Genomic DNA, 489,021 nt, shown 5'->3' with positions numbered 1-489,021 from the left:
CAAAGAGCGAGTATTTTTGTAAAAAGAAGTCTTCGCTGAATCTTGTACTAGGATAATTTTTTAAATATCCCAGTGTCGTTTCGAGAAAACCGAATCGTCTTATTCGTTTTAGTAACAAATTCGCCATTTTTTGTCCAGCGAGACAGATTGATTTTTAACGGGTTTCCTTTATGAACACTGACCACTGAGTGAGCAAAAAATACTTGTACAGGCTTCTATGAATTAATTTGCATTACGACATTATGCGTAAAAAGATCATTCCCTCCGTGGAACGGAATAAAGTAGCAAATATGTCGCTTGATATTACTGGTATGACAGAAAATAGTATATTTGCACGAGTGATTAACGAAACATCATTAAGATCGCAATAACTTAATTTTAGAATTGATTTCGTGGCTATAGCGCGAGAGTTTATTCTGCCGGTAAATCCACTAAGTGTCCAACGATTTGACTGTGGTTGTACACGTGGATTTGAACTAAGAATTCAACGTAGATATTTAACCCTTTCTCTGGTAAGGTCGCGCGTTGTCCCAGTTAGGTTGTTACCGTTGTATTTTAGGCGGACGAATGTGCGAAACGGTATGGAAGGATTATGGCGTGGATCGACCGACTTAATTGAGATCGAGGTAAACTGGTTGAATCAGGAAAAGGGATTGGTTATGAGGAGGGTTATTTGCGGAATTGTTACTGGATCGTTATTTTTGGAGAAGTTGGTAATCGAGGTTTCTTCCTAAATCGAGGAAGCAGAAATATCTTAGTCCGGATTCTTTTACAAAATATTCTCAAAAGTAAATATCGAAATTAGATTAAATATACAATTTCGAATAAGATTTTTATATCTAGCTGGTTCGATTTCAGAAGATGAAACGATCAAATAACGCAACGAACTGGTCTAGCAAATATAACGCAGTTGTATTCAATTCGAGGAGTATCGTTTACTACTCTGTTGTATAATAATGCTCAAATCACTTCGTGTAGGTTTATTTTAAGCTCGAAGTGATATCTGCGATAAAATTATCGTCGAACGTTGAATTAATTCGAGTTTAAATTTTCCATGTAGCAAAAAGCGCATATTAATCGATTAATTTGTTCTTTTTTCTTACAACTAAAAAGTCACGAAACGCGAATATTTGTGCTAATAAGAAAAGAAGAAGTTCTGAAAAATAACAACGCAAATTCGATCACGATAGAAATCTCGATGAAGTTTTTCCAAGAACAAGAAGTTAACGAAAGAATTTTCTAAATAAACCAGTCTATTCTATCAAACTCTACTAAATAAAAATTCCAGCTGTGACAATAACGAATAAAATAAACTACTATCAAATTCCAATAAAAATTCTGCGTCGAAACTATATAAAAAGTACGCTTTATATTTTTAACCTGTACTAATTACAAAAATACATACATCTTTATAAATAAACAATATAAAAAGATCTGATTTCATTCTGCACCGTCTTAAACGATCTCTCACAGCCACGTGAACCGATTGCAACGAATGTAACACTTTTTTCCCAAGCATTGTATTACATAAGAGAAATGTATTATGGCGCGCTCGCGTGGTCAGTCGTCCGCGACCGGAGCGCGATCATTTTCAAGTTTCAATTAACTCCACTGTGCAAATCGATTACTGGATGCGGATACTGGGTTCGGAAAGTCGAACACGTCGAACAATTTCGCGACAGAACGGCGAACGCGATAGAGGAGCTCCGTTACTGTTTTATCGGGTCTGTTGCACTCCGGAGGCGTTCAACCCGGCAGCTCGTTGCACGCACGCGAATCACCGTGTCCTGCCGTTTATAAATAAAACGGAACCATCGTTCTTAAGCTGCCTAGCAAGCCAGAAAAATCCGGCGAAGCAAATTGGCCGACCGATGTCACGGTTCTTCGCCTTTCGCGGATCCCAGTTTTCATCTGGGATCGCCAGATTATTGGAAAACAGAGGAACGTTATGGGGATTAAGCCATAACACGGGATGATATGGGACAAAGTTATAAGATGCTTTATATACGAGTATTTGAATATTTCGTATATTTTAAAGAGAAAATGTGTACTTCGTATAGGTAATTATAGGTACCACGTTACGTGTGTAGGTACTTTGACTCTGATCTTCAAACCCAAATTCCCTAGATGGATTTATCGTGATTTTTCACAATTACGGACCAACGAAAATTTAGACGTATCTATTGTAGTACAGATTGTTCCAAGATCCGTAGTAAAAGACGACTAAAAATTTGTTAATAAAAACTTTGTCAAGAAGCTAATAATACGATCGATAGCGGCCGAGAAAAGGCACATACACAACGGTAGTACGGCAAGATTTTCATTTCCCTAGAAACCTGTGCTCGCTGTACGCTAAAAACCTGGCTGGTCTCGCACCGGTGCTCTCGTTCGACCACCAAAGGCTCTCGAACGTGCGTCGATTACGCACTTTCCCAACTTTCTTCGAACGACATGAACAGCGCAGCTGCGAATCCGAACTGGTCAACGAGCAAAAGAAACACAAGGAGCCTCGTGGATCGTTCTTTTCTTCTCTAACCGACGCATTCCGATATACTCGCTACGAATTATTCGAACAGCGACTCTAAACGATTTCCTGGCTATTCACGACCTAGGATTACGTATATTCAAGGAGAATTCATCGTAGCGATTCATGAACGGAACCTTGATTGTCGGCTAGAACGTTCAGTCGAATGTTCATCGCGTCATCTCGCGGTAGATTTAAATAAAAACCCGTGACTCATGTGTTCTGCCATTCTTCGAGACTCGGGCGTCATCTCGAAGACATCCGGCACCAAGAGGACGAGGAGATAGGCAGTTCGTCGAAATTATCGAAATACAGAGTGTCGCGGTATAATCGGCGATGAAGTGATACTACGCGAAAGAGATTAATCGCGTTAGTTTATCTATTTTGACGGAAAAATATTTTCTATTTACTCGTGGTCTTTTTTATCCTTTTTTCCTCGAGCTTAAATTAGTTGGATCAAAGCCAGTAGTTTTGACCGAAGAATATTTTCTATTTACTATTTACTCGCTTTCTTAGTTCTTTTTCGTCCAAAGTTTAGATCGGTTTCAGTCGCTTCGACGAAAGATCGTTTCCTGTTCTTTTGTTTTCTTTTATTATTTGAAAGTTTGTGAGATTTTTGATGAAAAAATATTTTTTATGTTTCTTTACATTTTCCTTATCGCGTTTTAACGTGGTACGATAAAAGAGATAAAAATGATATGGTAGAAAAATTGTTCGATGTATTTTATTTACTTTTCCATTTATTCCGATGATTTGCTTGTTTTCGTTTGAATTCATCCTCTATTTATTCCAGCACATTTTTATTCCGACTTGTTATTTACATTTTCCAATCGTTTTTTTACAAGATTATCCTAGTAAGTAGTTGATTGTCTAATCGCGTTGCCTTCTTCTCTTCTTTACGCTACGTTTTCCATTGATTCATTGACTTTCTCCAATTGTATTTTCAATAGCCATAGAAGACGTGGAAAGTGGAATTTGCGTATCCTGTATAGAAGCAGCTTTGAAAAGCGAAAGAAAAAATGCAAATTTCACATTAGAAAAATGAAACTGAAACGCTAAAGATCGTATCGACCAGGTACATATAAAAAATAACAAATTTCCCTGTCACACTGTTCGAGATTCTATTTATGACAACGTGAAATAGGCATTCAACGCGATTAGAATGCTCGATAGCCGACAGAATAGAATTTTTCAAAGTAAAAACTGCCCGAGAAATTGCAGCTGCAGAATGCTTATGGTAATTGGAAAAAGCTGTTTACCTTCTCGGCGATTTCTGTCCAGACGAATCTCGTTACACTTTCTAAATCATCGAGCCTTGTTTCGCCACGAGACACGAAGCAATTCCAATGAATTACGAATTTCGACAGACATTATCCAATAATTCGCTTCTTCGAAAGCGTTACTCACGGTTTATCCTTCTCAATCGATTTCGTGTGAATAAACGTCGCTAATTCGATTTGTCATCCACAGAGTGGAAAGTCGGTAGAAAATAGATTTACCTTCGACATCGCTGCATTACGATGTACCAAAATGCTCAAATATCTTCGTTTAAATAAATGGCAAATATAATGCCAGACTCGAGAAGGTCACGCGATTTGAGCCAATTATGTTACGAATCATCTTTGGCGAAATTTCCTTTTTGTTTCCATTTCTTCAGAAAGTTACGATCTACTCGTTCATCGAAATTAACACGCTTCTTAATTCCGTTTCTGCTATGATTTTCATAAGTAGCAGTTGACGTGAAATATATCTGGCGCTGAATTTTTGTTATGAAATTCTTAAAACGGTTTTAAATAGATAAAACGAAATAATTAAAATCAACGGATAATAATTCAGAGATTGAAAATATCCCACGTTTTATTTATACACGAATTTTGGCATCGTTCTATTCGCTATAGCACAAACGGTAGAAAATTATAGAAAATAAAATCGATATTTTCTACGTCTAATGTACCTGAAGGCTGTGCACTTATAAAATTTCAATTTCGACGTACGTCACAGTTTTGAAGAAATATATCGAGTCCGTCTCTAATCGTCTGGAGTGCAGAAAAACGTCATAATAGTTCGTTTCTTTCGTCGGTGTCCGACAACGATCGAAGACTAGCCTTTTTAGCCTCGATGGTCGATCAAAAGACGACTGCGTGGTAAGATCACTTAACGCGCCTTCAGACGAGGAAAAAGTTTTTACGCCTGCTTGACGAACATCGGCTGTCTCGTCTATTCGCAGCGCAAGCTTTTCTTCTTGGTAATTGTCTTTCATTACGAAGCATTAATAATTCATCGCCGCGCCTGGCGATATATGTATGTATTAGGCGCGGCCAGAAGTCTTAACTAGTCGCAATCAGTAATTTTTCGGGACATTGACCTGTCCAAGGAGCTTCTTCGATCGTTATACGCGGCTAAATCAAACTCTGGTTAATGCTCCGCTTTCATAGGATCTTGAAATCGGTCCTCCACTTTGCTCTCGTGTCAGTACACGAAAAAGATTTCAAATATTTTTAAAAACGTGTTCGAACGAAATTGAAACGAGAAATTACATTTATGCGATAATGACTCGGTCACATTTTCTTCGAACTAATATCATATAACTCATAAAAGTATAGAACCTAGGTGAAAGTTAAGAAACAAGAATTCGATAGTGTAAATCGATAGAAAAAAATTACATATAAAATTGCCAATAGATATTCCCAGTAAAGCCGTCAGTGAAACGAATATTACAATCGTAATTTATTCGCTGATTTAATATTTTAGAACTTCCTAGGGCATTTCGCTTAATAAATCAGGAGGAATATAAATCCGACGAAACGAGAGCCAAATTTCCAGTTCGCGATGAAATTCGTTCATCGAACGACCAGCGAAGTATCACGATTTTCCTTTTCATAGAATGCCGATTATGTTTAGACTCGTTTTCAAATTAGCATTTAAATAGCCTGCTTTAAAATTCCGATTTCTTTTTACGACAAATCATCTTTCGAGGAGATTGTTCGTATTAATCATTGGCGTAGCGATGTCGAGAGACCGATACGTCCTTGAGATTACGTTGGGAATATCGTGGCTTACGAAAGCTCGCGATACAGACGATATTAAAGTTTCTGTTTAAATATCGCGAGTAAGTAGCTCGCAGAAAACACCGTTTTGCGGAAATGCCACGACGGCCCTCGTGGCCACGATGACGTCTGTTTGGTCCACTTCCTCCGTGTTGCTGAGTCGCGATCGAGATGATCTTGAGACGAGATTCCATTTACCGATTTGTCCGGGTTCACCACCGTTATTAAATTCCTTAGACTCGCTTCTGACTTTTCGGAATGACCGCGTGCCATCTGGAAGCAACGAAATCGCCTTGAAATTGCCTTTTGATGGGGCTTCTTTAAATTTAAATAGAAAGAGGATCGTCGAGTCACTGGCATGTAAATGCGTGACTAGGCTGGGTGTAAGTGAAAATTAATCGTCCGCATAATTAAATATTGCTCATGGAGGGAAATATTATACGCGGAAACGTTTAATATATAATAGAAATAGCAACTTGCAAGTATCGAAAGTAGAAATTTAAGATGAAAAGTATTAAGGACAGGAATACGAAGTAAGGAACATTGAAAGTAAAAATAAGCGATAGGAAATAGAATAAGAAATATCAAAGATAAAAATAAAAGATAACATAAGAAATTTCTATATATAAATACGTATGTATTTGTAATCTTTTCTTCAAACGTTTTATTAATTCCGCGTAAGATTTTCTTGCATCCCTCCCCCATTAATTTTTCTTCTACGATATAAGTTTCGCCAAAGTGTAATTATCAATGAACTCGAGCGAATCAATGAGCCCATTGTGGATCTCGTCGGAATTTCTCCTAATGACCAGGAATTAGCACCTTTTCCATCTGTTCGGTACAGCAAAAATGGTTAATCGATCAAAATTAGAGAGATCGTACCCAAAAAGAAACCATCTAGAGCATAATCATCGGCGATCTCGTACAGCAAACGATCTGGAGCAGCGGAGAACGTTAGCTGAAAGAATTCCGCCGATGAGCCTTCTTCTAATCTCCGGAGAACGCGACTCTTTCTACGCATAATAATCGTGAATCTACCTAACTCTGGAAAATTATAGTAAAAACGAGAGTAGACATTAGCGAATTCATGGTATAGATTAACGAGCGCAGAAGAAATTGATCACCAAATGCATTCCTTTAATAAATTCTCTCTCGATTGACTCATATTAGTAGAATCTGCGCGATCGTTTATCAGAATTTATCAGAGTCTGAGAGATTTTTATAAAGAAAATTACTTATGTAGGTAAATGTTTAATTTATCAAGCTGCTAATAATTATCCGTCCTTAATAAATTGTTCCGTGAACGCTAGAAAATGCATCTTCCGTATATGTGTTAATTGCAACTTTGCCTGGTTATCCAGCTAACTACAAGTCCAAGATATCATTATAATTAGATTATGGGTGTTTATGCAAATGCAGACTCTTACGACCAACGTAATTAGAGAATGGTACTCGGGATAGAGATTTGTTTCGTCTCTTATAAATATTGTGACGAGTCATTTACTTTGAATATTTTAAATACTTTCACATGCATTCTATACGTAATATGTATACTTTTTATATATTTAAACTTTCCATAGATACACGAAGATTCGCGGTCTAATTACAAAAATGTATGTACGCTTAAAATTAAAAAAAGAAACTGAAAAGCGTTGATTATTAAAGTTACTCTATCTCCTGGCTTCTACTTTTTTATTTAAGGATCCCCTACCGGAGTTTCTAAAATTCTCCGCTATATGGATATTGCGATAATGAAATGAAAATTCGTACTACTTTTGGATATCTGTTTTTCGTGATTATAGAAGTTGGAGGGAGTACCTAATTAACAAATAAAATACGAACAACGTAGCCTCTAATTCCCCCAATAACCAAATAGAGCAATTTCGACTCTATCAGCGAACTAATTCCGCAAGAGTTTAACGTCTTAAACGTCTCTCAACGCCATCAAACTCGCTCAAACCAGATCAAACAGAGATTAAAAAATATCTCGCTGACTAATTTCCATGGTTTCACTGAAATAGAGGAAGTCTTGATTTCTGTTATAGTTCGGCATTCCATGGTGGAACGAGGCGCACATGCGCCAGCATGTACGAGAGAATAAAGAGGTCGTCGTAAATGCCCTGACGTTAATTTGCCAGGAGTTTTGTAGGACACGGAGCGAAGGCGAGACGAGGGAAGAGACAGCTGTTGAAGCCTTGCTCTCTCATACGAGTTCGTGGCATGCGATCAGCCAACGCGCGTTACACTGCGACGCGTATACGTGCAATACACCTGTACACGCCAGCCGGACAACGCGTTTCGAACGGTTTCTCGCACCGGGTCGACGTCCTGCCAAAACTGCCTAATCGTGTCGCTTGACCATAAGGTGACGTGTCGCCACGAATTCGTGAGTGACTCTATCGAGAAAACAGGATAGCATTGTGCTTCGGGCTGTCCGGGTTTTTCGGAGGTTTCATAGATCATCGAGGAATTAGATTGGATTAAGTTGAATTTGAGTAAAATTTTTGGGCGGATGAAGCATTTGAGTTGGTAAAAGGGATAAACGGGTACGTTTGAGAATGTTAGAATAGAAGGAGCTCGTTCTTTTCTTCGATCGAAATTCTGTTAGAAAAATGGGATTGAGTCGAGCTAAGTCGAGTGTGAGTAGAATTTTTGGGAGGCTGAGAATTTTGTCTGGTGGAAGGATGGTTGTGATGGGTTTGAGAACGATCGAAGGAGAAGCAATTCTTCGTTTCGATCGAAATTTTGTTAGGAAATTAGAATTCTATTAGTATCGCATTGGATGGACTTTTTGCTTTCTTGCAATTTCTATTAATCGCTTACACGGCACTAAGACCAGACTTACCAGACGAAGAAAACTAACGATAAACGAATCACATATCCGCCACGCAGGAACGAAGGAAGCATACGGAATGACGTCAGCCTGTTGACCGCTTTCAAAAGACGCGGATAATCGTTGTAATTTGAAAGCTAACTCGCGTAGACTAGCTTGGAATGCGCGGTTTTTACTTTTCGCGAAAAGTGTGCCTTCGATCGGTTACGAATCGATTGCAATTGGAACGAAATGGTGGTAACCTTATGGCGGAAGGGAAATTCCGATTTAGGCGTGCAGCGTGAGTCGACGTGCGTACATAATGAGGTTTCAGCTTTTAATAACAGCGCATGGTAAGCGGTCATGCATTGCGTGTAAAGTTATCGGATTTCTAAGATTTGCTTTGTGCAAACGACTAGACGATTATCATATTTTCTCCTAATTCGACTGGAGAGCCGCCTTTGTTGTTTCTAATAGGACTGAAGTCTTCTTTACACGCTGACCTTGTTTTTTTAACGTCGTTTCTATACGAAGAAGTATTATATGCATAGATAACGTTTCAAGGATGAATTTATAAATTTAGAAGGGTAATCGTTTAATAAAATGTACTTTGCTGCGATTCTTGGATTTACAACACCAACGTAATATGTGTGGAATATTTTTTTCATTATCGGTCTAATGAAACGTGCAGGTAATTTTTTGTGTTGGAATATCTTTCGAGGAACGAAGCTAGTCTTTAATTTTTTAAAAGCCACAATGGTATTTCTAACGCGTGAAATTTTCCTCGATATGCGCTATTACAGACTATAGTGTATGATTATATTCGTTTAAACCGTTGTACTATGACAACAACTATGACTATTACTTTCCCAATACCCGTTAGATTCGTTACTGTTTTATACATATATCATCATAGTTGTATGATTTGCCTGCCTTATTAACGGGAGAATTCATTTATCAAAGTTCAAGAAACTTTCGCGATAAAACCTACACAGTCACATAATTAATTAAGATATAATTATGTAGACTTCGTTAACAAATCGTTCCGTGATCATTGAAAAATGTAATTTCTGCGAGTACTAATTGCACCTTCGCTTGCTTATCCACCTAAATCTAAGAGATCATTATAACAGTATAGCAGACAAAAGCCGTTCAAGCTAAAAGTTCATAAAACTATCAATTATCAAAGTTGCTTTATCAAAGTTCCTTCGAATCGTAAAACCTACGTGCAACGAACGTATCGCTTAATTGCTATAATTATTAAGAAGAAAACATCAATTATAATTTTATCGACAGATAAACCACGTAACAGTTCTTTAAAATCCGCCAAGCATCGTCAAACTCAACAAAATCTACAAACTGGTACTAACGTGTTATGTTAATAGCTTCTAGATTTCTTTGTAACATTCGTAACGTTAATATGATAATAACCATCCATTTATTTCATTCGCATAAAAAAATCTAATTACTTAGTGCTACTGATATTCGTACGCAATGCCAAACCAATACAAAAATTTAATTTCATTCGATTGAAATCCGAACTAGAGGAGAACCCATGTTGCTGTTACAGAACACTACGAAGAAGAAGAATTCAAAAGTATCTAGGTTATGTATTTATATGCATACGAAAGTGAAGAATTCCAGGTTCGATCGTGTGGTCGCGTCGGTTCGCGATCATTTGTATTACGGTATAAGATCGAAGGCGCGCGTGCGCACCGATAGTAGGTGACAATGACGATACCAAAAAGGTAGAGCATAAGTATGCAGAAGAGAGACAAACAGGGCCGATGGAGGCCGTATTCCGAGCGGCAGGAAGCTGCCAAGTGTAACGGTATCGGTGCCTGACTGCTCGCAGCCGAGCATCGCTGCCTTCACGCGTCTTCAACGATTTCACGTGCTCGATGAATATAGGTAAGCCAGCTTTTCACGTGGATGGCATTTTTCATCAATCGCAGACACCGTTTTCCATCGCCTCGTCGTTGCAAGATTATCCATCCTGACGATCATGTGCACGTATCAAATCGAAATAAATAAATATATATTTGAAATTTGACCGCAGAAATTATTTATACGCGTTATTTTCTAGCGAGGCAACTTTTTATAAGGTTTTTATTAATAATTTATACGAAATTTAATTAATACGTTTCATTAATACGAAAATACAAGTGCTTTTTGCAATCATTGTATATCATCGGCTAAAATCCAGAACGATTTTCCCAATTTTATCTACCTTCGTTCACGGAAGCTTCCGTATATCGCGTAAGAAGTTTTATGCAAAATATCTTTACGAACAGAATCGAAGAATATCAAGCAGAGATTTATTTCACGCGCTAAATGTTGCAACTACTTTGGATATTTTGACACTTATGACACTCTGTACACTTATGACACAGAGGAATTATTTCGCCATATCCACAGTATCTACGCTTCATTCTTATTGCTGTTTTCATAAGAATCCTTGAAGATTGCAAAAACCATCGTCATGTTTCTCAGTTTCCCATTATAAAAGTAACAGTAGAGGAATAAAGAGGCAAAGAAATTACTTTGCCATTACATACGTCTCAACTTAGGAATCGATCTCTGTAAATTGCAAAAGTCATCGGTGCGTTCTTCAGTTTTCCATTACAACGAAAGACACGCAAGTTTAATCGTGGATTCCAAGTGAAAGCAGGTACCTGTTGATAAAAAATGCGCGTGTAGGGTACGATTAATCATCCGTGGATGTTGTTGCATCTTGTAACGCTGATCACCTTCGCCGAATGCAAACATACCGAATTATACGAACGTCTTTATTCGAGGAAGCCTGCTCGAAGCATAATTTATAGCTTGTAGGTGTCTTTGAACAAATTTATGGAAATTTGTAAATTATTTGCGATCCTTTAACGAGGTAGAATCGACATTCTGTTTTATTCGATTCTCAATTCTTCTCAGCTTTAGTATATACCGTGATAAAGCCAATAAAGTTAGCTTCTCTGTATTATTTCTAAAATAAAAGTAACAATGTAGTCGAAATGAATAATCCATCGTTTTGAATTGTTATTTTTTATCTTTAAAGCTCAAGCCAATTTCTTACGAAAAACGAACCTAAATATCAGAAAATTTATAAAGTCTAAATTAATCTATTCACAATTATGCGATTAAGCATCACTTGCAAAGCAAATCACTTGCGTGACCTAAATTCATCTCAAGTCTAATTTATGTCTTCTAGAATCTTCTTAACTTCTACTCCATCTTTGATTCGTAAAGATCACAGACTGGAAGATCGCTTTTCCAATCTTCGTAAACGAGCAACAGTCCAGCAACTAACGTCCGAGTTAAATTATTCGAAAAGGAAACTTTCCTTCGGCCAGGCTCGTTGCTCAACAGCTTCCTTGCCTCGCTAATTCCTTGCAAGCGGTTTTTGCGACGAACACACGCGATTTCATTTTCTACGAGGATCCAGTGGTTCGTGCGAACGAGGGTTATTAAAATGCAACAATTTCCTCGTTCCCTGGTACAATTAACCGTATTCCGCGTATCAACTTGCGCCACTGGTATTACTATAATTTCTCTGGGATCCTTCGAAACTGCTCATCCTTCGTAGCTAGAATTTTTTTGCTAATTTTTTCATACGGCTATGCCATTTCCACCTCTTCGATACGTGTTTTACGAGTAAGTACATTAATCGTAGACAATTCCAGCGTTAGGAAAGAAATAGACAGAGGATGAAGAATAAGCAACGACTGTCGCGGCGATAAAACCAGACACGTTTCGATCGATCATCGATTATTTATCTTCGAGTTAATAGACTCCCTTAGAAACTCTTGGAAAAAAAGACATTGGAACGCGTTCCTGTTGCATCGTGGCTATCCAACGTTCTTTCTGTCAGATCTCGAAGCGAAGAGACGCGCGCCGGTTAAACACGGTTGCAGAAGGAAACGAAGCACCTTAGGCGGTGAAGCGAGCAGAGTCAACGGTACTTCTTGGAACTAAATTACACGTACTCATAGTACGCGCCGCGTTGATTACATAATCGGTATGAACGCCATCGGAAGAAAAGCTAAGCGGTGATCGTCGTTCCCTGACCACAAATATGGCTGACTCACAGTACGAACAATCGACGATCTACTTACTATTAATCGGCCAACAAAATCGTTCTGGCGACTGCATCAGAAAATCTTTTAATTTTTACTCGTTCGATATTCGTTGGTACACTGCGAATATTTATGCCTTTACGAACATTTTAAAGACACAGCAATGCAAAGAGATACATATGACACGTAAAGGTACAAAAAGTATTAAAAATATCGTATTTGTTATAATATTTAGCGAGTGGACGAGTTTGATGTTAAACGTAACCCACATTGGCTCGAGGAAATATGAAAAATTAATTTCCTCGTAAATAGAAAATAGCGGTGTTTCTAATAATATCTCGTACTTTATTATTGCGCCAGAATACTAATATAAGTCAACGTAAATCATCGATCATTTACGATCATAGACAAACATCAGGAGCACTTCGTAGCGGATTCAGAAACACGACCATAGACTTGGTATAGTTCGACCATTTTTCGTCTAGTTCTTCTCCTTTTTATTCTTCGTTCTCCTTTCGTTCGCGCTTCTATTTTCCCCCCTTCTTTTTACCTTTCTTGCGCGCAATCGACGCTCAGGAAGCATGTAATGCAATTCCGAGATCACTGTACTCTCTGTTATTCCTCGAGCTGCAAGCTCGAACGATGGCTGAAACGCATCGGTTGAAACGTACATACCTACGATTTTAAACGATGTCGAGGCGAACAGCTTCCTTTTAATATATTTCTACGTTTGTTTTCAAGCATGCGATGCCTGATGTTCATACGGGTATATGAGATACACGGTTAGGCGCGTGTACACGGATGGAGGGTGGTTTTTAAGCATCCAGCCGATTATTGTGGTTTTCTTCTACTTCCTTGTTCTCGTTGTTCCAGTTCCTTGTACTTTAAGACGTCTTTTCTCAGATCATTTTTCTGACCTTTTATACTCTTAATTTCTACTTTTCTCTCGCACTAGTATCTTCCAGTTTTCTCATCGTTGATATCATTTTTATTTATTTGACTATCGTTACGAGTTGCTATTATTTCTTAAACGTTGTAGTTCTCTTTCCAATTCGTGCAACTATGTTTAAAATCTACGGATACAATGAATCGAGTTTCAAGCTTTAATATACCGTCGTTCGATTTTTCAACAAAAAGTAAAAAGTCACTACTCGTAGATTCTATCAAAAGACGACAGGTATCGCTTTTAACCGTTACTTTCTTATTACTTCATACATCTTACTGACATCCGTATACCGTTGTTGTAAATCGACTAAAGCGTATTTGATACTCGTAACGTGATTCACGCGACACTTACATGTGGTAGTGCAATATGTGTATGTAATTATAGCAATATTCTAGGTCAATAACGTTGTGTATATATAGTTACAATTATATTTATCTACATCATCAAAGACAGTTAATCGTTACCCTCTTTATGTGCTCTGACTTCTTCACCTTTTACGTACATGGGTCAGTAGTTGTAAAAGAGTTAAACAACTATGGTTACGGTGTCATACTGACGATGTAACGTCAGATCGCGGCAATCACGGTATGGATCACGTTCCTGACAACCGTACGAATTAGTCAGCCGTAGAATGTGAATGGACAAGCGTTTTCCGTCGTCGAAGGCACTTCGCCAGGGCGCAGTCGTTTGCCTTCAACGGCTGCGACCCCATTTGTGGCATTCCATACTCCCCTTCGCACGTCCCATCCCCTCTTCGCTATAGCCAACCTTATTCAATACTTTTGTCTTCACGCAGCGCTGCCTTCTTTCTTTTTTTTAATTCTGCCTTTCTTCTTTCATCTCGACGGAAGACGCTTGCGTAATTGCGACTAGACTTCGAATTCTCTACGATCGTTGGATGAGCATCGCTGGATCATGGGACACATAGGATGCTGGTAAGAATATTTTTACGATAGAAAATTGGTTGGTGAATTTTCATAGTCAAAGAGATACGCTGTAGTAAAAAATTTTTATTTTAAAGTCGAACGATAAAAGATCGTGTGTTATTCATATTGAACGTTACTATAAATTGGACGATTGATGACTTAAAATCCAACAAATTAACATAAACTCAGAAACAGTGAAATCAAATCTAACAAATCTATCACAAACAGTGAAATCTTCAAGTATTATCCACGAATAAATTTTTTAATTCTCACAAATAAATGATACAGAGTTCTATCTTATCTACGCTATCCATTATTCAACGTCTTCGCTTTTATACACTTTAGTGCTCTAATTATAACGTAATATTTAAAAGACTCGTTTACATTTACTTTTATTTAAAATAGCAAAATTTTATAACATTATCTTTTCATTTCTATTTCACAATAAATACAATGACACTCTTAAATAAATTACGAAATAAATACGAAGTGTTACAACATTACCTAAATTATTTTGATATGTGAAAATAACGTTTGATTTATAAAAAGAATCAGGTAGTATGTTAAAGTTTGGCAAACTTTAGGAACAGGTGACAAACGTACGGTAACAGGTTTCATTGGATTTTTCCAAAGTTATCAGTGGCTTATCGTTCCTTAAAAACATCCACGACATCTCGTTCATCTTCACTGCGTAAAACTCGTCTCTTTTGGGAACCATAATCTCGTCTGTGAGCACGGTATCGTTGTTGACGATTCCTGAAGAATATCCCATGAATTTGCACAAACTTGTCAAGTCTTCTTCGTCCATGGTAGGACTTGTGAAACATTCCGTGTACCACACGCCGTAACTTCGGCGAATCACTTCTCCAGAGCTATCGTTAAAATTGAAAATTGAAAATTTACTATAAGTGTAGGATTTAATGTCGGATCCTTCATTTATGAAATAATCGTATAATTCGTAAATTGAATGCGAAGACGAATTGAATATACGAGAATTAAAGAGAAAGATATTTTTGAAGGAAAAATCAATCAGATTTAAAAATACATCTGTGAAATGGGTGAATTTTTAAAGACCAGACAATTAAAGATATTAAATAAGAATTGTAGATACCTGTCGTTTGAATATAGCTTCAACATTCTACACGTTGCTTCGTCTTCGCCATTAGGACAATCTTTCACCCCATCGCAAATAAAATCTTGTGCTATGCAGGTGTCGTTTCCGCTTGTTCTATCGACAGAGAAAACCATGATCAACTCTCTATAATTGCGTTTATTTGTAAGAAAAACAAATCGTAATATATCGACTACAGTGTTTATTGTAATCTCGCAACCGAGATTCAGGAAATCTAATAGCTTTCACGTGTGTTTCTTGATTATATTGTAGGGCTACGCTTATAAAATATGAACAATGATACCGACGTTATTATTACACTTTTGCTCCGTTAGTTGTCGCTTAATAATTAAAATTTTATAAAAATGTCGAGTTGCAAAGAAATTCTTACGTTTCGCATTTGAAGCTGAAATCTTTGCAAGAACACATTTCCGGTGATTCGTCAGTTTTATCCAGACAGTGTCGTACGCCGTCACACAATCGCTCTGGCCATGTTAATTTCAAATATTCTGCGCAGGTACATATCGTAGGTTCGTCGGATCCATCGTAGCAATCGATATTTCCATCGCAAAACGTACTTTTGTCGACGCATTTGCCATTTCTACAGCGAAGCTGTGTCTTCATGCAGTCTTAACATTTAAAATATATACGTCTTTTAATCATTCTTTATGTAATACGAAGAAATTATTGTTTCATACATTTTTTTTTGTTAATATTTGAATTTCAGTTCGATATTTTTCCTAGTTTTTGAAATCCAAGTGAAATTTCTAGTATAACAAATTTATTTGCGAGTCTTAATGCAAATTTAAAAGCAAACATATAGATTTAATAAATATAAATAAATCCAAGTATCGAACAATCGATGTATATAATAGTCTAATTATTGTACATTTAAGAGACTCAAAAATTTAAAATTCCTAGAAATATAAATTTAGATAAATACATATTCGAATTATCGTAGCACTTACTGCAGCTGTCCACGCTATTTTCACAATTTTCTTGAAATTCTTTGCAATATCTCGTGTCCTCGTCTTCTTCGCCGCGACAATCCGGAATACCATCACAAACCCGGTTTTGCGGAATACACTGTCCAATGTTGCATCGAAAACCCGTACAAATTGGTTCCATCGACTGTCTTGGATTATCTAATTAAATTTACATATAACTTAATATATTTAATATAAAATTTAGTACGATACAATGTAATTTTAATACGAATTTAGTATGGATAATTTGTATAATTTTACAGATTTATAGAGTAGAATTTTAGGTTGGTAGTGTTAATAGTATTAGAGTAGAATATACATTTACCGATTACTTCCATCAGATAGGGATTTACGTGTTCGATACTCGTCATATTTTCCGCATTTTTGAAATTACAAATTCCTCTGTTATCTTGGAAAACGGAGGCAGGATACCATCCTTTTCTGCCGCGACAGAATATTATGCCACTCCACCTCGATGTCTCGCTTTCCTGAAAAACGACGAATGATACTTATACAATCGTTTTTAATACTAATAAGAAATTATAAAATCAAGACGGATTTATTTAAAAAAATCGTTCATATTTTTTTGTTAGTGAATAAATTAATAAAATTTTTTAATAAAATAGGACTTACCGAACATTCGGAATTCGAAATATTCACGAAACATCGTTGACAACTCGAGCAATTCTCAAAAATAATTTTCAAGAAAATAGACTTTATCTCGTAGGCTTCGTTCGTTCCTACAGCCACGCAAGTGTCCGTCGCTCCTGGTAGATAAATCCTGTAGATATTCGATAAATGTTTATAAACGATTCGACAAATTTTGGCAAATTTAATTCGTTGTATTTACGTTTTGTTGACGAACAATGGTTGCACGTGTCGACTGAAGTGGGCTGGATTTTTCAAGTGCAATAAAGTCGACACCGAGTTATTCACATAATGCACCTCATCGATGGTCGATACCTGTTGATGAGGACCGTTTATCTGACGGAATAATCGACCATAACCGAGTACGGCTGTTACATAATTTATATTCAACCTGGAAATAATTTGCAAATGTCGTTTGTTAAAAACCAGTAAGTTAATGTTACGGTCACAAATTTAAAGCAATATCAAATAAATAAAGCATATTTTTTAATATCTCGGAGACAAACATTTTCACATCTGTCAAAAACCCTTGAAAAGACAAATTTCTGTGATTCTATATTATGGTTCAAACGTGAAAACTCAATGACTCGATTCAACCAGATAGATCCCACGTAAAGTACTTTCAGACTTCGAATTTTTCGAACTTTCCAAACCTTTCGTCGCGTGGCAAAGAGTTTATCGCTTTAACGAGCAAAATTTTGCGATGGAATTATGCAAACTTTACATGAAATTTCTTGATGCAAAAAGGACTAGACAATGAAATGTTTTTCAGCGAATACTGATCGATTCAAATCCATAAAATTCACAATTGTACGAAATTCACGTAAAATTTCTTAAAACCTTCGATTCTTCGAACCAAATAGGATTCGCTCGAAATTCTTTGAAATTTCAAATTTCTTGAGTTTTTAAACATTTGAATAGTCGAAGGAGCTTCGATTACCTGACGTTCTCGAGACATTTCGCGGCGGACAGTAACCAGTTCGAGTCCAAGAGCAGCGCCATGCAACGGTAGCGTCCGTCGACAAAGATGGCAACCAACCAGGGCCACAGGTAGTCGCGGTTTCCGGTTCTATCGTCGATCGCCAAGTGAGCGTACATACTGCCGCTTGGTATCGCTGCACAGTGAATGTAAAGTCCCAAACATGTTTCGTCCTCTTCGTTCAGAGAGGCCGCTGATGAGTTCTCTTGGTACGTAGAGTCCCCTTTGTGCCAGTCTATGCTTTCCAGTTCCGAATTTTTTACGACGATGGACTTCGACGACCGAACGTTTCTTTCAACGAAAAATAAATAACTAAATAAGTCTCGGAATCTTTACTCCTATTTCTTCTTCCTCTTTCTTCGTATCGGAGGAATTTTCATTGTTGAAGAAATATTATTGGTTGTATTATGGAATATTAAGCATCGAACTTTAGCTGTGCCTTTAAGGATGTCGAATCAGAGAACAGCGCAAGCGATGGAATTTGAAGTTGTATATTTGAAACCTTATGGCAACCGTTTGATTCATAGGAATCTTCGGGACCGTTTAGACGACCAATATTATTGTCGATATTACTGCCGATATCAAGGGTTCTCGACATTGTATTGGCGATATATATATTGTCAGTATATTGGTGAAGATCCTGGATATTGACAGTAATATTGACAATAGTACCGACGATAATATTGATTATCTAAACGCTCCTTTGCACGCTATTCTGGCACTACGTTACGCAGGTACCGTGTACAGTTTCCGAGGATAACCGAAAAATCAAATTCAAGCGTGGAATATAAAATGATTAAAAATTCATAGAGCTGAAAATATACTTACGCAAGACCAAAGTATTCGCACATATTTTGTCCAATGATCAAGGCAGTAGATTGGTTTTTGTGCATTCTGGGACGATGACAAGACGGTTGCCATTTTCCCTCGATGTATCTAGTCAGAATTCCTTGTACGTTTAAAAATGGTCTTCTATCACCATCGAGATATACACGCTGACCATCGGTCAACGTGACTGTAAGAAAAAAGATAAATAAAACTTTAAACCGTAGTGATACATCTTTGTATAAAAATATATAAAACGGTATATACGTATAAAATGTATATCGAATAAATATGTACGAAACGGTTCAAGATATCTCTTCTTTTAAAAGAGTTTTATCTTAAAAACTTGGTAAATTAAAAATGACTCACAGCAGTCGAGCTCATCCTCCTTAAAGATGCAATCGAAGTTTCCATCGCACCTTTTCGCCATCGAAACGCAGGTTTTACTCGTCTTGCACAAAAATTCATTCTCAGCACAAATTTCTATAAAATAAATAAAGCATTAGTTATACTTAATTGTACAATTATTCTATACTGTATAATTCTTTTCTATTTAACGGTATAATTAAAAAGGTATAATAATTAGTTGAATAATTAGTTACCGCAGTCCTGTTCGTCCGTTAAATCATCACAATCTACGTAACCGTCGCATATAGCACTTGGTTTTAGATTCTGCAAAAAGTTCTTACAAGTGCAATTCATTTCGTCGCTATTGTCTTCACAATCCACCACTCTGTCACATCTTTTCGCAATTGGGATACTTTGAAGCAATCTGTGAATTTTACAAATACGATAATATGTCGGAATTGCTGAAATAAATATATTTGTCGACCAACGTGTTTCGTGTTGAATATTTTAATTAAAACAAAAGTACCTTGTACAAGTGAATATCGTAGGAAAAGTGTTTTCCATCAATGGCGAAACAGTTTCTGTGTAAATAATAATAGAAGTTGTCGAAGTCGAGTTATCGTCATCCTCAGATTCCGAGTCATCATTTTCCTGCTGCGTAAACACAGATTCCTCAGTCGCATCGTCGATTGTACCGTAAGATATTGTGGACTCTAAAAATAATTTACATACGAACGTTGTTAGAGCTAAAAGTTTGTTATTACAATTTTAATAGAAGTAGAAAAGCGTTATTAAAATTAATCCTTGAATATAATCCTGATTTATTAGAGCTACAATTACTACAACAAATTGTGGAAAACCCACCAGTGGTGACAATTTCGCTAGACATCATAGAATTATCCGTACTTGGCGTTGATGGTATAGGCTCGAAATCGTAAGTGGCGTTCTCCATCCGTTTGTAAAGAGGAGAATGGCTACAATCGACTTCGTCTTCGCCGTTCAAACAATCGACTATTCGATTGCAACGCGCCTCGATTGGTAAACATTTGCCTAGGCCTCCCTCGCAACTGAATCCTGGACATTTTTCCAAAGGAGTGCGCCTTAGAAAAGGCACACCTCGACCATCTAAATATTAAGCATACATATAGCAGCACACCATAATGTAACATTTCTTAATTTTCTATTTGTTCTACTTGTACTACTTGGTTTTATTCGTTCTTTTCTACTCGTTTTGCGTGAATTCGAACAAGAAAATAAAAATGCCAGAGATATGACTCACTGGAAATTTCTTGAATCCAACTTAAGAAATAGCTGACTCTCGCATAGGTTCCCGGTTCATCCGGTTGAGCGCAGCCTTGTCCGTGACTAACTACGCCTGCCACGTACCACTGCGATGTCGAGTACGGATTTCTACGAACGAATGACACGAATTAACCAAATTATAGACTAAACTCTGAATTACACTAGCTAGACTCTCGAATAATAATTTCCTGACGTTATATGGTCGAATACTTCAACGATGGAGCGCAGCAGTCGACACCGTGAATTCCAAAACAATTTTAGGAACCTTTTTACGAGAAAAATGGTAATTTAACAACGCTAGAAATGTATACATAGCTAAGGTGTATGCATAAGCAATCCACAGAGGAAGAATCAGTAGGACGAATAAATAAAAGAAAGATTGTATTTTTGGAAACATTGATCGATGGACCTGGAATTCACGGTCTCGATTATCACGCCAATTAAAAGCTACATTATCTTTAGAGAACGCCAATTATCGATTTATGTGAAATAATCATTTTGTTCGTCGTTGGTCTCTTAATATCTTGGTTATCCTTGCCAATAGAAAAAAATGATTTTTTCCATTAGTTGGATAATCATATACCTGCATAATAAAGGACCACCACTGTCTCCTTGACAAGCATCACGACCTCCGTGAGGATATCCAGCACAAATGGAGGCGTCGTTCCGATCTTCTTCGTACTTACAATCTGCTAATATCGGAACTTCTACTTCCCTCAGATGATCGGCTGAAAAATCCAAGAATTATATCAACTTAATTAGATTTGTCTTATTACCAAACCAAATTTATTAAAATTGGTATAGTCGCTAAATCAAATTTATCACATTTTTTTTTTAAAAAGCTTGTCATTAACTTTGGTACAGCTTATCATTGAACCAAGTTCGTTAAATTTAGTATAGTTTATTCGTCAGTGAATCGTACACGTTTGTGCAATTTAAAGGAAATTTATGAAATTTAGACCGAAAGGAAATGTCTTACGATTTAATCCATATTCTGTAGTAGTACCCCAACCAATCGCTATACAAGTCGTATTAGGTTCTGGTTTGTTTCTCCACATGGGTCCTAGGAGATTCGGGCCAGGAAGACAAACCGGTCGCACCCATCGATTGAAACGCAGAGGATCGTCCAACATAATCATACCAATGTCGTTCTGCAGATGTCTAGCGTTATATTGCGAATACATCACCGTGTACCGTGCTTTTCTGGATTGTGACATCGGCGAGAAAGAATTTTGACGAAGTATTCCCGCCTGGACCTCGAAATATCGGCCTACATAGCTGTTTACAAATTTAATAGTCACATCGTGAATGAATAACTTTTTCAACGTTTTTCGAAATATTTATATCGTTTGATCGTACGCCGCATCAATTTTTGGAATGATTCACAAATGGAAGGTACCAAATTTACGAATGAAATGATACATCGATATGACAAACGACGCTGCTAGAGAATGCAATACGTTTTGATATAATTTAATCTTAAGTAGGCGAAAATAAAAACAAATTCATCGAGAAAGTCAAATATCGTGAGAAAAAGCTATTTCTCGCAGACATATTCCAGATGACTATGAATTTATTCTTATAAAATGACATGTTTCCGCATCTCTACATTAAAATATATAGAAACAATATGCAGATACATGTACACAAATTACGATTGCTACTTGAATTATGTGAATTTATTATTATATGCTACGCCATACTTTTAATTATTTTGTTCGTCTACTATCAATGATGATCGTCCAAAAATTTTCAAGCATTCGTGGAAAATCTATTTTTAAACCGTATAAATGTCTGTACCCTTCGAGACAGTGAGCAGCTGTAAGCACCCAAAGTTCGTTCAGAATGGTACCGCCACAATAGAAAACGCCATCCTTGTAAATGGCCACCAGAAACGGCCAGGCTTTCGGGTGACTCGCACGACCACCTACGACGCGCAATTGCGAACCAACTATATCGTCCTGCTTCTTGTCCATCTTCTTGCTTTTATTATCTCCTGGATCTATATTGTCATCGTCCGATGGTAACACGATTTTCTTATTTTCATTATGTCTTAAATCCTTGTATTCGATATAAGCATCATCGTCAGGTGGAAATATAATTGCATCGTACATCTGTAAAGGAGCTCGGTCCTCTTTTTCCAGTATGTGCGGTCGTAGAAAATCCTCGTGAGAAAACACGGTAGTTCCGCACGAGAATCGTGGACAACGTACGAAAATCGCAGTGTTCATGCACGAGGGAATTAATTTCGTTTGGTTGTTTACTCGTGTTAGATAGGGGCCCTGGTACGCGTTACCTGGCACGGAATGTACTTTTATTTCGGGAGCTTTGCTGTAATAAAATTTGAAAAAAGAGTCAAGATTATTAGTAACGCAATATGTCTTAAGACGAGTAACCATCTACCCAGTAAAAATATCGTTTGAAAATTAAAACGAATCGCAGTTAAGCTCAGATTCCTTCAGCAATGAATAGCTCAAATGGCTGGTGTTCGTACTAATTAAAACGTCCAGATAAATGGAATTCTACTCCACTCCAGAGCCCTACGAGTTCCAGAGTTCCAGAGTTCTACGAAGTTCTGACGTTCTAAAGTTTTACAGTTCTACGATCAGATTTCTGGAGTTTTGGAATTTCAAAGTTTTAAACTTCTCCAAGCTGGGTTTCTAGTTTTACAGCTCTAGAATATTTACTTTTAGATCTTTAGAGTTCTAAAGTTTCTGAATCGTTTAGTTTTGGATTTCTAAAGTTCTAGAGATCCGAAGGCCCAGAGTTTTCGAGTTTCACAGTTCTAGAGTACTGTGGTTCTAGAATTTTACTGTTTCAAAATGTTAGACCTCTAGAATATTATAAATCCAGAATCTCCAAATTTTCGAGTTCTTAAGTTTTATCCTACTTGATTTGCAAGCCAATTTCAGAGATGCAGGCATCCTTGGCCCATCCGTCGATCGGTGGGCACACGGGGTACCATTGGCCCTTGTAGTTCTTGTGGAGATATCCTTCGGTGTAGCCGATCGTGAATAACTAAAGAATATGCGTGTATGTTTAACAACGTATTATGAAGCGTACCTAGTGTATGTACGAACAAAACACGATATCTAATGCATAAGATAACGCGTGATTGATAATGTTTGTGAATGATAGGGGATATTGCGTTCGTGATTTACATTTTTTCCTTCGATGTACGAGGGAGTGAGAATATTGCAGTCCACTTCGTCTTTCCCGTTAGCACATTGCTGTCTTCCGTCGCATCGTTGGAAAAGCGGTACACAAGTATCGGTAGTATATGGTCTTTGCCAATCGTTGCAGCTAAATGAAGTTTTTGGACAACCTGAAAAGCGTAACATGTACATGTGCTTGAGATAGCAGAACATAAGAATTTTACGTTACGAGTTAATAAAACAGGATCTTCCTTCCACGGATAAAATAGTTCCAATCGGAAAATAAAATCGTAGTAGCTGGTGCCATCTCGTGCAAAATATTCACGTTCCTATCGAGACTAAGATGTAAACTGATTTTATGTGAAATTTCAATATCTCGCGTTTGATATTTACATATTGACACCTCTCGTCAGTGCTTATATCGATCACGCGCTATAAGAGATATTTTATATTTTATATCGAATAATTGAGAAGAACTTAGATGTATATGTTACTCCATCGATGAAACAGAGTTCTGCTGTACACGCATAAGAGGTATAGCATATCGAAATTAGCGTCGAATTAATATGAGGATTTTCAAATTGTGGAATGGTGAGAAAATGATAAATAGTCTTGAAATTCTGGAACCCTAAGATTCTAGAGCACCGAAATAGAAGTAGAACTAGAGTAATAAAATTCCAGAGCACCAGAGCATCAGAGCACTCGAGTTTCGGGAGTTTTAAAGTTAAAACTCTGAATTTTAGAGCTCTCAAATTCTAAAGATCCGCATTCTTAAGTTCTAAAGTTTCAAATAAAAAATCTAGAGTACTAGATTCTTGACCTTCAAAGTTCCAAAATTCTAAAGTACCTAAGTTCTACGGTTCTAGACAGCGAAAAGTTTTCAGTTTTATGCTTACAGAGTTTCCAGAATCTCAGAATTTTCAGGCTGGCAAATTTTCAACTTTTCGTATTAAAAATTTATTCTCACCGAAACATCCCAACTCGTCTTCCCCGTGCGGACAATCGAAATACCCATCGCAAAGTCGCTCGAGCGATATTCGATCTCTGCAAGAACACATCCTCTCGTCGCTAGCATCGTAACAATCCACCACACTGTCGCACCACTGCACTCTCAATATACATCGCCTGCCATCACTGCATCGAATCGTATTGAGAGGACACTCGTCGGGATAACCTACCACATAAAATATCGAAAACAATAGTCAAACAAGAAATCATTAAAGCCACGCGGTAGAACTCTATTTATTGGAAATTCGTTATTTACCGCCTTCATTTATCAATTGTATCATATTCAAGAATTGTATTTATCGTATTTAACCTTATTTGTCCATCGTTCCATCTTTCCAATCCATCTCATAGCAAACGCATAACCCTTTCATTCTCAAATTACTCGAATTGAACTCTGGTTCTAACAAATAGAGTTCTGCTACATCTTCGAAACACGCACTTACTATGTAGAAATTCCTCATCGTCCCTCTTCTCGTTAGCAAAAGCGTCCTCCGCCTCTTCCTTGTCATACGCGACGGAAGATCTCTGATACTCGGAGACTCCGGGAATAGCCGGAAACTGGAACGTTGGTGCAGGAATATACGTGCAATAATAAGGTGTTTTGCTATTAGAATTGGCGGGGGCGCTTTGATGTCCAGGGATAGGTGGAAAATGCAGAACCGCAGGGCCCGATGGACCGACTCTTTGGCCGCTGAATGACTCAAAATTACTAGGGCCAGATTGCAATGGTGATATTTGTGCAGAAGTTTGCACTTGCACGTAACCTTGCGTTTGATCGAGATTCTGGAAACCTTGTCGTTCGGGTTGCATCGAATACGCGTACGAAACTCCTGGAGAGGATGCTGGATACATGGTTTGACCTGGACCCGATTGTTTCGTTGGATTATTATTCGCGCTTGGACTGTAGAAACAGACTCGATGAGGCACCCAGGAGATCGTTGGTGTCAGTACTAGCTGTTGACTCGATTTTATCGTTTCTGCCGTGGGAATCATTCCCGAAGGTATTTCTTTGGTTCCTTTGGTGACGATTCTTCCATACTTATCGCGGAAGATCGGTTTGCTGGAATTTTTGGCTGCTGAAATTGAAAACTTTCATCAGACACTTCTAATTCGAAGATTCTTACGTTATCGTTAGGTTTTCTAATAAATTCGTTCGTCGTTAGCGTTATATTTTCAAGAATATCGTTTCGTTATTTGTATCATCTGTCGTGAATAAACATACGATAAATAAATCGTATTATCGTATCGAAATAATAAACTTGAAAGCCTGAAAATAATAAACTTCTATCGAACGAGTATTTGGATCGGTAAAAGAAATAGAAAGAAAAGAGATAAAGCTATTCATACGCATCAATTTGGTACAACCAAATTTGACGGGACATTTTCGTCATTCGAACATAGAATGAAGCGATAAATTATACATTTACCGTTTTCACCTTCCCTTTCCGCTACCTTCTGTTCGTGACCTTGGTTCGGAGGATGCACCGAAGGATGCAGCGGGCTGATCGTAATTTTCGTCACGTCGCCATCGTCTAGTTTGGGTGTCACGTCCGTGGTCCGCTTAGTATCATCGTTTCCGATCATTTGATCCTTGATTCTGACCGTTGTTTCTTCCGCCTTCGATGTAGTCGACATATTGATCGTTGCATTAATCGTATCCACTTCCGTGAACGCGTTCGTCGCTTTATATTCCATCGTTCTAGTCGTGGACGAGTTAATGTTAAAATTACCATTTACTAAGAAATATCAGCGAAATTATCAACATTTGAAAAGAAATATTTTTACGAATATATGGAAAGATAAATTTATTCGTTTATTATGGAAATAGAGATTTATTCGTTTATAGAAACTTTAATTAATACGTAAAATATTCAAGGTACAACTCTCTGTATAACATACAATAGGTAAAACAATTTTCAACCTAAATTTCATCTGCTTAAGCGTAAAATTCGTAAAAATATTTGCATCGATATTCGTAAAAACATGAATTTGCATAAATATCCGCAGTCCAGTAACTACACGGTCGAACGATACTCACATTCTTTCAGTCGTTTCCAATTCTTTCGTCGTTCGATTCGAATCCCCTTTCCCATTACCTCCGAAACTATCCTTAAAACTTGCCGTAGTCGATTTCCGTACGTTCCCTTCGACCTCGGTCGTTTTCAATGTATCCGCATCCACGAAATCGGTATTCAAATTCTGCCTGCTGTCGTCGTATTTCTCGTCGTTTAACAAATTAGTTACGATATCAACGTTGTTCTTAATCTGATTATGATCAGAGTATTTTTGCATCGTTCCTGCGTTACTTATACGAGTATTCGGATCAGAATCTTCGATAAACGTAGTCGCGTCGTTCTTGCACTGCAGACACTCGACCAGCTCGACGAATTTCGATTTGATAGGATTCGTCTCCGTAGAAAAGTTCTTGAAGAATGCCTGCAAATGTGGCACGCTGCTGTTCACGATGCTCACGATGCTCCACATCGAATCGATCACTTCCTTGCAGTGTTCCATGTTCTGTTTACAGGCACTCGCATCGGGATCTTCGCGTTTCCGACGAGATTCACGCATCGGTGCTATCGAGTGCAACTGATTTTGTGGATCGAACCGATCCTCGTACAAGTATCGATACAGACTTTTTAGAGCTGGATTCGTCGTTTCCTGTTGTGCAGGGTAGTCGTTTCTTATGAGATCTACTTGTTCGTTAGTTTTTTGTATTTTGTGCGCTGTGTAGATGTAGCCTGTTGCGAATTAAAATATCGTCGTATTTATTTATTTATCGTAGATATAATACAGAAAATTTGTTTCTTCGAATTTTATAATTGGCTTGTAATTGACAATTTCGATTTTTCACTGGTCCTGCATCGAATTTTGATTTAAGCGAATACTTTTTTAGGTTCTCGAATGGTAGAATATTAGAAAGCTAACCAGAATGAAAGTGCGAACGCGCGAAGTTATTACCGACGCAAGGATTTCTCTTTCGCAAAATCGATATTCACGTTTCTAAATATGAAACCTCATAATACGTTCGATTGCTATAAGTTATCGATAACCCAGGATTTTCTTCTGAAAAATCGATACTGACGTTTCTCAACAGTTTATTATTCGAGAATGATTTTTAATATCGTTAATCAGACAGATGGGAACGATTTCGAGAGTTTTAATCAAGTCAAACAAACACTTTGACTTTTTGAAAAGTCACAGCATCGCGAAGCTATTCGTAATAAAAATGCATAGTGCTCTCGACTAGTAGTTCATTGTAAATGACGAATCGTGCGCTTCGTAACAAATTAATAACGCGATAAATGATTCAATCTGATATCGAAGTTTTTCTTTAAATCGCATTCCTTACTCCATACTCTTACACGAACCAGATCGTTAAAAAGAATTCCTAAAAACGTGTAGTAAGTCTATAAACTATCAACGAAAAATTTATTATGTTCTGATATTAGTTAGTTCTGATATTAAAAGCGTCCCCAATTCCTGTTACGTAGAATTCCAGCCGTGAATGAATAGAACAAAGATTTACACACCTGAAACAACAGCCAAATATATCAGGAATCCAGCAAAAGACAGGATCGATACGAGGATTAGACTTTGCACCAGATACACTAGTCTATGTCGTCTCATAAATTTCAAATGCGTATATTTGCTCGAGCTTCCACTATGTTCCGTCGCACTTGCTGAAATTGAAACGTAACATACGTGATGTAGCGATGTGACGATCGAGATCTATATCGGATAAGCGTCTCATATACGCGTGTGTATGTATCGGATTGAAAATAAATAGACAAACAAGACAGTTGGAAAATATCAAGGTATCAGCGTACCGCTTTTTGAAGTTGTTAAGTTAATGCAACACTGGTTGTTCGTTATTGGTACATTTTCCAGCTTCGTAAGAGAGATCTTGTACTCTGTATTCATGGCGAAGAGACTCGTACAAACCTAAGTGAGAAGAGAGCAAAAGGTCACGTCGAAGAATTTCCTATGCAACTATGTTATATAATTTTGGTAATTTTCTTATTTACAAATCGGCGATTCCGTACCAGGTTTATTAAATAGTAGCTTTTTAGTAGGAAAGTAGCTTTAAAATGTTAATATCGTAAGATATATAGTTGATTTAATACCTCGTCGATCTAGATCTAACAATTGGAAATATTCAATTAAAAATATTTCAACATTTTTCATTATTCGGAGCAATTATTTATTGTAGAGTGCGTATTACGTTTATCCATAGCGATATCTTCGATGCGAATGATTATCGCGTTAAAAAAAAAAGATACAAATTCTTTCATAAAATTATAGAAACGTTTTATACCGACAGAATCGTATCTCTCGATGATATTTCATAATTCAACGTTCGCGTTACGAAGTACTACCGATCTTTTCCATCGATCTGAAATATCGAGTATCAAGTTTCCATCGCGAAACGCTCGATGTTTTGCATCGTTCGCGATTCCGGTTTCCGGTACGGTGGTTTTTTGAAAGTATACGAAATAGACGATACTCACATTCGCAAGGTCTTAGAGCGGTTCTCTTCGCCGTTTCTATTCGACGGGTCGCCGTAGGTATTCTTGTTGAAACAACCTCGAAAACTTTTCCGGAAAACTTGCTTCTTGTCAATGATCCGTGCACTCGATGCAACCGACGCACGTGAAATAACACGATGCTCGATCCGACGAACCAACGATGGTTTGAATCGAACGTGTCAGCAATACGGCTTGGCTAAAAATCGGACTAACGAGATTTCATCATCGTGATAAAGTGAATGACCCTTTAAGTGGGAGTATAAGCATCGAACGCTAAATTAACAATACGATCGTTTTGCGTTCGAATCGATCTTTTACGTTTATCCCCTTCTATTCTCTTTTCGACGATGGGATCGATGGACGGATAGAAAAACGAACGGATGCGTTGGTGAACGAATGAAAGAATAGACGCAAAAAATTGTAAATTGTAATTGAACGGAATATCGTAATTTACAATCAGATACAAATTGTTCCGACGCAATGCCCTGTATCGATAAAGTTACGCAAATCGGTGGCGTTGTTTGGTTAGTGGTATGAGAAAGGATAAACACGAATTGGGGGTGAATTTTTTGGTAGACGAAAAAGTAAATGGATGTATGAGTTGATACGAAAATCAATGGATTTATGTGTAAACAGGGAAAGAAGGGATGTACGAATAAATGAACGAAGAAAGAGAATTTAGTATAGATACTACCGTTTTGTTCCTTGTTTATTGTGAAATCTCTAGTTTCACAAATTGAAATAAATGCTTATTAAATGATAATCCTACTTCTGTTCATTATTTTCGCCCTGTCTCGAGCGTAATAAGATCCCAGCTGTCATCAATTTCCATTAATTACCGTGTATAGGTAGGCCGCTGGAATGCACGAGACTTGCAATTTTACGACGGAGAATGTTTCAAATTGTCGTTTGTTATGTCTATATATGATTGTTGCGCGGAAATAGATTTTTCAAACTACTATTAATATTCCACGAATTTTACGAACGAACAAACGCACCAAACGTTCTCACGAGAAATTGTTAACGTATTCGAATGTTTATGATATTTCTATCCTTTCTCGTGTTACAGGTTTTGCAAGATGAAATATCTTTTTGGTAGATCGTTCTCAGACCCAAGTCTTTAATAAGGTAACTTCTTATGGAAACTAAACAAACGCATGGATCGGTGTAGAAAAATTTACCTTGGGCATCTTTCTTCTCGAAATATAACTCTCATTTAGAGATTTATTTCACTCTTTAAATATTACAACTAGGAGGTTATTTCGGGAATTTTATATCTTCAATAATTCAGTCAGTCTAGCCATTTTTTAACTTGTTTCAAACTTTGTTAATACAATTACAAAAGTGTTAATGAAATTTCACAATGTTTCGCATAACGCGCATAATTTACTCATATAGGAGCCTTGTGTGTATGTACAGAGTAAATGTGCGAACGGTTTTATACATTTAGCGTATCCCTCTTTATCGTAATACAGTTCAATACTTCCCATCATGGAAAGTGCCACAAACATCGTCAAGCTGATTCCATTTGGCTAAATCAAAATCATCCAAATTTCATTCGAACAAATCTCCTCCAGCGTCGATTTATCCGCGCTACCAGCGACTCTATCAATGCCAACAATTCCAAGGTTACCAGCGAATAACTCGCATAGTAGCTGGAGCCAGTCCGATTACGTTGGAATTATTTCAGCCAATGTAATACGAATCATTGCGCAACACGCGATGCTATTCCGTTACTTTCTCCAAGCCAGCACTCAACTAGCTGTACTGTCGATCGATGAAAGTAACAGTCTGTCCTAACACACCAACTATACACGTTTCAATCACTCGTCGAAATCAGTAAAACAAAAGTAGTATACTAAAAAGCAGTGAAAAGTTATGAGAAATTTCTTACGTTTCGTGCTTATGATAGATTCGAGATAAAATGGCGTACGGTAATCGAGTTGTTCAGATGTAATCGTGTTATGTTAATGACAGGTGACCTAGAAACTGGACAATTTCAAGGTTATCGAACTAATAACGCGTTTCTTCGAAATTGCCTGAGAATTTTTGTCAAATGACTCGAAATGAATATCGTTGAAAAAATCAAAATTTTTTGTCGGAGTGAAAGACAGAATGACACGACGATAATACGAATTCTGAGAACTGACATCGTTGAGAGATGATAAAAATTTGTACCGATCGGTGAAGGAAGTGACCGAGTTATGAGAACCGGTCTTTTTAATCCAAACTCGAGAGGATGAAGGAAAATAATTGAATCGTATATGCTTCTGTAGCGAAAGTGCTGATGATCTCGGTAAGCTTCCAATATGTATATTTAAAAATGTTTTAGAACTTTTAGTTAGAGAAGATGGAAGAAAGCATACGAATTTTCGGTGTTTTAATAATTTTTTTCAGGGAACTATCAATCCAAGCTTCCAAGAGTTCTGAAACTCTAAATTTATAAGTTTTGCTTTACTGCTGAAACTAGTTTTCTCGGTCGATCCTTTTTCGATCGAAGAATGCAAAAGCAAATAATCGATTCTTAGACTGTAGTAGAAGTGTTAGTGACCTCGGTAAACTTCCTGTTTGGGAACTGTTTAGAATTCTTAAGTAGCGTTTTACTATCGGGCTTGGTAATCTACGGTCGATCTTGCTGATTTAAAATCAGCAGAAGACAGAAAATCAGTAAATTTTGGTTGTTTTTGTAACAAAAATGCTAGCGATCCCGATTAACTTCCACTCTACGAAGATTAACAAAATTTTTAAACAGACTTCTATTATTGGATTTGATTACTTTTACTCGATCTCTTCGACTCAAACGTAGGAAACACGACAGAAGAAGATGAAAGACACGAATAATTTCTGAATACTTTCGTGACAGAATTGCCTTGACAGATATTTCTCTATGGATGCTGATTATTTTCAATAGATCTTTCTTCGAGCGTCAGAAAGACGAAGAAACTGATTCGATCTAATTGTTAGAACCTCGTATTCGTTTGAAAATAATCTTGGAATAATAAAACTATATTTTACGATCTTACTTCAAGAACTTCAAGTTTTTATCACGTTCCTTTAGAAAAATTAAACGTTGAATAGTCGCGTAGGGTCCATAGTGCGGTTTATCCTCTTCGAGCTAGCAAAGTATACGCAAGAATAAAAATGATAGTTAAACAAGGTAGCACATAGCGATATATCGAAGTCAAGGAGAACCAGAAACAGCTGAGCAGGTCATTTTAGATTTTGATTCACCTCGTTTCGTCGGTTGAACGACGTTCTACTGACTTTTGACATTAAAACTTCGCATAATTTCTTCATCGTTCTATTAAAAACAAAGTACTAGGAATTTTTGGCGCAAACGAAAATGAACAATTGTTACAAAACCTTTCGTTTCCAACTGTTCGATTCTTGACATGTTAATCTCAAACACCGCGCTTCGAGATCGTATTAAAGAATGATGAATGTATTAGAAAATAACGTTAAAAAGAGACGTAGGTATTACGAACAGAAAGAAACAAATCCTTCGTCTTACTGCCACCTTCGGTGTAATCTCCATAAATCTCTCTTTTTCCGACGACACGTGTTAAAACACGATTGTCAGTATTTTTTATATCAAAGCTTTTCTCGATCTTTTCTCTTTTCTGGAAGTTTCTTATTTTTTTAAAAGTTGCGCGCATCCGGTCATTCGTTTTTCCTCATTATTCATAAATATAAACGAAGCAATTACAGTAGGATTCCATTTATTCGAACTTGTAGGGGGCAAACAATCTATGCAACTGCAATTCGTATAACAGCAGCTTACCAATATTTCATTGGGATAAACGAACTTGCGTAAAATCAAGTTGCATCGAAATCAGCGAAAGACGCCGGTTACCCAATCTTTCATCTCGCACAATTTGGCACATCTCAATTCGCTCTTAGCTTGCTTTCACGCTTCATCAAATCCATCCAACGGCCCAACATTTCCATCAGCCTCTCTAACACGTTTCTATATACCTCCACCTAAAACCATACCCACCCCTGCGTCGCACGACGTCTCCCCTCGAAAGCTCAAGACACGGTCGCATAGCCAAGCAGCCTCGAAACGACCCTCGAAACCCCTGGAAACGTTCGCCACGCGCTTTTACGCCGGCCAGATAAGCAGAACACTGTAAAACGAGTGCATGAATTCCCCAACACGGTCGAAATACACGAAAGAAAGAAAGAAACGGAGCGCGAAACGCCGTGCCGGCCGTGACGACAGGAGCGAGACGGTGAGCCATGAGAATAGCCGTGGAGGATCGTTTCCGTTTCCCCTCCTCGAACAACGTCGACCACGCTGCCTCTCAGAGTATATTTCAGAGAGAGCGTTTAAGAGTGTTCGCGCCAATTGTTCGCGGCGAGACTGGCCGTGCAGACCAGCTGTTATAGCCGCGTCTCCGCTCTGTCTCTGCTGATCCATCGATCACCTACGCATCGATCCCTCGTTCGATCAACGTGGTCATGAGCTGGAGCGTTTGAGCGCGTGAGTAATACCTTTGTGTAGCTGCTAGTTTAGTTCTCTTTGTTTAGTGGATTGCGACGGTGAGTACCGATCGAAGTTGGTTCGTTTCTCGAGCGAGTGGTATACGTACGAAGCTACGAAATCAGTATTGCACGATTTTGGATAATGGAGTTTTTGAGATGTGCATCGCGAATAATGCATTTCGCTCGATCGGTTCCAGTGCAGGTGTACTTGGATGGTTTGTTGTTTATGACGGTGACAGGAATCGTAAAGTATTACACACAAAGTTACGTAATGAGTATTATATGTATGGATGACACATTTTTTGTGGCGACGATCGTGATTGGATAGTGGCTTTTTCGTAGGGTACATCGTGGATTCGGTGCAGATGCACTCCGATGGTTTATCATTTATAAGAGTGGGAAAAGTTTGAAAGCGTCTATTATCTCTGCACGCTTTTCTTTGTCACGCGTATTGCGATGAATGGATATCGTTAGAATTTGGTGTCTATCATGGAGCGAGTAGATGCTGTCTTTGTGCAACAATTTTCTTCGCTATATGGATCGTCGCGGATAAATAGCGTCTGCGTTTGGTTTACTTTTGGTAAAAGCGAATTAAGTTACTATCTCGCTGAAATACCCCATTTCTCTAAGAAAAAAAGGATGTAATTACATATGTTCGATATAGTACGTATCTATATATAGTATACTATGAATTCATAAATCTATTTATAACTCATCGGTAAAATCTGCCAGTGTACCAGCATATTACAAGCTAGAAATTATAATACCAAATGGAACGAATAATACGTGTATTTACCTCTAAAGTCGAATGAATTAACAACAGTACTATTATCTTGTTTTTCTCAATTCGTAAGTATTTTTTTAATCTCGACCGTAGTTAATAAATTATGCTCACCGGTAACAATGTTTTCATTATGCAATCGACCTGGCGAATACGAATATCTTTATTTCCAAGTACATTGTTGTATTAAGAAATATCTTTGTTGTCCTTTACCAAACGTATTGCATGAATGTAATGCATGCAATAGATCGTAGTTTGTCAAACAGGCAGCATTGCATCTGCACTCTCGTTTTTATTTACAATTCTTCGAACAGCACGTGACACGAATACTCGCTCATTTCGCTGTCTTCTTTCAATATTTTTCTACTCCGTAACTGCCTCTAATTTTCTTGTTATTCTTTTAGAAAATATATTCTTCGAGTACGTACGTAGTTCCACGAGTCTCTTTTGTTGCATATTAATATATCAAATATTTACTAAATCTCTCTCTTCTCGGTTTTATATTTAAGAAATAAAACTTCGACGCTAGAATACTCTAGACTAAAACTAAGACAGAAATATTTTTAGTTTCGAACTTTCTATACCCGGTAATCAGATTCAAACGATCCATATTTCGGCAAAAATGTTTTACTCTCGTATTTTAAATTCAGTCCGTGAGACACATGATACGTCTCGACAAGAGACCGCGTTGTATTTATTTGTAATCAAATAATTTCTATAATAACGGTAGAATTTTGTTAACGCGTGTGTCGTTTTGTCGACAAAAGAAATCGAGCAAACACGAAAGACAAACTATTAATCTTCCACTCATCGATTAATCCGACATTCTCAACTCCTTATCGGTGAAATCGCGACAAACGTTTCGATTAGAATAGAACATAGATTAAATCTGTACGATTACTTTCTCTCGTTATCGATTGGTAATCAGCATCGGATAAATAAGTTCTTTTCTAATCTTTTCTTATTACGCTATTGTTCTCTGATTTTAGCGCGACCGTTGTCAACAAACGAAGAAAATACGTCGTACGTACGTATGTATGGTGCAAAAGTCTTAAGCCACTTACGATGGTGATTAATCATAAAATATTAATTATTTCGCCATCAATCGATATTTCTAACGCATTTCGCTAAACATACGCCTTATCCATGTAATCGTTCGATCACCGATTATACAAAATTCTTGTATTTAGACCTAAAAACACTTTTGAAGAACTGCCACGACTGAAAAAATAATTAACATCGAACAAAAGCAAAACATTAAACATTCCTAAGAAATAACAATACGTTTCATGTAAGGTTTAGCATCTTTAAAAACATAACATTTCCGGCTGGTAAGTGAAGCAAACTTCTGCACATATTTAGAAATTATCGGAGAGTGTTTCGTTAACATTCGAGTAGCCCGGAATTTGCACAATCTCGTAACATTGCGATAAGGTGACCAGAAACATATCGTATGCTTCTCGATTTTACGCAAAGTGTATACATTTACTCGTTTTACACAATCCATGCGTCAGACGTTTGAAACGATCATTCAGTGTTATCGCTTTTACAACGATAACGCTGTCGAGTATTACGCACGAATAACGACGTCGCTAATCGGTTCTGTCAACTATCGAGAGACTGGAATTGATTTTAATGGATCGACGCAGGTCGATAAACGGTCGATGACTAAAACACAGACGCGGACTTTGCTTCTGAACAAAAATAACTTTTGTCCGTCGCCACTGATAATTAGAAATTGAGGATTGGCAAGGAGATTTCTTATCGAAAATTCGAGTATGTAGGATGAATCTTGAAACTGGGACACAAACGAAGAGCGCGTGGTTACTCAAAATCTCGTCCGAATATGATCGAACTTTCTCCAACGTTTAACCGAATGTATAATAACAAATTGAATTCCAATTGAATTATGTATGGAGTGACAACTAAATTTGCGATCTTTCCAATCTGTCCGTATATTTTGAATCAAAAGAGATCCCAGACAATGTATAATTTGCTGTCAGACTTGTAACAACAATTGTAATTTTCCAAGAAATGTCCACGTCGCCGAACGATCATGTGTTTACAACGTTTACATCGCATCGACTCGACGAGCATTCTTCGTTCTGGAACAGGTAGCCAACAGCAGAATAGAGAATCGAGAGTAGACATAATACCTGGTTCGAAAGGTCGATCGTCGGAAAAGTGAAAGCGAACGTTCGCCATGCAATCGGTGAATATCGTCGAAATTCTGCAGCATCCACCTACCAGCGTTGTGTTCGATCTCCTCTCAGTGTTCATTCACGCGTCACGAGAAAAAGAACGAATTTCTTGGTGGGAATCCACCAACTGACAAGTATAATCGAACCGATTTCGATGGAAGTCAGATAAGAAGCTTCCGTTCTGGTTAGTCGATCATCAGAGAAATTGGGGTAAATGAGGAAAGTTTGATCGTTCTGTGCTACGATTCGTGCGATGTTAGTAGAAATTGTTACACGGTTTTCACTTTTTCCAGATTCAATTTTAAGTTTCTTCGTGGAATGTTTTTCGAAGTTTCCGATACTTTTAGGTTATTGATATTTATGGAAAGCGACGAATACTTTCGAATATCGTTCTGAGAATTTTTCGAGTCAAATTCGGTTTCGAAACCGTAATAACTTTAAACGTTTCGATAAAATCTCTTCCGAGCTTTAAGTGTTTTTCGTTCGTCGATCGTTATCATCGGAAAGTGGTGGACATTAAATATCGATTCTGAGTGTTTACTATGAAGAAATTGTACATCGTTGGTGATACTTTTGTAGATTACGTGAAACTATGCGTTATATTTAACCAAAGAAGAAAGAATAGCGACGATTGCGTTGCCAAGGTATGCGAATTTCGACATAGAATTTCGATTTGACATCGTATGTCGAAAATGCAACGAACGTTCGCTAATTGGGAAATTGAACAAAAGAATGGATTATAAAAATTATAGAACGGCTGATGTAGATAAAAAGTGCATTAAAACGGTAATAATTTACAATTTCGTTACAGTTTAGAGTAGAGAAAAGTTTCATTCATTTCAAGATTGTTCGCAAGATGTACTCTCACTTGTATACTAATTATGAAACCAATTAGAAGCCTTGCGTCCTCATTCATGGAATAATACCATCGTTTAAATTCGTTTTCGAGCAACAATTCGTCATCACGATGTTATTAACATTAACTCTTTAAATTTATAGAAAGTCTCGCGAGACTCTGTACGTTTTCGTTATTGTTTATTTTCCAGTAACCATCATCGAGGTGAGAAACCATAAAACCTTTGAGAAATTCTTGAAATCCATCGGTCTTCGATCATAAATATTCGAAATTCTCAAAATATGTTCAAAAGTCGTTGCTTTTCTAGGCTGAACCTTAACAATCTAAAAATACTAAAAATTCACTTTTTATCGCACTATTATATCGACCGTCGATCAATGGAAGAAAAATAATAAAATGTTTAAAAATCGACTCAGAGTTTACCAAGCATCGATAATCTAAAACTATTAAAACTTTGCGAAAAGATCATCTACTCTTTACCATATTTTCGCAGTCACTATCAACAAACCAAAGGACCGCAGAGTTTCAAGAAATATCCAAAATTCATTTTTTTCTCGTATAAACGCATCTAGTTTTTTGCACAGACAACGTAAATTAAAATATACAAGGTGTTTCATTTTTATTCCATTAAACGGTGTCAGCGTATTCTATGATCGAAAATGAGAAAAAAATGCTTTATTAACATTGGATCGTGAATTCCTTATTACAAATTAACCTATTTACAAGAACGTGCATTGTACAACAATCTTAATAATCGTGACCGACAATCTTAATAATTCGTTACAGCTTCATAATGCTATCTACGTTCGTGTAACATTTTTTCCTCGTTTCCGATCGTAACATACGCTGACACCGTTCGAAGGGATAAAAATGAGACAACCTGTACATCTTTAAAATCGTCGAAAACGCAGTCCGAAGAAGTGATCCGTAATTTTTCCACGAACACAGAGCCGCACGAAGTAGCGCAGTGGGTCATTCACGTGCTGAACGGAGGTAAATCACCTCGCAGTCTCCTCACGATCGATCATCTCGACTAAGCGAGATTCGAATGGATTGTCTCGCGACAACGAAACGTTAGATGCACGCGGAGAAAGGCCTTAATGGCCAGATAGTTGCTTCATACGTATCGTATAGGATATAAAGCGTACAGTGCAGCGGTTCGAGTCTAATTAATTTGTTTTTGATGAGTCGTCGCGGCCGGGGTATGCGGCCTGAAAAGCCGACGAATTAAGTCGAAACGAAAGGATGAATCATAGAACGTAGGAAGCGAACGAGGTTTCTGGATAATCGTGCTTGTCTCCGATTAGCCTTAATCGCGTGACTGATAATAGGACTCGCGTCGAAAATTCCCACTGGCAAGTGTGCACTATCTGTTATCCGCTATGTTATCGTTTCGCTCTTTCCCCTCGTAGACGCTCGATGCAAGCACGGACGCGATCAGTTGCATGGAAAATTATTCCCGAGGTGCTACGGATCTTCGTTATCTTCTTTGTTCATTTCGCGGTCGAGTGTGTTTCTCTTCGATAGCAGAAGGAGGAAAATCGAATGGCCGATACTTTGCAGATATTTTTGTGAGTCTTCTGCAGTCAGCGAAAGAGTTGATTTTAAGAAGATTGTTTTCAGCAGAGAACTGTTTTGTTTTGGATGAATTTGCTTTGGGATCTTGCATGGAGAGTGTTGTGTATTTATCTATTGCGCGTTTCGATTTATTTTTATTATCTTCTTACGTTCGCTCGTGCAGACTATTTTCTGTTTGTTGAAAATGTAGATGATTCTTTTTGTTACTAGAGTAAATATTATGCAAGATTTAAGAATAGAATCTTACAAGTGTCTTTAATGTTAGTTAGGTCGGAGCGATTACCTTTTTTATTATTTGCTTAACTTATTTCTTATCGCTAAAGCATAGATGGTCTCTTTTTATCATATTCTTATTATTTTTTCATTATTTCGTCTACAAGAGTTACTACTTTTCGTTATTTCTTTAGATTTCTCTTATCTCTTTATCGTCAATTATAATCGATCAAGTTATTATCGACCTTTATCGTTGTTAGGAGTATACGTGATATTTCTTCGTTATTAGAGACAGAATATACGGATACAACTATATTGTTGTTAGGCAATGGATACAAGTAATACTCGTTCTCTGAAAGATTTTAATACAACTCCGGTTCTTTTTGCAAAAATTAAATTTCAAATCTGGAAAACGAGGAAAATTCGTCTCTATCAGCTAGGCCCTTCTTCATCTCTAACCATAAATAATTTTAAACATTTTCATCCTATCGACTTGCAGAACTTGGCTTGATCAAAGAATGATATTAAAGGAAGATAAAAGTCATTAAATCGTTATAATAAATTATAGAATTATCATTTTTCTTACAACAGTTATTTAAAGAAAAAAAAAGTCAAGCAACAGCAATATGAGTGAAACACGGGAAACAGTGTTATCGAACCGTGTTAAGTATATACAATAGAACTACTGTTTTATGAACACTTTAAATACTAACATTCTATCTTTCAAACTCTCGTTTCTCCATTATGTGCTCCTAATGAACCGGGTCACGAATAAAGTATCCATATATCAACTAATAGAACTTCCCTGCCATCCTTGTCATCCGGCATAAAAACTTTGTAGCGATTTCTATTGAATCTACTTCCACGATAAAAGTTATAAAAGTCTTCTAACATAAAATCTGTTTACTGGGGAAGAATAGTGAAGATTTTCCTCGTTGAATAGTAGGATTTTTGGATGTGCTTTTCAACAGCAATTTAAGATTATGTATAATACAATAGAATTCTTATTACGGTATTTGTCAAACTTTTTGTGGAATGATATCTATTTAAAGGTTTAAGAACAATGAATTTTATTTGTCACCGCCATTCCACAAATCTTATTATTCTAGAGCGAAAATTGTATTATTCTATTTTTAAAAGACTCTTGTGTATTAATATTTAACAGTTTGTCGCTGTCATATTTTAAATCTTCGAAAAGCTTTTATTATTTTATCCGAAGAACCTTCTGTATTAATATTTAAAAGTAATAAATTTATATCGTTATTTTTATTCTTCGAATCCTCGAAAAGAATCAAATATAGAAAAATAATCAAACAGACAACTTGTCTATATAATTAGAGGTATGAATATTTCCTGTGAGATCGAAATAATTAGAACGGTTATAGACATCGCAGAAATTATAATTTGTAACGCTTTTACTATCAGAAAGATAAAATCACTGCATCATATTCCATTAAGATTGGACCGCGTCCAAAGATCGAGCGTTTTCTGTCATCTGGAATTACTCATAAGCTTCCACCTACTAAAATAGAAAAATCAGCTCACCATATTATGCTGAAACGTCGGAAGAACATATTTCTGCGATCTTGAAACTGAAATTCGCTGAAACAACGACAAAGTTCTCTATAATTTTGAAACTAATTAATATACTGCGAATGTTTATTCATTTATGGGAAATTTCAGATAAAAGTAAATTTAAAGGCAAAGTGCACAGAATGCGTATAATGCTATAAAACGTACAAAACATTCAAACTATTAAGTTATATTCAATGAGTGAAATAAATCTCCTATAGGTTTCATTTCCATAGCTATTTTCATAAAAATACGAATTTGCACAAATATCCGCTGTTTATCGATTACGATTGATTATAACATTTCTGTTCATCGAAATGGTTAACGTGACTCGACGTATCACGCAAAAAGTATCAAAGAAGAAACAAAGAATTTGCCAAAAAATGTTTTTACACGAATCTTTGTATTAATTCTACCGATCGAAATTCTGCCAAAGAAGTTGATCAATTTTACCATAGAAAATTATTAATAATGGAAGCATCGACAATAGAAGATTATCAATTTGATGAGCGGAAATTGTCGAGTGATTCGTAATATGTATATTTTGATAAGAGCGTTATGTCGACTGCCTCGCGTGGTAACGATTATCAAGACAAAGGATCGTTCGTGTATTATATAATATGTAATTTCATGGAAGCGTCCTTTGTTCGCTATGTCCTTTTGTCTCTACGAGTCGTAATTTTTCCACTATTTTGTTGTGTAATAATGTTTTATTTTGTATTTCATATGTAATTTTACGTGACATAAAATAATCAGATCACAAGGAGCGTGATTGAAAAATATTGCTACAAAAATATCATATTATATTCATAATATACATTATGTTATATTTATCTATTAAAATCAATTTATAGGTCAAAAGAGATTATTCAATTTTCATATTCATTATTTATTCTCATTATTATCGAAGAGATTATTGAAATTTTAATTAAATTTGCGTCAGCAAAGCGTCCGTACGCTTTGCAATCAATACATCCATTGTCCAAGATATTACTAATTTTAAATACCGTAAATTAAAAATGTTGTTGCGATAGAACTTCAAATTTATGTACAATTTTATCTTCTACCTTATATTAACGAGTACACGTGTTTAAAAAACCATTGATAAAACATCTATCAATATAGTATTTTATAAGAAGATGCGTTTCTCGTCTGTTAATATTTTGTTATATTTCAGTTTTATCCATTCACGTGTTCTATTTTAAAATAATTGCACTTGAACTCTTATCTGAAGTTATAAGATAAATGTTTCGGACTGCAAGCAAGAGGATATCTCTGACGCTTGAAAAATGAAGACTCTGGAGGGATTAGTGTGACTAAATGGTAGCGATGACTGTGTGTGTAAATGTGTTTAAGAGGGTGTCTTTCCAAGGGCGATGAACAAGAAGAGGGTGAAACCAAATGGTTTCGTATTTAAAGAGTATGCATTTAAAGAAACTGCGTTATTCGTTTGCTAAACCGCAGTATATTTGAAACACGTATAAACTACTTTATTTTATTATATTAAAATTTATCACATTAAATTTATTACATCGAATCTTTTAATGGTTAGAAACGAATTAATTTGCCTTTCGTTAAACGATTAATATGGGAGAATTTTCTTTAAATATTAGTTTAATCACTTTCATCCGACGATTTAATCTGACGAAACCTTGTCTTCACATATACATGAGTTTTGTCAAAATTTCGTGGAAACGTGACAGGTTTACCATTCGGTATTTCAACTTTCACGATCCTCTTCCTCTCGGAGAAGAACCTAGGCGTGGTTCTTGAGACAGCTAATAGGCATTCTTGCTTCGGCACATTCCGGGTAGTCATGATACCTGTCGAAAGTCCTCTTATAAGCTTCAACTTCTTCTGTAGAAATGGAAACCTTTCAAAGCAGCAAGAAATTTCTTCCAACGAAGGGAGTTCCTTGGGACGTATAAATATTCCATCTCACTCCTTAAAATTTAAACGAGTAAAGAAATGTCCTTAATGTTATCAAAGTGATAGTATATGTGTTATAAAAATTGTTTTTAGTATTTTTTACATTATTTCTTAACATTTTTATAGTACTATTTCTTCTTATAAGTTTATATATATGTCGGAGATGAAAGGACGTCGGGGCCTTTTTTTTGGAACGTTTGGGAAGGTCCCCAATACTTTAGTCCAGACCTTTTATTATAGCTATAATTAAATAATAAAACTGAGAAATAGTTGTTTACGATCTAATCCGAGTATGGGTGCCCGAAATTTATGATAGTGGACTTGGGCTCGAAGTGACATAACGGGTCGCTGAACGTAGATACGGTCGCGGGAGGGACGTGTACCTAACAAAAGTATGGAGAAATTAAATAGCTCTCCTTAAAAATTAAGATTGACCCGAGGGGTACAGAGAGGTACGGAGAGGAATATATAAGGGCGATTCCACTTGGATTGAGATTTAGTCAGATTAGTTCTACTTGTACCGTGGACAAGTACGTCGAGACACCCCGAATCGTGGATCGGTAAGTTGAGTTCGACTTAGACTGTGGCAGAAATCGCGTTCGTCATCCCGTTGACCATGGATTCGTTATCGAACCTAAATTCATTGTCATCGACATCGCGATTATCTAATCGCCGCTATTACTCGTTAAACTCTGTAATAATTAAATTTGTGTCAGTAAAGTATCATCTATAATACCTAACAACTATGGCCAATTCACGCGAAGATTCATTATACGCCCCTAATCCCAATGGTAACCCGACATATAATTTTTATTTTACGCACTCTATGTACCATTAAAATATAACTGCACGTAATAACATACGTGAATTTTTTCGCACGAGTTTTATTCGCGTAAAATGTTTTCTTACGAATTCGCGCGTAAAAAACAATTAGGCAATCGAATAATAACGTACACGTAGAAATATCTAAAAAATCTTGTTTATGCATCTTGCGCATCTTGTTACAACGATCGACGTTCACGAGTTAATGTTATTTCAACATCCCAGTTTGCGTACGCGATACAAACAAATCATCCGTTTAAATCGAAGTTCACCTACTTTCCTTCGCGCATTTTCTTTCAAATCATTGGTATCGTTACTCAGATACGACGATCTCTAATGTACGATAATATTCTATGTTGAAACAAGATGCGTTTAACGAGTTTAGTACGACTTGGAAGCGAGGAAATGGAAAAAAATTCTGTTTTGGTGGTATGCTCGCTTATCGGTGAATAGACGATAATATTAAGTCAAGTTGAAACAGCGATTGAAAACATTGGTTTGTTTGATTTCAGCGCTATCAGACTGGCGGCAGAGAAAAACTGAATGGAGGCACCGGCAGTTGGACGCTTTAGAATCCTTGCGTTGTTGACGATATGGCTGGTCCAGCTTGCGGTGCCCGGCGCCATCGCGTCTTACAGCATCGGGGTGGGCAGAGCAGATGCTACAGGACCCGCCGCTGAAATTGTTTTTGTAAGTATCGTACGAAAGTATCATGTTCGAACAAGTATTTACCGTAGAAATTATAATATGTTGAAATTACAAGATACTCGTTACTAGACAGCAAATTTATATTTTTGTGCGCATCATTAAAGAAATAGAACCTAAATACGCATCCTGTTTATCCCCCAACTATTATGTATATTTCGTATATGCTTGCGCGTTATACGCATCCAATTCAATCATATAGAACGAAAAATAATTCTCATTCGACGGATATCGATGCGTTGGAACGAATTATGCAACGGAGTTGAGCAATAAACAACCGACAGAAGCAACGCTGAGTCGTGTTCCTTGTATTCGTACAGTAGTTCACGGGAATTGTTTGTTTTCTAGATGGGCTACGCGAAGATCGATCAAAAAGGATCAGGAATCCATCTTCGAACATTCTCCCGCGCATTCATCATCGACGATGGCGAGGAGAGGTTCGTCTTCGTCAGCGTGGATAGCGCCATGATAGGAAACGGCGTTCGTCAAACGGTAATCCCACTTGCATCCTTTCAGCTTCGTTCTTTGATACAAATAGAGAAATAAATAGAAATTTTCTGTCATTTTTCGAACACAAAGTTCACAGATCAAATCTATCATTTTATTTAATTCATTATATTTATTCGCATCTTTCATCTTTTTTATCGATGATAATTAAAAACGTTGAGATAGATAAGCAGTATGAAAATATTTTCCATCGAGATATTGTTCGATAGTAATTAGAAATAAATTCGATTTAAGATCGATAACAATTAAAAAATGATTTCTAAGAAGATATTAACGAACGTTTGTTTAAATCGAAATTATTTATTAGAAAGAGTTACAATATTCTCGGAATCGTTCTTCGTATGTTTATCTTATTATATTATTTCTCTTTGTTTTTCATTTTCGTGTAACATGCATTTGTGTTTGTATATGCAAGATATCCTAGTAATCGTAGCATAATTAACAAGGGGAGATTCTACGTGAAAAAATACGTGAGAAACGTAGAATAAAATTTCTTTATGCGACGCTTCGTTTTCAATTCATTTCAAAGTGTTCTACTCGGAAATAGAGTTTCAATAATTTTTACTTATTGGATTTATACAAGTTGTAAAAGTTTGTGTTCTTGATAAAATATGTTGGTTGTTACAGGTGTTGCAGAATCTTGAAAAGGAGTTTGGCAGCCTGTACACAGAGAAAAATGTGATGATCAGTGCAACTCACTCGCACTCCACACCCGGTGGATTCATGTTGCACATGTTGTTCGATATTACGACATTCGGTTTCGTTCAAGAGACCTTCGATGCTATGGTCAAGGGAATCACGAAGGTAATTTCTTCGGATTAAAAAACACGATTAAATCTTTATCATCATCGTGTAACGTTGATAAATTTTATATATTATAGAAACACGTCAATTTTTCATTTTCCTTATACTTAACTATGAACCTTCAAATGATCAAATTCAATTTACAATCTTGAGGAATGAAATGAGAAAATTAAAAAACTAATGTTATAATACGTATTATAATAGATTTGTATTTCTTATATTAAGAAATGCTTTATCATATGATCATCTAATCGATAAATATCGTGTAAATCTTACAGAGTATTCAACGTGCTCACTATGCCATAGTTCCAGGCAGAATATTCATCACCCATGGAGAAGTTCATGGTGTGAACATTAATAGAAGCCCATCCGCTTATCTAAACAATCCAAAAGCAGAGAGAGACAAGTAAATGTCCATATTTTAACGATTAAATCATTTTTTTCTTTTTCCATGCTTTTCTTTGATTTCATTAACAATTAAATTCATTTTGTAATGTAATAGATACAAGCACGATGTGGATAAGATTATGACACAAATACAATTTGTCGGAGCTAACAACAAGCGATTGGGTGTAATTAATTGGTTCGCGATCCATCCAACTAGTATGAATAATACTAATCATCTATTGTCCAGTGATAATGTTGGCTATGCCTCGATTCTTTTCGAGAAAATTATGAATAACGATTCGTTGCCTGGCAAGGTAAGGATTTTAAGTATTAAAGTTAATTATTAATTTAGAAATAATTTGATGCCATATTAATTCGGTATGGAATATTATTAAGCTACTTAAGAAAATTAAGAATTCATTCGTCTATTGCTTAGCTAGTTTTTAGATAAATTTCTAAGGATACTACGAGGCATATTTAGCAATGATTTCTCAGTTAGTTTAATTTCTCAGATGTATAAGAAGATATTAGTAAAGTGATTATTATCAACTTTTTCTCAATCCCAGTTGCATTTGGTATTTTTTAATCGATAGATCCATACTCGATAATCTTGTTTCAAGAGTTACAAATAATATATTTTCTCAATTTCTACCCTCTCATATTTTCGTAATAAATTGTGTTAGAAAGCAACAACATTCGTCATTGTCAAATGACAACGTCATTTTTATTCAATTAAATTATGAGACAAAGAAAGATATGGTTTATACCTTAAAGCCCACAAGAAACCATAATCTCGGGGGTTATAAAGGGATTATCCTCATTATACATTGCGTTATATTCGTTGTGTATATGTACATATACACGTTGCATAATTCTATTAATTATTCAATTTATATCTACAACATTTTAATAATTTAGGGTTTATTTAAAATGTATTTGAAGTTGACGATAAATATATTTTAAATAAATATTACGGATATATCTTGCTAAAAATTTCCTAATATTATATATCGAACCCGTAGAATGTCGATCTATAATATTTGCTGAATAGAGAGAAAGAAAAAGAGAATATGCAACGACAGAACAAGAAATACATACAAATATGATGAATTCAGAGAACTTATAAATTCAGAGCACAGTTATATTGTAAATAAGCATAATCACCCATAGCGAATTTCACAGGTTATCCGTATGAAAGATACGCGGTTTATCTTGGAATATTGGATTCTCGGATGTTCGTATGGTTTCCATACTATAAGCCATAAGAAAATTCTGTTACAAAATTTCACAAAATTCGTAAAATACGGTTTTTAAATTTATTAATATCTATTAAATTTACAATTACAATTGAAAAATACGACGAGTCTGTGTTTTTTGAATCGCTGATTTTTATGTTGATTGGTGGTTGCAAAGAACTATTTCAGCATAGCATATAGGTAGTTGAACTAAGAGCCTGTTATAAATTTAAATTTATGAAACTTTGTAAAAATGATAAGGATACGACTCATTTTATACCAATTAATACTTTTGAAATATCCAAAAGAATGACAAAATACACATTCAATTCCAAATAATTTTCAATAAGATTTATAAAATAGAATTTTAGGTAAAAGTTTCATATAAAAGACATAAAAATGTGATTTATATTTTTCTATTGGGATCTTCAATTATACTTGCGAATAATATTTCAAAATTTCTATTAATTGCAGCTCATACAGTCAATTACTGTTTGTAATCAGCCGCGATCAGAATACAAAATTGTATCAATCTCTAAAATTATTCTGTCCAAATTGACAATTTCCATTTTCTCTTTCTTTTTCTTTACGATTTCATGAGTCCAAGTAAATTGTGTTAATACGAAACAAGAATACAATTGTGAATTTTGCGAGGAGTTGTAACACAAATTCCTTGAAATCAGGGCCAATTCGTAGCAGCCTTCGCCTCCAGCAATCTTGGCGATGTTTCACCGAACACACGTGGCCCGAAATGTGAATTTTCTGGCGATAACTGTTCCGAGCAATACACTTGCCCCAGAAAAAAGGAGATGTGTTTTGCTTCTGGCCCAGGAAAGGACATGTTCGAGAGCACCAGTATCATTGCCAACAAGATCTTCAAAGAATCATGGGTAAGTCGTTCTTATTATACGCTTTCCTTATTTTATATAGGTGTAATTCTTTTTATTTGGTGGCATTTCACCTTCCAGTATTAAAAATACTACTACGAAGTTCTGGGAATTTTCCTGATTTGAACTGTAAGCCCTTTTAATGTTAGGAATTTTATTATTTGAAAAAGAAATTTAGATAGAAATTTATTGTAGAAATATCGTTATAATATTCTGAATACGAACTTATCTACGTCGTTACATGTATGTCGGTATATTTATTAAAAATTAATTATACAAATATCGAAGCATTACTAAATATCTATACAGTACATTTGATGTAAAATTAAACATCACTGAAAACACGAAATAATTCGAAATCTATCTTTGCCACGTGGTTATCATTCTACCACATACTGACAGTCTAATCGTTTCGAAATTACAAACTGAGTCTATAATGAAAAATTATGGTTCAAAGGCTGAATATTTGTTAGATATTCAGATTGCTAATATACTTGATCGTTAACCGTACGTATTCGAGAACCATAAGCGTATCGTTAAAAAGTAAATACAATGGTACAAAATACGTGGACCTTTCACAAGTACAAGAGTTCTTAAATAAATTTCGCGCCACTTTTAACTCTCGCTGTAACATAAACGTAAGTAATATAAAACGATCCTATGGAGGTGCAAAATAAATGACCAACGATAATAGAAAGAATGAGCGCAATGAGCATCGAGATTACTAATTACACCGTCGGTACGCTTCCAATTTTGTACACTTCCGTTTGAGAAAATTCGCAATTAGAATACTCGGCTGTTCGTTGATGAATAATAAAATCAACAGCGTAAAAGAACACGTAAATATCCGAACATAGATACGTATGTAGGAATATAATCTACAGGGGCATATACATATGCAGTAGAAGAGATCATGGGCATAGAAACGCAAGATAACTATCGAATAAACGAAGAAAATGGTGCTGCACTCGGGAGAGCGCTTAATGCGGAATATCGCGAGAACGAGATTAATTAAAGATGAAATAAAGTGTCGGTGTAATAAAACACCTCTGACGTTGATTGTTTAGATGATGTCTGAACTGCTTTTCCTCGATTACGTTTATGCCCATTCTTTCTCTTCTTCTTTTTTTTTTACTTTGGTTAGTCAGAGGATATTAATTTCAAGGAAGCCTTTCTTGAGCGACGAAGAGGAAAGATGTTCTTTGTCGAACAAATTCGCAGTGATTAAATCATTATTCTGTAAATAACATTCGCTGTGATTCGTATCTTCTGCTTTCTTCTTGATATTGGAACTAGCAATCTGTAATGTATATCTATGTATATATATGTATATCTCGTGCATAAGTTAACTTAAATAATAATAATTTAAATTATATGACAGAAGTAAGATAAGTACATTGCCGTCTATAAATACAAGGGTACCTACTGGTTATATTTATTCGGAAATTGTTCTAGGAAATTTTCCAGATTTTTTGCTCAGATAGCAAAGTGACAGATACAATTCTTCCTTTTGCACACCATTGAAGAAGTCAAATCTGCACTTTTTCACAAAAAAATACGCAGCCAATAAATAAAACCATTTGCAGCATAGACGAAATGATTGGAAAACAGCAAATTTACAGGAAATAAATGAAAATATTTTCGTCAATTGAAAATTTCGCCAATTAAATTTCCAATCACCTGGTTATTTATTTAATAATGCAACATAATATTTATTACGAAATATTCATAAATTTCTTCCCGGTTCTCTGCTCTTTCTTCTGAAATAAAATTATAAAAAGTTCCTCGCCTATTAAAATTCTACATTTCTCCTGGTACCTTGGATCAAACGTTTCTGATTTCTAAGAACAACTAAAGAAAGTATAACAAAGTACGATAATTCATTTTTTAGAGCGTTCAGCCAAATGATTATCAACATGGTCACTGCTCGATTCCTTTTCTCGCGTTCCTGGTGTCTGTTATCCAATCACGAAGAATTTATTTTTCATCGAATTTCTTGGCAAAATCATCGGATAAAACAGAATGGAAAGTTGTTTCGCTACTGTTCAAGTACACGAGCAAATCGTTCTTCGCCCCGAGGCACTTTCTACCGATTAACGAACAGTAAACACTCGTTTACATATCCTCCCGATAATTCGGAGGGTCGTCAGCTGGAAACTCGTTTCTTCGAATGGAAATTTCTCCTGGGAACATGTTTTTGTTATGAGCATTTCTTCTCTTTTTTTAAGTTTCGCGAGGAAGATCAAATTCCTTCGGAGACACTCATATACCTTGGACGATGAATAATTTACCATTTCTTGGCCCGTCTTTTTGGCACGCTTTCCATCTTCAAGCACCTCTGGCGATTAAAATATAATTACACCGCGGATATTTATTCATTTATGAGAAACCTGTTTTCAGCATTTCTGCGCCATTAAATTTCCCATAAATACGTATCTGAATATTTCATGTTTATGTACGTTATGTTTGTACTGCGATATTTTTGTACACATTCAAAATTTAGAATTAGTCGAAAAAGTCAACGTTCGAAAATGTGAATGACTCGAATCGGTTAACCCCTTGGTTCATAAGAAATTTTTTTCAAGGTCTGAATTTGAAACAAATTCAAAGGAAATCTTCTCGGGGCATAATAAAAAACTTTTGGGTGAAAAATGGCAGAAATTATAGAGAATGATGAATTATCGACAATAACACAGCATTGATTAATTATTAATTTATTTTCGTATTATAATATACGTATTTATTCAACACACTCGGTGTTGAAAAATACTGTTCCACCTTTGGAATTACACGTCTCTTCTTTTTCATAAAAAATGTCTTTATTTCAAACAATAATATTTATCTCGATACACTTCGCCGCCTTTTCTCTATTTCTTCGATCGCTGGATCGAAATGCACGGAAAAGAACGACGCAACATGTGCATCGGTAGCAATGGAAATGTCAGAAATCTGCATATTATCTATACTATAGATCCTATAGGATGCTGAAGTAGTCCTTGTTTTTTAATATTTCAACCATAGTTTATCACAAATTCGACTCGATACCATAAAACGAGGAGTTAATCGTCGACACGTCTCACTTAAATAAATTCTTTCTAACCCTGTTCCTGCTTTTTTTTTGTTTCTTCCTCTATCACTCGAATATATTCGTACGATTAATAATGATGCTTTTCGTATTCCTCGTAACTATTGTAGTACGCCGGCGAAACGTATTTTGCTACGGGAATTGGTTTAGGGTGAATCGCTGGTCCGACTTTCTTAACCACTGCGTTGAAGCCATTATGGTCGTCGGCAGTGTATTCGACGATTCTGACGCTACCGTCAGGCTCGTTGACGCTATAAGATCCGTGAACCACGTCACCATCACGAACTTCGTGCTGAGTCTTCACATCCCCTGTGTGAGGATCGTGAACGCCATAGTTGAAAGTGTATTTTGGATGAGCCTATAATAGAAAAGAAGGAATTTCTATTTATATTTTGTTAATAAATAATTTATTCATAAGGAAGAGTTTCTGTCTATAATTTGCCAATGAATTTCTATTTTTATTTCTATTTGTATTTGTATATCTATTTCTATTTCTATTTATAAGTTGTTGATGATTTTCCGCTTAATTTAGTCAAGTTTTCTATTTATAAATTGCTGCCGTACAGTGGTACCGATACCAAGCCCAGATAAAATAAATCCTTCGAGATTGTGCCAATAAATCTCTATTTATAATTTGTTGATAAATGTCTATTTATAATTTCTTGGTAAATTTCTATTTATCATTCTACTATTTATAAATTTCTGTCGCACAGCGATATTAAATAGCGAATCCAGTAACACGAGTCAAGAAAGATTTCGACCAAATTTCGAGCAAATTATATTTTTCTACCATCAACAAAATTTCTTTCTGAACAAAGTAAGGAGAGGTCGTATTTGAGATGCGTAATTTCTCCTTTTAATTTTACGTCAAACATCTTCTTGAAACATTAGGAATTCTTTTTGTTTTCTAAAACGAGACCGATATTGAAATATAAAGACGAAATTACGTAATTTCAACATCTAAATTTCTCCAAAGTAGCTGCCGTGTATTTTGAATGGAACGAAATTTCATAAGCGATTTTCCACGCGACGGACGTTCAAACGATCTCTAACGAGCGATCGTTACGAGAAAGCGTCGCGGAAACGTTCGCGACAATGAGATACGTCGCGGAAGAAGTTCTTATGCCAAGCACTGCTTTTCACAGGCTGGAATTTCAATTAACATAGAGGCGAGGCAAACGTCACGCCTCGTGCTCTGAACTATTTGCGATACGATACGCGATTTCAAATACAGATCGCCGATAATTAGTATCTTATCTGGTGATCGACGATCGCTAATGGCGTAATTTACTACAACTTGTTTTCTGCATCGCTTGTAATCTCATCTTAATCGCAAGCGAATGATACGAAAGATATTAAGTTAAAATATTGGTTTGCCTGGAAAGTTCCTTCCGAGTTTTAAGGAATTTGGTCAACGCGAAAAATCATGTTGGAAAGTTTTTCGCCGAAAAAGCCTGAGAGATTCTGGAAGGTTGGAATATTCAAATTGCGTGAAGGATGGACAATCAAAATGTAAATCGAAACGAACGACAAATCTTCGTTTGTTCTTCTCTTGATTTTCTCTTCTCCTGGTTTGATTTTCTCTTCTTTTTTTCAAAAGTGGTTTTGTAGATGATTTTTTGTTTTGTTTTAACAACAAAATTTTCTACTTTTTAGAGGATATTGTAATTTTTATTCTGTAAAAAATGATTTTCCTTCTTTTAAGAATAAATCTTTTTGTCGCCGTAGGCAAATGGAAATTTTTGTTCCGACAGAGATTAAAGATTTTATCCGTAAAAATTTCGTTCCACGGTGATAATTATAGAAGTGAAATAGCAAGTATCTCGAGTTTTACAAAGATTGTACGTAATTTTTCAAGTGATCGAATTGTTATCGGATAAGGAACGATGGAATATTTATTTTTAAGTAATTAAGATAAACTTAATGAAAAATAGATACAACTGCTTACGTAGTAATCGTGTTCGTGATCAGCATGATGATCGTATCCGTGAGATCCATGATCGAGGGTCGCTGCAACTTGAACAGGTGAGGCGGAAACCGCGTGAACCGGAACCGCTACCGTTGGTAGAACCGCGTGTCCTTCGTATTGAACAGCAGATCCTGAGTATCCTTCGAGACCCTCGTAATCCGCGTATGAGATTCCATGACCGCCGTCGTAACCGCTTAAAACCACTGCGTGGCTAACTGCAATCGTTGCGCATAAAAGGCATAGAATCTGAAACTAAAATTTACATTTTCTTCTTAATTAACAATACGACTGTGCTGATTAAATTCTAGTCAAAATTTTACAGAATTTTTCACACCACAGGAAGAGCTACCATAAATTCGTCGAACAATTTTACAACTTTTTTAAAGCTTATTTTAGATTAAAATGTATAACGAAGCTTTTCTTTCTCTAGAATTATTAAAAATCGAGGAAGGACATTTTTTTGCGCGTCATTATAAATTTTCCATTTCCTAAAACATTAGATTCAGGAAGTGATAACCACCGTATAATTCAGGTTAGCCAATTTTCACGTCCTTCTCTACTATCTTGCGCGGCATAAAGAACAATGTACAATTACTATCATCGTTTCTATAGAGAAGCTAACAGAAAGTAAAAAGCCAACCCATTCGTTTCCAACGCATTTGCATATGAATCTTCGCGTGCGACCTTATTTTTTGAATTCAGAAAGCTTTCAATAAACGTAAGAAGCTGACTGGAGGATAGATCGTAATTCCTGCGGGATTATCGAAAGAATTCTCGAGCGTAAGCAGAAAATCTTTCCTTATACACGATTCCTTGCTGTGGGAGAAGTCGACAACCCATCAAATTAGATTTTTCGATCGGAAGCTCGATTTCCAAGGCACGAGCTATTACAAAAATTTTTCCACGAGCACGCAGTATATCAGAAGCTCGTAAAACAAACGAGATTATGGCGGACATTTCATCGAGCTAATATAGACGATGTGAACGCAATTTTAACGATAACGTAGCAGTATTATGGGAGTGCTGATCTATCTATATCGTTGTAGTTTGCTCGAAAAATTTCGAAGAGAAATTCGCGAATACCGTATGACGCTAACGCAGAATCACGAGTTCGTGACCTTTCGTATCAAAATCTGGTTCAATGATTCAAGTGATAGTAAAAAGAAAATAACTCGGATATCAGCGAAAAAATTCTTGATGAACTACGGAATACTTACAAGATATCGGTACATCTTTTTGTCGATTTTTCGTTGTAAAAATTTTAGAAGAAACGATGATTATTAAATTTACACGGAAATGAATTCTCGTTAAATTTGTAGAAACTTATTGTAACTAATAATAAATTAAGTAGAAGAGCGCAGCGCTAAATATATACAAAGCATGCTACTTTGCTGCATAACTAACCAAAAGTCAAGCTATGTAACTTAAAATTTACTTCAAATTAAAAAACTAGTACGTTATGTAAAACTCCAAGTCCCGATAGAAACTTAAATTCAACGTAGACTGATCAAAAATGAATTTCTGTAGTGTCTTCCAATGCTACATAACAATATGCTACATAGTATCGTCTAAATAATTATAGAATTTATAGATAATATAAAACAAGATAATTTTACTAACGCTATATATAAACAATTATTTTAAATCAATGATAAAACACGACCTAAAACTTTGTATCTGAAGATGGCTACGGTTCAAAATTAATAAATTAAAGTCAGCCCCTAACTTAGGACATCTTTGCCGTTGCCAAAAGTATATATTGACATTTGTCCCAAATAAAAGACGATCCAAACTCGATCGAAAGCAAAGCAGAGCTGATTCACAAATCACACGATCAACGAGATCAAAGATATATTTAGCAATTCGATCTTCCTCGCCATAAACACCAGTTTCCGTTTATAACTCGTCGATCGTTTCGGTTTACCTCGACTATTGGCTAAACGATACTCTCGTTAAAACTCCCTAGTCGTTAAACGTTTTTCGGCGGCAACAAGATCAACGCGAGGGGAACTTGGAAAGTCATCGTATGGCTCGAGAAAGTTTCTCGAGTTTCGTCTTTCGTGTCGCTTCACGAGCTCTTCCCTTCCCGAGAAAAGTGTCCTTTTTCACTTTCTCGCGTCGACCTTGCTCCGTAAACTAATACGAATCCACAAAAGTAGCTACACCGCTTCCGTATTTCGCCTGCGGATCATAGACCACAAAACGTTATACAGAAACATATCGACGACCCGACAAAAAAAAGGATCAAGCTCTTGGTACCGCGGTGAATAGATCTCTCTCGAGGTCATCGTCTTTTCAATACGCGATCAAAGAATCGTATTTTTTATAGAAATATATAAATGGAATTCCAATATCGAATAATTGTAAATTTTTAGTTGTTTTTGTTTTTACTGAAATGTACTTAGAACATTCTGTATTCTATATTTTCTGGTACGAGGAAATGTATTTTTTCAATCTACGGTATAGAAAAGTATATGTATAGCTTTTTTTTAAAAAAAGAAGAGCTTCTCGTTAGATCGTTTACCGACAGTTTAATTAAGTTTTAAACACTTCTTTACTACATAGAAACTTTCCAAAAATGCCATCGAACAACTTCCATCAATGAAACACTCGTTTTCACAGAAACCTCCGTTTAAACATAAAGGAACCTTCCAAAACCACCACAAATAGAGCTGTCACCGGACAAAATATCACCTGCAATGTACAGCACCTATTAATAACACCTGTAACTTACTCGAAAAGCAAGTTATATATCCCACGGCTTACCCTTCTATCTTCGAATTTCTCTCAGACGTAGAATACACATAAACATCTCTCAACTGGTCGAGGAGAACATCTTTTCCTGGCTGACCATTTGCCAACTATTATTTACCTATCCATCCAACCAATGTGCAGAGCAATAAACTGCCAGCTATAAATATTAGGACACCTACTCGTTACATTTATCGCAAAACTCTAACTGATTTTACTTTAATTTTAATATTAAATTACTTAACATTAATATACAATTAATTGTCATTAATACTATTTTACATTGCAAGGCACGTCGTATGATACGATTCAAGTAACAGATAACAGCGGTGGAAAGTATTCAATTTGAGTCAACGCATTATGAGCGGCGTATATTATCGAGAGGGTGCAGAAGCACATAGTACGAAACACGAAAATCAAAGCAGTAGGCATAAACGAATCTTTGTAAAACACCTCAAACTAACCTACCACCGATACGAAATAGCACCTATACTATACGATAACTATGTAATAACATCTTTAACCAGTCATACATCTCTCACCTTACACCTTTCCATCTTCAAACTTCTCTCGGAAGAAAAATGCACACAACCGTCCCTTCGCTGTTCGAACCAAACATCATTTCCTGACCCCTTGACAATATACAGATACTTCAACTATTCTAACTATCGATGGTACGTAGAACTACGAAACACGAGAATTAAAGTAGCGGATATAAACGAATCTTCGAAAGATACCGCAAACTAATCTACCACGTTAAAGTACCATCTGTACCAAACGATATCAACTTCCTTCGAAAACTTCCTTCCAATATGTCCCTTTCCTTACTATTTCATCTTGAAACTTCTTTCAAAGGAAGAATACACACAAGCATCCCTTAATTAATCGAACCAAACGCGTTAGCTCCTGTCTGAACCGATATACAGCGTACATTCCAATTATTCATAGGGTGAAGAGGTCGTAAGAAACACGAGAATTAAAGCAGAATCAACGAAAGAGGCTACATAGATGTCCGAAAGAAAAACTTGCACGGTGTCACGCGCGCACACGGTCCCGGCAGTTTCCGGTTTCCGGTTTCCGGTTCTCCCGTCGTACCTTCGGCATTGTTGTCGATGCTGCGTGTCTCGTGTGTTGCCGGTGTATGCGAAAACAGCGCGATACTCACTGATAGCCGTTATTCCGAAACGATGCCCTTATATCTATCTCCCACCCGCGCCGCGTCTTTCGTTCCGGGCAAAAGCCCTCGTCCTCCTACTGCGTTACCCGTGTGCCACGACACTCCCACCTCAACCAAACGATCCTCTCCATGTTTTTCCTTGGAGGAGAAGAGAGGGTGGCGAGGCGATGCGTCCACGTGCCGGCGAAAGGATGCCTCGGTCTCTTGCGGACACTTCCGGTCGGCCGCGAGGACTCGCGGCTCGAGTCGCGGTTGTCGATGCATCGAGAGATTCGATTTCGTGACGCGCGATTGCGATTGTGGTTTCGAATGATTTTGAATTCGCATTTGCTTTATTTCGTAGGGATGTTGACATCTCCGCGTATTTTCTCCCATGCCCTGATGGACAGATCTTTTTAATTTAGTTACAGTATTTTATAGTGGAAAATGTAGCGAGAGGTTATTGAGTTATGGAGTCGTCGAATTCGACGTGGATTCTTTAGTTTGCGTTAAACTTGACTTTCTTAATTATCGTGTTTGTTTGTATAGGATAGGATTTTGTAAGGATTTTGAATTTGGATAGCTTATTTCTCAGGAAAGCTAACTCTTTCGAGTATTTTACGCAGGAAAATCATACGATATGGATTTTTTGCTTTCGGTTAGGTTCGCCTTATTGAATTACTCGTATTTTATACGAACAATAAGTTGTAACGTGATTTGATCTGGAAACCTTCGAGCTTTTTGCAAGAGCCACAAATTGTGACTGGACTTCGTTAAATTACCTCAAATTTAAGATAAATTTTAACTACTTTACGAAGCATCGACAAACGCGATATTTTTCCTCCAAATTATATTTCGCTCGATGTCTGCATCTTCTACACAGGTCATGGATTGCAAAGTGATTTATTTTTGTCTTAGATTTATCGACATTTGGTTCTTTACACGCGATTTACACTAGCTTTTTAATAGCCGATTGGACAATCGGACAATCAATTACACAATATTATCTTTGTTATCCAACGAAAGAACGGACAAAAGCTTGTATATCAACTCAGTTACGGATATTCCGACACAATTCCCAAGTAGGAATTAAACTTTCATCTATTACAGATGCATTTTCATTGCTACAACTTTCGTAATCTATTCCCCTTGAAAACTACGAGACAAAGTTTCAGACGCTTCTGCAACGCGATTCTACACATTCGCGTTCCACGCGTAAATCCGGTAAGAAGAGAAGAAATTAATTTAGCAAGAAAAGCAGCTCGTTGAGAAGGAATAGGCGTGGTCCCTGCGAATGTTACGTTAGGGAATGTCGTAATATATTAGCCGAGTCGAAACAAAGCTCGCTCGTGTGCCCACAGGCACGAATAATGGAGCACAGAGCGGCCAAGTTGCGCCGAAGTCGCGATGCAATCGCAAAACAATCTAAATAATCCCTCTGTTCGCGCTAACGACCCTTTATCCCATTCCACTTACTTGGCTACGTGTGAAGTTGCTCTCGCAATCGCCTCGTTTTTTGCTATTTAACAATTTACCAGGCCTGATGACTCGGAAATACCTCGAAAATCAACAGGATCTTTCGTAAATTTGCCCATTCGCTGTGATCTTAATTCGAAAGAAATTGAGCTCAAACGTGAACCCTTTAGTACTCTACTGTTGCATTAGATGGCTATTAATGTCGAGTTTTTCTACTTTCCTGACGCGATTCAGAGGAAACAGTTACTTTTAATTGCAGATTTGAAGCTAACTTTTTATGCTTCGTTGGCTTTTTGTAATGAGATTTCGTTACGAAATTTTGAAGGAAACGAAAGAAATTTTATATAAGGATATAAGGCTGAATCGTTGATGTTCTACGATAATTTCCAAAAGTGAAGCTTTGGCAGCCTGCTGTCCTGGAAAGACGAAGTTAATTCGTCACTCAGATTCTTAGACGTAATTCTTGGACGTAATTATTTCTTTATTTACGAGAGTCTCTCATTTTAAAACGTGTTGCTTCTTGCAATACACTAGTAACGTCATGTTTGCATTTGCGATCAAATTTGAAAAAAGTAACATTTACGAACCTTCCTATCGGACAAATACATTTAATTCCGTGTAGCTGTTTACTGTAAATTATATTGTAAAAAATATTAAATTCATACAAATATTACTCTGGGCAACTTGATGAACCTTAAACGATAAACGTCGTTCATAATTTTTATTATGTAAAACATAAAATACAAGCTAACACGAAGTACCTAAAGAGTACAATTAAATCATTTCGAAACTGTCGTAGTCTATTTATAATGTAATGGTAGCAATTTGGCGATAAGATCTTGTTTTTTATTTTCTTCTTTCTTTTTAAAGCGACCAGAATCTTTAGCGAGTTCGAGATGAAATGACTTCGTCGAGCAAAGTCTTACGCATCGCATTTGAAGTGACGCAATAGTAGAGTATCCACGACAGAGCTCGTTTGTCTACCCGAACGAATGGTACTGCTCCCTTGCACATTAAGCACGCCTGTATAATCACGGAAATGCTTCGTATATGGACGTTATGCAAAGCGACGATTTCGCTCGTTTATTGCCATCAGCAAAGTCGGTCAAGTGCGAACGATACAGAAAAAAAAAGATATCATTTCCAGTTATCGATAAAAAGAGAAATTTCTACCTGATCTTGTTTTGAGCACTCATTCTTCCGGAAAACGTGTTCGCGATCTTAAATCAAATTAATTAAAATATTTACAAGCTGCGCTACATCGAATTTAATTTCTAAATCTTATATCAATTAAAATAATATTTAAAAATTCAAGCACTGCTCATCGAGTCAAATTTTTGAAACTTTCAATAAAATGTTTAATTCAAAGACTAAATTAAAAATTTAGCGATTTAGTTCAAAATACAATTGAATTTAAAAATGGGTCAACTGAAATTGAATTTAATTTTTTAATACTAAATTAAATTTCATCAAAATGTTAACATAAAAATATATTTCTTCGTTCGAATGTAACGATATATGTCATTGTCGATGTGATGCAAAAAATGAGTACAGAGAGACAATGTTGGTATTCAGTGCGTTGATTCGCAAATTGAGATAAAAATTTGCTGGAACGCGGACGAGATTTGGATCAAGCTCTGTATCCTTACCGTGAGTTGACATGAAGATACAGGTCTTTCCACCCCTTACATGATTCACGTACGTGTGTCTCATTTTCAATTCAAATATGAAAGAATACAAGCCAGCCTGCCATAGGTCACGTATATTTTAAAAAAGAAACTTGAATCTTTACAGATTCTATGCCTTAAAAATTTTGCTGTTTGAAATACGAACGAACATTACCGGCAGAATACGTTCGTTTGCGAACAATTCTGGAATTTTAATTTCGAATTTTTATTTCTTAGGAGAAATTTGTATTTTATTATTTACATTGAAATTCTGTCTTTCAAAGAAACTTTTCATTCTGAATTTCAACTCGCCGGATCGAATTTCAGAAGCGATGTTCGTATTTGAACTTTCCACTTCGAAATTTACAGACGAAATTGTCGTTCAAATTCAATTTATTTGAATTTCAATTCAATTTATTTGAATTTCAATTCAATTTATTTGAATTTCAATTCAATTTATTTGTATTTCAATTCAATTTATTTGAATTTCAATTCAATTTATTTGAATTTCAATTCAATTTATTTGAATTTCAATTCAATTTAATTTCAAAAATTCCAATCTATAAACTGATAAACTGAAACTTTTGCAACAAAATCTAACTCGTAATACAAATTTTCAAACATAAATTTCAATCATATATCCTAACCATTTCGTGCAAAAGGCAATAAAACGTTATGTACATTCGTAACACCTCAAATTCTAAATTTCCTCAAATTCTAAATTTAAATATAAGAACGTTACATAAACGTCGGGTTTTCTCATAAGAATATCCTCGGAAAGAACGAGACGCAACGACGAAAAGGTTTGAAGCTAAAATAGGCTTAAGTAATATATAGTTGTGATTACCAAATGTTCAAGTTACCCCATTAGACGTTGAGAATACTTCGGACATTCGAGATACGGATCGATCTCTCTTTTTTTTTCTTTTTTTCACTAAAACGAAACAGTTGGATGTAGTTCGAACTCGTAGAAGGACCTTGCGCGTGTGAGGACGTACTTTACGGCCAGTTAAAGCAGATAATACCCATGGTCAGCCGGCGTGAAAGGGTCATTAAAGAGGAGTACCTGTTACTCGAGCCATTCTATGAACGACGGATCTGCAAAGGCATTCTTTTAACACCTTTTGTAATCATAAACTTAGGTTTCTTCGCTTGAAACAGTTTCCATTGAGCTTCAAAATTCAGAAGAATATTAAACTACTCTAAAAATTAAAGCTACGAGATTTCTGTTTCGGTATTTAAGCGCAAAGAAGGTTTCGCTTTCGAACTTTGCGTTCGAAAACGTGGAATTAAATAGAAATTTAATTTCTAAATTTTAAATCTTTATTTCCGAGAGGGGCTTTCTGGGACTTTCCGAAAATTTCATAATTAAGATCACGTGTAAAAATTTCTGGATTAAATTCTCTACGTTGTATAGTTGTATCGATGAAAGAAGTTTCAAAGAGTAATTAAAAAATAATTATAGACAAAAGTTTCGACTTTTCGATTAACGTATTATAACGAGATTCAAGTATTTTTCTTTGTCTTTTATCAATGCAAGTCTACTTTTTTAATTTCGAGATATTTACGTATTGTGTGCATTCTTCGTGTTTCTTTATTATATTTCTTATATCACAGAAGACATTTATGTAATTTCACTTTCAAGACTAAACTTCCGTATTTTATTATTAAAATCACAACAAAGAATTGTTCAAAACTAAACTTCTTTGATTTATTATCGATTAACGTTTTACTTGTATCTTTAATAATAATAAAATCACGAATGAAGAAATTTTAAGAAGCGCTGCTTCAAATTAATCTCATATATATATAAAAGAATTGTGAAACTGTGAACTGGTAACGTTTGAATCCTTATGTAATTAAATATATAATTGTTTCACGGAACTTTCGTCCGCGCTGGACCATTTCCAAATTAGAAAATCTCCCATTCAATATCCCCACCGCAAAGATTTATTTCATATCTGTCACGTAACGTTCAACAAAAATGTGAAAGCGGTTATTTCCGATTGCAAATGAGTCCAGCGACAGTTTCGGAGCTGGAAAAAGGCTCAGGAACTCGTCCTCCCTGTTTGTTACAATTCTAACAGCCGTTAAATCGTGAAAGGTTGGTTCGTGACCGTAATGTTGAAGCAAACACACACACGTCGTTAGTGCCCTGCCACGGTTTTCACGTTTGCCACCGCGTTCACGTTGCGACGCTGTTTAGTATGACGAACAAACTCCAAATGGCAGAAGAACTTTTGCGGAAAAAGATCGTCCACTCCCACGATTCCATCGTAACCGCTTTTCGCGGCCAATTTCCGGCTTACAGCGATTTCTGATACGAGATACGGCCGAGTTCCTTACTTCCTGTACAAGTTTCCCGTTTTCTTAAAAAAGATCACGCGCCAAATAGTCGTTTCGTGCGACGCTTTAATACGGAACGGTTTTCGGTTTTCTAACTACTTGAGATTGATTGTTGCATATATGAGATATTGAAATTTTATAAATTAGTAAAAATTTAAAGCTATAGTATCGTTAACGTGTTCACCGTCACGCGAATTTTATTATTTTGCCTATGTCACTACGCTAGATACAAATACGTCACACCACGACAACCGATTATCGAAAAATATTACATCGTATCTTCGCACGTCCTTTTTGCCAATGTAACATAAAGGATTCGCATCGTTGAAAATTGTCTAGTCTATGAAATTTATCTTATCTTAATCGTTTTAAAAAGTTTAATAGTAGAATCGGCATGAGTCGCCGTGGGTCGTGTGGCAATCAACGTGTTAAGGAAAATCTCGTCGGCTCAATTTCAAGTTCGCAACTGGGATATATCGTAAAATAAAAAATATTCATGCAATATTCAAAGTACCATTATGGGGAGAGCAATGCTACGCGTGGGTCGCTGGTAACCTACCGAAACTTCAGTGTAACGTAGCTGTCGGAAGTATCCGGGCAAAGTGCAACATGAAACGCGAATATTACAAAAGAGAATCTCTTTAGAAAGATACTATATTTCTTACAAAGTTTGTTCTCCTAAGAAACAACCAAGTTTTACTTTCTTCTCATTTAGAGAAATTTCTCCAATAACGTGTTTGTCTACTATCTTCGAAATATTATCGAGGTAAAGTAAACAGGAGAAAATTACGTAAACGCTTTCATAACGCGCACTGACGCGACTATTGCAGTCAGTATTTTATGAGTTTCGACGAAATAGAGAGACTAACAGAATGGTGGACAGTGCGTCAGAGAAAATGTTAGCAGTACGATAGTTTGACAGTTTGGACAGCTCCTCTAGGACAATTCGTGGTTCCGTATTTAGATTTTGCAGTTTTTAAGGATAAAGTAATTTTACGGAACGTTGAATGAATCGTCTAATACAACCGAAGTCAAGGAATTTAAGGACAGTTGTACCGATTGGAAATTGTATAGATAATAGCGTAAAAAAGAAAATTCTACCAGTGGAAAATTCGAAAAGAGTGTGAAAAAGATAAGATGATCTCGTAATATGAAGATCCATAAAAGTTTGAAAAGACTCGAGTGAATGAGTCATCATCGTTTAGTGTAGAGCAGAACAACCAGAAGATTTTATGAATTAAGCTTAAACGGTGTTGTAGAGAATTACAATTGAATTATTTCGTGAATTATAATTGCAAAATAATTCAATTACATGATATTCAATTACGTTATAATTCAATTACACTCGTGATTACAATAATTAGCAATTAAATCAGTTGAAAAGTTTGAATTATGTAATTTACGTTGTTTTAATCGCTTCGTACTTGACCCACTACGTAATTGAAGTGTAACATAATTAAATTACGTAGTAAATTACAGTGTAATTCGATTAGTACAACCGTGAACCTAAACTACTAACCTGTCGTCTGTGAGTTGACGACCTCTCGCCTGATATCGTAAATAACAATGTTACCAGCAATCTCCTCTCGGCTTCGCTCAGTAGCTTCTTATTAAGTTCACACCTACGCATAGTATTTTATTCTTCTACTACCCTTATTATTTGAGAAATTATCGTGCTGCGTAGTCTATGCAACGAAGAATTAATGCTTACGTAATAATAAAGTATACTGCTTTTTTTTAAGATTAACGAGCACTGCTTATTACGCCAAGATATACGAAAAATATAAATAGGAAAAATTTCGAGACAAACAAATCGATAACCACAAATCCCATCCATATCACAGTCAGCGTCCAGAAAAAATTTGTATTTTGCCCATCGAAACGACACACATGATGGCGAAACACGCAGTTCCAGTTTATAATGGTTGTACCAACAGGAAGCGAGATTGAGTTTCATTTTAAAATGTCTTCTTAATGTTCCTTAAAAACACATCTCGTAAGGATTTCACACATACGTAAACGAAGCTTCGATTGGAAAGAAGTATGCGTTTTGTTTCGTAATCTGACAGACGGAAGGTTAGTAATCATTCTCCATTGCTTCCCCCTAATTCTTTGTACTCTTCCAGCACTTCGCACCACTGTCGATTGGTCACCGTTGTGATGCAACTTATTGTTTACGAGCGACATTTCAATACAATCGTGTGAGAACTCGACGAAACGTGGGGAAGAAATGTCTCGGCGTATCCTTGGCACACCCCGATACGCCCAGCGTTTACAGAAGTTAGGCACTTGCTCGAACGAGACCGCGTTTGGCTTGCAACGAACCTAATAGGCACACACAGCGTCTCAGATTTTAATAAATAAACTTCAGAATCTTCGATAGGAAGATTATTCTAAACAGATACTTCATATAGCTATAGTTTTGAGGAATTATAAGCAGCTGTGATCTCGCGTTGCTCGCAGCATATCGTTTGTAATTGCAGGTATTTTGGAGTTTTTAAAGGGTTCGTTAAAGAAGCAATTTATTGTTCGACTAGCAATTGACTGGTTTAAAAAACCGAACATATCTGTCAAAATATAAAGTTTATTCGATAAGAAAAATTTCTAAATTATACAGGGTCGCACAAACTGCTGCCATAAAACTCGAACAAGCCGAGGTAAAGGAGTCCATTGAACTTTTGTCGGCACATACGCCCTACCGTATGTAAACGAGCATTCTGTTCACTGGATGAAAGAGGGAAGATCGACGATGTTAGATTAGAAGACATTACGTCGCATCGGATTGCTGTTTCGTAACGCGTAATACAGTAAGCAAGTTAAAAAGAAGGTACAAAGTATCGTTGTGCGAATTCTTCTTCCTGAAACAGAATTCGTTCATCGGGGAGCAAAGAGCAGGTATACGCTTGTCATTCCAGAGCAGTAGAGCGATGGAAACGGAACTTGGAATAGTTGACACGATCGCATTTGGATTTCACACCGCGTGTTCCAGAGCGAACGAGAGTGAAACCTATTTGGTTGAATAACCGTGTCGTAACTTACGAGGAAGCTCCTATTTTCGATTTCTTTTTCCACGTTTTCCTCCGCTTCTTAATTTTTTCTTACGCTCTGAAAGGAGTGGCACACCGTCGAACAGCTAACCTGTTGTTTTTATGGCTAACGTCGAAGTTAGTAAACATCTGAAATAAATATTATTATATCGCTTTTTACGCTAAACACACGATCTTAGAAGAATGATTTTCTTGTGAGATTAGTGACTGAACTTCTTTTTATTCGTACTAATCGTGAATCGTGACAAGGGATAATTTTTTACGCTCTTAAAGGAGTCAGTATCGAAGAACTAATAATCGTTGTTTTTAGGGAAAACTAATTGCTTGAAAACAACTATCGATACATGTTACGTGTCACTCTTTGTAATGCAGACACAGTTGTAAAAAAGTGATTCTTCCTGAGTCATTGGCGATTACAATTTTTTCATCTATGCTAAACTTCGCCTATCGCGACGAAAGAATAATACTCTATTGTTAAAGCAAAATTGCACATTATTTTCTGCAACAAGGAAATAGTCAAAAAAAAAAAAAGAAAGGAAAGAGACGTTCACGAGCATTAAATTCGTCTATTTCTTTCATCTTCCCTCAAAATTATAATGTTTGCAAATTAGATGGTGAATCATCCGGAAGTTACGAGAAGCTTACGAGCGACCACAAAATTGCTCGTAAATTCGTACGTTGCAAAATCGGTTTATCGAGTCACGCGTTGCCGGCTCGCGATCTCGTTTCTCAGTTTTGTCGGTTAATTTGCGCAACTATGGCCCCCTTTCGCCATATGTCTACGTAATCTTTTGATTATCGTTTAATCTACGTTATGTCCATCCTCCAGGTTTTTGAAAGTTTTTGGATCTTAGTCGGTGAAGAACGTAGAAACTTTTTATGAGCACATTATGTATATTATGTGAAACATTTCGTGATTTCGTTAATGTAACTGTAACGAGGCTCGATTATATCCAACTGTATTTTCTGAATATGTACTACAAACAGTTTTGTTACATTTCGATTACGAGAAACCTGCGAGTAGCCATAAAATCGCCAAAAAATATCGAATAAAGAAACGTTAAATCATATATCTACGTGTATCTAAATGAATTTCAATCGTTCAGTACAAATTTTGTATTTTATAGAAAAAAGATCGACTGCACAGCTAAGTATACAATTTTGAGTAATGATCATAGTACATTTTACATTCAGAGATATTGACTTCTTGAATAATCAACATTCCGAATAAACGAACAAAGATATCGTACAGGACAGCACGAAGCTTTTACGCAAATTCAATTCTTCCTACCTAATTCACCAAAATAATATATAATATTACGTTCATAATATTTCACACTAAAACCTACCGTTTAAATAACCGTGAAGAATTTTTTTGCACAAATCTATTAATCTTTTGAATAATCAATACTTCCAATCAACTAATATAAGTTACGTATGACACACGAAGTTTCTATTCAAATCACTAGAAATACGAATACGTAGCAGCGTGAAAATAAAAATTTCTAATGCCGAGGAACGTGTGCATCGATCAACGTATATTGCACAATTGATAACAACCTTCCTTATCAGTGGATAAGGTAACGATCAAACGTTAGGAAAACGTCATCGTGCAAAGCTATTTCGCGGGCGAAGGATTTTCATCCGCGGAAGCAGAATCGTGTCTCTGGAGATTATAGATAAACAGAATAATAAGGTGAGATAGTAGACGATTGCAAAGTCCTGTCTCAACAGACGTGGGAACAGGAACGTGTAAACACGTGGATCTCTATGCCGGCTCTTTGCTCGTTCCATTTTTTCTCCCTACCTCTCCTTTCGGCTTCGCGTCTCTTCGTGTCTTCGTGTCTTCGTGGCTCGACAACGCCCAATCGGGAATCGAACAAGTTGCGCAACAAGAACGCTAAGACTGTGTTTCGTTATTATTTACTTGAATTAATTCCAATTAAGAACACATATGTTCCGGTGATTATAGAACTGGCCTAGGTCAAAAATTAAAAAGGAAAGGAGTTTTATCACGTATTTTGCGATGCGTTTATCTACGTTACAATGACCTGAAACCATCTTTGCAAAGTAGTAGAAATTGTACCGTTGGATCGAGTTGGTTGTTGCGGCGTTAAAGAAAATTCAGTTCATGCGTCAAAAGCGAAACTTTAAATATCTGGAAAGGAAAAATACGCGACTTAGCTCATTTACAATCATCGGTATATGTAAGAGAAGGTAGAGTGATTGAAATTGGAACTGGGGATTATTATAACGTGCTACAGGTTCCAAAATTTTGTAAATTTATACCAAATAGAAGTTAAGCAACTAAATAGAAATTTTATATTGAAAAAAGAATGAATCTCTCGTATGGAGTTCGTAAAGACAGCTGCCCATAAAAGAATCAATTTCATAAAGAGTGTTATTAAATGTCCCAAATTATACAGGGTTGTTTCTTAACAATATGAATTTAATAAATAGTTATCTACATATTCCAGTATTACTTGTGTATTTGTAACATGTTCGTGATAACATGGTTTAACTTTGGTTAACTTTGGATTCGAGTATTCCTTCGCATAAATGTATTCGCGACCACGGCATAGTCTCTTCGCAAACAGAAAACAACAGGAAGCGTACTAGTTCCATTTCCTATCAACTCCATTATTCTTCTGCGCCATTAATTTGATGGTGAAGGCGTAACAGAGGATTACGAAGGTGTTGAAATCCAAAATTGGAACGACGCGATACGCAAATGATTATAGCATAGACGTTCACATCACGAAGATTCGATCAGTAATGTTCAAACGTCACAATTGTCGTAAGACAAATCTTAAAAGCCATGGTATGAAATTTAATGTCTTTAATTAAAATATTCGTCCTTACGAATAACAATTATACACGATTAAAATCTTTTTGATTACCAGTGATCATTACCGACGACGAAAATTCTATTTTGATTACGAATAACCATCATCGATGACGGAAATTTAATTTTTATTTGGTGTAGTCAAAAACATATCTTAATCATTCATAATGGTTATTCGCATTCAGAACAAGTAAATATAAAAAAATACTTGTAAGTATATTAGAAATCAGAAGAATAAGTATATACTATGTTTGAACATAAGTATATACTAGTTGATATGTTTAAACGTGAACATAGTTGCAAAGATTACAGATCACGCGATACATCATGAAAACGATTTCGAGATCACACACGAGACGTAGATTCGACAAGCGGTGGGAAACTAGCAGTGTAACGAGGTCAGCTCGCATGGTGCTCCTGTGTGATCCTTCCCAGAAACCGCCACACCCTTTACGAATCACGAGATACACGATTCACGCTCGACGCTCGCAAGGACGATGTCGTCGTTCCTTCCTCGAGATACCGAGGCTTTTTTCCTTTCCACGAACTCGTGAATCACGCTACTGTCTTACCTTCTCACAAGTCTATGCATAGCGAAAGGCGTTAGAAAATACCTGTTGCTGTAGTCTAAGTCTGTGGAAATTGAAATAAAAATTTTCCGTTGCCAGAGCACCGTTGTATACTAATTTCAAGACAGCAAAGAGGGGATTGTTCGATTTGGATTTAGAACGGCTGTGAAATTAGAACTTGGTAATAGTATCTTTGTGGTTGAAACGAAAAAGCTCCATATTTTTTATTTTCTAAACACCTAACGATCACAAAGTTTCGAATTAAAAAACCTTCAATTTCAAAATCTTTAGTTACAAAGTCATCGACTCTAAGGTTGTAAAATCTCTAACGTTTAAATTTTATACAAAGCATCAACTTCAAAAACTGAAGATTTAAAAACTTCATATCTCAGATTTCAAATTTTTAATTTCGGATGTGAAATATCGAATTTGAGAAGATTACATCCTATTCAATATATTTGCAATACTTTCACATTTGTCAGTTTCGGTATTCCTATCTGTAATACGTTCCATCCTTCGATAACAATTCGATATTTCCTTGACGCTTCGCTAGTTATAATTACAAATCAGAAACGGAACTCTTTCGCCTTCAAGGATTCATCGTACTCGAATGAAATACTCGCGACGTTTTTCCAAGAAACATAACTGTTCATATAGCGTAACATCCTTATACGACTCTTATAGTAGAAAACACGGTAAATGGTTCAATGTCGATCGTAAGAAGGCTCAAGTCATTCAAGTATAGTGCAACTGTAACGCGTGTGAACGTAAGGTCTCCTATGCTCCCACTTCATTACGCACCTAGCGTTTCAGCGAATGCGTATGTATGCGTATAAAAAATATCGGCTGGAACAATTAATTATTTCTTGATAAGATAAATATTTTCTTTGACTATGAAATACGAATACGATGAGAATTTTCAATACAATGCAAATGAAAATTTTAATTACGCGTGTCTGTTGTTGTTTAATTACGCATTGCTTAATTATTAAGTTATTTGATAATGAGTCTATCCTGAAATGTTACGCTATTGCTTCGTAGAGCGAATGCTGAACTGAAAATCCAGTTTTACTTCCTGCTGAAATTTAGATAGCGGTTATATGGATTATCTCATGTTGAAAGAACGGAAAATATGGTGTAATTTACAAATAAAACGAGTTGGGATCAATCACGAGTAAAATAGATATCTGCGATACTGTCCATACTAATACAAATGCAAAAAGTTTCCTTCAGGAAAATCTTGCAACATTCTTATCGCAATAGTTGATTCCATTTCATCAAGCATGAATAACTTTCTTTCAAATGCACAACAAAGAATAAAGTAACATGGTTTAATTCGATAAGGATGTTGTTTTGGGAATTTTGCTATAGCGTAATATAAATGCTTTTGGTTATTTTGCTATAGTGTATATAAATATTTTCACTCAAACTGATATTCTCAATGCTTGGAAGCATGCAAGTCTCGCGTCATGGACTTAACCGATTAAAGAACGGCGTATCTTTGATCGAAAGCCGGTAAAAAAAATCAAATTATAATATAGCTCTTCTTAAATACATTCTTAACAGAGTTTTATTTTTCCTTGATAATGCGTAGATTAATGTTTCTTTTAATTATCGGTGACATTATCTACATAATTTTTACATTAGAAGGTAGATCAAGTATAAATTATAGTAAGAAATTACAGTAATTTTAAATTAAAATACTTTTTAATATTCAGTATATTTTTTAATACTTGTTTTTGCGATATTTGAGCGGGATTTCTTTATATGAATAATAAACATGTAATAAAATATGATTTTAAATTAGTTATCTTGAGAGAGAAAAGGCGAAATTCTGTCTCTTAAGAACATATAATGACTCGATTAGTTCATATTCAAGATGAATTTCATTATATCTTTTGCGTCTACTACATAATAAGAAAATTAGAAAACCTTGAAAAATCGATACAGCTACTAATGTAAACTATGTAATATAATTACTAAATACTTATAGATTTAAGTCTACTTTAATATTTTGAATCAGGCATCTTGAAAAAATGGCCTTACGTGTCTCGAAATTGCATTTTCTATTATTTACCTTAGTTTAGCGCGAGTTTTATACTTTCTTGCAAAACGATTGTTTCGCGACTTCTTTCTACACGGCTTTCTTTACACGGTACGCATCCATCGTTCAAAAATAGTTCCAGACGTATGTACATTCCCACGTAACCCAATACATTCGTTCGATTCGGTTAATAAAATCAATTCGATCGGTGAGTAGTACCAGCAGAAAAATATACCAACTGCAAACAGTTCAGGTCATTTATCAATTCAATTTCCAAGCCAAAAGTGTAATCAAACGCAGACGTCGAAATCCCAAATTTCTGCTTGAAGATCTCTATCAGACGAAATCAAACGAAACCATATAATTCCTTGACATTAATCATCGGCCATTTCCTCGCCATTGGTCCGTCAATGGCGCGAATCGGCGTCCATCAACCAATAAACTTCCTTGGTCCTTCGTGTTCTTGACCGCGTGTACACGCGCGCAACATTGCACTAGTGTAGAACGTAGCGTTAGACTCTACGTTCCCTGATCGAGGGAAAGTGGCGGAAGACAAGGTTGCGTGTGCACAAAGATGAGATCCCAGATATCGAAGAACACGACGTGCATGGAATCGGCAGATATAGTGGAACCTGGAAGGGAGTCAGGATCGAAAGGGAGAGTAGATTTTCAAGGGAGAGAATCGTTAGACAGGAGGATGAAGGCACATGAAGCCACTATGTTTGGATTAGGTAGAGGAACCTGTAAGATCTGACAACGAATTGGACTGTGACAATTTTGATATTTGTAGATGTTGGTTATGGGAGATTTTGATTATTGGGGGTTCGATTATTGGGAATTTCTAAGTTGCCTCGCTTGTTGTTCATTCGCGATATTTTGAAGATTTGAGAATTGTTTTTTTGAATTGCTTTTGAAATTTTCATAATGAGTTCATCAGGCAGAAGAGCGGAAAAGAAGCGAAATTAACTTGTCCTATCGTTAAAATCACAAGCAAAAGACGGCGATGTAGAAAATATTAGCATACTTTTGCCGTTCACCGGAGAATTGTAATTCAAATTACGTTATTGACTGTTTTCATCGAACAAACGATGAGACGTAGAAAACAGAGAAGAAAACGTTAGGCTCATAATTAACGTACATTCGCATGCTCTTTAGCCGTGACGCGTCGAGCGAAGGGTCGGTTTCGAGAAACGGGCATTAGCATAATAAAAGCAGAAACGGGAGAACAGTTGGTAGCCAGCGAGGCGGATACGTTTCATGCGTGTTTGGCCTGTACACATTGCGTTGTGTTGCGTTGCTTGTTGCTCGTATCGCGATTCTATAATCATGTTCTGTTGCCTGGTGATTGCAGCGTTTATGGCAGTACGGAGACGCCAAGGAAGTGATCGGACCCCTCCGTGTGGTGCATCGCTACGTGAACATGGTAGAACAGACGGCAGAATACTACAATGAAACCACCAGAAGAACCGAAACTGTGAGTAGTTTTCTCTTTCTTCCCTTTATTTTAGAGTTTTATTCAACCTCGTTTGTTCTTCCTTTTCTCTCTCTTCTTTTTTGGAAAAAATGAGAAAGTATCTGTACTTGAGGATTTCTATGTTTGGACAATAATTTACGAAACCTTGTTGCACACAAAATCTCTGCAAAAATTAATATGCTCTTAGAAGACGATAAGATACATTTACTTTAAATCTCATCGTTCTGTGTTAAATTTCTCGAGCTTTTGTCATAAAAGGGAAATTTCTTGGAAGACAAATTTTGTTCGTAAAAGGTAGAACACTCTGTATCTGTGTGAATATTATCAAGTCTGATAAAGTAGATGTTTCAGCCCTTTAATTATCTTCTCAAAAATATAAGCTTACGTAGACATGCACAGTCTATTATATTCATCCACGGTATAATGTTAAATAATTTGTAACACGGTAGAAGGACTTTGAAAAATGATAATTTTCAACCTTTAAAAACCTTCGTTCACTCTTCAGGCTTCAAGGTCAATTAAGGTCAACAATCAAGGTCAATTAATACAATTGAAACTCTGAATCGAATTCTGGTTCTTCGTGGTTACTTCGAAAACAATTATTACGTATTTCCTTCGTCCTTGTTTCTCCAAAAATAAAGATCGCATATTTTTATTTTGATACGCATACATATTGGAAGGAACTGAATCAGAGTTCATAGGCTTGAACTATTTTTTGAACGTTATTTACGAGTTATGGTATGTTACGATAGGTTCGTGGATGTGAACCAGCGATGGGATACAGTTTTGCGGCGGGAACGATCGACGGTCCTGGATCGTTCTCGTTCGAACAAGGCACAACCACCGCGAATCCCATGTGGAATGCAGTCAGAAACCTCTTAGCAGCCCCTACGACTGACGATGTGAAATGTCACGGTGCAAAGCCAATTCTACTTGCCACTGGACGCGTAAGTTTAAATATGTGTCGAAGAATATTGTTACAAGATAGTGTTACAGCGTTTAGGAAAAAAATGATCCTTGTTCGAATACAAAACTCCTTTTTAAATAAATTTCTAAAGATCGTGAAATTTGTAAAATACCAAAGAAATTAATTTATCGTTCGTTATGTTCCAATCGGACACTGTTCTTTCCAAAGTTAAATTTTTTAACATTGTATCTTAATAGTTTTTGGCGTAGAATATTCCGAAGAATCGATATATGTAAAAAAAGGATATATAATTCCATTTGAAGAAACAAACGTGACGTTCATGTAGCCTGTAACATCCACCTATAAAACCATGTGCCCAACCAAACCATCCAACTTTTATCTGAAACATTTTCCATTAAAATTATTGCCTATACAGTAGCCGAAGTGATCGCAGTTACGTGCTTCACCCTGTACATCTATAAATCTTATTTCTTTGTCGTTCGACGATTCTAAACTTTCAAGATCACCAAGTTCGTCTGTTTAATTTCCGAATGATTTGAACAACCTTCAGATGCATATTCCGTACGACTGGCAACCGAAAATCGTAGCGACGCAGGTCGCGTTGATCGGTAACGTTGTCATCGCTGGCGTACCAGGAGAATTCACAACAATGTCCGGAAGAAGATTGCGAGAGGCTATCAAAACGGTCATGAACGATGCGTCCGACGACGAAACGTCCGTTATAGTCGCCGGCCTCTGCAATACTTACAGCGATTACATCACTACGCCGGAGGAATATCAAGTAACTCGTAGATCATCCTTATCGTTTCCTCCCGATGTTTTTAGAATAATCTTCTATCTCTTATGCCAACGATATTTAATAATTTGTAGATCTTACAATTTCTAATTTAAAACCGTTTACGCTCGTAATAAATATCCGTTTCATTTATGATAAATAGTTTCGGATAAAAAGGAATTATTACACGGAGGATTAGATTTGAAGCGGCGGATATTGGCATGAAATAGTATAATTTACGGGTAGTCTGCAAGGATGAAACGTTGCATCAAAATGTCGAACGATATTTAAGCTTACATTAAAATCTTTACCTTTCTATAATTTTTCTTGCTTCGTGATAAATAAAATTGAATAGAAAAGTTTGTTAAATATATATCTAAATTAATAGAAAGTCAACTGGTATAAAAATTAACTATATAAATTTATTGAAACGCTATAATTTAAGATTTGCCAACGATTTCATTGTTTAATCTTTTAGATCCAAAGATACGAAGGTGCGTCTACGATATTTGGGCCCCATACCCTAACCATTTACTTAAAACAATACCAAGAACTCGTCACATCCGCCATTCTTGTAAGTATACCGTAAAAATCTTCCTTCTCCCCAAAAAAATGTTATAAATTTTCTTTAAATGAATTTAGCTTATATACATACTTTCTAATAACGCTAGTTTTGATATGATCTCAGAAAAAGGATGTAGATCCTGGTCCAACGCCTCTGGATCTAAGAAAAAAGAATCTTCTCACGTTCGTCACTCCTGTTCTCTTCGACACTCCAAAATGGGGCAAAAATTTCGGTGACTGTATCAAACAACCGCCGAAACTCGCCAAACCAGGCGATATCGTCAGTGCAGTATTCGTAAGTATACTAGATATTGATACTACTTTTGTTAAGATGACACGAACGAAATACTCCGTCATAAGGTCGGAACACAAACTTTGAAAGGGAATATTAAAAGAAAGATTTGGCAACAAATAGGTAGATAAACAGATTTGCAATTGATCCGAATTTCCACGCTATTAATTTTCCAAACAAGAGCGTCCACATATGGAAACTCAACGGACATCACGCACCGGACTTATCCCACCTTTTCCAAAACATCTAAAGACACTATCATATTTGTAGCTAAAAAATAAGGAGGAACACATCTGCTTATGAACTGCATAAGGGAGATTGATTGCAAATGACTTAATAGATAGTAAAAACAATTTTTGTTAGAATAAGCTCAAATTGAAAACTTTTACAACTCGGAGCACTCAAATTGTAAAAGATAAAACTTCGTGAGTTTAAATCTAGAACTCTAAAAATTGGTATTTCTAATTCTTTTAACTTCTACGATCTTCAGTGTAGGACGCTGCAAACGATCTAATTTTGTTACTATCATATACCTTGTTTGTTGATTTTGTACATTAATATATTTTATATTTGTCACGTTAGGATCCACATTTTATAATATTCTAAATTTAAAGATCACTCGTAATAAGTCTAATTTGATTATTTATCTACAAAATAAATACTGTTTTCATATATTGTGTATATTGTATCTGCCAGGGTGTTGACAAATTCCATAAGCTTATTATTCATGGAGAAAAAGGAAGAGATACGTGGCAAGGAATTCTGTGAATATTACGTCTCATAAATCTGGTCTTATTTTCACCAGGTTGCTGGCCACCCACGTAACAACCTGATGACAGAAAGGTCGTATCTGACGATCGAGAGGCTAACTGACGATGAGGTATGGGTGCCAGTTGCCACTGATGCCAGTTGGGAGACTAAGTATGTATATATTTTCATCGACTTTCATTTTAAATCCTCAAACTGACAAATACGATAATTTATAGCTAGGCTGCGGATTTTTATGCGGATTTTAAACAAATATGTTACATTTTAACCAAATAATCATAAAATATTTTTTACCAAAAACAAGAAATTTTCTAATTAAATTAATTGATTTAATTTATAAGAAATTTAGCAGTCTCTGATGAATGCAGCACTTGATCGCTTCGATTTGGAATAAAATACAGGCCATATCTACTTTTTTCTATTTTATATTAGGTATATGTAGACGTAATATTTAATTCATCGTTTCATTGTTAGTATACAGTTATATCGTATAGGGTGCTAAAAAGAGAGTATACATGTATCAAAATGAAAAAGAATTCAGAAGGAATATCTTGGAAAATGATGACTCTTTTATCGTTAAGATTCTCTGTATGTTAGACAGCAAACGTGCTTTCACTTATTTATAGGCAATAAATTTTAGCAGTTACGTGACATGTAACAATATTTATGATGTGAAATCAATAGTACAATAACTTTCTCGTCCCATACTATGAAAAACTCAATATCCTATACAATACGTAAGATAAGAGCAAACGAATCTCGCAGAAGACAAATTGGTCAATTTCCAATTTTTACAAGTTTCTCAATTTAATATTTCATTTTTGAAAAAATGAACGACTCGTTTCTATAAAATTTATTACAGTAGCGATAGCGTAAATAATCGCAAATTTCGAGATTAATTTTAAAAGATAATATTTTCAATCGCAATTTTTCTTTATGTTTTTGTTTATGTAGTCAATCGATATTGTCTCTGAACTACTCAGATTATTAAACGTTAGTCGTTAGTAAACTGAGGATTCTTACGCGTTGATAGGAGATTTAATGATGCAAAGATACACAGAACACACGAAACACATAAAAATCTATTTAGTTTTATTCTTTAAATTGTGTTTACGAATATGTGAATTTGCATAAATATCCGCACGGTCAATTTGAAGCATTCTTAACTAAGGCAACGTGTTAAAAATCAGTACCTAAATCGCTAAACTTTGCCAATTTTCCTAGATAGTTACCTCAATCGCAAACCTCGATAACTTTGAAATTTCTCTTTTCAAATCTTATATTAAATCTCTCTCGTGCAATACTAGGAAAAAGTTAACTTTGCCACGATCTTCGAATTTTTATGTTCTAATCTCCTTCGAGATGAACGAAAGGAATTTTAATACGTCAACAAAGATCTTTGGCATAAAATTGAAGTAAAGGATTCTCATATTTTTTCCTCCGGTATGAGAAATTTTTTAACTTATATAGAAACACGATTATATCATAAATAATTCAAAGAAAGTAACACACTATTTTGAAACATTTCGTATAACAAAAAAAAAACATAGAAGGTCCCCTATAAATCAATGATAGCCGGAAAAATCGGTGCGAAAAATGACAAAAGGGGAGGATAAGAGTATCGATCAGCCAAGAGTATCAGGCTCTGACCATCAGACAAGCGAATAATAACGATATTTCTCCCTCCGTTTGGTTGCTGTATCATCCGTACAGGTTCCAGTGGCAGAGGACGTCGATGGTTCTCGGTTCCAGTCAAGTGACCATTACGTGGCAGGTCCCGGAGGACATCAAAGCTGGTGAATATCGTATTAGGCACAACGGATACTACCGTTATATCCTTGGTGGCATCTTCCCTTACTACGGCGTGTCCAACCACATCCAGGTAAATTAAGTACCTGTTGTGAATGTTTGATATCAGGGCTCATTCCCCCTAGTTTTCTCTTTTTTTTTTTCGCTTATCCATTTCTTATAATTGAAATAATAACGCAAACTATGCAATTTTAGCATATAATTAGTTTACTATATGATTAATTAGTGGATGCATACGAAACGTTTGCTTTTTCTGTGATTTTTAATGCTTTTCTGTGGTTCTTGCAGATTTCTTTTATTTTTGTGGGAGGGGGAATTTCGCATGTTCAGTTTGCTGTGATTTTTAATATTCCGTTATATTTTGTCTTTTCACTGCTTTCTTTTGCTTTTTTCTTTTGACTTGGCAAGTTTGGAGCTGTTTATCTATTGTGCGAAAGAATCAAAATCAATAAGAACAGAATTAACTTGATCGGCTTAACGTTGAAATAAAATTAATTCAGCTAATTTACATTCATATTTGTATCTAAATTGAAATCGCTCTTACACGAAACTTAGGTTTAAACTAGGTACTTCCAAATCTAGTTACATTCAAAAACAAACGTTTCGTAAATCGCAACGAGATATAAAAAGATTCTCTCCTCAGCAACGATCAATTTTAATAATTTCATCCAAAATCCTATCTCATATTTGTAAACTTATTATAACCAGTTACATGACATTTTCCATGGACCATTTCAGGTTATACCAAGCGGCTTGAGCTGTTGCAAAAGGCTGTACTACGAATAACCACGCCACGATATTTCAGCCCCAAATGAAAATGCTTACGCTTAATTCACCACTGAATGTAGGAATAATTCAGCTGTGAAGGCCATACCTATATCGCTGTTTTTAGTTTTGTACAGTGTTGTACCATAATAATATACCGACGTGTGATCTCTTTAATACATAGATACATTAATATTGGATAGAATGTAGAATTAGGTTTTAATTAAATTTAATTAATGAATCAACGTGATCGCGAATAAACGGATAATTTATACAAATATCTACGTGTAATTTATTCATTTTTACTATATTCACGATAGAATTTCGTTTGTCTGAACGAGCAATCTACGTATAATTGAATAAATAATCGAACAGTTCATATGATAAAAATTCACCTGCAAATGAAACGATTCAATATTGTATTTTTTATAGTGCACTATTTTGTATTGGTTGTATCAAGCAATTCTAGGTAACTAGTTACCTAGTGATTTCTGAATCATAAAAAGACTGTGATCAATTACAGACTGTTAATGAAAATATTATTTCAATAAGTGAAATTCAGATAAATGGAGTTCTATTGTATGTAAGAATTCTTACAGATCAAGTGGTAAAGAGATGAACGGTGAAAGAATGAATGATGAAATTAATGATCGTAAAAGACTGTCGAGAATACAATCTGACGAGATTTCTTCATTAATGTTTATCGATTCGATTCTCCTTTATTAATTTTAGAATATATATAGCAGCAGCTGAAAATTTTAAGAATCATAAGATTGAAATTAAAATTCAGAATTCATTATTAATAATAATTGATATTCTAACATTTTTTAGATTTGGGATAACTGAATTCTACATATATCGACATTTCTGTTAATTTTAACTCATAGTGATGTCTTATTTTTCATCTATAGTGTACGTATACTATACACTAATGATTTATTCTATAATTTTATATCATTGGGAAATAAAATTGTATATGTATTTGTTTTTTTTTTTTTTCATTCATGGAGAAAAATAAAGAACAGGATAGAAATATCAGAATGTACTTTCACTCGATGAGTACAGAATTTAAAAAGTTCTTGCGGGAGAAGGCAGATTTACAACACGACATTTGAATTGGTAAAGTTTTCCCCGTTTTACGATATCTCCTACACATGAAAATGTTGTTACATATACATTTCCATACTGACGACGAAGGGGAAACGATGCTTTCTGCGTAGAAAGCCTAAACTCATCTTCAAGCTCCCACGAAGAATTGCTTTGTACTCGGAAGTTCAAGGTTACTATATTTTGGAAGAATTACGGTAAAACTCAAGGTTGATGTTACGTTCCGTGTCAATTACACAGTTCGATAATTTATTATCGCTATATTCGGTTCTGTAAGTCGTAAATATTTCGATAATTTTCTTAATTAAATCATAACAAGTTTCTAACGTAATTCGTTACTATCAGAAATTTATATTGATGAAAAAACTGACTGAGAATGTCACCGAAGAAGATATTTGAAAGTAGGATATAATATTACCTAGATAAAACTCCTCTTTAAGTAGAAAGTACGAAAGTTTTTTAAGAAGTATTTAAGTGAATCATAATCTACAAGGAATATTCAAAAGTATATGTTATAAGAATATTCAAAAAAGGGCAGCAGTGTTATTCGAACAAAGTTACGATTTTGTTAGAAATTATCTTATATGTGGTAAATACTAGATATGAAAGAAATTTAAAATTACAATTATCAAAATTAAGATTTTTTAAGAAAAGAAGTACACACTTAAATGATAATCAACGAATATATTTAAAAGCAGGATAGACTGTCAAGTAATATTATTATTTCGGTAGAAATTATTTCATGTTTCGTAAACAGTACAAAATAGACAAGAGAATTAAGCCTTTCCGGTTGTTAAAACATTATAAAAGAAATACCCCAATATTTCCCAGTTAACTGAACTTTATCTTCATTTCTTGCAAAAGGCCACAGTTCAGTACACGTAACAACCTCGCCGATAATAACCGTGTAAGATTAGGCAAAAATAGCCAACGAAATGGCATACGAAATGTTAAGTACGCATTTCAGATATTTGCAACCTCAAGATCGATACAGAAATATACACGTGAATTCGTAACGTGTCTCAAAGGAAGCCAACGTATAGCACGAAAGTAGAGTGCCATACATATACAAAATTTCATAAAATAAATTTCTCGAAACGATATTCAATTCGCGAGAACGAAGGGGGAGGAAGCTCTTTCCCAGTGAACGAATTAATTAAATTCATTTGGCTGAATCTTACGTAACATTCCATATTCCAAAGAAAGCAATTTCAGCGAAACGTCGAACTTGATCCTTTCCGTTGCGAAACAGTATCAATATCTTTTACTCCGCATATAAACTAGAATTTCAATCTGTGCTTTTAAATAAATTGATTCGAGATAGCGAGAAATTACTTCGATCAACCTTTCGATAGTTTCGATCGGCTGCTCCTACAAATTGTACGAGTGAATTTGTGCATTAAAAGAATGGTATTAGCTTCTTAAGCGATCGGTATAATTGAAAAATGTGATCCAAAAAGCACTCGCGTCTTTATTTATTTATTTTGTAATTAGTACTGGTATAATTGTCAACCAAATTTTACCAATATAATCATTGTCACGATGTTTAACAATGCCTTTGCGATATTTGTAAAATATAAATACGTATAGTTGCACAAAATATCTCGCAATGTCTAAATCTATTTTCAGATTTCTTTGGAACGTTGCCGATAAAATCATTATAGGTTCGTAACAGTGCTAATGGAATTTTTAAATCACTCAGAAATGTTTATAGTATCCAAGTGAAAATATTTCGAGATCAAGCGACGATAATTAAGGTGTACAAAAATATATACTATCACTGAACTGTCGAGAAATCGTCAAAATAAAAGAAAAATCCGATATACGTAGAGTTCAAAGAACGGGAAATGACCACAAGAGTCCAGAGCACAAAAAGATTCTGAACTGAACATCAATGTGGTTCGTTAACAGGTCTCCTCGCGTGAAATGGCCGAACCGAGAAAATAACATATGGTATAAAAGTGCGTTTAACGAGGAATGCGGTCAGCAATCTGGATTATCGAAGCATGTAAAACTGCCGTGTTTGTTTCACGAAAAAATTCAATTAAATACGCGTCCGGAATCAACCGAGTTTTATTTCGACTGAAAAATAATAGTAATTACAGTAAAGCAATAAAATGAGACAGATCTTTCACTTTACGTTCCAAAAACGATATTTAAAAGAAGTTTAACCAACGTTATACGCTACGTTCCAATATTATAAAACCACTCTAAAATCGTCAATGCTTCCAGACAAACGCGTTCTTCTCTTATTCGAAATCCAATTTTTGCTTGCAATTAAATTTGTTTTAACGCTGTCTTAATTAAATATGCCAACAGAGATTGCTTCGATCTATAAATCAACAAAATTTTCTGTCATTTGAAATTCAGTTCTCTCCTTTATATTTACGATTTCATCTGCAAGTCTATTTCACATAAGATTTAAGATCCATTAGCATACGATCTCATTTAAAATTGAGTATCCATGTAAATACGTATAGTCTGATGTTTAACATTTATTATTGTAACCTGAAACGCTAAATACACAAGGTGCCAGTTAGCTATTCGAAAACCGTGATAGTTCTAACATTGCGAAAGTGTGTCAATTACGGAGATCTTAGGACAACACGAGCGAAGAAAATTGAAAAGTTTAGCACCACCACGAAGAACTTTACAAGCTGTTTATTACGTCCACGAACAGCTTGCACCAACCAATCAGTCAAGGCATTTTCACAGTCTCCTTCGAGAAAAAACGTTAATATCAAGAATACATCTGGTGCCTCGTCGAACCTACATGTCCCGCATATCTAAGGAAAGAACGAAAGAGCCGACAAGCGCGCAAAACATCATAGTCGTTTTATCAGACATTATTTTATAATTCGGTAAACCAAAGGGTCGAAGTTATTTGAAAATCATTTAAACTTCTTTCAATAATACAGACGTGAAAGCAATTTCGTATATAACTGAATTTATTTATTATTATCAAAATTTTACAAATTCCAAGTTACAAGTTATCAATGTAAGATAGATTCTTCTACATAACAGTAACGAGTTCGCTAGTCATGCAAATAACATTTTACAAGTTAATTTAATTAACGATGAATAATGTTACAAAATACCTGAATGAATAATTTTGCAAGCTATAGACGAATAATTTTACAAACTGTACAGTATACATTTCCAAAAAGTTTCTCTGCAAAGGAACGTCGGATTATCCATAGCGATGCTATCAAAGTACTCTTGGGATACAAAGAAAGGGTTAATTACATGAACTACCATTTACATAAGTTATTACTGCTATTTATATATTTAGTTACATAAACATCCAAGCTGATATATTTCCATACTAACAAAGATCTGTTCGATCCACGAAGCAACAAATATTTTCAATTTCAAAGCTACTACACTCAAACTGAAAAAGGGAACTGGAGAAAGAATTCAATTACACGATATAAACTACAGCCAGACAACTTCCTCAACGATAAAAATACTTGTCTCGTGCCATTTCGTCTTCTATCCCTCTAGTACTTGCTAGGGCCATGGCGTGAAATGCCGAGAACCCAGCAAAACTACGAATTAAACTTCAATTTACTCGAACTGAAGCTCAACGAAGCATAACTCGAGTAACCAAGAGGGACTTAGAAACAGCCACGAAGCCACTAGTATAATTCGTATCGACGAGTTCGCAGACCACTAAACAGCGTCCAAAGAGAAAAGGAAACCAGAGAAGCCAGAGAATACGGAGAGAAATGTCGCCATCAAGGTGTTAAACGACGCGTTTCGAATTCGACACTTGCGAACAGGAGCTACTTGCGTGGGGAATAGCGGAGACTCTTCTTTTTCTACGCTGAAGAAAGGTAAGAAAAAAGAACGTGGAAGATAAAAGAATGGGAACAAATGAAATAAAAAAGCGAAGAAGGATGGTGGAATGTGGGAAAGGGCTGTTTCCCGCGCGAAATGAAGCGAAGATTTAGCAGGGGTTGGAGAAAAGGATTGGTCGAGGTTGTTGTGGAATCCAAGGTCACGGGACCAACCGCTTCTAAACGACTACCTGCGCAACGACGAAACCACGCAGCGAAATACGAACGAACGTACAGTGGCTAGTTCGATGAATTTAAGAAATAGACGCGCAACATTATTATCTTATTGAAGATTAAAATTTAATATCGTATTATATTAGAAATACATAAACGTTAATATATTAGTAATATTTGAACATATTTTTCTGTTCGTGTAATGTCGTGCGTCGATGCACGAGTTTACAAATTAGGTTTAACCGATACCAACGACGCGATGACTCTTTTCCCGAACTGTGTACTTGCCTGGCCATTGTCACTTAGCCTAGAATTAGCATCAGAAGAAAGAATAGAGATGGAAAGAAGGATATTTATTCATTGCAAATCTAAATATAAGCAACAGCACGCTGCTATAGAATCCAAACGGTCGAAGATGAGAAAAATCGCAGTTTCCTACGACTTTCAGCCTATAACTCTAATAAATCTAAATCCCTATCCAATTATTAGTAGACTGCAGATATTTCTTAACACGCGCGTATACAAATTCATATGTTTGCAAACACAACTATGAAAATGAAATCTAAGCCGAGATTTATTCACCCATTTATAATATGTTACAACGATATTTATTTTGCGTTAGATATTTTAATATTTCCTCATCTTACGTGTATATTTTCGTATATTTTCGTACCTTTAAATTTCCGACAGGAAAACAAGCATCCTCAACCTAGTTACCGTAATACATAGTTTAAGCATATTTACTATAATTTATAATTTAAGTCTGCGTTCAAACCAAGTCCGCTGACGCACACTGTCGATTAACTTAACTTAAATAACGATCTATTTTCCTAGAAGAGTTATTAATATTTATAAGTGACTTTGTTGCATAGCGATGACCGAACAGTATCCAGACGGAAGTGTAACAATCTCATTCATTACTGTTAGACATGTGTAAATAGCGTCGGAACAGAATTAGCTAAATGTTCAGTAACGTTATTAACTGCCGTTGCTAGTCAAAGTAATTAGAATCGCGGGATCGCGCAAAAGTAGCTATGATCTTTTTCTTAATTAATTGATACAAATAATAAGCAATGTCGTATAACGTATTTCGTTTATGATAGTTGCTTTATTCTTTAGTGTCATTTTACTTCACTTTCGCCTAGTTGGTAAGAACAGCAGTGCGCTATATATCGATTTTGTAGATTATGAGAAGTTTAACAATCGTATAATTATTAAAATTATGATTAAAATTAAGTCAAGATTTTAAGATAGTTGTAAATAAAGTTAAATTGTAATAAAAAGTTTAAAAATATAGATAAATTGTTAGTAGTTGGACAGATTAAACTGGAATAAAAAATCTTGTACGCTGTCAAATATTAAAATAAATTTCCATTCGTACTCATAAAGATCCAGCAATTCATAGTAAAATTCTTTGAATAAAAGCGAACCTTATATATCTCGATTTTTATTTGTTTTGTTTCTTTTTGTATCGTGTTTCCATTTTTTCAAAAAAGAACCTCTATAAAATTCTCATTTCATCTTTAGCTTAATTAAATTTAATTAATTAGAATTTTAATGAGAAATAAAGCGTGCGAGGATTTAATGAACTTTTTCAGTTCAATTTAATTTAATAGATAAAAATTTGCTCGTACGGCAAAATTTATCAGGATTTAAGATAATTAAAATTAGTCTATATGAATTTGTGGAATGTACGTCAAATTTTCATTTTTACGATATAGTAATTTAATTAACTTTATTATTTAATAATCTGGACAATTTAAAATCTCACAATTCAATTAAATCATCTCGAACGCTTATACGTACATTCTTAGAAATATAAACATTGTTATCGATAAACCATGCATAGGTAGATATCCATGTTCTTTTGGAAGATCTCTTTTTACCTGGAATTCTATTTCAGCTTTTAAAACATTCGTTAAATTTTTGGAGGATGATTCCTAAGCAGCTCTCGTGCCGTGAATTTTATCTCAATTTTAAAAGATCTTTCGAGCTTCTCGGAAGACGAACGCCAAGCACATTCGTCTTCGAATTTTATTTCGATCTTGAAGAATTTGAAAAACGGGAATTGTCAAAAATTCGTTTGATTCATTTCATTTTCTGGAGATTATAAATATTTCGTGGACCTTTAGAATTATCTATAGAATGCCTGAGCAATTTAGCGGAAGATTTATTTTTAAATCGGACAACAATATTGCATCATATTATAAAGAAAACGACTGTCACGCCTTGCTGCGATCGTGAGAAGAAACATTTTTGGTAACAGAATTTCTTGGTAGAATGGCCTTATAAACAGAAAAATATCGAATGAGCTATCAATGGAACAGATCAGTCAGGAGTTAATGAAACTTATGGAAGCCTACAACTTTAGCATTGGCGTACTTAACACGACAGTCTCCGAAAGTCAAGCAATTCGATGATTTCGCGAATCGTTGCACCCTCGAATGGATCACGCCGTGAATAGAAACGTCGCACAAGCAATTTTTAATCCACTGGATTAGTTGGCTCGATTTAAGAGCCGAAACATCGGTCGATGTTTGCTAAACTTTAAAAAAAGCTGTTTTTTTGTTTTGCTTCTCCGAATTTCTCGCTTATCTTGCTACTCCCGGAGTATTGAACTATATTTTTTCCCACTTATTCGCGTTATCATTTATTTAACGGAGATGAGACGGAGACGTAGCTGCGATGCATCAAATGTCATCGGAACAATGTCTGACTGCAATTAGAGCGATCATTGTTAGATGTACTGCTTGTATTGTCGCAAGAGACCAGCATTTTGAACAGTATCTTCGTCTATTAAATAGACGATAATACGGACAAATAAATATAAATAAATAAGCGTGAAAACGAAAACCCTCTTGCTTCTCTTTTTGCGACTTTCTCCAAAATGAAGCAAAAACGAGCGATTCTCAAAATGATTTTCTTTTCTTATTTTATCGGCCTTCTACACGCTCACGAAATTTTGCCATTTAAATCGTGATTGTTCTGTATATCACTTGATATAAATTAAACAATACACGCATATGTCTACGCGATATCGTGCTTTATCGAGCTGCTGATTAATTCAATCACAAAATAATACCATTTAATATATTATTCGATTTAATTATATTACCATTATCGATTAGCTTATATTACGTATTACGTGTAAACTTGTACCACATGAGGGGACTAACATCATTTGAAACACGCTCAAAGAGAGGGAGAGAGAGAGAGAGAGAGAAGAAACAGAAAACGACGCGATCAACTCTCTCTTTCTCTCTCGTCCCTTTCCCAAATATTTTTTCAAACTTGCTGGTTCGTTCGAAACTCGTGGATGCCCTCTTAAATCCCTCTCCCGTACACAAATCAATTTATCCGACAAATATATTCGGCTGAATGTTAAAGAAGAAAAGTAGAAGTCGAAAAGAAACGGACGTGAAGAAACATGAAATTCTTGCTTCAGTCGGAGACGAAGAATAATGGCAGAGTATTTTGGAGGAAGGGGTGAATAATCGGACAAAAGAGAAGAACGTGAAACGATCAGGACGCGGAAAGAGGAACGAAGGAAGCTACGAGGACGCTTCCGCCGATCGGAGGTGCGCAGAAGCGCCGGTGCTCGGTGTCACTCGCCGCGACGAGGGCTAACGCAGTCGTGATTCGCGCGGCGTCCGTGTCAGTTCGCCGTTTTCCGCGAAACATTCAAAGTACCACGTTTTACTCGAGCTCGAAACACAGCCGCACCAATATTCAACTGGTTTTGTGGATTTCTTCAAAATTTCTTTCGCATAGTTGCAGTGTCGAAGGTTTGAGGAAGTCGGAAGTTGGATAGTTGGAAGTTCGAAGAGATTGGAAGCTGAATATCACCGGCCCGAGTGATTTGGTTTTGAGAAAAAACAGTAACGAGGACGAGGAAGACCAAGAAATTGTTATACTGCTTTCTACGGATTCTCCCAAAAACTTGTTATGATGACTACAAATTAGAAAGTTTAAAGAAGTTGGAAACTGAAGATCGAGGGTGCAAGAGCTTCGGTTTAAAGGGGAAAAAGTTTTGCAATCGAGGAAGTCGAGGAAATTATTACAGTTCTAAAGTAATATTATTTTGCTGTTTATTCCGTTCCTTTTCTTTTTTTTTTCCTTTGTGAATTTCCATTACATTTTTTAAGGAAGCTGAGAAGTTGAAGATTTAAGGAAGTTGGGGACTGAAGATCGATATACCTAAAATAAATATTATTCACCTGTCTTCTGCGAATTTTTACAAAGTTTCTGCAAGGAATCCGACCCTTTGCTTTAGACGAAAAGATTTATTTTATTATTATGGATTTCCCTAAAATTTCTTAATGGAAATTGGAAAATCAGTGAGCTGAAAGACTTGAAAACCGGAAGCTGATGATAAAACTGCGTTGGTTTAACAGGGAAAGAATTTAAAAAGTCGAGGACGTTGAAACGATTGAAATAACATCACGCAACTGTTTCCTATGGATTCTTTTGAAATTTCCTAAAAGAAGAACGGTTAAAGCAAGTCCAAAGAAGCTTGAAAACCGACAATTAAAGAAATAACTGCTCTAGCTTAGCAGAAAAATAGCGCCAAAGACGAGGAAGAAAACAAATTGAAGAAAACTGAAAATATTCGTGAAACTATCTTATTCGAGTAGAAGCGGAAGTTTGGAAGTTAAGGAAGACTAAGAAGTTTCGTGTAACAACGTTCCGGAAGTTAGAAAAATGAGATTGACGGTGGAAGTGCTTTCAGCAGAAAGAGAAGTTTCAACATTGAGTGATCGACAAAGATTCTATCAGTGATAATTAGGAACTCGAATGTTTGGAACTAAGTTTGAGTGCCTGAGAGAAATTTAAAGTGTCGACCATAAATTAGGCTTCCAGATTAAACACCTGCAACGAAATTGAACGCTTAAAAATAAAAATGAAAAGTTGCAAATAATTATTCACGAGCGACGACTACGTATTTTGAAACTTAATCTTCCTTAAATCAAGTACAACGTACTCCGAGGACCCAACAAAATAAATCACACGAGTAAGTTTACCCGAGAGACCACTCCATTCAAGAAAAACAGCTAACCAGCCTCCAACTTAGTACGAACAAATCATTTCCATTCTTCCATCGAAACTTCAAATTCTATTAGTAATACAAAAACTCTGACAACTCTCAATTTATTCCACGATCAACCGAAAACGACGCAACCAACCCTTCGAACGAATTCAAACCGATCTTGACTGCCATTTCTAACGAAATTGAAACTTAAAATTGAAACTTTACGATTTAATAGAAATTCCACGATATATTGAAAACGATGCAATCAGTTCTCTGAACCACACGCAAACTAAATTACGCTCGATTTTATTTCTATTAATAACAAAACTCTAAATCTGCTACTGAAAACGATGGAATCAAGTATCTGAACCAAAGGAAACCAATTAGTACCAACCCACGTAATTCTATCAAAAATACGCCAACGATTCGCGTGGAATGACCAGCCTTCATCATGGATCCTACAACTACCCTGGCTCCCAAAGTTATTTCCTCCGCTCTACAAACCTATCTCCAAAACTTCACCGCTTTCACCAACACCACAAACACCGTCCTGCCTCTCAGAGACTCTTTATACATCGTAATACCAGTGACCGTGATTTATCTGTCGATCTTCATAACCGGTACAATCGGAAACATCAGCACGTGCATCGTGATCGCACGCAACAAGTCGATGCACACAGCCACCAACTATTATCTATTCAGTCTGGCGGTGTCAGACCTGTTGCTATTAGTCTCTGGTCTCCCAGCAGAGATTTATATGGTCTGGTTCAAGTACCCGTACATATTCGGTGAAATTTTCTGTGTTCTTCGTGGCCTGGCAGCGGAAACCTCCACAAACGCTTCGGTGCTGACCATTACTGCCTTTACCGTCGAAAGATATTTGGCTATTTGTCATCCGTTCTTGTCGCAAACGATGTCAAAGCTAACGAGAGCAGTGAAGCTGATTCTTGTAATTTGGTTAATGAGTCTGTTGGTCGCATTGCCACTGGCGTTGCAAGTCGGAGTTGTCCACCATCACAGCAATCCAAAGATGGTGATGTGTACCGTGAAGAGAGTTCTGGTCAAGCATTCGTTCGAATTGTCCACGTTCTTCTTCTTCGTCGTCCCGATGGTCCTCATTACGGTGCTGTACGCGTTGATTGGACTGAACCTGAGGAAGTCGAATATGATGAAGAGGAGCAGAGGCAGCGGCGAAAGTGGAAGCTGTAGACACCATCCTGGAAAATCGTCGAGGAGAGTGCTGAAGATGCTCGGTGAGTTTCATTTTTCAGTAATTCTTGTCAGTTTTATATCGGTATGTTTGATATGGCATTTTTTAAGTGATCGTTAAAACGAAGCGAAAAATGTGATAAAGAAAACGTGGATCTCTTTATGAAGTCAATTGATTGTGAAAACAGAGAAACGAAGTAAATGAAAAATATAGGAGAGGATGAGATTGATATAGAATAAAAAGGAAAAAAGAAAAGAAAATATACTCGATGAAATATCTTCTTTCTTTTCTAAAGTCGATAGGAATGATATTGGTATAAGTATATAAGAAAAACGTCAACTTTTGTATAATATCGTTAATATTAATATCGATGTAAAATGTCGATTTATAAATAGAAATTCAAGAAATGGGTTTCTACGAATGTTTCGAACATTGATCTTAAAACTATATGCGTATCATTGAATGATTCGTTCCTTCTTCTTCTGGGGGGGATTATTGATACATTATTGAGAAACAAATGAACGAGTAAAATATTGCACAAATGTATAATATAAAAGTTTATTGGAGTAGATCTCGGAATATATCCAAATCTTGAAAAATTTGTTATATTATTCAGGAAATAATTACATTACTATGTAATAAGAATTGCTAATTCTCGCCATTCTATGTAATGGTAATTAATCTTCTAACATCTGGTCATTGGTAGATTAAATGTCTTGGCAACATCGTCGTATTTTAATTCGCTAAAATACGTTTCCTCAATGCACATGAATAAATTTAAAGAACATAAAATGATAACCATCAAGGTAACAATTTTGTTAAAAAAAAAGAAGCATAATGAATAGCTCCTTGTTGAAACCGGAAGATTATTTTTCTTAAATCTTAGATCAATTTGACCATTTAATTAAATTCTTAGACCTTATAATTCATCCACTTGTTACGAAAGGAGGTACCGAACGTTAAACAACGAAAGAAAACATTTTATATATGCTCATTCTCTTAAAATCAGGAAAGGATCAACCGGAAAAGCTTGATTCAGAAGCCTTCCTTATCATCGTCCAGTATAGAAAGAGTCAAACCTATCGACTATCAGGTGTCAGCTAGTGAGTTGTTTAAAAAGGGGAACTGAAGGGTAAGAGACGACCTGGAGTTCGATCCTTTCTCCAAGGAAACGATCGTGCAACCAAGAAAAAGGGAAGGAAACATCTTTTGCTGAAGGGTTGTCTGATTTAGATCAAAAGGTAGTAGCACTTAACTCGAATCAGCGCTTTCTCAGAACGGCAGTTTTTGACCTATAAAAGGGATAAATAAATAAAGAAATGGAACCTCTGTCGATAATAAAATGATCGCTCTTCTTAAAAATGTCGTTCTCCGTTACTTTCAGTCTTCAAATTCAATAATTCCTTCGTTGTTGCCAGTTTCTAAACTCAATAATTCAGCGTGAAATAATATCTACCTTTAATATTTGGATAAATTCAACGTTAAATGTAAAAAGTCAATGTTAAATGATCATTAACTTCGATATCTTTCATTTTACTTGTAGCTGATCCTTGTTTTAATTGGAATTTATTTTTAAAACAAAATGACACCTCTACATGCGGGTATGAAAATACATGATTCCAGGAAATAATTTGTTAATATATATCCTGCTCTACAATCTACGATCTAAATTGCAGCAATTTGCGGTAATTATAAACACTTTAGCTCGTAATGATTGGTATACACTTAATCGAATATAAACGGCGTAATGTATCGAAAAATATCATAATTCGGAGTATAAGGGTAAAACGAAATAATGCGAGAGATATTTCGTGAGGCGAAAAAGAAATAACACGAACGAAGCGTATCTCGCTTAAAAATAAAATTTTATCGAATGGAAACGTTCGAAACGTCGGAAACATCCTTTGTCTCTTTATAACGATAATAAAATTCGTATCTTATAATCAACAGTTTTCCACATTACCCGAAGAAAAATAGCGGAACCGTGTTCAATCTTCACGAAACGACCTAATATTCGCTATTCGTTATTATTCGAACCGTAGACAACAGTCGCCCACAGGATTTTCGTAACGTTTCGAAAAAATATAGAAATGAGAATCTCTACTGCGAGACCGGAATTATTCGCGGAATTCATGGTCGAGTTGTCAGGCGTCCGTGAAATTACAAATCCCAAAAACCTCATTAACGAAAAGATACTCTGGTAAACGTTTTGATATATTAGGATGTTCTTTCGATCAAGGATTACATCGATCGCGGAGGAATGATGCTCGATTCAATTGAGAGGGTTGAAAGTGTCAATCAAGATCAGTCACAGGAATCGTTATTCATTTAGGAACTGAAATATCTCCCATTGATCGTCAATCTAGATTCACTTGAAACTTCAAAAGGAAAAGGAAATAACGAATGGAATGGATTCGTAAATGAATTTCGAAGGTTCGATCGATGAAATTTTACAGGTTGAGAACTTCTGAACTGATTCAAGATACTCGTGATACTAAAACGCTTTGTTAAATCTTGAAATAATCTTGATGTTAATGTAAGAATCTTGATGCGTTTGTAGCATGAACATAACTTGCGTATATAACAATTTTATAAATATTATAAGTTATCGGTACCACCATATTTTAATACACGACAAATGGTATAATTCATAGCGAAAGATACTTGCCTGAACGATTTCAATAATTACAAAGCTTAAAATTCGTTGGAAATTATATCAGAGAATCGGCAAATACGGAAAGTATCGTAACGTTAGAAGGCACACGTGTAACGCGCTTGTATTTTATTTAGACATCAAGCCAAATGACAAGAATCACCGACTGTATTGACGTGGAAAATTTCAAATCGTTTTAGAAATAATAGCAGCTCCTGGTTTTACCAATATATCCTGTTTTCGTTGGGCCTCCCCTACATTTCACGATCCATTAAATTTTGAAGTGCCGAACTCGATGGAGCATTGAACTTTGAATGGGAAAAGCTACTACCTTGAAGTTCCCAAATTAGTAGGCTACTAATGTCGAAATGTCTTTATTAAATTTTGAATCTTTAAAATCTGCTCGCTCGTAAGCGGTTTAATCTCGCATCCGTAAGTGTCCGGATGCTTACGTATCCGATATACTACGTTGTCCTACGATCAAATTATTACGAAATTATTATAAAATTATTATAAACGATAGGTGAGAGAAGACGTACGTATAGGAGTGGTACGAGGGTGTAAAGATGTAAAAAAGAACGTCTGATTCTCTTGCTTTCAATCTGTCTTCTTTCACGCTTCCTATAAAGTTTGGTATCTCTGTCCCTTGGAGGGATATGAATCATCTAAGATCGATAAACGCGAAAACACAGCAACGCAGACCTACCGATTCATCTTTGTGACAACTTGATCAATGTTATTTGTTAATAAATATTGCTTAATATTTTCCAAAGATAACATCAAGATCGTAAAACGACGTAGTAACTCCATAAAAGAAAGTGACGTGAGGTAATTATGTAAAGTTGGCAAATACATCAGTGTCCGGATAGTTGTGGGCGTAAGGGTGTAAGTATTAAGAGCTCGATCCATCGACTCGGTTAATGTCAAATACTCCCGAAGGATACGATTTATAAAGATCGAAATCGTTCAGAACTCAAAGAAAGAGAATTCCTTTGCACGGAGAAAAGGATCGATGTCGAAAATTTGCCTTGAATCGTAAAAACACCACCCAGTTACCACTATTTTCGTGAAATATCACCAGAAAAGGAGAATTCTAGAAATTACGTTTGTTATTCATTCGGTATGAGCGTCGGGGCAATTTTTAAAGAACAAAGGCGGAATATTAAATCTCTAAATACGCTGTCACCGACTGTCAACATTGGCAATTTCGTGAATTTGTTCTTCTTTATGGTAAAAGAGTCCAGGTGCATCGAAAGCACCAATAACAACTTCATAAATCGCCAACTGTTCCGACTGATATCCATTTTAACCGGTTTACGTCAGCACTGCGATGATACAAAAGCCTTCTGGACCAAACCTCCGACATTTTAACCATACCAGAGATCGTATCATCGATTTACATATATATATATATATATATATATATATATATATATATATATTTACATATTATTATTTAAAATATACTTATGCTTGTATACTGAAAACAATTTTTGAATAATCAACTTTTAATTCGTAACATTCTCTACATTACGTTACATTTAAAGAAGAAACGATACGATGGAAATGAAATGTTACGTAAATAGTATGATAAAAATAAATGCCAAATAACGAGGACGAAGTACTAAATAAATAGTAACATAAAAATGGATAATAAGTAACTGTAACAAGAGTCGAGACAAGTTACGCAGAAATCTACCAACCCTCGATGACCTAAAAGTAAGTAAATTTAGTTTGATGATTTTAATTTTTGAAAAGGGCTAGGTCTATTTTCGTCGAGTGTATTTTATTCCATGTTGTTGTTTCACCGTGTTTTTTAATGGCATAATTAACAGTGACAAGTATAATTAATATGTGGGTTTGAGCAAGAATGTGAAAATATCTCTCGAGATTTAGTTTCTCTCGGGGTCGGGTCGGGTTCCCAAAAGTATCTCGTAATTCGAAATTGTTGGGACTCCCGAGAATTTCGGGATTTTCCAGACTTACACAATTATTTAGGCCAGAATATGGAGCAAAGTAATAGCGAAATAAGCGATGGATATAATATTTTATTAGGAAATATTATATCTGAAATACTTTTGCTCCGTATTCTGGTCTATGTAATTTTCGAAAATTCCGAAAGTCTCGAGAATCTCCATAATCTCGAATTACTAGATACTTTCCGGATCGCATCTCCAGCTGCTTGAAAATTCTCTGCAAAATGATTACGAACCTAAAAATGGAACTATAGCTCGGTAATATTAATAAATGTATAACGTAAGAATCGTTCTATGGGTTGGAATTTTTTGCAAAATAAACTAGTAGAAATATACAAGCGAATTGATAAATTTAATAAAACCGCTATCGGCAATCATAGAGGCAAACTAGACTTATCGCATCATTAGACATATCATTTTAATTGTAATCGCTTACGTATAATCTACATATCTACATACGTTCTTTTTTAAAGATTGATCGATGGTTCCAGCATTAATGACGGTATCGACAAAAAATCTGAGACATTGCTTTATTGTAAATTTTTTACCAATTTTTTACTTCTAAAGTTAAACGATCGCTTCATGGAAACATTCACCGATCGATACAGTTGAACGATTATTGGAAAAATAATTTGTATAAACGCAGATAATTATATATACGTTTCGATTCTTGGAATAAATCATGAGGAATATTTATCTCGTATGACAGATTCTCCAATTTGAATACGAATCATCCTATCCTTCGATCGAACGCGTTTAAAATAGCGATCCATATACATATGAGATAATAACGACTATTTTTAGTCTCGTTGGTAAATCTGATCTGCAGTTTCTTTCTGTCTATACTATAGAAATAGAAAGGGTATCATCTTGGAATGTCGATTCCTTGATATCTGTTTTCGAATAAGAAAGAATGATTTTATGCATGCATTCAAGAATTTCAAGAAACGAATCTTGTATTCAATGGTATAAATTTAACCGAGATTAAAATTACCTACGCTAAATATAAATGCAAATTAATAAAATAATAGTAAATTTAATATAATTTAATAAATATAAATTAAATTAAAATTAATAAATATAAATTAGAATTATTAATAGTATCATGTTATAATTGTAGGGAAAATGCGCACCGATCCGTCGAATATAATAATTCGCGGGCGAATTATACACCCTTTTCTTCCATATTTACGTGTCTTTGTCTTTCTATATTTTTCATCGAATATTAAATCGATGAAGTAAGACGAGAAATGAAATATGGATAACTAAACACGTTGCTGTTTTCTACATAAAAGGCTAAAATAAAAGAGTATATGCAAATAAAACTGATAAAAGTATCGTCCAGTATAAATATAAATTAGTATATACACGAATATACAAATATACAAATTAACATATAAATTATTATATAAATTAAAATAGAAATTACTATGTAAGATATGTATATAAATTAAACATAAATGTACAAGCACAAGAATTGTTAAAATTACTCGGATATACTCAAACTGTAGAGTACTCGACTGTCTCATAGCAAAATATTCGAAGTGGAAATACAACAAAGCGAAAATTTCGAGTGGAAATTTCGATAAAGCAACGTTCGATGGAAACGTATTGAATGGGAAAGTTTGATCGAGAATTTTCTCATCGACTTCCATCTCGTAACAGGCTGGTTAATATTCGTAGTTTGCCAGGCCGATGAGAAATCAGAATCGGAATCGTGAGTTTATAATTGAGTGAGTTTATAATTTATAATTGTACGTCATATACGACATCGGCAGCACACGAAACGCGGAATTCGCATTATTTCTGTAGGTAAACTTCCGGGACGAATTCATAATTCAACCGTAGAGTCTTTGTTGCACGGTTGCAATGAGTCGTAATAATACAATCCATGAAACGCGAACATTTCACGAACATCTTACAGTTCAAGTTCAAGTTGGAACTTTTATTTCGATGAACTTTTCGTAATGGCGAAATTAATTGAAAAATGCTATCGTGAAAAAAGACAAATATCTGTTAATACTTAAATTTGAACGATTTTTCGCAGATATAAAACATCTCGAAATTTTCCATTTTTTCGAATGTTCCATAAAATCATAGAAAAGTCGCTTGAATAGTCTCGTTCCGTTCGTATGTCTTTTCTTTTCTTTTCTTTTTTTTCTTTTTTTTTTTGCAAAAGGACTGGTTGCCGAAATGATTAAGTATTGTGCAAATACGATGAATTACTTACCTACTTAACCTGTGAACCCCGTCGTTCATTAACAGGAACTTGTATAACGAAATTAAAATTTAAGAAAGACGAATCTGCAAAAATCGTGTTTCGAGACATTCAAAGTTGAAACTTTCTTTCTTTTATAGAGTTACAGAAACTTTATTTTTAATATGGAATAAAACAACAACGAAAAAGGAAAACTATTTTGCTTGCGGTAAAAAATGACAATAATTTACAGAAATGATTGTGGAGGCTCTTTTTCTAAATATCGATTTGCCTCGTACATGCAATATTTCATTAAACGAGCGAAAACGGAACGGAAGAACCTCTCGAACCCCAAACTCAACTTCTTTAAAATAACAGAACACGAGCCACTTGACAAAGGAACTACGTGTCTGTCTACAAACTATGTCTGCGACGTCTTTATATAACGATATCGCTGAATCTTTTCCTTTTATCCAACGGAGCATCATTTCTCCCTTCGAAGCGAAAAAAATGGCAACTATTTTACAATCGCTCGAACAATAGAACAATCGTACAGCATAATCGTACGTATCGAAGAAGCGGCATTATTCGCAGCTTTACGTAAAATTATAATTTTAATAAAAGGCAACTGAAAAACCTTCCCTCCTATCTTACTTCGACGTTTCAATGGCTATCGATCGATGTACCGATACAACTTGCTCGAATTAATAAAGGAAGCTGCATAAACGTACCTTCTCTGACAAAATAGAGCAGTTTTGAGGTTTTATTTAATCTGTGAACTAATGAAAACCGAAATTACTAATAAAGCAAGCTTCGCGTAAAAGTTCCTTCCTTTAGAAAAATTACAAAAGGGAACAAAGAGAAAAAAGGTAGCAGAAAAAAGATAGAACAACGTTAGGTATTACTTGACCTTTAAATACTGCCATATCGATGTTGGATTGCGCAATTACTGAACGCGATATTACGATGCACCATGTGTCGGTGCAATATCACGACGATTAAACCTTGTACCTGTCGAATGATCCGGTCGCGGCCTGTGAATTCATTAACAGAGCTGGTTTATCGTGGACACGACGATAGGCTCGGCAGAATTGATGAACGTGACGAGAATAGCGGCCGGTGATCTGAGTTCTGCTAGAAACTGCATGCTCGTCTATGTACGAACTATCTTTTTTCACCTTAACGGCTTAATAATGGCTACGGTAATAAGGTTATGTAGGTTCAGCTAATGGAAGCGATGCTATATAGACGTAGGAAAGTTTGATCAACGATTCGACTCAGCCATCGGAGTATACAGGCTGATTCATTCCCTTTAATTTTGGAACTTCAATAATAGTCGCGATGGTACGATTACTTTCAAACGAACAACAATAAGATACATATTTATCGTTATCAATGTGCGCAATCGAATCTACCTAGTGGAAGTGACAATAGCTGTACGACGGTTCAACCAAAACGATTCTTACCCTCGCAAGGGAAATAGGTAGGAAATGGGACAATTGCTGATGTAAAAGCAAGTCGAAAGCATAAAGAACAGTAAGTGTAACAAAACATTTTTGTTTTCGTTTATAAAATATAGTGAACTTTGCGAACAAAGCAAACTCTGAATAGAACAAGCTTTCCAATAAACTGGGTAAACACCAGGATCCATTCGGAGCATAGCCGGAATGGCAAAACGTTCACAAGCTTGCCTTAAAGTGCAACCTGGTCATTTTGAGTATCTTCTATAAAGATGATATATAATTACATATAATAATAATAATATATTTTCATTGTTTTTTAATGTACAGCTCCCGAGGCGAGTCTCGCGTGTTTCATGCACCCCGTAGCATGAAATCTTTTTATTCTAAAGTACTGCTGCAGTCAACAGCAATCTGCTTAGTTTACCCTGTGATATTACAATTTCAACAGATTACATCTTGTTAATGTTGTTGTGTTAAAATTATTTTACAATGTGTGTGGCAAGATTACGTTCAGTGATAGGTTTAGCTGACAGAAGAAACTAAATCTGCAGAAGCTCTATTAGGGATCAAACTAGATCATGAACATGGACGATGTATTCTTTCTTCCTCAACTTTGGGATTTTCGTAGGAGATGCAACGATAGAATTGTTTTGTAATAAATGGACGGTAAAATTGGCGTTAACCTAAAAAATATTTGTTCTCCGACATACGATCATTTTATAGCGCACAACGAGAAAAATAATTTTTGAATTTTCTCCCTGAAGTAATGGAAGTAAATCTAGAAAGAATCAACTCGTACAATATGTTTTTATCGTTTGAGAACTTTTATGTTTCCCAACTATTTTGCAGCGGATAATTAATAAGCCTGTGTAACTTACTAATAGATGTAGAAAAGTCCAATCAAGGTATCCATCGTGATACAAGCTGATTTAAAAATAGTTAGAGAATTTTCTATATCCGTAAGTGTATTTTTTACAAATCAAATTATACAGAGTATCGTAACAGCAAAAAATGTGGGCAATATTTGCATATAGAAGGTAATTGTAAATGACGAAAAATGATTAAATTGATTAAACGTTTGTTTTCCAAGTTAGCGTACTTACACGTCTCTTCGTAAGATCCGTCGCATAATATTTTAATGATGGCCGATCTAGCCAGAGAATGACTTTACAATTTCAATCAAATTCAAAGACAATAACAAACGAACGAGTATTAACTCGATGTCTAGATATCTGCTAATTGCTGTAATTATAACGCGAGTCGATAATTTCGATCGTTAATCTAATAAAAAAAATAACTTGCTCGACCAGAATACATGCGACAGATGAGAATCCACGCTTTCTATGACATTTACAGTTTACACGGATTCTGATCACGTCAATGAATAAATAAAGAAAAAATACTTGAAATTAAATTTTGCCTTGAGAAAAGAGAGGACTACGGATAGACTGCAGATTTTTATGAGATTTTATGCGTTTATGTGAAACTTAAAAGTGGAAAAATTCGCAAAACGCGCATAATATGAGAAAATATATAAAATATCCAAAATATAATACAATATAACGATAATGGATTAACGAACATTATTCGATATCGAATTAAGAAAAAAGATTGATTTCCTCGATGGACCTGAGCCGTTTTGGAATTCATGGCTGTAATTAATGTCAGTGTCTGTCTAATTATGTTGCAGAGTAACTCGTATCTACATAATTAAATCACGTAATTGTATCAAGTCATAGATCATTTATTATTACGCTAGATTATTTTTCACAACGCCGATTCCATCGTATCGTTGGTTTCAGTTTCAATTACTAGGATTATATCTTAATTATTTTTATCATCTCTTAATTATTATCTACAAAGTGAATACATACTACTCGATATGTAATACTCGATCCAACGAACAACGGTACGATTTTTAAAGAATGTTCTTCCAGTCTTCTGTTCTTCCACTCGATCGACAGTTCCTAATCCTATCGTCCAATCTTTGACGAAACTTCACTTCACTGGATCGATCCTTTTAAAGAGAGATTGTGTTTCTTAAATAGTTGTCGAAATCTCCAATTTGAACGAGTTTCAGTTTGCAACGATAAAGGGAGATTATCGAGGGAAAAATTTGGAAAGGGATAAGCAAGAAACCAAAGTGGAGAATGAGATTCGTCGTGGAGCTGATAATGATCCAGAAGATTGATGTTTTAAACAGAAGATTTATGTACGTCCCTTCGACTTTATTCGAATAGGATAATAAATAGTCCTATGCCGGTTTTTGCAGTTCCAACAAATTGGTAATACATTTTTGAATAACCACGATTGTTTCTTAAATATCGCTTAATGCAGTAGAAAATAATAAAAGAAAATAGATTGTAATACGTACGATGGTTACCGAAAGTGTTGGCACGTTTTACCTGCCAATTAACTCGGTACGAGTATATGGAAATTCTCGTCACTTGGTAGCATCTTTGCGCGGCTATAAAAATTTAGCACTATGAAAGCGAAACATAAGAGCCGATAAAGTGGCGTTTCGTTGAAAAATGCGATACCTTTTAAAGCCACTGTATATTGATTATTAATAAATTAAATATTGAAATTAATTTTCATTGAAATATATTAACGTTATTCGCAAAATTAAGAATTTTTGTCGATTAAATTTTGTTGAAATCTACGATACGTTGAATTCTCACGAGAGTTCTTTTTAAAGCATTTCTATCGTCGACTCTTCCATCTTATTTACATGCAATAACGCCATTTGCAATTTACAGCAAACAATAATCATCAAATTACTTTAATCAAAGGAGAGACGTTCAAACGTTCGCAAACAAAGAATCAAACTTAAATATCTGGTGCAGGGTTGGCACACATTCTTTTGCAGGGGATTAGCAGAAATCCAATCGGAAACGACGTCGAACGCAGCAGATGCTCCTTTCAGAGGCACAACTGCGTTGCATTAAATGCATTTAAAGCATCGAATGCAAGGTAAACGAGCAAAAAAACCAAGACCGTCTTTCCGTCTTATTATCTGTTTTTTTCCTGCGAATATCACAATGACCGATATCGACATTTCCTGTTTTATCTTAACGGGGACTATTTGCGGTGACTGTAGCGGGAGATTCGAAAACGTTCGAGAAACTGATTTTCGTGCATTACGTGTATCTCGAATATTATCTCGTTTAATTCATCGTGTCGAATGGCAATCTTGCTTTAAACCGTAAATTTTGGAATAAATTACTCCGAACTACGTATGTAGACGTATTTCAATTTATGCCAAGAGGAACTGATTCTGCAACGAACAAGGTCCTGGAATGAAATTGTGGTTCCGTACATACCACGCTTTGCTTGAATACACGATTGATGTGTAATTTCTCAAATATAAATGATTAATCTCGGAGAAGCGAATCGATTTAGCTTCTACGTGGCTTACGCCTGTATATTTTTCCCGGCTTATTCTCAAAGGAGGAAAATTTATCGTCGTTCGAGAATAATTGATTTCCTTCCGCTTCCGTTTTGACGAAAAAGTAGTTTGTATTACTACTCGTTTTCTTGTCTTGTCCCGTTTCGTCGATTACGATGATCGATGACGACGACCTCGATTTTTTCCCGATTCCTGCTTCACTGTAGTCGCTTACTCTACAGAACTCGATACATTCGATTCGACGTTGATTATTCCGCTTACCAATTACAATGCAGCAAAAGTTCCCCGACCGTTTTACTCTCGTTACTTTTCTTTCTTTCATATGTCATCATTTCCGTTAGTTAATGGTCATTTATCAGACGTATATAAACAAGGCGCAAACGCGTACGCATGAATTTCTTATCTTAATCACGTAAAAACTTCGTTCAATTAATAGAGGCAAAAAGCGGTTGGCAAAAGAAAAACAAGTAATCCTCGGTTAGCCAGCTTCGCCGACTAATAAGCTCGTTTTATCGATTCGATCGGAGGGGGAGAATTTAATATGTTGTATCTTTGATGGTACACACTGTTGCGCAAAATATCCAAAGACTTCCTTATTTTTGACAGCAGGATACGGTTTAATTACAGTAGCACAAGTAAATATTATATATCGTTGGTAACAAAATTGCTTTTAGATAGTTGACGAGTATTCCGCGAAATACATATCGATATCCGCAGGTGTAAAACAAGTTATGGAGCAATGTTTCAACAAAATTTATTTATTTACCCCCTATCTCTATATATCTATATGTATATTTTCCACAGAAAGAAAGATTTTTTTCAAATTACACCGCGATTAATTTAAGCAGCTCTATATTATATATTTACAGTAATATCGTAAATCGAGATGCCTTGAAACGAACCGCAATGGCAATTCCTATTTCTTACTAACGATCGTGAAAATAGTTAACGGAAGATTAATTTCCAAATAGTTAATTAAAAACTAAAATTGCATTGACTCGTACAGCCGTCGCTATAATCCAGCGCAATGGTATTTTTTAGAAATGTTGAGATATTACGTCGGATAATATTTGACTTGTACGTATTTCGTTATTATTCGTTCGACTTTACTTCCAAACCTATTGAACCTGTTAAAGTCGCCTTTTAAGGCGAATCTTCGTGAAAAACCGCACGAAAAGTATTACAAACGAAATGTGTGCTCGAAACAGGAAGAAGGCTGAAAACACGGTTTATCTCAACGTCTCAGGAGGAATCATCCTCGGTGAATTTTTAAGCGCCGCGTGGACCGATTTAGGGGCAGAATTTACACGGGTCACGTCTCGCGTTTCACAAACAGGATATCCATTCCGTTGCTCTTTGAGCTACGAGCTACCACGCGCGCCATATCCAACTTCGCCGATAGTGTTTGACTTTCGTCTCGATATTATGGCGCGTTACCTTAAGAAAACTTCTTCCAGAACTAAATGGTATTGGGATCTTGCGAATATGCGTGAAACGTGTACTCTTCGAGCTTCCGCGGTAAGCTGTTAGGCAACTCTTAATAACGACGATATAACGATATTGTACGATAGATAATAATAGAACATACAACGAATAACAATATTTGATACTTTTACGTTTTCTCATTTATTTTTTTTTTTTTTCAATCGTGCCTTTGATAATCAACATTTTTTGAAAGAAAATTTTTTTAACAGAATTTGCTTTGAAATAAATATAACGTAATTAAGAGACCGTGGAACGCTAGTACCTATAACTTCAAGTACGTTTACACGTTTAATATGAGCAAAAAGTTAGAACTAGATTACATATCGGTACATATCCGAAAGTTCGAAGCAACAATTCCACTGATTCTATCGATGTATCTCAAAGTTTCAGGTTAATTTAGCACAGTTTTTGCTAGGAATTTTCAAAATTGTTCCATGCGCTTGTTTCATACAGCTTAAACTCGTTCGATCGATACTTCCCTCTTCTATCGTATATACAAACTTTAGTAATAACAAGATTATAAATTTCCATGGATATTATATTATGGAAGATGTTTTTTTAAGTAGAATCCGGTTCAAAGTCCCACGGAATTGGATCGATAGAACGATAGAGCCGAATGCAGGGGGTATTTAATCGGAAAGTCTACTATTTCGAACGTTTACCTGTAGGAATCTTCGGAATAATATGTCGTGTTTGTTCGAAGCAGTTCGAACACGCTCGAGCGATATTTCTGATCTGTAACGCTTCGCTTGATCTTAGTCCCTCACCTTTACACCTACATTACAATAACATTTGGTAAAAAGAATATGAATAAAATACCGAATAGAAATACATAGCAGACGCGTAAAGGAAGAATAATAAACTTAGGGCTATAAGAACGAAGGGACAAAACTTCAAAATAATGAAATAATGGAAAAAATGTGCGACTGGAGAAAAAAAGAAAGGGCGGAGAAGCTTACTTCTGGAAAGAAAGCAAAATCAACGAGCCGAACGTACATCCAGTTTTGTGGATGAATTATTCAAAGGTAGCGTACGCGGCACGATGCTATGAAATGCCATAACTCGACTGATCTTGACCTCAGTCGCATATCAATTCCAGTCTTTACATATTCTTTGAAAAGCGGCCCGCGCAATATCGCCTCGTAATCGCATGAACTCGCCGAGAATAACGCGCTTGGACCAAAACGTCGCGACACATTTCGATTATCTTCTTCTCCGATTTTGTTCCCCATCTTTCCTCTCCTTCCGAAGCGAAAAGCAACAGATTGAACGTAAAGTAGGAGAAAATTGCGTCGATGATAAATCGTCGCAAATTTATGTGAGTTATGTAAACTGGTTTCCATTGAAATTGAGAAAATGACCGGGATTTTCACACCAAGACTCGAATCGCACCCGTGGAACGAAGCAGTTTAAACGAAACGAAGGGAAACTGGGTGATACTTCCTCCGACGAAAAGTTTTCTCCTCCCGAATGAACGAGATGAAAAATTTCTGATATTGCCGGACGATATCCTGGGATTTGAATTTTAGGAGATCCTGCATCAATTTTCTTAAAAGGAGAAAGAGCCACGTTCCATAAAGCAGTTGTTCCATTTTGTTTTATCAAAATCCATTTTGATCTTGCTGGATACATCTGTTTAACGCGAAACGCTTTTGTAAATGACAAACTACAAAATTACACAAATTACGTGACAGCTACGTACGTAATTGCAGAATTTACAATAACGATAAGGATCCGATTACAAGATATAATTTTATATATAAGATAAAATTATTAGTTTCCTGTTATAATTTATTTACAAAAAGAAAGAAGAAATAGATCGTTTAGTTGAACAACGATGAAAGAAAAATTTGTTACGCTATTGTAGATTTCCTCTTCTCCAACGAAGGATTATAAAACTTTCGATTATATAAATGTAATATTTTAAAATTAGCTGCAATGGCAGTTGTTCCGGTTTTTAATTAATAATTACGAAGATCAACTCACCTAAAAGATTAACTTCATCAATCTCCTCAGCCACCATTAATCCTACCTAACTTTTACGGTGTTTTCCCTTGCAAACGACACTCGAGTTTCACTCTAAAAAATAGAGTACTCCCAACGCGACGATAATTAGAACTTATAAATTTGTTCGCGTAATCCTATAGTCAAAAAGTTTTGATTCTGTCATTGGTTAAGGACCGGATTGACGTGAAATTAAATAGAACTTTGTTATTCGGATTACGATAGTATCGATCTGCTAAAAAATCACAAATCTTACACCCTCTGCGATTTGTTCCGGCGAACATAGGAATTATCGCGAACGACTTATCGGCGATGTAATCATCGGCGAGGTACGAAACAGACGTGAAATTTATGACGTTGGCCTACCAACCTCTTGTTATTCTAACCATATAAATACTCCGAATTTTTGTATCTATCGCTGCTCCGTATTTGACGCCCGAGGGATGCGAATGCGAGCTCTGATACCACCCCTGATACCAGCAGTCGTCAAAGGCGAAGTTGCGTCTGCACGTGGACTACCCTCTTCTTTGTGGTGAAGGCCAGTGAATAAAAAGGCCTGTACCACTGGCCTCGCGCCTTTATTTTCTTGTTACGAATGTCGTGCGTTACCATTTCCATTGCGTTACCACTTCCTATTGTTACAGTTACCATTGTATTATATTGATATATCTCGTAGCATATAAGATTGGAAGTAGTTGTATCAATCTTACATTCTTTATTACCGAATATAAACTAGTTAATATTAATAAATTCTTAATTCCGTTTCTTTCTGGCATTGGGCAAACAGAGACAAGTCGAAATTATAGATTCGATAATCGCGAATTTGAGTTACCGGGAGAACCACCGCTCGCAGCCCCTGAACGATGCAGCGGCGATGACATTGCGAGCTGTACGAACCCTGTGTCACAGGCTGCTATGATTTGACAATCGTCGGACAGAATAACGGCTCAGAATAACAGAGGATAATCGTATCGTCGCGCCTGTAGTAAAGAACTTTCGTTCGGAACCTTATTTGTAATTTCACTGGAAAATCTAGTTTCGAAATAGCAAGATAGACCAAACTCGTTACTCGGTTATTAGGATAATCTTGCTTCTCGATCGTATAATAAAACGGCGAGCCACGAGAGAACGATAGCTACGAGAAACAAACCGATAACAAATAAATCTCACACAGTTTCCGTAACAGTCTTTCTTGGTACCGGTTAGAACGATCAATCTGGAATCTAACATTACCTATGGAATAAGAACACTTTGTATCTTCGTTTTTTGACATTTTTTTCTCTTGTTTCGAACGTACGTAGTATATTTAAAAAAATCTAACAAATAAAATGTGGAATTGTGTTACAGTTGCCGTGGTGATAGCGTTTTTTATTTGTTGGGCGCCGTTTCACGTACAGCGACTGGTCGCCACACACGGGACGAACTCGGAGGACCACATGAGCTCAAACAGCAAGTTGGACGAGTTCCTTTATACCCTGATGACCTACATATCTGGCGTACTCTATTACGTGTCCACGTCGATTAACCCGATTTTATATAATATCATGTCGAACAAATTTCGAGTTGCGTTCATGGTGAGTCACAGTGTACTTCTTTAGGTGTAACAGCATGTACCACATAATTAGAAATTGGGTCTAGATTAATCTAGTAGAATGGTCCACTTGATTGATAACCAATTATGCTCCTTTATCTGATGAAACTTTGTTGGATCAGTCCGTATGGGTCGATTAAGAAACCAGGTTGTATTCGATGGGACATAGTTTGCTTTGAAAGAGATTAGTTCATTTAGGCATTAAAGGGTTAGTTGGTAATTTGTAAATAATACAGCTTCTTTCAATTTCTTAAACGAAATTATTACAGTAATGCGAAAAATATTAGTCGAATCTCCCCTTTCCCTTGGAATTTCCTTTCAGAGCCACGGTATTAATTAAAAAGTACAGAACTCGATAATGTAAACTGCAACTTTCCCCAATTATGTCACATAAAACACGCCTAACCACCCGCACTCTAACTTCCACGATATTCTCCAATTTCAGCAATCAGAAACACATTCCAACTCCTACACAATCCCATTATTCCTATATTACGATCATTCGTAGCACACAATATCCTTTAATCGCCCTACTACTCTCGTTAATCAATCGACTTACACGAATCAAATTAATACAGCCAACTTCGCCTAATCTACCACTGTCGGCCATAAGTAACAGGGTACCTATTGATATTTCGTATAAATTGCACGCTTCCCACGGTTCTTATCTTCTAATTATTTTATCGCGAGTCTATTGCTTCGTTCGCATCATACGTTTCTTACGATGGAACTGCGAATGTTTACGCATTTGCGGGAAATTTGAAAATGTAAAAATGCGCGTAAAATGTATAAAAGGTAAAAATTTACAATTTTATATTCGTTACAAACAGATACAAGTTACGTACCCTGGTATTTACGACCGGCAGTATATTCCTATCGACACCGAGTCCCACTCAATGCTCTACTGACAGAAAATCCACTAGAACAAATTTCGCCAATACAACCACTTCTCTCCTCGATACTTCACCCTGACGAATGTAAGAACGCGATCTGCGAACCTGGTTCTCGAACGTAGATTTCTATTTTTGTCCCGAGTCCTCGTTCAAATGCCACAAGCTGCTCAACTACCAAGCATCGTTCTTGTTTTCGCAGGAAACATTGTCAAGGAGTTGCAGAATCCCCGGCCTGGCGATTCGCACGGAGCAACGATCGTACTCGAGTCTGCCACGATCGCAGCAGCGAGCGATCGGCTCTAGAAACATGGGAACAGGCGGGACCGGAATCGTCCACGACAGCACCGACTGTTCCGGAAATTCTGGCCATCACAGCCTAAAGCAGAACGCTCAGCCATTGGCTGAGCATCTTAACGTGGAGTCGACGCGGATCAACGTGGATAAGAAGGACAACGAGGACATTGGGAGACTGGAAGACTCGAAAGAGATTAAAAACAAGGACATCGATTGTTGCAAAAGTTCGAGAAAATCGAGGCCAGCCAGATATGCCACTGTGAAGCTTTCGAACGTGAACCAATCTGAGAAGAAATGGTGGCGTTTGTTAAAGTGGTTTCCCGGTTTAAAGTCCTTGAAACTCGCCGGAAGAAGCACGTACACCGTCCCGGAAAATAGTCCTATGAGAAGGTCAAAGCTTAGACGAGAAGAGATCTCGATGACTTTGTGGAACGAAACCAACGAGCAAAACACTGTTTGAGTTTTCGAAGATGCGATATCGGTTTAGGTAAAAACGTTGAAATTATGAACGACGAAAGTGGGACAACTTGGGTCGAAATTAGTCTTGGATCTGTGGTTCGTGGTGAGTTCGTGATGGTGATGGTGCTTGAAACTTGAAATAGATTAACTATCCCCGCTTAATTATCAATACGATTATTACAAAGTGACTGAGAATTGCGAGATTGAACTTTGAGTAGGTGATTGCAGGTTAGACGTATGAATGAATTTTATGGGATGACGAGAGCGTATGACGATAAGCTACAAAAATATTTTAGCTCGCTAAGCTGATGCTGAAAGGGAAAATGAGACTGTGTAAGTGCAAGTAATTGGAACCTTCTATCTTATTTTCTCTTCTTTTTCTTTTTTTCTGCGCGAGGAGGGGAAAATGCACTTACGCATACCCAGCAACCCGTGCGGCCGCTGGATTACGTGGAACTCGGCAAAATGGTAGCGCCTCTACCCACTGAAAACCTCTCCTTCTCCTGATATTGAATAGCTACACGAGGTCCAACCCCGTAACTGCCATAAGCATTACGTCGGGGTTGGCCTCTTTTGTATCTTCTCGTTTATTTCATGAATAGTCAAGTAATTGGAACCTAACCCTGGCTTGGTGTAAATAAAGCAGACTTCGGATCTTAGTTTTCACGTTCGGGAATTAAGATCAATCTGATCTGGTATAACGATCTATATGGTGATATGACCTAGGTCGAGGTAAATTTAATTTCGTCCTAATCTACGTTAGATCCGAGCGATAAAATCTAGCTAACTTCGAATTGCGTCTAACTTAATTTACAAACGATAAAATTTCACTTCTTTTTTTCGCACTTCGAGTATTTGAGTTTGTAAATCTCTAATAAAAGAAGAATGCTTTAAAAATACTGTACAATTCTACGTTGCAAAGCCAACAAATAGTTTTCCTTATTGAGTATTAAAAAGAATAAAAAACGGTACTATATAACGTAGAAAATTTGAATAAAATTTAACAAAAATCGCTCATTTTAAAAAGTTTATAAAGCATCTCAGTTAGCTTATCTGTGCAAACTTGTATCATTGTGCATTGTAGTTCTAAAAATCATTAGTTTATTTCATCCATTTCTGCTTGCGTTTTAAAAGAACTATCCAACTAAAAACACATACGCGACTCACCTTTATTTAAAAGAAAAACTAGGTTTGCGAAAATGATTAAAAAATTCAAACTAATCGTCGAGCTAACGAGGCACAGTGTCACTGTGTTAATTTTAACGTCAAAAAGTTGGTGCTGCTATTGTAACGGGACGAACTCGTTAATCCGATCGATTCGGAAGAAATCACGAATTCCACGTGGTTTACAGTATAACTTTTGCCTCAATAATTGAGAAGCTTAGTCCAAATGTTTCGAACTTCAAAAAGACTGATCCTTTAACTAGAGTTTCTACAAGAAATCACGTTTTCATCGTATTTCCCGATGGTCGATAATTTACCTACAGAAACTTCTAAGCGTTCTACGATATCGACCCAAGATAAATCTCGCTTAATTAGAAATAGACGATTTTCGTTATTGTATAAAAAACAATTAATCTGTAGAGAATCGGTGAACGTTACTTATGATATTACAAATTACAATCATTTCCGTTTTCCTTCTTCCTTCGACTTTTTTGTCGTTAGAAAGCATCTAGTTTTTTATTTTGTTTCATTTCTCTTTTTATGGTATCACTGATTCTTCAAAAAGATTTAGTATCTACCGAAGAAAATAATAAACTTAATTTTGTCTTTTAAAAATGCATGAACATGTGTTGAGAGTAACGTTGTAAGTTTTATTTGATAAATATAATATGATTGATTTGGTAAAAGAGTAATACGTTCAAAAAATCGCAACTTCCAAGATATTCGCAGAAATTAACTCTAAAAGTGAACTATTTAAAAATAATAAATATCGTTTACTAGAATAGAATAATTATCCAATAACATTATAGTATTTAACAAGGACAGCATCGCAGTTTAAGATCAGACTTTAGTCCTTGTTCTAGCAGTAAACAATACTATTAATCATATTGTAAAAAAAAAACAAAGTTTTCTTGCTAAATAACAGAGTGATTAATTATATTCTATTTCAAACTGTTTTCCTAATGATTGTGCCAATCTTTTTGTATCACTCTTCCAATAACTCAACAACATGTGCACTTACCTATTCCGTTGTATAAACCAAGAATACATAGTGTTGCGTACTTAGAAATGATTAATAAATCCAAGAAGTATAAACAAGAAGGAATTATTGGATCGTGGTCATAAATTGTTTTTGAATAATATACGTATCACAAAGTGCTTGTCAGATTTGCTATATCCATGATTCATGGCGGATATTTGAAAACATAGGGATTAAAGATAGAGTGCGTGACTGCGAGAGAGCTGAAAAAGAGATCTAGCAATAGAAAGAGAATGCTGAATAAGGACCTCTTATGTCTTTGTCTAATAACCTACGCACGGTCATACAGTAGGTATTTAAGTGTAATACCGATCAACGAACAGCGTCAACGTACAATACACAAGACGAGAACAACGACGAAAATAAAGGAAACCTTTATGCAGCGTTCTCTTTCTATTCCTATATCGCATTCAATTACACATGGCCCGCATACTCTATTTTTATATCTCGATGGTTGAAAAGCATGTCGATATTACAGGTCGATATATGTATATATATATATATATATATAATAAAGCTTCGTCTCTCTTTTCTAAATCGTACAAACTCGGGATAAGAAGTCATTGGTGTGTTGCAATGAAAATTTAAAGTTTATTATAAAGGAAGAAAGAGATATTATAGAGAGATGTAAAAAATTTTGAAAGTTGCACATTGCGGGACGAAATAATAAAATATCGCAAATAACTTCTAGAAATTTCTACTGGTAATGTCACTTCATAATCTCTTTTATCATAAATACTGTTGTTTATAATTCTAATAATATTCAAATCGTGACTTTGATAAGTTAAAATTAACATAAATACGTATAACGACAATGTTCTTAATACAACTTTTAACAAATTTTATTACACATTTTTATTTATAACAATAGATGTTCATATTATTCTATATATCATACATATATATATATATATAGTAATATTAATACTATCCATATTAATAATAGATATTTATATTTTATCCTGCAATGATACATAATAAATAAATAAGTCTACTTAGATCGTCAAATAACACGTTACTATCGATAAATAAAATTTGTTAAAATTTGGCGCGAAAATTTAAATTAAGCAAGCCTATCCTAGAGACACATTGTATATCTTTATATGTTAATGATCATAGAAGAGACGTAAATAAGATGAGCGGCAACAGAATATTGTCAATATTGATACCATAGACTTCGTTATCATATTGAAATAAGCGACTCGTTTAACGGTTCCGTTTGAATCTTAAGAATGTGATATTATTTATTGCGTAATTACTATTATATTAGTCATTATAAGCTCCAAAATAGTTAGCACCTTAGTCCAATATACGTGTCATGTTTGTTTCGTTTGTATAAGTCAATGTATTTTCAGTAATAATATTTTGATAATAGTAGGATACAGTCGTAATTCGTTTACATAAGAATATCACCTTTAATCTCTTTTAACTTAAATTAACTCTCATATTAAAGATCAAAATACCTACAAACTCGATGGAAATGATACAAAATATTAACATAAATTTTAATTATAGCAAGATTTTTTTAGGTTTTGTTGAACTTTAACTATTATTTAGTTGTGTTAAGCTTATTTACCAGATTTCTTAAAAATTAGTTATCTATGTATAATTTATTTCAAATCCACTATGAAATTTCTAAAAAAGGGAAAAAAAACTGAATATTTTAACAGGTGATCGACTCAAGTGTCATTTGAAAGCAATTTTCTAAATCTATTTCTTAAACTGTGTAATATAAATCTCACAACGAGTGAATACTCATTTGCATCTATTTAAAGCGATGACAAAAGTCTACAGTATTTATGTTTAAATCTTGTTTTTCGTATCATTCTATTTAACTAACTGCCTCTCAATCAAATAAAAAAGAATTTTTCGTTATATATCAAGTACCACTATATGCAAGAAATTTATTGAAATTCATAACTGAATTACCGTTTTTAAAAATAATACATACTCTTTATATAAAAATTAAATTTCGCGCCATGATACAAATGCTTTACCATCTAGTGATAATTTACTAAAACTTAGAGGAACGATGGCTAGCGACGTCAACACAGGAACTCTACCAGAAACTACATAACCAAAAATACTTCAGTAATTGAAACAAGATACTGAACTACTCCATTTTCAATAATAAAAAATGCCTCCAAAACCTAGAACGGTATATCAATTTGATCTTCGTTTTCCATTACTATACATTTCAAAAGAAAATATATGTTTTATTAATTCTAACCTAGACTAAATCATGACTAACAATAACAATAATCACTACTTTACAATAAACGCTAATTTCAGAATGCTAAGAAGCCGACAGCAAATAAAAAAAATGCAGAACCAAAACTAGCAGATTCAGCTAGCGTTGGTGCAGAAACTAATAGTGGTTTGAGCCAGGAAGCTGAAGATCAATTTGAAGTAGAATTATGCTGGTGTATTCAACAATTAGAAATGTGTTTGGGCACTGGAAAGCTTCCTGAGAGGCAGGCACATGACTTAAATAAAAATATAAATATTCTAAAAAGTAATACTGCACCTCTGATAAGAAAGAGGCAAATAATGCGTAACACTTTAGGGAATTACAGAGAAAAAATGGCTTTGGACGAGCAAAAGTTTGGCAAAACAGCATCTTCTATTAAGTTTATATCTCCGCCCAGTGAGAATAGGAAATGTGTATTTGTAAGGAAGGCTGCTTCTGCATCTACGAAAGAAAAACAGGCTGTGACACATCCTTTGAACTTTAGTGAAAAATGTATCAATATTGACAATGTACAAAATGTATTTCGATTTAATTTTGAGGTTAAGGAATAAAATATGCATTTGTATATTTATTATTACTTTTATTATCACTATCCTTTTACAATTTTGAGTTCTTATTACATACTGAATTGTTTATTTAAGCATTAAAAACATAAGGTATTAAAAACAAAGATAACAGCATTACAAATAATTTCGTTAGCCTAAGTTTTTTTATATAATCTATTTTAAATTGGAAATTAATTGAATTTCCTTTGTTATATTATAATTAAAGTTAAAGTAAGAATACGCATAAGAAAATGTTTTCATAATTTTCATAGGTGATGTTTATCTTACAAATAATAGACATTGTTAGCAACTTGGGTCCTGTGGCGCAACGGATAACGCGTCTGACTACGGATCAGAAGATTCCAGGTTCGAATCCTGGCAGGATCGGTTGACTTTTTTTTTCCATCAAAAAATTTTATTCAACTGAAGACACTACAAATAAAATATTATCGATTCAAATTTCAAAATTATAAAGCCAAAGGACTCAAGTATTTACAACACAAGGTATAATTTAATTTTCTTAAAAAAATAAATAAAAATACAAGAACGCAGAAGTAAGAAAACTGTTCCAAGATTAAATATAATGAAATAAACAGTACCAAAATTTCCAAAAACCATTGAAATGAGTGAAATAAAATAATATACTTAAAAACGCGTTTAACCGCGTTTATCTTCGCCGTAAAATCTGGGATATATGAAGCGAGTAAAAAATTCGTTATGTAAATAAATATTATGTTATGATATATTTAACAACCAGTAGTAACAAAGGTACCTTGTCTCTCTTACGTACTTATAATAGCAGAACAGCACTCTTTATCGTATAATAGAAGCTATAATTATATATAATATATGTATATAGGATGTCTGAAAAGTCTATCGCACAATTTTATCTATGGACAGGGGAAAAGTCCCGATCGAAACTACGAACAATAGAACACATGTCGCCGAAGAATACTCTCTCGGTCTTTCTCTCACGGAAAATCATAATATAATACATATACATAAAAAAAAAAGAAACAAACAAACTCTACTATGCGTGTACAAGCCGTCGTTCAAACGAAATAAAAATGCCATGAGTTGTTATTTCAAGGAACATCGTAACGTATACCTAACGAACGTGAACATATTGACATGGATGATTCGATCAATTTCGAATTACCAAAAATAATGTGCACTAGACTCTTTCGACGCCCTGTACAAATATACATATTTTTACAAATTTTCTGCTTTTTTTATTTTTTATCTTCCTCACCTTCCATCTCTTTCTGTTAATTACTTTTAATAACATAACAGTGATATATGTATCTAGAAAAAATCAGTTTTTCTCCTCGACACGATTCAACTGATTGCAACTTATTAAGGACTCAATAATGACTCGTATGATCCCTAAATAGAAATATCCTCTTATTAAAGAAATATGATCTTCTAGAATATAGTCTTATATTAAATATATATAATATATATAATATTCTTTATATATCTATGCATTTCTTATTTAAATAATTCTTTCTTTCCCTCTTTTTCATCTTTATCTTCTTTTATTTATATGTTTAACGCCTGGAAAATCACACACGATTCAGCAAAAATTTACACGCCTCACGATATTTCGAAAAGATTAAGTTTTTTCTATTCTTCTTTATATCTTTTGTTGATTTTTTTATGACTTTTCCTTGACTTTTTTTGGTCTTTGCAGAGCGATTTTACTTCGGTCGTCTTTGGTAGAAGCATGCGTTTCTCCATCCACGTGGAACGCTCTCATCCTTTTCATAATCGTTTTTTTTTTCTTTTTCTTTTTAGAGAATTTATGTCCTTGGTTGTGTCTCTCTGTTCCCTGAGTCCGTGTACAACCATTTTCAGTCTTCACTATCCTTTCTTTTTCACCTATCTCGTTTCTTATTTTTATTTTTTATTATTATTTCTTTAACGTTGCACTTTTTCTTCACAGCAGTCAACACCCTTCTTCCCTCTTTCAGCTTACACACTAAGACGATACATCGTGACTCGCAGATCTGTTCGTATGTTTATCAAACTAGCCGCAAATTAAAGTTTACTCTCTACATTAAACTAATGGATGGAAGTTACTTAAAGAATTATACGTCATTTTTGGTATGGAAGATGCAGATGTAACAGGTTTGGAAGATATCGGGTTATAAATTTTAAAGTATAAAAGATAAAACTATAAATAGCAATATTAAAAAGTTGATCCCACGTCATAAAATGAATAAACAAAGTAAGCGGATCCCCTTACTATACGAGACTTTATGAGCTTCTGGACTCACTTTTGAAAACATCATCAAAACACAAATATACATTTTATTTTTAAAAAAGACTCTGATCTAGATGGGGTTCCCACGAATTTTCAAATTGAAACTTCTCAAAAAGGGAAAAATCATACGTAAAAACTGTATTATACATTTCATTTTTTAACGTAGAATCGTCTGTCCGGAGTTTTATTCTTATAGAATTAAATGTAAAAAGGTCTGGACTCGAACATATCCATGAGTCACCGCATAACCAATTGTAATTTATAATAAAAACAACGAAAACTAACAAACTATCGTCACGCATGAAAGAATTAAATTTCTTTCGTGCCGCAATGATACTTATTCTAACCTCTTGCTACGACGAATCAACTAAAAGAACGAAACATTTATTTCTGTAAATTATGTGTAAAAAAAAAAAAAAAAAAATACGTGTCATTCAGAAAATCTAAATAAATTTTTTATACAATGAATTTCTGAAGCAGCAAGAAGTTGAATCACACGAAACAGTATCGAAGACTACGAAAATAAATCTCAACTACCTTCAATTTCAACGTTTTCTAACAAAGTGCCATTCCCTCCAACTCGTCTATTTCATTACAAATAATTCGATGATCTATTCGTTAATATACCTTTCATAATACACACGATCATTTTATCATTAAGAAAGAAAAGGAAAAAATAATCAATGAACGTAATTAATACGTAAAACACATTCGTACAAAATGAAGGAGTCGTAATGTAAACGATACATTGTACCATTAATCATTACGATACTCAATGACTTTGATCAACCCTATCTTTTAACATTCTACGTAGAATGTACACGGGTATATGATTTTGTGTGTGTACCACGTGTGTATAAGTATATATATATATATATATTTTTTTTTTTCTTCTTGTATATAATATTTTTCTTATAAAGATTCAAGGCTAAAAATTAATGTACAAGAATAGCATGTATCCGATATAATATATGCTAGTGTAAACAGAACCGTTTGGATTTGAGTCTGTGTGTATACTTTTTTTCATATATATATATATATTATATATATAATTAATAGTAATAATCGACGCGTACAACACAATACGTTTACTTTTGCGTCGATACAATAAATAGAGAATACACGCGCCTCTATCATTCCTAACCTCTCATAACCTCCTTTTTCATACGAAATAAACGAAGATCCTTCTGTTTCTTCCCAAAGAAAATTGAAACGCGTGTACACCATATTCACACACGCCTTATAAATCGTCTGTTTGAGGCACATTTTCTATGCGTGATTTTCACGAATCGAATTTTTTTTTTTTTTCTTTTTACATAAAGTCTTTACGCAAAGTCATTTTTCCTCTTTCTCTCTACGCCTTCCTCCGTTTTCCTCCTCCTATTCCCTTCTTTTGCCTTTTAATTTCCTCTAAGAAGGATCAGGGATAGAGCGAAGATTAAGAAAAGTCGACAAACACTTCGACGACTTTCTTGTTCTTTTTTTTTTCATTTTGTTTCCATTTTTATACATGGTTGATCACAGACAACGCGAAGAAAGAAAATAAATCTACAGGGAATCGATCTCGAGAGACCGTTCCATCTTTCGTCGCGTTTTGAGCGAGAATCTTGCTTTTCTTGTATTCAGTGTTTTCTGTACAAATCGACGTTTCCCCGCGACGAGAACGTTTACGAATTAATTTATTATACAGAGCGTCCCACTGCAAAAAGACACATGCATCGGATGATACCCCGAAACCATTCAATTTTTCTAAATGAAATTTTATTCTATCCTGTATCGTTCGAACGCTACGTCTTGTTCCATAGGACACTCTGTATATACATACACAATATCGATGAGTTGATCAGATATTTGCCCATAGAAAATTGATAATGGTTGAAAAATTTAATACAAAAAGGATGATAATGCGTATAATCTATTACAAAATGGTTGACAAGAATAGAAAATATCTATTCGTTTGGTTTTGAAGCTCCTCTAATAGGATAAATAATAATATTGTAATCTAAGAACGACGAATACTCTTTTTTAGGTTAAGTTCCATCCACATTCAGAGCGGCTTCAAAAGATAAGGAACACGTATTCGTTATTTTCTACTTAAAATACTATCTCTCGTAGTTTCGTTCGATGATACGTAACCCTAAGCATGGCATAAAATTAAACGTATCTACAATAATTTAAAAATTGCGATAAGGAACAGTGTCGTCTTGGGACACTCCATTTAGAACCTTGTACGAGTTCATCAAAGTACATTAAATACATTTAAGGTTTACTTCAAACCTTTCTTATACTCGACAAAATGAAATGTTACTTGCTTACAACAACGCTTAATTAACATTATCACGTTAACCTATTATTGAATTCTATATTATGTTACGGAAAGGAAATTCTAAGAATCTGGGTAATATTCTTTTCGTCGTTATTTCTTCTTTCGCGTAGATCGTACAATCTTAAGAATCTTAAAGAAATTTAACTATTTATAACGATATGATGAACTATTCTTTTTGAATCCTGGAAATTTTTAATCTTTGATTTATGTAGTGAACTTTTACAAAATACTACTTTGATACATAATTTATATTTTAAGAAAACAATGTATGAATCACTTTCATACGTTTTTCAATAATATTGCATTTATATAATTGCATTGCATTATTTCATTGGTCCTTATTGGGTTATACGATTTAATTCTATCGTTATGTATCATACAGTCTACATAATCTTAATATGTCAATTGACATTACCTAAAATGCTAAAGAATCAAAGAATAAAACTAAACCTTTTTTTAACACACCCTATGTTAATGATAAAAAACAAAATAGTCAAAATGTCGCAAAATGACGAACTCGTACAGGATTCAAATAGTTCACGGGCAAAGTCCCGGAAATAGGAATGACGCAATGCGTGTTGCCCGAGTCGATTCGAGCTTCGAAGGCAGATAACGACATCACATTACGTAAAATGCATACAATATACATAGGAGAGATACGAAGAAAAGGTGGCGTAAATTTTTATTCCACGATGACGGTGGTAAACCTCTTGGGTCGTTTTCCTGTCTTCTGTTTCCGACGGATCTCCCTGCAGTCCACGTGATTTGTCTCGCAAGACTCTATCGTAGATAAATCGTCTTCGTTTACGGTCTGCTCCTCTAGTTTCCTTTTCCTGGACCTGGTCACGGGGCCAGTCCCGTTGTAATACTCCTCTATATATCGCACGTATCTTTTATGACTTCTCGACACGGTCCCCTCATCTTCGTCTCGTTTACGTTTTTTAGATGACTCCTGTTGCATGATCCTTGGCGAATTCGAATCGGAGGAAGAAGACAAAGAGCTGAGATATTCATTTACTTTGTCTTCGCCAAAATCGAAGGCGCTTGGTTGCGCTGGTGAGGCGGAAGTCGCTAGGTTAGTTGCGGTGCTGGGTGGTCGAACAAGCTGTACAGACTGGCTGGAGGAAGTGGTAGAGGCAGATGACGATACGGAACTAGAAGTAGAACGTTTGTGCAATTTCCGGCGCTGGGCGAGCCTGGCACCGTCTACTTCCCGTAATCGGAATCCTTCTGGCTTCTCCGATAGCGTATTCAAATTGTCCGTAGTGGTTCGATCGACCGAACTGGCCACTTCGGACGAACTAGATTCGTTTAGCCAAGGATGATTTACCAGGTCACTAGCTGTCAGTCTTTTGCTCGGGTCAACGGTCAACAAGCCTTTGACGACCTGTTTGGTAAGGTCAGACAGGTGACTCCAGGATTCGCTATCGAAATCGATCTCACCTGCCCTGATTCGGGTGGCCAAGTCTGGGGAATTTGTCCCAAATGGCGGGTTTCCAGACAGCAGGGAGTACAATATAGCACCCAGACTCCAAAGATCACAGCTCTGGTCATAGCCTTGGTTGCCTATCACTTCCGGAGCTGCATATGGAAGAGTGAAACAGGGAGTATGTAGAGGCTCACAGCCACGTTTTATCCTGGCGAAACCAAAGTCTACTATCTTCACTGGTGAATCTTCGCTCTGATCAGCGAATACTATATTCTCTGGCTTGAGATCTCGATGGACCACGCCTTTCGAATGCATAAAAAGGACCGCAGAGGCAAGTTGCCGCATTATTTTACTAGCCTGCTGCTCGCTAAATGGCCTTGGTCTGCTCAATAGCTCTCCTCCAGACAACAATTCCATTACCAAATACATATGCGTTTTGTCCTCATGGACATCGATTAATTCGACTATATTTGGGTGTCCCTGACAGGTTCTCAGCAAATTGACCTCTCCTGCACAGTCGAGTCTGCGACTGACAATCTTCACAGCGTATTCTTCCAACGTTTTCTTATGTCTGCACTTATGACAGACCGAGTAACTACCATCTCCTAAGGCCTCCTCCAGAGGGTTTAATTCGTAGGCCTGTAAGAACGGGGACTCCTCCAATCTCAGCGCGTTCGACGCTGAAGGTATTTCAGACTCTGTACTAGCTGTCGTGGCTTCTTTAATAACGTCTTTACTAACTACATTGTCTCCAACCGGTACAGATGGCGCCACGTAAGAGTAACCTCTAAAAATTTTGTCATAATTGGGCGGAACCACGGCCGGACTGTCGGTTGCGATCATTTTTGTGAATTCATCCGAAAAATTGCTGGTGTCCAGCTCGTGAGTAATTGTAGGAACGAAAGGCGGAGTGATTTCGCGTCTTTCTAGAGCTTCCCAGCTAAATGGTGGTGGGGCTTCCTTGAAGAAAGTATGTTCTTTTAGTTCTTTGGCGTCTCCTGGACCTCCGCCGAGTCGTTGTCGCGGATCTTTCACGAGAAGACGTAGGATAAAATCTCGAATCGTAGCACCCATGTGGCCCGGCATCGGTGGTTCTGTTTTTAATATTCGTCGCGAAATGTCTTGCTGCGTGTTCTTCTCGCCTTCGACCGTAAAAGGCGACGCGCCGGTTAACAGCTCGTACGTTAGTACGCCTACGCTCCACCAGTCCACCGCCTGCAAATTGACCATCAATAGATATTTAGAATAGAAAATTCTTTGAACAGATTGTTCTTGAAACTTTAGAACCGAAGGGGCTACTACAGTAAGAAGGCAGCACTGCTTCCTAGTAATTTGACCGACCCAATAAAAACTAACTCGACATCGATCAAAATCAAATCACTTTCTCAAACGTTCTATAAATTCAAAGCTAATATCCGTAGTAACAAATTTCTGCACTTTTAAATACCTCTTCCAATAAGTATAATCGTTTAATTTTTAAATATACAAGATTTTCTAGTTTTTATTTCTTTTATCCATTATTCGCGTATATATTATACTATCTTTATATTTTTTAATTAATCTAATTGTATTATCTTTCTCACTGTGTGCTTATACGACGCGATCTTCGCATTTTCTGATTATTATAATCATATGATTCTTCTCACGATATTTACAAGATACGTAAATTCTACTTTATTCTTTGCCAGCAGAGAATGCAACATTTACAAATGATTCATTCTTGAAACATTTTACACAAAATAAATATATCAAAATAGGAACTTTCGAGTGACGATCTTCTCATTCTCCAACAATTTGATTCCATCAAATTTAACATTTCTCTTTTTTTTATTCTTTTTTTTTTTTTTTTTTTTTTTGTCAAGTAACCAGTGAAGAAAGAATAACGAATCGATAAAAATGTATCTGACAGGCGGGGAGTACGGGCGCGATAACGAAGTTCCAAGAACGAAGGGAACAAATCGTGACGTAAATTCATCCTGACTTACAATGTCGTGTCCCGCTGAGCCCCCTCGTACCACTTCCGGTGCCATGTACTCGATAGTTCCGCAAAAGGAGTAAGCACGGGCGTTGTTGTCCCTTTCGTGCGGCAGGAACTCTTTGCTCAGTCCGAAATCTGTTAACACGATATGACCTTCTCTGTCCAACAGAATGTTCTCTAGCTTAATGTCCCTGTAAATTATACCCAGCTGCAACAGAAAAGGCAACATTGTATGTTCCATCGATCAGGTTGTACGATAAGAATGGAATATTTTAATAATTTACCATGTAACGCGCAAATATTCGCAATAATATGGGACTGCAAAATTCGAGACTACGTTCGTTTTTCCTTTTCGTGTAATCTCGCGGGTCACGGTTGAAGCAGATATCACGTACGCAAATAAGTTTAGTATAAATGAAATTAGAAGCGCGATATAACTAGGAATAGCTTAGATATGGATAGATTAAAAAATCAATCGCTTTTAGTTCAATCGTCAAGCTATAAGAGATACGAGAAACGTACTTAATTGCTTTGTTTCTTTCGATCGATTTTAAGACGAAGCTTAAAATAAAACGTTCGTTTAAATTTTTCGATTGGAAAATTGATCCGAAATGAAATTTCAAATAAAATCACGCGTGCTTCTATTCGATTCTTATATCGCATTTTAAACGCCTTGATTTCCGACAAGCGTGGCAAGTCTCGTCCATACATCAAGTTTTGAAAGAAAAGATCTTTAAATAGACAAATTGCCTTAAATCGATTATTTCGAGTAGCGTAAGTTTTCCAATGTGCTGGAGAAGAACGATGCTTACCTTGTGTAGATGTTCCAGCGCCAAAATAACTTCACCGATATAGATTCGTACTTCGTCCTCGGTGAAATGTTCTCGCTGATAGAGATGCGTAAACAACTCTCCACCGCTTACGTAATCTGTAAAAATTCGAAATTTTTATCGTTCAACAAATTAGACAACACGCCTGAGAACACGATCTTCGACTCGACCGAATCTCTTTCTGAAATATTTATTTTCGTCGATCGTCATCGGTGAATTCTTTCGAATTAAAAGATATCGCGAACGTTGAAGGGATTGAAAGGAATAGAAAAAATAGAGAAAGATAATTGCCTGCAGAAGCAGCGAAACGTTTAACGATATTTTCTCTATTTATCTTCCGTGGCACTCGTCAACGAGATATTGGGCTGTAACGCTGTAAGGCATGAAATATTCATTGATAAAGCTGCCGCATGCGAGATTTGGAATTCAATCGTGTTCTCCTGGCGAATAGAAAATGTCTGATACTATTTTTGGATATTTTGATAACTAGCGATAGTTCTCTTTCGTCGATTGTCTTCCTCTCTCTCTTTAACAAAACGGATCACCGAAGAAATACTTTGCGGAAGAAAGTTAATGCCAATTCGCGTGTTCAAATTTCACTTTTTAGCTGTTTTAGATTTTTAAGAAATACGCAAACCCGAGAAATATTTTCAAATGTTATATCGCAGAATCGTTCCTTAAATTAAACGTTTCAAACTTTTTAAAGTAAAACTGAGAATTTGTTTGAAGACGTAAATAAATATTCTAAAAAGTTTTATATCGTGTTTTTATACTAGAATTTATCGTTACTTCCGATAAAATATCCGCAGTATTCTACAATTATTTGGAAATCTGAACAAAAAATATACCGAAAACAATTTCTTCGGGAAAGTTTGCGTTTTAAATATTAATTGCAATATGAATAATTTATTTTCAATATCGAGGCTTCGCGAAACAGTCCATATTTCAAAATCGACATAAACGTTTAAATATTATCGTTAATGAATTTCCATGCATGTAAATTGGAATAAAACGACAAGTGACTCGTGGAAACGTTACAGTAGCGTACGACCTACATATTGCGAAACAAAAATAATTCGTACATTGTGATGTCATCTAAAGAAAAATAATTGAGGAGAAGACGAAATCATCGAGTGATTACACGTTTCTACGAGGGAGGAAGTTTGCACAATGTTGCACGGACGACTCGACGATGATGTCAGGACGGCATCTAAAAACCTTCCCAACCGTCCATTCTTTCGCTTTCTTAGGTACTTTTTTCGGTATGGCATACTCGCGACTGTAACGCGTACATAAAGAATAAAAAGACGCGTATAAAAATATTTTACGTAAAGCATAGTTGTGGAAACTTTAAAAATCATTCGTGTCTGATCCGTTGTTGAAGCTAAAAAGGTTTATTAATTTTTTCGATAAACTAACCGTTTCCTATCCTCTTAGAAGCAAATATTTTCTTATATACTTTAACATCGCTAATTACTCATTTTTTACATCAAAAGCGCACTTTAAATTGACTCAAGTTATGTACGCTAAAACGCGTTCTTCTCTTTCCAATCTTCCAAATATTTGCTGCTGTTAACAAGTTGTACTTAAAATTGTTTACTTAGCGTATAGCGCACTTCCTTTTACGAGTTAATTGTAATTATCACTGTATAACTACGCTCATTACCAAGTGGCTATATATTTTTGTCGAGACTGGAAAAATTTATCAAAACGAAATACCGTATAGGGCTTTCTGCGCCACGACCGCTAAATAAGCGAGCTATTTTATTGTTATCTCAAGAGGAATAGATATTTTGCTATAGAGCGATATATCGCAGGCACGTGTTTTATTTTAGACGAAAATAGTGGCTTTCCAAAGATTAGAAAAGCTATCAAACGATTATTCGAAGTAGCGATCGCAAACTACGCGAAAGACGCGAACTTTCCCTATTCGTGTCTTTCCCGTTGTAACTATATCTCCGGCGAATATTTCTTCGATAATTTTCAAGAAAAATAATGTATTTACCCAAAATAAGATGCAGCTTTGCGTCCGTTTGAAAGGCGTAATGCAGCGTAACCAGAAAAGGGCTGTCCCGAACGGCTTCCAGAACTTGTCGCTCGGTCTTCGTATGCTCGGTCGTTTTCTTCTTCTGTATGATCGACGCTTTCTTCAGGACTTTCATGGCGTAGAGTCGGCCGGTATCGGCGCCCGTTCTCTTACGCACCAGGAACACTTTTCCGTAAGCTGCGCAAAATGTTTTCGTTTTTGCCTCTTTCTATCATGACCTAATTCGCAAGCTATGTCACGATTATTCGTATTGTACGTAAGAACGTGTTTTTATTTCTCGTTAACTGTCAAACGTTCTTTAAATGAGAAACACGTTTGTCGATAGAACAATTACGAATCTCGTCTGGATTATTAATCGAACGAACATTTCGCGCTGAGATTTGCTTCGATATCGTCGTTTTTTCTCTTTCTCCTTTTTAACTTCGGCGGTTCGTATTGTCACAAAATTTCAGTGGACTTGTTGTATCTTTGGTTCGGATACACGGCGTGTCGATAAGCTGTTGGTGTGAGAGAAAAAAGAGATTGAATTTGAACTTTTAGATTTTTTAGATTGACGAGTGAGATTGGTTTATCGAGTGGTTTGCACCGATACATATTTCGGACATGGAAGTTTGTGAATAGCGGAAAGATGGAAACGGCGAAGCTTTGACCAATATTTTTGGACGTTTTTGGACTGAAAGCTATAAATAGAAACGATCTTCGAAAATTTATGGAACCTGGAAAATTATAGAAATTTATTTTATTATCTGAATTTTATAAAATTCTAAGCACAGACTTGTAATAAACAGTGAAACGATAAACTTATAAAAATAGCGAAGTTTGATTAAAACCGCGTAGATGGTTTCCAATATCAGCAATTAAATACAAACGATCTTTAACGTGGTCATAAATGATGAAACTTTGATCGGGGCTGTACAAGATGTTTCAACAACGAGGATTTTTTAATTCGAAATGGACAATCGGTGTGCTCGTTAAGTTCTTTAAACTATCGACTATTATTAAATTATTTAAACTCCGTACTATTCGTATTTGCTAATCTGAATGCAAACGCGGAAAGAAAAAAGCAAAGAAAACGATTTTTCTCCATCGTAATTCAATTCGCATGCTTTTACAACGAATACGGCACACTACGCGTCGATTCGACTTACGCGAAGTATTTTTGAAAACTTTGAATTGCACCGGAAACGAGATATTAGCATCTCTTATCGCGTATTCCTTTATCGGGTAATAATGTAAACATTTATCGAAACATCCTGTACAATCCCGCGTCTATTCTTCGTAACGAAACTGCCGTAATTTTCACAATTCACCAACGTCTTATCGATTTTTGCATTCCTCGTGTATCTTCCGCCCCTGAATCGGCCAATTTATACAAAGCCCATACGTCGAAGAAAAAAGGAAAAGAAAAGAAAATTCACGCGGAATCGATCGAAACAATGCTTAAAACTCGTTCTATTTCGCGCGAATCGGCGGATAATAAACGTTCGATGCGTGCGTTTATCGCGCTCCGAAGGGAAAATCGCCCGATAGTCGCGTCGCCAAGACGCGAGACGATCGCAATTAAAAATCAACCGGTTACGAACGCTAAAATGGTTGGAGCGCGAAAAGCTACGGGGGAAAGGGACCGGTTGTACGTCCTACCGCGGACTTTAATCGCTACCATAAAGGATTTCGTTCACGTACCTCCGGTTCCAAGGACCTTCAACAGATCGAAGTGCGTCATGTCTACCCTCTGGTCTCCGCTGTCTGCCAGGTTTACTGTAACCAACAAAAATAGTCGCTAAAAAAAAAGTGTTTAACAAAACTTGTCATAAAAATTAGCTTTCTTTTTCTCTTTTTTTTTTTTTTTTTTTGTTATTGCTTCTTAATGTAACGTCAAGGAACGACGAAGGATAGGAACGTTAGTATACGCGAAAGAGGAAACGGTAGAAGCGACACGTAGGTTGAGAATGGAAAGTGGGGTCGTTCGAATTTAACGGTATCGTAGATTGTATTGTGAATTACGCGAAGTTACGAGAGATGAACAACATTTGAAAATTTGTATTTCTATTTGAATAATTTGATATATCGTTCAAATGTTTCGCGTTTAAAGTATACGTACCGCATATTGGCAATTTTGTTGAATTCATACATTTTGTAATTTCGTGGAATTACACATCTTAACTTTTCTGAATTACATTTGCAACTTTGTCGAATATATTCTACAATAAAATAAATAAAGAATATGTACGGATATACGTATACAGAAGCGAGTATCGATTACCACTATAGTAATATAAATTGCATTGAAAAATTGATTTATAATTATATCGGAATGTCGAATATTTTATACAGGTGATAATATTTTATTATATTACGAAGTAATATATTATACAACATTTGCCGCCACGCTATACATTCGCATACAGATACACCCTGATTATTAAGAAAGAATTAAATACTATAACATAGCACTATAAAATAGCAAAACAATATAGCGTAAGAAACTAAGAATAAGATCGTAATAACCAGCTTGCAATAAGCTGTGAGCCTAAAAGAAAAGTATAAATTATTATTATAGTATCATACAATATTACGTAACATTTTGTTATTCCTCTCAAGTTGACATTATCGAAACTTGGACTTTCTGATGTAACGTATTTATAGCGACGATTTTTAACGATTAATCTTCTGTAGTTTTTATCAAATTCTTAATATCTCCATTTTCTCAAAAAATAAAACTAGCAACAAAGAATTTATCTCAAATTTTCAATCGATGCTTACAGACATTGGTCAAAGAAACACTGTATCGTACGAATGGAATTTCGATGGTATAATGACGATTTTTTAATTGTTTTCTATCGATTTCAGAAAACGGACAGCTACTTTCATCGAGTCTCGGTTATCGAAATACTGTTAACTGGACTTTCTATTTGAATGCCTCGAATCGGACTTTCGATCGTCTGAACTTTCATTCCTCGTACTTTCGAATAATCGATCGACTATCTCGATATCGATAAATAAGCATGGCTTTCCGCCTATTTAATTCTAGATTACAAATAACAATCGCGTAGACACTTTTGCGTCGACGAAAGATATGGCTGTTATTACGATAATCCTGCGGATCTCGAACGTAATAACTAAAAAATAAATTTTTCTTAGATCTAACTTGTTATAAGCTGAGTGTGAATTACACGTTTCACCATCTAATAAAAGTCAGGCTAAATTTGATTATCGTTAACGAACAGTTCTCGTAGAAAATACTGTACGTGCTAAAATTGGAAAATTTCGACTTTTTATTGGAAAATGTTGCACATAACAATGAGAATACTGTAGTATAGAATTCAAATGCAATTTCTTTTTCCAAATAGTTATTGATAACGCTAGAAAATACATGGGTTTAAGTGTCACAAAGTCGCCTCTATAGAAAAAAGATATAAATGCCAATAAACATTAGTTAATTGTTTCTCGGCTTTTGCCTATGTCGTCTGTGTAAATGAATGAACAACCACCGAGTTTCTTTTCCGAAGAGAAAGAAACGACACATGCGCTTTTCTTTTTCATGAATTTAAACTACATCGACCCATAAGTTTTCTTTTTCTCCCGGAGAACTTGCTTCTTGGCACCTACAGTGTTTTCTACAAGCGCTCTTGTACTAAGATCGAAAGAATGAAAAATGTATGTAATTTAAAAAAAGAAAAAAAAATATATATATATATATATGCGCGGCACGCTCAGTTGTAACGATATAAATATTTCGTAAAAATCTGATTTAGACGGGCGAAATCCGCCAGATATAAACTCATGAATCCAGTTTCAACGACATTATCTAAATTACGATCTCTGGTCGCAGTATAAGGGTCCCAGACGAGGTACAAAGGCGCCAGAAAATAATAGAAATAATAATTCAAGGTTCGTGAATTGTTTTTAGCGGTATATTTTCTAAAGAAAATTTGCAAATAAAAGCGAGTCCCCATTTCTCACCCGATTAGTCCGATATTCGTCTGTTTCTCCCTCGTTCCTCTAATTTGAAAACGAGCATTTTCTTTGGAATATCAATCGCAATCTATGAAATAAACGTTACACGAAACTTGAAAATGCCGCGGAATACAAGATAATAAAGATAATAATTCCCATAATTGGAAAAAATGTAGATTTCTTAGACTTTCGCGATTATTCGCGTATGCGATCGCAGGATTAGTACAAAACATCTTTGTAATGGCTAATGTACATCATTGTAGGAAAATAAACGATCGCTCGCTCGATAAATATCGTCCAAACTAAGCTGAAACATATTGTGTATATTATATAATAAATGTGAAATAAGATGATATCAGATAACTATGCTTGTCTGAAAGTTTGTGAAAGAGAAAGGATATAGAATAAAGTTCTCGTATATTGCATTGTCAGTTAAATAAATTACATTATTCTCACTGCTGTGTACATTTCAAGATTAATTTCGAATTTGACGCAATTGTGACAGTCGTGTCTCGCTGCAACGCTAATGTAACTTCGATGTAACACACACACGCACATAATATGAACATAAGTGTTAAAGCTCTTCATACGCAATATGATTTCGTGATCAGGTGAATGAAAATTTAATATCATTTTAATATTTCAAATGGTATTCTCAAGTAAATTGTTCCTCGTGCAAACACGAAGCAACTCGATAAAGTTTAGATTCCGGTTACTTTATCAAAATTTTATTAAAGCAACATTTGCACTACCTTATCTCCGGCTAATGAGATTCTCTCGATTGCTTCATTTCCTAGAAAGCACTTCGTTCGATGAAAGTGATCGGTGGTCTTTGCCCGTGTAAAGAAACACGAGGTTAAAAATAAAACGTTAGCGTCGATTAGAATTAGATATCATGGGAGAACAGTCATCTGCAAACGATTCGATTCGAAATGGGTTCGCGCCTTATCGAATAAAATATGTTTAACAAAGCGATTACGACAGAATCTCGGTCTAAGGCTACGATAATTTCACAAGGTTTTCGAAAGAAGAAAGAAAGTACGAAAGTGTCGAAACCGACAAAATCGAACATTTCTTATGTGTAAGATTTTTGTCACGATAGTATATAATATTTAATATTTAATATTCGATATGGTATTGTGAAATCTGGCTATTTTTGTAAAGTTGGCATACCATTCAAAGTCGAAAGGCAAAAATTAAATAAATAAGGAAAGAGAGAAGAAACATCCAATGTTTTTGATAGTAGGAAAAAATTTGAGTTCGAAGAACGAAATTTATTACAAAATCAAGGATCTCTCTCTCTCTCTCTGCGGCGTTTAAAATAGTCTTTTACAGTGTCTAGTCAGATTACGGATTCAAAGATCTTCGTCGAATAAAAATACGTCATTTTAGAAATCCTAATTTCATCAAAGTCCATTCTATTATTTAATCCAACAAATTTTCACAACTGTTTCCTAAATTGAACGCAATATCGTGATAAAGAAAACGAGAGAAGGGAAAAAGACGTCCGCGCTGGCCTAGCGTTTCGTAACGGAACTAACGCATTTCATCGATTTACGCAGTAGAAAATGTGAATCAATTAGAGCAGAAAGTTAATCGTAGAAGTCAATGAAACTCGTGCCTTTCCAATTATCGGAATTACTATTTCGGCCATTCTCTGCCGTCTGTCAGATTCGTTGATCTTACTCAAACCGGATTCCCGAATGTTGTTGTTCGTTTAATCCTCATGAAATCGAACTCTTATCGACCTGTGACAAGCAATTTTTCTATCGACCGTTTACAGTAGGAACATACGTTTTTTACGTTTTTGTAAAGAAGATACGATCCAATGAAATTGAAGATTTATCAAAGACCAATAAATTTATAGATCGATCGGTTAATGGCCCGTTAAAGTATTTTCTCGTACGTAATAATTGAAGGTGGACGGAAAGAATTACTAATTACGCTTTAACAACAATTCGCGGAAAAGGTTATTAAGTATTTATATATCCAAGCATATTTTTTCCTCGTTGTACGATCAATGCAAATTTCAGTTACCACGTAAACACAGTTATTATTGTTCGAGGTGAACGACGGCAAAAATTTGTACGCGAATGTTCGAAAAAGCTCGAATTAGCCGCGTTTCCATCGAGGTAGAACGCAGGACGCGAATTACCAATATACAGTCAAGGCGCGATAATTAAACGAATCGTTGTATATTTTTAAAGCTAGACGCGAATTAAAGATACGCAAAAATGGAGAAACTTTGGATATTTCGAAACCGTTTAATCGAAAATTGCTTTGACAAGAAAAGGAAGACAAGTGTGGAGCGATGATTTTGATTTCACGAGTTTGGCATCTGTATCTACGCTCTGATTGTCATTTTAAGAAAGCCAGACAAGGTCGACGAAGGTGATTGCAAAACGACGTTTGCCACGGTTCCCGAGTTCGGTTATCGAATCGGCTCGACTACGATCTCGGCCTTGCATGCGAAACGAGAAAAAGCCGAAACGGCAGACTTTCTTCTGTCTAACGTCTTTTTCACTTGCTTCTTTTCTCGTCATGTTCATCGACATTGACCAACTTCTTTTTTTAGTCGATGTTCTTGCAAACATGTTTAACCGACGCTTTAATAGAAACATTCTTGAAAATGAATTTGTTGAATTTAAATTTAATTTAAGATTTGTCGGAATTATTAGTCCTCTTTAACGCAAATACTTTAAATCGCTCGAAAATGTCGACTTTAACGTTCCATCGAAGAAACTATGACTTGTATTCTCGTCGTTCGCAACTCTAAAATCAACCAGTATGATATTATATACGTATAAAAATATACGTACAGTATCAATGTCCAATTCTTGGCTTTGAGGCCGAATAAACATATATACACACATAACGATAAATAGTATTACATAATACCGAAGAAATCGCGGTGAGAAATGTATTTAAAAAAGGCATAATTTAACAAGATATAAAAAGAAGAAAAAAGCCTGTGCGAATCCTTTGCGAATCTACAAAGTTTCTATGACAAATTGCGACACGCGTATATGATCGTCAGAATCGCTCCGATAGTTTCGTTCAAGAAGAATTTCAAAAACACGAATTAACGCGTCGATCTGCGCCTAGCGATATCGTATCGGCCGTACATCGACACGATTTCCTTCGGCAGAAGCACTTGTTACTCGCAAGTAAAGCAGTTTGTAGTAAAACGATCTGCAGTGGAAACACTCTGATTCGAAGGGAGCAAGACGCAGAGATTTGTCATTCGTCTCGGTGTGGCCGGATCGTGAAATATAGTGCGCACGGTGGTCCGTACAAGATGTGGTGTGCAAAGTTGTACGCACCTGCGGCGCGGCTAATATCGGCAGGTGTGCGGGTAGGCATGTACACAAGCATACGTAAATACTGGTCCGCTAGAATGCAGCTGTGTGTTTTTAAAAACGAGTCCGCGAAAGGACGAACACACGCGGAGCAAAGCGCAAGCCCGGAAGCGTTAGATCGGTGTTCCGTTTAAATTACTTCGAATCATGGCCGATCTCGAACGAACCGTGACTCGGTTCCAATCGAACCGTGAAATATGAAACAGCCTATTGGTACCGCCGCCTTTCCTTCGGCTCACCATGGACAAACCGTTTCTGCCATATCGCTACACCTCTCCTCTCCTCTGTTTTCTTAATTGATGTTTTTCATTTGCCCGTGATTCGCGTTACGTTGGTCGGTTCGTTATCTACATTTCATTGAACACTTCTATCGATCGAATTTCACGTTCGTGACTGTGATTTGTTTGTGCGAGTGAGAGTTAAAAGTATCAGAGCGAAAGCGAAGAAAATTTGAAACGAACTTTTCTTTCGCTATCCATAACCTGAAAACTAAGCTACGCCAGACACGTATTTATACGACGATTTTTTTTTTTTCATTGTTTTCGCGTGTAGATCTACATTGTGAAGCAGTGATATGCATTTATAAATAGCTCTGTATGATATAATGCTGGGAAAACGGTTAAAGTAAGAAAATATACATAGATATAGAGATAATAAAAATGAATATGTGCAAAGGTCAAAGAGACATGAAAAATGATCCTCTATTTGTTTTGAGCCGTGTGTGATGGTGAAATAACAAGAAAATGAAATATGAACGTTTTTCTCATTCGTGTAATTATTAACGTAATTTTGTCATATTACAAATTACATACAAGCGTTGAAAGGTTAAGTATTCTCTTTTTCTTTAAACCTCTCGCTTTGTAACATTTACTCACACTTATTAGGTTGTCCGAAAAGTTTCTTTCGTTTTACGAGGAAATGATAGATGCACGGCATTTTTCCTTTTATATTATTTTATCGAATCGTATATGACCCACTTTGTTCTATTACTACAAAATGGATCGTACGTAACCCAATAAAATAATATAAAACAAAACATGTTGCGCATCTACTAATTCAGTATAAAAAGAAAGAAACTTTTGCGACATCCTAATACGAGAGAATTTAGTTTCAAGTCTAACTTTGATCTCAATTTTTCAAATTAAATATTCATTGGCAAGTAGAAGAATACTATGGAATTATATACTTTAACGTTATGCCACGTGGCACGATGTTAAATTACCGAACAGCTACTAATTATTTAAACACCTATTAAAGAAATCATTGGGTAATAAGTTAATAAGTTTTAACGTCGTCGCTATATACTTTTAACATATAAATGCACGAACATTGATCTCCTTAAGAAGGAATATTTTTCAGTATCTACTTGTCAAGTTTTTCTTTCGTTTTTTCATTTACTTCATCAAATATAAAACGAGACTCGATAGCTATACAGCAAAGTATCGTGAAGTAGAATATTATTAACGTAATAATTATCAACGCTTAGTAGGAATTTCAAGAAACATGAGTTACAGTAGGAGAGAACAATAATTGTTGTAAAATAAAAAGATCCACGATTAAGATTAGATTAAATGTCACAAAAAGAAGAGAAAGTTTCGTATTTCTAAAGAATCTTCGAATATCACAGACCGAATTAAATAATTGATCGAAAACGATCTTCCATGGCCATGAACAATCTTGATTATTATAAAAAAAGAGACAGGAAGATCAAAGAAGACAATAACATAGGACTGCGCTTTAAGAAATTAAAAAGCTTCAAAATCAGGTCCATCATACGATGAACCCTTAATTCGCTTCGATTCGCTTCGATCCGCTTCGATCCGCTTCGATCAATACAAACGAAAAATGTTTCAGATAAAAGTTGGATGGTTTCGAGGGGAATATACAATAATTTGACGTGATTAATTTGTTCGTAGGAAAAAGGCGAAAGTATCAAAGAAATCGACGATTCGTGAGATATTTTATATTAAAAAGCAAAGTACATCGTACAAAAATCTGAAATATCCCACGAATTATCGATCTTGTTGGTATTTCACTGCTTCGTTAGACAGAATGTTTCGAAGAATCGATTTATTAAAGAAAACAACAGATGTTCGCACAAAAGAAGATGTGCATTTGTTCAGACGACAGAAGCGCAGTTTCCGTTCGTCTTTTTTTTCTTACTAGAGCCTTCGTAATTATATGGGAGAGAAAGAACGTCAAAACCTCGAAAATCAACGAAAAGTGAAATTTACTGCCCTTGAAGCCTCGAAATCGAGTTAAGATCCGCTATCTGTTCGCGGAACGAACGTCACCAGTGATGCTTTCACTTCTGCGCCTTTCGCGCAACGATCCTTCCTTCTTTCCTCGTCTTCTTTCTCTTTTTCCTCGTTTTCTCGATTACGTGAACGCAGTGAAATTTCGTCGAACGTAACAACGGTCCAAAGTCGCGGTAATTCCGCGACAATATCCTCTCCGTTTCTCACCTTCGAGTGAAAAATAACGTAACTTCAACGCGGAACGCGAACGAAGGTACAGAGTGCGGGTTTCGTCGATTCCGCGTAACAAATATATTACGTGTCGCTTTGCTGTACGAGCTCGTGCAAATATCTCGTGAAATTTTCGTTGCGAAACGTGTAAAAAAATCAGTCGAGGGAAGAAATTGAATTTTTAATTTTTTAGTTTTTAAAGCCTAGATCTCAGGAATCGTTAGAAAACACTTTTTCGCATTTTCTTTTTTTTTTTTTTTTTTTTTTTTATAGGAGGTTTGGTTGAGTCTTTGCTTTTAAGGAACTAGTCATTAAGTATTTGCTTAGCAAGTATAAGCGCCATTGTAGAGTATGCAATTGTATATCTATTTATAAGTTGGTTACAAAACTACTTATCCGGCGGCTTGAACATTTTATGCAGGCTAAAAATACTATCTCGAAATGTACAATCTTTGTTTTTCAATTACTAGCCCAACATCGTAGGATGGAATAAGAAATATTTATTAAAAATAGATTTGGATTAATTTTCCATTCTTTATTAATATACAAGAGTATTACATAAGACATACCTCTGTTTACGAATATCTAACTTGACTAAAATAATAATTAATTAATTACAATTTGAGCATGTAACAAAATAAACGGAAACATAAATAAAGATTCATTGAAAAAGTTTTATTCTACGTTTTCTACTTCGTCTAGAGCGTAATCATCCCCTAAACTCTAAGACGATGCCACTGTGTTATGTAGGTTAATCTACACATTATGATATAGTAACAATAATAAAATAATAAAATAAATTGGCGTCCGAAGAATGTAAATACGTGCAAAAGACTGCGAGAGGTTCTTCCTTTTTTTTTTTTTTTTTTTTTTTTGTCATTACAAAGCATCGAGTCTATTAGAATTAGGTTAGAAGAGTTTGAGGTGGAATTTTTACTCAGTGTCGCCGGTCGTGTAGCAACAGGTGTTTGCCGGGGCTGTTTAAATAAAAAAGAGTTCAAGATTCTACGATAAAACGTGCAAACGTTGTTCGCCAATGAGAGCCACATTTTTTCCTCTCTTTCTTAATACGATTTTACGGTAAATGAATATTTATTAACTGCTCGTTGTGCTATTCAAGGAGTTATCCGTATAAATACCTTTCAATTTCGTTCGAACTCTCGCACACACGAACACATACGCGCATGTGTATGTATGTGTACGCTAAACCAAATAGTTTCAACCGATAAATAACACTTTGCTTCTAAAATTTAACTATATTTTACTATATTTATGTACTAAGTGAATTCTAGAAATTTTTGGCGGCTTAAATCCACCCTATTAGATTCATAAACATGCGCAGTCTGTTAATCGACCATCGGTCAATAAAAGTTCTTGCACGTACGAGCGTCGTGTTGTCCAAGAATTTTAGAGCTCGTGTGCGTCGTAACAAGCGAAAATCGTGTCGCGATTCGAGGACGAAAACGACGATCGAATTTTCGCCTCGTAGCTAAAAGGGTTTTCGCGTGAAATTAACACGTGGGGGTCCTTCGCGAGCGTCCCCGGCCCTGACTGCCAGCCGAGAATCCATGTCAAGGTAGTAAAAGCGACCACGAGCAAGCTCGAGCACCGTCCACAAGCCTCTAACCTCCCTCTATCCGGATTACGCAAGCCTGTTCGTGGATTCGAACGTGTTGCGAACCATTTACCCCTTTGCTTATCCCTTTTGCTTTCCACGCTTCCCTCGAAACGTAATTTTACGACAACGATCGTTACAAGTATAAGAGCGCTTGTTTGTGCGTCTGAAGATGCAAAAATACATACAATACATATATAACATAGAAAAACACGCAAAACATTCGCAGTACGATACTCGTTACATGTAATAAGTATTTAGCAAGCGGGAGAAATCTCGTTTCTATTTCTTTAGTTATCTTCGTGATATAACATACATGTTTATTCGAACTTACAGCCAAGAATTGGTTTACAAATACCTATATTTACAAAGCTATCTTATCCACGCGCTTCGTATCAATCTTTCTCTCTCTCTCTCTCTCTATCTCTTCCATTCACACTACGATTTCACGTTCTGCCTGATAATTGAAAACCTTGATGCAAAAATCGGGCGAGCCTACCTTTTAGAAAAATCGTACTGCAAGTTTCATGCGTGCAGCGCGTTCGAAACAATTTTTCGACTTAGCCAATGGGAAGAAAACTCGACCGTGTCTAGCACTTGCCCGGCATTCGTTTCAAATGTTTAGTAAACTTGGATTGTTAGTTAGTTGCGTGCCTTCTTTATTTTATTATAATTTTTATCCTGGAAAATCGAAATTGAGTTTGAAAATTTGTCAACTATGCGTGTACCAAACTAATAGATTCGACGGAACACGTTCAAACCCTTTCTTCTGTAAAAGGAGGCCTTTAAACGAAACAGCTTTATTTCGATGATACATTATGCAAATTCGTGTTTTCACGAATACCTTGTAACACATATTTCCCCAAATAATTGAAGCGACGCAACACATGCGTCGGTTGCGGTGAATGAGTTAAACGCGAGATTGCAGCTCTGAAAGTTAAAACCCGAAATACCCGTTTGCGCGTGAAAAGTAGACTTCTTTGCAGTTCAGCGCTTCACCTTTTACTTTTCTGAAAGCCTCTTTCTCTCTCTCGTTCTCTGTTCGCGATTGTGTGTCTGCTGTGTTCTGAAAAATCCTTTCAAAAGCGAACGAGCGAGAATCTTTTCGATGAAAAGAAAAGAAAAGAGAGAGAGAGAGAGAGAGAGAACATATTCGCCATTTTTTCCGACGATAAAAGACGAGATTTGATCCTCGATGGATGAAAGGGAGAAAGAGGAACGCACTTTCCAGACTGTGTTAATATCTGGCCGAGTAAACATCTCGATTTAGAAGTTTAGCAGGCGACCGCGAGTTCCTGACATTGTGAAACGATATTCCGAAATTAAAATCGAGACGCGGTTAAATATAGAAGAGACCGAGAAGTCTCGTTCCTCCCAACGGCCGGTTGAAATTTTTCCGATGCGTTGAATCTTAATTGGGCAACGCTCTTTTGTCGGAAATATGACACAATGTGCTTCGCAGAATTTTAAGGATAAGAATTCTTGCGATATTGCTGATATTGAAATTTTCTTTGTGATAGAGTAAATATATTTTTCCGTAGAAATGTAAGCAATTTCGATAGGAAGAACTTTCTCATTAGGAAAATATTTTTATCCAATTGAATCTTATCATGAAAAAAAAAGTTGGTGTAATTGCAAAAAATTTTGCACGATTGAGAATTTTGTTGGAAGACACTTATGGATTTAATCTCGTAGATGTTTGTCAACGGTAATTGATATAAATTTTGCAAAAAAAAAGTATTTTACTGAACCTGTCGTAAAATTCGTAAACAGTCAATTTTATTTAATTCCATTAGGAAAATTATTAATTACGTATAAAAGAAATATATCTCCGCTGAAAACGAAGAAAATGAGAAAAATGTTTTCAGTTAAATCACAGGAAAATTTGTAATAAAGCGAGTACAAACAGTCGTAAAAGATTCATGAAAGCTATAGATACAGGAAACCAACAGCACGTTGCACTTACAAAGGGTGCATGCAAGTTGAAGGTGAAGGGTAGTCGGCCAACGCAGACCCAACGCCATTACAACACTTTCACAAAGGTGATTTATGATTCCTTACAAAGTCTGTTCACCCTGTCTGAACACAAAACGGAAAGTACCATTCACCGGTAATATATGGTACACGTATGTATCATAGTTCTTTGACCACGCACATTTTCCTCAACAAATTGAAGAGCCTGCAGGAAATTTATACCACTGTCATTGGATATCTTGATAAGTACACGAGCTGACAAATTGAAATTTGAAATGTCTAACAATATTCCTGGAAAACTAAAGAAATTTTACCATTGCGACATTTCAAGTGACTTTTGTCGAACGTAAGTTCATCGAATTGTAACGACGCTAAAGATTCAACTTATTTAGGAATTATAAAAATTTAAATTAGATTGAAATTCTTAAAAGAACTCTCACGCAATTTATTGAACTTGAGTATTCTTATAACAACGTCGATTGTACGTATTTTTAAATTGAATAAATTAGAAAATTAGTGGAGATAAATATTCTAGAATATATGATAAACGTCGAGGGAATAATTCGCACGGAGAAACGTGTAGAAATTAAAAAAACCAATTCTAGATCGAACTAACAAAAAATTAATACGACTAAACTAAACACTAAATTAAAAGTTAAAAACTAAAAACTAGAAGAAACTAAAAGAGATTTAATTTATTTTAAAAGCAAGCGCTCTCTTTCTCTCTCTCGCCCACCCACCCTCCTCTTATCCTTAAAAAAGAAGGAGAGAGCACGAGTAAATTGAAATAATAATCTACCTTATAAAAAATTAGAGCTCTCTCTTGTTTCGCTATTCTAAAAAATCGAAAAGAAGAAAGAACGCGTACATTGCAATAATAAAAACGAGAATTCTAAGGTACATATATGACGAAAGCATAGGGGGGGGGGGCAATTTGCGTAAAAATTGAACTAATGTTCCAGGTTAAACGGTTCGGCAGCCCTCGAGTATAGTCGCGGAAGTTCCGCTTTTGTCTGACCCAGATAGTCGGCATTCACTCGCTATTTCGTAACGGGACCGACTACTTTCTTTCGCCAGACGAAAGGCAACTACACGTGCACTTAATATCACGCGATATATTCCCTTCTAAGATTTATTTCGAGCACAATGGGATGTCCATTGTACAGAAACAACTGGCCGATATAGTCCTTCTAAACAGATATCAGACCATTAGAACAGATATCAGCCTTCCTGTTACAAAGGAGAAATGGAAATTTATTTACTTATTTAATTCCTCTAGGTATATTATGTCTTTCTACGTGTATTTATTTTTTTCTTTCAGTCTTTCTTTTGAAACTTTTGTAACTTTCAGTTAGACTTTGATTAATTTTTGTTGTATATTTGGAAGAAAGTAAAATACCTTAGGTATTTTTAAAAATTTTATATTATCGATTTAATAGACATAATTATTATACACAAGTACTATTATAAATATAAATATATATGGAAAGGGTGTTTACGTTTCTTTGAAAATTCTTCTGAACATTTTTTTTAAGAAGATAAATCAAAATGGTAATAGAATACTGTAGTCTACGTGCTGTATCGTATTAATAAGAAGAACGGAAGGCTTTAAGTATCTCTTAGCTTATTTCCTTGCTAAATATGTTTGTCTGTTTCTTTTTATGACATTTTTTTTATGTTTACGTGAAGCGTGATAGGATGTTGAAACTGTAGTATTATATATGTCGGAGATGGAGAGACACCGGAGCCTTCCGTCGAAAACCGGGGAAAAACCCCTAATATTGTAGTTTGGATTCCGCCATAGCCGTAGTTAAACAATCACCGTCCTTCAGCCCAATTGTAATTGCCTGTAATCTATGAGAATGAGTTTGGGTTCGAGGTGACAACCAGTCACCGAACGTAGCCGCGGTCAAGGGACGAACATTTTCTAACAAAGTCATGGAAAAGTCTATAGCCCTCCATAAAACAAAGAAATAGTTGTAACGGCACTCGACAGTAAGCACACTAATGGTTTCTGTCTCATGGTTAGCCATAAGCAGACCCTATTTTATGGGTAGGTCAATTGCCGGTTGTCGAGACATATTCGCAAAACATCTGCAGCCAGCCTAATGACCCGTCATAAACCCTAAACCTTGATTAACGAAAACAGGCAAACAGTCTTTTCCGTGAAGGACACTTCCAAAGACTGATCAATTAACAACAACGGCAATTTCTCTCACTCTCCGAACGAAGACTTGTCTCCACGAATATAAAAGACCTGGTGCCGCTAGAGAGGGGTTCAGTTTTTTTTCTAGACCGTGTCACCGAGAGAGCTTCGAGTACGATTTCATCTAAGGTATCATTTCGATAGTGTGCTTACTTCGCGTGCTAACTGAGAGTACCACCTAGACGTTGCCGACGAGTAAAGAATAGAAGAGTCCCGCTGACCGCGTATTCGTTATCGGACCTCAGACTATTGTCATTCGCATCGCGAGTACCTAACCGTCGCAGTATTTTGTCAAGTCTCACATCTCCATACTTGTGTTAATAAACTCTGGATCACATCTCGACAATGGCTACTACTGGTGAAGATTCGTTGCCTGCCCACACCTCCAATCCTACTGACTCTCCGACATATAAAAAGGATACAACTTTTTAGATATTTCGAAGTTTACCACATTGTAACATATTTCTATTCTTCTCTTTCAAGTTCGTGCTTCAACTATCTAAGCGGATTAAAATTTGAATAAAAAAAATAGAACTCTTTGTAAGTTATTTTTTTCCGAGTTCGACAAATTTATCCCTAATTTTACGTTTACGAAGAAAATGGAATTGTTTAGATATCTCAAAGTCTATAACACTTCTAATGACATTTTGAAATTTCTACGTCAGTCGTATCGCTCTGCTGGTTATCGTCTCTGATTGGAAAGTAATACAACGATTAGCCGATGACTAAATCTTTTCCTGCTAACGAACGAAAGAAAGAGAAGAACAGAAAAAAATTTCCAACACGAGAGAATTTCTATTCCCAAACTATCTAACGGCTACGAACGCAACAGATATAAATTAATACAAATATTTTAATACTTGGAAACATTTTGGAGATTATTTTATACGAGATTTGATTAAGCGAAATAAGATCTTCTGGGATCCTATGATCAACTTCGGACGAGAATAACATTTTACTTCGTAATTCTTCCCAAACACGCATAGTCAAACCTAAGATTGTTTTATCTTCGATGATACCTATACTTCAGAAGTTGCACCGTGAATACTAGACATGTTAAAACGTCTAAAATTGAACGCAGCTATCTCAATAGGTACGAAACGTGAAAATTAAATTTGAAAGAAGAAAAATGATTATCGCTTCCGACATAAGTGGTTCACAGATAAATATACTAAATTTAGAAAAAGATATTTATCATTTTTCTAAGATCTTCAAGATGAATTATTCGCGAAAGGGATATTCGTTCCTCTAAACTGTGCCTTGAACTAATGTTTATTCGTGTAATATCATTTCACTATACTTTGAATTAAAAATAATCTCTAAAGCTACACATCTGTGCTAATATCTTTCGGAAGGTTGATTTACTTTTAACGATATTTCAGAAGTTTCACTGCGAAAATTCGTTATAGAACAAAGTCGTTATCGGTTCCTTTTGCATATTTAAAGTTCTACGCCGGCTATTTGTAAATACAAGACACGATAATAACTATGATTTCGCCTGAAGTAGTTACTAAACGACAAGTAAAACAAGCAATAAGCGATATCTATTATTTAGCGACTGACGTTAACCCGAAGAAAGGAAAAGGAAAAATCGTTCGTACTTTAAACCAGCGTGATGTTTCTTTTCGCTAAATCTAAAGGAAGATCTTTCTTTTTATCTTTGTTTCCGCGCAAAGAAAAAGTCGTAACCAATTACACTCATTTTTCATATTTTATTCCTATCGCAACGTTTATTTCTTAAACGCTTTTTCGTTTCGATAAACACAGAAGCCATTAACGTTTCAACGAAACGTTTGGCATAAAATTCAAACGAGTAATAATTCTTTTATGATTTCTTTAAACTTAACGAACTTTTTAATAACAGAAGATACAGTTCGATCGAAAGTAGAATTTCATCCAAAGTATAATTTGAAAGAATGAAACATCTATTTAGCTGAATGATGAAATGCACGCTTAAGACCAGACTTGCGTATGATTATCGGCCAAGACTGCTATTACGATCGTTCGATTTTTTTATTGAACTGAATTTATGCGTGATAAGAGGCATATAGTAAATATCACAGAGACGCCACATTGTCCATATTTCAAAGATAAAGATATAAAATGACAGCGCTTAGTATCGTTTATTTATTTGTGTTAATCAAGCAAAAACGGGAGTATTTTTCAAGATTTTACAGTCTATAAGGATATCGCATGGTAAGCACGCAAGTATTTACCGATACACGAAACGAGATAATCGAATCACATTACCAGGAAAATGTTTAGTAGATAACGATTTTATATATTGTAACGATTCAAAGGAAACTGAAATTTTCTATTTCAACCAGAGACTTTCGATATTTGAAGAAAAGCATTGGCATTTGAAATAACGATACAAACAACGCGACAGAGTCAATTTTATAATCTTTACGTATTTACACGCGTCCTACTATGCATTAAGCAATTAAGCATTTTGTATATTATCGTACTCGTACGTAACGTAGAATGCCTGTGCATAGCTAAAGATCCGTGGAATGCAAAAGACCAATTAACCCTTTGGAACAATTATCGCGGAAACATCGTATTGTTCGATCGTTAGCCTGCGCCTGACAAGGCTTTTACGAAACAATTTCCAATTGGATCGAATAGCGATACGCCCTTCGTGAAAACGGCGAAAATGTCTGTACACGGTCGGCTTACCGTGGCACAACCGTTATTTGATACGGTACTGTGCCTTACGTTACACGCTATACGCATTCCTCCGTTTGCCTCGTCGTCGCCAGGTAAATCGTGCACGTGTACCCCCACACGTGCCCACCAGACGTTGCCCACAGGAGTTTCACCATACGCGCGCAACCATCTATGTGTTCTTTTGCTTAATTAAAGCGAGATAATAAGGACGTAAGTTGGATCTAAATACGCCGATGAAACAGCGGAAATGGCTTTGAAGGTGGTGTCGAGCGTTACAGTTTAGAGATTAGAGGAAGAAATTTGCATAAATTTCATGGTGCCAATCACGACATTTTTTGGTACACGACATTTGTTGCGAACCTAGGCGTTAATAGAGATGTCATAAAGGAATGGTTTTTAAAGTCTCGGTGATCGTTTGGAAATCGTAGGAAGAAATTTGTACAAGTTTCGTAATATCGATCGTAATGATTTTTAAACGGAGTTAACCGTCTAGTAACCTTTTTCGATTCATCAACTACTATGGTAAAAGATTTTGAGATCGTAAAAAGAAAATGTAAATTCCACGATATTAATCGCGATGAGTTTCGAACGTGGACTTGGGTTTGACCATGCTCGATTTGAATAGATGCGCCGATAAAACGATAGAAATAGTCTCAAAGTATTTTTTAATCCATTAGCTACCACGATATCGTTCATTTGGAGACGACAGAAAGGAATTCTTTTCAAATGAAAAAGATATACAGAATGAAATAAAAAATGTCACGCAAAGATATTGCGATATTGTAATTTTTTAATACGATATTATAATAAATAAGAATCCGATCTAAACGAAAATCCTTTAAGTAGGTCTCATACCCGTAAACGTACCAGTAATATTATGAAATATTATCCGACAGCAACGGAATCCATTGTGAGTCACCAATGTCCTACGCAACAAAAACACTTATCTCGAACAATATTTACAACCAATTAACTCTGAAACATCTTCCAGTAATGATAATAGAATTACTAAAAATAACAATATATAATAGCACTAAAAACAAACTGCACGGCAAGGATACATCCATTTCTTATATGCTATACTTTCGAATACTCTTATGCGATTTTATATTTTATATTCTTGCCAACAACGATAACGCAAATACCTAATAAAATAGTTAAAAAATGTATCTTTTACCTTTCGGTAAAACAATCTTACCAGTCTCGAATTCCTAATACGAATCGAGTTACTTCTTCTCAACGTTGACAACGTAAATAATTGAAAGAAATAACGAAGAAATTTATATTTCACCTTTCAGGAAAACACCGAACCTTTCATCTCGAATTGCAAGTAACAATCGCGCTTTCATCGTGCATCGACAGGACCTGTTTCCCGAAGAAAAAAAGAAAAGAAAGAAACGTGGAAAACGTTATAGACTCGGAATGAACGGGCGACGTCTGATATTTTACAGAGGCCGAACACGAGCCATCGATGAATAAACGGCACGGGCACAACTGGTACGATATGATAAAGAAGCTTTTCGACGTGTAATTCCCCGTAAGCGAGCACGCTCTCAACAGGAAAACACCGAAGGATAAATAACTCGTTCCAAGGCAAGTTCGCGTCGAGTCTAAATATAAATTCGCAACAAATCAATATCAACGCACAACGACGCCACCGTGGATTCGATGGGCATTTATCGGATATGCAGACGTTCCTCAAATGCACGTTCGGTGAACGTGATCGCCGACAACCTTTTCCGCAACTATAAGCGCGACTTCTATCGAACGCTTTTTACGAAACCGCTTAGATTATAATTAAGTACGTTTTCTGTCCTTATCTTTTACGAGAAATATTAGTTTTCAAGACCGTGGCAAGCGAACACGACGTAAACCGGAGTGCATCCTGTGCCGAAAGGCGAGAATTGCGAGAAACGATTAGTAGTTGTTATTGTATAAAAACAATAAGTACAGGAATATTTCGAATAATAATAATGCGCAAATTTATTTCAAGTATCGCTCCTTTCCACAGAGCTCCTTTTGTCTCCTTTTCTACATTTTTTCCCTCGATCCTTTGAAATAACAGCAAAGTATTAATATCAAATATTTGAGCAGCAGTGTAAATACTGTCGCTAGTTGCGAAAACACAAAGGTACATATACAGCAAAGAGTACAACGCGTTCTTAAACGCGAGTCGCTAAACCGACACGGACAAAATGATCGAAACAGAGAGTGTAACGTAAACCATAGAGTTGCGAAAAAAAAGCGAAAAGTTAAGTAGCTCGCCGATATCGGCCATTAATTCTTGCGCACGCAGAATCGAGAAGCAAATATAAGAGAATAAAAAAGAAACAACAACAAAAAAGACCAATCGTGTAACCGTTTGTAACAATCGTCCTCGATTGTCATTTACTATCGCCGCGTAAACATTCATGCAGATTCGCTTGCGCAAAAACGAGATTACGCAACATCGGTTGCATTAAAGAATTTATTGTTGTTCGTTTCACGCGGATGAATCGAATCGCAGTTCCGAGAACGATCGATTGCAAGCAACTTTTTCCATATTCTTCTTCGCGCTAATCGTCAATCGTGCTCGTTAACTGTTGGCAAAAATCTGTGTGTTATGTATTTTTACTAACGCTATCACCAATACAATTTGGTCGAGTTTCTGATTTTGATGTTATTTAATGGCGAAGAGGATGCACTTTGATATAAGATAATCGAAAAGAGGAACGATCTATTCGATCCTAAGCGATAAATGAGAAATCCATGAAGTTTACAAAAGAGTCTAAAATATAATAATCAATGCTCTTGCGATCAAGTGCGAAGAACCAAACTATCGTTGATAATAACGGTGGATATTTGTAGTAACAAGCTACGTGCGATATTGAAAAGTTTACAAAATTCGCGATCCAAATCCTATTTCAAGGCTGTCAGGCTAAAATAAAACTATATCTATCTATCTCTGATCTGTCTTTGAAATCGATATTTTTCAGAAAAATTAAAATCAATATTTTGGGAAATTGCTTGGCACCTCGGGAGAAAGATTATTTACCAAACGCGTAACGTTTACAAAAAGGATATATTGTGAGAAACAATCGTCGGATATTATTTTTGTAATTTTCTAAAAAAGGACTAAAGTATTCCAAGTTGTAACACTTTTCAGATATGTCAAACATTAATGATTCTTAATACAAATAAGCATATAGAATACAAAATACCGAATACCAATGATCTTTAATACAAATAAATATGAAGAACGCATTATAAGATTAAATAGCCATTATGGTTGTATATAATCCAAAGATAACGGTAGCGAGTTAAAATAAAGTAAAAGTTAAATAATCAAAGACCATAACCATCGATATTACGCTTAGCGAGCTGAACCGATTAATATTACCCGAGACTTCCGTCTTGTCCTTTTGGAAATATTCCAACGTTGCGCCAGCATTGCAGCTAAAGTTCATCGTAGATTTAAAGGAAGCATTGATACCGAACACTACGCGCTGGTATATCCTTACAAGCATACTCGATCCACCTGCAATGCCGGTGAAACGTTACAACACTTTTGTAACGTCAATTTTTTTTTCACAACTGACAAAGCTTGAAGAGACTAATAAGATATAAAACGCAGAAGTAATTAGTAACTCTGGAACAGATTCAGTATGAAAATTTATCATAGATTTTCAAAGAACACGTCACAGGATACTTAAAATCCCATAAAAATTTCCAAATATCAACGAAACCAACGACGATAAAATCGAAACTATACTCTTAACTATACTCTTTCCTAGCATAACCTAATCGAAGTAGCACAGATCACAGCTATGCTCTTTCACCTATTAATTCCCGACCTGCCTATAAAGTCGCATAAAGAACCCGAAAACTCGATGAAATAAAAACTAACGGTAAAAAATCTGACGGAAAATAAAGAGAGAATGCTTCAGATTTTCATAGAATACCAAAGTGCACAGGTCATGGTGACATTTATCTGACCTTAAGATGATCTTGAAGAGCCCTTTTTCCCAAACTTATCGACCCAGAATTTTTACGTCTTCTCATTCCTCTCTCTCTCTCTCTCTCTCTCTCTCGCTCTCTCAACGACGGGCATGTATACCTGTTAAGCAATGCACGCGAGCATTATGTCACAGCATGTCTTCTAGTTGTAATTATACTTGGTAAATTATTCGTCGTTGCTCGTTTCATTGGATATGTACGTATAAAAAAAAAAAAACAAAAAAAAAAACAAAAGATAAACGTAGGAAACACAAGTACATATGTATATGAAAACGACTGATCGTTGTGTAACATCGACTAACCTTCGACGAAAGCCGTTTTCGGTTCGATACTTTTCCATCCCCGTGGAAGGAAATTCTACTTCGACGATATCGATCGCGTGAGACCGAATATCAAGGCTGACTCCGTGTCTAGCTCTCAGATATATTTAATGAAGATCCTAGTTCTCGCTGAACGATATCTCTCTTAGAAGCTTCGGCGACCCAGTTTTATCTGTATAGAGCCGAAAGTCGTGTTCTTTTCGCGGTGTTCTTACATCGAAATTGTCGCGGTTTAATTATGGGGTCTGTGCGTAGGAAGACGGTTAATACAGTGGCTACGAAAGATATTTTTAGATGCCTCCGTTTTCCACCGCGACGTTTTTTTATCAGCCAAAAGATTTCGTTTTTATGGCATTACGTTTTTGCAGTCGTACGAAGCTACTACCGAATGATATGGAACTCGATATACTTGGATCTAATCTGTTGGTACGTAAATGTTGTAACAAATACAATGATGTACAAATACTTTCTTTATTCGATATTGGTGGAAGAACATATATATATTTGTATATATGAAACATCGTGTAATAGCGTCAGTTTGGTGACATTGATTTGTTCGATTTTCGCCTTGCCGATAAACAGTGAGAAGAGCAAGAATATTGATCAACATAAATAAATTCAGAGATATTTAGAATCATTTTCCTTTCAGAACGTAACTGTTTAGTTTCTGAAATATCTGTATAAGAGAGATCGATTATGCTCCAAATGCAAAAGAATTAATATTTCTAACGAGACTGTGGATTTTTATGCATTTGCGATCGAAGATTTAAAAATACGCGTAATATACAAAAGTATATAAATTGTCCAAAATACGACACCTTCTACTATTTACTATTCTATTCTACACCTTCTACTATACCTATTTATATTTAATTATGTTTAGAAAAATATAAATTTCTACGAATATCCTACTTATAATAAACTTAACGATACTTAGAAACAAATGAATATACAAGTATTACGAAAAATATCTTGTTCCGTATCTGAGAAGCCAAATAGTAAATTCCAGACGATATACAATATTTATAAAACTAATAGGATTACGATATTTCTAGAAACGAAAAAGAAACGTATAAAACAAGCGTTACGAGTATCATCGTCTATCTCGCCAAAATTAAAAATAGACGAAGAAAAGGAGAGAAGAAACGAGAAGATGTAGAAAACGCGGAGTCGACAGATTCGCGAACGCTATTTCATCTTTCGAAACTCGAGCATTCGATACGTTACACGTTCCAGCCCGTGACCCGATATATTTCCACCGCAAAACAGCGGCATTGTCAGCCAGCATTACCCGGAAATATCTATAAATTTATTACGAGAGCCGTGGAAATGCATCTGTGCCGGCAACGTTTGCCGAACAAAGCAGAGAGTTATTTATCACTCTCGACTCTCGATTCGAGAGAATAATGCTCGATGCTCCCTGAATTCACTTGCCACCTTTCTAACGATCGTACGATACGCGTGTTCCGATTTTATAAGATGAATAATATAAGACGCGCAGAAGGACAAAGCAGTATTTGTTTGGAACAATAGAACGAGGAAAACAAACGGGGAAATTCATTTCCTTAACGCTTGATACAAATAAGGTACGGATAGAATATGTTCTTAGTCCTTAATTGCTACCGTGAATGAACGTTCGATTCGCTTTAGGGAAGTTTGTGCTTAAAATCAAAGAATCGCTAGAATTATGATCGTCGAAATAATTATCCGAGGCAGATGACTTTTAAGAAGAATAAAAATAAGCGTGTACTACTGTCTACGATATTAAATAAATGAGCATTAAAATAAAATTATTGTCCGAGGCACTAAACGATAAATATAGAATGTCAAATATAATTCGGTATGGTTGATATTAAGATTTGGAGAAGTAAATCAAGCCAGATAATCGGAAAGTATATCATCGACGAGAAGCTTGAAAACAAAAGAGACTTCCGCGTTTCTTTCCTTACGATATAAATTGTACCTACTACGAATTAACGCGAAAATTCGTTCGATCGATTTAAGTGCTTTCAGAATGTCGTCTTCTTTACGATAATTGTTCACTGTCGGATGTTATACTTCTAATCTATGTGGTGGAAGGTTATAGATACTCAAGGACGGTATCTTCTTAAGAAAAAATGTAACACATTTTTTTAAATGTAATCCTTTTAACCCAGAATACTTTCCATCGTAAAATCTATATCGCTTTGTTTAGTTTTTGTTTTATTTTCTGGATTATCTGTAAGTCGAAGAGTTTTAATATTATTATTAATAATTAAGAAAACAACGACGATCATAGATTAATAAAATGCACGAAACTCTACATCGACCTGATGAATCCACGTTTCGCAAGAAACGATGTCACAGACATCGTCGCAGACGAGTGCCGATCGATTTAATTCTTAACGAGATTTTAATCGAGGAAACGTTCAAAGAAAACATAAGTGAGAGGAAAAAAAAAGAAAAAAAAAAAAAATAATGATTCAAGGTCGCGGTCTACATTTCGCGAGCGACTTGCATTTTGGAACTGGAGTAATTAATACGTTATAATTAAGAATATAACTAAGGTTCGTTTTATCATATTATGATTAATTAAATTACCACAAATATGATTACACTAACCGTATCGTAGCTAAGAGATTTTTACGCGATTAACTATTTTAATGGTAGGTTCTCCTGATTTCACTTTAGAAATAAAAATAAATCTAAAATGCTATTTAACGCGACCTTGGCATAAATTACATTTTAACGATAGCATTCGCGTATTTTTAACTACCTTTTTGTCACTAAAAAAGAGCGCAACTATTTTAAGTTCAATGAGCCACTCTTCGTATAAAATATAAATACGTTACTGTTGAACATGGACTTTGAGACGCGGTGAACGATTTTGAACGACCTTGGACAGCCCACGTAGTAAGACCAATGAACTTTCGAAGTGTGCTAGGTGCTTTAAAAAAAAAAGAAAAGAAATACTATTCCGTTTGAGAACATACGAAGGACAGAACAAAAAAGATAAGATAATAACAACCTGTACTTGAAATATTTTCCCGTGTAACCAATGTTATACATAATTTCAAACATAATCCAATAGAAAAACTATAATTTTATACGTATGTAAGTGTGATAATAAATATAGTTTCCAGATAAAACGTTTCAATAGGTAACTGTATCTTATATCGAAAAGAAATATGTCTATCGTGTTATGAAATCTCTATTATCGTAACACATATATTCTTTTTATTGGCATACAAGCCATGAAAACTATTTGTTAGTTGATGCTTCCGTGGTTGCGTTTTAAAAATAGCGCGGAACGTTATTTATCATGGAGGAGAACCATTTGGGCGAAACGATAGACAAACGAAAAAATTAGCCGCTGAATGTTTGATGAACTCGAAATAACTGGGACAAGACCACGTGAGAAAGCGGTATTTATTATGCAACAGTCTAATAGAATTTTTGAGCAGATTAGACTTTTTAAGGTCTTAACCTTTCTAAGATATAAAATTCCTGTAGAAATCTTGATGACTTTTCGGAATATTTCGAATGTTTCGAATATTTATTCTAATCGTAGTATAATTTTAATGCACTGTAAAGATAATCGCTGAAGAATAATTTATAATCATTTGAAACGAATAAACAAAAGAAGATAATGCTTATCTTTCTTTCAAAGTCAAGAGCTTGGAAGTAATTCTACTTGACAGTGAAAATAATAATTTTAATATTTTTATAGTGCGCTCAAATCATCAGCTGTAAACGGAAGTCTTCTGTGCTGTAGCACGTGAGATAGGCCAGAGATATTGCCTGTATCTTTGTTTATTCCTTATTTCCTGGATTTATTTATATTTGTTGCGTTTTTATATTAATTCCTTTGTTACATATTTACATTATTATTATAAACATTATTATTACGAAAGTATATGTATAAATAAAAATCTTTCTTTGACGTAACGTTGATTCGTACGTATCCCCTCGGGTCTTTCTCATTGCACTTCATACGAAATTGTTTTATTTGTATACATTTTCAACCCAGCTTCGCTAAAAGACAGTCCGTCGAAGTTACATAGCGTTGGCTACCAGACGCGAGTAGGCTCAACTTCTTAAACTTTTGCATTTTCTTTCGGTCCTCTACCTTTATTCTTTCTTTATTTTTCCTTGTCCATTTATCTTTTATGTAACTCATAAAAGAAACAGAAATGTTTCGCGGCGTAGACAGTCGTCTTATCGCCGCGCGTTTGCATGCGTCCCTGTCGGCGCCACGTGCATTTGTTTACAGCTGACGATCCGACTCATTCATTGAACGGACTTTGTTTCTTTGAAGTAAAATTCCTTTGAAAATTAGGTGAATATTTAATGACGTTTCAACTTAACAGTCATTAAGGAATATTTGTGCGTTATAATAATAAAAAAAAATATTTCAAACATTTTATTGGAAACAAAATTTCCCATCAAAATGTAATTAAGAAATTTTCTAAAACAGATAACTGTAAGTCTGTGATAAATATATAGATGCCGACGTATAAAAATTTATAACGTATAAAATTTTTGTTTATTTCGTAGATAGAAGAAGAACAAAGTTCTTTAAATGCCATAATAATTATCAATTTCAATGCAATTAATATCAGAAAACTAGAACTAAAATTTTCAAAGCAATTTATACAATTTGCTATCTTGCGTTACGAACTGATTTTCGACAAAGTTACGTAACTATATAGATTTTAACGTAACATTAAACGAAACAGTTCGAAGCTTTTTTTATCGTCATAATCAACAAATGTTCTTCGATCGTTCCTAAGTTAACGCGAGATTAAACAGAGAGCAAGAAAAGCTTGGTTTTCTATTTCCACGACATTTTTCCGTTTCCGATGTAAATTTCCTCGGATCTGGAGAACCTCTATTTCCTGCAATGTAACTGTAGAATTCATAGCGAAGAACGTAACGAAGGAGCCCCTCGATTACGCGAGAAACGGAATACTTTCAAAGCGAAACGTTTCACAACTGACCGCAAATAAAACCCGTGTCATCGTGGCTGCTTTTTGAATCTATAATCAAATGCCAAAGTACGATCTTACGAACTTTACACCATGATGTATCCACTTTTCAAAGTTCTCAGAATCGAATATTCCAGTTTCAAGTAGGTAACTAGTAAGAAACGCGCACGTATTAAATCAGATTAAATCGTGGAATGTAAAAGTTCGATTTTCTTTCGTATTCAACGATACCATCCTATAGTGCGACCCTCAACGTTGCCGCGGAAGCCTCGAAAGATCGCGAACAACGCTAACATATTATATAACCAAGTTTCAGTTTGACGTATTTTGTATTTTTAAATGTCACTTTTAAATCGTCATTTAAATCATAAAAATCATATTAAACGCCATCTATCAGATATTACACAGAGTACTATATTCCGTATCTTTAAATTCTCATAATTGCATAAAAATCCCATTCGGATATCATCCATTAAGCATTATAAAGGATATTATTCTTCGTACGTTTGAACGCATTTTTGTATCTTTAATGTGACAGTTGCATAAAAGACCGCGGTCTAATCATCGACGCGTACGGGTGTCCTTCGAGAACACGATGCAGCCGCGACTGACCCGCAAGCTGGACCCAATTGCATGCATCGCCTTCTTTCTCTCTCTCTCTCTCTCTCTCTCTCGTCGTCTCTTTCACCGGAGCAAAACCGTTCGGAGAAGAATGCGGATGAGAAAGTGTGTAAGTACGTGCGTCGGTCACGCGTTAGCCGGATCGATGTCCAGTGTGTACGCGTGCAAACCGCGAGAAAAAGAAGGCAAAATGACAGAGGAAAAAGAAACGCGAAAGAGGCGAAGAAAGAAAAAAGAAAAAACGGAAGATGAACGTACACACATGGACGAGATAGGGCGGAAAACCGCATCATGCGGTTAAGAGTGTCTGCCGTCGAATTTCTTCGAGCGGTCGGGATAGAAGTTCACTGTGCGTTTCGCGCTTCGCCTTTAGCGACGAATCTTTTACGACGAATATTAGCTTTTCTGGTTGGTGAGAAAATCTACCAATTAATAATTAAACTACGACCATAGTCGGTTACATGGCGAGAAGATCATTGAACTTTTACTAAATAACGAAACAACGACAACCATTTTATTAACGAGTGGGAAAAATTCAACGACAAACGTGATATTTGAAAAGATTACTCGATTCTATGAAAATTTTATAAAAATTCATTGGCTTGAAATTTTTCTCAAGTTTCGCTAGAAACGTTCCGGGCGATCCGATAATTTGAAGACACAATTATTGTTATTGCGTTGGTACCAGGGTCCCATGAGTATCCCAAGCTATACGAGTATATCTCAAAGAATAGAGCTCTGCTCCCGAGCTTGCAATTACGAGAGGGTGACAAGCAGGATAAATTGCACCATCGCCTTCTAATCGGTTCGCTCGACTAAGATACTAAAGGCACCATCTTGACTTTTCTCACCGTAAGAAAGTTTATTCTTAGGTTCTTTATTGCGCCGAAATAGGTTACTTTCGACCCAAAGAAAAATTAAATTTAAAACAAAACTTGACCCAAGCCTAACACCCACATCCATCCGATAGTAGAACTCTCTCAGCGATAAGGAAATTTATTTCCGAAACATCTTTTACGCCAACAGTATAATTATTAATTTTCTTTATTTTCCAACCAAACCTAATCTTAAACGTAATACGATTCAACCGATTTCAAATCTAACCGATTTAGCGTGTACATAATTTGTAAATAAACTTTACCAGAAATATATATATATATAAAATAACGACAAAATTTCTCCCGAAAATATATTTTAATCGACAAGTTAAGCTTCTAACGATCTAAAATCTTTGCTCGCGTTAGTCAAGGAAAAGTACGCGTCAGTTGTGGTATGGTATCGTTGCTTGGCCATATATTTCCTCTTTGAGGTATTCGATATCTCGAAAATTCTGTACGTTAAACGTATGTCTGGTCAACTTGTTCGAAATCGGAGTATTGAATTCGCTTAGGGGTATGTATTTTTTCGAGGTCCGGTTTTAGCTGGGAATATTCTTTACGGGGTAATTTGAGGTGTCTACGGCGTGCAACTGTACCAAAGCATTTTTGCTACGCCCTTCGGACGTTCCAGGATGCTTGGAACACGGTGTTGAGGAGTTGTAACAGGTGTTCGAATATCGTGAGAGGTTTACGAGAGCTTAAGGTAACTCATCTTCGATATAACGTTCGCGTACATTTAAAATTCATGAAAGATCGTCGTTTAACTCGTTCTTGCGTAACTATACTTTTACTCTGTTACGCTATTAAATCGTTAACTTGTTTGACTCGATTAGTATTTATGGCAATTAAATTTATAATTTGTTTTATATAAAATAATGATCTATAATTTGAGGGACGAGTGTAATTGATCGAGCGAATACGCGTCGACACGATTGTAGAATGTTCGATTGAAAATTGATTTACGAAAGCCCGAATAACAAATCGAATCGTCGTTGTTTTTTATTTCGTCGTCGCGATCAGATAACATTTCGAATAATAGAGTTTCGAGTGCGCTCAGTTAGCTTTGTTGCAACTAATTTCAAGTACGATTGCACTTGGAACGAGCGTTACGCGATACAACGGATTCTGTGTTTGAACAGTTGCAATAATAGAAGCGTTTGGCCCGCGATCAAATCCGGCAATTTCTTTCATCTTCGCCCTGTCGCATTTTTGCTAATAAAAAATTAATACTTATCGTCCTACTGTTACAGAGAAACAAATAAGAAAAATTCCTATTACGAAGAAACGGATTTTGCTTTGGATAAACAAAAGTGACTAGTAAGTGACTAGAAGATGAATCATCGAGGATCATTGATAATTCCTCTTTTACGAGTGCTTTAAAATCGTAACGGTGCCGACACGTGATCGTTTTACTTTCTAGGTACTAGAAGAGGGTTAAACGTGACGTTGTACACGCTTACAGAGTGACTCACTGTCTCTGTGAGATAGCACGATGCTCACGAAAACGCGACACAACCTTTGGAACGAAGCTCTACACGTTCAACGGGACATTCAGAACTCGTCCCAACCTAAAAGTACAGTTCGAGAAAACGATCTAACGAGGCCGTAAATTAAAATATTAAGTGGTAACGCTGATTTATATAGCCACTCGTATAGCGTCTTGTAGAAACGTCTTCTTGAATCTCGAGATGTAAATGTCATTTGTAAATTAACATTTCTCGATAACATGATTTCTTTTTACCGAGATGTATTACATTCTTCTTTTTTTTTCTATTTTTTATTCTTTATAACGATTAACAGTTGACACCGTACAATCCTAAACTCGTCTCTTCGCCAACAATGGAAAAAATTTATCAAACGACTATTATACAATTTTTAATAATTTAAACTAAACAATCTACTATGTTCGCTATATTATTTTATTTCAAAATAAAAATATGTTATATTTTAGGGTAGTTTTGCTTCGAATTAAGACAAAATGTTTACTATAATTTCAAAAAACACGAAAGAATATCTTATTCTACGTTTCTCTGTAATTACAACTTTTTCCTGCAATTGCGTCCGAGATATTTATCATAATTGAGTGCCGATTCGTTTAATCAACGCGAAATAATCACAGCGATCGAAAAATACAAAATATCTTATTTCACGCTTTTTCCTAACTGCCATCTTGCTTTACGATCATGATATACAAACATTTTATTTTACATTTGCGAAATTACTATCGCAAGCACTGAAAGCTTAGAGACTTCAACGCTTGGCAAATCGTACGACCTCATCGTACATCGATTCCACTAACTGTACACCATCGGTCTAGTGGCTAATTGGGTCTATCTAATGCGAACACCGTACGCTAAGTTTATTTACTAGGATCGTTACCAGAGTAAAGAAAGACAGCCTTTCGGATGCAAACGAGCCTTTCGATAGAACGATTTTCGATCTTTAAGAGATTCGTTTGCGGATAATTTTGGAGATCGCTTTGCGAGTCGTTAATAATACTCGTAACGATAAGAATAGCACAGACCGATGATCGTTTTGCTAGCATTTCTCACCAAGAATAGACTTGCTTCTTGGGTAGCGTTATTTCTTCCGTGGTCATGCGTTTATGGTAGCAAGGGTACGCGTTTATAGCTTTATTTAATTCAACGAACCGCTATGAGGATGAGAAGAGAGAGCGAAAGTTTGCGTCGACGTTTCTCGAATAACAAGAAGTTGGATTACCTAAATGTCGCATTAAGCAAATTATCGACGATTGCGTGACTGTATATAAATGTTCGTTGAGATTGAAACACGGTTATACGCCACGTTGACCGTATAGAGTCATCTAGCCGTACTAGAAAAAATTTGATTTCTTCTTTACGATATAAAATTTGAAGATATTTGAAACGCTATAAGCATAGAGCAACTTTCAAATTTTTATCTCAAATAATAATCACGAACTTGTAAGTTGAATTAAATCGAACCTCTTTCGTTGTCTCTATCGCGGTGTATCCATTTATTTTTATAATACTACGTTAAAAGAAACGCACGAAATATCGATAATTCTAGCGTAAAAAATTTTCCTATAATACGATAATGTTATTCCGTTTATCTTCGTCGACCTACGTTAAAAGATGCGTTCAAAAAACATTCGATTCCAACATTAAGAATTTTTTCTAGAATATAATAATTACCGATACTCTAGTCTCTTATCGATACGTTGACTGTCGTTCCTTACTCTATTCTCTTTATACACGATCGATCGTACATCGGATCAAATCGATAAAACCATCGATAAATATGGTGGATATACTTTTCTTTGGAAAAGATCACGCCTTACCTTTGTTCGATTTGTCCTCGTGATGGTCAGGAACCGGCTCGTCCAAGTTACTGACGTCGAGCTCGTGAATGGCCTTGGTCAACCCGTAACAGGTCTCCGTGTATTCTTCGATGACAATCTCCTCCTCGACGTCAATCGTCTCCTCGACGGTCATCTCTATGTCGCTTCCGTCCTCGAAATAGCCACTTTCGTGCTCTGGGTTCTTCATGACGTTCATCGATGGATCACTAATCTTTGACATAACTTTTCACACTTTTTCGCACAACTTGGCACACTTTTTCACTCGTACTGCTCGCGATATCACTGCACGAAACAAACGCGAGGACACACGACCAGGAACGGGTCAGCAAAGAAATCGTTGCATGATCCGCTTCGATGGATCTCTTCTTGTCCAGATTCTTCCTCCGAAGACTATTTTCTTGCCACTGAATAGTAAATTCTTTTCAGCGTGATATTACGCGCCACTGTCAGACAGTCAACAGTTGGCTTCTTCGGTTCAGATCCAACGAAAGTTTGAATCCTTATTCCTCTTCTCTCTTCGACTGAGCGTAGAAACTCGAATGCCTTCTAAATAAGTTTGCAAGCAAAGTTCCAGCGATTACTAGACTGCTAGATGCGAACAGACTGCTCGAACAACTTGCTCGCTCCGCTGTCTGAGATAGACTGAATCCTCCCCAAGCGGTTCAATCGTTTTCTATGACTCTACTGTGGGTAGGTATACCTGCGATGTAAATAAAGTACAGTTAACACAACCCTATTTGCGGGTTATGGTTTACCGATGACGAATCGTTAGCATAGAAGACCGAAGATGGACCGCCTTAATGAGGGTTCAAGATCCTAGGTACAATCCCAGGTCAGCAATAAAATTCGTAAACAGGACTTTGCATTAACGGTCCTTCCTACAGAAATAGAATTACTATCAAAGTCCTCAGGTAAGTAAATCCCCGTTTTTAGTGTTTAAAAATTTTACTTGCAGCGTTCCTTTTCTTGTTTGTTAAAGATTTTCACCAAGAAGAAACGATCAGAGTCCATATTTATTAAAACAACGTTAGACGAAAAAGTTTGCAATAACAAATTTTATTTGTAAAAAATTTATATATTTATATATACTATGCTACGTACGATGAATAATCTTTAACAAAAGAATAACTACTTTTCTTTTTATTTCCAAGCATTTTTCTTCGTGCAAGAAGAAGAAGCTCTTGCAAGAATAATCGAATTCCAACGGAACAATCCATCTTCGGATCAATTCTATATATAACGCGCGAGCGATGGTCGAGATAGACACGCGACTAGATTGCACCAGGTCGGCGAATGATGCACTTTATCTAAGATAAAATTATTTTCAATGCGTCATACCGAGTGTCGCTACGATTTCGCACTTATCGAATATGCCGAAATTCGTGGTGAATAGTTTCCCCCAAAGATCGAAGTGCGAGGCACCATACGATATATCGTTACTTAATCGCCAAAACGACGTAATTGGCAAAAATAAAAATGTACTTTCTTAACGCGCTAAGCTAAATCCTGTAAAAACTATTGCTAATTCTATTCTAATTATCCACGAACGAGAGGACGAGTCTATCTATAAAGGAAACGAGTATTATCTCAAATATATCAAACTATAGTTTCTTCATATTTTCATATGTATGCTAAATTATCATTCGTTGGATTTTTAATTATTGAATAAATTTTTATTTTTACACTTAATATCCTCTCCCTTTTCGATGCTAATAATATACATATCTAATTTTCCCTCGTATCGATTTCTATATAGCGGTACACTCAATTTTTCTTCTCTATTTAATACCAACAACTAGCCAGATATCACATGTTACAACGTATATTTTATTTCGAATATTTCATACACCTTTGCGGTATTTAAATTTTTCCAAAATACTCGCTAATAATTAGATATTTATAGAGTTACGAAAGGCGCCAATATGCAAAAACGTGGAAAGATGGAAAAATATGTAAAACATAGGTGGAAACAAAATACATATCGCTACCTCCTTTTATTCAAATTCCAATTCTTTATCTCTATCTCTAAGCATAAGAATTTGCACAAATTTACTTAAAATTCCCATTTACCTAAACGATTCTCATTTTAATCCTACGCCTATGGTTAACGCAACATTGCCAAAAAATCGAACACTTTATACGTTTGAAGAAGGAAATTTTCGTTTTCTCGACATCGAAACTCGTACAACCTATCGTGTTTTTCACGTGTCGTCCGCTCAACGCGAAGTAAGAATTGGTCGATAGCGTTTTCTCGGAGATCCTTCGGTATCAGCCAGAAACGACCGAATACCCCGGTAAGAAATCGAACGCTCGACATCCGGATGCACGGATGTAATACGGTCATCGTTATCGTAATCGTACGTTTAATCGATGAGACACGATCGATCGATCGACACGTCCCGTGTTACGAATTGAAAGTTTGAAAGCGAGATTGAAATTGAAACGAACGTTTAAGATCGCAAGAGAGAAAAACGGTTTGTTATGATATATAAAAAAGAATAGTAAGATGGCTTGATCAATGACTAGTAGATTTTCTTCGAAGTGAAATTGTAGCAAGATGTTGAAAGCAAGTTTAAGAGAAAGTAATCTTGAAATACATATTTAACCGTGGAAGATGGTTTGGTAGCATAAAATTCATTTATACTTTAACATTCGTTAGAACAGCAAATTGTAGAACGCTGATTAAGATACGTAGATATTAATGATCTGTACGACGTACAAGAATTGAAAGTTTGAAAATGAAATTAAAATCAAATCTAAGGAGAACCAATGTTAAGAAATATTTAATTATCGAAATATTAATATAAATATAAAATTTAAATATTTAATTAATTAAAAACAGTTAAAGTTAAAGTGCCGAGTCATAGAACATTGTTTAACGTAGTCTTCACGTACCTTAATTTCTAATTTACGATAGGAAAAGTACAAGTACGATAGTAAAAGTATACAAATTTTAAAATTTTCAAAATTTCATATTCCAAGGATTAACCGTTAGGATAACTACCAAAAGTATAGTATAATAGGTTAGAAGCTACACAATGAAAATCCCGTTTATTGCCCTGTAAGGAAATTTAAGTGCTTTTACCTGGAATTTTTAATCGTTTATTTTCTGTAGTAGTTTCGGTAATACTTTCCATAAGCGCAGCAGCAACGTAGTACCTTTCCTTTGCTCGACAAGATGTTGCCCCCCTCATAAAACTGAATAATAAATAAATGAAAGTAACTATCCCCAAGGTAATAAACGCGTCAATACAAATCTAGGAAATTTCTTTCCTAACGATTGTACCGAGTATCCGATTTGAATTACCTGCGACAATACCAAACGTACGAAGAAATAGTTATTTAGCTAGATAGAAGAAACTCGGATGCTACGATGAAAAACATATTCGCAACGTATGTCTACTCTCGCATTTTTCAAATATTTATCGTATCGACGATAACACTGACGATATTTGGTGGTAGAATATTAAAAGAAAAATACGTAGAATGAAATATCGAAAAATATATAGAAAAGAGACGAACGTATAGAATCGTTGCGATAAAAGCTTTCAACACGCCAATAAAACTACTCCTAACGATAAAATAAAAAATTCACGTATATGGAAAGAACAAAAATATCTGACGTGATTGTACCAATATTATAAAGTAAATATTTAGAATTATTGCTATGGAATCTCCTTAATATAGAACTACCGATATTAACAAATAACATTTTAACTTTTTATTCCGATGATTGATGCTAATAGTCATTAGCGCTATCACGGTGTGTAAGATATCTGCAGTTTCCTGCAATATGAAAACTCTAGTGTTCATCTATCAAAACCCGGATTTAATGAGACAAGCAGAATGACAGACTCTACTTCGAAACATCGTTCACTTTTCCTGATAATGATTCCGCGTAATTTACTTAAATTACCGTTTTATTAACAGCTATTACATTGCTACAATTAAAATGAAATTTCTCGCTGGATACATTGCTTAACAGTGTAAAATCACGATTCAATCTACCATCGAGAATCTAATAACTCTGTCTGTTAATCATAATTTCGTTCGTAGCTGTTTCATTGTCTTATTAAACCGTATTTCATATGTGTAGCGAACTACTTATTACACTAATGGATTCAAGAAAGTTTAGTACGATATAAGAGTTGGAATTAAATTTTTCCAATCGCTAATTGTGAAAACTCTAATTTCACTATTCAGTTTCTTCTTGTAAGAACGTTGCATTCTATTTCATCATATACTATATCTTTCAATATCGTTATTGCATTACCAAAATTTCATAGAATAAAGTATATTTTATAAAATAAATTAAAAGAGTGGAACCTAGACAAAAATTTGTTTCTCATACTCGGTATTGCAACGAGTGCTATACTTTATATATTTGCATCGTATGTGTATATCTTTAGATTTCTCATAAATTAATAAAAATTCACAATCGAATCATCGATATTACGTATTCTACGATTTTTAACAATACTTTTCGAGATATCGTAATAAGCTCAGGGTTATAACATTGATTCTCAAACATGAAACTATCATAAAATAATGACTAGAAAAAAATGTCGTATCTCACTTATCATCGACACCGGTTACATCACGAAATACATATTCCTCGAAATCCACGTGTCACTCTATCTTTTGCTCTACCTTGACACGCTAGTTAAACGTGATTTAATCTTTCTCCCTCGAATGAAATTTCTTAAATAAAAATTATTATCCAAGTGATAACAATCGTTTATCTCGAGCATTTTGAAGCAAAGTTTCGGTAAATTTAGTACATACCGCGTATAACACTGTTTAATAAAAACACGGCTTGGTACACGTGATATCACACTCTGTGCAACAGGCTCGAATCGAGAAAAATAAGTAGAAATACCTGGGCAAAACTGGTAGGGAAGACAAAGTCGATTCCCAATGCTAAGATATTGCAAAATAGGTATTAGGTTTATCAGGTCAGATTGACACGTTCACGCCGGCGCGTATCACCGGTGACTCACGCTTCAACGTTCCATCAGACGGTGCGTACCGCCAAAAACGTAGTTCGTTTAGTAACTAGGAAAAATTTCCATACAGTATAAAATTTAAATAATGGAAATTTAACGTATATTAATTAAAAAAAAAAAAGTAGGATTTATTTTGTTTCATCTCAATATTATAAACATAACTTATAAAACAAAAATTCGATAGTAAAAGCATAACAATTCAATATTATAAAGTTATCATAAACATGAAGACGTGAACGTGTTAAATATTTTCTACATAATGATAGAAAGCCATCCGTGAGCATCGTAATTCACTAACTAATAGCTGAAGTTACACGTGGCCAATTGTGTTTACATCTACTGACGCGACTGGGCAAATCATTTTCGTAAGTGTGGGGGAGGGGGGTTTGAACCTGTATGTGTGTGCGTGTGTATATATATATATATATAGGTTATGCCATACAATTTTATATAATCATCTAATAAAAAAATTGACGCAATAAAGATATCATTGATCAACCGGTGGTCTCCTACTAAACATCAAATAAATACACTTGAACAAACAGAATTGCCAATAAAACATTAACGAAAAATATAAAAAAGATACATTCACATGCGGTAATTCGGCCATATTTATTTACGAAACACTAACGCTTCCAACGAAAAATTTTCACGAACACGTTACTTTATTACACGTTACGCGAAACTTTCTTTTAACTAGATTTATATTTACAATAAGCGTCTCGTTACGTCTATATAAATTGTCAGATTCGTTGCAAATTTTACCAATAGAACGACGGCAAGTAATCGCGTCTCGTTGAATGAAACTTCAAGATATTTCGTGTAACTTGCATAATTGTACTCGTAAAAAATTTCTGCAAATGTTCAAATACATACGCGAACCATTTGTACATAGCGATATTTCTTAGTAAACGTTGAAAACTACCGGTCAGAGCGAGCGTCAAAAACAAGCTTCCTATCGGTGAACATTATAAAGTACTATACACAGCGTGCGCTAATTACACGCAAAGTTTAAACCTAACCCGAACCAGTGACCCCGATACACGTATCACGTGTTCCCTGTTCGAACCAGACACCCTGTAACAACGTATTAATATAACTGCCATTGCTCGGTTGAACAGTGTATCACGCGAGTATTGGGTTAACCGTAACCGTATTATTCGCGTAGTCGGATACCACGGCCAAACAATCGGTAACTAACCTGCTTACGCGCTCGGATGTACCGCCGTATCCGCTGAAAACCGGTGCACGTCGACTCAATTTTCGCCACTCGCTACAACTTCTTCTCTTCTTTCATTTTTTTCTCTTCCTACCGTCATCGTCATCGCCATAACCTCCCCTCGCTCTCCCGATGACGCAACACGATTCGCCAATGAGGAAAGGGAGGGGCAAGGCATGTCAAATCCGACCGAAAGTAGCGTTTCTTCGCAACGAGGCGCGAAAATCGTATACTAAAGTAATTTCGCTACACGGATACCGCTCGAGATATTATCCGAGTAGTATCGAGAGAAACGCAACGTTGTATTGAAATTGTATTTGTTCATTAAGGGATAAAGACGTACAGTGGTAGCGAAAAGTAACTATGATTCTAAAAAAAAAATTCAAATTTAGTAACAATTTTGGTTCTTCAAAGAGATCGAATAATATCTTACGAAAATTCATTGTAACAGTAAACGAATCGAAAAACAAGAATACGAACGAGCCCGAGAACAAAAGGATTGTTACCACGTGCTATAACGAAACTTCCTCTTTGTATTTCTGAGCGTTAATGCTATATTTTATAGCACCTTGGAGGTCCATTTAGAAATCCTAATCTTATTTAAACATACTTGGTTCGTAGCAATATTTTGATACAAACGCTGTTGTAAACTCTGATCAAAATACTATCTTCATACGAAATAAACAAACGAGTATAGTATCTATATCTTAAAGAGACAAAGAGATACTCGGGGTTTCCTAGAGATATATTTTGTTCGATAATCGACCAAAGGTCTCGTCCAATAGCCAGTTGTCGACTTCTAAACAATCGCTAAACACGAATGGCATACGGATACTTAAACATTTGTTTATTTTAAATAGATACGTAACACGAAAGGTTTACTGCAAGAAATCAGTTCTAAGAATTTGTGGAGATAGCGATGTTAATAGATTAGTTAATAGATTCAGAGCTATATCGGTTTTCAAATTTGTCATCTAAACGTGACATAAATGAATTATGTTTCATAATAGTTGCAAAAATTATTATTATAAAGAAAAAGGCCGAATATATAAAATATTGCAATATAGATCATAAGTTACAAATTATCAACAGCAGTAGTGAACTTGATAATAAAAAATACAAATCTTTTCCAAAGAAACTTTACATACTATAAATTATTCGATTATTCTATTTGATGAAAAATTACAACATCTTATAGAGGGAAAGTTCATAGTCTGTAACGTATAATTTGTCAACTTGCTAATACTATTAAGAGGTAAATTATTGTGCAAGAGGATCCAGGAAATATTTCGCGATACTGTTTCTTTTTATGGACAAAATATCAAATGGCTTGAACTAAAGTTGCAGCGTGGGCCACATAACCCACGCAGCGTATTCGTGACGTTTATCAAATAATCTGTATTCCATAATATTACAAAATCGATTACAAAATCGAAAATATTATTATTTTAAGGAAAGAGCCCTAACGTATAAAATATAACAATACACCACGATTAATATACCGACAGAGGATATCAGGAAGTATTTTACGTAGTAAAGTTTAGTATTCGCATTATATTCACGCGTTATATAGTATACAAAGTATTACGATATAAATAATAATTAATACACCGATCGACGTTACGATTAAGTAGCTCACGGGTCACCAACGATCCATGCAATACATTATACGAAATACTTTGATACGGGTCATCGGTGAACCATAGGTTACAACAAGAAACGAAGCAAGATAAAAAAAAAAATTCCGGCCAGTTAACGCGGTTAACTACCGTGTATTCGAAAAAGTTCCGACCGACCATGGCGCAATCCCTTTCTCTAGTTATGCAGTCGTGTTCCAATTCCTAAGAGTCGAGTCAGGCAAAAGTGTCAGGCCGAACGAAACGGATCGGCCGTCGTTATCCTACTGACACACTTTAAGTCGCGTACCTTGTACGGAGAGCAGGCCTCGGCCTTGGCCACCTTCGCGAATATCTGCGCGATCTGCTCGAACGTAACGTTGACTCAGGAAGAGACAGCGTGTGGAAAAGTGGATAGATTGATTAGCCGTGACCACTGCTGCCACGTGTTCCGCTGCTCCAATGTTTTCGATAGACACACTACACACACTCGCACACCGTGACACTCTCTCGAGCCTCGCCCGTGTATACAGGGCACACGGGGCTTCGCGTTGGTATTTATTTTTAAATATTTACTGCGCTTCTAAGGCACGTCACAGTGTCCCCCTTCATCGATACATGGAAGTTTCCACTAGGTGCAGTACCCGGGTACGTAACACCACAAGAGCATATGGTTTCACGAGGCGACTGCTGTTGCTGCCTGTCTGGCCAATGTATCGTACGACGTAAAAAGGAACGTTGTACTTGGCGCAGCGTGTCTTTTTCGCGTGTCACGTTCGATACGCGGCCCCGCAATCATGTAACACGCAGACCTCTTGACGTTTTACACCACGCAGTCGATCGCGCGAACCAACAACCGATAGTGTAACTACTATACAGCGTAGAGGTCGTAAGCGTGTAATACGAATATGGTTTTGCTTTTCAAAAAACTTCCAGTCGATATGTCTCGTTTCACTTTCACTTGACCGATATGTTACAAGTACGATGGAAAAACGATATTTGACGTACACGAGGTTACGTACACTACGTACACGTAGATACGACGGATCGTGATGCGCGGTAAACAAAACACGATACGCAGCGGCCCAAGTCTGAAAGCCGACTGACGGGCCCCCCACTACGAGACTCGCGAGTCACCCTTCACCGGCGACTAACAGCTGATTTGGAAAACACCGAGATCCGCCCAGTAACGGACCAACCGAACCCGGTTCCCTGCGCAGTTGCGTAATACCAGTTAATCCTATTTCTCCATTTCAACGAAATCGAATTATCTGATTCGTCTCGTACGCACAAAAATAATGAAAAATAAACTAGAGATTCAGATTTTTAACCCATGCATATACGTTACGTAAATTGAAGTCACTCGTATGGATAATGTGAGAATATGTTCTTGTTTTCAGAGCGTAGAAAACAAGAGATCAAATTTAAGTGAATTTTAATTCAACAAATACTTATTTTATACGAATGCTAAGAAAAAAAAGAAGGGTTAAACATTCTATTTTGTTATGAAGTTTCTCGGAAAAGTAAGGTTAGAGAAGGAGGATCGCCTATTGACTTTATTGCCAGTTTCTCTTAGTAATTTATTGCTCAAATCGTTGACAGGCTGTTTATTGCAGTAATATTTTTATCGATCAACGTTCCATTTGCGTCCCGATCGTACCAGAATTTTACATGTGAAAATGCGACTTCGTTGAAATTTCGCGTATCGAGGAGAAAATTATACGCCATGAATCGTAAATATCGTATCCCCACCACGACGCGTCTACCCCTGCCACGCGGTTGTTTAAGCGGCTAGATAATGTTGGTTTTCGTATAACGAAGATAAGGAAGGAGCATGGTTGAGGAATATACTAAAAAGAGTTGGAAACATCATGGTAGAGGCATGCGCCTTCAAGGAACACGGCATTTATGATTCATGATATGTATATATATGTATATGTATATATATTATATCGTTAGGAAACATACCGCTCAAGTCCAACTGTGTAATATTTATGATTATATTAATAAACAGATAAACGTATAGCTTGTAGTATGTAAGAATATAATTGACACAAATTGCCGTGCAGTTTAAATGCTCGACCTGCATCCAAAGATAAATATCGATCGTCGATAAACAAAACGTCTATGCGATCGATAAAATTATGTTGTGTATGCATCTATTGAAATCTAGACACAAGTATAACTTCCTTTTATGTATTAACTTATTATTAAATACATCCGTATGACTGGTACTTTTATATTGTTACTTTATTACGAAATGCGGATAAAACTAAATGAAACTTAATTAAACATATTTTGTATGGATAACTTAATTAACAAATTCTCATAAAGTAGATAAGATTTTAGTTTTTGATTAAAATTGCTGTTACGAAATATCTTTTATTGTATTGAGCGTGTAGATATGATGACCTTGAACTACTGTGAATATGACTATGATGCAACATCATTGCGTGGTGTTTTCTTCAAATTTACTTTGCATGAATTATTTTCCTATGTAATTTCTTCCTGGCTTCGTTTAAATCTGTCTAATTCTCTTGGAAAAAATCGTATTAAAAGATTAAAATATTATTTCGTAACGACGAAGAAATGTTTCACTAATTTTTGTAAATATATATATTCTTTCATGAAAAATTTAAAATAAAAAAAATAAAATCTAAAGAATCATACTTGTTTCTTAATCATTTTCAAAAAATTTCATTTGAAAAGTTCAGAATAGGTAATGTGCTTATTTTATATAAAAAATGGTCAGAAAGTACTTTTTGATTAGGAGTTACTGTTAATCGATAAAATATAAAGCAGCCTACAACTAATATGGATTGTCCAATTTAATTAGTTATATAATAAAGTGTAATATGCATTGCAGAAAACTAATTAAGAAAGGTCAACAGGTTTATTTTAAAATCTACCATATATGTCAACAAAGGCCGATAAACATTTCACTACCACGACTACATTGTTCTGTTTCATCAACCAACAAAGAACATCCAATATTGCTCGCTTAAAAGGCTACCACCTTCTAGCTGGCAAGCCACTAAATTTAGAAGTTCACATATGTATATGTGTCATTTCTGTTCTTTGGGAATCTTGCATGCGAATGCTTCCTTTATTCTCAGAAAGAAGAGAGAATGATGGTCAGTATGTTGATATCACAAATTTCAGAACCAATATAGTATTCTTAGAACCTTCAAGTAATATTAAGCCTATATAGGCTACAGTTTACATATTACTTAAAAAAAAAAAAAAAAAAATGAGACAGGAAAAGCAAGGATAAGCTACATGTATAATGGAGATTTTAAACTAACCATAAAACACTTTAGATCAAATTATCAAATGTTACTTCATTTTGTAGAAAGAAATTATAGTTCATCTGAATGCATACTTTGATCTTTTTGTAATTGACTTTATATCTTCCATATTCTTCAAATCAGACAATCTTTTTTTGTATCGAACAACATACTGTTATACGACAAGTAGTTTTAAACTTCACACTTTTGATTATAAATTCAGTTCAATTTTTTCTGTACACTGACTAACTGAGGCTTAATACAGACAAAAGAAATCCCTTGTATCATAATTTTCAAAGAAAATTCAAATTTGTCATATATATGCATCTTTTTACCTTCTTGTTATTAACTTTATCAGACTCAATATACAGGAACCAAATATTAAATAATTAATATTTATAAGACATCAAAAAACGCTTCATATTTTGTAAATCAGAGAATAGACTTTGTATCGAACAGTAAATTATAACATGACAAGTAACTTCAAACCTGATACTTTCAACTATAAATTTCATTCAATATTTTCTACAGATTATCTAACTGACATTTAAAACAGATAAAAATTTCGAATAAACCATTTTTTAAACTACCATACAATCTCCAAAAATATGAACGACTATCATTCCTAAGGTAGTAAAAAGCACAACGTTTCTTTAAATATATTTACGTCAAGTGACATCAGAGGAAGTTACTCGACGCAGACGAGTACGTCGTAAGAACGTTATCAACAATTAGTAATCAATTGCACGTTATCAAAATTGAAAGATAGGTGAGATTATGATTATACGGCACCGTGTTGAGACATAAGAGAAAACAAAAATGTTACGTACCAAATGTCAAGACGTGGGTGACCGTGTGCTCTGTGCTGGTATTCTCAAGAATTTCCGAGGGTGGGGGTGGCGGTGGCGGCTGCATGGCGTTCTCCATGTCCCTGTTGCTCGATAAAATTTCGATGTCACTCACGATACAACTCCCGATCTTCTTTAGCGAGAACACATTTCGCGAAACGATGCGGGTCGATGATCTTCTGGTTCGTCGCAAAAACGTACGTGGTCTATGTCTACGCGTGACACAAGATCTTTCTCTCTTTCTCTAATGTACTTACGATCGTCAAGATGGAATCGTTTTTCTGTATTGCGTTACAATACCGATCGTCCTGATTGTCACGAAGAATAAATGAATCGGTCCGAGAAATGACGCATTGATACCGAGTTTTTACATGATTGCCACAATTTTCTCGCGTCCGTGTTGACGGACAACGAAGACACGCACGTTTCAATATACTGCGCATCCACAACGCGCAATGTACAACACTGAACTGGTTTCGGTTGGTGCGTCAGTACTGTCGACAGATTACCGACCGTGTGCGATATTAAGTGAAAACCACGAGAGAATAGAAAAATATGATAAGTTCATTATTGATTTTTTAACTTTTGTGACGCTTGATAGTTGAAAAGAAATACTAGGGTAAACTATGTTTTGAAGGATTTAAAATTTCTTATCTTATATTTTATCTCTTGATAGTAAGCAATAAAATACAAAATACACAATTGTTAAGTTTGGAGGATCATATGAAGTGTTTTTTTAATAGGTTTCACGTTTCATTTGCAGAATATCACTTTTTGTAGTCATATGAAAGTACTTGCATACTATTAATCATACGAAATTTAATATCCATAGGCTCGATTGATTAATACGTAAATGCTACAATAATAAATAAATGCTGTGCAAATACTTTTTGTAACCAATGTAATTGAGAAAGGGAATAACTTGATATGTAAATTCAAAGATATAAGACTTTTGAAAATAAGTAATAGATCCACGATGTTTTGTAAGAAACGAATAATATTAGTTTGATTTTTATGTTAGTTTAATTTAATTAGTATTAAACTGCGTAACTAATGTTATCAACATTTTTTTAATGTTCAAAAGGATGAGAAAAACATATTTAATTCTAAATTAAACGGGAAGACAATTTTGATGGGAGATTGATTAACAATATATTGAATTTTAAAATTGCTTCTCTATAGAAAACAAGCAGTATAACTTATGTTTCTGTGATTATCAAATGATCTTATCGATTCCAGCGGAGAAGGCATCCCGATCAATCTTCATTAATAGACCGTTTTTCTGATCCTTTTCTAGCGCAATGATAGGGATATTTTTGGACCGAATTACATATGAATTTCTTAAGTTTTCGTGCAGTATACTCTATCGTTTCGAACAGGAATAATATGTTAATAATAAGACGCAATTTTGTAAGATTCATTAACATTAGAACTACATACATAAAATGATATAAGATTGATTGCAATTTTAAAAAGATGCGTTTTTTTAAATATTGATATTTACTTTTATTGAAAAAAATATGATTACATATACTTATTTATCTTCTTATTCGCCATATATTCATCATATTGTTTTAATTCTAATTATGTATGTATAATATATTTAAGTATATATTAAAGTAGTTCAATAGTTCTAACGATAATGGATATAATTTCAAAAGTTTTATAATGTATATAATATGATTTCTTCGTGGTTTTATAATTGTATAATTTTTTATCCCTATACAATTTTTGTAATTTTATATTTTAAATTTTAATTTTTATTTTTCGGTTTGTCCGTAATTTTATAATTTTCATATATTAAGAATAAAACTACAATGATAGTTTTTGAATAAAATTCATAACTATAATTTCTTGTCTTTCTATTCATATATAATAATAAAGTTACTTTAAAAAATATCCTGTCTGTATTATACTTAAAGGTCAGAAATTACCAGTCATCGCTGTTTATGGACTGCCATCCAAGGATTAAAATTGAAAGAAGGAAAATGTGAATATTTTACTCGATATACAAACCCTAGCAAAAAGTTTACGAAACGTAATAAAACACGGAGGCGAAACGATATACCACGATGTTGATCGAAATGAATAAGAGTTATTAAAAGTAAACAGTGACTTTATTTATAATAACAAGTCTTTAACAATAGTAGGATGTTAATAAAAGTCATTGTCTAAGCCAGCGTCTCGATGGATTTATTTTTTAAATAGCCTGAGTCTCTTTTACGCTGAATAATTAAATCGTTTCCATGTATTGCTTAAAGATGTAATTAGATGCCTCAGTAGATAATACTTTTTTTTCCTCTAGACGATAGAAGGTGCAAAAGACGATTTTAAAATTTTTTAAATAATCGCTAATCGTGTATAGTAAGAATTATAATTAGTCTTCGTTACATTTGGAAAATTAGAAACTTACTAAGCACAATATGTATACTTTTTTAAGACACAAATACTTGAATACTTCGTTGTATAGTAAATGATAGACGAAAAATTAATTGTTAATTAAATCTACTTTGTATCATGAGTAGTGGGATACATAGTCGGTTTAAAAGCGATAACTTAGTTATTGTAGGTCACACGTATCTCTTCACTTGTTTCAACGCAATATCTTTTTATATATATATATATATATATTGTTACGTTGTTAGCCTTCGATATATCGTAACTGAAACCGTTGAGTAGTATACTCAATCTTTTAGCTCTTGAAATAAATGTAAAATTTTTATTCAAAATGTTTACTGAACTTTTACCATTTTGGACGAAATACCGGTATCATATACTGATTAGTATCATACTTTACATTTTTCTGAAATTATCTTACGAAGTGTTAAAAAAGGGCACTATTTTTATTCAAAACAAAAGACATAATTTTAACATTTTGGATAATACCATGGAGCAGCTAAAAGGTAATAATACTATAATATTATTACTACCAGGTTTTAAAATTTTTTAAATAATAATTATAAAAAGGTATACTATTTAAACTATGAAATTCATTTGTATTTTTATGTAATAGTAAATAATAATTACTGATTAGTCATGTATTTTTTTTAATAAAATAAAAAATTATGATATTCTAGACATCAATCAGGAAACACTAGAAAATAGCGATGAACCTGTACTAACAACAAATTTAAAACATATCCCTTATGTATATAAGAGACCCTCTGAAGAAGAGGTACTCTGTCGGGCTTCTGAGTTTTATAAAATAGTAGCTGCTAGGAGAAGTATAAGATTTTTCAGTCCTGACCCTGTACCAAAAGAAGTCATACATGAGATAATAAAAGCTGCAGGTACAATATCATGTTGTTACATTCACAAAACTTTTATACATCTGAATCGGTTTTAGGCACTACGCCTAGTGGTGCACATACAGAACCATGGACATTCGTAGCGGTATCAAATCAGAAGGTGAAAGAACAAATACGTCTTATCGTTGAAAGTGAAGAAGAAATAAACTATAAAAAAAGAATGGGAGTAAAATGGACAACTGATTTACTTCCATTAAGAACAAATTGGATTAAAGAATACCTGACTACCGCTCCTTATTTAATATTTGTGTTTAAGCAAATTTATGGAATTTTACCAAATGGAAATAAGAAAATTCATTACTATAATGAAATGAGCACATCTATTGCTTGTGGTATTCTCATCACTGCTATACAAGTAATATTGTTATAATACTATAATCTCTTATACTGTATACCTATGAATAATATGAATTAATAATATATGAACTTTAAAACTAGTATGCAGGTTTGGTAACTCTGACTTCTACTCCTTTAAACTGTGGACCTGCCATCCGCAACCTTCTTGGACGTCCTTCTAATGAAAGGCTTGTTGTACTACTGCCAGTTGGTTATCCAGCAAAGGATGCTACAGTGCCTGACCTTCAGCGAAAACCTCTATCTGATATTTTAATAGAAATTGATTGACACATATGTAATGAAAAATTATGGGAAACAAAGTACCTCTGTTTAATACTTTGTCAGAATATTTGCTTACTTATGGGATGATACAAAAATGAGTACACATAATCATAGATTTATATATATAAATCCTGTTTTTATAAAAAAACTTATATTTGTTTTGAGTATTGTTTGTTACTTATGAATATCTTACATTACACTTTCGCAAATATATATATATATATGTATTATTCATTATAATTATAGAATATAATTTTCCTTGGTCAAAGACATGACTTTCAATCTTATAAAGTTATCCTAAAATGTTCAAAAGGGACCTAATCCCTGAAATATAGCACCCAAAGAAGTTCTATCATTATGTATTATGTTCCTGCACTCAGAAAATATTCATGGCACACAATAAGACTGTCTAAAGTTAGTGGTTCAGTTGTATACTAATGTTTATTGAAATTTGCATACAGTTTGTTAAAAATAAGCAATATAAAATGTAAGTTAACCATTGATTGGTTCAAACTCAAAAATCTTTATATACTCATTTCCATGACATCTAATACACACAAATTCACGTCGTTAAGCGACCTTAAAATTACTCGAATAAAAAAGAAACGAAGAGTTACAACAATGAGTACCAAATATCACCATGGTATCTTAAATTAAGTACATTCAATATATAAAATATAAAAATACTGAGCTAACAATAAAGGGCATATAGAATATAATTTTCTGCTGTACTGTGAGTTTGTATGTCATAGCTATACTGTTACTAATGGCTGTGTCATTAAGTGTAAAAGCTTTAATATCATGATACATACAGATAAACAGATAGTGTTCTATTTATCACTATTTATGTAACAGATGCTATTAATATCATGTTCTTCCTAGAATATCAATCTTTTTTTTCCTTACGTTTGCTTCTTTCATTCACCTTGGATTGGACCAAGTTAATAGCAAGGAGCTAAAGATATTATGAAAACTTGAGATCTCCAAAAGTCGTTTAAAGTGTAAGCAGATTTTTAAAATCCTAAAAGCAACCGAACTTCGAATGTCAATGGCTAAAAATATATTGGCCAGGAGAACTAGGAGAGTATTTATCGGCGTTCGCAATTGTCGAACCAACTTATTTCAATGAAAAACGCAACGATGTTTAACGACAATCTGATGCCGAAGTCCTTGACCATTAAGGTTATGCCCATTAAACCCATTAACGTCAATGGCAAGCTTAAAGCGGCTATTCATCTGTTCTCGATAGAAACATTAAGACAGCCCTTTGATCTTATACCTTCGTACATCTACTGATAAACGCTAGTTCGTTAGGGAATATAAATATATAATTATGATACTTTTCATTTTCTGAGATCACCAGTGCCTGAGATAATATAACGTAGCATTCATACATTACGTATACTTTGCGATATTTCATCTTATTCAATAGAAACTTAAATCGAAAAGAAAAACAAAAAAAAAGCGGAATAGTTAATGCTGTCAACGTTGTTAATTAATAGTCCCTCTTACAAAGGAAAGAAGAGTTCACTTGAAAGTACATTTGCGTTTATCGTAATACTAGAAAGAAGAGTGAGCTTATAGAATACTCTCCTAATTCGAGAACGGCCACTGCACCACAGCAAATAGATAAAATCCGTCACTTATTTACGAGACAAAAGATTCTTAATCACGGCGATGAAACTCTGCTATGCACAGACGGCAAGACCAGGAGCCCTCGGGAGGAGACGCAAGAGGTGGAGACAGACAATACATATGGTATCCACGATCACAGTCGTCACAGAACAGCAGTTGATCCTAGTTTGGTTCGCGAAACAATTAATTAGCTTCCAACGATGCCTAACTAACTGGGTGTAGTGATTCGCGATCGTTGCTTTATACAGTTTACTATCTCTTCCTCTTTACGATTACCCTACTACGGTATTCACTTATTCAGATGTAGTCTGATCCATTGTTAATTTTCGATAATCACAAACTTTATCTTTTCTTTTTTTCTCGATAAAAGATATTAGTAACGCGTTGTAATAGTTCAAACAATTTGATAAGATTTAGAATCGTCAATGTATTTCCGTACATCTTCCTCAAACTATTTTGATTTAGAACCAATAATTTTTTCAAATAAAAAATAATTATAAGAGATACCTAATCATGCGGTGACTGATCCGTTTTGTTTCAATGGTTTTGATAGATTAAAATGTTTCAATATGATATACTATAATATTAATTTTATAAAATACTATCTTGTAATACAAATAATTAATTCTTGAATAAATTTTTCATATTACAATATCAATAAACTATTTTAAATTTATTTAATCGATAAGTAAATTCATATTATTTTAGTCATTCTAGAAAAATAAACATATTTTTTCTCTGATGATCATACAATGATAGTTAACGTATTAATAGCAACAAAAGAATCAACGTAAAATAATCGACAAAGTAAGGTTTAAACGAAGATAACGTTAACATATATAAAGAATAAAGGGTATTCGAACAACATTGTCCTTTCGTGACAAAGGAGGAAAATCAAAATAGTTGAAGTAGCTGCACGTGGATAGTTCTTTGTCTCGGTCACGTAAAGCGTAAGGGAAACCCGAAAAATGGTAATGAATACTCACATCGTTGTCAGAAGTACCACAAATGGAACAGCATTTGCATTCGATACACTGCCACCTGTACTTGCGAACAGAAACGATCATGTTCGCTGTGAATTGCAAACAAGTCGGATGCCCTATAACAAGAACGTAAACTAGGTCATGGAACACGCATTTGGGACGGAACAGGATAGCTTTTGGACGAGTAGAAAGGTGCTAGGACATTTATCTTGTGCCGAAGAACAGTGAACTCCAAGCTATCATCTCGTTTCTAATATCTTTTTACTCCATATTCAGAAAGATAAACGTTCATTTAAGAACTCGAACGGAAGCATTTTGTCGAAATTCCAAATTAAGTTCGATAGTTACATTCTTTTTTTTTCGATTGCTCAAGAAACGCGTGCGATAAGATTTCTATGATTTATCACAAAGAATCATGACTTTCACCCTTCCTCAGCACTAAAAACGTCCGGAATAATGATACGTTCTGTTATGTTTCCGCACAGAATGTTTTATTTCATGATATCTGCGATTGTATTCTTTTTTTTATTTTTTTATTTTTTTTTTTTTTTGATGTTGCCTCTTGAACATATTGTTATTTTATTTGGAATAGTAAGGTGGTAAGTAATAGCGGTGCGTACCTTGGAATAGTTCACGTTCTTTCTTGCGCAGCACAATATAAACGTCGCGGACCAGCACACTCTCTCCTCTCATTAGTTTACACACACTTTTTTTTCAAATCTTCGTACTCTTTTTCACCTCTTTCACGCTATTTTTCGTTTCTTTTTCTCTCTCTCTCTCACTCACGCTTTCTCTCCTTTAGTGCGCGCGGGTGTGTGTGCGTGTGTGTGCGTGTGTGTGTTATATTTTTTTCTTGACACCCGTACACTCACACTCGCGCGCACCAAAAATGTACACAGACACACACGCGCACACATGTAACTCATATAACGTATCACATTTGATATATATAATATATATATAATATATATATTTATATATAACTAGCGTTACTTAAATACTAGATTTGTAAGCCTCATGGGTATTGCTTAATTAAAATTGCCTAATAACAAGTCTTCGATCTTTTTTTTTCTTTTATATAACAAGGAGGAACTATCTCTGCATGCTTTCATACTCGTAATTACTTTTTTTTTTTAATCTTTCATCCTCTCTCTTATACTAGGTGTGTGAGTCTCTCTTAATACGATAAACAGAAGGATTCATCAAGATACGATAGTGATTCACCTTCAGATTTATTTCTCTCTCGACGCACGAGCGCTACTAAGTTATAAAGTAAACCTAAAGGATCTCGTGTTATTAACCCCTTAACCTACAATATCGTATGAGAGACGTGGAACGTCGATCGGGCCAAACATAAACAACACGTGTGAGAGACGTGGTACCTCGATGTTATTGATTTATTATTCACTTCAAGATAATCAATCTTTCTTGTTAAATGATCAATTGGTAGTGATTATTCATCAAACATCTTGCAAAATAAAATTAGTTGTACCTTACACATGCATCTACATAATCAAAAACCATGTGCGATTTGCACAGGTTCGAACGCTCAGCCAAACCATGAAATGGCTTGACGTGTGACCGACCTTATTGTTGTTTATGGCACGCACTACTGGAATTTAAATCGTAAGGTAAGGGGTTAAACACATCTCATCTTCCCTCGCTCTTTTTTTCCCTCTCTCTCTATATATATTCTTCTTTCCACTATTTTATTCCTATCTTCACTTATTTTTTTTTTCATTTCTTTTCTCCCATTTTTTTTTTTTTTTTGGTAAGACTCGAGAAACTGGCGTCGACGACGTTTTTCAGCAGAAAGACACAAAAGAACTTGCGTGTAACACTTAAAGACGATATAAACCCTAGGTAATTCCTCTGCGTGTGTCTCTGCGCTGTGCAATTCCGGTCGGTTAATCAGACGCACCGTAGAAATTAACCATCTACCCACTGCGCTTGTTTACACGTCGGATGTAAAGGTGATAACAAGGGAAAATGTCGAGTACACGTACGTACGTTACAACTCGCTTGCATCGGTTATTCGTAAATCTATGATAATGATATAACGTTAGCGTTGGAAACCAGCTACTAATAATGGAAAACGAACGCGCGGATTGCAGTACCATTCGGGAGTGGTGAGTGGAGAGTTGATTAATTAAATACGAATGGTGACGGCGACGACCTCTCCGCTACGACGAGAGAAACTCGTGGAATATTGTACAAACAATAAAATGACGAATTTTTTCTGTTTTTTTTCTTTTTCTTTCCTCCTTTCTTGTATTCTTTTCTTCTCGTTAATTCTAGCGTTCGAACGATATTTTCTTGTACGAATATCAAAGCTTGTATAAAACTAAGCTATTATCGAGTTTCTAAGATTACGTGATATATCTTTATCTCTTTTTTCTTCATTTTTTTTTTCATATCGTTAAAACACGACTTATGGTCGAAATCCTGCCTAAAGACTGGAGAAATTCGTTTGGAAAGAAAAGAAAGAATTATCGTTAGTTTTTACAACCTTTCTCTCTCTCTCTCACTCTATATACGCATGTTTCGCTTGCATATGTCGTCGCTTCACTTGTCCTTTCTCCCTCTATGTATGCAATAAATATACTCGTCATTTGATGACGATTACGAATGGTAAAAAGGCGATTACTATATTATGTATTACATTTGCAACGTGAGACGGAAACGATTAATGCCCAGAACGAAACGGAAGGTTTTAAGAGCAGCAGATTTATAAATATGTGGAATGTTTACGCGAAAAAAAAGTGAAATTGAAAATTAAGAAATTATTTTTTTTTAATTTAACGATTCTCGAAAATGGTGTAAATCGATTATTTAAAACGCATGCCATCCATGATTATTGCATTAAAAAGTGGCGGATAATCAATTGTGAATTTATTGACACAACTGTTTACTAAATATTGCTACGTTCGTACGAAAAATCAACGTTCCTCTTTATTGTACTTTCCAAGAAAAATTCAACGTATCGGTAGCAAAGATATTAAAAAAGAAAATAATATGATAATTAATCATGGTCGAATCGCAAAAATGAATATTCTTTTTGTGACTTTTTTAATTGAGTATTTCGAACGACTGTACTTGTTTACTAGCGTTATATGTGCTGCGCTCTTATGGTGTGGTATTCTATGGTAATATATTCTGTAAATAGAAACACTCGAAAAAACGTAAAATAAAAAAGGATATTTACAAATTTGAAAAAGTGTAGAAGTATCGAAAAAACATGGTCGATCCTGTTATTTCTTTTGTTTCGTCTTACTATATATAAATATTGTTGCTCTCGTTAAACGATTCACGACTGTGCTGGATAATATCAATAATATAAAGTATATATATATATAATATATGTATATTGTATATCGTATCGTTTTGTTCTTTAAGCTCTCTTAAAACTTCGCGATCATATGGAACGAACAATTCTCGCGGCAAGCTTCGTTCTCTTATTGATCCTTTTTTTATTTTTTGATTTTTGAACGAAACAACGATAAAAAAAAACCACACGATTACACTGTAGTCAAACAGAGAACACAAACATATCTTCTTCAATATGTGCTCTAGTGATACTGTGCAACAGGAATTTTGTTATTTTTTTCTTCTGTTTTGTTCCTTTTTCTTTTTGTTTTCTTTGTTTCTTTAAAAAACTTTCAAATACGTCGATTTCGCGATCTACAATCTTTTTTCTCTCTTCTCATCAAAAATTTTCGCGTAAATTGTACGATTAATCTTATCGATGATTTATCTTTCTCTCTTTCTCAATCTTTTTTTGTTCATTCGCATTTCTTTCTTTTCTTCTTAAATATCCAGAGCGAGATTCATGTATTTTCAACTTCAATTGATTTTTGTACATAGTTAACCTTCCTCATTTTCTATTTGTTTATCATTTCTCTTTTTGTCCCTCTTTCCTCCGTAAAAATTTTTTTATCCCTTAAAAACTAATCATTGAATTACACAATAAATCACAGTTGATCCGTGCAGTAAAGGAATTTCGCGGAAAATTCCTATTACTCAGATGCGACAAGTTGCACCATTGACAAAGTGATGTTTTTGCTTTTCGTGCCTTGACTAGTGTACGTAAAGCTCGTAACCATTCATATTCCTTTCTCTCTCTTTCTCTCCCTCTTTCTCTCTCTCTCTCTCTCTCTCTCTCTATCTCTCTACCTTTTTATTTTTGTCCGCCTAGAAAACCGTGCAGATAATCGATATCCCTTAATTATTGCACATGAACTACGTTTTAACGATGGTTCCGAACGTATGTCACACAGCAACTAGTTTGTCAACCTAACCTCAATCCGAAAAATAGTATATTATTCTCTTACTTTTTTTTCAGCACTTTATTCCCTTTTTTTTTTCTTTCATTACGATTTTCTCACGGACAAATCGAATTATTCTTAACGGTATGAAAAATAGCGATCGAATCGGTATGATAACCTCCGAGTCGACGATGGATAATAACAATGATTCGTCTACGAAATTCGTCTACAACGAACAGAAAAGAAAAAACGATCCTTACGATACGGATACAAAAATCTAGTTCAACAAACGAACAGTTCAACTACAAACGATTGTTAATTAATCGACCATGATCAATACGGATGATCGAACGAACAATGAAGAAACGCGATAATTCCTCGGCTCTCATGCCTCGTATGAACACAAGTCGCGGATCGTAAGGAGACACAAGAGATGAAAACGCGCGCTGTTGACCGTGTTTTATGGGGTGATAAAAGTTTAAACTTTGTATCACTTCCTATTGATGGACTTGACAAATTTTAATCTGGCTGTTCATTTTCGTGAGAAGAGGAGGCAACAAGATGACTGCAAAAAGGAGACACGTAAAAGTGGACTGTAAAGGAGTAAGGAATATTAAATATTTTGTATATGATAATTTGTTAAGGAAAGAGGTAGACGGAACTGATTTCATACTTGCGGAAGACATTGGTCCAAATAGGTAATTGGAAAAGGAGGGAGTACCAAGGTGTGGCTCCTTCCATAACAATAACATTTATCCTCAATATATCTTCTCCAGAAAGAGATGAACAGAAGTCCATTTAAGTCCATCGAAAGGAATGGCCGAGCACTATATAAAACACAACGTCCATAAAATATCTTTTTAGCCTTGATCCGGTTTTAACGAATAGAAAGACATATAACGTTTTAAAATAATCTTTAACATAAGATCCTTTCATATTTCCCTTAAACCGATGTTTGCTATAAACAGTTCCTTAGTATTTTTATCACATTGATATTTGACATAAACGATTCTTTTATATTCTTTTTAAACTTAAGAAAATATGAACTAAAGAAAATATAAATATTAAGAAATTGTTAAGGATCAAAAATACGAACGACCTAGAGAACACTATAAGGCCAATAAATACTCGATTCAACTAACGAAAATTAACTCTTAATTCAACGAACAACGAAAAGGATGGATAATATACAACTTTAAATTCTTTTCGCAAATACTCCAATCATGCCGAACAAAATGCTCATCCCCATATACACAGCCGATAGCGCGGGGATTGATTATCGAAAAACGAGAAGAGCCACATCCCCGGCTACGAATGTTCAATCGACGAATACGATACACGACGATTATCGTTCCCGGAAAACGCTATAGATATCGTTGCTTAAACGCAACAGACCAGGGGACAACCGTGGCTTAATTGTGATTCGTTCTCCGCGTATACTTGCGCTTGATCTTTTCCTCTGGCTTACCTGAGCGACCGCAATCACTGCAAGAGACCAACTCTTCGGAGCCGCCGGTCTTTTTATTTTCCCTAGCATCGCCCAGACAGAAGTCGCAGTACGGGGACGGTTGCGCGGACTTGCCAGCTTTTTTTTCGTTCGTCCCTGGGGTTGGTGGGCCTTCCGTCCTCACCGAGGAAGGCGAGGGGACAGCTGTGCCTGGCGACGGCACCGCCGGCAGATGTTCTTCCTTCACGGCTGGTATCGTAGGCGATGCTGGCGCTACCGTTGGCGGTACCGCGGGCAATTGTTGCTGCTGCTGAGGTGGCTGCTGTTGCTGAGACGGTTGCTGCGGTTGTTGCTGCTGCGACTGTTGCGGCTGAGGCTGGACCGGCTGAGACTGCGGTTGTGGCTGCGCCGATGCTCCCGCAGCGGACGCGGACGGCGCTGCGGGAGAGGGACTCGAAGTACTCGACGAAGTTGCATTCTGACGACCCCGACGTGTACCACCTGATCACAAACCGACCACATACCCAGTTGCGCTTTGCGTCTCAAGCTAATGACCATGCACACTGGCTTAGAAACAATGATTTAGAGTCAATTTCTGTGATGACGAACAGCGATAATCGATTCGGTTACAAGCCTTCCGGTTGTCGGATGTCGGGTCGACAGCAATATCACATTTGATAAGCATTGAGGATTCGTGGCTTTGCTTGGCGAGCGATTGCCGATACTGAAATAATTATGACAATCCAGAATAAGGAAATTGTGGAACAGAATCTATTTATACTCAGTGACTTTTGGATATTTTGTCAGAGTGGTGGAAATTACTATTTTTTAGGTGAAAAAAAAAATATAGAAATTTGACGAGGAATCAGCTGTACAATTTTAGTTGGCTAAACGTAATATTTTTCACAAAATTTTAGCCGTTGTAATTAACTTGTAATTTAAAAAAAAAAAATATAAGGATAAAAGAATTAGACACTGTATGGCGGGATAAACTACTCCTCGGTGATTTTGAACAGTGAACAGATTTGAAGCGAAAGAGATTAGTGAAATAATCTTACGTTTCTGTAAAATTCAGAGAATCTTCACGACAGGCAATCACTTACCACACAAATGACGAAAATTGTTATTTCGAATAACCAGAATCGATCATTCGATGCATCACAAATGTTTTAATGAAAAGAAACTGGCACAACAATAAGGAAACAAATGAAATAATACGTATATAGATACATATAATATATATATGTGTGTGTATATATAAATATATATATATATATACATATACATAAGTATATATACACACGCAAATATAATAATCGTAACAGGGTGCACATATTATGTCAATCCGATATGCATTCCATCACCAAAAAAGAGCAATTCCAAGATTATATAAAGAAGTCGGGATAATTCGAAAGTGTTCCAAAGATCAGACAAAACAGCACTACACAAACGTGAAAAACAAACTACTTTGGCAACTCATGTAGAGAGATAGACAGAAAGAAAGAGAAGGATATAAGACAAACGTATCTCCGTGCGGTTTTTTTTCTTTAGTCTGAAGCTCTGCAGGCGCTCATCAAGAGGAAAACTCGAAGCCAAAATCGCTCTAAGAAAGTAAAGCAGTAATAGAAACAACAAGCAAACAGAAAAATTAAAAATTAAAACAAACTGTAGAAAAAGAAATACTCTTATACTATATAATATTAACTATTAAAGATTAGAAATTAATAAATGCGAACGCATGCTATAGAGAATTACGGAAGAGACGACTATCTCGTCGGGTGAAATAATAAGACGCACACACATACCAAACATTCAAAAATGACCGCGTCAAGGAGCACTACCGATTTCATTAAAACGACGTCGCCTCTCTTTATTTTCCGGTTTTTACTCTTCCAACATACGAGAACATTTTTTGGAAGGAAAAAGATGCGAATTGCAGAAGCATGCTATTGCAAAACATTCGCAACGATCGCTGCATTTATCTTTTTATAATTTCGTTTGAATCAGCCCATCTTAAATATATATAATATAGTTAAATATATATATCGAAGAAACAAAGAGAAATCTGAAAAATTTTCAGCACAATAAAGGCAGACATAATTTTTGATATACATATAAACAGTATACGTACATATATATATATATATATGTGTGTGTGTGTGTGTGTGTGTGTGTGTGTGTCAAATATATATATATATATACACATATATATATTAAAAAGAAAGAAAAAATCGCCGTTATCATACTGACTTAGGCATATTCTTCTCCGTATGATATTTACGCGACACGTAAATTATCCGAAAAAAGATAATAAAAATGAAAAAAGATTATTGTGCATGAGAGATTCCATATGCATGAAAAACGCTATGGAAAAAAGTGGAAACACAAAAATCAATTACGGCTACGGTTATTTGCAATACATGCATTTGCAATACATGTAATTAAGAAGAGAGTAAAAACAACAGAAGAATATAAGAACAAGAAGAAGATATTATATTTAATTCCATCAAGTTAGGTAAATATTGTTCAGGGTTATATGAACAAGTAAGTAGTTGCAAAAATCGGGATCCAGAGATCAAAGATCATAAGGCATCAGGTAAAAAAAGACATCAGGAGACCAGGAACAAGTTGACGTTTGTTTCTTTGTTTCTTTCTGGGTTGGTATTTTTTTTTTTTTTTTTTTTAAAGGAAAGTGAGAAAATTGAGCTGATTTTGGCTCCAACCTGGCTGGTTCGAAGCAGCGGTGTCTGCAACGCTCCTAGGTTCAACTTCGGCAGGACTGGGACTTAGTTCCTTAGCAGGATCACCGGAGGAAGTAGAGTGGGAATGACCGTAATGGTAGACCAGACCAGGTCTGGTTTTATACCGTGCGCTGCATACTGCAAAAGTGCAAATACTGTTTTCCCACAAACCATCCAATGCAACGTCCATGATAAGAGAAATCTTGGTCGACGAGTTGGTTGGACGATATGGGAGGATGTACTTATTTAACCGCCGCGTTAGAAATGTATTTTTAAACCTTTTATAATAACAATGAACATCAAAAAGATTAAACTATGGAAGACAGAAAAGAATGAAATCATTGTACGACGATATAAAAAAGTTCTTGGTGAATTCCAAGAAACGAGGCGGTTAAAGTAAATCTAGGATAGAAGCTTACAGGTTAGGGACAGCATTTGCACACCTTCCGCACCAGTACATATCCCTATCCACCTACGAATCTATATGTGGACAAGCAGTGAAGGAGTTCCAGCCCAAGAAGCAAAACTAATACGATGCAAGGCTTGATGCTTGTATACTCCTACAGAATGAGCTCGCTACAGTGTGAGCCAGTACATTCTTGCTCTGTTATTGGCAGGTAGTATAGAAGTCCGAAGATATTTGGCCAATTTCGTAAGCTCGACGAGATCGAGATAAAAAATTTCGAATGTCGTGAGGTTTCTTCTATCGTTGCGTGATCGAAGCTTACTAGTCGAGACCAAATGTCTTTAGATTTATTTTCTGCTAATCTAACAGGAGTGGTTTCAAGAAGTAAACAGATTGCAGGCACATTCGAGTTAATTCATAGACTTCGTGTCTGGAAAAAGTTCGATCAAATTAGTAATGACTATTATACTCCTTCAAGGTTTGGACAAGCGCGACGTTACACGTTCATGAAAATTATGCTTCAGCTAATTTCGATATCTCGTCTCAACGCTACTGTCATAAACATAATCTTACGTGTTATGATAAATAAAAAAAAAAAAAAAATAAAAAAAATTGCATTAACCATTACACAACAAATATATAATGAATAGCATTTATCAGATTCGTGACCGTGATTAATAAATCTTCGAATGAATGTGAATTTACGAAACGCGAGTTACGTGATAAACTACAGTATAATTTTAGGGGGTAATATCTTTGTACAGAATGATACAATGTACTATTTCATAGAAATTTCACACAACCTGGATTAATATATCGTAGATTCTTCTATATAAAAACTTCAATTCTTTTTTATGTGCATAATCAATCTTTGCCTTTCATCCATGAATCATACCATGTCTCTTCATACTTCAACAAATAGGAAAAGAGAAATGGAGTACAAGGTTTTTGATACAAACAGAAATTATACAGTAAGGACTGGAATATGCTAAGTAATATACTGCAATTCATAAACTTGAAGGAAAACAGCAGTCAATACAGTACTGATCAATTCCACTGAATGAAAGAGCACTAAAAGTCAACTGTGGAATTAATTTTACGACTAGAAGGGTACCTTCCCACGTTACACAATCAGATTATACTTAGTTCAATCACCATCCCCAAATGTAAAATTATGCGGCAACCAAGACTAAATCTTTAATAATTTATTTCGAGTTTCCAATCATCATCTTATATTAATATAGTAACCTCTGCGTATCTTGTAAAATAATACGTAGGCATCGTAAAAATATAGTTATTTAATAAAATTAACAAATCTTCTAATGCAATGCATTTCTTTTCTCTTATTTCAAAATTAACAACTGATAAAACTAATAATAATTATATTTTTAATGAAACTAGTAACAGGAAGTGGTCATTTGTAGTTGTATCTGTGATTAAACTTACGGTCACAAACGAATGGCTTATCAGTGTCAACGGCATCATAGTTGGTTTTTTTGCGCCCACGTCCCCCACCCTATATTTAATAAAATATATGCATAACAAATTTAATATCTGCCATATGTAAAGAAACTAAATTAAGAATTTAAATGGAAAATAAATTAAATATTTTTCTTTTTCTTTTAACTTCTTCGGTACGGCGACAGTTCGATGTATAGTGTTATTGCCGAGAGTAACGTAGCGCAAGTGTATCGTATATCTTCTATTATTAATTATATATATTATTAATCTATAAACGAATAGACAAAATAAAACGATTAAATAAATAAACAAAAACACTAAAGGTAGCAATCGCACCAAAGGATATAAACATACAAAATTGACTGTGTATTTCATATCTGTTGATTATAACTCACGCTTATACCGAAAAAATTAAATTAATAAAATAAAATGTTTGCATAACTATGCAGCACCAATCAAATTTACCTTAGTACGTTTGCCCCCAGGACTATCTGTAGAAGATGGGTGATTTCGTGCAGGATGATGGCCACCTCCACGTGGTTTCCTTCGTTTCCTTTTACTACTATAACTTTCCTCGTAATCATAATCACTTTCAGCATCAGGTTCTTCGTACGTGTCCATATCCAACATATCTTGCTCATCATAGTACCATGCATCTTTACTATGTTCATCTACATCAAATTATTACACGTCACATTATAATAAATGAAATTTATTTTTAACTTTATCTCACTAATAATGTAATATTGTTATTACCTTTAAGGGCCACTGAATCTTTGCTATCATCATTTACATGTGTTACAGTTTCTACACCTTCATTGCCGTCTTCAGTGTCACCTCTTGGTCCTCTTTTTGGATGTAAATAATGCATCAAATATTGTCGCCGTTTTTTCCTCCATCGTTTACTAGGATATGTATATATTTGACCATGTAACAAACCAGGTAGTCTTTCTCTTGAAGACATAAATAGCGCAGAGTGATTCTGTGCTACACCTGTAATTTCATATAGTCAAATAACAACAGTAACAATTTTCATCTGTAAATAACTATGCTACATAATTGTATATTTGTAATACTAATACTTATCATTTTTAATTGAATAATTATGGAGTGCAATTGCTCCAAATTTCTTCTTTCAATTATATCAAAACTTTTTCAATAAAAAATAACAAATTCAACGACAAAGTTTAAATGTTTAAATCATTTTTAACGATCATTCGAGCGAGGAAGCCTTAAGGATACGAACGAATCATCATTACATTATAGATATATCATGAAAAACAGATATACAAATTTTATAGAAAAATTATGATAACTAATACCTGTTTGAGAATCGAGGAAAGGCATACGTAAACGTCGTTCTCTGCATAGTCGGCTATTATAATTTGAAGAATTTTCAATGGCTTCCCTATATGCCGTGTCATTGAGGAAGCTGTGAAGAAATCAATAGTAGCCATGTAAAGTCCTACATCTTACCAAGAATAAATTTATATTTTGCAGTTAAAGGAACACATACCCTTCGATTTTACACAAATTGCTTTCATTTACAACTTGAATAATTCCTTGGGCAGCCGGCGAGATTGTAATCGCTGTCATTTTATAATAACCAAACAATACGCTCCCAAGCTTCTACTCGCCACTTACTGTTCTTGCCGGAAGCAGAACTCCATATTTTCAGGCATGCGCGTCCGTCTCACTCAGAAATCAGAAATGCGTACTCAACATACCATAGACAACATATAATCAGAGAGGAAATGAAAGTGCTCACGCGTATGGCCCTGGTTGTTCCCGGACTAGTGCTACATCATACGGCGAAATGCTAAGTTTAATTGACATTAGCATATACAAGAACCTAAATTGAACGAATTAAACGATCTTACATATGAGATCATTTATTGTTGTAAAATGTTATGAATGCTTTTTTGGGATTTTTTAATAGTACTCATATGAATAGAGAAGACTCTAATCTAGAAATCCACTGATTCATAAGTTCTGCGTTTTCAAAGTTTGGTACTTTTAGCCTACTGCATAACTTACTTTAACCTGATAGCCATTTAAACGATAAATTTCTTATTTATTTAAACACATATTATATTCAGACTAACGGAATCTCGCTTTATTATCAATATATAGATCAATTTGTCAAATAACATTTTGAATAAATGTTATGTACGTGGTCCAACCAGTATCACTTGTACTTTTCTATCTCCATAAGACAATATTCAGTTACGTTCATAGTATCAACAAAAATAAACAACGCATATGACAAAAAGGGTCATGGAGAATAAGCCAATTAATTTAATAAGAAATACCAAATTTTAACAATGCGCAATTTTTGAACCAGTGCAATGAATTCCTGGACTTCAAACTGTAATTCCTAGATTCAAAATCGTTATATCTTGCTCCCATTTATCGAATTCGAGAAATACTCGATAATTATACAAAACAAGATCCTTTGAATAATTGCACACTCATGCTTGTCCCCACTACGGAGAAGAGGTTCCCCGACACACAGAGGAGCTTGACGGCCCGCCACGATCGAGTGGTGTAACATGATCTAATGTCAGATATCGTTAAGACAATGTATGTAGATACTAATTTAAAAGTGAAATATTTTGTTATTTTTGACTTTTTTAAAATTAAACTTTTACTAACATATTTGTGAAATCTTACCGACTGAAATAAGTAAGCAAGTATGCTGTAAATTATATCGTGTCATTTTAATTACAAAAATGTTAGAAACATATTAGTAAAAGTTTTATTAGCAAAATTTTGAGTTCAAATTCTCATCTTATTATATACTCTATCTAACGAGACGAGGCACTGACACTCGAGTTTCACTAATCGGCAGCCAATAGTTGCAGTCGCAACAATCAAATTTTATCTACGTTTACTGCTTCGTATCATTGGATAAACTATAGCAATTTGCAGCTTGCAACACGTGAAATTTTATTAATAACATTATTTCGATTATTTATAAGAGTTATGTAGCAAAATTTTTTTATGCTCTTTTCAATGAATTTACAAAAGATATTGAAGCTAAGAAAATTGATACCACGATTACATAAACATACATATATGTATATGTATAAGCTGATACACGATCTTATATGATTGTGACTGATATACATTTAATTAAGCGATAATACTTAATCTAATAAATATATCAACTATTCCTAGTTAAAAGATATTTTTTATTCAAACAGTACTTCGATTATTAGTAAAATAAGAACAACTTTAGCCGAAGATGTTACTTTATTGTGAAAGATATTATGAGAGATTTTAATGACAACTTTTCCATTTGTATCGATGTGATTTATAATTTACAACAATAATTTATTCCCAAAAGATATTAGCGCAGTTACAGCAATATGCATATATTGACAATATCTGCAATAAATTATGGAGCACAGCCGTTGAGATGAACATTTTGTTAGTTACAATGTACACTCAATGTTTCTGCTATAATTGCGAAAAATAAAAAATTATTTGTAGCTTCCGAATAATATTATTTATCGTAATAGCATTTTCAAATCATCGAATAAAAAATAGAGTTTGGAGAAAATTAAATAAATTGACTATATATTTCGTTGTCTAATTTATCTCTATGAATAAAATATATTCATGTTTTTGCGTAAAAAAAATCTATTTAATAAGAAGGAAGATTTTTATAATAAAATTACAGATTACTTCACAAGTATAAATATATGGATTATATTATACCAAAGTTTGAATACTAAATGAAATTAATTAAATGCAAAATAATCATCTTATGCTTTTATATGGTTATCTTATTAATAAGACTCTTTTTATAATAATATTCTCTTTCAATAAGTTTCTATGCATTATTCAATATATTTAAAAAATGTAATTTTAGATCCTGTCGACCTATATTACACCTGATTCTGTCAGAATTATAGTCTGGAAATAAATAAATATTCTGTCTATATATAAAGCTTATTTAAAACTTCTCTTCACAGTTTCTATCCTTTTTCTCTTTGAATACTTTGAATTTTGCAATTAGGTCATCTACAAGAATTTCCCCATGCACCACATTGTCCCTAGTTCGTACATTTACCGTGCCAGCATTAAGTTCTTTTTCTCCAACAACTAAAAATATATTTATATATGTATTAAACACATTAATATTTTACTACATGATACATATAAAGTATTACTATACAGGACATTTATTTACCGAGAATAAAGTTAAACTGTGCGAGTTGAGCATTTCGAATTTTTTTGTTTAGAGTATCACTTGAATCTGTATCAATCTCTACCATAATTCCACTATTCCAAAGTTTATCTTTTACTTGCTCTGCATACTCATCAAATTGAGAGCTAACTGGAATAACCATTACTTGTCGCGGGGACAACCAAAACGGCCATTTTCCAGCGTATGATTCTGTTAGAATTGCGATCATTCTTTCTACAGAACCCAAAATGGCTCTGTGAATAATTACTGGCCTCGTTCTTTCCCCAGATTCGCTAAAATTTTCAATTCAAATTTGCATTTAAAATTAAAATTCAAAATTTCAATTTATGTCACAAAATTAGTTTAAAATCGTTCTACTTACTTAATATAAGACAAATTAAATCTAATTGGTAGTTGGAAGTCCAGTTGAATAGTAGCACACTGATGATGTCTCTTAAGTGCATCCATAATGGTTATGTCAATTTTTGGACCATAAAATGCACCATCCTCTGGATTAATTTTCCATGGTTCTCCAAATGCATCTAAACTCTCTGCTAATGCTTTTTCAGCTTGATCCCACATTTCTATATCTCCCATGTACTTTTCGGGTCTCGTGGATAAACATAAATTAAACGTGAAACCGAACACGGAATACACGTGTCTCAAAAAGTCAAGCGCGCCAATCATTTCATCTTTAATTTGATCAACCGAACAGAATATATGCGCGTCATCTTGTTGAAAGCGCCTGACTCTAGTTAGTCCAGTTAATGCACCAGATAACTCATTTCTGTGTAATACTCCGAAATCTGCCATCCTTAATGGCAATTCGCGCCAGGACCTGATACGAACGTCGAAGATCATACAATGACCAGGACAATTCATTGGTTTAAGTGCAAAAGTTTCCTTTTCAACATCAAAGGAAAACATATTTTCCGCGTAATGCAGCCAGTGGCCAGACGTTTGCCATAATTTACTGTTATAAATATTAGGTGTAACTACTTCTTGGAAACCCCGTTTTCTATATTCAGAACGAATAAATTCAACTAAAGTATTGTAAATATAGGCTCCGCGTGGTTGAAAGAAACATGAGCCTGGAGAAAGTTCATGGAAAAAGAATAACTCTTGTTCCTTTCCTATTTTCCTGTGATCTCGTTTTGCTGCTTCTTCTTGAAACTTCTCCCATTCTTTCAATTGTTTGGTATCTGGAAAACTGATGCCATAAATTCTCTGTAAAGATTCTGCATTGGCATTTCCTTCCCAATAAGTAGATGAACCTTTTGTGATTTTAATGGCCTTAACTTTTCCAGTATGCCTAACATGTGGTCCTCTGCATAAATCAATTAATGGACCACATCTATATACTGTGGTAGTTGGAGTATGTATTTTTTCATTAATAATCCGAACTTTAAATTCGTTGTATTTAAACATCTCCAAGAGGTCTTCCTTAGTCATTTCTAATCTCTCAAATGGTTGTTTATCTTTAGCTATCTTTTTGTAAAGAGTCTCTAAGAATGGGAAGTCTAAATTGGAGATTCCTGTTTCACCTACATACATATCATAATAAAATCCATTTTCTATTGGTGGACCATAACATAAGCAACCACCATATACTCTCTCCATAGCTTCTCCTAAAATGTGTGCACTAGAGTGCCAAAAGACTTGTTGGCCATCTGGATGATCAAATTTAAGGAGTTCAAGTTTGCAATCAGATTCCAAGGGTCTGTCAAGGTCCCACAGTTCATTATTAACTTTTGCAATAACAGTACTGTCTGCTAAACCTTGACTAATATTTTTGGCAATCTCATATGGCGTTGTACGCCAAGATTGAGCTATAACATCCTTTCCATCAGGTAGTGTTACTTTTATGTCAGTAACCGTTTTCAAAGCTAATGATGTTTCATACTCTGCCTTAAGCTTATCCCATAATGCAATACGATCCTAAAAAAATAATTATTCAGGAACATAATTAAATAATAAATATATTCAAAAATTGATTTCAATTAATTAAATCTATTTGTTTCAGTTGACAGTTATTTAAACATGCAATTTTCAAATGTTAGCAAAATAACATACCTGAATATAACTTGGCCAAGGATTTAATTCAGAAATGTGCCTTTCTTCGATGGCAGCAGCTTTTTTCTTTGGTTTCATTTTCTAATATTGAGTAAAATAAAACATTTAATATCATCGCAAATACTAATCATTATCTTCTAAATTAAAAAAACATGAGGCTAATGCATTCGCGGACAATGCAACAATCGTTAAAAGGTATAAGGTTGGATTACACCAGATTATCGATTTCAATGATATGGGTGGTCATTCTTAACATAGTACAAATTATATCAATGAATAGTTTAAGAACCGGAAAAAAAAGAAAATTCAAAACGTGATATTATAACAATGTTGTAATGATAGTATATCTTATAACCAACCCAAGCATGTGTCCGCTTGGAAACATTGTAAATGTTTCTATAACTGCAAATACGCAAAGTCGTCAACATATTTTACCGCTAAAAATGAAAATGAAAATATTTATCAAAAAGAATCAGTATTCATGCCTTGTCTTCCTTCATATTCAGGTTTTCCATATTATTCACCACGTCTTCACACAGGTTGTCGACCATATTGAAGCTACACTTGCTGAGTATGTATATAATAATGTAACTGATTCGTTAAACTAGCTCCGATGTATTTCTACTTTCTATACGTCCATGATGACGTAATGAATAGGAATAAAAATTTATTTCATGAAATATTCAATTTATATTTATATTTTAATCACAATATTATAAAGAGGAAATGAAGAAATAAAACATTAATATCTTCTCTTTTATTAAAAAATAATCATCTACAAAACCTGTTTTAAATGCCTTATAATATGTATCGATACATATTACAATGTAAATCATGTGAACGTAACAGAACATCATCATCGTTAATTTTTATTCGATAAAATTTTATAACTATTTTACAATTTGTTCCCTACGCCCTTAAACAAATAACGTAAACTTATCTATTCCTAAAAGTGTATGCGTTCGTGACGAACAATGTGACTTCGATGATGAAATCTTTTTCCGCAAGCGCGACAAACATATGGCCGTTCATCAGTATGAATTCTATTATGCATTTTCAAGTCGTATTTTTTAAAAAATGATTTACCGCACTGAGAACAAACATGGTTCCGTTGTTTTAAATGATCTCGTTTTACATGCTCCTATATCAAAATAATCATTGTTATGTCATTTAGTATATGGTTTAATAATTAGAGAAATATCCTCCAAAAAATACTCACATTTACTTGTGAAGAAGTATTATAAATTTTATTACATATATCACATGCAAACTTCTGTGGACCATCTGGTCTATGATTATTTGCAATGTGTTTATTTAACGTTGATTTCCAAGCAAATGACATTTTACAGTCTTTGCAATGAAATTTTTGCTGGTCTGCAAAATGGGTACCAATGTGTTGCTTGTAATTGTAACTAGTTGAAAATGACTTTTCACATATTGTACATTGGAACTTTATTAAAAACGTTTTCGATTTCTTTGAGTCTTGTTCATCCTCTAATTTTTCATTACTATTTGTCACATCTTCACTTTGCTCTTGTTTTTCATCTGTTTCAACAATTTGATTATTACTATTATTATCATCGATAATATCATCTTTTACATTCGATTCTACTGTGTCAATTTCACCAAAATTTTGAAATTGTAAGAATTCATCACTATCTTTGTTACAATCTGAAATTTTCGAGTTTTGATTTTCAAGTCCTGATTCCACAAATTCAAGAAATCGCTCGGGACTATCGTCGTAATTTAATCTTTCAAATACTTCGAAATTTGTTTCAACATATTTATCGAATTCACTTTGTGTATCTAATAGAATCTGATTTGTAAAATTTTTTTCTTCGCCTTGTAATTCATATTGTGAATAGTTTAAATCGTTATGTATATCATCTCGTATATTCTGCTCTGCATGATTTTCTTCATTCATATTTGTACTGTCATCTTTATTCTCGGAGTTTTTTGTAGACTCAACAATTTGCGGATTCGGCAATTTTTCAACTAAATTATTAATTAGAAATTCATAAAATTGTTCCCCTGTTTCTGTTTGTACTAAACGCAACATTGGTTCATCATGATTTACAATATTATTTATGTCGTTCAAATCATCAGATATTTTTTCACTTTGTACTAAATTTATTTCTTCATTTTTATGTATATTTGAATCGGAATTAAGATGTTCATTGTTACTAGATTCCGAGAGATCTATCTTTTGAAACATATCGGTAACATTCAGAGGAGTATTTATTAGGGTGTTATAATTTGATATTGTTTCGGATTTTTGTAAATCCGATTCGTACGTTTGAATACATAATTTATTTTTAAGAATATTTTCATCTAATGGACCGGTATATGCTACATTTTCTCTTTCTGTAGAATTATTGGATTTACATAATAAAAGCGGACTATCATGAACAAGTTGTGTTTGTTCATCGTTAAATGCTACCTCCTCAGAAACACTTAATTCTTCAGCCCCTAAAATTTTTGTTTCACATAGATCTTCTTGTGATATGTGATTTCTACTATCTTCAATGTTTTCCAGATTGATTTTCTTTAACTTTTTCCATGTAAAAAAATAACTATATATAGAAATAGTTTTGAATTGTATGATTATAAATGATAAAATATTTACCTGTTCTGATGTGATATAAATAATTGCATCCAATGGTGAAGCTTTTTTCATATTTGTTTCATTTTCAAGAAAGTCAAAATTATTAGTACATTGTGTTTGTTCTTTCAGTTCTGTAGCTTTCTGAAAACTCTAAATGGAAGAAATAGGTCAAAAACATGTAGTTCTTGAATGTTACTTTCAGAATTCTTACCACCTCATTGTTTTTGCACTCCAAAGTTTGCGAATGGGATTTTTCGTGCTCCCTTAAGAGAAAAATAAAATTGAAACTTTCACCACAAATCTTACAGTAATGTTGTCTCTTAACAATCTTTTGCTGACTAGGTGCATTACCTTCAACAAACTGTACATTGACAGTAAGATATACTTATATTCAAAGGATATTACATAATATCACATTTGCTCATCACCTTAATTTTGTACATTGCATGATCTTTTTTATGTAAATTGATATTGTTGAAATTAGTTTGCGAATGATGTTTAACATCATCCTTTACCCTTTCGTGAATACGTTTGTGTCTTGCAAGGGAACTAATTTGAGTAAAACGTTTTCCACAAATGGAACATGGATATAATTTTTCCCCTAAAAATTCATATCACATTTAAATTTTTATTCATTATTTGTATCTCATTTTGTGGTAAATTTGATGTACAATATAACTACCAGCATGCATTCTGCAGTGTCTGATTAAATTAGATATGTGATTAAATTTTCTCCCACAAACTTCACAAATACAAACATTTGTTCCTAAATGAATGTTTAAATGTGTTTTTAAATCTGCTTTGCGAAAGAAACCTTTGCCACAAATTTCACAGAGCTGTGACTTTTCACCTAAATGTATACTTCTATGATGATAATCGTATTGAGAAGCTCTGTCAAAAGTTAAACTGCACTGATGGCATTTGAAAGGCCTTAATGTAGTTTCATAAGGATTATCATCAATTTTCTTAGAAGTATGGTGTTTTGACACTGTTTCTAATTCATTGTTTGCATTTTTTAACCATTGCACATGCTTTAATAATACATCTCCAGCATGGATACGTAAATGATCATAGAATTCTTTTTTATTTATGTATCCAACATCACACACTGGACAAACAAGATTGATAGACTGCATTTGAACCATATCATTCTTGCAATTTTCTTCTAGATTTAAAGTGAATGACATGCTCGCATATTCAGACATGAGAATTATTTTTACAGAGAAACTTTATTTATTTTAAATACAACAATCAAAATAGTGTTAACAATTCTAGCACTTAGGCATTTGTCTTATTAGATCAACAACCTAAAAGATGTAGTATCATTAGCTTACTACATATCTCTGTTATTTATTCCCTCATTATACATGATTTAAAACTAATTGCTCCAATTTGATATTTACGATGTGTTTAAAGTTTTGGTTCAATGAACGATATAGATTCCATTGAATTATAATACGTACGCGTTAAGCCATAGACGTACTCATTGGTTTATGATGATTATAACAAACTAAATGAAATTCGCACGTTATTTGAAATTCTGTGTCATTATTTCAAATTTATTTAAGGAAAATATAACGTATTATTTTGCTTGTTATTTTCAGATACATGTTATTTAAGTCTGTTCAAATATACATATACGTATAATCAGATAACAAACATACAAAGATACAAAGTTTGTGTATTGGTACCCGTGTTTAAAGCCACATGTTGGTAACACTTCGTCATTCGGTTAATTTAATTTTCAAAAGGTAATTACGATTTACCATGTTTAGGATCGAAGCAGTGGCTCGTTAAGAATTTTACTGTGTTTTGTATACATTTTTGAAGGGTTTAATTTATATATATAAAGTAAGTTCACACATAATTTTTAAGTTTCATACAATATTAAATTACCAGTAAATACTTTTAAAAAGCTAAGCAAAATGTGCTACTGTTTGTTATGTATCCAAATGATTTAAGTGTCGTTTATTTATGCAAGTACAACCCAATTATATTCATAATTTATTTATTGAATTACTAGGTGAAAACGTAATAATGGGAAATTATGTTAATAAGTTTTTCCCTCGTAATACTGAGGCTTATAACAATAAAATGGAAAAAGAAGAAATAAGATGTCCATCATCTACTGATGAAGTAACTCTTGAGAAAGACATTATGGAAACTCCACCAATAGTTCGTAAAACATTAATTGATCCTAGATCAATAACAAGTGGAATAAATCGTACACCAATAGAAGTAATTTTAACACAAGTTAACATATATTTTCATAAGTTGTGTAATAATACACAATATATAAAATTCGTAATATTTATAGGTGAATTGTACACCACTTGGAACAAATAAAAAAATGATATCAGCAATTCCAAAACATTTACAGACTAAACGATATTTGGAAACAGATATAGATAAAATAATGCTATGTTTAACTCCAGTAAAACATTTTATGCCAAAAGCAATAGATATTCCAAAAGTGCAACTGCCAACAACGGTAAATTATGTATATTATAACATAGCTTAGAAATTGTATTATTATCACTAATTTATAAGGCTTACTTAACTATTTTAGGAAGATAAAGGTGCTGATATTCCTTTAACACCGACAACTAGTAATTTAAATAATGAAAAGGTAATTACTGATATAGAAAAGGAACGTTTTAATATCTTGGGACTTGATCCTCGATCTCCAGCTGCAAATTTTGACAGAACGCCAATTTTAATGCCAAAATCTATAAAACGTTTAAGAGCAAGATCTCAAGAATTTTTACATAGAGCTGGTAGTTACGATACAGATATATTTTATCCAAAATTTTCATATTGTGAAACATCATCACAATTCAATGTTACTGAAGTACAGGCTTTACCTAGTTTAACCGCAACTGATGTAAAATCTTTGAATTCAGTCATTAATGATTGCGATAACAAATCCAAATCACCTGAATTATTATATTCTAGTCATTCATCTGGAAATGAATCTACTTCAGCAATTGGTGAGAAATTGTTCTTAATAATTCAAAGTTAATTTATATTACAATATGTAAAAAATTTATGTCAAAAATTTATTATATCTAATAAAGAAATATTTGCATCAGCAAAGGAAGAATTGGAAGATCAGAATGAATTTCAAAGAATCTCAGGGCAAAACAAGTTCAATGGTGTATGTGTGAAGAAGGATATAGAAGAAAAGAAAACATGTGTTACTAGTAATGATATAATTAAAGTATGGAGAGATTCATTGATATTGGATGAGTCTCAAGCACTAGAAACAAGTGAATTAGACAATGTACAAATTATTGAAGAAAAAATAGCACAAGTATCTAAAGAAGAAGTAATTATAACATTTGATGATGATAATATAGCAAAACTAGCTAATTTTGAAAGTGAAAAAACTAAAATAGATACAATTAGAAAAAAGAAAAAAAATCTAAAATCAGAAGTGAAAATTCCAATAGATGAAAAGAAATTTTCTAATTCTATTAATAAAGATGGAAGTGAATCTACAAAGGTACTTAATAAATTATTTCACAGACATGGTAGTTGCAGTATAGATATATTTTTTCTAAAATTTTCATATTATGAAACATCACAATTCAATGTAATTGAAGTACAATTTTTAACAACAAAGTTTTTAAAATTCAGTTATTAATGTTTATTATCACAAATCCAGTAAATCTAAATCATCACGATTTATTCGTTTATTTGAAAATGAGTTGGTGGATTTTGAACTAGCAGAAACCGCGCTGAAATAAGCACAATACAACTATGATTTATAATCGAGTTGTGAAGGTGCCGGTCGAGAGTCTACCGAGATTCGAAACCTGACCATACAGTCACGAGTTTAAGTCCAGTTAATCGAGTCAGTGCGGCTCTAAAATGTAAATGCTTATGCTTTATTATAAAGTTTTCATATTTTATTTTCAGATTCGAACTCCTCTCGGAAATCGTTCAAATAATGGACAAGTACAAACATTATTAATAAAATCACCACAACAGGTATTTAGGAACAAAGGTATTGCCTCAAAAATATTGCAAGAAAACACACCACCACACAAGAAACATATTACAAAATCGAAATTAGGTGGTATACAGTGGGATCCAGATTCAACAGTTATCATTTAGGGTTTTATTAATTTTTTATAATAGGACAAATTTAGACATAGTTTATATTTTTTATATTTTTTAAACAAATTCAAATAATTGTAAAAATTAATTATAAACATAAGTGTAAATCGATTGGAATAATGCGTATCTACTTAATATAAAATAAATAATCCTTTAAATAAACTTTCTATTATTTGTCTTGATATAAAATCATGGATTTTCCTTGTTGTTCATTTGCATTGCTGCTCGTACCTGAGATTTGGCTTTCTCAATTGACAACTGCAGATTTTCACTTGGTTGTACTAACTGGGTAACACTAAACAATATGATAATAATAATTTATTATGAAAGTACATTTAATACAAAATGCAATATGTAATATACCTTGGATCTTTTATCACAATCCTTTTTTTCTCATTTTCACTTTTTGGTATTAATTTAATAATTATATTATTCTGAGCCTTCTTTGGATTAGAAAATATATTCTTATTTGAAGTATCCCATTTTGCTATAGCACTTGTATTGACAATTTGTGGTTTGATAACTCTAACTTTGAGATTATTATTAATAGACTGTCCCTTGTAATTTTTTCTTTTGTTTCTTACACAGTCCAATTTTGACGTAGTTTCTTTAAATTCACTTGCTTGAATAATAATAGCTTCAGTTGGATAATAGGGACTTTGCAATGAATTAGATGCAGTATCCTCTTGATATTCAGATGATGTTGATGGTAGACTAGGTTCACATATTGGCCTTGGATCTAGACTTTGTGGTATACCATCATAAATAGAAAATAATGTTTCTCCAGGATATTGTTGCCAGAGGCGCTCTTGTGTCAGTGGTAAAGCAGGTGTTTTTTTTCTTCTATTATATTGTTCTCTAAAAGTTGTTATTCCATTATAATAACAAGCCAAGTTTTTTATGCTATTGCATAATTTGTTTACATACTTTGGAACAAATTTATCAGTATTTAGATTTAATACATCTTGTTGATTTTTTCTTATACGTATAGCTACTTCTCTTCGACGTTGAAGAAGCTTAGCTCTAGTTTCTGAGACACTTTCAAGTTCAGGTGCATAAAAAACATGTAGTGAACCTCCATAAAAATTTTTGCCGTCAATGAATCGCTTTGCTATTCTATATAATGTATAATGTAGGACACAATGACATGGATTATTTTATTGCCAAATTACAAAAATTCAATTATATGAAAGGTATTAGCGAAATATGAAAGGATATGAACCTTGCATTTTGTATACGATCATATTGTACATAATATGCTTCTGTAAATTCCTCTGTGGGATAATCAGACACTACATGTATGTTTTTAATATTACCATAAGGTTCAACAAGCTTTCTCACTTCATCACCTAATTGGAGTTTTGGCACTCCACATATCATTAAGTGTTTTGATTCATCATTTATTGTATAAACCTGTTACATAGAGCTATAGTGTCAAGGAAATATTATAAACAACCAAAAATGATAGCAAATTATAAAATAAACTATGTATTTAAAACAAAATTATTTATAAACTTAAATTTGTTATTATTTAAAGAAATTCATCATGTGATTTATGAAAATTGTATTCAATTTTATAATAAATGATATATACAGTATAAGAAAGTAACTTATAAAATATTACTTATTACTAAGCATAATTTTATATATGATAGGATACAAGTTCACAATGCTACCTTCACAGACGTCAATCTTTTCCCTTGTCTATAAGGAGGTCGTGTATGACACAATTTTTGTTGTACGTGATGAGGAAGCTTTGTTATGACGCATTTATCATCCATGATTTATATTTCCTTTTACTATATTTTTTTACAAAATTAGAGTTTTTTAAATATATGTAGTTATATGAAATTTTGTTAGAAAATTAATTATATTTAATATTTATATTTATTATTTTTATTGCACCACTTTACATTTTTGTACGCAACAATGCTAATTGTGCTAAAGATGCTAACTTGGCAACTTATAACAGGTAGCTCTTTTTACGATAGTAATGAAACATAAATTTTTATTCTTGTGGAATTAAATAAAATTAAATAAATATAGTAATGATAATAAAAATTTTATTTTTGATACGTATCTTAAAAATACAGAAATCAGATAACTTAAAAAGGTATTCAGGTATATTAGATATGATGTATGATATTTATTAATTTCCTAGAATCTCTAAAATATCTTAAAAATCCCTATCAATTTTTAAATTTTTTAAATTTTCATTATAAAGGTGAAACATTAGGTTAATACGGATATACTTTTATCTATTCTATATATGAAACGCTATTAGTTAATAAAATTCTATCATAATATATACATTACAGCAATTTATCAAAATCACTATCGGAAGTGGATATGAATGAAACGGATGTGATCATCCAAATGAGTAATGGCGCCCATAGTATATAGGGGACATATAATTTTCTCATTGTTTGCTCGTGTGTGTTTAAATTTACATCAATATAAAACGTGAAACCAAAAATTGTTTCGGAAATAATATAGTCATTTCAATACATATATTTCATCGTATTACTTGGAAAACATTTTTTATACAAACGGTGGAAATAACAAGTGATATTGTGTATAATATATATAAAAAACGTGATAACGTTCGGATTCGGTAGTGAATCTAAGAACGTAAGAAAGTATTAAGTTTTTAGCTTCTGTCTTGTTCCCTCATCTACAGAGTTGTAAGCTATAAAAAACACGACATTAAAGCGTGTGTCGCATCCAGAAGAACAAAAGAGAAGGATGGAACGAAAAAGAAAGGTGCGTTTCGTCTCGGAGCCACCCAACCAGATTCATCAGTAGGCCTTCTGCTGGCAACCCCTGCCTTAATTGCACGGGATATTAGAACATATAGAGAAGAAAACCGGAGTGAGGGAAAGTTGCTAGACATCTAACGGCGGCGGGCTGAACTATCGCCACTCGCTCGATCCACACACGTTCGGGAGATGTGACAAGCGTTTTACAGTGCAGCAGCATCAAAGAAAATTTGTTCGCAATTAATGAGCAGGTTGTTTATCAGTTTTTGTAAACAAGCTTCACTTTGCATTAGAGAAATGTAGAATTTTTAATAAAGTTTGTCGAATTGGTTAGCTTCTCTCGAAAAATAATTCGTATAACCTTTAGTAACATTCCGATACCGATAGATTTTGTACTCGTTCTTAATTATTATATATTTCACTGCTATACTATATGATTAAAGGAAACTTGAAATTTATAATAATAAAGATAAATAATGCATGAAGTACGTTTCTACCAATAGAAATCGGTATTACATTTTCACATATTGTGAAAGTACAGTTTTTGTTCGTTTATATTTAAACGTTGTAGATCTATAGCTCATCAGAAAATGTGTTAAAACAACCGTAGTATTATTGCTACTTTATTGAAATTTAAATAGTCTTTTTAAACATAATAAATAGTGCAAATAGATAGGTCAGACTTCTAAGTTTTTCCATTTATTGGATAACCCAATAGAGTATCACATATATATGAGTATTCACCATATGTGAATTGAATAAAAATAATTTGAAGAATATATTAAATGTAACATTAATAAAGATTAGATAATGTTAAACTTACTTTATAGAATAATAATAAGAAACATATTTTGTGTTTATTTACAGAATTAACAACTGCTGTTATGTCTGCAAATACTCAATTTGCAAATCCTCCACCAGCTATAAGTTTACCTAATATGTCTGTTCCACCTCCTGCTACTCCAAATTTATCAGCTCCGCCTCCTAATTTGACTACAATAAACACATCTGGAAGTTATCAGCACAGATACACTAATCATAGAGATGGAACAAGGGGTTTCTTTAAACCATTCAGACCTTATCATGCACCCAAAATTGTTGCGGCTGGTCAAGATACGTTGCAAGATGAATTTGATGGCAAAAGACTTAGGAAATCTGTTATGCGTAAAACTGTGGATTATAATTCTGCCATTATAAAAAGCTTAGAGGTAGGATTCTTAATTTGATTTGCAAAGTTTTGTGATATCAGTGATAAATAGTATTATTACATATTTTATATGTAGAATCGAGTGTGGCAGAGGGATTACAGAGACAGACGTGCCCTACAGCCAGATGTGATGTATTACCCTGATCTGCTTCCACCACCTAGTTATGTTGACAATCCTATAAATGCAGTCACCACAAGATTTGTGAAGACTGCAACAAATAAAATGCGTTGCCCTATTTTTTGTATGGCTTGGACACCAGAGGGGAGACGCCTTGTTACTGGTGCATCTAGTGGAGAATTTACCTTGTGGAATGGTCTTACCTTTAATTTTGAAACTATTTTGCAGGTATTTTATGCCCCTTATTATAGTTTAACAGTAATGAAATATTTCTGTATATTTTTAATATTGTTTTGTAATTTATTATCATCATTTGTAACTTTGTGATTTAAATAAAAGATTGTATGTATAAATAGGGAGCTTTGGACATTTCCAAAACTTTAAAACTTGAATACATTGTATTACTTTCTGTGTAGAATGTATGCTAGTTTTAGATGCATTAATCAAATATTTGTTTTTGTCTGTTTAGGCACATGATAGTCCAGTGAGAACAATGGTATGGTCGCACAATGAGAGCTGGATGGTCACAGGAGATCATGCAGGCTATGTGAAGTATTGGCAGAGCAATATGAACAACGTCAAGATGTTTCAGGCGCACAAAGAAGCGATTAGAGGACTCAGGTATACCATCCACCACACTAGTCCTTACGTCTCTTGCGCCACTGTTATCGATGATCCGTCCATCCTTGCTGTAGTTAAGATATTGGACATGACTCTCATTCTCTTCCTCTTCTGGTTTTACAACATTTTTGTTTTAAAAATATTAATTCTTGTATGGGTACACAGGTGATTTCTAAAATTTTTCATAAATTGTATTTGAAAGATTTCCTGATATATTAGATGTATGGTGAAGATATTCTCAAGTTTTGAAAAATTTCTGTGATATAAAGTCTGTGATGAAAATACATTCCCCATACTACGTGATGACATCCGTATTACAAATTGATTTTCTTACTTTTTTTTATTAAGGTTTCATATATATATATATATATATATATATATATATATATTTGCATTTAATTTTAATATTTAATTGTGATATAAACTATGAGGCTCTATATTTAAAAAAAACTTAATGTGCTACAATACTATTACAAATGTTGTTACAAGTAATTCCAGTTATTTTTGCTTAGTTTCCCAAAATTAATAACTTTTTGAAACATTTTTACATCTTCATGTATCTTAATAATATTTAAAGTTGATCAGCAAGGATAGTGTAAATTTTTCTGCCAAATATATTGTACGTGTATCGATATGAAATTTATCAACTGTATTCATAGAGTCTTAGGGACCTAAATAAATTTACATGGTCCATTAGATTACAGTAGTATGAATTTATTATTTTTATATAGAAAGGTCTGAGACAAAAACAAAACAAATTGTAGGAAAAAAGAAATTAGGTCCTTATGGCTCATAGTTTATGGAATTTATATGGTCAGGTTATTAGGTAAAATGTATATATTTAGAATGAAGAATAAACAAACAAGAAATATACAGCAATACCTAGTCGAGATTCCCATGGAATTAAATAAAAATAAATATCCTGTGTCCTTCTTTACATCATCCAAGTTTTCAATAAAGTTAAATAAAGGCAGTTACAGTATCATATGTCTCTGAAAATAAAAATAAAGTATTTTCTCTTTGGTCTGTGTCACTTGTGCCCTTTTGCAGATAAGAGAGAGAGTAACAGAGAGATATAACGAACTTCATGTACACTTCGGACATTTTTTTTGTGCAATAAATGTTGAACTTTTGAAAAAATATCAATCTTGGTATATCACTCGGTGGTCATGTGGCATCAAAAAGAGATTCTACTTTCATGATAATGGAACAGTTTGTTGCTTGATCAGCAGTGAATTTTGTTTGAGTGCCAGATATGACTGTCGAAGATGGTTTTTTGTTTATTTACAATATTTACACATAGATCTTCCTTTTATTACTGATGTTTGTCTATTCCGCGAGACGAATTCAGAGTAAAAGCCCACTACGCGCATTCTTAGACCACATATATTATCGTTATGTGAATAATTTTTTAAATTGTCCCGAAAATGAATTTCATTCATGTATTTTTACGCGTTCCTATACACGTTTTTCGCACACATATATCATATATTTAACTCAAAAGATTTCATACACATGAAGAATTTTAGCAACCATATAATAGTAGCTTGTTATGTATCTGGTTTAAGTAATTTTTTGAAAATTATAATCCTTTATAGGTTTGTCGGTTGATCCTAACTAACTTCTACATGATATGTTTGGGATTCATCAAGAATGCATGTGTAGATATACAAATACATAATTTATTTAGCAGATGGTACCATAAAAAAAAGAAAAATATTTATAGTATTCTTTGCTTGTTTCTTTGCATGTGTAGTATTTATTTAATAACCAATGACAAATCAGTAATAAATGTAAGCTATTATATGCTTTAACTTCAATTTCTAATGATCATATTTTGATGTCATATCATAATAATGTCCGTAAGATGTACCATATGCCTGAAATGTTCTATTGAATATTAATAAACTTTTCATATTCTGTCTCCTTCCACTTTGAATATATTGCAGTTGTATAAGGATAGAACTTCAATAAAAGTTAATAAAGCTCAACGTGTAATCAATCTTTCATCATACTATTCTATTATCTGATATTTTATACATGTGCCTACATGGGATAATAATTACTAAATATGTATTATACATTCCATAATGTTGTAATACTTGTTTCATTGAGAAAATTCTCATTGTGAGCATTTGCAAATAAAGAATCGCTCTATAAGTACATAACAGCGTATTGTTTGAATATAACATTTCTTTTTGGGTGGGTAGTTTCAGTCCAACGGATCACAAATTGGCAACATGCAGTGATGATGGAACAGTCAGAATTTGGGACTTTCTTCGGTGTCATGAAGAACGAATTCTCAGGGGTATATATTATATTATATTTTCTTTTATTATATTATATTTATTCTTTAACATTAGAAAAATATATTTTTATTTACATTTTATTTATTAATTAATTGTGGCTTCAACAAACAGCTCAATCATTAATACGAACTTCAATGAATTCAATATTCATATAATTATTGTTTAGGTCATGGTGCTGATGTGAAATGTGTGCACTGGCATCCACAAAAAAGTCTAGTCATCTCTGGAAGCAAAGATAATCAGCAACCGGTTAAATTATGGGATCCAAAGACTGGCCAGTCACTCGCAACATTACATGCACACAAGTCGACAGTAATGGATGTTAAATGGAATGAAAATGGAAATTGGCTGGTAACCGCGTCGCGGGACCATTTGCTCAAGTTGTTTGATCTTCGAAATTTAAGTCAAGAAGTTCAAACATTTCGTGGTCACAAAAAAGAAGCTTCTAGCGTCGCGTGGCACCCGAGTCACGAGGGTCTATTTTGTAGCGGTGGCAGCGATGGAGCTATTTTATTCTGGCACGTTGGGTACGCTTTCTGCAATTCTTAATCCTATTTTTTAATCTTATTTGTTACACATTATTCGTACTATGATTAATTTTTAGCGCCGACAAAGAGGTAGGTGCGATAGAACAAGCTCACGACAGTATAGTTTGGACGTTAGCTTGGCATCCGCTGGGACACATCCTGTGTTCCGGTAGTAATGATCACACTTCAAAGTTTTGGACACGAAACAGGCCTGGTGATTTAATGAGAGACAAGTATAATCTCAACACTTTACCTGCTGGATCGGCTGGCGTTGATGATCATGAAATTGGTACACAATATATTATGCGAATAATAACAACAATATTGTTTTTGTATTAAGTTACTGCACAAATTATGTCCGCTAGAGTGAATCTTCTACAAATTAGATTTACCACATCAATTTATGCGAATGCTACTTTTATAGAAGTCTTCAGATTTATCATTAAAAAAAGAACTTGTTGCATTTTTTATCATTGGTTCGTAATGCTTTGAAAAGACGCAAATCTAATAAAAAAACTCCGGACAATATTTATTTAATAATTTCACATTTAAAAAAAGGGAATTTTGAATTTTTTTTACTATTGTTTCGATTATTTCATAGCTGACGAAGCAGCTGTAATACCTGGTATGGGGCCAGAAGATAGAATCAATGCCGATGGCGAACCAGAAGACAAAAGCGGTGGTATCCCTGGGTTGGATTTGGATCATGCAGTCGACGAAGGGAAGAAATTTGCTAACAAGAAAGTTCCATATAGCAAACCAATTCCAAGGAATTTCCAAGCTCAATGGAATGAGATGGAGGCTGAGGATATGGAGCAGGTAGAAGCTCTAAATGCATTTGTGAATCAGTTGATCGAAACCACACCAGGAGCGGTACCATTGAATGAAGTGACACCTAATGGTATTATATTGTACGGAAAAATGATTCCTGTCGAACGTAAGCATTATTTATTTACTGTTAGTGGAAACATTCAGTACTGTAATATTAGATGAAATTTTGAGATTATTAAAATCATTGCTAATATTGCAGCCGGTTCTAAGTTAGCGGAAGCAATTAGCAAAGGAAATGATGCCATAAATAAACTAGTATTTTCCGGAGAAATAGAAGAGCTACGAGACGTTGTGGGTCCACCAGATAACATGGACGATTCCGAAGAATATTTGCAAGACGACAGCGAAATAGATTATTCCAAAGTTCCCGATATCGAACTTCCTCCACCTTTACCCAGTTCCAAATTTGCACAGAATCCTGAATTGCTGAAAGCGTTGAATCGCGGTGGAAAGCGGAAATTCGATCAACTAATCGGTTGGAGCGACGGTGGAGCCAGCGACAGAACATCGAAGATTCATCAACCGGTCTTTGGCGGAGTGATGACGGAAGACTCACAATCCAGTGATACCGACTTAAGGTACACGGGAACGAAATCGAATCAGCACTCCAACGAGACTAACTCTTTCCACAGTGGACAGGACGAGGATCTCAGGAAACTTTCTCATGGTGAAAATGCTCGAAATGCGAATCGCGACGAAGACTTACGGTTTAACATCTCTAGCGGACCTGGAAGGCCCAGTTCACGTTCCGATTACGATGTAAGGAGTAATTACGCGGATAAGGACTTTAGAAGTTCGCATGGATTCCCCTTGAAGAAGTCTTTGGATAACGACATTTACGATGACAGAGATCGGGACGGTAATTCGCGGTGGGACGATGAGAAATCATTGAATGATGGTCCCAGAAAAGGGGATGGTGGTTTTTCAGGGAACTTTGATAAACGTGATAACATGCCGCTAGCTATAGGCTCCGGCATAAGTAACAGCATACCTCATTTAGGCAACAGTATATCTCACATGTCGAGTCACCATAATATGCAAAATATTAATCCCAATATGACCCCGCCGATCCAAAGTTTAGTACCACATCCAAATATGTCTCAGCATCCTATGCAGAATAAACCGCTGCATCCTGGTATGCAAGGAATTGACGGTCCAATGCACATGATGCACCATCCTAACATGCATCCCGGTTTTGGTCCTAACGGACCACCACCCGGAAACTTTGGCCCTAACTTTAGACCGCCAAACGGTAATTTCGGGCCCAATCAACACTTTAGGCCGAGCCCATTACCTCCATTCGGACCAAATCAAGGACCGTTCGGTAATAACTTTCAAGGTTTGCCGAATTTCCGAGGGCCGAACTCAGGTCCGCCAAATTTTGACCGGCCGGGTTTCGGTCCTGGTTTCCGCGGTCAAAACCCCGGGCAGAACCCGCCAAATAATTTTAATTCGAATTTTGGTAATTTCGGAAATAAACTGGGACCTAATCGTGGCATGAACCGAGGTCCCAACGACAATAACATGGGAAGAATGGGAAGGAGCGGTTATAATAATCGTGGTAGAGGACGTGATGGCGATCAACCACGAGGGATTCGAGGAAGGGATAATTATTGAAAAATAATTAATTATTCGGGACGGAAGTATCTGTATGTTATGTGTACGTTGACATACTGCCGTTCGTTCTGCACGAATCATCCAATTGTTCCGTGCTGGGTTGTACAGTTGATCAATTCTAGACCGTAGAACGGCGGTATCCTATAAAAGTATCGCGGGTGTAAAATAACGGCCCATATCAGATACATTGCGAGCCACTTTATACTCAGTGCTAAAAAAGAAAACTCAAAAGTAGGCGTTCGAGTACAGCGTGCTTGGATGAAAGTATATTTTCTTTTTCCGATGGGACTTTATTTGAAGAGAACAATGTCCTTTTTCCAGAAAAAGCGACTGATTATCCATATTATAGATGGCTAGATTTCTAAATAATGCGAGAGATGAATTTGTGTTGGATGCAAGTGAGACTTCTCTTCTCCTCGACTTGTGGATACTTGCAAGTAGTGTACAAGCGTGGTGAATCTATACGAAGTCACAGAAATTGTAATATATAAAATATAATCAATGACACACTGGTATAATTCTGATTTAAAAAAAAAATGAGAAAAAATGGATTAAAAAAAGAAAAAAACAACTGTTCACAAGCTGCCTTGCGAAAGAATTTTTCTTGTTCCGATTTCGAGAATTGATGAGCGCGCGGGAGTAGGGTAGAGAAGCATGTGAAGCATGTTGAACGTTTCGTAATTGTTGCTGGTCGTCGAGAAAACTGTGAACCAGAACAGTCTACCTATCAATTATTAATAAAAATGAACTAAGATGCAGAAATTATTCCATGAAAGCTCTATCCCAGATTTAATTTATAGATATTAGACATAGATCTAGCTTAACTATATATACGAATATAGAAACATAGCTCAAATGTATGATGCATAAATATATATATATTTTTAAATTCTATCTGTAATATTTCACCGTGCATGGAATTATATTTGAAATATCTTTTGCAATGATTCTTATAATTATAACTTAATTAATTAGTTAATATACGTTACGTCTATTTCTTTAATGTTCCGCTCATGCTGCCATCACGTTACTTCTAATGTTCGATGGCTGTGATTTGTCTGTGATGTGGCTGTGATTTCTTGAAGTCGTATAAAATCGAACACAATGGGTAAAAAAGGAAAAGTAGAAGGCAACAATTTAGGAAAGGCTTTGATTAGGGGACGTTTCGGTTCATCGAGAAATAAAAAAGATATTGATTTATCTATGGTAACGTAATATCTCTTTTCATAACCTATTTGTTTTGGTACATACTAAAATGAATTAAACTATAAATAATTTTCGATATTTTGACATTGCATTTTTAATTAGCTTCACACTGCCGAATTAAACGATGGCTACGACTGGGGACGTCTCAATCTTCAATCCGTCACGGAAGAAAATTCTTTTCAAGAATTTCTCTCTACCGCACAGTTAGCAGGAACTGAGTTTCATGCAGAAAAATTAAACATTAAATTCGTTAATCCAAAAAATGGAATCGGATTACTCTCGAAAGATGAAAAAGCAAAGATATTGGAGATGCAAAAAAAGAATAAAACCCTTCTGAAAATACCAAGAAGGCCAAAATGGAATAGTTCAACTACAGCTCACGAATTGCAAAGCAAAGAGAGAGAAGAATTTTTAGAATGGAGACGTTCTCTTGCTATGTTGCAAGAAGTAGAAGAACTGATGTTAACTCCTTATGAAAAGAATTTGGAATTTTGGAGACAATTGTGGAGAGTAGTCGAGCGTAGTGATGTTATTGTACAGATAGTTGATGCAAGAAATCCACTGCTCTTTCGTTGCGAGGACCTAGAAGCATATGTTAAAGAAGTAGATTCTAAAAAAATGAATCTGATACTAATTAATAAAGCAGACTTTTTAACAGAGGAACAAAGACAAGCATGGGCGAAATATTTTACAGATATTAATTTGAGAGTCGCATTCTTTTCTGCGACATTGGCAGTTGAAAAACAAGAGATAAAAGAGGAACAAGAGATAATTGAGGAAGAAGATTGTGAAGATGAAGAAGGTAGTGAAATGGAGGATGATGATAGTGATGGATCTTTGTATACTTCAGAATTTGCTTCGGAAAGCGAATATGAAAGTGCAGATGATGGTAGTAATAATACCATAACTGAAAATGAGGAAGTAAGTTCTAAGGAATCTAATCAATGTAATTTAAATGAATTGAATGATGCAATAGAGAAATTAAGTGAAAAAGATATAGAGGACGATACAAAGGTGGAGAATTCATCAGAATTATTAAACAGAGATCAATTAGTATCATTTTTTAAAATGATTTATAAGGGTGAGACATATACAAAAGGAATCACAACAATTGGTTTGGTAGGTTATCCAAATGTAGGTAAAAGTTCCACAATAAATGCGCTATTAATGGACAAAAAGGTATCCGTGTCTGCAACACCAGGTAAAACAAAGCATTTTCAAACGTTATTCTTGGATAAGGATCTACTTCTTTGTGATTGCCCTGGATTAGTAATGCCTAGTTTCGTTTGTACAAAATCAGAAATGATATTAAATGGTATATTGCCAATTGATCAAATGAGGGATCATGTACCTCCAATTACATTATTAGGTACTTTAATACCAAGGCACGTTATAGAAGATCTTTATGGAATTATGATACCTCCACCATTAGAAGGAGAAGATCCTGATCGTCCTCCAACTGCAGAAGAAATTTTAAATGCTTATGGCTGTATGTAATTATGTATTCTTCATGTAAAAATGCATGATGATTTGTATAAGTTTAGTAATTTATTTTATACTTTTATTTAGATAATAGAGGTTTTATGACACAGAATGGACAACCAGATAATCCACGTGCGGCGCGATATCTTCTGAAAGATTTTGTAAACGGTAAATTGTTGTATTGCGTTGCACCCACTACAGCAGAACAAGAAAAGTTTCATACATTTCCTCCGCGAAGAAGAATAATTTCGAAAAATAAGCATTTCCCACCTAGAACAGTACGTGTGAATAAAGGAAGTAAAACTACGTCTGAAGATTTAGATAAAGTATTTTTTCAAAATAATACTTCGAATGTACATGTAAAAGGAGTAATTGGAAAAATGCACGGTTTACATAGAATTAATTCAAAGTATGTAACATTATTGTATATTTATTAATCGATAAAGTCATTTTTGTATAATTATTGACAATAATTGTTCATATATAATAATAAGTAATGGAGCGTGTATACGAATTTCGTTTCGAATACTTTGATAATTATTGTAATTATTTTTTTAGGGATGCAGGATCGGTGACAGGTTCTACACAGAGCTTGTTGCTTGAAGAGAAACCGTGGAAAAAGATTAATAAACATTCAAATAAAAAGAAACGCGAAAAAACAAGAAGATTGTACGCTCATCTTGATCAACATTGATTTTACGAATATTTATATTGTATTATGAGAATTGAAGGCCTTTTCGCTATATAACAGCGGATCATATTTTGTAATATACAAATCTCTGAATTTATAAGCATATCAGAGACTCATATTGATTCTATGTACTACAAATACATTCTAATAACGGCATACATACACATATAAGAATAGCTTGCTCTTGTACTTATATGCGTATATATTATAAAATTAAAATATTTTATAATTTATATTCTTTGCTTTTTAATCTTTTCTAATCGTTCTGATACTAGCGTTTCGAAACCTGAACGAATCCAATAATCTTGCTTTTGCATATTTTGTCACGGATTACAGATACAATATGAATGTAACAGCAGATTTCTAGAACGATTTCCGTGGAAAGCAATATCTCATTAAACAGCAAGCGCGAATCGATTTCTTACTTGTTGCGTAAAAACGGAATTCGTTTCACATAATCTGATTCAGACAATGTGGTGGTACATTTATAGTATATATAATTTAGTCTGCTTTTATAAGTTAAGTCGTTGATGAACACCAAGTTGTTGATATACAACAAGCTTCTTAATAAAAAAGTACCGTGTGTAAGATCGTTCTTGCAAACTTTGATTCAAATTCGTGAAGTAGTTCATCTATATCGTTATCTAAATCTTCACTATTGGCCAACTGGAAAAAAAAAACAATTCTTTAGTTAGAGAAATAATTACAGGAGGACTTAAATATATACAAATGTGTAAATTTGAATGAATTCTGAAATTACCACAGTGACTAATTCACAAATGAGGAACGATCCAACTGTAGCTTCTTCATGATTATCTTGAATATCAATATTAATCAAATGCACTGGTTGACTATCTTCCTGAGTTCTGGATTCCATACATTCAATTACTTGATCATAAACACGCTCTTCGCATGTGATTAAAATATCAAATTTGTCCTTGGATAACTGAAATCGTTCTGGTTTTGGTTTTATTCTACGGTTTCTATCTAACATGTGCAATAAACCATTTTGTGTATAGCTAATGTTATAGTTAAGGAATTTTAGTTTCAATTATTTCATAAACTTTATGGTACTTATCAGAGATAATAATAAGAAAGAAATAGAAATAAAAAGATATCTATTTTGCCTTGAAGCCAATGGACTTCTTGTACAGATTTTGTGAAAAGAAGAAAAAAAATTTATTCATTTATTTGATAGAAAGGATACTATTGCTTGTCTTTAGATAAAAGGTCATTGTAGATTTCATCGTACGAAGTTCCAAAGTCGTAAATGTTTGGACGATCAGGTGCGTTTCCAGGAAGCTTAACTTTATCGCCAGTTCCAAAGGATTTAACATTGAAACCCTTTTTACTGAAAAAGAACAATAAAATAAGAATTCGTCTATTCAATATTTTATATAATTCATAGTTTGATTGCAATTAAGATTAATTACCTCAAGAAGGCATGAGCTTCCATGCTTCTATTCATATTGCTAGAACATATCACAGCTACGCTGATAGAGTTTGGCGTTGGCATTGTTTCGAATAGTTTAGCGATATAAAAAAAAAAGTCGGGATATAAAAAAAAGCGTAATGTCACTTAACCTTAAAGATCGTTACGCTGCCTGTCACATCCGGTATATCTGTTAACGTACATAAAATTCTAGGAAGTGGTTTTTTACTACGTTAAGATTGCAAAAATAATTTGAATCAGTGGTCGCGGAAAATTCTGAAGAATTATACGACTAAAATGATTCTCAAGCGTTTTCTATTTATCGCCTGCTCATAGTAAAATTTGTAATGAAAGCCCTATATACACTTTCTCACGTTTGGCAGGTTCATCGTTAAACAGTGACATCTGCGTTTCTACGAGAAGCTCAGCCGTTGTAAGCATCGACAGTCAGTAATGCGACAGACGGTGCTGTTTGTGGTAAATGTTGAATTTTTATCGACCAATGCTCGATGACGTCATAAATAAGCTTCGAACCCGCCAGTTTGATGTGCTTCAAGGAAGTTGGCGCAAATTGAAGGTAGAATTAATCACGAAATATTCGGGTTATACGATGTTTGAAAGTTTTGTATAGTGAATTGTATACGTAGTACTTTTTTTGTACATTCTAACCTAATTTGTATACATATACTGGTGTAAAGCGTACGGAACGTAGTGACATTCAAGTGATACAAGTTAGTTAAGCAAAGTGTTTACACGTGTGTAGCAGATATATTCATGCAGTTTGTATATATATGAGCACATACACGATGCTAGAAATAAATGCATACAGAGAAATGTGGAAACGTAAGATTTAGGTTAGTAATAGTTCAATATGTGTTTGCTAATTCAAGTCATTTCGTGGGATTCGATTGCTATTTATTATATAAATTTGGGAAATATTTGTAGGATTTGTGTAACATGTTATTTATCGTAGAAATTTAAACATTTATATTTGTTCCAAGTGCCTTATTATAACTTTTCTTCTTTCGGTATTTTACTACAGGTATATTAAAAAAATGTATTATTTTCTTGTTTGTTTTCTTTTCTGTGTATCGTATCTAATATCTAATAATATCTAATATATATAATGTTAATTGTCAATATTATTCTAATTACCGATTACATATGGAAGGGGAATATCTTTCAAAAAGCGAGTTTTAAAGACACGTAATATCATTTTTTTGAAAATAGGAATACGAAATGTGAGGCGTCACTTGTAAGCAGCCTATCGAGAAGGAAGTGTACCTTTTTTGGACATTTTTTACTATGGAACCTGTCAGAGCAGTTTCAAGACGACGATGCGGTGAGTTCAAAATCAATAAATAAAACAGTAATTCGCCGCATAAAAACGTTATCGCGTGATATATTATAATTTTATACCTACACATATGTATAAACATATTATATAGCCTCGGTGTATTTCGTTTTGATGCGTGTGCAACTGCCTTACTTAATATTAATTTTTACATCGATATTTCTCGAAAGCGAAATTTTTATAATTTGGAATGGAACATTTGTTTCAAACCATAAAGTCTTTTATTGAACAGCAATAATGAGAATTTTATTGCGTATTTTAATATTTTAATAGTCTATTGTTTATTCAATTTTTTAAATTTACGGCATGATAGTAATATAAGTAATAAAGAGATAAAAATCCATGGAAAAAGAATATCGAATGAATTCGTGGTTAAATCACGCAATGTTGTACGATTGCAAATTTGTTTGCAAAATCGTGAAATAACAAGCGTCGTCGGCAATGAAAATTGTGGGTTCTGGGCTGAAATTAAGGCGGAGTTGGTATCTCGATCTCGACGAGACTTTAATTTTGCGATCGACTAATCCTTCGATCCTTTTTCATTTCTAAACTCTTCTTTCAGTGAATTTTTTTTTCTATTTACCAATCACTTACAATTGGAGGCTTCGTTTTCGTTTACATGCCTGCGGACAAATAAATTTACAAACCAAACATCGTAAATCAAAGTTCGTTTCGTGGCTTCATAGAAAACTAAATTGTACTTTCTGTTGAAATACCTAAGTTTAAATATTTCAATATCTAACTTGTTTCAAGCGTTTGAAAATTTAGAATGCTGCGAAGCTAAAAAGTTCAAGTATTTGAGAATTCGAAAAACTCGGCAGATTCGAAAAGTTGATAGCTTGAAAGTCTGAAAATTTAGAAATTTAGAGATCCAAGAACTTTGAAATTAAAAGATCTCAAATTTATAGGTAAAACGATCGAGTATCGAAAAATCCTAAAATTAAAAAGCTCGGATACTTTAAAATACAAATATGTCTATAAATTCAAAAAACCAAAAATTCGAGTATTTAAATTAAAAATTTCAAGGATTTTGAATCTTTCAAACGTTTAAGCGTCGAAACGTTGCATGCACTTGTTGAATGTTCAAATCGTCGTATTTTAAGCTATTCAATGACGATTTGATTGAGAAATTGTCGTTTGAAAAGCGTCAATTGTTGCGACACAGAAACGATCTTCAATCTGCATTCGTCTTTAAGTTCGTTTCTTCACCGGTTAGCTCTGTTCATCCCGGCTGGTTGCTGCAACTCTTTTCGTCGTCTCGTCGTTGAGCAAACTGGTCGACGATTGTCGAAACCAATTTAGATCCGCGACTCGTCTTTTTCTATTGTCCTCAATGGATCTCGTTACCCGCATACTTTGTGCTTTTACCATGAAAGAGAACGTGTTTCTTGATCGTTCAACGTGTGACTCGAATAAAACAAATTTCGAAGAGAGACGATTACATTACGCTGGTATTATCAAAGCTATCAAAACGATCGATTTAACATTTCTTTTTCTTTACAAATATACACAAATATACATACTTTTAACGATTAATTTAATTAAATATTTATCGGGGTAGAGAGGTTGTCTATTTTAACGATTATGGGCTAGATATTAAATATAATTAGACTACGGATATTTATGCGATTTCATGCCAAATTTCATGCAATTTATTGGTTTGAATACAAACACTAAAGAAACGAAATCTAAGTAGAAATCTGTTTTACCCACTCGGTTAATACTCGCCCATTGGTGAATATTCTACTTTATATTTTATACGGTTTTGCGATTTAACCGAAATCAAACCGAAACTATAGGGATACATATAAAGATAGAGCGTGTGAGTGAACCGAAAAAGCGATTCTATAGGAATAAAAGGTTGAACGCCACATGGAGGCTTCTTGTGTCCTTGTCCAATGACGCATGCACATTCGTATAGTAAATATGTAGCGTAACACCGATCAATGAGCGGCGTCAATGTGCATGCGTTAGTGGATTAGACGAGAACAGAAGGGGTCTCTATGCAGCGTTCTCTTTCTATGCCCATGCCGCATTCAGTTACACGGTAACATATGACTCGCGTACTCCATCTTTGTATCTCTATGACTGAAATCGAACTGAAACTAATCCGAACCGAAATCGAACGTGGCTAGAATATAAAATATCGTGTCTAAATAACATAAAATCGATTATTTTAAAGTTATAAGAAATATTGAATTTATGCTTTAACTTTTGTTTTCTATTATTTGTTTTTATTCGCCGAAGTCATCCATCGTACTACGGTTTTAAACGTCGATATGTAATTTTTACATGTTGCACGGTGAATTTCCTGAGACGACCGTCGATACTAAGATCTTTAAAACGTTTCGTTAAAACGAATTAATATCTCTTTATCCCCAACGGATGGTAAAATGTCCATCGTTAATGGATGTCGGACGAGGTACAAGATGTCCGCGTATATTGTACGTACATACTAGAAATATTATAAAGATGCCAGTCACGAATCTAAATTGAAAGAACCGCGCTATCGGGATGAAGGAATCTTGCGACGCGTGTTTAACGAGTCTGAACAGTTTCAAACGGCTATCTTTTTGCTTTAATAAAATCGCAATAAAAGGACACGAACTCCTTTCGTTTCCTTAAATTCACGCGAGAAAATTCATCAAGAGAAATTCATTTTTCAGTCTTGAAATACAAACCTTTCTAATTTCTACTAAAATTTTGCAGTCTCACTCGTGGCAAATCTATGTTACTAATTATTAGACGAATAGCACGTCGAACTACCAATTAAAAAGATACAAAAAAATGCAATATCGTAGCATAAAAATAAAAATTTAAAACAGGTCGTAAATTTTACGCAATTTTTGTTCCGCGATCAGATAGTTGGATAGATAAAAAATTTCTATTTGCGTGAGGAACTATTTATTCTTTCCATTTTCCTTTATGATCCAATCATATTTTATCGCTCCATAAACCAGCATCGTAGATTAAGATGGCATTAATGTGCAACAAAATGTTGGACTAACTGTTGTTACGTACGCTCATCTTTTAACTCAAGGTTGATGTAGAAGTAAAAAATTCGTAACTGAAGGTTGTACGATTGCGTGCGTGACACAAGAATGATGTAACTAAAACAAAAAAAGAAAACAGGAAAAAGTAAATGCTTCGAGAGAGGAATTTTAACTTTGCTTAATTGTAAGTGAAATACCATCTTTCTTCTAACAGCCTCAACTCGCGTTGTTTCGCTTCGATCTTCTCAAATCCGCATTTATCTCGCTCCAGTCCCCTTCAATCTTCGTTATTTCGCTCTATTTTCTACCAATTACATTTGAGTACACTGTCGACCATAAGTAACGGGACTTTGTTAATTCTAAACCTAAGCTTCGATAAAATTATAATAAATCTGTATAAAAATCGGCCAATAAGTATCGAGTATATTCGGTAATTACAATGCTCGTTTATGCAGTCGGGGACAAAAATAAAGGAGCAGATAGTGGAAGTAGATATCGATGAAGTTTGATCGAGCTAATACCAGTGTTATATGCTTCAGTTTTATTTATTATATATCTCTATTGTACGTAAAATATGTAGCAAACAAATTGAAATTAATATTTACTCTTTTATGTATTATAGTTAAACCGTTAAGTCGTAGTTAACGAAACTTCAACCATACCTATTATATTTCTACTACCTTTCCACTTATTTTTGTCCTCGACAGTATATGCCATCGATTACTTGTTCGGATACTATCTTGTCATCTTTTGTATCCCTACTTTTCCGTACATTTTCTTTCTCTAATTCTCATTTTTTTTCTATTCTAGTAGTGTACGCTACCGTGCAATCCATTAATAAATACGAGGCAGCCTTCGTTGCGCCTTATTATCGGTTCATCGAAAGGAAACAGCGTCATCTCGTTCCCGTGCATTATTACCTCGCGCACGTTGTCCGGCAACGATTCCTTCGGCTGGTTATCACGGATCCTTGTAAATTATTCCGCGTGTGTACGCAAAGACGGATGTCCTTTGACTTATGGATATTGATGAGGGACGTTCCACCGGCGTGAGCCATCTTGTCGACGTTTGACGCATGTCGTCTGCATAAAATGGTTGGCCGATCGTCATCCGCGCGTTGCAGGCACCCGTTAAATTATAATCTAAATTATGGGCCAGCTCACGACTCGAATAACAATCGTTCAACAACCTTGTGCCTCTTCTTTCATTTTTCTTCTCCGCACTTTCCTCTCTTCTTCTTCTTCTTCTTCTCCTTGCGATCTAAATTATGGACCATTCCATATTTATTCTTTCCTTTTCGCCTTGTATCTTGCCTTCGTCTTCTTATAATTTAAATTACGGGGGAGCTCGGTAAACGAATGTCAATCGTTCGATAACTTTGCGTTCCCTCGTTCTTCTTTTTCCTATTTCCTCCTTGATTTTCATCGCCTTCTTCCTAGAATATAAATTATGCTCGGTAACAGCGTGTCACTCTTTCAACAGCTTCTTCGCGTCTTCCCTTTCCTTTTCGTTTTTTCTCCTTTTCCTTCTTCGATCTTCATCCTCATCTTCTCCCTCGTATAGCTACAAATCATGGGTCAATCACTATCAATAGCTCCCTATCTTTTCTTTTCTCTTTCCCTTCTTCTCCTTCGTCCTTCTCCTTCTCGTCCTTTCATCGTTCTTCTCTGGAACAGTTTGTTAAACGAATGTCGATCGTTCAATAACTACCCATCGTTTCCTCCCTTATTGTTCTCTTCCTTCTATCCTCGTCGTTCCTCTTCTCTTTTTCTTAGTTTCTTAAAGCGTATATTTGAGCATAAATAAGTAGGATTTGCGAAACGGTTGTCACGCGACTCGAGCGCGCCTCGAGTTGCAGAAAAATCCTTCGCACGAGCTAGTCGAATTAATGGCCATTCGCAATGAGACTTTTCGAGCGGCCAGTTGGTCAATTGCCAACATTTGGAGGCACTCGCCTCGAAACGACGGAATAATTCTCATGCTATTGAGATAGATTGACAGTGCAGGTTGTTAGCTATGGTGTTCAACTGGTACTTTGTGTTAGAATCCGTTCGTCTGTCAGTATGAATCCATCTTTACGCGTATCTATCGATAATAGCTATCATCGGTAATAGTTCTATTATCTCTATAATGGGTCTTCCTTAGAATTTAGTATCGTTTGAGTCATAAATCAAGAGGCACGAAAAGACGACAGTTACAAATATTATTTTTGAAAATGTTCCTTGAAATCTAGAATCACGCGTGCTACTTTTCTTTGTTATAAATCAATTTATGAAAATAATACATATTTCTTGTTTGGGATGTCGAATACTAATCAAACACCTGAATAACGTGGAATTCACAGCTTTATAAAGAGCGGAGTTGATCAATTTGGCTCTTGAGAATTGAAAATCAACCACGTATCTGTATAATGAAATTGGGACGCAATTGTAAAAAGTAGAATCGATCGGAATTTGTGTTTCGAGATACGAAAAACTGATCCTTTGCGTCGACGGATCAAAGATTCGATCTTTTTCGTTCGTAAATTCACGTTCACGCGATGAAAGTCGCGATAATCGCGTTCATCAGTTTGGCTTTTCAGCGACTCAAATTCGATCCTCCGCTTCCTCTTCGAGAGATCAAAAATCCGATCTTATTCTCGGAAATTCGCACAACCAAGTATTTGCTTCGCAACGAAGCAAAAAATACGGGAGGATAGAGATTATCTTCAAATCGAATTTGTTTTTAGCGTATTATTCGTTTTCGATATCGAAGTATCGAGTCTGATCTTCGGCGCTCGCATACCGATCGAGGACAGATCGTGCCGCGAATCAAACAGCACGTTTAACGACATTTACTGGCTGGTTTCACGCTTTCACGGTATACAGCCTGGCATCCTCGATCGATCGGAGAACGTGGCGCGATTCCTGCCGCGGAAACTCGCGAAAACGCGCCATCCGCGTCCGTGACTTCCGTCACTTTCATCGCGCGTGCCGGATGAACGCGTGGATATCGTCGACCTTCGAGTTATGTAAATGAATTTTTATCACGTTCGCTAGCGTACTTGTAGCGGTATAATTTTGTCATTTCGTACTACTTGATGAATTTAATATTCATAAACGCAGACCATACAAGACACTTGCAATAAAACTAACTTCGATATACCTGAAAAGGAGGAACGATTAGTTAGATTCGAAGTTGAAAGCATTCGAAGAATGGACGATACCAATGGTATTAATCCTACCAGCATCGTCGAATCTTTATATTTCGATCTTTTTCTGATCGTAGCAAAGAAAAAGAATTTCTAACGTTTTAAGCCGATGTTTGTTGTTCATATTCTGTTCAAATGGAAGATATCTTTCTTAGAAGAACGACAATCGGGTGAAAAATAAAATTTCATATTATTTAGTTACTACTTTCGCGTGACTACGGAGATACTATGCAAATAAAATGCGTCGAATCTGGTAAAAAGACGTTTCGTTGAAAAATAAGAGCGTGCGCCGATACTTTTTGTAGTCACCGTATGTTTCACATTTCATTTTATATTTCTATCGAAACGAATAAAGTGGCGATTTCCTAAAAGTTATAAATTCCATTCGAATTCTCAAGTTTAAATATAGGCACATCTATTGTGTAATTGGCGCAACGACGTTCGATCTCGTTCAACTGCACGTAACGACGTTATGATCTATTTATAATGTAAACGGAACTGTCCCACTCTGGCTGGAACGCAACAGAACGGGTTTATAAAGCAACCTTAACGAAGGGAAACGCCGTGAACAAAAATGACGGTCGTGGGTTAAGGAAGTTCGTCGATACGCGCGAACATTCACAACCTTGACAGGGCATTGCCCCAGCATCTCGCGGAGACAGACGAGAACGTTGTACGTGCTCCGCTGGGATCTCCAGGAATCACGAGAATCCTCGTTCGAACACGGCCTAGAAAGTGGAAAAATATCGTTTACAACGCGATACGCGGCTCACCGTAAACGTCTTACGAGTTGTCTGCATCAAAATTTTCATCGACATTCTCGTCGGTTTGTTGATCGTGTCGAGGAACCCGTGTTTCTTTTCTTGCGACCATAATAAAGATGCGCGTGACGATAGCATCGCCGAGAAATTACACAACATCGCACACTCTTACGTTCTTAATTGAAAACGAAGTTTTTCCTTCGTATTTTAGCACCTGGGGTGAGAACAATTTTATTAAGGGAAGATCTTGGTGTAACAACAGTAAAAGCAAGCGATTCTTATTCTTATTTTTAAACTAATTACCGGTTATATGTGACTATACTTGCTTGGCGTGTGTAAATTTGTCTTCGAGGTACAAGCGTGATCTTTTTTAGTTGAATTCTTCTTGTCGTTTATCAACTTTTTAAACTGACGTGCACGATAACCGAAAAACTAATCGATTAATCGGTTTTGGACGAAGCACGTTCACTTTATTGCAAAATTTTCCGGGCATTAAGTTATTGTGAAATTTTCGTTCGATTATTTAATCGTATAATATGTTTTTAAAGGATGTAAACTCGATTTATCAGTGGAAGAAAGCAAATGGAACTTTCCAATTTTCCGTGTTTATTTTTTTAAAAGTAGTTTCAACGCCAGCGTAAACTATCTTTGAGAAAATTTCTTAACTTTTGCATTCTGACGATTGTGACGAATGCCACACCGCGTGTCAACAATGGTCAGAATCGAAAGAATCGAAATGAGAGAATGACATTTGTACCGGCAGGAAGATGTATAGCGATTAGTAAAGGTATTGACACGGACCAGCTGAAATAACTTTTTATTCGATTCTTTACCGAATTCTTAAGTGGGACAAGAGTACATAAAGATACAGTGTCGTAAATACTTTGGAGTTGGACTTTGGATTGTTGATATTGTTATAATTTGCAGCAGTCAAAGATTAAACATTATTTAAGAAATTAAACGATTAAAAGAATATTTTTGTTTCATCAGATAGAAAACGATATTTTATCGAAGATCGGTAATGAAAAAACGACAGAATAAAAAGAATCCACCACTTATGAAAATATATCTACAGATGTACGATAAGAATAATAAACTTGTCTAATACCCACTAATAAATCACCGATAGCAGAAATATCGTTCTTTTGAAATCGCATCCACGATAAAATTTGACAATCGTTACTTTGACACTTCGGAAAACCTCTAACCCAAATTTAATATGTCGATCGAACGATTCTGTGTTCAATTTCGATTTCGATTCCTTCCATCTACTAACCTCTTTTGCTTTACTCGATCCATAATAGAAATACGATATTTCTTGCTCTCGTGTCGACGTCAGATCTCGATGATCGGAATCGAGAGAAGCGAGAGAGGAATCGTAAGGGCAGTGGTCGCTTTCACGCGTCGAGGAAAGGTCTTTCGGAGAAAGCAACGCGGTACAACGTTTCCTGGTTGTACATCTTCGCAATAACCGTACTCCTTCTAATATTTTTAAACTCTCTTTCTTGTTCTTCCAGCTAACGGCTGTTTAGCGATATACCAGATCGGAAAAATAACGAATAAGAAAGATAACGCTAACGCTAACGCTAAGATAACATTAGATTGTAATATAATTGTGCTATCGTTAAAAGAACAACGTGGAAACACGCATGTTCAGATCGCTATTGCTAAATGAATAATTTTTCAAAATGTGGTTTCTCGGAAATTCTTTTAGATATTTTTCGCATTACAAAATATTTGTATAATATCGCCGAAATTCTTTTACAAAGAATGAAATTCTATTATTTATCTTTTAAAATATCAAACTAAAAATATAAACTTAAAATATTAAAATAAAAAGCTGATAAATTGCTAGTTTCCAGTTGCATCCAAAAACTCTGAATTTGCCAAATATCCACAATCTAATTGTTACTTAGGATAGGAAGTTTGGCTAAGTTTGTTTCTCGAAGACTGAGATGGTAATTTCATGCAATTTCGAAGATTTCCAAACAAATGATATAATTGACCCTTCTGAACCGCAAGCTGAAACTAGACGTTAAATCAATTTTCGTGAAACTACATGGAGAAACAGAGGTAATTAATTTCATATATGAAGAAACATCGATTATCCCGAACATAACGTAGAAAAATGACACTTCTGGCTAATTACCTCCGCGTCTCTTCAAAGCATTCGAGTTTCGTTCGACCGTCCTTCATTCTTTCGCGTCTTGCCTACGACAAAAGGGGCAACGAAATGTTCTGTTTTTGGCGGAACACGTTGTATAAACGTGCATTTAGATCAAACGAGCAAGAAATACGAGGAACAGCAAGGCCAAACTCATTTGCGCTAAAAGAGTTTCTTCGTGAAACGGAAGCGAGCGAACGTTCACAGAGATCGACGATTTTCAACATTTCTTTGTCCCAGGACACGTGTAAATTAATTACTAAAACTACCATAAGAGAGGATAGATTCTGCCGACGACTTATCTATTGCACAAACACATATTGTACGTCCACTTTTAGCGTTTTCGACAAAAGAGGTTTAAAAATTTCAATGCTTTCAAACAATGAAATAAATACCTTTTACGTTGTATTTATCTTTGTCAATGCCATTATAAAATTGGTTACGAATCGTGCCTTTTTAGCAGTTTAACAGGACGATCGTCTTACAGATGGCGATAGAAAGGTTCTGAAAACACTTTCTTTTTTTAACATAGATAGATAATATAAGATAAAAACATATATATGACGTAAATAGAACGATATGTTTTTATCAGATTACAGGGGAATTTACGACCAATTCGAAAACCATATTACATAATCCTTTTATCGACTCGGTGCCAGCTTTACGGTACGCTTGTTAAGCTTTGTATCGTCTTCCGCGATGTGACATTCTGTTCTTTCGCAGAAAATTGATTAAATCGCTGTTATCAGAGTAACTGAATGTACATACAGTTGCACACGCCGTAGTAATTCTTTTTTTTCGAAATGTCAGCAATTCTGAAATGTATCGAGTAGTGAAATGTTATTATTTCCGCTGCTGCAAACCTATTATCGAGTTGATAAAAGTATCGTGCGATATGCTTTTTGAATTTCTCGTAAAGTCCTCTACGATCTCATGAAAAGGGCAACAAGTGGTCTTATTTATGTTAATCAAGCTGATCTTGGTTTCGAAGTAACGAGTCGCGTCACGCGAGACACCCTGTACAATACACTAAACAGTACGACAAACGACAATATTATTTTGAAAATATTGATAAAGTAGATATAAATGTGATTTTTACACCACACGGACAAACAGTCAAGATTTATTTGTTGCATATAAAAACTCATGTTTCACAAAAGGTGGACGTTCGATATTTGTGCATCGATGTTCGGTCCAAGACAAGGCATTCACACTGGACAGCTTTTGTCGTGTTACGTTGCGTAATTTTACTAAGCGTGCAGGCAGAAGGAGCATTCGCTTGGTCTAAACGCACCTTAATGGGCCACACGAAGACCAGAGAACTCGAAACGTGCCGGTGCATTTCAATGTTCTTTCGTCTTTGTATTCTTCGTTGCTGTTAAAGTTAAAAGATCGGTCGTTCGAGTGATTTTGCCATTCACCGAAAGCTATTCACTAACCAGCCGGTATTCTGATAATCTTTTACAAAGCTCCTTTGTAATCTTTGTCTAACGTTCCGTTATTATCTTCTGGAACAATTTACGTACGCTTTTGCGTCATAGAATTCTTAGATTTTCCACTGTCGTAGAAAAGTGTAACGAGTTTTGATTTTTTATTATTAAAGTTTTTAATATACAATTTTGTTTCAACTATGCCGACTCCTTGGACCGTAATAAGCACGAAAGCCCAATTTTGATTAGGAGATACAGTGACCGATAACAGAAAGTTAAAAATTTGTTCTTGATTATACGAGTGTTGGCAACCTTCGTAATATTTTTTAGTTTGTAGTTTTAGTTAATTTATTGTAGTATATATATATGCACTATATATATAGCATATTACAATCTAATCATTATTTCCTATCTATTTAGTTATCTTAGTTAGTAACAATTATTTCTTCTGAAATATACAATGACTCACAGAAGTATCCCAATACTTTTCAGAAGATTTATTTTATAAATATATTAAAATAAAAAAGTGAATCAATACGGTACAGCGTAAAATAAGAACCCAATAAACTTCTCGCAGTAGGCTATTATGGGCCTAATGTACAAATAAATAAATTATTATTGTACGTTACAAAATTAAATTAACCCTTAACCCCGATAGTTCAAGCAGTATATTCTACTAGCAGAATACCCCAAACGATCAATTCGCCCTGAAAATGGGAATTCTTTCGTAAAAGGAAGTCCAAGTCATTGCTCGCAGGTGTTTCTCAGCTTCAACGAGGTGCTGGAAAGACAAATCGATTCGTTCGTCGTACAACCATTTCTCGCGCAATTTTTTCTTCCCATTTTCAATCGATTCGATCAGAGAAACTCGTGCATGATCGTTAGTATTCACCAAAATTAGGTGGCCATCCGTCTTCGTGACACCGTAAACGTCTTTGAAACGTCTTTGATGATCATTCGTTGCGAAAGCAGAAGATGAGTAAGATTGTTCTGCGAAACTTTTTACGGCGTTCGTCGCGAATATCAGGACGAGTTGCGTAACGCGAGCGTCCAGAGATGCTCTGCCAAAGCAACGAGAAATCCGTCTGGCCAGCTGCCTTCGACGAGTCCAAGAATCGCGCGTGATTCGACTTTGGAACAGCTCGAAGACTCGTCCTAGACATCGTTCGTGACTAAGTAGCGATGGGATCAAGTCCAATACGGGGTGTAACGTGAAAGTTTCAAGTAAACCGAACAAATTCTTCTTTAGAAATTAATCCTACATCGAGACAACGTTCTAACGTTGCATGCTAACGAAGAAATCTATTACTCGTATTATAGAGGCTCGCGAAAATATTCGAACATTTGCAAACACCTCTTATGTATTTTTTGTTACAACGAGACGTATTTTGCACAACTGTTTTAATTTATAGAATCGAGCAATTTATTCTAGATCATAGAATTATTATTTATTTTTTCATGGTCTTCCTTCTCTGGGTTAGGACAAACTAATATGTTTCGCTTCTAATTGTCGAGCTCAACATCTTTCGTACATCGTTAATTGTATGTACATACAAGAACATGGAACATCAAATTGCGGATATTTATAGAATAGTTCGTCCTTCTTTACGAATATGAAATATAATTCTAGTGGAATTTATAATAATTCTATAAATATTATTCCGTAATTTTGTATTCATTAGGTGTTACGATGAATTTTGAAGAGAGTCCAGTTTAGTTTTATTTCGCGAGAGTTCGTAAACAGCATTTTCAGAGATTGCATCATTCTGGAGTGATTAACATAACGAATGCAAAGAAGTTTAAGGAGGTTTCAATTAAACAGCAATTATCAATTTCCGGCGATTGTAACGAGATAAATCAACAGATGATCGTGCACATAAAATTTCTGTCGTTACGAGGCTCACGAAGGATGCAGAATTATATAACGGAACCACGTTATTGACTGCAATTATCGCATTACGTTGCATAACCTTGCTACTCCATTTTAAAGTAATCTTCGTGCTCGCACGCTCAGCTGATCTTCATAAATCGTTTCTGTATGCAAAAACAGCACAATTTCCTTTTTTCCTTTTCAAATTACTCGTAAGATCCTGGAATTCTGAAGCATTTTCTTGGAATTTCAGCTGCAATCGAGTTGCAATAATTCGAGTCGTAACGTTTGCTAAAAATTGGATACTTAAGGACAGGTCCAAAGACACGATTGAATTTTATAGAGTCGTGCGTTTGACAGGAGAGTTAAGTATACGGATGAACAGAAATTTTGTCACGCTTGTAACGCGTATATACATGTCGTATAATATGTAATAACGTATATGCTTCGCGCAACCTATTACGGGTTAGGCAGCGAATAAAGTTAGGCAAAAATTAAAAAATCCGAAAATTTGAAACTCTGAGAACCTAAACGTTCGAGGATGAACGATCCACTTGTGAGTTAGAAAATTCGGAAATAGAAAGATACGAAAATACGAAGGTTTGGAAGTTCGAAAACTTAAAAGTTACGAATCAGAAAGTCGAAAAATTCGAATATTTAGACATCCGGAGATGCGAATACTTGGAAAGTCTAGGAGCCTAAAAACTTCAAGATTTAAAAACTTGGAAATCTGCGTATTTGAAAATGTACGATCCAATAACGAATTAGAAAGTTGGAAAATTATAAAATTTAGAGGATATGAAGATACGAGAATACGAAGATTCGAAAGTCTAGAAGCTCAAAGCCTTGGAAACCGGTATCTTGAAGGAAAAAATCTTTCTTTGCGACACAACGTTGGGCCTTAATAGGTCGATCAGGTAGGTAAAATCCGCTATCTGTATATGAAAATTTCGCGGAAGCGTAATCGAGTTAGATGGGACAGGATGCGCCGAGTCATCCATGCGTGCACCGCATTACCGGTTCTCGCGTTTGCTCCGGGATTTCGCGTACCAATGTTCGAGCCGCGTTTCCGTGGGTTTTCATACGTCTTACGGTATATCGCATGGAAATCAAAAACGTCGCCGACGATCGTCACATCCTCCCCGATACGATGCGACGCGACGTTGCATAACGGAATTGCACCGGTCCGCGATACGATTACCAGAAACAAGTAGAACATCCGGGGACGTTTTTGCCCCGTTTTGTCCTCACCGCCGTGTCCGTATCGCGGCATCTAATCTTTATTAACCCGTTATTATCGTTGACCAGTCCACGTCGAAGAATCACGTGGAATACCATCATTCTGTTATCTAATATTCGACGTTATGTTGTGGACGCGATACGCGTTAACGAGCTGGCTATATGTACTGTACATGGAACCGTTAGGAACTCGTAGGAATTTTTCGATCTTCCTCGATGTGTGGATACGTGGATACCTACCTGCTGCTAGCCGTTTCGTAATATCTTCGCTTCTGGCGATAAACGCCGACAAACACGGCGAAAATGCACGGGCAATAACGGAGGGATCGCGATTCGAAGATTCGCTAGAGATCGTCTGTTGGTTTACGAAGTTGTTGGACTAGAACTTTTTAATCACTTTTGGATACCCTCGATCGGGATTCCGGATAACCTTCGTTAGACCGTTTTGATTATGGGCTTGCGAGGTTAAGCTTGGATTTGCGATTGAATAATCTCATTATTTTATTGACTTTAGATATTTTCAGTTATTTTCATTTATCATCTTTTCTTTTATAAGATGTTCGCATCATAGCGTCATCACGATGTCCATATAATCTGTATAGTACAAATTTCATTACACCTAATTAATAATATCTAATACACCTAATTCACTTTATCGCTTTATCGTTTCATCGCTTTTGCCGTTTTATTGCTCGCCATCCATTCCGTGAGACGACATTTTTTCCCATCTTCGGACGACACTGTAATTCGTTATTCGTTATTTCGAGTGTAAAAAAGGGTAATAAAAGGAGTCCAGTCACGCTCCTAGCGACGCGATGCTATCATTGACTCATCGTTAAGTGATTTCGATTGGGATTCGAATTCCAGGACGTGTGTTAAGCGTGAGACGAAGCAGGAGAATCGAATTTAAGTAATTACGAGTAAATTGCGAAGAAAAAGAGGCTTCGTGTTTCGCAAGTTAAACGATATAGCGGAATCGGTATCGGCGTCGGTCTAATGCCTAACCTGCCAGGATTAAGCGTTTCGTAACGACGAAAGGTCACTATGCTGATGCATCGTGAAGAGAGACGTCGACTGCCACTCGTTCTGCTATACATCCTTTCCCATAGCCTTTCTCTTTCACCACGAGACATACTCCCCCTTGGTCTACCGTACTTTCCAGTCGTCCTCCACGGTATCGTTGTCGTTCGTCCAGCAGACCCTGTCCATATTTTCATTTTTTTTACGTATTAAGTTTATCATTAAAGCTTTATATTAAGTTTAGTCGAAGTTGTTAATGAACATTTTTTTCATCGTAATTCTCTCTCTTAGTACATATACGATATATACTGTTCACCTTTCTTCTTTACTTTCTTTTCCTTTGCTTTATTCTTCTTTATCCAGAGTTTTTGTTCTATTTTTCTTGTTTTAGGATATTTTCTTTTTTTCAGTCTTTCCCTTAGTGTTTCACGATCTTTCCTACTTTTAGGACTTTCGTCTTCTATCTTTTCTTGGGATATTTCGCTCATTTTGTACATCGTGTCCTTCCTTCATCTCCAACCTTTTCCGTTCACCGTTCGATTGTCCCGCTTAAAACAATACGAATTCGTTGTAGAATTCAAATCGGCCACTGACAGAATTCTAAAATATTTTCCGAATTCTTGGGTTCGTAGCGTCTTGTACGAGGCTCTTTGAATTTCGTAGGAACGTATTCTCGATTTGACCTCGAGATTTCGCCATTGGTCAAGGACTTCATGACGACGATCGATTGAGAAAATCAGCACACGGCCTTTCTCAGAAGAATTTTGTCAGATTTCGATAAATCCGCCAAAATATTTCTAATCGTCAAGATGTTAAAAACTCGAACCTAAAAGGAAGCTAAACGTTCTAAATATCCTACATCTTCTAAAGCAGCGCTTCTTAAACTTTCCCCTTTTGCGATCTCATTTTATTTGATAAATTTTACGCGGTCCCAGTTATATCGATACGTAAGAAGGTAGATAAAATAAATATACGAACAAAACATTAATCGATAATAAATGTAATTACGGACAATTCTTTGTTATATTTATAACTTTACCACTTACTGTCGCTTATTAGCGAGTTGACGAGGTAAATGTGCTTTTGTTTATCTTTGCATAAAAAGAATTAAATCTTGGCTGAATATTTGGTATAACAAAGCACCTTTGAGATTTCACAGAGTTCATAGATATTTTGATTTTACAATCCTCAATGATGAAGACGTCGTTTTGCAATAGATATGTAGTAATGATATTTATTCCTTTCCCTACGGGATTACGATGTTCCGCTTCCTTCACGCTCCATACATCATCCACACAGATACTACACGTAATACAATATTGCAAAAATATAGCCAAATCCATACACATACATATATATCAATAGATACGTAGCATAAAACGTTAAAAGCGCGTTCAAGACCATTTTAGAACTTGATGGAGATTCTGTCCTAAATCGAAGCAAAAATCCATTTAAACGATTTTCTTAGAAAAATCACTCGTACCAATTATCTTCGTCGAAAACTATCGTCATTCCTAGTTTCCATATCAATTTATCACGTTGTTGCAGCCTGCTTTCTCACTCTTGCTCTTCCGATCTCTCCGAAGCGATTACCATTTCACATCCTCGAAAGCCATTGTCCTCCAAACCAATAACCAGATTCATCAAACGGTCATCCTCGTCATGACCGTTCGATTCTCACAGGCAACGACACCGATCGGTCGATTCCGCCGGTAAATCTCGATTCTTCGGTAAAAACTCGAGAGTCAGTGTTTTCCTTCGCCTGGTCAGAACGTTTCGCCAAAGGTATACATTTCCATTTTGATGGGCCATTCGGTGCAATTGTCCGCGTATGCCACACGGAATCCGTTAGATCGTTACGTAAACGAGATCGTTCCGGACGATCGAGACTCTCGAGAGAGTTGAACGGAATTCCGAGACGGACTTCGACTTCGTAATGAACTTCACGTAAGAACGAGGATGGATGAGAGCGAATAGAACGAGATTCGTTCGTGTTTTACTGTCGCACGTTCGATTATATGTATAGCAAAGACAGAGAAAGTTTGAATTTTTCCGATATTTTTCAAATATACATTCTCGTCCCCCTTTATTTTTCTTCTTAATCGCAAACAATTCTTTGTATAAGCGTAACACGCGAAGAGAAGTAACAAATGGCGGATTTGTCGACATTTTTTCATCGAATTTTTGAGATTTTTATCGTAGGAAGATCGTCCGATCTTCTGGTGGTCGAGGTATCCATAAACTTACGCTTTCTAGAGTGAAATTTCCGTATACTACTTTCGTTTCCAATCTTTTCTTACACGGCACTCGCAATAATCTATTAGTCGTTGATAAAAAAGAGAAACAAATATTACTTGCAGTTTATATCGTCTATAAAAGATCGCGCAAAATATAAAATTACAGATTATAAACGAAATATCTGACTAAAGTAATTTCTTAATTTTATGCAAATTTTTTTTTACCTAGGTATTATTCATTTAATAAACTTTGTAATTATCCGATAGGTCTTATAAACAATTTTAATTCTCAATACTACAATATAATCTTTTACGTTAACTACATAACTTTCAACGAATCCTACAAATTCAAAAGCTCTGTAATGATCGCATGCATCTAGTTCTATTTTTGTATAAATTTTACAAAATTCAATAAAATTTAGTAAAAGTTAATCGATCCTCACCCAATTGTGAACAGATCTGTAGACATTATATATCTATTGTTTTACTTAACGATGCTGAAAACCAAGAATCTTTCACAAAAAAGAATTTCACGAAGTAACTCTTCCTCTTTGCCTCGTAATTTGCATTCTGCACATCGTCAGACCGAACGCGACGCCGCCGACATCAGCATTATTTTGCGAAGGTATTTTACGTTCACCTTCTGCTGCTCACGCGTGGATTTATTTATAGTAACGAAACACCGTTATTAACATTCGAATCGGTCTTGGGCTCACCCTGACGGATGATTAACGAAACGTCGATGGATTCGACACTTAATTACATAATTCGGGTTATTCCTCTTTTTTCTGATTTTTTATGGCAATCCTTGATCTTATCGAAAATGTAGAGAGGTTGTGCTTATATTCGAGCTGCCATATCGTTGCAACTGTTATTAAAAAAGAAAGAAATTCGTCTCGATAGAAGATAAAGCAACGCAATCTAAATCGTTCTGTCCACCTACGATCGAACCATACCGTTCGAGGGTTAAAAATTCTTCGAAGATGAATGGAGAAAGCGTCACTTTCTATGCCTCGATGCACGAACATTTACAACAGAACGAGAAATGATCGCTTCTAGATCGACAGATCGCACAGCACGCTCAATGATAAATCAACGATTTCCTTGTTCCTCCGGCATCCTCGTTTGCAAATTTGGTTTTGCAAAATGTAAAACATTGCCATAAATTACGAATGAAATATGGAAGGTTCGGACATTAAAGTAAATAAAGATCGAAAATGATGCATTTGTGATGTCTGTTTGGGAAAAAATTCAGGCTTTCGATAAAAACGTGAAAGTAAGGATAGTTGTGGATTGAAATAGTGGTGGGGAGAGCGGCCTTGATCGGTCATATTTAATTCTTATTCTAGCTATAGTTGATCGGCGAATATGCGAAGATATTGGTAAAGGTTGATTTACTAGCAATCGGCTGCGCGAAGAGGACGAATAAAGTGGAAGTAGACTCTGGTAAAAGGTTAACCGGTAAAATTGTTCGTGCTAAATGTTGTCTAACTTTCTTAGAACGAACTTTTTCTCTTTGTAAACACTTGTTAATGAAAATTATTTGCAATGAAAATTATCGGTACCTACTTAATTTACTTCTCCAATACCTGAAATATTATTGGAATAATATACATTGCAAATAGCTGCTATTTTATCGGTCTTTCAGTGAGAATTTAAGAGACGGTGTTAAAATTTCGTGCTAAATGTATTTTGATTCTATGCATATAGGTACAACTCCTCAACGAAAGTAATATTCACCGAAGTGTGTCAATGTTTGATTCTTTTTAAAAATATACGTATGTATGTATCTGAAGGATTCATCGGACTTGATAATTTATTATTTAATAGTTTATTATTCATTAAAATTACGTTCGATTTCGTAGACATTTCTCAATGGAAATAATTTTAGCACTTGATTGGCATTTAATTTCTTTTGCATATGCAAAATATTTATAAAATCTGATAATTGACGAACAATTGATTAATATTTTAATCGCGCGATAAACTTTCATTTTAGATGCGTTCTAATTTTGTAGATAACTTTACATCGCAGATGTTCGAACGAACATTGAACAAATAGATGGTGAATCGAAAAATGTGTGATAAATTATCGATCTGCAAGTGGTAACTATAGCGCCAATCTTCCAGCGAGAATTCAACAGGCAGGTTTTAAAAATACATGCTAAATTTTTGGTCGAATAAAATCCACGAAAGAAAATATAATTAAACGATCAGGAACACGGTTTAGGACACGTTTTAAAGGCAGGTTTACGGAAAAATCAGGGCGTTCAGGCGTCTAGGTCTCTTCATCGGCCCATGAAATCAACGGGTAGCTTAAACGAGCAATCAACAGCCTGGAAAACCCGTCGTTCCGGCGTCCTAACGAGCGGAATTTTTTATCTACTACAACCAGATACGGTCGGTTACCTGATCGTCGTTTAAACATACGAAACAATCGAAACGAATTTGTCATGGTCGACTTACGGTCGTGTATCGATTTCCCCAGCGTTTCAAAATGTTTAAATTCATTGAGACGAGAGACAGTGATGCCTCGAAGCATCAACGCGGATCATAGCTACGCCTATCGACAATGCCAATGTTATCGATGATGAAACAGATCGCGGTGACATAAGCTTTTGTATTCCTAATTCTTTCTTCGTTATGGTTATTCGGCACGAGGATGTTTAAATGTGGCACTTGGTGTTTTTTGTATAAGGTCGGTCATTTTTTCGTGAAATTTAGTTTTTGTGAAATAAAATCTTTTATCAAAGTATTTATTTATAAGAATATAAATTCCTTTATTCTTAATTATTTTATCATTGTGATTATTCGTATATTAATATGAGATCGATCATATCGTGACTGTAGGAATCTTTCGTAGACGATTTACATTTCTTTCTTGACATCTTTATCCATAAGAATATAAATAAAACGAAATAGATCATTTCTTTATTTTTCGTTAGGATTTCGATTTACGCTGATCCCAAATTGTCGATCAGAATTCGTATTCTCAAGGATTTCACAGTGTATTCGAGTATAAGTTAATATTTTTATTTGCAAGTTCCATTCTTCACACTTCAAGCCACTTCAAACTCGGAGTAAGTTTTACATAACTCAAGTATCGTTAACCGGTATACCGAAAACCACATTGTTTACATTCTTGACCATCGAACGTTCGAGATATCCATTAGTATCTCGTAGAACTCAACTTTAACACAATTTACCGGATGGTCCACTTTAACGACGTACAATTCCATTAAAGCAGACTGAACATATTTACAGACCCTTTGCTGTAGGCTGATTAGCAGCGATAGGCTCAAGTGCGTCACAAATAGGTTCGAACATCGGTCTAGCAGATTCCAACTCTTGTTTGTGTTGGTAAAAATATAAAGTTGCGTAAAAATTCGCAGTCTAGTTACGAGTAGTACTTAAACGCTATGAAACGAACATCGCGGCAGTGGATTTGATTCAGATTTACGAGTACGAATATTTGGTCCCATCGCTATTGATTAGAGATCGTTTGAAAGGAACTCGATTATTCCAGCGAAACGGAAACGATAATATTTCCAGGCTTACCGCAACAAAATCACCAGTGAACGACGTCATCGAATGGTTAAGTGGCTCTGTGTCAGGCGAGAGACCAACTTTCCACAGAGATCGCTTCTACTCAGCGATACTCTGTATACCGAAAAGCGGTTCTCGGACGTAGAACGACCTTGGCTCGCGTTACCTTCGACGGAGTGCATGGTTTCCTGCTCCGCCACTCGTTTCAGCTCGGCTTCCGTTCGAGAGTACGGGGTGTTATTCCGTGTTATTCGCCTTGAGAACGATCGCGATACCTCGATTTCAGAGGTAATTCACCTCGATCCTGGAACGAGTTTCTTTGGTCGTGGAACACGGCAATTTCTCGCGAGACTCACGTTTCTTTGGAATCTGGTAGTTATTCCCGATACACTCGGTGACTGAGTAAATACGAGGTTGCCAGTGTTTGGTCTTTTTGAGATCGAAGAACTCTAAATTTACATTTGAGGACCAGGTACATAGTTATTTCTGATACACTGATTACACTGTATGTAAGCAGAGTGTGGAGCGTTCGGACGTATTGAGATTCTGGAACTCTAAATTTAAATTCGAGCATTACGTAGTTGTTCCTGGCACACCTAGTGTGCGTAAGTACATGCGAAATTCAGGACCTTCAGTTTTCTTCAGATTTTGGAACTCAAAATTAAAATTGTAGGATTAGGTACCTATTTCATTACTTCTGATACACTTGGTGGGTGCAAAGTTCGAAGTGTACAGATTCTTAAATTTAAATTTGACGATCTTAATACTAATTGCGGTCTTGTAAAAATTGAAAATCTTGACCGTTCAAATTTTTCTTAATTTTTATTTGCAGATGTAGCGATTTTAAATATAAAAGTTTATTTTTGACTTATTACGAACCCAAATCTCTATAAAAAGAGTTGCGAGAATCTTTTCCTATTTTTATAATCTCTTAACCGCGTTATATTATGTTCAATTTTCTCTTCTCCAATGCTCCGTACAAGATCTGGTATATAGTTTTGCGACACTAAAATCGAATAAACCGTGCTGAATAGCAGATCGTATCGAGTACATGTCACTGCGATTATACGACTTAAATGCGAGCGTGGACGTGTAAAACGAGCTGTTCGAACACACGCAATGGCTGTCGGGGACGTGAAACGTTAATAGAAAACAATCAATGGCCGCACGTGCACCGACTTGTATCGATGCACTCGAATAGCTCTGTGTCTGCAATTTTATGCAATGACAATGGGGCCTTTACTTTCTGTATTTTATGCGCGGTTTCGTTTGATTTCGAGAAAGCTTCGTTATAGCAAGACAAATTTTTTTAATGTTTCATTTGTGTTTCATTCGTACGAAATGGAAAGTTTGATGGAAAGTTCGATAGCATAGTTTATCGAAGCCGTTTTGTAGTCGTTTTGAGAATTTAACGTATTCACGGGAGTTTTCATCAAATTTTGTTCAATTTTATCGAGTTATTATTGTTTCGTTCGTTTAAACAAATAGAGGTAAAAAGAGGAGAAGAAAAGTGGAATTTAATAGCTTTAATAGCTTTTAATATACATATTATATATCTATTTTGTTATAATTCTAGTCTTTGATATTCTATTTATCTTGCTCGCGTGAAAAGATGAATAAAAAAACGAACGAAGAAGAAAAATCCTCCTGTAGGTAAAAATTCTTCTTACGTTATTTCCTTTTTACGCAAAAAGATTGTTGTTTATTAAAAAATCGATATATAAAAGTTATTTATACCGTTGTACAATTACATTTAAACTACACTTCTTCGCTGAACAGGGGTACTTTGGCCCGTTCTCGCAATCCTCCTTAATTGCCTTCGCGTTCGGTTTCTGCTAACTATAACTTAATCGATGTTACTCAAACGGCATAAATACGTACACGAGCGCCGATCGTTTCTCTTCGTTGCACGATCATCACGATCCACGAACTTTTTCCATCATCCGAAAGGAAAGAACTTGTACAAAATTCTTCCTGCTATTTTAGATATCAACGAATAATTTAGGAGTTCAGAGTTATCTAAACTAATTTCTCATAAAAATTTTACCATCTTTATAGATCCAAGTTTGATCTTCTATTTTTTCCCTGTATCTCTTTCACGATTAATATCTTGTTAAATAAAACATTTGGTCACAACGTCGTATCGATGTACTTTTCGAGATTCGAACGAGTGTTTGTGAAGTACGTGGAGTCACGATAGTCTCATAACAATGCTGATGAAATTTTAAAATGTTTCGTACAATACGTTTTGCACATAATATATTCATAAAATGTGTCTACAAGCGTTAGAACATTATCATATTATAGATGTAGTTTTCTATATTTATTTTGATTCTGGAAAAAAGATTCCCTTGGACTACTTTTCTAGCGTGTCGCAATTGTCGTAAAACTTCTTTCCTGGAATTTTTCTGCACATCCGTTTGCTTGGATTACGGTCTTTGACCGGCTGTCAGATTAATGACAGAGAATATTGTCGAGCCGTGTCAATCAACGTCCGCGATAATGGCGCACAATCACGGACATTGATTCCCCTGAATGGTTAAAATTAACTGTGGTTAATCTTCGAGCCGTGAAAGTTTTTTAAATTTCCCAGCATTGTTTTTAATCTCGTCGTGGAGTTATAAATTTCTTCTACTTGCAAGAAATACGTCTGCAGGCTATGGGTAATCTTTTTATTAGTAAAAAGAGAGCAATATCTTATACAATCTCGTGTAATAACTTTCGTAATGCAAGAAAGTTTCTGTAATAACTTTTTATTCGACCGATATAGTGGAAGATTCTAGAGGACGTTTGAAACGCAGAGGCCCACATTCTGAAAGAATATTTTTATTTATTAAATTTAAAAGCGTGTTCTAGAAATTTTGAAACGAGCGATATTTTTTGTCTAAATGCGTTTTATCGAACTCGTGCCTTAATTTCTTAAAGGTTCCTGCTACGCGTTTAATTATTGTTTCCATTTAAAAATTCATATAATGGTCACACATTCTGCTACGCTATCTCCGACTCGTTCTGAAACCGACTATATATCTGTCGATATATTTTAAATTGGATTAAATTATCCTTCTCTTAATCTAAATAAATTCGTCGTTGAAGATCTTAAAATTTGAGCATGTCGAAAAATATGTATAAAGATACAATTATCGTATTACGTATATTTATAGACGCGTTTAAAAATATTTTTTTGTTACGATCTCGTTCGATACGAAATATTCACAAGATACAAGCGTACAGACTTCATGTATTACTCTTTACGTTTATCAAAAGATAATTTTCAGCTGAAAAATGATGTTTAACGCGTAGATACATTGTCCGTGTCTACGTCTATAAAACGACATTCATATTTATTTAGATAAAAATCCGCGTGTTACGTAGGGAGAATTTCAGTTTGCGATATTTTCTCCCATAATTGTGAAACATCCTGCAGATGTTACCAGAATATGCAAATGCGCCGGAGATTATAATAATGCAAATACAGGCGAGCGTTCTCCAGCGTTCGTACTATCTAATCTGCCTTCGAAACTCGCCAATATTCTACAGCTCGAAATATCTGGAAACGGTGATTCAACATTTAACGTACATGTGAGAACAATTATCGATCGTCCGACTCTCACACAAAGAATTTACTGCTGTCAAAGGAAAACGACGAGTCTTCCTTTGAAAAATGTTTCATCTTTCACTGTGAAAGCGAGTTTAGCCGAGGAAGAAACGAACGATGCTCGTTCTTCTCTTTCTACAAGAGCACTCTCGTCTTTTTACATCGTTGAACAAAATTAACGCGGCAATTTACGTAAACACGATGGCACACGATGGAGCTTGAAAAGAAGCGACTTTCGCTTTGCGCAATACATATGTACTCTTCGATCTAAGAGTTTAAAACGAAAATCTAATTGTTCCGGCCTTAATTTTGTCCAGCGAAAGACCGCGTGTCGTTGGAATTTCTTGCTTGTGATTGTTCAGTGATTAATCGTGGTTAAACGACGGTAATGGAGACTCGAATTGGTAAAATTGAACAACAATTTTTATCAGCTTTATTCAGCATTCGTTTATTAATCGTTTCGCGATAATTTGTAGAAGATTTATAACGAGGGAATTTTGAGCATAATTGCAACCTTTGAGAAGAATAAATCGAGATATATAACTAGGATTCACGAAAAACACATAGAATTATTTACACTTTCCCTCTAACGGGATAATCGATTAGCAAGCATTAACTTCGTTTCACAATTACGACATAAGCTGCCCTCGTTTTAAATCCATCGTTCTAACAAATCTACTAATTTATACTATCGAGAATATAAATTATAGCTTTGATATTTTCTAAATTAAAAATTAAACATGTCGATTCGTAGGAAAGAGGAAAGGAAAATTCAAGCATACGTTCTGCGTATTTCGACGGATCCTTTTCTCAACTTCCATTTAAATTTTAGGTCGTCGAAAGATTTTTTAAAGAAAATCCACAAATTCTCAAAACTTTTATAACGGTTCCCCGTTTCTTAACTTTGCTCGATCGAATCATTCGGATTGCTCGCGAGACCTCGCCGTCTCCCAAGATCACGACAGAGCTAACAAGATAATCGTATCACCCTATATGAGAGCTGGTACCGAGTGATTTAAGCTCGTTAAGGTATCTGTACCGTGGATCGACTCTCTTACAATTTCTTTGAAATTTTGACGATTCGTCATCTGTAGTATATTATTTATAGTGAAAGTTTTAACGCGTAATCCCTGTAATAAGCCGTTGCAAAAATGACTTCTTTACTACCTACAAAAAACCGTTCTTACAAAGCTGTTAAACGACTAACACGTCGCATAAAATGGTTAAAAGAATTCTTTTTCGAGAGAAACTCGTCCCCCGCCTGCACCGTCTTCGGATAAAAGTAACGCGAAACGCGCCGTGTCGGTAATTTCGGTGTCCAAAATGCGATATTTTACAATGTGAATCTACTGTCTATGTCTATAATTGAATTAGAATTGAATTGGAAGCAGAATTAGTAGAAAGTACAGACAAGCAAGAAATCTCTCGAGGGAGAATCTCAGACATGCGCGAAAAGTACGACTTTCGAGTCTCGGCGTAGTTTACTTTTGAGGAATATTATCGCGTTACAGATAGCTTAAGCTTTTGTCACTGATGGAAGAAAGTTTCTAAACGATACGCGCCTCTCATCTATATAGAAGACCGTACCGGACGAAGCTTCGTACTCGTCGCTCGATTAGATTTTTTCCAACTCCCAATAACAATTACACGCTATCGTTACGCCGCTATTTTCAATTTAAGATCGTGTAAATTCGCGAGAGAAATGGTTCCGTGATTCCGTGGCTCGTTCGATTGGCAATCGCCGTGAATCATGGAACAATCGCGAGTCGTTAATTCTGTTCCACGTTTGGTTCGTGACTCGTTTATTATTTATACGGACGCCAAGTCTAAGATAATATGTAAATTCGACGTTGACGTCTGTTTTTGTGTTGCTAAACGGACCGATACCCGGCTGAGATCACACGGTTCGGAGATTTATGCGTGGCCGCGTTCAAAGTCGACCGGAAGCCGTTGCACGAAGCCATTCGGGTTCTCGGCCCGTATACGAATCCAGCATCTATCAACTCGGTTTCTTCGAATCATACGATTTATCGGATCAACAGGTACCGGCGATGATAAGGTCGATCGTTTCTCAAGTTAGAAGTTCTCGGTAGAATTTTCAGAAAATTTTATATCGCTATATTTTGGATATTTATAAGATCAATATACATCCTTCCACTAACGCAGTTTCCTTCGATCTTGCGATTTATCGGATCAGCGAACACCGTGATACTAAAATTGCTCGTCTTTCGAGATAGAAATTCCTAGTAGAATTGTTAGAAGATTTAATATCGTTTTATCCTCTCAATATTTATAAGAATCAGTATCATTGGTCGTTGCTTGAATTAATTGAGAAGGAAATATTTAAGATTTCATCGATATAATATAAAATATCTAATGGTGGAAAATAAATAAACGACGGAACAAACGTTAGGATAAAAGTATAAATAGATTCGGCTTATTGCTAAATCAATGTTGTATTAGTGAGTTTCTTTGAATCTCGTGACTTATTGAATTGCTATTGAGCCTACTACTTTCTTCCGTATACGAGACAGATCATTTATTAAGTCGGAAAGTTTTAGTAATTTTTTAGCTTTTCTAATATCTCCGAGTGTGCGAAATCCCATTACGAGCAGTTCGATCTAACGCTTAATACTTGCGTATTTTTCAAAAGAGTATCTCTTCTTCCGGACACGATGATTTCTTCTCGCGAGAGATTCTCACGTTAAGCGAATACATATTCCACCGACAAGTATCGCAACAAGCATCTATTCTATTAATAAGTATCATAAGGTAAACAAAGAACAAATTTGGCTTATAAATCTGTCGATGAAAATTTCGTCGAGATAAATAGACCTGTAACGTAGAATATATATTGAGGTTGACTGAATCGCTAATAGTTACTCGCAACCGATGTAATTATCCGAACCGGTTGGAGACGATCAGCAGAGCGGTTTACCAAAAATGGCGGGTTCTAGTCGTTACGGGAAAGTGTCCGGCCACGTAGCACGCTCTGAATCGGCTCGAACGAGTCGGGAGAGGGCTCCTCCGGTTGCAACGAAAGTGAACCAATTTCTGATCGACCGCACGTTCCGGCGTGTACGCTCGAGAAGCTGAAACGCATCTCGTATCACGGTTCATGGATCGTGCACGACGAACGAAGAAAGAAAGCAAGAGGAGAGCAGGCAAGTGGAAGAATCGGAGGCTTGCACAATGACCCTAAGTGTACGCCGCAGAGCATACCGATCGGGGATCGTTTATTTTTTATACGGCTTGATATTTTTCTCGTCCTTTTTCTTTTTCTTCTTTTGCTTCGCTTTGCTACAAGTTGTCTTAAATTGCGCGTAAAAATCAAAAGTGTTTGAATTATAGCGATTTCGTAGCTTGTTAATTTTTCACGAATCGACTAAAATAACCTGCCTGTGCCTATGAGAGAAAAAATTTCGCGAGTGATTATTTGATTCGAGTAATTTAATGTATTCGTTGACGATCGATGATCTTTCGCAATTCATCCAAAATATTTTTCTTTGCTTACGAGGCAATAAATTCATGACTACTTATGAAAGAACCAACTGTTTTTCTTTCTTCTTAAATATATACGCAGTTTGTATAATTTGTCATCTGGGCATTTCGCGTATCTTTTAATTTGTTTGGCGGATGAAACGATAGTAGCCCTCTGAATTAACGATCCAGCGAGCGCCACTATGTTCCTCGTAGTTTCGTTTCTTATCTTTCTTTTATTTTAGAGCGACGTGTGTGTTGTCGATCGGATGTTTTCTGCGTCTGAGTCGTCTTGCTATATCTGTGGCATTTAAGGTTTTTTACTATCTTGTTTGCGACTGCTTGTGCGTAATTTGACATTTCCTTGCCGTATCTTGCGGTTAATTTTTCTACTTATTCAATAACGGTTCGGATTTTCAGATCGTTTCTTAACTGTTCATTTCTGATGTAGCAGTTAACGTCGACTAGTTCTTGACGCAAAGCGTCTAATTTAACGATTGATTTGGCAGCTAGAACAAACTCAGCCTCCATTCATTTACTTGATAAAAATATCAATTTATATAAACATCCTATTCGTTACGCAAACAAATCAGTCCACCGATCAAGCCGGTTAAGTACTTGTTGAAGTAGCCGAGTTGTAAAAATAAATTCGATTTTTGTTCCGTTTCAAGGCACACGAAACGGAGGAAAATGGCGGTTCCGATGAAAGAATCTCGCGCTTTCGTTTGCGTTTCTATAGTATCGCAACGCGTAATGAACACGGAGTAGTCGATTATACTACATTGTCGTCCATTAACGTGCAAAGTAAGAGATGCAATCGAGGTCTACCGGATCGGCGTTCGATCGAGGCCTGTCAGAATCAAGTAGGTTAATGAAAACCGCGTATGTATATAGTTTAACTTCTGAACCGTGAATTTTTCTCAACTTTCCACCGACCACGTACCTACTTTCTTCCGAAAATTTCCCAAGAGATGAAAAAGACGCGAAGATTTGAAAATTGTTCCACTTAAAAATAATCGTCTTTCGCTAATGTTAATATTATGTAATATTACGTAATGGGATGGCGTACTCCTTTTAGCGTTATGAGTTCACACGAAGAAATTATGGTCATCGTAAAACCAATTATAAAACAATCAGAAATTCATAAAAGCGATGAAAATAATTTGTGAAACCTTTTGGCTTGCAGCGTTTAAAAAAATTCATCCGACAAATTGAGATTTTTAATAGCTTAAGTATCGCTATAAAAGATGGCCTTTTACTACGAATAATACTTATTCGTTATAGAGCTACCTCCATAAAAGAAGCAAAAGCTTCGCTTAGTACAAGTTATAAAAAGCGAAAAACGATCTTGCCCCTATATTTTCTTGCGGAATAACGTACGATCGGAATAGCAAGTGTGTCTAAAAAAAGGATCATCGTCGGAAATTTCGGCAAAAATCGATGATTAGAGCTGAATCGTAGGCAGTTACTGCGTTATCTCGATCGTAAAATAGAGTTTTAACGTTTGGGCTTCGATCGCATCTTCGGATAAGAATTTCCTCGGGATTCACGTAACCGACGAGCATTTCTAAATCGCTTCGAACTGCGGAGTAAGATTCGAGATAACGGTAGAGGTGGTATTGTATCTGCGATAATTCGCGAAGTTGGAGATTAAGAGCGAGACACTGGCTGTTTCTACGCGATTTCGCGAACGAGTTACTTCTATCTCTTTCCACGATTCAAGACGAGAGACGTAGAAAAGAACGGTGTTGAACTCAATTTCAAAGGATATGTATATATATATAGGATATTAAGAGATAGAATGATACTTCTCTAAATAAAATTTTAGTGAATTTAAATTAGACGAGCGTGGAAATCGATGAATCTACACTGTCTGTCAAAAATGCTACGACGCTTATTAATGTATTGCGAATTTTTGTAAATTGCATGCTCTCCACTGCTTTTGATTTCTAGTTACTTTATTGCAAGACTGTTTTTTTTATTAGCACGATACGTAGCCTGCGATCCGAAGTATCAAAGAAATTCGTTATGTTCAATGGAACGATCTAGTTAACAGGTTAAAAAGTCTAGAGAATTATGAAATCCTATAAAGAGAATTTTTAATTCGATAGAATTATTAAGTAATCGTTACGAAATTCTTAGTCCATTCTCGTTAATAAAATTAGACTCGAATCGCGTTTTTCAGCAGAATTCCAAAGAAAGGAGTCTCATAACCGATCGAAATTCCCGATATGTATATGGACGAAACGAGATCCTATCTAGGGATCCATCGTTTTCCAAGCAAGAACGTATCCTCAGCTCGGGGAGACGCGATTACGTAGCCGGCTGTATAACCGCGGAAGTTCAATTAATTCAAATCACGCTATTCTGAAATGCTAAACAACGGCGACGTAAAAATGAGAGCGTAATAAGCGAAAGTCTCGCTTTATTCGGGTGAAAATTACAACCGTCTGAATTAATATTTCGCATCTCCAAACCCGCCACTCGATCCACCACGTGAGATAGTAATCGTTTTTTCGTATCTCCAAACCCGCTGCTCGATCCAACACGTGAGATAGTAATCGTCTTTTCGTATCTTTGGTACTCGAAGAAACAATCGCGTGTATGCTCTTGAAACGGATATATTGTATAAATTTATTATTAAATATTAATTAATTAATGTCCCTGATATCGATATACAAATTTATGATAATAAAATATTTGATATAATAGAAGTCATAGGTAATAATATCTCGCTAAATCAGTTACGTGCTTTTGCGAAAATACCAACCGGAAGCCAAAGAACCGAAGCTAGTGGTGACGATACTAGAACGCAGAAACTCTCTGGAATAAATTTGCGTTAGAATGGCAGCTTACGGAAGTGCATACATATATGTATATAGAGACCGACGGAACTCGATCCTCAGAAAACGTGCACGAGAATCATCGTGAAAACAAACTCTATGCTCCTCGATGCCTGGGAACTGGGACAGAATGACGTTTCCAAGGTATATATCGGCTAGATCGATTATAAAAGTCAGACCGAAAGATTTCCTAGATCGGAAAGAGTCGAATAATACGACAGAACTTTATTTATCTGAATTTTTCTCATTGATCGTGACGAAATTTTGGTTGATATTCATGTTCTACGATTAAAGAATTATCGAAGCATATCTTATGGATAATTAATGGCGATTTTGAGGAAAAGAGAGTATCTTAATCTATCTCAAAGCGATACGACGGTGTGGATGCAAATTAAACGATAATTATCCGAGATTGTAAATAAAGAAGAGTAATTAAATAAATAAATAAAGTACAAACTGTCGTAAGACGCTCGTTTACTGTATTCACACCGATAGAATATGTTCGTTCGCGGAAAACTCGACTCGAAAACTAATATGTGTCATTCGGTATATTACTGCCTCGCCCGCGATCGCATCAGTATATTTATACCGGTCGGGGGGGAGTCTGATAATTCGAATTTGTCTAAGATCTATGGTTGTCCATAACGGTGATTTTGTTTTTGTCTATCGATATGATTCGAGCGTCAAAGCTGTATCCGTGTTCCGAGGCGCAACACAACATGAGACGCTCTCGATCCGCCTCGTCCTATGACTCGTGTGCCGCTACACCTTTTTTTAGCTTCGGACGTAAAACAGCGTCGAAGATTATTCCGACAGTGAGCGTATTCGTCTAGTAAAGCATCAAAGTTCTCAGTGATTTATACGAATCTATATTTTTGCGTAATTCGTGTCTTACGACAGAGGAATCGCGATAGCCATTAGAAAAGGAATGATTGCGTTCGGAAAGAACGAAAGGTAAACGTAATTACGTTGTTTCGCGACAGGATGGATCGCGTGACATTTCTACGACGATGACAGGATGAAAATGAACGTAGGAAGACGATTAGTCCGTGTTTAATCTGCTGGATTAGCGGGACGAGTCCCTCTGTAGCGTTAGATAACAGTTTGGCTCGATTGATGCACCCTCGTCCTCTTTTCGGATTGTTATTTATAGAGAGAAACTCGTGAAACGACACGGTGGTCCTACTTTTCCTCGTACTTTGTCGCTTTGAGCCATCGAGAAGCTTTTATTATAGATGAAACGAGTAATTTAACAGAAACGTGACACGTATAAACAATGAATTTTCCACAAGATACTGGCACGGTGTTCGTTTCGGAGCAACGAGAAGGTTCTATTGCACAAGATTTGCAAGAAATCATGGTAAAATCGACAAACACCAAGCTCGCTTGTTTATACATCGATCGTGATAAAGGTAATCTATCTGTGAATCATCGAAAGTGTAGTATAAGATAGCAAACAACGTATATAGAGTACAGAATCATGGGCACTTTTGTTAAAGTTAAAGAGACAACGTAAAAGTTGCAAACACTGTTAAAAAACGGAAGAAACCACGGGACAAAACAATTTATAAACTTGCAGTTGACCGGAGACTTCGTAAGAAGAAGAGACGATAGGGACTCTTTATTTTCCTTGTACCGTTACCGTGGATCCATCCAGGAAGCGACATTTATCAAACGTATACGTATACAGCGAGGAGAAATCGTTACGGGCTAAATAATATATTCCAGACATGTATTATCATCTTTTCTTAAAGCGTGCATCGCGCAACATCAGTTGGATGGCGGATAATTGGCGGCGGTTACTCGAATATCGTTATCGATGACATAATCCCACGATGGATCGTACCTACGCCTGTGTACACTATCGTTCAGGTGTCTTGTTATATATTAACGCTTATCTATTTGTTATTTATATATTGTTTATTTATATATATATATAGTAGTGAGTGTATATCTCTACCTATATTCACAGCCAAGCTCTCAGCCAAGTCTTCATCCAACATTAACGTTAAGGTGAAAATTATTACGTGTCCACTTGGCTGTTTAGAAAATTATCTTAAAAATTATTTATTATACTGTACTATGTTAGTTATCTTGAAATTATTTTATCAATATTATAAAAATTTATAGGTCCAATATAAATATATTACTATATTTGACCTATGATTTATTTTTCGAAATATTAAATAGTTGCTCTGTTTTCAACATTATCGAATTAAAAGTTTCAAGACGTTTTAAGACGTTTCAAGTTAGATTTATGTTAAGCCACTTAATTTTACAATGTTCGATTTTCATTTGTATTCTGTCTCTTATGTAATAAGTGGTATTTCTCATTTTTATACGTGAAGCACAGAATTGAAACGAAGCAAACTCTAGAATGAAGTAATTTAACTCGTAGGTCCCTAAAAAAGTATAGGGGTATACTGTTAATAGAAATATAAATATAATCGACCAAAGTGTCCACATACTTACGAACGACAGTGTACATACGCTCGCGAAATACTTTGCAATTTCCGGTTTTGCCAATAACAGTGCGCATCGTTGCGATTTTCCTGTGTCGCCATAATCGCGAAACACGACTGGTGATGTTTGTTGAAATTAATTTTGATTTGTTGAAATTATTTGCTGCAACCCTGTGATGTTCTGTAGAGTGGCTATCAAGGAAATCCGTTGAAATGATTACGATTTGCAATGGCGACCAGCGAGAACCGTGTCCTGTTTTCGAAGAACGAAAAGTTTCGTTTGGAATACTTCAATGGCCCAAACGGATCGTTAAAACTTGTTTATCACTATTGGTCCTGTTCCGCGTAAATTTGTACACTTGACGCAACATTTTATCAATTTTCGACAACGAACGACAAAAGGCGTCATTCTAGTCGAATATTTTTCAACCTGGATACTACACTAGAGCCACGAAGAATAGCAAAAAGTGTAAATTATGGAATTTCTAGCGTTAACACGATATAGTTTCCTCGTCTTAATTCCTGGACGCGTAAACTTCATTGAAACAAATGGGAGGAAGATCGATTCTCGGAAGAACTAAACTTAGACTCGACTAATGGAGATCTAGATCCAAGTCAGAAGCTAGGCAGAAGCTAGACTCGACACAGACCCAATTCTAGTTAGGCTAAATCGTAATTCAGCCGTTTAACCCGGCCAAACCAGACGTAATCCAAAGCGATCCAGTCTTGAACGGAACGTGGCCTAGACCTAACAATCAGCCTACTTCTAAGACCTGTTAGGCCTAACCCAGACCTAGGCTAGCCAAAGTACGAGGGATCGCGGTACACTATTCGCATACTGTACCGTTCGTACAGCGTTACCATCTGTTCCAAAAGTGTTACTCGCGTTTTGCGCGACAGCTGACGTGCGCCTCCTTTCGCGGCCTTAATTTTCTTTGCTCTAGCCATCGGCATTGACACAAATTTTCTGCAATCTTCCATCTCTGCCATCGTGGTCCCCTCTGTTCTCCAGCGATTCGTTCGCGGACCAATTTTTTTTCAACGAGCCAATTTCCTTCATTTTTCGTTCATTTCTGACGTTTGCGTCGCGTGGTTGAAGCGGTCGAAGTGGTTTTAAGAAAATCTGTAAGATAAAATCGAGATGAGAAGTTATAGATATTATCAGTGGCGGTTCTTTCGCGTGTCTCCTAAATTAGGAAAATTTGTTAACGATAAAAAAATATGATCGAGTCAAAAATGGTTCAAAGAATGTTGACAATGAGAACGTTAATTTTTTAGAAAACGATTGAGATTGTTACATAATCCTTAATTATGTTAGAGTCTTCGAATTTTTATATTCCAACTTTACTTTTACACTAACAAATAAAGAGATTTTTTAATGTTTCGAGGAAACAAAATCCGAGTGAGAGATTACACGTATTAACAACGACTTCTTCGTATTTTTCCTCGATTTGATAAATTGCTTAACGATAGGAAAATACCATTGAATCGAAACTGATTTAAAGGACACAGCGGGGTAACTAACAGGGTGGAGCGAGTAAAAGGGAAAAGGAAATTCTACGCTGATTAATAGCGGAGGGAAACGCGGCCTTGAGCAACCAAATCATCGATTCGGACTCTAGCGTCTTCGCGTCCGTAGAACCATTAAGCGAAGAGAAATCTATCTGAAATCTATCCGAAGATCGAATCGCTCATTAAATTGCAGATACGTAGATCTAACGAAGTTAATCAACCTTGTTTCCTGGCCGATCCTATAATTTCTTTCAATAGATCATTGTACAAACCAGTCATGGACAATTTTCTCCACGTAAATTGGTTAATTGAATACTTTTATATTCGTACTTGTACATTTTGCCTTTTCTCCCGTATCGAACTACGTTAAGACGTACGTTAAATAATTATAATAATTAGTTGATTAATTAATTAATGTAACCAGAATGTATCCGCTTTTTTTTCGAAAGCGTGTATTGTAACGTGGGACTCGATGCAAGATGATTCACGACGATAAGCGAAATATATTAATCGTCCCGTTTTCGTCCTTCTTTCCCTCGAATAATTATCGATAAGCGTAATAACTCGTTTTAGGAAGTGAAAGTATATATAGTATAGTTTTTCGTGATCAAACTGTCCCTAGTTTTTTTCAGTATAATAGGAACGAATATATTATGTTAATCTTATTGTAATAAGTTCGCGTGAAAACTTATTTACGAAGAATATTCTTTGTAACTTGTAAAGAATATTACTCGACCGTTTCCCAACGATTTAACGTGGAATTTAAATATAAATCTGAGGATCTTCACTGGCATATTTATTCCTACATTCGTCATGAGATACCAGCGAGTTTTCCAGGGCGTGCAATATTTCCTTTCTACATTCCAAATGAGCAAAGAGGTAGCCAAGGTGACGTTGCTTCTTTCCGAGATTCTGCCTCTTATCAAACTGAATATCTAATACCTTTTTATATTCTATTCTTCTATGTGCGTATTTCTGTAGAATAGTTGCAAAGTCATTTGTGTTATCTACAGAGTTTCTTTGGTCCCGAGGCGGTTTGTAATTTATCTTATAATTTTGATTTCTATCGTTAAATAGTTTCTGATTTTTGGATTTCAAATCAACTACCTTTTTCTTCTCTTCGAAAGACTTCCACTTTCTGTCGTTCCTCGACGTCGTACGTAACAAATAGCACAATAGAAAATATCAAAATTTCACCCATTAAATTTTAACCGAAGTAACAAGATCATAGTTGACTATATTTCTGTGAAAAGATGCTAATGCCCATTATTTCTCTCTCTTTCTTTCTCAAACGCCAATTTTCGCTAGTCTTCGACGTTATATAACGCATAGAGTACTAAAAATTTGAAAATCTTATAGAGAAGCAAGTTTATATAACCTTTAAGTTCGAAGCGAACTAAAGATAGCAAATAGGATCCTGTTTCTTTTCAAAATGCTAATGTCTTGCAGTCTTCGCTTATCGACCACGACATCGAGCATTCCATGTCTACGCGAAAAAAGCATATCGTTCGGTAAAACGTTATACTTGTGAAACGATTTGCATAATGTAGGAGCGTTTCGGGAAATAAAGAAAAAATACGAGTGGCGTGCATGCGAAGTCGCGAATCGTTTAGCCGGTATAGTTGTTGCAGACGAAACAGACCGAGTCCGCGACTCGTTATATGAATTTTTGATATTCCGCGATCTCTTATGCCGGCGAAACGCTTCCTGTTTCGAAAGTCTCTGCCAGATAAAAAGCGCGGCAGATTCGAGTTTTATGGTGCACGACGTAATGGCGGCACGGCTGGCAAGCGTCTGCGGCTCGAAAGTGTTCCGAGAAAGGCCGATTCACGCGAAAACCGAGCGCATAACGATCCATTGAGCCGCGAAAGAGGCTTCTAAGATCATCGGAAGAAACGGATGTAATACGCGGAGTAATAGGATCGTTATCTTCTGCGAAACCAACTGTTCTGTTCTCCTCGAATTCTTTTTACGGGCCGTTTCTTCGACGACGGAGGAATTGTTGGAAGATTCGAAGAAAAAAGACAAGATATTATAACGTGAAAAAGTATCTCTGAGGTAAAGATGACCGCTTTCGGAATGTCCTGCTCCGATTTTCGAAATTACGACTCGAACGCGTCTTGGCAGCATACGTTTGTTTCGTGAAAATCATCTTTTCGTCGATAAGAAACCTGGATTTCACGAAAATTTTGTATTTTTCATTCCTACTTTGATCTATCGTTCGTTTCGGACGAGAGTGTTCTTTTTAATGATTTCTAATACAATGGAACGATTTCTGGTTTATGTTGCGAAGTTACGACGATCGAAAGTCGATGAGGAAGTCCTCGATATCTCTTACGAGTTTCCATCCTTAATCGTCAAACAGCGATATAGAAACTCGAAACGATCGAAATCCTGTGCTCAAACTCTACGGAATCAATCTAACTGCACTTTGGTTGTCCAGGATACGTTTATAACCGAACGAACAGGGTTAGAATAACAAGGAGTCATGCAACAGGGCTTCTAGCGTCGCGTGTACCGCAGGACCGTTCCGTTAAGCAAAGAAACCGGCGAAATATAGCTTCTGGCGGAAAAATCGCGCAGCTATCTGCTCCGTTGGTCAATATTTGTCGTGCACCAACGTCGATACTGGCTCAAGGCAGTTTCGATGCAAGGTAGACACATCCGGGCACAACGTTTTCCCTCTCGCTTTGCACGCGAACTAAATATTTCCGAATCGATGGTGAACGAAGAGATTATAATTACCAGATTGCGGATATTTACGCAAACTCGGATCTTTCTGATCCCATCTACAAAAACGCAACCTAAACAGAGATTTATTTTACCCATTAAACATCACGATAAATACTATATTTTTAATATTTTATATTTTATTGTTTCATATTTTCGCGTATAATATGCGTTCTATGCATCTTTGCATGTTTTATCTTTCATATTTATTATATTTGTTGACTATATAATTATAACGCAGTTACTTAGATCTTACTTTTTGTTAATTTCGACTCGTCGTCGTCATCGATACACCATTCGCTTAACCATTCGATCGTGTGCACTTGGCTCGTCTGAATTCTCGCTAGGTTGCACAATCAACACCACAATAAAGATTCCATCGCATCGTAAACACTTTCGCAATTCTAAACGTTCCTTATTGATGAATTTTAAAAAACCACAAAAAATATCATTCTGCAGTTACGATAAAGACGGTGTTAATTCTAAGAAAGTACGACCACTTCCGCAATTCTGAACGTTTTGTTGTGATATTTCTCATCGATAAGATTTCTATAAAAAATATTTGTTTTTTTACAACAAGTATCGTTTCCGCAATTGCGATGAAAATCGCAAAGATTCTAAGAAGATATTATCACTTTCGTATCTATGAACGTTTTATCGCGATATTCTTTGTTGATTCGAACGGAACCCAGCTATTCGACAGATCGAAATAAAAAAAAGGGAGGGGGGGGGAGAAAACGAAGAAAGAGAGGAGGAAATGTTAATCACTGGAATAGAAAATGAATTCGTAGGATCGTTGAACGCGGCAACGCGAAACGAGATAAATTTTATTTGGCGGATTCCTTCTGGCAAACACCCGTTACTATTTCCTTCTAACTGTTCATCTCGATCCGTCTGTATTCTTTTGATCGGCGCTGCTTTCGCCGACATCCGAGGAAAACTGGCGTTATTAATATTAATTATTTACGTTTATCTATCGCCATTGGAACGGTACTTTATCGACGTCGATTAGTCGAAGGATGAATGTGTCGTCTCGATTATCCACGACGTGGATAGTAATAATTCATTACCGTTTGTTTTTGATGTGAAAATCTTGTTATCTGTAGGCCGTTCGTCTTATCTAGTTAGCAACAGAATGATAGATTATGAGCATTAACGATATATCTTACTTATTTATCGAATTTGCAGCCCGCGAAAAAGGATTTGACTTGCGTATTATAAATAAATTTATTTCAAACGAAAATACACAAATTTATTTCAGTTTATTTCCCACTAATAGTAGGTGGTCGCTCGTTTACCTTCAGGGAAATTGCTCCAAGTGTGCAGGTCTAGTTTGAATGGTTTGGTCGTCACGTTGACGAAGAGCTTCGACACTGTCAACTGACCTTCCATAAACAACAGATTTTAAATACCATTATAATTAACAATTGGCACTAGCGCCAGAAAATAAGCCGCAACTCGATAACGACGCCATCCGTTTATACGAACTTTTATTTTTATTGCACCGAATCATCCCCTGCCGTACTTTCCACGTGTTCTGGCTCAGTCTGCAAGCTCTTTATCCCTTTTTCAAGACTGCCACAACGTTCCAGAAAATCATTTTGCCCGTGCTTTTACTTTCATTTACGTTTTTCCGTTTAGCGCTGTTTTTAGCGTCCGTCAGACGACCTCCCTTTTTGCTCCATCGGTCCATTCTATCCATTTTCCATCCACCCTTGCTTTTTCATATCCCGCTTTAACTTCTCTATTATTTTTCCCCGCTTCTCTCGCAACGTCAAATCTTACTCCGTATTTCTCTCTCAGCTTTCGTCAGATCGTGGTTATTACGGGGATTATTATGTATGCGATAATACGTATTTAATTTATACAACGATGAGCTGCATATTTAATTTCGATGTATTTTAAATTTCTATATGTGTAATCTGTTGATTCCATAAGAGGACGATAAATAATCCTTTAGTCGTTAGTTTACACATGTTACGATGTTTTACGATTTAACGATAATTTATACGCGTTCGTAATATTCACGTGTTGTTAATACGGCGTATAGATAGATACTTATAGATATATACTTATTTAAGTATAAGTAGATACTTATAGGCTTTAACAGCCTATATGGCAATACCAAGAACAACGTTGCTATATTTTTCTAATTCGTTTGATAGAAATCTTCGGAGGAATAAAGATACGAAAGGAAAGAATTTGTCATAATTCTAATTATTAAGATATAAATTTAAATTAAACGTGGTCAATTACACGCAGTGACTGCTGCAGATATTAATTAACCCAGGAAATCGCGATCGATCTGTCAGATATAATACGCGTAAAATATTTTCATTTATTTTTTTGTTTTTATTATAAACAGAAGGTCGTCGAAAAAGTTAAGTCCTCTTTTTACGAATTTAAAATATTACTTCCGGTTAAAACGTTACGAGTTGTACAAATATTTTTCAACTTCATTAAATGAAATTAACTACATCTGTTACCGTTAATGACGTTAACGAAGCCTATTACGTCGAAACATTATCTCACAGTGGTATATTTTCCTTTATATGTACATCTTCGTCTTCGTAGCGTTTGGATAGCTGGTGACCCTAATTATTGCGGCAACGCGTATACGCGTAACGTTTAATTTCGTGTATGCTTATTACGCCTTCGAGTTAATAAGCAGGGAAACAGTGGCAGGATCATAGTTATCAAAAACCTCTTCTTTGCTCTTCTTTATACGAGTGTCTACTTGTGAAATTTTAATAAACCCGACTGATTTTTCGATCGACGAATCTTAACTTTCTCACGTGTTATAACGTTAAAAGTTATTTACTAATTACGTACCTACGTAATTGTGATTCGTAAATGATGATTTTTATGGTAGAAATGTGCGAAATCTGCAATTCATGAGACGCCTTAAGTAGATTTAGAAGTGCGACGGAATTAGCTGTTGAATTTATTTAACTGCTGTTATTACGGGATTAAAATAGAACCAGTTTGACGCGTTTCTTGAGATCGTGGTTGAGTTCGTTACGGTACTTTTGCAGATTTTTTAGAGTATTTAGAAGAAGATATTAATTTATGGGATATTAATTCTACGATACACTGTGTCGTATAAAATTAATACGTTTCCTTGCTATTTCGAGCAAACGTAAGAGAACGTTTTACAATGGCAAAATATTCTACGCATTAAAATACTGTTTAATAGTCTGAAATATTAAGTGGACAAACTAAAGTAGGACACTTCGCTCGGTGTCTTAAACTTGACTTCAAAGCTAAAACGATACTTTCTTTATGAACCAAAATATGGGTCGAAACAAAGTATAACTAAAACACCATATAACTTAGTTTTGACACTGTACACCTGATCAAATGTATATAAGAGAACCTACTCTACATATATAAATTTCGTTTAGTTCATCGACGCCGATCGATTTTCAGCCGGTTGTGGCGCAAGAATTTTTAAAACGCGCGATATTTGGCAATTTGGTCAGGTGCGCCGATTATGTGCTCTACCACTTTAAATAATAAACTAACTTCTTCTAACTTCTCAGGGAGAACGAGAAAACGAAGTCGTTTGGTTTTAAATTTTAAAAAAGTTATTCCCGCGTTTGGGAGTGTTTGGTCGCTTATGCGAATAACGTGTACCATGCGGAGATTCAAAGTAACAGGTATTCTTAGCGTTTTTGGGAAAAAGGTCAATGAAAAAGAGTTAATTTTAATTAGACGATTAAAAGATATTAATTTTTAATTGTATCGGCTTTTTTGGCTACCAGTAACCGTTATCGACCACTCGAATTTCATTTTGGTTACCGATACTCATTATCGATAGCGAAACATTTGTTTGGTATTCGATTGTCGTCAATCGTTATACACGTTTTTTACACTCGACGATGATTATCGGTAATGAAGTGAATTTGTAATTTCTTGTAACGCTTATCCGTCATAAAAGTCTTTCGATCAAACCCATCAGTTCGCATATCGTAACTTTGAAAATTTGTCTCGTAATAATTAGGATATCCGATGTGCCATGAGATGAAAAAGGTCGGACGATCGCGGCGTTAGTCCATCCGAAACTCTATCTATACAGCACCAAGTCAAAATGACTCACCCTATATGACGTATGTTCCCTGCGGGTATGTTCCCATCTGTTGCCAATGTCCATGGGGTCCCGCAGGCATCTCCCACCCCGTAGCCACGTAAGTCGACCGATCGTTCCCTCCCTCTTTTCGTTTCCCCGCTGTTCCCGCGCGACGACCCTCCAACGGCCCCTATTCAAAGTCTTCGTCCGGCGTCTGTCGGCAGTTAGTCGCGGCACTTCCATCGTGAAACGCGTGTCTCCGCTTCGTTCGTAATTTCTCGTCAGCCACAGTGTCGTTAAACATCCCTCGTTGTCAACCCTGCGGTTAACGCTTGTCAAGCTATTTTTATTTTTTATTCCTTGTATCAAGGTCTCGAGTGTTGATCGTGTTCGACTAAACAGTTTGGAGCATCGAAAAACTGTGCAACAGGTTTATTTCCAGTTGTTTCGCATCTTGTTGTATTTATTCGTGCTTTCTGCAGAATTCGTTGGAAGTTTTATTGGGGCGGGGCAGGGAGAAATTATTTATTTTGTTCGTAGAATCGACTGAAGTCTTTCGAAGAAAGTGAATTTCTATCGCGCGATCGACTGTGCGGAATTTCGTTGATTCTTTTTGGTGAAGACGAATTGTTTTTGAGAGAAGATTACCACGAAGATTCTTTAGTTCTCAAGCTCTGCATCGAATATAGCAATCTAAGATCCTGGAATTACATTCTATTTCAAGTTTGATCAAGTTTCTGGTTCAACTACTCCGAAAGATCGGACCAACGGTCTAAAATCTCGACAGTTTATCATTTTAAAAGTTTAACGAAATCTTTACTAGGATTACGCTGAAATAAACATCGAACCAAAAGTTTGAGCAAGAGCGATACTTGGATCAAATTTTCGGTCGAATTATTTGAAAAATAAAATTCGAATCGAAGAATCTAAAATTCCGAAGCTGTAATACCGTTCCGATATTTAGAATTCTCGGAACCTAAATCTCTAGAAATTTCCTTGCAAGATAAAAATCCGTCGAATTTGGAAAACTCGATAGAATCTTCCAAGAAATCTGGAACTCTGAAATTTTTGGCACACGAAAATTAGAAACTAAACGTTTGAGAAGAAAATTTTTAGACGAGCGGACGATTGGCGGGCCGTGACCGAAATCCTCGTTTTTACAAGTTCGCGAAATTTCACAGAGTTTTGAAACGAAGGAAGAACGTATTAGAAGGCGAGGGGAAAAAGTTGGAAGAATTCGAAGGAGAATTGGAAGAAACGGTTAGGAAAAAAGAAAAATCGGCGAGGTTGTCTCGAAGGCCAGCTACCTGGCACAGATAATCGAAGGAGAAGAAAGTTTCGTCTGGGTGCTGTATCCGGTTAAAGACGTCGCCCACCTTCCTCGATCGTGTGCTCATCTTCGATCGATCTCGTAATTCCTCTTTCATCGTTCGGTTTCTTTCCTCGTGGGGAATTTCTGTGAAAGGAGAAAAAAGAGGAAAGCGAAGAGAGAGGTTTGGAAGCAGGAATGCCGGCCTGTTAATGATCTTCGCGCGCTTCTTCGCCGTGGAAACGGAAGGAATGAGAGGCACCGCGGGTGAAGTTCCACGGTGCCGATTGAATGGAGCTACTTCCAAGTGGTTTTGACCGTTTCTCGTGTTGGATGACTCGTCTCTCTCTCGTGAGTAGAATAAATATCGTTGCAATTGAATATTCGATTTCAATTTTCCAATCTTTACTTACGAAGCTCTTTAGAAAGAGTGCGACGCTTATTTGAAATAATAATTTCTAGGGAAATATTTCAAACAGCAGATCTTATAGATAACACGGTCGAACGAGTGTTACGTTATCTATTTACGAGTAAAAATATTTTAAACTGGTAATCTAGAACGGAAGAGGGCGAAATTTATTTGAAATAATTTCGAATAACGCATTAACGCTACTGTATCATAAACGATATGTTCCAATTGATGTTATGTTTTCTATTTGATTAAACGAAGAAGACCGAAGCGAATAATCTGGAACAGAGCAGGGCGAAATTTATTTCCAATAATGATCTCTACGTAAATATTTCAAATAACTCGTCAACGTTACCGTATGATATAATGTATTCCAAATTGATGCTATGCTTTTTTTTTTTTTTTGATCAAAAACATTTAAAACCAGGAGAACGATAAATCGTGAAACAGATTGTTTCTAATATCTAAAAAAAGTAGCGAAGTAGTAAAGTACCGAACTTCGACAGATAGTTACGAGTTACTCCAGACCCTTTTTCTTAGCTCTCTTCCGATCGCGTCGATCACTCGTGTCACTTCTCGTATATGCTTTTCTTGGTTACGCTTCAGCACGTGATCCTCTTCCTAATTTTTGTCTCGTATTTAAACATATCCATAACCGTGTTCATCTCGAGTGAAATTCGCGTTGATTTCGCGACAGTTCTTGCATCCGTGATTTACTTGACCCAAATTAATATCGATGCCCGCCTAATTTCGTCCTGATCAGCCGTCAAATTATTATCGAGAGTTGTTCGAGGATCAAAGAAATTTTAACCGTAACAAACGACTAACGCCGATATTATCCTTGAAAGACGATAATTCTCTAGACGAATAATTCGTCGAGCCGGTTTTTCGGTGAAAGTAGGTACTGATAATCGAATATAAAATTTAAGAATCGATTTGTGATTCGATCATTGTATCTTTGCTCATTGTATGCAAATCTTGTTACAGCTTATTCAAAAGTTTACTCAAGCAGGATAGAAGAGAATTGTTTGGTCGTTTAAGAGCCTCTTAACCTTGTCGTTGTATTACGGTAATACGCAAATTATCACGTATACGTCACTATGATTCATTGTCCGGTACAGAGAATTAGTAAATTAGAATGGTACTTTCGATTTCTGCCAACAGTCGCAGAATCGATTTATTCTTCGTTCTAAAATCAACCTCTAGATCTTCGATATTTTACGAAGTAACATTTCTAACAAATTTTCAAATATGATCTTCCTTTCCGTATAATTAGCTATTCAGTTATAAATGAAATAATTCGGCTGGTTGTCGTTTTATTCCTTTTAAGTCCTCGTTATTTTCATCTTATTAGAACGTGTTGCTGATCCTTTCAAAACCAACTTTCAACTAGTTTCACATTGTTCGCGAAACATTTATTTTTTCCAAGAAAACATCGTTTCCTTTTATTACATAAATTACCTTTCGTTCTTTAAATATCCAGCGTTTTTTATTCAAAATAGAACGATCGAAAAATTGTACAAATCAAGGTTAAAATTCTCAGCGTCGTACCTTCTTAATGCGTTTCATTTTTATTTCAACCAACCAATTTTCTAATTCCAATCTCATCCATTCTCCGACTTTCTCAACATTTACGCCATTTTTCCATCAAAAATATTCGCCGCGCCTCGCCTTTCAATATCTCGCGAAGAAAATGCCAGAGGTGTGTGCGTGAATCAAAGGAAGAAACGGAGAAAGAAGGAAAGAAATCAGGGAACACGATAGAGAAGAATCGAATCGATTGTTTCGATTCAGCCTTTCAGAAGCTTACGGATAGCACGATTGGCGAGAAAACGGAATTGCATCGGACTTACGTAATTATAACGCGATATCGTGTGGTGCAAGCTTTTCGATACGAACGGTTTCACGGTTAAAAGCAATTGTCCCCCAGAAAACTACCGTTAAAGTGATCGTGACCTCGATCGAGCCTCTATAGATTCTGTATAGATCCGCTTCTGGATCGTCTATATACGCCTGAACGACCGGACCGACGACTTTTTACCAAATCGCTGAAACCCCTTATCGATCTAAAACTTGACTCGCAATCGGAAAATTCGTTTCGATTTTTTTTTTTTTTAATTCCTCGTCCAATTTCGTTCTTATAATCGAAAATTGGATAATGGTCGTTGTCGATGTTTGCTATTTTCGAGAGGGCGGCCGTATTAAACCAGACAAGCGTATTTGATCGTAAGATAGTTTTGAGAAAAACTTCAGTTTTAACGCAGATATTGCGATGTCAATATTTTGTACATACACAGATAAAATATTTTTGCGCTATCCGGCAACCATGTCTCGATTTAAGCGAAAGTTGTATCCACGCCATTTTGTCTTAACACGAAAAACGAAAAAGATACCAACTAATTATTACCAACTAATTACCTAATCCTCTGACAGTTAGATCAATTCCTACGAATAGTGAGCAAATAGAGGAGAAATTGTTAATATTTGCTTGTTTGTTATACGGTTGTTGGAGATTTTTGTGGTAGAATTTCTTATCGCGTTAAAGGAAATAATTGGAGATCTTACCATACTTATCTATCACTGTTACCTATCGCAATTGAATTTTTTAAAATCACGTACTTTGTACCGCTTATCTTTCCATATTCTTCTATCCATCGGTACAGATGCATTTACGTAAGTTTTTATTCGATTCAAGCATTAAGTTTTAATAATTCCCGATCAAAATCCCTGGAACCGACGTTTAAAAACCTCGTTACGAAAATAAAAAAGTTTCTGCACCTTAGGTACATAATATTATATAGTAGCTACATAGGTGTATATGTATGTAAAGTGATTTAATATCATTCAACAATTTTATGCTTCTCATCACGCCCCTTGATCTTTAATTAATTTGCTTTAATCTTGATAGTGGAACCATACTCGACCATAATCAGGCTTGTTACGTTTCCTGTTGTGCTCTGATTTGAAATCTTTTTCGTCTTGTTATTAAATCCACGTCTTTAACACAGGTTTCAACATTTTCCTGCTTCTCTATGTATATTTATAATATTCCTTCATTATTTGTTAATGAGTCAGGCCACAAAGTGCCTATAGATTACATTTTAGTAGCAGCTACACCATTATATTTATTACGCAATTTATTACATAGGTGTGATAATAATCGGTAATCGATCATGATGATTTTATCATCGATAAAACAGATCGAAAATATCAGCTGGATAGGAGCAAACAATCAGCAGAAAGTACACGGGAAAATAAATAAAAGATATGGAACAAAACGTTTTTTAAGAAAATTTCAATATGTTGACTTAAAAATTGGTCTGGTACACGCGTACTTGTTAAATTTTCATATTTCATTTTGTCAGAAACGAAGCATCGTATGAAAGAATCTTGGTCCATTTTTTATTTCCCTATTCTTAGATAAGAAAGGAAGAAGTAGATAAGAAGAAAGGAAACGATTAAGGAGAGATGATTTACCGTGGATCCGTGTAATCTCGAAGTAATCTCATTTCTCGTCGATTAATTTCGTGGCCATGATCGTTCATGCTGTTATTTCTTCGTTAGAACATCCGGCGGCTGTGTTTTTCAGTTCCCCCGCGAGAGCAAGTCGAGGAAAAAGCAAAGTAAACGACGAGTACAACGTGTCAAAGAGGAAGCTTGGATATTTTTCTTATCTCTTTGAGGTTGCAACGTGGTTAGAAAGGAAGAAACGCTTTTGAAGTTGCATTTTATGTTACGCATTTCTGTTTTATTCGTCTTGTTCGTTTTATGTTGTATCTTTTATTTTATTTTTGTTCTATTTATGTTCATTTCTATGAAGGGTGCGGCTGAATAACGCGTACGTGCGGGCGAACGAAGCGATTCTTCGTGAAAAGATATAGAATAACTTTTTTTCATACGACGTTTCGTTTTCGAGGGAATCGAGTTTGAAAATTTATCAGCAATACTTGAACACGGCTAACTTCGAACGGCAATAAATAATCAACACGACGTTATTCTACGCGTGCAAATAAATCGAAAATGTAGAATAAATGTGGAAATAAATTTGAAAATCATACGCGCGTACTAAGCGAATCGAATTAACTAAGCACGTTCAGATTCTATTTTTTTTTTGAAAATGAAGCCTTAAACGGAAATTTTATTCCACGCTTTCCTCTTATTTTTTCACAAGGAACCACCCATAATCCCTTTGTACACGTTATTCGGACATACCCTGTATGTATCTATTTAATGCGTAAATTTTCAATTAAACATTGTACTCTTTCGTAAAATATCTTAAATAAAAAGAAGAAGTCGTAGTATCACTTTTCTAATGGCAAAGTTAGACGGACAACTTCCATTTTATTCTTCTAATCGAATAATCTATAATTGGTTTCCACTAAACGATCATTCACGCTTTAGTTAATCGCACTTCAATTATCATACTGTCTTTTAAAATACTATAAACGAAGGCAAACTGCAGTTTCGTTCTCCAAATACAGACAAATACATATTTGCGAACCTAATATGCAAAACTGCAACGAATCAACAGTCTCTCATCTTCCATTTACCTCGGGTAAATAGTAGCTTTCAACCTTACTCGATTGAACGTTAACCGTAATTAACATAATCTGAAAATCAACTGAGCATGTTCACCGTGCGTCATTCCAAAAGGCTAAGCATTACAATCAGATATCCTCAGAAATTTCGAAACGGGTAGAAAAGAAAACGAACTGGAACAACTGGCCGAGGTCTTTCTATTATTTCTTCACCCTTCGTTCTTTCCTCTCGTTCCAACGAGCTAAATGATTTGTAATCAAAGCGAACGAAGTTTAATCCACGGAGTACGATTTTGATTAATCACAACGTGATTAAACGACAAAGATTCGAGAACCAACGATTTTAAAGATAATTATCTCTCTGTTCTCGAGATTTTTTTAAATCTTTGGCGTTGGATACAGAACACGCGTGTTTTCGATTTTTTGTAGAAAATAAAGAAACGAAATTTAGTAACGAGTAAGTGGCATCTACAGGGAAAAACGCGACAAGTTACATTTTCTATTTTTTTTTTTTTTTCTTTTTTTAGTATTTTCTTATGCCAGGTTTTATTAATCCCAGGTTATCAAACTTGTCCATTTTTCTTTTTCTTTTTTGGAGTTACATAAACTTGTAACTATCCGTGTTTATAACTATATTGCGCAGTTATATAAACCTTTCTCATCCTTTTCATAATTTCAGAAATATTGCTTGTTTCAATATCAAAATATCGAAAGGTATTAAAATATTCTTCTTCCCTAACAGTTTTACCTTTGGCTTTCACGAATCTTTAACTATTTTTCTGAGCCTGGGAGACCTTCTCCCTGTTTCATATTAAAATATTTCTTTTTAGTCGCAACAATGAAAAATTAATGTTAAAATGAAAAAACGTACAAAGACGTATTCATCGTGTTATTTTCCTCTGCGACCGTCACAAATATTAATAACTGCCTCATGTACGGTAATATTTAACACGTGAAATTTATAGTATCTACTATGTGCGTCTCTCTATTTACACCGTTAAAAATTTAAAAATCGAGAAACCTGGTATAATTGACGAAGACTTTAACCAACACGAGGATTCTTGTCGGTACACCGCGAGATACTTGATAGATATTATAAAAACAGCATTTTAAAGTGATGACGTAAGACAGATATCATCTGAATGGTATTATAATATAATGTGTAAGCAAGACACCGCGCAATCTTTCTGACTACCGTTTCGCAACGTTGTCTACCATCGACGAAACGCGAATAGATCGTTGTTAATCTTTTTTTTTTTGATCGATAAGAATCTAAAAAGATTTGTAAAAACTAATAATTTTGTGAGAGTTATACGACAAATAAGATAAGTTGTCCATTGTAATTTCCTCGATTGAAAAGTGTTTGAACCAATTGTCATAGATAATCACGTAATCGAAGTAAGATAATCAGCAAGCAATAAAATTATATTTAGGAAAAATACTGTTACGTGTTCCATTTTCTTCGTTGTAAATAATACGATCAAATTGAAGCGAAACAACGTTGTTCTCTATAATCAGATAAATTGAAAACTTTTGAACAAATTGCCATAGACGATACAGTCACGTGGAAGTGAAATAACGAGGAGCTAATACGATCAGATTGATGCGAAATAACGTAGTCCTCTGCAAATTGAAAGCTTCTCATCGACAAATCATCGTAAACGATACGACGACGTTAAAGTAAGAAAACGAGGAGATTCGTCTAAAGTCTCTGGAACGTTCGATTATCCCCCAAGAGCAGACGATGACGCGTTGGCGGACGTCAATTTAACGCGACGCGTTTTGCTTCCTGTGTGTGGAAGGGAACAACGGCCTGGTTTTCGACTCGACCGTGTGTCGTTTAAGTATTCGCGTGTGACTGTCCTAATTGCGCGATACACGCGTGTTACGCGAGCGTATCGTGCAAGCTGATGGTCCGTTCCGAGCGTTTCGCGCGAGTTAGCCGTGCGTCCACAAACGCTCGATTATTAACGATACGTGGTCTGACTGTCATCAATGATTGAGTCGACACAACGAGACGAATACCAAACGAGCTTTATATTCTATCCCTTTGCCGAGCAAAAGCGAAGCTTCTAACACGTACGCTTCGGCCCATAAATATTAGAACATATGCGGGAAAAATTTGAATAGCGTTCAAATATTTTGAAACCCTTGCAGAAGATTTAAAGAATTTTTTAACGCCCTAAGAAATCGTTCTTACGTCTTTTTAACTCTTAGATCTTAGATTTTAACTCTTAGATTTTAACTCTTAGACCCGTAAGTCTATTTCCTAATTACTAAAACTATAATGCATAGATACAAATGAGAAAGTACATTTAAGGAAAATAAGCGATGCTTCGGAAAATGGTAAATACACTACGAATGTTTGTGCAATTCATCTTTTTATCAACATAACAAATAAATGAAAACTAAATAGGAACTTACTTCCTCTTGTTAGAATGAATGTTTAATTTTGCATATTTCGTATATTTCCGCGTACCACTTGTATTTTGTACGTTTTTGCGTTGCTGAATTTTCTAGAAATGCTACTATCTATCTAATATCTACGATCTAATGACAAAAATAGAAACAAGAAACAAGAAAAGTACGATTCTATATAACGTTTTGAGTAACACGTAAAAATTGTCTAACAAATTAATCTAACGCGTCTCCAAAAATGCGATCCGAATGGCCATCGATCGATCAACAAATTATAATTTGTGCGAAATTAATCTCGAAATCATATACAGCCTGCAGATTTTTCAAGAATGCATAAATATTCGCAGTCTGGCAATAGAAGTTATTTTATCGAGTTAGAAGAAACGTTACAGTGAGAGAGCAATTTTTCATTGTTTAACAAGTTTTACGCATTGATGCGCTTACAAAGCGTAATTATAATTTTTTCTCTTCAATTTAATCTTGCTTAGCTAACGAGGTATCTTGCAGGTACCGAGATGGCAATATAATCGCAGACAAAGTCGGTCGATTCGCTGCAGGCAGCTCGTTTAACTAAAACGTCTCATCGCGCTTAACCCGGTCGCTTAACTCCATCGCCCTATAAATATTGCTATGAATCGCTGCGTGGGTGCGATCCTTTTACTCTCGACCGCGTTGCTTCTTTCAACCTCTATTTTATCCACTACAAGCGTTTCGATGTAGGAAATCGTGTCGATAGTTGTAATTTATTTGCTGCGATCGACATTCATTCTATAAAAACTTTGATTAATTATGGTATATCGAAATCGACTTTATAAAAATTTCAACGTCGCATCAACCTCAAACTTTCTGATTATTAGCGACGATAATGCGATAAATGCAAAGAAAGAGAGAGAGAGAGAGATTTACTAGTTAGATTTTGTTAAATAACGATATATTTTCCAGAGCGGAGAGAACGCTTGAATCTTGATTTTTATCACAGAGATTTTCGCTTAAAGTTCCTTCAATCCGGTACTTGTCGCCAGAGTAATTTTATTTAGCACTATTTAAAGGGATGTGTTTGACGATAATTTAACGATTGCAGATTTCGCAGACTGGTAGGTTAGATTTTCAGATTAGGTATGCACGTTACTAATTCTAGGTCCGTTTAATGCAATTTGATGTCTACGATCGAGGTTCTTGGTGACTAGACCCTTGTTAAGAAATTCCTCGTTCACTTCGAGTATATATGAGACAGCAAAGCTTTTCCGTGTGCTGTTTCACCTGAGATTTTTCTTGGAAAGATCTCAAAGATCACTCGTAGGAATTTCTTTCAACCTCTTTGTTAAAGGTACAAGGTACGCGCGTCCTTTGCCGTCAACGTGAGATGGGATCTATGCAAGAGTAATAGCTTTACCTTCGTTAATAACAGATTACTTAATTACGCATGATTTATTTTCAATATATCAAATAGGATTTCATCGCTTGTCGATCGATTAACGATAATTTAGATCGCTCTTTTCGAGTGGTTGGTTTCTTAGAGAATTTTATTTAATGAATATGGTTCGCATGATTGAAGTTATGTTCCGATTTTGCAAACGATGACTTGCTCGATGCTATCTCAGTGGAGTGAGCCTTTCACCGCGTACGAAGATGATCTTAAATAGAGATAATGGTAGTGCGTCTCATTAATACTGGAGATTAACAACTTTAAAGATAAAAAAATTGCTATGAGCGATCGAAGGACATTAGGTGATAGCTATTTCCATAGCAGACACTTTGTTTTAGAAATGATTCAATTATCATTAAAATACCAATTCCATGACACAGAAACGAGTATCATCCAATACGTTCCTTCTTTCATATTTAATGATCTTCCATCGATCAATGATTGACCTAATTCATCGCCAATGCACGAATAAGGTTCAAACACAGTCGATATCGTTTGTTATGCGGACTATCGAAGAACGAACAATAGGTCTCTGGGACTTTAGAGCCTATAGAACTTAATTTTATACTATGCAATTCAGAATTTAGTTTTCAGGGAGAACGTGTATTTTCTTCGAAAGAACTGCTAAAAGCTAAAGATCCCGAGGAGAATATTATGAAATAATATTTTGAAATAGATACTTGGTTTTAAATTACTCGTTAGAGTACGTTAATTAGAACCCATAAACTATCAATTTGCTATCTTCTGGCATAAATGATAGAAGTTGTCTTTATGATAGATAATATCGTTATATAAAATCGTTTCATGTTACAAAATGAATAAAAGGCGACACCAATAGATGCCTATCAATACTTGTACGCATATTTTCCAAAAGTAAATCGTCATTTCGTAACCACTAAATAGCAAATTTTTATATAAGAAGTCATATTTTTTCTAAATCGCAAGCATTTTTGTATCTGTAAATTCGGCATAAACGTACGCGATGCAAACACATGCAGAATATCAGAAATCTTTCGATATTTGATAAGTGAAAACTAACCAAAGACTAACGCATAGAAAACATGTAATAATACGTGCAATAAATTAAGATATAGATATACAAAGACAGATAGCGAAATAAGACGTTGCTTTAAGGAATGAACAAATTAAGATACAGATGAATATAGATAAAATTAAATTAAGATACGAACAATTTGGACAAACGGCGAATTAAGATTTAGCTTTAAGGAACAGACATAAAACGGAATAGGAATAAAGATAGAAAGAAAATGCATCGAGCGCGTACATACACAAAATAGTAATAGGGATAAGTCTCGATACAATAAGCGATACAAAGAATAGATGAAACGAATTTCTATTTAAATTCCATCCATCCAGTTGTGTTTCTAAAGGCATAAAAATTCGCAGTCTAATAATCGTCTTTTATTTCTGCACTCTCGTTACTTAACACGCTACGATGTTGAGCGGTTAGAAGCATCATAGCAAACAAGCCAAACCAACCAAGTTTGACATAACCGTAATTGTCGTTCCACGTAACCAGCGGTTTGCCAGGAGTAATACACGAGCACCGAAACACGGAACTTTCGGTGTTGAAAGAATCCAGGCATGCGTGACACGTGTATGTATACACGTATGTGCGTCTGTTTACGATCGTGGACGATACATTGCAATGGTATCTTACTCTCGAATCGCGAAGATCGACGAGAAGGATCCTCGACGAGTGAAATCGTCTCTGGTTCTCCCGCTTCTCTCCCCAGGCTGCTACAATTAGGGTTAATTAGCACGCGTAAGCGAGAAATCGCAATTGGAGCAGACATGTACAGCAACAGCATCAGTCGCTCTCTCCAGTCGACTTTCCATATGGTCGAGCTGGATGTCGTATAGCAAAACGCTTTGTCTTCAAACGCTCTGTCGAACGGCATGCTTCTTTGCTCGAGTATAATGAAACTTTCGAATGCGAATGGTAGTTTGCGCAGAGAAATGTAGAGGTCGATGGTCGTAGGTTTGGTTGAAATCTTTTCAACTTTTATTAGATTCTTTACGTTATAATTAGAGAATCGCGGTTATCGCGTTTTGCAGAATTTAGAGGAATTATTGGATGTTGGGATGTTTGAAAGATCGTACAGCGGAGTTGATGAACCTGCAATTTTTTCATTTTTCAGGTATATTCTACGTTGGAGCGGTAAAATATATTTTTCATAGAACGATACGATACTTGAACGAAGTATAAGGAGACTTTAATACGTTGAAGAATGAGATGTAATTACGAGATACGATTACGTGGAGAACTGGAATGGTCGACGATTGCAATTGGTTTCGTTATTGAAATCTTTGTAATCTCGTGATTGTTTTCTTATGTTATAATTATCTAACCTCACAGTTATTTTATTTTAAAGCATTTGGAAAAATTATCGTACGTTGGAACTTTGTACTTTTTACAATTTTTAAAAACTACTAAAAAAAATCGAAAACGCTTGACATCCTCAAAGAAATAGCAAAACGCTGTGTCTCGCGTACCAAACAGTGTGATTCTTCTTCCGAATGTGAACATTTTTCCTAATCTACGTAATCTACGTACAAAATTCATTAGGTTAAGACTCGCAATTTTGATTAATCTTCCTCTACCGCGATCGTTAAATTGCTATTGTCATGAACTAAAATCAAGATTTATTTTATAACATTTAAATATATAAAATTAAAATATATTTTTAGATACACAGATATATACTTATACGTATATCGTAACTTAGCACGGTATCTCTGTAAAAATTATAATACGATATCGCACGTTTACATTGAATTTTTGAAATATCTCTATCTTAATAACATATTCTATATTGGGGTTCAAAATTGTTACCGTGGTCGTTCTAATATCGGGAATTTAAGCCCAGCACCGAAAGTCTAGATTTGTTACTCTCGATTCGTTATCGAGAAAGTTCCATGCTTCCAGATATTGCACAATGGTATAGGGTCCTGATCTTTCGTTCCCAATAAAGATTGACTTATCGCCAAGCTGTGTCACGACACGCCCAGTCCCTAACCTTGACGAATTTACGGCTTCTGGGTCCAGTTTCTCTCAGGATACAGCGGACTGCAGCGTTTCGGCCTGGCAAACTTACTCAACTCGCGTGCTGGCTATACGCAGCAAAGCGACGCTTTCCAGCCGGGAATATTCTTGCAGTTCTTTGATTTTTCAGTAGTTTTTGAGCCAGACAGAATGTTAGACGAAATTAATAGACATTTTAATAATTCGGATAGAAGAGTTTACAAGTTATTAATACTAATAGCGATACTACTCACCACTACTACTTATTACTAACAGTAATTTCAATATAAATTAAACGAATTAAAGAAATTGTTTCGGTAATTTTAATCATATTATTTCTTATATTCACGTTATATTTTAATCGTGTAGATTAAAATCAATCGATGTTCCGAGTGATTTTCAAGTTAAAATCCTACGTTCTTCAAAAATAAAATTCCATCCTTCCGTACGTCACGTAACTTAAAAATAACGCAACCAATAGAAGTTATTTTGATCCACTCACCAGAAAAATTTACTCCACTCGTCAGAAAAATTTCTCTACAACGCAAAAATAAACGATCAGTATCATCGAATCTTCCGTGTTTCAATTTTCCAGATAATCGACGAATTTAATTTCCTCGTGACAATTTCAAGAAACATAAGAGATTCAAGAAAGTAAAAATAGATACATCTGCTTATCATACACTTTTATTTTAGGAACCTAAAGCTAGAAGGCTTAATCATCTTTCGCGATAACTTCAATTTCGTGATAACTTTCGAAATTATTTGTTCGAATCACTGCGATTCTAGAATACGCCCAGCGTAAGCGCGTGCCTCAAAAGTTCTCTCTGTCATTTGAAATTCCATCCGATCGCTGATATTATTGGAAAATCATTCTTCCCGCTTAAAACAAACATATTTTTTTCTTATTTTTAAATCGAATTTAGTTAGAATTCTATGGTGTCGCGAAGTTAGTTCGTGATGGAATTCGAGATAACTTTTTTTTCAAATTGCAAGGACAGTTCGCTTATTGAGAGATCTGCGTGACACTTTCCCTTGCACGCGATATCCCATTCATCGAAACGACTAGACGACTGTCTTTTCTGAATCCAGTGGCTCAAGAATGAACATTGGTACTTTTGTAGTACTTTGGTTTCCGTTTCGTTAGCAACGTTTTGGTATCTTTGGTTTTCCGTTAGATTCTCGATAGAACGAATAACGAATATTTAGATGTTCTTGTTTAAAGAAAGATCCTTACTTTGAATTTCTGAACAACTTAGAATCCTTCTTCCGTCTGAATATTTTACCTTTACTCAACATTTTTCGCAAATATGCTCTTGCAATGGAAAGATTATAGTTAAGCTTAATATCGGAGATCTCTCGAAAAGAAAGATTTCTATTTTTACTCCAAAGTTTCTTTTGAAGAGATTAAACGTATCTCGCGAATGAAAATATTTGTTAAGATTAAAATTAGACCTTAATACCTATAATCCTTCCAAGACGCGTAAAACGTATAAAAACTTCCATACTCGTTAAATAGAAATATTAAATAAAATATTTCCCTCGGAGAGCCTTAAAATTCCTACAATGATCCTCCCAAAGCACTAAACTTCATCCACTCTAAAACTTCCCTCTTTTAATCTCCCTACACATCAACCCTGCCCGTAAGTAACCCTTCAGAAAGTTACTCTAAAAAGGAACTTACCTATTAACCATTAAATCTTTGATAACTCGAATGTATCTTATTTATTAAAGAAAGACGATATTTACTAGATTGCTTACGATAAATTATTACATATTAAACGAATCTCAAGCCACGATAAATTATAATAGACTTATAATATAGTAGATTAAAAAATAAATTGAAAATAATTACAATAAATCATTGGGGATCAGTCTTATGATATAGGAATGAAATATAGTGACATACTAATAAATAGATAAAATGAAATTTAATTCTATAAAATATACAAACTTCTTCATTCGAATAAGAGAGGGTTTATGATTAATGTTTAACTTCTTAAAAATCAATATATCTTAATGGAGTCGATCAATTTGGCTTCTCATTTGAATATATAGTATTTAACTCGTTATAGAAGGTTAAAATCTCAATTATTCCTCCAAACTTTCCTCATCAAATCCAAGAGTCTCGTAATCTCTCTTTCTCTTTCGCTTCCTTTCTCTGCGAGAAACCAGAAATACGCAAGACGAAGAAATATACGACGATTAGGTGTTGGGTCGGTAAGATGCCCACGGAGGTATTCTAATAGGGAACTTGTATATTTACATTGATGCATGTTGCGTGAAATATTTTGAAATTTCATTAACATCGTGACAAGACTCGACTATCGCGATCGTCAAAATCTATAAACAAGTCAAAAGATACTTGTTGCAAGTATATATTTAGTACATAACTAGCATACGACATGAATATCCACTTTGAGCATATAAGAGGCGTTAAAGATGGCCCCATTAAATATTCAGGCTTACAAAAGTAGCGAATAATCGGCTGTTTAAATACTTTTGTAATCTCTATGAAATATTATACTTGTGCTAAATATCAAATAATTTCTGCATACATTTTCAGATTCGTTTTGAACTCTATCGATATAATCACGATAATGAAGTCTCGTAATATCGTTAATGAGATTGCAAAGTGTAACACGTACTCGAATACCTTCGCGTAACGTCTGTGCGAGTACACGCGTGATACGTCGTTTCCTTTATTCATTTTGTTTCATGAGAAAACTGCATTTGCACTTCCTGAGCCTCTGAATTAAAAGTTTCATTTCGACGACGTGCCTGTTAACACGTTGTCGAACAAAAGCGAGAGAGGTTCGCCAACTAAGCTCTGGAACTTAAGTTGGACAGCGTCGTGCTAGCTAGACGAAAGAGCATCGGCGTGTTCGCGAGCGGCTGGGCGATGGCCAGGTAGAGGGAGGTGCAAAAGGTGAAAAACACTTTGCCATCAGCATAACCGGTTCTACGTATTCCGAGCCTGCGCGTCTCACTGTTTCTCTGGCGTGGTTGGATAACAAGGATTCGACTAGCAGAGAGGGTCTCTTAACCGATCATAATCGACTTTTATCCGCTACCGGTTATGCTATCGTCGATAGCGCAGCTTTTACGATATGTCGAAATCGTAAAATCGACCAAATTAAAATTTACGTTTAATAATCGGTTTACATTTAAATCTTCAAGCTTCCGGTTAAGAGAGATTCGTAGAAATATCTAAAACAGTAGAAGCTGGAAATGTCGGATAGTGCGTGTAGAATATATCTTAAACTTGTGTTTCTGGTTCTTATAAAATATCGAATATATGTGATTTTGAAATTACAGTAAATTTTTATAGTAGCGTTCGTAATATAATTGGCTCGTAAAATCGAATAAACGTCGAAGTTTACGTGTCTGTGTATAGTAACATTGCGTAATAAAAATTGATAAAAATCTGAAAAATAAATTTACGTAGCCTGCCCTCTAAGATTATAATCTCTGTCAGAATCCTGCGATTATTAAATGTCCTACAAACTTTCCATAAACTTTGAAAATCATTTAGGATAGGTATAACAACTTTAGTTTCGATTAGACATTAATCGAAAACGATGGAATGCTGTGTTTCGCAATCGATCAGATATTCAGCGTGTTCGCCGATGCTGTTAGTCTGTGAATCAACTTAACATTTCATTAGATTCTAGAGACTATTATGCGTAATGCGTATATCTTAGCTTTGCTTCGTTCCTATTGGCAAGGTCGTCACGTGACTTAGCAAGGTCGTAAAATCGGTCATGTAATCGTTTCTTTCTTTGCGAGAATATTGCAAGATTTGCCGTTGCTACTGTTGTACGCAACTTATTAGCTATAAACGTTAATAATTTACCATCTGTGCATTCGAGTCACGAACCATTGGTTATTAGTCATGGTCTTTTATTTTATTCGATACACATCAAACGTACGATTCCACGGATAAACCCAACGTCTTCAATTTCATACGTATCTGCCTGGATCTCGAATCTTGCTGTCTTTTTAAATCTTTAGCAATTATCTTAATTGTGTCTAATTTTCTGGAATTTAACGCTCATCGCACCAAACGTTCATTACGTCAATATATTTATATAAAAGACGCATTATCGATTCTTAGCTTTACAATTCTCAATTCGCCTAAAATCTAAGTACTAAATTCTTAATTCTATGACCATTTTCTGTCTTAATTTTATGAAATTTTACATTTAAATGTTTTACTTTTGCTACGACGGATGTTGCTATGATAAAATAAAACTTATAACTCAAAGTGTAATATCTTGTAAGTAATATCTCGAGGAATAAACTCAGAGTGAAAATAAAACTACAAATATATGTACAAAAATGCAGCAGTTGAAAGCCATCCCCTCCATTTCTCGCGGATTATTCACCACCTTTCGTAATTCGTATCACGCTCCGTCACTTACACCCGGTTTATAAATAAACAGACGAATAAAAGCTGTCTCCTCGGCCAGGCGTGAAAGCTACCGCAGTAAGTCCAGTATCGTTCTTGATACCTTGACACGGTCGACTCGTTCCAGATAAGCTTTCCACCATACCGTTTGTCTGCCAAGCTTGTTTTTCACTTTCCATATACACCACTGAAATTGAAAAACGATAAAATTGGACATAATTACCATTCCAAGCGCGAAAAGGTCAAGGATAATTTCGAAAACCAGAATCGTAATCGCTTGCAGTTCTATGTGTACGCTGTTTCACGAACACAGGGAGAAAATATAACAAGTAACATCCTTTATATTTTAAATGAATGAATTTGATGAACGATTGAAGTTAACAATTGCGAAAAAGCCCGAGTTTATTATAAACGCAGTTAAAAAAGCAAGCGTTAGGCAGATATTTGTTTTAATTAGCAAATATTATCCTTTAGATATTTTACGTATTTCTGCATGCGCGTTGTATTTTTTAATTTTCCATGCGTATGCATTTAAATGCGTGAAAATCCGCGGTATATCAACGATGAATTAAAGAATTAAAGAATTCACGGTTTCAATTTGAAAACAAAATGGTTAGAAATTTCAGATGGAAATATATTTTAGATTTAGTGCAATGCCCATAGAATTTAGAATGCAAGATTTTGTTTCAAGGATAATTTCACAAGAGCAGGATCGTAATAACGTGGAATTCAACGAAGACCTCTAACTCTAACCTCCAAGTCATTTAGTTCATGGTAATATTGTTCTGGATGAGCGATCGCAAGTAATAAGCCAAGCTTAATGGTATACAGGAAAAGATTTTCCTCGATGGAAGAGGCAATTATGTCGAAGATCATAGTCTAAGATTATTGACGAGTAAAAACAACCGTAGGATAATCTCTTTTTGTTTCTTTCTTGTAACTCGACTTATAAGGAGGAAGAGTTTGATTACGATCCTCCAGTTTCGCCGGTTGCGTCAACTGTCGGGAAAACGCTTCCGGTTATTATCGACTTCCTCCCAAACGTTAGGCGAACCGACGCGACTCGTCCCAGGAGATACCATTATGCTTTCTGTACTCTCGATCTTCGTATCCTTTGGAACATCCTGTATATTTAAGTTTCACTTTGCAAAGATAATAGTTTGCAAAATAGTTTGAACGAACCAACGAAATCATTGTCACTAGAGTTAATATTCGTGGTAAGAAAGTTTTGCGTTTTCGAATATCAAGTCTATACGTTTCTTTCTTTTTCAATAAATATGATTCAGATATTGGGACCGAACGATCTAACAATTCCTACAAAGAGTTGAAAAAGTCTAAAATCATTGTAAATTAATACATCTTTCGGCGAATAATTTATTCAAATACTCCAATACTAATTTATCTCGTTTATTATACGTAGCAAGTGATATTACCGCCAAGACAGTCTTTTTAGCATATTAGAAATAACGAGTTTAAAAGGAGCTTAACAATCATCCTGATAAAATATGAAACAATTATACAGAAGTAAATTTGCTCGGTAGAATCCCGGTTATATGAATTTGCCGGGGGACAAATAGCTTATATTAGTTCGTATAATAAGAATTCACCGATTCTCTGCACTGCCTATGATCTTTCTTCCATACTAAGAAAGTAGAATGCATAGTAGAAATTCAGGTTCAAATGAATAAAGTAGAAATTAAAATTTCATTGAAATAAATAGATAGAGAGGAGAAAGAGAGTTGTGTTTTACGTTATTGTATTATTATAATAATTATCATAATTATTATGGTATTTTATAGGTAAGAAAATACCTTCTTTTAATAACCATTGTTCAATTTGATTTCAGACGCAACACGATTGGACGTCCGCGTGAGTGGAGCCGGGGCCACAGAGCCAGCGTGTCTCAATCGATACGCAGCTAGTCGATCAGCATGAAGTGGCAGAACTGTGGCGGCGTAGGGTCCAGGTGCGTCAGGCGCGCTCTGTTGTTCGTGTTCGTCTGGGGCCTGGTGATGATCGCAGCGGTGCAATTCCGTCATGTGGAGAACAGCCTCAGAGAGACACCAACGGCCGAAGAGTCCGCTAACGACCTTCTCCTCGACGACATCTATCGTCGACGCGAAATAATGAAGAACCGTGGCTCTTCCAGTCTCGGTCTCTCCAGATATTTGTTGCAAAGATCCTCAGCAGACTCGAGTTTTTCAAATTCCGGTGGTTCCAGCCTCTTAACAACTTTGACCACCATATCCAACAATCCAACGAAAAATCCTTCAGATTTGGAGCCATTGTTGGATAAAAGACCAGCGAAAACAGAGGAAGAGTTGATCGAGGAAATAGAACAGAGGATACCTAGTCTGCCTTTAGCTTACTGGAACAAGAACAGCAAATATCCTGCTGGTCAGAGCAAGACTAAAGGCAATTATAGCTGTTCCAATCTGAAGTATCCCTCTATCTACGATATAGAGTTTAATAACGTTTACTGGCAAACGATGCGAACCGGCAACGGCACGTTTCAATTGTTCGGCGCTTATTACGACCGTAGAAAGTTGTCGAGAATAGGGCCAGCCGTTAGGATCGTTGGGATGATCGATAGAATCGAGCCTACTGTAAAGACTCACTGTCAATTTTGGTACGATGGAGAAAGAGATCCTATCATTGTCGAAACCCTGGAATATAAATATATCTGGTACCCTAAATGGGGTAACTACAAACAGGGAATCTATCAGCCGTACGTAATTGCCTGCAAGATCCCCCAGTCTCATTGGTCGAAGGGACCTCCGGCTTCAGTTTCTATGGTGGAAAAGAACTGCGACACTCCCAGCAATAATCTTAGAGTCATATACAATAAGCCAGAACGTAAAAAAGATTTTGCCGTCTGTGTGAAAGGTTTAGACTTCCTTCACGAGGATTTGTCTGTCAGACTGGTCGAATGGATCGAATTAATTAGCCTGTTAGGCGCAGACAAGATCTTCTTCTATCAGCTCCAGGTTCATCCTAACGTGACAAAGATTCTAGATCATTATCAGAAGTTAGGAATGGTCCACGTGACTCCGCTGACATTACCTGGTGGGCAACCTAACGTTCCTGCTTTTCAACACATGTATCTGACGAAGAAGACCAATCATAAGAGACAGAACGAACTGATTCCTTATAACGACTGTTTGTACAAGCATATGTACGAGTATGAATATATCGCTTTATTGGATGTGGACGAAGTGATCATGCCAGTGAAAGACGCTACGTGGCAGGATTTGATGAAGAGGGTGCTGCAAAAAGCGTTAAAGATTAGAAACGAGACTAGGGCTTCGTATAACGTGAGGAACGTGTATTTCCTCGACGATTTGCTGCACTCGCACGGGTACTTTAAGGGCATGCCAAAGTGAGTATCGCACGTATACTATTATAGTTAATATTTTATATTCTATATTATACACATTATATATAACTTACTTTCCTATTTTTTTTATTACATTCGACAAAATAGAACTTTTTCTTCCCTATCGACGTTTTATGATAGTTTGACTCGAGTAATCTGTTGAACAAAAGAAAGAGCGACGATTCGTTAATTAAGAAGAAAGTCGATGGATTAGGTTCGATGTTCATTGAGAAGATAACTATCATGGAAAATATTTTGATCAGAATATAAAGGAAATAAATCTTTCGACGATTATATCGATCATTGTAATTAGCCTTGCTGGAAATTATGTAAAATTGTGAAATTTTAGCTTGAACGTGATATTAGATGGTAACGTATCGATAATAACGGTATTCTTCGTGTTGGGTAAATGATCGTTTAGTTTCGAAAGCCGAATAAATTGCACCCAAGATACTTTTACAATTTCTTCTGTGTCATTAAAGGTATTGGCAAATTTTAACGTAACTAACCAAGTATCGGGACCCCTCTTTAATAAAATAACTATAGTATCGACTACGATGTAGCAACCACTCGAACGCTGTCAGCCAATTCCGAACCGAAAAGAGGCAAAGCCAAGCGAAACGTAACGAAACCGTAAATAATGATCTAACGTACATTTCACGAATTTCCTTCTACTTAATCCCGCGAAGTAAAAAATTTAACAAGTTGAAAAGTCAAAGATCGAAGAGTTTAGGAATTCGAACGATCGACAAATTTGAAGTTTTAAGAGACCAAAAATTTGAAAATTTAGTATTTTTCAAAATTCGGGAATTCCAAAGTTGGTGAATTAAAAGATTCGAATGTTTGAAAATTCGAAAATTTAAAAACGTACGAATCGAAATATCAGAAAGCGTAAAAATATGGAAATTTAAATATACAAAAATTTGAGAACTGAGCGACGCAACGTCTCCGTTAACGCTTTATTCAAAATTTCTCATATGTTCGCAGGTACATGCATATGTTGCAGCACGTCTATCGTTCGCAAAACTTCACGAAACCTAATCAGTACATCAAGTGCTTCCACAATCCGGAGAGGGTGGTGACCTTGCACAATCACTTTCCTTTGGCCTGTTTGGGCGCCGGTTGCACCAGTTACCCCATAGAGACCGAGGATGCTCAACTTCAGCATTACAGAGCCGATTGCGTGAAATCGTTGAAGAAGACTTGCGTCCAATATCGCGAAAACAGCGTGTTAGACACGACGATATGGCGATACAAGGACCAATTAATCGAAAGAGTCACCAGGACGTTGGAAACTCTTGGTTTCTTTGGACCGAGCTAGCGAGAATCAGGATTCCTGATTTTTTATTTCGCGTGCTATCGACGACGAAGCTTGAAACCGTTTAGAATCGTTTCCTCCGTTCGTCTCGTTTCTCCTTCGATCGATTTCCTTTAAAACGGTCCAACGTGCGAAAAGTTTGCTACTCGAACGGTCGCTAGGAACACGTTTGCTTCGATCGACAAAGAATTTTTATCGATTCCGATGTTTAACTATAAAAATCTTTTTCTATGAAACTTTTCATTCGGATCGAATACTTGTCGCACTATGGTGGTTTGCTTGAAATATTTTTTAAAACCAAAGTAAGACGACACCTTGACGAATAGAATGTATCGATGCGTGAAATATTAACAAGTATTTGTCTGTTATAAAGATATTACATATCTTCTTATCGTTATCGATTCTTCGAAATTTGAGAAAAACTCGATGCGCCGTAAGAAAAGAATCGGTGGTTATGACAACGAAGCGTCGTGATTCATCGACACGTTCGAGGAAGAAAAGGCTGTGTAAATCGGACAGAACGTACGGCGACGATTAGAATAATCTATAGAATAAGGATAAGGATAGCGTTAATGATTTTTCAATTTGTGCCACTGGACGAAATGTAAACTCGATTCGCGGAATCGTAGATTGGAAACGTAACTTCTTTGCTCAACGAGATAGCCACGAATTATTTGGTTCTCGATTAACTATGCTGTCACGCGTGTGATACGCTTTTTACGAAATCGAATATCGTCAAACGAACGCAATCGAAAGACTGGCAACTAATTACAGTTGCACTTGAAATTCGAACCGAGGGAAACCTATTTCGTCGTGTAACGCGAAATATTTTATTTCTAATAATCGTATCATTCGATACGTCGAATTTTATCAACTAGAGAAATTCAAATTTTCAACAATTCGTGCAATGTATCGCGTATTCGAGTATTTGGAAATATTTGCATATTAAACCGAAACGGAAGAATTTGAATACTTTTCGAGCTTGAAAATTCCGAACCTTAAGAACATAGAGATTTTGGCTATTTTTTAATATCCGAATATTTGCAGAATTTATTAGAACGAATTAGTCGATTTCTTAAATTAGCGAACGCCAACCGAATTTTCGATTAGGCGAATGTTTCGAGTAATTTGAAAAGTCAAATAATATTGGACTTACTGGAAAAATTCGAGAACCGAAGAGACGAGATTATCGCGTTAAACGGAACGCTGGTTATGCCGTATATTTCGAATTTGAAAGAGAAGAATAAAAGAAAAAAAAAAACGAAAACTATAGATAGCAAGTGTCGAATATTTCCAAATTCGCAACTCGACAACGTAATCTGGATACGAAACGAGTTTAAATTTATTAATTTCAACGATGAAAATCGACGAAGCTTCGTTGTATTTTTAATCGTACCGTATTCTAGCCATTTATCGTTCTCTATCGAGCGCTCTTTGTGTCGATCGATTGAATTTACATAAATATATACAGACACACGAGGATAGAAATAGGTTAGACGTTAATGTATTTTATTGTAAAAACGGGTTAGAGAGAAAAAGGAAAGCGATGAATCGATAGATCGATAAAGGATGTCGTCTCGTTTCTTCTTGTCGGATCGATCGTGCGACAGGAAGATGCATTTACCTATAAGCGTCTGTTTAACCGAGTTGCACGATCCTGTTGTAGGTGAAAGAGATTATAGCGACACGATATAGTTGATTATATATTGATATTTATAGGTTTCAAGATTCGAAACGATAATTTCAATCGGACGAAGGGATATAAGAAAGCCGAAATTTTCAGCGTCAATTTAGAATCAAAGTATGAAGAGTAAAAGCGAATTGATTTCAAACGCAGAAAATTGAATAATTCGCTGTTTAATACAGATGCGAGCATAAAATATTCAGCGTGACTAATCTCGTCTAAAAATTAATTTTTCTACTTATACCTATATACCTATGTAGTCCACTTTCGTTCACAATGTGTCGATCGTTCGTTTCCTTTTTTGACACTCGATAATATAGAAAAAATGACGTATGGTATAAAATGTAAAAAGCGGATTCTAGAAACATAGTTGACGTATCGCCTTAAGAATGACTTTTACAATTTGATATCTAATCTTGGCTACAATCTCCTTTCCGATCGATGAAAATAGATATCGGCGAATCAATGTTAAAGATTTAGTTTATAATCGTACTATGTCTCTTCCACCGAGTCTATGTTGGTATTAATTGGATTATTATCTCGTGCGAAAACCAGGACCCGTAGTATCGGTTTTTCTTCGTCATTTTTTCCTCCTCTTTCTCTCGATTTGCTCGCGTGGTACGGAAATTCTCCGTAAAGACGAGTCGATTGTGATGTTCGTATCGAAGCGATAACGGGAAGAAAGCTGATTATGGGTATCAATCGGCGAGTGAAACGAACGGTACTCGATCGATTAAAACAACATCGATCGTTCATTCGGGGCCGTCGTTTTCAATTTATTGCTCGGCAATTCCACGGAATGCTTTACGCAGAATGTTTCGAAATAGAAGAGTAAACTAGAACAAAGAGATGGAACGGTAGAATTCTTATATTTTATTTATAAAAGATTTTCAACGAATCGAGTTGAAAAAATATATTTTTTGAAGGATAAATCGAAAAATGATATTTAGTTTGAAACATTTTGTACACGGAGCGTCGGATCGCTTGGAGAAAGGTTTGCTTTCGATGCCACGATAGCGGAGGATGGTCTCGGGTTCACGATCGATGCTGTAATTCGAGTTTACTGTAAACTAACGATCGTAACTCTGGTTGAATAGCGTTTCTTGCGCGTTTCGACCCAGACATAACGAGAGCCCCTTGTCCCAGGGATGTACGAGCACGTTGAATTGCGAAAGACCAGATCGATCTTGAATTCTGTCACGTAAAGCGAAGACGACGCGAAATAAATCGTATCGCACGGTTTTCGAAACGTCGCGCGATGGCCCGCCATTTTTATGTCACGCTCAAGGGTCACTCGTCTTGGGCAACGACATTCGATGTTGAAAGAGAAGAAACGAAATTGAAACCTCGTTAAAACGGTTTCCCGGTAAATAGAATTTTGCCAATTTTCGATCAAAGATATCGAAAGTACAGAAATTTTACAGCGGTAATTCGAAAATTTCAAATTTAAAAAGTCAAGCGTCTGCAAATTTAAAACATTAAAACTTGAAAATTTAATTAAATTGAAAATTTAAAAATTTTCAAATATTCAAATATTCAAATATTCAAATTTTCAAATTTTCAAATATTCGAAAGTCACAAAATTCAAAAGTTTAAACATCGAATACTCGAAAACTCTAAACTTTAAACGTTCCAATAATGCAAAATTCGGTAACTTAAAGGTTCAGACAGTCGCTATTCAGAAATCTTCTTGATACTCGAGATCTGAAAAATTCGTTGGAATTAAATTAACGCTATCGTCGGGAAACGATGGTAATCGTGAGTAGAAGTTCGATTATCGCACGCGATATTGCATCAGAGTGGTCGAAGAAAGAAGAAGGATACTTGTAACGTAAAAGATCATCGTTTTCCGAGTTTCACAAAGGAACGAAAGTACATCCCTGGAACGACCGAATGCTTTTTTCCTACGCGCGTTTTCTTCGTAACTCGAAGCGGCCCCCATGGGCACCTTTTCCTTTCCTTTTTGCATGGTGAACCTCGATCGCTTTCTACGCGACACGATTGTTTCCTTTCTTTTCTTTTTTTACGCTGTTAGGTGAGAGCGCGATTGACGTTGCACCATGAACTAACATATAGATTATTATTATTATTATTATTATTCCTATTATTATTATTATTATTATTATTATTACTATTATTATTATTATTATTATTATTATTATTATTATTATTATTATTATTATTATTATTATTATTCCTATTATTATTATTATTATTATTATTATTATTATCATCATTATCATTACTACTACCACCACCACTACTATTACTATTACTATTACTACTGCTATTACTACTACTACTACTACTACTACTACTACTACTACTACCACTATCATTATTATTATCTTTATTATTATAACGTTCTCGTGTAGCGGATCTATTCATTGAAATCCTCTCCAATGAATACGTATACTTGTACACACGCAGTTACTAAGACACAGTAAGGAATTCATTTCTTTTTCATCGTTCAACGCGATCGTAACGATCAGACTGACGATAATATTCCTGTTTAAACGACTATTTACGCTCGGTTTCGCGGTATCTTCGAACATCTGGTAACTATTTCCGGCTTGTCCGGTGATTTGGATCGTTTCTGGTGGTCTAGTTGGTTTTTGGTCGACCCGGTGTTTTTAGAAAGGCGAAATCGAGCGTCAAAGTGCCTAAACTCGCGTTGGTCGCGAATAGAATGCGATCCACGGCTCAGTCTTGACGATCGATCTCTCGTTTTTTATGTAAATACACGGAAGAGTCGGTTGGGATAATAATAAACCATTACCAGATACACGTGCTTCTTTATCTTTTACGTCTTCTTTTCCGATAACCGATCGTCGAAAAATAATCGGATCGCCGATGTCGATGCTTCGATAGTTATGACTTTGAAGAAGCTTAATTTTGAATTATGTGCAATTCAGGTCACTAAAGATGCGTACAGTGCACAATTTCAAACGAAAAATCTGTAGTAGGTTAGGAAGAGAGCATTTATCGACGTTACCGACCTATTGCATAGTAACGATCGATAGTAAGCCGTAGGAAATGGAAGAGGGCGTACGAAACAGTGTGATTTTCCAGCAGGTCGGTATTTCGTAATCTGAGACACGAAGACGTTCCGTTTAATGTCGCGTCTATTCCGCTCTTGGTTAACGAAAGAGAAGGGTATAAAATTTTCTACATCGGATAAAGATTTTGGCGAGTAAAACAACCGTCGGTAAGATAGATATCCGTAGACAAATATCAAATAGCCCCCTGAAGGAAAATTGGTTACCTAACTCGATAGAACCATGTACGCGATATATATATATATATTGTACAGATTATTTTGATATAATGCTACAGAAATACTTGTATCGATATTTTGTAATTTAGTATTGAACCAAAAAATTAAAAGTAAAAAGATTTTGTAAATGTACAGTTCTAGTAATTCCAGTTACTTGGTTCAAGAATATCATATATGTATGAATTAATCGAGATACAAATTCCTCATGATCGATCCATACGAGCAAGATTACGAACAAGCAGAATTTGCTATTTTAACTTCGATTTAATCGTTTGATCGTTGGTTCGATTATCCTACTAATTTACTTTCTAATTTTTCTTCACAAAGAAGGAATTTCGTGGAATATTTTGGACTCGTGACTCGGTGGATGGACCCTTCACGACGGTTCGTCTCGAAACGAAATTTCGCCGATGGCATAGGTAGGATAAATTTGGAACAACCATCTCGAACGAAACACGCCTGTGTTTTACGTTAGTTCCGCAGTTAGTTTCGCTTCTCCAACGCCGCGATAAAGAACTCGATATACCGCGATGTTTAACAGGTGTATCTCGATAAAAACGAAGTAAAATTATTGTTCGTCGAACGACGTTTCACGCGAATAATAATTTATCCATGAGGTTCGCTTAGACGAATTATTAATATTATCTTGGTAAAATATTATAGCTGTTCCGAGTGTAAAATATTAAGATACGAAATTTAAACGTCGCGAGCGTTTTAAACGTAAATCGTTTAAATATAAAGAATGCAAAATTACAAGAATGTGCGTATAGTTGAACGAATGAAAAATGTTTGATACGTGTACGTAGGTTCGGAGGAATGGAACTCTCGAAATATCGGAATTACGATAGAAACAAAGTATTAAAATCGCCATAAACCATAATTTTTGTATTTCTTTGTGGTTTCGTGTCCTCGTAGACGCACGAACGATGCAATGCAATTTAAAAGAAGCAAAAAGAATCAGCGCTTCCTATGCAAACTGTAATTCTATATTTCCATAACAAATAATGCCGTGGTGTTCTTTAAAGTTAATGGCGTTCGGTGTAAAATGTGATTTTCTATCTCTATACCTATATACGGACGATGCGATTGAATTTTCGAAAATTTATGCTTTCAGTATGAAATGTAATTTTTTTACCTCTATCAACGGACAATGTAATGGGATTTTTTTTAGAACCGATGCTTTCAGTATAAAATATAATTTCGAGCCCTTTTTCAAATCTTATCTCCATATATAAATCGTATCTCCGTACCGATAGATCGAGCCATAATTTTCTACGTGTAAAGTCGGTCTTGCCACGCACGTCAATGATAATGGGATAATAATATCGTTGCAACAATCTTTGGTTTAACTTCAAATATATAATTCGCACGACTGTAATAATTACTTTCAATGATTAAATAATTTTCATACTATTTATCGGTCGACTAATAAAAAATTACTTGCCCAACTACTATCGCGATTCGGAGATTTTTATCTTTTCGATTAATTTTACATTTAATCTAATATAATTTAAGATATTTAGTTTAGTTAACGCGGTATTTTTGATAACGGTAAGGCGCGATATAAGAGAGATCGTATAGGCGCCTAGATCGCTTCCCCACCGATTTAACGGAACTCGAATAAGAGGAAGATAAATCAAAAGCATCTTGCCAAGTAAATTTTTATGCTCTACCATCGTCCTTCTTTTAGATCGATATCGGTATAAGCCATCTCTCTTCTTACACCATAAAAGATAGATCGTTAATTAATATGCTCGCAGATACATTCGCCGATTTGTTTCTTATATTTGACGATCTATTAATTTATCGTAATTGTCGATCGCCTCGAGAATACTCGAGACGCCTGTTTCAGTTTTCTTCGAATGCGACGTTACATCTTATTCCAAAGATATTAATTCTACGATTCGCGACATGGTTCGCTATGCAAAATGTACACGCTGGTGTCTCTCCGTGGTCAGCGATTCCTAACAGCTATGCGTTTACTTTAGTTGTTAAAATAATCGTCGTGTATTGTACATACGCTAGCCCCGAAACGTATCCGGCAAACTTGCCCGTCTTCGACAGGCTGTAATTTAATTAGAAGATCGCATACACCGGCATACGGAAGAATTTCTTACGATTTTATTCCTTATTATCGTTGCAGCTTCTGTGTATACGTATTGAAAATTACGACGCGATCAAATTCGCATTTACGAGCTAATGTACGTAATAAGATTCTCAAACTTTATGGAACCGATTTGTTGCCTGACAAATATTTCGCAAACGATCGATTCGATTAATTTTAGTATCTAAAATCTCTAAAATGATTCCAAAACGTACGTAAAATTCATCTAAAATGGTACTATGTAAAATTTGGAGCGACTATCTGAAATTTAGCTAAAACAGCGACGTCTGATTTAGTACGCTGTCCGTAAATACTCGAACGTTCAATTTAAAAAGCGTTTTAAGCGCTCGATCCAGCTTCGGATCATCGAAATACCTTTTCCTTCTGAAGAAAGGATGCAACGACGGTAGCTAATAAAGCGACTGGATATCGTGGAAATTCGATGGTGTGAGAGGAAAAATATCAAGAGACGTATAGGAGAAAAGAGAGAAATTGGAAGAAAGATGAAGAAACGCGGTGAAAGCGCGTGAAGGAAGAGAACGTGCTCCGAAACGGAAAGCACGATGCCGCGTTCGCGACCGGAAGCGTTCGAGCTGATGGTCGAGGCCGAGAAGCCCTCCAAGTGCATCAGGTTTCTACGTTTCCTGTGGAAGTTCTTCAGATGCGTTTTTTCCCACGTGTCGTTGGTTTCGTTGGTCGTGCTCTACTGTCTGATCGGCGCGTACGCGTTCGAGGCCCTCGAGGCCACCCACGAGAAAGAGGTAGATACATCGAATTTTAATTCCCATATCTCTCTTATTCCCTTATTCCCTCTTTGCGAAACCGATTTTACGTACAACGAATAAGCCTCGGATAGCCGAGCAAAGTAAATCGTCGAATCGTTATAATTTTTCCGAAACAATTAACACCCGTCCGAACGTCGCTTTTTCCCTTTTTGTTTAAAGTCGATAGCGCGATAGATACTTTTCGTGGTAACGATGCAACGTCGTTGAGATCTGTTAAAATACGGCGTTTTATTACGAGTGGAATTGAATATCTCGTTTTAGAAACTGCGTTGAATCTCTATTTTTTCAAACTCGCTTATACATTATCGCGTGTCTTATTGCCAGACCGAGCGTATTTTTACGAATGCAACCGAAGAAATTAAATCCAGAGAGTCGTTTTACCTTCTAGAGTGGACTATAACGAGCACTACGTTATAACGAGCGCGCTTTAAATATATTATTTTCGCGTATTATGCGAATTTTTGCATTCTTCAATTTTTCACCAGAGCATAAATATTCGTCGACTAATTATCATATGTTATATCGTTACGTACGCCGGTAAAATAAAAGTCGAGATTTAAACGCTATTTTTATTTTTTCCTCTCGGCGAAGATTTGCAATGTTTCGTTTTTACGATGTTCTTTTGTAGAGGTTTCAGGGAAAAAGTAGTATCTGGTTCATGGTGGAGTTAGTCCTGGCTATATTATGCCCAGCGACGTTTTTCCGTTTCTTTCTTGCTAATTTTTTGATATCTATGTTCTACATTGTTCACATATTTCTAATTTCTTTTCCTTTCTTGGGTTCCTTTTGATACTAGTTAATCGCATAATTTTAATTGTTTTCTTCGAACTCCGATTACGATCGGATGTCTTCTTTTTAAATCTTTCATCTTGTTTACTCTTTTTTCTTAATCTTTTGCTCGTTTAATCCTCTCTTCTGTTATTTCTGTTATTTTTTCGGTCATTAAAGTACCCTTATTTTCTCTGTATGAAAAATCCTGGCTGACCGAAGGTTCTCCGATAAAAATTCCGTTTCGGCAATTTTTCTTCTTTGAACTCGAGATATATTTCACCTTTCGCCATCTCTTTTCTCCTATTTTAATCTCTTTTCTAGTACTCTATTATCATTCGTTCATTCAGTTATACCTTCTTACGTTCCTCCGCTCCTCTACGTTTCTCACTTCATTTTCTTCTCCTGTTTCCTTTAAACTTTGCTGCTCCGTCGTTCTTTTCTTCTACCATTAAATCCATTTATTTCGATAAAACCTAACGACGCGATATCTCCGCGACAAAGACATCGAATAAAACGAAAACACTTCCATTTTCATTATCATTTAACAACAGCGAAATACAGAAATAAGAATAAACGCACAATTTGTCTCAGCCTAAATAACGTCACTTGATCTTCCCCTCTTACAATTCTCGTTCCAATTCCCTTTATCGTTCATCCCCTTTTCCCTTTCTTTAGTTTTCTTCTTTTCTTTCTCCGTCTCTCTTTCTCTCTCTCTTTCTCTGTCTGTCTGTCTTTTTCTCTTATCCAGATCAAGAAGAGCATTAAAGACATCAGAGGGAACGTGGCAGAGCAGCTATGGAAGATCACGAAGGAGGTAGAGGTTCTGATTCGTGAAAATTGGACGGACAAAGCGTTACGTGAATTAAAGGTACCGGGCCATCTCATCCACATTCGGTGACCAGAGATCGAACTCGAATTTCTTCCGCCATCACTTTCCCGCTACTTTTCTTCGTAGACCTTTGAGAACAACCTCGTGTGCATGATGGAGAAAGAGGGTTGGGATGGCAGCGAGGGTGAGGATGACATCCAATGGACCTTTGCCGGCGCTCTCTTTTACTCCATCGTCGTCATTACTACCATCGGTAAGACTAATCATTTCGTTTCGCTCATCTTCACCAGACAATTATCTATCATAATCTTCATATCTAAACCATCGATCGTAATCATTTAGTTTTTCTTATTTTCAAGAGATAATTAATTCTCATACTTTTAATAATTTTCATAAACTATCCTAATTTTCTTTAATAGTTATTTCCTTAACAACGAAGAACGTTATCGACAAGAGCGAAGATATTAGGAGGAAGGTTTAATAGGAAGTCTATTTTCCACTAAAACGAGTGCTATAACGAATACTATACTTTGAATATTAGTGGTTGAATAGCAGTGGCATAAGAAATCTTGATAGGTAAAAGAAGCAGGGAAAATTCATAGAAATAGAAGAAATGTTCTTAACGATGATCTCGCGTGACATCGATTATCATATTTATTATACGAAATTTATATTATAACATATCGAATATCGAATAAGTTTAATGAAAAGAGAGCGTTGTTCCATGGTTTAAAGGTATATACATACGATCTTTGGTATCTTGTTAAAAGTGTTTAAAGTCTTCGTGGCTCTTTTAAAAACAGGAAGTTCGATAATTTTTAGATCGGAGCCACGACAGCGGATTCCGTGGCTAAAAATAAAGAGAAATGTTTCATGAATTTTTATGCTCGTCTAAAATTACGTTCCATTTTTACGTACTTTTTTAATTTAACTGAAATACTTATATTAACTTTCTATAACCATAATGCATTGCTTATTCGCGACACGAGAAAAGTCATAGTTTTGATCAATTATCGAAAACTGAAATTAAAATTTTGATTTGAAAATTGGTACTGATAATTGCCATATCATTTTACAAAAAAAAAACGTTATACCAATAAAATACTAAAGTAAAGTAGATAGTAGATAAAATGAAATCTAAAAATTATAAATACATACGTGAGCATTAAACGAATCGTGTTAGTAAATTTCGATAAAGAAGTTACAAGATAAAAATAAATACAATACAGACGAGTAATAGATGAAATACAATGTCAGATAAATCGTGTCGGATGATAGATAAATAAGAATTAAAGGCAATTGTATAGATACATGAGTATTTTCGAGTCACATAGAAGGTTGACAGCAAAATGTCTACTTTTTGAATACCGTATATGCTTCTGGAAATATTTCATTTCCTTCAGAACAATCTGTTAAAATAATTTTTCCCTTTGATATTCAATCACATTGTAAATCATCGATTTCTATAGAAAAATTGCACACTATTTCACTCATGCGTATTCCAATTCTACCTATAAACAAACTATCTAAAAAATATTCGAAAACAAATACCCAAAGAGTATCTATACAAATTATGAATAATATTTAAAACTACGCATATACGAGTATCGAGTAACGCTAGATATCTCTCTGATTCAAATATTCTTTCTATACAAATTTGACAAATATCTTGGCAGTTTTAACAATTTCAGAAACATCTTAAAAACGCCCTGAATTACACCAACGGCATTTCTTAATAATTTCCTCTCATACGTTGTCCAACTCTTTCAATCCAACTCTTCGTTCAGGCAGATCGATCTTATTAAGAATTTATAAGACGAAATACGCGAAGAACCATCGGAAGATCGATCAGGCGAGAAAAGGTTGCCGTTGAAGGCCTCGTGTAAATGGAGCTTAAACTTTTTCATCCGCGTTAGCGTTTTGCGTCTGATTTTTCTTCAAGGACCGACTGTAAATATCAAAGTCGTTGTAATCGTAATTTTGCTCGTAAGGATTGCTATGAGGTCGTGGATAGGGCTCCGGATTTTCCCCTGGAAAATGGTAATTTCCAGGATATCTGTTAGCGCCAGTGAAACTCCCCTGGGGTCTTCGATTACCATAATTGTTCGGCGATTGCACGAAAGTCGCTGGTCCGTACTTGTTAGGACCACCCTGGAATTTGTGTAAACATTATTAAAGTTAACCGATATAATCGAAGTCATAAATAGGCTGCAGATTTTTATGCTTTTATTGGAAAATTGCAGGTGCAAAAATCTATAGATTGCGTATACTATACAAAGACGTATAAAATACTCAAATTGTAATACTTGCTATCATATTCGGTAATTGAAACAATTGTTTACCGTACTTCTATTTTTTGTAATTATGTTCATAAAAATATGAACTTGCATAAATATCCGCAGTCTAGTTATAGATCATTCTTTCGAGTACAGACGTATTTCGTTTCTTTTCTCTTTTTTCGGAAATCTAAATTTTTCGAATCTTTGATTTTGCTATCGTTGTATTTTATTTATACTTCATTTGGAACCATAGAAATTTGAACGTTTCATTTCGCAATTCGAAACTTGGATTTCTTCTTCAAAAATTTCAAAAACTTAGATTTCGATGAAAACTTAATATCGATAAAATGGTACCGGATACGAAGGACGGTTTCCTTGTCCGTATTGTCCGGAAACCAACGCTGGATACTTTCTGCTATTGAAGCAGCAATATTTTTTATCCTTGGAACAGCTTCCCTGATTAAAAAAATTATTAGAAAAATTAACAAGCATATAGTTGTAAAGTTTCAAAGATATCGGTCATTTTTCCATATTTCTTACAAATTTCAATCCGCTAGAGGGGCAATTGAAGCTGTATCTGCATTTGCAAGTGTCGTATTCTCTATATCGAGGATCGTCCTTCACCCACGATGGCACGAAACCGTTTTCCAACTCGCCATCGTCGATATTTGCGGTGTAGGAAGGTCTGCGCAGGTTAAAGTAAAAGTAAATATTATTCAACGGTTGCTTCTTTAAGCGATATAATGGTTTAAGCTTTTTGCAGTTTCAATCCTGCATTTAATCAGGAAACCGATAGAATTTAGTATTTCCAGAAAATATTTCACAAGTAGATTTTAATCTGCTAAAAGGTTTTACAGTTTAAAAGGAGTAATATACATATATGTATGCAATAGTGATAAAGTTAGGTGGAAAACCCTGCGTATATACGTTCTTCTTTTATTTTTACTCGAATACAACATTTTTCCACGTGATCGAAAGCGCTTAAATCTCTATTATACGTTACTTTTCAGTTTGTCATTGGCGTACTAAAAATTCAGATTCGATCGATTCCCGACAAAGCCCGATATCGAAATGTGCTCAAATATTCTCCAGCCGCCGATATTCGTAACAGAGTTGAACAATCGAACTCAAACCAAACCCAAATCCAACCTAAATCCGATCCAACCCACGGATCGTGTAACTCCGAATGTTTGGCCGCTTTTCATAAAATCCAACAGTGGTGGAGATCATTCGGTCGTACAAAGCCAATCAACGTGGAAGACGCGAACGACGAAAAAAGACTTACTGGGTTGGAAAACAGCGAAAAGATACGAAATACCTTTTTATAATGCCCGTTGGTCCACCAGGACCAACAAGAACTTCTTTGTTGCCAGGATACGACGGTGACACAATGGGTCTACTGTTGGAACCGTAAGGTCCGGTGCTCTGTGGTCTAAATCCTACCAAAGGTCTTTCGTGGCCGAGATCCTCGGGGTTCTCGTTCACCTGGTACCTATAACTGAACAAATAACTCCGATGAACAATTTTCTTCCGATTTTCTATTTTCTTCTTCTTCTTCTTATGCGCAGAGCAAAAGGATAAAAAGTTTTTAAAGATATTTAAAGTTATTATCTTAATTGTTGGCTAGAGAAATTGAAATTGAAAAACGGAAGCTAGCAAAATGATCAAGAGGTGGATGTGCTGTATCTTGGAGTCTTTTTCAGAACGCTCTTACGTTACAAGTTCCGATGAGAACTCGCATCTTCCATTTAAACAGATTCATGTTGCGACGTCAGATTCTTAAATATCGAATCAAATTCTCCATCGCGTATAAAGATTCTAACACCAATCTATGTTGCTCTTAGTAAATTATAGCATCCACTTTCAAACTCGTATTTCAATCGCATCCTTCTACCTATCAATTTACCTGGATCTTTCGTTTTCTTTTTCCACGTTAAAATTCCGCGTTACGACATCTCGGCAAATATCAAACACCACCAAATACATTACAATCCAGATCTTGCATTCGATCGAAAAGGAAGAGGCCCCAAAAATTCAACACACCTTGTTCTATCGACGTCGCTCTCCTGTTCGTCTCTGCGCTTCCATGCCCACCCATCTTCTTCAGCGACCACCGTCGCAATAGCGACGCAACAAAAGAGAAAGAAGGTTGCCATCGTCCCACGAGAAGGCGTGATTTCGTCTGGTCGTTGCTTTGGACAGCTTCACCGGTTAATATCGCCGACGGTCGACTAAAACGAGAGTGAAAGCGAATCCCGTCTTTATATATGCACCGTTGGAAGGTGAACGCACCGCGTGGCTCGTTTCGAGGTCCCTTCGATAGCGATCTCGGATCAACAGTTTTCGTCAGAGGGTGAATCACCCCTTGTGCCGCCCGTTTTAATCGCAGGTGTTCTCGTTACGCGGATTAGGATCGTTTAGAGGGCTTAGAGGTTTCAATCTGTAAATTGACGCGAGGAAATTGATGCTGGAATATTTGCTTAGCGTTGAGCGTGAGGCGAATGTTAGAAATTTGATGCGAAAATGAATAATGAGCAAGCTGAAAGGTAAAACGAGAATCGAGAAGATCGGGGATCGAACAGGGGAAGAATATTCGTTTGAAAGATTGTACGTACGAGAAATGGATACGACGGTGTGGACTTTTATACATTTATGGGAAATTTCAAGACACAAAAGGAACAAGAAGTGGAAAAAATCTATAAATATTTAAAGTAGATAATTATAAATATAATTGCAAAGAAACAACTATGATAGACAATTGTTTTCATACTGAATATTATAGCGAGTATTATAGTTTGAATATTTTATATGTTTTTGTATATTACATGTACTCTGTAGATTTTTGTACCTTCGATTTTCCAATAGATGCACAAACTAATAATTAGCTTCATGAAAATATGAAACAGAATAATATTGTTTGAAAATTTGCAAGTACGATATCGAAGGGGAAATGAAAATTGAGAAAATCAAAGAGCGAGACTATTCGTCCCAAGTTTGAATAGAATTGAAAGATAAAGTAAACATTGAAAAAGAAGCTCGAAAAAAGTTGACCGATGAAATGTATTTAAAAAAAAAACTGTAATTAAAACGATTCCATGCAAATTTTGAGAGAAAATAAAATTGATGAACTTGGAGATTGAAAATATTAGAAAATACTGATAGTTCGGTGAATGAGAGAAAGAATTTTAAGACAGAACGAAAACTGAGAGATACATGTATTGTATATTCGTAATAATAATTAAACTATTTTGTCTTACGACGTTTTATATTAACGATAAAAGGCAACATTGGCCTTAATCGTTATTCTTCAAAATGCTACTTAAACCAAAACATAGAAATTCGCGAACGTAACGTGTTAGGTAACGTGAGTTGAGCACGTGGGCGCATTGCATTGCACCGAAACCAGCGTTTCTCGTGCCTGTCCTTCGATCTGGGAAAATCCACCGATTCGAGAAGGGGAAGTGGGTTTCGTTACAGGTGGTTTTCTGACCTCTTTCTTTGGACAAGATCCAGCGAAATGGCGTAACACTCCTTCACGCTACTTCGTCGGTTGTTCTTCGAAGGACGTCTGCATTGTCTTCGACTCCTGAACCTAATCACTATAGCAATTTTTTTATTCTTATATGAAAATGGCGAGTCGTGTCTTGTGAACCGCTCGCTTGTTTTACATATATGCGAATACGTTATGTATACCGTAAATATTTACCATTATTGAATATTCCGTTTTTTCGCTATGTATCATAAATCTTAATAATCTTAATAATGTAGCTTAATAACGTAAAGAAAGTTGATGTAATATGTAAGAATTTTTGCTCCTTGTTAGATTTACGTACCATACCTACTTATTATGGAATTATTTCTACGTGTAACGTATATATCGGTGTGACGTTTAAAATTACATAACTCTGATAAGTAGAGTTAAGTAACTTAATAAGGTAGCGTGTAAGAATTTGTAACTAGAAATACGTGAAAGTTTATAAACCCCTTTGCAATGCGTCACAAGGCAAGCAATGAAATATACTATTACTTTAGATATATATATACACACACACACTTGCAAATATTTAAGAAACCCGTAAAAAGGACGTGCCAATTATTCTTCACCAACCTCCATCGTCACTTTTCTTCGTTATTAACCATTTCCAAAGTTTCTGCATTTAAACAAAACTTTCGTGGAAGATAGAAAACTTTTTGAACGGTCGTATTTCATTTAACACCGCGTCGTGATAAAATCAGGCAACGTTATACGTTAGAGGAAATCAATCTTTCTAGATGAAAGAAAATGGTCGAGCTCTTGGAAACGACGTTTGTCGCGGTCGGGTGTAACCTTGTTTTTTTGGGGGGAAAAAAGGCACGGTCGAACGAAAATCCAATGATCAAGGTCATTTTCACGAAGAACGCTGTTCCAACCATCGAGGAAATTCACTTTTCCTCCGGGACAGGAAGCCGGCAGCGTCTCGTAATTCGTTTTCCTTGATTTTTGCGCCGTGTCGCCGACCAACGATCTCGTCGATTAACCGTTTCATCGTTCCACGACGAAAGGGGACACCTAAATTTGTTAGGTTCGATGGGAAAATTCTTTGTAACACCGCCACAGTGCGGCGCGCGGTGAAGAAAAATCGAAGTAATTATTCTTCGATGATATACCATCGGTCTGTAATATAAATGTAAACAATAATTCTTTCCAAAATCGACAGAGCATTAGTAAAAGTCTAATCACTTGAAAGTTGTTTCATTCGTTCGTTGTACATACGTAATTTAAAATTCCAATTAAAAAGTTTCTAGTAATTTTGATTATTCTGCGTGAAAAAAGTATATAATGGTATATAATGAAAATAATATATAAATTCAATAAAAATAAGGAAGATTTCCACCTAAAAAAATATCACGTGCATTATGTACAAAATACACGCATTTTTGCGCGAAAGAAATATCACCGCGAATATGTAGTTCGCTTTAAACCATTCATCTTTTTCCTCTTTCGTTTTTTCCTCCTACTGATCGTTTACGAGAAAAACGCTGGCTGGTAATAAAGCGAACACCCCATATACAATATAATATATTCATCTTTTGCTGCCGGCTGCAAAAGGAGCCTGATTTACATAGATTTCTCATTCGCACTCTCGTGTAACCTCGATATATCCTAGATTATCATATACACTTAAACTTACTCTTAATAAATAACAGATTAATAAATAATAACATAGTAAATTTATTAATACGACAAATTAGAAACAAAAATTTGTGACTGCCAAATAACTTGAGAATTGAAAAGACTAAGAAGATTCCAGGGCGTACAAAATAACAATGGCAAAGAGTGACGTTCGTAATGGCACGAAATTTCGATCTCTCCTCGAGGAATCTGGTTATAATGCATCGCGAAAAATCGACCAACAAACAAAGGCTTATAACGCGTGACCGAGTTGCGTTCCGAAATCCAGCTGGAACATCCGCTCCTCTTTTGTGTTCGATCGATCGATCCTCGTCCCTTTCCGGCGGATGCGCTCAATCTTCTCCATCTTCCTGCTCTCGTTCTTTCTCGATCGTTAATTAGAGCAATTAAAAAGTACAAGAAAAAAAAGGACAAGACCAAGAGAAGAAGCAGTAAAAAATAGAAATCTGTCTCGGTAACACTTGGCGTTAAAGACGTTATAAATTACAATATATAGGATATTTTCGAAAATTGGTCCCGTACTTCCGAAGCATGTAATACTCGCCAAAAGCAAGCGAAAACATGTTCATATGCTTCGCTCCCAAATAATTTTTAGAATGTGATTAACACCTTTTTGCTTTCCACGAGTATTATGAGAACTATGAGTAACGCTCGTGAAAGTTGATTCCAGTTTTCTGAAACGTTCTAAATGAATAAAGATTCAATTTATATCTCTAAAACTAAAATTCGATGATTTTTAAAATTGAATTTACCATCAAAATTAAATAATCCTCGGATGTCGTGTATAGCAAAACGCGCGATTAGGATTTGCTACGGTGATTGTAAAAAACGTGTATGATGAAGCAGTGACCTTGACCCAGACTATAGGAGACGAAGAAACATTTCTCGTTACGAAATTGGTGGAGGCTGAGACAACCTTGATGATCCTTCCGAGTATTACGCGTGTTGACCCTGGAAATATTTGAACAAGGTTGAGAACACGAGGCTCGTTCCTTGAAAAGTTTGAATAATGACATTAATTACTTGCAACCTTCGATTTGAAGCGTGTAAAAGTAATTTAAAGGTGAATCGTGGGGATTTTTGTGTTGTTGGAATATATCGTATATCGCTGGAAATATTTTAAAAATCATACGAGAATCAATTACAATTTTTAAAGGAATTTGTCAAGCTTATAGCTTTTTTATCTAGGAACATTTTAAGCTTACGACTGGCATTGTAAATCGGAGACATATCTTAAACACAAAACTTAATTAAGACTTCGAAATTATTAAAAAATTGTTACTTTACAAATTACAATGAAATTCTGAATTAAATATCTGCAAGTTACCAATATTTTTAAAAAATATCGTTATTAAATGTTCCATCGCAAAATTCCAAATTTTCTAGATTTCAAATAAAAGATAAATAACGGTAATTCGGATAATAATTAATATTTTAGTATAGATTGAAATATTCTGTATAGAAAAGTGAAAATAATATTGCATAAACTATTATATTATTGTCACGTAAATTATGGGCTGTAAGAAAGGTAGGCGCAGATCAAGTGAAAATTACGCCCGTAATTTTCGACCTAACAGGATTAATTGCGCATTACGTGAACGGGGAAATTACGCAAGGCTAATCGAGCGTTCCTCGACTCTAGGGTACGGTCACATCGCGCCGAAGACTAAGAACGGGAAAGTGGTCACCATATTCTATGCTATCGTTGGGATTCCCCTCATGTTGCTTTGCCTCTCCAACATTGGCGATATTATGGCTTCGAGTTTCAGGTAAACGATTGCGTGCATTTATACTTTCTAATGCTTTCGATGCTAAAACAACCAATTTCTAATGTATATTTAAATATACGGTCGATATATTTAAATATACGTATATATTATTGAATTTTTCTACGAATTAGCGTCACGAGAGATTTGAAAGCACGTTAGCAACGAATGGAAAATGAAGACGCAGATGAAAATGTCGAGGAAAGAGAGAAAAGCAACTAATTACGTAAATATTTCTCAAGTTATTCTACGTTCCTCAGATTTTATTAAAATAATCACTGTGAAACAATCACTGTAAAAAAGAGTCTTGTCTATATGTTTTATTATTTTAATTATTGTTTCTTTTATCTTTATTATGTCATTAGATTTTTATACTGGAGAGTTTGCTGTTACATATGCACGAAACCACCAAGAAAAAGGCGACCAAGAAGCCACTTCGTCAGATCATATTCCATGAAACAACCAGGGTATTTATTTAACTCGTGAATACTTTTTTGAGCACAATTACGGAGATAAAAACCTAAATGTTTATAACCAGTGGTTTACTTTTAACATTCTTTTCTATACATTTTGTACTTATATTTTGCATATATTGGCATATTTAAATTTCACATAAATGCATAAACATCGACATTTTCTTCGTAAAACTATAATATTCTGTAACAAATACGTGCAATAAAAACATACTTTTGGAAAGGCGATACGGCGGAAGCAGGGGTGGCTTTGGAAGATCCATTAGGGTGAGCCAGAGATCTGCAGACTCAGCTCTGGGTTTGTCCGAAACCTTGGCCAGATCATCGTACTTTGACGTAGATAATAAGTATGCTATGTACTTTTAATTTTCTCATTGTATTTAAATGTAATATCCTAATCACATAGATTCTTGAAATCTTGTTTTTGATATGGCGATAGCGAAAAGACGCGTCGTTTATTATTTGATAAAGCGTTCGATAGAGAATTTAGATAAAAAGAAATTTTCTTTAGAGAAGATTCCTTAAATATAAATAAAGAGAAAATTATTTAATTAAAAAAAATATATCTAGAATAATTTCTTCTTTTGTTTTCTTTGCTTCGATCGAGGTACAATGCACGTCGATACGAAGATTCGGAACTCAAGAGACCGTTTTATCCATCGTCAGCAAATCCAAATTTTGGATTTAAGTCCGCGACAGTGTCCAGATATTCGGATTTGCCGATGGTAAAATCGAGCAGAGGTATCTGAACCACATTCCGTGAAATTATCTATGGGAAAATGAAAGAAAGAAACATCTCTAAATGACGATTGCGTTTAGCTAGCCCCAAGATGACGACGCAATCGTTAGACAGGAAGTTGCTAATGCGTTCGCCGAATGACACTGATCGTTCTCCGGTTTTGTGCAACCAATATGCATTGGACGATTTGGAGGATGAATTACGACGCTGGCATTCTTCCGCTGAAGACAAAAGTGACTGTGAGTTGTAAAAATAATCAGTTCAGAATTAAATATAAATTATAACGTAATTAATATATTTTAAGATAGTTTTATAATATAAATATATGTAATATTTATGATATAATTTATTAATCTTGTCAATATTGAATATACGTGATTTATAGCAAATTTCTTCTCCTTTAACGCGACCGATAATTGACGATATAAGAAAATTTAAAGGAAAATTATATCGGTCAGTCAAATTCAACATTCAACTTAATAATAATATAAATAAATATATAATTTAGAATTCGGAATACTTTGTTTTTCTCCGATAGAACTTTGTCAGGACAATTCTATATTCGTATATATAATAATAAAGAAGGAAAGAAAATTTATGAAATATTTCAAATTAAGAAAAGAAATGAAAATAGGAAGAGGGAATGATGGTTAATTCCCTGTCTAATAAATATGACTCTTTCATTTGCAGTGGGCAATACAAGCAAATCTCGGGTAGAACCAGAAGCGGCAGAAACCCTGGAAAATGTGGAGAAACAAGCGCCATTAGTGACGAGGTCGTTGCCCAGAAGATGCTTATCCATGGAAGGTGCGACTAGCAACTACAGGACGAACCTGGCACAGCCTTTACGGCCGTCGCCCGCTTACTTGGAACTAGAGAATTCCAGAAGGTCCCAGTTTTCAAAAAGTAGACGTTATAAAACTAATTATCCCACTGGTAAATAATTTCTCTTTCTCCAATTTCACTCGTTAGATTTATTTTTCTAATTAACATTTTCAAATTGAATTTCGTGAAACTTTCTCTAATTTATTCTCTAATTCTCTAAATTATTTAATTCTAATTAATTTTCTAACTTATACTTCTTCTAAATTTTTTTAATTCTTCTATTATTCAGTTACTTCTGTAATCCGTCTTAATATTTCTTTTTGTCTTTAAATCCTTATTCATCTTTCTATGTTACAAATTCTATTTTTCTAAATTTATATTCTAATCCGTGTCACATTTGTATTCGCATATTTATATCTCACATTTCTTACATTACTCGTTTATTTCCATAATATATTTTATCATGTTTCTATTTATTTCGATACATTTATTTATCTTTTTAAAATCATAACAATTTCTATGCGAATATTTGCAACCTCTTGTTTCCTATCTATATCTTTATTTCGTCTCGAATTTATGTTTATTTATAGCTGTTTGTTATAATAAATTTTGTTTTTCCTTCTTGTTTTTCGATGAAGCTCGCTCTTACAGAAGAGACACATTGCCATCGGATATAATGTCCTCGGCTGGATTTTCTGCACACAGACAAGTATACATAGACGATTTTGACTCAGATTATGAGTATCACGTAAACGAGGATCAGGAAAGGCAGCCAATAAAGCCGGTACCAATATGGTTATGCGTCTTCCTGGTAGTTAGTTACATTTTTGGTGGCGCTTTCTTATTTAGCGCTTGGGAACATTGGCCATTCCTCGATTCTGCATATTTTTGCTTTATTACTCTCACTACCATAGGTTAGTACAGCTTTTCTTCTTTTCCGTTTTTATTTCGTATATTTTTAGTATTTAATTAGTTGATAATTTAATATTTTTATTAAACCTTACTTTGTACGTGGTATTAATTTAACGGCCTTACAGAAGTTTATAAAACTTGATGAACATTTTCACCTCCTCCGTTCTGCCAATTTTTGCTTCATTAGAACAACTTTTTGCTCTCAGAACAACTTCTTTCTCTCTTTTAATTATCTAATTAGAATTTTTACACTGTGTGGCGTTTGAATTACATCTTGCTTGTGTCTACGGCTTCGACTTAAAGATTTTAAATAACGTTATGTAGCTTGAAGCATTTTATGAAATTGAACAACTTCTTCTGCTTTGTTACTTCTTGCGCCTTTGAAACTCAATAAAATTCTCGTTTCTTATTTTTAAATTAATCAGCACATTAGCAGCATTTGGGTTTTAAATTATTATGCTTATTATACGTATTAAATTATTATTCTAATAATATTTCGCAGTATTTGCCAATTTCAAAATTCCGAAACATTTGATGAAATTTCAATTAGAAAACATTTTATGTTTTATTGTAATTTTAAATTCGTCTTTTCCATTGTTGGAATCGAATAAAAGTTGTCTCTTGATTCTGCGACATTACCAAATCGCATCACGCATGCATTAATTATTTCTCTCTCACCTTTTCCTGCCAAAAGTTCTGCCTAATTGAGCCTCTCGTCCCAAATAGCCACTCGATAACTTCCACACTTCTCTAAACACTTGTCATTCGATTCAGACGCATGAGAGGTTCATTCACCCTTTGCACACCGAAAGGTCGTTTACCTTTTCGTCATTGTACATGCATCATCCACTGGAAATTTATAGATATCGATGTTATATATAAAATTTAATAGAATTAGAAAATTTAAAGAATTATTATGCGATTATTTTCAATATTACAGAACTATTATTATTTTTAAGTTAATATTATACAGTCTTATATAGGAGCACTCGCTTGCACGACGCGGTACACTAAAACTACGTAGGAAACAACGTAGGAAGTAAAACAAAAAACCAGGAACACAATAACGTGCTCCCTCTGTGCTTCCGGACTTCAAGAATCATGCCGATAAAGTAAAATAAAAGGCAAAAAGCGAAAATGATACTGGAAGTGCACATTTGATTTGCAGGATTCGGTGACTTCGTTCCAGCGTACAAGCTGGATGCACACAAAGGGATCGCGGTTTGCTCGTTGTACTTGTTATTTGGAATTGCTTTGCTGGCGATGAGCTTTAATCTGGTGCAAGAGGAGGTCATCAACAACGTGAAGAACGTCGCGAAGAGGCTCGGGATCATCAAAGAGAGTGACGACGAGGAAGATGCCGACGACTACGACGCGTACGACGTCGAATACAACGACGAGGTTGACAACGAGCTCGAGGGCTACGTTCTCGATACTCCTCGATGTCACTCGATGACTAGGAACGTTCGCGGAATTTCCATCGCCTAGCCAACCTCCAACACCCGAATCTTCATTCATTCGCCAAATATACTTACCTTCCTCTCTCCAGTTTTCCCTTCCTTCTTCATTTTTTCTCTTTCTTCTTCGTTTTTTCTATTCCCTTTCCCCTTCCTCTTTCAGTTTTTCTTCTTTTCTTCATCCTTGGTAATTGGACGATGTCCGAACGAAACTGAAATGTCCGAATGTCCTACGATTGTACACTCTCAGTCAAAAATTTGCAGCAACTTTATTTCTGGAACGAAGCATGCTTTTGAAGAACATTGTAATTGTAACTTTTGTTTTTAAATATAATCGACTATTGGCTTATTATTATTAGCAGTATCATAATAGGTATTTTACTTTAAATATTTCGTATATTTTTTATAATATATGTCATACGTATTACGATACTATTTCGCAACTCGAGTAACATGCAACAAAGTGGAAAAACCCTTGTACTGATTCAGGGATTCCCCGGTTTAACGATCAACGTAATCACGCTCAAATGTTCCTTTCTCTAAGGCGCTGTTTTCCCATTCGCTAACTTCAAAATCATAATCACCGTTCATTATCATTCGCGATATTATATTAATATTTGTGAAAACGTTCTGATTACAAAATTATCTTCTACTATTTTCTCATAATTTCACATTCAACTTTGTCGTTATAATTTTAATTATAAATAGGACCCTAATTTATAATAACACTCTGTAAAACTAGTTACGAATGGAGTAAAAAATATAACAAAATTAAATATTTCTCTGGAAAATATTACTGTTTCTCTCAGAAATGTCCCCCTTTGTAAATATTCTAACGTGGATTATGATAACTTGATCCCTCTCGTACAAGTTACTTTATACCTGTTGAAAAAAAGATTCGTTTATTATCTCGTACGACAAGAGAACCTGTCTGCATCCGCTTTCTTTCCTACTAAAACATAATTTACTTTATTAAATGCTCTTCGAATAAAAGAAAAGATACTAACAATTTAAAACGTTGATTTATTCACACTCTGTAACATTTTCGCCAATTTAGTGATTACCCATGACTACTGGATTACGATAATCAATGATATTTCGAAAATTCCAAAGAGGATAGAAGAAACGCACTGTTCTTTATGTTAAATATAGCATTTACCATTATTTAATCGTTTATATCAATTATGCGCTTAAGTGTGATAAAATTAAGAAATCAATAAAAGGTGGAACAGGAGTTTATCCCCTCAGAGACACAAATCTTAAAATCGCTTTCGTATAAAAGAAAAGGAAAGAATAGCGAATGTAGCAAGCTCTTTCGCCGAAGTCTTCGTACATGTACAAATTCAAAATACATAAAACAAAGTCTCAGCAGGTGTCGTAATACCAACGAACGGTAGCATACTTACAAGACACAAGTACGCAAGAAATCGACGCCGGTGATAAATTTCAAAGGCGTGACGGAGACGTTCCGCGCGGTCGCATCTATAGGGTGTCCAGGAAGTTGCCAGTCGAACAGGTCCAGCCCCGTTGAATTCGGTTATTTTTAGCGAAACGCTATTTTCAGTTCGACGTCTACGAAGCGAGCAACAAGGAATCAGTGCACGAGAGAGCCTCGTGGTGGTTTGGCTCGGCTCGTTTTCACGCAATTATCCATGTGGATCGTGAAACACACGCCATTAGATCCTTCCGGGAAATCGAATGCCGTCGAGTGTCACGAAACATTTTAATAAAATAAATTCCGAAATAAATTATTTAGATGAAATAATATCAAGTAAATTATGACTTTGAATGGTTCAATATATGAGAGTTATTATATTAGTGGATTTTAAGTTACACAGAATTAAACACAGTTGATCAAAGGACAGTTTTTACGGCGAATAAAATTGGAGTTTGTGGATTTTGTTAACGCTTTGTGATTAACGAATTTATAATTGAAATTAATTAATTTGTCTAAAGAAATAGATGTTTGTTTCCGGAAGAATTGGCAGTAGATCGCAGAACGTTGTACTTTTTGGAGATTCGTAGTTTTCTTGGAAAAGATATATTTAAATTACGCGTAAAATTACATTTTAAGAAGAAAGTGAAGTAAAAGTGAAATAAAGAAAATTATCTTTTTTTTTGGAAAAATTATTATATTTTTCGATGAATGATTAAAAATTGATAATAACTTTGACGTAAACAGAAAGCATGGATTTCAAAAAGAGCCGTAATTCAATCGTTCATGACAATTATCGAAATGGGAAAAATCCTGGAACGTGTAAAGAGATTCACAAGGAAGAGGAATTAAAGTATCTTCTGGGAGAAAAATGATTTACAAAAAGAAACGTGCAAGTCCAATGAAGAATGGATTCACGCAGCACGTGTCAACACGTGGCGAGTCGTCTCGACAGTGTGTCTGACTCAAAGGCACAGGCTAGTCTATATTTAAAACGCCACGAGGGTATCTAAGTCACTCTGGAAATCCTGAAAAACCGAAGAAAGCGAGGAAGAAAGAAGAAAGAAGAAAACTAAAAGGTGACGCAAAGATAGAATGCAATACGTAATTCGAATGATGCTCGAATAGCTTCGATCCATAATTTTGCTTGCAAAAGGAACTAAAGAAAATTTCTAAAAATCCTTCGAATCTCCAAAGAATCGGTACGACAAAGCTGATCCATTAGCGCAAGAAGTACGATGAAAAGGCCGATAACCTGGACGACTAATTTCAAGTGATCGAAGGCGAACGAAACGAAATTTTCAAAGTCAAAAGAAAGAGACGATACATCGAAATCTCTAAAATTCGGCAGAAGCCGAATAAAGCAAAGAACAGGCATAGGTGCGAATCAAAGAAAAACAATAGGAAGGGAATGGAAATCCAAATCAAAGGGGAACAACTTGGATTAATAAGAGTGATCGAAAAATTCAAGATCGCACGATAAGATAAACGGGATTTTCGCTTCTTGAGAAATTGATCGTTCCTTCGGCGAAACGTATACTACGACCTGACAATAGATTTCGTTAAACTCGTTTTCGATTCTTGGCGGGTCGTGGACGAAGTCGATAGCAGGAGAGAGGTTGTGCATTCGAACGATATAATCCACGAAAAGGCAGAAGGGACAGGACGACTGGCGATACTGACGTTTCCCATTAAACGGGACCGTGTAATTTTGCTATTGCGCCGGGTCAGCGATCGCGTATAATCGGCGCTCCCCTTTTTAGCATTCTACCGTGTTCCTCCTATTAGTTTATCTGGAACGGATCGAGGAGGCCAGAGGTAAGGCAGACTTTTATCCGGAAACGGCCGGTCGAGGGATCGTCATGCGGGCGGACCAAGAGCAATTGGACCTTCTAACATAAACGGGTACGTTGACGAATAGGGCGTTCGCTTTCGAATGCCTGAAAGTAATGCATGTGTACTGCCCTTCGAGAGTATACCAGATACACTCGCATATTCACGATAAGATATATCTCAGTTGCCAAAGCAGAAAGTTAAGATAAATTAAGATGATAAGAGATAAAAGGATAAAAAGAACAAGGAGATGATAAAGGATGTTAAGTATTATATGTAAAATATTAACAGAGTAAATAAATTGCCAGTATGACTCTGAAGCGATTGCCTGTCCTTAGCAATATGCAATATAACGTACCTGTAAAATGATACGACGTATATGATATATCGTTATATAACACGATATATGTACTTAAAATGTATTCAGATATTTGCCTATTCCTGATCAGATAATCGAGGTTGTTAAAATAGAAAGCAATAAGCATGAGCAATAAATAACGTTGAAAGAAATAGGAAAAACGATAGGAAACATTAAATGTGTAATATTCAACAGACAGGTAGATTACGAACATGATTTTGAAACAATGTCTGTTCTTCACAGTGCATATCATTCGATATGATACAACAATACAACGATACAATATCGTTCAGAATCTAAAAGACGTTTGATACCAAAGCCGACAAGATCATAATTATAAACTTCTTCTTCTAACTTGAACCAAACTTAAGAGCATAATTAACAAATTGTATAATACGTAGAGAAAAAGGGGATGTCTCTTAAACCTCGTTCCATAGAGTCGTATAGCCAACTAAAACCCGGAAGAAGGCCAAAACTTGAAGCATACGTTTACTCCGCTCGTGTTACAGAGAAATGAAAAGGGTGGTCCTGAGCTCACGGTCGACACGGTATATGCCTGACTTCTTTTTTTATTTTACGACTGCCACCGAAATACTTTCGTAATGGTGCACGCTGAGCTAGCGTCGCGACGCGGCGTCGGGTATTTCACGCATGTTAGATCTTCGTCGCGTCCAACCGCGACAAACGACCTCCGTCATTACGCAGGAAACTTTGAAATTACGTCTCTTCCCTCGCGTTTGTTACATCTACGATCGGTTCGTTAACCTGACAAACTGACCTCTTAATAATCTCGAAATGGCTACCTTTTACCTTCAACTTTCTTTATTAGATAATCTTATAAGGATTGTCGACCCTTGAAGAAATTTTCTAGCAGACGTACGAAGAAGAGAGATAGCTTGCTTTCTCAAAGACCCTTGTACATAGAAATTCAATGCTTTATAACATTTAGTTCTCTGTAATAAACTACCAATTTCTCTATAACCCGAGCAAAGATATAAAGAACAACAAAGAAAATCTAATAAACCCTAGTAAAATTTCTGTTGCAAATTTCAACAATTTTTCTACAGATATAAACCGCGATAAGTACACCCAATATTGGCAGCGACCAATACATCCAACGCTCGAACCAACCACGCTGATCCATATCGCCCTCAAAAGGGCAACATTAATAAAGAAAGAAAAGAAAGTCCTTCGTAAAAACCTTCTAAATTGAAATAAGATCCATCTTTGAAATCTCACCAATTTCTCTACAGGTACAAAACGTCGTAAACAATAATACAGCACCATGTACGTGGAATGCTCGTAGCGGACCACTCTCGAACGGTTCGATAGAGTCAAAGTCAGAAGCGAGTAGAACGAGCGTAAAGTGTGAAAGAAAAGGCAACGATATCTCGAGTGGTCGGATGCCGGATGAAAGATGGAAGGGGATCGAGCATCGTATTCGACGTCCAACAGAAACTGGCAGCGTGGAAATTATCGGGTCCGCGGCGGAAGGCGAAGAAAACGAAGGCGGAAGCCGTGGGGCGAGAGGATCGCGGACTGGACCAGGGCTCTGATAGCCTTCCTCTTCAGCAACGTCGGTATAGTGTGCCTGGTGGTCGGATATACCATAGCCGGGGCCTTCCTCTTCACCCACATCGAGGGTAGAAACAACCTGGACATCGTCGGGGACGTGATCAGGTTGAGGAACGTGACAGCTGCCACCCTCTGGGAGCTTACGTCCAAGGTAGCCATTTTTTCTTTTATACTATTTCCGTTTTATGGTTTCGAAAGAAAATTTTACTTCAGTTGGTTTTAGTAGGTGCGAGAATCATGGTTGACGATTTTTCTTCAACCAGTGATTTATGGATTTAAAGAAAAAGGTTTGCGGAAAGGAAAAAAAGCTTCCGATATCTTTGTAAACGTCTGTAGAACATTATAGTACGTTATAATATCTTATAAACTCTTATTAACAATTTTTTTGGACTTGTCGGTAACCTTCGATCGGAGAATTTCCAACTTTTTCATTAATGTCTTCGAAACGTTTTTACGGCGATTAAATCTGGTTCATAGATTTGTGGCATAAAATGAAAGTATTTGGGTACTAGGTATATAGGTAAATTTATCGTTATTAAACAAGTAGAACGATTCTTTTTCATTAAGATGACTATTAATTTTTGAACAGCGTTCGATTTCCTTTTGCCTTATTTCCTTGCTGCATAGTTTAATGTAAAAAGTACGTTTTAAAAATTGGATTAAATTGAATAGGTGCATTTTGAAAATCGAATAAAAAATATGCATTTTGAAGAGATTAAAAACAACAAAATTCTTATCCTCTTTGTTTGCTTGGTTGGTCACGCGCAGGAGAACGTGTTTTCCGAAAGAATCTGGAAAGCGAAAGTGAAGGCGATCCTCGAGAATTATCAAAAGAAAATGGTAATGGCCATAAAGAATGGCTACGATGGCGGGGAGGAAAACAAAAGGTGGAGCTTTGCTGGAGCGTTTCTCTATTCTCTTACGGTGATCACTACTATCGGTGAGTTTACCTTCTTATTACACCTATCTGTAAGACATCTTATTAAGATATTTTTATCTCGTTGCACCTCCCATTCTTATTCAGTTTTCCACAATTTAGTTGTAAGAAAGAATTGGATTCAAAGAAAATAAAAAGGAATCTTAATTTCTTTCTTCCATTAAAGAACAGAACCATCGAGCTATAAATATCTTATTTTTATCTTCATATCCTATAACCACTCCATTTTTTGCAATTTAGTTGGAAGAAAGAAATACAAAGCAATAAGAGAAAGATGTAAGAAGAAAAAAGCAGATAAAATCTATCGAAACGTGAAACTTCTCCTCCTCGACCGTCTTTTTATTCAACTTGTTTGAAAGAAAGTGGATCCAAAAATATTAAAAAAAAGTAACAGAATTTTCATTACATACATGAAAGTTTCATTTCCTTTTTATATTTTCTTTTTTTGTTATATGATTGAAAGAAAAAAAGAGATTAAAAAGATAGCTTTATTTTTATAACGTAAACGTTTGGTTTTGATTCGGTTCTTTGAATGAAATGGATTTAAAAATGTTACAGAAAATAACAAAGTTACCGTAAGATGAATCTAAAAAGAAAAAAAACAATACTAGATATACATATAATATCTAAAAATCAAAAACCTTCGCTGTAAGACCCCCAACGCTTCTACTCTCTAGCAATGTGGATTACCATCCATTTCTGCAACTCCATTTACATGCTCATAACCACACAATAAATTACAAACACTTCTAAAAAGAAAAGAGAGAGAAATTACTCCGAGTGGGTTCAATTTATCCGCTTGCATAATCATCGTCCTTAACGTTACAAGAAAATTGTACCTACTACTCGAGAGAAGAGAAAACCGGGAGAAAAAAATCGAAAAAACAAAGGGGTGAAATAGAGGGCAGAAAGTAGAAACATACACGAGAGAAACACGACAGTTTTTGCCGGGACAAAGTTTAATGTTTCGCGTCGGACGAGCCTCGACCTGGCTAACCAGCTTGCAAAAAGAATGGTTAATGCCGAAAAGAGGAACACACGGACGCGAGTGACCTTTAACGTTTGAAATGTAGCCGGCGACTCGAGGAACGAATGTTTTCAAAGTTCCAACGAAGGAAATTGCGATCCAGTTTACCTGTGACCCGCTGGATAAATCTGTTTGCTAGGTTTGGTCCAGCAAGGACCAAACAAAATTGGATTAAGATCTGTGTATGTAAGAGCGTAAAGGGAGATGCGTTTTATTTTATTTCTCTTCTTTTCTTTTTTTATAAGCTAGAGGATATTTACGCGTGTTCTCGTCAGCGTGAAAGATAGAGCCTTGGATCTCGCTCTTAAAATATGGAATTTGAATAAATTATAGCGTTCTGTGAGGCTAACGGCTTATTTTAAGCTAAGGGCGTGAGGATATTACGCTTTATATAAAATACTGTGACGCGGAAGAAGGAAAAGTTCGTTTCGTGAATGCTAAACGAATATAATTTCTTTCTCATTGCAATTACGGTTTTCCTCCTGTAGTTGGTCAGTTACGTTAAGGTTTACTGATTTCTGATTTCAACGGGACACAGGGAATCAGAGGATTAATTAATCAGGAATACGATACACAGTGTCGATCGGAAGATCGATTAAGATCAACGTCGCAGGGAGTAGCTTCGTTAATCTCAGGAGGTCGACCGATCGGTGACTCAGCTCGGCCGTTAATTAATTTCCGGCCTAACGAACTCTCTCGTGTATGATTCGCAGCTTGTCGGCTGTCTTCTATGTATACCAAAATCGCTTCCCAGTAACGGCCGCGCCGATTTCTCGACATCCAGGAAATACGAAACTGTCCAACCGGTGTAATTAAGTTCTTCCACTTTTTCCCTTTTCGTAGTTGCTTTAGATATTTTCCGTCTCTTGGAATACACGCTTGGCTCCGAGAAGTATCGATTTAAAGGAAATCCGTTGATGGTTTATCGATAAGAAAAGATAAAATGGTGCGTCTTAATTAAGTTACTTTTGAAGTTTTAATTCTGATGGGAAAAGTAGGCGTTTCGGGAGAAAAATAACTCGCGTCTTTCGATAAAGCCTTTTTTCAACTTTGTTCGTTAAAAAATATTCAAGAAATCTCAGGAATATTCGAGAAACTAACAAAATCATCCAAATTCGTCAAATAAATTGTTCATAGAGAACAGATATTTATTGCAATATCGGATACGAATCCTTTGTTCGTTCTATCTTAAATTTCTAATTATTATTAAATTTTTTATCATTTTTTAATCATCTCTAAAGCTTTCCTCGTTTTTTGTAACGATAAAAATGTTTCAATACCGATGTGAATTGATCGAAAAAGAAATAACAGATGATATATCGCCTTAATAACGCTTAATGCACTAAGAAAACGATAAAAAAAGGGGGTTCTAGTAGTTTGTCAAGAAAACGTGGTGATACAGTATCGGCTTAGATTGTTTGTCGAGCGAAGTATACTCAAGACAGGAGTACCAAAACAGGAATACGAAAACGCGTTAGCCGGAGGAATTAATTATACGAAAAAGCAGCGGGATTCGGCACCGATTGTCAGACGACTTAAAGGATGAAGTCGATAACGAGGCAGACTGGTTTACACGAGAGACTTCGGCTGAGTTTACCTGCAAGTTTGTTCCTCGTTACAGAAATTGCACGTCGTTCGATCATTTGGGTACACACAAACCCCGTTAAATCCCGTTAAAGTTTCGTCGGACTATTATCTTAACTGAAACTCGCTTGGTCAAAAGAGAGAGGCCCGCTAGTCGTAGTTAAAAATATTCCAAGATCACAGATCATTTACCTTCAACGTCTTCAACGCGTATAAACCAATGGTTTTACAGATGGTCCAAAAGTACAGAAATAATTTTTATCGAGGGAGAGAAGTTATTGTTAAATATAGAATCTAAGAATATTGGTTCTTGGATTATTTTTTGAAAGAGAAGATTTGTTACTGGCTTTTTTGGTTTCTTTATAAAAGATATTTATTCCTATAGAGAGCTTTTTATAAATTTAACGCGTACGAGTTTGTTTCTTTGGATTTTATTTTTACAACGAAATAAATGCCTCCTTTAGATAACAAAATTTCGTTTCCCCCGCTCGTGAAATTGAGTAGAGTTTCGAAGAAGATTTTTTGTCATCCGTAAGATTAAAATCTATATGTTAAAGAAATACTCTGATAGCCAAATCTGACGAGCTAAACATAGACGACGCGATGTGACGGAAATCGACCGTAGCACGACCTTCGCTCGATGATCTTCGGAGGTCGCTTCGAATATGAGTCAATTAATTTCCGATTCAGCGTCGTTGACCGCGTTTTCGAAGGACGTGTTTAGCCCGACCCAACGACAGTCTGTTCCACGCGATAAAACCGAAAATCCACGATTAAAAACTTTCCAGCGATTTTAAATCCGAATAATTTCGCTGTTCCATGTACACTGTCGCTTAAAAGTATGCGAACGATTGTTTATTTTTGACAAAATGTAATTTAGTTAGAAAGTTATAAGTAGAAAAACCCAGAATGATTTTAATCTTTATTAGAGCTATCGCACGATATTACGACGCGATAAAACTTTTATTTACAGTTTACAGACGTTTTACAGATTAGCGTACAGTAAACGAATTCACAACTACAAGCGTTACTACTTAAGCGGTTCACTATCCTCCAAGCAGTTCTTGTCGAGTAACAGATAGGATAAAAAAAAGATTCACGATAAATTCCGAGGAGAATCGCGTACGAAGGCAGACCAGATTCACGAAAGTTTGTTTCCATAGGGAGATCAAAATACGAAAAAACCACGGTATCGGTATAACGAACGCGACCATTCGACGCGCAAATCATTCATCAACGGAAAAATCCCCTGAAAAAGGAATAGCTAATCGATCGTTGAAACATTTATGCGAGCCTCGCGAAATACCTGCTGGTATACCGAACATGCTGCACAATATCTTGCGATTACTCTAAATATTGCCAGGCTCTAAATGTTACAGACTCGACGAATCCAATCGTGATCGTCCAGTTTTCGTAATAGTGGAAAGGAAATCATTCCATTCATCGGCGTGTGTAACGTATTATTACACCCGCTGCACTTACCTCTTGCACAAAAACGGCACTCGAATTTTCCTGATCGGTAAGTCTAATTCACCGCAGGAAGGTAAAAGGCAAAGCTTATCTTTTAAATCTTATCCGAATATATGAAATCACTTCGTATATTACTGAAACACCATTAAAAGAATTCCAACACTTTGCCGAGGTTCCTCCAAAGGCAACGCAAAATGAAGTAAATAAATGCTCTTCACGGGAGCGCGGTTTGTTGGAAACGTCATTAGAGCTGAAAGCCATATATTACATATTCATGAAGTTTAATGAAATTAGTAGCAGTGTACTTTAGGAAAGTTCATTGATGCTTATTACCTGGCTAGTTATCTTTGTCCTCGGCTCTATGCATAAGGGGGCAATGCTTGGCTTGCAGTCAATGAACAAAACAGGACTTAGTAGCGAGGAAAATTGGAGGAGTGGAGGAGAGGGAGTGACGGTGGTTAATTAATAAGGCAATGGAGAGCGAGTGCCGCATCCCCGAGTGTGTGTAGGGGATAAGTGCGGCGAATGTACATAATATATCGCTAATGCCGATGAATGGAACGATTTCCTTTTCGCTATTACGAAAACTGGACCATCACGATCGTGTTGGTCGAGTCTCGAACACGTGTGACAATATCTTACGCGTAACGCTAATAAGTCTTACGGTTCAGCTGGGCTATAATTCACGCTTATTATATGTACTCGAATGGCTATTCGAAAAATTAAATGACGTAAATAATAGTACGTTCTAAGCTAAATTTAACGTCGACTATGATACTTCTTTTTTAGGCAAAAACAAAAGAAGGCCACTGGCGTTGGTAGATCGAGGGAGTTAACGAGGGGAACTTTTATCGCGTTACAGACGATACAGGTATAGGTGAGCGCGCGTGCACGCGACCTTTCAATTAATTCCCGGGGGCCTCTCGTCCCTTCCTCGCCCATGTCCCATCACCCTCTTCTGGGTTCGAGACGAGACCCAGCTATCCACTTTATCTCAACCGTGATTACAGGCTAGCAGCATCAGCCTAAAAGGGTAGGCTAGTCGACAGGCAGATCGATTCGCGAGCCGACCGTAGCCCGGCTAACGATAACCGCTTTCCGAACGTGTGAAAATTTTCGAGGACACGCCAATTTAATCGCTACTACAGTGGTGGACTTGCGTTGTACAGGGTATGCGGGGATCGGATAGTCGATCGATGGTAGTACCTTATATCCTGTTCGATTTGGAGTAATGTTCAGGCCAGTGGCTGTTAATGTAGCGTATGCGCAAAAACTTTCAAGAATACGCCGATTCCTTACTAAAATGTTTATAATTTTATAAAATATGTTGAATATTTATGTCACTCTTTCCGTTTATCGATATATGGATAATGGTGGGCATAGAACCACGTTTCTGTGAGATTCATAAAGATACGAATTACTATAAAAATCTATAATCTACTCGGAATACCGATATATATATATATATATATATATATATATATATATATATATACTTGTAATTCATTGATAACGGCACATCGATTAATCGCAAATGGAATACGAATTAGCGTTTCGCGGTAAAATGATCAGAGTCGTCAAAGGGAGCACTCGGAAGTTTCGTGGACCGATACGAAACGCATAAATCATCGAGGATCCGCGTAATCAGCGTCGCGTGGCGCTCATTGACGGATCGAGGACATTAGTGACAGTGTAACATGACGCAAAGGAATTATTGGTGATTAACCGAAAGTACCGGGAACCGATGTGTCTTGGTAGGCCAACGGGACGTGCTCGTTACACTAGAACCGGATAATTTCACCGTGGGTCAACCAATCAATTATCAAGATTAATCGCAGCACGCTCGATAATTTGCGACAACGCTTTATTTGACCAGCGAATTTATTAATAATTCGACGTAATCGATAGTAGTCTCTCTTGTATTTCTGACTCTTTCCGTTACGATAGAACCTTGACTACCCGAATTTAATCACGCTATATTAGACCGTCGAATTTTTCAAATAATCAATTATACATACAATCGTATAGTAATTACATCGATGCGTAAGTAATATAAGTAATTTTGTAACAAAGTGCAGAATTTTTAGTTTTCGAGTCAGATACACAGACTTCGCTCGTCGGTAGTTGTACGTAGATTTTCGCGACTAACTGTATATTCGTCTTAGCGTTTATTTAATACAATTTTGTAGCTTTTCCTTTTACTACGATTATTATTACTATACAATTTTGTTGAATGTATAATAATATCGTATAATAATACATAGTTTTATTAAAAATTATACTACTTCTCAAACCTAACTTTGAAACATAATCTTGTCAAAAATAACTTGGACCAAATTATAAACTCAGTGCCATGTTTTCATAAAACGGTTGAATGTCGCGAAGAAAAATTCTCAAGAGGTTGGTACTTAATGGAAAATTCAATAAACGGGAAGAAAACGCTCGGTATCAGCACTTACAAAGACATAAGGTCCCTCGAAATCGCTTTACCACAGGAATTTAATCACCCAGCACCGTTCTCCAGGCCGGATACCGGAAACCCAAAGCCTCTGACGGCTCGCGCAGCGCTAAACAAATCATCGTGCCGTGAATCGCCGATAAATTATAATAAAGCGGCTTGGAACGTAAATACTGCGAGGCTGGTTTCCGGCTGTATTGGCCTCTCCGTGCTCTCCCGGTGTTTTCGAGATATCGATGTTTTCCGTTTTCACGCATACGCGTTCTCGCTACATACACAAAGTGGATCAAGTATCTATTCTATACAACGTGGGTCTAAATTCGTAGTACGAGCGAAGCTACGAAGATTCTATGGCTCGAAACAAGACGAAAATCAAGAATAACAAAATTATGTCGAAGGTTTCATTTTTGTGAAAATGGACTTTGGAAAGCTGCCAAGTACGCGTGTACTTGGCTAATTCCCGATTGGGTAAGAGCGGTTCTTGGAAAATTAAAAATTCCATAACTAACAACTTTGAAAATTTGAAAATCGTTGAAACAAACAGTTCAGAAATATCGAGATTTCGAAGTTTCACGAACAAAAGATTTAGAAGATTGTAAATTTCATAATTTAGACATTTGAAAACGTGAAAATTTTTGAATTCAAAGATTCGGGAACTTGGGGATGTAGAAACATAACAAACGAGAGATTCGACAAACTAGAAATTCGGAAATTTAGAAGTTTTTCGATTCAAAGGTTCGGATATTTGGAAATTTAGAAATGTAACAAACAAAAGATTCGGAAAATTGGATATTCGATAATTTAGAGGTCCAGAAATTAAAGAATTTGTAGTTTGAAAATGTAGAAATTTGAAAAATTAAAGAATTTATCGGTTTGTAGATTTAGAATACGAGAATTTTCAGAAGTTTGCAGAAGTAGCGGCAAAAATCTAGACGTCAGACGCCAGAAAGCAATGTAAAAAGGGTAAACAACTTTAACGTCCACGATTCTCGGATATTCACGGCTCTTTTCGCCTTTCGTAATCCTTCGAATACGATCCGTAATTTGATGGAACGAGATTCCCAGAAGGGTTGCTCGTAAAATCTCGGCTGGAAAATGATCGTAGGCGATATCGTCGGAAACTTTTGACTTCCCTTCAGCGATCTTTACGACGCTCGACAGGTGTCGAAGGGTCGACGGTAACTTATAGTCGATTAAGTAATTAATATCGTACTCTCGCGAGAACACGCTCGATCAGGCATTCCTTTCTTTTTATAGTCAACGCGCGTTCAACTTTACACTTGGTGACTGACGACCGTTGATTCCGAGAGGGGATTTTAATTAAAATACTCGCGGTTGATGCCGTTACAAAATGTTACCGAACTGTAGATAAGATCAGGTTCTTTTTTTTTTTTATTGGGATTTTCTAAATCGAATCTGCTTAAAGATTATAGATAGATGCAGTAACTCGCGAAAGTATTCGAACATTTACCACAGAAAAGGATATAGTAGAACTCCATTTATCAGAACTTGTCGGAGAACAAACAGTTTATATACAATTGGAGTTCGTATAATAGGAGCTCGTCAATTATCTCTACCATTTACCATTTTTCGCTCATATAATAGGAGCTCAGGTTCAGATAAATGAATTCAACCGGCAAAACTTCATTTAATCGGGCATTAACTAAAATTTTGTTCGGACAAACGGAGTTTATATAAACAGAATTCTACTGTAAATTTATCGCGCCTCTTATTACAATATCATGAATGACTCGACAGATTATAGAGATCCATAATTGAACGTAAAATCGTTATGTAATTGTGAAGATGATGAATCAAGTTCAGAGCGTGATTACGTTATTGTACTATATTTGTTATAACAGTCGTTATCATAATCTGATGCTTTTAACACGACTAAGAACGAGAGAAAGACACAGTCGATACATTTTTTTTCACGAACGAGTGAAAATTTACGTGTTCGTGGCTTTTTTCAATGAGACGAAAGGAAGGATACGGAAGAAACGGCGACTTTTCTTGTTTCATAGGTTACGGAAACATTTGTCCAAAGACGAAATGGGGCAAAGTGGTGACCATAGTGTACGCCATAATAGGCCTGCCACTTTTCTTGCTATATCTAAGCAACATCGGTGACATTCTTGCGAAAAGCTTCAAATGGACCTACGCTCGTTGCTGTCTGTGCAAGTAAGTATTCTCCTTTTCCTCTTATATCGTTTTATTTCATCCATTTCTACTTTTATTTGATCGTTAACGGAAACCTTAAAATTCGATTCGTAAAACCATCGTTGTTAGGTCAATCTACTTAATTGTTCAAGGATTAAAGAAATTTGCTTTTTCTTTTCTTTTAGATCCAGAGAATTCTGGTACTTTTGCTTCTTTTTCCTTCGATAGGGATTTTTTCTTACTTTTTTTCTTTAAAGATGTCGCAGAAGGCCATTAGAGACGATGCCAAGAGGAAATACTCACGATGACGCGGATGTAAGGAGAAATCATTGGCAAGTAAGTTTCGTGTTAAAATTTCGTTAACGTGTGCTCGTAAATTGATATACAAATTCCCTTTGTATTAGAAAAGTAATATTTGCGAAAAATTCTGTACTCGCGCAAAATTCTCAGACAAATAATTATAAAATCAGGAAACGGTAGAATTTTACGATGATATAGAGACATTTGTCGATAGATGGTTGACATAGATGGAAGAGAAGTTGATTCGTTCAGCGTGGACAAGAATATTTCCTTGGAAAAACACGATACGAAAGAGGAAAATGACGATGACAGTAATAGCAGTAGTTATGATCCTCAACAAGTCACCGTACCTTTGACACTATGTGTCGCCATAATGGTCGGGTGAGTCGTTAATATTTAACTAACCGGTATTTACAAGTACTTTTGACCAAGTAAATGATTGAAACATATAAATATCGATAAATATTGAAACATGTAATAAATACAGTTCTGTATCGAGAGGCTCGCGCGTTGATATCCGCTACATGTAAATTAGAAAGAGCTGAAATATAATAATATACACGTAACGTCTACATAGATCTTAATATTCTTGGCAAAGAAAATTTCCTTTTCTGATAATCACAGACACGAATTAACAAATTCGTTGATCTATCGAAAGAGAATCGCGATTACGAACGATCGTGTCATTTGGAGGGACTTTTCAGGTACATTTGGGCCGGAGCCATCTTGTTTTCCGAATGGGAAGACTGGAACATGTTGGACGGTTCTTATTTCTGCTTCGTCTCCCTGTCGACCATAGGTTTCGGCGACATCGTGCCGGGTGACAAAATCTACGCGGCCCAGGGCCTCGATTTATCCTTCATCTTCTGCTCCATGTACCTAATGCTCGGTGAGTGCAGACCGACCTCACAATTTTATAGGTTTCGACGTTTAATGCTTCCAATTCCCTACGGACATTCACTTTTTCCATCCTCGTCCACTTTTGTCTTCTTTCTCTTCTCCTTTCTATCTTTAGATAAATAAAAATCACTTGCATTCGCAAAGTTTTCGAGTTACCAATTCGTAAATTGTGTCGTAAATGAATCACAAAAATTTTATTCCACATTTCCCATCTAGCTGTTTCTCATCTGTCTCGGTTTGCAGCAATCTTTAACGTATACGGATATCGCGTTCTTAATTTTTGTATAACATTTCAGAATTTTGATACACTTAACTTGCATATCATTTAAAATATTTAAATTATATTCCAGCAAAGGGATTCTCGATATTCGCAATATCAAATAAAATAACAATAAATAAAATATCAAATATCAAATAAAAAGAAACACATGAAATTGTACGTTAGATAAATACAATTTTATATCGTTTTTTTTTTTAAGAAATAAAATCTATGTATAGTACAGTGGATATTATACTTTTTATCTTTCGAATATTAAAACAATTTCCCCTTTCAAATATTTGACATTAACATTTACAAGACTTTCAAAATAAACGAAATTCAATTTTAATCAAATACACATGTACCTATTAAATTTTCAATATCATTTTTCTGAAAAATAAATTGACGAATATTTTTCATTTTTTTTATTTTTATTTTTTTTTTCATAAAGGTCCACCACTTTTCCTAGATACCATCTACGACAAGAGTAACCTCCCGTATAGATCTTTGAGTCCACTAGACGAGTGTTTCGTCTCGTGTCCTGTTTGAATTGATATTTATGAAAGGGTTGAACTACGTCATCGTGACGAAATCCTAACGGCAGTTAATGTGTGTCGCGATTTAATAGTTCTATTCAGGCCGATTTCCAAGCACGTGGACTTGACGACACGACAACGAACGTTTCGCTTAACAACGTTCTCGTTGATCCGATTCATTGAACGAATAATGTAATACAAGCTCAGAGGAACTGCGCGCTCCATTTTATCCTATAAATAAACGCATTTACGAACGATCGATTTCGATCCACGTATTGATCCCGACAGAGACGACTGCTTCTACCGTGATTTATCACTACGTCATTCAATCGTGTTTGAAATTTGAGAACAGATTGCTATTGTTCCCCTTGTTTTATCCGTTTCTGTGATCGGCACATCACGGAAATCAGTTTCTCACTTATTTTTATAGAACGAATTATATTTCTTTATTTCTGTACCTTTTTTTGGCAAAGTGCAAGGTGAATGTTGATGCAGATGCTGCTTTCAACGTTTTTTCTTTTTCAAATATCGAATATATATTCCATATCTTGGTATATTCGCAAATATGTACGAGATGTACAGTCTCGAAGCAGCCATTTTTGTGGCATTTTCAATAATCGCACGAAAGAACGTTGGAAACAAAAATTGCTCGGCCTCGACTTGGCTACAAACTGCGGTAAAGGAATTTTTCAAAAATTTGCTTTCTCCATAAACTAGGTCTAAGGATTGTACACGCTGTATAGGCGCGTGTATATTTTCTTCGCTTCGAACGATCGAGGTTTGAACGTTCGTCATCCGTCATCCGAAGATCAAATATTTTTTTCAAGCTTTTTTCTTACAATCGTTTCATCTTTGTTAACGAAACGCTTCGTTTACGTGATCGGCTTTTATTAGAATATTCATTAATTAATCATCAGAGCAGAAACCGACGAATCTCTTTAATCCTAAAAGCTTCGTGGAAAAAAGCCGCGGAACGAATGAAAAATAAAATCGTCCACTCCATCGATCAGAAAACTATCGATGCACGGCACACCAACACATATTTGAGCAAGTTTTCGCTGGACGAACACCGAAACCGTCGCCGTAATTGTTTCTTTGGCAACGTGACAATTGGATCGCCGCGGATTTCCGATGGAAACACGATGTCGCGTGGCCAGACTTGGTCGTTTTCAAAGAGATCGACAGCTTTAATTTGGCCAACGGTACAAAATATTCACTTCAAACGGTATCCATTCGCTGGTTAAATTTCCACAGAGGGCATATAACGATAATATCACGTATAAATAGAATATTTCGTAAAAATGTTTGTCGAAAAATTCAGATTATGATACAAATTCCGATAGTGGTTTATTTTAGATTCTTTAGTTTTATCGATTCCCGAAATTGAAACTTGGAATCGAGAGTTTAATACGAATTTGTCCGTCTTTGTCTTTATCCAATTTTTCAAAAATTCACGAGAATTTTATATATTTTGTCCTGTCAGCCGTCAAGAGGTTGAAGTACTCTAAACCGTAAGCTTTTTAATTTTAATCTTTGCAAAATATTATATTATATTTACGCACCTTTTCCTAACCATGTTATCTAAATCGTTCACGCTGTTAAAAACGCTTTTGTCCACGAGATTTATCTTGTTTTAATCATTCTAAGAAATTTAGCGAAACGTAGGTCATCGATGGCCACTCGATGATAAATAAAAATCTTCTGTCGTTTAAAATTCGTCGACTCTTCGATGCTCGCACGACCGTAGGTGCACACTTACGCGGTGGCGTGGTTAATGAATCGAGGGCCAAAGTGTCGCGAAGCGTGTCAAGGGTCAGGAGGATCGATTGCTTTTTAGCCGTCCGCCACTTTGTACGTGGCCAGACAAAAGTTTGACAACTAGCCCGAATTCTTCTTTCTATTTTAGCTTTTTTGAGGTTTACCCCGTGTCGTATCACAGGTAGTAGAGAAATTCGATTTTTCGATTGGCGTTTATGCGGCAATGGGAACGAGTCTCTTTGAAGCGGAGCTTTTTTCGAGTAGCGAATCGAATCCACGGCCATTTTATAGTCGTTCCTGTCTGAGCGTTGGTTTACGTCGAATGGACGTCGATCGAGCATGGATATTATTATATTATAGTACTATAAAAAAAAAGAAAAAAAAATACAAAATCGTGCTATAATACAAGAATCGTTCAAGAAACAAAGGAAATATAATTCTTTGTTTCAAGCAGAACAGATCTTTTTGTTTATTCTGCTTTCCTTTGGAACGACGCTAGACATTGTTATATTATAATGTTCCAAGGAATAGAAAATTATACTACAAGTACTCTTCGAGAAACAAAGAAAGTCTCGAGTCTTTTCGTTATTATAGCACGCGGATATTATTATAGCACAATAGTTTGGCAAATAGAAAATTGCGTTATAAAAATCCTCGAAGAAACAAAGAAAGTATGATTTTTTGATCTCAACGCGTCAAGTCTATTAATTTCGAAAGAATATACGAGGACAGATTGAAAAGTTTTCAACCCGCTCTCCTAATGAAACAATCTACTCACCTTTTTCGCGAGAATTCTCTTTACGTGTAAATTCAAAGATTCGCGAAACTAACATAAACCGAATGTAACTTTCATTTACAAAGGTAAACATTTGCAAAGCAAAAAGTAGCACTGAAAGTAACATTAACTTACCAGTAGGCACAAGCGTCATTAAAAATAGACTAATAGCAAAGTAATACGTTTTAGGTATGGCATTGATCGCGATGTGCTTCAACTTGATGCAAGAGGAAGTGATCGCGAAGGTGCGCGCGTTCGTGCGTACTATTAAATACATATTCCGATGCGACAGGTGACCATAACCGGTCTCAGCCACGTTCTGCTCCTCTACGACGCTCGGTAAGTCGAAACTCGTTTCGTTTTATTCATGATACACAGTTTCGTTCGAAGCAAATCGTACTTTGAGATTGGTCCTCCAGAGAACACGCTGTCCGAACGAATCGGAAATTTAAGTAGACGCGCGTCAGGTGTCAGAAATATTTCCAAGAAAACGCGAAATATTAGAAATCGCGTGATTTTGATGGAAAGAAAAGGATATAAGAATAATTTATTTATTAACGCAATAATTCACTGATTTATTTATACGTAGTAGGTAACGACGATGTCGATACTTTTGTCGACGTTTGTAACTTTATGCACAATATATAAAAAGACTAGTCAAAATATCCAATGTTCCCATGCCTTGTTTTTATGCAAAGATTTCATTTTCGATTATTTGATTTTCCATCCTAAACGTATAAACTAAAATGTCACAAAAGTCGTGTTTCTTAATTTCATTTCGTTTAGCCTTTTTCAAGTTTTGACAGCTTTTAATTCGCTCGAAGCTCGCTCGTATCGAAAACGGAACACGGGTGGACAGCTCTCTAGTAAAATTACGAAAAATAAGAAACTAAAGAAAAAAAAAAAAAACAATTGTGGAAATGATAAAAAGTAATTCGCTTTAGGAGGAATTGATCGATTTTCTGTTATAAATAGCGAACAGTGAAAGATAGAAAAAATATGTTACAGACGAAAGTTACTTCTTTGAATTATCATTTGGTAAAATATTTATCAATGTTACAGCGAGTTATAACGTAAAATCGGAAGATGGCCGGATTTTCAGTGGTCAATTTCATCCCCTTGCTACGGCGAATTTGGGCAGCAAAGAAAATTACACGATACATACCTATATTTCACGTACATCTACATATCCCCAGAGTTCTATAATTTTTTCAATTTGCGAACTGGGAACTTTACCACGTTAGACAAATTCGCTACAGAAAATTTCACCAAAGAAATCTAGAAACTAGAAAAGAAAAAAGAAGGCACAGAATTTTCTACGTTTCTCTACGCTGCGAATTAATTTGTAACAACTTTCACGACAGGATCACGATGACGATTCAATAACTCGGTATCGAACGGAATTCGCGTTATGCCTTAATCTCGCCTTAGAGAAAACCACAGAAATCCTTGGGACGCGATAAATACGATATACGCGCGAGCTATTTTCGAAAAAATGTGCCGTCTTCCGGCGAAAGCACGCGGCGCGAAGAAACGAGGAGAGAAGTTGTTTCTCTTGGCGGCGAATCGCAGAATAGATAAAGAAGAAGCAAAAAGGAGATAGTAGGTGAAAAATGAAGCCTTCTTTCGAGAGGAAATATAATGGGGGCGTGAAGCGATCGATCGACGGGAATTTAGCGCGCCGAAAGATCGAGCTGAAACGCTCGTTTACGCTTTCAAAGACATTGCTTTCATTTCCTCCGAGCGATGGAATATCCAGCCGGGGCAAAGAAAAGCGTTAAAAATGGAAGATTTCATTATTATGCGACACCGTCTACAGTTTCATTAAATACCCAAGTTATTAACCGGGGTTATTAATTTTGTTCCTCGCTTTTGTTCTTATTACGAGATTTATAATTGCATGGAAAATTGTGGATGGATGTGATTAAAATCTTTCTCATTTTGCTCTCGAAGAATAAGATTTAACAATCTGGCCACTCTTGCGCGATAATTAACCAAATAATAATTATAGAAATTGGAAACTAGAAGCACGTTGACATCGGCAGACGCGAATCGGCGAATCTTGTGTTTTTCGAGCGTTACCGACGGCAGACGTAAAACGACGTTTTTTATTTTTTCAAGCGTTGCCGCATATTCCATTTGCATACTTGTCTTGCAAAATTGCGCGGCAGAGAAGACTAGACTAGCTGCTTGCGGCAGCGTACCGACCTCAAAGTCTTAATTAGGATCACTTTGGCTATGATAAGTAGCAAAATAAAAAACTCAATAAACTCTTCCGGTATTCGTACAACTTATAAAAAAGAAATATATTTGTATATAAATTTCTAATTACAAATATTTTAGATAATTTTACTGAAAGTGACGAAGAAGCTGGTAGTTTCCACGCGCTATCGCCTTAATACGTTCTTCTAGAGAATAGAACTCGGAAAAAATGACTTCGAGGAAAGAAAGTCATAAATCATAACGCTCGTTGTTCTGAAACAACTAACTTTATCCTACAATTTTTTGTATCGGCAGAAATAATTATGGTATCTATAGGTGCAAGACAAACGACTAACGCTTCGGACAGTCGACAAAAAAGATGGAGAGACAATGGCTTAAAATACGTTGCCACAAGTATTCGCAAACGTTTGGAGATTGATAAAATCATCTAAAAATTCCTCTTTCTCAAATACACTTTTATACGTGTACGTTGCTTTTTCGCTAAGCCTCTCGAGTACTCTGCCGATATATGTATACGGTATACAGTGATAGTGGAATATCCTCTTGAAACGATGGGCTGCTTTCTCAGAAAGCGAAGAAAGAAAACGCTTATGCTTATTTTTCTCGGCCAGGCTTCTGTGTGCTCGTTCCAAAGATGCACTAATGCCTGATTTCTTCGAGAAGAGTTTCGTGGTCGTCGCTAAAGCGACTTCACCCGGGGCTATGTCTCTCTAAAGCGGCCTTTAATGGCCGAAAAAGACGACACGGTCTAACGAAAGTTCGTGATATTCGCTGATTCGCTGGCAACACTCGAGACATCCTCGACGCATCTTCGAAAAACCTATTCTACTCCAAATAGGAAGGTTTATTTAAGTCGTAGAATTTCAGTGACCATTCGCTTCCTGCATACTTTGAGCAAAGAAGAACGATTTCTTACAGGTTATCACAAATATATTTCCAAATATAAATTGCGTTGCTTCAAACACTGTATTAAAGCATCAGGTAGCTAACGCTACGATATACACTCACCGAAAAGATCATGAAACAGTGGATTAAAAGATTAGAGTAGAAAGTTAGTGAATGACGGCCGTGTTCTCGCGAAGGGGTACACGCGTGAAAACTATGATTCTATCAGAATCGACGCGACGTTTGTTGGACAAACAGCGAAGAGAAAAAGATGATTTTCGTTATTCCTTCTTTCCCCCCTTTCCCTTCGTTTCTCTCCCTCTCTCTCCGGGGAAAATTTGAAAGAGCGGAGAGCATGAAAGGGGCAGAAAATAAAGGGACCACAATCGTCGAAGGTACAAAGACGAGTTCTTTGAAATTCCAACGCCTGGCTTCGTCGAGAGAAAAAATTAAAAAAAGACGTCGTAGGCACTTCGAACTAAACGAGGAAAAGAGAAGAGAGAGGAGGGATGCGGCGAATTACCTTGTACGGAACGTTATATTTCGGTAGAAACTTTTCGTTTGTCCGACTTTTTGAACAATTAAATCGACTTTCTGTTCGTCAGGCTCGATACACCGCCGGTTGTTTATCGTCTCTTTGTCTTCTAACCGAGCGGATAAGATTTGTTTAAAAAATGGTGGAATTTGTCCTAGTATTAGTAAGCAGAAGATATTACTCGTGTTAAAGCTCGGTAGCTTGAAAGTTCGAATAAGAAAATATTTAGAAAGATATTGGAATATCGAATAAAATTCATTGTTCCGACAAATCACAAAAAACCATTAATTCGTTCGTATTCCAAAAATCTCCATTAACAGCCTTCGATGTTATCCAAACCCCTTAAAACTATTCCTACAACCAAACGCAAAACTTTCGTTCTTCCAAATAATTAGAAAAAAGCTATCAACGTGTTTCGATTAAAACAATCTTCGCCATCTTTCAACCTTCAAATTGCACAAAGGAATTCCTAGAAATAAAACTAATAACGTGCAAATCTCCGTATCATGTACAAAATTTCTAAGCACCAAAGTAACCAAAAAGCCGAAACGAATCATCGACTGTAAAAGCTAATCAAGCGTTCCACACGACGCGAGATCCTCTGGTTCCATCCGCTCGAACGAAATCTAACCTCGAAAAAGCCCTAAACGGAAGAAGGCTCGTGGCCTCGGCCTTCGACGACCCATTGGCCGCGGAGGAGACGAAGAAGACAGTCTACCAGAGGAATCACGCTACGTTTACGGTGGGGGAGTAACGTTAGAAGGGGTGGAAGCGGCAGGAGAGGCTGCTGAAACGGGGCTGCGGCGTTCCTTCATGCGGCGATCTGGCCACACGAGGCCGCGCTGGCGCAGCAACCTCCTTCTCTACTACGTTTGCGCGTTCTGCACCCTTCTACGGGGTGCGTCCGTGCCGGCAACGCTGTTCATGGACGGCAGACAGTTTCCACGGCACTCGACGAACGCCGTTCCCCGTCCAGTCGTGACGAAGCATTCCATTCGACCCTTGAAACCGCGACGATATCGCGTCTGTGACCCAACAAGTCCACCAAATCATCTTCTCGTCCTCGTCGTCGACTCTCAATCGCTAAAAACGCGAGAATCTTTTTGCAAGAAGCATCATCGTGGCTCGAACACGCGACTAGCATACTCGGAGGATGCTGCAAGCAACGTGCAGCAACGTGGCAAGCTTCTGAAGCAAGATCTCTTCCAGTGGAACCTCCGTTGGATCATCTCGTCTCTCCCTGGATCTGCTCGTTTCTTCCTGGCTCTTCCTACTTGTACGGGCTCGCGGAGATGATTCTCCGGAAGATTTAACTTTCTCGTCGATACAGCCCGTGTATTCTACCGGGAAAAACCAGTTTGGTGAAGTAAATTGTTCGTCGGAGGAAGATTTCGATGGTCGAACCGGTTGCTTGAGACGAATAACAGATGACAGGGTCGCGGATCGATGTAAACGACGAACAGGCTCCGGGCTCCTCGATCGCATCTGAAAGGTGGTGGCGAAGGGCGAAATAGCCGAGACGTGCACGGTTGATCGACTTATCGAAACGAAGATCCCTGTGTCTCGGGAAAAAACTCGCGACAGTACGAGATGAGAAATAAGAGAAGCTTCGGCTACTTCTAAATAAGAAGCGTACTTTAAGAGGATTCTACGAGTGTTCTCTGAGAGGACTCTATAAGTGTTCTCTGAGAGGATTCTGTAAGTGTCTCTTGCACATCAGATTCGAATCAGACAGATTTCCAGATCCGTCCGAAAGAAGCGAGTTACAAAAGATTTTAAGGAAGCCAGGTATAATTAAGAAGCTCCTGATGTACTTGTGAGCTCAGGTTTCTATGAGATTTTTAATTAGACGAGAAAAGGAAGAATCTTCTATGTAACGATCGCGGTCAAACGAAGTTTTACGAGATCTTTTATTTGAAGAGAAAGGAAGGAATTATCTATGTAAAGATTGGATCGGAACAATTCGAGGAGCCGAAGGAAAAGTTTGTTACGCGTCGGTGAGGCGATATGCCCGGCGATACGACTGTGGGAAGTTGAGGACTGGCTTGATACGGGGCGATCGCTGCCAAGGTAAGTAGCAAGTTACGCGACTCGAGTTTTCAAAGAAAAGTTTTTCGAACGTTTCCGAATCGATGCGCCACACCGGCCACCACAACCATCGGCATTTCGTACACATCTAGCATACACGAACACACGGTATGGCCTCGTGCATATGATCCCGGAACACCCAGACGATTTTTATCGCGTTCCACCAGTTACCAAAGATTTTGACGATGATTTGGAAAATTATGGGAAAAAATGTACTTATTGTGTCGTTTTTCCGCGATGTTTAAGTGAAAATGTAAAAAAATGAAACGGAGCAATAAAGTATAGGATATTTATAAACAAAGAAATTATATTATATTATATTATAAAAATCTAAGTAACGAGATAATCTATCTTTTTCGGTTAACAGATTAATACCTATACCACGATGCACAAGTATTTGAATATCGGATGCAATTCGATCAACAAGCGAACGTTTCCCTACTATTAATTATTTACCCCTTGCCCTGACTAGGATCGATAACTCGATATTTTTACTAGTAAACGAAACGTAGTCGATAAATGAAATTAATCGCAGTCACTGCAGTTGATGTCGGTAAACTTAATTTAGTACTATGTTTAAAGGAAATTATTTTCGTCTCACCAAGCACCTTCTTACCGACAAATCACATCGAAAAAGCTGTAAAAGTGTAAATGATCATAAAACAATATACCCTAATCAATCGCATGAAACATACACACCTGCCACACGACTCAGTTTATTCGGCAAAACAATTTTGTTTTTTTTAATTTAAATCCTTGATTATCGAAAACAATGGTTTTATCACTAATTTCATATTTCACGTTTACTCAAAAATTCCGAGGAAATTTGTCCATACCAATTAAGAAATATATTTTCAATAAATCTCACTAATTAATCCAAGTACTCGTTTACGCTTCCATACCTTCGAATAACGGACTGTGTTTATCAGTTCGGTAACTTTTTTCATTAGTCAACATATATTTAAAATTATTCCTAACAAAAATTATTCCGCGGCAGCCAAAAAAAATCTACTATTTTTTAATTTTCACCAATTAATTCAAATCCTCGTTTACCCTTTCATACTATAAAAGGACTATGTTATCAGAAATTTGCTAATTCTTTAAATATTCGAAAATATTCCAGAGAAATGATTCCAGCGAAAAGATCTTTCAAGAATTATTTAAAAAACGATTCCACTTATCCAAGTTCTCATATATAAATTTTCCAAGAAATTCCAACACTATAGTTAACATATGTCGTTTCTATATTTAGTTTAAATCTCATTAATCGACATTTAACTTTCATATAAAATTTAAATCTTATTAATATTTAATTTTTATATAAAATTATAATCTAATTAATATTTAATTTTTATATAAAATTTAAATATCATTAACACGTTCAATGCGAAGTCGATACATACATGGAAGAAACGTGTGTATGTATTCGAGCGATACCCCTATTGAACGTGTTAAGTGATATTTAATTTTGGTATGAAATTTAGGTCTCATTAAGTAATATTTGATTTTTATATAAAATTAAAATCTCATTAACTAATTCAAATTTTCTCTCGGATTTTATCTTATCTGGTTCTGTGGAACATGGGACAAGATTCTATCGTTCATAGAATATCGGGAATCGAGTAGATCGACGTTTAACTTTTCACGATGGGCGCGAGGCGAAGTAATTTCGTCCCGGTTGTCCCGTTCACCGTGTTAACAGCTTTCGATAAATGTCCCGTCTTTGTTGGCTCGTCCGGCTCGTTTTATGCCCGTCGATTCGTCAGCGAAACACGCTTTTACCCACGAACAGATCGAAACTGCTTTTATCGAGTCACATTTTACAACCGAAAAACCGATCTGCCCAGTATCCTCGCTATCTTCTCTCTTAATACTTTCTGATCGATACCTGTTCTAAACTCTAGAACGTAGACTCTTTCGAAACCAGAATAGAATCCAGAATCGGAAATAAAGAATTTTTGTGGAGTTTTCGATGAATCGTTATCAAATGTTAACGATAATGATTTTACATCGATAATATTCATAATATTTCAACTTTTAAAGTTCAGATGTAACGATACGAAAGCCTGCAAAGTTTAAACATCGCGATATCATCATTTACGAATTCTAAAGTAAACTCTAAGCACAGTAACGCGATAATCTTTAAACTCTAAGGATGCGATCAAACTACAAAGATAATAAGAAGAAACTACTATTAAAATATTCTCGCTGGATCGCTATTGTCTACAAAATTTTCTACCTTCTAATTATTTCATCAGTATCTTACTTTTGGAATATTCTTCGCATAATGATACAATATATAATAATTTAGTCGAAATATCGTATTCAAATGATAATTTAAATAATACTACGATATAGTATGATATAATATAATAATAATAAATTAAATTAAGATCTATATCAGTAGGCTGAATTTCTCATAACAACGTTAACTGTGTTTCGCGTTATTTTTCATAAGTAACAATCTAAATACGGTAGTAGAAGAATTTTCTTATGCATGACAGTACAGACAAGCGGTTCGCATAAATAAAGATGTATCCCACGGGTGTACGTTTTGTACATTCTTAACAAGATAGCACACATATTATGCATTCAGGCAAGCAAACGGCTAAAACTATAACAACAGGCAAATCGAATTTCTTGAACCCTAACAGCCGTAATGGGAAAAGAGCAAAGCAACGAATATAACAGAATAAAACAGAAAACATTTTAATAACAATTACAAGAACGGTGGAGAAGAAAAGTTAAGTATTTCATCGTATATATTTCCTATATTAAAAACATTCTAGCGTTTATTTAGAGTAATAATTACAAACTAAATTTGATATAAAGACTTTTCTCATTTATATGCTCGTCTGCTGTCTCTTTTCAAAGAATGTTAACCTAACAAATAAAAGAAGAAGCTACAAAGAATAAATAAGAAATTTTTAACCGAATGTTATCCTTAAGCGGTATAAAGTATAAAAATTGTTAGTATCTTATATACATTTCTCTCACAAATTCCTAAAACCGTACATACCCACATACCTTCTTCATATATCCCCAAAGATTCTAAACTGGCAAGTAAAAAAGAGAAATTACAAAAGTAAAAATTTCCCAACTCCTTAAATTTTATTCTCGTATGATTCGAAAAATTCCCAACCATCAGAAAGAAGTAAGGGATAGAAAATAAAAATTTCTAAATTAAAAGCGTTCTAATCCTATGTACAGCCATTTCTCTCGGAATAAAGATCCTAAAAGATCCTAACCATATATAAAGGAAATTAGAAAGGTAGAAAATTGCTACATAAGAAATTAACTAACCGCAGGTTTTTCTCATATATCTCCAAAAATCTTAATCTGACAAATGAAGGAAAAGAAATTATGAAAACAAACATTTCTTGATCCTTTAAACTTTACACACTCTATGCGCCTGTAAAAATCTCAACCATGAAAAGAAAAGATAGAAATCTCTAAATTAAAAGCTTGAAAGCTTCCTAATCCTATATACATTTCTCTTGGCGATCCCTAAAAAAAACCCTAACCAAGCTGGAAGAAAATTAGAAAGAAAAAGAAGCGCTACGTAAGAAGCTAACCCCAGTTTTCCACAAATACTGTTACAAAATCTTCGCAAAACCAATTTCCATTTCGTCCTATCCATCAAATTCACCCTCGTCTATAAATTCATCCCCGACTGTCTTTATCTCGCGAAACAAAAATACTCGCGTGAAAGAAGCGTCTGCGGAGTCGATCCGACGCAAAGGACAAGTCTGTCGATTCGTCAGTGAAATTCGCTTTTACTCGTCGTAAAGGCGCAGGCGTCACTCGCGCATAGATAATTCATCAACGACGAAGCCGGCCTATAGTTGTCGTATTCCAGCACGCAGTTTCCTTCCAGCGACCCTTCTCCACCTTTATTTTCCTTTTTCCTCGTTTCTTCGTCCTCTTTTCTGTTTTATTTCCCTCGCCTTCCTCCACAGTCAAGGAGAATCTCGCAGCTCTCGGATCTTTTAACGTAATTGGTTGCCGGTTTGCGCGAGAAATTATGAGTTTTCCTCCTTTCCCGCAAGAATATTGTTATTATTCCTGACTTTTGCGAGGGAAACGAGATTCCCTGGATACACGAAGCATCGCTGTCTCGAGGTTCTTTGAACGTGGACTCGATAAAAGTGGTAGTTTGAAGAAAGAGAGGAATTTCCGGAGATTCTTTAGATTTTCGTGCCAATCGCGTAGACCATTATTAGAGGATAATGGTATTTTTGGGAATGGTGTTTGCGAGATTTAAGTAAAGGAGAATAATTATTTTCGAACTTTCCAAAATTTACTATTATAACGTACTATTTTGAGCTTCCAAACTCTAGCGAACTAAAATCGTTTACTTATTTTAATATCGCTTTCCGTTCTTAACTGTTAAAGTTAGCAATTTAAATGCATGGACAGAAAAAGATTTTGCTAAAAAATAGACTAGACGTTGTATAAGTTTCATAGGAATTCTATATGGCTATATAAAATATATGTGAAAATTATAATCGTTACAAGTCCCAAAAATTAAATCCTAAAAAATATTAAACATGAAGTATATTGATATCTCAAATATCGAAATGAAGGAAGAAATACACAAGTTTCTATAAAAAAATTTTCAAAGGGTAGACCAAATTTTCTGTGAATACAAAGATTCCATAAAATTACACAGAATATAAAAAGTTCGAAGTGAGTCTAATATTTGCAGAGAATTAAATATTTTACAATACAAATAGGGTATAAATCAATATCTATTTATTTTCTATGTTATTTTCAACGATTCTCGAATTTTCCTAGATTGCCACTTAATCCGAACAACTTCTATTCGAAATAGTTATCGAAATAACGCATGTGTAAAGAGTTACGGAGGGAATATGTAGGTCCCGGTCATAGTGGTTCGAAACGTGTCTGACAATAGACGATCCATTTTCCCTTGCTCTGTTACATTTCGCTTCTCCGTCGTGCTTCTTTGTTCGGGTCAATCATTCCCTCCGCTATATTTAGCTGTATCCTCTTAATACATCGATGCATTATTTTGAAGACTGTACCGAATAAAAGTCACTTGGATTAATGAAAGCACCGTCAGCAGAGCTTCTATTTCAAATCCTCAAACGTTATCGCCCGTTTATTCCATTTCGAAGAATAACTTATTCTCCCTCTTTGTATGTAAAATCACCGAGCTTTTTACACGGTGAAACGTAAAAAACGGAGAGAAATATCATTCGTGTCCTTTCACAAAAACTTCCGCAAATATTCCCTTTTACGTGATTTATTTTATATCAACATAGGATACATATTTTTGTAGACTAAATTATTACGCAATAATGTATAAAAAATTCTTTTCCAAATTGATATATTTCACAAGTGTCAACTATCATTGGCCGTTGTTACATTCAATCATAGAGTTCGAGTATCGTTCCTTATTTGAAACATTTATTATCTATCTAAACGTCAATTTATGTAAGCTAACTTATATAAGCTATTTGTCTTTCGTACTCTTTAGAATGTTTAGCCGATGAAACAAATTTCTCTGCGAGTTGCGTTTCTTCGGTTCTGTCCAATGAAAATACGAAATTTCATAAAAATTTACAGTAAAGATACGAATAGTATCCCTATAACCCTACGCAGTGGACCTTCCATGTCGGATTCGATTCGGATTTATAAGTGCATATTCAAGTTGATCCCATGGCTACGTCTCACGTAAATATTGTACGTATCTACGTGTCTTTTCCTTTCTTGAACACCAGTTTACCGGAAGTTCGAGGCTCTTGAACTTTTGAAACATCTCAACTTGACCTGATTGCCTGTTGCGTGTTGCCATGCCTTATTCCATCCATCTATTTCACCAACCCTTTCTTACCCTCTCTCCTTTTCCCTCATCCTGCAACATTTCGAGAGACTTTTAACACTTCTCGATCCTTCTCACTCCGCGAGATCGTTAAATCTTTCAAGATGCTCCTCGATCGATCGACAACAGCGAAGAGCAAACGTTTCGATGGGCCAGGCATTAAGATTCCTCATCCACGGGATCCAGCCGTATCTTTCGTCTTATTTATTTACGCTACTCCATTAACGGTGGACGAGCTTTCCACGAGCATTCAACGTCTCATCAATTCGAAATAATCGATCGGTTCTGAAGAATTCGTCGAATGGCGATGCCGGTAGGAAAAAGACGGCTAATCGGATATTTCAGATTCTCTGTTTTATTTTATTTTCTTCGAGATAGGGAAGAAAGAATTTTTATGGAAGTAAGGAATGCCAGAGGAATTGTATGATAAATAGTTGATATAACGTGCTATGAGTTATGGAATTTTAAAAATAGTAGGAAAATAGTTTGCCAATTGTGGAAAATTCCAAAAATCGTGGATCGACCATTTGAAAGTTTAATACGTGCGATAGTTGTCAAAAATATTTCTACGTATTCTTATTAAGAGTTTCTTTTTTTCTCCGCTTCTACGTTTTATTTTCATAGCGTTAAATCGTTCTCGTCGTATGAAAGTACATTAACGCTATATTATATCGATCTTTGTAGACTGCGAAATCTTTCTGCGCGTAATGCGATAACTAATAGCGACTAATTCGATCATCCACAAACCACCATTTATCGCAAAAAGAAAAAGATCGTAAAGACAAGGGTGAAACCATGGAAGAAGTAAAGCGACTCGTTTCGAAAACGAAGTTTATCAGAAAGCCTATTTACGTTCGCGATTCTCACAGTTTTCACCTTAATTACAACTGACGTTGTTCGTCCCTTAATGAGAACAAAGAGCAGGCTGAATATTGAATTTCTGGCCAGGCATTTTTCCCGACTGAACGAAAATCCTCTTACGGCTTTCACGGGCGGGTATCGCGCGCGTAAAGCGCGGACTCTTCATTACGCCATTGTTCGTCGCGTGGTCGCTCGTTGTTTTTCTTTTTTTCACCCCTCTTTTTCCCACGCTTTCATCCCTTTTTCTACCTTTTGTCCTGCCATCCTTTCTTTTCTCCCCTACTATCTCTCTCTCTCTTTCTCTCTCTCTTTTTTCATGACCAAAAAATCGTCGGCCGAGCCTTAACCGCTTTGAAAGTGCGACGAGAATCGCGACCGAAAGTTACGTTACAAAAATCCTCCAACCTGCGAAGAAAAATATTGTACGTCTATAATCACCTTTCTGTTTTTCCGTGGTTAGATGATTTCCATGTGGCGTTTAAATTTCCGCCAGGATAAATTAAAGAGGGTTTAGAAGAATTTAATGCTCGGTATTTAATTTTAGAAAATTAAGTTAAAATTAAACGAAAGATTAGATAGAAGATTAAATTGAAGAATGCTCTTAGAAAGCACTGTAAGTGCCACAGTTGGAAAATTTTGCGCTTTTACTAGGAAATGTTTTCCGTAGCAAAGAGAATACAGAATGTAATATAGAATTTAAGCGCAATTTATCTTCTTAAATATTTATTAATAATGTTAGAAGATGGTGTCGTTGGTGTGTTTATCGTCAGCTGTGTAGAGAAGAATATAAATGCCAATAAACATCGGTTAATTGTTTCTTGACTTTTGCCTATACCATCTACCTGAATGAACGAGACAATGGATTTTTTTTACAAGTAAGAGATGCCACACAGGCTTCTCGCAGATTACAATATGCGTTAGTCAATCGAACACTTGATTTTATCAAGGATTCTTTTATGGAAGTGCTTATTGCGAATTATTTTAAGAAGAAAGGAACATTTTTGGCGCAAAATTTTAATTCGAAAGATTTATTCGAGCTTTACGTAGATTTCGTAGAAAAATGACCGTAGCGTGTATTAGTTTGCAACTAAAACTGCGTATTTTGACCACGGTCACGTAATATTCAAATATTTCGAAATATTCGAACGTTGAAAATCCGTTTGTCCTATTCGTTTTAAAAATACGTGCAACGTTTAAACCAATCAGGAACCCTTAAATAAAATTGTATGTATTTGTACTAACAATTTCAATGCCTACTAAAAAAAGAATTTATTCGATCTATTTTGGTGCGCAGTTGAATAAAACAGCATAAAAATACATCCAATTTTTATTTTCCATCGTTCCGGGGGCTGACGATCGCGAAACGAACTCCTTGAATCTAAGTTTCGCGTCGCAAACCTCCATCTTCGTCTCCAATATCCTTCAAGAACTTTCCTTTCGTTCTCGAAATAATTCTCTTGAAACACCTCCATAAAGAAAATTCCCAGTAAAATCAAGAAGTTAATCGACGAAGGGAACATTATTTCGAAGCGTTACCGCGAACACAGTTTCGACGACGCAAGGAAATGAGGAAAGTTACGAGCCGACGTGGAGGGTGGTTCGATCGGAATAAAGTAGGGTGGTCAGAATGGAAAACCGTGTCGTTCGAAAATATTTTCTCGCGGCGTTTTATCGAGTTTCTACCATTCTTTCCGTTCGAATGCGCTCGCCGTGAAAGGCGTCGCCAAAGGTGGATGTTACGCGAGAACCTAGCCTCGAAACGTTCAAAAGTTAAGGGCAGGTCTATATATCGCGCGATACGTTGGAAATCCTATCGTATCGCTGGGCTGTCTGCGACCGAAAACTTCCGGACGGCGCAAACTACCCCCTCCTGATCCCTCTTAATTTATTTATACAGGGCGTGCCATAAATTTTTCCGCACAAACTTTCCCGACCCTGTGTTTTACGAGTAAAAATAAAACGAACTGGTCGGATATAAATATTCGTGAATTCTTTATTAAACCATTCGTCCTAATCGCTTCTATGTATAGGTACTACTTGTTTCTAGATGCGTTTTTAATTTGCTTTTTGCTTATTCTTTAGGATAAACTGTGTGGATCAGTGGCAGAAATTTGAATTTTATTGAAACGGAATAAATTTTGTTTCGGCAATATTATAGTAATGATATTGATAATAATAATAATGACGACGATCTGTTCAGGAGCTGTTAGATTAATAAGCCCTGTATTCTGTATTTCCAAAGACATAAATTTTAAAATGACTATCCTTTAAAATGTACGTTTTTTTAAGGCGTGCCGCTATCAATGCCAAGCAGCGGTATACTCCTTGGTTTTGTTTCGGGAATATTTGAATATTATATATTGGCCTTTACCAATAATACTATCCAAGAAAATTGTATTTTAGATTACAATTTTATATACTATGCTTATTCTTTTTAAATCTTAATGTTAACAGAGTGCCTTTCTATATAAATAAAACTTAACTCACCTTTCTACACTAAACTTGGCGAATTCAATCCACCTAGGCGAGGGAAACAAATGGGACTCGACTTACCTAGCAAAAAGATAAACCGGATAGTCTTGGGATTTAATCCTCCGTCATCTATTACCGCGGAAGATTCAAGAAACAACTAGCCATTTTTCTTGTTAACTTCCAGCGCACCGCTACATCTAAACAAATAAATAAATCGATTAACGAGTGTCCTTTGTACGATGATATTAAGCGTAGATTTAAAAAAAAATTTGGTTGATCGAAGGAAAGGATATCAAAAGTAAATGTGCATTTCACGTTACAATGACATCGTTAAATTTTCTAATCTGTACATTGTCCAGTCAGAACATGAATTTACATGAGATTTTGACAAAAATTATCCATAAATACAATACAAATACATTCACCGTTGAAGTCGTTCCAAGAACAGTATTCTGTCAAAAGAATTCCATAAAAAATATTCAATTAATCAAATTATTATTAATATATTTATCGTTATTTTTCATCAACGCCGATTCATCGTTACCCGATATTTCCACGTGTCGATCTTTCCTCATCATCCACCATAAAATGAACACGAAAGACAAAAGTCAAGTATCAGTTCGCTGTAAATTCCTCTAATGCTTCGCCAACCCTCTTCCGTCTTATCACCAACATCAACACGCTAAACACCAACCAACCAAATCATTCCCTCTCAGAGGTGCTTCCAAACAAGAGACAATCCAAAACGACGAAGAACCTAGAACGATTAATCGCAAGAGGTGGTAACAATAGCGCTATATAACTGGCGATCGTAATCATGGAGCAATTTAATCAGTCGCGAGAGGGGAGTAAATAATAGGCGGCTACGAAAGTTCTTTCGGTTCTCAGATCGTTTATCACAGACAATAGCATTGTCTTTTTCGAGTAAATTACGATTAGACCGTGGATTTGTATACACCTTTGTTGTATAATTGTTGCATAATTGTATAATTTAAATGTGTGGATACACGCAAAGTATACTACGCAAAAATATGTAAGAATATATAAAATTTCCAAAGTACAATATGTAAAAATATGTAAAACCTCCGAAGTATAAATATGCAAAAATATATAAAATTTCAAGGTAGCATGTTTGTAGCTAGAAATACGCAGAACTATGTAAACCTGTTTGCAATGCCGTAGAGCAAGCAATAAAATATACTACTATATAAAATTTCTAAAGAATTTTTTTCTCGTTACAGTATCTGGAGGGTGAAATAAATCTCCGCTGAATTTCTATTTGTTTAGAAGGATTGTTCGATAAAATCGAGAATCAATGATTGTTTAGAAGAATGAAAGTGTATTAATCGTTAAGTGTGGGAAACATATGAGAAAGAATGGTGGAATTAAATGAACGATACATATATATATATCCTATATACATAAACACGTTATTTACAATGGAAAATGAATGGAAATATCGAAAACATTCTTAATCTTTTTAAATTAGCAGAACATTTACACTTAATAATACGCGATAAATCGCTGTAGTTTCAATAAACTAATCACGTTGTATAAATAAATAAATACATTCGGTAGAAATAATAGACACTGGTGCACGCGTGGATAATTTTCGCTAGAGTAATACCAAGATAAAACTGTTGGTATTTGTAATTATCGTTTAAGAAACGAGAAAATAAAGGATGGATAAGAGATAAGGATGAAGAGAGGAAGAGATTAGAAGAAGGAAGGCATAGAAGCAGGCTTTTTATCCTCGGAGCGGCACGCTGCAAGAGCTTCTCGTTCGCAAATGAGGTACGAGCGTCGAGATAAGGGTGGAAAAGCCGCGGGCCAACAGGGTCGAGCGTACACGCGAATAAAGGGCGATCAAACGCGATAAAAACTCGCCTCGAGAACCGATAAGCCCTAATTGAATGTTCCCTCTCGATTTTAGCCGGCCCGTAAAGCTGGAAACTTTAGGCGTGCCCGAACGATAACACTGCCAAACCCCGTTCACCTCGACACGCGCCATCGCGACTCCCTTTTTTTTTCAACCGCAACTCAGTTCAACAAGAGAAGGTTAGGGGATGATCGGTTATAAACGAAAGATTAGGAACTTTCGAGAAAACAGTGGATCCGAGGAACGCAGTCAAGACTAAAATTAGTACGCGAGAAGAAATGAATGATTTTTAAATTCCTTTGAACAGTTTCTGATTATGGAATTATTAAGAACCGAAGTTAACAAATCAGACAGGACGAATGGATTGTACAATACGTTCCTCTAAAACTTCTACGGTTTGCGACTTTGGAATTATTAAAAATGCAATTAGCAAATCAGTCAAAACGAATAATTTTTACGCTCCTTTAAGGATGCCTTCAGACTATCGATATAAGTATATCGTCAATATTTAAAGGTCTTCGATTAAAAGTACCAATACTATTGGTGAACTGCAATTTCGTCGAGAATCTTGAAATATTGATAATCTTCAGCTTCTACAGTTTTTATATAAGGTTTATATAAGGAAATATGGAAATATTTAGTTGCGTTAAGTTAAAACATTTAAAATATAATGCAATTGCGTAAATGCATCTTCAGAAGCACATTACTCGAAACAAGATGACTTTAGATCGTGCCAACCACAATGAGAATAATCAGTCTAGAGAAGTTTACGGCTTACGGTTTACACCGTATACAAATTCAGTGATATTCGCTTCATAGCGATAGAATTGCAAAACTTCGCCACGTGTATAAGTAGTATCGAGAAACTACCTCTGCCCGCTATAATACTAGAAAATTTTTACTTATCGCTTCTTTTACATTCAACTTCATAGAAATTTAAATTTCCATTGAACTTTTACCGAATAACAAATAAGTTTTCAAATTGAATAACTTTAAGCTAGCCTGATTTTAATTCCTGTAATATTCGAAAGATACTCTCTACGTCTCTACTTAGACGTATACGTATGTTAAAATTTAACGTACTTTTAAAGAAATTGTTAACTTATCGATTTTGAATTTTGCATATCGATGTATCAATTTTCACGAAGCTCGTAAGTTTCCCTGTATAATCGTAAGTTTTCCGATTTATTATGCTTCTATTTCTTCGATTCCTTAGCCGAAAGTTTCATCCTTTTCGTGATCCTTTCCCCATTAGCGTAGTTCCTCAACTTTATAACACTTTTCTTCGCAACATTTATTTTCTCAAACATAAATATTATAATCTTCGTAACCAGCCTCATATTTCCACTCTTTCAATTACAGAAATATTACGATTCTTTTCCTATTTCCATTTTGCTAGTCACAAATTTCATAATCACGACTCTTTCCATTTCTTCATTTCCTCAATTTCAAAATTCGTTCCCTTTTTATAGCGGCTCAATGACAAACTTTGAAACAGTTTCCCTTTCCAGCTTCGCAACTACTTCATAATTTTCATAATCTTTCCCACCGTCCTACTTTGTCAATCAGAAACTTTGCAAATTTTTCCTCGATCAGAAACTTTCCAATTTTTTCTCAATCAGAACTTTCATAATTCTTGCAACACTCCCTATTTTCTCCTCTTTCAATGCCAAATTTCGCAATCTCCACAATCTTATCTTACCTTCTTAATCATAAATTTGTTGATTGCAATCCTTCTCATTTTTTATCTTCAATATCAATTGTAAACTTCACAATTTTTCCAGCTTTTCAATCACTGAAATCACTGCAGTTTCTCCAGGGTATCGATCACAATTTTCATAATTCACGCAATTCTGCCCATTTTGTTTACCCCACTTCCTTAATCCCTCTTGATTTTAAAATTACGTCTACGTATCATTATTTGCAAAACTGCAAAACCACTACATACCATTCACAAAACTCACCCTACGTACTATTTTACACCCTCCTCAACCACCAACATCAAGGGGAATCTATAAAAAGAGACGGAAGACAGTCTGACACTCGAGTAGATCCACTCGAAACCACGAATAAGAAAAGATTGAACGTCACAAAAATATTGACAACAGTCAGAAGTAGGGATTATAGGATAATCCATGTGTAAGAATAGACGTCGACCATCAACGTCACGATGTTCCTTTAGAAACATGAAGAATCAGGGCACGGATAAAGAAAGAGGGAGACAGAAACTCTAGTGGGACGCGTATGCACGAATTAAAGAGCAACGTTCATTAGTATCGCGACGGACTGTGAAACGACCGAGCTATTAGACGCTTTTGATAATTAAGAGACCACCTCTAACATCGATAATTGCTGCCATTAGTTCCAACAACGACAAAGAACGAAATAAATCCATTTAAATATAAAACATCTAAAACTTCATAAGACAACCCTCAACTATTATCGATGCAGCCTCCGCTATTCCAAGCTTTAACTATTGCTTCGCTATAACTTCAAAATAATATTTAATCGTTATTAGCATAGCCTTTTTTATTACAAAATTTAACTATTAATTATTACTCCACAAAATGTAATTTAATTATTACTCGCATAGGCTACACTATTATAAAATTTAACCGTATTGACTGTTACCTCACAAAACAACCATTAACTATTACTGATACAAGTTTCGTTATTACAAGCTTTAACTATTAACTATTATTTTACAAGATAAACTTCGTCATTATCAGCTATAAGACGATCAATTTATAATTTTTTACGGGAACTTTGTGGATTTATAACGTAGTTTGGAAATATCAATTCAATCTATTTTATTCTATTTCTATTAAAATATTCATATAATAATTATAATAATATAATTTCATAATAAAAATTTCATAATAGTATAACTTCATACTTTAGTGATTGATAGTTGTAATGTTAATGGATAAAGTAGTTATTATCAACGATAAAGGAGTTGATTATGTAAATGCAATAATAAAAATAAAGTAATCCGCCGCATTTTTTATCGATAAAGGATACATAAATGAAAAGCTTTGATGCAAAAAGAGATTTACGGTAGAGCGAGAAATAGACGAAATCGTTCGGGGAAAATCGAGTGAGGTTGCAGAGCGAATGGATAGAATTGAGACCGTGGTAAAACGTTGGAGAAGAAATGTTAGTCGGAAGAGAGAGTCCAATGGAATTTCGCCTTAACTCCGCCTCACCGCTTTTTCTCTCGACTTCCGGCCTGTCCTCCAACTCGAAACACTTGATAAGAAAATAGAATTTCTCGGTGTAAATTGATTAAAGCGGGTTTCACGCGGTACAGTAATGTTTTCAAATAGCTCAGATTGTTGTTAACTAATTCGATCTTCATCCGAATAACTACTATCGATAGAAACGTTATAGTGAGTTTGGTATATACGACGTAAGATTTATCTTGCTAGGATTTTGGAATTTTTATATTTCAATTTTACTTAAAGAAAATCTTCGACTACTTATTAATAATAATAATTTATAGACCGTGACAACTCCGAAGCTCATAATCGTAATTAACAAAGTACTCTAAAATTCGAAATAATTCATTTAAAAAAAGAATGTAACATGCATATAACGCGTATCAGAAGCCCTCAATTACTTACTGGTACTAATAATTTTATTCTTAAAATTCTTATAGAATTCTCAAGATCTCTTAGCATTCTTACAAATTCGAATTGATTAATTTCAAAATAGAGAAAAACAAGTTACAAACCAACAAAATCCTGGAAACTTCCTAAACTCCCTCGAAACTAAGATAAAAAGGAAAAATTCCCACAATGCTAATAACTGAAACCTCGAAGTTCAAGATATCGCGAACCGAGTAACTACTAACTATTAAGTTTCGTATTCCTGCGACATCCTCCAGCCATAGAAGCACAGAAACTCTTTCAAATTTTATTTTACGACTACCATCTGAAATTTCAACCGACTTGTAATTTGAATATTCTATTATAAGGATAGTCGAACTCGACATTGGAATGCTGCCACCTATTCATCTGCAAGGAGTTTTCACTAGGACATATAAGGAGTGTGTGTGCGCGTGTGCGTGCGTGCGTGCATGTGTGTAATTGACGTTAAGAAAGCAGATTAGGTACAAGGTAACTGTTATTCGTCTAGCAGAGATTCAGTCGACACGACAAGCAGATAGTTACGAGCTCGTTATCTCGCGCGAGCAGACGCATTTAATTCGAGACACTTGAACTTTTCTCGCGAACACGAGAATTGCCAAGCTCGTTTTTCCAACTGCACGACGAATACTCGCTTCGCTCGGTCGGAAGAAGTGGACGGTACCTCGAAACAGAAAATATGGACGAGACCTTGGCTGATGAACATACATATGTATGTGCAATGTGCATGTATGAGGTCTGATTTGCAAGGGAAATGTTGAATTGATTTGGCGAGAAGAAAGTACAAGACCGTCCCGTATTTTACATTCTGAAATTTTAAAGTGAAAAGTGACATTTACTGGAACTAATAATTGTGAAATTTTTTGATTAAAATTACTCCCACTTCTGAGAGCTGTTCTCATTCCGTAATTATGAATGACGATGACTAATATAAAAGAAATATAGATCAAATAGGTTTTTTTTTTAAACTACTTCTTTCAAAATCCTAGAAATCCTCCCATTAAAAATTCGAAATATCCTGGGCGCTAGATTCCAAAATTCCAAGCTTCAAAGTCCTAAACTTTCACCCCTAATTATTACCTGCATCCAGCTAAATCTTCAGAAATCCTGAATCTTAAAACACTCAGCGCTTTAAAAATCCTCTAATAGTTCTACGAATTCCAAATGTCACATTTCAAACATGTTAAATGCTAAAAGCTCCACAAATTCCAAAGATTTCAAACTCTTAACTCTCTACCAAAATACCAATCTACATGCAACTAAACCTCCAATCAAAGGTTATCGCACCTTAGTTTACGCTCTCCTAATGCGAATCTACATTCAGCACGAACAATCTGCCTAAACTGTAGCATCCACTCATCACGAACCTGGAGAAACAGAGAGAGAGAGAGAGAGAGAGAGAGAGAGACGAAGACGTTTCAAGTCAGGCTTGATTAAAAGGCATCTCTATAAATCTGCTGGCCGGCAAGCGGAACCGTAAAGGGTCCTTTAAACGACTTATTGGTTCTCGACCTATTTCCTTAAAGGTTTCCGTGACTTTCCGGCTCGTCCCTCTCCTATTATACGCTCGAAAAGCCTTCTCTTCTTCGCAGACCACGCCACATCGAGTCTGGACATCCTCTAATTGACGATCCAGTCCCACAAGGAACGAAAAATTTCAGCCTTTCTACGGGGATCATGCTACCTTCTCGCGTCCCAAGCTTTTCGTTAACTCGACACGTTCCTTTTCTACCCTTTTTATAGCCTCCTCTTAGAGAGTTCTAAATCTCTCTCTCTCTCTCTCTCTCTCTCTCTTTCTCTCTCTTTCTCTCTTTTTCTCAGCGGAAATTCGGTCCAACGTCTCTTTGTGTCCCTCGCTCTACCCCAGAGGCTGCAGACTCCCACGCCTCTAGCTGCTCGGGCTATCGATTGCGAGCTGCCAGGGCCACGAAGACCCCTGGCTTGGCTTCGTTGTGCTAACTCGTTACGCGGTGTTACCGCGTGTCCCGATTATACTCTGGCAGAACCGGAACAGACGGTGTGTCTGCACCCACCGTGCGATTCGTGTATACGTATACGTAACGAGCGTTCACTATCATTCTTTTGAGTTCTGTGTTTCGATGGTTTTCGACATTTCTTTGTGGCCATATGAAGTAGATTTTTTTAATTTGACCGTGATGATGAGTAGACCTACAGATGTTTAGACAATTTACATTTTTATGAAAATAATTAAAGAAAATGGGATCTAAATAGAAATTTGCTTCATCTACTAAATATCATGATAAGCGATTTACTTTGAATATTTTATATAATATTTTCGCATATTATACGCATTCTGTATTTTTCGGAATTTTTAATTTGTGAGCACAAACATACGTTCAGAAATGTCAGAATACTTTTAGAAAATGAGGTAATATCAATAAGAGAATAATATATCCAAATAACGATTCAAGTTCAGAGATCATGCAACAGAAAAGTAGCTAATAGATAAAGATAATTAGTCCATCTATTCTCTTTGCCATAAACCAACCTCTCGTTTGTTCCTCTGCCATCGTCATCGTTTAATTTTTCCTTTCTTCTTTCCATCATTTCTGTAATACCTTATTGTGGCATCTACAGTTCATTTTGTATCTACTTTTTCATGCCAACTTCCTGTTTTCCGCGTACCGCAGCTCGTTATCTCCACCAGCGGCCCGATCCACGCGAACGTTTCCCCTCGTTGCTGGTCGATTCGTCTGTTCCCGCTCGCTTTTCCCCTCGTACAATATCAAAACATCTTCGCGAATACATAACGCATAGTCCTGATCGAATAGATCGGCTCACGAGATAAACTGAAACACAGAGGGACAAAATTTAATTTTACAGGTCCGCGTAATTGAACAAAGCAGCTTTGAATTGATTAATGTAGGAAAAGAAAGAAAAACGGAAAGGTCTGATAACATATAGAAAATCTTCAACTATTTACTAAAGATACTAATTTAAATAAATTTTAATAAATCGCTAAAATTTGAATTTAACGGAATTTATTAAAATTTTCTAACGCTTCGATCAATCGAACGAAGAGACTGATAATATAAATAATTAATAATAAAATACGTATAATAATCGGCCTAGTTGCGTGGAACATCCATGATACGATAAGAGGAGAAGATGGATAAACGAAATTTCTGCATGCATCGCTGTATTCTCGGTTAGAGACCGCGAACTTTGGAAGGTGCTCTGGAAATCGGTGAATTTCGATATGAATTTCATGTTGTAACAGAATTTGAAACGAAATTGCGAGGAAAATCCGACGCTGCTTCCAAAGTGTTCTCGTGCAAACAGTTTTGATATTTGAATAAATTACTAGTAGCTGTTCGGAAACGCGTAGAAAGGTTTCGTGAAGTTTGGCTATGCACTGCGAATACACGATTTGTCTATGCAAATTTGCATGGAATTATTGACTTGTTATAGGATGCTTACTACAGAAAGTATAATTTCACAGAGAAATGTATAATTAATTAGACAAATTCCAATAGAGGCATGGAATTTAAACAATTTTCAAAATTATATATTATTATTAAATACAATGACTAATCTCCTCTAAAAAGATTTAATACAATTTATAGAATTTATTCTACTTAAATTACTCTACTTCGTACGCTTATTATTACTGCAAGTATTTATCTATACTCTATAGTTATTATGTTCAAAGTTACGCGATTACAGTCACAGTTCCAGCCATCTCTCGATTTAGATACATCTTCCCGATTTACATCGTTTGCACTAAAGACGCAAAAACCATTTGTTGTAACGATCAAATTCATATTCTCGTGCTCGATTCACTTTATGTTTTTTAAGATACGTTACATTCTCAAAGTATCATCAAGCGTTGTCTGTTGTTGATTATCAATGAAATAATAATTAATAATGCAATTAATCTAAACCACCGTTCACTATGTTAATATATGTGTACAAATTATAACGAAGTGTTAAGATATATGTATACGTATATAGCATATATAAGTAAATATGTATACACATACATATGTATGTGTATCGACTAGTCAATATCAATTAACATCAAGTAACTATTACTTCAGACCCAATTAATATACGAGTGCGAGGGATTACTATATTTATAATATAGAACATAGGAATGTAGTAATATAGTAATATAAGAAAATTGTACAGTAGTATAAACCAATATAATGCTTCTTACTTGGTACGTTCGATTTCTGGCGCTCTCATAACCTCTATTGTGGTACGATCGACTACATCACGGGGGAGCTATTGCTTAGACGCGATTCACTTGGATTATCTCCGGCGTGTTAATTAGTTACGCGCGTTAGAGCTGTGTCGATTGTAGCGCTGGGCTTGCAGCATCAATTCCAATTAAACTGGCCTATCCCCGGAGGATTGCGATTCCTTCGCGTTTACCACCTGACAACAGATGCTCGGACCGATCGCGTAGTTGCATCTTGCATCTCGAATAGCTCGAGAATGTTACAGGAAATGGTTACGCCATCTGCGATAAAGGAAATCGAGCGTAGAACGAAATATCGACTCTTATGTACCTATGGTACAGCTATTTACTTGAATGTTATTTACTATCTCACATTTGAAATATGCATAAAGTGTTAATAAAGCAAGTAGAAGAAATTCTTGGAAATACGTAACCGATTCTATTAATTCTTATCCTTGCACGATCAAATTACAGATATAATATGAATAGTTAATGAATACTACAAGTATAATCTATATATGTGTATCTCAAAAAGAAAAGAATTTAAATTTTAAATTACACTTTTGGCGAACCTCGCAAAGTCCTTTTATCCATTACCAATTTATTAATTTCTTTCTTAATTATTTTTCTAAGGAATATTGTAATGTGATGTTTTATATTTTCCCCGCAGTCAATCTTCTATCTTCCGTAAAAAAAAAAAATAATTTTTAAGAACGTTTATTAATTTCTCAAGGATATTGCACCAAGTAACTACTCAAAGTCTTTTCTTCGTCAGTTAACAATTTTCTTGTTTCTTTGAAAATTAATTTCCTGCTGGTTCTTATCAGTTTTTTGTAATATATAATTTATCTTTTGAAAATTCTCTTTTCCTCGGAAGAGATTTTCAAATTTTTCTAAGAAATAATATCTTGACGTTTCTTATTAATTTCCTGATAACGTTATGATGTAATCTTCTATCCATCAAAATCCACCTCGAGGCACTTTTACACTAAAATTTCTCGTGCATGAGTCCCATCGGTTAAAACATCTTATCAATCATGAAACAAAAAGGGAAGATCAATTCCTTCATCAATCAAATTTTCTTGGAGAAGGAACAGGCAGACGCCTCCGCATTCGGCCGACCGATCTTTCCACGTCTCCTTTTTATTGAGTTTAGCTGAATTCGTCTCGATTCAACGTGTTCGTTGAATCGTAAATTCTCGTTCCACGTGATATACAAGGTGTTTCAGAGTTACAACTCAATCAAGCAACATTATTATATTATTCAGCCAGAACTCGAAACACAAAATATAATCTAATTCAGAATAAATGAAATACGATACAATACAATTCAAGCGAAATCAATTATAACACGATATAAACTAAAATTAAACGAAATACAATATAATATAACTAAAATATAATGCAAATGAAAATAAATGAAGTTGCCCTTTAAACAGAAATCTAAGTATGAAGTTTAAACACTTTTTACATGAAACGATACCTCTAAATAAAAGAATTATTATCCAAATGACGAATCAATCGCATCTTCTCCAGTTAGCGGATTAATTTCAATTTTTATTGTATTGTATCGTATTTCATTTAACTTTAATACAATATAATATTATGGAAAAATATAAAAAATATGTATCTTCCATTTATTACTTTTTTCTATTACTAATTTACAATCAATCGATCAATATTTCTGAAACACTCTGTACAGTGCAGTGGCACGATCTCGGTAACATGGTCGACGACGACGGCGACGACGACGACAACGACGACGACGACGACGATGACGACGACAACGACAACGACAACGACAACGACAACGACAACGACAACGACAACGACAGCGACAACGACAACGACAACGACAACGCGGAGGACGTTGGTGTGCGCTCGCGACGTCGGCGTGCGCTCGCGACGTCGGCGTCGACATCGTCGTTGGCCGTAGCACAGTCGCGAAAGGAGGGATGCCACGACGACCCACATTCCGTCGAATTTAATTTCATGCCTTATCTCTGGTAACCACGGTACAATGCTTCAACTGGGGCGGCTGCGAATCCTTCTATCTTACCCTTGTACGCTCCACATACACCGCCGCACGACACTGGTCTACAACGGTTCACGGCTCTGAATCATACCCCTGTTTCGCGGTCGCAATTTCTACCTGTACTTTTCTCGCCAAATATTCACCTCGTCGTTTCTCATCTCAACTTTTTTTCTTCCTTTCTCTTTTTCTTTTTTTTTTTTTTTTTCTTAATAAAGAACGTTAATCAATCTGAAACATAAATATTTGTATGCAAAGACCGCAAGTGAAAAATATCATAAAGTCACATTCTATATCATTTACAGAAGACTGACTGATTTTTAATACTTTGTAGACAACTTAGGTCATTTACACCCGAAATGTCACTCGTTTTTTCACAGCGAACTTTTATTTTTTCAATCAATCGAAATTTAGATTCCCCTTTTCTCACATTAATAAGAATCTTATCCTGAAGCTATCGCAAAATTATTTTTAAATAACCATAGACATAACTCATTATCAAGTCAAAGTTATTAATTAAACAATAAATAGTGAAATAGGTCATTTTAATTAATTGAAATAATCAGAGGAGGACGGTGCTGAAAAATTACAGCGTAAATTATCTTCTTTTTTAATATTAGACGTTCATCAGATTGAATTGAGATAATGGTTTCTTCTAATGTGAATACCGAAATTTACATAAGAAAACAGGAAATATAACGAGTTGATGAGTTAATCTTTTCTTGAATAATTTTTCTTTGATCCTGAATATTAATTTATTCCTCTAACATTGGTTTTTAATCAGTTATGAATATTGAAACTTGCATAAAAAATTGATGAGTCAAATAAATAAAGCTGAAGAATTCTTTAACATACTAAAAAATAATTATTTTTCAATACCTAGCCAATTAATAGTAATAGATTCTCTTTCAATAATCCACTGAAATGATTCTTTTTTTTTATTTTTCTTCTTCTTCTTTGATCTTAGAAGTTAATCAATTGACATCAGCTTTTATCAATTAAAAGAGGAAGAGAATTTTCTTTTTTATTTTCAATATTGGAATTTAAATGAGAAAGAAGCTTTCGTTCGATAATCCTGAGTATTAATCAGTTAAAGTAATGAATGTCCATCGAAACGTTCCTTTTCTAATGTAAATTTACGATATTATTTTAAACATCACTTTTTAATTTTAACAATAACTGTCCATCAATCACTATGAATTTCCATCATTTGATATATTAGTATTTTGGCTCATCCCTTCTTGAATATTAAAATTTAAATAAAAAGGGAAGAAACGCAATAAATTAATGTGTCGACCTTTTAGATAAATTTTCGCCTCACGATCATTCAATATTTTTAATATTTTTATTTGAAAACAGTAGCTCTTTCATCCTTTGTGAAAATCACTGATAAATGAAAATTATGTACCAGAAATTAATATTAGAAAAACTATGAAAAATAACCCTTTTTACACCCTCCATTGGTACTTTATACGCACGTAAACAACGGGTGGCACTTATTTACACATGGGGGACCCCATTCACCCCGTAGCAACCCCCTTTTATTTACATCTTTCCACGTTAATAGATGATCACTTAAATACAACTTTTATCTCATTTATTTAAAGATACAAATAACAAAACGCTACATGCTTTTCAATAATTCACAAAATAAAACTTTTTTTATCCTTTCCCTATTACGAATATGGTTTTTAAACGAAATATTTATTGTAAAATAAATAACCACATATGTGTTTGACAACAAAGCTATACTGTTCAATATTTTTATAAATTTTGTGATACTTTAGCGAAACAGTTTAATATACCGTTTCTTTTTTCTTATGCTAGTGCAACCATTCATTTTCAATACAATTGAAGGTTACAGAGAAAAAATGTGATAAACACAATTCTGTTGATTTTCTTATTTCAATATTATTTAATGATTTAAAAAATGTACTTTAACATAACATGGTTAAAAAGAAGAACAGCCTGTTCGATCCAAAAATATAATCCGTTTGGAGAGAACTAAGCTCCATAACTACGTTTAATAAGAAGATAGTTCAGTTACTATGTTAAGTGGTTGAAAGGATTAAAAAATCAAAATCAGTTTAGAGAAAGTTAACGAAGAATTATTCGCACATCGTTAAAAACTATAAGATTACGATAAAATAGAAATTATACAAATACGAAGGATATATTTTACAAGCAAATATTGTCACAACCTAGTCAAAGTATATCTAATTATTTAGCAGCTGATCGCTGGAGGCCTGATTGCTTCAGGAGATGATAACTAAAGACTGATTGATAGAAGCCTGATTGCTTCTAAACTTGCTGAACGTTGATCACCGGAAACTCTATTTGTCGGAAGCCTGATTATTTAAAGAGACGCTAACTACAAGCCGGTTGATCCTACCAAATTCCAGTCTCCTTTGTACAATCTCAACTTGTTAATTCGACAACGCGTCTCGTGTACTTCGTTCTTATTCGCTTGTAAAACTTGACTGCGTACATAAAATTTAGTGAAATTCCAATTTTCTATTCAATTTGATCAGAACCTTCGATTGCCGCACTATACATCGAAGAACAATACCATTATTATAATTTTCAATAGTTAATTTTTGATAAAAAAAAAAAGAATAAATATTACTGGCCAACCAGTACATGAATCTAAAGAGTAAAAAAAAAAGGAAGAAAGAAAGTCATTTACTTGGGAACACGTGTATGTCCTCCAGTCGAAACAGAGATACGTAAGCGCGATACACATGTAGTACATAGATGGTATTCAAATGCTCGTCGAGGGACAACGAGACGAACGAATTGAACAGAGAGAGAGAAAACGGAACAGTTTACCATGTAGTCCATACCGTGATATCAACACCGAGTTGTACCACATACAGTATCGCTCGCAATTATTTGAAAATGTAAAAATAATACTAAATATACATGTTCACGTACATAGTGTGTAACACTTAACATTTCGCGTTCAATATTTTGATATAACGTTTAAGTAACGTTTAATTTTAACACGAATGAAAATAATTTTCTTTTGCTTTTAGTAAATATGGAATATTTCTTATTCTATATAAAAGTGTTCGATTTCTATATTTACTTGGTACTATTAATCTATATTTACTGCTAAATTTCCACCTTTAATAAGTACCATCTTTCTTAATAAAACCACATTCACAAAATCACATTGAAAAGAACAAAAATATAAAATATACCTTCGCATCACTCATATTCTAAAAACAAAAAAATTCTTCAATTACAAGTTTTTATCACTCAATAGCCAGCCAGGATAAATCATTTCCAATAACAATAAATAAACCCACACACATACCTAAAACTTTTAATTTAATTTAATTCCAAATGTACTTCATCCCTCAACTTCGTAACTCTGAAACATCGGAAACAAACAAAAAATTTATCTTTCGCCCTAATGGGATCAACCCTTCGTATGTCTACCAACCCCATTACTGATAAAATTAGAACGTCCCATGGTTCGAACAAGTACCACCGGTGTTATAAACTATATACATCAGTTATTTGAAAGTAAGTACCCGTATACACAGATGAAAAGTGATACATATGAGTATACATTAGTTGGAAGTTCGATCGTAGCTATTTCTGCTTGTATACACGCAACGGAACGATCGCTTTATCAGTAAACGGACTCTCCTCGCGGGGGGCTGACAGAAAGCGCGAAAAGGGGACATTTATTTCGGGAAATCGAGCAGTCCGATTATTAACTTCTCGTAATGGGTCGCGGCCCGGCAGGAAATTGAAAAATACGATTACGGAACTAGCTGGTCGCGAACCGATTCTCTTACCGGGCCAAATATCGCTTGCAGGTACCCTTTTGCCAAGTTCTTTCCAAACTTTTCGAAACGTGAAAATCATAGGAATTTACGTTCCATATAACAGAGATTATCAACACTGTTATTGTTTATAGAAGGAAATAGTCTGATTTTTATGTGGCGTATGACTTCGTCGGATCATGATCGTTGTCGAATCATTTCTAACCCATATATCTTCTGGATTATCTTCGTGTTACTATTTTATTGAATTATTATATTATGTATAATATAACGTACATATTATTCATGTTATTACACTATATATGAAATAACATAATATGATATTTCAATAAAGTAATGATACAAACATAATCCAAAAATATGCGTGTATTTAATGTACAGCTTGTAATGTAAAGCTTGAAATCATCGTGTATTCCACAGAATTTACAGAATTTAAAAAATAAAACAGCTTAGAATACTGTCATTGTCAGAAAATGACTCTTTGATCGAAAATGTTATACGACTAAAGGATATTGATTTGACTATGCAAAATAAATTCTATTTTTCATCGCTATTGAAATAAATAAGTCGAACTTCAATCATCTCTAATAGAGGTTCTACGAATGAAGAAAGGAAGAAAAGTTCTCGTTACATAAAGAATTCGTGGATTTTAGTTTGTTATCTATTATTCGGAGCTAACGACGTCGTTTCGGCGAACGAAGATTCCTCGAACGAAATACGCGATGGAGGAATTTCTAGGATTTCATAAAAATTTCGCACCTCTTGTTAGAAGAATCTGACTTCTTATGTCGCAAGAATTTGAATCCTTAAAGCGATACTAGAACAACAAATATGTACAAAAAATAAATGTAGCAGGAAGATTTAGAATCTTAAATAAAAAGATAAACAAGTGGAGAATGTAAACAACTAAACCAAGAATGTAAGCAAACAAATACAGAATGTAAGCAAAGAGAAATGTTGTATAACCCACGTGTACGAATGCATACCACTAAAACAACCAGTCTCTAATTTACGATAGATCTAAATATATTTCTACGTAAATATATTCTCTTTGGTGATACATTAGATCATGGAAAACATACTTGCCTCGAAGAAAACATCTTGAAACTTTAGACGTAACCATACATCACTCTTCCAACTTCCATAACGTAGATCAAGTCACACTCTCAAAATACATTCCTGAAATGGAAATTAATGTTCATATGCCGCTCAAAATTCAAACACATACGTTATGTCTCAAACACACTAAACATACTCGCCGCCTAAATCCACCAAGATCCAATCAAGCTCTACATTCCCCTTAATTAACCACCGCAGCGTCGTCGCTCATACACCTAATCACATCCTCCTGAGCTCACACTCGTCACCCGATCGCATCTCCAGTGCCACGTGACCATAGTCACCACTCGTCATCGACACCTATACCAGAAGTACACTCTCTCGCGCGTTCCCGGAGGTACCAATAAGGAGCAATTAAACTTGGTGCAGACGAGACATACGATATTGTGGAAATTACACATATAATACGATATACAGAAATTACGTATTATCCGCATATATTATATATTAGATTATGTAATACGAATTTTGTCTTTTCCAGAGAAATGAAAAGTATTCTCGAAATTCAAATAATTTGCAAAGTTTCACTCGACAAAAAATGTTAGCACGTAAACCAGTTTTGTCAAAACCGATTATATAATTTCCCGCCTGTACGATTTCGATAACAAAAATTCCTTATCTAAAATATTCGTAACAAGAATTTTAGAAAACAAACTGAATGATGTATATAAGTTATAACAATAATATCATTAGATCACAAATAATAACGAACGTTGAATATTTTTATATTACTGGAGCATTGAAAAGTTTAGTTTTGTATTAACGACCTATCGAGGGTTCAAAATCCAAGATATTAATCGAGAGTTAATATACAAAACAATCTCCCACTTACGTTCCAATATTTTAATTATATTAATAAAAATATAAACTTTTATACTTACATATGTGTGCAGTCTAGTCAGAAGCTCTTCGATTGTATGCTCAGATTGTATCAAAAATTGAAACTTGTCGAATTGTGTAGCGTCAGCGCTATGAAATCGGAATGGCGCGAGACGTCGCATTCCTCGTCTGCACAGAGCCTTAGGGCGATATAGTTGCAAGCGACAAGATCTAATGGGATCACGGGTAATCTCTGCGACAGGCTTGCCAGCGCACCAAATGGACGAGGCTCGAGGGAGGATAGTGGAACGATAGGAGGCGACCGGTTGCGGCTGCAGCTGCGGCGTCGGTCGCTGCACCTGCAGCTGCAGCTGCGGCGACGAGGAAGCTGCCGGTAGCAGCGTGCAGACGGTGGCTAAAACATAATGCAGAGCACAGGCGACTACTATCAGAGGGCGCCGAGATGCTGTCCAGGAAGGAACGCGAACGCAAACGCGGACGCGTTGAGGATCAACGCTTCTGTCCGGGGAGCGGAGTTGTTGTGCTGTTGTTGTAGCTGCAGTACGGCAACATCTACCAAGACACCGGGATTACTGGCCAGTCTGGGTGTCTGCGTACTCGTGCTGGGTTACACGCTGTTGGGCGCGTTCGCGTTCATGGCGCTGGAAGGTGGCCTCAAGTCGGTAGGTCATCGCTTCTTTGGTAACATTATCTTGTCCAAACGCTCTTTAGAAGTCTGCTATCATAATTGTATAAATGTACTCGTATTAAATAAAGTTTTTATGTTAAGGAGCGTTGTGTACGTAATGAAAAGAATGGAAAGAATTGCTAAAAATCTTGTGTATAAATCATCATAAAACAAACCAAAGTTAATTTGTAACCTAGTGATCCTTGAGTGACTTTTGTGCTTTCTTCTTTCAAAAGAGCCATATGTATGGATTATATATATATGAGTAAAATCTATTTGTTTTCCATGGTAGGATTCGGCGAACGACCTGCTCGTTCCCGGTTCCAAAAACGAAGGAGGATCGTACGTGGTACCCAGTATCGAGGATGACACTGCGGCGATGGAACTAAGAGCGCGCACCGTTGAAAGGCTCTGGAGTATCACAGAGGACTTGAACGTGTTGTACAAGGAAAACTGGACACGATTAGCAGCCAGGGAAGTGTTCGAATTTCAGGAGAACTTGGCACGAGGTCTCAGGAGGACTTCCTCGCAGTACGAGCCGATGGGATCATCCTCTCGCTCCAGGGACCATTCCATGGACAGAAGATCACATAGAAAATGGACCTTTAGTGGCAGTTTATTGTATTCCTTGACGCTGATCACCACTATTGGTAAGGATTATCAATATTTACAAAATATAGAATATATTAGTATCATTATATAATATTTCATGCAACATACCACTTATTATTAATTAAAAGTTTTTAACTTAAATGTATTAACGTTAACTTGTTTCTTCAGGTTAACAGGTTAATATTCATGGAATATGATCCATAATTTGATAAAAAATTGACAAAAATAAAACAGAGAACAAGCGTACCAATAAATTGTACAAAAATTGAGCTAAAAAGGTAACATAACACCTAGTCGGAAGCTTCAATTTATGTGACAATTTGAATTGACTGAGAACACACCCATTACATTCTAATAAACGCTCTCATATTCGATCAATCCTCGGTTGTTCCTTCGATAACAATCGATCGTAACACAATCGTTATCATTGGCGTTTCAGGATACGGTAGCGTGGCACCTCGCACAGTCTGGGGTCGTTTAATCACAATAGTGTACGCTCTGGCTGGAATTCCCTTAATGCTGGTCTATTTAAGCACGGTGGGCGATGTTCTCTCAAGGAGCTTCCGTCGTTTGTATGGCAGATTGTGCAGGCCTCGAAATTGCACCAGGAAGCAACAACCGCCGCCACCGCCACCTCCTGTAGGTGGCATGATGAGCAAAACCTACAGATATGATAACCATGTCGACTCGAAATCTGGAAATTACTATTCAGCTAGCAGAGAAAGCTCCTGCGACGATCTAGGAACCAGAGGCACCAGCAGTGCCATCTTGTTGGACTGTGGAAGCGAGGGACTGCTTCATGCTACCACCAGCTCCACCGCAGCGCTTCAGGTATATAACATACTTCGTTCGAAAAACATGATTTCACAGTAGTGGTATATTGGGGGAATATCGTCAATCTGCACCTGCAATGAGGACACTAGATGCTGTTGTAGAATGATCAGCCACTTTTCTGGAACAAGCAAAAATATAAGAATAAATTAGGAAAGTTACATATACGTATGATCGACGGAATTGATTACAAAAAGCGAACAAATTATGTTTAACTGAATGTAAAGTAATACGAATAGAGGGACTCCGGTTCTATATCAAATAGAGAAAAACTATGAGAAGTCCCATGTGTCTTCGTTACACCTTTTCAAATCTTCAGACGCACTAATAAATTTTAATCGCAAGCGTTCTTCTAACACAAATAACGAAATCATCAAAAAAAGATTACGAGAACTAGGTATTGAAAAGTTACAACCAATATTTGATCCCAATTGGTATAATCTATTCCATATAATTCTTTGCCTTTTCTGAGGAATTGGTTGAAGTTGCGTCACTTTTGAAACACACATATAAAATGTCATAAAAACATATAAAAGCATATAAGATACGGTAAAAAACATTTTAATCTTTTCCAGGACGTAACATCAGGAAACAGTAAACGTCATTTTCACCCGTGTTCGCTGTCCCTGTCGACGAACTCGTCGCCAGGTTACGTAGTGGAAACGAATCCCGTGAGGATACCGATCAGTCTCTGTCTAGTAATCATGCTGATCTACATATGCGGTGGCGCGGTGATGTTCAATCGTCTGGAGGGTTGGAGTCTCTTGGAAGGTGGCTACTTCTGCTTCACCAGCCTCGGAACGATCGGTTTCGGCGACCTGATGCCCGTTGGACGAAATGCCGCGTCCGCCACCCTGGAGGAACTCAGCCTGTGCGCCTGCTCGCTCTACATACTCGCCGGGATGGGCCTGATCGCCATGTGCTTCAACCTCGTCCAGGAGGAGGTGGTACGCGTGGTCAGGGTCTTCGGTAGAACCTGCGGCATGTCGTCGGGGGTGGTGGTCGGACCTATCGGTGGTACAGGTATCCCTGATGCAGGCATTCGACGGGGAACCGCTAGATCGTTCCGGGCGAGAAACTATTTTACCCGGCCACGCTTTAAATTTCCTGAACGCTTTGAGCCTGGCGACGAAACATACTATTTCTATATACAGAACTGTGAATTTATAGTCAATTATTAAACATAGCGTTATACAATGACTTAATCGTAATATTATGCGTGGCAGTATTGTACGAATATAGATAATACTGTTTACGAAAAACATTATTTATACGACAGTGCCGATGCTATCGTCAAGTCAAATCCCATCACGTTTCCTGGTGTGGTAGACTTGGAGAAAGACTCGTAAGAATTTTAAATATTTCAACTTCTGTCCATCACTGTAAAAGAATTACACAGAAATTTATAGCTTACTGTGATCTTGAATCTTCTCAGAAATACCACTATATTGTCCTAAGGGAAATTCTAAGATAGTTACAGCTTACAACGATCTTGGATATTTTAAAAAATATTATTAAAAAGATCGTCTAACGATATAAGCAGTTACCTTCTCTTCGCCCTCCATTTATCAAAACTCCAGTTTTCCAGCCCAAATGCGAAAGCTTCGTTTCCAACCGAACCCAGGCTCAAAGTGTCAAAGGCATCACGAACAAATGAGTCGAGCTCTCAATCGTTTGCACGTAGAGCGGTTCTGATCCACTCGCGTCGGGGATTTCGATCAGGCATCTTGACCACTCTGCATAACCCCTTCGTTTAAAAAAGCCAAAATGAAATCAAAATCCATTTCAATCGAACCAAAGACCGAAAACTCTCTATCCACCACAACCAGAAGGTCATAAAATCCTTTAATTCTTGATCAGGTGCCGGTCCTGGGCTCAAGGCCGACCTGGACGACGGAGGAGGCACCAGTGACTCGCGATTGTCCGAACAAGAAGAAGAAGCGATCGCCATGTCCATGGTGCCAACCTCCTGACAACATCAGGCCAGGAGTCCCGGGGATGGGAAACTCCTGGCCCACGCGTCCAACACTGCCATAAAACCATCGCCTGGTCATCATTCTCTACCACGAAAGAAAACGCCGTCTGAATCCAGAAACTCGTCGAGTCAACAATTTCAACGCGCCCAGTCTCTAAGACGCAGTTGTTTGTCTCCAACGCAATATCATCACCAGCATCATCAACATCGTCAGCAGGAGAGTTCTCTACATTTTGAGTACTTTGTGCCTAGGAGCGTGAGCGAGTTCAACCTGGCAGCAGCGGCGGTCACGGACATAGCTGTACCACCACCGCCTCCTTCGTCAGTCTTACGGCCCTCCTCGGCTCTAACACCGCCGATAGGTTCCGCATCGAATTCAGCGTCGTCGAATCAGCCTAGGTTATTAGAATGTTCGGGAACCGCGACCAGGAGTCGCGAGAAGATGGTCACCTTCGAAGACGAGGGCGTGAACTGTGCCACCTCCACGCCCACCAGAAAGAATATTTCCGGGCTGGAGAACGTTTTCATGTGACGCTGCAATCATGGGTGATTTTGTGAAAAAAAAAATCTAAGTTGGATGGAGTGTTCTGTGTTTCGATTGTGCCGGGAAAAAGGTAATTAGATTTCTGGTGGGAATTAAACGAAAGTGGAATTATTTTGGATATTATGTAGATGCATGGGCAACGTCGATCAATGAGGAAGGGAAGGGGGCAATTTAAAATTAGGAAAGAATTATGTATCTAGGAATATGTATGTTTCTCCTGTGTGATCTAGAGAAATAAAACTGATTGGAGAGACAGGACATTCGTAAATGATTATAATTATACCGTTTCATCGTATTTTGTGAGAAAAGAAAAAGAGTACGAAGAGCATAAAGTGAGAACATTTTTTAGAGAAAAATCTTAGAAACATGAGTGGAATGCTCGCGTACGGATTTACAGGCTGTAAGACACGATCTTCGAACAACGAAGGTGTCTGAAACAAAAATCCGCGAATTCCGAGGTTTTTTAGGGTTATTCACCACCACGAAAGACACTAGATTTCTACCATTTACATTATAACTACTGTTACTATAATACTATTTAATATTCTTATCGCTGCTGATATTCTTCTTCTTATCATTATCGTTGCTAGGTTACTCGAGACGGGCGGATTTTCTTCGTACAAGTTGTGTGAATTATCGAAATGTACATACGCTGCTGCATCGTCTCTTTCTCCCAAAGAACATTTCTTTTCTAAATAACCACGTGTAAGACAATCGAAAATAAATTATTCGTATGAAAAAACTGAAATTTAACAAAAGTTAACTAATTATTCATAAATAAATAGTTATATAATCAATTAAATAATATATATAATTTCGACAGATATTTGATAATTTTATATTTGTTACAATATTTTATTTATCCGTTGAAAGATGTAGGAGAAAGAGGTAATGCGAAAAACGAAAGGAAGACACAGCCTTAAAAAATATGCCTGACAGGCGGTTCAATTAATATTGTTACAAAAAGACAAATGAATATAAAATATAGAAAAAAAAGACGTGCTCGGTTACGAGACAGTCTATCCTAGTATAACTTTTAAGAGATTCATTTTAATCGAACTTCGAACACCGCTTAATTTTAATACAAAGTCGAATAAGCAAGTGTACGAATAAGACTATCGTATAAGTGAGTGATTGAACGGTGAAATTTATCATGGAAAATGAGAAAAAGAGAATGAAATATTTCAAAGGAACATCATCGGTATCGTACCGAACCAAACCCAGTCTTGCAGATAAATTTTCCGTGCGAATCGCTATGCTGAGAAATATGTCCCTAGATCGCCAAGCTGGATCGAGGCTCAACGAGTGTTCAAATACGCTGTTTGTACGCGTGTTTCTTTCTTGACATTCGCTAAATTTTCATTAAAGAGAGACAAAGTAAAAGTATCGAACAATCACAACTTGGACTTGGTTTTTTGTAGTTTTGAACCCTTGAACTGACAGGTTATCGATAATTCGACGTAATAAAATGTTAATAAAGGAAGCAGTAAGCATTTCTACACAGTATAAAAAAAAATACCGCGTTTCTTCGTTTACATGTAACTGAGAAGTTTTATTTTTTATAAAATGATAGAATCTCTAAATTAAAAACAAGTAATCCAAAGTAAAGTTAGGAACAAGTAATAAAAAATTACTTCCTGTAATTCTGATCCATTCTCGTTTCCCCTTTATTATTCATTTCATCGTGTTAGTTTTCATATATCGTTTATTGAGTTTAATATAGTACCACTTTGAAATCAACGTTTTTAGGATGCATGCTTATAAAAGTTTTACCGTAGTACTTATCGATTAAGCTCGTAATTTTTCCTGCGATGCATATTTGTCACTTATCTTCGTCGTCTTCCTCGCAATAATCCCATTCCTCTTCTTGCGAGTTTGACCTAAACAACGATGCTGCTGGGTAATCATCCGGTTTCGAATCAGAATTATTGAAGCCGCAAGAAATGTCACATAAAAACCCTACAAGAAAAGTAATTATTTTATATTAATATTTATTATACATATACAATTATGTGTGCATAGAAATGTTACTATATATATATATAATAATATTATACCATTATTTTTTTATAGAAAATAATATTCAAATAATTCGCACAGTGTAGTATCTCAGTAGCCATGATACGATCGGTAAGGTAGTAAATTTACGTAAAAAAATAAATCGTAAATACAGAATGAAATTTCTTCGTACAATGTTTCTTTTTTGAGTAAAATTGAGTTTGAATATACATTCGTTTAGTATACATGATATTAACTAATTACCAAAATAGCGTGATTACTAAGCACCCTGTGTAATGTCACTCCAAAAAAAAATATTTTTAAGTCTAAGAAAAATACGAAAGTAAAACCTTTGATCTTGCTCATTAAATCTTCACCCTTTTCTTTTCCAGCTTCTCCTGCGTCTTCATCCGACTTTTGCATTACATTTTGATAAAAGGTGAGTCCAATGTCCATAGCGTGATTAATTATAAATTGAACGGTACAAAGAACCATGATGATCAATATCGGTAAACATAAAGTAGTTTCTACGTCGTCCAAGAAAAGATTCAGCCATTCTGGTAGCAAATCGCAGCTCATCTTCGATTCGTAATTTCATCAACAAAAGTCTTGAAAATCTTCGGTCTAACCCTTTACTTTCTCAAAATAATAGCAATCTTCTTAGACGCGTTTCGTTTTTAAAACACCGTTTTGTGTTTGCGAAACAATATCGTGAACCATATTCTTGTTAATTTAGCCGAAGAAAGAAGTCATTGCCGAAATACACTTGAACGTCCGTTTTATAGCACTGAATCGGTTCAAAAGCTGAATGTTTCGTACAAATCGATTATCGAATCAACTACAACTCTCGATTAGATATTAGAGCGCGAACGAATGAAAGATTTAAACGAAGAAGATTTCTATCGAAATCGATTTCAATCGGACGAGCGGATTCATTGCTTAGATCAAAAGATCAATATATTATTTTATTATAAATATACCTACAATAGTATAAAATGAAGTAAATTAATATAAACACTAGACTTGTTTTAGATCTAAAATGCAAGAGGCGCCTATATTTTGTCAAACATATTTTGAGAATGAAAAATTAAAACTTTGTGAAAATGTAGATTTTATCGTTCTGTAAAGGTATTTAACAACTGAAAAGCAATTTTCGCAGACCCTAATTTCTACAATTTTCGAAAGTCACACAACAACTGATTGGCACTTTTTCTATTCTTGAAGAATTGTATTATCGAAACCAATGTTTCTAATTGTAAATTTTGTAAAATCGGCCTTTTGTAAAAGCTATATATCATTTTACTTTTTATATGTCTATAAACATAATATATGTCTATAAATATAATTTTATATGCCTTTTATACATAATTACTTTTTAAAGACAGTAAGATTTATGGTTACTATTATATGTTAAAAATTAATAAAATTTAATAATACAGATCAAAATAAATGCATAATTATAGTGACAATTATTAAAAAATTCATACCTGTCTATCTGGGACCGAAAAGTAGATATGAATCTTTCCGTAGAACCGTATAATTAAATAGGTTGCAGCGTGGAATACGATATTCTTGTTTATATTAGCGTGCAACCAAACAGGGCAGACACTTAATTTTATAAATTCTTGTATATACTAGTGTAGGTCACCTTCGGCATTTGGCCCTATCGTGCAGCGCCTGTGCTGTGAAGCAACTAGAACTACGGGTGTGAGCACTTTCATTTCCTCTCTATGTACAGGTTATGACATAACCTGTATAACATACCTAATAACATAACCTCCTATGTATTGATTACAGAACATTGTTTATTTGTTATATATATATATTTAAGATACAAAAGTTTGATATTATAAACAAAATTGTTACTGTTGTAAATAAATTTTTGATCTTTTTAACGAGATAAAATGTCTACTCGTTGGTAAGTATATATTTTTATAAAGGAATGAAATGGACATTTAAAAAGGCATTTGAAAATTATATATTAAGATGAATCATTTAACTATTTTGTATTTTATTGACATGGTTTTATCTACTTTAACAGGTACCCCTTGTACCAGAAAGGTAATCCACAACTCAGAATATTTCTTCCAAACTTTTGGTTGAAGCTTATAAAACCAGAACACAACCAACCAAAAAATGTAGTAGAGTTTCAGTGTTCTATGGAGATGACACGATTGGACGTGAAGAATTATTTAGAAAAAATTTATAACGTACATCCTGTTCATGTGCGTACTAGGATTGCTCTTGGAAAAACTTATATACCTACAAGTTTTAAATTTGTTGCTAAAAAGGATGACATGAAAATAGCTTATGTTACTCTAGTAAGTGTTAAAATAAAAACTCAGTTTTTAACAAAAATATATCTTCGTTATTAACATATACATTTTGTACGATTTCAGCCTAAGACTGAAACATTTACATTTCCGGATATAATTCCCGAAGAAGCGGAAGATAAAGATGAAAGAGGATTGCACGAAGCAGAACAAAACTTTAAGAACTTTGCAGAAAGGAACAAAACACCTGGTTTTCCCAGTTGGTTCATGACGTAAAATATCAAACGCAAATTTGCTAGTCTGGTACGACGATAAATGAAGTCTAACGTCAATCAAATTAATCTGTATTTTCCCTTTTTTATTCTTACATCTATTACAATATCTTAATATAAATATTTGGTGATCACATTAGAAATAATTGATATAAATACTCAAAATAAATACAGATATACATCTAAATTCCAGTAACAAATTAAAAATATAAATTAGTATTGATATGATTATTTATACGACAGAATATTACACATACTTCATGATTGTACTAGAAATAATTGTGGAAATAAATGTAAAATGTGTACTTACATATCAATAACAAAATAAATCATTATGTATATGCATGTACATGTATAGTATAATATATTATGTATTATTATGTAATTCACATACTATTATGCAAGGTATACATTCTGTTTTCAGACGACTCAATATTCACTCAACATAAAACCATACGATTTACATTTGGGACATTGTGGAATGTCAAACAAAAAAACTACCTGTAAGAAAGGAATGAATAATTAGGAGAAATTAACTAATAATTACAAAGGGTAGAATGAAAATTTAGATAGAAAGAGTAGGTGCAAGTGATTTCTTCTGCTTTGTACTTTGTTTAAAAGTATGATATATCAAAGACAACATACCTGTGGATGAATTGGACAAAAATAACGTACTCTGCCCTTTGTCCAGTAACCACAAACATTACATAGCACGATAGTATATGGTCTATGGCAAAGGCACCTATCCGCAGGTAAATTGCTTCGAGCTATCCCTCTTCCTCTGGCCACTCTTCTTTCATAATTATTGTAATTCAAATTGGCATTCATTTTGATCGTCTATTCCTAATTAAATCATTCAATGTTCACTATCCAATATTTACAGCAAAAATATTTTTTAACAAGATAATAACAAATATAATACATATAGTACAATATATATATATATATATATATATATATAATAAGAACAATTTGTATGTTCCTTATGAAATATGTCCAATATTATAGCAAACAGAGCACAAAAGAAAACTCGTTTCGATTTAATTGATACTTTCTAAAATGTGTTTGGTTCACGTTAATAAATATAGAGTTGATGAAAGACGCATTTCGAATCGTAAATTCATGACACAAATACCTATGCGCAAATATGATTCACTCGTATAGCTACGACACTTTTGGTGCTCTCAAGCAGCGTTTAATTTCCGGTTCGCAAGTAATAATCGTCTCTTTGTGACTCGCTTTTAACGCTTAATTCGTATCGTTTCAACAAAATAAAACGATACTCGTATCTACGCATCTAACACGTGTAAGAGGACTTGTTACAAGTCCCAGAAAATGAATCTTGTCAATGATAACAGCAAAAAGCCAAAATAAAATAATTTATAAAACCTTTCATATCTATACTATGTCTTCTTAAATATGTTAACACGGTACAATAATTTGTTTTTAATATACATACCCTTTTCAAGTTAACTGCTTTTTCGATGTGTTGTATAAGAAATAAACCACTATAAAATATGATCACACGGATTAAAAGGACAGTCGAAAATTTCAAAAGAATGAAATTATTTGATAACAACACAATTTGGAAATATTGCAAATATGAAATAACTTCTTTGTCGAATAGAAAAGCTAAACGATCAAATACGTCTTTCTTACTGTGACGCTAGCGGGTTTCTGATACGTGAAACGTACAATCGAGGCAGATAGGAAAAAGAAAATAAGAGCGATGTAAACACACTTGAAATCTGCCGGTTGTCTTTTAACGCGAAGTCAAACCACTCGATCTTGATCGAACGTGTTGATTTGTCACAGTATAACCAAATTAATCGTTTCTTCTCGCAGGGATTATTTTGTCTAATAAAAACGGTCAAACTTTTGAAAATTATGATCGATTTAAGATTGAGAGTATATCGTAACGCAAGTAGACATGGCGAGAAGGTAAAACGATAATCGACCCATTGATCGATTTAATTAGAAGTTTACATATATAGAGACGTTATTAACCCCAATATGGTACAATGTCTCCGAGGTTTGATGCGATTTTTCACGCGTTTACTTGTTTAAGGAATTTTGGAAAAAATCATTCAAATACTTTAAGGTATCTACTTTAAGATTCTGAAAATAGATATTCAAAAAGAAAGTTAAAGAAGCTTTCAGTAAGTTTTTCAACGATATTTATAAATGGCGGTAACCTTTACATTTTAATTCGATGATTTTTGTAAATTAGCTAACAACAATAATCTATACAACAGCGTAATATTTCTTTTCATCTTTTTTATGTGGACGTAACTCACAGCGTTGTCTTTTTATAATTTAATTGCTTCCCATTTTGTAAGTCGTCGAATATTTAAGACGCAATATTTTACAGGTATTTTTATTGTTTTTCAAGGAGATATACAGGTACGGAGTAATCGATTAATCATTTCCGAAGTTTTGGGAATCATTTGTAAACGTTTCAAAAATCGTCTTCTCTTTATCCGTTCATTGTTTAAATTCAAATTATGTTAAATATAGCATTACTAAACAGAGTCAATTTATATTCCTCTTGGAAAAATATTTCTCATATATTTGTGTGCTGTTTATATCTTTTACTGTTCGGAATCGAGAAGATCTCAGTGTGCCATTGCTGTCGATGCTTGCGATTATATGTAAATAATATAATTAATATTAATGCGAGCTATGATCAAATAATATTAACAACGCATGTTCTAAAATATTTGAATTTTAAATAAGCGTGGAGGAATTATGAAATTATGTTACGAAGAATTATGTTAAGAAGAAAATAGAGTACAAGTAGTAATATACCGTAAATTAAATGTGAAAGAGTAACCGTATCTGACCGTAAGCATAAAGCGTATCTGACTCAAATTTTATTCCGCATTCATTTTTATCGCTTGTTTATCACATTCCTGATGCGCGGGGACTGGATGCATTCAAAATTCGCGTATCCACGGTGAATCGATCTAACTTTTTCTCATCGAAAACCATGGCGTCCGGTACAATAGCTGAAAATAAACGTGTCACAAATTTAAGCGTATCTAACAATCACGGCAGGTAAACAAGAAGGAAAACGAACGTGATACAACATTAAGAAAATGACTTAACCCATCAAGGATGGTGTCTGTACAATGTGCACGGACTGTTTGGCTATTCTCGGGCCCCAGCCTATTGCATCCTTGGACTGTGCGTTTCTTATCTCTGTTGTAGTTCTCTGTTTGTAAAGCGTATCGTATTTCGCATTTTCGATGGTGTTTATCCTATATATTCGGTCGTACGAAAAGAATCGCGTGCTATCCCTGAAGGGTTAAAAAATACGGAATAAAGCAAGTGATTGGCTATTTTTTTCTTCTTCTTCTTCTAGAAAAGTTCTAAACATTTACAGAGTATCGGCAAGTGGAACGGACAAAACGAAAGTGACGTTTTGCACGGACGTGGATAAATCTGTAATAGTACATAATTTCGAGAAGAGGGGATGGGTTCAAGTTGGTCCGGAGGATGATTGGAATTTTTATTGGTAACAATTACTTTTTATTTTACCGAAGGAAAAGAAGTAAGAGATAAAATTGTATTATCCAAATGTTTTTATACCGACTTGTATTATTTGAAAATTCTACGAAAGGAATGAATTAAGAAAAAGTTACGCAAGCTTTTAAAATTATTTTAGGGCAGTCACGCAATCGTGCAGGAATATATTCAGTGTAGAAACAGGATATAGGATGGACGACAAACAGTTAAATATCCATTTTGTTAAAACATAAAACAATGTTTAAACATTCGTCGTTTATTTTATATTTAGTGACCCACTAAAGTATCTAACACTCGTATAAGACTTTTACGAACATCCTGAATCATGCGTATCATACAAAACTTTTCATTTTCATTAACAATATAATAGAATACGATACTATCGTGATTTAATTGATGAAATTTCAAACGAAATTGAACACGTACATGCAGTTATTTGTTACACGAATAATAATATTTGATTACATCATCTTTACCACTAATTCTACATTTAAAACTATCGTTCATGTTTTATTCTAATTTTTTATCAAGTAAAGGTTTGCAGCAAAAAATCTAAAAAATATCTGTATGATACACACGATATATTCGTACAATTTTCTTATGGCTAATATTTAAGTAGTATCTCAACTTGTAGAATAATTAATCATTTCCCGAATCATTACGAATTAACTCGAAAAGACTTGTTGGTGAAAAATATAAAACGCTACCGGAAAGAATTGGAGCGCGAGGGAAATCCTTTAGCGGAAAGAGGAGATGGACCGGGAAAATATCTTTATCTCGATTTCATACCTATCACGTTTGTTTTACCGGCAGGTAAAATATTGTTGTAATATAGGATAATGTATTATAGATATATATGGCTTCCGAATATTAATATCAGCGCCATTGCATATAATAAAGTATTATTATAGTCGAAATACTTAATAAGATAAATTTATTTTAGACTACAATATGTTCGTCGAGGAGTACCGAAAATCACCACAAAGCACCTGGATTATGAAACCGTGCGGCAAATCACAAGGCGCTGGTATATTTCTAATCAATAAATTAAGTAAACTGAAGAAGTGGTCTCGAGAAGCAAAAAACCCATTCAATCCAAATTTAGCGAAAGAATCGTATGTAATATCCAGGTACAAGATGATCCTCTACGATTCATCTAATTTATGTTAAAATTGAGGAGCTTTTTGAACAAAATCTATAGTTTTATTATAAATATAGAGATGCTAAATTAGTAATATTGTAGTATCGCGGAAATATTAGGTATACAATTTCTTTGATATTATTTATTATTTGTAATTTATTTACAATAAATTAGTTATACAGATATTAATGAGACAGAAAACGATGGTTGTATAATATGGAACTAATTGTAACAATCTTACTCTAACTTGACCACTCGCGCAACTGAACAACGCTAACAACCTACTCTCTCAGCTACGCTAGTAACTGACACAACTCCACAACGCTAACAACTCTACTCTCAACAACGCTAACCGCTCTACTCTTCGACTCGTCGATTAACTCTGCCCTCTCGACTCACTCTCACTTCTCGATTAACCGCTCAACGCTTCTCGATCAACGACTCTTTGAATTCAAATCATCCCCCTTCATTAGCTCTATTTTTTTTCTCTCTCTAATCTCATCCTGTTAGCGCTCCGCAAGAACTAGGTGACTCTAGTCACATAGGCTTTTTTTTCTATATAAACTAATAACCGAAGGACAGACGACACTGTTTTGATCGATATCTAATTATCTTTTTCTTATGATACTACGATATTAAAACATAACTTAAACGAAGAACGTTGAAATGAAAAATATTTTCCTATTTTCGAAATAAATACATAGGTACATTGACAATCCGCTTCTAATAGGAGGAAAAAAGTTTGATCTGAGGCTATACGTTCTTATTACGTCTTTTCGACCATTAAAAGCGTATCTCTTCAAACTAGGATTTTGCCGATTTTGTACAGTCAAGTACGACACTAGTATTCAAGAATTAGACAATATGTATGTTCATCTTACGAACGTGTCTGTACAAAAGCATGGTGTAAGTGAATTTTTTCTGTTTCTACGAAGAAAGGAAAAATATATAAATATAAATAGACTGCGGATTTTAGTGCAATATTTTATTTTAATATAAACGCTTTTACACAATTTAAATTTTGCATAAATGTATAAAAATTCGAGAACGAAATATAAGAAAAACTAAACGAGGATAACATAGAGTTCTGAAAACATACGAATATTCCAGGAAGAATATAATAGCAAGCATGGTGGTAAATTAAGCGTGCACAATTTGAGATTATACTTGGAAAGCACGCGTGGGAAAGCGGTCACGGAAAAGCTATTCGCAAACATCACTTGGTGCATCGTGCATTCTTTGAAAGCTGTCGCTCCAGTTATGGCAAACGATCGACACTGTTTCGAGTGCTACGGCTACGACATCATCATCGATAACGATCTTAAACCGTGGCTTATCGAGGTTCTTCGATTTCTTAATAATCCTTTCAGTATTTAACTGTATTTAATACCATTTACCCTATTTCTTCTTGTGGTAACCAATCTTTCCTATATTTCCTACAGGTGAACGCATCTCCGTCGTTGACATCCACCACAGTAAACGACCGAATCTTAAAATACAAATTAATCGACAACATAATTTCAATCGTCGTACCACCTGAGGGTGTCCCAGAGTAAGTGTCACATTTAAAGAGCCTTTAAAGCATTTTGAAAGTAGAAGATGGGTTTATGATATTTTGTAAGAAACGAATACTAGATTAGTTTTTACACTAGTTGAAATTAATTAGTATTATTACTAGTGCCATAAGTATTTTTCAAAACGTTGAATGAAGATCAGAAAAATATATATTTAATTGCAAAATCAAATAAAACGATAGGAACGTGGATTCGATTGACAATATATCGAATTTAAAAATTGGTCTTCTATGGAAGATGGAAAATATGAGTTATCATGTTTCTCCTGTAATCTTCGTTTATTTTTAAAAACTCAATTTTTCCAATTTCGATCAAAATGTACGATTGTACACAGCGTAAGATGGAACAAATGTCCACCACCGGAAGCATTGGGGAATTTCGAGCTCCTCCTGGACGAAGAACTCGTCGCTCAAGAGGAGAAAGAATATTCGTCTGGGAAATACCGAAGTTCCTCCAGCAAATGGAAATAAATATTCCACTATTCCTAAACAACGAGAAAAAGTGTCCTTTGGATAAAATATCGAAAGGTGGGATCACCAGGCATGCGTAGAAGCAACAGGCATAGCCTGCTTTAATCGTCAAAGCGCATGTACCAAATCTTCGAAATGCATATATTCCAGTTTATTTTGCTCGCGTACAACACAATTTATCGTAACTCGCCGTGATTCCCCGAGAAAAGAGACACACGTGTGCTAACATCCAAGGCATTAAATCTTCTAACAAATGTTTGACGAAGTGACACGAACGCGTTGTATCAATCGGTATATAAGAGTGAATCTTCTTCGGGGGTGGTTTAGATATGTTCTAACCGGTGTTCCGTCACGCGATACGCTATGCGAAAGTTATGATAGAATTATACCAATCCAATAAAAAAGAAGTTTCTCGAATTTGTTGATAATAATTATTTAATTTCAACCTTTTCTGCTATAAATATAATAATTCTTATTAACCGAACGTAACGATTTTTACTATTAAAATAATCGCAATAGAAAAGAATGGAGAATAGTTTACGCAAACAGGTGTTGTCCGTGAGTACGAAGTTTTTCGTAATCGCAGTGATTTCTCAGACTATGGGTTTTGTCAACGTTACTCCAGGTAAGATTAAAATATTCTATTAAATTTTTTTAAATAATATTCGTATTAATTAAATAGACAATCGAATAAATATATTCTAGCACGTCAGACTTTTCTTTTTTTTTTTTACGAATGGTAGACCAACGATTTATTTTTAACGGTTAAAGTATTTTTACTACTAAAAATATTGTCGATCCATCGACAACTATACGTTCAAGAGTGGAAAAGGATCGTAGAAGGATAGAATATTAAAAAGTATAAAAATTAGTATTAGTAGAAACATACAATCTTTGGCGACCCTCGTTTTTCCGATGTAGCAAGCAGTTGTGCGTATGAATGAAATAAACATACTTTCTGTGCAATTTGTTTCGATGGCTGACACAACAACGACTTCTTCTACTTGTTTGAGTCTCGATCCAGTTTCTGTTGAGCGCGATGGCGTTTGATACGTCACGTTTAAATGCACGTCCATAAGCCACTTTTTTTTTAAATATCAGTTTATATTATTAATTTATTCCAACAAACTGTATTAATTATGAAAAGATATACAAATTCGTCCTTATCAAATCAAATTCAAATAATGTAAACGAGCTGGTTGCTTCGTTAAACATTTTGTATTCGTATCAATATCAGCAATCGAGAGATTGTTCTTTTTTTCAAGATGTAACTTAATTACAGAGTCGCTAATAAAGATTATCACGTGTTTTATTATTAGAGCGTAACAAAATTGATTTTAAAAAGACCAATAGATATGCAATAGATATGCAATATAGGTATGCATCTTAAAGCGACATTAAAATAAAAGAGGACAATAACGTATAATAACTGCGATCTTCAAATGGCATAAATTCAGTTGTATTTGTTTGTTCAGCGTATGATGAACGTTCCATAAGAGTGTACAACGTAGGCGTTCTTATGGCTTCTCGCTTGAATAGTCCTTTCGATCTGGAGAGATGCGGTCCAGCCGTCGACTTGGCTTTGGCCGAAGTAAATGACTTCTTAAGCGTGCACAACATAAAGTTGCGCAAGGTTCAAGGAAGGTAAGACGAATGTAAAAAACGTCCCATCGATACGATTCCTAGTCTCCGTTTCTTGACCCTTGAACGACCATCGTTTACGTATGTTTATGCGTAGTAACGTCGTTGATTTTACGTCGTATTTTTGTTTGCCGACAATTCGCTCGTAATTCTTCTCGTACTTGTTTGTGCGTTCTACCAATTGACCTTCCGTTTACGTAAAACGAAAGAAAAATAAGGAAAGTAGAATAAAGTGTCTCTGCCCTAGATTGCGTGTATTACGCGCGACCCTGTGTAAACTGATTTACTTTTGACCACGCGTTCTCATCGCTTCCATGTCATTACATTGATCCAATTGGACAGACGTTTGCCGTTTGCACAAAAGACAGGCCTTCGATGCCGTGACTCGTTGATCGTGACCACTGTTTGGTGAAACGAGATTAGTCGTCCGAAATTTGAATGAAATTGGAGAATGTAGTAAATTTTGAAAAGTTAAAAATAATATCAACGTTTTAAATTTTTTATAAAAGAGTATCAGAGTTATAGTGGTATATTTGGCTACTATAAAATGTTGTCACTTTAAGAGCTATTTTTAAAAAGCTTATGTCGTTGGATCTAACAGATTGTTTTCATTTTCTACCTTCGGTGTAAAAACGTGAGCTGTAAACACGCGAACGTGCGTATCTGGTGTGCAAACGTGACCTACGAACGTGCAAACGTGGCCCGCAGACGTGGCCAGCGAATTTCGATCTTTTTCCCGAAGGCTCGTTCAAATTTCGCATTGCGCGTCATATTAAAATACTATTATTTAGTCATAAAATAACTTTTAAACCGGGAAACGAACGGAAATGTATTTATCGCGTTCTTCCCCTATCATATTCGATTAAAATATGAAAAAATATATATAAAAACCAGCAAATGCTAAACAAGTACCGATTACTAAAACATCGATGCCAAATATCGGATATCGAATATCAAACTTTCGCTGCGAACCTGAAACTAACAAAAGTCCAACGAGTGCCAGGTTTCCTCTGTGCGATCGAACGACGTAGAATTAGACTAATCCGACAGAACGAATTAATCCACGTCACAATCGGTTAACGAAGGTAGCGAAGGGCAAGGATGACCGAGCGTGATAATATCCCTAGGATCAGCCGGTATATCCAATCATTGGCCATTCAACGGTGCGATTTAAATCTATCATTATTTCCGAGTGGTACTTTACGCTTGAAATGACGCTGCATTCCGCCAGCCCGGCCCACTCCCAACAATTATCAATCATTCGAGTCGTAGGTGCGTTACGAACGGTTCCACCGGTTCTCCGGGGATATCTCTCGTATACGACACCCTGTTTCGATCGTTTCCTCTTTTCCCTTAGACCGGTAATTCGATCCTGCAACCTGTTTGCACGACGAAACACCATCATCCATCAACTCGTTTGCCCTCTGTTCCTTTTCCCGGTATTGTTTGATTCCTACGACCCATTGTCCCGTGCTTCCTTTTTGTTCCGTCGTCGACTCGAATGGGATCGCGTTGCGAAGAAAACGGCGCACAGGAAAACACGTGATCCTGAAAGATTGCCGACAAATAGTAGACCGGCAGGTCACGTTAAAGCGGACCTTCTTCCTTCGAATCGATCCAAAGAGGTATATAGAACGACGAAGAAACAGGCTTCGCAACTTTTGGAATAGATAATATAAACGAAGAAGAAAAGATTTTTAACGTTATATCAAACTTTTTCTTCGTGTCTTTTCCTTGTTAAGGAATTTCGCAACTTTCAGAGAAATATGAGAAAATCGTTGTTTGCCGTGTACAGTGACTGGCGAAAATATTGCGGCACTCGTAACGGAAGACTTTTATATCCACAGTATCCGAATCGATACACTCGGTTATATTAGAAAACCGAGAATATCGATATACGTATGAAATTGTTATATGAAATTGTTATATTTACGAAACATTGGAAAGGAATGCAAAGTTTCATACTTTTAATAGAAATTTGAATATCACGTTTGCTTGTTTTTTATTCTAATATTCGATACATTTCCATTTCTCGTCGTAATCCTTTTTCATCGTAATTTCTAATAGAATTATGAATCTAAAAATACAATTCTACAACTATTCGTTAATCTTGTTTCGTTTCGTAGATTTTTTTTATAAACTTCGTACTTTGTTCAACGGGATTGTGAATTTTAAATGGCAAATTTATTAATCAACTAGGAACGATATAACCTTACGGTTATATATTAACATAGCTCTATGATTCGCAGCTATCCATTGTGTAGCGGATCCGCGGCACCAGGTATAGCCGCTGACATGCACTTCCGAGCGAACGTGATCGCGTTTATCGGTCCAGCCTGTGCTTTCGCCCTGGAACCCGTGGCAAAACTCGCCGCCTATTGGAACACTCCCATAATCACTGGAATGGGTGACCAAGTATCGATCATTCTAATTCGCTGTAGCTCGTCAAAGACAAACAGAGAACGAACCTTCATATTTTTTAGAAGATATTTGTATCTATCGTTAAAAATCCAATCAATCCACATTCCTAACAATAACTCGGACATTTTCTTAGGGATAGATCGGTTGCTAAATTCTAGAAAGTCGATAGAAAGTTAAAAGAAGATAATATATGTAGCATAAATTGCACGAATAAAATTATATAATAACATAATTATATCGGTAGTCTACTCGTTAGCAATTATTTACATAACGCTGTTCGTTTTCATATTACGACATTTTCAACTCAATGAAGCCGCCATCGGAGGAAGAACTGTCCGTAACATCGGGTATCCTTGGGAGAATCAATAAATGGAAGAATGAAAGCTCGGTAAGGAGAGTGTAATTATGCTTCTATGTTCGTTAAGTTAATTGATCGCGTTTTTCGCTTAATTATCGCATGTAACGGAAGCATTTAGGTGGAAGAGAACGCGAGATATCTCTCCTGATACCGCATCCCTATTTACGACTTCGTTAGTATTCTTAATTAGTCGCGCGCTTGTTAACGCGACTAATATAAAACTAAAACGTATATCATACGCGCGAATAAAATAACTGAAAGCCACGGGTAAAAGAGGCGACAGGTCCATTTTTCTATTTCGTTATTTCGATTTTATTTAATCTGTGAAGTTTTAAATCTATCTTTCAGCTATAAATTCCGTTTTAGAGGGGAATAGATAAATAATTGAAAACTTTCTGCAATTTATAAATTATATTTCAAAAGTTGCTTGGAATATATCATTCGATGCTGAATTCTTGCTTTCAAGGGAATCTTCAAAGACAAAAGCAAATATCCAACTCTAACGAGGATGTCTTATTGCCAGTGTCGACTTCGACTGGTATTCTCTAGTATATTTAAAGAATTTGGATGGTCCCACGTAGCGCTCATATTGGACAGATCCGATCTGTTCTCGTGGACTGTTGGGAAAAATTTGGAATACGGTTTAAGAAAAGAAGGGCTGTTGAAGTTCGTGAGAGAACTCGATGGAAATTCCGAGGACGAGTCCTACCATTATTATTTGCGCGATGCTAGTATGTATGCACGAGGTAAACGTCACATATATATATATCTGGATTTCCTTTCAATTAACATTTCTAACTGCGTGTTTTTTCTGTTTTTAAATTAACGCGTCGTTCGTTTCCCGACAGTGCTGATCCTTAGCGTTCGAGGAACTCTGGTTAGAAAGTTTATGTTGGCTGCTCACGACTTGGAAATGACCAGGGGAGATTGGGCCTTCCTCGATGTTGAAATATTTCAAGTAAAACGAAAATAATTTTTTCTGAAAATTACGAAAATCTCTTTTCCACGATACGAAAAAATGGTTTAAAGCGTCCATTGTTCTTAACTTGGCGAAAGTAGACCGATTTTTCGAACTAAAATAGGTAAATCAACGATAGACGAAATAAAAGTAGCGCGGAACAATATGACAATTAAGCGATGCAGAAAAATCTTCGTAGCTTCCTTTACAGATGCGAAACTGTTAAAATCAGTCGGCACTCGGCTGGCCAGCCGTATCGGATATAAATAAATATGCGATTAATTTCGTTAAACACGTGTAGGAGGAAATTTACGCGAATGAATACAATTAGCATGTTAAAAAAAGTTCGATCCGAATTCAAATTTAAAATCCAAGTCGGAACGCTTTAATCGGAATTGAAATTAAAATTCGAAAACTTACATATACGCGAGTGTTATACAAGACGGACAAACAAATTTCTTTCCCTTTTTAATCAAAATTCAGGGAGCCTATTGGGGTGACCACGATTGGCAGGTTGGCGACGAGAACGATGCCATTGCTAGAAAAGCGTACGAGGCGTTGCTCAGAGTATCTCTTTTACAACCAACCAGTCCGAGATTTCAAGATTTTGCCGACACTGTTCGCCAAAGAGCTCAAACCGACTACAATTATTCTTTCTCGGAAGGAGAAGAGGTATTAGTATCCTATTAGCCCATAAATACCTGATAAAGCTAACTAAACTAACGAATATTTAACGAGTCTTCGCGGACAGAGTTATACTTTCAAAGTGCCAAAAAAAAAAAACCGATGTCCATCGAATAACATAACATCGAGGAAGAAACGTGATAAAACTTTTGCTATATTTTAAAAGAATTCTTTTAAACTTAACAAATCCATCGAGTAAAATGAAATAATAATACTAAATAATGATCGAATAAACGACAAGCACGATGAACAGGTCTTATCGCGTTTCAGGTGAATTTCTTTATCGGAGCTTTCTACGACGGCGTATATTTGCTCGGAATGGCATTGAACGAAACTCTGTCCGAGGATGGAGATATCACAGACGGCATATCGATAACGAGGAGAATGTGGGACCGAGACTTCATTGGTATTACGGGGCACGTGAGGATCGACGACAATGGAGATCGCGACGCGGACTACAGTATCCTGGATTTAGATCCTATCACGGGAAGGTCAGCGTCAATTAAGCCAGCCATTCCTCCGATCCGTTTGCTAATCAACCGCCATTCTATCAGTCAACTGAGTACATTCGAACCAAATTCGCCGCCATTGTGAAACCCTCGAATTTACTTTGAATACCAAGCAGAATTTTGACGAAACATATATATATACATATGTATCGCGTATACCGCAATTAGATATTGTTCCATAAATTTATGCGGAACTAATATTCCTTCGAAATTTTCTAGGTTCGAAGTCGTTGCGCACTATTTAGGATTAAATCGAGAATATAGTCCCGTGGCTGGGAAGAAGATTCATTGGCCCGGAGGAAGAGAAGGTCCTCCTGCCGATGTTCCGGAGTGTGGATTTCTAGGAAACGATCCTTCTTGCACGTCCAGGACCGAAGCCTATACTTTTATCGCTTATACCAGTTTGACCCTCATTCTGTTTTTACTCGTTGCTGTTACCGCGATATGTGTGTTGTACAGGCTAGTAATATTTCCATCTTACTGACATTATTACGCGATACAGTATTATATTTATATTATATTATATTACAATGTTATACGATTTTGTATAGAATTTTTTGCCAATATTAATATAATATTAATATAATAACATTTATACACGTATATTTGCAGACGTTTAAGGGTGTCGGCCGATCTGAACAACATGTCCTGGAGAATCAGACCCGAAGAACTGCTCCTAGAAATAGGGAAACCGTTCTCTTCGAAAATTAATCTGCACCAAACGATAGCTGAGGTGAATACTAACGAGTCGAACGAAGAAAACATAATAAAATCAACTCTGTTTTTACAGAATTTTGGATTGGAGCAGCGTATTCGTCGTGGATCGCAATTCAGCTGCGAATCCGTACCTCCAACTACGGTATTCACCACCGTTGGAATTTATAAAGGAGAAAGAGTGGCTATTAAAAAAGTCACTAAGAAGAAGGTAGTTGACGTGACCAAGAAATTATTGTGGGAGATTAAACAAGTTCGAGACGTTACATCGGAAAATACAGTCAGGTATGTTAATAATATGATTGTGTAGCAACATGATGTTACAATATCGAAAACAAACTATTATTCGCTAGATGAAATGTGAAAAACGAATTTCAGATTTATCGGCGCTTGTCTCTGTTCTCCATCACCGACCGTGTTAATCTTGACAGAGTACTGTCCTCGAGGTTCCTTGAAAGACGTTCTAGAGAACGAAGCTATTAAATTGGATTGGAATTTTCGAATGTCTCTAATCCACGACATCGTTAAGGTACGCGTTCTTTTCGCGTCGTGTTATTCTTAAAAATAAATCCATAAAACAGATAATAATTTATTTCAAATTTACATAAAAGTTACATATTTTATGTCAAATAAAAGATATTATCATCGCTATATCAATTTACCTAAATTTACGTAAAAGTACTTTTATTTATTTATCCCAAATTTCGTCACCGCCTTCCATGGTTATTTGTTTTAACTCGTATAATTTATATTTCTCTCTGATTTATCGATATTCGAATAAAATTTGCATAATATTACTAGAATTTTATAAATACAAAAAAGAAGTTTCATTTTTTCAGGGAATGTCTTATCTTCATGCCAGCGAGGTATCGGCACACGGAAAGCTTCGATCCTGCAACTGCCTAATCGATGGCCGTTTCGTCTTAAAAATTTCAGACTTTGGCCTCAAAACACTCACTACCCCGTCTGACTTAATAATGGATGATAATTATTATACCAGTACGTAAGAGCAGTTTATGAAAAACGAATGGAACGTTATCGGCCATTATGCGATTACTGTTTAATAGAATTGCTTTGGATCGCACCGGAACTGTTGTCATTAACCGTGACACCAGGCAGTGCGGCAACTCAGAAAGGAGATGTTTATAGTTTCGCGATCATCTTAGAGGAAATCGTGATTCGTGGTGGCCCATACGAATCTGTGAAATCGTTTATGACTTCCCGAGAGGTATGATAGAAATTTTGACATAATTTTTAGAATGTGGTATGATATCCAATTACAGTAAAAATTATAGAAAATAACTATAAAATTGATAACAGAAAAAAATAATTGAAAAGATAATTACAGAAAAATAAAAAAATTAATGGTTATTAATCATTATGATTATTTGCAGAACAATAATAAAGATTAATATTTTAATGCGATTTACCGCGATTTCCTGTGATTTACCGTAATCATGTTCAAGTATCATGCCACATTCTGAAAATTATACATTTTTATTAATATTGTTAAGTATCGAAATATTTATATCGTGCCAGATTAACTTTTCCCGCTTACATATTGTCGATAATTCTTGCATAAATTGCCCGTGAAAAAGATCGTCGGCCGGGTTGCAGCATCAGAAACGCCGTCATTCAGACCGGAAGTGACACCAAAAGACTGCCCACCTGATATCTTATCCCTTATGGAGAAATGTTGGAACGAAATCCCAGAAGAACGACCAACGTTTCATGCGATTCGCGAAACTATACGTGGCATTATGAAGTAAGTCTTGTATTTCTCCGTAAAAAAATACAAATTTTTTTTTTCGACAAAGCGTCCTTATCTAAAACTGAAAATGACGTTAGATTTAAAAAAAAAAGCTGTAACATTGCAGAGGCTACTGTGAAAATTTAATGGACGATCTATTAAGACGTATGGAACAGTATGCAAATAACTTAGAAGCCCTTGTAGAGGAGAAAACGGAACAGTTAAGTCTAGAAAAGCGACGTAGCGAAGAACTTCTGTATCAAGTGCTTCCAAGGTAACGACATATTTAAAATATTTCTAAATCCGAAATTTCTTAAGATTTCTACATTTCTTGATATTTCTAAACGCTGTTTCTTTCGAGAATAAAAGAATTTCTATATTTATTTGTAATTAAAATATCACAGGCAAGTAGCGTGTCAGTTGATGGCTGGAGAGATGGTTCAACCGGAACAATTCGAGTGCGTGACAATTTATTTCAGTGACATTGTTGGCTTCACAGCTCTCTGTGCACAAAGTACACCGATGGAAGTGGTAGATTTTTTAAACGACCTCTACAGTACTTTCGATCGCATCATCGAATTCTACGATGTTTATAAGGTACTTCGATATCAATTGCTAAAACTAAATCCAAAGCTGTTGCTCAACTACGGATATTTATGAACTTATGAAAAATTTAAAGATGACACATGTATAAAACATCCAAAGTAAAGTACTCGCTATATTTAGATTTTATTTCTTTTTTTTTTTTTTTACTTATATCCATAAAAATATGAAAGTATGAAAAATTTTTATTAAATATGGATTAGAATCCATTTTATTCAATTTATTTTCATAAATATCCGTAACTTATTGTAGTTATTAGAATTTTGAATAAGATGCTCGCATTGCTACTGACGTATAATATAATTACGCTAAGGTGGAAACAATAGGAGATGCATACATGGTAGTGTCTGGCTTGCCAGAAAGAAACGGCAATAAACACGTGAGAGAAATTGCCCTGATGGCTCTAGCGATTCTCGATTCTGTACGTTCGTTCACTATAATGCATAAACAGAATGCACAACTCAGTGTTAGAATTGGTGTACACAGTGGACCTGTTTGCGCGGGTGTAGTTGGTCAAAAGATGCCACATTATTGTCTTTTTGGTGATACAGTAAATACTGCATCAAGGATGGAGTCTTCGGGACTACGTAAGTCGTCTTAAATCATTTCCGGGAAACCTCGTGATATTAGTATTTCTATATAATGATATGCCATTAAATTTTAATTCTAATTCCAAGTTTATTTTTAAAAATAACTTTGAATCACTTTGGATCACTGATATTTCCTTTTGTTTTTTTCATTCCAATCCTTTTCTTAAATATGTTTGATATAGCGCTACGCATACACATTTCTGAAGCAACAAAATGTATATTGGATAAGTTTGGAACGTTCGATTTGGAGCTCAGAGGTGAAGTGGAATTAAAGGGGAAGGGACGAGTAATTTCTTACTGGTTAAGGGGTTGCTCCGAACCAGATCTAAGGCCACCAACACCGAAATACCGGAAACACAGCGTTAGTACGCCGGACAATAATTTAAATCCTCTAATCTTCCCGCCTAATAATACAAATGGTGCAAAAGCCAACAATACTTTCATTAATTTATCCGAATTACAGCAGACCGTGTAATCTTCGAAAAATTTAAAGGTAAAATGTAAAAAGAATCAATGTTCCATGGTAGATGTTCTTACGATTTAAAATTAAAGCTAGGGCTCGTAATTATAATAAATTTATTTTATTTTTTCCTATTACGATATGTCGATTCGGGATGTTTACATCAATAACATTTAATTTATACGTAAGTAGTAGAATCTATAATAGATTTTTGTCCTCAGGCGTGTATATTAAGTTGTTCATTTCGATCGACATGACTGTTTGAAAAATTGGTAATTTTTATTCTGTTTGTGAAACAATTCTACTTATCAATATATACTTGTCTAACAACAATGATCTACGTAAAGCTCCGGTAAATTGGAAGAGTCAACAAAAAGAAAAAAAAAATAAGAATTTCCTAAAAGAAATGGAAAAACACACTTTATTTTTTCTACTTCCACTGTGTCAAACTATTCGCAGTTTCAACGTAGTGTAATTTCTTTCTGAATGTTTCTCGTTGAGTAGACTACAGCAGAATCACCATCTTTATCTTTATTATCGTTTCCGTTAAACACTACTAGTAATCGGTTACAAACCTCTGTATTTTGTATTAATGCGAAACAAAAAAAAATGTAATATCAAATGTTTTTTTTTTTTCTTTTGAACTTCGTAATAAAAGATATATCACGTAGATGTATGCATTATTTTCTTATCTGAAACAAATAGCTCTCACAGCAAGAAGCTTATTGCAATCTGCCTTATCAGGTAAAGGTAAAGATAGGTAAAAAGTTCCGTTTTCTTCGTCGATGAAGTCGAATTCGTGTATTCTTGATCGTACTTTCATGTCCCCGAAAGATCTATTTAATATCAAATAATGAAGCTATAGCGCATACTTTGTCTTTTTTTATAAAATCAACTGTAGTACATTCAAGAGCATATTTAACAAATTAACTAAAAAAACAATCGTTGGTTATTACTATTACAGCTACAATTATTATTTGAGGTTATATATATATATCTAAAATACATATATGTAAACTCCCTAGAGTTCACATGGGATAGGGATTCTTTTTGTTTTACGGATAGCACGACAGGCTTTGTTTCACGGACAGAGCGATCCTCTTTTGTTTTACGGACAACCATTTTTGAGAGGCACGCATTTTCCCAAACGGACGGACAGAGAGTTATATTAGAGACAGACAAGGTTACAGAATAGTTATTTAAGATTTTAAAGACCGAAGAAGAAAGATCGGTAGCTCAGGACGTTGAAAATCGATTCTCGATTTTCAGACTACAGAATCGATCCCTGAATTATCCCAAGATTTACGATCTTACATATATATAATAAATGGTTTCTAGAGATATATTTCTTACTATTTATACTGTACTTTTTTAATTAAGATATTGTTATTCTAAAGTGATTAAAATGAATCAAATAACCAGCTTTTTCGCGAAAACTTGTGAAATGAATTATATGCATTTAAAATTGTATCTTTTTTCATCATATATTCTGGTAAAACTAAGCAAGTTTCGAAATTATTATATCTATTATTACATGGAATTTGAATACGTTTAAATTGAAATTCATCGCTATCTGTAATTTTGCAGACAGGTACTGATTTCTTTTTTAAATAAACGAATGAGTGCCACTTATCGAAGTATTCTTTTAAAATTTCAAAATTTTGAAATGACCTCATTACTGCATTTTTTAATTGTAAATCACGTTGGTAATCGATATTATAAAGGGAATTTCTTAAAATTTCTTTAAGTCCTTCTCGTAACAAGAGCTGTTTATGTAATTTCATTGCCGCTTTCACATCATCGTTCATTTTCACTTTTTGTGTAATATACTGTTCCCAAAGCAGAAAGTACTTTCTCAAAATTTTGTGTTCCATCATGGAAATCGCAAGAAATTCTTTTTTACGTATATAGAGAACATCTTGTAACTTGGAGTGCCAATGTAAAATGAATCTTTTCAATAGGAAACGAATGGCAATCTCGTTTAATTCTTGTTTACGAACCATTTTTATTTTGTACTGTCGGGAAAATTCTATCCAATTGGAAAAGTATTTACGAGTTACATTCAATTCCCAAAATTGAATCGCTTGATATAACTTTTGTTTCTCTTGTATAACACTGTAAAGCGCATTTCTCCATTTTTCTATGTAAATATATTGCAATCGTCGCATAATTTCCTTACTTTTATCGTTTAAATAAGATAATCTAATTCTTTTCCCTTTTCTATAAGCAGCATAATCATAAAACTTCTTTAAAGTTTTAATTGCCAATTTTTTTTCATAAAAATTGTCCGCTGTAAGTATCTTTCTTCTTTTGCATTTTTTTTTAATTATATATAAACGCCAATTATTGAACATTATACTCTTTTTTCTGTTTTCAAATATGTTTCTAATCTCATGATTTTTTATTGAATTTTGTAGACTCATATTATACCAGTCTTGCCATGCGAAGAATGTCTTTTGTACAAGTTTGAAGTTGTAAAACATTTCGACATTTTCATTCATTGTCTTCTCCGTGATGGATTCATTTACACACTATATGGAAAAAATAAAATCTACTAAGAACAATGGTAAATGCAATTTACAATTAAACATCCTACCGATATAAAATGATCAAAATATCGTTTTAACAATTTTGTTTTATTGTATACCGAAACATGTTCTTCTATATTTAACTTCTTTAGTTTGTATTCATGATATATTTTCCAAGCATCAAAATATTTTATTAACAATTTACTTTTATAATGCATAACTGCATGTGCTATTTTATTTTTTTGTAATATAAATTCACAACTATTAATCCAAATTCTTATGAAAGTTTGTAAAACTTTCTTTGCATAAAATTTACGTGCCTAAATAGAAAGTTATTTATAAATTAGAACACAATTACACGAGTCAAGTGTTAATTATTACATTAACATTACCTTATCAATTTTATCTTTTATAATTTTTTTCTCCTTTTGTAACGCTACATATAATTTCCAATTTATAATACAGTTTTTCAAACAATATATATTGTAGAAAGCAACGGATTTTTCTAATAAGGCTCCTTTCTTATTTGTCATTGAAACACAATTATTCCAATATTTAAAATAATTTCTCAATAAAGATTTAGAATAATGTGTCTCTGCTTTTTTATAATTGACAGAAACTATAGCGTCATTAGTGCACTTATCCATAAATGAAACAATATTTTTCCATTTTAATAATACATTTTTTGATAACGCATTCAAAACCTTTTTCTGTAATTTTTTGTGATAAAAATAATCTGCTTTATATTTAGCTCTTCTTGCATGTAATTTGTGTATAACGTAGATCTTCCAATATCCAAAAACATTTCTTAATATCACTTTATTATAAAAATTATCATGCAATTTCTGAGTAAAACTAAATAAAGATAATCAATTTTATATTGTTATATTATTAAGTTGATTTTTGATATCTTACTTTAGAAATTGTTGAATATTAGTATTTATATTTGACATTTCAGTCTTATGTATTGTATTTTGCATAGTCTTAAATATATTACCATATTTAATTGTGTAATTTTGTGACAGAGTGCTTTTAAACCAATAATGTAGTGATTTCAATTCTAAATTATGCATATAATTATTATGAACTATCTTTTTCATTATTATATCACTATTTCATTAACGTTCTTCTTATTATATAGGTATTTTGTAATACTAACCTTATTACATTACTTAACTGAAGTATCACCAATATTAAGATTATGAAAGAGATTCGTTATTTTCAATATACCATTTTAATTGGCAGAAGAAACAAATTTTGTTAGTTATTAAAATACATTTTTATGCAATACATAAAATAACACTTATTTATCCGAACATTATAATGAAAAAGTAATTGGGGAACTCTTGTCATCCACGAAAAATTTCAATGTTGATCAAATATTTATTTCAATAAAATAAAACGTATTGTATTCGTCGTAATATTTATAATGAATTTGACATTTTGTATTGATAAAATTAATTGTGTTTGTGAAGAAATGCAACAGGATTTGTATATAATATTTAATAATATAACCTTAGTAAGTATATTGACAGATAGATATGTACTTTACCTGTTAAGGAAATTATGATTTTGCATGGCTCATAATTATATATATTTCTCTTATTTTATCTTTACTACTTCTTTTTCATCTTTATTGACATCGCTCTTCTATTTAATAATGTGAATAAGATATGGCTGAAAAGATCCTGAAAGCAATATTATATAGTTGTGAAAGTGCTAATAAGAATCTAGAAAATTCAAAGGAATATAAAAAGCTACTAGAAGAGAATAAATTCCTACCATCTAACGATATATTCAATGCACTATGTTTATCTTTAACAAAATTATTGACATATAAGGTATCAAAGGAGGCATATCAACGTTATACTGTGAGACTTCATGTAATCGTGGGTATCTTGTATGTAAAAGTATATATAAAAAGTTTATTGTATTATTTCATAATTTATTGTTATTTCAGGAAGTTCTACGAGAATGGTGTAAAATCAATGACAATTTTCAAAATTTCAAAGTACTCAGAGATGAAAAGCAAAGCTTAACGTTATTGAAAAGCTTGTTGAAGAAATATTTAACAGATGATACCTTGGACAGCTGTGACTCAAGCGATAATCTATTATCCTTAATCAGTGCTTTAATATGCCTGGCATCCACAGATTCATACTATAAGTGTTACATAGAAAAGTCGATACTAAAACTAGCAGAATTAGAAACCTGCGATGAAAGTGAATATTTGTTATGTTATGCTGTACAAGAAAATTCCAGTTTAGACCTCAAACTTTCAACCATAGAAACCATATATGAGTCACAGAAATGCAAATTAATAGAGCAACCGTTATTAAATAATTTCATATCATCGTGTATTGATTTAAATAAAGATGACAATACAGATGATTTAGAGAATATAAATTTGATAGATCAATTATTCAAATTTGCCACTAAATCTTCATATATCTTCTTATTAATATGTGCATTTCTGAAGGAATTATTAGTACAGTTAGATCATGCTCCTACAGTTGTGAATTTTATACAGTCAATTTTAAAAAGCATTAAGAAACATTGTGAAAAGCAAAATAAAGATATTGTAGACCTTTACCCAAGAAACATGCAATCCCTTGTAATTTTACTACAAATAGAACCTACACATCACACAGATGATTCTAAAAATGGAACATTAAGGATGCTAAAGGATATTTATATGGAAGATGAAGATACTGTAACAACTCTATTATCACACTATCCGCTGTGGTTGAAGTTATTTGGACAACTTTTGAGTCCAAGTGACGAGATGATGCATTCATATAACGAGGAATTGAATCGTTTATAGTAATAAATTGTAATAAATATTGAATTGTACAGATCTGTTTTTATAACTTGTTTTAAGCAATGACAAATGTATTTGTAATATAAGACAATAAAAGAAAATCGAGATTTGAAAGTTGTAGTATCAAAAGAAAGTACCTTTATTAAATCACTGTCTAGCTGCATAATATAAATTTAATAGTTTCGAACAGAATGTAATAATTAACTTAAATAGTTCGCATACAACGGGTGGTTTTTATTTTGTATGTTTGTTGTAGTAGTACGCGAATCTCAAGTCATATCCAACCATTAGTCAGACGTCTTTGTTATAAAACTTATCGTCTCGTGTTAAAACAAGCAAAGTATTTAACGATACCGATCCATCTCTACTTAAACAATTGAGAAAAAAAGAACAGAAACCTCAGATCAAGTTATTCGATACTTCTTTTCTCTGCTCAACAACACTTACGTAGGGTTTCCTTGTTTTCAAGTTGTGGAAAGAATGGTGCATTATGCAATTTCGATAGATTGATATTAGGGATAAGAATTACCATTTACCGAATATATTAACGGATACGCATATAAATGTTTCCCCTACTTCAATTTTTTCAAAGTTTTAAAAACAAAGAAACTTTTAACAATACGATATAATCACATCAACTTGAGAGAAATGAACTAAATTTGTGTGGAGAATGTAATTAAATCGACTTTAAATTTGGAAAATGGCGCCGAAAGTTCAAATTACAATTTATCGCTATATTATCTTCTAGCGGTTGATAAAATTTGCATGCAGAAAGTTTTCGACGACAATTGAAAAATTAGAACATAAAAAAACAGAAAAAAATTTAGTAATAAAAATTTAGCAGAAAACTCCATTGATACGGTAGAAGTGTTGGAATACACGCGCACGCACCACCATTCGCTCTATTAACTAGAAACCCGTGTTCGTTTGCAATGAATCTAAACGTTTCGACAATCAAACAAGTGAACTATTCCCGTAAGATTTGAATGAATCTGTATGTTTACAAGGAAATGAAGCTACGCGTGAAACGCGATACATGAAGTATGGAACACAAAACAACAAATTAAACGATACTACACTCGAGCTGTGCATTCTGAATTGGATCGCGCCGACTTTTGTCGGTTCCTTACGCGCCCTTCGCTCGCGCTTGCACGCGATCAGCACGCATGCGTGCTCGTACAGAGCGCCATCGCACATATTTAAACTTGGACAGTTTCTAAGCGCGGCACGCCTTGAATCTCCTGTGATGCTGTAGAACCGCTAGAAACATTCTCTTCGGACATCGTGCTTTTGCTCGTGCTTGACGTGGTTATAGCAGAACCAGAAGACAACGGGATATCGGTGGTTGTTGGGACTTGAGAGGCAGGAGCGGACATGGATTTTTCAGGACTGATGGTGGACGGTTCTGCTTGGCGTGGCAGGGATTTGCGTCGTTTCAAGGACTCGCGTTGCCGTTGATCGGCCTGCCGCTTTTCCGTTTTGTTCTTTACGCCAGCAGGTTTCTGTGTTACCTGTCGAAGCCAATATATGAATGCAGGAGCTTCTGATGGGTAGATGAATAGTATATACCTTAAAAGAGTCGTTTGTAAAGAGGAATGACGACAGAGTGCCGGGAAGAACATACACTGAATTTAAATAAAACCTTTATAGCGGGAACAGTTCCGACCGTTTACAATCATATCGAAAATAACTTTTTCATAATTCGCTCTATTTCTTCCGGGAACTCTAATCATTCTATAGGGTGACTCGCATAGTCGCGACCAACTATAGCTATTTGCAAAGTGGAAGAAATTACAAATAGATATATTTTTAGCGAGATATTTTAGACAAAAATTTATAACAAATTAGATTTTGTTTGAATCGTAGATATAGTCTTCTCTTACATTTTTCATTGGGTTTCACTCTACAAATAGCAATAGATTGTCTTCGAAGCACGAATCACCTTGCGCATAAATAACATGATCAAAAATAGGCACTCATCACGAAATTCTAAGTAACAGTACTCTTTTGATTTAATCATAATCTTTGTCAAGTACGATTTTGAAATATGTCTCTCTCTCTCTCTCTCTCTCTCTCCCTCTCTCTCTTTCTTTCTCTCCCTTTCTCTCTTATTCCTCTAACAGAAGCGATTAAAATCGTTTAAGACCAACATTTATCTCCTACATGTTTTTATGCACGTAATGATCGATATAGTTCCTTCGTGGTACATCTTAAAGATATAAAATATTCCTTTTCTAACACAATTCACTGGATTCACGTTTAAAAGCGGTCTCGAAGTATGAACGAGACCTCTGAAACGATAAATCTCTTTTAGAATATCGAAAGCGAATGTCGAAAAAGCATCGACCTCTCTTATTGCATCTTCCATGAAATAAAGAAATAAAGAAATAAGAGATAAGAAATAAAAGATCGAGCTACGGTTTATTCTTGTGACACGTGTTTGCGATAAACATGAAAGTTTTTCTTCTCAATGTTTTCAACGAGGAATTAATTTTAAAAACACGATATTATCTAAGAACTTAAAAATATCTTTTTAATTACTTTTCATATACATGTTAGACGAATAGCTTTATAGAATATAAAGATTTCGATATTTTAATCTAAAAGCACAATTCACATATTCGTTGAAAAATCTAAAGAAATTTCGTAGTTCTACGGAACCATGCGTAATTCGTCTGTTGTGAGAATCATATTCTGTTTCAACAATCGCATATAATGTGTTTTCTTCGTAAAGATAAGAAATATAAAATAATTTCTAAATACAAAGAATCCTCGTTGAAAGAGAGGTTTGCAGCAAAAACGTGTCTCCACGAGCGATTTACGTGCACAATCGTTATTTGCTCTATCGACGGAAAAAGGAGATGCAGAGGGTGGGGATTGGTTTTGGATTATACGGAACGCTTCACTCTTTTTTCGTCCGCGGTGAAAATGTCCAGGTAAAAGTATAGACAGTAGAAATGTTATAAAATGAAATACTCTGTTACCTTGTAAAACGTGTTACATTTAACATCGAGGCGATGAATTTTTTTTTATCGTTTAATGTTTTTGTTTTCAAACGTGTTGTGAGCCGTAATAGTAATGTTTCTATTTTTTTTTCTTAATTATTTTTTTGTTTTTTTCAGTTCCTTTTTGTTTTCATCGAAGTTGTTTCGTCGAAGACACAAGTCAAATAGACGGACAGCTGTGTTCATTTTAAGCCGTTATGCTTAAAATGAATGTTGATTTCTCTTATCGTTAGTGTTTCTTTTAGCATTTCCTTTCTCTCTCTCTCTCGCTCTCTCTCTCTTTCTCTTTTTATCTCCCCCCAAATTTTTTGTCTCTTTTTTTTTTGACTTTCTCGTCTTTTTTAATCATACAATTATTTAACCCCAACAAATATACGCGTACACGATCGTACACGCATATTATAGTGTCTAACGTGCACACGTGTACGCCAAGTGGTTCGTTTTCGTTTTTATTCTATTTTTGCTGGTTTTTTTTTCTATAGTAACACTCTTTCTGCATCGTTCCTTATATATATACGCGGGCGAAAGATCGTCTACAACCGTTATTTACAATATGGTCGACCAATGGCGATAGTATCGCCATCGCGTGCGATCTACTCGTACCATACGAGCACGCGTCGATCGATCTTTCGCCCTTTCCCAACTCGAACTTACTCTCCATCATTTCGCCTTATTCATTTTTCATTTTCATTTTTTTTTTTTTTAATAGTTAATATATTAAAATATTACAAACTATGGCGAAAAACGTTGATTCGAAGAAATAATTAGTATGAACCATATATCCACAGCAGATCATTCTCGTGCTCGTAACATTTTGAAAATTTGACTCGATTAGTTCTTTTTCTTTCTTTTATATAACAATTAATATTATGCTGATATCGATCCTCGAAATAAATAACGTTTAAGAGCAGCGGACTTTTAAACGTTCCTAGCGTTCTTAACGTCTCTTGTAACATCACACCGATGCTGGGGACGATGCACCTTGAAGATAAACGGATACGATTTCACTTCTCCGTTGCGTCTCTTCGGGATACTTAGATAAATTTCGATTTAGATCACAATGAATTCTCAGGGTTTGTATTGTATCGAACAGACGGATCAAAGTTTTAGAATTGTACATTTCAAGTATCACATAAGAAATGGGTGGTTAGTAGTAGTTACAAACGAATATTACCGATTGATCGATTAGAACGTTAGGTGAAGATTCGGCTTCGGTACCGTGATCTATCGGCTCGTTGCATTCCTCGATTGTTCGAATGCAGAGTGCTAAAGTGCTATGGACATTAAGGCGAAATATACGGAACTGGGAAATAGATCTACTATTACTCCTTATAACTATTTACAAAGTTCATTAACCAAAGCTTATCGAGAGAAACAATACAATACAACGTGATGAAAAAGGCACAACAGTTGCATTCGTAATAAATCTTTTTTTTTTTTTTAACCATGTTCAATGAAAAATACTATGCACCATTTGCCAAAAATATTTGAACCCTTTATGGATGAAGGCCGTGATATTTCAGGCAGTGATTCACCGTCATTTTCATGTCTTTGTGCACGACTGTTTTCAAACGAAATATATATGTATGTATTTGTGTGTGTGTGTGTGTGTATATATATATGTACGTATGTATGTACTAGAAGCTTTTATTAACCCTTTGCATTGTCAAGCTTTTCTCGTATGTCAGTCGGCCAGCAACTTTACAAAACTATCCCAACTAACATTTAATACGTGATTGGCGATAACGAAGGAACGATTGTAAAAGCTATTGCGTGTAAAAGCTATAGTGTTACACCATTTCGTGCCATTATTTGAAAAATACAAAATTAAATTTATTAAAATCCGATCGGCGTATTTAATCTTAGATCGTTCAAGAAATGCGTGCTTAATGGACATCGTACACCGAATGCAAAGGGTTAACAGAACATTTGTAGCATTTACGCAATTAGTCGCAGTAAAATAAATCGTCCGAAATTTATAATGTTACTTCGAAAAGTATGTTTATCCGCAAAATGGGTTGAACTGTCCAATTGCACCCAGCACCTTTAAATACAATCTTACTAGAGTGCCACGGCTAACATGTTTCGTCATAGTTATACGTTTATAAATTAAGGAAATTTGATATTCTTCTCGTTTTTATCCTGTGAGTGATAAAAATTGGTCTATCGAACTCGTCTTCGAGGTTGCATCGTCCCCACGATCGGTACTTGTGTTATTTTTTATCTTTTTGCTTTTTCCTTTCCTTTTTGTAAATAGATAGCTCGCTTCATCGATTATCTCGAGTATACACGCACATGAACACATACACGCACGCATGCACACACGCGAGAGCGCGCTATAAGAGGAAGAAAAGAAAACGCCATGCTTAAAAGATGATTCTCCCTTTTGTTTCTTTTTTCTCTTTTCTTAAATAATGGGAGAAGGGAAAAAAGAAAAAAAAGAAATGAAAAAAAGACGATTCGTCGGTTCGCGAGAATTCACGGAAAAAATGTCTAACGTCGTCGATCGAAGTCTCGAGTTGGCGCCACTTTTCGATCTTCCGGCTCGATCCTTGTTCTCCACTTCTTTTTCTTTCCCTTTTTTTTTTTTTAATCTTGCCATTTCTCTTGCATAGCGTTTGCTTTGCGCGTACGGTCTACACACCGGTTTTATGCCAGAGCTGAGTGGGCCGATTAACGAAACGATTCAGAAATGAGAAACCGATAGGGAAATCGAATAATACAAACAGATAAGTAAACAGAGAAAGGACGAGATATGACTTTGTTTAAAATTTATAAAAAAAAGTGAAACGAGATTGAAGAGTAAATCGACGCGTGAGATAAAACAGATCATTCGACGATGATCGACGATGCGTGTTAAAAATATGTGTAAAGGATAAAAATAATAAGAAAGACGAAGATGTGGGAACAAAAGATAAACAAAATTAAAAAATCAGCCCGCTCGAGGCTAGTCCTGACTGGTCGGTAATCAGGACACAAACTGATGATGGTGGTTCTTTCCTTTTTTCTCTGGTAATAATGGTACTAATAGTAATAATAGTAATAATAAGGAGAATAATCGTAATAATAAGTATAATGACAATATAATCGTAATAATAATAATAATGATAATAAGAATAATCGCAGCGAGCGCAGGGTTTTCATACCGTGGCGTTGTTCAATCTCCTGTTACAAATCGCGAGAATAAAACAGCGCTTTACAATGCGAGAAAAACATCGGCACGAATTAGTTTTGTAGGAATTTGATGTGTATGAAGGGGATGGGTTAAATTATCTAAAACGCTTTCGTCTTTAGACGACGAGAGTCATACCAGCGAACGAGTGTAGCATAATTACTGAAAATTCACATGCACATTCTCTCTCTCTCTCTCTCTCTCTATCTGCTTGTCTCCTATCGGGAGATTGATTATCGCATATTTAGTTATTAACAGGGTATTTTATCATTGGTTCTCTACGCGTTATAACAGCTTGCGAAACACGGCTCTGGTATGGAAACCCTACGTGATAATAGCAGTGATAATGATAACAGTAGTGGTCAAAAGCCCCACCAAATATAAACGTAGGTGTGGATCTTCGGCTACCTTTTTCTTGTTATTCTCTCTCTCTCTCTCTCTTTCTTTCTCTCGGTCGCTCTCTCTCTCTCTCTCTCTCTCTCGTTCATATCAACATTTGGTAAAAAGGTTCGCCGATTACCAACCGCGCAACGTTTTTTTTTATTTTTTTTTTCTTTTCGTGTAAAACAGCAAACGAAACACCAAGCTATTCTCTAACAATCACCTTCTCCGCTATATGAAAAAAGAACATTCGATAGACAACTAATGGTCAATTATAAACTGTGTTAATCCGTGTGTGGCGATAGTAGACTTTTTTTTTTGCTTTACTTCAATAGAGTACCTCTCACTAGACACGATTCAACATATAGAAAGTTTATCGTTATTATTTAATAATAATTATTATTTATCATTTATAATTATTATCTTAAAGCTGTCTAAAGACTCGCTGCGTGGCAGGAGTATCGTGTTTTTTTTTCATTCTTCATTTTTTCCCTTCTTCCTTTATATTACTTTGCTTATTTTTTTTACTGTGTCAAACGATTTTTCTTTTCTGTTATCTTTTTTCTCTTTTACTGTATACTGCCTCTCTCTTCCTTTCTCTCCCTCCCTCTCTCTGACTCTTTGTGTTTCTTTGTTTTTTCTTTTCTTTTTCTTTTTTTTTATTAGTTAGGTACGCTGTAGTCGTCCTCATTTTAATAACGCGTTATGTTTGTTTATTTTTTTTAATGTTTTTAATGTATGTGTACTATACACGCGATCGCGTACATCAATTAGACAGTGTGTCTAGGTCACCGTAGGTGTACGCGTGTCGTGTATATTTTATATCTTAAATATCTACTACTTGTTGATGCTTTGTAATTTGTAACTTTTTTATAGATCACAATATGTCACACCATCTGCATCGGTTGAACAATTTTCTTTCATGCCTTTTCTTTGCCGTTTCCATCAGAACGCTCGGTTTGGACAATTTTATATTTCTTGTGCACAGATTGCGGGTTCACCGACCCCCTTGAACTCGACGAAACAGTTTGACGAAGCGTAGAAAGAAAATTAAAAAGAAGTTGGTACGTTGATAGAAAAAAAAAAAGGAAAGAACACGACGTAAAATAATTTCATTCGAAGGATATTTTTTTCGCTAATTTCTTTAATCTAGTCCAATAAGTAATAATCGTACGGTACGCTAAAAAAATGAACAGAAATTAAAACGACGATAATATCACAAGATGATGATTACGACGAAGTAGAAGAAGGATGCGTGCATCGATCTAGTTCAAACTATCCTTAAATTGAAGAGGATCGGGATATAATATCTTTCTCGTTGATTCACCCACTCGTGCGTATTCGAATTTGTTATTGTGATTTATATTTCATATTTATATCATCAAAACCTACGTGCTAAGTAAATTCAGACCAGCCGAAATTGTTGATTTCGAAGGAAATGCAATCAAAGAAATACCTTATCGAAATAGATAATAGGTTCGTTGCTAAAAAATAAATAAAATTTTACTCATCTCTTCAAACGTAAACGCGCCGATAACGCACGAATCGGAACGCGTCCTCCATTAATTAAATAGCACTTTATGCGTTTAATGCATCTATGCCGCTCCGCTGCTTTCGAACTCTCTTATTCCGCACCAGTGCGAAATATATTTAGATTATTATTTCGGTTAATCGTTTTTCGATCACGAAGAAACGCAAGAGAACGGATAGATATTTATCTTCATCTTATTTTTTTTTTTTTTAAATCTTTCTTTCATTATCATTGTTGATATTAACACAGCGTTGCAGAATCAAAGCGTATTAAGATTTTTCTTTTCCATTGAGAGAAATAACTAGACTGCGTTAATTCTCCTTCCGACACGGTCGTTCGTCTTTGAATATTATCTCTCTCTATCTTCCGCTAGCCTTCTCTTTTCCGTTCGTATCATATATACTTTTTTCTCCCCACCTTTCTTTCCTTTTTCGCCCATTTTTTTCCTGTTCTTGTCACGTGTTTCTTTTTCTTTTTTCTCTTCCTGCGTCCAAGGGCTGGACCTAAGCGACTGCAGGCCCGCAACACCTTCAATTCGATTGATCGCGCGTTGTCAGGTGATACAGTTGCCTGGGTCCACGGACATTGGCATTTCGTTACAATTATACAGTTATATAGATTCTATATAAATACCTAATATGCATTCGTATAATACATACCTAATATGCAATTGTGTTAGAACTCGGCCGTCACTCAAACGTAACGTAATTACGTACGCGTGCACACCGTCTCTTGTACCGTTCGTCTTTCATGATGGAATATCTCTATGTGTATGTAGAAATGAATGCATGTGTGTTCTGTGTGTGTGTGTGTGGATCTGTAACGCGAGACAGATACCGGGAGCTATCATATTCCGTATATTTTCCGTGTATTCTATATCTTTTCCTTCGACTGCGTGTATGTGTATGTATATGTTTATGTTATCTAATGTCTCGACATGTGTGTGTGTGTGTGTGTGTGTTCTGTATGTACTCATGCGTGTACCGTTGTATGTCTGCACTGGAGTCTGTATAATCCGGACACCAGACTTGTATCTGCGTCTGCATGCGCACTTTCCCGTACGAATCGATGAAACAAAACATAACATAATTAACTTTTTATAATATACATGTCATAGGGATTCGTATTCGGCTAGAATCTTTTTTTCTTTTCACCTATATTATATATTATTTCATTAATTACTTTTTTTTTAATAGAGACGTCGTTCAGTTTGTAAACGAGTGTATACGGCGTCGCGATTGCCAGATTGTGATTCGACGTTCACGCGTCAAGCGAGCAAACCACTTCTTTCCCATTCTCTCTTTTGACTCAACCGTAACGAGCACCATAACTGGCGAGCATGTTACACGCGCGCAAAGAAAAGCACGGGACGAATTTCGTGAAAGGACCACGTATAAACAAAGTTTCTTTTACTCTGTGTACGAAGAACACTTCGGTCGAGATCCGTACGACGAGATTTTCGCGAGATTTTCATGCACACGTTCATTTATCTCGTTTTCTCGGTTAAGTCAACAAATGATTGGCCCGCTTTCCGCGATCAACGGGATTTTAGTCCAACAACGCGACTACCCACACCACGCTCTCCTTTCTCCCTGCGATATAATCGTTAATATAACAACTATTCATTTATTCATAAATTCTGAACGATCAAATTCAATTGTAACGTGATCTCCACTACGGTTCATTTCCCGTTGACTGATCGTATTTCTTTCTTTCATTTTTTCGTTGAAATTAACGAATGTAACCAGAGCGAAATAATAAATCAACCCGACAGCCGATTTTTCGTAAGAAATTTTACAGAAGCGAGAAGAAACAAGCAAAATTAACGAATTAAGATAGATTCGACGGTGGTAGAGAGGAATAGCTCAGGAAATGAACGGTAGTACTCATAACGTTAATCGATGGCAACTCGTATCCACCTAAGGACATCGCGCAATAATTCTATATATCCACGATCCCGTCGTTGCGTACTTCCGTGGAATCGCACGAGCAGCAGACTCGTTTACTTTTTTTTTCCTTTTTTTTTTGTTTCGCGCACACACACACATCATCTATTCTCCTTTAACCTACTATCTTTCATCGTTTATTTTTCCTTTCCTTCGTCCAGTTTGTTCCGCTCCCTCCCCCCTTTTTTTTCCCACGACTGGCGGTGGCCGATAGATCGAAAGTCGACGCGCGACCTACGGATCGTTCGCGTCAGGCACCCTTCTCTATCGGATCTGCGTGCAATTTCGAATTTCTATGCTGAACAACCGGCACTGGCCGGTTGTATGAATTCTCCGCGACGATATATATATATTTCTTTATATATAGAACCCATTCCAGGCGAGTTTTGGTGTTTTTAGTTGACGACGAGTGACGGTGATAGTGACGGTGGCGATAACGATGACGGTGACGGTGACGGTGACGGTGACGGTGACGGTGACAATGACGATGACGATGTCGATGTCGATGTCGATGTCGATGTCGATGTCGATGTCGATGTCGATGAAAATGGCGATGACGATGGCATAGACTCTGACAAGTTCCTTTAGTTCGCTTAATGACTTGAAAACGAGTTACGGTTATAATTCCAATGTTCGAGTTAAGTTAAAGCCTTTTTCACTTCATTAAGGGAGAGTCTAAATTTGGATTGGGGTTAGGCTGTTGTGAGGTCGATGGTGATGGTACCTGTGCCACCACCGAGCCCCTCCCCTCAGGCAAGACATTTCCTCCACCGCCGCTGTTCATGCCGACGTTGCTTCCAGCGCCTCTTTCTCTCATTCTTTCGCAGTAATCTGCGAATATATCACGGAAACGCTCCCAGGATTTCTCTGGTACGGTGATCGCTGTTCTAAAGTGTGTCTTCACCTGTAAAAATGTATTCTTACTTTTATCGTGCCTTTTTTTACTCTTTTTTTATTAAACAGTTTAGCTTATTATATTTCAAACTAAAGAATACATTAATTTCGTTACGGTATCTTGAATCGTTGCCCTGTACCGATGTATCTACAACTACTTTATATAATCGATTAATTAATTAGTAGGCAAGAAATTATTTCATAGTAAAATGCGTGTCTCATTAGTACTGGCTTTCAACTAGTAATTACGTTTCTGTTCTAATAACGATGTAGGTTAACAAAATTCTTATTATATTCTTATACTATTATAGTTTAGGAAATGCGGTTGTATTAAAAATTGGACAAATATAACGTATTTTACATGAAACGAAATGATTTTGAATCTTGCCGATCTGAAATCTTGCTTGAACTTGGACGCTATACATAGGAAATTTGAGAATTCTGTAGAAAAATACACAGAATGCGCATAATATTGAACAATATATAAACAAGCCTAGAATTTAGTACTCATCGTGTTATTTCGTAAGTAAAATAATCGTCTACTTAGGTTCCATATTTTTAATTGTATTTATAAAAATAAAAGTTTTTTTTAAATACCCATCTATCCATTCTAAGTTTCACGATGTTACAATCAATTGGTATATCGAAATTGTATTATCGTGATATAATAATTATTTTATGTAAAGAATGATTTAAACGTGGTTCCTATTCGAGACCACTTATTAAATAGACCGTACGTTCACAGGAACTCTTTTTCCTCCCTGAATCCACCCCTACGACAATGTGTCCAACCATGTCGAGACACACCCCGTATTTTTAGCCAGCGATACGCACGTACCTCGGAAATTCTCATGTAGATACCACGGTTATTCTGGCCGATATCAAAATAGAAATTCTTGCTATCCACGCGCATGTACCGTCCTTCTGGTAAGTCACCCTTGAAACCGCCATCGTCCGTACCGTATTCTTCGAGGAGGTCCGTCAAAGCGTCACGGAATTCGATCATACCTTGTGCTGGTATTGCGATCTGTGTCCTAGGTCCTCCTCGTGTTATCGTCTGCGACACCTGTACAACGAATAGAATCGTTTTAACAAATATCTCGCTATAGATTTTCTTTGGAATTGAAGCAGGTGCGCGGTGAAAGCGATTTGTTCGAATAAATGACTTTTTTTTTCGACACATTTCTTAAATGCTTTTTACCATCTGAAAAGGTTGACCCTTTCACCTCAAGACGATATCCACAAGGGACAGACTCTCTCTCTCTCTCTCTTCCTTATCACTTAGTGTAGAAAGTAAATGCATTGGCTGGTACATACAGGGTGACTCACCCGCAGGAAACGGCCGCGAGTATTTTCCTTGAGGTCCAAGTAATACCGCCTGTTATCTTTCGTCATTACTTCCGACTTCAGTTTCCCATCATCTGGCACGTTCTCCGAGTTTGGTGGACCTGCAGATTTGATGGTTCGAACAGGAAAGAAGTACACATTAAATTTTAGTCATCTGTGTCCTTTTAGTTCCCTATTTTCATTTATTGTAATAAATTATTTATTCTTAATACGATACGATATATATATATATATATAAGCACTCAACGGTTTTAGATTTAGATAGTCGTATCTCTTGAAGTAAAGAAGAACCTTAAATATTAAAATATTTAAAATTATTATTAATATATCTTAATTTATCGATTTATTAGTACTAGTATTACATATACTAGTAAGTTGAGATTAAATATTGAAATATTTAAGATTCTTTGAGCTTTCATAGCCCATTCTATATCAATATTAATTTATTGTTAACGAATTAACATTGTTTGAAATTCTCAGATACAGATTGAGCTTGAATTTTTGTTAATTTATGAAATTTCTTGGATAATAAATAGTTTCTCTTCGTTAAAATTAGATATTATCTTAAAATAAAAGCCGTAACAGGTTCACTGTCCGTTCTGACCTACATGTGAATCGGAATAATTTTAAATTATAAATTTATACGGTGGACTAAATAAAGTGTTACATGCTGCTTCCTCTCAGATTACTGCAGATATTATGTTAAACTTTTTACGAATAATACAATTTTTAAATTTCGCAACAAATTTTTCGGAAACGGCCAATAAAGGACAACGCATCGCATTTGTTTGTTAAAATAGAATGGTATATTAATATTTATATCTTTCCTATCCTATCGAATTTAATTTATAGAATTTTATAAAATTTATAAAATGTTCTTGAAACAATCTAGCCACTAGATTTCTTTGTAGGTCTACATAAATATATTGAGCCTGAGCGATGGCCATTCTTCCTATATTAAAGGAAGATACGAAAATTAGAATACACCTGTACATTGTCTATGTATCGTGACTTTAATTGTTTCGTTATTATTATCAAGTATTTGAAACAATATTCATGAAGTAATTAATAAAGTTAAAAGTATTTAAAAGCTCGGACATTATTTCGAATATACATGTAATACAACTTTTAAAGCAGAAAACATTTATTTAGATATTTTTTATGACTTTCCAGGTATTTCAGCAAAGTTTATACGAAAAAAATGTCATGAAGCGAATGTTATAAAAAAAGAAAATGAATAAAAAGAATTAATATTTAGTTTTATAAAAAATAAATAAATAAATAAATAAAGAGAATCTGCTTTGCTCTCTTAACAGCAGTTTTAAGGTAATGTGTGGTATACTAAATGATTGGGTCCTATGTCCTATTCAATTGCAGGAAAGTCATTGCATATTCAAGTCGGCATCTGTAATGGATTTGAAAGAAAAGCTTGTAATCTATACTGCATATATCTCAACATGCGTAATTCATTTGTCACGACTTTGAGTCAGCAATTCATGATTCATGCTAATTTTGGCTCGCAGCCAACATATCAAGATACTTTTGACTCAGAGACGTATATATGTTCATTTTTCGAAATGTTTATATATTACACAGAGAAAAGTTATGTATAAAATTGATCTTTCTGTGTTAGTAAGCTACAATGGTTAAAGATTTCTGTAATTTTTATAGTCAACCAAATTTTCCGGTTTATCTCTTGCATTATTATGGACAATAATTAATCAAATTCAACGATCACATTCACCTTTATGGATATTTTATCATATGTTTTTGCATTAAAACGACAATAAGCTGGTACAAAGTATTACCAATGAGCGTATTTTAATATGCGTTATACTAATTTTTAAAAATTTATATTTTCAAGTATATTAACAGTAAAAATGATATATGCATATTTATTAAGAGGACATTTATTTTATAGGACCAAACTATTTTTAATTCTCTCCAATTATTAATAACTTTTAACAACAAAAAATATAATTTTAATATTCTTCGCTTAAAGCAAGTGGAAAAGGAATACTTATTTGCTGGAAAAAGCCTACACCAAACATGAAAAAAAGAAGAAAATTATAAAAATATTAGCAATTAACGATTACCACTAGTTAGATTTCAATTCAATTTTACACACAACTTTTTCCTGCTAAACCGATCCAACATATTTCATACGAAATAAAAATCCATCTTTATGTATAGCGAACGCGAACGTGCTAACGCAAATTACGATTTAAAGCAAATCTTTTCTAACCGTGTACAAGCCAATTTTATTTGACAAAATATGACATTCTCTCTTGATGCACGTATCAGTGATCGCATCGAACGAAATCTCGTAACAATTAGAGATTGCAGTTTACCTAGAGATGCATAAAAGTCACTAAACGTGGAAAGATAGTTCCGAAACTCGGATGCTGTGCTAAGTGCCAGGTAGATTTGGCTTCTCCTCCCATCCGCGCCGATCTACAAAACACAAGCATACTTTACTTCCTTCCTTCTTTGCTTTAAATTAACAAACAAAAATTAAGAAAGAAGAGAGGGGAAAAACGTATCTCGCTGCCTTTAACCCTCAATTGGTATCGTTGGGCGGTGACTAAGTCACAAGAATTTGGATCTCTATCTAAAGGCTACTTCATTTTTGACCACCTTATTTCAATTCATATTTTATGTTTTAACTGATAGAAATTATCGTTTGATATACAGAATATAAATTAAAATTAGATAATTATTAATTAATTTTTAATTATAATATCTCAAACTTAATTCGAGCAATTGTAATTTATCTATAACCTACAATACCTGTAACGTTGGTAATTACATTACGGATATTTATGTAAATTCATATTTTTGTAAACGCGATTAACGAAATAGAAGCAAATTTAATTCGTCTATTATAAAACTTGTTAAAATACTCTACTTTGGGCATTTTATGTACACATTCTGTACACTTGTATACCTTTGAATTTCACATAAATGCATAAAATAAATATCTATAATCCAAAATACTAGTTGAGGGTTACATAGTTAAATGGATGGTTAAACGTGGCTAACCGAGGATCCCGCTAGCAATAATTTCAGAAATACCTCGGCTACTTTGATAAACCTTCCGCGTCTGTTCTGTTTTACGTCAAGATAGAATCTTTTGCTCTGTATTTGCAGCATCTTCGTTGCCAACTCCTGTTCAGCCTGCTGACCTTGCTGGCCTAAAACCATCAAAGAAATCTAATTAACTTCACCCTTAATATTCATCGATACCTTACGCCTTACAACTAGCGTTTCCGTAAAACTGTCTCGTATTACCATTTATAATATATTCATACAACCCCTTTGACGTAATAAAGGACGCCATATCCATCAACGGAAGGGAAAAAGGAGCAGTTCCTATAAACGAGAAAACAATAGCCTGCCACCCATTCAATTCACCCTTCTCTTATCCTCCAATTTCCCCACATTCCCTCTTACCGACTACCGACTGACTCTCAGCACCTAAATCATCCCCTATTCAATGAGACCCATTCAGAACAGAGAACATACCATTCAACGTATATAAATAACGTTTAAAGAATTCCCCGCTGGTTGAAAAAAGGGACCGAGGGTCTTGGTCGTTGCAGCGATTGCTATGACCGTTTTATGGTTGTTGAAGGGCAGACAGAAGAGGAGGAGGAGGAGGAGGAGGAAGAAGAAGAAGAGGAAGAAGAAGAGTAAGAAAAAGAAAATGACGATGAGGAAGGAGTAGAAGAGAAGGAGGAGGAGAAAGAAGAACAGAGGGGAGAAGAGTGGCAGGTTAGAGTGACAAGGATGACGGGAGGTAGTCCGAAAAGAGGTCACCCAGTGTTTATTGGGTCAGCTCTTTGCTGGATTCCCTGGAGCTACGGGGAGAATTTCTGGGTCGAAGTGACGTCGGAAATTCGCCGATCGCTAACCGAGGACAAGGTGAAACGACGATGGCTCGTTTCTAACGAAGCTCCGTCGATAAATAAGGCTGGAATCCTGCGGGAATCAAGAAGGATCAGAATGCAGGAGAGAGAGAGAGAGAGAGAGAGAGAGAGAGAGAGTTGGATGAAATGGTCGACCGATGTTGCTCGTCCTCCTCGCTCGTTCTCGTCGATCAATAACAGCTGCACTAAACGGGTCGTTGACCTGTTTGGCCCCACTCGGCCCACCGGATACACCTCTACCTAGTTTTTCGCGCCATCAGCTTCGTCTTAACCTTTCCTACGAAAGACGAAGGCTTTTGAACCATGAACGAGTGGCTCGGTCCCATCGGCCACGGTCGAACCGTGCAAGTGTTACATCGGGGTGGAAAGTGTTTCGAGAAGCGTGGAAGATAGATGCATATAGGTTTTGAGAAATATGTTGTTGGATTTAAGAAAATTGCCCATACGGATAACGGATAAGGGTAACGGGGTTTCCGAGGCAATAAGAGAACTTTAAACTTTACGTTGAACGTGACATTGACAAAACTAGCAACACATACACGGAGCAACATTTTCTTGTGTACCAGCAACTTGGTATTCGAAAAACGTTGATTTGTAGGTATTTTGATTTTTATTATTAGAATAGCAGAATTAACAAGAAAAATAATATGGTAATAGAGAAATTGATACGAAGAATGAAATTGTTGTCTTCCAAAATCTAAAGATTTCATTTGGTTAAATAGAGAATAATGACAATAATTATTTTCTGACGGTAAACGATTAGGAATAAAAGAGACGTAATATTTTATCATAAATTCATATCAAACATAAATGATATTAATTGCGTTTGAATTAATCATTTAAAAGTGGTAACAAAAAATAGACTAAAATTTTAAATCGATAACATATGTCTTTGCGTAAAAAATGATTGCCAGTATATAATATCGAATTTCTTGCAATTAATACTATAAGAATATCGTACGAGATTGTCGTTAAATTTGAATAATCATTTAAATATATCCATATACGTGTACCCTTATATATATAATAATTTAATAGCCTAATAAAACAGCCCGGTAAAACCAATTATTATTAAATATATTCCATTAACAAATTCATTATTAAATCCAGCAACGAATATTAAACGATTAAGAGAACTTAAAATAACTAATTACAAGATTACAAATATTACGTTTAAGAGCAGTTCGTATTTTCACGTCATATCGAACTTTAGATTACTCGATCTTTCGAACGATAAATAACAAGCCAGCGGAAACGAAAGATCTAAAATTGTCAAAGAGAAACAGAACGTAAAGAAGAAAAAGTACGATACGCGGTTCGAAACACGTAGCCATCCATGCTGATAAGTCAGAAAGCCCGAAGGATTGATCCCCTGCGCGAAACGTGCGTCGAACGATCGATCTAACTGTAAAGGGTTTCCCTCGTTATTACGTACTAGACTGTTGCAGGCTGCCCGGAATTGGGACAGGGCTGAGATCGCCCTGGAAGATCCTGCTCTTGAACATTCTGCTTGCTTATATACGCACTACCGACAGTTCATGCATCCGAACCCTGTTGTATTCCTATCCTTCTGCTCATCACCCCTTTCGCGTATTAATATTTATTATCCGTTCCGCTTCCTCCCTTTCTTTTTTCTCTTTTCCTTTCTTTCAACCTCTCCTCAATCGATTACTATACTCGATAACTCCCTTCTACCGTGAACAAGCTTATAACGTCTTCTTTCGTCGACTATGAACCGCTCGGTGTGCATCATCTCGCAACCGTTTGATCCGTAGCATCGCGCCTTCGAGTTCGCCTCTATCACGAGCCTGGAAATTGGGACAGGGTCGAGAGCACTCCACGAAGAAAGGGCCTCTCTGTCCTCGACATCCCTCTCTCTACGTGCCCGTCGATACCTCTTGTTCTCTCGCGCACTCTCCTTCCCTCCTTCCCCTTGTCGTTCTCTCTTCGTCGTCTTCTTCTCACCCTCCACACCCTTCCCTACCCATCACAGTCTCTTTAATCTCTGTCCAACGACGAAAACGACAGTTGGAAAAACGTCTTCCGTCTGGTCGATGGACTTCGCATGATTGCGTCAGCGGCCAACCGTTCTTCTTCTTCGCACCCACACTCCCACAGTTCCTCCACCCCTTCTCCCAGGCTCCTCCGATTTACAGTCCCTTGGAGAGAGCATAGACACGTACGTTTACCGTTTATTCTCTTTCCTTTCGTTTGCTGCGCTTTTTTCCACGGAAAATTCATTATAATACGTTCAGGAAATTCTGACGCGTTGACCGTCGTCTTCGTCAGCCTCGAGCTGCGTCTCCGCGCAGCTTGGCTCACCGGTACGCTCGTCCGTCATTTTCCACTTCTCTCGCAACGATTCTCGCCTGTTCTCAACTCCACCCTCGCTTCCACTACTCTGCTAGGTCACCATTTATTATCAGGAGACGAGAAACCCGATCGAGTTCGGCTTTATCATGAATCGGTGGAAACTAGTAGCAGTCGTAGATCGACATGATCAAACCTCACGAACATGCGGATAGATTCCAGATTCCGTTTCTGTTGGATCCATTTCTTCGTTAATATCGCCACTTTCAGATTCTAAGACAAAAAGGAAAGAATCCTCAAAAGATTCTCCCGATCCTAGATTTACAACTTTTTCATTCTCTAGAAGAATTCCTTAAATTCTCTCGATTTCGAGGATTTCTCTAACGTTCCTGATCTTCGACGAGGCTCGGACATTATCCTCGAAGCTTCGAACTAACACCGAATCACGCTATTGTTTTCTTTCTTCACTGACCAAAGTCATGGACAACCGTAATTTCCAGTCTCCTTATAGAAAATTCTTTCTACGCTTTTGCAAATCCTTACGGCATTCTATACAGAACTCGTTCACTCTTAACCAAGCATCTTCGTTGAGATTTCTTCACGCGTTGACGAGATCCTCGTCATTGATGGCACACCTCTCTTTCGCGCGAATCCTTACGTAACCGGCACGTCTTCTCCCATTCTTTCCGCATGCACGTTTACATGAAAATTCTACGGAGGACTTTCTTCGCGATCCCGTGTACCGGTCGACGCATCCCGGTCGCTCGCGAATTTACGAGGCCGACTCGACGTGGACGTCGACGTCGGCGAAGCACGAAGGGGGCGGGTGCATTGATCTCTGCGCCTGGAACGCGACTCGTGGCGCTGCACCGACCTGCCTCAATACGAACTGCATATTTCCGTCCTCCCTTCTACGCTCGACCCTCCGCCGCCTCCGTCTCCGCAGCAGCAGCAGCAGCAGCAGCAGCCGCCGCCGCCGCCACCGCCACCGCCACCGCTGGGACGTCGTTTCCATGAACGGTCGCGTCCAACGACGGCTGCTCCGCCTTCGATACGTCTCAACTCTGCCCACCTCTGCTTTTCCCATGTTTTAATAACAAATCTCTCTCTTAATTCGTGTTATCTTACGTGAGCTGCTCAAAGATTCCTTAGCGATCACATATTTAGCGATTATTTAGGTAAAGAGTAAGCTGATCAGTTCTTATCAGAAATCATTACGAGCGGATACTATTGGTTAACGATCGTTTTGGAAGTTCTTAACGAATATCAGCTTATTGATTCTTTCGGTGTTTTGGTGATTTTAATAAGGAATTAGATAAATCAAAATGTCTTTCTCTCGCTATATATCGTAGTATCGTGAGGAAAAAGCCTGATTAGAGATCGATCAAAACAATGTCGTCGTCTGTCCTTCGGTTGTTAGTTTACATAGGGAAAAAAGCCTATGTGACTAAAATCACTTAGTTCTTGCGGAGCGTTAACAGGACGGGAAAAGAGAGGAAAAAATAACGCTGATGGAGGAGGACGATTTGAATTTAAAAAAAGTTATCGTCGATCGAGAAGCGTCGGACGGTTGATCGAGAAGGAGAGTGAGTCGAGAGGTCAGAGTTAATCGACGAGTCGAAGAGCAGAGTTGTTAGCGTTGTCCAGTTGCGAGAGTGATCGAATTAGAGCAAGATTGTTACACTTAGTTCCAAATTAAACGATCATCGTTTTCTGTCTAATTAATATCTGTATAACTAATTTATTGCAAATAAATGACAAATTATAAATAGTATTAGGAAGTATCAGTCTCGTTTGATAAATTCTCTTTCCTTGGGATTGTTGATCACCAGTTAATTATACGTTCGATCATCTATTCGTAAAAATTTACTATGGTAAGTGTCCAAATACTTATGTAAACCGCTATAGTTAACCACATAGGTATTTCACCGTGTTTTTTGATCGATCCATCTATCTTGCGCATTACGCATCAATGATTGCCAAAGATAGACAGAGAAGATGGTTCGTGCGCTATGAACGCGTCGTAACGCATGCATGATTCATGATGAACACGAGCTTGTTGAAATTTTGTACCGTTAGGAACGAGTTACAGGTTTCCTCGCGATACTCTTCGCGTTACCATCCTTTAGATTCAATATATTCCTCAATGTTGGTTCACTGTTTGTGCGAGAAACGCTCTGTATAATCGTGTTTCCATCTGAATAAAAGTCAATACTAATTATGTCTAAAACATCTGTTTTTTCACAATCCTAGAAACAACAAATTAACTTGTCATATCTTCAGCACATGTTATAATTTACGTCAATTTTTTATTTAAAAAAACAAAACTCAAGGCTGAAAATAATTAAGGAATTGCCGTCGTAAATGATGCACGCGGCACAACTGAAAATTTTCGGTACAAGAACAATTAATTATTAAAAGTTTATTATGTGTACCATTGCATCCAACATGAAATTTACATTATATTCCGGTAAAAACATAATTTTTTTTACTTCTTAATAAAATTTTTACCTATTTTTTGTCGATATCTCGATTGTTTTATTAAAATTTTGCCATTATTGATGTACTTCTGTTCAACTTTTATCAAGCCGGCACCGGTAGTCGGAGGAATTTTTTATTTTCAGAACAGAGTTCGTTTCGATCTTTGGTATCTCTAGTTGAATTTTTGGAATATGTATTTTTGTTGATCTAAAAATAAATGTTTAAGTTTCAACATTTCTGAGTCAATCAAATGTAGCAGTGTTTCAAGATATTTTATATTATCGAAAATTGTGTATAATGCGTATGCATGTATATGTATATGCATATTACAATATTTATCGCGATCATACTTATGATCTAGGCCTAATACAATCTTTCTTTACATACGTATTGTGCACAGTGTATGTTAGATATTACATATATGCATCAAATTTCCATTGTTCCTTATTATTATCATATTATCGTATTTAAATAATCAATATTATTCAAAGATATACAAATGAAGAAAACAAAGTTCGAATCTTACTTTAAGAGTAAATTATCGTATTGTAACATTTACAATAAGAGTAAATTAGACATTTTCATCCTCCTATTTTACTTTTAGCGTATAATCGAGCAATAAAAATAAAATTTTTATTTCATTTCGATCAAATATAAATAGAAGAACATATAAAACATAACACAAAAAAATAAATAAAACATCAAGTGATTAGTAGCTGAATTTAAAATTCATGTTTCGTACTGTAGCTATTCATTATATTATAATAGGTTGCAGTTTAGTTTGATTTTTTATGTCTACTCTGTTTGTTTATTCAGATGTTTCAGAAATACAGATAAACATATTACGCATATACTTAATCGATATTTTTATATGTTTTACCAAAAAATTTCTAACATTAACCTTCAGAGAAATTTATAAAATAAATTATAGAAATGTAATTGATTTTAAGCAAAGGAAGAAATCGATTTTAAGAGGAAATCGAAATTCAATAGGACACTAGAGTCGAATGAAAATCGATTTGTATACCGGAAACGAGTATCAGATGTCTCGAAGAATCCAAAGATGAAATGAAGAACCAATACAATTGCTGATGAAATCGACACTACTTTCGAATCATGAGGATTCCAATTTTTACATCTTTCAGTGATCGACCTTAGATCGATATTTATGAAAAATGCTTATCAACGTTGGAGGGAAAACATGATTAAGCAATATCGTCGCTGATGGAAAAACTCATGCGAAAAAACAATGCTTTTGTCCGTTGATTTTGCTATTAGTAATACATGATTCATATGAAGCTAAATCATAGCTACTTAAATAACGAATAATTCCAAATACAATTGAAATTAGCCGTTTGATCATTATTTTAACAATTCATCTAATAATTATTTTATGTAATAAAAAATAAAACAAAAGGGAGGAAATGTAAGTTTATAGATTGATACCATGTATAAGGTTATAATGATTGTATAACTGACTGGTGATCAACTTATGCATCACATTAAATTTCCTACGAAAACCGTATGAACAAACTTGACAATATTAAAAGATGTCATGTTTATCGTTTGAACTCGACTATTTTCTCTGTTCAAAGTCTCACTGCAGTCGATCTAAAACGTCATAATATATTCGAACAGAATCGAGGAGCAAACTCATTGACGTAGCAAGCAATAATTAGGTCCAGATTTCAATGAACCTCGGGAGCTGGCGCGAATATGAGGTTAGATCGGACTCGATTTCCAATTTCGCCGACTTATCTACGAATCGACGAGTTTCTATGGTGCGAAACGAATTGTGCACGCGTTCCAGCGTGAAACACGCTGGCTACGGAACCGTTTGATTTCGTTACAATATTCGTCGGAACGAGTGACGAAAGCGCCAATGGATTTCTGCGAATTCCGCGTTCGTCTGTTTCTCACGGTCGGTAAATTATCTTCGTGGGAGACACGGCGGCCGATAAAGACCAAGATTCGTCAAGTTGCACATAATTTTCTAATCTCTAAAAAAATAAAAAGATATTAAATATTTTTCGTTTTTTCTTTTTGTCACATTTTTTCTCCTAAGATTCCAAGTATCATTTTGTAAAGCATGCAAATAATAGCTTCGCCAACTTCAAGTATTGAGCGAAGGGCGCGAGTTTTTTATTTCGTCCGGGCCCGCTATTTTTAATCACAGGTTTCTTAACATTTAGCACGGTTACTGAATCATCGAGCAAATATTTCAGTAGCGTATACACACGCGACGCATCGTTCGCGTTCCAACTCCTAGAGCCTTTTTTCCTTCTAGTCGGAGCTAAAATGCCAACGTTTAAGAAAACAAGGCTTGTCTCGTCTCGTGTCAGGTCTTGCGTCACCCAACCTAACCTAGACACACGTACAAAATTCCTAGGGATGTTTTCAGAGTAGACACTACGGTTAAATTAGAGAATTAAGTTTCGCGATTTTTATCACGTTTACTACGGGTTTGAAATCTTAAATTTGAGTAAATTATGCATGTTTTTAATAATGTAAAGTTTTATAATATTATATAGGGATGGAATAACGATGAATCGAGTTGAATATACTGTAAGATGAACAAATTATAAGAGATATTTAACCTCGGTGTTAAGAAGAAACATATTTAAAATATTTTTAAATTACTTACTAAGACATATTTAAACTAATATCTACAATACTCGATCCAATTTTAAAATTCGATCAAAATAGTATAATCTACAGGCCTGATTTTAAAAATCGTAAATGTGCTATTTGATTAAAAGTCAGAAACATTAAAAAATTAATGATTTGTTCTTATATAAGCTGCACTGATTGTAAATTATATTAACAACAATAGACGGTCAATTTCATTTAGTAATTCTGACAAATGGTATGGCTACGAATCTCAAACTATCAAGATTATTGAGTAACAGCTACCTTCAGGGCACCAGTACTGTATTTTGCCCATAGTGTCGCCCCAACCATTCACTGCATTTTGTTGAGCATCGCCCTGCGAAATTTCTAAGATTTCTCCCATTGTGCCAATTATTGAAACACTTGTGAAGAAAGTACAAGATATCCTATTCCCGCTACGTCAACAAATTATACTGCAAAACCTTCGTATAATCATCTTTGTAAATTCACCCAAAACTGACGTGACATCCTTTCAAAGGATTTTAATGAAACCACTTAACAAGCACCAAGTTCAATGTACTGTTAAAATCAAGGGCAGTGGTGAAGTTGAAACCTCACAAAACTTTCACATTAATCACTTTTTTACGCGATAGAAACAAAAATACAAGATAAACATTCGTCCGAAAGTAGCAGTACGGACCACTTTGAAAAACTGTTACACGTTCACCGATGCAATAAAACACTCGCGAGGCTTGTTCGAGAAAATCAGTCACAGATTTCACGCGTGTCGCGGCCAACTCGATTGATCGCACGAGTGACTCGTAGTCGGTCGACCGATCGCGAACTCGCGCTATCTTCACGGTACAACGGACTTCAAGCCGGCTTTACCGCTAGAAGATTAAAGCAGGATTTCCAATCGCTGTCGGAGAAGACGGTTTGACGAATGAAACACCGTGTGCATAGTCAGTTCGAAACTTTCACAACCACTCATAGACATCGCGACCAGAAACCAGAGGGACGAACGAAATAAAGAAAAAGAAGCGTTGCGAAGAGAAATCGCCGAGGCAATGTGTCATAACGAGAACGGGGTGAAAAAACTATCAACGTAACAATGCCGTCATCTCGCGATGACGCATCGCTTTTGTCTGATTGATTGTCGTCGTCATCGCGATTCCTCGCACTCAATACCACATAGATCGTTGCACGACCACGCGAAACATGATGTTTAGCAGGGAACTGGACAACAGAGCAATGATATTCAAGGAACAACGACAACGCGTCGTCGAACGCGAAATCGTACACGAATGACGTGCCGGTCATTCATGGAGCCCGCCGTCATGCTGATGGAATGCGCACATCATGATGGTGAAATCGTGGCGACCAATCGGCGTTCACCTCGCACCGGCTTCTGCGTTCGCGAACTACGCGCGCCACGTGACTTCACCGCTCGACCACGTGACAGCGTTGCACCTCCCACCACCAGCCTCAGCTCCACGACATGATCGCGTGACGTCACGACCAGCTGACTGCGCTAGTACGGTTCCCTACTCCTCTTACTCGTCCTGCTGCCTGCTACTGCTGCTACTTCTCTACTCCTTCTCTTTCTCCTCGACTTCCATTTTTCGATGAATCCGTTTCCGAACGGTCCGAAATTGACGCGATGCAACGCGACTCTCTATCGTCCACCGAAAATAGACACGGAAGGCGGTTTCGATGCGATGCCGACGATTTTCGAGGAGTTCGAAAATCATGGAAGCACAGGTGTTAAACGAGAATCGTTCGAAGGAGATTCTAAAAAGAAATCTGCAATTTTGAGTGTAGATAGCGCAGGAAAAGACTAAAAAAAAGTCTCTGTGATATGTTTGCTGACTTGTCGCAATTATTTTAAGATTTCTATGGTATCGGACAAATTGTAAATGTAACGAATATTTGTGGCAAGTCGGAGATATTTGGCAAGACGATATTTCTCAGTCAAGAAATAAAACATGGCCATGTTCCGCCGAGAAGATTAATGTTTATCTTTATGTTTAAATTTACGTTAAGATTTATGACCCTAGTCTTCTGGTATCACTCGATAAATTCGGGGTCAATATTGTTAACTAAAATATTAGCGAAATTGGTTACATAATTTTTCAAGGATATTGTTCGATTCGTATTAGAATTACATAATCGTAAATATAGATCATAAATGTTAACGAGACTGTTTCGCAGGTAGTAAAAATAACATAAATTATCACTCAGAAAAAAGTCTCTAACATTCTTTGATTGTAATAAGAAATATCTTTTCTGTCTTTGTGTATATTTCTGACTTTTATATTTTTGTTTACTCACCAGGGTCGAAGTCAGCCCCCCCAGCATCCATGCTACCTGGATTTCCATATCCTAAAAGATAAAAATTATCATCGTTGATAACAGCCACAAACGAAACTATTACTAGAGTAACATTTGCATAAAATAAATTCAATAAAATATGTTCTCATTATCAACCATAGATACCAAAAATATACGCTTTACAAATTGCAGAACGTACACTAGATAGCGTTTACATCGTAATAACCTATTCGATGCAGCCCGTTCTGTAATTCTAACGGATAATCCGAATTACACATTGAATGTCTATCTTAAATCGCATGAATGTAGCTCATCGAAACGTAATAACGCATTAGTACCGGAACGCACCAAAATCACAACAAACTTAACTTAACCAAACTTCACGCTACATTAATAAAACAAATGGAATATGAAAGCAGGTCGACGCCGTATTCGCGACATTTTGAAATCTTACATCTGGGAGACCAAAATGAGAAACATAACCATGAATCATATTGATACATTTGATGAAAATCCGGATTATTCGCAATTTTCTATGCGCACCATGAATGATACTATTTAATTTCAATTGGAAATAATATTGTTTAGTAGTATTACAAAAAAAAAAATATATATATACACATATATAGGGATTTTACTATTTATCATCACTATTCACTAAAATCAAGGTTAGAATGGCATCATTGACGGAAAGCAGTCAATGACGGAAACATTACTGCCGTAACACTATTTAATTATTGACAAACATTCATACCGTCTCACGTACCGTCCATGAAAACATTATATAATTTTACACGGTATCAACAACGATTACATCGATCAAGTTTACTGCCTTTTCGAAACTACGCGTGTATATATGCTCCATTTCAACAAGTATACTTATAAGAGCACCTGTGTCGAGATACATGTCCAAATATTGATTGACGCCCCGTGTTACCTATGGAATATTTGTATTTTGTAATCAGTGTTTGTTCAGACGTGGGATGCAACACGCTTAATTTCGATTCTCGCTGGAATATCGACAACCAAGCGATGATCGAGGTATGCATCGGTCGAGCATTTTTCGATTATAATCGAATTACTCCCATCACTAGTCGAGATAGATACACACCGTGGCCGTTCCGTTTCGAGGCCAAGAGCCAGCTACTTCTGGGGTGGGGATGCGCTTATGGCACGTGTGAAATTTACGCGAATCGTGGCTAGACATGGTTCCTTCGCTTTGCGTGTGCGCGTCTGTCAACGCGCGCGCGCGTACCATGTGCGTGTACGTGTATGTGTGTGTGTGTGTACGTGCGCGCGTGTGTGATGGTTAGCTTTCCTGGTGTAACGCTGCGTGTGTCGCATACGTGTGTGCCAGATAGAGGGATCAGCGAGTTACATCACGCGTGTTCACCCGGGACTATTCCGGTTGTCTGGCCGAGCGCGGTCAGGGTGCCTGTCACACAGAATTGACACAACAGAGGACGGTTCGTCGTGAGCGCGACTTTCAAAGAAACACCAGGGAGAAACAACTGTCGTGATACACGGAAAGCAATACACGAGCCGCTTTTTAGTCACATTGATCAACTCCATAAATCGAGAAGCACAGAAAAGCGATAATATTGCAAACATTGTTTTTGAAAATTCATTCAGACTTTACTACTATTCGTGTTATATTATACATAAAATAAATTTATGAAAGCAGTTTATGGGTTTTTTGAGAAATTGGATATTGGTTCTCATCCAAGTAAGAAAATTATGGAATTTCTAAAAAATGGAGTTGACCATTTTGGCTGTCGAGAGGCTCGCATATCGGAAGTTGCGAATGTTCAACTCATGAGGGCCGCGGACGTGGAAGAAAAAGAGGAAGAGAGGAAAGAAACAGAAAAGGAGAAAAAAGAGGAGAGAAAAAATTAAAAGCACGGAGCAGAGAGAGAGAGGGGGGGGGGAGAGAGAGAGAGAGAGAGAGAAGAGGGAATATGTGTATACGCATAAACGTATACGCATACGTGTGTTCATACGATGGAAAGAGAGAAACATAGCGAAAAGGAGAGAGAGAAATAGCGAGGGTACGGGGCGCGAGGTAAAGAGGGAGCCAGAGGGAAAGAGAGAGTAAGCCGAAGGAGGAAAGAGGACAGGGTTTGTCTCTCGGCCGATACGCGACCGGCCATCTTGAATCCTGGGTATCGTTGAAAAATAGCAATTCTTTTCGGCGGTTGACAGAACGCCACGAGGGCTGAAAGGAACGATCGGACGTAAACGAGTCCGCGATGCTCGGAGACCGTGCGCGAAGTAACGGATCAGGTCAACCGCGACCCGGAGGTCGTTGCGTTTGCTCATGGAAAAGAGACGGTCCTGGTAACCGGAGGCGCAGCACACGGTGCTACAGGCACGGAAAGATGTCGATGGTCGCGCACATTTGCAACACGTTATTAGAAAATCGTGACCGATACGGAACATGTTAAACACTCGTGCACTCAGGATCGTACGATCCTTCTTCACCCTTACTTTGCGGTTGATCGTCCAGACTTTCCCGGTCAGACATTGCTCTTTAACGCGGTCTCTCTCTCTTCGGTTCCACGCGTCGTCCCTCGACGTCTCGGCAACAGGCCCCAAGACGACCAAAAATCCCCGACACTGTCCGTGGCGCGACCCCGATATATCACCACTAACCAGCCAGCTCACCAACCCAGCACACCACTTACGAATTTTTCACTTCTTCACACACCACGGTCCGACCGCCGACCGACCGTCCGTCCACGGCACCAGTCGTCACCACCACCACCACACGCTCGCTCGCTCGCTCTACACCGTTCCACGCTCGCTGGCCCGACTCGCGCTCGCCCTCGCTCGCTCGCTTCTTCGTCTTTCACTCTCGCCTCCACCTCCGAACCCCGTCGCGGTGCGAGAGAGTGAGATACCGCTACACTTACTCTATGCGAACGCACACACTCCTGACATTTCGTCGTGTAACCTGCGCGTGTCCATCTATATAAGACTGTTTCATAGCCACGGCACAATCCGTTATATCTCTCTCTCTTTGATTAACGACAACTTTACTCTGTCTCGCTCTTTCCCTCCTTCGCTCTTTTTAGCGGTTCCTATCGCGTTATCTTTGTTTAACCAACTGCGCGACCTACTCGTGCGAGCGAATGGTGGCAGCACTCGCTCGTATCTCGCTTCACGTCGTATCGTATCGCGTTTATGTCCATCTTGCGTTCGAGCTATCGAACTAACCTGGTGGCGCTACTGTCAATTGACTTTTAGTTGATTGGTTTGTTACGCGCATGCGGAATTGGACATTATTTTTTGAAATTAAATATTCCGTTTGCGTGAAGTAAAAGTCATTTTTATACATATTTATATAACTGTTGTATATAAAAATATAGTACACTTCGAGTTTATATAAATCTTGTTTTTTAATATATTTTAGCGTACTGATGTAAGCTGCCTTCGTTGAAATAAGCTGTGTATAAGCAACGTATATGTATACCATGAAATTCTATCTCATCCCTTAAGAATACATCGTATTTAAATTACAGTAATCGTCTTACAAAAATATATCTTTCCTTACATTAAACATACGATCACGTGTGGTGAATCAAAAATGCCGGAAGTTAATTGAAACATTTTATTCATTATTTTTTAAGCGAAAACAAACAGCAAAATTCAAGTACATTTGTTCCTTACACGTTTGCTTTAATTCGCCTAAAATGTAAGTATGCGATAACATGTCTCGTGTAAGATGCAATGTTAATGCTTTCATGCTTATGAATGTATGCACATCAGTTGTAAATACTTGATGAACATGTTAATTGATGTATGAAAAAATCAATATATCCGTTTTGTATGCATGCCTAGATAAAACGATCATCATCATCATCATCAGCATCATCGTAATTATTATGGAACTTAACAACAGCTCCGCATCGTCATTTTACGATTTCACGAAATTTTATCTGTTACATAAATCACTCGATAGCCGTTACTCTCTCATCGAAGAGAATACTGTGAAATGCTTACAAAAATGATAGCCGCGGAATAAGGCACACAATTGATGCAACGCGTATTTAATATAGCGATATATCTATCTTTAAGTGCCACTGGATGTCAATGAATTTCTATCAGTGTATGGATCGTCCTGGATATTGTGTTTACGTATATAATGCCTATGGAATCTAAAGCTTCGCAGGAACTATTGTGCCTATATTGCTGTTGTGATAATAGTTTTATTATTATTATTATCAGTATTATTAATAATTAATATTATTATTATCATACTTGGTGTTACTAATAATGACTGGATGATGAGTAGTTTTGTATATACAGGTATCTTATGATATGGGGTGTGTGTGTGTGTGTTTGTGTATGTATATATATATATATATATATATATATATATATATATATATATATATGTATGTATATATATATATATATAAATGATTTTTTTTTTCACGAACCACGTCTATCGGACAACTTACATAATATGCAAACTGAGGTATTCGATCTACTTGACACAACTCAACTAAAGCATGAACTATGTTGTAACAAGTGCAATTTCTGTACTGTGTATATTCATGGGTACGAGTAAAATCTGTTCTATTTCAAATTCAAAATATCTATTGCGAAACAACGTGCTCCATCTTATATTTCTTTTACCCGTTCAATGAAAACCAATAGAGTTTAATAATCCTTCACGTTAAGTTTATCTATATACATCTTACATTACCTCGTAACAGCTACGGTACAGTTAAATAGCTTCCTTCTTTAACCAATCCATTGCCTCTTGAACAACTATATCCTTTGCCTAGCTCGTTATTACTGTATTCTGTATGACTGTCGTAATATTTACGTAAAGCGTAGCTCGATTACTGAATCGTTCTCCAATTCCCCAAAGGGTAGTACGACTTTTGCTTACTTAGGAATCTTTTGAAATGATCGGTGCACATGATGGTTTTAGAAGCAGCTGTAACTTTCCTATGCAAAAGGCTATTTAAGGCTACGTGGTGCGTGGAACGATATACTAGTGTGCTTCTTTTTCTTTTTGTTAAGTTTTCGTCCTTTAAAACTTACGTTTTAAACTTTACGAAATTAGTTTTGTAAAAAATATGCCTTAGTCATTTTGATGTAATATACTTCGTGTGTGTACGTGTGTGTACGTGTGTGTGCGCGCGCGCGGGTACGTAATATCTATAAAGTATTAGACCGAGAACAGAAACGACAATGTAACGTAGTATGTTTTGAACATATTTCTGTTGTTGGCGTATGTTTGTTTTCTCTATTTCGTATAGTTCAGACTTTACGATTCATTGTATTTTTATACAATCCAAAGCAGCGATTATATTCTTTGAATCTTAATAAGCTCGATTTCTTTTAAACGATATATCATATTGTATAACGAATCTCTTCTCATTTGGTAAAATTTAAAGAACAGAAGAAAATAAGATGAGAAACGAAGAAGAGAATGAACACGAGAAAGAAAGGAAAAGAAGAATATGTGCACCGATTTACGTATTGACGATAATGTCAACAATATCATATGCGTAAGTAATATACGCTCTCTCATGCATATAACATCTCAACGAAAATTATCCATGAAACAGGATTTGCGAGAGCGACCTCTTAAAAGCTATTTACAAAAATGAACAGCGATACGTAGGCTTTTCATTATATTATTATCCGCTGGCTTTGAGCATGCCTCTAACTTTCAACAAACTTGCGCACTCGATGTCGATCCACAGGGTTAATTTCCTTTCGTATCTCTTATCTTTCGATAGTTTCCTCGACGCGACTATCGAACGCATATTAATAATAATAATAGTAGTAATAACGATAATGATAATAATAATAATAATAATAATAATAATAATAATAATAATAATAATAATAATAATAATAATAATATTAATATTAATATTAATATTAATGAAAAATATAACGACAGTACGATGGATACACACGTTCTCCGTGAAAACGTGTACGCGATATATGTATATAAATCAGCGAAGAGTACAATGTCAGAGGCTTATGATACTTAGAAGAGGACGGCCTTGACATCGGTACTTTAAAAGTGTCCCTGTGGAGGTTTATGTTTGTAAACGAGGCTGTCAGTAAAAATTATTGAATCTGGCAACAAACCGTCTTGCATGGTATCGGGGTCTCGCCTTCCTGACCGTACAACGTTCGTAATTTGAAAACTTTCGAATCCATTGCCAGAAACGGTGAGTTGCCGGTGTAACAGCTTTCATATACTTCAAAAGCTTCGTCGATAGGCATGTCGCCTTTGTCTTTAACGGGCTCGTTCTGCGCTGGAATCTCTTCCTTCCGCTCAGACATATTTGGCACTGATCTCGACGAAGTTGGCGGATCTGCTTTCAAACTGATCTCCTCTATGCTCGTAGCGCTCTCGCGTGCCAATCGATAGTATTTCTGCACGTAGTCCACGTTAATCTGTTCAACCTCGATGGTATCGTCCTCCGCGGCTTCTCCTTCGCATACTATTCCCTCGCTTTGCAACATTCTCTTGGGAGTTACCAGAGGCTCGATGATCTCAGTTTCCCAGCATTCTAACACGTCAGGCTCTTCTATGCTGTCCAAGGAATCTATTCCGCTACCGCTCTTTTCATCCTCGATGCTGCTGCTCCTCTTTCTCTCTTCCTCTATCTTCCTCTCCGTTGTTTGTTTACCCGTTTCACTCTTGTTAGGGGCTTTGATCGTCGTGACAGTATCGTGACATTTTCGTAGGCTCGGTTCGTACGTGGAACACGTTAACAACTTTCCATCTTCCGAGACTATGATCTCTCCTTTTTCGAAGGTCCTCACGTTCATCGTGTCCTCGACAATCCCATCGTCGTCCTCGACAATCCCATCGTCGTCCTCGTCATCCACATCCTCTGTATGTCGAATCTTCGTATCGATATTATTGGAGGGATTCCGCGCGTGCGGCTTCCCTTGTCTTTTCGTTCGCCTTGCATTGACTCTCTTCGAGTCTATCCGAGAACTTGAAGCAACCCTCACACCCGCAACGCTATCCTTCTCAGTAAATTCGCAAATATCGTCAACAACATTCTGTTGCTGTTGTTTAGCCAGATTTTTCCTCCTAGCGATGTTCGCCAAGTCCTCCTGTTGGCCGCAAGAATCTGACGAGGACACCATCTCGTGGTCCACTTTGCCAATCACCACGTGCCTTGCCACTCGTCTCCGTTCCTCCGACCTTCTCTTCGCGTCCTTCTTCCTTCTCGAAGCACAACTGTTGTTGCTACCATCCGGCTGCTGTTGCTCTTGTCCACTCTTGATGTTACCGAGCCCTGCGAATTCCCCGCAGATAGCTGTGCGCGACAATGCCGTATCGTCCGCACCGCTACTAGCAGATAGTGCAAGTATGGGGTTGCTTTGCAAGTTTTTTGACGGCTCTTGGTCCATATCGTCCTCGTCCTCCTCGCAGTCCATCGAAATGGCCGACGCAATGAACAAATCTGGCGACTTCTCTTTACGTAGCCACTCCGTCACCGCCTGCGTGATCGGATAATCGGATAGTTGCGTCTGGCTCTCGAAACCAGAGTCTTCGTTCGTCGTCTCGATAGTCTCCTTATTTACGAGATTGCGTACCGTGGTCTTTGTCGCAAACTTACTCGATATCTGATCCACTTTCGTCGCTTTCTTATCACGAGATTCGAACTGGCAGTCTAGCTTCGTATCGTTCGACAGATCGATCTTTTGCACGTTCTCAGTCAGATCGTGTATCTTCCTTTCGTTCTCTGCTGGCGGCGTGATGCTGTTTAAGTCCGGACCAGGTGTCGGTTCCCTCACGAACTTGCTACCCTTCGCGCTGTACTTTCTCTTGGATAGACTAGTCGACGACGATGATTTGCTGCTCGATAAAGATTCGTGATTCTGATCCTCGCGAAACGTCGCATTCTCCACGCTCTTCGGCGTGATCGATCCGGATCTCGTCATTTCGTCGTCAAATACAGGAGACAACGGCCTCGACGTGGTCATCGATGCGTTCTTGCTGCTCGAGTCGGAGTCCAGGTTTCCGTTCGTCAAGGTCTCTCCGTTCATTTCGTTGCTCGGTCGTTCGCATAGCTCGTTGGCACTCGGACAATCGTTATTCGCCGCTTCGGTAATGCTTGGCAGTTTGTCGACGTCAGTCGCTTCGTTCGCGACCTCGTCTGTCGAAAGAGCTGTCTCCTCGTCCCCGGGGAGGCAGTTGGTCAGTCTATTCGATTCGTTATCTGAACCGATAAACGTATCTAGCGACTTCGATCGACTGTCTTCTAACGAAGTTGACGTCGGTTCTAGTTGCTGGTCAGACTTGCCGTTATCAGACAAATCGTCGTTTTGGTTCTTCGAGTCGTCCGATATGACACCGTTGCATACCGCGTTCGACTCGTTGTCTACCAAGTTAGCATCCGACGATAACGCGCTCGGTTGATTTATCGTCGAGCTGATCTCGGACGTAGGTGTGTTGTTGGCGGATGGTGAAACGATGGGTAGCGGGGTACGTGGTTCAACGGTACGTCGCAGCTGAAACTCCTGACACTCGGGGTTCAGCGGCCGATTGCTGGTCGTGGTCGTGGTCGTGGTCGTGACCGTGGCCGTGGCCGTTGTTGAACACACTGTCCAGGACAGTTCGGAAGACGGTAGGCCGGTATCACACTCGGAACTGTACTCTCCTTCCTCCTCGTCTTCCGTGTTACCCTGTATTTTCACAACAATTTTTCCATTAGTTTTTAATAAACGAAAATCAATTTAAAGACGTGCTACGTTATTACAAATTTTTTATCAAGCGTACATTCCCAACGAACAGTCGTGTCTTGTTTCATTGCGGTGAAACGAAATTTCAAAAACGAACTTTCGTCTAACGCGAATAACGCAAAACGATCTTCTCTCTATGTCTATGGTTGACGGGAACAGCGCGCATCTTTGCGCTAATTATATCGCGAACCACGATCTGCTCTTTATTTCACACGTAGCAGATATATTTCATAACTCGACCAAGTCTTTCCGCTCTTAGCCCTTGAAACCTTCCTTCGATAGGTTTGACGTTCTCCCGATACAGGACTAAATTATTTTTGGTTGCGACGACTTTCAAGTAGAAACGCAATATAGTACACAACTAGCGAAACCGCGTCAGCCTGTATATTCGTAACAATTTTCTATAAAACTTTGTACTGAATCTAAAAAATCTGTCCAACTGCCTCATCCACTCACCGTAGCAAATCTTCTCTGTCTCCTTCTCTTTTTTTTCTTCTTTCGCTTGGCACAGGCCGCTGTCATGGCCGCTGACATGGTCGCAAAGTCCGTGGTTCTGATCATTAGCCCGCTCTGTACCGTTACACCTTGGACAACAGAAATATCACGAATTAAAACTCTTTCATACACCAGCAAGCATCGTTCGTCGGTTAAAAGTTGGACGAAACGTGTGTCTTTCTAAGACTTTTGCCCCTAAGAACTCCAGCCGAAGATCAACAGGTGGAGAACTCGAGGATAAAGTGGTTACTAACGCGTGTCGAAGGGCGCGAGTATCGAACTTGGCTTCTCCATCGCTTCCACGTCCTTTCGTTTTCCGCGTGGACAAGCCCCACGGCGGAACCGAGCAACGGTTATTTTAAACCGCATCTATTTGAGACGCAACGATGGTCAGGTCCCTTTGCCAAAGTCGAGAGATCTCGCGATGCTCCATAGCGGGCGACGATGCTGTAGAAAAGCGGAAAACAAACGAAAATTCGCATTATCGTCTTTTATTCTGCTAGATAAACTGCGGATTCTTCTGCAATCGTAATAAATTGAAATATACAAGAACGTATATAGAATGCGCGGCATGACACAGATTTGTTAACTCCGCGAAACAAAAACTAGAGAAAATTCCTGAAATTGATCAGTAATGAAACGTTATTAGTAATGAAGAATAGATATAAGAAGAAACAAGGATAATATAAATTTTCACATTTTTCTATCGCATCGTCCCACTCTGCACCCCACGCGCGATCCAATCACGGACAAACATCGGTGGCTGGTGGTACAGGGTTGTGCCATCCCTTTCGCGACGATTAGACGGTTCTCTTACGGGTCAATTGCGATATACGTGTAATGTCTGTTTGTCACGTGCAACGTGCGAAGCAGCGTGTCGATGCAGGCGATGATTTAACGAGATAACGATGACGAAAGCGAGATACATTACGGTGAGAGAAGACGCGGATAACGAGAATCGTGACGATTAGGAAAACGTAATATATGCAAGAGAACACACACATACGAGCGTGTTAGAGAGTCTTGGGCTTTAGCTACGATCGCCGGATCATCGACGCGGACATTGCGACTATTTTCGTGGGCCACGATACGCACACGCGGTCGATCGCGTCACGCGACTGACTTACGCGGACGCTGTCCAAGCTTCTTAAGCAGCTTTCTCTATTTTCGTGGCAGCGAGAACTCGGCACATGCACGCAATGTCGTATCGTTCACTCGCCAACCAAACGTACGGTGGCTACGAAAAGTATCGCTACGGTGTTTTATTTATTATAACGTTTAATTGGACTAACAAATCGGTCTAATTGATCAAGTACAAATATATCGTTTAAATCTCGTATCATCTGTAAACGCAACTTTTGCGCGTTACAACAAAAATGCCATACTTTGGAAACGAAACTGGTTAAAAAGTGCTTGATCGTGAAATAGGGATACGTGCCAATACTTTTTGTAGTCGTAATGGAATGTAAATACGATCGCATGGTCTTTCCTCGATCTATTCATATTGACGTGAACGTAGATATGGCAATTGAAACTAAAAGGAAATCTTCTTCGTCCGTTAAATATCGTAATAAGTATTTTACTTTCGATATTTCACGTTTTTACGTATTACGCGTTTTCTGTTAGTTTCTGTACTTTTATATTACCTACAAATACATAAACGTCCGTACCTCAAGTTTTCTATCATTCTTCGACTTAATATGGAGATTTGGAAGTTAGCTTTATCCGTAATTGTAAAAGTAAATACGCCTGTAATTCTTCGTCGAATTCCAAATTTACTCGCTATCGTGATTTGAATTTGAAGGAATATGTAAATGACAATTTAATAAATACGTAGATATATCTGCTATATTGGTCAATAGAATATAATGTAAATATATCGATTTAATCGAATTGATAATTTAATCGATTAATTTGTTAAACGAGTAATAACTCGATGATTGGTATTTATCGCATCGATCGATGAGCGGTTTCTCAACTATTACGGATACGTAAAGTACGAATCGCATAGATTTTTCAATATTTTGTAGACGAATAACGTGGCATGCATAAATATACGCGTATATAACAGTATAGGAGAAAGCAGCTATTCTAGAGAAGAATAATTAATTGGAACGATAATTTCTTTTCGTTTTTTCTATACCGCAGTTTCGATAGCGGTATAATTGCTATCGTAATAAAGCTTGGCCAGCTTTCATTCGGATTCATCGACGACCACCGTGTGCACTTTGTCGTATCGCTTTCGATCGATTCGTATTTGTTTGAAAATATTTTTACAAGCCCATTACCATTATCGGTCAGATGATTTCTATAAACTCTGTTCCACTAGATTACCATCGAAAGGGTATAAAAAGCTCGATTCTTGGACAGCGATGTTATCACCGTATTTCCGCGATCGTATCTAAAGAGTAGCGGCTCTCTTTGCGAATTATTACCTTTTACCTTGAATGTGGTAGAGGCACGGCGGTAATAAAACAGCAATGATGCCGATGGACGGGACAGCAGTCATGAATCTGGCTATATCCCTTTCTCCTGGCCGCGCATCCAACCGACACTGTTCTCGTTTAACATTAGAAACAGGAACAATCAAACGTACTAACGCCTAAGCCGAGGCATCGCGGGGAAGGAGCAACCGGGTATACAAAACACCGACTTATCGTTCGATAGTCGTGATCTTTCTTTCCTCTCGTGTTACACGTTGCTTATTTATATATGCTTTTAGCTTTTCGCTGTTTGCTTTTTGCTTTTTGCTCTTTGCTCTTTGCTTTTTGATTTGACTTCTCTCTCTCTTGTGACAGTGACGATTGAGTTGCGCAATGCACTTCCGACGTTTAAACGTTTGCACAATTTGAGGATTAAACGCGTTAGACGGTAAATCTCTCGTTGAAAATTGAGTCAAAAAGGTGGCGGAGTATGAATCTTTGTTCGAGAGAATCGATTAACGCGTTAAACGGATCTCAATGATGGAATAAAAATACGATAGAAATTAATCAGTTATAAAGCGTAGCGATAAGATGATAGATAAAGTAAATAAATTAAAAATATAAATAATTAGTAAATATATAAATAGAATATAGAGTAAAGAAATCGAAATGTTTATCGGATCAAAAATAAATAGAAATATGTAATACGACGCGTATGTTTTTGCCGCAAGAGATTAAGATTGAAATTTCTGTTATTGAAATGGAATTTCCGTCATCCAGAGAAGACCAAGACTAGAACTTTGGAATCTCGCGAAATTCTTCGAAGCTATGCAAAACGATTTGCGCGACGTAGCGCTGCTCCCTCCCCGAAGTGCGTAGATTTTCTGTTGGTCGCAAGAAAGACAACCTTCGCATGTTCGTCCGTTAGCATGTTGTTCCGTCCATCTATCCATGAACAGAACCAAAGCTACAAGAGAGAGACAGAGAGCGAGAGAAAAAGGTCCGCGTCTAGAGTCATGCGATAGCAAGGGAGAAAAAGTAAGTAACTCTCTTTCGAGAATCTACTGCCAATGACAGGAGAAGAAGAAGAAGAAGAAAAAGAGGAAGAAGAAGAAGAAGAGTAGAGGAGAGTCGAGAAAGACCGATATTCTCTGTACGGCCTCCGGTTCTGACACGCCGCTATCAACTAACCATTTACGTTGATCAAAGGAGGACCAAACATGTAGTGGCCAGGATACATGTAAGGCTGAGGAACCGTTGGTATCACGTGCGAAACCTGTACCGGATCCTGCATCATCATCGGATCAAAGTAGGCACCACCGTTCATCCCATTCTCCAAAGGCTGTTCTTCCGCCCGTTGTTCATCCTCGTATTGTTCCTCCAGTCTTTCCTCCTCTTGTTCGTCGACCAGGTTCGGGACCTGCTGTCCCTCTTTCGCGTTGATAAAAATTATAGATTGCTCGTCGTCCATTTCCCCATCTACGTTACCACCGTAATTGCTTCTTGTCCCATTCTCGTTCCACATACTGCCGGTACTCTCCATTGGTACAATCGTATCTTCTTGCTCTTCCACTACCGCCGCGCTCTCTTCCATACATTGATTGTTCTGAAAGAGCAATTTTTGCGCGTTAGATATTTGGCGATTATTTTTGTTTGCGAACGGGGGGTGGGCCGAAGAAAAGTTCCGAACGAAGCAATCGTCGAGTGGTTTTTGTTAGACGAATGGATGTAACGCGGCAATGGCGATCGACGAGTAAAACTCTCGTAACGAACGCACGAATTACACTCGTATTAACGCGACCCATTTGTGGGAGATCTACGAGTTGAAACGTACAGCGCAGAGCTGGAAAGACGATCGGCGGAACGATACAGAAACAACGAAACCACGCGTATACCGTTTGCACGTGTAACACGTTCGCGCGATACCCGCGATTATCTTTACGATCGCGTTGCATCTATCAAAAAATAACCCCAATCGGAACCGTATTCCTTCCTCTAATCGTCTCTTCGGCTCTCCTATTACACGTCGTCTATTTTCTCTATACCTCGTAATTTATCATACAGTAAGGTTCACCAGGCAGTTTGGGCACGATCGTCGAATTGACCCATTGGATCGGCCTAAGAGGTACCGGCGCGCAAGGCATGGCCGCCAGGACGCTGGGCGCAGCCTGCGCTGCCATCGGCGCAGGACCAACCAGCATCACGGGATACTCGTAATAGTAACCACCCACGTGGTCGTAAAACGTGCCATATCCTAACTGCGTGTTCGAATCCATCACTGGCGCGTATTCACCGGTAGCACAGTCCCTGTCTAACAGTTGTTGATCCTCTGTCGTTTCACTGCCATCTGTAATCGACGTAAGAGGATAAAACGAGAGTACAGACCGCGAACTTGCAACAACAACTAACGTTTATGTTACGTGAAAACACCGAGAGAACAGGTTCGTGCATGCAGTTTCAGCGATTCACATTTTTAACCGTGCAACGTAACTCGCTAACCGGGGACGACTTCTATCTTCTTACTTACGATTTCATCTTTGCTAAAAATTCCGTTGAACGTACAGGTAAAATAATTTCTTTAGTTTTACGAATTCCTAGTATTTTTCATCTGCGCCGCCGATTTTCATTTTTCGCTAGCGATCAGCTAGCGGTTAAGTTCGAAATAAGTTGAACGCGTAACGCTTCGATATCTCGAAAGCAAACATCCATGAATTTTATAATTTATCTTTCTGCCGATTCGACTACGAAACAACTTTTTACCAAACATCGTCTAGAAAATCTTTCGAACAAGCACGATGAGTCGAAACAAGGGGATGGGACGATACCGTAGTCGTCCGTCGGCGACGTTCTCCAACAAGATAGGATAGAGTAACGCGAAAAGTCGTACAAACTCGAAGAGAATGGTAGGGTTAACTCCGAGCAGCTTGCCGGATACCACGCGGCGATCGGGAAGGCGGACGAGACAAGCCAGAAACTCGATGAAATACGTCACGTTTCTATCTATACCTCTACCTGCGGTGGAATGCGACGCCGATTGGCTCTCGGTGGTCGAGGATGTCGCGCTGGTGTTCGCGTTCCCAGCCCACGGCTTCTTCTTCGACAGATAACCCTTTTTGAACAGCATATCCTGCCTCGGTGTCGTGATCCTCGTGTACTCATCCTCGTTGAAGATAATCTTGGGTTGGGACGTCGAGCCGGACGAATAGTCCTTGTGCTTAGCCGCGGCACCGGCGTAGGCTCCACCGTTGCTACTTCCGGCTCTAAGCGGCTTGTACCCGCTCTGTCCGAACCTACTGTTGAAACCGTGCGTGTCATTTTCCTCTCTCTTCGCGTAACCGTTTCGCAATCCCTCTTCTTCGTCCTCTTCGCCGGGTGGAGCTGAAAATTAAATCAGAAAGTATGGTTTATCCGATCCAAGTAATTTCGTTTTCTTTTTTCTTTTCTCTTGTTTCCTTTTTGCTTTTTTCCCCGTTAAATGGATGCTGTCGTCCATACATTATCGTAGCAACTATCTTCATTTATAAGTATAACAAAGAATATAAATTCTTCTCGTCCTGTCTTTCATTAGGCTATCATTTTACGTATTATGGCGTTATTAAATTTATAATTCGGCAGTTTACGAGTTATTCATAAATTGCACGGTTTTATTTTCTTTTACTTTACTCCGTAAAACCGATTTACTTGCTAGCGCGTGAGAAAAATTCTTTTCTTCTTCTCGCTCTCGACGATGTTGACAACGAAATTAGAACACGTTTCGCTAGGTTTCAACGATTCTTTTTTTTTTTTTTTTTTTTTTCCACTACGCAATTACAACGTAAAATTCAAAACGTACGTCGTCGTGATCTTTGTCTACTTATAACTGAACGTTTCGCGATTCTTTTCCGAAAGATGGATACGTTTCACGAAACGAATAAACTGCAACGCTATTAAATAATTTCCATGTTATATCTGTTATAAAATTTACTTGTACAGGTGTAATTAATTAGAAATAATCGAATAACGAAATATAAATCTCTTTATTGCGATAATAAATAATCCATCTTGCTTCGATCGATCGTTTTACCTATTTGCAACGCGTCTGATAGAACGAGAAGCGTCTGTCGATGGAAGTTTATTGTTTTCGGTGCTTTGATATAACGTAAGAGTCGTAGGAACGGTAACGATTTCACGAGCATAAAGAACACCGATTCGAGTACCATCCACGCGATTCGAATTACAGAGGAATTTGTCACCCGAGTGCAACGGTGTTCGCTAGCCACGAACAGATCCGTTTGTTCGATACGTACAACGACGAGTCTCACGCGGCAGCAAAGTCTCGAAGAAATCCCATTCGGTGTTCCTCGATCGGGTAAACACGCCGCTGTTCGAAAGTTTGCGTCCATGAAACGAGACGTATTCTACCGTTCTAGAAGGTCTACCGAGAGAATCTCGTTGAGCATCGATCCATCGATCTTTGTATCCTCTACAAAAGGGTATTAAGGATTTGCGAATCGATTAGTTTAAAAGTACGCAAGCACGGTCAATTTCAAATAACGTCGAAACATCTCTTAAAGCGTATGCATCCCGATACTTTTCTACGGAGAATTAAAAAGACTCGTCGATCGACGCATACGAGAATTTCTCTAAATCTATTTAAAAGGAACGGAGATCACCTTAAAACGTTTAAGATGCCATTACTCGCAGTATATATATAGATATAATAGATATAATAGATCGTGTATTATTCGACACTGTGTTACTTTTCTCGATAAAGAGTTATTTCCATCGTTGTATCATCCAGCATTTTAGAGTTACAGCTTCTCCTGCTTATATACGGTTACGTACGATACAACGAAGAAAAAGGATACAAAAGCTTTTTATTTTCTTACGCACATTTTCCTAGAATTTGGTGAACTCTTAACGTGCACGGTACGCATTAATAAGCGAGCGTGAGAAACGTGCGAACGTCGACCATTTTCATCGTCGTTTAAAATCGCAACTAGCGACAATTAGTCACGATGTTTCTGCGAGTATCGTACTTGGTTGGTATTATTCTCGCGTAAAAGATCGTTACTTAAAAATAAAACGAGATATTTATAAACGACTAATAATGTAACCTACGTTTATAATACAAAGTATGCTGCTTTCATCATCTCCTATCATGCTGTGCTGTTCTAAACGGCGTATGCGTATAATTAGGATCAAAGAAGTTAATGGTTCGCGACTCGAGAAAAGAAATCGCATAAACGCATTCCACGTGTAAATATCTCATACGAAATGCTACGAAATTTCGAAAAAACTGCCGGTTGGATCGATCAACTCGAAAAGAAGAAATACGTTCTACGACAATTCTACTTTCTTAGCTACGTAAAGATACGTCCGTAAAGATACGAGATCGAATAAAAATTCGTAGTCTAGTGATAATCGTTCGTTTAAGAGAAAGAAACGCGATATCGTAAAAATGAGAATTATCATTAGCGAAACAGTTTGGTCAAATTTTTAGAATCGGATACTGGCACGAGTAGGGTGAAAGAAAACGATCGTTGGTGCCGTGCGTTTTTCTTACATAGTGACAAGCATAATTAACTGCTCGAAGATCAGAAGATTATCGTTATAAAGTTAGATACGGTATTACGTAACCGTTATTACGGAAACATATTTACACGATATTTCGCGTCCCAACACCTTACAAACAAATACACAATTTGAAACATTCTTTTTCAAAATCGATTGTTCCGTATAAAACAGATTCATAAGCGAATATATACGCAGAAATAACTATAAAACGTAATAACTGTAAGATCTAGATAGAGACTAAGTAAGATCCGATCTACGAGGAAATTTACGGTAATCCGTTTATCGGAATTCCATTTATTAGCGATGCATTTAGATGATGCCGGATTAAACGAATCGCCACCGATCGAATAAATCTGGTCGAACGCGAACCTCGACTGTTTGAACCAGACATCATAGATAGTAAGACGATTTCACTTTTTCATCGGATAAGTCGAGCGTCAATTGGTATGGCCGTTCAAACATACATATGGCCATACATAACAAAAATACCAAATTTCATACGAAACTTTATAGCTCTATATGACGATTTATTAACAACACGGACGATGATATATATATATAATAAAAAAACGAAAAAAGAAAGAAGGCTATCGCATAAATAATTTTAGATATTTAAAATATCTCGCACGCTTTTAAACGCGAGCTCCATCTTTTTTTCGGCGTTAATCCATCAACCCTGTATATCGTACGTTCGGATAAACGGATTTTTACCGTAAACGAATTATACTGTCCGACGATCGGTCGTATATAAGAAGAACACTTGCATAAGACTGTATCTTTATCTAACGTCGCCGACATGTGAGAAACGCAAGGTCCATTCGAGATACGGAGGTCGTAGCGAAGGAGTTGAAAAGAAAAACGAAAATAGAAAAAGAAACCATTACGGATGTACATACGCGTACGGCGCGTAATATTCCAGAGTCTAGATTCTAATCTACGATATAATTTTATAACGACAACTTCGAGCTTCTAAAAACTAACTTTCAACAGGCGAAACAAAGCGTAAACTACTTGCACGAGCTATCGACCTTCGTTACATCGATCGTACTAAACCTACGATACTCCCAAGTATATTGCGTTTCTATCTACTCTATGATATTAATTTTAGAAAATCGTGACTGGTCATGGGTCAAACGAAACGTGTTTTGCGAAATTCGAAAGTCATTTCAAAAGGTGATTCTTTATCGCTAAATACAATGTTCTCTCTTTTTCAACTACGAGGATAAAGCAGGAAAAAAAGAAACTGGCGTTAAAACAATGGTAGAAAAAGCGTATTATAATATTACCGGTTTTTTTAATTGGTATCGGCAAGATGTTCGTTGTTTAATATGAAAATAAAATAATATCTATTTATTTATTTATTTATTTGTTAAACTCGATGGTCGTTGACAAGAAATTTGTTGACAAGGAATGGAGACGAATCGAAATACGCTACGTCTGCTCGTGCTTTGATCTAACAAATAAATTGGAATAAAGCAAGGCGGGATTAAAATACGACAAGTAGATCAAGAGCCAGATTTTAGGATAGTCGGAACAACGACCACGTTATCGGTCGTCTCGCAATTACAGCGACACGTTTCTTCTATAAAAGTTTCTTTCTCTCTAGTCGCTTTGTTTCACGATGCGCTACGATACTTGCTATTTCGCGAAACGAAAACGGAGTAAAAGATAGACGATAATTTACCGATTAATAATATAGGCGAATCGACGAGTGACAAGTTGATCAAATCGAAACGTCCGTTGCACGAACAATTTCGTTAATTTCGCGCAACTCTACACCCAACACTTGGACCGCGGATTTTTACGCGTTTATAGGAAATCCGGAACAGCGCCGTAAAGATGCAAAGCATAGTGCTTCCTATAGGTAATACGTACGTAATAGGTAGAAAAAGTTAGGAAATTTCAATACTAACTAAACGTGCAGTTACGTGTCGCGCGACAGAATTTATCACGTATCGCGGCAACAACTCGTAACTCGCGACATACGAATTATCAGCAAATTTCACCAACGACGTCGGTCGAACGCGTTTCATCGAACATTTGATTTGCTTTTAAAAAGGTGCGGAAAATAATAAAAAAGCTACAGCGAAAACTGTCCGCTAAGAACCATGATCAGTCTGTTCGACAGAGTTTCCGTACCGTCTTGGTACCTCGCTAAAAGTAGAACGTGTTTGGAGGAGCCGATCACGTGGATAACCTTTCGCTGTCGACGCCACTGCATCTCTCCCTGGCCGTCTCCTTGCTCGCGAAATCCTCCTTTCCTTCGACCCTTGTTTTCCAGCGTATATATACCACCGGTCAGTCACTCGCTGGTCTTTCACTCCGATTTCACACTCCTTTGCATTTTTTCTCCCCTTCACCTTAAACTCCTTCTCTTCTTCTTGACGACAGAAAAAGTGGCAAAAGCTTAAAGATTCGTCTATCGTTCGATCCTCTTAACCTTTACGGGGTGCCTAATCGATCTCTCTGATTATTTTTTACAAATTTTCATTTTAGCACAAGCAGAGAAAATTTTCGTTTCTCTGCGTTCATTTTGTTATATATTATATATCGCATATCTATATATATCACTATCGGACAAAAATTTCTAATTACTCGTCTAATTTTACTTGGATTATATATCTCGTTAATCTCGTTATCGATTTGAAATTAACGACGTTACGCATGGACAGCAATTTTCTTCGTCTCGACAGGCTTTCGACGAAAAAGGTTTCTAAGAAGTCCGAACTGAACTCGAATCTAGGCTGATATTTTTAACCCTTTACATACCGCTGGCGCCACTTTAGGCGACATCGATAAAGCGCAAATTTTTCTTTAATTTGCTTTTTAGCAACAAAAAATAAAAGACAGAAGAGAACTACGGTCTAGAAATAAAACTTTGTTACTTGCCAAACATAGTTTTTTTTTTTTTTTTTTTTGCAAAAAGTTTCGCCGCAAGATGGCGCTCGAGCGGTCGATAAATCGTATAAAAAAAAATTCGAAAAAGCGCAAAGAATAAGAAATTCCTAGATTTCTATAGCGTATGTACGTATATATAATCCATATCAAAGTCGATGCTCACATAGGGAGAAGAAAAAGAAGAAGAAGAAGAAGAAGAAGAAGAAGAAAAAGAAGAAGAAATCGAACAGCACGTGGCACGCAAAGTCGAATCTGGCAGCAAACAGCAAAGTGCTCGATTATAATCGAAGGTCGCAGCGTAAAAGGTTTAAGGGTGTCTACGACGACGCACGATAACCCCCGTTGTGATTTCTTCTCTATCGGACGTTATCGGTTCAGAAACGGCTTTAGCAACGGCTTTACAAACGAGTTTAGAAACGTGAACGGCACTGATAAAACGCGCCAAATAAAAGGAGGATGCAACTGAATAATCTGGTGCACGCGATGCCTCGAGAACGACTGCGGTTGACGCGAGGAACGGGGGTACAGAGGGATCAGGGGACAAACGAGAGAGAAAAACAGCGAGAAAGAGGAGAGAGAGAGAGAGAGAGAGAGAGAGAGAAAATGGTTTACTAGCTGGCGGACGTAGCTCATTGGCCGACGGTCGTGGATTAGAATAGCAACAGAATTAGAATAGAAAACGGGCGAGAACCAACGTTCACCGCCGATGCTGCTAATCGTGCCGCTCGACATCGATTCTCGGTCTCTCTCTCTGTCCGTCTGTGGTACGCCGTATCGCCGGAGAAATAGGATGGGAATTGTTAACGAGAAATCAGTAGCAGGGTCTTCGGAGGAAGAGGTGTTTGGAATTTCTAGGAGGAATTCCAGAATTTCAAGACTTTGCTTCGGAAGACGAACGATTTCTATCTTTAACCTTCTTATCGAAGGTGCTATTTATCCGACAGATCTCCGCCATGCTATTTACGGCTACGTCCCTCTCCGTTGTAATAGAAAAACGGAAAGTAATCTGCGACAGCGACGTTAATTCGTTAGAGGAATTCTTCGACCTGCCGCGATCGTCGCACGCTTTATGCCTCGATCCCGCGTTAGCTTTCAATCAGATCGTTGCGCAACATTTTTGTACGGACACGATTAAAAAAGTAGAACTTGGTTAGAAATTCGCTTCACCTATGAAAAAAATGAAATTTTCTACGTTTCACGTCGTATAAATCATGGTGCATATTTTTGCATCTTCGAACAATGCGCAAATACATAAAAATCCGCAGTCCGATCCCGATCGTCGGCATACGATCAAAAACGAAAAAATTACACGTATCGATAACAACGAGATTTTCGACGCGTATTTCGTTATTTTTGAAAGACGATCAACTTTTTCTACGACCTCTTTTCGCTAGACTTTGTCGCGCCTTTTCAGAATATCTGGCCCTCTGATATTTTCTACGATATTCCCTCGTCATCGTCCTCGAACAACCAAACTATCGCGAACGTAAAACTCGGGCAAAGTTTCTGGATCTTACGGTTCAAGTCGAAGAGAATAAATCTATAAAATTGTATCCCTTGCCCTCCTTTTGTACAAATCGCGACACACTCGCGACTATTACGTAGATACCGTTGTAACGTTTACGAGTTTTGCGTCGTGCCAGTTTGAAAATCGAAAAAAAGTATCTGCTCGATTGGAGCAAGTTTTCCAATTAACGATATTCTAATTTCTACTTTTCTCTAACGTATCTAATTATAAAATATCGCAGAAGCCGTGGCCTACTTTCACGATACAAGATGTAGACGTTTCGTAATTTCTGATTTTACAGCAAAACCAGCTACGTACGTACTTTGGTGTTAATCAGATCCGTAGGTTCAACGTACTGGGGTCACTCGGGGTATTTTGAGCAACAAATAGAAAGCACTTTGAACGCCTATGTTCGTCCGCTTATACGCATTGTAACAGCCATTTTCTTCCACGCTTGACAACCCATTGCCAACTAAATTAAATTAATTCGCCATGTGAAACTTCGACATCCCGAAGTTGTACACGTATACTCGTTTTCCTAACGGAAACGTTAAAAAGATCGGTTACGTTTTGTTGATGCGTTCGACCCCAGACGATCTCCAAGGCGAGATAATTCTCAGCTAACGTTTCTACGTATCTGTGTTTATACCGATACTTTGTTTTCGAAAACAAAACAAAGTATCGAACGTATAGGTGAAAACGGTTACAAAGTTTGAACGGTCGATCGTAAGACGGATTATACACCGGAAACGATACGTTTCGAGTAAAAATAAAGCTGTGAAATTCGGAAATTTATAGTACGATCCGATACAGATGCCAAGTAGGTTGTTGCGTCATTACATTGTCGCGTTATATAAAACACCCTTGCGTTTGTCAGTTACTCGACAAATGCTCGACTTTATTAACGGTGAAATAGAAGCTGTGGGTGTACGTAAATTGTACATTAAGATCGTTTATATTTAAACGGTCTATCATCTAGGTACATCGTAGGGGAATAACGATATTCTTTAACAGGAATTGTACGTTCCGATCTCCTTAAACCTGTCATAGCGTGAGGACGCGGTTCGCGAATTAAATACGTAAGCGAAAGTAGACGTATCCGTGTTACTTCGATTTTATTTCATCCGTCTGGATCTATTAAAACGTCGGCGGCCACGCGATAATTTAATTCCTAGGCGAAATATTATATCGCGATTGCGTACATTTTTTCCGACGATATCGTCGAAATCACTCGCGCCGTTGAAAACTGTTTAATTTTCAAGTTTCAAGTTTAAACCGAAATTTAACTTTATTATACGTTATATGTATGATCACCGTGGCTGTTATGGCTGTTATGGCGCGAAAGATATTTCACCAAAAGGCAAATTTCTATATCTAGAATATTCTAGCAATGATGCTAATACAATTTCATACTAAAAGGGGAAACGCTTTGTAAAAAAAATTCCCTCGCCGATGTACGTTTAATTTATTTACTTTCTTTTTCATTTGTTATTTATTTCTCTGAAACGAAAAACGAAGAACGAAAGAGATTATTCCGAGTAAATTCAAATTATAATTCGTTCAGCGGTATAATTTCCATAACGAGAACACGTTTGAATATATCCGAATAAAGCGAGAAAAACAAAATAGAGGACACTCGAGGCGAGCGATGTTTTAAAGAAACTCGAGTTACAATACGATTAACGATACAATTTCGAACCATCTCCGCATCATCGATCGAACGAAATCAACGATCTATCAAAATCAAAACTAACGATCGTCGAAAACCGCGTAACGTTACGATATCTGTCGAGGACGAGATCAGCGATATAGTTCTTACAACGAAGCAAATTTAATCAGCGATCGAAATCTGCGAGCAAAACACTGGCAGAAAGTTTAGAAACGAAGAGGTGACGTTTCGATTCGCCGCAATTACGGCACTAACGCTAATTTCTCGTGCTTTGTTTCGTCATCTTTAATCGGCATACACGATCGATCCGTTACGATTCTTTACGGCCATTTTTACGGAATGGACCGACTAGACAAACTTGATTTATATTACAAGCGCATCGCTTTTTATCGTCACAGGCTGAAAAACTTCGGCACTGCGAAGCTTATCTTAAAAAACGCAGCGACGATATATTAACGCCACGAATCTTTCTATCGATTTAGACGCGATCTTTTTAATCTGTCTTACGATTAAAAAATTAAAGATCACGGAGACGAAGATTCCGTTAAGTAATAAAACGAAGCGAACGCGATCGAGCAGCCAAAAAATACTATTCGAAAAGTCAAGGCGAACGTACCTTCCGAAGCGAAGAGGCGTATCATTGCATTTTATCGATAGGTTAATGAGAATAGTAACGTTAAATCCGCACGATGTATCCGCACACACTGTCACTTACGAATACAGAGAATAACAAACAGTCGTATTATTTGGGCGAGTTTCGTCAACCGCACGCGTTTCCAATAAATATTTCGCAACCGTTGTATACATTTTGAAATCCGTTTAAGATTTTACCGATATAACGACGATAGCGCCGTTGTAAATACTCATTGCACGATAGCGTAAATACATCCTGTCAAAAATAATCGATTCGTCGTTAATTTGCCCGCTTTGATCAAATTCGGATACCGTTTATTACGAACGAACCAAAGTGTCTATTTATAAACGATAGCGTAGAACGGTTCGAACCAGTTCTTAGAAATTTCTCGATCCTTGTTGCAAACTTGGGCGTTACGAACCTGCTAGTCCATAAACGTGTCACAACGTAGTAGAAACATCGAAAGGCAACGAAGAACGAAACGTCTTTCGGAGGAAGAACAAATAAGCCGACGGGCAATATATACGTCGTTACACCGTGCCCCTTAGCACGAGCAACGATCGTATCGTCGAAAGTACGCGCGAAGAACGCTATTGACGGTAACGACGATTGTTCGAGTACGCGGGAGAATCGCGCAAATAGGTCAATTACTGAACGGACAGGCGAGTCGATATCCGTGCGAATAAAGTTGCAAAAGAGAGAACACGTGGATGGGAATCGACGAGCCAAGTGTCGAAAGCCCGAAACTCCTGCCAGAAATTACTATACTCAGGGATGAATCGGTGATTGACCGCGTCCATTGCTACATTCCGTGCCTTGCCTTGTTCTTTTTCGTATGGAAATACACTCGTGTATTTGGAACGCACCATTGATTTATTTTAATATCGTTGATATTTATAGATCGATTATTCGATAAATCGTTTCATCGTTTGATCGTTCCTTAAATATATCTAATAATAAGAGGCAATTAGTTTTCTTTCTTTCTTTTTTTTTTTTTTTTTTTTTAAGCTTTATCGGAACAACCGCGAAAACGATCTTTCGCGGATCCTTGTATCCAGAGTTTGCCGACAAATCGAATATCCTTTTCACGAACCTTTTTATTACCTTTTCTATGAAAATCCTTCCTCGAATTCACGCCTATCGAAGCTTAAGCAAGAAACGATAGATCATTGAAAATCGATAATGAAACAGAAAACCACTGTGTGTAACAATAGCACTCCGCTTATCTCAACTTTGTTTATTCCAACGATCGAATTCACTTATCTCGACGCGAAACTTATGTTGTACCGTACGAACGAAAAGTCATAGATGGTGCAGAGAGTCGGATAAATTTTAAATACTACGCGATAAAAGTTACGATGTTACACGGAACGAATGCTTCGATACATTGGAACGAACGGAAATTTCAGGATTAATTACGCTTCGGTCTCTTCTTATACGGTTTCTTAGGTACATTCGCGCGGTTTATTAAACGCGTTTTACTTACTCCTTCGAATGGAATCCTAGCGGAAACCGACCGTAAGCTTGTCGCGCCTATTATAAAACAATTTTCCCTTGATCCTTTGAAAATGAAACCACCTCGAACCGCTTTCCTCCACCACGGCGAAATCTATACCGACGACATATTTTCGCGCAGCCTGTGTAAGAGTTACGGTCGTTCGGACAGTTGGTGCACGATCATATTTGATGCATGCCGGTGCACCGGCGCTTTTATCGATCGTCTCGGTTCCTATCTTCGTTTCCTTCGCATCGAACAGCGTACGGAACAGCTCGCCCGTCTTCTTCGTTCACGAGCAAACACGTTTTTTCTATTTCGACCAAGCATAGAAATACTCGGAAAGACTTTCAGACTCTGTCACCTCTGTGCGTGCGTGTAGATTATTTCCAAAAATCCCTCCGATAATGAACTTTATCATCGAAATCTTTGATCGAGCCTCGCGATAATTTGCCGCTGTTCTCGCAAGAAAAATCATCAGTTTTAAACTGCACGAATCAACGTTAAGCTACTCCAACAGTTATATAACCTTCTACAAATGCTACCATACTTTTAGCTGTTTCTGCAATATATTTTCTAATTTTAAACTCGTAAAGTAGTCACGCAAATACCACGGTGGTCGATGATTCACGACGTCGAGTAACAAAGTTTGAAGAAAAAAAAGAAAAAAAAGAAAAAAAATTGGAAGATTTTTTTAATAAAACGCAAGAACAAAAGATCTTAGGCGCGAATTTAGTTAATAGGTACGTTTGGCGCGTGAAAAAGTAAAAACGAGATGTATCGGGTGAAAATGGATAGGAAAACGATAGCGACCTCTTACGTAGCCGGAGATAACGAACACGTTCGTTTCCAGTAGCGTGTTATCTTGAAACGTAGGGCTTAAATTCAACGCGGGTCACTCGATTCACCGGGACGTGGAACATAACGGAATCCTCTTACGCAGACCTACGAACGATTATCACGGGATTATCTGTTTTTCATACTTTGAATCTCGGATTCGATATCGGGCTGGATATCGAAAATCTTTCGAAAGAAAAATAACGATGGTATCGACGACTTATTTAGCGCGCTATGGATACGTAAATGGTATAAAGCGAAATAACGTTAATCTTCACGTGACGTAAATAATTGGACTGCAACGTGACTGCATTTAGCGTAGGAAAGATAGAAGGCAAATACGCGTATAGATTCGATGCATCGATCGAGATAACGACACGTTAAAACGAACCGGTCGATGGTCCGTGTTAAGGAAAAGCATGCAAACGACGAAGAATAATTTCGTCGCTACTTATTTGGTAGAAAGTTTGAAAGAAAGACTCGAGAGAAATCCATCGGCTTCAATTTCTTTGAAAATTGGTGGAAGTAGGATCGTCCGTCATTCGCTGGGGACAGCTTATAACTCTATCGAGGATTCCACTCGCGATAATTAGTCTCGGACTTTGCTGACACGCCTCTTGTCGGGTCTGCGGACATTGCGTCGTGTAATGCAATCGCGCGAAACACGTTTCGCCTACCTCCTCGCCGTGCCTCGCGAGACACCGAGGCAACGAACGACAGTATCAGTTCGTCGCTTCGCGAGCTAACTTCTCCGTTTACTCGTTAATTCCGACCGATGCGTCTCCATCGACGACTCATTTTCGCAAAATTCCAACTCATGTTCTACCGAAATTATCGTAAGACGTTGAACATGCAACGAAATTATTACGCGGAATGTTTTAAAGCGACTTTGAAAACAAAGACACTGCGACGCTCGTGAAACGATGGCGCGATATAAAATATAATTTGCGAGGATATAAATCGAAAATGAAAAGTGCGAATGCTGAATCTTTAAAAAAGGAAAAATTTTAAAGAACGATCTCGCGACTAAATAGAACCTATGGCCAATTTTTTATACGACGATTCGTATATAGATCAAATTACGGAAAAACCGTGTCTCCGTCCGAAAATAAAAACAGGAATTGAAATTTCGCACCATCGAAATTTGGTACGTCTTGATTCTTTACCTGTATCTAAGTCAAAGTTTCTTCCGAGTGTGGCAAAGATTTTTTAAAAAACATCGCACGCGATATACAAATCGCGAATAATCGTTACAAAGTTACTCGTTCGAACTTCCTTCTGCCTTGCTCCGTCGTAGGGGTCATTCAGCCTTATACGCTGTCTGAAATTCGTCTGCGATCAAAATGTCGTCGTCTGTATCGACTTCGAACTCGCCGATTCGACGGTCGCACGTACGTAACAGGTATTCGACGAAACGAACGATATTTAATCCACTCGATCCATCGATCGACTCTAAAGGAAAGTAAAGAAACTGTCGAACGCAAAAGAATCCCCTATGACGAGAGCTCGTCGAACCCCGTCGTTCACCCTTTCTCTAAACCATCTTTCAAAGACTCGGAATACATATTTCCATGGAACGGCTATATCGATCGTTTTCTCCACGACCACAGATTATTAAGAAAACACAGTGTCCACGTGCAAACGACTTCGTCGACTGATATTTTTCCACACGACTCGACGGAGATCGCGGCTCAACCAGCGTCCAGCAGCATGGTTCCGCGCGCTCGTTCCTCTCAACACGAAAACACACGAGCAAGATGAAAGAAACGAGAGCGTACGCCGAGCTGGTGTGCGACACACTGGCGGCTAGCTTCGATTTTCCTGCGACTGTGCAGCCGGAACGATTTTGCATCGCCCTCTGCCAGTCACCCTTGTGCGCACGCTTTCCAGTCTACCCCACCATCAACCCCTTTCTCTCTTCGTCGTTTCGTCGATGCTCGATTCCTTGCTTCCGTCTTGTTACCACTTTCCATTTCCTCGTTCCTCGCTACCTCGCAACCTTCTGCTATTCGTCTTCGTCGCGCAACGTTCCGTCGCTTTTTACGCGTTTTCCGCCTCGCTTCCATCTTCTTTCCAAACAAATTATTCGTTCCATGCGAATTTATATATTTTTATCAACGAGCTCAAAGAAGCTGAGAACCTGGACAGAGATTTGTCTCGTTCCTCGAGTCTATAAAACCTTATGGTCTTTTAATCGCGTTAATCTGCTTTTTCTCTCGCCGATATTTGTCATTGTTCGTAATTTCGATGGAACGTCTTCCTCTTCCGATCCGAAGGAACCACGATTCACCTTTTCCACTCTATACGATTCGTCTCCCTTATCGTTCCGCTTCTTTCACCGTCGTCGTCCGTTTTCACTTTCAGCAAAATATCTTCCTCTCGAAACTCAAATCCATCGAAAATTGCCCCTTTCATCCTTCCTTTCCTCGCCTACGCCTTTTTATTTAGCGAAACGCCATCCTCTTTCCGTCCGGACGATATAAAAATTTCTGCGATATAATTTATCATCTACCCTTTCCCCCCCGTCATATATATATATATTCGTATGTTTCAGCAAAATTCCTTCCCTTCCCAATCCAAAGCAACAAAAGAAAGTACCTCCGTTTCTGTTACGAACGATCTTCTTCACCCTTGCGCCTTATTATTTCACTTATTCTCGTTTATTTTCATTCGTCCTTCTTCCTATTCTCCTTCGTTCTACTTTTCTCGCTTCTTGCGGGTTTCGTCCTTTCTCTCACCATCTGGCTATCTCCCTTACGACCTTCCAGCTGCTCGGGCAACACCCTCGCTGCATACGTGATTCCGGTTGAGCACTCGTGCTTTTCGCTCGTGGATCTGCGCAAGTCGCCGCCTGTCGCCAGGCGAACTGCGTGTCTATGACCGAGAGTCGATGTACAGGGTGGCTCGAGAGCCACGGCTCCCCTCCAATCCCTTAGCCGTGTAATTATTTTATTAGCAATGGAATGCACGATTGTCACGGATAGTCGATAACGATATACCACGCATCGTGAATCGGATGAACAACGATTCGTGGCTGCGTGGCTATTTATCATAGATAGATAGATAGAGAGAAAGAATAAAGAGAGAATAAAAGGGAAATAAAACGTAGATAGTATTGCCTATTATTAATATTTTTATTGGTATTATATAGTAGCTATATCGTAAGATCGTTAGATCGTAAATTTGACGTAATTACGCAAAATATCCACGTCGCGGTATACATATATATTTGCTCGTTAATTTTTATCGATAAAATTTACCGCTAACGAAATTCCAAGAAATTTATCGAAAAAATTAGCAGTTTACATTAGCGAACGAAGGAGCTTTCGCTTTATAATTAACGCGAAGAATAGAACCGTGAAATATAATTCCCCCTGGTTGCACATGCACGCAAATCGCCTGTTTCGTGTCGCATCCAAGATTTCACGGGGTAAAGGAACAATAATCCGTTTAACTTGATCCCCGTGCATGCGTTATTCGATTATAACGTTACGGTGAAACTTCGATGTCAACGAGCAGGCCTCTACCTCCAGCCTCTTTGATCAGTTGCAACACTTTTTTTTTAGACGAGAAATTCCTTTTTCCTTTGCCTCTTCTTTTCTTCTTCCTTTGCAATTCCGTAACGCGTTTCGTACAATACAGTATCAAAGGTATTAAAAGTAAAAGTTTTAGGTCACTAAAAAACGAAAATATTTCGTTCTCGCGTTTGCGCGGCTGTTGCTCGACCGTTACCTTCGTTCTTTCCATTTCCAAGAAGTTACGTATTTATTTAAAAAATCGGTTATTTCCTTTACAAATTTTCGATTCGTTCGATACGATTGATATTTCGCGCGACTATCTTCCGCCCTATCCATAATAATCCGAACGATTGTTTTAGTAAACTCGTTTCGTACAAGTCGCCGCTCTGTTTGCGGTATCGAGCGAATCAATCCATCTACGAAGGATTTTATAAACGCGTGGCATCGTTATCGATTAACGATGTAATACGTCGTAACGAACGGAATTGTCGTGGACGGTATAGTTGTTACGGCCCATTGTAGTTTGCTAATGGTTCTCGAAGGGCTTTCGTTGGGCTCGCAATTAAAAGCCCGAGATATACCTTGCAAATATTATTAAGTATTTGCTTCGTAATTGCTACATCGTTAACGGAAATCGTCTGTAATTCGTATTACGATCCATTAACGTGGTATCATTATATATAATAGTAAAAAGATATCAAATAACGATTAACGAATAAAACAAAGTTCGTCGATCGAAAAAAGGGAGACGAATCGATCAAAGCAAATCTTTTCGTATTGTAACGTTTAGCTAATCAGAAATGACGCGGCAGACGCCGTAACGAACTCCATGAAAAAATAACGAGAGAATATCGTCAGCCGAAGGAATTTTGCACGGTCGAAACGAATCCCCAATTAAAATTTCACTGACCTAAGCGAAGGGTGGTCGTTGGAGAATATAGCAGTGGCGATGTCGGCGCTGAGACGCGGAGACGGGGATTGAACGTGCTATAGCGGAAGGAAAGTGCGGCTGCGCAGCCGAACCGATCGACGAGCGAACAACGAGTCGAGTTGCCTTATACTCTACGACGTATTCCGCACCGTATACTATATACCGTACATACATTATGCGCTACCCCTTTCAAATTATCCAGACACTAACTTATTTTCATAGCTACGGTAGCTCACGAAAGTATTCGAACGACTATCACGGACAAATTTTGCGTAACTTTACTCGCCTTAACGCGGTTCTATCCGTGCATTGTACGAGCCATATATCGCGGTCCTTTCTAACGACAAGGTTTAATCGCGAGTAAGACAGACTTTTGACAAAATTCGCAGCTCCAATAAAATTTAGAAACGTTACGCGTCTGTCCTACATTTAGCTTTGGTCTCGAACTAAAAGATCGAAAGCCCGATGATATTACTTGGCAACCTCGATCCATCAAATCCGTAAAACGGCGCGAGACTACAGAGATCAGAGTTGGCGCGTACGTCCTACTTCGTTTAAAAAGTTCTTAGAATCGCATCGGCAAACCGCGGTGTATCGCCAAGCTTTTACATTTCCGAATAATCTTTTAGAATCGAACGTACGCTTCCTAAGGCGATACCAGATCGTTGTTCGGCGATCAGTGAGCGAGGTGGACTCTCACGAGCTTCGTCTTTCTTCCTGAAACCTTTTCACCCATTTGCAAATGGTTACTGGCTTTATGGCGCTCTCTCCATACGCTTCTTTCAGCGTATCAACCGCCTCGGTCCCTTTTTTTTCCGAGTTTCGTCTTGTTCTTTCGTTTCGAAAGACGTTTCAAAAGACGCTTTAAAAACAATACGGGGAATACCAAAGATGTTGTCGCGAGTTGCCAAACGGCTCATCGTAGGCTCACGAAATTTAATCCGCTTATAGATAAGGCTACAAACTGCACTCCTCGCCCGACCAGTTCGCCGCAGCGTCGCCGAGACGACGGTAAAAAAATCATACTACCAACTTTTTCAACAGAGCGGTGTACACCCTGCATTTCCGTCATTTCCACCGACGACCTGCCTTCTACGTTCAAAAGGTTGCAGTTTCCTGCTAAACTTTCCTTCGCAATAACCGATCGAATCGTACGTCGATTTATTCGGATCCGGAAATTCGGGAAATCGATACGTATCAATTCCTTCTTGCTGTAAAACCAGCAACGTTACGATACCAAAGGTAAATATCTGGTCATTAGATCACACGGTAAATAGAAAAATTGGAAAATAGTAAATCTATCGGACGATGTCGCGGGTAACAGCCATTGTAATCGCAAAAAGTATCTACGAGCGTTGGAATACTTTCGTGAGAAACCTTATAGATACACCAGGCACCGGTACTGGTACGTACATGTAGTACTGGTACGTAAATAGCGAAATATATTAAGGTCGTCCGAAAAGTTTCCCATTTTCCGTTTTATATTATTTTGTCCAATTACGTATGATCCATTTTGTTCTATCGAAACAAAGACCGCAACGTTCGACGGATTAGGTTTCGCGTTTGCATAAAGGCGCATCGTTGTAAAAGAAAGACACTTTTCGGACAACCTAATATTATCGCTGCTATCGTTGATCGATCGAATTTGACGGAACGTAACGTACGTTTTATAAGTCTTTCCAACGATTAACAGGTATAGCGATAATCTTAAGACTCGTACGTACTCGCGATGAACATCCTTCTACGAGCGTTTAAGAGCTTGCTAAAATCGCCGATCCGTGTAACATGCACTCGTTCGCTTATCGACATTGGTATTAGAAAATATTTAATCGGTTTATGGACGCGTGTCAAAAACGACGCGATAAAAGCGCACCTCCTCTAAACGAAAAGTGGGTAGTAAAATGCTTCCACTCCTGAAACTAAATATCTCGTGAATTAAGCGCTACGTTTTAAACAACGGCGTGTCGCGATAAAAATAATGGAAACGTTAATTTTATTATCTGGAAAGCACGGAGTAACTCGTCGCCAGAGATCATCGATATTTTGGACGCGATAATTTATTCTCTCCAGGATCCTTTGCTTCTCGATGCGTCTCTATTAAAAAAAAGTACGTTATATCGTGGTTACGCTCTCGTCCACGAGTCATACAGCGAAACTACGGATGTTTATACGATTTTACGCGTTTACGAACGAAACTGAAGAAATGGAACTCGTACGTACCTAATATCGATCTTATTTTACAGATTATAACGATATTAAATATTCGGCAGTAATAGAAAAAAATTCGACTTTGAATTTCTTGCTACAGTAGTACCAACGATTCGAGTATTTTTCTTCCATACCAAAATTTCATTTTAGACGTAGCTCGATTACTCTATCAACGTGATATTAAGATCCAGCCTTATTTCTGAAATTGTGAAAATATCGACAGATTAGTGCTATTGTTGAGCCGAAATAGCGGTAGTTATAACGATGGTGCCGTTATTCGCTATCAAGATATTTTAAACTATTTCGAAAAATATTCGGTCAAACTTCGTTAAACGACTAATCAAGAGTCTATATCTATACAACAGCAATTATTGGATCACAGCTAAGAGTCCTAACACGGTTTCACGTTTAATCGACCAACTTAGACGAAAAATCGTTTCTCAATCGCTCGAGTTCCCCGCACCGCTCGACCAAACTGCCAGAGTTATTTCTCGTTTGGAAAAAAAGGAAGCCGCACACGATTAGCCAACTAGCGAAATAAATTATTGGTCGATAAAACGTGACAAATAGAGCCGGTTGAAATCTGTTGCCGGGTGCAGTGTTTCGAATTCGTGTCTACGGCCTAGAATCGTATCATCGATGGAAAATGGAAAAGCGACTGCGCGGTTAAAAAAAAAAGAGAAAAAGATAGAGAGAGAGAGAGAGAGAGAGAGAACCTATATTTTCTTTCCTCTGCCACTTATTGCTTTCTTATTTCTTTCTCTCTATTTTTTAATTAGAGAATGAAAAATTTGGTTCGGTCGTTTCGCAAACGGAGAAAGATCATCTTTATTTTCATCGTTCGATATAGTTTTTCTCATTTTATTCTATATGCGCCGAATATACATCTCAATGTCCAATCTCTCTACTAATCCGTTACTAAATAACAACTTTTTCAAACAGCTAACGATAATAACTCCGTGCGAGCAAGATAACCGTGCCCCGACCGCTATCGTCGAATAATTTCATTTATTTTCGTGAAAATGCGCACGCGACTCGTCAACGATAATCCGGCGAAAGAATTTCAAGGAACGCGTAAACAGCTTTCCAACTTCTAACGCCTGACGCGAATAATTTAACTCGAACCGTGATATTTTACGCAAGACATGCACGCAAGACGTTCTAGAACAAACGTCGCGTTGCAACGATTTATTTTACAGCAGCTACCGCTTTATCCAAGATCTCGAACCACGTTTTCTCTCGATCTTCTTCTTACTCTGTCTCTCTGTAAATTATATCTTGTTCAAATGCACCTGAAATCTATAAAATTTAACAAAGTAACTCATACCACGGGGCCACTGAGATCCAACGATTTATCCACGGTACAATGATGGACAGAGCAGGCAGATATTGCGGCGCTAGAGGCGATAAGCTTGATAAATATAGATAAAGCGGCGTTCCTTTCGGTACATTTGGATGCGTGGGCACGTTACGTAAACGCTAACCCTGGCACGAGAACCCGAACTCGATATTCGGCCTCCTCGTACAAACGCCTCGTTAAATGCAATTGTCACCGCGGACGACCAGGGAAACCGTAGGCTTAACGCATCGTTCTCCATCTAACGACGAAACTCTGCTACGATGGAATTTTCTTCCCTCCTCCTCCTCCTCCTCCTCCTTTCCTCCTTCTTTCTCTTTCTCTTTCTCTTTCTTTTTCTTCTCGTTATATTTACGCGTTTGAGTGCCAGCACACGTTATCCTTTTACCTATATCACCCATATCGTATCATCAGGTTACGTTTATTATACATTATCACTGGTGGATAAATCGTTTACTTCGCGTGGTTGTTGTTCGATCGAACTTAAAAATGCGAATCTAACGTAACGGATCTTCGAATCGATGCAACGCTTCCCTCGGCTTAAATATCGTATCGCCATATTAAATATACGATACAACATACGATGTGGCAGCACGTAACGCCAACCATTTCGTTTATCGTAATTTAAAATAAAATCGAATATTTCTTAAACGTCTTATTTCGTTAGAAAGCAAGATAAAATTTGACAAGAAAATGAAATTTAACAGTTATTAGAAATTGCCAGTTCGACGATTATTCGTTCAAATATTAATTAATTTATCGACTATCAGTATCGTCGATTTTAACGGAGAATGTACAATTACACTGTTACTTTATCTATATATCTTTCATGAAAATCAAACAGATTTCCGTAATGGAAGCTCTGCGTGCAACGTGATATCGATTCTTAAACTACTTTTATCGTCGTTTTCATTTTCACTTATATAATCCGATTAACCGAAGTCAATGAGTCCCGATGAAAAACGACGAAGAACGTCTTTCCCGTACGCGGAGTGCGAATCGAATTAACGCGTGCATAAATATTAACTTGTTTACACGATGTTACGCAACGCAACGAGACCAACGTTTTATTAAAAACTGCGTTCGTGAGCGATTCATAGATTTTATTACTTGGAAAAATCAGCATTTGCAATTTCTTTCGTCAAATACTAAATACGACTTCAATTATATCTTTTTTAGAACGTGAATCGTTTAAAATAGATCACAGCGAAGATGAATTTATAACGTCAGTGTGATTGTTTGTATCGCCTTGACTCGCCTCTCTCTCTCTCTCTCTCTCTCTCTCTCTCATATCTAATTGTAAGCGAAGGAATTTTCGTGCTACATTTTTAAAGAGATAAACTTGTCTGTCTCGCGTACGTCTTACGAGTGAAAAATTCAAATTCGCCAAGCGCAAAGATTATTTTAGTTTCGATTCGTGTAAAAATTCTGATTGTTTTCAAATAAAATTCCGAACGTTTGGTACTGCGCGTGTTTAAATTGCAGCTACGTATTTTCTATAGTAAAACAGATTACGATATATCGATGTAATCGTTATTAAAATTCAGAATTTGGAAACGACGGAACGCGAGGTAAAAGTATGTTTAAAAGAATATAGGTATTCTTTGAAAATTCTGCAAACAGGTGATATAGGTAACGATTAATTTCTTTATAACAAATAAGTCCAGAAGGCCTACAGGAAATAAAGTGAAAATATTTCTAAAAAATATAAAATACTCGACGATTAATAGCAGACAGATAGAACGTTTTAACAAACTAGGAATAGAAACCAGGAAAAAGTAAATTTAGAGAAATGGTGGAGGCAACGAGCAGCGAGGCTATGAGATATACGTAGCTCGTGAAGTCGAAAGTTTGTTCGAGTAATATCAACCTGGGGAAATTTAAAACTACAGAAACGCAAGTTCGAAGATCTTTAGGAGCAGCGAACGATCACGAAACTTGCCAAGGCTAACGAAACGTGAAAAGAAGCACGATACGAAACGGAGAACCGATCGAAGTTTCAAATAATACACGGTTCGGAAATCATCGTACCTATACGCCGTATAGAATTTTACGAAGGATAAACGAGACTTGGAAATGTACAGAGACGCGGTATAAGAATACAATGGGATATCGCGGACGAATGGCGATCTAAAATAATATGGAGCGCGTAAAACTACCGTATCGCAAAGATTTTGGGGCTGATTGCATCGTGTTTTTGTGGGCGCGTGTGCGTTAATATCTCTGAAAAAGTTGAAATATCGACTGTCAGGCAAAGCTGTTCTTTTTTCAGCACGATATATCGCGATAAATGGTAAAAGTTTCAATTTCTTCGCTTGCGAATATATAAATTATATAAATCGTAAAAATCAATCAATACGCGTATATATCGACTGGCGAGCGTACGCGTTTATCGAATTAACGCGTAACGCACCGTGATACGCGCGTGTCTCCGGCTGTCTTAGATCTCGTTTCGCAAACGCAGTTAACGCTTACTTTACGGAAAGAAGACCGCGGATATCTATGGAATTTCACGTTTTTATGAATGTAACTAAAGCAATAAAATCCAAACAGAAATCTTTCTTACTTATCGAATACTATCGCGAGTACATACATGCATACAGTTGTTTATCGCGCATAGACGCTCTTTCTTTCTTTAGACGTTAAATTCTACGCTTTTTCCTCGATACCAGACAGTAGCCAATATAGAACATTTACCGTAAAATTCGAACGATATCCACGATCGGCATTATTATTTCTTACTCTACCTTTTCCTGTTACTTTCTTCTTAAATATTATATTCTGACCGTGTTCTTCGAAAAACGAACACGATACAGGGCATTCGTAGCCACAAACATAGATAGAAGCTAGCCTTTGATAAACGCTCGGAGGATATACGACATAGAGTGGGTAGAAAGACGGTCGTGGCGTATTCGCAGATGGAAAAAGGTCGACGAGGAGGGACGAAAGCTTCGCATAGCCGTGGTCCCCGCGAGGCGGATGATCTTATAAGGTGGCTCGCAGGCAGATAGGACAGCCAGACATAAGTGATTTGGAACGTGAGACTATTATAGAACCGGCTAGCAACATTGTAGAAAACATAGACCGCCTGTTCTTCCGCTCCTTGTAAGCTAGGAGGCAACTAGATTCCAATTCGTCACACCATCGGCACGATTGTCGTACAATCACTTTGCCAAGTCAGTTTCCTCTTCGTCATCCCTCTGTTTCATCGACATCCTCCTCTCGATCGACTCGAGCGAGAATACGAATTTACGTACAAGCTGGATTTATACGCGCCATTGGACCCTCGGTTAAGCGACGATCAGCCGTGAATCAACACGACACACGAGCTGTTCGTACGCCAACGATATTTACAAGGGTGTAATATATATACTAACAAGCGGTTAACGTCGATCAATTTGTTTCTTCGATGAAGCTGACGGATAGGCTGATATCGGATGTCGCGATGAAATTTATATTTGTCGTTAATGTTCGCGAATGATCGACGTTCGGTGCAACATAAGGGACGAAAGTCGGTTTTCAAAACCGGAAAGAGCAATTGCATCCGAGAAATAGCACGGTTTATGGTTTATGCCAAAAATTTCGATACGGTGACTTATTTAGCGTCGTTCGTACGATGGAAAAATAATTGCAAGTACTGTTACATGTACGTGACGCCGCAAAAGTGCAAGGAAGCCACGAAATAACGTCCCGTATCTTTTCCACTTGTACCATTTCGAAATGATTTTCGACTTTTACATCACGGTCTGACATGTTTTTACTCTGTGACACGACGTTCGAATAAAACGACGTCGGTAATGGCCACCTGTCATTTCAACGAATAAAAATTATTTTTAATCGAACGTTCGATCGACTCGTGGAAAAAATTTGCACGAAGAATAATTACGAACAAAATAGAATTTCTTTGCTACTTTTCACAACGCTAGATTTTCACTTATCTCTTCGACCGTAAAAAAAAAAAAAAAAGAAAAAAAACGGAGATGTTGGCAGCAAATTATTCCACAAAACGTTGGTTCCAGCTTTCCTCGTGCCACTTATTTACTACATTGTGAAATTAAATCCCACTGGGAGAAAGCCCCGGAATCTGATTGCGTTTATTAGCTGCGAGAGTAATCGTATTCGTTAAGTCCAGTTAGCCCTAACCTTGCTTAATATAATATATCCTGGTGAAATAGCTACGAGCACCAAAATTTGTATCTTTCTTCGTTATCGAATATATTACTTTCTTCGTCATATGAATTTAATTGGCTCGTTTTTATAAATTATTGACAAAAATTCTATATATACGTGTTACTTTCTTCGGCAATTTATTTTACCAACGTACAAAAGTTCCCGCTGCAAAAGAGGAACGATATAATATCGATATACATATTCCGAATATTTTATGCAAATCCGTATCTTTATAAACGCAACTAACGAAACTATGATAAAATCATTTGGATATATTTGGTTTACACTCTACCGTGTTTAGTTTTTTTTCTCCCACAAACACCTGAAAACCCATAGTCGAATGATCGACGTAAATTAAGGTACGATCAACGCCTTCTATATTTCCCTTTTACATTACAATTTTTTCGTTCCATTTTTACAAGCAAGTCTTTACGAGCAAGTGTGCCGTGACGCGTACTCTCTGATAAACTTGTAAGGCGCAAAATTAAAACGATTTTTCACCAGAGCAACGTCGATTCGTATTGCAGATTCTTGCGACAGTTAACGATCACAGAGTTTATAGGTTTGATCGAAGCTTGCCTGTGTTTCCGGGCTCCAAGAATAAATCAACGAATCGATAATGTATCTGGGCGTGCAGCGGTCGCTCCATCGATTTACGTGCACGTGAAAAATTAAAGAAGATGCACGCTTTTCTCGATTGTCTGACGGCAACAAAGATTTCTACCTGTTTCGATCGAAAAAGAGAACATCTTTGCCAGAGCGAAGCTTTCTCCGTTTCGTACGTAAAGAATATTTAAGTATTACGTAAACGTGGTGATTCTGCGAAAAAACGCTTTAAACGAGCTATGTAAATTGTAAGAACGAAATCTATATATGCGAAGATAGTTGGCAATATTAAATATTACGCATTTATTTTCGATGATCTTTCAACTACTTTTAAACTATCGGAAAATTACGTGTACAAAATTACGTATGGCGCGTAAAAATAAATAATCATTGATCAATTAATAACATTACATACCTCTCGTTACATACCTCTATATATAATGCCAATACTCCTTTAACATCTTCGACGGATTCAAAAGTGAGTAATTGAAAAAATAATATTCTATATTATATTACGATATTACGATACAAGTTACGATGGTACGAGCTAAAGATATTTGGCAAGCATCGCCTAACCCTCTTCGTGTTACAAAGGTAGACGTATCTTTTTTAATCCCGGTTAGTTGTACACGTAACGAGAATTTCATCAATTTCCAAATCTTTACGTGCAGCTGCGTAACGACGCATCGCACCCTACCGTTTTCCCCGCGAATCTTTAAATTCGACTCGAGCATTAAACAAAACAGAGAACGTGAAAATAAAATTCGAGTCGGAATCAGCCCCAACTATGGATCGGATATCGAAATCTCGTTTCCGTGCTCGTAACTTCGACTCGCTTTTCTAATTTATTAAAGTGCATACTGTGATACGAGGCCATCGTAGCGCCATATGCGCTATCACGATGCTCTACGTACGAAGCTAAGTAAGCCGCCAGACGAACGTATTGATTTACACGAGCGAATGGCCTAAGCGAGCAACTGGATTTCGTGTTTGAGAAACATCGATTAATCCGCGTTTAATGCGAAACGATCGATCGATAAAACGATACGATTTAAACGGCGCGTCGGATCGTAAAAATATATGGATCCACGTAAAGTCCAAACGAGAATACCAATGCTACTGTGGCACGCTCAGAAACAGTAATAAGGTAGACAAAACATCCTGCATGCCACCGCTATCGAAGCAATAACCAGATAATAACGGAATAGCGATGTCTGATAAATACCCGACGATAACCCAACCAGCGACCGAACCTTAGTAAACATAAGAACTCTGTCAAATCAGCGCTCGACGCTCTTTTGTTATAACACTGTGAACCGTCACCCCGTTGCATTCGTACAATAAATTTTACTATCGTATCCTAAGTTCAAATTTTTTACCTTACTTGTTTCGTAAACTTCGTGATTTCTTGTGTCTTCCACGTGACACGTGACGATCGCCTTTAAAAAATTCCTTCGCTCGTAATATCGACTAACGGGACTATGATCGAGCCATTTCGAATAAGAGTTACGGTCCAGCTGGATTTTTACTTTAATCTTAAACTTTGTTTCGGTTTATAAAATTAGACTCGATTTCGAGTCGGAATGAAAAGCCTGATTTTAAAAATGAATACGCTCGACTATTATACGCTACCCTTCCTAGAATTTCGATATCTTTGCCCGAAACTAATATTGCGCGCGTTAATATCTCGTTTACAATAACGTCAAAGAAGAAACGCGTTGTACCAAACGACACGAATTTGAAGGGAGCTAAAAGATACTTCAAAGGCGAAGAAAAAATGTGGAAGCGATGGAAAAATTGCAAAAAATTACTAGGTTGGAAGGTCCGCGTTCGATGATCTCGATACCGAAAAAACAAGCTTACGGTAAAAGTGGTGATGAATATATGCCTTCTTCTTCTTTCGAAGCGTTTATGGCACTAGGGGATTCGCAGAATGCGAATAATTTAGAAAATGTTACATTGATATCGTATCGTATCGTATCTGTTGCGTAATCGTTCTTCTATCATCGTTTTCGAAACATGGAACGATAATTGTAGGAAAATGAACGCGTTTTATCGTTGAAAAATTCCTTCGTTCGAACAATCCTGTCTCTCCGTTTAATTCCGATAATTCTGCGGATTCTATTTTATAAGAAAAAAATGCGAATTACAGAGAATTCGAACGAGTGATCCACGGTCGGAAAAATGGAAGCTCGATAAACAGGCTTGACTTCTGATCATCGATAGCAAAAAATTTTCCTCGGTAGAGACGATAAATCAAACCATAAGCCTCGAGAGCTGTCCGTGTTCTCGTAGCGTAAACTCGTCTCTTATCCCGCGTATCGATTCCGGCTTTTTCTCTTTTCTCTGTCTTTCCTATCTCTTTTCACGCGGCTAGACAAAGCGAAAGCGACGTGTTTTCTCAGAAACGATTATCTTTCTGGCCGAGGTTCACACACTGGTATCCAAGAGGGTAGTTTCAACTGAAACAACAAATAATCACGAAACGTACGCGGCGACATTCGATACCAGAAGAGATTTGAATCCGTTTCGGAAAACGTGGAAACACGTCGGTGGTCGGAGACGTAACTCGAATCCAGGAGGCTCGCACATGGTCGAGGAAAAAACGTGTTGTGACATCGTCCACCATCGAGGATGCGGAGAACCGACAGTGGAAAGAAGGCGCAGTATCCGATTTCGAGCCAACAATCCTAATGGTACGAGCCAATAACGACGTTCATTACGCTTATTACGGGCTCGGACCGTATTTTTTCTCCTTTCGCGGAGAACTGCATAGGATAAGGTAGGAGTTGCTCGAATCGATTAAGTTTCAAGGCTATAAAATTCAACATCGATCTTCTCACAGAGTAATCGAAGGATGATAGCGAAGAAACGAGGCGTTCGCAGTCCTTTAGACAGCTAGAATTCTGATAAGATAGCGTTCTCCAAGTTCCAAGGTATAAAGTACGATCACTCGTGGCAAACGCGACCAGAAAGCTGCAGAAAATGTAGATGAAATCGACAAAGCCCCGAAATACGTTCGATCGCCTTAATTTCCAAGTTGTTTCGTCGTCGTTGATTAACGATTCGAGCAATACGCTTTTAAATACCATGTAAATATCGACTTTCCTTTACAAAGTACCGTCTCACACGTACGAAGTAACGTTTTAAACCGCGCTACGTACCTATTACTGTTGCAAATGGCCGTGATAAAGGGAGTAAAGTAATTGGTATAGGCGTTAAAACGGTCAATACAATATGTATCGATACGCTACTTACAATAGATGTACACACAGTCGTCTGTTGTGTTTCGGTGTCAATTCGTCGCGTCGTCGGAACTCGTTACTTTCCACAGCCACCGTTGATTCACTTTCAGGTTAATAATACAAATATCACGCTACTCTGATACCATATAACGCACGTAACGATTAACGATTTTCATCGTTTAAGAAGGAATAGTTTGCGCAGAATACGAGTGAAAAAGGAAAACGAACAGTCGATCGTGTGGATGGATTTTAAAAAACTACAAACGAATTGAAATCGCGTTAAATTATATCGAAACTATTCCTTTAAAGCACGCCACCGAGCTTATCGATGCTTTTTCGAGATTACGTTTATGTAGAAATAGATGGCTTTATTTTGTTCGATCGTTCTATGGGACGGCTACGCAGACCGCTGCTTCCAGTACAAGCATCTTAAACCTATCTATCCATAGGTATAAAAATTTATAACGTATTTTGATTCGCTATTTAATGTAGTAAAATGCTAGAGAAACGTTTAAGTTTAAAACAGATTTGCGACTGAAATTAATTACTACGCTCGATGCTTGTAGGATGACTTAATATATTATCGTTCGAAACGTTTCATCTATCGATTCAAGGAGGCGAATAAAGCTACAGAATGGCACGACATGTCCCATATTGCGCATTTATACAGGTGCCAAGAATCACAACAACACGAACAGTCCAATAATAGTTAGAAGGGCGTGTCACCTTACGATTGCGAATCTTGTAATTTCAGTCTTTCTATATAAGTAGCATGCTCGCGTTTAGGTTTCCACGCGTACGTTAATAGACGATACGATTTTACAACGCGTATAATATCTACTAATTGTTTAATAGCTCTTTCGTTAAGGTACGATGAAACGATGGAGACGGTTTTGGAGGCCGGTTTCTCAGCCAAATCTTGCGACGACGGGTAAATACGTAAACGTAGCCGATCCAAGGAACCAAGAGTCGCGATAAATTTGTGAATCACTGTCGTTCAAATTCTAGAATTCTATTTCCGTTGTGGTAGATGCATGCCGATTAAGCTACGAATAGAAAAAGTAGAGCTACGAATTAAACAACGGAATAACATTCGATATAAAGCTGTTAATCTCGTTCTAATCCGAAGATCCGCATAAGTAGCGAGAAACGTGAATGGCACTATTTATAACGATCTAAAACAAGAGCAAGTGTATTGGTATTTTAAGCATTAACCTAGTTTGTATATTTTCAGCGTAAAAGCAATCTAATCGTTGCAGCAGGTAACAACGCGTAAATAAATAGGCAACAATTAAAACGCGTGATATTCGCGAAGCCTGGCTTCGAATCACGGTAAGGTGACACAGTAAGGTACGGTGGTTTCGTAGACGCGCGACAGGATTCTCGAAACGTTCTCCATTCCCGATAATACAGCAACCTAATTCTCGAGATATTTACGTAATTAGACGATCAACTGGATGCATACGAATTAGAGAGAAACGAATAACCGTAACTAATTAACTGCTCCTCTTTTCCGCGGATACCGTTGTTAGCCGTGAACGAAGCGCCATTCACCATCGGAGAGGCGCCTATAAATCCATCCAGCCGAGGAATTCGGATTCGTACAGGAGATTTTCTAAGGCCAGAAAATCACGCGGCTATTTCTACTCGCGGTGGCCAACCGTCGCCGAAATATTTCAACGAGTATTGCTAAACTGTGCTCAATGAACTCGATGGACCAACCCTTCCGCTGGCAGATGTACAGAACAACGACCGGGCATTTGCCAACCGAACGCTCGCCATCGTAGGTTACCGATTCCTCGAACAGGGTTACACCATCGAATAATTGCAGGGATCGTAACCGAACGCCACAGATGGGAAACGCGGTAGCCCACGTTTTCCGACTTTTACAAAAAGACAACCTTAGAGTGAGATACGAAGCTAGCGAGAGAAAAGCACGATAAATATATTTTTGCCGATGTTGAAAGCAACGATGGAAAGAATTTGCCAGATTTGAGATAACACGGGATAACCGACTTTGATACCGCTCTCGTTTCCACAAAAATTAACTTCCCTTCGATGACCTTTTTCCGCAGAAATTTAAAAAATCACTGTTACTTTTGCGTAGCTGGACGCATAATCGCATCTTCCTTGTCGTTTCGGCCGAGAAACTTATCGCTGGATAAGGACGAATACCGTCACGACGTGGAATATGTGTGACGGATGAGAAGAAGGAAGAGAAAAAATGGGGAGTTACGCGTAACGATAACGTAACGTAACGTAACGTAACGTAACGTAACGTAACGTAACGTAACGGTGTGAAGAAAAATGAAATATAAATGCGGTGGCTCGTTATGTATTTTGCGGACGATTCTTCCGTGAATCACTTTCGCGTTCGCGTAACGCTTCCGAGAAATCGCGTACCAGGAATAAAGTCCTAGAGGAATGTCGCGAACGGTGTGCCATGGTGAAAGACTGGATGTGCTGTTATGGTACGGCGAATGTGGAATATCTGGTGTTTAACGCATTTGGTATTTGTGGATAGAACAGTCACCCATAAAACTATCAGAGCTTAGAACGACGAGATTTCGTATTGAAAATACTCGTAATTAGCTCAACATCAACAACTAAGCGATATAACGGATAACAAAACTAGTAGCACTGGAAATACGAGGATACGCTTATTTCGTACAAACGAACCTTTTTTTAAAATATAATACTTTATCCCATCTTAAATACCATATCGTATATTGCACGTCCGATTACTCGAGGCAGCGATATTCAAAATAATTAAATAGAATTTTCCGAATATATCTATCCATCGTTAATGCTAAATTATTGGCCAATTTAGGATCTCGATTCAGCGACTGAAATTAGACAAAGATCTACGAACGTGGTAGATATAATGGCGAACGTGATCGTTCAAAGTCGAAAGTGTGAACGCGCGAGTGGTAATGGACGAGCAATTTGTGAATTGAAATTAGACAGCGAAGCGATGCAAACAGAAAAGCACGAAAGACAGGTGCCGAGAAAAGCGGCAAATCGGACGGCTACTGCATTTGGCAAATCGTCAAAAGTTCTTTAACCTTTCGGGGCAAGGTGGAGCAAACGGCTTCGTACGAGAAACAGTGACCATGCGTGTGTACACCATGTGCGTGTACGTATAATATGTACAATATACGCGTAATAGTTTCTTACGGTAAACGGTATACGAATACTTTTTGCTGGTCATTGTATTCTGAGAAACCGCGAAGCGCGACGTACCAGGATACGTTTAATCGATGAAAGATGCAGGAGAACGATCTTGCAAGCGGCATGTCACAGAGACGACGGTAAGAATTTGGCGAGAAACGTTCGGTTCGTCCACCCCCGCGCGCGATTAGTCCGTTCGCGTGTCGCTCAAAGTTAAGTATAACGTCTCGTGACGGCCCAACGATTCGAAAGCGGGATGGCGGACCGCGTGACGAAGACCTCGTGGTCACTCACGTGCTATTCATAACCCGAACTCGAAGCGGCTCGTTCCGCACGCACTTTTCGTCGACGTTGCGTCGAACGAGGAACGCGTTATAACGTTTCGCGACCAACGCGCGCATTCCCACGTGCACGACGATTTTAACCTCTCTTGACGCGTTGGACGACACAGTGACGCCTAAAAATGATAACAAATTAATAATATAACCAGTTAGAGAAAAACTTATCCGTTAGGGGTTAAACCACGATCGCGCGACCACCGATGTAACCACACCGATGACGTTGACGTCAATTTTTAACCAACGTTGCGTTTTTACATTAGACATTAGGTTTTTCTTCGACGTTAACGAAGAAAGATCAATCATGAATAAACAGTAGGTACATAGAGCGATTTACGTAACTGGAACAAATTATGTGGAACGAGATGTGTGTGTGTGTTTGTGTGTATGCATGTGTGTACGTGTGTGTGTGTATAACGTAGAAACAAAATTGGAGCAAAAAGAACGCACGGGACAAAATATATTTTCCAAGAAAATCTTACGTTTCTTAACACTAATGCGATGATAAAGATACGTATCGCTTCGAGTCGATACAGCAACGTTCCGCATCCTTCGACGAAAGTTAACGAGAGAAACGTATAAAGAAGCACGTAGAGACAGAGATAGCAAAGTTTTCCAGTAATTTACAGTTGCGTTTAAAAGTAGAAAAGTAGGAAAGTAATCGTTACGTCCCGACTAACTTGTTACAAATGTGCCTATACACGTTTGCGATCACGTAACAAACCATCGACAAATCGTCTCAGTCGACAAATTGTCTAATTTTACGTTTTTCATATTCTCGCTATCGTCAAATCGATCGAAAGATAATAGTAATCGACTGACCGTAGCAAAATTGCTAAATTATTTTCATTTTATTAAACTATTCGATTAAATCTTATCGAGTTACTTTGGCTTCGCCGAAGCGGGGGAAGGAACACCGTTCGGCGTTCGTTCAAAGTGGAAAGGTGTCCTCGTGATAAAAGCTCGAAATCGCGGCGCGCTAAATCTCCTTTGCACGTCCACACAGCGATACGCACACTTTTGTCACATGCCGTCGCACGTAACGCACGCAAAGCCACGCTTTATTACCGACGGCCTCCGAGCTTGTTACGTAATCCACCGGAACGTCGGGAAGGTCTACGATCTGCAACACGTGCAACGTTCACGCAGAGACATCGTAATCACCACTGACACAAAGTACCGTCTTTTTCTATTTATTCGACGGAGGAATCTCGACCATCGAGATATTTTAGTTGCATGGAATTCTTCGTCCTACTACTTCGCGCTAGCTTAGACTCGACTAGCCTCGGGCTGACCAAAATTTCTTTTCTTTTGGTATATGCATACGTGAAACGTACTTGCACATCGCGATTACATATCAACGAGTCCTCTAAAAAGAAAAGTATCGAGATTAATAGAGTTAATAGAGATTATCGCTTAATTCGAGACGAATAGACTACAGATTTTTACGCGTTCATAGGAAATTTAAAGTTGCAAACTGCACACAATACTCGTAATATGTAAAAGTATATAAAATATGTAAAGTAGAAAAAACTCAAATCTAAAAAATCAAATATAAAATAAACGTTTGAATTTTCTATAAAAAATAAATAAATAAATAAATATATATATATGCATATATATGGGAAGTCCTCTTGGCCAATCCGATAGAACTAGCGATTACGCGAGTCAGAGTAAAATATTACTGCAATTACGGGATCATTACGCGAGCTAGATTCGCGTAAGAAAGAACGAGGAAGTTTTGTTTTCCAACTAGGAAGTTTAGTCTGTAAGGAATAATTATGCGCGATTGTTCGGAGTAATCGTATCGTGATTACGGTAAGTATGTTTAGTATTTGCGATATCGGATCGTCGGTTGGATCGATATTTTGAATACCGACATAGTCGAGGCTCGATCGATCGAAATATCGATAATTTGAAAGGTAAATGTTTAAAATAGTTGAATATCAAAGTGTTTGGTTCTGAGAATATCGGTATTCGATGTTTGATATACCAATATTCGGAGCCTTCGTCGATACGATATGTAATTATCGGAGCGTTGTTTGCACTAAACGCTACTAACACGTAGCATCGAGTATCAAAATTGGTAATAGCTATTTACTACAACTAAATTAAACATTGGAATGTAAGTAGTTCTTTCCTAAAATAATTGGAATGCTTTGATTGGATAATATCGTATTCGAAATACTAGATCCATGAAGTATCTATGCATGGCTAAGATATAAGTACTCGACGTGTTATTTCTGGATCGAAAATCGTCGCGTGATTCTACGAAGGAAAAAACATAGATAATTCAAAATGATTTAAACGTTGACAAGCACTTTTCTCTCCCACCCAAACGACCGCGTCCTAAATTGCTGAAAAAGCTGAAAATCTCTGCTTCAACGTGTTCGAACGATCAATGAATTATTTAGATAGCAGATGCAGTTCGTGATACAGTCCGTAACGCGAATGCCGGTACGTAACTTCTTTGGGACGAGGCTGAATGAATCTTTCCTCGTTGCATATAATACTCGTTCCTGCGTTTGCAGAATCTAAAAGTAGCTGCAGCTTCTTGAGATTTACTCGGTTATACGAACTGAAAGTCGTAAACAAGCTCGAGCGTCGACGAAAATTTATAGGCTTCCTATTTTTTCAAGAGCGATATCAAGTGGCTATGCGATACCCGCGGAACAATTTGAAAAGTTAAATTCGTTACGCAAAGATATCGTGCTCGATAATGACGTTAAATCGTTACTCGACGAGAACGATACGACGATTTAACTTACAACGATCGTCCACTGTACGATAGCGAGGTGCGAAACGAGACTCGGCCGGTTACGTAACAAACAACGTGCCTAACTTTCAGGGCACATGCGTTCACGCATAACCAATCCTTGTTCCTTCTCGGCTCTCGGTCGATGTTATACTTGCTTCTCTCTCTCTCTCTCTCTCTCTGTTTGCGCGCACCATCATTCGTGCGCATATCCAAGCTTCATAACCGATCGCTTATATTTAGATACAACCCATTTAGTACCTATTAGACGTATCGCAGCGATACAACGCTGGTGATTTCTTCTATCGAATCTTACGAGTATTCGATATGGTAGAACTTACTTATTACGGTAGAAGTTAATGCCGAGCCTCTATTATCCGAACTACGATCGAGTATAGTTTCGTAATCCGAGTAACGTGATTCAAAGATTACGACAAGAAAGAATATGCTACCTGTTACATTATATTTGCTTCGATATAAGTGGTTAAAAATGAAATTGCGCGTGTATTTGCGCGATATTGCAATGCCTAACAGAGATAAAGCACATTTAGGTTAGATCGGGTTAGATGCCACGCATCGAACAAAGTGCGCGTTACTCGGGACCTTCCCTCTTCGACGTATCTGATGGTCAAGGTCATCGGAATCGAGACACCCCCTCCTTTTGCGCACAATTACCATCCCCGTATACCCTGATTCTCTTTTCATTCTCATATATATTTTTAAATTTCAATATCGTCGTCGCGATAGTCTCTCGATAGAGACTCGTTGCGATGCTAACGAAATTTCAAAAGGTTTCGTACTATTGAACTACCTTGTCCCCGATCTGTCCCGATAAACGAGATAAGCGAAACATTTCGTACGCATTCCGTGTATTTTTGCACTTTTAAATTTCGCAAAAATGCATAAAAGTTGGCCGTCTAGCGATAACAGCGCTCTTTCTAATCGCTAAACGATAGAAACGATACGATACGATAGAAGAAGGATACGTAATCCCTGCTCGCAGTAGTACGAGTCGATTATTGAGCCCACTCATGGAGTTAGCAAGAAACACCATGAACCACGGATCTATCAAGATTCACGCATGTCGGCAACATCCCTCGCACGATCGTTTATTACCAAGGAACAGACTGCGCTATACGAATACGTGTTTCAATACACGGCAGACATTTATTCGATGTCTTTATAATTGAACGATCGAATAATTTATCGAACTCAGATTGAAAGCAAGTAAGACTGATTTACAACCGATTTATACTATTCGATACTTGGATCATAGAAACGATATTATCGAAAGTAAGAAGTAATTGTATTGCTGCGATTGAGATACACGACGAAGGATAACGAATAAAAAGCTGAGAACCAGCGTACGCTATACGAATCGACTAAACTCTCTACATTCTACTTACCAGCAGTACGCCAAACGTTATACATAGTAGAGTATACTATTAACGTAATTAAAGTAAATAACTAAAAACCATATTTGCCAAAAAAAATATATTTTTAAGATAATATTATAATCCAGACAAATTCGAAACATAATCGATTACTTATCGATTTAAAAATAGACGATCTCGATGAAAAAAATATCTCGCGGTATTAACCCAACCTATCGATCGGACAGGTTTCCCAAAGTTTCGAACTACGTAATTTTTATTCTCCAAAGGATAATTCAGGCACGGCCGATCTTTCAGTCAAGTAGCAAATAAAGTCGAGTTTACGTTGTTCGTTTTCGAAGATCATTGCGAATGAAAACGAGAGCGAATGAAAGCGACGTTTTTCCATGGATCATCCACCACGGTGATCATCCACGGTGAAACAGCGTAAATTCGGCTCTGCTTGCTATCTGCCGTGTCTGACCCGGTAACCTAACCCGGTAAATATTATAACGAGATGCGTTTACGTAGAATAGACTTTTTCGTATTCTCCTAAAAGAATTAATCTTAATCGATGTCCTTAAGCAACGTTTTTAGACTACCGACAAATATTAATTCGTACTCGAAGATATAAAAATTCTGAATTAGTTTGACACACATACTCCCCGTAGTAATATTATTCCCGTATCTCTACCCAACGATCTATCCTTGCCGATCTTTGCTAATTACAATACCCATAATCGAGAGACCCGCTTCCTTTCGCAAACATGGCCTCGTTATTTTCTTAGCATATTCGCAAAGGATCGATGTAGTCTTTGCTCTTTCGTTACAGTTTATTCGTTCGTACGTCCGAGCAGGACGACGATCAAGGCGCAACGGCTGCTTCTATTGATTCGCTCTATCTTAACCTCCTCTGCCCCTCTCCCTCACTCTCACTCTCACTCACTCTCTCTCTCTCTCTCTCTCTCTCTCTCTCCCTCTCGCTCCTTTCCGAAGATCTTTGACCCCCTCCCCACCCCCCGAAAGAGTGTGTCGCGGAGAAAGGGAACGAATATCAAGGGTTGCGGATCGTGAATTCTTGGCGAGCGCGCATTCTTTTTGGAAGGGAAGGAAAGGACGATCGAGTCTCATCCCCGATCGTTTAACCGAGTCGACTAAAAAAATCCATTTACGCCGCATGTAAGGGCGCGGTCGAACACCAGGAAATAGGAAAGAGAACTTTGTTCGTATATTCGTAGTTTATATTTAAAAGATCAAATTATTTTCGATCGTGCTGCGTTTTCCTTTTTTCTTTTTTTCATTTTCCACCCAATTAGATGGTATATTAATTAACGTTTAATCGATTAAGTTAATTCGACATCTTGTTACGACGTTGCGAATTTTTTCCATTCGCTAAAACGAGAACAGGGTTAATTGCAAAAAGAGGTAAGGGTAGAAGAGAAGATTATTTATCGGGTATTTACTGAATTTTTCGAAAAAGGAATCTCTTAAGAAAAAATCTTATTTTACGCTGTTTGTATAGAAATTCAGACTTGGAAAGGCATAAAAAATATCGAGTTCGAAAGAATGGAATTGTCGTTGAGAGATACGAGTTAAGGAAAGAAGAAAAAGAAAAGGGGAAGGTGCATTTGCGGAATGCGTGCAAAAATCGAAGCAATAAAGAGATTGGGGTTAGGTTCTATAAACTAGATAAGTCGTAAAGTCACGTAGATTGCTCTTCGCGTTCATTTTCCTTAGTTCCTAAAGTTTCGTTTTTGAAAATACTTGGAACTAGAGAGAGGACAGGAAATCCTTTCGTATTTAAAATCTTGGAAAAGAGCGTTACGCTTAAAGTTTCTTAATCTCTCCCAAATCTATATCTTGAGAATCGAATAATACGAGTGTTTAGAAATAAATAGCACATATATTGTAATATCTTTTGCAAACTATTCCAATCATAGTTTGGAATATAATGTTAATTTATATGTATTTATATATCGTGTTTAAAGAATTTCAATTCTATTTATCAAAGTGAAAAATTTGTCGAAAATTATACTCGATCAAGGAAGCGACAAAGAAACCTTCCATCTTCTGGACAATGATGCGTTCTAATAAACAAAAGCTAGATTCCCGACGTAGCGAAGCCTTTCATAAAAATATAATAAATATTTCGCCCGGAAAATTGAAATATATTGAACAGAAATTAAATTGCTATTTATATAGATTCTTTTCTTCCGACCATGTTCGAAGAGAAAAATTGCAACACGCGCATACATGCATACGTATAGGTACAGCGCGAGAAGTACATAGGTACATATCGTGCTATATAAGATGATTCATGCAATTGAGATAAATCGTTTTCCTGTCTGGTTCAAGGGGCAGGGAAGCAATAAAAGAAAATAAAAGTGATACGGGCGATACGATCTACGTTGAAAATGGAAACAATTTGGAACTTTTCTGCTGTTAATTCCGTAACGAACCACCAAACAGCCTTATTTATATATATATATATATATATACGGAAGACATAGCACAGAAGTATAAATGTACTCTATGAAATATTCGTACTTTGGTCGCTTTCTCTAATATCGGTACAAGTAAAGCGTTCGTCAGAATCGAATCTATTAGGAAAGAAAATACGAAAAAAGATGATAAACATTGACATTTCATTCAACCTATTCTTCAAAACACTAAGCAACTTACTTTACGTAAACATAGCAACTGATCTCGTATCACAGCTACTAATTTTTCTGAGTCATTCTAATAGTAAAAAAAACCTAGCAATAACATCTGTTTTATGCTAAAAGCTATATTTTGTATCAGATGTAAAAGATGAAAAGAAAAGAATTAATATGTTTCAGAGAATTGAAATAAATTTAGTTTCATAGCTTATATATAGAATATTGGATGTGCAGATTATTATTATTATTATTATTATAATTAATGTTATATTTTACACTAAAAAAAAAAAAAAAGAAAAAAAAATTGAAGAAGAAGGAAACATTCTTAACGAATGGATATAAACTACTATAATTTATACAATTTTAATTTTGAATTTGCACATTGAACTATCTGACGATAAGATATAAAACTTAAATCTGCTCTTATTTCTAGCAAAGATTTGAAATTATCATATATATTATGACATTAATTTGAAATGGTTGCAAGTATCGTAAAAACTATCCAATGACGTAGCCGACAGCTCTTGAAAAAAATACTTTTACTCCAACAAAATACTCTGATCTTTCAAGTATGTAAATGCAAAACTTTTTTAAACGCGAACACGTCCATCTTTTTTCATGTCCAACGCGATATTTCTCGCTGTGTAGTAAAACGAAAACGTGACATTAATTTTCCAATCATTTCACCCGATAGTTAATGACTTTTATAGCGATAAAACGCGCATGCGCCAACTATCTCGAACTCGCACGCAACGCGGAAAATTATTCATTGGTTTAATAACCGCAGGAGAACGATAATTGGTAACGTACCAAGCAGAACAAATATCAAAGGCTTAACTAGCGTCTTAACCAAATAAAATAGAAACCGAGACGAGCGTCTTTTTAACATATCTAAAGTGCGAAAGTTTCTTTTCGCGTGACGTCTATGCACGCAACTTCTTTCTACTTTACGACGGCATACAGAAGATCTGTTACGCAATTTCAAAAATAAATTACCACTAGCACGAACACGAAGGCACAGGAGAAAAAACATTCAATTCGCTCCACCTCGTTCACGGAAAACGCAACGAGCCAACTTTCATCGCTAAACTAGTGCATCACTAGAAACACTAGCCAAGCATTAGATGATTTGACACGCGATCCACGTTGCGAACTACACGCTGCTCCGCCTATGTTTATATTTTCGTGAACATCGATTACCTAACTGCGATTCTCGTTTTAAATCGATGATATAATTCATCCATTCACGGTATTGAAATGAAATAAAAGCATAAATGAGAAATAAAAGCATAGATGATACGCATATTAATGAATGAAAAAGAAAGTTGTAAATAATTCTAAATAAAACATGCATTTAGAGAACTAAAGAAGAAATTCATTTTGCAAAAACAAATTCGCATACGGTCAAATTTATAACTTGTCAAGAATAAAACAACATTTAATATCGTACGTTTGCTATAAGAAGCGTACAATTAGAAGAAGCAAATTTTTATTTATTTATTTTATTATATTTATTTAGCTAATATCATTCGTGTTTTGAAAGCTCCTAACAAAATATGTAACGATCACTTGTATCGCTTACAACTCAAGCAAAAGTCAAAACACTGCTTAGAATTGCGACACTGATACCAAATTTTATTAGGTAATTTTGATACAACCATTCTAATAAATAGTTCACATTTACAGTTACTTTCTGCAAATATCACAACATTAACGTGTTGTGATAAAAATTTTTAAAATATGACGATGTTATAACGTTATAATACAAACGATCAGAGAAAAGAATCCCAGAGAAACTAAATTAATGGTATCAAAGAACGCAAGAAAAGGGGGGGGGGGGAGAAATTAAGAAATTAGGGATCAAAAATTTCATTTTACAAAATATCGGAAACTGTGGGAGTACAAGAAAATTTCTTAGCTGATATGTATACGGTACCGCCGTCTATGGTAACTCTTCAGCATAAACCCACATAACCTTATCGGGCGAAGATAACGCCAACGGGGCTGATAAACGGGAAACGAAACGTGATGTACAAGCAATATTCCAGACAAATAGAAGATAGGGGGTGGGATCGACAAAAGATGTATACAAAAACGTTGTGAAATACAACTAGCGATGTACATACATAGGTATATTTGGCAATCGTTGAGGTTTATTATCGTTCCAACCTAACATGTTCACGTGCGTGTTTGCGCTATTCGACGTTGACCGTGGAAGAAACCGAACATCAAAATAAATACACTTTACTATAACCAAAATTATCAACACAATAAACCTGTGTTTATAAGCCTGATTATAGCTAGGAACCGTATATCGGCAAAAGAGTAATTGAACAAGCATGTTTCGACACATGATACAAGAATGAATTATAACAGTGACAGAATATTGAATTTACTTTTCTTTCCTTTTCTTTCCTTACTTTTTGTTTCATTTGCTAATCGTAATGGAATATGTATACTTATTTACACAAGAAACAAGTCGAATGAGAGACGCGACTTTCTTTCACCTTCTGATGACATCATATATATATATATATATATATATAGTTTACCACCATCTTTGCACCCCGTTTTCCTCTCGACGACACGCGGTTGGAATGGAACTAACCAACCTGATTTTTTCAGATGCCTTGAAAATTCTCTATTTTACAGTGTCTGTGACATTTTTGTGGCGTATTTCCACGGTATCCTATCATCGTGTGCAATTCTAATGTCTGAACGCACGACTTTCGTGGGGCAAACCCTTCAACGACGAGAACGCACCTCGCGTCAGAGTTCGAAACACCGCAGCGACAAACGTACAAGTCTCAACCGGAAAATAGAAGACATAGATTATAGAAGAGCACGCGGTAGGATACATACGAAACTGCGTACTTTGTTTTTGCGCTACAGTTTACATTGGACATATTACAGAGTTGGGTATAGAATAAAAGCAGCGTATATTAGAACGGGTCGTTGACGACGAAGATATACCTCGAGCAATCGAGGAAAAGAGACGCTTAAAATACGAGAAGACAGCATTGACGTACCGTAAAGTTGCGTGTAGAGCGTAGTAGTAGAGACATTTCCACGAAGGAGGAAAGTCATGGAGGGTGTACGGATCGATGCCTGGCTAGGAAATGGTCCCGAGCAGAATGGCAAAATTTTCTCGTAATATCGTGCGTTGTCACCGGATGAAACTGACTCGCTGTACGCTCATTCATCTACGCGACGATCGTCCCATGTCGTTGTTTATCGCGAACGCGTTTTTTCCGTTGCCGGGCAAAAAAAACAGCGTGTCTCGGCACACGACGTGTCTTATAAATGCAACCCTTATTTCACAATCTCCTCGAAAATGATTTGAGATTATATAGAAATTGATGAGAACGGATCGGGTGTCACGGCCACAACGGTGACCAGTAGAGCGCACACGTTCGATACCACGCAGCATGCAAAATAGTAATTCATATAAGCGGGCTGCGTTTTACGATAAATGTCTATATGTGATCAATGATCAATAACTAGACCGAGAACATGCGGCCACGAGATACACTCGCAAGTTTCGAAAGCATGCATCATAACCTCGGACATAAGCGACGTTCGCGTGTCTCGCAATAAATTTCATTGATAAGAAAACACTCACTACCAATGCTGAGAGTTCTCCATCGAGTTTTCCGCTTAGAACCCTTGCCCATCTTTCGCGAAGACCGAGCTGGTCCTCCTCCCTTCTGTCTCTCGTCTTCTCAGCGATCTCGACCAACTTTCTACAGCGACAGCTCCACCAAAACCATGTTGATCGCGATTGATCTTGCTACTACCTTGGCGGTAGCATTTTAACAACTGTCCGCCGACCAGTGTGTCTCACGTTGCTACTCTTATTGAGAGAAAAAGCTTTGGAACGATACGAACCGATAAACGAGACCTATCCGTAGCAGAAGACAACTCTAATACGTAATCCGCGCCGCACGAATAGCGACCACATACTGCTGTCCCCACCTCACCCCTCCCTTTTGGTCCCCACCCTGCTCCATTGGAACCCCTACTTCTAGCTGTGTCACGTTCGACGTAACTCGCTGAATGTTCAACCTCTAATCACGTTTCCACAATTTCGAAAAGATCTTTTTACAGAAAATGTATGTTTGCCAGATTTTTGGATTAAATCGCAATACACGAATGCACACACGTTGAATGTCATGCGAATTTCTAGTAGCAAACTTGACTAAAAGTTTGTCTTCGTGATTGAAATGTTTTGAATAGGAGCCAATTGCCGCATGCGCAACGGTATTACGATTCTGTGTCGCGATTGGATGTTGCCATGGTAACCGATGTAAACTTTCGTTCGCCATTTTATCCGGCTTCAGACGTAACAAGGTATGAGATTCATTTCATATCGAAATATTTTAGCTGCTCTTTCTTTCAAATCTACTCGTTCCAACAATTGTTTTTAATTTTTCCAAGAGAATAACTATCTTGTGGTTATTCGTTATTTATTTCCTGCGCATAAATATCTGTAGAATTTTTTATTCTTTCATATCTTATTTTTATAGGTTAGACAAGTACGTATCTAAACGAGCAATTATGATAAAGATATTGTCTCTGCATGATTTTGATTCCCCTTCTGCCGATGATTTGGCTACTGTTGCGCTTATAGAGGACGTTTTACATTATTGCGATTATGATAATCTGACCAATGAATTACAACCTTTTACCAAATATCTGCGAGAATATCCAGAAGTTTCTATTACTTCTGATATTCTCGCTACACGCGAAACGGCACGGACAGCTTGTGCCGGTGATTTGTTTTTACCAGTTCATGATAGCATCTTTAGAAAGCTGGCTAGTGTATGCAGAGAGAAAGGATTCATCGATGCTGTTTGTCTGGCTGCGTCTGCAGAACCGCAAGAAATTACACCAGTCTTGCATTTGATAGCTACGAGGTATTAATAACAGCTGTTAGAGAAATATTTGTTTAATTTTAAAATCTGATCTTCCATTATTTTAATTTTAGGCTTAAGTGGATGTTAGATTTATTCGACAAAGGAATATATCAGAAAGAAACTTTACCTACTTCTGGATCTGGATCGGTCGCAGATGTTGTTCACACAAGGGACTGGGAAACATCTTTGGTAAGCTATTAACATATATGTTATTGTTTTTTGCAGTATATGTTATATTTGCAGTATTAATTTGTAGGCCAGGTGTATCTCATGGCATCCACATTGCTCACGCCTAGCAGTAGTTACATGGGATGATCGTATACGTATATTTTCTCATGGAACACCGATAATACCGATTTTAAGGCACAGCGCTCAAAAATCTGTTTGTTGTATAAATTGGAGACCACTTGCTGGCAAAGAACTGGCAGTAGCGTGTCACGCAGGTGTCTTAGTTTGGACGATAGAATTAGGAGCAGCCAGTAATATTCTTAGTCATGCGGTGTTACTAAAACAAAGAAATCACGCTCCTGTAACAAGCGTTATATGGCATCCGCAGGGTGATCTGTTGGTATCTTGTTCTCCAGCTGATACACGTATGATTATCTGGGATACTTCTAAAAAAGAAGGTGTACCATTGAGACGAGTCGGAGGTGATGGCCTATGTTTCGCTCGTTGGTCGACTTGCGGTTCTCATTTGTTTTCAGCCTCGTGTAGAAATATATTTAGGTATACCGTATCATTGGTTTTGTATTCTTATCTTTTACATCGCATAAAATTTTATTTCACGTATTAATAACTATGCATAGAGTTTGGAACACAGGAGTAGCAACGTTATGGCACGCAGATAAATGGACAGTGCCTAATGGTCGTGTGGCTGTTGCGTGTTTCGGTCCTAATTTGACTCTGTTGTTTGCATCGAACGAAGACCCTGCCATAATCTTTTCTTTACCTCTGCAAGAAAATATTTTCGATGTTAAGAAGCCTTCTCTTGACGACGTAAAAATGGCCGTACCTCTGATAGATTTAACAAGAGTTAATTTTTCGTTGGATGACGGTGACAGTTATGTTACTGTCGGTGGAAGAATAACTGCAATGGAGTGGGACCCTACAGGAAGATATCTTGCTATCCTCTTCCAGGTATGTTCCTTTTTGAAATTTAATTCGATAAGATAATAATCTAATAATAGATCCGTTAATTACTTAGGACAGCCCGTACATCGCATTGATTAAAACCAAACTAAGAAATCTGTCACGTGTGATTGACGTTAAACCGAGTTGTCTTATAAAGGGATTTCCGGGCGAAGTTCCTAATTGCATGGACTTTTATCAAAAGTGTGAAAAAGAATCATCAGGCAATACAATTTGTTTAACAATTGTATGGAGTAGCGGTCGTATCCAACACTTTCCAATAATCGAGAAGGGAACTGCTCCTGTTACGAATACGAGTACTACTTCAGTTTTATCGCACTCATTGTTAAGGCACGATACGTACAATTTCGATTTGACTGCCATTTACTGATTACTGATCGATTGTTATCTTATCGAGCAAGAGCTACGAGAATTTTATCTTTAGTTTCTTTTATTTGTTAACGTTTATATAAGGGTCCAAATATTTTTGTTAAACGTAGTATAAAAGAGCAATAAATCGTTCGTTCGTATAGATCAGGCACGACGTTCTCGCACGCCACATCACGTCCCGTCAGAAATTATATAACGTTTCATAACCGATTCGTCAACGTGCCTAGGGGAAAAAACATCGTTCAGCCCCGTGTTAAGCTCTAATGTGCTATCTTTCTAACGTATGGGATATACTACGAGACGGTTCTCGGGTTCGGTACCTAATTATACGAAGTCACATGCAGAGCGCACGTCTTTCTATTTTTACGTCGCTTGACCGAATGCTGAACGTCGACACGTACTTATGTATATATGATGCGTCTCGCGCTATTTTCAATATATTCTCCGGCGTTATTTATCCATCGTTTTAGAAACTCCGTCGTCTTAAATATAAGTTTCTCAAACGCAGTTTTTTCTTATGATTCATAAAATATAGAATTCATAGACTGTATAGGAAAACTATATCTTACATAGTAGACAGTGTTTTTAATCTATGTTATCTTGTTTCGTTAAAAATCGTTCGATTAGTCAAGATCATCGAGGAAGTATACTCACACCATAATGTTCAATTACTTTATTATCGTTCGTTGTCTTTTTACTTTCCATTTTCTTCTATTAATCATCGTCGTACCATAGAATACATCTCTTCGAGAGATCAAAGCGTATTTCTAGAAAACGTAAAAAAATCAGATATTAAAAAATAAAATTGTAAGATTTCTAATAGTAAGTACACTTTGAATCGTGCCGACCATAATTAGAATATCTGTTGACATTTAGTACAAGTTGAAAGTTCTTCCTTATTCTTATATTTTCTAGTTACTTTATTGTAAATTTGTTTAATCGTTCGTATCATATAAATGCAAAACTCCGAATAAAATAAAATTGTTTGGTTTTCCAACAAATGTAATAACCAAATAGAATAACGTTTATGATCGTCGATGTATACATATAACTAAAATTCATAACCGAGGACATTTTCAACTTTGTTTCTAATCGGAGAAACAGTTTTCAATTATAATCGTGGTACTGATCAAATGGACGGAACATGGAAATTCAATCTCACTTACGTGGATAGCCTTTTGGAAATCGCGAAGGGACGAGTCGCGTTGAATCCCCTCCGATTAAACGTTCGTTAAGACACCCTTTTTTTTTCTCTCTCCCTCCTTCATTCTTTCTCTGTTATTGCATCCGTATGGGGTGTACGATCGAAATCCTTTTTCCAGTATATTTATTTTAATGGCAGTCGTACACATGCGGTGACTATGGTACGAACGGAGTTGACAGGTGCCTGGACAAAAAAGCGTGGTCGAGAGCGGGCATAGTATGTATAATGTAAGCATAGAGGGCTGGCAGGCCACATGTGCCACTCTATCACTTATCTACCCGTAATATGACGTATAACCCGACCATAAGATGCAACTGTGAACGCATGCGTGCATATATGTATGCGTGCGTATGCGTGAGTGCTACAGTCAAGATGTACAGTACATACTATTATATACACGCATTTATACATATACAAAGGTTGAGTAGAAGGATGCACGATTGCGCTTCTGTGTGCGTTTGCTTGGAAGAAACAGAGGACATTCCGGCTTTCGAGGATCACGATGTCGCGAGAATCGCTATGGAATCATAACAACGCGTTTTGGATCGGCCAGTCAATGAACCAAGTACGATAGTCTACCACTTCTTTTTTTTTTTTATTCTTCCTTGGCTCGCTCTAACTTACTCGGATTCTTTAATGCCACTATATATGACAAGCTACATATGTCAATTAGAAAGTATCGCGCATTTTGTTTTATCGCACTTAAAAGAATGCGATGCGTAAGAAAAGTTGACTAATGCAATAAGAATAATATATAATTTTCTACGAATTTGCGTGCTGTTTTCCATTTGTACTTTTATATTTAAATATTAGTCGTAGATACATTTGAGAAGAAATTAAAAAGTCGAGCATATTCGATCTACTAATTTTTAATTTCCCTTGTAGCGTTTAAATTCCTCGTATTCTCTGGTATAGTTTAAACTGTTTCTCTAAGTAATCCAAGTTCCTATATAGTTTTAGGAAACCACGAAATGACAAATCTTTTCTCAAATCTACTTTCGAGTTGTTTCCACAGTTTCAAATACAGACAGCTGTTATTTTAAATTGAGCAAAGAGAAGCAAACTTGACACAAAGCAAACGAAACTCGAATTTTATTCAGTTTCAAAATGGTAGGGCATTTTTGAACTAACAAGACAGATACAGCGTATAGTATACGAAACATGGAGCGTGAGATGGTTAACATAATGGAAATAATTTCAGAAACTTTAGGTACATCCAGCATGCGAAACTCCATGGACACGCCCTTAAACCAAAACCTTGAAACAACTAGCCACGGTTACCCTAATCCGGCGTAAAGTATTCGAAACATAAGCAACGCAAAACTCAATGAAGAATGCAACGATATCAGGCGCATTTATGCGAAAGTCCGAGATGCAACGAAGAGGAGGAGGAGGAGGAGGAGGAGGAGGTGGAGAACGGGGAGGTCAGTGAAATAATAGTAGGCTGTAATAGGAGGAAGGAGTGAACGACTTGTGCTCATGTGTGCGCGCGAAGAAGCTGTTGTTAATAAGTGACGCGTGTGCGGCAGCTGGTTTTACGTTTTTTGCCTTGCACCCGATTCTCGGGGTTCGAGCGACGAAAGATCGGTCTAAGCACCCCTTCTCCCGCCACTTTCACCGTTTCTATCTCTTGCTCGAGGTCCGATGCACCTCGACTTGGAATATTCTTTAACAGATTTTCAAAGAGAGATACCGATCGCCACGCGACGTCCAACTGCCGAATCGCTTTTCGGCGTCAATGACCGGTTAAAATTAAATCCTGCACTCTGGATAACTTTGTAAGAATACTTTGAGAAAGATGTTTGCTCGTAGAAAATTAAAACTCGTATACGTTTGATCAATTTTCAGCTACCCCTTTGGTAATTTATAAAAGTACGATGTCGGGTATACGCGAGGCGATAACACGCCGATTCTCATCCGCTACAACCCCGTAACTCCATGCACCGCCATCTCGATTCATGGAAGATCTGTCAAACAACCGCCACCACCACCACCACCACCACCACCACCACCACCACCACCACCACCACCACCACCACCACCTCCTCCTCCTGCTCCACAATTCCACGCCCTCCTATACAACGTCCGCTTCTTTAACCACGAAACCGATACCGATCGATCCTGTTCAGGAGCCAAGCAAGGGATCCGGGAATCAAAAGGCATTTAGGCAACGCTAAACAACGGATGACGCAATTTGATAGCAGTTCGTCAGCCTCGGAGACGATCCATCGGGCATAACCGTTCGAACGATCTAAGAAGGGACAAAAACGTGCCGTGCAAGACGAATTCGAAGGAGCAGCAGCGAGGAAAAAGGGAGACGACAGACGCGCACGCAGATGTGTCGTGCCACCCTGAAACCGACGAGGTCGAGGCAAGTGCAGAGAAATGCACAAGTGCCGGACGATCTTCTCTTCTCCTCTTCTTATTTTTCTTCTTCTTCTTCTTCTTCTTCTTTGCTTGCACGAGGGAAACGAAGCACGGCCACGCGAGTGGGCGGCGCGTACCCTTCTCGAAGATTTCTTTCCTTGCTTCTGGCGCAGGGATGGAGGGGATCCTCCGTGTCGTCCGCTGGAACAGCGCTACGATGTCTTGTCCTGGCTGATAGTCGTCGTAGCGACGCGGGAACGGGTGTAGCCGAGCTATCTTCAGGATTAGATAGGCGCAAAGTGTCCAGGCGTTCGTTCGGCCACCCTGTAGCCGCTCGATTCTTCCTCGTCGCGATCAAGATCGCGCCATCGCGCGTGACGCGTAGACCTTGACAAGTGATAAGCTTATCACGTTGGAAGAAGAGTCGTCGACGATCTATCGAAGAAGAAATTTTCTGCGACACGCTCGGTGTCCGCGGAGTTTGTTTGGGGAGTCTGATCGGACAGGCGAATCTCGTAAGTGGACAGTGAAATTTTCTCGGACGGAGGTTATTAAGTTTGTTGCGGCATTGTGATTTCTCAAGTTTGTTCGATTTGTGACCGACGATCGCAGAATTCGCAAGAAAAGGAATAAGTAAATAACGAATGGAACGAGAAACGAATTCCGCGTCGAGCACGGTTCTCGAGCGTGGTGGATATCGCGACGAGCATCGAGAGTTCAAAGTCAAACGATCGGAACTAAAATTAGTAAACGGTAGTTGAAAATAGCGGCAACTGAATTTTATTAAAGGTCCATGAACCTATGCCAGCTCCATTTATCATCGAACATACGGTTCATTCATGAATGCTATCGCACGTTAGTCGGAGGCTCGGTAATTCCAGAAATTCCTGTAATACTGTCTCACTCGCGTGCTACTCGCGATTACTCGTGATTATCCACTATCGCTTTCTATCGCGCGTCACTCGTTGCAACATCCCGACTCGTGTTCTTAAGGCCTCTGTAACTTTCCGTTATACACCAGCCTGCCGCGTATAATTTTGCAAATGATCTGCCTGATCTTCCGTTCCGTATCACAAAGTCAATTTTATATCGGAAAATTTACAAAATGAAAGTTTCAGGTTGCGGCAACATGCATCTCGAAGATTACCACGCGAACAGAAACGAAGAGGACGTGCAACGGGCGGTTTCCAAGAACACGAAACAGGAGGCTTTTAACAGTTTGCACCTAGCACCTATCGCGACCATAAACACCGGCGATCAATCCTGTTGGATCGCTTCTCACGCGGACAGCGTCTCCTCTCCCGTTTTGCCAAACAATTTCAGTCCCAGAGAGTACACCGATTGGGAGCAACTCACGACCGTCTTCCAATATCCCGGTCAACCGTATTCGTCCACGGACAGGTCACCAGTAAGCACAGGTAGCGAAGCTACCACGCCAACCTGGAACAATGTCGTTCGCAGCGAAGCATCGGACTGTTCCAATAGCCAAAGATTACCGTCCGTTGGTTCCGCTTTTTCTTTCTCAAGAACTTTCTGTAATACGATCTATCCAGAGTACCAGGGTTATCAGGAATACCAAGAGTATCAGGACGACGTATCTTTGGCCTCTTTGCCTCTCGTCCTTCATAATCAAACGGAAGACCAATTCAATGGTTCCATGCAGGCAGCCACGGATGAATTCGATCTCAGTTTGATCAGAGGCGATCCGACGTCGTTGTTGAGCAACGTGGAGTCTCCTTCTTCCCCGTCGTCCACGTACCTGGAAGAGCTTCAGGATCCGTTTTCTAACTTGAACGGATCTTGCTACGCGGTTGGACATTTGGTATCCGGGCAGCAAACCTGCGTATCCACGATGAATTTCGTCAACGATACCGGATTGAACGATGGATTTGCGAATCAGGTTGTTCTGCCCAGGAACGAAGGATTGTTGCTGACCGATAGAAGAGTGCCGGTGTCCAAGCCTGTCAGTGATACGGAGACCCGAAGCAAATCTTTCGGTGAGTCTGAAGCTGTTTTTAGTCGATGTCGTTAACCATCGGTATATATTTATATTAGCAATATTATGTATGCGCATCGATTTACGTGATTCTTACAATATAATTCGGTAATCTGTCACTATGGTCATTAGCTCGTTTCTCACTTTTTTTTTTTTTTTTTTCTTTTTTTCGCTATTTGTGCGTTTGATCAAATTACGTTATATTAATGCCGAAGCGTAGCATATCTTGAATCGTATTACGAAAATAACCTTAAATCGTATCTTATTATAGCAATCTGTAGTAACAGCACACTGAAATTTCAAAATATTTTTACTAACGCGTAACGTATTTTCACGAGCCACTATGTCATACCGTCCAACAATCGATCGTTGTCTTTGTCGTTACCCGATGTATCCAGGAAGTCACGGCAAGAATCGTGCTTGTTTTAAGAAAGTGACAAATAAATAGAAATAGCAAAAAGTAGCACTCGACTGCCACTCTCGAGTGCAGCGAGTAGTTTCAAGTAGCTTCCTTAACGAGTCTCGAGATCTACGACTCGTTTACACGCTGATGACACGTTTGTTTCCGTTTCAGACTGTTCAACGACAGACGACAACTTGACGTCGACGTATCAGTGCCGATGGATAGACTGTGGCTGCGCTTTCGCCGAACAAGAGGGTCTGGTTCGACATATCGAAAGAAGACACGTGGAATCCTCGTCGTCGAACGCGCATGGACACGGAAGACGGGTTCAAAGGGACAGAGACAAGGACAAAGACAAAGAGGGAGAGGGTTACGCCGGTTCCGTAAGCGGCCAAGACGAATTCGCTTGCCTTTGGCAAGGATGTCCGCGTGCTCGACCTTTTAACGCCAGATACAAGCTACTGATTCATATGAGGGTCCATAGCGGAGAAAAGCCTAATAAGTGTCCGGTATGAGTCGATTGATTCTAAAATCCTGCAACTGTGTCGGGGACATTGTCACAGCGGTTAATTCGAAATATTCGTCAAACGCTCGAATACAGTACTATAAGAATCGCACGTTAAATATCATCGATATTTATTCTCTGTAAAAAGCTGAAAGCAGAAACGCAAGGAGAAATAATTATTCTTCGAATCGTTTATTCGAGATTAAGCAGCTAAATGTCTACCAGCCTCTTCGTTCTTACTTAAAAACCATTGAACTCTTCTTGAACATGTCGGTCGAAGCGAATACGTTTCTCTCGTGGTATCGCTTCGAGCTGTTACGTTTTAATCGAAACCATCATAAGTAGAGCCACGGTGTATCGCGCAAACATTAATTAGAATTGCTGTAATTAATCGTACTTTTATTCGTACAGTTCACCGGATGCAAAAAGGCGTTTTCACGATTGGAGAACCTGAAGATTCACCAAAGATCTCACACAGGAGAAAGACCATACGCCTGTCAACATCGCGGTTGCTCCAAAGCGTTCAGCAACAGCAGCGATCGCGCAAAACACCAGAGGACTCATTATGACACGGTGAGTTTGTTATTTTATTTAGTTATCCAGATTGAAACTTGCTCGAACTACGATACTCGAAGCATCGTATATACGTAGACATAGACATATATATTTAAAACAAGGAAGGAGCAAAATCGGTCGTTTTAATAAGTCAGCCATTTGCATAACTTAAAAACGTATTTATCGTTTGATTTCAATCGCCTGCGCGCGTCCGATATAACTATCTTGGGATAAATATCGATATAGCGTTTTTACATTACGTAAGACGATCGCAATTAAAGAACGATATTTCATCATGTAGTATTCACATTTGCGTACAGTTGACTTTCAATTACGATTATTCGAACAGGTTACGAAAGACGAGTAAAAATTTATCGCATAATTGCGAATTAATCGCTCGATCATTTTTATTAGCAATTTATTTTCGTATAGCGATCCTCTGATATTTACGCGATCGAGGCTGTCGTTATATTCTTTCGTATCTTTCAACTGCCAGCGTGTGAAAGCTCGAGCCATTATTATATCGAAATATTTTGAAATTTGGATAAATGGATATTTTTTGTAATGAAAATTACATAAAATGTATCACGCGATATTACTCGATCGTAAAGTAACTTTAAAAAAGAGAAGAGCTTATCGCCAATGTTGAAATTTTGTAGCGCGAAAGGTCAGTGAACATAAGCTGACTCGATAACTCGAAAAGCTTGCCAGTTACGATACGCGAAACGTAAAATTTTGCTATTGTAACGATAAAAAGATGTACTATAGTTTTAAAAAGACGTGGACACGATAATTTCGTCGCTCGACGATCACCCTTTTGTCTATAACCGTTTTCCAACCGATAATTGCGATTACTATCTGAATCGTTTCACCGCTCTACGTATCATCCGCTTACCAGCGTCCACGAATAGAGCCACTCGTGCAGTTCCGTTCTTTTCCATCTACATATCCACGACTTTTATCGAACAAAGACAAGAATTTCAAAAGTGACGAATAAATGTACTACGAATTTTTTGCATCATCGAATTACCGTATACGGGAAAATAAACGTATTTTATAAAACATATTTTTGACAAAATGCTTGGGCAAATTTTCAGAAGCCGTACGCGTGTCAGGTTACCGGATGCGGGAAAAGGTACACGGACCCGTCGAGTCTCAGGAAACACGTGAAAAATCACTCGGAACCAACGACGCCGCTGTCCAACTTGTCATTGACGTCGGACAGCAAGGCTTCGGGTAGCGCGACTAAAAGTTCAAGCAACTCGCGACACGATCCGATCTCTACTAGTTCGAGGCAACAGCAACAACAAGCACGAACGGCGATCGTTTACACCACGGAATCGAATTATCGAACGTATAAGACTTCGGAGTGTTACGCGGACGAGGACGCGGACCCGTTCCAGACGAATCTATGTCAGGTGGATAGGATTTCCATGAACCTTGACAGCAATCAAGAGTACGTGCCGATCGAGTCTGTGAAACGCTTTCTCATCGACGATGTCAGCGCGTCAGGATCGCACGTGGACGGCACAGGTAAGGGCAAAGATTCGCGATCAACGTTAGAAAGATGAGTCGACCGATCGACGAATCGATAGAGGATTCTCTGCGATTTCTAAGAAATCATCGACGCATTTTCCGGTAATATCGATAGATCGCTACATTTTATCTGCTTTTATTCGTCGGTCGAATTCGACGGACCAAGAAACGTTGGAAACGTGTAACCGACTAATCTGATTTCTCGTCCGCTGGAAATTTAATCTACGGCAGAGCGTACGCATCGATTTTTCGTAAATGCTCGGCAAGCTCGAGAAAAATTCCGAGAACGCGCGATAAAACAGACGCGACTCCTACCGTTTCGAGCAAAAAGTCGAGCAGCCGTTCGGTTGTTCGAACGACCCGTACGAATCTTCATTGTACTGGTCCGCGCGTGCTGCCTTTTTCTGTCCCGGTAAATAGTAACGGCGCCGATGACAGTGCGCGTTTCGCTTCCACCATGCTTAATCTCAGAGGAGGTTCAAACACGCTTTACGCGTTTACCCCACACCGAGTCTTAAAATAATATTCCCGACTTTTTTGGCCGGGAGCACACGCACGTAACGCACGCGCCAAAACAGACGACGCGGCTGCCACGTGCGACACACGCGTGCCCTTTTAAATTCCAGCCCTCGAGCCCGCGATTTTCTACCAAATAATACAGCCGCATCATCGATCCCCACTCTACCTTTCCCTTTCTAAAACCGTTCTCTTCGTTGTTTATCGGCGATAGGCTCTGGGCTAAGTACGGCTCAAGTACGTCGTCGTGCATCGGTGCGATCATCGAGTTACGCCTATACGCAGCCATTTCATTTTTCTAACCGTTAAGTTTGATACCATTTATGATCGTATTTATGATCGTATACTCTGTCCGATATTTTGAACAGTGCGCGGCGAGCTATTTAAAACATATTTAAAAACATCGGATTAGCAGTCGGAAGCAATATTTCGATACGAATTTATCGAGAGAAATTCATTGATATTGCGTTTCGTTCGGATTTATATTTATTTATATAATTATAAATACGCGTACGCGTACGTGTACGTATATCAAAGCTAATCTCGTATCGTGTATAATAATAAACTTTCGATTACCAATACCAAATGGCTAATGGAGTTTAATTAACTCAAGGGTCGACTCTAGGTCTGGGTCTTTGTTAAACTAGGATCGCGAAACTAGCGCACAGTGGTCGTTCAAATCTGTCTTCTACTTTACAGGGTACCAGGTCGAGGATGAAGTGCCTGACTTCCAAGAGCTCGGTTCCGATATCGAACAACAGTTTCTCGAGCTAAGCAGCCTCGATGACGCGGTTTTCATCGACGGTTGAGAAGCTTGTTTATTATAGGAGGAGGATCGAAGAAGACTTCGCGGCGAACGCGCCATATTTCCAAAGACTTGTTTCCATTTCTTTTTGTATTCGATTTTTATACGCTTTCACTCGATCAGATAAATTTCATCGACGGATATATTTTTGTACATAGGCGATTGTATATATCATTAAATACACGATTTTGATTATTACGTCCGATGTTATCTTATTTTTGACGCGTTATACGTTACTTCTTAAATCGAGAGGCCTCGAAGGAATCTTGACTTTTTAAGAGAAAGTGGCGTTTGCTATCCGAATATCATCGATAACGTTGCTAATTGCAATTGACGCGAGTTGATTTATGATCGGCGAACCGATTTATTTTACGATATAATTTTGTTATTATCGCGTTATCGATTGATACGAAAATTTACGAAATTAATAGGAAAATATAGAAATTGAGAAACCTTGGCTATGCTTGTAAAACGTGGACTTTTTATTTGTTCGTCGTACATCGAGTCGGATACAGCGACAACTTTTCTCCATACGATTATTCGATTACAATTTAATCGTACCATCGATACCATCGATTCTCCGAATCGTTGCACATCCTTGAGAAAACGACTCGCTATACAAGTATTTTTATACAAAATACAACATCGTAATATTTTCGTTACGAACAACGAGTCCTCGTTCGTATCAATTTCATTCGAATTACTTGAATTCAAAGTATTCGAATAAGTTTGAATAATAATAATAATAATAATAATAATAATAATAATAATAATAATAATAATAATAATAAGAATAAGAATAAGCTCGTGATTTGTAAAATTTTAAACGATCGAGACTTCACGCGTCACGAGTTATACGAGTTATCGATATTAATAAGTACCCCGTTGCTTACGTCAACAAACTTACGTGTTAGTAAAACCGATGAAATTCTGCAAATTACGCGTCAACTGGTCATTCCATTTGAGGAAAAATGATACGATTGTAAAAAGGAAATACCTAAAATTCGTTGTTCGTCGATCGACTAACCGCGTTCTAGTTGATCGATAAATCTGGTGTAAAAACTTGGAAGGATATATTTCGAGTCAACTAAATTAGATAAATCTGTGGCGGCACTCGACGAGCATCCGAGCTAATCGGATTAGTCTAACAGTTTAAGAACCGCCTTCTCTTTTTTTTCCTATATCGAGCTTGTCGTTAACCTACTGCAATGGCCCCTCACGCGGATCGTAACGATGACAGGCTGCAGCAAGCTTTGTATAAAAAGCAATGTGACCCGCTACAGAGATGTTTTAGCGGCGATAGGGTTAAGCAACGGTTTATTTTCAAGCTGTGCTGCACCGAGACGGTTTCGCCCCCTCCGTCAGTGTGTCGCAAATTAGTTTAAAGAAATTATTCAGCGCCTTGCTTTGTATCTCCTGCAACAGACGGAAAACACGATTAACGTTTAAAACACGATCCGCTATTGATCGACCTCTTATAGAAGAAACGCGCTCGCAATGCCGAGTACTCACCCCGTTGATCGTGATCGTTGGGACGAAAGAGAGTCTCGCGGCCAACTCTTTCGTTTTCTCGCCATACGCGACCAACAGATCGTCCGATAGAGAACTCTTAACGCACTCGTCCATCTTCTCTCGGGTCTGCTCGTTCAATCCTACTTTTTTGGCACACTGGAAAATCGTTTCGTACTTTTGTCTCGAAGAAAAGATTTCTTGTAACGGGTTTGCTTTAATCCCGTCGCGAACCTTCAATTCTTATATTTTAAGTTTGCTCTTATTTCGACGAAGCAGCAAAATTCGTCGTATTTTTAGGCGAACGGTTTAACGTTTAAAGTTCAAACTAGAGGATTGTTAATGATACGACGCGATAATTGTTACGTTAAAACGGTGTAAACGGTTAATGAAAAATTTGCGTGGCGCAAGAACTTATCAACTTTCGATCCATCGATGTTTGCTCTTCTTTTTAACGCGCTTAAAAATCGATACAAAGTTGGCCAAAGACTTGGTCGCTGATTGATTATCTTCCTTTTCTATCAAACGACTATCCAGATTTATCAATCTATTAAGATTTTCATTATTTTCTAAATTGTTAATCAATCTTCGATTAAACACGTTTTAAGAACAGATACCAACGGATCCGAGATATCTTCGTACTGATTCGTAAAAACGAAACATTTCCATTTGGCAAGAAAGCCCTTTCCTCTTTCGTTCTCCTCCTCTTTTATCCTCGGGAATCGACTTTCGGAAATCGGTCAACCAAATGATTTTCCAACAATTTATATACGATTTCGGATTCCTCTTGTCCTCGCAGGGGAATTATAAATAAACGATTCTGAACGATTCTACGTGCGTTTTAGAACATTTAATATAGGACACTGTATATCGAAGAATTTCTAAACAGTTTGTACAGTAGTACTTAACAACATGTGAAAATTCAATGTTTTTTATTGGTTTAATTATATTCGGTTAAATCTCTAGATCGAAGAAAGATCTAGAGTGTACGAGTCCGGTACGAGTCCGTGGTAATTATTGGAGAATCGCGGATTCAAGCAGAAAAGGTAAATAAAGATAACGAGTACCTGTGAAAGAGAGGATGGCGGAAACTGCGAGGTCATTGCACAACCAACTAGCGCCACGGTAAGTTGTTGAACCTTATCAGCCGTTTCTCCGTTCTGAATCGCCTGAATACCGCACGCCTGAGCCTTGTTCCCATTGCACTCGACTTCTCCGTGCTGACACACGAAGCGCCATTCTTGGGTGTTTGGATCTCGCCAATGCTATGTATTTAGATGAAAATAAGTATATAAGAATAAATGACATACGAGTCGATTCCTACGATACGCCATACGTATTCGCCATTCGTTCATCGTTCCCAACGTTATTCTATTTCTTCTTTATCTATCGCGTTTTGCGTAAAACGTATTAGTTGTGTATCCGATATAGTAAGTAATAACATAGTAAAGCGCCATAGGACCACTCACCGATGCTTTCCCGTACGGAACGAAAGTGACTCTGATGTAATCTTTCAATACATCGTACTGCGGCAATAGTTGCTGCTTGATCCACCGCATGCTATCTGGACATAGCGATTCGTAATAAACTCCCACATCTATCACTGCGTTCGACTCGCCGCCGGCCACCTACGCAGTTATCACAGAACGATCATGAGTCTACGATAGCCATTACAGCTACAGTATCTAATTATGGTTGTTGATTATCTTTTGCTTAATTATACTTTAACCGACGAATTAGGTTCGAGCGAGCATAAATTAGTACAAGTTATCATAAGAGACCGTTGTTTGACGTAGTTTGCAAGAGAGGTAATCGGAAGCTTCGTAACTCCATAGGGGTGTCAATAAAATTCCACTACTACCTATCCTACGTTTACATAAATTATGCGAACGATAAGTATATTATTTAATATTTCATTGGTATAAATTACAGATAGATTAGAAATAAAAAATGTGTGTGCGATTACGTTTTAATACAAAGATAACCGAAAGCAGATTTTCACGCAAGTTTATGTTTTTATTTCGGCTCGTAATAAAACATTTTTTACGCTTCCAAACATTACAACATATCACAAACTAGAATAAAATTCTCTATTATTATCTATATTAGCTTTATTCGCTAGAATAAAAAAGTTATATAGATAATGTGCGTATCTCGTGTTCCGTTCTCTATACTTGTCGCGTTTTCAGAAGAAATACATTTGCATAATTTCTCCGTTGATCCTCGCATACATGGATCAGGATATCGTGAAACTTTTAATAATAAAAATTAGACTGTGACTGTTTATGCAAATTGGTATTTTCACAATTAAACTAAAGGAATGGAGTTTCAATAAAAATATGCTTTAGCTATTAAACGTTATAGCAAATATTTTTTACTTTCGATATTTTATATACATACGTTTCTCGATATGTATATCCATAGATATAACCATGATCTAACCATAATTCCTACAAATAGTTATTTATTTGCTCTGTGATTAATTAATCAATTTGACAATTCGATTAGTGATTAATTTAATGACCTTATAACCAATATTTTCGAAAATAAATTTCTATAAGTAACTTCTCGTAGCTTTTGGAACAAAGAAACAGGATCATCGCGAATAATCGATAAACAGGTTTCAATGTTGTACGATACTCGAGGGAAAAAACTTCTTGAAAACCGGCTTTCGTCCTGATAACATCGGCGTGTCAAAATAAAAACTTATCAGAGTTTCAGATTAGATTTATTAAGAATGACAATTTTTATTTTATATTATATACTTGTTACTTTAAAAGACAACGATATTAAAACAAAGATACGATTAACAGGTTGAACTGTTTAATAATTTGAAATTTGAAATTTTATTTCTGTCTCTTCGTTATCTAGTGAAAGGAATGATAAAACGTGAGCAAACTTCAAAAGCTAATTCAACGTAAGTTTTGACAGAAATCTGTTGGAAACAATAGGTAATTATAATTTAAAGATAATTTGTCCATTGTGTAATTTCAGTCTGTCGTCATATAACCAGTTATCTTAACCATGATGGGAAGAAACGAGTCAACACATTCATGGTAATAATTCATTTATCGAGCGATTTCCTCTTTCTTTGTTTCTAATACATCGTTGTATTTACATTCGAAATACGTGTCATATTTAGTGCAAAAAATACGATATAAATAGTTTTACTTACTATATTTAAAAATTCTACATTTTAAATAGAAATACACAAAGAGAGAGAGAGAGAGAGAGATTCTACGTTTCAAATGGGAACAAATACAAGTTCCACGTCTCTATAGAAATAAATAAAACTTTTATAACCTAAATAAACGGAAATTTCACATTCCAAATGGAAATAATAAAACACACGGAAATTCTACGTTTCGAATAAAAACACGCGGAAATTCTACATTGTAAACTACAATAAAAAGACATCCCACATTCTGTGTGGAAATGTACAGAAACTCGACATTCTAAATGGAGAATCTTACGTTTTAAGTGGAAAATAAATGAAAATTTCACACGTGGGATAGAATTCTTTATGTACACATATTTATCGAAAGTACGAACTATCAAAAGTGAAATTGAAGGAATTCCCACTTACCAAAGCACTATGGCCGAGGAACGCGACAGCGAGTATGGCCGTGATCGAGCTGCTCGCACTGAACAGGTAGCACCGCATGGTCTTTCTGGTACACCGACGAACTGGTCACCAGCTTTTAAACCAGCTTTATCTATAGTCTATAGTCCACGGTTTATAGCGACGTCGAACCGGTGCCAAGGAGGGAGATTTCGAAAATGTAGGAGGGGCTGATAGAAAGAGCGATACGAGAGAGGCAGGGAAGAGAAGAGAGAAGGGAGAATCATACATAGTAGAGAGTACTTCATACAGTACTACAGACAATAACTAACGCATAACTTCACTTTCACTACTAAAGAATACAATGATGTAGTAATAGGTTTGCGAATCAATCGATTGAATTAATAATGAAGCAATTAACAGTAACTTTTAATGTAAAAACCATGTGAATTATGTACATGTACAGTCTTTGTCATTCATTATGTTATAAAAAGTAACGTAATAAGGAACAATATTTATTGTTTACATTTGTGGACAAATATATATTCGATTTTGATATATATCCATCTATTTTGACATTTGATAAATTATTGCGAGAATATTTTCACTTCATTGGTCTTTAAATAATTAATCAACAATTAACACTTTACCGATCGATAGCCGATTAATCAGTTTTCTGTCGCCGACGCTTACCGACCGATAGCATATTAATCGGCTTTTTGTCACCGATAATCTTTATCGTTATTCGAACAGTAATTTGTTATTTGGTACTAAGGTACTTTGCTCGGTTGCGTTGCTTCGTAAGCTACCACAGTTTTACAACAATTTGAAAAACGTACCGTTCGCGACGAACAAAAAGAATGGTATTAGATAAAAGAATCTAAACCGAAACAGAACCGGCGCCAGGGAGAATCTGCGCCCGAACTGCAGGCCGGACGTGCGTATGCCGAAGAACTGCTAGCGGTCAGTAAAGTGTTAATACTACGAGCGTTAACATTTACAATATTGGTATCTCTTGACATTGTACAAAGCGATAAATGCAAATGTCAAAATTAATATTTCACATCGTTCGCACGATAAAAGAACACATAATTTAATCAATCTACCATATTCGCTACAAAATTTCATCTGCATAGCTACTATATGTAACGATCTTATACAAAATAAGATTAAGGATCGATCCCCTGATGAAATTTCAATGGTCTCTTATTTTCTTTCAGATCCCTTAATATCTCATTAGCTCGTGTCCTGAAAGATTCCGCTAGCTCTGCATTTTGCTGCACACCATCGCCCTTCTTGTGCATTATAGATAAATTAGCACAAGCATATGGGTTATTTAATTCGCAACATTTTAACGACAGTTTATACGCCTCTTTTAAATTCTTTTCTACGTATCCTTCGATACCGCTTAAGTAAATGCCTGACAAAAAGAAGCAAGCTTTCTCTTGGTTTAGATCACAAGCTTTTTTTAATAGTTTCATTCCAAGCAAGATCTGAGTACCCCTGATTGGCTCGAGTTTTTCTTGAGATATCGCAAGAGCACCTGCGTGAAGGCAACCTCTTGCATCGTCCTTATCACAGCCTTTCTGCATGTATTTGAACGCTTCTTTCGGATCTTTCTCACACTCTGTACCTATAGAAATTCAATTTGCAAATTTATAAATAGCAAATAACAGTTTCGGTAAATAATAGTCACCATTATATATTAGTTAATTACGTGAGATATTAAACGAAAGATATATATTTGAAAAAGATAAAATACGATATAAATAACATATTTGACGAAGAGACGAAAATAACGTGGGCAACATTTTGATTTTCCCGGTGCGAGGCACGCGCCATTTTTACTCACCCATTACTCTGTAATCGCCGTATTTTGTGCAACTTCTCCCATAACCGCGTTCGTCACAATTTTTCTTATACAGATTTAACGCCTCCTTGGGATTTTGCTTAATAGATTCATAATAATCACCCAAAAGATGGCAAACTATCGAAAAATGTCAAACATTTGAGATACGAGGTTAGAATCACTAACAGCCTCGGTGCTTACCTTCAGCTTTCTTCTCGCTTAAACATCCAAATTGGTATTCTATATAAAGATTCTTTAAATATTCTTCAACCTCTTCTTTCTTTTTAAAATCGTATGCCGCCATATTAAGCGATTATTTTTGAGGTACGAGCGTCGGGCAAACTTATCAGAGAAATAAGCACATGGCTTCTATTTTAAAGGCCAATGAAACGATGAAACGGCATGCGTGCGCATCTCGTGATTTTTCGAACGAGCGCAAGTCGACAACCAAGGTACTAGTAATTCACAACATTAGACCTGCTTGTCAGTTCAGGTGTGCTTGTCACGCAGTACGCTGTAAGTACATATCAAATTGTTTCTACGGGGCACATGAGGACATATATCTTCACAATTATAGGATAATTCATATGTCGAAGAGGAAAATACGCTTATTGAAGTGAGTAACTTTGATTTAATTTGATTAATACTTTCTGTTAAACTATCGATAAAGTTATTATAAACTGTTTATAATCGTTTGCAAATTTATTTCTTCGGGCTTTTTTACATTTTTGACGATCCTTGTTTTCAATCGCACATATTAATATTTCAAATAACTTGCTCTGCTATAATTTTAAGGTTACCGAACTACATATATTGTTTTGTCCTAAAAACAATAGCATATCGTTTTAAAACATAAGCAGTTATAATTACGTCTACAACAAAAGTTTTAGAATTGTTCGTCCAATTAAAAGAATGTATATATTTTTGTTAAAAGATTCGATAATCACTTTCGAATAGTTTCCGTATAATGGGATATGTGGTCGGTTTACAATTTTATAATTCGATGAAATATTAAACGCTGTGTTAATATCAAATTTATATGTTCGTTTCTCTTGTTGTTTAATAAAAACAAACAATTCAATTTTCATACATTATATAATTAAATGCCTTTTTTTATTTACCATACAAATTGCTTCGAAGAAAACTAGATTCACACGATTATTTGAAATTAATATTAAGATCGATTAACATAATTATCTTAGAGCAACTGTATACGAAATGTTTCGTAAACTGAGGGAAAACAATAAACTAGACTAAAAAGTCCAAATACAGTTGTATATTCAACTAAATGTGACAAAGGAAAACATATTTTGCATAAAATAGAGAATATTCGACAAACCGATACAAATCGATCTAGTCTAGTCGATTTAAACTTTCCTTACTACTAGGTCAATTCGTAGAGTTCACTCGGTTAGGGGGCCGTCTCTTTATCCACCCTTCGTAATCAGAATTCATCTACATAGCAAGTGTAAATGTAAATGTAAAATACACCGAATGAATTGTACGCGGGCTTAACCTATGTCGCTTTCGTATTTACCCCAATCTAATATAATGTTTTTTTACTCGAGCACATGAGCAACACCTGCGTATAATTTATACCACTTACACACATCCATTAACCTTCTGCGCTTGACCTATTTGTATTTCTTGCATGTTTTATCCGATCGATATTTCCATCCAATTTTGTATCGATATTTGATAGCGCTTGACATAAAATTTTACAGTTATCCTTTAAAAGTTCATAACATAAAAATTTGCTATTCATATATAGGCGCAAAATTATACAAATTAATTAATTCATGCAAAATATTCTACCCGTAATTCATTCAGTATACTCTATGCATAATTACGTTAGTTGCATTGACTGGTATTTATGAATATTTGAAACATTCTATTCCTAGTTTATTTATTATTCGTTTTATCTGTCATACTAGATAACGTGAATCTTGACAGTCTGATTGATACTTCAAGGTTGAAGGTCATAGTTAAATTCTTAGAATCAATTCAGTTTCATTTGACGCCTTAAACTCGAAGAAAGTTGAAATTAGTTGATTAGTTTTTTAGTTTATTTGATGTCTTTAGAATGTAGTAGATGTAAATATAAATATTATTAAACAAAGGAGAGATATTATTATATGCAAAAATAAAATATTTTTTTAGTTTCTATACTCGATCTATAGGAATCAGAAATTTTTTGGTTAATCAATAATAACTCATTTATTCTAAGAATTTAATTTTCATACAATTCATTACTACTAGATCTTATAGTTGCTATTATTTTTTAAACTATCGATCCCAACGTTTCAATTTGCAATGTAGTTTATGATCATAATCGCAAGATTTTTATTATCAGGTGTTCTTGTCATATTATGCGTTCTTAAATGGCACATTTGGTCATTTTACATTCAAATACAATTTTATGAATGCTGGTCGCATATATAGAGGTGAGTCGTACAGCTTAGACTGTAATTCGGGGTGATTCGACGCGTAACTGAGTTCAAGGACAACACACATACACACACACACACACATTCCGCCGGCACACG

General features: G+C 36.3%; 32 protein-coding genes, 4 long non-coding RNA genes and 1 other non-coding gene across 81 annotated transcripts; 19 read left to right on the top strand and 18 right to left on the bottom strand.

The window, feature by feature from the left end:
• Nucleotides 1-14,396: 14,396 nt before the first annotated feature.
• LOC100648399 (serine protease nudel) lies at nucleotides 14,397-29,456 on the bottom strand. The gene is made up of 26 exons (XM_003397117.4): nucleotides 29,202-29,456; nucleotides 28,521-28,635; nucleotides 28,224-28,373; nucleotides 26,729-27,431; nucleotides 26,118-26,389; nucleotides 25,134-25,766; nucleotides 24,650-24,856; nucleotides 23,689-23,852; nucleotides 23,418-23,545; nucleotides 22,328-22,858; nucleotides 21,507-21,805; nucleotides 21,111-21,255; nucleotides 20,505-20,635; nucleotides 20,090-20,350; nucleotides 19,752-19,938; nucleotides 19,480-19,649; nucleotides 19,247-19,360; nucleotides 18,881-19,067; nucleotides 18,014-18,343; nucleotides 17,276-17,464; nucleotides 17,059-17,206; nucleotides 16,751-16,913; nucleotides 16,408-16,584; nucleotides 15,831-16,068; nucleotides 15,440-15,556; nucleotides 14,397-15,200 (listed from the first exon to the last, which is right to left on the bottom strand). Exons 2-26 carry the CDS (start codon nucleotides 28,612-28,614, stop codon nucleotides 14,909-14,911), a joined length of 6,030 nt encoding a protein of 2,009 aa, XP_003397165.2. The 5' UTR covers nucleotides 28,615-28,635; nucleotides 29,202-29,456; the 3' UTR covers nucleotides 14,397-14,908.
• Nucleotides 29,457-33,546: 4,090 nt separating this feature from the next.
• Nucleotides 33,547-78,789, top strand: LOC100648282 (neutral ceramidase). 3 transcript variants are annotated; one of them, XM_003397116.4, is made up of 15 exons: nucleotides 33,547-33,702; nucleotides 44,169-44,346; nucleotides 44,710-44,853; nucleotides 45,496-45,672; nucleotides 45,951-46,078; nucleotides 46,175-46,373; nucleotides 47,978-48,184; nucleotides 72,488-72,610; nucleotides 73,363-73,557; nucleotides 74,089-74,319; nucleotides 74,792-74,887; nucleotides 75,002-75,172; nucleotides 75,975-76,090; nucleotides 77,651-77,819; nucleotides 78,485-78,789. In XM_003397116.4, exons 2-15 carry the CDS (start codon nucleotides 44,200-44,202, stop codon nucleotides 78,530-78,532), a joined length of 2,151 nt encoding a protein of 716 aa, XP_003397164.1. In that variant the 5' UTR covers nucleotides 33,547-33,702; nucleotides 44,169-44,199; the 3' UTR covers nucleotides 78,533-78,789. The 3 variants fall into 3 exon arrangements, with proteins under 3 accessions (XP_003397164.1, XP_012166271.1, XP_048264000.1); XM_012310881.3 differs by lacking the exon at nucleotides 33,547-33,702 and adding an exon at nucleotides 38,974-39,113; XM_048408043.1 differs by lacking the exon at nucleotides 33,547-33,702 and adding an exon at nucleotides 43,198-43,394.
• On the bottom strand, nucleotides 50,879-57,264 carry LOC100648004 (cuticle protein 19). The gene is made up of 3 exons (XM_048408053.1): nucleotides 57,082-57,264; nucleotides 53,215-53,487; nucleotides 50,879-51,624 (listed from the first exon to the last, which is right to left on the bottom strand). The coding sequence occupies exons 1-3, from the start codon at nucleotides 57,088-57,090 to the stop codon at nucleotides 51,337-51,339; spliced, it is 570 nt and encodes a 189-aa protein (XP_048264010.1). The 5' UTR covers nucleotides 57,091-57,264; the 3' UTR covers nucleotides 50,879-51,336.
• Nucleotides 78,790-86,857: 8,068 nt separating the features above from the next.
• LOC100643203 (pyrokinin-1 receptor) lies at nucleotides 86,858-111,877 on the top strand. 2 transcript variants are annotated; one of them, XM_048408046.1, is made up of 4 exons: nucleotides 86,858-87,701; nucleotides 87,777-89,913; nucleotides 106,405-106,631; nucleotides 107,741-111,877. In XM_048408046.1, the coding sequence occupies exons 2-4, from the start codon at nucleotides 89,112-89,114 to the stop codon at nucleotides 108,293-108,295; spliced, it is 1,584 nt and encodes a 527-aa protein (XP_048264003.1). In that variant the 5' UTR covers nucleotides 86,858-87,701; nucleotides 87,777-89,111; the 3' UTR covers nucleotides 108,296-111,877. The 2 variants fall into 2 exon arrangements, with proteins under 2 accessions (XP_048264003.1, XP_048264002.1); XM_048408045.1 differs by having other exon boundaries at nucleotides 86,858-89,913.
• A 564-nt stretch (nucleotides 111,878-112,441) lies between these two features.
• On the top strand, nucleotides 112,442-113,319 carry LOC100648056 (UPF0488 protein CG14286). The gene is made up of 2 exons (XM_003397114.4): nucleotides 112,442-112,655; nucleotides 112,790-113,319. The coding sequence occupies exons 1-2, from the start codon at nucleotides 112,635-112,637 to the stop codon at nucleotides 113,297-113,299; spliced, it is 531 nt and encodes a 176-aa protein (XP_003397162.4). The 5' UTR covers nucleotides 112,442-112,634; the 3' UTR covers nucleotides 113,300-113,319.
• Nucleotides 113,320-113,607: 288 nt separating this feature from the next.
• Nucleotides 113,608-113,680, top strand: TRNAR-ACG. The gene has a single exon. It is a non-coding gene; the product is annotated as a tRNA-Arg (tRNA).
• A 1,363-nt stretch (nucleotides 113,681-115,043) lies between these two features.
• On the bottom strand, nucleotides 115,044-168,978 carry LOC100647851 (ribosomal protein S6 kinase alpha-5). 4 transcript variants are annotated; one of them, XM_003397113.4, is made up of 8 exons: nucleotides 168,499-168,602; nucleotides 164,692-165,593; nucleotides 156,520-157,240; nucleotides 125,853-125,927; nucleotides 124,128-124,346; nucleotides 122,105-122,220; nucleotides 121,300-121,500; nucleotides 115,044-120,529 (listed from the first exon to the last, which is right to left on the bottom strand). In XM_003397113.4, the coding sequence occupies exons 3-8, from the start codon at nucleotides 156,758-156,760 to the stop codon at nucleotides 118,568-118,570; spliced, it is 2,814 nt and encodes a 937-aa protein (XP_003397161.1). In that variant the 5' UTR covers nucleotides 156,761-157,240; nucleotides 164,692-165,593; nucleotides 168,499-168,602; the 3' UTR covers nucleotides 115,044-118,567. The 4 variants fall into 4 exon arrangements, with proteins under 4 accessions (XP_003397161.1, XP_012166267.1, XP_012166270.1 ...); XM_012310877.2 differs by lacking the exon at nucleotides 164,692-165,593 and having other exon boundaries at nucleotides 168,499-168,978; XM_012310880.3 differs by lacking the exons at nucleotides 156,520-157,240; nucleotides 164,692-165,593 and having other exon boundaries at nucleotides 168,499-168,978.
• Nucleotides 168,979-170,893: 1,915 nt separating this feature from the next.
• LOC100647581 (iodotyrosine deiodinase 1) lies at nucleotides 170,894-172,521 on the top strand. The gene is made up of 4 exons (XM_003397110.4): nucleotides 170,894-171,419; nucleotides 171,594-171,806; nucleotides 171,863-172,179; nucleotides 172,263-172,521. Exons 1-4 carry the CDS (start codon nucleotides 171,245-171,247, stop codon nucleotides 172,446-172,448), a joined length of 891 nt encoding a protein of 296 aa, XP_003397158.1. The 5' UTR covers nucleotides 170,894-171,244; the 3' UTR covers nucleotides 172,449-172,521.
• A 343-nt stretch (nucleotides 172,522-172,864) lies between these two features.
• On the bottom strand, nucleotides 172,865-187,968 carry LOC100646981 (zinc finger protein DPF3). 4 transcript variants are annotated; one of them, XM_020864165.2, is made up of 10 exons: nucleotides 187,149-187,165; nucleotides 186,897-187,076; nucleotides 186,700-186,812; nucleotides 186,137-186,373; nucleotides 185,846-186,051; nucleotides 185,366-185,435; nucleotides 183,496-183,651; nucleotides 180,794-181,273; nucleotides 175,064-175,176; nucleotides 172,865-174,239 (listed from the first exon to the last, which is right to left on the bottom strand). In XM_020864165.2, exons 2-10 carry the CDS (start codon nucleotides 186,974-186,976, stop codon nucleotides 174,108-174,110), a joined length of 1,587 nt encoding a protein of 528 aa, XP_020719824.1. In that variant the 5' UTR covers nucleotides 186,977-187,076; nucleotides 187,149-187,165; the 3' UTR covers nucleotides 172,865-174,107. The 4 variants fall into 4 exon arrangements, with proteins under 4 accessions (XP_020719824.1, XP_048264001.1, XP_003397154.1 ...); XM_048408044.1 differs by having other exon boundaries at nucleotides 186,897-187,968; XM_003397106.4 differs by having other exon boundaries at nucleotides 186,703-186,812; nucleotides 186,897-187,961.
• A 648-nt stretch (nucleotides 187,969-188,616) lies between these two features.
• Nucleotides 188,617-192,277, bottom strand: LOC100647101 (threonine--tRNA ligase 1, cytoplasmic). 2 transcript variants are annotated; one of them, XM_012310874.3, is made up of 5 exons: nucleotides 192,134-192,277; nucleotides 191,649-191,729; nucleotides 189,958-191,513; nucleotides 189,579-189,868; nucleotides 188,617-189,490 (listed from the first exon to the last, which is right to left on the bottom strand). In XM_012310874.3, exons 1-5 carry the CDS (start codon nucleotides 192,197-192,199, stop codon nucleotides 189,342-189,344), a joined length of 2,142 nt encoding a protein of 713 aa, XP_012166264.1. In that variant the 5' UTR covers nucleotides 192,200-192,277; the 3' UTR covers nucleotides 188,617-189,341. The 2 variants fall into 2 exon arrangements, with proteins under 2 accessions (XP_012166264.1, XP_012166263.1); XM_012310873.3 differs by having other exon boundaries at nucleotides 192,008-192,239.
• A 113-nt stretch (nucleotides 192,278-192,390) lies between these two features.
• On the bottom strand, nucleotides 192,391-195,891 carry LOC100647221 (zinc finger protein 724). Of its 4 annotated transcripts, XM_012310867.3 has the most exons (7): nucleotides 195,717-195,891; nucleotides 194,936-195,560; nucleotides 194,682-194,854; nucleotides 194,465-194,614; nucleotides 194,275-194,403; nucleotides 192,868-194,199; nucleotides 192,391-192,789 (listed from the first exon to the last, which is right to left on the bottom strand). In XM_012310867.3, exons 2-7 carry the CDS (start codon nucleotides 195,456-195,458, stop codon nucleotides 192,595-192,597), a joined length of 2,502 nt encoding a protein of 833 aa, XP_012166257.1. In that variant the 5' UTR covers nucleotides 195,459-195,560; nucleotides 195,717-195,891; the 3' UTR covers nucleotides 192,391-192,594. The 4 variants fall into 4 exon arrangements, with proteins under 4 accessions (XP_012166257.1, XP_012166260.1, XP_020719768.1 ...); XM_012310870.3 differs by having other exon boundaries at nucleotides 194,275-194,394; nucleotides 194,936-195,891; XM_020864109.2 differs by having other exon boundaries at nucleotides 194,275-194,394; nucleotides 194,468-194,614; nucleotides 194,936-195,891.
• Nucleotides 195,892-195,960: 69 nt separating this feature from the next.
• On the top strand, nucleotides 195,961-198,537 carry LOC100647341. 2 transcript variants are annotated; one of them, XM_048408050.1, is made up of 6 exons: nucleotides 195,961-196,104; nucleotides 196,277-196,491; nucleotides 196,571-196,744; nucleotides 196,823-197,243; nucleotides 197,331-197,758; nucleotides 198,175-198,537. In XM_048408050.1, the coding sequence occupies exons 2-6, from the start codon at nucleotides 196,291-196,293 to the stop codon at nucleotides 198,370-198,372; spliced, it is 1,422 nt and encodes a 473-aa protein (XP_048264007.1). In that variant the 5' UTR covers nucleotides 195,961-196,104; nucleotides 196,277-196,290; the 3' UTR covers nucleotides 198,373-198,537. The 2 variants fall into 2 exon arrangements, with proteins under 2 accessions (XP_048264007.1, XP_012166261.1); XM_012310871.3 differs by having other exon boundaries at nucleotides 195,962-196,104; nucleotides 197,346-197,758.
• LOC100647464 (RNA-binding protein 48) lies at nucleotides 197,785-200,500 on the bottom strand. 3 transcript variants are annotated; one of them, XM_048408052.1, is made up of 5 exons: nucleotides 200,036-200,500; nucleotides 199,598-199,801; nucleotides 199,303-199,491; nucleotides 198,739-199,233; nucleotides 197,785-198,670 (listed from the first exon to the last, which is right to left on the bottom strand). In XM_048408052.1, the coding sequence occupies exons 2-5, from the start codon at nucleotides 199,753-199,755 to the stop codon at nucleotides 198,565-198,567; spliced, it is 948 nt and encodes a 315-aa protein (XP_048264009.1). In that variant the 5' UTR covers nucleotides 199,756-199,801; nucleotides 200,036-200,500; the 3' UTR covers nucleotides 197,785-198,564. The 3 variants fall into 3 exon arrangements, with proteins under 3 accessions (XP_048264009.1, XP_012166262.3, XP_048264008.1); XM_012310872.3 differs by having other exon boundaries at nucleotides 199,598-199,788; nucleotides 200,052-200,499; XM_048408051.1 differs by having other exon boundaries at nucleotides 199,598-199,788; nucleotides 200,036-200,494.
• A 243-nt stretch (nucleotides 200,501-200,743) lies between these two features.
• On the top strand, nucleotides 200,744-209,126 carry LOC100646419. The gene is made up of 9 exons (XM_003397101.4): nucleotides 200,744-201,385; nucleotides 202,002-202,342; nucleotides 202,418-202,687; nucleotides 202,929-203,080; nucleotides 205,291-205,388; nucleotides 205,556-205,916; nucleotides 205,994-206,205; nucleotides 206,518-206,853; nucleotides 206,947-209,126. Exons 2-9 carry the CDS (start codon nucleotides 202,019-202,021, stop codon nucleotides 208,362-208,364), a joined length of 3,171 nt encoding a protein of 1,056 aa, XP_003397149.1. The 5' UTR covers nucleotides 200,744-201,385; nucleotides 202,002-202,018; the 3' UTR covers nucleotides 208,365-209,126.
• Nucleotides 209,127-209,341: 215 nt separating this feature from the next.
• LOC100646541 (large subunit GTPase 1 homolog) lies at nucleotides 209,342-211,976 on the top strand. The gene is made up of 4 exons (XM_012310865.3): nucleotides 209,342-209,570; nucleotides 209,673-211,059; nucleotides 211,140-211,461; nucleotides 211,611-211,976. The coding sequence occupies exons 1-4, from the start codon at nucleotides 209,469-209,471 to the stop codon at nucleotides 211,744-211,746; spliced, it is 1,947 nt and encodes a 648-aa protein (XP_012166255.1). The 5' UTR covers nucleotides 209,342-209,468; the 3' UTR covers nucleotides 211,747-211,976.
• On the bottom strand, nucleotides 211,467-213,574 carry LOC100646864 (RNA polymerase II subunit A C-terminal domain phosphatase SSU72). The gene is made up of 4 exons (XM_003397105.4): nucleotides 213,177-213,574; nucleotides 212,951-213,094; nucleotides 212,504-212,762; nucleotides 211,467-212,409 (listed from the first exon to the last, which is right to left on the bottom strand). The coding sequence occupies exons 1-4, from the start codon at nucleotides 213,257-213,259 to the stop codon at nucleotides 212,308-212,310; spliced, it is 588 nt and encodes a 195-aa protein (XP_003397153.1). The 5' UTR covers nucleotides 213,260-213,574; the 3' UTR covers nucleotides 211,467-212,307.
• Nucleotides 213,575-213,662: 88 nt separating this feature from the next.
• Nucleotides 213,663-279,170, top strand: LOC100646149. Of its 3 annotated transcripts, none has more exons than XM_020864181.2 (4): nucleotides 213,663-213,752; nucleotides 214,406-214,517; nucleotides 275,074-276,606; nucleotides 277,591-279,170. In XM_020864181.2, the coding sequence occupies exons 3-4, from the start codon at nucleotides 275,159-275,161 to the stop codon at nucleotides 277,922-277,924; spliced, it is 1,782 nt and encodes a 593-aa protein (XP_020719840.1). In that variant the 5' UTR covers nucleotides 213,663-213,752; nucleotides 214,406-214,517; nucleotides 275,074-275,158; the 3' UTR covers nucleotides 277,925-279,170. The 3 variants fall into 3 exon arrangements, with proteins under 3 accessions (XP_020719840.1, XP_020719839.1, XP_020719838.1); XM_020864180.2 differs by having other exon boundaries at nucleotides 213,695-214,029; XM_020864179.2 differs by lacking the exons at nucleotides 213,663-213,752; nucleotides 214,406-214,517 and adding an exon at nucleotides 255,884-257,330.
• On the bottom strand, nucleotides 270,733-275,177 carry LOC125385540. The gene is made up of 2 exons (XR_007224943.1): nucleotides 275,039-275,177; nucleotides 270,733-273,414 (listed from the first exon to the last, which is right to left on the bottom strand). It is a non-coding gene; the product is annotated as an uncharacterized LOC125385540 (long non-coding RNA).
• A 2,674-nt stretch (nucleotides 279,171-281,844) lies between the features above and the next one.
• On the top strand, nucleotides 281,845-301,347 carry LOC100646029. The gene is made up of 11 exons (XM_048408038.1): nucleotides 281,845-285,747; nucleotides 287,291-287,410; nucleotides 287,498-287,624; nucleotides 296,466-296,592; nucleotides 296,955-297,056; nucleotides 297,287-297,409; nucleotides 297,670-297,803; nucleotides 297,882-298,040; nucleotides 298,492-298,737; nucleotides 299,265-299,540; nucleotides 300,707-301,347. Exons 1-11 carry the CDS (start codon nucleotides 285,550-285,552, stop codon nucleotides 301,024-301,026), a joined length of 1,932 nt encoding a protein of 643 aa, XP_048263995.1. The 5' UTR covers nucleotides 281,845-285,549; the 3' UTR covers nucleotides 301,027-301,347.
• On the bottom strand, nucleotides 287,986-297,398 carry LOC105665980. The gene is made up of 7 exons (XM_020864183.2): nucleotides 297,277-297,398; nucleotides 295,576-295,774; nucleotides 291,694-291,881; nucleotides 290,969-291,148; nucleotides 290,191-290,335; nucleotides 290,005-290,106; nucleotides 287,986-289,522 (listed from the first exon to the last, which is right to left on the bottom strand). The coding sequence occupies exons 3-7, from the start codon at nucleotides 291,804-291,806 to the stop codon at nucleotides 289,265-289,267; spliced, it is 798 nt and encodes a 265-aa protein (XP_020719842.1). The 5' UTR covers nucleotides 291,807-291,881; nucleotides 295,576-295,774; nucleotides 297,277-297,398; the 3' UTR covers nucleotides 287,986-289,264.
• A 1,630-nt stretch (nucleotides 301,348-302,977) lies between the features above and the next one.
• Nucleotides 302,978-322,674, top strand: LOC100643000 (potassium channel subfamily K member 16). Its single transcript, XM_048408036.1, has 9 exons — nucleotides 302,978-304,335; nucleotides 305,875-306,347; nucleotides 306,965-307,136; nucleotides 315,697-315,853; nucleotides 316,090-316,168; nucleotides 316,347-316,513; nucleotides 316,837-317,021; nucleotides 320,550-320,699; nucleotides 321,423-322,674. The coding sequence occupies exons 2-8, from the start codon at nucleotides 306,039-306,041 to the stop codon at nucleotides 320,654-320,656; spliced, it is 1,176 nt and encodes a 391-aa protein (XP_048263993.1). The 5' UTR covers nucleotides 302,978-304,335; nucleotides 305,875-306,038; the 3' UTR covers nucleotides 320,657-320,699; nucleotides 321,423-322,674.
• A 2,028-nt stretch (nucleotides 322,675-324,702) lies between these two features.
• LOC100645449 (potassium channel subfamily K member 18) lies at nucleotides 324,703-356,987 on the top strand. Of its 4 annotated transcripts, none has more exons than XM_048408035.1 (7): nucleotides 324,703-326,073; nucleotides 346,705-347,008; nucleotides 353,032-353,452; nucleotides 353,750-354,107; nucleotides 354,509-354,900; nucleotides 355,476-355,923; nucleotides 356,761-356,987. In XM_048408035.1, the coding sequence occupies exons 3-7, from the start codon at nucleotides 353,195-353,197 to the stop codon at nucleotides 356,871-356,873; spliced, it is 1,569 nt and encodes a 522-aa protein (XP_048263992.1). In that variant the 5' UTR covers nucleotides 324,703-326,073; nucleotides 346,705-347,008; nucleotides 353,032-353,194; the 3' UTR covers nucleotides 356,874-356,987. The 4 variants fall into 4 exon arrangements, with proteins under 4 accessions (XP_048263992.1, XP_048263991.1, XP_048263990.1 ...); XM_048408034.1 differs by having other exon boundaries at nucleotides 346,705-347,017; XM_048408033.1 differs by having other exon boundaries at nucleotides 346,705-347,065.
• LOC110119493 lies at nucleotides 331,428-346,600 on the bottom strand. The gene is made up of 3 exons (XR_002307965.2): nucleotides 344,979-346,600; nucleotides 343,308-343,608; nucleotides 331,428-335,469 (listed from the first exon to the last, which is right to left on the bottom strand). It is a non-coding gene; the product is annotated as an uncharacterized LOC110119493 (long non-coding RNA).
• LOC125385539 lies at nucleotides 348,720-352,603 on the bottom strand. Its single transcript, XR_007224940.1, has 2 exons — nucleotides 351,914-352,603; nucleotides 348,720-351,648 (listed from the first exon to the last, which is right to left on the bottom strand). It is a non-coding gene; the product is annotated as an uncharacterized LOC125385539 (long non-coding RNA).
• Nucleotides 356,874-358,819, top strand: LOC125385570 (the record flags this gene model as incomplete). The annotated part of the gene is made up of 1 exon (XM_048408212.1): nucleotides 356,874-358,819. A coding segment is annotated over one exon (534 nt), but the record flags the coding sequence as incomplete, so codon positions are not given.
• A 234-nt stretch (nucleotides 358,820-359,053) lies between these two features.
• On the bottom strand, nucleotides 359,054-361,026 carry LOC100645798. The gene is made up of 3 exons (XM_003397097.4): nucleotides 360,905-361,026; nucleotides 359,768-360,397; nucleotides 359,054-359,378 (listed from the first exon to the last, which is right to left on the bottom strand). The coding sequence occupies exons 2-3, from the start codon at nucleotides 359,994-359,996 to the stop codon at nucleotides 359,242-359,244; spliced, it is 366 nt and encodes a 121-aa protein (XP_003397145.1). The 5' UTR covers nucleotides 359,997-360,397; nucleotides 360,905-361,026; the 3' UTR covers nucleotides 359,054-359,241.
• Nucleotides 361,027-361,194: 168 nt separating this feature from the next.
• On the top strand, nucleotides 361,195-363,355 carry LOC100645680 (probable 39S ribosomal protein L23, mitochondrial). Of its 2 annotated transcripts, XM_048408037.1 has the most exons (4): nucleotides 361,195-361,335; nucleotides 361,459-361,738; nucleotides 361,817-361,993; nucleotides 362,387-363,355. In XM_048408037.1, the coding sequence occupies exons 1-3, from the start codon at nucleotides 361,322-361,324 to the stop codon at nucleotides 361,964-361,966; spliced, it is 444 nt and encodes a 147-aa protein (XP_048263994.1). In that variant the 5' UTR covers nucleotides 361,195-361,321; the 3' UTR covers nucleotides 361,967-361,993; nucleotides 362,387-363,355. The 2 variants fall into 2 exon arrangements, with proteins under 2 accessions (XP_048263994.1, XP_003397144.1); XM_003397096.4 differs by lacking the exon at nucleotides 362,387-363,355 and having other exon boundaries at nucleotides 361,817-362,311.
• Nucleotides 363,356-363,434: 79 nt separating this feature from the next.
• LOC100645328 (polyglutamylase complex subunit TTLL1) lies at nucleotides 363,435-369,092 on the top strand. Its single transcript, XM_012310854.3, has 9 exons — nucleotides 363,435-365,019; nucleotides 365,327-365,479; nucleotides 365,630-365,695; nucleotides 366,125-366,303; nucleotides 366,434-366,620; nucleotides 367,336-367,537; nucleotides 367,742-367,972; nucleotides 368,074-368,183; nucleotides 368,540-369,092. Exons 1-9 carry the CDS (start codon nucleotides 364,952-364,954, stop codon nucleotides 368,673-368,675), a joined length of 1,332 nt encoding a protein of 443 aa, XP_012166244.1. The 5' UTR covers nucleotides 363,435-364,951; the 3' UTR covers nucleotides 368,676-369,092.
• A 108-nt stretch (nucleotides 369,093-369,200) lies between these two features.
• On the top strand, nucleotides 369,201-380,035 carry LOC100642884 (atrial natriuretic peptide receptor 1). The gene is made up of 19 exons (XM_012310848.2): nucleotides 369,201-369,300; nucleotides 370,151-370,319; nucleotides 372,566-372,731; nucleotides 373,051-373,125; nucleotides 373,562-373,841; nucleotides 373,944-374,053; nucleotides 374,537-374,725; nucleotides 375,008-375,228; nucleotides 375,466-375,705; nucleotides 375,859-375,979; nucleotides 376,037-376,245; nucleotides 376,339-376,489; nucleotides 376,800-376,959; nucleotides 377,028-377,188; nucleotides 377,559-377,725; nucleotides 377,838-377,984; nucleotides 378,115-378,307; nucleotides 378,627-378,900; nucleotides 379,086-380,035. Exons 1-19 carry the CDS (start codon nucleotides 369,201-369,203, stop codon nucleotides 379,376-379,378), a joined length of 3,426 nt encoding a protein of 1,141 aa, XP_012166238.1. The 3' UTR covers nucleotides 379,379-380,035.
• Nucleotides 379,466-383,189, bottom strand: LOC110119515. Of its 3 annotated transcripts, none has more exons than XM_048408030.1 (4): nucleotides 383,051-383,189; nucleotides 382,284-382,951; nucleotides 382,011-382,211; nucleotides 379,466-381,894 (listed from the first exon to the last, which is right to left on the bottom strand). In XM_048408030.1, exons 2-4 carry the CDS (start codon nucleotides 382,536-382,538, stop codon nucleotides 380,764-380,766), a joined length of 1,587 nt encoding a protein of 528 aa, XP_048263987.1. In that variant the 5' UTR covers nucleotides 382,539-382,951; nucleotides 383,051-383,189; the 3' UTR covers nucleotides 379,466-380,763. The 3 variants fall into 3 exon arrangements, with proteins under 3 accessions (XP_048263987.1, XP_048263988.1, XP_048263989.1); XM_048408031.1 differs by having other exon boundaries at nucleotides 382,284-382,601; XM_048408032.1 differs by lacking the exons at nucleotides 382,011-382,211; nucleotides 383,051-383,189 and having other exon boundaries at nucleotides 382,284-383,026.
• Nucleotides 381,796-384,826, top strand: LOC100643696. 2 transcript variants are annotated; one of them, XM_020864277.2, is made up of 3 exons: nucleotides 381,796-381,929; nucleotides 383,563-383,780; nucleotides 383,852-384,826. In XM_020864277.2, exons 1-3 carry the CDS (start codon nucleotides 381,878-381,880, stop codon nucleotides 384,713-384,715), a joined length of 1,134 nt encoding a protein of 377 aa, XP_020719936.1. In that variant the 5' UTR covers nucleotides 381,796-381,877; the 3' UTR covers nucleotides 384,716-384,826. The 2 variants fall into 2 exon arrangements, with proteins under 2 accessions (XP_020719936.1, XP_003397127.1); XM_003397079.4 differs by lacking the exon at nucleotides 381,796-381,929 and adding an exon at nucleotides 383,403-383,410.
• Nucleotide 384,827: 1 nt separating this feature from the next.
• On the bottom strand, nucleotides 384,828-413,602 carry LOC100652239 (transcriptional activator protein Pur-beta). 6 transcript variants are annotated; one of them, XM_012310841.3, is made up of 9 exons: nucleotides 411,761-411,871; nucleotides 411,541-411,586; nucleotides 410,650-410,700; nucleotides 400,064-400,182; nucleotides 399,340-399,442; nucleotides 396,959-397,089; nucleotides 396,480-396,707; nucleotides 395,472-395,651; nucleotides 384,828-386,223 (listed from the first exon to the last, which is right to left on the bottom strand). In XM_012310841.3, the coding sequence occupies exons 1-9, from the start codon at nucleotides 411,854-411,856 to the stop codon at nucleotides 385,912-385,914; spliced, it is 1,266 nt and encodes a 421-aa protein (XP_012166231.2). In that variant the 5' UTR covers nucleotides 411,857-411,871; the 3' UTR covers nucleotides 384,828-385,911. The 6 variants fall into 6 exon arrangements, with proteins under 6 accessions (XP_012166231.2, XP_012166232.2, XP_012166233.2 ...); XM_012310842.3 differs by having other exon boundaries at nucleotides 396,971-397,089; XM_012310843.3 differs by lacking the exons at nucleotides 411,541-411,586; nucleotides 411,761-411,871 and adding an exon at nucleotides 413,137-413,602.
• A 643-nt stretch (nucleotides 413,603-414,245) lies between these two features.
• On the bottom strand, nucleotides 414,246-467,164 carry LOC100650602. 10 transcript variants are annotated; one of them, XM_048408019.1, is made up of 8 exons: nucleotides 438,298-438,717; nucleotides 438,069-438,223; nucleotides 430,002-430,328; nucleotides 425,313-425,684; nucleotides 424,352-424,653; nucleotides 423,498-423,912; nucleotides 419,845-419,972; nucleotides 414,246-419,331 (listed from the first exon to the last, which is right to left on the bottom strand). In XM_048408019.1, the coding sequence occupies exons 3-8, from the start codon at nucleotides 430,081-430,083 to the stop codon at nucleotides 416,749-416,751; spliced, it is 3,882 nt and encodes a 1,293-aa protein (XP_048263976.1). In that variant the 5' UTR covers nucleotides 430,084-430,328; nucleotides 438,069-438,223; nucleotides 438,298-438,717; the 3' UTR covers nucleotides 414,246-416,748. The 10 variants fall into 10 exon arrangements, with proteins under 10 accessions (XP_048263976.1, XP_048263978.1, XP_048263974.1 ...); XM_048408021.1 differs by having other exon boundaries at nucleotides 425,319-425,684; nucleotides 438,069-438,717; XM_048408017.1 differs by having other exon boundaries at nucleotides 430,002-430,315; nucleotides 438,069-438,717.
• LOC100649454 (aladin) lies at nucleotides 437,478-469,815 on the top strand. Of its 3 annotated transcripts, XM_048408028.1 has the most exons (7): nucleotides 437,478-438,049; nucleotides 467,471-467,584; nucleotides 467,761-468,150; nucleotides 468,222-468,339; nucleotides 468,407-468,876; nucleotides 468,957-469,287; nucleotides 469,355-469,815. In XM_048408028.1, exons 2-7 carry the CDS (start codon nucleotides 467,529-467,531, stop codon nucleotides 469,667-469,669), a joined length of 1,680 nt encoding a protein of 559 aa, XP_048263985.1. In that variant the 5' UTR covers nucleotides 437,478-438,049; nucleotides 467,471-467,528; the 3' UTR covers nucleotides 469,670-469,815. The 3 variants fall into 3 exon arrangements, with proteins under 3 accessions (XP_048263985.1, XP_048263986.1, XP_020719933.1); XM_048408029.1 differs by lacking the exon at nucleotides 437,478-438,049 and having other exon boundaries at nucleotides 467,185-467,584; nucleotides 469,360-469,520; XM_020864274.2 differs by lacking the exons at nucleotides 437,478-438,049; nucleotides 467,471-467,584 and adding an exon at nucleotides 467,606-467,685.
• LOC125385538 lies at nucleotides 468,417-470,952 on the bottom strand. 2 transcript variants are annotated; one of them, XR_007224938.1, is made up of 5 exons: nucleotides 470,835-470,952; nucleotides 470,323-470,435; nucleotides 469,163-469,295; nucleotides 468,783-469,101; nucleotides 468,417-468,655 (listed from the first exon to the last, which is right to left on the bottom strand). It is a non-coding gene; the product is annotated as an uncharacterized LOC125385538 (long non-coding RNA). The 2 variants fall into 2 exon arrangements; XR_007224939.1 differs by lacking the exons at nucleotides 468,417-468,655; nucleotides 468,783-469,101; nucleotides 469,163-469,295 and having other exon boundaries at nucleotides 470,264-470,435.
• A 1,251-nt stretch (nucleotides 470,953-472,203) lies between these two features.
• Nucleotides 472,204-479,753, top strand: LOC100648281. 3 transcript variants are annotated; one of them, XM_048408027.1, is made up of 7 exons: nucleotides 472,204-472,296; nucleotides 473,002-473,754; nucleotides 474,358-475,236; nucleotides 475,810-476,147; nucleotides 476,555-476,716; nucleotides 477,796-478,231; nucleotides 479,450-479,753. In XM_048408027.1, exons 3-7 carry the CDS (start codon nucleotides 474,369-474,371, stop codon nucleotides 479,557-479,559), a joined length of 1,914 nt encoding a protein of 637 aa, XP_048263984.1. In that variant the 5' UTR covers nucleotides 472,204-472,296; nucleotides 473,002-473,754; nucleotides 474,358-474,368; the 3' UTR covers nucleotides 479,560-479,753. The 3 variants fall into 3 exon arrangements, with proteins under 3 accessions (XP_048263984.1, XP_020719930.2, XP_020719931.2); XM_020864271.2 differs by lacking the exon at nucleotides 472,204-472,296 and having other exon boundaries at nucleotides 472,846-473,754; XM_020864272.2 differs by lacking the exon at nucleotides 472,204-472,296 and having other exon boundaries at nucleotides 472,846-473,754; nucleotides 474,352-475,236.
• A 261-nt stretch (nucleotides 479,754-480,014) lies between these two features.
• Nucleotides 480,015-486,868, bottom strand: LOC100647299. Its single transcript, XM_003397027.4, has 8 exons — nucleotides 486,677-486,868; nucleotides 486,479-486,613; nucleotides 485,798-486,259; nucleotides 484,651-484,751; nucleotides 482,534-482,692; nucleotides 482,132-482,329; nucleotides 481,068-481,223; nucleotides 480,015-480,971 (listed from the first exon to the last, which is right to left on the bottom strand). The coding sequence occupies exons 1-8, from the start codon at nucleotides 486,777-486,779 to the stop codon at nucleotides 480,879-480,881; spliced, it is 1,407 nt and encodes a 468-aa protein (XP_003397075.3). The 5' UTR covers nucleotides 486,780-486,868; the 3' UTR covers nucleotides 480,015-480,878.
• Nucleotides 486,869-489,021: the final 2,153 nt, after the last annotated feature.

The sequence above is a fragment of the Bombus terrestris genome, chromosome 8 (genome assembly GCF_910591885.1).
Source record: "Bombus terrestris chromosome 8, iyBomTerr1.2, whole genome shotgun sequence".
NCBI lineage: Eukaryota > Metazoa > Arthropoda > Insecta > Hymenoptera > Apidae > Bombus > Bombus terrestris.
Note: the sequence above shows the minus strand (reverse complement) of the source record. Positions and strands in the feature narration are given on the sequence as shown.

Bases quoted from the DNA above. Each gene is read 5' to 3' on its own strand.
- LOC100648399 (XM_003397117.4), bottom strand. From the start codon at position 28,614: ATGAATACAGAGTACAAGATCTCTCTTACGAAGCTGGAAAATGTACCA. The intron at 19,361-19,479 runs GTAACTAATTAT...TTTATTTTATAG, and splicing joins AACGGACGAACAGGACTGCG to AAATTTGTGCTGAGAATGAA. The intron at 16,914-17,058 runs GTAAGTCCTATT...GTCGTTTTTCAG, and splicing joins TTTCGAATTCCGAATGTTCG to GAAAGCGAGACATCGAGGTG.
- LOC100648282 (XM_003397116.4), top strand. From the start codon at position 44,200: ATGGAGGCACCGGCAGTTGGACGCTTTAGAATCCTTGCGTTGTTGACG. The intron at 74,320-74,791 runs GTAACTCGTAGA...TTAATCTTTTAG, and splicing joins CTACGCCGGAGGAATATCAA to ATCCAAAGATACGAAGGTGC. The intron at 77,820-78,484 runs GTAAATTAAGTA...GGACCATTTCAG, and splicing joins GCGTGTCCAACCACATCCAG to GTTATACCAAGCGGCTTGAG.
- LOC100648004 (XM_048408053.1), bottom strand. The intron at 51,625-53,214 runs GTAAGCAGTTGT...TTTCTATTATAG, and splicing joins ATCACGAACACGATTACTAC to GCTCATCCAAAATACACTTT.
- LOC100643203 (XM_048408046.1), top strand. From the start codon at position 89,112: ATGGATCCTACAACTACCCTGGCTCCCAAAGTTATTTCCTCCGCTCTA. The intron at 89,914-106,404 runs GTGAGTTTCATT...ATTGTGTTACAG, and splicing joins GAGAGTGCTGAAGATGCTCG to TTGCCGTGGTGATAGCGTTT. The intron at 106,632-107,740 runs GTGAGTCACAGT...TTGTTTTCGCAG, and splicing joins AATTTCGAGTTGCGTTCATG to GAAACATTGTCAAGGAGTTG.
- LOC100648056 (XM_003397114.4), top strand. From the start codon at position 112,635: ATGCCTCCAAAACCTAGAACG. The intron at 112,656-112,789 runs GTATATCAATTT...CGCTAATTTCAG, and splicing joins TGCCTCCAAAACCTAGAACG to AATGCTAAGAAGCCGACAGC.
- LOC100647851 (XM_012310877.2), bottom strand. From the start codon at position 156,760: ATGTCAAAGATTAGTGATCCATCGATGAACGTCATGAAGAACCCAGAG. The intron at 124,347-125,852 runs GTACGTGAACGA...CATTTTGCGCAG, and splicing joins GAAGGTCCTTGGAACCGGAG to CTTACGGAAAAGTGTTCCTG. The intron at 121,501-122,104 runs GTAAGCATCGTT...TTTCTGTTGCAG, and splicing joins CGCTGGAACATCTACACAAG to CTGGGTATAATTTACAGGGA.
- LOC100647581 (XM_003397110.4), top strand. From the start codon at position 171,245: ATGTTTACTGAACTTTTACCATTTTGGACGAAATACCGGTATCATATA. The intron at 171,420-171,593 runs GTAATAATACTA...ATGATATTCTAG, and splicing joins TACCATGGAGCAGCTAAAAG to ACATCAATCAGGAAACACTA. The intron at 172,180-172,262 runs GTAATATTGTTA...CTTTAAAACTAG, and splicing joins TTCTCATCACTGCTATACAA to TATGCAGGTTTGGTAACTCT.
- LOC100646981 (XM_048408044.1), bottom strand. From the start codon at position 186,976: ATGACAGCGATTACAATCTCGCCGGCTGCCCAAGGAATTATTCAAGTT. The intron at 181,274-183,495 runs GTTGGAGCCAAA...GTTTGTGATCAG, and splicing joins CGCTGCTTCGAACCAGCCAG to GTGGTACACGTCGGGGTCGT. The intron at 175,177-180,793 runs GTAAGCCAGAGG...TTCTTGTTATAG, and splicing joins CAGTGATTGCGGTCGCTCAG to GGCATCCGACTTGTTTGCAA.
- LOC100647101 (XM_012310873.3), bottom strand. From the start codon at position 192,076: ATGTTGACGACTTTGCGTATTTGCAGTTATAGAAACATTTACAATGTT. The intron at 191,514-191,648 runs GTATGTTATTTT...TTATTTTTTTAG, and splicing joins CTTGGCCAAGTTATATTCAG to GATCGTATTGCATTATGGGA. The intron at 189,869-189,957 runs GTAAGTAGAACG...TGAAAATTTTAG, and splicing joins TTTAATTTGTCTTATATTAA to CGAATCTGGGGAAAGAACGA.
- LOC100647221 (XM_012310867.3), bottom strand. From the start codon at position 195,458: ATGTCTGAATATGCGAGCATGTCATTCACTTTAAATCTAGAAGAAAAT. The intron at 194,404-194,464 runs GTAAGAATTCTG...TCTTCCATTTAG, and splicing joins AGTGCAAAAACAATGAGGTG to AGTTTTCAGAAAGCTACAGA. The intron at 192,790-192,867 runs GTGAGTATTTTT...ATTTTGATATAG, and splicing joins ATACTTCTTCACAAGTAAAT to GAGCATGTAAAACGAGATCA.
- LOC100647341 (XM_048408050.1), top strand. From the start codon at position 196,291: ATGGGAAATTATGTTAATAAGTTTTTCCCTCGTAATACTGAGGCTTAT. The intron at 196,492-196,570 runs GTAATTTTAACA...TAATATTTATAG, and splicing joins TAAATCGTACACCAATAGAA to GTGAATTGTACACCACTTGG. The intron at 196,745-196,822 runs GTAAATTATGTA...TAACTATTTTAG, and splicing joins AAGTGCAACTGCCAACAACG to GAAGATAAAGGTGCTGATAT.
- LOC100647464 (XM_012310872.3), bottom strand. From the start codon at position 200,156: ATGGATGATAAATGCGTCATAACAAAGCTTCCTCATCACGTACAACAA. The intron at 199,789-200,051 runs GTAGCATTGTGA...TCTATGTAACAG, and splicing joins AAAGATTGACGTCTGTGAAG to GTTTATACAATAAATGATGA. The intron at 199,492-199,597 runs GTTCATATCCTT...TACATTATATAG, and splicing joins GATCGTATACAAAATGCAAG to AATAGCAAAGCGATTCATTG.
- LOC100646419 (XM_003397101.4), top strand. From the start codon at position 202,019: ATGTCTGCAAATACTCAATTTGCAAATCCTCCACCAGCTATAAGTTTA. The intron at 202,343-202,417 runs GTAGGATTCTTA...TTTTATATGTAG, and splicing joins CCATTATAAAAAGCTTAGAG to AATCGAGTGTGGCAGAGGGA. The intron at 202,688-202,928 runs GTATTTTATGCC...TTGTCTGTTTAG, and splicing joins ATTTTGAAACTATTTTGCAG to GCACATGATAGTCCAGTGAG.
- LOC100646541 (XM_012310865.3), top strand. From the start codon at position 209,469: ATGGGTAAAAAAGGAAAAGTAGAAGGCAACAATTTAGGAAAGGCTTTG. The intron at 209,571-209,672 runs GTAACGTAATAT...ATTTTTAATTAG, and splicing joins AAGATATTGATTTATCTATG to CTTCACACTGCCGAATTAAA. The intron at 211,462-211,610 runs GTATGTAACATT...TTATTTTTTTAG, and splicing joins TTACATAGAATTAATTCAAA to GGATGCAGGATCGGTGACAG.
- LOC100646864 (XM_003397105.4), bottom strand. From the start codon at position 213,259: ATGCCAACGCCAAACTCTATCAGCGTAGCTGTGATATGTTCTAGCAAT. The intron at 213,095-213,176 runs GTAATTAATCTT...GTTCTTTTTCAG, and splicing joins GAAGCTCATGCCTTCTTGAG to TAAAAAGGGTTTCAATGTTA. The intron at 212,410-212,503 runs GTAATTTCAGAA...TTTTTTTTCCAG, and splicing joins TTTGTGAATTAGTCACTGTG to TTGGCCAATAGTGAAGATTT.
- LOC100646149 (XM_020864181.2), top strand. From the start codon at position 275,159: ATGAAGTGGCAGAACTGTGGCGGCGTAGGGTCCAGGTGCGTCAGGCGC. The intron at 276,607-277,590 runs GTGAGTATCGCA...ATATGTTCGCAG, and splicing joins TACTTTAAGGGCATGCCAAA to GTACATGCATATGTTGCAGC.
- LOC100646029 (XM_048408038.1), top strand. From the start codon at position 285,550: ATGCCGCGTTCGCGACCGGAAGCGTTCGAGCTGATGGTCGAGGCCGAG. The intron at 297,410-297,669 runs GTATGCTATGTA...GCTTCGATCGAG, and splicing joins TACTTTGACGTAGATAATAA to GTACAATGCACGTCGATACG. The intron at 298,041-298,491 runs GTGAGTTGTAAA...TTTCATTTGCAG, and splicing joins CGCTGAAGACAAAAGTGACT to TGGGCAATACAAGCAAATCT.
- LOC105665980 (XM_020864183.2), bottom strand. From the start codon at position 291,806: ATGGCAACCTTCTTTCTCTTTTGTTGCGTCGCTATTGCGACGGTGGTC. The intron at 291,149-291,693 runs GTGTGTTGAATT...TTATTTGTTCAG, and splicing joins AGCGACGTCGATAGAACAAG to TTATAGGTACCAGGTGAACG. The intron at 289,523-290,004 runs GTACCATTTTAT...CACAAATTCCAG, and splicing joins GAAACCGTCCTTCGTATCCG to GGTGGTCCTAACAAGTACGG.
- LOC100643000 (XM_048408036.1), top strand. From the start codon at position 306,039: ATGGAAGGGGATCGAGCATCGTATTCGACGTCCAACAGAAACTGGCAG. The intron at 316,169-316,346 runs GTAAGTTTCGTG...ATTTGTCGATAG, and splicing joins TAAGGAGAAATCATTGGCAA to ATGGTTGACATAGATGGAAG. The intron at 317,022-320,549 runs GTGAGTGCAGAC...AATACGTTTTAG, and splicing joins CTCCATGTACCTAATGCTCG to GTATGGCATTGATCGCGATG.
- LOC100645449 (XM_003397094.4), top strand. From the start codon at position 353,195: ATGCAGAGCACAGGCGACTACTATCAGAGGGCGCCGAGATGCTGTCCA. The intron at 354,901-355,475 runs GTATATAACATA...AATCTTTTCCAG, and splicing joins GCTCCACCGCAGCGCTTCAG to GACGTAACATCAGGAAACAG. The intron at 355,924-356,760 runs GTATCCCTGATG...ATTCTTGATCAG, and splicing joins CGGACCTATCGGTGGTACAG to GTGCCGGTCCTGGGCTCAAG.
- LOC100645798 (XM_003397097.4), bottom strand. From the start codon at position 359,996: ATGAGCTGCGATTTGCTACCAGAATGGCTGAATCTTTTCTTGGACGAC. The intron at 359,379-359,767 runs GTTTTACTTTCG...CTTTTCTTGTAG, and splicing joins TTTAATGAGCAAGATCAAAG to GGTTTTTATGTGACATTTCT.
- LOC100645680 (XM_048408037.1), top strand. The intron at 361,739-361,816 runs GTAAGTGTTAAA...GTACGATTTCAG, and splicing joins AAATAGCTTATGTTACTCTA to CCTAAGACTGAAACATTTAC.
- LOC100645328 (XM_012310854.3), top strand. From the start codon at position 364,952: ATGGCGTCCGGTACAATAGCTGAAAATAAACGTGTCACAAATTTAAGC. The intron at 367,973-368,073 runs GTTCTTCGATTT...TATTTCCTACAG, and splicing joins TTAAACCGTGGCTTATCGAG to GTGAACGCATCTCCGTCGTT. The intron at 368,184-368,539 runs GTAAGTGTCACA...GATTGTACACAG, and splicing joins CCACCTGAGGGTGTCCCAGA to CGTAAGATGGAACAAATGTC.
- LOC100642884 (XM_012310848.2), top strand. From the start codon at position 369,201: ATGGAGAATAGTTTACGCAAACAGGTGTTGTCCGTGAGTACGAAGTTT. The intron at 370,320-372,565 runs GTAAGACGAATG...TATGATTCGCAG, and splicing joins TTGCGCAAGGTTCAAGGAAG to CTATCCATTGTGTAGCGGAT. The intron at 378,308-378,626 runs GTACTTCGATAT...AATTACGCTAAG, and splicing joins AATTCTACGATGTTTATAAG to GTGGAAACAATAGGAGATGC.
- LOC100643696 (XM_020864277.2), top strand. From the start codon at position 381,878: ATGGATTCATTTACACACTATATGGAAAAAATAAAATCTACTAAGAAC. The intron at 381,930-383,562 runs GTAAATGCAATT...AATGTGAATAAG, and splicing joins AAAATCTACTAAGAACAATG to ATATGGCTGAAAAGATCCTG. The intron at 383,781-383,851 runs GTGGGTATCTTG...TTGTTATTTCAG, and splicing joins CTGTGAGACTTCATGTAATC to GAAGTTCTACGAGAATGGTG.
- LOC110119515 (XM_048408030.1), bottom strand. From the start codon at position 382,538: ATGGATAAGTGCACTAATGACGCTATAGTTTCTGTCAATTATAAAAAA. The intron at 382,212-382,283 runs GTAATGTTAATG...CTTTCTATTTAG, and splicing joins TAAAAGATAAAATTGATAAG to GCACGTAAATTTTATGCAAA. The intron at 381,895-382,010 runs GTATACAATAAA...TTTTCCATATAG, and splicing joins ATATAGAAGAACATGTTTCG to TGTGTAAATGAATCCATCAC.
- LOC100652239 (XM_012310841.3), bottom strand. From the start codon at position 411,856: ATGTCTAGCCACGATTCGCGTAAATTTCACACGTGCCATAAGCGCATC. The intron at 411,587-411,760 runs GTGTGTATCTAT...AATATTCCATAG, and splicing joins CTCGAAACGGAACGGCCACG to GTAACACGGGGCGTCAATCA. The intron at 410,701-411,540 runs GTGCTCTTATAA...TTTATCTTTTAG, and splicing joins GGACATGTATCTCGACACAG to GATATGGAAATCCAGGTAGC.
- LOC100650602 (XM_048408017.1), bottom strand. From the start codon at position 430,083: ATGCAGTGGCGTCGACAGCGAAAGGTTATCCACGTGATCGGCTCCTCC. The intron at 425,685-430,001 runs GTACGGAAACTC...TTTAATTTTCAG, and splicing joins TTTAGCGAGGTACCAAGACG to CTCCACCCGGCGAAGAGGAC. The intron at 423,913-424,351 runs GTATAGAGAAAA...TTGCTCTTTCAG, and splicing joins ACTGTATGATAAATTACGAG to AACAATCAATGTATGGAAGA.
- LOC100649454 (XM_048408028.1), top strand. From the start codon at position 467,529: ATGGTAACCGATGTAAACTTTCGTTCGCCATTTTATCCGGCTTCAGAC. The intron at 467,585-467,760 runs GTATGAGATTCA...TTATTTTTATAG, and splicing joins CCGGCTTCAGACGTAACAAG to GTTAGACAAGTACGTATCTA. The intron at 468,151-468,221 runs GTATTAATAACA...TTTTAATTTTAG, and splicing joins TTGCATTTGATAGCTACGAG to GCTTAAGTGGATGTTAGATT.
- LOC100648281 (XM_048408027.1), top strand. From the start codon at position 474,369: ATGCATCTCGAAGATTACCACGCGAACAGAAACGAAGAGGACGTGCAA. The intron at 475,237-475,809 runs GTGAGTCTGAAG...TTTCCGTTTCAG, and splicing joins GACCCGAAGCAAATCTTTCG to ACTGTTCAACGACAGACGAC. The intron at 476,148-476,554 runs GTATGAGTCGAT...TTATTCGTACAG, and splicing joins AAAAGCCTAATAAGTGTCCG to TTCACCGGATGCAAAAAGGC.
- LOC100647299 (XM_003397027.4), bottom strand. From the start codon at position 486,779: ATGGCGGCATACGATTTTAAAAAGAAAGAAGAGGTTGAAGAATATTTA. The intron at 484,752-485,797 runs AATCTTATTTTG...GCTGGTGACCAG, and splicing joins TCATCAGGGGATCGATCCTT to TTCGTCGGTGTACCAGAAAG. The intron at 482,330-482,533 runs GTGAGTGGTCCT...CTAAATACATAG, and splicing joins TTCCGTACGGGAAAGCATCG to CATTGGCGAGATCCAAACAC.